We start from the raw sequence: 576,716 nt of genomic DNA on the forward strand, positions 1-576,716 counted from the left end.
CGTAGAGCCAGCGTGGTTTTTAAGGGACCCTGGAACACTCTTCGTGCAGTGCGTGTATACCAGCGCGACGTTTAGATTACACTTCCAGGAACACCCGCGCCAAATATTACACGAGCACGTGAAAAGGTAAGCGCGCAAATCGCCGTGAAAGACGCGATAAAACCAACGCCTCGCTCTTCCGTTCCCCTCAATATGCAACCCTGGCATGGCCTCTGCGACGTCAATCAGGCCATGGCTGTCCTGGCTGTCCTATTGGCGGTCGCTGGTTAACTTCGCGGCTAAATTCTGGCATTTCCTGTGACGATCAGCCGTCGTCGGCGCTGTGTATGAACCTATTTTATGTCTGGACCTGTTTGCATGCTTTTGGTGTTGCTTTTGTTTTGAGTGCGTGCGGAGCTTGAGTGACGAACTAAATATTCCACTTTCAACAAGCCCACTCAACCACAAACGTTTATTGCTATGATAACGCACTACCAGCCTGAGCGCTTGCTTGCGAGCAGGCCACAATGCCTGCATTTGTGTCGCACCAGAGGGTAAATAAACCCGGCCACGTTGCGGGGAAAGGGACGAAACTCCCCGGCCTGTGACATAACGAAGGCCGCCCAATCGAAAGCCGCCCGCCGAACCCCTCTCCTTGAGAGATCACGCAGCTTTCGTCACATTGTCTGCAGTTGAGTTGAGAGCTGGTTTGCATTTTTCTTGGTATTTTTGCGAGCTCCGCACGTGGCGCAAGCCCACGAGCAATCTGCGCCGATGGCGATGCCCCTAATGACGAGCACGCTCACGTGCCCTTGGTATGTTTTTGTATTTTGTCTAGCAGCGCTCTATGAGTAAACTAAGACGGCATACAAAGGAAGGTTGCCGGAAACTTTTGGCTCTGCCTTCCCTTTCCATCATTGCGACAATTGTTGGGTCTTTATGACAGCTGTAAGTAAGAAGAATTTGATAGCATTACATTCCAAAGATATATTACGGGCGGATGGCAGACCATTGGGTGAAGACTTAGGCCTGAATGTGTTGCGGCGATTCTTGTATGTGCGAGCTACAGTAAATGCATCATTCATTGGGACCTTTTGCTTCATTAACGCTAATTACGAAGGAATGATTTCCTATTGTCCTCATCTTTATCCAACAAAGGTGCCGCAAATAATGTTCGCCTGATCGTTTGTTCCTGGATACGGGCTAGTGTATGTTTATCTGTGCCGCAATCGAAACCACACAGCATTGTAAATCCCATTGTAACGGTCTTATAGATATTGTTTTACAAACTCATTGATCTACAAGCGCGTCTCCGAAGAAAAATTCTGTGCACAATAATATTACTTACAGGAACGCCACGACGCAAATGGAGAAACAAGGTGTGTAGAGTTAACACCATACAGTTTTCCTAAACCGTCCTTCCTCCACAATCTTCGCTTTAATTTTAAATGTTCAATTCACTGTATAAGTAGTGTACATTTGCTTGCAAATATTGGGTGCTACTTCTTCCTTGGCGTAGCATGTTCGGTCACGGATATGCATATCTAAGGACGTTTTCTTGGAGCATTTAGTTCTACACACCCAAAGGTACACACAAGTGAATTGCAAAAGCGAATGTCACGGTTGTTACAATCGGAAAGATGCAAATATCGGAAGCGCCGAAGGACATCCGGCTAGCTTGCTTCCGCGGTCGCTTCCCTGCTTAGGTGCAGTTTCTTGCGTCTTTTTTTACATCTGTGAGCAGCCTTACCTATTGCTACATTCCATATACAATTTGTTGGTGGAAAGCGTGTCGTTTGTACTTAGGAAAATCCGGAATCCGTTAATATTGTTCTCCTGTGCGTGAGCTACAACATACATACCTTCGTCATCATCACCATCAGGTCTAGTTTAAGCAAATATTATTCGCCTGATTGGGCCTTCCTGTATACGGGCCAGTGCAAGTTTATTTGTGCCGTAATAGCTGCAACCCAAAATTCTAGTCACCGCTGGTAGAGTTCTTTAGGAATGGTTCTCGGAACTTGTGGAGTTAAAAAGTTTTCTCAGAAGAAAATTGTTTGCACAATAGTGTTTCGTACGGAGAGGCCACAGGAACAATTGGAAAACCAGATACTGTGTACTTAGCCACAAACGTTTCCGTAAAATGTCTTTCCTGCAAAATTTTCTCTTTAATTTCACGAATTCGTTGATACATATGCACATACGTGGATACATGCCTACATACACACATATACATATATATGTGGGAACCGTCAACACCTAAGGACAAGAATCAAGCGTCCAGCGGAAGAGGAGCGACCATCAAGGACTTTGTTTAATGGAACGCCAAGGGGAAGTTTTAGAAAAGGATGAAAACAGTGTGTGTGCTCTTGCGGCTCTACACATGACGATGAGGCCAGCAAAGGGAGATTGACGTCTGTTCTTTAGAGACAATGGCAGGCCGTACCACGCCTATCGCGGTCGCTGACGAGGCGGCTGTGGCGTCTTCAAAAACGTACTACATCTTCGTGGCCGCCTAGGACGTAGAGCCAGCGTGGTTTTTTTGGGACCCTGCAACACTCTTCGTGCAGTGCATGTCTACCAGCGCGACGTTTAGATTCCACTTCCAGGAACACCCGCGCCAAATATTACACGAGCACGTCATAAGGTAAGCGCGCAAATCGCCGTGAAAGACGCGATAAAACCAACTGCTCGCTCTTCCGTTCCCCTCAATATGCAACCCTGGCATGGCCTCTGCGACGTCAATCGGGCCATGGCTGTCCTGGCTGTCCTATTGGCGGTCGCTGGTTAACTTCGCGGCTAAATTCTGGCATTTCCTGTGACGATCAGCCGTCGTCGGCGCTGTGTATGAACCTATTTTATGTCTGGACCTGTTTGCATGCTTTTGGTGTTGCTTTTGTTTTGAGTGCGCGCGGAGCTTGAGTGACGAACTAAATATTCCACTTTCAACAAGCCCACTCAACCACAAACGTTTATTGCTATGATAACGCACTACCAGCCTGAGCGCTTGCTTGCGAGCAGGCCACAATGCCTGCATTTGTGTCGCACCAGAGGGTAAATAAACCCGGCCACGTTGCGGGGAAAGGGACGAAACTCCCCGGCCTGTGACATAACGAAGGCCGCCCAATCGAAAGCCGCCCGCCGAACCCCTCTCCTGGAGAGATCACGCAGCTTTCGTCACATTGTCTGCAGTTGAGTTAAGAGCTGGTTTGCATTTTTCTTGGTATTTTTGCGAGCTCCGCACGTGGCGCAAGCCCACCAGCAATCTGCGCCGATGGCGATGCCCCTAACGAGGAGCACGCTCACGTGCGCTTGGTATGTTTTTTAATTTTGTCTAGCCGCGCTCTATGAGTAAACTACGACGGCATACAAAGAAAGGTTGCCGGCAGCCTTTAGCCTCCGCCTTCCCTTTCTATCATTGCGACAATGGTTGGGTCTTTATGACAGCTGTAAGTAAGAAGAATTCGATAGCATTACATTCCAAAGATATATTACGGGCGAATGGCAGACCATTGGGTGAAGATTTAGGCCTGAATGTGTTGCGGCGATTCTTGTATGGGTGAGCTACACTAAATGCATCTTTCATTGGGACCTATTGCTTCATTAACGCTAATTATGAAGGAATGATTTCCTATTGTCGTCATCTTTATCCAACGAAGGTGCCGCAAATAATGTTCGCCTGATCGTTTCTTCCAGGATACGGGCTAGTGTATGTTTATCTGTGCCGCAATCGAAACCACACAGCATTGTAATCCCCATTGTCACGGTCTTATAGATATTGTTTTACAAACTCATTGATCTACAAGCGCGTCTCCAAAGAAAAATTATGTGCACAATAATATTACTTACAGGAACGAAAGGACGCAAATGGAGAAACAAGGTGTGTAGAGTTAACACCATAAAGTTTTCCTTAAACCGTCCTTCCTCCACAATCTTGGCTTTAAGTTTAAATGTTCAATTCACTGTATAAGTAGTGTACATTTGCTGGCAAATACTGAGTGCTACTTCTTCCTCGACGTAGCATGTTCGGTCACGGATATGCACATCTAAGGACGTTTTCTTGGAGCATTTAGTTCTACACACCCAAAGGTACACACAAGTAAATTGCAAAAGCGAATGTCACGGTTGTTACAATCGGAAAGATGCAAATATCGGAATCGGCGAAGGACATCCGGCTAGCTTGCTTCCGCGGTCGCTTCCCTGCTTAGGTGAAGTTTCTTGCGTCTTTTTTTACATCTGTGAGCACCCTTACCTATTGCTACATTCCATATACAATTTGTGGGTGGAAAGCGTGTCGTTTGTACTTAGGAAAATCCGGAATCCGTTAATATTGTTATCCTGTGCGTGAGCTACAACAAACATCCCATCGTCATCATCACCATCAGGTGTAGTTTAAGCAAATATTATTCGCCTGATTGGGCCTTCCTGTATACGGGCCAGTGCAAGTTTATTTGTGCCGTAATAGCTGCAACCCAAAATTCTAGTCACCGCTGGTAGAGTTCTTTAGGAATGGTTTTCGGAACTTGTCGAGTTAAAAAGTTTTCTCAGAAGAAAAATTGTTTGCACAATAGTGTTTCGTACGGAGAGGCCACAGGAACAATTGGAAAACCAGATACTGTGTACTTAGCCACAAACGTTTCCGTAAAATGTCTTTCCTGCAAAATTTTCTCTTTAATTTCACGTATTCGTTGATACATATGCACATACGTATATACATGCCTACATACACACATATACATATATATGTGGGAACCGTCAACCCCCAAGGACAAGAATCAAGCGTCCAGCGGAAGAGGAGCGACCATCAAGGTCTTTGTTTAATGGAACGCCAAGGGGAAGTTTTAGAAAAGGATGAAAACAGTGTGTGTGCTCTTGCGGCTCTACACATGACGATGAGGCCAGCAAAGGGAGATTGACGTCTGTTCTTTAGAGACAATGGCAGGCCGCACCACGCCTATCGTCGTCGCTGATGAGGTGGCTGTGGCGTCTTCAAAAACGTTCTACATCTTCGTGGCCGCCTAGGACGTAGAGCCAGCGTGGTTTTTAAGGGACCCTGCAACACTCTTCGTGCAGTGCATGTATACCAGCGCGACGTTTAGATTAGACTTCCAGGAACACCCGCGCCAAATATTACACGAGCACGTGAAAAGGTAAGCGCGCAAATCGCCGTGAAAGACGCGATAAAACCAACCGCTCGCTCTTCCGTTCCCCTCAATATGCAACCCTGGGATGGCCTCTGCGACGTCAATCGGGCCATGGCTGTCCTGGCTGTCGTATTGGCGGTCGCTGGTTAACTTCGCGGCTAAATTCTGGCATTTCCTGTGACGATCAGCCGTCGTCGGCGCTGTGTATGAACCTATTTTATGTCTGAACCTGTTTGCATGCTTTTGGTGTTGCTTTTGTTTTGAGTGCGCGCGGAGCTTGAGTGACGAACTAAATATTCCACTTTCAACAAGCCCACTCGACCACAAACGTTTATTGCTACGATAACGCACTACCAGCCTGAGCGCTTGCTTTCAAGCAGGCCACAATGCCTTCATTTGTGTGGCACCAGAGGGTAAATAAACCCGGCCACGTTGCGGGGAAAGGGACGAAACTCCCCGGCCTGTGACATAACGAAGGCCGCCCAACCGAAAGCCGCCCGCCGAACTCCTCTCCTGGAGAGATCACGCAGCTTTCGTCACATTGTCTGCAGTTGAGTTGAGAGCTGGTTTGCATTTTTCTTGGTATTTTTGCGAGCTCCGCACGTGGCGCAAGCCCACGAGCAAGCTGTGCCGATGGCGGTGCCCCTAATGAGGAGCACGCTCACGTGCCCTTGGTATGTTTTTGTATTTTGTCTAGCAGCGCTCTATGAGTAAACTACGAAAACACACAAAGGAAGGTTGCCGGAAACCTTTGGCTCCGCCTTCCCTTTCCATCATTGCGACAATTGTTGGGTCTTTATGACAGCTGTAAGTAAGAAGAATTTGATAGCATTACATTCCAAAGATATATTACGGGCGGATGGCAGACCATTGGGTGAAGACTTAGGCCTGAATGTGTTGCGGCGATTCTTGTATGTGCGAGCTACAGTAAATGCATCATTCATTTGGACCTTTTGCTTCATTAACGCTAATTACGAAGGAATGATTGCCTATTGTCGTCATCTTTATCCAACAAAGGTGCCGCAAATAATGTTCGCCTGATCGTTTGTTCCAGGATACGGGCTAGTGTATGTTTATCTGTGCCGCAATCGAAACCACACAGCATTGTAAATCCGATTGTAACGGTCTTATAGATATTGTTTTACAAACTCATTGATCTACAAGCGCGTCTCCGAAGAAAAATTCTGTGCACAATAATATTACTTACAGGAACGCCACGACGCAAATGGAGAAACAAGGTGTGTAGAGTTAACACCACATAGTTTTCCTAAACCGTCCTTCCTCCACAATCTTCGCTTTAATTTTAAATGTTCAATTCACTGTATAAGTAGTGTACATTTGCTTGCAAATATTGGGTGCTACTTCTTCCTCGGCGTAGCATGTTCGGTCACGGATATGCATATCTAAGGACGTTTCCTTGGAGCATTTAGTTCTACACACCCAAAGGTACACACAAGTGAATTGCAAAAGCGAATGTCACGGTTGTTACAATCGGAAAGATGCAAATATCGGAAGCGCCGAAGGACATCCGGCTAGCTTGCTTCCGCGGTCGCTTCCCTGCTTAGGTGCAGTTTCTTGCGTCTTTTTTTACATCTGTGAGCACCCTTACCTATTGCTACATTCCATATACAATTTGTTGGTGGAAAGCGTGTCGTTTGTACTTAGGAAAATCCGGAATCCGTTAATATTGTTCTCCTGTGCGTGAGCTACAACATACATACCTTCGTCATCATCACCATCAGGTCTAGTTTAAGCAAATATTATTCGCCTGATTGGGCCTTCCTGTATACGGGCCAGTGCAAGTTTATTTGTGCCGTAATAGCTGCAACCCAAAATTCTAGTAGTTTTTTCAGAAGAAAATTGTTTGCACAATAGTGTTTCGTACGGAGAGGCCACAGGAACAATTGGAAAACCAGATACTGTGTACTTAGCCACAAACGTTTCCGTAAAATGTCTTTCCTGCAAAATTTTCTCTTTAATTTCACGAATTCGTTGATACATATGCACATACGTGGATACATGCCTACATACACACATATACATATATATGTGGGAACCGTTAACCCCCAAGGACAAGAATCAAGCGTCCAGCGGAAGAGGAGCGACCATCAAGGTCTTTGTTTAATGGAACGCCAAGGGGAAGTTTTAGAAAAGGATGAAAACAGTGTGTGTGCTCTTGCGGCTCTACACATGACGATGAGGCCAGCAAAGGGAGATTGACGTCTGTTCTTTAGAGACAATGGCAGGCCGCACCACGCCTATCGCGGTCGCTGACGAGGCGGCTGTGGCGTCTTCAAAAACGTACTACATCTTCGTGGCCGCCTAGGACGTAGAGCCAGCGTGGTTTTTAAGGGACCCTGCAACACTATTCGTGCAGTGCATGTATACCAGCGCGACGTTTAGATTACACTTCCAGGAACACCCGCGCCAAATATTACGCGAGCACGTGATAAGGTAAGCGCGCAAATCGCCGTGAAAGACGCGATAAAACCAACCGCTCGCTCTTCCGTTCCCCTCAATATGCAACCCTGGCATGGCCTCTGCGACGTCAATCGGGCCATGGCTGTCCTGGCTGTCCTATTGGCGGTCGCTGGTTAACTTCGCGGCAAAATTCTGGCATTTCCTGTGACGATCAGCCGTCGTCGGCGCTGTGTATGAACCTCTTCTATGTCTGAACCTGTTTGCATGCTTTTGGTGTTGCTTTTGTTTTGAGTGCGCGCGGAACTTGAGTGACGAACTAAATATTCCACTTTCAACAAGCCCACTCGACAACAAACGTTTAATGCTCCAAAAACGCACTACCAGCCTGAGCGTTTGCTTGCGAGCAGGCCACAATGCCTGCTTTTGTGTGGCACCAGAGGGTAAATAAACCTGTCCACGTTGCGGGGAAAGGGACGAAACTCCCCGGCCTGTGACATAACCAAGGCCGCCCAATCGAAAGCCGCCCGCCGAACCCCTCTCCTGGAGAGATCACGCAGCTTTCGCCACATTGTCTGCAGTTGAGTTAAGAGCTGGTTTGCATTTTTCTTGGTATTTTTGCGAGCTCCGCACGTGGCGCAAGCCCACCAGCAATCTGCGCCGATGGCGATGCCCCTAACGAGGAGCACGCTCACGTGCCCTTGGTATGTTTTTGTATTTTGTCTAGCAGCGCTCTATGAGTAAACTACGACTGCATACAAAGGAAGGTTGCCGGTAGCCTTTAGCCTCCGCCTTCGCTTTCCATCTTTGCGACAATTGTTGGGTCTTTATGACAGCAGTAAGTAAGAAGCATTCGATAGCCTTAGATTCCAAAGACCTATTACGGGAGGATAGCAAACCATTGCGTGAAGACTTAAGCCTGAATGTGTTGCGGCGATTCTTGTATGTGCGAGCTACACTAAATGCATCATTCAATGGGACCTATTGCTTCATTAACGCTAATTACGAAGGAATGATTTCCTATTGTCGTCATCTTTATCCAACGAAGGTGCCGCAAATAATGTTCGCCTGATCGTTTGTTCCAGGATACGGGCTAGTGTATGTTTATCTGTGCCGCAATCGAAACCACACAGCATTGTAATACCCATTGTAACGGTCTTATAGATATTGTTTTACAAACTCATTGATGTACAAGCGCGTCTCCAAAGAAAAATGTGCACAATATTATTACTTACAGGAACGCCAGGACGCAAATGGAGAAACAAGGTGTGTAGAGTTAACACCATATAGTTTTCCTTAAACCGTCCTTCCTCCACAATCTTGGCTTTAATTTTAAATGTTCAATTCACTGTATAAGTAGTGTACATTTGCTGGCAAATACTGAGTGCTACTTCTTCCTAGACGTAGCATGTTCGGTCACGGATATGCATATCTAAGGAAGTTTTCTTGGAGCATTCAGTTCTAAACACCCAAAGGTACACACATGTAAATTGCAAAAGCGAATGTCACGGTTGTTACAATCGGAAAGATGCAAATATCGGAAGTGCCGAAGGACATCCGGCTAGCTTGCTTCCGCGGTCGCTTCCCTGCTTAGGTGCAGTTTCTTGCGTCTTTTTTTACATTTGTGAGCACCCTTACCTATTGCTACATTCCATATACAATTTGTGGGTGGAAAGCGTGTCGTTTGTACTTAGGCAAATCCGGAATCCGTTAATATTGTTCTCCTGTGCGTGAGCCACAACATACATCCCATCGTCATCATCACCATCAGGTCTAGTTTAAGCAAATATTATTCGCCTGATTGTGCCTCCCTGTATACGGGCCAGTGCAAGTTTATTTGTGCCATAATAGCTGCAACCCAAAATTCTAGTCACCGCTGGTACAGTTCTTTACGTATGGTTTTCGGAACTTGTCGAGTTAAAAAGTTTTCTCAGAAGCAAAATTGTTTCCACAATAGTGTTTCGTACGGAGAGGCCACAGGAACAATTGGAAAACCAGATACTGTGTACTTAGCCACAAACGTTTCCGTAAAATGTCTTTCCTACAAAATTTTCTCTTCAATTTCACGAATTCGTTGATACATATGCACATACGTATATACATGCCTAGATACACACATATACGTATATATGTGGGAACCGTCAACCCCCAAGGACAAGAATCAAGCTTCCAGCGGAAGAGGAGCGACCATCAAGGTCTTTGTTTAATGGAACGCCAAGGGGAAGCTTTAGAAAAGGATGAAAACAGTGTGTGCGCTCTTGCGGCTCTACACATGACGATGAGGCCAGCAAAGGGAGATTGACGTCTGTTCTTTAGAGACAATGGGAGGCCGCACCACACCTATCGCGGTCGCTGACGAGGCGGCTGTGGCGTCTTGAAAAACGTACTACATCTTCGTGGCCGCCTAGGACGTGGAGCCAGCGCGATTCTTAAGGGACCCTGCAATACTCTTCGTGCAGTGCATGTAAACCAGCGCGAAGTTTAGATTAGACTTCCAGGAACACCCGCGCCAAATATTACACGACCACGTGAAAAGGTAAGCGCACAAATCGCCGTGAAAGACGTGGAAAAACCAACCGCTCGCTCTTCCGTTCCCCTCAATATGCAACCCTGGCATGGCCTCTGCGACGTCAATCGGGCCATGGTTGTCCTGGCTGTCCTATTGGCGGTCGCTGGTTAACTTCGCGGCAAAATTCTGGCATTTCCTGTGACGATCAGCCGTCGTCGGCGCTGTGTATGAACCTCTTCTATGTCTGAACCTGTTTGCATGCTTTTGGTGTTGCTTTTGTTTTGAGTGCGCGCGGAACTTGAGTGACGAACTAAATATTCCACTTTCAACAAGCCGACTCGACAACAAACGTTTAATACTCCAAAAACGCACTACCAGCCTCAGCGTTTGCTTGCGAGCAGGCCACAATGCCTGCTTTTGTGTGGCACCAGAGGGTTAATAAATCTGTCCACGTTGCGGGGAAAGGGACGAAACTCCCCGGCCTGTGACAAAACGAAGGCCGCCCAACCGAAAGCCGCCCGCCGAACCCCTCTCCTGGAGAGATCACGCAGCTTTCGTCACATTGTCTGCAGTTGAGTTGAGAGCTGGTTTGCATTTTTCTTGGTATTTTTGCGAGCTCCGCACGTGGCGCAAGCCCACGAGCAATCTGCGCCAATGGCGATGCCCCTAACGAGGAGCACGCTCACGTGCCCTTGGTATGTTTTTGTATTTTGTCTAGCAGCGCTCTATGAGTAAACTAAGACGGCATACAAAGGAAGGTTGCCGGAAACTTTTGGCTCCGCCTTCCCTTTCCATCATCGCGACAATTGTTGGGTCTTTATGACGGCTGTAAGTAAGAAGAATTTGATAGCATTACATTCCAAAGATATATTACGGGCGGATGGCAGACCATTGGGCAGATCATTCATTCGGACCTATTGCTTCATTAACGCCAATTACGAAGGAATGATTTCCTATTGTCGTCATCTTTATCCAACGAAGGTGCCGCAAATAATGTTCGCCTGATCGTTTCTTCCAGGATACGGGCTAGTGTATGTTTATCTGTGCCGCAATCGAAACCACACAGCATTGTAATCCCCATTGCCACGGTCTTATAGATATTGTTTTACAAACTCATTGATCTACAAGCGCGTCTCCAAAGAAAAATTATGTGCACAATATTATTACTTACAGGAACGCCAGGACGCAAATGGAGAAACAAGGTGTGTAGAGTTAACACCAAATAGTTTTCCTTAAACCGTCCTTCCTCCACAATATTCGCTTTAATTTTAAGTGTTCAATTCACTGTATAAGTAGTGTACATTTGCTAGCAAATACTGGGTGCTACTTCTTCTTCGACGTAGCATGTTCGGTCACGGATATGCATATCAAAGGAAGTTTTCTTGGGAGCATTTAGTTCCAAACACCCAAAGGTACACACATGTAAATTGCAAAAGCGAATGTCACGGTTGTTACAATCGGAAAGATGCAAATATCGGAAGCGCCGAAGGACATCCGGCTAGCTTGCTTCCGCGGTCGCTTCCCTGCTTAGGTGCAGTTTCTAGCGTCTTTTTTTACATCCGTGAGCACCCTTACCTATTGCTACATTCCATATACAATTTGTGGGTGGAAAGCGTGTCGTTTGTACTTAGTAAAATCCGGAATCCGTTAATATTGTTCTCCTGTGCGTGAGCTACAACATACATCCCATCGTATCATCACCATCTGGTCTAGTTTAAGCAAATATTGTTCGCCTGATTCTGCCTTCCTCTATACGGGCCAGTGCAAGTTTATTTGTGCCGTAATAGCTGCAACCCGAAATTCTAGTCACCGCTGGTTAAGTTTTTAGGTATGGTTTTTGGAACTTGTCGAGTTAAAAAGTCTTCTCAGAAGAAAAATTGCTCGCACAATAGTGTTTCGTACGGAGAGGCCACAGGAACAATTGGAAAACCAGATACTGTGTACTTAGCCACAGACGTTTCCGTAAAATGTCTTTCCTACAAAATTTTCTCTTCAATTTCACGAATTCGTTGATACATATGCACATACGTATATACATGCCTAGATACACACATATACGTATATATGTGGGAACCGTCAACCCCCAAGGACAAGAATCAAGCTTCCAGCGGAAGAGGAGCGACCATCAAGGTCTTTGTTTAATGGAACGCCAAGGGGAAGCTTTAGAAAAGGATGAAAACAGTGTGTGCGCTCTTGCGGCTCTACACATGACGATGAGGCCAGCAAAGGGAGATTGACGTCTGTTCTTTAGAGACAATGGGAGGCCGCACCACACCTATCGCGGTCGCTGACGAGGCGGCTGTGGCGTCTTGAAAAACGTACTACATCTTCGTGGGCGCCTAAGACGTGGAGCCAGCGCGATTCTTAAGGGACCCTGCAATACTCTTCGTGCAGTGCATGTAAACCAGCGCGACGTTTAGATTAGACTTCCAGGAACACCCGCGCCAAATATTACACGAGCACGTGAAAAGGTAAGCGCACAAATCGCCGTAAAAGACGTGGAAAAACCAACCACTCGCTCTTCCGTTCCCCTCAATATGCAACCCTGGCATGGCCTCTGCGACGTCAATCGGGCCATGGTTGTCCTGGCTGTCCTATTGGCGGTCGCTGGTTTACTTCGCGGCAAAATTCTGGCATTTCCTGTGACGATCAGCCGTCGTCGGCGCTGTGTATGAACCTCTTCTATGTCTGAACCTGTTTGCATGCTTTTGGTGTTGCTTTTGTTTTGAGTGCGCGCGGAACTTGAGTGACGAACTAAATATTCCACTTTCAACAAGCCGACTCGACAACAAACGTTTAATGCTCCAAAAACGCACTACCAGCCTCAGGGTTTGCTTGCGAGCAGGCCACAATGCCTGCTTTTGTGTGGCACCAGAGGGTAAATAAACCTGTCCACGTTGCGGGGAAAGGGACGAAACTCCCCGGCCTGTGACAAAACGAAGGCCGCCCAACCGAAAGCCGCCCGCCGAACCCCTCTCCTGGAGAGATCACGCAGCTTTCGTCACATTGTCTGCAGTTGAGTTGAGAGCTGGTTTGCATTTTTCTTGGTATTTTTGCGAGCTCCGCACGTGGCGCAAGCCCACGAGCAATCTGCGCCGATGGCGATGCCCCTAACGAGGAGCACGCTCACCTGCCCTTGGTATGTTTTTGTATTTTGTCTAGCAGCGCTCTATGAGTAAACTAAGACGGCATACAAAGGAAGGTTGCCGGAAACTTTTGGCTCCGCCTTCCCTTTCCATCATCGCGACAATTGTTGGGTCTTTATGACAGCTGTAAGTAAGAAGAATTTGATAGCATTACATTCCAAAGATATATTACGGGCGGATGGCAGACCATTGGGCAGATCATTCATTCGGACCTATTGCTTCATTAACGCCAATTACGAAGGAATGATTTCCTATTGTCGTCATCTTTATCCAACGAAGGTGCCGCAAATAATGTTCGCCTGATCGTTTCTTCCAGGATACGGGCTAGTGTATGTTTATCTGTGCCGCAATCGAAACCACACAGCATTGTAATCCCCATTGCCACGGTCTTATAGATATTGTTTTACAAACTCATTGATCTACAAGCGCGTCTCCAAAGAAAAATTATGTGCACAATATTAATACTTACAGGAATGCCAGGACGCAAATGGAGAAACAAGGTGTGTAGAGTTAACACCATATAGTTTTCCTTAAATTGTCCTTCCTCCACAATCTTCGCTTTAATTTTAAATGTTCAATTCACTGTATAAGTAGTGTACATTTGCTTGCAAATACTGGGTGCTACTTCTTCCTCGGCGTAGCATGTTCGGTCACTGATATGCATATCAAAGGAAGTTTTCTTGGGAGCATTTAGTTCCAAACACCCAAATGTACACACATGTAAATTGCAAAAGCGAATGTCACGGTTGTTACAATCGGAAAGATGCAAATATCGGAAGCGCCGAAGGACATCCGGCTACCTTGCTTCCGCGGTCGCTTCCCTGCTTAGGTGCAGTTTTTGGCGTCTTTTTTTACATCCGTGAGCACCCTTACCTATTGTTACATTCCATATACAATTTGTGGGTGGAAAGCGTGTCGTTTGTACTTAGGAAAATCCGGAATCTGTTAATATTGTTCTCCTGTGCGTGACCTACAACATACATCCCATCGTATCATCACCATCTGGTCTAGTTTAAGCAAATATTGTTCGCCTGATTCTGCCTTCCTCTATACGGGCCAGTGCAAGTTTATTTGTGCCGTAATAGCTGCAGCCCGAAATTCTAGTCACCGCTGGTAAAGTTTTTTAGGTATGGTTTTTGGAACTTGTCGAGTTAAAAAGTCTTCTCAGAAGAAAAATTGCTCGCACAATAGTGTTTCGTACGGAGAGGCCACAGGAACAATTGGAAAACCAGATACTGTGTACTTAGCCACAAACGTTTCCGTAAAATGTCTTTCCTTCAAAATTTTCTCTTCAATTTCACGAATTCGTTGATACATATGAACATACGTATATACATGCCTACATACGCACATATACATATATATGTGGGAACCGTCAACCCCCAAGGACAAGAATCAAGCGTCCAGCGGGAGAGGAGCGACCATCAAGGTATTTGTTTAATGGAACGCCAAGGGGAAGGTTTAGAAAAGGATGAAAACAGCGTGTGCGCTCTTGCGGCTCTACACATGACGATGAGGCCAGCAAAGGGAGATTGACGTCTGTTCTTTAGAGACAATGGCAGGCCGCACCACGAATATCGCGGTCGCTGACGAGGCGGCTGTGGCATCTTCAAAAACGTAACACATCTTCGTGGCCGCCTAGGACGTCTAGCCAGCGTGGTTCTTAAGGGACCCTGCAACACTTTTCGTGCAGTGCATGTACACCAGCGCGACGTTTAGATTAGACTTCCAGGAACACCCGCGTCAAATATTACACGAACACGTGAAAAGGTAATCGCACTAATCGCCGTGAATGACGCGGAAGAACCAACCGCTTGCTGTTCCGTTCCCCTCAATATGCAACCCTGGCATGGCCTCTGCGACGTCAATCGGGCCATGGTTGTCCTGGCTGTCCTATTGGCGGTCGCTGGTTAACTTCGCGGCTAAATTCTGGCATTTCCTGTGAAATTAAAGCCGTCGACGGTATGAACCTCTTCTATGTCTGAACCTGTTTGCATGCTTTTGGTGTTGCTTTTGTTTTGAGTGCGCGCGGAGCTTGAGTGACGAATTAAATATTCCACTCTCAACAAGCCCACTCGACAACAACGGTTTAATGCTCCAAAAACGCACTACCAGCCTGAGCGCTTGCTTGCGAGCAGGCCACAATGCCATCTTTTTTGTGGCACCAGAGCGTAAATATACCCGTCCACGTTGTGGGGAAAGGGACGAAACTCCCCGGCCTGTGACATAACGAAGGCCGCCGAACCGAAAGCCGCGCGCCGCCCCCCTCTCCGGGGAAGATCACACTGCTTTCGTCACATTGTCTGCAGTTGAGTTGAAAGCTGGTTTGTATTTTCCTTGGTATTTTTGCGGGCTCCGCACGTAGCGCAAGCCCACGAGCAAGCTTCGCCGATGGCGGCGCCCCTTACGAGGAGCACGCTCACGTGCACTTGGTATGTTTTTGTATTTTGTCTAGCCGCGCTCTATGAGTAAACTACGACGGCATACAAAGAAATGTTGCCGGCAGCCTTTAGCCTCCGCCTTCGCTTTCCATCTTTGCGACAATTGTTGGGTCTTTAGGACAGCTGTAAGTAAGAAGCATTCGATAGCATTAGATTCCAAAGACATATTACGGGAGGATGGCAGACCATTGCGTAAAGAGTTAAGCCTGAATGTGTTGCGGCGATTCTTGTATGCGCGAGCTACACTAAATGCATCATTCATTGGGACCTATTGCTTCATTAACGCTAATTACGAAGGAATGATTTCCTATTGTCGTCATCTTTATCCAACGAAGGTGCCGCAAATAATGTTCGCCTGATCGTTTCTTCCAGGATACGAGCTAGTGTATGTTTATCTGTGCCGCAATCGAAACCACACAGCATTGTAATCGCCATTGCCACGGTCTTATAGATATTGTTTTACAAACTCATTGATCTACAAGCGCGTCTCCGAAGAAAAATTATGTGCACAATAATATTACTTACAGGAATGCCACGACGCAAATGGAGAAAGACGGTGTGTAGAGTTAACACCATATAGTTTTCCTTAAACCATCCTTCCTCCACAATCTTCGCTTTAATTTTAAATGTTCAATTCACTGTTTAAGTAGTGTACATTTGCTTGCAAATACTGGGTGCTACTTCTTCCTCGGCGTAGCATGTTCGGTCACTGGTATTCATATCTAAGGAAGTTTTCTTGGGAGCATTTAGTTCTAAACAACTAAAGGTACACACATGTAAATTGCAAAAGCAAATGTCACGGTTGTTACAATCGGAAAGATGCAAATATCGGAAGCGCCGAAGGACATCCGGCTAGCTTGCTTCCGTGGTCGCTTCCCGGCTTAGGTGCAGTTTCTTGCGTCTTTTTTTAAATCTGTGAGCACCCTTACCTATTGTTACATTCCATATACAATTTTTGGGTGGAAAGCATGTCGTTCGTACTTAGGAAAATCCGGAATCTGTTAATATTGTTCTCCTGTGCGTGAGCTACAACGTACATCCCATCGTCATCATCACCGTCTGGTCTAGTTTAAGCAAATATTGTTCGCCTGATTGTGCCTTCCTGTATACGGGCCAGTGCAAGTTTATTTGTGCCGTAATAACTGCAATCCAAAATTCTAGTCACCGCTGGTAGAGTTCTTTAGGTATGGTTTTCGGAACTTGTCGAGTTAAAAAGTCTTCTCAGAAGAAAAATTGCTCGCACAATAGTGTTTCGTACGGAGAGGCCACAGGAACAATTGGAAAACCAGATACTGTGTACTTAACCACAAACGTTTCCGTAAAATGTCTTTCCTGCAAAATTTTCTCTTCAATTTCACGTATTCGTTGATACATATGCACATACGTATATACAGTCTTTGTCAAAATTTTGTGGGCCACGGCGACCGTGGCCGGAGCCGGCGCGTGGCCGAGTAGGGGCGCTGCGCTTGCCGCTGTCCGCTGGTTGCGCTGCTAAAGAGAGCGAGGGGAACTTTTGCTCATTCTTTTGTAGCGTGTCCGGCCCGAGAAGAGCTGAGCAAAGTGCCTGCGTTGAAGCGAAGTGCAAAGAAGGTGACGATATTCCCCTCACTCTCTTTAGCCGCCTAACCAGCCGGCAGCGGCTAGCGCAGCGCCCCTGCTCGGCTGCGCACCTGCTCCGGACACGTTCGCCATGGCCCTCAAAATTTTGACAAAAACTGTACATGCCTACATACACACATATACATATATATGTGGGAACCGTCACCCCCAAGGACAAGAATCAAGCGTACAGTGGGAGAGGAGCGACCATCAAGGTCTATGTTTAATGGAACGCCAAGGGGAAGTTTTAGAAAAGGATGAAAACAGTGTGTGCGCTCTTGCGGCTCTACACATCACGATGAGGCCAGCAAATGGAGATTGACGTCTTTTCTTTAGAGACAATGGCAGGCCGCACCACGCCTATTGCGGTCGCTGACGAGGCGGCTGTGGCGTCTTCAAAAACGTACTACATCTTCGTGGCCGCCTAGGACGTGGAGCCAGCGCGGTTCTTAAGGGACCCTGCAACACTCTTCGTCCAGTGCATGTAAACCAGCGCGACGTTTAGATTAGACTTCCAGGAATACCCGCGCCAAATATTACACGAGCACGTGAAAAGGTAAGCGCGCAAATTGCCGTGAAAGACGCGAAAAAACCAACCGCTTGCACTTCCGTTCCCCTCAATATTGTCACGAAGCCGAGGACGACGCAGTTGTCTTGCAGGAGAAACAAGTTTATTGGAGCGAACTTGTGCTCCCCTAACAACCCAAAAGAATACAGAGGCGGCGAAGCAGCGGTCAACAAAGTGACTTGCGTCAGCGAGCGTCGCAGAATCGAATGCCCCGGCGTCCGCACTGCAGGCTTTTTATTTTTCGGCGCGCGTGGTTCTCGAAACGTCGATTCGCATCGAGAACATAGTAGATCCAAGAAGATTATTTTGGGCTGTTCACGTTAGATCGGAATGCTCTCCCTATCACAACAGATAATACATGCGGCACAGAAAGAAAGAATGGAACACGCGCTTCCTTTGGCGCAGAGATAACGCAGACCGGCGCAGCCGGGCGGTAAAAGCAAAACACAAATAAACAAACCCAATGTATGGTTCGCGGCATTACCCCCCCTCTAAGAGTGCATCGACCCGATGCTAACATAAGCGACAGTCCGAACAAATGAAAATAAAAGTTCGTCATCGTCCGTAAAAAGGTTTTAGGCGAACCACGTGGACGACTTCAGGCCGCCTGCGTTGTCGTGATGTGCCGGAGTCACCATCAGGGATCACTTCGTAGGTAAGTTGGCCAACACGTCGTAGAATCTGGTAGGGTCCGAAATAGCGTCGCAGGAGCTTCTCACTGAGTCCGCGTCGTCGGATGGGAGTCCAAACCCACACACGATCCCCTGGTTGGTACTCGGCGTCTCGGCGTCGGAGGTTGTAGCGGCCCGCATCCAACAGCTGCTGGTCCGTTATACGAACTCGAGCGAGCTGGCGGGCCTCTTTCGCACGTTGAAGATATCCGTGGACGTCGGCGTTGAGGTCGTCGTCTTCTACGTGCGGAAGCATGGCGTCGAGCATCGTAGTCGGCCTTCTACCGTAGACAAGCTCGAACGGCGTCAGCTGCGTCGTCTCCTGGATAGCCGTGTTGTACGCAAACGTGACATACGGGAGCACTTCGTCCCAAGTCTTGTGTTCAACGTCAACGTACATTGACAGCATATCTGCGATTGTCTTGTTCAGACGTTCTGTTAGTCCGTTCGTTTGGGGGTGGTACGCCGTCGTTCTTCGGTGATCCGTGTTGCTGTAGCGTAATACTCCTTGCATCAGCTCCGCAGTAAATGCCGTTCCGCGGTCTGTGATTAGGACTTCCGGGGCTCCATGTCGCAGCACCACTTGGCTTATAAAGAACTTTGCCACTTCGTGTGCAGTCCCCCTCGGAAGAGCGGCGGTCTCGGCGTAGCGCGTCATGTAGTCTGTCGCTACGACAATCCACCTGTTCTGTGATCGTGACGTAGGGAACGGGCCTAAAAGGTCCATTCCAATCTGTTGAAATGGTCTCGATGGGACGGCGATCGGTTGTAGAAGTCCGGCGGGTCTTGTCGGCGGCGTTTTTCGTCGCTGGCAGTCACGGCAGCTCCGGACGTAGTGGGTGACGTCAGAGGTAAGGCCGGGCCAGTAGTACCTCGCCTTGATTTTTCCAATAGTGCGGGCTGTGCCGAGATGTCCGGAAGACGGGTCGTCGTGGCACGCTTCCAAAATTTCGTCACGAAGGTCCGCGGGGATGACGAGAAGGTAATTCGCTCTTGTTCCGGGGCTCAAATTCTTCTTCACGAGGACGGAGTTTCTCAGGCTGAATGCTGGTAAGCTGCGTTTGAAGGTTCTAGGAACGGCAACGTTGCATCCCTCGAGGTACTCGATTATGACGCGTAAGTCGGGGTCGGCACGCTGCTGGGCGGCTAGGTCGCTCTCCGTCACGATCCCGAAGAACGCGCTGTCTTCATCAGAGTCTTGTGGTGGTGGGTCGACGGGGGCGCGGGACAGGCAGTCGGCGTCGGAGTGTTTCCTGCCGGATTTATAAACGACTGTAACGTCGAACTCCTGCAGGCGCAAGCTCCACCGCCCAAGACGGCCAGAGGGGTCCTTCAAATTGGCGAGCCAACACAGCGCATGGTGGTCTGTTACAACCTTGAATGGCCTTCCATACACGTATGGGCGAAATTTTGAAATCGCCCATATAATAGCCAGGCACTCTTTCTCAGAGGCAGAATAGTTTTTCTCCTCCTTCGACAGACCACGGCTGGCATAGGCGATTACCCTTTCGCAGCCGCTTTGCTTTTGGACAAGGACGGCACCCAAGCCTATATCACTGGCGTCCGTGTGCATTTCCGTTTCGGCATTTTCGTCGAAATGAGCGAGCACGGGCGGGCTTTGCAGGTGTTTTTTGCAGCTCGCAGAATGCTTTTTCTTGGTCGTTTTCCCAGCTGAAAGGGGCGCTGTCTTTCGTCAAGCGCGTGAGTGGCTCTGCAATGCGTGCGAAGCTTGCGACGAAGCGCCGGTAGTATGCGCACAGCCCGAGAAATCTTCGCACGCCCTTCTTGTCTTTCGGCCTAGGGAAGTTCGCGATAGCTGAAGTTTTTGCCGGGTCAGGTAGGACTCCCGCGGCGTTGACGACGTGGCCCAAGAACTTGAGTTCCTCGTATGCGAAACGGCACTTTTCAGGCTTCAGCGTCAACCCCGACGTACGAATTGCCTCGAGTACAGACTCCAACCTTGCAAGGTGTTCGTCGAAAGTCCGGGCGAATACCACTACGTCGCCGAGGTATACGAGGCAGGTGTGCCACTTAAGGCCAGCTAGCACAGTGTCCATGACCCTTTGAAACGTCGCTGGGGCTGTGCACAGCCCAAACGGCATCACCTTGAACTCGTATAGGCCGTCTGGGGTTATAAATGCAGTCTTCTCTCATTCTCTCTCGTCCACTTCAATTTGCCAGTAGCCGGTCTTCAGGTCCATCGATGAGAAGTACTTCGCGTGGCAGAGGTGGTCGAGGGCGTCGTCGATTCGGGGGAGGGGGTACACGTCCTTTTTCGTGATTTTGTTCAGTCGCCGGTAGTCAACACAAAACCTTAATGTGCCGTCTTTTTTCTTTACGAGTACGACGGGCGCAGCCCAGGGGCTTTTCGATGGCTGTATAATGTCGTCGCTGAGCATGTCGTCGACTTGAGTCCGGATGGCTTCCCGTTCGTGTGAAGAGACGCGGTACGGTGACTGTCGGGTAGGTCGGGCTCCATCTTCGGTTATTATTCGGTGCTTCGCTAGAGGGGTCTGACGTAGTTTTGCGCTCGACGAAAAACATTCGCTATAGCGACGCAGCAAAGCCAATAATTTGTTTCGTTGTTCTTGCGGTAGCGCCGGATTCACGTGCAAGGGCTGCGGGAGCTTGAAGGTTTCTACGGGTGTGCGTTCAAAGTCGGCGACCGCGATCACGTCACTAGCTTCTTGCGCTTCTTAGAGGAATGCAATTGCCGCGCCCTTGTTTAAATGCTGGTACTCCTCGGTGAAATTAGTAACCAGAATGTGGGATTGGTGTTCCTTGAAGCGCGCAATGCCTCTTGCGACCGACACACCACGGTCGAGAAGCACCCTTTGATCAGTGTCTACGATAGCGTCGACGTCAGGAGCAGCATCTTCACAGTAGACTGCGACCATCAAGCTTGCGCGGGGTGGCAGGGTGACATGATCATCGGCAATCCTTACAGCAGCACGTCGTTCGGGGTTCGGTTCCGGCGTCATGGAGTGATTGGGGGAAAAAGTTATTGACTTGGTCTGCAGATCGATTATTGCCCCGTTGTCCATCAAAAAGTCCATCCCAAGAATTACGTCGCGGGAGCAGTTAGGCAGAATGACGAACGCCGCAGGGTACGTTGTGCCGTCTATGGTGACGCGCGATGTGCACGTTCCGCTTGGCGTCACGAGGTGACCTCCTGCTGTGCGTATGTGCGGACCGTCCCATCTGGTCATAACTTTCTTCAGTTTAGACGCAAATGGTCCGCTCATTACCGAATAGTCAGCTCCCGTGTCTACGAGGGCGACTACGTCAAAGCCGTCGATGGACACCTTGACGTCAGAAGCAGTCTTCCTCGAGTTTCGGGTTCGTCGGGGCGTCGTATCTCTGCTTGTACGTGTTGACGGTCGGGCAGTGTGCATCGTCGTTGTCGTCGTCTTCTCAACGGACGTCTCGGTCAGGTCGGGTACGCGTCGCGCCGTGTAGCTGCCGTCGTGTTCAGGAGACTCGTTAGGGCTGGGTCGGGTCGTAGGGATGAGGGCATGTCGTGAATGATGGTCTTCAGCGAGTCGCTGCGTCGTTGGAGGGTTTTCAGTTTTCCGCCGTTGTGCAACTTTACCTCCCGAAGTTGCTGCTTTTAGTTTCCCCCGCGTGGGCTGGGGGACCTTCCACGTGAGAAGTCAGCATTGCTACGGCGGTTCGGCGATTGGTACGGGTAGGGCGATGGCGAGCGGTTGAAACGGGATGGGCCACGGCTGGTTTCAGATAGATACTCGTCGATCTCACGTGGTCGTTGGCCAGGGAGAGGGCGAGGTGCGTCGACGGAGAAACCACGCAGTCCGAGTCTCTTGTATGGGCAGCGACGGTAGATGTGGTCGGCCTCTCCGCAGTGGTAGCACAGAGGACGATTATCGGGAGTTCGCCATACGTCCGTCTTCCTCGGCGTCTGGTTTCGGGCTACCGGGGGTCGGGCGGGTGACAGTGGGCGGCGGTACGGCGGGGCCTCTTGACGGCGTGTTGGGGCAGGGCTGGGTCGACGAACAGCCGCAGAGTAGGTCATAGCCTCGGGCTCGCGGGGTGCTTCGGACGGCACAGAAGTTCCCAAAGCCTGCTGTACTTCTTCCCGGATCACGTCGGTCAGTGAAGTGACTTGAGGTTCTGGTGTCGTCATCGGGAAAAGTTTCCGCAGCTCCTCCCTTACCACTGCGCGGATAGTGTCGCGTAGTGAGTCGGAGTTAATAGCGCTGGCACCAATCGTCTCCGAAACCAGCGCATTGATTGGGCGGTCGTATTGCCTCGTTCGGATTTCGAGCGTCTTCTCCATCGCGGCGGCCTCAGACGCGAATTCGGACACGGTCTTGGGGGGGTTGCGAACAAGGCACGCGAAGAGCTCTTGCTTCACACCTCGCATCAGAAACCGTAGTTTCTTTTCCTCCGTCATTCCTGGGTCCGCACGGCGAAAAAGTCGCTTCATTTCCTCGACGAAGATTACGACTCCTTCGTTCGGGTGTTGCGTTCGAGTTTCCATTAAAATCGTATCTCGTTCTTTTCTCACCACGGTCGTGAAGGTCTTAAGGAACTCGCTTTTGAATTGCGTCCAGTCGGTCAAGGCGCTCTCGTGGTTTTCAAACCAAGTTCGAGCTGCATCCTCCAAGTAAAAGAAAACATGCCGGAAGGTTTCTTCATCGTCCCACCTGTTGAAGATCCGCACGCGCTCCAGCTTCTCCAACCATTCCTCTGGGTCTTCAGCGGGGGCTCCCCGGAACGATGGCGGTTCCCGAGGCTGCTGCAGCATGATTGGCGACGTTGTTTCTTGTACCATGGTGTTGGTTGCAGCGTTCCTTCTCTTGGGTCCTTCTGGCATCAAACCGAACTCGGGTGGTAAATCTTGCAGGCGGGGGCTGGCTCTTGTTGGACTGGCTTGGCGGCTTCTCGAGGTTGTAGTGGGCATGAAGGGTGCGTACCCCGCACCTCCACCAGATGTCACGAAGCCAAGGACGACGCAGTTGTCTTGCAGGAGAAACAAGTTTATTGGAGCGAACTTGTGCTCCCCTAACAACTCAAAAGAATACAGAGGCGGCGAAGCAGCGGTCAACAAAGTGACTTGCGTCAGCGAGCGTCGAAGAATCGAATGCCCCGGCGTCCGCACTGCAGGCTTTTTATCTTTCGGCGCGCGTGGATCTCGAAACGTCGAATCGCATCGAGAACATAGTAGATCCAAGAAGATTATTCTGGGCTGTTCACGTTAGATCGGAATGCTCTCCCTATCACAACAGATAATACATGCGGCACAGAAAGAAAGAATGGAACACGCGCTTCCCTTGGCGCAGAGATAACGCAGACCGGCGCAGCCGGGCGGTAAAAGCAAAACACAAATAAACAAACCCAATGTATGGTTCGCGGCAATATACAACCCTGGCATGGCCTCTGCGAAGTCAATCGGGCCATGGTTGTCCTGGCTGTCCTATTGGCGGTCCCTGGTTAACTTCGCGGCTAAATTCTGGAATTTCCTGTGAAATTAAAGCCGTCAACGGCACTGTGTATGACCCTCTTCTATGTCTGAACCTGTTTGCATGCTTTTGGTGTTGCTATTGTTTTGAGTGCGCGCGGAGCATGAGTGACGAATTAAATATTCCACTTTCAACAAGCCCACTCAACAACCGTTTAATGCTCCAAAAACGCACTACCAGCCTCAGCGCTTGCTTGCAAGCAGGCCACAATGCCTGCTTTTTTGTGGCACCAGAGCGTAAATAGACCCGTCCACGTTGCGGGGAAAGGGACGAAACTCCCCGGCCTGTGACATAACCAAGGCCGCTGAACCGAAAGCCGCGCCCGCCCCCCTCTCCGGGGGAGATCACACAGCTTTCGTCACATTGTCGGCAGTTGAGTTGAGAGCTGATTTGTATTTTCCTTGGTATTTTTGCGGGCTCCGCACGTAGCGCAAGCCCACGAGCAAGCTGCGCCGATGGCGGCGCCCCTTATGAGGAGCACGCTCACGTGCGCTTGGTATGTTTTTGTATTTTGTCTAGCAGCGCTCTATGAGTAAACTACAACGGCATACAAAGAAAGGTTGCCGGCAGCCTTTAGCCTCCACCTTCGCTTTCTATCTTTGCGACAATTGTTGGGTCTTTATGACAGCTGTAAGTAAGAAGCATTCGATAGCATTAGATTCCAAAGACATATTACGGGAGGATGGCAGACATTTGCGTCAAGACTTAAGACTCAATGTGTTGCGGCGATTCTTGTATGCGCGAGCTACACTAAATGCATCATTCATTGGGACCTATTGCTTCATTAACGCTAATTACGAAGGAATGATTTCCTATTGTTGTCATCTTTATCCAACGAAGGTGACGCAAATAATGTTCGCCTGATCGTTTCTTCCAGGATACGGGCTAGTGTATATTTATCTGTGCCGCAATCGAAACCACACAGCATTGTAATCCCCATTGCCACGGTCTTATAGATATTGTTTTACAAACTCATTGATCTACAAGCGCGTCTCCGAAGAAAAATTATGTGCACAATAATATTACTTACAGGAACGCCACGACGCAAATGGAGAAACAAGGTGTGTAGAGTTAACACCATATAGTTTTCCTTAAACCGTCCTTCCTCCACAATCTTCGCTTAAATTTTAAATGTTCAATTCACTGTATAAGCAGTGTACATTTGCTTGCAAATACTGGGTGCTACTTCTTCCTCGGCGTAGCATGTTCGGTCACGGATATGCATATCTAAGGAAGTTTTCTTGGGAGCATTTAGTTCTAAACACCCAAAGGTACACAAATGTAAATTGCAAAAGCGAATGTCACGGTTGTTACAATCGGAAAGATGCAAATATCGGAAGCGCCGAAGGACATCCGGCTAGCTTGCTTCCGCGGTCGCTTCCCGGCTTAGGTGCAGTTTCTTGCGTCTTTTTTTACATCTGTGAGCACCCTTACCTATTGTTACATTCCATATACAATTTGTGGGTGGAAAGCGTGTCGTTTGTAGTTAGGAAATTGCGGAATCTGTTAATATTGTTCTCCTGTGCATGAGCTACAACGTACATCCCATCGTCATCATCACCATCTGGTCTAGTTTAAGCAAATATTGTTCGCCTGATTGTGCCTTCCTGTATACGGGCCAGTGCAAGTTTATTTGCGCCCTAATAGCTGCAGCCCAAAATTCTAGTCACCGCTGGTAGAGTTCTTTAGGGATGGTTTTCGGAACTTGTCGAGGTAAAAAGTCTTCTCAGAAGAAAAATTGCTCGCACAATAGTGTTTCGTACGGAGAGGCCACCGGAACAATTGGAAAACCAGATACTGTGTACTTAACCACAAACGTTTCCGTAAAATGTCTTTCCTTCAAAATTTTCTCTTCAATTTCACGTATTCGTTGATACATATGCACATACGTATATACATGCCTACATACACACATATACATATATATGTGGGAACCGTCAACCCCCAAGGACAAGAATCAAGCGTCCAGCGGAAGAGGAGCGACCATCAAGGTCTTTGTTTAATGGAACGCCAAGGGGAAGTTTTAGAAAAGGATGAAAACAGTGTGTGTGCTCTTGCGGCTCTACACATGGCGATGAGGCCAGCAAAAGGAGATTGACGTCTGTTCTTTAGAGACAATGGCAGGCCGCACCACGCCTATCGTCGTCGCTGATGAGGTGGCTGTGGCGTCTTCAAAAACGTACTACATCTTCGTGGCCGCCAAGGACGTAGAGCCAGCGTGGTTTTTAAGGGACCCTGGAACACTCTTCGTGCAGTGCGTGTATACCAGCGCGACGTTTAGATTACACTTCCAGGAACACCCGCGCCAAATATTACACGAGCACGTGAAAAGGTAAGCGCGCAAATCGCCGTGAAAGACGCGATAAAACCAACGCCTCGCTCTTCCGTTCCCCTCAATATGCAGCCCTGGCATGGCCTCTGCGACGTCAATCGGGCCATGGCTGTCCTGGCTGTCCTATTGGCGGTCGCTGGTTAACTTCGCGGCTAAATTCTGGCATTTCCTGTGACGATCAGCCGTCGTCGGCGCTGTGTATGAACCTATTTTATGTCTGGACCTGTTTGCATGCTTTTGGTGTTGCTTTTGTTTTGAGTGCGTGCGGAGCTTGAGTGACGAACTAAATATTCCACTTTCAACAAGCCCACTCAACCACAAACGTTTATTGCTATGATAACGCACTACCAGCCTGAGCGCTTGCTTGCGAGCAGGCCACAATGCCTGCATTTGTGTCGCACCAGAGGGTAAATAAACCCGGCCACGTTGCGGGGAAAGGGACGAAACTCCCCGGCCTGTGACATAACGAAGGCCGCCCAATCGAAAGCCGCCCGCCGAACCCCTCTCCTTGAGAGATCACGCAGCTTTCGTCACATTGTCTGCAGTTGAGTTGAGAGCTGGTTTGCATTTTTCTTGGTATTTTTGCGAGCTCCGCACGTGGCGCAAGCCCACGAGCAATCTGCGCCGATGGCGATGCCCCTAATGACGAGCACGCTCACGTGCCCTTGGTATGTTTTTGTATTTTGTCTAGCAGCGCTCTATGAGTAAACTAAGACGGCATACAAAGGAAGGTTGCCGGAAACTTTTGGCTCTGCCTTCCCTTTCCATCATTGCGACAATTGTTGGGTCTTTATGACAGCTGTAAGTAAGAAGAATTTGATAGCATTACATTCCAAAGATATATTACGGGCGGATGGCAGACCATTGGGTGAAGACTTAGGCCTGAATGTGTTGCGGCGATTCTTGTATGTGCGAGCTACAGTAAATGCATCATTCATTGGGACCTTTTGCTTCATTAACGCTAATTACGAAGGAATGATTTCCTATTGTCCTCATCTTTATCCAACAAAGGTGCCGCAAATAATGTTCGCCTGATCGTTTGTTCCTGGATACGGGCTAGTGTATGTTTATCTGTGCCGCAATCGAAACCACACAGCATTGTAAATCCCATTGTAACGGTCTTATAGATATTGTTTTACAAACTCATTGATCTACAAGCGCGTCTCCAAAGAAAAATTCTGTGCACAATAATATTACTTACAGGAACGCCACGACGCAAATGGAGAAACAAGGTGTCAGAGTTAACACCATACAGTTTTCCTAAACCGTCCTTCCTCCACAATCTTCGCTTTAATTTTAAATGTTCAATTCACTGTATAAGTAGTGTACATTTGCTTGCAAATATTGGGTGCTACTTCTTCCTTGGCGTAGCATGTTCGGTCACGGATATGCATATCTAAGGACGTTTTCTTGGAGCATTTAGTTCTACACACCCAAAGGTACACACAAGTGAATTGCAAAAGCGAATGTCACGGTTGTTACAATCGGAAAGATGCAAATATCGGAAGCGCCGAAGGACATCCGGCTAGCTTGCTTCCGCGGTCGCTTCCCTGCTTAGGTGCAGTTTCTTGCGTCTTTTTTTACATCTGTGAGCAGCCTTACCTATTGCTACATTCCATATACAATTTGTTGGTGGAAAGCGTGTCGTTTGTACTTAGGAAAATCCGGAATCCGTTAATATTGTTCTCCTGTGCGTGAGCTACAACATACATACCTTCGTCATCATCACCATCAGGTCTAGTTTAAGCAAATACTATTCGCCTGATTGGGCCTTCCTGTATACGGGCCAGTGCAAGTTTATTTGTGCCGTAATAGCTGCAACCCAAAATTCTAGTCACCGCTGGTAGAGTTCTTTAGGAATGGTTCTCGGAACTTGTGGAGTTAAAAAGTTTTCTCAGAAGAAAATTGTTTGCACAATAGTGTTTCGTACGGAGAGGCCACAGGAACAATTGGAAAACCAGATACTGTGTACTTAGCCACAAACGTTTCCGTAAAATGTCTTTCCTGCAAAATTTTCTCTTTAATTTCACGAATTCGTTGATACATATGCACATACGTGGATACATGCCTACATACACACATATACATATATATGTGGGAACCGTCAACACCTAAGGACAAGAATCAAGCGTCCAGCGGAAGAGGAGCGACCATCAAGGACTTTGTTTAATGGAACGCCAAGGGGAAGTTTTAGAAAAGGATGAAAACAGTGTGTGTGCTCTTGCGGCTCTACACATGACGATGAGGCCAGCAAAGGGAGATTGACGTCTGTTCTTTAGAGACAATGGCAGGCCGTACCACGCCTATCGCGGTCGCTGACGAGGCGGCTGTGGCGTCTTCAAAAACGTACTACATCTTCGTGGCCGCCTAGGACGTAGAGCCAGCGTGGTTTTTTTGGGACCCTGCAACACTCTTCGTGCAGTGCATGTCTACCAGCGCGACGTTTAGATTACACTTCCAGGAACACCCGCGCCAAATATTACACGAGCACGTCATAAGGTAAGCGCGCAAATCGCCGTGAAAGACGCGATAAAACCAACTGCTCGCTCTTCCGTTCCCCTCAATATGCAACCCTGGCATGGCCTCTGCGACGTCAATCGGGCCATGGCTGTCCTGGCTGTCCTATTGGCGGTCGCTGGTTAACTTCGCGGCAAAATTCTGGCATTTCCTGTGACGATCAGCCGTCGTCGGCGCTGTGTATGAACCTCTTCTATGTCTGAACCTGTTTGCATGCTTTTGGTGTTGCTTTTGTTTTGAGTGCGCGCGGAACTTGAGTGACGAACTAAATATTCCACTTTCAACAAGCCCACTCGACAACAAACGTTTAATGCTCCAAAAACGCACTACCAGCCTGAGCGTTTGCTTGCGAGCAGGCCACAATGACTGCTTTTGTGTGCCACCAGAGGGTAAATAAACCTGTCCACGTTGCGGGGAAAGGGACGAAACTCCCCGGCCTGTGACATAACGAAGGCCGCCCAATCGAAAGCCGCCCGCCGAACCCCTCTCCTGGAGAGATCACGCAGCTTTCGTCACATTGTCTGCAGTTGAGTTAAGAGCTGGTTTGCATTTTTCTTGGTATTTTTGCGAGCTCCGCACGTGGCGCAAGCCCACCAGCAATCTGCGCCGATGGCGATGCCCCTAACGAGGAGCACGCTCACGTGCGCTTGGTATGTTTTTTAATTTTGTCTAGCCGCGCTCTATGAGTAAACTACGACGGCATACAAAGAAAGGTTGCCGGCAGCCTTTAGCCTCCGCCTTCGCTTTCCATCTTTGCGACAATTGTTGGGTCTTTATGACAGCAGTAAGTAAGAAGCATTCGATAGCCTTAGATTCCAAAGACCTATTACGGGAGGATAGCAAACCATTGCGTGAAGACTTAAGCCTGAATGTGTTGCGGCGATTCTTGTATGTGCGAGCTACACTAAATGCATCATTCAATGGGACCTATTGCTTCATTAACGCTAATTACGAAGGAATGATTTCCTATTGTCGTCATCTTTATCCAACGAAGGTGCCGCAAATAATGTTCGCCTGATCGTTTGTTCCAGGATACGGGCTAGTGTATGTTTATCTGTGCCGCAATCGAAACCACACAGCATTGTAATACCCATTGTAACGGTCTTATAGATATTGTTTTACAAACTCATTGATCTACAAGCGCGTCTCCAAAGAAAAATGTGCACAATATTATTACTTACAGGAACGCCAGGACGCAAATGGAGAAACAAGGTGTGTAGAGTTAACACCATATAGTTTTCCTTAAACCGACCTTCCTCCACAATCTTGGCTTTAATTTTAAATGTTCAATTCACTGTATAAGTAGTGTACATTTGCTGGCAAATACTGAGTGCTACTTCTTCCTAGACGTAGCATGTTCGGTCACGGATATGCATATCTAAGGAAGTTTTCTTGGAGCATTTAGTTCTAAACACCCAAAGGTACACACATGTAAATTGCAAAAGCGAATGTCACGGTTGTTACAATCGGAAAGATGCAAATATCGGAAGTGCCGAAGGACATCCGGCTAGCTTGCTTCCGCGGTCGCTTCCCTGCTTAGGTGCAGTTTCTTGCGTCTTTTTTTACATTTGTGAGCACCCTTACCTATTGCTACATTCCATATACAATTTGTGGGTGGAAAGCGTGTCGTTTGTACTTAGGCAAATCCGGAATCCGTTAATATTGTTCTCCTGTGCGTGAGCCACAACATACATCCCATCGTCATCATCCCCATCAGGTCTAGTTTAAGCAAATATTATTCGCCTGATTGTGCCTCCCTGTATACGGGCCAGTGCAAGTTTATTTGTGCCATAATAGCTGCAACCCAAAATTCTAGTCACCGCTGGTAGAGTTCTTTACGTATGGTTTTCGGAACTTGTCGAGTTAAAAAGTTTTCTCAGAAGCAAAATTGTTTCCACAATAGTGTTTCGTACGGAGAGGCCACAGGAACAATTGGAAAACCAGATACTGTGTACTTAGCCACAAACGTTTCCGTAAAATGTCTTTCCTACAAAATTTTCTCTTCAATTTCACGAATTCGTTGATACATATGCACATACGTATATACATGCCTAGATACACACATATACGTATATATGTGGGAACCGTCAACCCCCAAGGACAAGAATCAAGCTTCCAGCGGAAGAGGAGCGACCATCAAGGTCTTTGTTTAATGGAACGCCAAGGGGAAGCTTTAGAAAAGGATGAAAACAGTGTGTGCGCTCTTGCGGCTCTACACATGACGATGAGGCCAGCAAAGGGAGATTGACGTCTGTTCTTTAGAGACAATGGGAGGCCGCACCACACCTATCGCGGTCGCTGACGAGGCGGCTGTGGCGTCTTGAAAAACGTACTACATCTTCGTGGCCGCCTAGGACGTGGAGCCAGCGCGATTCTTAAGGGACCCTGCAATACTCTTCGTGCAGTGCATGTAAACCAGCGCGAAGTTTAGATTAGACTTCCAGGAACACCCGCGCCAAATATTACACGACCACGTGAAAAGGTAAGCGCACAAATCGCCGTGAAAGACGTGGAAAAACCAACCGCTCGCTCTTCCGTTCCCCTCAATATGCAACCCTGGCATGGCCTCTGCGACGTCAATCGGGCCATGGTTGTCCTGGCTGTCCTATTGGCGGTCGCTGGGTAACTTCGCGGCAAAATTCTGGCATTTCCTGTGACGATCAGCCGTCGTCGGCGCTGTGTATGAACCTCTTCTATGTCTGAACCTGTTTGCATGCTTTTGGTGTTGCTTTTGTTTTGAGTGCGCGCGGAACTTGAGTGACGAACTAAATATTCCACTTTCAACAAGCCGACTCGACAACAAACGTTTAATACTCCAAAAACGCACTACCAGCCTCAGCGTTTGCTTGCGAGCAGGCCACAATGCCTGCTTTTGTGTGGCACCAGAGGGTTAATAAATCTGTCCACGTTGCGGGGAAAGGGACGAAACTCCCCGGCCTGTGACATAACGAAGGCCGCCCAACCGAAAGCCGCCCACCGAACCCCTCTCCTGGAGAGATCACGCAGCTTTCGTCACATTGTCTGCAGTTGAGTTGAGAGCTGGTTTGCATTTTTCTTGGTATTTTTGCGAGCTCCGCACGTGGCGCAAGCCCACGAGCAATCTGCGCCAATGGCGATGCCCCTAACGAGGAGCACGCTCACGTGCCCTTGGTATGTTTTTGTATTTTGTCTAGCAGCGCTCTATGAGTAAACTAAGACGGCATACAAAGGAAGGTTGCCGGAAACTTTTGGCTCCGCCTTCCCTTTCCATCATCGCGACAATTGTTGGGTCTTTATGACGGCTGTAAGTAAGAAGAATTTGATAGCATTACATTCCAAAGATATATTACGGGCGGATGGCAGACCATTGGGCAGATCATTCATTCGGACCTATTGCTTCATTAACGCCAATTACGAAGGAATGATTTCCTATTGTCGTCATCTTTATCCAACGAAGGTGCCGCAAATAATGTTCGCCTGATCGTTTCTTCCAGGATACGGGCTAGTGTATGTTTATCTGTGCCGCAATCGAAACCACACAGCATTGTAATCCCCATTGCCACGGTCTTATAGATATTGTTTTACAAACTCATTGATCTACAAGCGCGTCTCCAAAGAAAAATTATGTGCACAATATTATTACTTACAGGAACGCCAGGACGCAAATGGAGAAACAAGGTGTGTAGAGTTAACACCAAATAGTTTTCCTTAAACCGTCCTTCCTCCACAATATTCGCTTTAATTTTAAGTGTTCAATTCACGTTATAAGTAGTGTACATTTGCTTGCAAATACTGGGTGCTACTTCTTCTTCGACGTAGCATGTTCAGTCACGGATATGCATATCAAAGGAAGTTTTCTTGGGAGCATTTAGTTCCAAACACCCAAAGGTACACACATGTAAATTGCAAAAGCGAATGTCACGGTTGTTACAATCGGAAAGAAGCAAATATCGGAAGCGCCGAAGGACATCCGGCTACCTTGCTTCCGCGGTCGCTTCCCTGCTTAGGTGCAGTTTCTAGCGTCTTTTTTTACATCCGTGAGCACCCTTACCTATTGCAACATTCCATATACAATTTGTGGGTGGAGAGCGTGTCGTTTGTACTTAGTAAAATCTGGAATCCGTTAATATTGTTCTCCTGTGCGTGAGCTACAACATACATCCCATCGTATCATCACCATCTGGTCTAGTTTAAGCAAATATTGTTCGCCTGATTCTGCCTTCCTCTATACGGGCCAGTGCAAGTTTATTTGTGCCGTAATAGCTGCAACCCGAAATTCTAGTCACCGCTGGTTAAGTTTTTAGGTATGGTTTTTGGAACTTGTCGAGTTAAAAAGTCTTCTCAGAAGAAAAATTGCTCGCAGAATAGTGTTTCGTACGGAGAGGCCACAGGAACAATTGGAAAACCAGATACTGTGTACTTAGCCACAGACGTTTCCGTAAAATGTCTTTCCTACAAAATTTTCTCTTCAATTTCACGAATTCGTTGATACATATGCACATACGTATATACATGCCTAGATACACACATATACGTATATATGTGGGAACCGTCAACCCCCAAGGACAAGAATCAAGCTTCCAGCGGAAGAGGAGCGACCATCAAGGTCTTTGTTTAATGGAACGCCAAGGGGAAGCTTTAGAAAAGGATGAAAACAGTGTGTGCGCTCTTGCGGCTCTACACATGACGATGAGGCCAGCAAAGGGAGATTGACGTCTGTTCTTTAGAGACAATGGGAGGCCGCACCACACCTATCGCGGTCGCTGACGAGGCGGCTGTGGCGTCTTGAAAAACGTACTACATCTTCGTGGCCGCCTAGGACGTGGAGCCAGCGCGATTCTTAAGGGACCCTGCAATACTCTTCGTGCAGTGCATGTAAACCAGCGCGACGTTTAGGTTAGACTTCCAGGAACACCCGCGCCAAATATTACACGAGCACGTGAAAAGGTAAGCGCACAAATCGCCGTGAAAGACGTGGAAAAACCAACCACTCGCTCTTCCGTTCCCCTCAATATGCAACCCTGGCATGGCCTCTGCGACGTCAATCGGGCCATGGTTGTCCTGGCTGTCCTATTGGCGGTCGCTGGTTTACTTCGCGGCAAAATTCTGGCATTTCCTGTGACGATCAGCCGTCGTCGGCGCTGTGTATGAACCTCTTCTATGTCTGAACCTGTTTGCATGCTTTTGGTGTTGCTTTTGTTTTGAGTGCGCGCGGAACTTGAGTGACGAACTAAATATTCCACTTTCAACAAGCCGACTCGACAACAAACGTTTAATGCTCCAAAAACGCACTACCAGCCTCAGCGTTTGCTTGCGAGCAGGCCACAATGCCTGCTTTTGTGTGGCACCAGAGGGTAAATAAACCTGTCCACGTTGCGGGGAAAGGGACGAAACTCCCCGGCCTGTGACATAACGAAGGCCGCCCAACCGAAAGCCGCCCGCCGAACCCCTCTCCTGGAGAGATCACGCAGCTTTCGTCACATTGTCTGCAGTTGAGTTGAGAGCTGGTTTGCATTTTTCTTGGTATTTTTGCGAGCTCCGCACGTGGCGCAAGCCCACGAGCAATCTGCGCCGATGGCGATGCCCCTAACGAGGAGCACGCTCACGTGCCCTTGGTATGTTTTTGTATTTTGTCTAGCAGCGCTCTATGAGTAAACTAAGACGGCATACAAAGGAAGGTTGCCGGAAACTTTTGGCTCCGCCTTCCCTTTCCATCATCGCGACAATTGTTGGGTCTTTATGACAGCTGTAAGTAAGAAGAATTTGATAGCATTACATTCCAAAGATATATTACGGGCGGATGGCAGACCATTGGGCAGATCATTCATTCGGACCTATTGCTTCATTAACGCCAATTACGAAGGAATGATTTCCTATTGTCGTCATCTTTATCCAACGAAGGTGCCGCAAATAATGTTCGCCTGATCGTTTCTTCCAGGATACGGGCTAGTGTATGTTTATCTGTGCCGCAATCGAAACCACACAGCATTGTAATCCCCATTGCCACGGTCTTATAGATATTGTTTTACAAACTCATTGATCTACAAGCGCGTCTCCAAAGAAAAATTATGTGCACAATATTAATACTTACAGGAATGCCAGGACGCAAATGGAGAAACAAGGTGTGTAGAGTTAACACCATATAGTTTTCCTTAAATTGTCCTTCCTCCACAATCTTCGCTTTAATTTTAAATGTTCAATTCACTGTATAAGTAGTGTACATTTGCTTGCAAATACTGGGTGCTACTTCTTCCTCGGCGTAGCATGTTCGGTCACTGATATGCATATCAAAGGAAGTTTTCTTGGGAGCATTTAGTTCCAAACACCCAAATGTACACACATGTAAATTGCAAAAGCGAATGTCACGGTTGTTACAATCGGAGAAGATGCAAATATCGGAAGCGCCGAAGGACATCCGGCTACCTTGCTTCCGCGGTCGCTTCCCTGCTTAGGTGCAGTTTTTGGCGTCTTTTTTTACATCCGTGAGCACCCTTACCTATTGTTACATTCCATATACAATTTGTGGGTGGAAAGCGTGTCGTTTGTACTTAGGAAAATCCGGAATCTGTTAATATTGTTCTCCTGTGCGTGACCTACAACATACATCCCATCGTATCATCACCATCTGGTCTAGTTTAAGCAAATATTGTTCGCCTGATTCTGCCTTCCTCTATACGGGCCAGTGCAAGTTTATTTGTGCCGTAATAGCTGCAGCCCGAAATTCTAGTCACCGCTGGTTAAGTTTTTTAGGTATGGTTTTTGGAACTTGTCGAGTTAAAAAGTCTTCTCAGAAGAAAAATTGCTCGCACAATAGTGTTTCGTACGGAGAGGCCACAGGAACAATTGGAAAACCAGATACTGTGTACTTAGCCACAAACGTTTCCGTAAAATGTCTTTCCTTCAAAATTTTCTCTTCAATTTCACGAATTCGTTGATACATATGAACATACGTATATACATGCCTACATACACACATATACATATATATGTGGGAACCGTCAACCCCCAAGGACAAGAATCAAGCGTCCAGCGGGAGAGGAGCGACCATCAAGGTATTTGTTTAATGGAACGCCAAGGGGAAGGTTTAGAAAAGGATGAAAACAGCGTGTGCGCTCTTGCGGCTCTACACATGACGATGAGGCCAGCAAAGGGAGATTGACGTCTGTTCTTTAGAGACAATGCCAGGCCGCACCACGAATATCGCGGTCGCTGACGAGGCGGCTGTGGCATCTTCAAAAACGTAACACATCTTCGTGGCCGCCTAGGACGTCTAGCCAGCGTGGTTCTTAAGGGACCCTGCAACACTTTTCGTGCAGTGCATGTACACCAGCGCGACGTTTAGATTAGACTTCCAGGAACACCCGCGTCAAATATTACACGAGCACGTGAAAAGGTAAGCGCGCAAATTGCCGTGAAAGACGCGAAAAAACCGACCGCTTGCACTTCCGTTCCCCTCAATATTGTCACGAAGCCGAGGACGACGCAGTTGTCTTGCAGGAGAAACAAGTTTATTGGAGCGAACTTGTGCTCCCCTAACAACCCAAAAGAATACAGAGGCGGCGAAGCAGCGGTCAACAAAGTGACTTGCGTCAGCGAGCGTCGCAGAATCGAATGCCCCGGCGTCCGCACTGCAGGCTTTTTATTTTTCGGCGCGCGTGGTTCTCGAAACGTCGATTCGCATCGAGAACATAGTAGATCCAAGAAGATTATTCTGGGCTGTTCACGTTAGATCGGAATGCTCTCCCTATCACAACAGATAATACATGCGGCACAGAAAGAAAGAATGGAACACGCGCTTCCTTTGGCGCAGAGATAACGCAGACCGGCGCAGCCGGGCGGTAAAAGCAAAACACAAATAAACAAACCCAATGTATGGTTCGCGGCATTACCCCCCCTCTAAGAGTGCATCGACCCGATGCTAACATAAGCGACAGTCCGAACAAATGAAAATAAAAGTTCGTCATCGTCCGTAAAAAGGTTTTAGGCGAACCACGTGGACGACTTCAGGCCGCCTGCGTTGTCGTGATGTGCCGGAGTCACCATCAGGGATCACTTCGTAGGTAAGTTGGCCAACACGTCGTAGAATCTGGCAGGGTCCGAAATAGCGTCGCAGGAGCTTCTCACTGAGTCCGCGTCGTCGGATGGGAGTCCAAACCCACACACGATCCCCTGGTTGGTACTCGGCGTCTCGGCGTCGGAGGTTGTAGCGGCCCGCATCCAACAGCTGCTGGTCCGTTATACGAACTCGAGCGAGCTGGCGGGCCTCTTCCGCACGTTGAAGATATCCGTGGACGTCGGCGTTGAGGTCGTCGTCTTCTACGTGCGGAAGCATGGCGTCGAGCATCGTAGTCGGCCTTCTACCGTAGACAAGCTCGAACGGCGTCAGCTGCGTCGTCTCCTGGATAGCCGTGTTGTACGCAAACGTGACATACGGGAGCACTTCGTCCCAAGTCTTGTGTTCAACGTCAACGTACATTGACAGCATATCTGCGATTGTCTTGTTCAGACGTTCTGTTAGTCCGTTCGTTTGGGGGTGGTACGCCGTCGTTCTTCGGTGATCCGTGTTGCTGTAGCGTAATACTCCTTGCATCAGCTCCGCAGTAAATGCCGTTCCGCGGTCTGTGATTAGGACTTCCGGGGCTCCATGTCGCAGCACCACTTGGCTTATAAAGAACTTTGCCACTTCGTGTGCAGTCCCCCTCGGAAGAGCGGCGGTCTCGGCGTAGCGCGTCATGTAGTCTGTCGCTACGACAATCCACCTGTTCTGTGATCGTGACGTAGGGAACGGGCCTAAAAGGTCCATTCCAATCTGTTGAAATGGTCTCGATGGGACGGCGATCGGTTGTAGAAGTCCGGCGGGTCTTGTCGGCGGCGTTTTTCGTCGCTGGCAGTCACGGCAGCTCCGGACGTAGTGGGTGACGTCAGAGGTAAGGCCGGGCCAGTAGTACCTCGCCTTGATTTTTCCAATAGTGCGGGCTGTGCCGAGATGTCCGGAAGACGGGTCGTCGTGGCACGCTTCCAAAATTTCGTCACGAAGGTCCGCGGGGATGACGAGAAGGTAATTCGCTCTTGTTCCGGGGCTCAAATTCTTCTTCACGAGGACGGAGTTTCTCAGGCTGAATGCTGGTAAGCTGCGTTTGAAGGTTCTAGGAACGGCAACGTTGCATCCCTCGAGGTACTCGATTATGACGCGTAAGTCGGGGTCGGCACGCTGCTGGGCGGCTAGGTCGCTCTCCGTCACGATCCCGAAGAACGCGCTGTCTTCATCAGAGTCTTGTGGTGGTGGGTCGACGGGGGCGCGGGACAGGCAGTCAGCGTCGGAGTGTTTCCTGCCGGATTTATAAACGACTGTAACGTCGAACTCCTGCAGGCGCAAGCTCCACCGCCCAAGACGGCCAGAGGGGTCCTTCAAATTGGCGAGCCAACACAGCGCATGGTGGTCTGTTACAACCTTGAATGGCCTTCCATACACGTATGGGCGAAATTTTGAAATCGCCCATATAATAGCCAGGCACTCTTTCTCAGAGGCAGAATAGTTTTTCTCCTCCTTCGACAGACCACGGCTGGCATAGGCGATTACCCTTTCGCAGCCGCTTTGCTTTTGGACAAGGACGGCACCCAAGCCTATATCACTGGCGTCCGTGTGCATTTCCGTTTCGGCATTTTCGTCGAAATGAGCGAGCACGGGCGGGCTTTGCAGGTGTTTTTTGCAGCTCGCAGAATGCTTTTTCTTGGTCGTTTTCCCAGCTGAAAGGGGCGCTGTCTTTCGTCAAGCGCGTGAGTGGCTCTGCAATGCGTGCGAAGCTTGCGACGAAGCGCCGGTAGTATGCGCACAGCCCGAGAAATCTTCGCACGCCCTTCTTGTCTTTCGGCCTAGGGAAGTTCGCGATAGCTGAAGTTTTTGCCGGGTCAGGTAGGACTCCCGCGGCGTTGACGACGTGGCCCAAGAACTTGAGTTCCTCGTATGCGAAACGGCACTTTTCAGGCTTCAGCGTCAACCCCGACGTACGAATTGCCTCGAGTACAGACTCCAACCTTGCAAGGTGTTCGTCGAAAGTCCGGGCGAATACCACTACGTCGCCGAGGTATACGAGGCAGGTGTGCCACTTAAGGCCAGCTAGCACAGTGTCCATGACCCTTTGAAACGTCGCTGGGGCTGTGCACAGCCCAAACGGCATCACCTTGAACTCGTATAGGCCGTCTGGGGTTATAAATGCAGTCTTCTCTCGGTCTCTCTCGTCCACTTCAATTTGCCAGTAGCCGGTCTTCAGGTCCATCGATGAGAAGTACTTCGCGTGGCAGAGGTGGTCGAGGGCGTCGTCGATTCGGGGGAGGGGGTACACGTCCTTTTTCGTGATTTTGTTCAGTCGCCGGTAGTCAACACAAAACCTTAATGTGCCGTCTTTTTTCTTTACGAGTACGACGGGCGCAGCCCAGGGGCTTTTCGATGGCTGTATAATGTCGTCGCTGAGCATGTCGTCGACTTGAGTCCGGATGGCTTCCCGTTCGTGTGAAGAGACGCGGTACGGTGACTGTCGGGTAGGTCGGGCTCCATCTTCGGTTATTATTCGGTGCTTCGCTAGAGGGGTCTGACGTAGTTTTGCGCTCGACGAAAAACATTCGCTATAGCGACGCAGCAAAGCCAATAATTTGTTTCGTTGTTCTTGCGGTAGCGCCGGATTCACGTGCAAGGGCTGCGGGAGCTTGAAGGTTTCTACGGGTGTGCGTTCAAAGTCGGCGACCGCGATCACGTCACTAGCTTCTTGCGCTTCTTAGAGGAATGCAATTGCCGCGCCCTTGTTTAAATGCTGGTACTCCTCGGTGAAATTAGTAACCAGAATGTGGGATTGGTGTTCCTTGAAGCGCGCAATGCCTCTTGCGACCGACACACCACGGTCGAGAAGCACCCTTTGATCAGTGTCTACGATAGCGTCGACGTCAGGAGCAGCATCTTCACAGTAGACTGCGACCATCAAGCTTGCGCGGGGTGGCAGGGTGACATGATCATCGGCAATCCTTACAGCAGCACGTCGTTCGGGGTTCGGTTCCGGCGTCATGGAGTGATTGGGGGAAAAAGTTATTGACTTGGTCTGCAGATCGATTATTGCCCCGTTGTCCATCAAAAAGTCCATCCCAAGAATTACGTCGCGGGAGCAGTTAGGCAGAATGACGAACGCCGCAGGGTACGTTGTGCCGTCTATGGTGACGCGCGATGTGCACGTTCCGCTTGGCGTCACGAGGTGCCCTCCTGCTGTGCGTATGTGCGGACCGTCCCATCTGGTCATAACTTTCTTCAGTTTAGACGCAAATGGTCCGCTCATTACGGAATAGTCAGCTCCCGTGTCTACGAGGGCGACTACGTCAAAGCCGTCGATGGACACCTTGACGTCAGAAGCAGTCTTCCTCGAGTTTCGGGTTCGTCGGGGCGTCGTATCTCTGCTTGTACGTGTTGACGGTCGGGCAGTGTGCATCGTCGTTGTCGTCGTCTTCTCAACGGACGTCTCGGTCAGGTCGGGTACGCGTCGCGCCGTGTAGCTGTCGTCGTGTTCAGGAGACTCGTTAGGGCTGGGTCGGGTCGTAGGGATGAGGGCATGTCGTGAATGATGGTCTTCAGCGAGTCGCTGCGTCGTTGGAGGGTTTTCATTTTTCCGCCGTTGTGCAACTTTACCTCCCGAAGTTGCTGCTTTTAGTTTCCCCCGCGTGGGCTGGGGGACCTTCCACGTGAGAAGTCAGCATTGCTACGGCGGTTCGGCGATTGGTACGGGTAGGGCGATGGCGAGCGGTTGAAACGGGATGGGCCACGGCTGGTTTCAGATAGATACTCGTCGATCTCACGTGGTCGTTGGCCAGGGAGAGGGCGAGGTGCGTCGACGGAGAAACCACGCAGTCCGAGTCTCTTGTATGGGCAGCGACGGTAGATGTGGTCGGCCTCTCCGCAGTGGTAGCACAGAGGACGATTATCGGGAGTTCGCCATACGTCCGTCTTCCTCGGCGTCTGGTTTCGGGCTACCGGGGGTCGGGCGGGTGACAGTGGGCGGCGGTACGGCAGGGCCTCTTGACGGCGTGTTGGGGCAGGGCTGGGTCGACGAACAGCCGCAGAGTAGGTCATAGCCTCGGGCTCGCGGGGTGCTTCGGACGGCACAGAAGTTCCCAAAGCCTGCTGTACTTCTTCCCGGATCACGTCGGTCAGTGAAGTGACTTGAGGTTCTGGTGTCGTCATCGGGAAAAGTTTCCGCAGCTCCTCCCTTACCACTGCGCGGATAGTGTCGCGTAGTGAGTCGGAGTTAATAGCGCTGGCACCAATCGTCTCCGAAACCAGCGCATTGATTGGGCGGTCGTATTGCCTCGTTCGGATTTCGAGCGTCTTCTCCATCGCGGCGGCCTCAGACGCGAATTCGGACACGGTCTTGGGGGGGTTGCGAACAAGGCACGCGAAGAGCTCTTGCTTCACACCTCGCATCAGAAACCGTAGTTTCTTTTCCTCCGTCATTCCTGGGTCCGCACGGCGAAAAAGTCGCTTCATTTCCTCGACGAAGATTACGACTCCTTCGTTCGGGTGTTGCGTTCGAGTTTCCATTAAAATCGTATCTCGTTCTTTTCTCACCACGGTCGTGAAGGTCTTAAGGAACTCGCTTTTGAATTGCGTCCAGTCGGTCAAGGCGCTCTCGTGGTTTTCAAACCAAGTTCGAGCTGCATCCTCCAAGTAAAAGAAAACATGCCGGAAGGTTTCTTCATCGTCCCACCTGTTGAAGATCCGCACGCGCTCCAGCTTCTCCAACCATTCCTCTGGGTCTTCAGCGGGGGCTCCCCGGAACGATGGCGGTTCCCGAGGCTGCTGCAGCATGATTGGCGACGTTGTTTCTTGTACCATGGTGTTGGTTGCAGCGTTCCTTCTCTGGGGTCCTTCTGGCATCAAACCGAACTCGGGTGGTAAATCTTGCAGGCGGGGGCTGGCTCTTGTTGGACTGGCTTGGCGGCTTCTCGAGGTTGTAGTGGGCATGAAGGGTGCGTACCCCGCACCTCCACCAGATGTCACGAAGCCAAGGACGACGCAGTTGTCTTGCAGGAGAAACAAGTTTATTGGAGCGAACTTGTGCTCCCCTAACAACTCAAAAGAATACAGAGGCGGCGAAGCAGCGGTCAACAAAGTGACTTGCGTCAGCGAGCGTCGAAGAATCGAATGCCCCGGCGACCGCACTGCAGGCTTTTTATCTTTCGGCGCGCGTGGTTCTCGAAACGTCGATTCGCATCGAGAACATAGTAGATCCAAGAAGATTATTCTGGGCTGTTCACGTTAGATCGGAATGCTCTCCCTATCACAACAGATAATACATGCGGCACAGAAAGAAAGAATGGAACACGCGCTTCCCTTGGCGCAGAGATAACGCAGACCGGCGCAGCCGGGCGGTAAAAGCAAAACACAAATAAACAAACCCAATGTATGGTTCGCGGCAATATACAACCCTGGCATGGCCTCTGCGAAGTCAATCGGGCCATGGTTGTCCTGGCTGTCCTATTGGCGGTCCCTGGTTAACTTCGCGGCTAAATTCTGGAATTTCCTGTGAAATTGAAGCCGTCAACGGCACTGTGTATGACCCTCTTCTATGTCTGAACCTGTTTGCATGCTTTTGGTGTTGCTATTGTTTTGAGTGCGCGCGGAGCATGAGTGACGAATTAAATATTCCACTTTCAACAAGCCCACTCAACAACCGTTTAATGCTCCAAAAACGCACTACCAGCCTGAGCGCTTGCTTGCAAGCAGGCCACAATGCCTGCTTTTTTGTAGCACCAGAGCGTAAATAGACCCGTCCACGTTGCGGGGAAAGGGACGAAACTCCCCGGCCTGTGACATAACCAAGGCCGCTGAACCGAAAGCCACGCCCGCACCTCTCTCCGGGGGAGATCACACAGCTTTCGTCACATTGTCGGCAGTTGAGTTGAGAGCTGATTTGTATTTTCCTTGGTATTTTTGCGGGCTCCGCACGTAGCGCAAGCCCACGAGCAAGCTGCGCCGATGGCGGCGCCCCTTATGAGGAGCACGCTCACGTGCGCTTGGTATGTTTTTGTATTTTGTCTAGCAGCGCTCTATGAGTAAACTACAACGGCATACAAAGAAAGGTTGCCGGCAGCCTTTAGCCTCCACCTTCGCTTTCTATCTTTGCGACAATTGTTGGGTCTTTATGACAGCTGTAAGTAAGAAGCATTCGATAGCATTAGATTCCAAAGACATATTACGGGAGGATGGCAGACATTTGCGTCAAGACTTAAGACTCAATGTGTTGCGGCGATTCTTGTATGCGCGAGCTACACTAAATGCATCATTCATTGGGACCTATTGCTTCATTAACGCTAATTACGAAGGAATGATTTCCTATTGTTGTCATCTTTATCCAACGAAGGTGACGCAAATAATGTTCGCCTGATCGTTTCTTCCAGGATACGGGCTAGTGTATATTTATCTGTGCCGCAATCGAAACCACACAGCATTGTAATCCCCATTGCCACGGTCTTATAGATATTGTTTTACAAACTCATTGATCTACAAGCGCGTCTCCGAAGAAAAATTATGTGCACAATAATATTACTTACAGGAACGCCACGACGCAAATGGAGAAACAAGGTGTGTAGAGTTAACACCATATAGTTTTCCTTAAACCGTCCTTCCTCCACAATCTTCGCTTAAATTTTAAATGTTCAATTCACTGTATAAGCAGTGTACATTTGCTTGCAAATACTGGGTGCTACTTCTTCCTCGGCGTAGCATGTTCGGTCACGGATATGCATATCTAAGGAAGTTTTCTTGGGAGCATTTAGTTCTAAACACCCAAAGGTACACAAATGTAAATTGCAAAAGCGAATGTCACGGTTGTTACAATCGGAAAGATGCAAATATCGGAAGCGCTGAAGGACATCCGGCTAGCTTGCTTCCGCGGTCGCTTCCCGGCTTAGGTGCAGTTTCTTGCGTCTTTTTTTACATCTGTGAGCACCCTTACCTATTGTTACATTCCATATACAATTTGTGGGTGGAAAGCGTGTCGTTTGTAGTTAGGAAATTGCGGAATCTGTTAATATTGTTCTCCTGTGCATGAGCTACAACGTACATCCCATCGTCATCATCACCATCTGGTCTAGTTTAAGCAAATATTGTTCGCCTGATTGTGCCTTCCTGTATACGGGCCAGTGCAAGTTTATTTGCGCCCTAATAGCTGCAGCCCAAAATTCTAGTCAACGCTGGTAGAGTTCTTTAGGGATGGTTTTCGGAACTTGTCGAGGTAAAAAGTCTTCTCAGAAGAAAAATTGCTCGCACAATAGTGTTTCGTACGGAGAGGCCACCGGAACAATTGGAAAACCAGATACTGTGTACTTAACCACAAACGTTTCCGTAAAATGTCTTTCCTTCAAAATTTTCTCTTCAATTTCACGTATTCGTTGATACATATGCACATACGTATATACATGCCTACATACACACATATACATATATATGTGGGAACCGTCAACCCCCAAGGACAAGAATCAAGCGTCCAGCGGAAGAGGAGCGACCATCAAGGTCTTTGTTTAATGGAACGCCAAGGGGAAGTTTTAGAAAAGGATGAAAACAGTGTGTGTGCTCTTGCGGCTCTACACATGGCGATGAGGCCAGCAAAAGGAGATTGACGTCTGTTCTTTAGAGACAATGGCAGGCCGTACCACGCCTAACGCGGTCGCTGACGAGGCGGCTGTGGCGTCTTCAAAAACGTACTACATCTTCGTGGCCGCCAAGGACGTAGAGCCAGCGTGGTTTTTAAGGGACCCTGGAACACTCTTCGTGCAGTGCGTGTATACCAGCGCGACGTTTAGATTACACTTCCAGGAACACCCGCGCCAAATATTACACGAGCACGTGAAAAGGTAAGCGCGCAAATCGCCGTGAAAGACGCGATAAAACCAACGCCTCGCTCTTCCGTTCCCCTCAATATGCAACCCTGGCATGGCCTCTGCGACGTCAATCGGGCCATGGCTGTCCTGGCTGTCCTATTGGCGGTCGCTGGTTAACTTCGCGGCTAAATTCTGGCATTTCCTGTGACGATCAGCCGTCGTCGGCGCTGTGTATGAACCTATTTTATGTCTGGACCTGTTTGCATGCTTTTGGTGTTGCTTTTGTTTTGAGTGCGTGCGGAGCTTGAGTGACGAACTAAATATTCCTCTTTCAACAAGCCCACTCAACCACAAACGTTTATTGCTATGATAACGCACTACCAGCCTGAGCGCTTGCTTGCGAGCAGGCCACAATGCCTGCATTTGTGTCGCACCAGAGGGTAAATAAACCCGGCCACGTTGCGGGGAAAGGGACGAAACTCCCCGGCCTGTGACATAACGAAGGCCGCCCAATCGAAAGCCGCCCGCCGAACCCCTCTCCTTGAGAGATCACGCAGCTTTCGTCACATTGTCTGCAGTTGAGTTGAGAGCTGGTTTGCATTTTTCTTGGTATTTTTGCGAGCTCCGCACGTGGCGCAAGCCCACGAGCAATCTGCGCCGATGGCGATGCCCCTAATGACGAGCACGCTCACGTGCCCTTGGTATGTTTTTGTATTTTGTCTAGCAGCGCTCTATGAGTAAACTAAGACGGCATACAAAGGAAGGTTGCCGGAAACTTTTGGCTCTGCCTTCCCTTTCCATCATTGCGACAATTGGTGGGTCTTTATGACAGCTGTAAGTAAGAAGAATTTGATAGCATTACATTCCAAAGATATATTACGGGCGGATGGCAGACCATTGGGTGAAGACTCAGGCCTGAATGTGTTGCGGCGATTCTTGTATGTGCGAGCTACAGTAAATGCATCATTCATTGGGACCTTTTGCTTCATTAACGCTAATTACGAAGGAATGATTTCCTATTGTCCTCATCTTTATCCAACAAAGGTGCCGCAAATAATGTTCGCCTGATCGTTTGTTCCTGGATACGGGCTAGTGTATGTTTGTCTGTGCCGCAATCGAAACCACACAGCATTGTAAATCCCATTGTAACGGTCTTATAGATATTGTTTTACAAACTCATTGATCTACAAGCGCGTCTCCGAAGAAAAATTCTGTGCACAATAATATTACTTACAGGAACGCCACGACGCAAATGGAGAAACAATGTGTGTAGAGTTAACACCATACAGTTTTCCTAAACCGTCCTTCCTCCACAATCTTCGCTTTAATTTTAAATGTTCAATTCACTGTATAAGTAGTGTACATTTGCTTGCAAATATTGGGTGCTACTTCTTCCTTGGCGTAGCATGTTCGGTCACGGATATGCATATCTAAGGACGTTTTCTTGGAGCATTTAGTTCTACACACCCAAAGGTACACACAAGTGAATTGCAAAAGCGAATGTCACGGTTGTTACAATCGGAAAGATGCAAATATCGGAAGCGCCGAAGGACATCCGGCTAGCTTGCTTCCGCGGTCGCTTCCCGGCTTAGGTGCAGTTTCTTGCGTCTTTTTTTACATCTGTGAGCAGCCTTACCTATTGCTACATTCCATATACAATTTGTTGGTGGAAAGCGTGTCGTTTGTACTTAGGAAAATCCGGAATCCGTTAATATTGTTCTCCTGTGCGTGAGCTACAACATACATACCTTCGTCATCATCACCATCAGGTCTAGTTTAAGCAAATATTATTCGCCTGATTGGGCCTTCCTGTATACGGGCCAGTGCAAGTTTATTTGTGCCGTAATAGCTGCAACCCAAAATTCTAGTCACCGCTGGTAGAGTTCTTTAGGAATGGTTCTCGGAACTTGTCGAGTTAAAAAGTTTTCTCAGAAGAAAATTGTTTGCACAATAGTGTTTCGTACGGAGAGGCCACAGGAACAATTGGAAAACCAGATACTGTGTACTTAGCCACAAACGTTTCCGTAAAATGTCTTTCCTGAAAAATTTTCTCTTTAATTTCACGAATTCGTTGATATATATGCACATACGTGGATACATGCCTACATACACACATATACATATATATGTGGGAACCGTCAACACCTAAGGACAAGAATCAAGCGTCCAGCGGAAGAGGAGCGACCATCAAGGTCTTTGTTTAATGGAACGCCAAGGGGAAGTTTTAGAAAAGGATGAAAACAGTGTGTGTGCTCTTGCGGCTCTACACATGACGATGAGGCCAGCAAAGGGAGATTGACGTCTGTTCTTTAGAGACAATGGCAGGCCGTACCACGCCTAACGCGGTCGCTGACGAGGCGGCTGTGGCGTCTTCAAAAACGTACTACATCTTCGTGGCCGCCTAGGACGTAGAGCCAGCGTGGTTTTTTTGGGACCCTGCAACACTCTTCGTGCAGTGCATGTATACCAGCGCGACGTTTAGATTACACTTCCAGGAACACCCGCGCCAAATATTACACGAGCACGTGATAAGGTAAGCGCGCAAATCGCCGTGAAAGACGCGATAAAACCAACTGCTCGCTCTTCCGTTCCCCTCAATATGCAACCCTGGCATGGCCTCTGCGACGTCAATCGGGCCATGGCTGTCCTGGCTGTCCTATTGGCGGTCGCTGGTTAACTTCGCGGCAAAATTCTGGCATTTCCTGTGACGATCAGCCGTCGTCGGCGCTGTGTATGAACCTCTTCTATGTCTGAACCTGTTTGCATGCTTTTGGTGTTGCTTTTGTTTTGAGTGCGCGCGGAACTTGAGTGACGAACTAAATATTCCACTTTCAACAAGCCCACTCGACAACAAACGTTTAATGCTCCAAAAACGCACTACCAGCCTGAGCGTTTGCTTGCGAGCAGGCCACAATGACTGCTTTTGTGTGGCACCAGAGGGTAAATAAACCTGTCCACGTTGCGGGGAAAGGGACGAAACTCCCCGGCCTGTGACATAACGAAGGCCGCCCAATCGAAAGCCGCCCGCCGAACCCCTCTCCTGGAGAGATCACGCAGCTTTCGTCACATTGTCTGCAGTTGAGTTGAGAGCTGGTTTGCATTTTTCTTGGTATTTTTGCGAGCTCCGCACGTGGCGCAAGCCCACCAGCAATCTGCGCCGATGGCGATGCCCCTAACGAGGAGCACGCTCACGTGCCCTTGGTATGTTTTTGTGTTTTGTCTAGCAGCGCTCTATGAGTAAACTACGACTGCATACAAAGGAAGGTTGCCGGTAGCCTTTAGCCTCCGCCTTCGCTTTCCATCTTTGCGACAATTGTTGGGTCTTTATGACAGCAGTAAGTAAGAAGCATTCGATAGCCTTAGATTCCAAAGACCTATTACGGGAGGATAGCAAACCATTGCGTGAAGACTTAAGCCTGAATGTGTTGCGGCGATTCTTGTATGTGCGAGCTACACTAAATGCATCATTCATTGGGACCTATTGCTTCATTAACGCTAATTACGAAGGAATGATTTCCTATTGTCGTCATCTTTATCCAACGAAGGTGCCGCAAATAATGTTCGCCTGATCGTTTGTTCCAGGATACGGGCTAGTGTATGTTTATCTGTGCCGCAATCGAAACCACACAGCATTGTAATTCCCATTGTAACGGTCTTATAGATATTGTTTTACAAACTCATTGATCTACAAGCGCGTCTCCAAAGAAAAAATGTGCACAATATTATTACTTACAGGAACGCCAGGACGCAAATGGAGAAACAAGGTGTGTAGAGTAAACACCATATAGTTTTCCTTAAACCGTCCTTCCTCCACAATCTTGGCTTTAATTTTAAATGTTCAATTCACTGTATAAGTAGTGTACATTTGCTGGCAAATACTGAGTGCTACTTCTTCCTAGACGTAGCATGTTCGGTCACGGATATGCATATCTAAGGAAGTTTTCTTGGAGCATTTAGTTCTAAACACCCAAAGGTACACACATGTAAATTGCAAAAGCGAATGTCACGGTTGTTACAATCGGAAAGATGCAAATATCGGAAGCGCCGAAGGACATCCGGCTAGCTTGCTTCCGCGGTCGCTTCCCTGCTTAGGTGCAGTTTCTTGCGGTTTTTTTTACATTTGTGAGCACCCTTACCTCTTGCTACATTCCATATACAATTTGTGGGTGGAAAGCGTGTCGTTTGTACTTAGGCAAATCCGGAATCCGTTAATATTGTTCTCCTGTGCGTGAGCCACAACATACATCCCATCGTCATCATCACCATCAGGTCTAGTTTAAGCAAATATTATTCGCCTGATTGTGCCTCCCTGTATACGGGCCAGTGCAAGTTTATTTGTGCCATAATAGCTGCAACCCAAAATTCTAGTCACCGCTGGTAGAGTTCTTTAGGTATGGTTTTCGGAACTTGTCGAGTTAAAAAGTTTTCTCAGAAGCAAAATTGTTTCCACAATAGTGTTTCGTACGGAGAGGCCACAGGAACAATTGGAAAACCAGATACTGTGTACTTTGCCACAAACGTTTCCGTAAAATGTCTTTCCTACAAAATTTTCTCTTCAATTTCACGAATTCGTTGATACATATGCACATACGTATATACATGCCTAGATACACACAGATACGTATATATGTGGGAACCGTCAACCCCCAAGGACAAGAATCAAGCTTCCAGCGGAAGAGGAGCGACCATCAAGGTCTTTGTTTAATGGAACGCCAAGGGGAAGCTTTAGAAAAGGATGAAAACAGTGTGTGCGCTCTTGCGGCTCTACACATGACGATGAGGCCAGCAAAGGGAGATTGACGTCTGTTCTTTAGAGACAATGGGAGGCCGCACCACACCTATCGCGGTCGCTGACGAGGCGGCTGTGGCGTCTTGAAAAACGTACTACATCTTCGTGGCCGCCTAGGACGTGGAGCCAGCGCGATTCTTAAGGGACCCTGCAATACTCTTCGTGCAGTGCATGTAAACCAGCGCGACGTTTAGATTAGACTTCCAGGAACACCCGCGCCAAATATTACACGACCACGTGAAAAGGTAAGCGCACAAATCGCCGTGAAAGACGTGAAAAAACCAACCGCTCGCTCTTCCGTTCCCCTCAATATGCAACCCTGGCATGGCCTCTGCGACGTCAATCGGGCCATGGTTGTCCTGGCTGTCCTATTGGCGGTCGCTGGTAAACTTCGCGGCAAAATTCTGGCATTTCCTGTGACGATCAGCCGTCGTCGGCGCTGCGTATGAACCTCTTCTATGTCTGAACCTGTTTGCATGCTTTTGGTGTTGCTTTTGTTTTGAGTGCGCGCGGAACTTGAGTGACGAACTAAATATTCCACTTTCAACAAGCCCACTCGACAACAAACGTTTAATGCTCCAAAAACGCACTACCAGCCTCAGCGTTTGCTTGCGAGCAGGCCACAATGACTGCTTTTGTGTGGCACCAGAGGGTAAATAAACCTGTCCACGTTGCGGGGAAAGGGACGAAACTCCCGGGCCTGTGACATAACGAAGGCCGCCCAATCGAAAGCCGCCCGCCGAACCCCTCTCCTGGAGAGATCACGCAGCTTTCGTCACATTGTCTGCAGTTGAGTTAAGAGCTGGTTTGCATTTTTCTTGGTATTTTTGCGAGCTCCGCACGTGGCGCAAGCCCACCAGCAATCTGCGCCGATGGCGATGCCCCTAACGAGGAGCACGCTCATGTGCCCTTGGTATGTTTTTGTATTTTGTCTAGCAGCGCTCTATGAGTAAACTACGACTGCATACAAAGGAAGGTTGCCGGTAGCCTTTAGCCTCCGCCTTCGCTTTCCATCTTTGCGACAATTGTTGGGTCTTTATGACAGCTGTAAGTAAGAAGAATTTGATAGCATTACATTCCAAATATATATTACAGGCGGATGGCAGACCATTGGGCAGATCATTCATTCGGACCTATTGCTTCATTAACGCCAATTACGAAGGAATGATTTACTATTGTCATCATCTTTATCCAACGAAGGTGCCGCAAATAATGTTCGCCCGATCGTTTCTTCCAGGATACGGGCTAGTGTATGTTTATCTGTGCCGCAATCGAAACCACACAGCATTGTAATCCCCATTGCCACGGTCTTATAGATATTGTTTTACAAACTCATTGTTCTACAAGCGCGTCTCCAAAGAAAAATTATGTGCACAATATTATTACTTACAGGAACGCCAGGACGCAAATGGAGAAACAAGGTGTGTAGAGTAAACACCATATAGTTTTCCTTAAACCGTCCTTCCTCCACAATCTTGGCTTTAATTTTAAATGTTCAATTCACTGTATAAGTAGTGTACATTTGCTGGCAAATACTGAGTGCTACTTCTTCCTAGACGTAGCATGTTCGGTCACGGATATGCATATCTAAGGAAGTTTTCTTGGAGCATTTAGTTCTAAACACCCAAAGGTACACACATGTAAATTGCAAAAGCGAATGTCACGGTTGTTACAATCGGAAAGATGCAAATATCGGAAGCGCCGAAGGACATCCGGCTAGCTTGCTTCCGCGGTCGCTTCCCTGCTTAGGTGCAGTTTCTTGCGGTTTTTTTTACATTTGTGAGCACCCTTACCTCTTGCTACATTCCATATACAATTTGTGGGTGGAAAGCGTGTCGTTTGTACTTAGGCAAATCCGGAATCCGTTAATATTGTTCTCCTGTGCGTGAGCCACAACATACATCCCATCGTCATCATCACCATCAGGTCTAGTTTAAGCAAATATTATTCGCCTGATTGTGCCTCCCTGTATACGGGCCAGTGCAAGTTTATTTGTGCCATAATAGCTGCAACCCAAAATTCTAGTCACCGCTGGTAGAGTTCTTTAGGTATGGTTTTCGGAACTTGTCGAGTTAAAAAGTTTTCTCAGAAGCAAAATTGTTTCCACAATAGTGTTTCGTACGGAGAGGCCACAGGAACAATTGGAAAACCAGATACTGTGTACTTTGCCACAAACGTTTCCGTAAAATGTCTTTCCTACAAAATTTTCTCTTCAATTTCACGAATTCGTTGATACATATGCACATACGTATATACATGCCTAGATACACACAGATACGTATATATGTGGGAACCGTCAACCCCCAAGGACAAGAATCAAGCTTCCAGCGGAAGAGGAGCGACCATCAAGGTCTTTGTTTAATGGAACGCCAAGGGGAAGCTTTAGAAAAGGATGAAAACAGTGTGTGCGCTCTTGCGGCTCTACACATGACGATGAGGCCAGCAAAGGGAGATTGACGTCTGTTCTTTAGAGACAATGGGAGGCCGCACCACACCTATCGCGGTCGCTGACGAGGCGGCTGTGGCGTCTTGAAAAACGTACTACATCTTCGTGGCCGCCTAGGACGTGGAGCCAGCGCGATTCTTAAGGGACCCTGCAATACTCTTCGTGCAGTGCATGTAAACCAGCGCGACGTTTAGATTAGACTTCCAGGAACACCCGCGCCAAATATTACACGACCACGTGAAAAGGTAAGCGCACAAATCGCCGTGAAAGACGTGAAAAAACCAACCGCTCGCTCTTCCGTTCCCCTCAATATGCAACCCTGGCATGGCCTCTGCGACGTCAATCGGGCCATGGTTGTCCTGGCTGTCCTATTGGCGGTCGCTGGTAAACTTCGCGGCAAAATTCTGGCATTTCCTGTGACGATCAGCCGTCGTCGGCGCTGCGTATGAACCTCTTCTATGTCTGAACCTGTTTGCATGCTTTTGGTGTTGCTTTTGTTTTGAGTGCGCGCGGAACTTGAGTGACGAACTAAATATTCCACTTTCAACAAGCCCACTCGACAACAAACGTTTAATGCTCCAAAAACGCACTACCAGCCTCAGCGTTTGCTTGCGAGCAGGCCACAATGACTGCTTTTGTGTGGCACCAGAGGGTAAATAAACCTGTCCACGTTGCGGGGAAAGGGACGAAACTCCCGGGCCTGTGACATAACGAAGGCCGCCCAATCGAAAGCCGCCCGCCGAACCCCTCTCCTTGAGAGATCACGCAGCTTTCGTCACATTGTCTGCAGTTGAGTTGAGAGCTGGTTTGCATTTTTCTTGGTATTTTTGCGAGCTCCGCACGTGGCGCAAGCCCACGAGCAATCTGCGCCGATGGCGATGCCCCTAATGACGAGCACGCTCACGTGCCCTTGGTATGTTTTTGTATTTTGTCTAGCAGCGCTCTATGAGTAAACTAAGACGGCATACAAAGGAAGGTTGCCGGAAACTTTTGGCTCTGCCTTCCCTTTCCATCATTGCGACAATTGGTGGGTCTTTATGACAGCTGTAAGTAAGAAGAATTTGATAGCATTACATTCCAAAGATATATTACGGGCGGATGGCAGACCATTGGGTGAAGACTCAGGCCTGAATGTGTTGCGGCGATTCTTGTATGTGCGAGCTACAGTAAATGCATCATTCATTGGGACCTTTTGCTTCATTAACGCTAATTACGAAGGAATGATTTCCTATTGTCCTCATCTTTATCCAACAAAGGTGCCGCAAATAATGTTCGCCTGATCGTTTGTTCCTGGATACGGGCTAGTGTATGTTTGTCTGTGCCGCAATCGAAACCACACAGCATTGTAAATCCCATTGTAACGGTCTTATAGATATTGTTTTACAAACTCATTGATCTACAAGCGCGTCTCCGAAGAAAAATTCTGTGCACAATAATATTACTTACAGGAACGCCACGACGCAAATGGAGAAACAATGTGTGTAGAGTTAACACCATACAGTTTTCCTAAACCGTCCTTCCTCCACAATCTTCGCTTTAATTTTAAATGTTCAATTCACTGTATAAGTAGTGTACATTTGCTTGCAAATATTGGGTGCTACTTCTTCCTTGGCGTAGCATGTTCGGTCACGGATATGCATATCTAAGGACGTTTTCTTGGAGCATTTAGTTCTACACACCCAAAGGTACACACAAGTGAATTGCAAAAGCGAATGTCACGGTTGTTACAATCGGAAAGATGCAAATATCGGAAGCGCCGAAGGACATCCGGCTAGCTTGCTTCCGCGGTCGCTTCCCTGCTTAGGTGCAGTTTCTTGCGTCTTTTTTTACATCTGTGAGCAGCCTTACCTATTGCTACATTCCATATACAATTTGTTGGTGGAAAGCGTGTCGTTTGTACTTAGGAAAATCCGGAATCCGTTAATATTGTTCTCCTGTGCGTGAGCTACAACATACATACCTTCGTCATCATCACCATCAGGTCTAGTTTAAGCAAATATTATTCGCCTGATTGGGCCTTCCTGTATACGGGCCAGTGCAAGTTTATTTGTGCCGTAATAGCTGCAACCCAAAATTCTAGTCACCGCTGGTAGAGTTCTTTAGGAATGGTTCTCGGAACTTGTCGAGTTAAAAAGTTTTCTCAGAAGAAAATTGTTTGCACAATAGTGTTTCGTACGGAGAGGCCACAGGAACAATTGGAAAACCAGATACTGTGTACTTAGCCACAAACGTTTCCGTAAAATGTCTTTCCTGAAAAATTTTCTCTTTAATTTCACGAATTCGTTGATATATATGCACATACGTGGATACATGCCTACATACACACATATACATATATATGTGGGAACCGTCAACACCTAAGGACAAGAATCAAGCGTCCAGCGGAAGAGGAGCGACCATCAAGGTCTTTGTTTAATGGAACGCCAAGGGGAAGTTTTAGAAAAGGATGAAAACAGTGTGTGTGCTCTTGCGGCTCTACACATGACGATGAGGCCAGCAAAGGGAGATTGACGTCTGTTCTTTAGAGACAATGGCAGGCCGTACCACGCCTAACGCGGTCGCTGACGAGGCGGCTGTGGCGTCTTCAAAAACGTACTACATCTTCGTGGCCGCCTAGGACGTAGAGCCAGCGTGGTTTTTTTGGGACCCTGCAACACTCTTCGTGCAGTGCATGTATACCAGCGCGACGTTTAGATTACACTTCCAGGAACACCCGCGCCAAATATTACACGAGCACGTGATAAGGTAAGCGCGCAAATCGCCGTGAAAGACGCGATAAAACCAACTGCTCGCTCTTCCGTTCCCCTCAATATGCAACCCTGGCATGGCCTCTGCGACGTCAATCGGGCCATGGCTGTCCTGGCTGTCCTATTGGCGGTCGCTGGTTAACTTCGCGGCAAAATTCTGGCATTTCCTGTGACGATCAGCCGTCGTCGGCGCTGTGTATGAACCTCTTCTATGTCTGAACCTGTTTGCATGCTTTTGGTGTTGCTTTTGTTTTGAGTGCGCGCGGAACTTGAGTGACGAACTAAATATTCCACTTTCAACAAGCCCACTCGACAACAAACGTTTAATGCTCCAAAAACGCACTACCAGCCTGAGCGTTTGCTTGCGAGCAGGCCACAATGACTGCTTTTGTGTGGCACCAGAGGGTAAATAAACCTGTCCACGTTGCGGGGAAAGGGACGAAACTCCCCGGCCTGTGACATAACGAAGGCCGCCCAATCGAAAGCCGCCCGCCGAACCCCTCTCCTGGAGAGATCACGCAGCTTTCGTCACATTGTCTGCAGTTGAGTTGAGAGCTGGTTTGCATTTTTCTTGGTATTTTTGCGAGCTCCGCACGTGGCGCAAGCCCACCAGCAATCTGCGCCGATGGCGATGCCCCTAACGAGGAGCACGCTCACGTGCCCTTGGTATGTTTTTGTGTTTTGTCTAGCAGCGCTCTATGAGTAAACTACGACTGCATACAAAGGAAGGTTGCCGGTAGCCTTTAGCCTCCGCCTTCGCTTTCCATCTTTGCGACAATTGTTGGGTCTTTATGACAGCAGTAAGTAAGAAGCATTCGATAGCCTTAGATTCCAAAGACCTATTACGGGAGGATAGCAAACCATTGCGTGAAGACTTAAGCCTGAATGTGTTGCGGCGATTCTTGTATGTGCGAGCTACACTAAATGCATCATTCATTGGGACCTATTGCTTCATTAACGCTAATTACGAAGGAATGATTTCCTATTGTCGTCATCTTTATCCAACGAAGGTGCCGCAAATAATGTTCGCCTGATCGTTTGTTCCAGGATACGGGCTAGTGTATGTTTATCTGTGCCGCAATCGAAACCACACAGCATTGTAATTCCCATTGTAACGGTCTTATAGATATTGTTTTACAAACTCATTGATCTACAAGCGCGTCTCCAAAGAAAAAATGTGCACAATATTATTACTTACAGGAACGCCAGGACGCAAATGGAGAAACAAGGTGTGTAGAGTAAACACCATATAGTTTTCCTTAAACCGTCCTTCCTCCACAATCTTGGCTTTAATTTTAAATGTTCAATTCACTGTATAAGTAGTGTACATTTGCTGGCAAATACTGAGTGCTACTTCTTCCTAGACGTAGCATGTTCGGTCACGGATATGCATATCTAAGGAAGTTTTCTTGGAGCATTTAGTTCTAAACACCCAAAGGTACACACATGTAAATTGCAAAAGCGAATGTCACGGTTGTTACAATCGGAAAGATGCAAATATCGGAAGCGCCGAAGGACATCCGGCTAGCTTGCTTCCGCGGTCGCTTCCCTGCTTAGGTGCAGTTTCTTGCGGTTTTTTTTACATTTGTGAGCACCCTTACCTCTTGCTACATTCCATATACAATTTGTGGGTGGAAAGCGTGTCGTTTGTACTTAGGCAAATCCGGAATCCGTTAATATTGTTCTCCTGTGCGTGAGCCACAACATACATCCCATCGTCATCATCACCATCAGGTCTAGTTTAAGCAAATATTATTCGCCTGATTGTGCCTCCCTGTATACGGGCCAGTGCAAGTTTATTTGTGCCATAATAGCTGCAACCCAAAATTCTAGTCACCGCTGGTAGAGTTCTTTAGGTATGGTTTTCGGAACTTGTCGAGTTAAAAAGTTTTCTCAGAAGCAAAATTGTTTCCACAATAGTGTTTCGTACGGAGAGGCCACAGGAACAATTGGAAAACCAGATACTGTGTACTTTGCCACAAACGTTTCCGTAAAATGTCTTTCCTACAAAATTTTCTCTTCAATTTCACGAATTCGTTGATACATATGCACATACGTATATACATGCCTAGATACACACAGATACGTATATATGTGGGAACCGTCAACCCCCAAGGACAAGAATCAAGCTTCCAGCGGAAGAGGAGCGACCATCAAGGTCTTTGTTTAATGGAACGCCAAGGGGAAGCTTTAGAAAAGGATGAAAACAGTGTGTGCGCTCTTGCGGCTCTACACATGACGATGAGGCCAGCAAAGGGAGATTGACGTCTGTTCTTTAGAGACAATGGGAGGCCGCACCACACCTATCGCGGTCGCTGACGAGGCGGCTGTGGCGTCTTGAAAAACGTACTACATCTTCGTGGCCGCCTAGGACGTGGAGCCAGCGCGATTCTTAAGGGACCCTGCAATACTCTTCGTGCAGTGCATGTAAACCAGCGCGACGTTTAGATTAGACTTCCAGGAACACCCGCGCCAAATATTACACGACCACGTGAAAAGGTAAGCGCACAAATCGCCGTGAAAGACGTGAAAAAACCAACCGCTCGCTCTTCCGTTCCCCTCAATATGCAACCCTGGCATGGCCTCTGCGACGTCAATCGGGCCATGGTTGTCCTGGCTGTCCTATTGGCGGTCGCTGGTAAACTTCGCGGCAAAATTCTGGCATTTCCTGTGACGATCAGCCGTCGTCGGCGCTGCGTATGAACCTCTTCTATGTCTGAACCTGTTTGCATGCTTTTGGTGTTGCTTTTGTTTTGAGTGCGCGCGGAACTTGAGTGACGAACTAAATATTCCACTTTCAACAAGCCCACTCGACAACAAACGTTTAATGCTCCAAAAACGCACTACCAGCCTCAGCGTTTGCTTGCGAGCAGGCCACAATGACTGCTTTTGTGTGGCACCAGAGGGTAAATAAACCTGTCCACGTTGCGGGGAAAGGGACGAAACTCCCGGGCCTGTGACATAACGAAGGCCGCCCAATCGAAAGCCGCCCGCCGAACCCCTCTCCTGGAGAGATCACGCAGCTTTCGTCACATTGTCTGCAGTTGAGTTAAGAGCTGGTTTGCATTTTTCTTGGTATTTTTGCGAGCTCCGCACGTGGCGCAAGCCCACCAGCAATCTGCGCCGATGGCGATGCCCCTAACGAGGAGCACGCTCATGTGCCCTTGGTATGTTTTTGTATTTTGTCTAGCAGCGCTCTATGAGTAAACTACGACTGCATACAAAGGAAGGTTGCCGGTAGCCTTTAGCCTCCGCCTTCGCTTTCCATCTTTGCGACAATTGTTGGGTCTTTATGACAGCTGTAAGTAAGAAGAATTTGATAGCATTACATTCCAAATATATATTACAGGCGGATGGCAGACCATTGGGCAGATCATTCATTCGGACCTATTGCTTCATTAACGCCAATTACGAAGGAATGATTTACTATTGTCATCATCTTTATCCAACGAAGGTGCCGCAAATAATGTTCGCCCGATCGTTTCTTCCAGGATACGGGCTAGTGTATGTTTATCTGTGCCGCAATCGAAACCACACAGCATTGTAATCCCCATTGCCACGGTCTTATAGATATTGTTTTACAAACTCATTGTTCTACAAGCGCGTCTCCAAAGAAAAATTATGTGCACAATATTATTACTTACAGGAACGCCAGGACGCAAATGGAGAAACAAGGTGTGTAGAGTAAACACCATATAGTTTTCCTTAAACCGTCCTTCCTCCACAATCTTGGCTTTAATTTTAAATGTTCAATTCACTGTATAAGTAGTGTACATTTGCTGGCAAATACTGAGTGCTACTTCTTCCTAGACGTAGCATGTTCGGTCACGGATATGCATATCTAAGGAAGTTTTCTTGGAGCATTTAGTTCTAAACACCCAAAGGTACACACATGTAAATTGCAAAAGCGAATGTCACGGTTGTTACAATCGGAAAGATGCAAATATCGGAAGCGCCGAAGGACATCCGGCTAGCTTGCTTCCGCGGTCGCTTCCCTGCTTAGGTGCAGTTTCTTGCGGTTTTTTTTACATTTGTGAGCACCCTTACCTCTTGCTACATTCCATATACAATTTGTGGGTGGAAAGCGTGTCGTTTGTACTTAGGCAAATCCGGAATCCGTTAATATTGTTCTCCTGTGCGTGAGCCACAACATACATCCCATCGTCATCATCACCATCAGGTCTAGTTTAAGCAAATATTATTCGCCTGATTGTGCCTCCCTGTATACGGGCCAGTGCAAGTTTATTTGTGCCATAATAGCTGCAACCCAAAATTCTAGTCACCGCTGGTAGAGTTCTTTAGGTATGGTTTTCGGAACTTGTCGAGTTAAAAAGTTTTCTCAGAAGCAAAATTGTTTCCACAATAGTGTTTCGTACGGAGAGGCCACAGGAACAATTGGAAAACCAGATACTGTGTACTTTGCCACAAACGTTTCCGTAAAATGTCTTTCCTACAAAATTTTCTCTTCAATTTCACGAATTCGTTGATACATATGCACATACGTATATACATGCCTAGATACACACAGATACGTATATATGTGGGAACCGTCAACCCCCAAGGACAAGAATCAAGCTTCCAGCGGAAGAGGAGCGACCATCAAGGTCTTTGTTTAATGGAACGCCAAGGGGAAGCTTTAGAAAAGGATGAAAACAGTGTGTGCGCTCTTGCGGCTCTACACATGACGATGAGGCCAGCAAAGGGAGATTGACGTCTGTTCTTTAGAGACAATGGGAGGCCGCACCACACCTATCGCGGTCGCTGACGAGGCGGCTGTGGCGTCTTGAAAAACGTACTACATCTTCGTGGCCGCCTAGGACGTGGAGCCAGCGCGATTCTTAAGGGACCCTGCAATACTCTTCGTGCAGTGCATGTAAACCAGCGCGACGTTTAGATTAGACTTCCAGGAACACCCGCGCCAAATATTACACGACCACGTGAAAAGGTAAGCGCACAAATCGCCGTGAAAGACGTGAAAAAACCAACCGCTCGCTCTTCCGTTCCCCTCAATATGCAACCCTGGCATGGCCTCTGCGACGTCAATCGGGCCATGGTTGTCCTGGCTGTCCTATTGGCGGTCGCTGGTAAACTTCGCGGCAAAATTCTGGCATTTCCTGTGACGATCAGCCGTCGTCGGCGCTGCGTATGAACCTCTTCTATGTCTGAACCTGTTTGCATGCTTTTGGTGTTGCTTTTGTTTTGAGTGCGCGCGGAACTTGAGTGACGAACTAAATATTCCACTTTCAACAAGCCCACTCGACAACAAACGTTTAATGCTCCAAAAACGCACTACCAGCCTCAGCGTTTGCTTGCGAGCAGGCCACAATGACTGCTTTTGTGTGGCACCAGAGGGTAAATAAACCTGTCCACGTTGCGGGGAAAGGGACGAAACTCCCGGGCCTGTGACATAACGAAGGCCGCCCAATCGAAAGCCGCCCGCCGAACCCCTCTCCTGGAGAGATCACGCAGCTTTCGTCACATTGTCTGCAGTTGAGTTAAGAGCTGGTTTGCATTTTTCTTGGTATTTTTGCGAGCTCCGCACGTGGCGCAAGCCCACCAGCAATCTGCGCCGATGGCGATGCCCCTAACGAGGAGCACGCTCATGTGCCCTTGGTATGTTTTTGTATTTTGTCTAGCAGCGCTCTATGAGTAAACTACGACTGCATACAAAGGAAGGTTGCCGGTAGCCTTTAGCCTCCGCCTTCGCTTTCCATCTTTGCGACAATTGTTGGGTCTTTATGACAGCTGTAAGTAAGAAGAATTTGATAGCATTACATTCCAAATATATATTACAGGCGGATGGCAGACCATTGGGCAGATCATTCATTCGGACCTATTGCTTCATTAACGCCAATTACGAAGGAATGATTTACTATTGTCATCATCTTTATCCAACGAAGGTGCCGCAAATAATGTTCGCCCGATCGTTTCTTCCAGGATACGGGCTAGTGTATGTTTATCTGTGCCGCAATCGAAACCACACAGCATTGTAATCCCCATTGCCACGGTCTTATAGATATTGTTTTACAAACTCATTGTTCTACAAGCGCGTCTCCAAAGAAAAATTATGTGCACAATATTATTACTTACAGGAACGCCAGGACGCAAATGGAGAAACAAGGTGTGTAGAGTTAACACCATATAGTTTTCCTTAAACCGTCCTTCCTCCACAATATTCGCTTTAATTTTAAATGTTCAATTCACTGTATCAGTAGTGTACATTTGCTTGCAAATACTGGGTGCTACTTCTTCCTCGACGTAGCATGTTCGGTCACGGATATGCATACCTAAGGAAGTTTTCTTGGGAGAATTTAGTTCTACACACTCAAAGGTACACACAAGTAAATTGCAAAAGCGAATGTCACGGTTGTTACAATCGGAAAGATGCAAATATCGGAAGCGCCGAAGGACATCCGGCTAGCTTGCTTCCGCGGTCGCTTCCCTGCTTAGGTGCAGTTTCTAGCGTCTTTTTTTACATCTGTGAGCAACCTTACCTATTGCTACATTCCGTATACAATTTGTGGGTGGAAAGCGTGTCGTTTGTACTTGGTAAAATCCGGAATGCGATAATATTGTTCTCCTGTGCATGAGCTACAACATACATCCCATCGTCATCATCACCATCCGGTCTAGTTTAAGCAAATACTATTCGCCTGATTCTGCCTTCCTGTATACGGGCCAGTGCAAGTTTATTTGTGCCGTAATAGCTGCAACCCAAAATTCTAGTCACCGCTGGTAGAGTTCTTTAGGTATGGTTTTCGGAACTTGTCGAGTTAAAAAGTTTTCTCAGAAGAAAAATTGTTTGCACAATAGTGTTTCGTACGGAGAGGCCACAGGAACAATTGGAAAACCAGATACTGTGAACTTAACCACAAACGTTTCCGTAAAATGTCTTTCCTAAAAATTTCCTCTTCAATTTCACGAATTCGTTGATACATATGCACATACGTATATACATGCCTACATACACACATATACATATATATGTGGGAACCGTCAACCCCCAAGGACAAGAATCAAGCGTCCAGCGGAAGAGGAGCGACCATCAAGGTCTTTGTTTAATGGAACGCCAAGGGGAAGCTTTGGAAAAGGATGAAAACAGTGTGTGCGCTCTTGCGGCTCTACACATGACGATGAGGCCAGCAAAGGGAGATTGACGCCTGTTCTTTAGAGACAATGGCAGGCCGCACCACGCCTATTGCGGTCGCTGACGAGGCGGCTGTGGCGTCTTCAAAAACGTACTACATCTTCGTGGCCGCCTAGGACATCGAGCCAGCGTGGTTCTTAAGGGACCCTGCAACACTCTTCGTGCAGTGCATGTAAACCAGCGCGACGTTTAGATTAGACTTCCAGGAACCTCGCGCCAAATATTACACGAGCACGTGAAAAGGTAAGCGCACAAATCGCCGTGAAAGACGCGGAAAAACCAACCGCTCGCTGTTCTGTTCCCCTCAATGTGCAACGCTCTGCGACGTCAATCATGCCATGGTTGTCCTGGCTGTCCTATTGGCGGTCGCTGGTTAACTTCGCGGCTAAATTCTGGCATTTCCTGTGAAATTAAAGCCGTCGACGGCGCTGTGTATGAACCTCTTCTATGTCTGAACCTGTTTGCATGCTTTTGGTGTTGCTTTTGTTTTGAGTGCACGCGGAGCTTGAGTGACGAATTAAATATTACACTTTCAACAAGCCCACTACAACAACGGTTTAATGCTCCAAAAACGCACTACCAGCCTGAGCGCTTGCTTGCGAGAAGGCCACAATGCCTGCTTTTTTGTGGCACCAGAGCGTAAATAGACCCGTCCACGTTGCGGGGAAAGGGACGAAACTCCCAAGCCTGTGACATAACCAAGGCCGCTGAACCGAAAGCCGCGCCCGCCCCCCTCTCCGGGGGAGACCACACAGCTTTCGTCACATTGTCTGCAGTTGAGTTGAGAGCTGGTTTGTATTTTCCTTGGTATTTTTGCGGGCTCCGCACGTAGCGCAAGCCCACGAGCAAGCTTCGCCGATGGCGGCGCCCCTTACGAGGAGCACGCTCACGTGCGCTTCGTATGTTTTTGTATTTTGTCTAGCCGCGCTCTATGAGTAAACTACGACGGCATACAAAGAAAGGTTGCCGGCAGCCTTTAGCCTCCGCCTTCGCTTTCCATCTTTGCGACAATTGTTGGGTCTTTAGGACAGCTGTAAGTAAGAAGCATTCGATAGCAGTAGATTCCAAAGACATATTACGGGAGGATGGCAGACCATTGCGTGAAGACTTAAGCCTGAATGTGTTGCGGCGATTCTTGTATTAGCGAGCTACACTAAATGCATCATTCATTGGGACCTATTGCTTCATTAACGCTAATTACGAAGGAATGATTTCCTATTGTCGTCATCTTTTTCCAACGAAGGTGCCGCAAATAATGTTCGCCTGATCGTTTCTTCCAGGATACGGGCTAGTGTATGTTTATCTGTGCCGCAATCGAAACCACACAGCATTGTAATCCCCATTGCCACGGTCTTATAGATATTGTTTTACAAACTCATTGTTCTACAAGCGCGTCTCCGAAGAAAAATTATGTGCACAATAATATTACTTACAGGAACGCCACGACGCAAATGGAGAGAGATAGAGAGAAGCTCTTTATTAGAAAACAATGTGTTTAGCCGGCGTACAAAATCGCCTTCACGCTACTCTGTTAGGGGAGGAAGAAAAGGAAGAAAGGCCCAAGAGAGAGGAGGGCAGAAAAGAGATGCACGCTGAGAGAGGGACCAACGAATTTAAGTAAAAGGGCAAGAGCGAAAGTCTCAGAGTGAAGAGATTTAAAGTTTTTGAATTAAGCCAGTGTCGCTGAGGTAGGAAAACAAATTTTAGGGCTAGGCGTTGCTGAGAAGAGGACGGCCAGGGCCCTAAAATGGTTTTTAAGGTCACTGGTCCTTGCGTATAACCTATGCGTGCAATGTTCTGTAGCAAAGTTGATCTAGAGTCCTTGTAGGCAGGACAGTGGAGTAAAAGATGCTCAATAGTGTCTTCCGATGCACAGTTGTTGCACCTGGGGGCGGTAGATAGTCCAATGCGGAAACGGTAGCTGTTGGTGTAAGCTGCATTAGGTCGGAGCCGATGAAATAATGTTTCAAGATGACGGAAGAGCTGGTGAGGAAGTCTTGACGACAGCTGAGGGTCAAGGGAGTAGAGAAACTTGTGGTGGTGGGTAGGATCTCACCACATTCTGTTTCTCTCTGAAAGGGCGTAACGTGTGGCCATGGTGGAAGCGTCGTGTTTGGTAAAAAATGTTCTTCGTATATTTCGGCAGGTGTGGCCTGCGGAGGCAGCGTCATCAGCTTTTTGGTTTCCCGTTATCCCACAGTGACCAGGCACCCACTGAAAAACAATATTCTGCCCAGCGCCTACTGCAAGGTGATGTAGATAGAGAATATCTTGAACGGCAAGTTCATATGTGAAGTGCTTGCCGCTCTTAAGGAGGCACTGAAGGGCAGATGTAGAGTCAGTGAATATGGTCCATTCGTTGGGCTCTTGACGTAGGATGTAGCGGATTGCCTCTTTGAGGGAGTGTAGTTCAGCTGATGTCGAGGACGTTGGTCTGTCTAAACGGTAGGAAAAGAGTTTACCAGTCGACGGGACGAATAGTCCAGAGGAGGAACTTTGCGGCAGCGAAGACCCATCAGTGAAAAGGTGAACCCTGGTGGAATGCAACCTGTGCATGTAGTCCAACGCCAGTTGGAGCAGTTCAGCCTGAGGCGTTATCTTCTTAGATGTCATCCCTGGGATGCCTACACCTATACGAGTAGACGCTAATGTCCAGGGCGGAAACTGAGATGGCATAGCTCGCGGTGGTTGCGTCGTTTTGGGAAGGCACAAAGCTCTAATAGCATCTCCGAACCCAGAACGCTGGGCCGCAGTGATCCTGCTCAGACAGTGGGGTGTAGGTTGAAGGAGATGCCGGTAGTGGACACGGAGCGACTCCTGTAACATGAGTGCGCCCAGAGGCAAGCAACGAGCTTCAGCGATGGTCCCGGCACCCGAAGAACCTCTCGGTAGTCCAAGACAAATGCGCAGGCTGTTCCGTCGAGCCGCTTCTAGCTTCATTTTGTAAGTAGGCGCTGCATGGTGTAGTAAGGGAAGGCTATAGCGTATGAGGCCATCGACGTAAGCTTTGTGAAGCTGTAGCATCGACCCGCAGTTGCTGCCCCAGCGGGAACCGGCAAGGTATCTCAGAACCTGAGACGTCGCAGAGATGCTGGCACACAGTCTTTTTATCTCAGGCGACCAGGAGAGATTACGGTCGATGATTACGCCAAGATACTTGTGGGTCCGGGCGTACGGGAGGGCTCGTCCACTCAGCAGAATTGGGTACTGATCCATGCGCTTCCTTGTAAACGCCATTGCAATGCTTTTCTCAAGCGATAGGTGAAGTCCACGAGCAGCAAGGTAGGTTGAAATGAAGAAGAGGGCCTTCTGGAGACGTTGCTGAGTGGTGCGTCGGGAGCGTGCTGCGTGCCAGATACAAATGTCGTCTGCGTAGATCGTGATGTTAACTCCCCGTGGTAGGCACCGTTTCAGCTCTATGAGAGTCAAATTAAATAGCAGTGGACTTAAAACGGCTCCTTGTGGAACACCTTTTTCGACGGGGAAACGTGATGTGTCACCATCCGAAGTGCGCATGAAAAGCTGACGTCCAGCAAGGTAATCCTCGATCCAGGCGTAGAGTCTTCCTCCAAAGCCATGTACTGCAAGAGCAGTTAGAATGGCTGTGTGTGTGACAGAGTCGTAGGCAGCTTTTATGTCTAAGAAAATTGCAATTGGTATGCTGCTAGAATCCAATTGCTCCTCGACTGACGAGATAAGGGCAATTATATTGTCAATAGACGATCTGTGCCTACGGAATCCGTTCATCTCTTGCGGGTAAAGGCGTCGGCGTTCGAGAAACCAGGACATTCTTTTATATACCATCTTCTCCATCAGTTTCCCAATACAGTTCAACAGAGCTATAGGCCGAAAAGAGGAATAACACGTGGGCGGCCGGCTAGGCTTTAGAACAGGAGTAATTTGGGCGAGCTTCCAATCAGAGGGCAGCGTACCGCTCACCCAAGAGGAATTGTACAACTCTAGGAGACGGAGCAGGGCATTGTGAGGCAAGTGCGTGAAGGTTGCGTAACTAACGCCATCCGGATCTGGACACGACTTGGTTTTTACATCGGAGATTGCTGCTGTCAGTTCTTGTAATGTAAAAGGCAGGTCCAGTGCTTGAACGGCTGATTCTGGAGGCCTAACAGGTGGAAATGTATTCAGCGTTGATGAGGAGAGGATCTTGCAATATTCCTCTGCGACCAATTTCAAAGAGGAGTGCTCGTGCAGTGAGAGGGCAACAAAAGGGCGCAGCTGCTTAGGTTGCGTGCGTAACCCTTTGACAACACGCCAGATGCGCGTCAGCGGTGTGTGAGTATTTCACGTTGCACAAAAGTTCCTCCACCATTGTCGTTGAAGCTTGTATAGGTGACGCATTACATGTCTCTGAGCCCTTCTAAAGCTCGTAAATCTTCTAGAGATTTTGTACGGAGGGCTTTTCGCTCCGCACGGCGACGAATGGCACATAATCTTTGGTACTCAGCGTCATTATTGGGTTGATTCCAGCGTTTTGTTCTTAAGCATGTGGAATTCCGAAAACAGTAAAGTATGGCTGGGATAATTTCGTCATCTCGAGTCGCTGCCGTAATGCAGGTTCGTATGCCTTCCACGAAAGCTCTCCAGTCTGTGCACGCGACCTGTTCTTTATAAGTCTGAGAGTGCGAGTCACGAGTTGATATCAAAATCGGGTAGTGGTCACTTCCTCTTGTCTTTAAGTCTGTGCACCACGTGAATTTTGCGGAAAAGCCAGCAGTGACGAATGATAGATCGATACAGCTGGTTGTTTTGGGGGATTTGAGGAAAGTAATGCTGCCATCGTTTAGGGGTTCAATGCCATGTCTAATTAGGAGGTTCGCAAGTTTTGCACCACGTAGGCTTGTCTGGGAACTGCCCCAAATTTCATTATGAGCGTTAAAGTCCCCACAGATAATGTGCGGCTTATCAGTCGACGTGACGAGGTTGTCCAGCCTGGTCTCATCAAACTTGGCGTTGGGTTGTAAGTACGCTGCGATAAATGTGAAAGTCTGAGAACCAATAATTGTAGTTGCGCAGACGTACTCATTTGTTTCGTGCGGTGAGACTGGAATTTCAACTGCCGGAACGTCAGTACGGAACCCGATAAGAAGCCGGCTTGTACCGCTTACTCGTTGAGAGTGGATGAAATAGTAACCACTCAAGCGGAAATTCTGATCTACTCGTGACTCTGAAACGACAACGAATGGGAATCGGTAAGTGTGAAGAAGCTGACGTAGATCACCGAGCTTCGACTTTAGACCACGAGCGTTCCACTGGAAATTGGTGCATCGTTTTAGGTGACTGTTCAAGGACACTGTTGGCGATGGTGATGCCGTCATTGTTTCTCGATTGTGAATGGCACACCAGGTAGGGAGCAAGATGCTGCTAGCAGAGGTTCCAAAGCCATGATAGCAGCAACTTCAGGCAAACCGCTTGCGGATGGTATGGCGGACATAAGAGCTTTGAGTGCCGCAAATAACAGGGGAATTATCACTTTACTCAAGTCGACTTGCGTTGTAGGAGCGTGGGTCTCCGCTGGTGGTTCGGTTGCAGGCTGAGTCGCAATGGGTAGCACAGGAGTAACGAAAGCTCGTGTCGGTTGTTGTTTCTCTTCAGGCTGGGGCTTTTTGGGGCTTTCTCGAACAGTACGTGCATAGGACGTTTTCGTTGTTGCGCTTGTGTGTGTTGAAAGTGAACCCTGAGTGGAGCTGGGTGTTGCACAAACCACTTCTGGATTTGGGGGCGGCTCGCGTTGTTTGAGAGCCCTTCCTTGAAGTTGCTCAACTGCGCGTGCAAGAGTGGCGGCCTTTTTCTTCGGGCAGGCACCGAAGGTTGCAGGATGTGGTCCATCACCGTTCGCACATCGAGGGTGCGCGCGCGAAGTGCAGTCTTTGTACGAGTGCGGGCCTGCGCATATTTTGCATCGGACGGGCCCATTGCAGTGTTTCGCAATATGACCGTGCCTTTGGCATTTGAAGCACTGGGTTGCTGTTCCCAAGTATTCCTGAACGGGATAACTGCATAAGCCAAGGAAAATGCGCTTTGGTAATGCAGAGCCGTTTGGGAACTCCAGAAGCACTGTTTTTCGCGACGCTCTGCCACTACACCATTTTCGCCCCGATCATAAGAGACTTGCCTTTTGGCAGATGTAACACCTTGATCTCTCAGGTAAGAAAGGAGTTCTTCGTCCGTGTACTCAAGAGGGACATCATCAATCTTTCCAGACGTCGCTGAATAGGAACGTGGTGGACGTGCTTGGACCGTCATGCCAACCAGCTCCGTCACGGTAAGAAGACCGTTGGCAGCGTTGAGAGTCGATACGGTGACGACAAGGCCACCGTCCTTGTTGAAGCGATGCGTAAGAACTTTTTCCTGGGCAGTCGAGACGACTGCCGATGCAAGCAAATTGGGATTGAGCCTCCAGAAGGAACAACCTGGTTGCGTTGGTTGAATCACAACTGGGATGCCGGTAGGCCTAGACTTCTTATATCTGACTACAGTAAACGCAGCCTGACTTTCCTCTTCAGCTGCATGTCCATCTCCGGTTGTGTGGCGTTGTTCCTCCTCGATGGCGCGCTTTTTCATGGCTGGCGGATCATGTTCATTGAGTAAAACGTTGTCCTCCGGTGACAGGGACGCTGTACGATGCTGTCCTTCCTTTGTAGCCATGGTAGAAGCCTCCATCATTACGGCATGAGGCACCATGAATGGCTCTCTTGGCTAAGTTTTTCGGGTTCGCCGTCGTCCTTAGTCGATTATAACGCCATACTGCACAGAAGAATGATGCGAGAAGCTTTGCAATGCCCCAAAGGAATGAAAACTCACAGAGCGGCGAAAGCAGTGGACCGGCTAGCCCGTTCTTCGTCTTCTTCCCCGCAAATGGAGAAACAAGGTGTGTAGAGTTAACACCATATAGTTTTCCTTAAACCGTCCTTCCTCCACAATCTTCGCTTTAATTTTAAATGTTCAATTCACAATATAAGTAGCGTACATTTGGTGGCAGATACTGGGTGCTACTTCTTCCTCGGCGTAGCATGTTCGGTCACGGATATGCATATCTAAGGACGTTTTCTTGGGAGCATTTAGTTCCAAACACCCAAAGGTACGCACATGTAAATTGCAAAAGCGAATGTCACGGTTGTTACAATCGGAAAGATGCAAATATCGGAAGCGCCGAAGGACATCCGGCTAGCTTGCTTCCGCGGTCGCTTCTCTGCTTAGGTGCAGTTTCTTGCGTCTTTTTTACATCTGTGAGCACCCTTATCTATTGTTACATTCCATATACAATTTGTGGGTGGAAAGCGTGTCGTTTGTACTTAGGAAAATCCGGAATCTGTTAATATTGTTCTCCTGTGCGTGAGCTACAACAAACATCCCATCGTCATCATCACCATCTGGTCTAGTTTAAGCAAATATTGTTCGCCTGATTGTGCCTTCCTGTATACGGGCCAGTGCAAGTTTATTTGTGCCGTAATAACTGCAATCCAAAATTCTAGTCACCGCTGGTAGAGTTCTTTAGGTATGGTTTTCGAAACTTGTCGAGTTAAAAAGTCTTCTCAGAAGAAAAATTGCTCGCACAATAGTGTTTCGTACGGAGAGGCCACAGGAACAATTGGAAAACCAGATACTGTGTACTTAACCACAAACGTTTCCGTAAAATGTCTTTCCTGCAAAATTTTCTCTTCAATTTCACGTATTCGTTGATACATATGCACATACGTATATACAGTCTTTGTCAAAATTTTGTGGGCCACGGCGACCGTGGCCGGAGCCGGCGCGTGGCCGAGTAGGGGCGCTGCGCTTGCCGCTGTCCGCTGGTTGCGCTGCTAAAGAGAGCGAGGGGAACTTTTTCTCTTTCTTTTGTAGCGTTTCCGGCCCGAGAAGAGCTGAGCAAAGTGCCTGCGTTGAAGCGAAGTGCAAAGGAGGCGACGATATTCCCCTCACTCTCTATAGCCGCGTAACCAGCCGGCAGTGGCAAGCGCAGCGCCTCTGCTCGGCTGCGCGCCTGCTCCGGTCACGTTCGCCGTGGCCCTCAAAATTTTGACAAAAACTGTACATGCCTACATACACACATATACATATATATGTGGGAACCGTCACCCCCAAGGACAAGAATCAAGCGTCCAGTGGGAGAGGAGCGACCATCAAGGTCTATGTTTAATGGAACGCCAAGGGGAAGTTTTCGAAAAGGATGAAAAAGTGTGTGCGCTCTTGCGGCTCTACACATCACGATGAGGCCAGCAAAGGGAGATTGACGTCTTTTCTTTAGAGACAATGGCAGGCCGCACCACGCCTATTGCGGTCGCTGACGAGGCGGCTGTGGCGTCTTCAAAAACGTACTACATCTTCGTGGCCGCCTAGGACGTGGAGCCAGCGCGGTTCTTAAGGGACCCTGCAACACTCTTCGTCCAGTGCATGTAATGCAGCGCGACGTTTAGATTAGACTTCCAGGAACACCCGCGCCAAATATTACACGAGCACGTGAAAAGGTAAGCGCGCAAATTGCCGTGAAAGACGCGGAAAAACCAACCGCTTGCACTTCCGTTCCCCTCAATATGCAACCCTGGCATGGCCTCTGCGACGTCAATCGGGCCATGGTTGTCCTGGCTGTCCTATTGGCGGTCCCTGGTTAACTTCGCGGCTAAATTCTGGAATTTCCTGTGAAATTAAAGCCGTCGACGGCGCTGTGTATGACCCTCTTCTATGTCTGAACCTGTTTGCATGCTTTTGGTGTTGCTTTTGTTTTGAGTGCGCGCGGAGCTTGAGTGACGAATTAAATATTCCACTTTCAAAAAGCCCACTCGACAACAACCGTTTAATGCTCCAAAAACGCACTACCAGCCTGAGCGCTTGCTTGCGAGCAGGCCACAATGCCTGCTTTTTTGTGGCACCAGAGCGTAAATAGACCCTTCCACGTTGCGGGGAAAGGGACGAAACTCCCCGGCCTGTGACATAACCAAGGCCGCTGAACCGAAAGCCGCGCCCGCCCCCCTCTCCGGGGGAGATCACACAGCTTTCGTCACATTGTCTGCAGTTGAGTTGAGAGCTGGTTTGTATTTTTCTTGGTATTTTTGCGGGCTCCGCACGTAGCGCAAGCCCACGAGCAAGCTGCGCCGACGGCGGCGCCCCTGATGCGGAGCACGCTCACGTGCGCTTGGTATGTTTTTGTATTTTGTCTAGCAGCGCTCTATGAGTAAACTACGACGGCATACAAAGAAAGGTTGCCCGCAGCCTTTAGCCTCCACCTTCGCTTTCTATCTTTGCGACAATTGTTGGGTCTTTATGACAGCTGTAAGTAAGAAGCATTCGATAGCATTAGACTCCAAAGACATATTACGGGAGGATGGCAGACATTTGCGTCAAGACTTAAGACTGAATGTGTTGCGGCGATTCTTGTATGCGCGAGCTACACTAAATGCATCATTCATTGGGACCTATTGCTTCATTACGCTAATACGAAGGAATGATTTCCTATTGTTGTCATCTTTATCCAACGAAGGTGACGCAAATAATGTTCGCCTGATCGTTCCTTCCAGGATACGGGCTAGTGTATGTTTATCTCTGCCGCAATCGGAACCACACGGCATTGTAATCGCCATTGCCACGGTCTTATAGATATTGTTTTACAAACTCATTGATCTACAAGCGCGTCTCCGAAGAAAAATTATGTGCACAATAATATTACTTTCAGGAACGCCACGACGCAAATGGAGAAACAAGGTGTGTAGAGTTAACACCATATAGTTTTCCTTAAACCGTCCTTCCTCCACAATCTTCGCTTTAATTTTAAATGTTCAATTCACTGCATAAGTAGTGTACATATGCTTGCAAATATTGGGTGCTACTTCTTCCTCGGCGTAGCATGTTCGGTCACGGCTATGCATATCTAAGGAAGTTTCCTTGGGAGCATTTAGTTCTAAACACTCAAAGGTACACACATGTAAATTGCAAAAGCGAATGTCACGGTTGTTACAATCGGAAAGATGCAAATATCGGAAGCGCCGAAGGACATCCGGCTAGCTTGCTTCCACGGTCGCTTCCCTGCTTAGGTGCAGTTTCTTGCGTCTTTTTTTATGTCTGTGAGCACCCTTAACTATTGTTACATTCCATATACAATTTGTGGGTGGAATGCGTGTCGCTTGTACTTAGGAAAATCCGGAATCTGTTAATATTGTTCTCCTGTGCGTGAGCTACAACGTACATCCCATCGTCATCATCACCATCTGGTCTAGTTTAAGGAACTATTGTTCCCCTGATTGTGCCTTCCTCTATACGGGCGAGTGCAAGTTTATTTGTGCCGTAAAAACTGCAACCCAAAATTCTAGTCACCGCTGGTAGAGTTCTTTTTGTATGGTTTTCGGAACTTGTCGAGTTAAAAAGTCTTCTCAGAAGAAAAATTGCTCGCACAATAGTGTTTCGTACGGAGAGGCCACAGGAACAATTGAAAAAACCAGATACTGTGTACTTACCCACAAACGTTTCCGTAAAATGTCTTTCCTGCAAAATTTTCTCTTCAATTTCACGTATTCATTGATACATATGCACATACGTATATACATGCCTACATACAAACATATACATATATATGTGGGAACCGTCACCCCCAAGGACAAGAATCAAGCGTCCAGTGGGAGAGGAGCGACCATCAAGGTCTATGTTTAATGGAACGCCAAGGGGAAGTTTTAGAAAAGGATGAAAACAGTGTGTGCGCTCTTGCGGCTCTACACATGACGATGAGGCCAGCAAAGGGAGATTGACGTCTGTTCTTTAGAGACAATGGCAAGCCGCACCACGCCTATCGCGGTCGCTGACGAGGCGGCTGTGGCGTCTTCAATAACGTACTACATCTTCGTGGCCGCCTAGGACGTGGAGCCAGCGTGGTTCTTAAGGGACCCTGCAACACTCTTCGTGCAGTGCATGTAAACCAGCGCGACGTTTAGATTAGACTTCCAGGAACACCCGCACCAAATATTACACGAGCACGTGAAAAGGTAAGCGCACAAATCGCCGTGAAAGACGCGGAAAAACCAACCGCTCGCTGTTCCGTTCCCCTCAATATGCAACCCTGGCATGGCCTCTGCGACGTCAATCGGGCCATGGTTGTCCTGGTAGTCCTATTGGCGGTCGCTGGTTACCTTCGCGGCTAAATTCTGGCATTTCCTGCGAAATTAAAGCCGTCGACGGCGCTGTGTATGAACCTCTTCTATGTCTGTACCTGTTTGCATGCTTTTGGTGTTGCTTTTGTTTAGAGTGCGCGCGGAGCTTGAGTGACGAATTAAATATTCCAATTTCAACAAGCCCACTCGACAACAACGGTTTAATGCTCCAAAAACGCACTACCAGCCTGAGCGCTTGCTTGCGAGCAGGCCACAATGCCTGCTTTTTTGTGGCACCAGAGCGTAAATAGACCCGTCCACGTTGCGGGGAAAGGGACGAAACTAACCGGCCTGTGACATAACCAAGGCCGCCGAACCGAAAGCCGCGCGCCGCCCCCCTCTCCGGGGGAGATCACACAGCTTTCGTCACATTGTCTGCAGTTGAGTTGAGAGCTGGTTTGTATTTTTCTTGGTATTTTTGCGGGCGCCGCACGTAGCGCAAGCCCACGAGCAAGCTTCGCCGATGGCGGCGACCCTTACGAGGAGCACGGTCACGTGCGCTTGGTATGTTTTTGTGTTTTGTCTAGCCGCGTTCTATGAGTAAACTACGACGGCATACAAAGAAAGGTTGCCGGCAGCCTTTAGCCTCCGCCTTCGCTTTCCATCTTTGCGACAATTGTTGGGTCTTTATGACAGCTGTAAGTAAGAAGCATTCGATAGCACTAGATTCCAAAGACATATTGCGGGAGGATGGCAGACCATTGCGTGAAGACTTAAGCCTGAATGTGTTGCAGCAATTCTTGTATGCGCGAGCTACACTAAATGCATCATTCATGGGGACCTATTGCTTCATTCCGCAAATTACGAAGGAATGATTTCCTATTGTTGTCATCTTTATCCAACGAAGGTGCCGCAAATAAAGTTCGCCTGATCGTTTCTTCCAGGATACGGGCTACTGTATGTTTATCTGTGCCGCAATCGAAACCACACAGCATTGTAATCCCATTGCCACGGTCTTATAGATATTGTTTTACAAACTCATTGATCTACAAGCGCGTCTCCGAAGAAAAATTATGTGCACAATAATATTACTTACAGGAACGCCACGACGCAAATGGAGAAACAAGGTGTTGTAGAGTTAACACCATATAATTTTCCTTAAACCGTCCTTCCTCCACAATCTTCGCTTTAATTTTAAATGTTCAATTCACTGTTTAAGTAGTGTACATTTGCTTCCAAATACTGGGTGCTACTTCTTCCTCGGCGTAGCATGTTCGGTCACGGGTATTAATATCTCAGGAAGTTTTCTTGGGAGCATTTAGTTCTAAACAACCAAAGGTACACACATGTAAATTGCAAAAGCGAATGTCACGGTTGTTACAATCGGAAAGATGCAAATATCGGAAGCGCCGAAGGACATCCGGCTAGCTTGCTTCCGCGGTCGCTTCCCTGCTTAGGTGCAGTTTCTTGCGTCTTTTTTTACATCTGTGAGCCCCCTTACCTATTGTTACATTCCATATACAATTTGTGGGTGGAAAGCGTGTCGTTCGTATTTATTAAAATCCGGAATCCGTTAATATTGTTGTCCTGTGCGTGAGCAACAACGTACATCCCATCGTCATCATCACCATCTGGTCTAGTTTAAGCAAATATTGTTCGCCTGATTGTGCCTTCCTGTATACGGGCCAGTGCAAGTTTATTTGTGCCGTAATAGCTGCAATCCAAAATTCTAGTCACCGCTGGTAGAGTTCTTTAGGTATGGTTTTCCGAACTCGTCGAGTTAAAAAGTCTTCTCAGAAGAAAAATTGCTCGCACAATAGTGTTTCGTACGGAGAGGCCACAGGAACAATTGGAAAACCAGATACTGTGTACTTAACCACAAACGTTTCCGTAAAATGTCTTTCCTGCAAAATTTTCTCTTCAATTTCACGTATTCATTGATACATATGCACATACGTATATACATGCCTACATACACACATATACATATATATGTGGGAACCATCAACCCCCAAGGACAAGAATCAAGCGTGCAGTGGGAGAGGAGCGACCATCAAAGTATTTGTTTATTGGAACGCCAAGGGGAAGCTTTAGAAAAGGATGAAAACAGTGTGTGCGCTCTTGCGGCTCTACACATGACGATGAGGCCAGCAAAGGGAGATTGACGTCTGTTCTTTAGAGACAATGGCAAGCCGCACCACGCCTATCGCAGTCGCTGACGAGGCGGCTGTGGCGTCTTCAAAAACGTACTACATCTTCGTGGCCGCCTAGGACGTGGAGGCAGCGTGGTTCTTAAGGGACCCTGCAACACTCTTCGTGCAGTGCATGTAAACCAGCGCGACGTTTAGATTAGACTTCCAGGAACACCCGCGCCAAATATTACACGAGCACGTGAAAAGTTAAGCGCACAAATCGCCGTGAAAGACGCGGAAAAACCAACCGCTCGCTGTTCCGTTCCCCTCAATATGCAACCCTGGCATGGCCTCTGCGACGTCAATCGGGCCATGGTTGTCCTGGTAGTCCTATTGGCGGTCGCTGGTTACCTTCGCGGCTAAATTCTGGCATTTCCTGCGAAATTAAAGCCGTCGACGGCGCTGTGTATGAACCTCTTCTATGTCTGTACCTGTTTGCATGCTTTTGGTGTTGCTTTTGTTTAGAGTGCGCGCGGAGCTTGAGTGACGAATTAAATATTCCAATTTCAACAAGCCCACTCGACAACAACGGTTTAATGCTCCAAAAACGCACTACCAGCCTGAGCGCTTGCTTGCGAGCAGGCCACAATGCCTGCTTTTTTGTGGCACCAGAGCGTAAATAGACCCGTCCACGTTGCGGGGAAAGGGACGAAACTAACCGGCCTGTGACATAACCAAGGCCGCCGAACCGAAAGCCGCGCGCCGCCCCCCTCTCCGGGGGAGATCACACAGCTTTCGTCACATTGTCTGCAGTTGAGTTGAGAGCTGGTTTGTATTTTTCTTGGTATTTTTGCGGGCGCCGCACGTAGCGCAAGCCCACGAGCAAGCTTCGCCGATGGCGGCGACCCTTACGAGGAGCACGGTCACGTGCGCTTGGTATGTTTTTGTGTTTTGTCTAGCCGCGTTCTATGAGTAAACTACGACGGCATACAAAGAAAGGTTGCCGGCAGCCTTTAGCCTCCGCCTTCGCTTTCCATCTTTGCGACAATTGTTGGGTCTTTATGACAGCTGTAAGTAAGAAGCATTCGATAGCACTAGATTCCAAAGACATATTGCGGGAGGATGGCAGACCATTGCGTGAAGACTTAAGCCTGAATGTGTTGCAGCAATTCTTGTATGCGCGAGCTACACTAAATGCATCATTCATGGGGACCTATTGCTTCATTCCGCAAATTACGAAGGAATGATTTCCTATTGTTGTCATCTTTATCCAACGAAGGTGCCGCAAATAAAGTTCGCCTGATCGTTTCTTCCAGGATACGGGCTACTGTATGTTTATCTGTGCCGCAATCGAAACCACACAGCATTGTAATCCCATTGCCACGGTCTTATAGATATTGTTTTACAAACTCATTGATCTACAAGCGCGTCTCCGAAGAAAAATTATGTGCACAATAATATTACTTACAGGAACGCCACGACGCAAATGGAGAAACAAGGTGTTGTAGAGTTAACACCATATAATTTTCCTTAAACCGTCCTTCCTCCACAATCTTCGCTTTAATTTTAAATGTTCAATTCACTGTTTAAGTAGTGTACATTTGCTTCCAAATACTGGGTGCTACTTCTTCCTCGGCGTAGCATGTTCGGTCACGGGTATTAATATCTCAGGAAGTTTTCTTGGGAGCATTTAGTTCTAAACAACCAAAGGTACACACATGTAAATTGCAAAAGCGAATGTCACGGTTGTTACAATCGGAAAGATGCAAATATCGGAAGCGCCGAAGGACATCCGGCTAGCTTGCTTCCGCGGTCGCTTCCCTGCTTAGGTGCAGTTTCTTGCGTCTTTTTTTACATCTGTGAGCCCCCTTACCTATTGTTACATTCCATATACAATTTGTGGGTGGAAAGCGTGTCGTTCGTATTTATTAAAATCCGGAATCCGTTAATATTGTTGTCCTGTGCGTGAGCAACAACGTACATCCCATCGTCATCATCACCATCTGGTCTAGTTTAAGCAAATATTGTTCGCCTGATTGTGCCTTCCTGTATACGGGCCAGTGCAAGTTTATTTGTGCCGTAATAGCTGCAATCCAAAATTCTAGTCACCGCTGGTAGAGTTCTTTAGGTATGGTTTTCCGAACTCGTCGAGTTAAAAAGTCTTCTCAGAAGAAAAATTGCTCGCACAATAGTGTTTCGTACGGAGAGGCCACAGGAACAATTGGAAAACCAGATACTGTGTACTTAACCACAAACGTTTCCGTAAAATGTCTTTCCTGCAAAATTTTCTCTTCAATTTCACGTATTCATTGATACATATGCACATACGTATATACATGCCTACATACACACATATACATATATATGTGGGAACCATCAACCCCCAAGGACAAGAATCAAGCGTGCAGTGGGAGAGGAGCGACCATCAAAGTATTTGTTTATTGGAACGCCAAGGGGAAGCTTTAGAAAAGGATGAAAACAGTGTGTGCGCTCTTGCGGCTCTACACATGACGATGAGGCCAGCAAAGGGAGATTGACGTCTGTTCTTTAGAGACAATGGCAAGCCGCACCACGCCTATCGCAGTCGCTGACGAGGCGGCTGTGGCGTCTTCAAAAACGTACTACATCTTCGTGGCCGCCTAGGACGTGGAGGCAGCGTGGTTCTTAAGGGACCCTGCAACACTCTTCGTGCAGTGCATGTAAACCAGCGCGACGTTTAGATTAGACTTCCAGGAACACCCGCGCCAAATATTACACGAGCACGTGAAAAGTTAAGCGCACAAATCGCCGTGAAAGACGCGGAAAAACCAACCGCTCGGTGTTCCGATCCCCTCAATATGCAACCCTGGCATGGCCTCTGCGACGTCAATCGGGTCATGGTTGTCCTGGTAGTCCTATTGGCGGTCGCTGGTTACCTTCGCGGCTAAATTCTGGCATTTCCTGTGAAATTAAAGCCGTCGACGGCGCTGTGTATGACCCTCTTCTATGTCTGTACCTGTTTGCATGCTTTTGGTGTTGCTTTTGTTTGGAGTGCGCGTGGAGCTTGAGTGACGAATTAAATATTCCACTTTCAACAAGCCCACTCGACAACAACGGTTTAATGCTCCAAAAACGCACTACCAGCCTGAGCGATTGCTTGCGAGCAGGCCACAATGCCTGCTTTTTTGTGGCACCAGAGCGTAAATAGAACCGTCCACGTTGCGGGGAAAGGGACGAAACTCCCCGGCCTGTGACATAACCAAGGCCGCCGAACCGAAAGCCGCCCGCCGCCCCCCTCTCCGGGGAGATCACGCAGCTTTCGTCACATTGTCTGCAGTTGAGTTGAGAGCTGGTTTTTATTTTTCTTGGTATTTTTGCGAGCTCCGCACGTGGCGCAAGCCCACGAGCAAGCCGCGCCGATGGCGGCGCCCCTTACGAAGAGCACGCTCACGTGCCCTTGGTATGTATTTGTATTTTATCTAGCAGCGCTCTATGAGTAAACTACGACGGCATACAAAGGAAGGTTGCCGGAAACCTTTGCCTCCGCCTTCCCTTTCCATCATTGCGACAATTGTTGGGTCTTTAGGACAGCAGTAAGTAAGAAGAATTCGATAGCATTACATTCCAAAGATATATTACGTGCGGATGGCACACCATTGGATGAAGACTTAAGCCTGAATGTGTTGCGGCGATTCTTGTATGGGTGAGCTACACTAAATGCATCTTTCATTGGGACCTATTGCTTCATTAACGCTAATTACGAAGGAATGATTTCCTATTGTCGTCATCTTTATCCAACGAAGGTGCCGCAAATAATGTTCGCCTGATCGTTTCTTCCAGGATACAGCCTTCCTTGAAAATGAATATATATGATGTTTTTTTACGGCTTCACATCTGTATTTCCACTTTTGTTTTTTTTAGTGTAGTAGTTCCTATTGTTCATGTGGCTGATTTATTGAACTGTGTTGCCAAGAACTGATTTTATCTGTGTATAATTTAGTCCCCCCCTATGTAGTGCCCATGGGCCCTTAGGGTATGTATATGTATGTATGTGTATGTAGTGTATGTTTATCCGTGCCGCAATCGAAACCTCACAGCATTGTAATCCCCATTGCCACGGTCTTATAGATATTGTTTTACAAACTCATTGATCTACAAGCGCGTCTCCGAAGAAAAATTCTGTGCACAATAATATTACTTACAGAAACGCCACGACGCAAATAGAGAAACAAGGTGTGTAGAGTTAACACCATACAGTTTAACTTAAACCGTCCTTCCTCCACAATCTTCGCTTTAATTTTAAATGTTCAATTCCGTGTATAACTAGTGTATATTTGCTGGCAAACACTTGGTGCTACTTCTTCCTCGGCGTAGCATGTTCGGTCACGGACATGCATATCTAAGGAAATTTTCTTGGGAGCATGTAGTTCTACACACCCAAACGTACACACATGTAAATTGCAAAAGCGAACGTCTGTCAGGTTCGGGACAATAACAAATTAGAGAAGAAATTCTTTAGACGAGAATATATTTGTATAACCCTAAAGCACAACAAAATGCACACAATGAACAGATACAAACGAAAGTGCTATACGGGGCTGCGAGGACGCGGTATAGAAAACGGCAATAAGTTAAAATTACGGAAGAGTCACAGTCCGGGAACTAAGGAATGAGACACGGTACGTAGTGACTACCGACACCGGTCGAAGTAGCCTTGAAATGTCCAGGTAGTGTGTCGTGGCCGCGGTAGTACAGCGCGCTCCGAGATCCCGTCACCGTCGTGGGGAACGCAGCTCTCTGGAAGCGCCGCTGTCGTCACCGATGCCCGGCGCGACAACTTGCTTGTGGAGAATATGTCTTGAAGGTTGTCCTGGTGGAGGACCTCCTGGGGCACGGCACGGGTCCGGTCGCCCGACCGCCGCGCAGCCCGGTCACGCTCCACACTTGAGTTGTTGTTGTTGTTGTTGTTGTTCCTTTGAATATTGGCGCATACCCAATCAGGGGATCGGCCAAACATCAGTCGTTAATTCGAATGAGATTCAAAGAAAATTAGAAAATTAGAATGATTCAAAGAAAATTATAAAAATTTGGAAGCTTTTCTTTTTCTTGTGTTGGAGGAATTGAGTTTGGAATTTGGTTAATATTTAAAAAAAAAAAAAGGAAATAAGTAAATAAATAATTAAATAAAGAAAAATAAGAAGAGGAAGAAGAAGAAGAAGGGAGAGGAGGAGAATTAAAAAAAAATCAGAAATGGATGCTTTTGGAGAGCTCAGGTGAGGATCCAGAACAAGATACGAATTAGGTTGTAAATCTTTTGGAATTTTCAATGAAGCGCAGAAGAGCAGAACAAACATCCCGGCGGCAATATCCCGTTTCTGAAGCCCCAAATGATAAAAGAGCCGGCACTGATAATACCAACCCCAGGCGATGAAGCGGCACTTCAAGGAGCTGACGTCTGAGGCTTGAAAATCGCCGACATGACGAAAGGAAATGGTCGACAGACTCTTCTTCATTACAGTAACTGCACATGGCAGTCTGCGCCAGACGAGACCTGTGGAGGTATCTGTTCAACTGGGGCACACGACATCGAAGGCTCGTTACAATCGCCTCCAGGTCGCGTGAGGGGCACCAATTCGGATTCCAGGAGAATTTTAGATGAGAAAAATCTCGCATTGACAATAAGACTGATTCGTGCTGCCCTTGCAGCAGTCTCTCTTCTCCCTCGTCTTCCTCTCGGGATCGCCCGACCGCCGCGCAGCCCGGTCACGCTCCACACTTGAGTCTCTCTTCTCCCTCGTCTTCCTCTCGGGATCGCCTCTGCCCGCCGGTCGCTGTCGCTGTCCGCTCCCAATTGGCTGGTGGCCGGCGCGAGCTCGTGCCATCGTCGTGAGCACAAGGCGCCGTAGCTGGTGTCAATCAACTTGGCGGAGCATCTTGCGCGTGTCGTCTGCTTCGTAGTTTCTTTTCGTCGTCTTCTTTAACCGGCGTTTGTTTTTGTCCTTGCGAATTCTTCGCATGACATGTCCCCCCACTCAAGCATTTTCCCACAAAAAATATCTTTTTGCAGTCCTACCACGCCATGCACACAGGCTCTAGTCCTCACAAATGCACCTGAAATGTCCCCAAGTGAAAACACGCGTTAAACATACACTGGTCAGATTACATACTGAGACAAAACACCAACCACCTTTACACATGACATTCAAGTGAGATTTCGGACCAGACGTGAACCATAAATGCAAACTGGCAGGCGGTTCGTACCTTTTTCGACAGTGGCTGCGGTGCCATCCCCTGCCTTTTCGATACACGCGCGTGCCAGAGTTGCGATTATATCTACCATCAAAAGATATCAAAACGCGAGGGCACTCGTGATAGCTCCCAGAGGAAATTTCACGGCAACTTTTCTACCTACCGGTGGCGTTCCTTTCTGAACTGCTGGGCTTTCGCTGTGCCCTTCTTTCCACCCTGCCTGTCTTTTGCTTTGTTGTTAAATGTCGCCCCTTTGTCCGATTGAATTTTTTACACCGCTTATGTGGTGGTTGCTTTTTCCCCAACTCTTTCTTTGCACTCTGGGTGAAAGTCTGGGGTTGTATGACCCCCATGTCTCCCATCGGGGCACTTTCTTGTATTGATTTGCGTTCCTGACGGAGGATGTCATACACACCCGCTTTATGGTTATCCCTACCCGCAGGTTACAAAACTCGTCAACAGTCAAAAGAGATGTCACCATCTGCGTTTCATTTGGGGTTTCTTCATCGCCCTCTGCCTGAAGTACTTCTCTTTGCGTCGCCTCAAGCTCCGCGAGCCGTAGCCGCAGCTGAAAAGTTTCTTTCTGTTTTGCGGCAATCTCTTTTTTTATCTCCGCTAGCTCTTTGGCCGCCTCGAGCTGTAGAACTATTTCCTCGAGCCAGCTATTTTGCTCCTCGAGCACCCACTGTTTAAGCTCATCGCCGCTCAAGCCTAACCTCTTCCCTAGTTCGTGTAACTCTGCCGTGTCCATTATGAGTTTTTTTTAAGGGGTATGCCAAGCGAACTACCTTCGTCCTGCCGCGGACGCCAATTATTGTCAGGTTCGGGACAATAATCAATTAGAGAAGAAACTCTTTAGACGAGAATATATTTGTATAACCCTAAAGCACAACAAAATGCACACAATGAACAGATACAAACGAAAGTGCTATACGGGGCTGCGAGGACGCGGTATAGAAAACGGCAAATAGTTCCAATAGAGGAAGAGTCACAGTCCGGGAACTAAGGAATGAGACACGGTACGTAGTGATTACCGACACCGGTCGAAGGAGCCTTGAAATGTCCAGGTAGTGTGTCGAAGCCGCGGTAGTACAGCGCGCTCCGAGATCCCGTCACCTTCGTAGGGAACGCAGCTCTATGGAAGCGCCGCTGTCGTCACCGATGCCCGGCGCGACAACTTGCTTGTGGAGAAGATGTCTTGAAGGTTGTCCTGGTGGAGGACCTCCTGGGGCACGGCACGGGTCCGGTCGCCCGACCGCCGCGCAGCCCGGTCACGCTCCACACTTCAGTATCTCTTCTCCCTCGTCTTCCTCTCGGGATCGCCTCTGCCCGCCGGTCGCTGTCGCTGTCCGCTCCCGATTGGCTGGTGGCCGGCGCGAGCTCGTGCCATGGTCGCGAGCACTCGGCGCCGTAGCTGGTGTCAATCAACTTGGCGGAGCATCTTGCGCGTGTCGTCAGGTTCGTAGTTTCTTTTCGTCGTCTTCTTTAACCGGCGTTTGGTTTTGTCCTTGCGAATTCTTCGCATGACAATGTCACGGTTGTTGCAATCGGAAAGATGCAAATATCGGAAGCGGCGAAGGACATCCGGCTAGCTTGCTTCCGCGGTCGCTTCCCTGCTTAGGTGCAGTTTCTTGCGTCTTTTTTTATATCTGTGAGCACCCTTACCTATTGTTACATTCCATATACAATTTGTGGGTGGAATGCGTGTCGCTTGTACTTAGGAAAATCCGGAATCTGTTAATATTGTTCTCCTGTGCGTGAGCTACAACGTACATCCCATCGTCATCATCACCATCTGGTCTAGTATAAGCAAATATTGTTCGCCTGATTGTGCCTTCCTGTATACGGGCCAGTGCAAGTTTATTTGTGCCGTAATAGCTGCAACCCAAAATTATAGTCACCGCTGGTAGATTTCTTTAAGTATGATTTTCCGAACTCGTCGAGTTAAAAAGTCTTCTCAGAAGAAAAATTATTCGCACAATAGTGTTTCGTACGGAGAGGCCACAGGAACAATTGAAAAACCAGATACTGTGTACTTAACCACAAACGTTTCCGTAAAATGTCTTTCCTGCGAAATTTTCTCTTCAATTTCACGTATTCATTGATACATATGCACATACGTATATACATGCCTACATACACACATATACATATATATGTGGGAACCGTCAACCCCCAAGGACAAGAATCAAGCGTCCAGCGGGAGAGGAGCGACAATCAAGGTCTATGTTTAATGGAACGCCAAGGGGAAGTTTTAGAAAAGGACGAAAACAGTGTGTGCACTCTTGCGGCTCTACACATGACGATGAGGCCAGCAAAGGGAGATTGACGTCTGTTCTTTAGAGACAATGGCAAGCCGCACCACGCCTATCGCGGTCGCTGACGAGGCGGCTGTGGCGTCTTCAAAAACTTACTACATCTTCGTGGCCGCCTAGGACGTGGAGCCAGCGTGGTTCTTAATGGACCCTGCAACACTCTTCGTGCAGTGCATGTAAACCAGCGCGACGTTTAGATTAGACTTCCAGGAACACCCGCGCCAAATATTACACGAGCACGTGAAAAGGTAAGCGCACAAATCGCCGTGAAAGACGCGGAAAAACCAACCGCTCGCTGTTCCGTTCCCCTCAATATGCAACCCTGGCATGGCCTCTGCGACGTCAATCGGGCCATGGTTGTCCTAGTAGTCCTATTGGCGGTCGCTGGTTACCTTCGCGGCTAAATTCTGGCATTTCCTGTGAAATTAAAGCCGTCGACGGCGCTGTGTATGAACCTCTTCTATGTCTGTACCTGTTTGCATGCTTTTGGTGTTGCTTTTGTTTGGAGTGCGCGCGGAGCTTGAGTGACGAATGAAATATTCCACTTTCAACAAGCCCACTCGACAACAACGGTTTAATGCTCCAAAAACGCACTACCAGCCTGAGCGCTTGCTTGCGAGCAGGCCACAATGCCTGCTTTTTTGTGGCACCAGAGCGTAAATAGACCCGTCCACGTTGCGGGGAAAGGGACGAAAGTCCCCGGCCTGTGACATAACCCAGGCCGCCGAACCGAAAGCCGCGCGCCGCCCCCCTCTCCGGGGGAGATCACACAGCTTTCGTCACATTGTCTGCAGTTGAGTTGAGAGCTGGTTTGTATTTTTCTTGGTATTTTTGCGGGCTCCGCACGTAGCGCAAGCCCACGAGCAAGCTTCGCCGATGGCGGCGACCCTTACGAGGAGCACGGTCACGTGCGCTTGGTATGTTTTTGAATTTTGTCTAGCCGCGCTCTATGAGTAAACTACGAAGGCATACAAAGAAAGGTGGCCGGCAGCCTTTAGCCTCCGCCTTCGCTTTCCATCTTTGCGACAATTGTTGGGTCTTTATGACAGCTGTAAGTAAGAAGCATTCGAAAGCACTAGATTCCAAAGACATATTACGGGAGGATGGCAGACCATTGCGTGAAGACTTAAGCCTGAATGTGTTGCGGCGATTCTTGTATGCGCGAGCTACACTAAATGCATCATTCATTGGGACCTATTGCTTCATTACGCAAATTACGAAGGAATGATTTCCTATTGTTGTCATCTTTATCCAACGAAGGTGCCGCAAATAATGTTCGCCAGATCGTTTCTTCCAGGATACGGGCTAGTGTATGTTTATCTGTCCCGCAATCGAAACCACACAGCATTGTAATCCCCATTGTCACGGTCTTATAGATATTGTTTTACAAACTCATTGATCTACAAGCGCGTCTCCGAAGAAAAATTATGTGCACAATAACATCAATTACAGGAACGCCACGACGCAAATGGAGAAACAAGGTGTGTAGAGTTAACACCATATAGTTTTCCTTAAACCGTCCTTCCTCCACAATCTTCGCTTTAATTTTAAATGTTCAATTCACTGTTTAAGTAGTGTACATTTGCTTGCAAATACCGGGTGCTACTTCTTCCTCGGCGTAGCATGTTCGGTCACGGGTATTCATATCTAAGGAAGTTTTCTTGGGAGCATTTAGTTCTAAACAACCAAAGGTACACACATGTAAATTGCAAAAGCGAATGTCACGGTTGTTACAATCGGAAAGATGCAAATATCGGAAGCGCCGAAGGACATCCGGCTAGCTTGCTTCCGCGGTCGCTTCCCTGCTTAGGTGCAGTTTCTTGCGTCTTTTTTTAAATCTGTGAGCACCCTTACCTATTGTTACATTCCATATACAATTTGTGGGTGGAAAGCGTGTCGTTTGTACTTAGGAAAATCCGGAATCTGTTAATATTGTTCTCCTGTGCGTGAGCTACAACATACATCCCATCGTCATCATCACCATCTGGTCTAGTTTAAGCAAATATTGTTCGCCTGATTGTGCCTTCCTGTATACGGGCCAGTGCAAGTTTATTTGTGCCGTAATAACTGGAATCCAAAATTCTAGTCACCGCTGGTAGAGTTCTTTAGGTATGGTTTTCGGAACTTGTGGAGTTAAAAAGTCTTCTCAGAAGAAAAATTGCTCGCACAATAGTGTTTCGTACGGAGAGGCCACAGGAACATTGGAAAACCAGATACTGTGTACTTAACCACAAACGTTTCCGTAAAATGTCTTTCCTGCAAAATTTTCTCTTCAATTTCACGTATTCGTTTATACATATGCACATGCGTATATACATGCCTACATACACACATATACATATATATGTGGGAACCGTCAACCCCCAAGGACAAGAATCAAGCGTGCAGCGGGAGAGGAGCGACCATCAAAGTATTTGTTTATTGGAACGCCAAGGGGAAGCTTTAGAAAAGGACGAAAACAGTGTGTGCGCTCTTGCGGCTCTACACATGACGATGAGGCCAGCAAAGGGAGATTGACGTCTGTTCTTTAGAGACAATGGCAAGCCGCACCACGCCTATCGCGGTCGCTGACGAGGCGGCTGTGGCGTCTTCAAAAACGTACTACATCTTGGTGGCCGCCTAGGACGTGGAGCCAGCGTGGTTCTTAATGGACCCTGCAACACTCTTCGTGCAGTGCATGTAAACCAGCGCGACGTTTAGATTAGACTTCCAGGAACACCCGCGCCAAATATTACACGAGCACGTGAAAAGGTAAGCGCACAAATCGCCGTGAAAGACGCGGAAAAACCAACCGCTCGCTGTTCCGTTCCCCTCAATATGCAACCCTGGCATGGCCTCTGCGACGTCAATCGGGCCATGGTTGTCCTGGTAGTCCTATTGGCGGTCGCTGGTTACCTTCGTGGCTAAATTCTGGCATTTTATGTGAAATTAAAGCCGTCGACGGCGCTGTGTATGAACCTCTTTTATGTCTGTACCTGTTTGCATGCTTTTGGTGTTGCTTTTGTTTGGAGTGCGCGTGGAGCTTGAGTGACGAATTAAATATTCCACTTTCAACAAGCCAACTCGACAACAACGGTTTAATGCTCCAAAAACGCACTACCAGCCTGAGCGCTTGCTTGCGAGCAGGCCACAATTCCTGCTTTTTTGTGGCACCAGAGAGTAAATAGACCCGTCCACGTTGCGGGGAAAGGGACGAAACTCCCCAGCCTGTGACATAACCAAGGCCGCCGAACCGAAAGCCGCGCGCCGCCCCCCTCTCCGGGGAAGATCACACAGCTGTCGTCACATTGTCTGCAGTTGAGTTGAAAGCTGGTTTGTATTTTCCTTGGTATTTTTGCCGGCTCCGCACGTAGCGCAAGCCCACGAGCAAGCTTCGCCGATGGCGGCGCCCCTTACGAGGAGCACGCTCACGTGCGCTTGGTATGTTTTTGTATTTTGTCTAGCCGCGCTCTATGAGTAAACTATGACGGCATACAAAGAAAGGTTGCCGGCAGCCTTTAGCCTCCGCCTTCGCTTTCCATCTTTGCGACAATTGTTTGGTCTTTAAGACAGCTGTAAGTAAGAAGCATTCGATAGCATTAGATTCCAAAGACATATTACGGGAGGATGGCAGACCATTGCGTAAAGAGTTAAGCCTGAATGTGTTGCGGCGATTCTTGTATGCGCGAGCTACACTAAATGCATCATTCATTGGGACCTATTGCTTCATTACGCAAATTACGAAGGAATGATTTCCTATTGTTGTCATCTTTATCCAACGAAGGTGCCGCAAATAATGTTCGCCAGATCGTTTCTTCCAGGATACGAGCTAGTGTATGTTTATCTGTGCCGCAATCGAAACCACACAGCATTGTAATCGCCATTGCCATGGTCTTATAGATATTGTTTTACAAACTCATCGATCTACAAGCGCGTCTCCGAAGAAAAATTCTGTGCACAATAATATTACTTACAGGAACGCCACGACGCAAATGGAGAAACAAGGTGTGTAGAGTTAACACCATATAGTTTTCCTTGAACCGTCCTTCCTCCACAATCTTCGCTTTAATTTTAAATGTTCAATTCACTGTATAAGTAGTGTACATTTGCTTGCAAATATTGGGTGTTGCTTTTTCCTCGGCGTAGCATGTTCGGTAACGGATATGCATATCTAAGGAAGTTCCCTTGGGAGCATTTAGTTCTAAACACCCAAAGGTACACACATGTAAATTGCAAAAGCGAATGTCACGGTTGTTACAATCGGAAAGATGCAAATATCGGAAGTGCCGAAGGACATCCGGCTAGCTTGCTTCCGCGGTCGCTTCCCTGCTTAGGTGCAGTTTCATGCGTCTTTTTTTATATCTGTGAGCACCCTTACCTATTGTTACATTCCATATACAATTTGTGGATGGAATGCGTGTCGCTTGTACTTAGGAAAATCCGGAATCTGTTAATATTGTTCTCCTGTGCGTGAGCTACAATGTACAACCCATCGTCATCATCACCATCTGGTCTAGTTTAAGCAAATATTGTTCGCCTGATTGTGCCTTCCTGTATACGGGCCAGTGCAAGTTTATTTGTGCCGTAATAACTGCAATCCAAAATTCTAGTCACCGCTGGTAGAGTTCTTTAGGTATGGTTTTCGGAACTTGTAGAGTTAAAAAGTCTTCTCAGAAGAAAAATTGCTCGCACAATAGTGTTTCGTACTGAGAGGCCACAGGAACATTGGAAAACCAGATACTGTGTACTTAACCACAAACGTTTCCGTAAAATGTCTTGCCTGCAAAATTTTCTCTTCAATTTCACGTATTCGTTTATACATATGCACATACGTATATACATGCCTACATACACACATATACATATATATGTGGGAACCGTCAACCCCCAAGGACAAGAATTAAGCGTGCAGCGGGAGAGGAGCGACCATCAAAGTATTTGTTTATTGGAACGCCAAGGGGAAGCTTTAGAAAAGGATGAAAACAGTGTGTGCGCTCTTGCGGCTCTACACATGACGATGAGGCCAGCAAAGGGAGATTGACGTCTGTTCTTTCGAGAAAATGGCAAGCCGCACCACGCCTATCGCGGTCGCTGACGAGGCGGCTGTGGCGTCTTCAAACATGTACTACATCTTCGTGGCCGCCTAGGACGTGGAGCCGGCGTGGTTCTGAAGGGACCCTGCAACACTCTTCGTGCAGTGCATGTAAACCAGCGCGACGTTTAGATTAGACTTCCAGGAACACCCGCGCCAAATATCACACGAGCACGTGAAAAGGTAAGCGCACAAATCGCCGTGAAAGACGCGGAAAAACCAACCGCTCGCTGTTCCGTTCCCCTCAATATGCAACCCTGGCATGGCCTCTGCGACGTCAATCGGGCCATGGTTGTCCTGGTAGTCCTATTGGCGGTCGCTGGTTACCTTCGTGGCTAAATTCTGGCATTTCCTGTGAAATTAAAGCCGTCGACGGCGCTGTGTATGAACCTCTTCTATGTCTGTACCTGTTTGCATGCTTTTGGTGTTGCTTTTGTTTGGAGTGCGCGCGGAGCTTGAGTGACGAATGAAATATTCCACTTTCAACAAGCCCACTCGACAACAATGGTTTAATGCTCCAAAAACGCACTACCAGCCTGAGCGCTTGCTTGCGAGCAGGCCACAATGCCTGCTTTTTTGTGGCACCAGAGCGTAAATAGACCCGTCCACGTTGCGGGGAAAGGGACGAAACTCCCCGGCCTGTGACATAACCAAGGCCGCCGAACCGAAACCCGCGCGCCGCCCCCCTCTCCAAGGGAGATCACACAGCTTTCGTCACATTGTCTGCAGTTTAGTTGAGAGCTGGTTTGTATTTTTCTTGGTATTTTTGCGGGCTCCGCTCGTAGCGCAAGCCCACGAGCAAGCTTCGCCGATGGCGGCGCCCCTTACGAGGAGCACGCTCACGTGCGCTTGGTATGTTTTTGTATTTTGTCTAGCCGCGCTCTATGAGTAAACTACGACGGCATACAAAGAAAGGTTGCCGGCAGCCTTTAGCCTCCGCCTACACTTTCCATCTTTGTTACAATTGTTGGGTCTTTATGACAGCTGTAAGTAAGAAGCATCCGATAGCACTACATTCCAAAGACATATTGCGGGAGGATGGCAGACCATTGCGTGAAGACTTAAGCCTGAATGTGTTGCGGCAATTCTTGTATGCGCGAGCTACACTAAATGCATCATTCATTGGGACCTATTGCTTCATTACGCAAATTACGAAGGAATGATTTCCTATTGTTGTCATCTTTATCCAACAAAGGTGCCGCAAATAATGTTCGCCTGATCGTTTCTTCCAGGATACGGGCTACTGTATGTTTATCTGTGCCGCAATCGAAACCACACAGCATTGTAATCCCATTGCCACGGTCTTATAGATATTGTTTTACAAACTCATTGATCTACAAGCGCGTCTCCGAAGAAAAATTATGTGCACAATAATATTACTTACAGGAACGCCACGACGCAAATGGAGAAACAAGGTGTGTAGAGTTAACACCATATAGTTTTCCTTGAACCGTCCTTCCTCCACAATCTTCGCTTTAATTTTAAATGTTCAATTCACTGTTTAAGTAGTGTACATTTGCTTGCAAATACTGGGTGCTACTTCTTCCTCGGCGTAGCATGTTCGGTCACGGATATGCATATCTAAGGAAGTTTCCTTGGGAGCATTTAGTTCTTAACACCCAAAGGTACACACATGTAAATTGCAAAAGCGAATGTCACGGTTGTTACAATCGGAAAGATGCAAATATCGGAAGCGCCGAAGGACATCCGGCTAGCTTGCTTCCGCGGTCGCTTCCCTGCTTAGGTGCTGTTTCTTGCGGCTTTTTTTATATCTGTGAGCACCCATACCTATTGTTACATTCCATATACAATTTGTGGGTGGAATGCGTGTCGCTTGTACTTAGGAAAATCCGGAATCTGTTAATATAGTTCTCCTGTGCGTGAGCTACAACGTACATCCCATCGTCATCATCACCATCTGGTCTAGTTTAAGCAAATATTGTTCGCCTGATTGTGCCTTCCTGTATACGGGCCAGTGCAAGTTTATTTGTGCCGTAAAAACTGCAACCCAAAATTCTAGTCACCGCTGGTAGAGTTCTTTTTGTATGGTTTTCGGAACTTGTCGAGCTAAACAGTCTTCTCAGAAGAAAAATTGCTCGCACAATAGTGTTTCGTACGGAGAGGCCACGGGAACAATTCGAAAACCAGATACTGTGTACTTAACCACAAACGTTTCCGTAAAATGTCTTTCCTGCAAAATTTTCTCTTCAATTTCACGTATTCGTTTATACATATGCACATACGTATATACATGCCTACATACCCACATATACATATATATGAGGGAACCGTCAACCCCCAAGGACAAGAATCAAGCGTCCAGTGGGAGAGGAGCGACAATCAAGTTCTATGTTTAATGGAATGCCAAGGGGAAGTTTTAGAAAAGGATGAAAACAGTGTGTGCGCTCTTGCGGCTCTACACATGACGATGAGGCCAGCAAAGGGAGATTGACGTCTGTTCTTTAGAGACAATGGCAAGCCGCAACACGCCTATCGCGGTCGCTGACGAGGCGGCTGTGGCGTCTTCAAAAACGTACTACATCTTCGTGGCCGCCTAGGACGTGGAGCCAGCGCGGTTCTTAAGGGACCCTGCAGCACTCTTCGTCCAGTGCATGTAAACCAGCGCGACGTTTAGATTAGACTTCCAGGAACACCCGCGCCAAATATTACACGAGCACGTGAAAAGGTAAGCGCGCAAATTGCCGTGAAAGACGCGGAAAAACCAACCCCTTGCTCTTCCGTTCCCTTCAATAAGCAACCCTGGCATGGCCTCTGCGACGTCAATCGGGCCTTGGCTATCCTAACTGTCCTATTGGCGGTCGCTGGTCAACTTCGCGGCTAAATAGTGGCATTTCCTGTGAAATTAAAGCCGTCGTCGGCACTGTGTATGAACCTCTTTTATGTCTGAACCTGTTTGCATGCTTTTGGTGTTGCTTTTGTTTTGAGTGCGCGCGTAACTTGAGTGACGAACTAAATATTCCACTTTCAACAAGCCCACTCGACAACAAACGTTTATTGCTACAAAAACGCACTACCAGCCTGAGCGCTTGTTTGCGAGCAGGCCACAATGCCTGCTTTTTTGTGGCACCAGAGCGTAAATAGACCCGTCCACGTTGCGGGGAAATTGATGAAACTCCCCGGCCTGTGACATAACGAAGGCCGCCGAACCGAAAGCCGCCCGCCGCCCCCCTCTCCGGGGAGATCACGCAGCTTTCGTCACATTGTCTGCAGTTGAGTTGAGAGCTGGTTTTTATTTTTCTTGGTATTTTTGCGAGCTCCGCACGTGGCGCAAGCCCACGAGCAAGCCGCGCCGATGGCGGCGCCCCTTACGAAGAGCACGCTCACGTGCCCTTGGTAAGTATTTGTATTTTATCTAGCAGCGCTCTATGAGTAAACTACGACGGCATACAAAGGAAGGTTGCCGGAAACCTTTGCCTCCGCCTTCCCTTTCCATCATTGCGACAATTGTTGGGTCTTTAGGACAGCAGTAAGTAAGAAGAATTCGATAGCATTACATTCCAAAGATATATTACGTGCGGATGGCACACCATTGGATGAAGACTTAAGCCTGAATGTGTTGCGGCGATTCTTGTATGGGTGAGCTACACTAAATGCATCTTTCATTGGGACCTATTGCTTCATTAACGCTAATTACGAAGGAATGATTTCCTATTGTCGTCATCTTTATCCAACGAAGGTGCCGCAAATAATGTTCGCCTGATCGTTTCTTCCAGGATACAGCCTTCCTTGAAAATGAATATATATGATGTTTTTTTACGGCTTCACATCTGTATTTCCACTTTTGTTTTTTTTAGTGTAGTAGTTCCTATTGTTCATGTGGCTGATTTATTGAACTGTGTTGCCAAGAACTGATTTTATCTGTGTATAATTTAGTCCCCCCCTATGTAGTGCCCATGGGCCCTTAGGGTATGTATATGTATGTATGTGTATGTAGTGTATGTTTATCCGTGCCGCAATCGAAACCTCACAGCATTGTAATCCCCATTGCCACGGTCTTATAGATATTGTTTTACAAACTCATTGATCTACAAGCGCGTCTCCGAAGAAAAATTCTGTGCACAATAATATTACTTACAGAAACGCCACGACGCAAATAGAGAAACAAGGTGTGTAGAGTTAACACCATACAGTTTAACTTAAACCGTCCTTCCTCCACAATCTTCGCTTTAATTTTAAATGTTCAATTCCGTGTATAACTAGTGTATATTTGCTGGCAAACACTTGGTGCTACTTCTTCCTCGGCGTAGCATGTTCCGTCACGGACATGCATATCTAAGGAAATTTTCTTGGGAGCATGTAGTTCTACACACCCAAACGTACACACATGTAAATTGCAAAAGCGAACGTCTGTCAGGTTCGGGACAATAACAAATTAGAGAAGAAATTCTTTAGACGAGAATATTTTTGTATAACCCTAAAGCACAACAAAATGCACACAATGAACAGATACAAACGAAAGTGCTATACGGGGCTGCGAGGACGCGGTATAGAAAACGGCAATAAGTTAAAATTACGGAAGAGTCACAGTCCGGGAACTAAGGAATGAGACACGGTACGTAGTGATTACCGACACCGGTCGAAGTAGCCTTGAAATGTCCAGGTAGTGTGTCGTGGCCGCGGTAGTACAGCGCGCTCCGAGATCCCGTCACCGTCGTGGGGAACGCAGCTCTCTGGAAGCGCCGCTGTCGTCACCGATGCCCGGCGCGACAACTTGCTTGTGGAGAATATGTCTTGAAGGTTGTCCTGGTGGAGGACCTCCTGGGGCACGGCACGGGTCCGGTCGCCCGACCGCCGCGCAGCCCGGTCACGCTCCACACTTGAGTTGTTGTTGTTGTTGTTGTTGTTCCTTTGAATATTGGCGCATACCCAATCAGGGGATCGGCCAAACATCAGTCGTTAATTCGAATGAGATTCAAAGAAAATTAGAAAATTAGAATGATTCAAAGAAAATTATAAAAATTTGGAAGCTTTTCTTTTTCTTGTGTTGGAGGAATTGAGTTTGGAATTTGGTTAATATTGAAAAAAAAAAAAGGAAATAAGTAAATAAATAATTAAATAAAGAAAAATAAGAAGAGGAAGAAGAAGAAGAAGGGAGAGGAGGAGAATTAAAAAAAAAATCAGAAATGGATAATTTTGGAGAGCTCAGGTGAGGATCCAGAACAAGATACGAATTAGGTTGTAAATCTTTTGGAATTTTCAATGAAGCGCAGAAGAGCAGAACAAACATCCCGGCGGCAATATCCCGTTTCTGAAGCCCCAAATGATAAAAGAGCCGGCACTGATAATACCAACCCCAGGCGATGAAGCGGCACTTCAAGGAGCTGACTTCTGAGGCTTGAAAATCGCCGACATGACAAAAGGAAATGGTCGACAGACTCTTCTTCATTACAGTAACTGCACATGGCAGTCTGCGCCAGACGAGACCTGTGGAGGTATCTGTTCAACTGGGGCACACGACATCGAAGGCTCATTACAATCGCCTCCAGGTCGCGTGAGGGGCACCAATTCGGATTCCAGGAGAATTTTAGATGAGAAAAATCTCGCATTGACAATAAGACTGATTCGTGCTGCCCTTGCAGCAGTCTCTCTTCTCCCTCGTCTTCCTCTCGGGATCGCCCGACCGCCGCGCAGCCCGGTCACGCTCCACACTTGAGTCTCTCTTCTCCCTCGTCTTCCTCTCGGGATCGCCTCTGCCCGCCGGTCGCTGTCGCTGTCCGCTCCCAATTGGCTGGTGGCCGGCGCGAGCTCGTGCCATCGTCGTGAGCACAAGGCGCCGTAGCTGGTGTCAATCAACTTGGCGGAGCATCTTGCGCGTGTCGTCTGCTTCGTAGTTTCTTTTCGTCGTCTTCTTTAACCGGCGTTTGTTTTTGTCCTTGCGAATTCTTCGCATGACATGTCCCCCCACTCAAGCATTTTCCCACAAAAAATATCTTTTTGCAGTCCTACCACGCCATGCACACAGGCTCTAGTCCTCACAAATGCACCTGAAATGTCCCCAAGTGAAAACACGCGTTAAACATACACTGGTCAGAGTACATACTGAGACAAAACACCAACCATCTTTACACATGACATTCAAGTGAGATTTCGGACCAGACGTGAACCATAAATGCAAACTGGCAGGCGGTTCGTACCTTTTTCGACAGTAGCTGCGGTGCCATCCCCTGCCTTTTCGATACACGCGCGTGCCAGAGTTGCGATTATATCTACCATCAAAAGATATCAAAACGCGAGGGCACTCGTGATAGCTCCCAGAGGAAATTTCACGGCAACTTTTCTACCTACCGGTGGCGTTCCTTTCTGAACTGCTGGGCTTTCGCTGTGCCCTTCTTTCCACCCTGCCTATCTTTTGCTTTGTTGTTAAATGTCGCCCCTTTGTCCGATTGAAATTGTTACACCGCTTATGTGGTGGTTGCTTTTTCCCCAACTCTTTCTTTGCACTCTGGGTGAAAGTCTGGGGTTGTATGACCCCCATGTCTCCCATCGGGGCACTTTCTTGTATTGATTTGCGTTCCTGACGGAGGATGTCATACACACCCGCTTTATGGTTATCCCTACCCGCAGGTTACAAAACTCGTCAACAGTCAAAAGAGATGTCACCATCTGCGTTTCATTTGGGGTTTCTTCATCGCCCTCTGCCTGAAGTACTTCTCTTTGCGTCGCCTCAAGCTCCGCGAGCCGTAGCCGCAGCTGAAAAGTTTCTTTCTGTTTTGCGGCAATCTCTTTTTTTATCTCCGCTAGCTCTTTGGCCGCCTCGAGCTGTAGAACTATTTCCTCGAGCCAGCTATTTTGCTCCTCGAGCACCCACTGTTTAAGCTCATCGCCGCTCAAGCCTAACCTCTTCCCTAGTTCGTGTAACTCTGCCGTGTCCATTATGAGTTTTTTTTAAGGGGTATGCCAAGCGAACTACCTTCGTCCTGCCGCGGACGCCAATTATTGTCAGGTTCGGGACAATAATCAATTAGAGAAGAAACTCTTTAGACGAGAATATATTTGTATAACCCTAAAGCACAACAAAATGCACACAATGAACAGATACAAACGAAAGTGCTATACGGGGCTGCGAGGACGCGGTATAGAAAACGGCAAATAGTTCCAATAGAGGAAGAGTCACAGTCCGGGAACTAAGGAATGAGACACGGTACGTAGTGATTACCAACACCGGTCGAAGGAGCCTTGAAATGTCCAGGTAGTGTGTCGGGGCCGCGGTAGTACAGCGCGCTCCGAGATCCCGTCACCTTCGTAGGGAACGCAGCTCTATGGAAGCGCCGCTGTCGTCACCGATGCCCGGCGCGACAACTTGCTTGTGGAGAAGATGTCTTGAAGGTTGTCCTGGTGGAGGACCTCCTGGGGCACGGCATGGGTCCGGTCGCCCGACCGCCGCGCAGCCTGGTCACGCTCCACACTTCAGTCTCTCTTCTCCCTCGTCTTCCTCTCGGGATCGCCTCGGCCCGCCGGTCGCTGTCGCTGTCCGCTCCCGATTGGCTGGTGGCCGGCGCGAGCTCGTGCCATGGTCGCGAGCACTCGGCGCCGTAGCTGGTGTCAATCAACTTGGCGGAGCATCTTGCGCGTGTCGTCAGGTTCGTAGTTTCTTTTCGTCGTCTTCTTTAACCGGCGTTTGGTTTTGTCCTTGCGAATTCTTCGCATGACAATGTCACGGTTGTTGCAATCGGAAAGATGCAAATATCGGAAGCGGCGAAGGACATCCGGCTAGCTTGCTTCCGCGGTCGCTTCCCTGCTTAGGTGCAGTTTCTTGCGTCTTTTTTTATATCTGTGAGCACCCATACCTATTGTTACATTCCATATACAATTTGTGGGTGGAATGCGTGTCGCTTGTACTTAGGAAAATCCGGAATCTGTTAAGATAGTTCTCCTGTGCGTGAGCTACAACGTACATCCCATCGTCATCATCACCATCTGGTCTAGTTTAAGCAAATATTGTTCGCCTGATTGTGCCTTCCTGTATACGGGCCAGTGCAAGTTTATTTGTGCCGTAAAAACTGCAACCCAAAATTCTAGTCACCGCTGGTAGAGTTCTTTTTGTATGGTTTTCGGAACTTGTCGAGTTAAAAAGTCTTCTCAGAAGAAAAATTGCTCGCACAATAGTGTTTCGTACGGAGAGGCCACAGGAACAATTGAAAAAACCAGATACTGTGTACTTAACCACAAACGTTTCCGTAAAATGTCTTTCCTGCAAAATTTTCTCTTCAATTTCACGTATTCATTGATACATATGCACATACGTATATACATGCCTACATACACACATATACATATATATATGTGGGAACCGTCACCCCCAAGGACAAGAATCAAGCGTCCAGTGGGAGAGGAGCGACAATCAAGTTCTATGTTTAATGGAATGCCAAGGGGAAGTTTTAGAAAAGGATGAAAACAGTGTGTGCGCTCTTGCGGCTCTACACATGACGATGAGGCCAGCAAAGGGAGATTGACGTCTGTTCTTTAGAGACAATGGCAAGCCGCAACACGCCTATCGCGGTCGCTGACGAGGCGGCTGTGGCGTCTTCAATAACGTACTACATCTTCGTGGCCGCCTAGGACGTGGAGCCAGCGTGGTTCTTAAGGGACCCTGCAACACTCTTCGTGCAGTGCATGTAAACCAGCGCGACGTTTAGATTAGACTTCCAGGAACACCCGCGCCAAATATTACACGAGCACGTGAAAAGGTAACCGCACAAATCGCCGTGAAAGACGCGGAAAAACCAACCGCTCGCTGTTCCGTTCCCCTCAATATGCAACCCTGGCATGGCCTCTGCGACGTCAATCGGGCCATGGTTCTCCTGGTAGTCCTATTGTCGGTCGCTGGTTACCTTCGCGGCTAAATTCTGGCATTTCCTGTGAAATTAAAGCCGTCGACGGCGCTGTGTATGAACCTCTTCTATGTCTGTATCTGTTTGCATGCTTTTGGTGTTGCTTTTGTTTAGAGTGCGCGCGGAGCTTGAGTGACGAATTAAATATTCCAATTTCAACAAGCCCACTCGACAACAACGGTTTATTGCTCCAAAAACGCACTACCAGCCTGAGCGCTTGCTTGCGAGCAGGCCACAATGCCTGCTTTTTTGTGGCACCAGAGCGTAAATACACCCGTCCACGTTGCGGGGAAAGGGACGAAACTCCCCGGCCTGTGACATAACCAAGGCCGCCGAACCGAAAGCCGCGCGCCGCCCCCCTCTCCGGGGGAGATCACACAGCTTTCGTCACATTGTCTGCAGTTGAGTTGAGAGCTGGTTTGTATTTTTCTTGATATTTTGGCGGGCTCCGCACGTAGCGCAAGCCCACGAGCAAGCTTCGCCGATGACGGCGACCCTTACGAGGAGCACGGTCACGTGCGCTTGGTATGTTTTTGTGTTTTGTCTAGCCGCGTTCTATGAGTAAACTACGACGGCATAGAAAGAAAGGTTGCCGGCAGCCTTTAGCCTCCGCCTTCGCTTTCCATCTTTGCGACAATTGTTGGGTCTTTATGACAGCTGTAAGTAAGAAGCATTCGATAGCACTAGATTCCAAAGACATATTGCGGGAGGATGGCAGACTATTGCGTGAAGACTTAAGCCTGAATGTGTTGCGGCGATTCTTGTATGCGCGAGCTACACTAAATGCATCATTCATGGGGACCTATTGCTTCATTACGCAAATTACGAAGGAATGATTTCCTATTGTTGTCATCTTTATCCAACGAAGGTGCCGCAAATAAAGTTCGCCTGATCGTTTCTTCCAGGATACGGGCTACTGTATGTTTATCTGTGCCGCAATCGAAACCACACAGCATTGTAATCCCATTGCCACGGTCTTATAGATATTGTTTTACAAACTCATTGATCTACAAGCGCGTCTCCGAAGAAAAATTATGTGCACAATCATATTACTTACAGGAACGCCACGACGCAAATGGAGAAACAAGGTGTTGTAGAGTTAACACCATATAATTTTCCTTAAACCGTCCTTCCTCCACAATCTTCGCTTTAATTTTAAATGTTCAATTCACTGTTTAAGTAGTGTACATTTGCTTGCAAATACTCGGTGCTACTTCTTTCTTGGCGTAGCATGTTCGGCCACGGGTATTAATATCTAAGGAAGTTTTCTTGGGAGCATTTAGTTCTAAACAACCAAAGGTACACACATGTAAATTGCAAAAGCGAATGTCACGGTTGTTACAATCGGAAAGATGCAAATATCGGAAGCGCCGAAGGACATCCGGCTAGCTTGCTTCCGCGGTCGCTTCCCTGCTTAGGTGCAGTTTCTTGCGTCTTTTTTTACATCTGTGAGCCCCCTTACCTATTGTTACATTTCATATACAATTTGTGGGTGGAAAGCGTGTCGTTCGTACTTAGGAAAATCCGGAATCCGTTAATATTGTTCTCCTGTGCGTGAGCTACAACGTACAACCCATCGTCATCATCACCATCTGGTCTAGTTTAAGCAAATATTGTTCGCCTGATTGTGCCTTCCTGTATACGAGCCAGTGCAAGTTTATTTGTGCCGTAATAGCTGCAATCCAAAATTCTAGTCACCGCTGGTAGAGTTCTTTAGGTATGGTTTTCCGAACTCGTCGAGTTAAAAAGTCTTCTCAGAAGAAAAATTGCTCGCACAATAGTGTTTCGTACGGAGAGGCCACAGGAACAATTGGAAAACCAGATACTGTGTACTTAACCACAAACGTTTCCGTAAAATGTCTTTCCTGCAAAATTTTCTCTTCAATTTCACGTATTCATTGATACATATGCACATACGTATATACATGCCTACATACACACATATACATATATATGTGGGAACCGTCAACCCCCAAGGACAAGAATCAAGCGTGCAGTGGGAGAGGAGCGACCATCAAAGTATTTGTTTATTGGAACGCCAAGGGGAAGCTTTAGAAAAGGATGAAAACAGTGTGTGCGCTCTCGCGGCTCTACACATGACGATGAGGCCAGCAAAGGGAGATTGACGTCTGTTCTTTAGAGACAATGGCAAGCCGCACCACGCCTATCGCGGTCGCTGACGAGGCGGCTGTGGCGTCTTCAAAAACGTACTACATCTTCGTGGCCGCCTAGGACGTGGAGCCAGCGTGGTTCTTAAGGGACCCTGCAACACTCTTCGTGCAGTGCATGTAAACCAGCGCGACGTTTAGATTAGACTTCCAGGAACACCCGCGCCAAATATTACACGAGCACGTGAAAAGGTAAGCGCACAAATCGCAGTGAAAGACGCGGAAAAACCAACCGCTCGCTGTTCCGATCCCCTCAATATGCAACCCTGGCATGGCCTCTGCGACGTCAATCGGGTCATGGTTGTCCTGGTAGTCCTATTGGCGTTCGCTGGTTACCTTCGCGGCTAAATTCTGGCATTTCCTGTGAAATTAAAGCCGTCGACGGCGCTGTGTATGACCCTCTTCTATGTCTGTACCTGTTTGCATGCTTTTGGTGTTGCTTTTGTTTGGAGTGCGCGCGGAGCTTGAGTGACGAATTGAATATTCCACTTTCAACAAGCCCACTCGACAACAACTGTTTAATGCTCCAAAAACGCACTACCAGCCTGAGCGATTGCTTGCGAGCAGGCCACAATGCCTGCTTTTTTGTGGCATCAGAGCGTAAATAGACCCGTCCACGTTGCGGGGAAAGGGACGAAACTCCCCGGCCTGTGACATAACCAAGGCCGCCGAACCGAAAGCCGCGCGCCGCCCCCCTCTCCGGGGGAGATCACACAGCTTTCGTCACATTGTCTGCAGTTGAGTTGAGAGCTGGTTTGTATTTTTCTTGGTATTTTTGCGGGCTCCGCACGTAGCGCAAGCCCACGAGCAAGCTTCGCCGATGGCGGCGACCCTTACGAGGAGCACGGTCACGTGCGCTTGGTATGTTTTTGTATTTTGTCTAGCCGCGCTCTATGAGTAAAGTACGACGGCATACAAAGAAAGGTTGCCGGCAGCCTTTAGCCTCCGCCTTCGCTTTCCATCTTTGCGACAATTGTTGGGTCTTTATGACAGCTGTAAGTAAGAAGCATTCGATAGCACTAGATTCCAAAGACATATTGCGGGAGGATGGCAGACCATTGCGTGAAGACTTAAGCCTGAATGTGTTGCGGCGATTCTTGTATGCGCGAGCTACACTAAATGCATCATTCATTGGGACCTATTGCTTCATTACGCAAATTACGAAGGAATGATTTCCTATTGTTGTCATCTTTATCCAACGAAGGCGCCGCAAATAATGTTCGCCTGATCGTTTCTTCCAGGATACGGGCTACTGTATGTTTATCTGTGCCGCAATCGAAACCACACAGCATTGTAATCCCATTGCCACGGTCTTATAGATATTGTTTTACAAACTCATTGATCTACAAGCGCGTCTCCGAAGAAAAATTATGGTCACAATAATATTACTTACAGGAACGCCACGACGCAAATGGAGAAACAAGGTGTTGTAGAGTTAACACCATATAGTTTTCCTTAAACCGTCCTTCCTCCACAATCTTCGCTTTAATTTTAAATGTTCAATTCACTGTTTAAGTAGTGTACATTTGCTTGCAAATACTGGGTGCTACTTCTTCCTCGGCGTAGCATGTTCGGTCACGGGTATTCATATCTAAGGAAGTTTTCTTGGGAGCATTTAGTTCTAAACAACCAAAGGTAAAATGCAAAAGCGAATGTCACGGTTGTTACAATCGGAAAGATGCAAATATCGGAAGCGCCGAAGGACATCCGGCTAGCTTGCTTCCACGGTCGCTTCCCTGCTTAGGTGCAGTTTCTTGCGTCTTTTTTTAAATCTGTGAGCACCCTTACCTATTGTTACATTCCATATGCAATTTATGGGTGGAAAGCGTGTCGTTCGTACTTAGGAATATCCGGAATCTGTTAATATTGTTCACCTGTGCGTGTGCTACAACATACATCCCATCGTCATCATCACCATCTGGTCTAGTTTAAGCAAATATTGTTCGCCTGATTGTGCCTTCCTGTATACGGGCCAGTGCAAGTTTATTTGTGCCGTAATAACTGCAATCCAAAATTCTAGTCACCGCTGGTAGAGTTCTTTAGGTATGGTTTTCGAAACTTGTCGAGTTAAAAAGTCTTCTCAGAAGAAAAATTGCTCGCACAATAGTGTTTCGTACGGAGAGGCCACAGGAACAATTGGAAAACCAGATACTGTGTACTTAACCACAAACGTTTCCGTAAAATGTCTTTCCTGCAAAATTTTCTCTTCAATTTCACGTATTCGTTGATACGTATGCACATACGTATATACAGTCTTTGTCAAAATTTTGTGGGCCACGGCGACCGTGGCCGGAGCCGGCGCGTGGCCGAGTAGGGGCGCTGCGCTTGCCGCTGTCCGCTGGTTGCGCTGCTAAAGAGAGCGAGGGGAACTTTTTCTCTTTCTTTTGTAGCGTTTCCGGCCCGAGAAGAGCTGAGCAAAGTGCCTGCGTTGAAGCGAAGTGCAAAGGAGGCGACGATATTCCCCTCACTCTCTATAGCCGCGTAACCAGCCGGCAGTGGCAAGCGCAGCGCCCCTGCTCGGCTGCGCGCCTGCTCCGGTCACGTTCGCCGTGGCCCTCAAAATTTTGACAAAAACTGTACATGCCTACATACACACATATACATATATATGTGGGAACCGTCACCCCCAAGGACAAGAATCAAGCGTCCAGTGGGAGAGGAGCGACCATCAAGGTCTATGTTTAATGGAACGCCAAGGGGAAGTTTTCGAAAAGGATGAAAAAGTGTGTGCGCTCTTGCGGCTCTACACATCACGATGAGGCCAGCAAAGGGAGATTGACGTCTTTTCTTTAGAGACAATGGCAGGCCGCACCACGCCTATTGCGGTCGCTGACGAGGCGGCTGTGGCGTCTTCAAAAACGTACTACATCTTCGTGGCCGCCTAGGACGTGGAGCCAGCGCGGTTCTTAAGGGACCCTGCAACACTCTTCGTCCAGTGCATGTAATGCAGCGCGACGTTTAGATTAGACTTCCAGGAACACCCGCGCCAAATATTACACGAGCACGTGAAAAGGTAAGCGCGCAAATTGCCGTGAAAGACGCGGAAAAACCAACCGCTTGCACTTCCGTTCCCCTCAATATGCAACCCTGGCATGGCCTCTGCGACGTCAATCGGGCCATGGTTGTCCTGGCTGTCTTATTGGCGGTCCCTGGTTAACTTCGCGGCTAAATTCTGGAATTTCCTGTGAAATTAAAGCCGTCGACGGCGCTGTGTATGACCCTCTTCTATGTCTGAACCTGTTTGCATGCTTTTGGTGTGGCTTTTGTTTTGAGTGCGCGCGGAGCTTGAGTGACGAATTAAATATTCCACTTTCAACAAGCCCACTCGACAACAACCGTTTAATGCTCCAAAAACGCACTACCAGCCTGAGCGCTTGCTTGCGAGCAGGCCACAATGCCCGCTTTTTTGTGGCACCAGAGCGTAAATAGACCCTTCCACGTTGCGGGGAAAGGGACGAAACTCCCCGGCCTGTGACATAACCAAGGCCGCTGAACCGAAAGCCGCGCCCGCCTCCCTCTCCGGGGGAGATCACACAGCTTTCGTCACATTGTCTGCAGTTGAGTTGAGAGCTGGTTTGTATTTTTCTTGGTATTTTTGCGGGCTCCGCACGTAGCGCAAGACCACGAGCAAGCTGCGCCGACGGCGGCGCCCCTGATGCGGAGCACGCTCACGTGCGCTTGTTATGTTTTTGTATTTTGTCTAGCAGCGCTCTATGAGTAAACTACGACGGCATACAAAGAAAGGTTGCCCGCAGCCTTTAGCCTCCACCTTCGCTTTCTATCTTTGCGACAATTGTTGGGTCTTTATGACAGCTGTAAGTAAGAAGCATTCGATAGCATTAGACTCCAAAGACATATTACGGGAGGATGGCAGACATTTGCGTCAAGACTTAAGACTGAATGTGTTGCGGCGATTCTTGTATGCGCGAGCTACACTAAATGCATCATTCATTGGGACCTATTGCTTCATTACGCTAATACGAAGGAATGATTTCCTATTGTTGTCATCTTTATCCAACGAAGGTGACGCAAATAATGTTCGCCTGATCGTTCCTTCCAGGATACGGGCTAGTGTATGTTTATCTGTGCCGCAATCAAAACCACACAGCATTGTAATCCCATTGCCACGGTCTTATAGATATTGTTTTACAAACTCATTGATCTACAAGCGCGTCTCCGAAGAAAAATTATGTGCACAATAATATTACTTACAGGAACGCCACGACGCAAATGGAGAAACAAGGTGTTGTAGAGTTAACACCATATAATTTTCCTTAAACCGTCCTTCCTCCACAATCTTCGCTTTAATTTTAAATGTTCAATTCACTGCATAAGTAGTGTACATTTGCTTGCAAATATTGGGTGCTACTTCTTCCTCGGCGTAGCATGTTCGGTCACGGCTATGCATATCTAAGGAAGTTTCCTTGGGAGCATTTAGTTCTAAACACTCAAAGGTACACACATGTAAATTGCAAAAGCGAATGTCACGGTTGTTACAATCGGAAAGATGCAAATATCGGAAGCGCCGAAGGACATCCGGCTAGCTTGCTTCCACGGTCGCTTCCCTGCTTAGGTGCAGTTTCTTGCGTCTTTTTTTATGTCTGTGAGCACCCTTACCTATTGTTACATTCCATATACAATTTCTGGGTGGAATGCGTGTCGCTTGTACTTAGGAAAATCCGGAATCTGTTAATATTGTTCTCCTGTGCGTGAGCTACAACGTACATCCCATCGTCATCATCACCATCTGGTCTAGTTTAAGGAACTATTGTTCCCCTGATTGTGCCTTCCTGTATACGGGCCAGTGCAAGTTTATTTGTGCCGTAAAAACTGCAACCCAAAATTCTAGTCACCGCTGGTAGAGTTCTTTTTGTATGGTTTTCGGAACTTGTCGAGTTAAAAAGTCTTCTCAGAAGAAAAATTGCTCGCACAATAGTGTTTCGTACGGAGAGGCCACAGGAACAATTGAAAAAACCAGATACTGTGTACTTACCCACAAACGTTTCCGTAAAATGTCTTTCCTGCAAAATTTTCTCTTCAATTTCACGTATTCATTGATACATATGCACATACGTATATACATGCCTACATACACACATATACATATATATGTGGGAACCGTCACCCCCAAGGACAAGAATCAAGCGTCCAGTGGGAGAGGAGCGACCATCAAGGTCTATGTTTAATGGAACGCCAAGGGGAAGTTTTAGAAAAGGATGAAAACAGTGTGTGCGCTCTTGCGGCTCTACACATGACGATGAGGCCAGCAAAGGGAGATTGACGTCTGTTCTTTAGAGACAATGGCAAGCCGCACCACGCCTATCGCGGTCGCTGACGAGGCGGCTGTGGCGTCTTCAATAACGTACTACATCTTCGTGGCCGCCTAGGACGTGGAGCCAGCGTGGTTCTTAAGGGACCCTGCAACACTCTTCGTGCAGTGCATGTAAACCAGCGCGACGTTTAGATTAGACTTCCAGGAACACCCGCACCAAATATTACACGAGCACGTGAAAAGGTAAGCGCACAAATCGCCGTGAAAGACGCGGAAAAACCAACCGCTCGCTGTTCCGTTCCCCTCAATATGCAACCCTGGCATGGCCTCTGCGACGTCAATCGGGCCATGGTTGTCCTGGTAGTCCTATTGGCGGTCGCTGGTTACCTTCTCGGCTAAATTCTGGCATTTCCTGCGAAATTAAAGCCGTCGACGGCGCTGTGTATGAACCTCTTCTATGTCTGTACCTGTTTGCATGCTTTTGGTGTTGCTTTTGTTTAGAGTGCGCGCGGAGCTTGAGTGACGAATTAAATATTCCAATTTCAACAAGCCCACTCGACAACAACGGTTTAATGCTCCAAAAACGCACTACCAGCCTGAGCGCTTGCTTGCGAGCAGGCCACAATGCCTGCTTTTTTGTGGCACCAGAGCGTAAATAAACCCGTCCACGTTGCGGGGAAAGGGACGAATCTAACCGGCCTGTGACATAACCAAGGCCGCCGAACCGAAAGCCGCGCGCCGCCCCCCTCTCCGGGGGAGATCACACAGCTTTCGTCACATTGTCTGCAGTTGAGTTGAGAGCTGGTTTGTAGTTTTCTTGGTATTTTTGCGGGCTCCGCACGTAGCGAAAGCCCACGAGCAAGCTTCGGCGATGGCGGCGACCCTTACGAGGAGCACGGTCACGTGCGCTTGGTATGTTTTTGTGTTTTGTCTAGCCGCGTTCTATGAGTAAACTACGACGGCATACAAAGAAAGGTTGCCGGCAGCCTTTAGCCTCCGCCTTCGCTTTCCATCTTTGCGACAATTGTTTGGTCTTTAAGACAGCTGTAAGTAAGAAGCATTCGATAGCATTAGATTCCAAAGACATATTACGGGAGGATGGCAGACCATTGCGTGAAGACTTAAGCCTGAATGTGTTGCGGCGATTCTTGTATGCGCGAGCTACACTAAATGCATCATTCATGGGGACCTATTGCTTCATTACGCAAATTACGAAGGAATGATTTCCTATTGTTGTCATCTTTATCCAACGAAGGTGCCGCAAATAAAGTTCGCCTGATCGTTTCTTCCAGGATACGGGCTACTGTATGTTTATCTGTGCCGCAATCGAAACCACACAGCATTGTAATCCCATTGCCACGGTCCTATAGATATTGTTTTACAAACTCATTGATCTACAAGCGCGTCTCCGAAGAAAAATTATGTGCACAATAATATTACTTACAGGAACGCCACGACGCAAATGGAGAAACAAGGTGTTGTAGAGTTAACACCATATAATTTTCCTTAAACCGTCCTTCCTCCACAATCTTCGCTTTAATTTTAAATGTTCTATTCACTGTTTAAGTAGTGTACATTTGCTTGCAAATACTGGGTGCTACTTCTTCCTCGGCGTAGCATGTTCGGCCATGGGTATTAATATCTCGGGAAGTTTTCTTGGGAGCATTTAGTTCTAAACAACCAAAGGTACACACATGTAAATTGCAAAAGCCAATGTCACGGTTGTTACAATCGGAAAGATGCAAATATCGGAAGCGCCGAAGGACATCCGGCTAGCTTGCTTCCGCGGGTCGCTTCCCTGCTTAGGTGCAGTTTCTTGCGTCTTTTTTTACATCTGTAAGCCCCCTTACCTATTGTTACATTCCATATACAATTTGTGGGTGGAAAGCGTGTCCTTCGTACTTATGAAAATCCGGAATCCGTTAATATTGTTCTCCTGTGCGTGAGCAACAACGTACATCCCATCGTCATCATCACCATCTGGTCTAGTTTAAGCAAATATTGTTCGCCTGATTGTGCCTTCCTGTATACGGGCCAGTGCAAGTTTATTTGTGCCGTAATAGCTGGAATCCAAAATTCTAGTCAGCGCTGGTAGAGTTCTTTAGGTATGGTTTTCCGAACTCGTCGAGTTAAAAAGTCTTCTCAGAAGAAAAATTGCTCGCACATTAGTGTTTCGTACGGAGAGGCCACAGGAACAATTGGAAAACCAGATACTGTGTACTTAACCACAAACGTTTCCGTAAAATGTCTTTCCTGCAAAATTTTCTCTTCAATTTCACGTATTCGTTGATACATATGCACATACGTATATACAGTCTTTGTCAAAATTTTGTGGGCCACGGCGACCGTGGCCGGAGCCGGCGCGTGGCCGAGTAGGGGCGCTGCGCTTGCCGCTGTCCGCTGGTTGCGCTGCTAAAGAGAGCGAGGGGAACTTTTTCTCTTTCTTTTGTAGCGTGTCCGGCCCGAGAAGAGCTGAGCAAAGTGCCTGCGTTGAAGCGAAGTGCAAAGGAGGCGACGATATTCCCCTCACTCTCTATAGCCGCGTAACCAGCCGGCAGTGGCAAGCGCAGCGCCCCTGCTGGGCTGCGCGCCTGCTCCGGGCACGTTCGCCGTGGCCCTCAAAATTTTCACAAAAACTGTACATGCCTACATACACACATATACATATATATGTGGGAACCGTCACCCCCAAGGACAAGAATCAAGCGTCCAGTGGGAGAGGAGCGACCATCAAGGTCTATGTTTAATGGAACGCCAAGGGGAAGTTTTAGAAAAGGATGAAAAAGTGTGTGCGCTCTTGCGGCTCTACACATGACGATGAGGCCAGCAAAGGGAGATTGACGTCTGTTCTTTAGAGACAATGGCAAGCCGCACCAAGCCTATCGCGGTCGCTGACGAGGCGGCTGTGGCGTCTTCAATAACGTACTACATCTTCGTGGCCGCCTAGGACGTGGAGCCAGCGTGGTTCTTAAGGGACCCTGCAACCCTCTTCGTGCAGTGCATGTAAACCAGCGCGACGTTTAGATTAGACTTCCAGGAACACCCGCGCCATATATTACACGAGCACGTGAAAAGGTAAGCGCACAAATCGCCGTGAAAGACGCGGAAAAACCAACCGCTCGCTGTTCCGTTCCCCTCAATATGCAACCCTGGCATGGCCTCTGCGACGTCAATCGGGCCATGGTTGTCCTGGTAGTCCTATTGGCGGTCGCTGGTTACCTTCGCGGCTAAATTCTGGCATTTCCTGTGAAATTAAAGCCGTCGACGGCGCTGTGTATGAACCTCTTCTATGTCTGTACCTGTTTGCATGCTTTTGGTGTTGCTTTTGTTTAGAGTGCGCGCGGAGCTTGAGTGACGAATTAAATATTCCAATTTCAACAAGCCCACTCGACAACAACGGTTTAATGCTCCAAAAACGCACTACCAGCCTGAGCGCTTGCTTGCGAGCAGGCCACAATGCCTGCTTTTTTGTGGCACCAGAGCGTAAATAGACCCGTCCACGTTGCGGGGAAAGGGACGAAACTCCCCGGCCTGTGACATAACCAAGGCCGCCGAACCGAAAGCCGCGCGCCGCCCCCCTCTCCGGGGGAGATCACACAGCTTTCATCACATTGTCTGCAGTTGAGTTGAGAGCTGGTTTGTATTTTTCTCGGTATTTTTGCGGGCTCCGCACGTAGCGCAAGCCCACGAGCAAGCTTCGCCGATGGCGGCGACCCTTACGAGGAGCACGGTCACGTGCGCTTGGTATGTTTTTGTGTTTTGTCTAGCCGCGTTCTATGAGTAAACTACGACGGCATACAAAGAAAGGTTGCCGGCAGAATTTAGCCTCCGCCTTCGCTTTCCATCTTTGCGACAATTGTTGGGTCTTTATGACAGCTGTAAGTAAGAAGCATTCGATAGCACTAGGTTCCAAAGACATATTGCGGGAGGATGGCAGACCATTGCGTGAAGACTTAAGCCTGAATGTGTTGCAGCAATTCTTGTATGCTCGAGCTACACTAAATGCATCATTCATGGGGACCTATTGCTTCATTACGCAAATTACGAAGGAATGATTTCCTATTGTTGTCATCTTTATCCAACGAAGGTGCCGCAAATAAAGTTCGCCTGATCGTTTCTTCCAGGATACGGGCTACTGTATGTTTATCTGTGCCGCAATCGAAACCACACAGCATTGTAATCCCATTGCCACGGTCCTATAGATATTGTTTTACAAACTCATTGATCTACAAGCGCGTCTCCGAAGAAAAATTATGTGCACAATAATATTACTTAAAGGAACGCCACGACGCAAATGGAGAAACAAGGTGTTGTAGAGTTAACACCATATAATTTTCCTTAAACCGTCCTTCCTCCACAATCTTCGCTTTAATTTTAAATGTTCTATTCACTGTTTAAGTAGTGTACATTTGCTTGCAAATACTGGGTGCTACTTCTTCCTCGGCGTAGCATGTTCGGTCATGGGTATTAATATCTCAGGAAGTTTTCTTGGGAGCATTTAGTTCTAAACAACCAAAGGTACACACATGTAAATTGCAAAAGCGAATGTCACGGTTGTTACAATCGGAAAGATGCAAATATCGGAAGCGCCGAAGGACATCCGGCTAGCTTGCTTCCGCGGGTCGCTTCCCTGCTTAGGTGCAGTTTCTTGCGTCTTTTTTTACATCTGTAAGCCCCCTTACCTATTGTTACATTCCATATACAATTTGTGGGTGGAAAGCGTGTCCTTCGTACTTATGAAAATCCGGAATCCGTTAATATTGTTCTCCTGTGCGTGAGCAACAACGTACATCCCATCGTCATCATCACCATCTGGTCTAGTTTAAGCAAATATTGTTCGCCTGATTGTGCCTTCCTGTATACGGGCCAGTGCAAGTTTATTTGTGCCGTAATAGCTGGAATCCAAAATTCTAGTCAGCGCTGGTAGAGTTCTTTAGGTATGGTTTTCCGAACTCGTCGAGTTAAAAAGTCTTCTCAGAAGAAAAATTGCTCGCACAATAGTGTTTCGTACGGAGAGGCCACAGGAACAATTGGAAAACCAGATACTGTGTACTTAACCACAAACGTTTCCGTAAAATGTCTTTCCTGCAAAATTTTCTCTTCAATTTCACGTATTCATTGATACATATGCACATATGTATATACATGCCTACATACACACATATACATATATATGTGGGAACCGTCAACCCCCAAGGACAAGAATCAAGCGTCCAGTGGGAGAGGAGCGACCATCAAGGTCTATGTTTAATGGAACGCCAAGGGGAAGTTTTAGAAAAGGATGAAAAAGTGTGTGCGCTCTTGCGGCTCTACACATGACGATGAGGCCAGCAAAGGGAGATTGACGTCTGTTCTTTAGAGACAATGGCAAGCCGCACCAAGCCTATCGCGGTCGCTGACGAGGCGGCTGTGGCGTCTTCAATAACGTACTACATCTTCGTGGCCGCCTAGGACGTGGAGCCAGCGTGGTTCTTAAGGGACCCTGCAACCCTCTTCGTGCAGTGCATGTAAACCAGCGCGACGTTTAGATTAGACTTCCAGGAACACCCGCGCCATATATTACACGAGCACGTGAAAAGGTAAGCGCACAAATCGCCGTGAAAGACGCGGAAAAACCAACCGCTCGCTGTTCCGTTCCCCTCAATATGCAACCCTGGCATGGCCTCTGCGACGTCAATCGGGCCATGGTTGTCCTGGTAGTCCTATTGGCGGTCGCTGGTTACCTTCGCGGCTAAATTCTGGCATTTCCTGTGAAATTAAAGCCGTCGACGGCGCTGTGTATGAACCTCTTCTATGTCTGTACCTGTTTGCATGCTTTTGGTGTTGCTTTTGTTTAGAGTGCGCGCGGAGCTTGAGTGACGAATTAAATATTCCAATTTCAACAAGCCCACTCGACAACAACGGTTTAATGCTCCAAAAACGCACTACCAGCCTGAGCGCTTGCTTGCGAGCAGGCCACAATGCCTGCTTTTTTGTGGCACCAGAGCGTAAATAGACCCGTCCACGTTGCGGGGAAAGGGACGAAACTCCCCGGCCTGTGACATAACCAAGGCCGCCGAACCGAAAGCCGCGCGCCGCCCCCCTCTCCGGGGGAGATCACACAGCTTTCATCACATTGTCTGCAGTTGAGTTGAGAGCTGGTTTGTATTTTTCTCGGTATTTTTGCGGGCTCCGCACGTAGCGCAAGCCCACGAGCAAGCTTCGCCGATGGCGGCGACCCTTACGAGGAGCACGGTCACGTGCGCTTGGTATGTTTTTGTGTTTTGTCTAGCCGCGTTCTATGAGTAAACTACGACGGCATACAAAGAAAGGTTGCCGGCAGAATTTAGCCTCCGCCTTCGCTTTCCATCTTTGCGACAATTGTTGGGTCTTTATGACAGCTGTAAGTAAGAAGCATTCGATAGCACTAGGTTCCAAAGACATATTGCGGGAGGATGGCAGACCATTGCGTGAAGACTTAAGCCTGAATGTGTTGCAGCAATTCTTGTATGCTCGAGCTACACTAAATGCATCATTCATGGGGACCTATTGCTTCATTACGCAAATTACGAAGGAATGATTTCCTATTGTTGTCATCTTTATCCAACGAAGGTGCCGCAAATAAAGTTCGCCTGATCGTTTCTTCCAGGATACGGGCTACTGTATGTTTATCTGTGCCGCAATCGAAACCACACAGCATTGTAATCCCATTGCCACGGTCCTATAGATATTGTTTTACAAACTCATTGATCTACAAGCGCGTCTCCGAAGAAAAATTATGTGCACAATAATATTACTTAAAGGAACGCCACGACGCAAATGGAGAAACAAGGTGTTGTAGAGTTAACACCATATAATTTTCCTTAAACCGTCCTTCCTCCACAATCTTCGCTTTAATTTTAAATGTTCTATTCACTGTTTAAGTAGTGTACATTTGCTTGCAAATACTGGGTGCTACTTCTTCCTCGGCGTAGCATGTTCGGTCATGGGTATTAATATCTCAGGAAGTTTTCTTGGGAGCATTTAGTTCTAAACAACCAAAGGTACACACATGTAAATTGCAAAAGCGAATGTCACGGTTGTTACAATCGGAAAGATGCAAATATCGGAAGCGCCGAAGGACATCCGGCTAGCTTGCTTCCGCGGGTCGCTTCCCTGCTTAGGTGCAGTTTCTTGCGTCTTTTTTTACATCTGTAAGCCCCCTTACCTATTGTTACATTCCATATACAATTTGTGGGTGGAAAGCGTGTCCTGCGTACTTATGAAAATCCGGAATCCGTTAATATTGTTCTCCTGTGCGTGAGCAACAACGTACATCCCATCGTCATCATCACCATCTGGTCTAGTTTAAGCAAATATTGTTCGCCTGATTGTGCCTTCCTGTATACGGGCCAGTGCAAGTTTATTTGTGCCGTAATAGCTGGAATCCAAAATTCTAGTCAGCGCTGGTAGAGTTCTTTAGGTATGGTTTTCCGAACTCGTCGAGTTAAAAAGTCTTCTCAGAAGAAAAATTGCTCGCACAATAGTGTTTCGTACGGAGAGGCCACAGGAACAATTGGAAAACCAGATACTGTGTACTTAACCACAAACGTTTCCGTAAAATGTCTTTCCTGCAAAATTTTCTCTTCAATTTCACGTATTCATTGATACATATGCACATATGTATATACATGCCTACATACACACATATACATATATATGTGGGAACCGTCAACCCCCAAGGACAAGAATCAAGCGTGCAGTGGGAGAGGAGCGACCATCAAAGTATTTGTTTATTGGAACGCCAAGGGGAAGCTTTAGAAAAGGATGAAAACAGTCTGTGCGCTCTTGCGGCTCTACATATGACGATGAGGCCAGCAAAGGGAGATTGACGTCTGTTCTTTAGAGACAATGGCAAGCCGCACCACGCCTATCGCGGTCGCTGACGAGGCGGCTGTGGCGTCTTCAAAAACGTACTACATCTTCGTGGCCGCCTAGGACGTGGAGCCAGCGTGGTTCTTAAGGGACCCTGCAACCCTCTTCGTGCAGTGCATGTAAACCAGCGCGACGTTTAGATTAGACTTCCAGGAACACCCGCGCCATATATTACATGAGCACGTGAAAAGGTAAGCGCACAAATCGCCGTGAAAGACGCGGAAAAACCAACCGCTCGCTGTTCCGTTCCCCTCAATATGCAACCCTGGCATGGCCTCTGCGACGTCAATCGGGCTATGGTTGTCCTGGTAGTCCTATTGGCGGTCGCTGGTTACCTTCGCGGCTAAATTCTGGCATTTCCTGTGAAATTAAAGCCGTTGACGGCGCTGTGTATGAACCTCTTCTATGTCTGTACCTGTTTGCATGCTTTTGGTGTTGCTTTTGTTTAGAGTGCGCGCGGAGCTTGAGTGACGAATTAAATATTCCAATTTCAACAAGCCCACTCGACAACAACGGTTTAATGCTCCAAAAACGCACTACCAGCCTGAGCGCTTGCTTGCGAGCAGGCCACAATGCCTGCTTTTTTGTGGCACCAGAGCGTAAATAGACCCGTCCACGTTGCGGGGAAAGGGACGAAACTCCCCGGCCTGTGACATAACCAAGGCCGCCGAACCGAAAGCCGCGCGCCGCCCCCCTCTCCGGGGGAGATCACACAGCTTTCATCACATTGTTTGCAGTTGAGTTGAGAGCTGGTTTGTATTTTTCTTGGTATTTTTGCGGGCTCCGCACGTAGCGCAAGCCCACGAGCAAGCTTCGCCGATGGCGGCGACCCTTACGAGGAGCACGGTCACGTGCGCTTGGTATGTTTTTGTGTTTTGTCTAGCCGCGTTCTATGAGTAAACTACGACGGCATACAAAGAAAGGTTGCCGGCAGAATTTAGCCTCCGCCTTCGCTTTCCATCTTTGCGACAATTGTTGGGTCTTTATGACAGCTGTAAGTAAGAAGCATTCGATAGCACTAGATTCCAAAGACATATTGCGGGAGGATGGCAGACCATTGCGTGAAGACTTAAGCCTGAATGTGTTGCGGCGATTCTTGTATGCGCGAGCTACACTAAATGCATCATTCATTGGGACCTATTGCTTCATTACGCAAATTACGAAGGAATGATTTCCTATTGTTGTCATCTTTATCCAACGAAGGCGCCGCAAATAATGTTCGCCTGATCGTTTCTTCCAGGATACGGGCTACTGTATGTTTATCTGTGCCGCAATCGAAACCACACAGCATTGTAATCCCATTGCCACGGTCTTATAGATATTGTTTTACAAACTCATTGATCTACAAGCGCGTCTCCGAAGAAAAATTATGTGCACAATAATATTACTTACAGGAACGCCACGACGCAAATGGAGAAACAAGGTGTTGTAGAGTTAACACCATATAGTTTTCCTTAAACCGTCCTTCCTCCACAATCTTCGCTTTAATTTTAAATGTTCAATTCACTGTTTAAGTAGTGTACATTTGCTTGCAAATACTGGGTGCTACTTCTTCCTCGGCGTAGCATGTTCGGTCACGGGTATTCATATCTAAGGAAGTTTTCTTGGGAGCATTTAGTTCTAAACAACCAAAGGTACACACATATAAAATGCAAAAGCGAATGTCACGGTTGTTACAATCGGAAAGATGCAAATATCGGAAGCGCCGAAGGACATCCGGCTAGCTTGCTTCCACGGTCGCTTGCCTGCTTAGGTGCTGTTTCTTGCGTCTTTTTTTAAATCTGTGAGCACCCTTACCTATTGTTACATTCCATATGCAATTTGTGGGTGGAAAGCGTGTCGTTCGTACTTAGGAAAATCCGGAATCTGTTAATATTGTTCACCTGTGCGTGTGCTACAACATACATCCCATCGTCATCATCACCATCTGGTCTAGTTTAAGCAAATATTGTTCGCCTGATTGTGCCTTCCTGTATACGGGCCAGTGCAAGTTTATTTGTGCCGTAATAACTGCAATCCAAAATTCTAGTCACCGCTGGTAGAGTTCTTTAGGTATGGTTTTCGAAACTTGTCGAGTTAAAAAGTCTTCTCAGAAGAAAAATTGCTCGCACAATAGTGTTTCGTACGGAGAGGCCACAGGAACAATTGGAAAACCAGATACTGTGTACTTAACCACAAACGTTTCCGTAAAATGTCTTTCCTGCAAAATTTTCTCTTCAATTTCACGTATTCGTTGATACATATGCACACACGTATATACAGTCTTTGTCAAAATTTTGTGGGCCACGGCGACCGTGGCCGGAGCCGGCGCGTGGCCGAGTAGGGGCGCTGCGCTTGCCGCTGTCCGCTGGTTGCGCTGCTAAAGAGAGCGAGGGGAACTTTTTCTCTTTCTTTTGTAGCGTGTCCGGCCCGAGAAGAGCTGAGCAAAGTGCCTGCGTTGAAGCGAAGTGCAAAGGAGGCGACGATATTCCCCTCACTCTCTATAGCCGCGTAACCAGACGGCAGTGGCAAGCGCAGCGCCCCTGCTGGGCTGCGCGCCTGCTCCGGGCACGTTCGCCGTGGCCCTCAAAATTTTCACAAAAACTGTACATGCCTACATACACACATATACATATATATGTGGGAACCGTCACCCCCAAGGACAAGAATCAAGCGTCCAGTGGGAGAGGAGCGACCATCAAGGTCTATGTTTAATGGAACGCCAAGGGGAAGTTTTAGAAAAGGATGAAAAAGTGTGTGCGCTCTTGCGGCTCTACACATGACGATGAGGCCAGCAAAGGGAGATTGACGTCTGTTCTTTAAAGACAATGGCAAGCCGCACCAAGCCTATCGCGGTCGCTGACGAGGCGGCTGTGGCGTCTTCAATAACGTACTACATCTTCGTGGCCGCCTAGGACGTGGAGCCAGCGTGGTTCTTAAGGGACCCTGCAACCCTCTTCGTCAGTGCATGTAAACCAGCGCGACGTTTAGATTAGACTTCCAGGAACACCCGCGCCATATATTACACGAGCACGTGAAAAGGTAAGCGCACAAATCGCCGTGAAAGACGCGGAAAAACCAACCGCTCGCTGTTCCGTTCCCCTCAATATGCAACCCTGGCATGGCCTCTGCGACGTCAATCGGGCCATGGTTGTCCTGGTAGTCCTATTGGCGGTCGCTGGTTACCTTCGCGGCTAAATTCTGGCATTTCCTGTGAAATTAAAGCCGTCGACGGCGCTGTGTATGAACCTCTTCTATGTCTGTACCTGTTTGCATGCTTTTGGTGTTGCTTTTGTTTAGAGTGCGCGCGGAGCTTGAGTGACGAATTAAATATTCCAATTTCAACAAGCCCACTCGACAACAACGGTTTAATGCTCCAAAAACGCACTACCAGCCTGAGCGCTTGCTTGCGAGCAGGCCACAATGCCTGCTTTTTTGTGGCACCAGAGCGTAAATAGACCCGTCCACGTTGCGGGGAAAGGGACGAAACTCCCCGGCCTGTGACATAACCAAGGCCGCCGAACCGAAAGCCGCGCGCCGCCCCCCTCTCCGGGGGAGATCACACAGCTTTCATCACATTGTCTGCAGTTGAGTTGAGAGCTGGTTTGTATTTTTCTTGGTATTTTTGCGGGCTCCGCACGTAGCGCAAGCCCACGAGCAAGCTTCGCCGATGGCGGCGACCCTTACGAGGAGCACGGTCACGTGCGCTTGGTATGTTTTTGTGTTTTGTCTAGCCGCGTTCTATGAGTAAACTACGACGGCATACAAAGAAAGGTTGCCGGCAGAATTTAGCCTCCGCCTTCGCTTTCCATCTTTGCGACAATTGTTGGGTCTTTATGACAGCTGTAAGTAAGAAGCATTCGATAGCACTAGATTCCAAAGACATATTGCGGGAGGATGGCAGACCATTGCGTGAAGACTTAAGCCTGAATGTGTTGCAGCAATTCTTGTATGCGCGAGCTACACTAAATGCATCATTCATGGGGACCTATTGCTTCATTACGCAAATTACGAAGGAATGATTTCCTATTGTTGTCATCTTTATCCAACGAAGGTGCCGCAAATAAAGTTCGCCTGATCGTTTCTTCCAGGATACGGGCTACTGTATGTTTATCTGTGCCGCAATCGAAACCACACAGCATTGTAATTCCATTGCCACGGTCTTATAGATATTGTTTTACAAACTCATTGATCTACAAGCGCGTCTCCGAAGAAAAATTATGTGCACAATAATATTACTTACAGGAACGCCACGACGCAAATGGAGAAACAAGGTGTTGTAGAGTTAACACCATATAATTTTCCTTAAACCGTCCTTCCTCCACAATCTTCGCTTTAATTTTAAATGTTCAATTCACTGTTTAAGTAGTGTACATTTGCTTGCAAATACTGGGTGCTACTTCTTCCTCGGCGTAGCATGTTCGGTCATGGGTATTAATATCTCAGGAAGTTTTCTTGGGAGCATTTAGTTCTAAACAACCAAAGGTACACACATGTAAATTGCAAAAGCGAATGTCGCGGTTGTTACAATCGGAAAGATGCAAATATCGGAAGCGCCGAAGGACATCCGGCTAGCTTGCTTCCGCGGGTCGCTTCCCTGCTTAGGTGCAGTTTCTTGCGTCTTTTTTTACATCTGTAAGCCCCCTTACCTATTGTTACATTCCATATACAATTTGTGGGTGGAATGCGTGTCGCTTGTACTTAGGAAAATCCGGAATCTGTTAATATTGTTCTCCTGTGCGTGAGCTACAACGTACATCCCATCGTCATCATCACCATCTGGTCTAGTATAAGCAAATATTGTTCGCCTGATTGTGCCTTCCTGTATACGGGCCAGTGCAAGTTTATTTGTGCCGTAATAACTGCAATCCAAAATTCTAGTCACCGCTGGTAGAGTTCTTTAGGTATGGTTTTCGGAACTTGTAAAGTTAAAAAGTCTTCTCAGAAGAAAAATTGCTCGCACAATAGTGTTTCGTACTGAGAGGCCACAGGAACATTGGAAAACCAGATACTGTGTACTTAACCACAAACGTTTGAGTAAAATGTCTTGCCTGCAAAATTTTCTCTTCAATTTCACGTATTCGTTTATACATATGCACATACGTATATACATGCCTACATACACACATATACATATATATATGTGGGAACCGTCACCCCCAAGGACAAGAATCAAGCGTCCAGTGGGAGAGGAGCGACAATCAAGTTCTATGTTTAATGGAACGCCAAGGGGAAGCTTTAGAAAAGGATGAAAACAGTGTGTGCGCTCTTGCGGCTCTACACATGACGATGAGGCCAGCAAAGGGAGATTGACGTCTGTTCTTTAGAGACAATGGCAAGCCGCACCACGCCTATCGCGGTCGCTGACGAGGCGGCTGTGGCGTCTTGAAAAACGTACTACATCTTCGTGGCCACCAAGGACGTGGAGCCAGCGTGGTTCTTAAGGGACCCTGCAACACTCTTCGTGCAGTGCATGTAAACCAGCGCGACGTTTAGATTAGACTTCCAGGAACACCCGCGCCAAATATTACACGAGCACGTGAAAAGGTGAGCGCACAAATCCCCGTGAAAGACGCGGAAAAACCAACCGCTCGCTGTTCCGTTCCCCTCAATATGCAACCCTGGCATGGCCTCTGCGACGTCAATCGGGTCATGGTTGTCCTGGTAGTCCTATTGGCGGTCGCTGGTTACCTTCGCGGCTAAATTCTGGCATTTCCTGTGAAATCAAAGCCGTCGACGGCGCTGTGTATGACCCTCTTCTATGTCTGTACCTGTTTGCATGCTTTTGGTGTTGCTTTTGTTTGGAGTGCGCGCGGAGCTTGAGTGACGAATTAAATATTCCAATTTCAACAAGCCCACTCGACAACAACGGTTTAATGCTCCAAAAACGCACTACCAGCCTGAGCGCTTGCTTGCGAGCAGGCCACAATGCCTGCTTTTTTGTGGCACCAGAGCGTAAATAGACCCGTCCACGTTGCGGGGAAAGGGACGAAACTCCCCGGCCTGTGACATAACCAAGGCCGCCGAACCGAAAGCCGCGCGCCGCCCCCCTCTCCGGGGGAGATCACACAGCTTTCGTCACATTGTCTGCAGTTGAGTTGAGAGCTGGTTTGTATTTTTCTTGGTATTTTTGCGGGGTCCGCACGTAGCGCAAGCCCACGAGCAAGCTTCGCCGATGGTGGCGACCCTTACGAGGAGCACGGTCACGTGCGCTTGGTATGTTTTTGTATTTTCTCTAGCCGCGCTCTATGAGTAAAGTACGACGGCATACAAAGAAAGGTTGCCGGCAGCCTTTAGCCTCCGCCTTCGCTTTCCATCTTTGCGACAATTGTTGGGTCTTTATGACAGCTGTAAGTAAGAAGCATTCGATAGCACTAGATTCCAAAGACATATTGCGGGAGGATGGCAGACCATTGCGTGAAGACTTAAGCCTGAATGTGTTGCGGCGATTCTTGTATGCGCGAGCTACACTAAAGGCATCATTCATTGGGACCTATTGCTTCATTACGCAAATTACGAAGGAATGATTTCCTATTGTTGTCATCTTTATCCAACGAAGGTGCCGCAAATAATGTTCGCCAGATCGTTTCTTCCAGGATACGGGCTAGTGTATGTTTATCTGTCCCGCAATCGAAACCACGCAGCATTGTAATCCCCATTGTCACGGTCTTATAGATATTGTTTTACAAACTCATTGATCTACAAGCGCGTCTCCGAAGAAAAATTATGTGCACAATAACATCAATTACAGGAACGCCACGACGCAAATGGAGAAACAAGGTGTGTAGAGTTAACACCATATAGTTTTCCTTAAACCGTCCTTCCTCCACAATCTTCGCTTTAATTTTAAATGTTCAATTCACTGTTTAAGTAGTGTACATTTGCTTGCAAATACCGGGTGCTACTTCTTCCTCGGCGTTGCATGTTCGGTCACGGGTATTCATATCTAAGGAAGTTTTCTTGGGAGCATTTAGTTCTAAACAACCAAAGGTACACACATGTAAATTGCAAAAGCGAATGTCACGGTTGTTACAATCGGAAAGATGCAAATATCGGAAGCGCCGAAGGACATCCGGCTAGCTTGCTTCCGCGGTCGCTTCCCTGCTTAGGTGCAGTTTCTTGCGTCTTTTTTTAAATCTGTGAGCACCCTTACCTATTGTTACATTCCATATACAATTTGTGGGTGGAAAGCGTGTCGTTTGTACTTAGGAAAATCCGGAATCTGTTAATATTGTTCTCCTGTGCGTGAGCTACAACATACATCCCATCGTCATCATCACCATCTGGTCTAGTTTAAGCAAATATTGTTCGCCTGATTGTGCCTTCCTGTATACGGGCCAGTGCAAGTTTATTTGTGCCGTAATAACTGGAATCCAAAATTCTAGTCACCGCTGGTAGAGTTCTTTAGGTATGGTTTTCGGAACTTGTCGAGTTAAAAAGTCTTCTCAGAAGAAAAATTGCTCGCACAATAGTGTTTCGTACGGAGAGGCCACAGGAACATTGGAAAACCAGATACTGTGTACTTAACCACAAACGTTTCCGTAAAATGTCTTTCCTGCAAAATTTTCTCTTCAATTTCACGTATTCGTTTATACATATGCACATGCGTATATACATGCCTACATACACACATATACATATATATGTGGGAACCGTCAACCCCCAAGGACAAGAATCAAGCGTGCAGCGGGAGAGGAGCGACCATCAAAGTATTTGTTTATTGGAACGCCAAGGGGAAGCTTTAGAAAAGGACGAAAACAGTGTGTGCGCTCTTGCGGCTCTACACATGACGATGAGGCCAGCAAAGGGAGATTGACGTCTGTTCTTTAGAGACAATGGCAAGCCGCACCACGCCTATCGCGGTCGCTGACGAGGCGGCTGTGGCGTCTTCAAAAACGTACTACATCTTGGTGGCCGCCTAGGACGTGGAGCCAGCGTGGTTCTTAAAGGACCCTGCAACACTCTTCGTGCAGTGCATGTAAACCAGCGCGACGTTTAGATTAGACTTCCAGGAACACCCGCGCCAAATATTACACGAGCACGTGAAAAGGTAAGCGCACAAATCGCCGTGAAAGACGCGGAAAAACCAACCGCTCGCTGTTCCGTTCCCCTCAATATGCAACCCTGGCATGGCCTGTGCGACGTCAATCGGGCCATGGTTGTCCTGGTAGTCCTATTGGCGGTCGCTGGTTACCTTCGTGGCTAAATTCTGGCATTTTATGTGAAATTAAAGCCGTCGATGGCGCTGTGTATGAACCTCTTTTATGTCTGTACCTGTTTGCATGCTTTTGGTGTTGCTTTTGTTTGGAGTGCGCGCGGAGCTTGAGTGACGAATGAAATATTCCACTTTCAACAAGCCAACTCGACAACAACGGTTTAATGCTCCAAAAACGCACTACCAGCCTGAGCGCTTGCTTGCGAGCAGGCCACAATTCCTGCTTTTTTGTGGCACCAGAGAGTAAATAGACCCGTCCACGTTGCGGGGAAAGGGACGAAACTCCCCAGCCTGTGACATAACCAAGGCCGCCGAACCGAAAGCCGCGCGCCGCCCCCCTCTCCGGGGAAGATCACACAGCTGTCGTCACATTGTCTGCAGTTGAGTTGAAAGCTGGTTTGTATTTTCCTTGGTATTTTTGCCGGCTCCGCACGTAGCGCAAGCCCACGAGCAAGCTTCGCCGATGGCGGCGCCCCTTACGAGGAGCACGCTCACGTGCGCTTGGTATGTTTTTGAATTTTGTCTAGCCGCGCTCTATGAGTAAACTACGACGGCATACAAAGAAAGGTTGCCGGCAGCCTTTAGCCTCCGCCTTCGCTTTCCATCTTTGCGACAATTGTTTGGTCTTTAAGACAGCTGTAAGTAAGAAGCATTCGATAGCATTAGATTCCAAAGACATATTATGGGAGGATGGCAGACCATTGCGTAAAGAGTTAAGCCTGAATGTGTTGCGGCGATTCTTGTATGCGCGAGCTACACTAAATGCATCATTCATTGGGACCTATTGCTTCATTACGCAAATTACGAAGGAATGATTTCCTATTGTTGTCATCTTTATCCAACGAAGGTGCCGCAAATAATGTTCGCCAGATCGTTTCTTCCAGGATACGAGCTAGTGTATGTTTATCTGTGCCGCAATCGAAACCACACAGCATTGTAATCGCCATTGCCATGGTCGTATAGATATTGTTTTACAAACTCATCGATCTACAAGCGCGTCTCCGAAGAAAAATTCTGTGCACAATAATATTACTTGCAGGAACGCCACGACGCAAATGGAGAAACAAGGTGTGTAGAGTTAACACCATATAGTTTTCCTTGAACCGTCCTTCCTCCACAATCTTCGCTTTAATTTTAAATGTTCAATTCACTGTATAAGTAGTGTACATTTGCTTGCAAATATTGGGTGTTGCTTTATCCTCGGCGTAGCATGTTCGGTCACGGATATGCATATCTAAGGAAGTTCCCTTGGGAGCATTTAGTTCTAAACACCCAAAGGTACACACATGTAAATTGCAAAAGCGAATGTCACGGTTGTTACAATCGGAAAGATGCAAATATCGGAAGTGCCGAAGGACATCTGGCTAGCTTGCTTCCGCGGTCGCTTCCCTGCTTAGGTGCAGTTTCTTGCGTCTTTTTTTATATCTGTGAGCACCCTTACCTATTGTTACATTCCATATACAATTTGTGGGTGGAATGCGTGTCGCTTGTACTTAGGAAAATCCGGAATCTGTTAATATTGTTCTCCTGTGCGTGAGCTACAACGTACATCCCATCGTCATCATCACCATCTGGTCTAGTATAAGCAAATATTGTTCGCCTGATTGTGCCTTCCTGTATACGGGCCAGTGCAAGTTTATTTGTGCCGTAATAACTGCAATCCAAAATTCTAGTCACCGCTGGTAGAGTTCTTTAGGTATGGTTTTCGGAACTTGTAGAGTTAAAAAGTCTTCTCAGAAGAAAAATTGCTCGCACAATGGTGTTTCGTACTGAGAGGCCACAGGAACATTGGAAAACCAGATACTGTGTACTTAACCACAAACGTTTCCGTAAAATGTCTTGCCTGCAAAATTTTCTCTTCAATTTCACGTATTCGTTTATACATATGCACATACGTATATACATGCCTACATACACACATATACATATATATGTGGGAACCGTCAACCCCCAAGGACAAGAATTAAGCGTGCAGCGGGAGAGGAGCGACCATCAAAGTATTTGTTTATTGGAACGCCAAGGGGAAGCTTTAGAAAAGGATGAAAACAGTGTGTGCGCTCTTGCGGCTCTACACATGACGATGAGGCCAGCAAAGGGAGATTGACGTCTGTTCTTTCGAGAAAATGGCAAGCCGCACCACGCCTATCGCGGTCGCTGACGAGGTGGCTGTGGCGTCTTCAAACATGTACTACATCTTCGTGGCCGCCTAGGACGTGGAGCCGGCGTGGTTCTTAAGGGACCCTGCAACACTCTTCGTGCAGTGCATGTAAACCAGCGCGACGTTTAGATTAGACTTCCAGGAACACCCGCGCCAAATATCACACGAGCACGTGAAAAGGTAAGCGCACAAATCGCCGTGAAAGACGCGGAAAAACCAACCGCTCGCTGTTCCGTTCCCCTCAATATGCAACCCTGGCATGGCCTCTGCGACGTCAATCGGGCCATGGTTGTCCTGGTAGTCCTATTGGCGGTCGCTGGTTACCTTCGTGGCTAAATTCTGGCATTTCCTGTGAAATTAAAGCCGTCGACGGCGCTGTGTATGAACCTCTTCTATGTCTGTACCTGTTTGCATGCTTTTGGTGTTGCTTTTGTTTGGAGTGCGCGCGGAGCTTGAGTGACGAATGAAATATTCCACTTTCAACAAGCCCACTCGACAACAATGGTTTAATGCTCCAAAAACGCACTACCAGCCTGAGCGCTTGCTTGCGAGCAGGCCACAATGCCTGCTTTTTCGTGGCACCAGAGCGTAAATAGACCCGTCCACGTTGCGGGGAAAGGGACGAAACTCCCCGGCCTGTGACATAACCAAGGCCGCCGAACCGAAAGCCGCGCGCCGCCCCCCTTTCCGGGGGAGATCACAGAGCTTTCGTCACATTGTCTGCAGTTGAGTTGAGAGCTGGTTTGTATTTTTCTTGTTATTTTTACGGGCTCCGCACGTAGCGCAAGCCCACGAGCAAGCTTCGCCGATGGTGGCGACCCTTACGAGGAGCACGGTCACGTGCGCTTGGTATGTTTTTGTATTTTGTCTAGCCGCGCTCTATGAGTAAACTACGACGGCATACAAAGAAAGGTTGCCGGCAGCCTTTAGCCTCCGCCTTCGCTTTCCATCTTTGCGACAATTGTTGGGTCTTTATGACAGCTGTAAGTAAGAAGCATTCGATAGCACTAGATTCCAAAGACATATTGCGGGAGGATGACAGACCATTGCGTGAAGACTTAAGCCTGAATGTGTTGCGGCAAATCTTGTATGCGCGAGCTACACTAAATGCATCATTCATTGGGACCTATTGCTTCATTACGCAAATTACGAAGGAATGATTTCCTATTGTTGTCATCTTTATCCAACGAAGGTGCCGCAAATAATGTTCGCCTGATCGTTTCTTCCAGGATGCGGGCTAGTGTATGTTTATCTGTGCCGCAATCGAAACCACACAGCATTGTAATCCCATTGCCACGGTCTTATAGATATTGTTTTACAAACTCATTGATCTACAAGCGCGTCTCCGAAGAAAAATTATGTGCACAATAATATTACTTATAGGAACGCCACGACGCAAATGGAGAAACAAGGTGTGTAGAGTTAACAGCATATAGTTTTCCTTAAACCATCCTTCCTCCACAATCTTCGCTTTAATTTTAAATGTTCAATTCACTGTATAAGTAGTGTACATTTGCTTGCAAATATTGGGTGCTACTTCTTCCTCGGCGTAGCATGTTCGGTCACGGATATGCATATCTAAGGAAGTTCCCTTGGGAGCATTTAGTTCTAAACACCCAAAGGTACACACATGTAAATTGCAAAAGCGAAGTCACGGTTGTTACAATCGGAAAGATGCAAATATCGGAAGCGCCGAAGGACATCCGGCTAGCTTGCTTCCGCGGTCGCTTCCCTGCTTAGGTGCAGTTTCTTGCGTCTTTTTTTTATATCTGTGAGCACCCTTACCTATTGTTACATTCCATATACAATTTGTAGGTGGAATGCGTGTCGCTTGTACTTAGGTAAATCCGGAATCTGTTAATATTGTTCTCCTGTGCGTGAGCTACAACGTACATCTCATTCGTCATCATCACCATCTGGTCTAGTTTAAGCAAATATTGTTCGCCTGATTGTGCCTTCCTGTATACGGGCCAGTGCAAGTTTATTTGTGCCGTAATAACTGCAATCCAAAATTCTAGTCACCGCTGGTAGAGTTCTTTAGGTATGGTTTTCGGAACTTGTCGAGCTAAACAGTCTTCTCAGAAGAAAAATTGCTCGCACAATAGTGTTTCGTACGGAGAGGCCACAGGAACAATTGAAAAAACCAGATACTGTGTACTTAACCACAAACGTTTCCGTAAAATGTCTTTCCTGCAAAATTTTCTCTTCAATTTCACGTATTCATTGATACATATGCACATACGTATATACATGCCTACATACACACATATACATATATATATGTGGGAACCGTCACCCCCAAAGACAAGAATCAAGCGTCCAGTGGGAGAGGAGCGACAATCAAGTTCTATGTTTAATGGAATGCCAAGGGGAAGTTTTAGAAAAGGATGAAAACAGTGTGTGCGCTCTTGCGGCTCTACACATGACGATGAGGCCAGCAAAGGGAGATTGACGTCTGTTCTTTAGAGACAATGGCAAGCCGCAACACGCCTATCGCGGTCGCTGACGAGGCGGCTGTGGCGTCTTCAATAACGTACTACATCTTCGTGGCCGCCTAGGACGTGGAGCCAGCGTGGTTCTTAAGGGACCCTGCAACACTCTTCGTGCAGTGCATGTAAACCAGCGCGACGTTTAGATTAGACTTCCAGGAACACCCGCGCCAAATATTACACGAGCACGTGAAAAGGTAACCGCACAAATCGCCGTGAAAGACGCGGAAAAACCAACCGCTCGCTGTTCCGTTCCCCTCAATATGCAACCCTGGCATGGCCTCTGCGACGTCAATCGGGCCATGGTTCTCCTGGTAGTCCTATTGGCGGTCGCTGGTTACCTTCGCGGCTAAATTCTGGCATTTCCTGTGAAATTAAAGCCGTCGACGGCGCTGTGTATGAACCTCTTCTATGTCTGTATCTGTTTGCATGCTTTTGGTGTTGCTTTTGTTTAGAGTGCGCGCGGAGCTTGAGTGACGAATTAAATATTCCAATTTCAACAAGCCCACTCGACAACAACGGTTTAATGCTCCAAAAACGCACTACCAGCCTGAGCGCTTGCTTGCGAGCAGGCCACAATGCCTGCTTTTTTGTGGCACCAGAGCGTAAATACACCCGTCCACGTTGCGGGGAAAGGGACGAAACTCCCCGGCCTGTGACATAACCAAGGCCGCCGAACCGAAAGCCGCGCGCCGCCCCCCTCTCCGGGGGAGATCACACAGCTTTCGTCACATTGTCTGCAGTTGAGTTGAGAGCTGGTTTGTATTTTTCTTGATATTTTTGCGGGCTCCGCACGTAGCGCAAGCCCACGAGCAAGCTTCGCCGATGGCGGCGACCCTTACGAGGAGCACGGTCACGTGCGCTTGGTATGTTTTTGTGTTTTGTCTAGCCGCGTTCTATGAGTAAACTACGACGGCATAGAAAGAAAGGTTGCCGGCAGCCTTTAGCCTCCGCCTTCGCTTTCCATCTTTGCGACAATTGTTGGGTCTTTATGACAGCTGTAAGTAAGAAGCATTCGATAGCACTAGATTCCAAAGACATATTGCGGGAGGATGGCAGACTATTGCGTGAAGACTTAAGCCTGAATGTGTTGCGGCGATTCTTGTATGCGCGAGCTACACTAAATGCATCATTCATGGGGACCTATTGCTTCATTACGCAAATTACGAAGGAATGATTTCCTATTGTTGTCATCTTTATCCAACGAAGGTGCCGCAAATAAAGTTCGCCTGATCGTTTCTTCCAGGATACGGGCTACTGTATGTTTATCTGTGCCGCAATCGAAACCACACAGCATTGTAATCCCATTGCCACGGTCTTATAGATATTGTTTTACAAACTCATTGATCTACAAGCGCGTCTCCGAAGAAAAATTATGTGCACAATAATATTACTTACAGGAACACCACGACGCAAATGGAGAAACAAGGTGTGTAGAGTTAACACCATATAGTTTTCCTTGAACCGTCCTTCCTCCACAATCTTCGCTTTAATTTTAAATGTTCAATTCACTGTTTAAGTAGTGTACATTTGCTTGCAAATACTGGGTGCTACTTCTTCCTCGGCGTAGCATGTTCGGTCACGGATATGCATATCTAAGGAAGTTTCCTTGGGAGCATTTAGTTCTAAACACCCAAAGGTACACACATGTAAATTGCAAAAGCGAATGTCACGGTTGTTACAATCGGAAAGATGCAAATATCGGAAGCGCCGAAGGACATCCGGCTAGCTTGCTTCCGCGGTCGCTTCCCTGCTTAGGTGCAGTTTCTTGCGTCTTTTTTTATATCTGTGAGCACCCATACCTATTGTTACATTCCATATACAATTTGTGGGTGGAATGCGTGTCGCTTGTACTTAGGAAAATCCGGAATCTGTTAATATAGTTCTCCTGTGCGTGAGCTACAACGTACATCCCATCGTCATCATCACCATCTGGTCTAGTTTAAGCAAATATTGTTCGCCTGATTGTGCCTTCCTGTATACGGGCCAGTGCAAGTTTATTTGTGCCGTAAAAACTGCAACCCAAAATTCTAGTCACCGCTGGTAGAGTTCTTTTTGTATGGTTTTCGGAACTTGTCGAGTTAAAAAGTCTTCTCAGAAGAAAAATTGCTCGCACAATAGTGTTTCGTACGGAGAGGCCACAGGAACAATTGAAAACCAGATACTGTGTACTTAACCACAAACGTTTCCGTAAAATGTCTTTCCTGCAAAATTTTCTCTTCAATTTCACGTATTCGTTTATACATATGCACATACGTATATACATGCCTACATACCCACATATACATATATATGAGGGAACCGTCAACCCTCAAGGACAAGAATCAAGCGTGCAGCGGGAGAGGAGCGACCATCAAAGTATTTGTTTATTGGAACGCCAAGGGGAAGCTTTAGAAAATGATGAAAACAGTGTGTGCGCTCTTGCGGCTCTACACATGACGATGAGGCCAGCAAAGGGAGATTGACGTCTGTTCTTTAGAGACAATGGCAAGCCGCACCACGCCTATCGAGGTCGCTGACGAGGCGGCTGTGGCGTCTTCAAACACGTACTACATCTTCGTGGCCGCCAAGGACGTGGAGCCAGCGTGGTTCTTAAGGGACCCTGCAAGACTCTTCGTGCAGTGCATGTAAACCAGCGCGACGTTTAGATTAGACTTCCAGGAACACCCGCGCCAAATATTACACGAGCACGTGAAAAGGTAAGTGGCACAAATCGCCGTGAAAGACGCGGAAAAACCAAACGCTCGCTGTTCCGTTCCCCTCAATATGCAACCCTGGCATGGCCTCTGCGACGTCAATCGGGACATGGTTGTCCTGGTAGTCCTATTGGCGGTCGCTGGTTACCTTCGCGGCTAAATTCTGGCATTTCCTGTGAAATTAAAGCCGTCGACGGCGCTGTGTATGAACCTCTTCTATGTCTGTACCTGTTTGCATGCTTTTGGTGTTGCTTTTGTTTGGAGTGCGCGCGGAGCTTGAGTGACGAATGAAATATTCCACTTTCAACAAGCCCACTCGACAACAATGGTTTAATGCTCCAAAAACGCACTACCAGCCTGAGCGCTTGCTTGCGAGCAGGCCACAATGCCTGCTTTTTTGTGGCACCAGAGCGTAAATAGACCCGTCCACGTTGCGGGGAAAGGGACGAAACTCCCCGGCCTGTGACATAACCAAGGCCGCCGAACCGAAAGCTGCGCGCCGCCCCCCTCTCCAAGGGAGATCACACAGCTTTCGTCACATTGTCTGCTGTTTAGTTGAGAGCTGGTTTGTATTTTTCTTGGTATTTTTGCGGGCTCCGCACGTAGCGCAAGCCCACGAGCAAGCTTCGCCGATGGCGGCGCCCCTTACGAGGAGCACGCTCACGTGCGCTTGGTATGTTTTTGTATTTTGTCTAGCCGCGCTCTATGAGTAAACTACGACGGCATACAAAGAAAGGTTGCCGGCAGCCTTTAGCCTCCGCCTTCACTTTCCATCTTTGTTACAATTGTTGGGTCTTTATGACAGCTGTAAGTAAGAAGCATTCGATAGCACTAGATTCCAAAGACATATTGCGGGAGGATGGCAGACCATTGCGTGAAGACTTAAGCCTGAATGTGTTGCGGCAATTCTTGTATGCGCGAGCTACACTAAATGCATCATTCATTGGGACCTATTGCTTCATTACGCAAATTACGAAGGAATGATTTCCTATTGTTGTCATCTTTATCCAACGAAGGTGCCGCAAATAATGTTCGCCTGATCGTTTCTTCCAGGATGCGGGCTAGTGTATGTTTATCTGTGCCGCAATCGAAACCACACAGCATTGTAATCCCATTGCCACGGTCTTATAGATATTGTTTTACAAACTCATTGATCTACAAGCGCGTCTCCGAAGAAAAATTATGTGCACAATAATATTACTTACAGGAACGCCACGACGCAAATGGAGAAACAAGGTGTGTAGAGTTAACACCATATAGTTTTCCTTGAACCGTCCTTCCTCCACAATCTTCGCTTTAATTTTAAATGTTCAATTCACTGTTTAAGTAGTGTACATTTGCTTGCAAATACTGGGTGCTACTTCTTCCTCGGCGTAGCATGTTCGGTCACGGATATGCATATCTAAGGAAGTTTCCTTGGGAGCATTTAGTTCTAAACACCCAAAGGTACACACATGTAAATTGCAAAAGCGAATGTCACGGTTGTTACAATCGGAAAGATGCAAATATCGGAAGCGCCGAAGGACATCCGGCTAGCTTGCTTCCGCGGTCGCTTCCCTGCTTAGGTGCAGTTTCTTGCGTCTTTTTTTATATCTGTGAGCACCCATACCTATTGTTACATTCCATATACAATTTGTGGGTGGAATGCGTGTCGCTTGTACTTAGGAAAATCCGGAATCTGTTAATATAGTTCTCCTGTGCGTGAGCTACAACGTACATCCCATCGTCATCATCACCATCTGGTCTAGTTTAAGCAAATCTTGTTCGCCTGATTGTGCCTTCCTGTATACGGGCCAGTGCAAGTTTATTTGTGCCGTAAAAACTGCAACCCAAAATTCTAGTCACCGCTGGTAGAGTTCTTTTTGTATGGTTTTCGGAACTTGTCGAGTTAAAAAGTCTTCTCAGAAGAAAAATTGCTCGCACAATAGTGTTTCGTACGGAGAGGACACAGGAACAATTGAAAAAACCAGATACTGTGTACTTAACCACAAACGTTTCCGTAAAATGTCTTTCCTGCAAAATTTTCTCTTCAATTTCACGTATTCATTGATACATATGCACATACGTATATACATGCCTACATACACACATATACATATATATATGTGGGAACCGTCACCCCCAAGGACAAGAATCAAGCGTCCAGTGGGAGAGGAGCGACAATCAAGTTCTATGTTTAATGGAATGCCAAGGGGAAGTTTTAGAAAAGGATGAAAACAGTGTGTGCGCTCTTGCGGCTCTACACATGACGATGAGGCCAGCAAAGGGAGATTGACGTCTGTTCTTTAGAGACAATGGCAAGCCGCAACACGCCTATCGCGGTCGCTGACGAGGCGGCTGTGGCGTCTTCAATAACGTACTACATCTTCGTGGCCGCCTAGGACGTGGAGCCAGCGTGGTTCTTAAGGAACCCTGCAACACTCTTCGTGCAGTGCATGTAAACCAGCGCGACGTTTAGATTAGACTTCCAGGAACACCCGCGCCAAATATTACACGAGCACGTGAAAAGGTAACCGCACAAATCGCCGTGAAAGACGCGGAAAAACCAACCGCTCGCTGTTCCGTTCCCCTCAATATGCAACCCTGGCATGGCCTCTGCGACGTCAATCGGGCCATGGTTCTCCTGGTAGTCCTATTGGCGGTCGCTGGTTACCTTCGCGGCTAAATTCTGGCATTTCCTGTGAAATAAAGCCGTCGACGGCGCTGTGTATGAACCTCTTCTATGTCTGTATCTGTTTGCATGCTTTTGGTGTTGCTTTTGTTTAGAGTGCGCGCGGAGCTTGAGTGACGAATTAAATATTCCAATTTCAACAAGCCCACTCGACAACAACGGTTTAATGCTCCAAAAACGCACTACCAGCCTGAGCGCTTGCTTGCGAGCAGGCCACAATGCCTGCTTTTTTGTGGCACCAGAGCGTAAATACACCCGTCCACGTTGCGGGGAAAGGGACGAAACTCCCTGGCCTGTGACATAACCAAGGCCGCCGAACCGAAAGCCGCGCGCCGCCCCCCTCTCCGGGGGAGATCACACAGCTTTCGTCACATTGTCTGCAGTTGAGTTGAGAGCTGGTTTGTATATTTCTTGATATTTTGGCGGGCTCCGCACGTAGCGCAAGCCCACGAGCAAGCTTCGCCGATGGCGGCGACCCTTACGAGGAGCACGGTCACGTGCGCTTGGTATGTTTTTGTGTTTTGTCTAGCCGCGTTCTATGAGTAAACTACGACGGCATAGAAAGAAAGGTTGCCGGCAGCCTTTAGCCTCCGCCTTCGCTTTCCATCTTTGCGACAATTGTTGGGTCTTTATGACAGCTGTAAGTAAGAAGCATTCGATAGCACTAGATTCCAAAGACATATTGCGGGAGGATGGCAGACTATTGCGTGAAGACTTAAGCCTGAATGTGTTGCGGCGATTCTTGTATGCGCGAGCTACACTAAATGCATCATTCATGGGGACCTATTGCTTCATTACGCAAATTACGAAGGAATGATTTCCTATTGTTGTCATCTTTATCCAACGAAGGTGCCGCAAATAAAGTTCGCCTGATCGTTTCTTCCAGGATACGGGCTACTGTATGTTTATCTGTGCCGCAATCGAAACCACACAGCATTGTAATCCCATTGCCACGGTCTTATAGATATTGTTTTACAAACTCATTGATCTACAAGCGCGTCTCCGAAGAAAAATTATGTGCACAATAATATTACTTACAGGAACGCCACGACGCAAATGGAGAAACAAGGTGTTGTAGAGTTAACACCATATAGTTTTCCTTAAACCGTCCTTCCTCCACAATCTTCGCTTTAATTTTAAATGTTCAATTCACTGTTTAAGTAGTGTACATTTGCTTGCAAATACTGGGTGCTACTTCTTCCTCGGCCTAGCATGTTCGGTCACGGATATGCATATCTAAGGAAGTTTCCTTGGGAGCATTTAGTTCTAAACACCCAAAGGTACACACATGTAAATTGCAAAAGCGAATGTCACGGTTGTTACAATCGGAAAGATGCAAATATCGGAAGCGCCGAAGGACATCCGGCTAGCTTGCTTCCGCGGTCGCTTCCCTGCTTAGGTGCAGTTTCTTGCGTCTTTTTTTATATCTGTGAGCACCCATACCTATTGTTACATTCCATATACAATTTGTGGGTGGAATGCGTGTCGCTTGTACTTAGGAAAATCCGGAATCTGTTAATATAGTTCTCCTGTGCGTGAGCTACAACGTACATCCCATCGTCATCATCACCATCTGGTCTAGTTTAAGCAAATATTGTTCGCCTGATTGTGCCTTCCTGTATACGGGCCAGTGCAAGTTTATTTGTGCCGTAAAAACTGCAACCCAAAATTCTAGTCACCGCTGGTAGAGTTCTTTTTGTATGGTTTTCGGAACTTGTCGAGTTAAAAAGTCTTCTCAGAAGAAAAATTGCTCGCACAATAGTGTTTCGTACGGAGAGGCCACAGGAACAATTGAAAAAACCAGATACTGTGTACTTAACCACAAACGTTTCCGTAAAATGTCTTTACTGCAAAATTTTCTCTTCAATTTCACGTATTCATTGATACATATGCACATACGTATATACATGCCTACATACACACATATACATATATATATGTGGGAACCGTCACCCCCAAGGACAAGAATCAAGCGTCCAGTGGGAGAGGAGCGACAATCAAGTTCTATGTTTAATGGAATGCCAAGGGGAAGTTTTAGAAAAGGATGAAAACAGTGTGTGCGCTCTTGCGGCTCTACACATGACGATGAGGCCAGCAAAGGGAGATTGACGTCTGTTCTTTAGAGACAATGGCAAGCCGCACCACGCCTATCGCGGTCGCTGACGAGGCGGCTGTGGCGTCTTCAAAAACGTACTACATCTTCGTGGCCGCCTAGGACGTGGAGCCAGCGTGGTTCTTAAGGGACCCTGCAACACTCTTCGTGCAGTGCATGTAAACCAGCGCGACGTTTAGATTAGACTTCCAGGAACACCCGCGCCAAATATTACACGAGCACGTGAAAAGGTAAGCGCACAAATCGCAGTGAAAGACGCGGAAAAACCAACCGCTCGCTGTTCCGATCCCCTCAATATGCAACCCTGGCATGGCCTCTGCGACGTCAATCGGGTCATGGTTGTCCTGGTAGTCCTATTGGCGTTCGCTGGTTACCTTCGCGGCTAAATTCTGGCATTTCCTGTGAAATTAAAGCCGTCGACGGCGCTGTGTATGACCCTCTTCTATGTCTGTACCTGTTTGCATGCTTTTGGTGTTGCTTTTGTTTGGAGTGCGCGCGGAGCTTGAGTGACGAATTGAATATTCCACTTTCAACAAGCCCACTCGACAACAACGGTTTAATGCTCCAAAAACGCACTACCAGCCTGAGCGATTGCTTGCGAGCAGGCCACAATGCCTGCTTTTTTGTGGCATCAGAGCGTAAATAGACCCGTCCACGTTGCGGGGAAAGGGACGAAACTAACCGGCCTGTGACATAACCAAGGCCGCCGAACCGAAAGCCGCGCGCCGCCCCCCTCTCCGGGGGAGATCACACAGCTTTCGTCACATTGTCTGCAGTTGAGTTGAGAGCTGGTTTGTATTTTTCTTGGTATTTTTGCGGGCTCCGCACGTAGCGCAAGCCCACGAGCAAGCTTCGCCGATGGCGGCGACCCTTACGAGGAGCACGGTCACGTGCGCTTGGTATGTTTTTGTATTTTGTCTAGCCGCGCTCTATGAGTAAAGTACGACGGCATACAAAGAAAGGTTGCCGGCAGCCTTTAGCCTCCGCCTTCGCTTTCCATCTTTGCGACAATTGTTGGGTCTTTATGACAGCTGTAAGTAAGAAGCATTCGATAGCACTAGATTCCAAAGACATATTGCGGGAGGATGGCAGACCATTGCGTGAAGACTTAAGCCTGAATGTGTTGCGGCGATTCTTGTATGCGCGAGCTACACTAAATGCATCATTCATTGGGACCTATTGCTTCATTACGCAAATTACGAAGGAATGATTTCCTATTGTTGTCATCTTTATCCAACGAAGGCGCCGCAAATAATGTTCGCCTGATCGTTTCTTCCAGGATACGGGCTACTGTATGTTTATCTGTGCCGCAATCGAAACCACACAGCATTGTAATCCCATTGCCACGGTCTTATAGATATTGTTTTACAAACTCATTGATCTACAAGCGCGTCTCCGAAGAAAAATTATGGTCACAATACAATTACTTACAGGAACGCCACGACGCAAATGGAGAAACAAGGTGTTGTAGAGTTAACACCATATAGTTTTCCTTAAACCGTCCTTCCTCCACAATCTTCGCTTTAATTTTAAATGTTCAATTCACTGTTTAAGTAGTGTACATTTGCTTGCAAATACTGGGTGCTACTTCTTCCTCGGCGTAGCATGTTCGGTCACGGGTATTCATATCTAAGGAAGTTTTCTTGGGAGCATTTAGTTCTAAACAACCAAAGGTAAAATGCAAAAGCGAATGTCACGGTTGTTACAATCGGAAAGATGCAAATATCGGAAGCGCCGAAGGACATCCGGCTAGCTTGCTTCCACGGTCGCTTCCCTGCTTAGGTGCAGTTTCTTGCGTCTTTTTTTAAATCTTTGAGCACCCTTACCTATTGTTACATTCCATATGCAATTTATGGGTGGAAAGCGTGTCGTTCGTACTTAGGAAAATCCGGAATCTGTTAATATTGTTCACCTGTGCGTGTGCTACAACATACATCCCATCGTCATCATCACCATCTGGTCTAGTTTAAGCAAATATTGTTCGCCTGATTGTGCCTTCCTGTATACGGGCCAGTGCAAGTTTATTTGTGCCGTAATAACTGCAATCCAAAATTCTAGTCACCGCTGGTAGAGTTCTTTAGGTATGGTTTTCGAAACTTGTCGAGTTAAAAAGTCTTCTCAGAAGAAAAATTGCTCGCACAATAGTGTTTCGTACGGAGAGGCCACAGGAACAATTGGAAAACCAGATACTGTGTACTTAACCACAAACGTTTCCGTAAAATCTCTTTCCTGCAAAATTTTCTCTTCAATTTCACGTATTCGTTGATACATATGCACATACGTATATACAGTCTTTGTCAAAATTTTGTGGGCCACGGCGACCGTGGCCGGAGCCGGCGCGTGGCCGAGTAGGGGCGCTGCGCTTGCCGCTGTCCGCTGGTTGCGCTGCTAAAGAGAGCGAGGGGAACTTTTTCTCTTTCTTTTGTAGCGTTTCCGGCCCGAGAAGAGCTGAGCAAAGTGCCTGCGTTGAAGCGAAGTGCAAAGGAGGCGACGATATTCCCCTCACTCTCTATAGCCGCGTAACCAGCCGGCAGTGGCAAGCGCAGCGCCCCTGCTCGGCTGCGCGCCTGCTCCGGTCACGTTCGCCGTGGCCCTCAAAATTTTGACAAAAACTGTACATGCCTACATACACACATATACATATATATGTGGGAACCGTCACCCCCAAGGACAAGAATCAAGCGTCCAGTGGGAGAGGAGCGACCATCAAGGTCTATGTTTAATGGAACGCCAAGGGGAAGTTTTCGAAAAGGATGAAAAAGTGTGTGCGCTCTTGCGGCTCTACACATCACGATGAGGCCAGCAAAGGGAGATTGACGTCTTTTCTTTAGAGACAATGGCAGGCCGCACCACGCCTATTGCGGTCGCTGACGAGGCGGCTGTGGCGTCTTCAAAAACGTACTACATCTTCTTGGCTGCCTAGGACGTGGAGCCAGCGCGGTTCTTAAGGGACCCTGCAACACTCTTCGTCCAGTGCATGTAATGCAGCGCGACGTTTAGATTAGACTTCCAGGAACACCCGCGCCAAATATTACACGAGCACGTGAAAAGGTAAGCGCGCAAATTGCCGTGAAAGACGCGGAAAAACCAACCGCTTGCACTTCCGTTCCCCTCAATATGCAACCCTGGCATGGCCTCTGCGACGTCAATCGGGCCATGGTTGTCCTGGCTGTCCTATTGGCGGTCCCTGGTTAACTTCGCGGCTAAATTCTGGAATTTCCTGTGAAATTAAAGCCGTCGACGGCGCTGTGTATGACCCTCTTCTATGTCTGAACCTGTTTGCATGCTTTTGGTGTGGCTTTTGTTTTGAGTGCGCGCGGAGCTTGAGTGACGAATTAAATATTCCACTTTCAACAAGCCCACTCGACAACAACCGTTTAATGCTCCAAAAACGCACTACCAGCCTGAGCGCTTGCTTGCGAGCAGGCCACAATGCCTGCTTTTTTGTGGCACCAGAGCGTAAATAGACCCTTCCACGTTGCGGGGAAAGGGACGAAACTCCCCGGCCTGTGACATAACCAAGGCCGCTGAACCGAAAGCCGCGCCCGCCCCCCTCTCCGGGGGAGATCACACAGCTTTCGTCACATTGTCTGCAGTTGAGTTGAGAGCTGGTTTGTATTTTTCTTGGTATTTTTGCGGGCTCCGCACGTAGCGCAAGCCCACGAGCAAGCTGCGCCGACGGCGGCGCCCCTGATGCGGAGCACGCTCACGTGCGCTTGGTATGTTTTTGTATTTTGTCTAGCAGCGCTCTATGAGTAAACTACGACGGCATACAAAGAAAGGTTGCCCGCAGCCTTTAGCCTCCACCTTCGCTTTCTATCTTTGCGACAATTGTTGGGTCTTTATGACAGCTGTAAGTAAGAAGCATTCGATAGCATTAGACTCCAAAGACATATTACGGGAGGATGGCAGACATTTGCGTCAAGACTTAAGACTGAATGTGTTGCGGCGATTCTTGTATGCGCGAGCTACACTAAATGCATCATTCATTGGGACCTATTGCTTCATTACGCTAATACGAAGGAATGATTTCCTATTGTTGTCATCTTTATCCAACGAAGGTGACGCAAATAATGTTCGCCTGATCGTTCCTTCCAGGATACGGGCTAGTGTATGTTTATCTCTGCCGCAATCGGAACCACACGGCATTGTAATCGCCATTGCCACGGTCTTATAGATATTGTTTTACAAACTCATTGATCTACAAGCGCGTCTCCGAAGAAAAATTATGTGCACAATATTATTACTTTCAGGAACGCCACGACGCAAATGGAGAAACAAGGTGTGTAGAGTTAACACCATATAGTTTTCCTTAAACCGTCCTTCCTCCACAATCTTCGCTTTAATTTTAAATGTTCAATTCACTGCATAAGTAGTGTACATTTGCTTGCAAATATTGGGTGCTACTTCTTCCTCGGCGTAGCATGTTCGGTCACGGCTATGCATATCTAAGGAAGTTTCCTTGGGAGCATTTAGTTCTAAACACTCAAAGGTACACACATGTAAATTGCAAAAGCGAATGTCACGGTTGTTACAATCGGAAAGATGCAAATATCGGAAGCGCCGAAGGACATCCGGCTAGCTTGCTTCCACGGTCGCTTCCCTGCTTAGGTGCAGTTTCTTGCGTCTTTTTTTATGTCTGTGAGCACCCTTACCTATTGTTACATTCCATATACAATTTCTGGGTGGAATGCGTGTCGCTTGTACTTAGGAAAATCCGGAATCTGTTAATATTGTTCTCCTGTGCGTGAGCTACAACGTACATCCCATCGTCATCATCACCATCTGGTCTAGTTTAAGGAACTATTGTTCCCCTGATTGTGCCTTCCTGTATACGGGCCAGTGCAAGTTTATTTGTGCCGTAAAAACTGCAACCCAAAATTCTAGTCACCGCTGGTAGAGTTCTTTTTGTATGGTTTTCGGAACTTGTCGAGTTAAAAAGTCTTCTCAGAAGAAAAATTGCTCGCACAATAGTGTTTCGTACGGAGAGGCCACAGGAACAATTGAAAAAACCAGATACTGTGTACTTACCCACAAACGTTTCCGTAAAATGTCTTTCCTGCAAAATTTTCTCTTCAATTTCACGTATTCATTGATACATATGCACATACGTATATACATGCCTACATACACACATATACATATATATGTGGGAACCGTCACCCCCAAGGACAAGAATCAAGCGTCCAGTGGGAGAGGAGCGACCATCAAGGTCTATGTTTAATGGAACGCCAAGGGGAAGTTTTAGAAAAGGATGAAAACAGTGTGTGCGCTCTTGCGGCTCTACACATGACGATGAGGCCAGCAAAGGGAGATTGACGTCTGTTCTTTAGAGACAATGGCAAGCCGCACCACGCCTATCGCGGTCGCTGACGAATCGGCTGTGGCGTCTTCAATAACGTACTACATCGTCGTGGCCGCCTAGGACGTGGAGCCAGCGTGGTTCTTAAGGGACCCTGCAACACTCTTCGTGCAGTGCATGTAAACCAGCGCGACGTTTAGATTAGACTTCCAGGAACACCCGCACCAAATATTACACGAGCACGTGAAAAGGTAAGCGCACAAATCGCCGTGAAAGACGCGGAAAAACCAACCGCTCGCTGTTCCGTTCCCCTCAATATGCAACCCTGGCATGGCCTCTGCGACGTCAATCGGGCCATGGTTGTCCTGGTAGTCCTATTGGCGGTCGCTGGTTACCTTCTCGGCTAAATTCTGGCATTTCCTGCGAAATTAAAGCCGTCGACGGCGCTGTGTATGAACCTCTTCTATGTCTGTACCTGTTTGCATGCTTTTGGTGTTGCTTTTGTTTAGAGTGCGCGCGGAGCTTGAGTGACGAATTAAATATTCCAATTTCAACAAGCCCACTCAACAACAACGGTTTAATGCTCCAAAAACGCACTACCAGCCTGAGCGCTTGCTTGCGAGCAGGCCACAATGCCTGCTTTTTTGTGGCACCAGAGCGTAAATAGACCCGTCCACGTTGCGGGGAAAGGGACGAAACTAACCGGCCTGTGACATAACCAAGGCCGCCGAACCGAAAGCCGCGCGCCGCCCCCCTCTCCGGGGGAGATCACACAGCTTTCGTCACATTGTCTGCAGTTGAGTTGAGAGCTGGTTTGTATTTTTCTTGGTATTTTTGCGGGCTCCGCCCGTAGCGCAAGCCCACGAGCAAGCTTCGCCGATGGCGGCGACCCTTACGAGGAGCACGGTCACGTGCGCTTGGTATGTTTTTGTGTTTTGTCTAGCCGCGTTCTATGAGTAAACTACGACGGTATACAAAGAAAGGTTGCCGGCAGCCTTTAGCCTCCGCCTTCGCTTTCCATCTTTGCGACAATTGTTGGGTCTTTATGACAGCTGTAAGTAAGAAGCATTCGATAGCACTAGATTCCAAAGACATATTGCGGGAGGATGGCAGACCATTGCGTGAAGACTTAAGCCTGAATGTGTTGCAGCAATTCTTGTATGCGCGAGCTACACTAAATGCATCATTCATGGGGACCTATTGCTTCATTCCGCAAATTACGAAGGAATGATTTCCTATTGTTGTCATCTTTATCCAACGAAGTGGCCGCAAATAAAGTTCGCCTGATCGTTTCTTCCGGGATACGGGCTACTGTATGTTTATCTGCTCCGCAATCGAAACCACACAGCATTGTAATCCCATTGCCACGGTCTTATAGATATTGTTTTACAAACTCATTGATCTACAAGCGCGTCTCCGAAGAAAAATTATGTGCACAATAATATTACTTACAGGAACGCCACGACGCAAATGGAGAAACAAGGTGTTGTAGAGTTAACACCATATAATTTTCCTTAAACCGTCCTTCCTCCACAATCTTCGCTTTAATTTTAAATGTTCAATTCACTGTTTAAGTAGTGTACATTTGCTTGCAAATAATGGGTGCTACTTCTTCCTCGGCGTAGCATGTTCGGTCACGGGTATTAATATCTCAGGAAGTTTTCTTGGGAGCATTTAGTTCTAAACAACCAAAGGTACACACATGTAAATTGCAAAAGCGAATGTCACGGTTGTTACAATCGGAAAGATGCAAATATCGGAAGCGCCGAAGGACATCCGGCTAGCTTGCTTCCGCGGTCGCTTCCCTGCTTAGGTGCAGTTTCTTGCGTCTTTTTTTACATCTGTGAGCCCCCTTACCTATTGTTACATTCCATATACAATTTGTGGGTGGAAAGCGTGTCCTTCGTACTTATGAAAATCCGGAATCCGTTAATATTGTTCTCCTGTGCGTGAGCAACAACGTACATCCCATCGTCATCATCACCATCTGGTCTAGTTTAAGCAAATATTGTTCGCCTGATTGTGCCTTCCTGTATACGGGCCAGTGCAAGTTTATTTGTGCCGTAATAGCTGGAATCCAAAATTCTAGTCAGCGCTGGTAGAGTTCTTTAGGTATGGTTTTCCGAACTCGTCGAGTTAAAAAGTCTTCTCAGAAGAAAAATTGCTCGCACAATAGTGTTTCGTACGGAGAGGCCACAGGAACAATTGGAAAACCAGATACTGTGTACTTAACCACAAACGTTTCCGTAAAATGTCTTTCCTGCAAAATTTTCTCTTCAATTTCACGTATTCATTGATACATATGCACATATGTATATACATGCCTACATACACACATATACATATATATGTGGGAACCGTCAACCCCCAAGGACAAGAATCAAGCGTGCAGTGGGAGAGGAGCGACCATCAAAGTATTTGTTTATTGGAACGCCAAGGGGAAGCTTTAGAAAAGGATGAAAACAGTGTGTGCGCTCTTGCGGCTCTACACATGACGATGAGGCCAGCAAAGGGAGATTGACGTCTGTTCTTTAGAGACAATGGCAAGCCGCACCACGCCTATCGCGGTCGCTGACGAGGCGGCTGTGGCGTCTTCAAAAACGTACTACATCTTCGTGGCCGCCTAGGACGTGGAGCCAGCGTGGTTCTTAAGGGACCCTGCAACACTCTTCGTGCAGTGCATGTAAACCAGCGCGACGTTTAGATTAGACTTCCAGGAACACCCGCGCCAAATATTACACGAGCACGTGAAAAGGTAAGCGCACAAATCGCCGTGAAAGACGCGGAAAAACCAACCGCTCGCTGTTCCGATCCCCTCAATATGCAACCCTGGCATGGCCTCTGCGACGTCAATCGGGTCATGGTTGTCCTGGTAGTCCTATTGGCGGTCGCTGGTTACCTTCGCGGCTAAATTCTGGCATTTCCTGTGAAATTAAAGCCGTCGACGGCGCTGTGTATGACCCTCTTCTATGTCTGTACCTGTTTGCATGCTTTTGGTGTTGCTTTTGTTTGGAGTGCGCGCGGAGCTTGAGTGACGAATTAAATATTCCAATTTCAACAAGCCCACTCGACAACAACGGTTTAATGCTCCAAAAACGCACTACCAGCCTGAGCGCTTGCTTGCGAGCAGGCCACAATGCCTGCTTTTTTGTGGCACCAGAGCGTAAATAGACCCGTCCACGTTGCGGGGAAAGGGACGAAACTCCCCGGCCTGTGACATAACCAAGGCCGCCGAACCGAAAGCCGCGCGCCGCCCCCCTCTCCGGGGGAGATCACACAGCTTTCGTCACATTGTCTGCAGTTGAGTTGAGAGCTGGTTTGTATTTTTCTTGGTATTTTTGCGGGGTCCGCACGTAGCGCAAGCCCACGAGCAAGCTTCGCCGATGGTGGCGACCCTTACGAGGAGCACGGTCACGTGCGCTTGGTATGTTTTTGTATTTTCTCTAGCCGCGCTCTATGAGTAAAGTACGACGGCATACAAAGAAAGGTTGCCGGCAGCCTTTAGCCTCCGCCTTCGCTTTCCATCTTTGCGACAATTGTTGGGTCTTTATGACAGCTGTAAGTAAGAAGCATTCGATAGCACTAGATTCCAAAGACATATTGCGGGAGGATGGCAGACCATTGCGTGAAGACTTAAGCCTGAATGTGTTGCGGCGATTCTTGTATGCGCGAGCTACACTAAATGCATCATTCATTGGGACCTATTGCTTCATTACGCAAATTACGAAGGAATGATTTCCTATTGTTGTCATCTTTATCCAACGAAGGCGCCGCAAATAATGTTCGCCTGATCGTTTCTTCCAGGATACGGGCTACTGTATGTTTATCTGTGCCGCAATCGAAACCACACAGCATTGTAATCCCATTGCCACGGTCTTATAGATATTGTTTTACAAACTCATTGATCTACAAGCACGTCTCCGAAGAAAAATTATGTGCACAATAATATTACTTACAGGAACGCCACGACGCAAATGGAGAAACAAGGTGTTGTAGAGTTAACACCATATAGTTTTCCTTAAACCGTCCTTCCTCCACAATCTTCGCTTTAATTTTAAATGTTCAATTCACTGTTTAAGTAGTGTACATTTGCTTGCAAATACTGGGTGCTACTTCTTCCTCGGCGTAGCATGTTCGGTCACGGGTATTCATATCTAAGGAAGTTTTCTTGGGAGCATTTAGTTCTAAACAACCAAAGGTACACACATATAAAATGCAAAAGCGAATGTCACGGTTGTTACAATCGGAAAGATGCAAATATCGGAAGCGCCGAAGGACATCCGGCTAGCTTGCTTCCACGGTCGCTTGCCTGCTTAGGTGCTGTTTCTTGCGTCTTTTTTTAAATCTGTGAGCACCCTTACCTATTGTTACATTCCATATGCAATTTGTGGGTGGAAAGCGTGTCGTTCATTCTTAGGAAAATCCGGAATCTGTTAATATTGTTCACCTGTGCGTGTGCTACAACATACATCCCATCGTCATCATCACCATCTTTTCTAGTTTAAGCAAATATTGTTCGCCTGATTGTGCCTTCCTGTATACGGGCCAGTGCAAGTTTATTTGTGCCGTAATAACTGCAATCCAAAATTCTAGTCACCGCTGGTAGAGTTCTTTAGGTATGGTTTTCGAAACTTGTCGAGTTAAAAAGTCTTCTCCGAAGAAAAATTGCTCGCACAATAGTGTTTCGTACGGAGAGGCCACAGGAACAAATGGAAAACCAGATACTGTGTACTTAACCACAAACGTTTCCGTAAAATGTCTTTCCTGCAAAATTTTCTCTTCAATTTCACGTATTCGTTGATACATATGCACATACGTATATACAGTCTTTGTCAAAATTTTGTGGGCCATGGCGACCGTGGCCGGAGCCGGCGCGTGGCCGAGTAGGGGCGCTGCGCTTGCCGCTGTCCGCTGGTTGCGCTGCTAAAGAGAGTGAGGGGAACTTTTTCTCTTTCTTTTGTAGCGTGTCCGGCCCGAGAAGAGCTGAGCAAAGTGCCTGCGTTGAAGCGAAGTGCAAAGGAGGCGACGATATTCCCCTCACTCTCTATAGCCGCGTAACCAGCCGGCAGTGGCAAGCGCAGCGCCCCTGCTCGGCTGCGCGCCTGCTCCGGGCACGTTCGCCGTGGCCCTCAAAATTTTCACAAAAACTGTACATGCCTACATACACACATATACATATATATGTGGGAACCGTCACCCCCAAGGACAAGAATCAAGCGTCCAGTGGGAGAGGAGCGACCATCAAGGTCTATGTTTAATGGAACGCCAAGGGGAAGTTTTAGAAAAGGATGAAAAAGTGTGTGCGCTCTTGCGGCTCTACACATGACGATGAGGCCAGCAAAGGGAGATTGACGTCTGTTCTTTAGAGACAATGGCAAGCCGCACCAAGCCTATCGCGGTCGCTGACGAGGCGGCTGTGGCGTCTTCAATAACGTACTACATCTTCGTGGCCGCCTAGGACGTGGAGCCAGCGTGGTTCTTAAGGGACCCTGCAACCCTCTTCGTGCAGTGCATGTAAACCAGCGCGACGTTTAGATTAGACTTCCAGGAACACCCGCGCCAAATATTACACGAGCACGTGAAAAGGTAAGCGCACAAATCGCCGTGAAAGACGCGGAAAAACCAACCGCTCGCTGTTCCGTTCCCCTCAATATGCAACCCTGGCATGGCCTCTGCGACGTCAATCGGGCCATGGTTGTCCTGGTAGTCCTATTGGCGGTCGCTGGTTACCTTCGCGGCTAAATTCTGGCATTTCCTGTGAAATTAAAGCCGTCGACGGCGCTGTGTATGAACCTCTTCTATGTCTGTACCTGTTTGCATGCTTTTGGTGTTGCTTTTGTTTAGAGTGCGCGCGGAGCTTGAGTAACGAATTAAATATTCCAATTTCAACAAGCCCACTCGACAACAACGGTTTAATGCTCCAAAAACGCACTACCAGCCTGAGCGCTTGCTTGCGAGCAGGCCACAATGCCTGCTTTTTTGTGGCACCAGAGCGTAAATAGACCCGTCCACGTTGCGGGGAAAGGGACGAAACTCCCCGGCCTGTGACATAACCAAAGGCCGCCGAACCGAAAGCCGCGCGCCGCCCCCCTCTCCGGGGGAGATCACACAGCTTTCATCACATTGTCTGCAGTTGAGTTGAGAGCTGGTTTGTATTTTTCTTGGTATTTTTGCGGGCTCCGCACGTAGCGCACGCCCACGAGAAAGCTTCGCCGATGGCGGCGACCCTTACGAGGAGCACGGTCACGTGCGCTTGGTATGTTTTTGTGTTTTGTCTAGCCGCGTTCTATGAGTAAACTACGACGGCATACAAAGAAAGGTTGCCGGCAGAATTTAGCCTCCGCCTTCGCTTTCCATCTTTGCGACAATTGTTGGGTCTTTGTGACAGCTGTAAGTAAGAAGCATTCGATAGCACTAGATTCCAAAGACATATTGCGGGAGGATGGCAGACCATTGCGTGAAGACTTAAGCCTGAATGTGTTGCAGCAATTCTTGTATGCGCGAGCTACACTAAATGCATCATTCATGGGGACCTATTGCTTGATTACGCAAATTACGAAGGAATGATTTCCTATTGTTGTCATCTTTATCCAACGAAGGTGCCGCAAATAAAGTTCGCCTGATCGTTTCTTCCAGGATACGGGCTACTGTATGTTTATCTGTGCCGCAATCGAAACCACACAGCATTGTAATTCCATTGCCACGGTCTTATAGATATTGTTTTACAAACTGATTGATCTACAAGCGCGTCTCCGAAGAAAAATTATGTGCACAATAATATTACTTACAGGAACGCCACGACGCAAATGGAGAAACAAGGTGTTGTAGAGTTAACACCATATAATTTTCCTTAAACCGTCCTTCCTCCACAATCTTCGCTTTAATTTTAAATGTTCAATTCAGTGTTTAAGTAGTGTACATTTGCTTGCAAATACTGGGTGCTACTTCTTCCTCGGCGTAGCATGTTCGGTCATGGGTATTAATATCTCAGGAAGTTTTCTTGGGAGCATTTAGTTCTAAACAACCAAAGGTACACACATGTAAATTGCAAAAGCGAATGTCACGGTTGTTACAATCGGAAAGATGCAAATATCGGAAGCGCCGAAGGACATCCGGCTAGCTTGCTTCCGCGGGTCGCTTCCCTGCTTAGGTGCAGTTTCTTGCGTCTTTTTTTACATCTGTAAGCCCCCTTACCTATTGTTACATTCCATATACAATTTGTGGGTGGAAAGCGTGTCCTTCGTACTTATGAAAATCCGGAATCCGCTAATATTGTTCTCCTGTGCGTGAGCAACAACGTACATCCCATCGTCATCATCACCATCTGGTCTAGTTTAAGCAAATATTGTTCGCCTGATTGTGCCTTCCTGTATACGGGCCAGTGCAAGTTTATTTGTGCCGTAATAGCTGGAATCCAAAATTCTAGTCAGCGCTGGTAGAGTTCTTTAGGTATGGTTTTCCGAACTCGTCGAGTTAAAAAGTCTTCTCAGAAGAAAAATTGCTCGCACAATAGTGTTTCGTACGGAGAGGCCACAGGAACAATTGGAAAACCAGATACTGTGTACTTAACCACAAACGTTTCCGTAAAATGTCTTTCCTGCAAAATTTTCTCTTCAATTTCACGTATTCATTGATACATATGCACATATGTATATACATGCCTACATACACACATATACATATATATGTGGGAACCGTCAACCCCCAAGGACAAGAATCAAGCGTGCAGTGGGAGAGGAGCGACCATCAAAGTATTTGTTTATTGGAACGCCAAGGGGAAGCTTTAGAAAAGGATGAAAACAGTGTGTGCGCTCTTGCGACTCTACACATGACGATGAGGCCAGCAAAGGGAGATTGACGTCTGTTCTTTAGAGACAATGGCAAGCCGCACCACGCCTATCGCGGTCGCTGACGAGGCGGCTGTGGCGTCTTCAAAAACGTACTACATCTTCGTGGCCGCCTAGGACGTGGAGCCAGCGTGGTTCTTAAGGGACCCTGCAACACTCTTCGTGCAGTGCATGTAAACCAGCGCGACGTTTAGATTAGACTTCCAGGAACACCCGCGCCAAATATTACACGAGCACGTGAAAAGGTAAGCGCACAAATCGCCGTGAAAGACGCGGAAAAACCAACCGCTCGCTGTTCCGATCCCCTCAATATGCAACCCTGGCATGGCCTCTGCGACGTCAATCGGATCATGGTTGTCCTGGTAGTCCTATTGGCGGTCGCTGGTTACCTTCGCGGCTAAATTCTGGCATTTCCTGTGAAATTAAAGCCGTCGACGGCGCTGTGTATGACCCTCTTCTATGTCTGTACCTGTTTGCATGCTTTTGGTGTTGCTTTTGTTTGGAGTGCGCGCGGAGCTTGAGTGACGAATTAAATATTCCAATTTCAACAAGCCCACTCGACAACAACGGTTTAATGCTCCAAAAACGCACTACCAGCCTGAGCGCTTGCTTGCGAGCAGGCCACAATGCCTGCTTTTTTGTGGCACCAGAGCGTAAATAGACCCGTCCACGTTGCGGGGAAAGGGACGAAACTCCCCGGCCTGTGACATAACCAAGGCCGCCGAACCGAAAGCCGCGCGCCGCCCCCCTCTCCGGGGGAGATCACACAGCTTTCGTCACATTGTCTGCAGTTGAGTTGAGAGCTGGTTTGTATTTTTCTTGGTATTTTTGCGGGGTCCGCACGTAGCGCAAGCCCACGAGCAAGCTTCGCCGATGGTGGCGACCCTTACGAGGAGCACGGTCACGTGCGCTTGGTATGTTTTTGTATTTTCTCTAGCCGCGCTCTATGAGTAAAGTACGACGGCATACAAAGAAAGGTTGCCGGCAGCCTTTAGCCTCCACCTTCGCTTTCCATCTTTGCGACAATTGTTGGGTCTTTATGACAGCTGTAAGTAAGAAGCATTCGATAGCACTAGATTCCAAAGACATATTGCGGGAGGATGGCAGACCATTGCGTGAAGACTTAAGCCTGAATGTGTTGCGGCGATTCTTGTATGCGCGAGCTACACTAAATGCATCATTCATTGGGACCTATTGCTTCATTACGCAAATTACGAAGGAATGATTTCCTATTGTTGTCATCTTTATCCAACGAAGGCGCCGCAAATAATGTTCGCCTGATCGTTTCTTCCAGGATACGGGCTACTGTATGTTTATCTGTGCCGCAATCGAAACCACACAGCATTGTAATCCCATTGCCACGGTCTTATAGATATTGTTTTACAAACTCATTGATCTACAAGCGCGTCTCCGAAGAAAAATTATGTGCACAATAATATTACTTACAGGAACGCCACGACGCAAATGGAGAAACAAGGTGTTGTAGAGTTAACACCATATAGTTTTCCTTAAACCGTCCTTCCTCCACAATCTTCGCTTTAATTTTAAATGTTCAATTCACTGTTTAAGTAGTGTACATTTGCTTGCAAATACTGGGTGCTACTTCTTCCTCGGCGTAGCATGTTCGGTCACGGGTATTCATATCTAAGGAAGTTTTCTTGGGAGCATTTAGTTCTAAACAACCAAAGGTACACACATATAAAATGCAAAAGCGAATGTCACGGTTGTTACAATCGGAAAGATGCAAATATCGGAAGCGCCGAAGGACATCCGGCTAGCTTGCTTCCACGGTCGCTTGCCTGCTTAGGTGCTGTTTCTTGCGTCTTTTTTTAAATCTGTGAGCACCCTTAAATATTGTTACATTCCATATGCAATTTGTGGGTGGAAAGCGTGTCGTTCGTACTTAGGAAAATCCGGAATCTGTTAATATTGTTCACCTGTGCGTGTGCTACAACATACATCCCATCGTCATCATCACCATCTGGTCTAGTTTAAGCAAATATTGTTCGCCTGATTGTGCCTTCCTGTATACGGGCCAGTGCAAGTTTATTTGTGCCGTAATAACTGCAATCCAAAATTCTAGTCACCGCTGGTAGAGTTCTTTAGGTATGGTTTTCGAAACTTGTCGAGTTAAAAAGTCTTCTCAGAAGAAAAATTGCTCGCACAATAGTGTTTCGTACGGAGAGGCCACAGGAACAATTGGAAAACCAGATACTGTGTACTTAACCACAAACGTTTCCGTAAAATGTCTTTCCTGCAAAATTTTCTCTTCAATTTCACGTATTCGTTGATACATATGCACATACGTATATACAGTCTTTGTCAAAATTTTGTGGGCCACGGCGACCGTGGCCGGAGCCGGCGCGTGGCCGAGTAGGGGCGCTGCGCTTGCCGCTGTCCGCTGGTTGCGCTGCTAAAGAGAGCGAGGGGAACTTTTTCTCTTTCTTTTGTAGCGTGTCCGGCCCGAGAAGAGCTGAGCAAAGTGCCTGCGTTGAAGCGAAGTGCAAAGGAGGCGACGATATTCCCCTCACTCTCTATAGCCGCGTAACCAGCCGGCAGTGGCAAGCGCAGCGCCCCTGCTGGGCTGCGCGCCTGCTCCGGGCACGTTCGCCGTGGCCCTCAAAATTTTCACAAAAACTGTACATGCCTACATACACACATATACATATATATGTGGGAACCGTCACCCCCAAGGACAAGAATCAAGCGTCCAGTGGGAGAGGAGCGACCATCAAGGTCTATGTTTAATGGAACGCCAAGGGGAAGTTTTAGAAAAGGATGAAAAAGTGTGTGCGCTCTTGCGGCTCTACACATGACGATGAGGCCAGCAAAGGGAGATTGACGTCTGTTCTTTAGAGACAATGGCAAGCCGCACCAAGCCTATCGCGGTCGCTGACGAGGCGGCTGTGGCGTCTTCAATAACGTACTACATCTTCGTGGCCGCCTAGGACGTGGAGCCAGCGTGGTTCTTAAGGGACCCTGCAACCCTCTTCGTGCAGTGCATGTAAACCAGCGCGACGTTTAGATTAGACTTCCAGGAACACCCGCGCCATATATTACACGAGCACGTGAAAAGGTAAGCGCACAAATCGCCGTGAAAGACGCGGAAAAACCAACCGCTCGCTGTTCCGTTCCCCTCAATATGCAACCCTGGCATGGCCTCTGCGACGTCAATCGGGCCATGGTTGTCCTGGTAGTCCTATTGGCGGTCGCTGGTTACCTTCGCGGCTAAATTCTGGCATTTCCTGTGAAATTAAAGCCGTCGACGGCGCTGTGTATGAACCTCTTCTATGTCTGTACCTGTTTGCATGCTTTTGGTGTTGCTTTTGTTTAGAGTGCGCGCGGAGCTTGAGTGACGAATTAAATATTCCAATTTCAACAAGCCCACTCGACAACAACGGTTTAATGCTCCAAAAACGCACTACCAGCCTGAGCGCTTGCTTGCGAGCAGGCCACAATGCCTGCTTTTTTGTGGCACCAGAGCGTAAATAGACCCGTCCACGTTGCGGGGAAAGGGACGAAACTCCCCGGCCTGTGACATAACCAAGGCCGCCGAACCGAAAGCCGCGCGCCGCCCCCCTCTCCGGGGGAGATCACACAGCTTTCATCACATTGTCTGCAGTTGAGTTGAGAGCTGGTTTGTATTTTTCTTGGTATTTTTGCGGGCTCCGCACGTAGCGCAAGCCCACGAGCAAGCTTCGCCGATGGCGGCGACCCTTACGAGGAGCACGGTCACGTGCGCTTGGTATGTTTTTGTGTTTTGTCTAGCCGCGTTCTATGAGTAAACTACGACGGCATACAAAGAAAGGTTGCCGGCAGAATTTAGCCTCCGCCTTCGCTTTCCATCTTTGCGACAATTGTTGGGTCTTTATGACAGCTGTAAGTAAGAAGCATTCGATAGCACTAGATTCCAAAGACATATTGCGGGAGGATGGCAGACCATTGCGTGAAGACTTAAGCCTGAATGTGTTGCAGCAATTCTTGTATGCGCGAGCTACACTAAATGCATCATTCATGGGGACCTATTGCTTCATTACGCAAATTACGAAGGAATGATTTCCTATTGTTGTCATCTTTATCCAACGAAGGTGCCGCAAATAAAGTTCGCCTGATCGTTTCTTCCAGGATACGGGCTACTGTATGTTTATCTGTGCCGCAATCGAAACCACACAGCATTGTAATTCCATTGCCACGGTCTTATAGATATTGTTTTACAAACTCATTGATCTACAAGCGCGTCTCCGAAGAAAAATTATGTGCACAATAATATTACTTACAGGAACGCCACGACGCAAATGGAGAAACAAGGTGTTGTAGAGTTAACACCATATAATTTTCCTTAAACCGTCCTTCCTCCACAATCTTCGCTTTAATTTTAAATGTTCAATTCACTGTTTAAGTAGTGTACATTTGCTTGCAAATACTGGGTGCTACTTCTTCCTCGGCGTAGCATGTTCGGTCATGGGTATTAATATCTCAGGAAGTTTTCTTGGGAGCATTTAGTTCTAAACAACCAAAGGTACACACATGTAAATTGCAAAAGCGAATGTCGCGGTTGTTACAATCGGAAAGATGCAAATATCGGAAGCGCCGAAGGACATCCGGCTAGCTTGCTTCCGCGGGTCGCTTCCCTGCTTAGGTGCAGTTTCTTGCGTCTTTTTTTACATCTGTAAGCCCCCTTACCTATTGTTACATTCCATATACAATTTGTGGGTGGAAAGCGTGTCCTTCGTACTTATGAAAATCCGGAATCCGCTAATATTGTTCTCCTGTGCGTGAGCAACAACGTACATCCCATCGTCATCATCACCATCTGGTCTAGTTTAAGCAAATATTGTTCGCCTGATTGTGCCTTCCTGTATACGGGCCAGTGCAAGTTTATTTGTGCCGTAATAGCTGCAATCCAAAATTCTAGTCACCGCTGGTAGAGTTCTTTAGGTATGGTTTTCCGAACTCGTCGAGTTAAAAAGTTATCTCAGAAGAAAAATTGCTCGCACAATAGTGTTTCGTACGGAGAGGCCACAGGAACAATTGGAAAACCAGATACTGTGTACTTAACCACAAACGTTTCCGTAAAATGTCTTTCCTGCAAAATTTTCTCTTCAATTTCACGTATTAATTGATACATATGCACATACGTATATACATGCCTACATACACACATATACATATATATGTGGGAACCGTCAAACCCCAAGGACAAGAATCAAGCGTGCAGTGGGAGAGGAGCGACCATCAAAGTATTTGTTTATTGGAACGCCAAGGGGAAGCTTTAGAAAAGGATGAAAACAGTGTGTGCGCTCTTGCGGCTCTACACATGACGATGAGGCCAGCAAAGGGAGATTGACGTCTGTTCTTTAGAGACAATGGCAAGCCGCACCACGCCTATCGCGGTCGCTGACGAGGCGGCTGTGGCGTCTTCAATAACGTACTACATCTTCGTGGCCGCCTAGGACGTGGAGCCAGCGTGGTTCTTAAGGGACCCTGCAACACTCTTCGTGCAGTGCATGTAAACCAGCGCGACGTTTAGATTAGACTTCCAGGAGCACCCGCGCCAAATATTACACGAGCACGTGAAAAGGTAAGCGCACAAATCGCCGTGAAAGACGCGGAAAAACCAATCGCTCGCTGTTCCGTTCCCCTCAATATGCAACCCTGGCATGGCCTCTGCGACGTCAATCGGGCCATGGTTGTCCTGGTAGTCCTATTGGCGGTCGCTGGTTACCTTCGCGGCTAAATTCTGGCATTTCCTGTGAAATTAAAGCCGTCGACGGCGATGTGTATGAACCTCTTCTATGTCTGTACCTGTTTGCATGCTTTTGGTGTTGCTTTTGTTTAGAGTGCGCGCGGAGCTTGAGTGACGAATTAAATATTCCAATTTCAACAAGCCCACTCGACAACAACGGTTTAATGCTCCAAAAACGCACTACCAGCCTGAGCGCTTGCTTGCGAGCAGGCCACAATGCCTGCTTTTTTGTGGCACCAGAGCGTAAATTGACCCGTCCACGTTGCGGGGATAGGGACGAAACTCCCCGGCCTGTGACATAACCAAAGGCCGCCGAACCGAAAGCCGCGCGCCGCCCCCCTCTCCGGGGGAGATCACACAGCTTTCGTCACATTGTCTGCAGTTGAGTTGAGAGCTGGTTTGTATTTTTCTTGGTATTTTTGCGGGCTCCGCACGTAGCGCAAGCCCACGAGCAAGCTTCGCCGATGGCGGCGACCCTTACGAGGAGCACGGTCACGTGCGCTTGGTATGTTTTTGTGTTTTGTCTAGCCGCGTTCTATGAGTAAACTACGACGGCATACAAAGAAAGGTTGCCGGCAGAATTTAGCCTCCGCCTTCGCTTTCCATCTTTGCGACAATTGTTGGGTCTTTATGACAGCTGTAAGTAAGAAGCATTCGATAGCACTAGATTCCAAAGACATATTGCGGGAGGATGGCAGACCATTGCGTGAAGACTTAAGCCTGAATGTGTTGCGGCGATTCTTGTATGCGCGAGCTACACTAAATGCATCATTCATGGGGACCTATTGCTTCATTACGCAAATTACGAAGGAATGATTTCCTATTGTTGTCATCTTTATCCAACGAATGTGCCGCAAATAAAGTTCGCCTGATCGTTTCTTCCAGGATACGGGCTACTGTATGTTTATCTGTGCCGCAATCGAAACCACACAGCATTGTAATCCCATTGCCACGGTCTTATAGACATTGTTTTACAAACTAATTGATCTACAAGCGCGTCTCCGAAGAAAAATTATGTGCACAATAATATTACTTACAGGAACGCCACGACGCAAATGGAGAAACAAGGTGTTGTAGAGTTAACACCATATAATTTTCCTTAAACCGTCCTTCCTCCACAATCTTCGCTTTTATTTTAAATGTTCAATTCACTGTTTAAGTAGTGTATATTTGCTTGCAAATACTGGGTGCTACTTCTTCCTCGGCGTAGCATGTTCGGTCACGGGTATTCATATCTAAGGAAGTTTTCTTGGGAGCATTTAGTTCTAAACAACCAAAGGTACACACATATAAATTGCAAAAGCGAATGTCACGGTTGTTACAATCGGAAAGATGCAAATATCGGAAGCGCCGAAGGACATCCGGCTAGCTTGCTTCCGCGGTCGCTTCCCTGCTTAGGTGCAGTTTCTTGCGTCTTTTTTTATATCTGTGAGCACCCTTACCTATTGTTACATTCCATATACAATTTGTGGGTGGAATGCGTGTCGCTTGTACTTAGGAAAATCCGGAATCTGTTAATATTGTTCTCCTGTGCGTGAGCTACAATGTACATCCCATCGTCATCATCACCATCTGGTCTAGTATAAGCAAATATTGTTCGCCTGATTGTGCCTTCCTGTATACGGGCCAGTGCAAGTTTATTTGTGCCGTAATAACTGCAATCCAAAATTCGAGTCACCGCTGGTAGAGTTCTTTAGGTATGGTTTTCGGAACTTGTAAAGTTAAAAAGTCTTCTCAGAAGAAAAATTGCTCGCACAATAGTGTTTCGTACTGAGAGGCCACAGGAACATTGGAAAACCAGATACTGTGTACTTAACCACAAACGTTTCCGTAAAATGTCTTGCCTGCAAAATTTTCTCTTCAATTTCACGTATTCGTTTATACATATGCACATACGTATATACATGCCTACATACACACATATACATATATATATGTGGGAACCGTCACCCCCAAGGACAAGAATCAAGCGTCCAGTGGGAGAGGAGCGACAATCAAGTTCTATGTTTAATGGAACGCCAAGGGGAAGCTTTAGAAAAGGATGAAAACAGTGTGTGCGCTCTTGCGGCTCTACACATGACGATGAGGCCAGCAAAGGGAGATTGACGTCTGTTCTTTAGAGACAATGGCAAGCCGCACCACGCCTATCGCGGTCGCTGACGAGGCGGCTGTGGCGTCTTGAAAAACGTACTACATCTTCGTGGCCACCAAGGACGTGGAGCCAGCGTGGTTCTTAAGGGACCCTGCAACACTCTTCGTGCAGTGCATGTAAACCAGCGCGACGTTTAGATTAGACTTCCAGGAACACCCGCGCCAAATATTACACGAGCACGTGAAAAGGTAAGCGCACAAATCCCCGTGAAAGACGCGGAAAAACCAACCGCTCGCTGTTCCGTTCCCCTCAATATGCAACCCTGGCATGGCCTCTGCGACGTCAATCAGGTCATGGTTGTCCTGGTAGTCCTATTGGCGGTCGCTGGTTACCTTCGCGGCTAAATTCTGGCATTTCCTGTGAAATTAAAGCCGTCGACGGCGCTGTGTATGACCCTCTTCTATGTCTGTACCTGTTTGCATGCTTTTGGTGTTGCTTTTGTTTGGAGTGGGCGCGGAGCTTGAGTGACGAATTAAATATTCCAATTTCAACAAGCCCACTCGACAACAACGGTTTAATGCTCCAAAAACGCACTACCAGCCTGAGCGCTTGCTTGCGAGCAGGCCACAATGCCTGCTTTTTTGTGGCACCAGAGCGTAAATAGACCCGTCCACGTTGCGGGGAAAGGGACGAAACTCCCCGGCCTGTGACATAACCAAGGCCGCCGAACCGAAAGCCGCGCGCCGCCCCCCTCTCCGGGGGAGATCACACAGCTTTCGTCACATTGTCTGCAGTTGAGTTGAGAGCTGGTTTGTATTTTTCTTGGTATTTTTGCGGGGTCCGCACGTAGCGCAAGCCCACGAGCAAGCTTCGCCGATGGTGGCGACCCTTACGAGGAGCACGGTCACGTGCGCTTGGTATGTTTTTGTATTTTCTCTAGCCGCGCTCTATGAGTAAAGTACGACGGCATACAAAGAAAGGTTGCCGGCAGCCTTTAGCCTCCGCCTTCGCTTTCCATCTTTGCGACAATTGTTGGGTCTTTATGACAGCTGTAAGTAAGAAGCATTCGATAGCACTAGATTCCAAAGACATATTGCGGGAGGATGGCAGATCATTGCGTGAAGACTTAAGCCTGAATGTGTTGCGGCGATTCTTGTATGCGCGAGCTACACTAAATGCATCATTCATTGGGACCTATTGCTTCATTACGCAAATTACGAAGGAATGATTTCCTATTGTTGTCATCTTTATCCAACGAAGGCACCGCAAATAATGTTCGCCTGATCGTTTCTTCCAGGATACGGGCTACTGTATGTTTATCTGTGCCGCAATCGAAACCACACAGCATTGTAATCCCATTGCCACGGTCTTATAGATATTGTTTTACAAACTCATTGATCTACAAGCGCGTCTCCGAAGAAAAATTATGTGCACAATAATATTACTTACAGGAACGCCACGACGCAAATGGAGAAACAAGGTGTTGTAGAGTTAACACCATATAGTTTTCCTTAAACCGTCCTTCCTCCACAATCTTCGCTTTAATTTTAAATGTTCAATTCACTGTTTAAGTAGTGTACATTTGCTTGCAAATACTGGGTGCTACTTCTTCCTCGGCGTAGCATGTTCGGTCACGGGTATTCATATCTAAGGAAGTATTCTTGGGAGCATTTAGTTCTAAACAACCAAAGGTACACACATATAAAATGCAAAAGCGAATGTCACGGTTGTTACAATCGGAAAGATGCAAATATCGGAAGCGCCGAAGGACATCCGGCTAGCTTGCTTCCACGGTCGCTTGCCTGCTTAGGTGCTGTTTCTTGCGTCTTTTTTTAAATCTGTGAGCACCCTTACCTATTGTTACATTCCATATGCAATTTGTGGGTGGAAAGCGTGTCGTTCGTACTTAGGAAAATCCGGAATCTGTTAATATTGTTCACCTGTGCGTGTGCTACAACATACATCCCATCGTCATCATCACCATCTGGTCTAGTTTAAGCAAATATTGTTCGCCTGATTGTGCCTTCCTGTATACGGGCCAGTGCAAGTTTATTTGTGCCGTAATAACTGCAATCCAAAATTCTAGTCACCGCTGGTAGAGTTCTTTAGGTATTGTTTTCGAAACTTGTCGAGTTAAAAAGTCTTCTCAGAAGAAAAATTGCTCGCACAATAGTGTTTCGTACGGAGAGGCCACAGGAACAATTGGAAAACCAGATACTGTGTACTTAACCACAAACGTTTCCGTAAAATGTCTTTCCTGCAAAATTTTCTCTTCAATTTCACGTATTCGTTGATACATATGCACATACGTATATACAGTCTTTGTCAAAATTTTGTGGGCCACGGCGACCGTGGCCGGAGCCGGCGCGTGGCCGAGTAGGGGCGCTGCGCTTGCCGCTGTCCGCTGGTTGCGCTGCTAAAGAGAGCGAGGGGAACTTTTTCTCTTTCTTTTGTAGCGTGTCCGGCCCGAGAAGAGCTGAGCAAAGTGCCTGCGTTGAAGCGAAGTGCAAAGGAGGCGACGATATTCCCCTCACTCTCTATAGCCGCGTAACCAGCCGGCAGTGGCAAGCGCAGCGCCCCTGCTCGGCTGCGCGCCTGCTCCGGGCACGTTCGCCGTGGCCCTCAAAATTTTCACAAAAACTGTACATGCCTACATACACACATATACATATATATGTGGGAACCGTCACCCCCAAGGACAAGAATCAAGCGTCCAGTGGGAGAGGAGCGACCATCAAGGTCTATGTTTAATGGAACGCCAAGGGGAAGTTTTAGAAAAGGATGAAAAAGTGTGTGCGCTCTTGCGGCTCTACACATGACGATGAGGCCAGCAAAGGGAGATTGACGTCTGTTCTTTAGAGACAATGGCAAGCCGCACCAAGCCTATCGCGGTCGCTGACGAGGCGGCTGTGGCGTCTTCAATAACGTACTACATCTTCGTGGCCGCCTAGGACGTGGAGCCAGCGTGGTTCTTAAGGGACCCTGCAACCCTCTTCGTGCAGTGCATGTAAACCAGCGCGACGTTTAGATTAGACTTCCAGGAACACCCGCGCCATATATTACACGAGCACGTGAAAAGGTAAGCGCACAAATCGCCGTGAAAGACGCGGAAAAACCAACCGCTCGCTGTTCCGTTCCCCTCAATATGCAACCCTGGCATGGCCTCTGCGACGTCAATCGGGCCATGGTTGTCCTGGTAGTCCTATTGGCGGTCGCTGGTTACCTTCGCGGCTAAATTCTGGCATTTCCTGTGAAATTAAAGCCGTCGACGGCGCTGTGTATGAACCTCTTCTATGTCTGTACCTGTTTGCATGCTTTTGGTGTTGCTTTTGTTTAGAGTGCGCGCGGAGCTTGAGTGACGAATTAAATATTCCAATTTCAACAAGCCCACTCGACAACAACGGTTTAATGCTCCAAAAACGCACTACCAGCCTGAGCGCTTGCTTGCGAGCAGGCCACAATGCCTGCTTTTTTGTGGCACCAGAGCGTAAATAGACCCGTCCACGTTGCGGGGAAAGGGACGAAACTCCCCGGCCTGTGACATAACCAAGGCCGCCGAACCGAAAGCCGCGCGCCGCCCCCCTCTCCGGGGGAGATCACACAGCTTTCATCACATTGTCTGCAGTTGAGTTGAGAGCTGGTTTGTATTTTTCTTGGTATTTTTGCGGGCTCCGCACGTAGCGCAAGCCCACGAGCAAGCTTCGCCGATGGCGGCGACCCTTACGAGGAGCACGGTCACGTGCGCTTGGTATGTTTTTGTGTTTTGTCTAGCCGCGTTCTATGAGTAAACTACGACGGCATACAAAGAAAGGTTGCCGGCAGAATTTAGCCTCCGCCTTCGCTTTCCATCTTTGCGACAATTGTTGGGTCTTTATGACAGCTGTAAGTAAGAAGCATTCGATAGCACTAGATTCCAAAGACATATTGCGGGAGGATGGCAGACCATTGCGTGAAGACTTAAGCCTGAATGTGTTGCAGCAATTCTTGTATGCGCGAGCTACACTAAATGCATCATTCATGGGGACCTATTGCTTCATTACGCAAATTACGAAGGAATGATTTCCTATTGTTGTCATCTTTATCCAACGAAGGTGCCGCAAATAAAGTTCGCCTGATCGTTTCTTCCAGGATACGGGCTACTGTACGTTTATCTGTGCCGCAATCGAAACCACACAGCATTGTAATTCCATTGCCACGGTCTTATAGATATTGTTTTACAAACTCATTGATCTACAAGCGCGTCTCCGAAGAAAAATTATGTGCACAATAATATTACTTACAGGAACGCCACGACGCAAATGGAGAAACAAGGTGTTGTAGAGTTAACACCATATAATTTTCCTTAAACCGTCCTTCCTCCACAATCTTCGCTTTAATTTTAAATGTTCAATTAACTGTTTAAGTAGTGTACATTTGCTTGCAAATACTGGGTGCTACTTCTTCCTCGGCGTAGCATGTTCGGTCATGGGTATTAATATCTCAGGAAGTTTTCTTGGGAGCATTTAGTTCTAAACAACCAAAGGTACACACATGTAAATTGCAAAAGCGAATGTCGCGGTTGTTACAATCGGAAAGATGCAAATATCGGAAGCGCCGAAGGACATCCGGCTAGCTTGCTTCCGCGGGTCGCTTCCCTGCTTAGGTGCAGTTTCTTGCGTCTTTTTTTACATCTGTAAGCCCCCTTACCTATTGTTACATTCCATATACAATTTGTGGGTGGAAAGCGTGTCCTTCGTACTTATGAAAATCCGGAATCCGCTAATATTGTTCTCCTGTGCGTGAGCAACAACGTACATCCCATCGTCATCATCACCATCTGGTCTAGTTTAAGCAAATATTGTTCGCCTGATTGTGCCTTCCTGTATACGGGCCAGTGCAAGTTTATTTGTGCCGTAATAGCTGCAATCCAAAATTCTAGTCACCGCTGGTAGAGTTCTTTAGGTATGGTTTTCCGAACTCGTCGAGTTAAAAAGTTTTCTCAGAAGAAAAATTGCTCGCACAATAGTGTTTCGTACGGAGAGGCCACAGGAACAATTGGAAAACCAGATACTGTGTACTTAACCACAAACGTTTCCGTAAAATGTCTTTCCTGCAAAATTTTCTCTTCAATTTCACGTATTCATTGATACATATGCACATACGTATATACATGCCTACATACACACATATACATATATATGTGGGAACCGTCAAACCCCAAGGACAAGAATCAAGCGTGCAGTGGGAGAGGAGCGACCATCAAAGTATTTGTTTATTGGAACGCCAAGGGGAAGCTTTAGAAAAGGATGAAAACAGTGTGTGCGCTCTTGCGGCTCTACACATGACGATGAGGCCAGCAAAGGGAGATTGACGTCTGTTCTTTAGAGACAATGGCAAGCCGCACCACGCCTATCGCGGTCGCTGACGAGGCGGCTGTGGCGTCTTCAATAACGTACTACATCTTCGTGGCCTCCTAGGACGTGGAGCCAGCGTGGTTCTTAAGGGACCCTGCAACACTCTTCGTGCAGTGCATGTAAACCAGCGCGACGTTTAGATTAGACTTCCAGGAGCACCCGCGCCAAATATTACACGAGCACGTGAAAAGGTAAGCGCACAAATCGCCGTGAAAGACGCGGAAAAACCAATCGCTCGCTGTTCCGTTCCCCTCAATATGCAACCCTGGCATGGCCTCTGCGACGTCAATCGGGCCATGGTTGTCCTGGTAGTCCTATTGGCGGTCGCTGGTTACCTTCGCGGCTAAATTCTGGCATTTCCTGTGAAATTAAAGCCGTCGACGGCGATGTGTATGAACCTCTTCTATGTCTGTACCTGTTTGCATGCTTTTGGTGTTGCTTTTGTTTAGAGTGCGCGCGGAGCTTGAGTGACGAATTAAATATTCCAATTTCAACAAGCCCACTCGACAACAACGGTTTAATGCTCCAAAAACGCACTACCAGCCTGAGCGCTTGCTTGCGAGCAGGCCACAATGCCTGCTTTTTTGTGGCACCAGAGCGTAAATTGACCCGTCCACGTTGCGGGGATAGGGACGAAACTCCCCGGCCTGTGACATAACCAAAGGCCGCCGAACCGAAAGCCGCGCGCCGCCCCCCTCTCCGGGGGAGATCACACAGCTTTCGTCACATTGTCTGCAGTTGAGTTGAGAGCTGGTTTGTATTTTTCTTGGTATTTTTGCGGGCTCCGCACGTAGCGCAAGCCCACGAGCAAGCTTCGCCGATGGCGGCGACCCTTACGAGGAGCACGGTCACGTGCGCTTGGTATGTTTTTGTGTTTTGTCTAGCCGCGTTCTATGAGTAAACTACGACGGCATACAAAGAAAGGTTGCCGGCAGAATTTAGCCTCCGCCTTCGCTTTCCATCTTTGCGACAATTGTTGGGTCTTTATGACAGCTGTAAGTAAGAAGCATTCGATAGCACTAGATTCCAAAGACATATTGCGGGAGGATGGCAGACCATTGCGTGAAGACTTAAGCCTGAATGTGTTGCGGCGATTCTTGTATGCGCGAGCTACACTAAATGCATCATTCATGGGGACCTATTGCTTCATTACGCAAATTACGAAGGAATGATTTCCTATTGTTGTCATCTTTATCCAACGAATGTGCCGCAAATAAAGTTCGCCTGATCGTTTCTTCAAGGATACGGGCTACTGTATGTTTATCTGTGCCGCAATCGAAACCACACAGCATTGTAATCCCATTGCCACGGTCTTATAGACATTGTTTTACAAACTCATTGATCTACAAGCGCGTCTCCGAAGAAAAATTATGTGCACAATAATATTACTTACAGGAACGCCACGACGCAAATGGAGAAACAAGGTGTTGTAGAGTTAACACCATATAATTTTCCTTAAACCGTCCTTCCTCCACAATCTTCGCTTTTATTTTAAATGTTCAATTCACTGTTTAAGTAGTGTATATTTGCTTGCAAATACTGGGTGCTACTTCTTCCTCGGCGTAGCATGTTCGGTCACGGGTATTCATATCTAAGGAAGTTTTCTTGGGAGCATTTAGTTCTAAACAACCAAAGGTACACACATATAAATTGCAAAAGCGAATGTCACGGTTGTTACAATCGGAAAGATGCAAATATCGGAAGCGCCGAAGGACATCCGGCTAGCTTGCTTCCGCGGTCGCTTCCCTGCTTAGGTGCAGTTTCTTGCGTCTTTTTTTATATCTGTGAGCACCCTTACCTATTGTTACATTCCATATACAATTTGTGGGTGGAATGCGTGTCGCTTGTACTTAGGAAAATCCGGAATCTGTTAATATTGTTCTCCTGTGCGTGAGCTACAACGTACATCCCATCGTCATCATCACCATCTGGTCTAGTATAAGCAAATATTGTTCGCCTGATTGTGCCTTCCTGTATACGGGCCAGTGCAAGTTTATTTGTGCCGTAATAACTGCAATCCAAAATTCTAGTCACCGCTGGTAGAGTTCTTTAGGTATGGTTTTCGGAACTTGTAAAGTTAAAAAGTCTTCTCAGAAGAAAAATTGCTCGCACAATAGTGTTTCGTACTGAGAGGCCACAGGAACATTGGAAAACCAGATACTGTGTACTTAACCACAAACGTTTCCGTAAAATGTCTTGCCTGCAAAATTTTCTCTTCAATTTCACGTATTCGTTTATACATATGCACATACGTATATACATGCCTACATACACACATATACATATATATATGTGGGAACCGTCACCCCCAAGGACAAGAATCAAGCGTCCAGTGGGAGAGGAGCGACAATCAAGTTCTATGTTTAATGGAACGCCAAGGGGAAGCTTTAGAAAAGGATGAAAACAGTGTGTGCGCTCTTGCGGCTCTACACATGACGATGAGGCCAGCAAAGGGAGATTGACGTCTGTTCTTTAGAGACAATGGCAAGCCGCACCACGCCTATCGCGGTCGCTGACGAGGCGGCTGTGGCGTCTTGAAAAACGTACTACATCTTCGTGGCCACCAAGGACGTGGAGCCAGCGTGGTTCTTAAGGGACCCTGCAACACTCTTCGTGCAGTGCATGTAAACCAGCGCGACGTTTAGATTAGACTTCCAGGAACACCCGCGCCAAATATTACACGAGCACGTGAAAAGGTAAGCGCAGAAATCGCCGTGAAGGACGCGGAAAAACCAACCGCTCGCTGTTCCGTTCCCCTCAATATGCAACCCTGGCATGGCCTCTGCGACATCAATCGGGTCATGGTTGTCCTGGTAGTCCTATTGGCGGTCGCTGGTTACCTTCGCGGCTAAATTCTGGCATTTCCTGTGAAATTAAAGCCGTCGACGGCGCTGTGTATGACCCTCTTCTATGTCTGTACCTGTTTGCATGCTTTTGGTGTTGCTTTTGTTTGGAGTGCGCGCGGAGCTTGAGTGACGAATTAAATATTCCAATTTCAACAAGCCCACTCGACAACAACGGTTTAATGCTCCAAAAACGCACTACCAGCCTGAGCGCTTGCTTGCGAGCAGGCCACAATGCCTGCTTTTTTGTGGCACCAGAGCGTAAATAGACCCGTCCACGTTGCGGGGAAAGGGACGAAACTCCCCGGCCTGTGACATAACCAAGGCCGCCGAACCGAAAGCCGCGCGCCGCCCCCCTCTCCGGGGGAGATCACACAGCTTTCGTCACATTGTCTGCAGTTGAGTTGAGAGCTGGTTTGTATTTTTCTTGGTATTTTTGCGGGGTCCGCAGGTAGGGCAAGCCCACGAGCAAGCTTCGCCGATGGTGGCGACCCTTACGAGGAGCACGGTCACGTGCGCTTGGTATGTTTTTGTATTTTCTCTAGCCGCGCTCTATGAGTAAAGTACGACGGCATACAAAGAAAGGTTGCCGGCAGCCTTTAGCCTCCGCCTTCGCTTTCCATCTTTGCGACAATTGTTGGGTCTTTATGACAGCTGTAAGTAAGAAGCATTCGATAGCACTAGATTCCAAAGACATATTGCGGGAGGATGGCAGACCATTGCGTGAAGACTTAAGCCTGAATGTGTTGCGGCGATTCTTGTATGCGCGAGCTACACTAAAGGCATCATTCATTGGGACCTATTGCTTCATTACGCAAATTACGAAGGAATGATTTCCTATTGTTGTCATCTTTATCCAACGAAGGCACCGCAAATAATGTTCGCCTGATCGTTTCTTCCAGGATACGGGCTAGTGTATGTTTATCTGTCCCGCAATCGAAACCACGCAGCATTGTAATCCCCATTGTCACGGTCTTATAGATATTGTTTTACAAACTCATTGATCTACAAGCGCGTCTCCGAAGAAAAATTATGTGCACAATAACATCAATTACAGGAACGCCACGACGCAAATGGAGAAACAAGGTGTGTAGAGTTAACACCATATAGTTTTCCTTAAACCGTCCTTCCTCCACAATCTTCGCTTTAATTTTAAATGTTCAATTCACTGTTTAAGTAGTGTACATTTGCTTGCAAATACCGGGTGCTACTTCTTCCTCGGCGTTGCATGTTCGGTCACGGGTATTCATATCTAAGGAAGTTTTCTTGGGAGCATTTAGTTCTAAACAACCAAAGGTACACACATGTAAATTGCAAAAGCGAATGTCACGGTTGTTACAATCGGAAAGATGCAAATATCGGAAGCGCCGAAGGACATCCGGCTAGCTTGCTTCCGCGGTCGCTTCCCTGCTTAGGTGCAGTTTCTTGCGTCTTTTTTTAAATCTGTGAGCACCCTTACCTATTGTTACATTCCATATACAATTTGTGGGTGGAAAGCGTGTCGTTTGTACTTAGGAAAATCCGGAATCTGTTAATATTGTTCTCCTGTGCGTGAGCTACAACATACATCCCATCGTCATCATCACCATCTGGTCTAGTTTAAGCAAATATTGTTCGCCTGATTGTGCCTTCCTGTATACGGGCCAGTGCAAGTTTATTTGTGCCGTAATAACTGGAATCCAAAATTCTAGTCACCGCTGGTAGAGTTCTTTAGGTATGGTTTTCGGAACTTGTCGAGTTAAAAAGTCTTCTCAGAAGAAAAATTGCTCGCACAATAGTGTTTCGTACGGAGAGGCCACAGGAACATTGGAAAACCAGATACTGTGTACTTAACCACAAACGTTTCCGTAAAATGTCTTTCCTGCAAAATTTTCTCTTCAATTTCACGTATTCGTTTATACATATGCACATGCGTATATACATGCCTACATACACACATATACATATCTATGTGGGAACCGTCAACCCCCAAGGACAAGAATCAAGCGTGCAGCGGGAGAGGAGCGACCATCAAAGTATTTGTTTATTGGAACGCCAAGGGGAAGCTTTAGAAAAGGACGAAAACAGTGTGTGCGCTCTTGCGGCTCTACACATGACGATGAGGCCAGCAAAGGGAGATTGACGTCTGTTCTTTAGAGACAATGGCAAGCCGCACCACGCCTATCGCGGTCGCTGACGAGGCGGCTGTGGCGTCTTCAAAAACGTACTACATCTTGGTGGCCGCCTAGGACGTGGAGCCAGCGTGGTTCTTAAAGGACCCTGCAACACTCTTCGTGCAGTGCATGTAAACCAGCGCGACGTTTAGATTAGACTTCCAGGAACACCCGCGCCAAATATTACACGAGCACGTGAAAAGGTAAGCGCACAAATCGCCGTGAAAGACGCGGAAAAACCAACCGCTCGCTGTTCCGTTCCCCTCAATATGCAACCCTGGCATGGCCTGTGCGACGTCAATCGGGCCATGGTTGTCCTGGTAGTCCTATTGGCGGTCGCTGGTTACCTTCGTGGCTAAATTCTGGCATTTTATGTGAAATTAAAGCCGTCGATGGCGCTGTGTATGAACCTCTTTTATGTCTGTACCTGTTTGCATGCTTTTGGTGTTGCTTTTGTTTGGAGTGCGCGCGGAGCTTGAGTGACGAATGAAATATTCCACTTTCAACAAGCCAACTCGACAACAACGGTTTAATGCTCCAAAAACGCACTACCAGCCTGAGCGCTTGCTTGCGAGCAGGCCACAATTCCTGCTTTTTTGTGGCACCAGAGAGTAAATAGACCCGTCCACGTTGCGGGGAAAGGGACGAAACTCCCCAGCCTGTGACATAACCAAGGCCGCTGAACCGAAAGCCGCGCGCCGCCCCCCTCTCCGGGGAAGATCACACAGCTGTCGTCACATTGTCTGCAGTTGAGTTGAAAGCTGGTTTGTATTTTCCTTGGTATTTTTGCCGGCTCCGCACGTAGCGCAAGCCCACGAGCAAGCTTCGCCGATGGCGGCGCCCCTTACGAGGAGCACGCTCACGTGCGCTTGGTATGTTTTTGAATTTTGTCTAGCCGCGCTCTATGAGTAAACTACGACGGCATACAAAGAAAGGTTGCCGGCAGCCTTTAGCCTCCGCCTTCGCTTTCCATCTTTGCGACAATTGTTTGGTCTTTAAGACAGCTGTAAGTAAGAAGCATTCGATAGCATTAGATTCCAAAGACATATTACGGGAGGATGGCAGACCATTGCGTAAAGAGTTAAGCCTGAATGTGTTGCGGCGATTCTTGTATGCGCGAGCTACACTAAATGCATCATTCATTGGGACCTATTGCTTCATTACGCAAATTACGAAGGAATGATTTCCTATTGTTGTCATCTTTATCCAACGAAGGTGCCGCAAATAATGTTCGCCAGATCGTTTCTTCCAGGATACGAGCTAGTGTATGTTTATCTGTGCCGCAATCGAAACCACACAGCATTGTAATCGCCATTGCCATGGTCGTATAGATATTGTTTTACAAACTCATCGATCTACAAGCGCGTCTCCGAAGAAAAATTCTGTGCACAATAATATTACTTGCAGGAACGCCACGACGCAAATGGAGAAACAAGGTGTGTAGAGTTAACACCATATAGTTTTCCTTGAACCGTCCTTCCTCCACAATCTTCGCTTTAATTTTAAATGTTCAATTCACTGTATAAGTAGTGTACATTTGCTTGCAAATATTGGGTGTTGCTTTATCCTCGGCGTAGCATGTTCGGTCACGGATATGCATATCTAAGGAAGTTCCCTTGGGAGCATTTAGTTCTAAACACCCAAAGGTACACACATGTAAATTGCAAAAGCGAATGTCACGGTTGTTACAATCGGAAAGATGCAAATATCGGAAGTGCCGAAGGACATCCGGCTAGCTTGCTTCCGCGGTCGCTTCCCTGCTTAGGTGCAGTTTCTTGCGTCTTTTTTTATATCTGTGAGCACCCTTACCTATTGTTACATTCCATATACAATTTGTGGGTGGAATGCGTGTCGCTTGTACTTAGGAAAATCCGGAATCTGTTAATATTGTTCTCCTGTGCGTGAGCTACAACGTACATCCCATCGTCATCATCACCATCTGGTCTAGTATAAGCAAATATTGTTCGCCTGATTGTGCCTTCCTGTATACGGGCCAGTGCAAGTTTATTTGTGCCGTAATAACTGCAATCCAAAATTCTAGTCACCGCTGGTAGAGTTCTTTAGGTATGGTTTTCGGAACTTGTAGAGTTAAAAAGTCTTCTCAGAAGAAAAATTGCTCGCACAATGGTGTTTCGTACTGAGAGGCCACAGGAACATTGGAAAACCAGATACTGTGTACTTAACCACAAACGTTTCCGTAAAATGTCTTGCCTGCAAAATTTTCTCTTCAATTTCACGTATTCGTTTATACATATGCACATACGTATATACATGCCTACATACACACATATACATATATATGTGGGAACCGTCAACCCCCAAGGACAAGAATTAAGCGTGCAGCGGGAGAGGAGCGACCATCAAAGTATTTGTTTATTGGAACGCCAAGGGGAAGCTTTAGAAAAGGATGAAAACAGTGTGTGCGCTCTTGCGGCTCTACACATGACGATGAGGCCAGCAAAGGGAGATTGACGTCTGTTCTTTCGAGAAAATGGCAAGCCGCACCACGCCTATCGCGGTCGCTGACGAGGTGGCTGTGGCGTCTTCAAACATGTACTACATCTTCGTGGCCGCCTAGGACGTGGAGCCGGCGTGGTTCTTAAGGGACCCTGCAACACTCTTCGTGCAGTGCATGTAAACCAGCGCGACGTTTAGATTAGACTTCCAGGAACACCCGCGCCAAATATCACACGAGCACGTGAAAAGGTAAGCGCACAAATCGCCGTGAAAGACGCGGAAAAACCAACCGCTCGCTGTTCCGTTCCCCTCAATATGCAACCCTGGCATGGCCTCTGCGACGTCAATCGGGCCATGGTTGTCCTGGTAGTCCTATTGGCGGTCGCTGGTTACCTTCGTGGCTAAATTCTGGCATTTCCTGTGAAATTAAAGCCGTCGACGGCGCTGTGTATGAACCTCTTCTATGTCTGTACCTGTTTGCATGCTTTTGGTGTTGCTTTTGTTTGGAGTGCGCGCGGAGCTTGAGTGACGAATGAAATATTCCACTTTCAACAAGCCCACTCGACAACAATGGTTTAATGCTCCAAAAACGCACTACCAGCCTGAGCGCTTGCTTGCGAGCAGGCCACAATGCCTGCTTTTTCGTGGCACCAGAGCGTAAATAGACCCGTCCACGTTGCGGGGAAAGGGACGAAACTCCCCGGCCTGTGACATAACCAAGGCCGCCGAACCGAAAGCCGCGCGCCGCCCCCCTTTCCGGGGGAGATCACACAGCTTTCGTCACATTGTCTGCAGTTGAGTTGAGAGCTGGTTTGTATTTTTCTTGTTATTTTTGCGGGCTCCGCACGTAGCGCAAGCCTACGAGCAAGCTTCGCCGATGGTGGCGACCCTTACGAGGAGCACGGTCACGTGCGCTTGGTATGTTTTTGTATTTTGTCTAGCCGCGCTCTATGAGTAAACTACGACGGCATACAAAGAAAGGTTGCCGGCAGCCTTTAGCCTCCGCCTTCGCTTTCCATCTTTGCGACAATTGTTGAGTCTTTATGACAGCTGTAAGTAAGAAGCATTCGACAGCACTAGATTCCAAAGACATATTGCGGGAGGATGACAGACCATTGCGTGAAGACTTAAGCCTGAATGTGTTGCGGCAATTCTTGTATGCTCGAGCTACACTAAATGCATCATTCATTGGGACCTATTGCTTCATTACGCAAATTACGAAGGAATGATTTCCTATTGTTGTCATCTTTATCCAACGAAGGTGCCGCAAATAATGTTCGCCTGATCGTTTCTTCCAGGATGCGGGCTAGTGTATGTTTATCTATGCCGCAATCGAAACCACACAGCATTGTAATCCCATTGCCACGGTCTTATAGATATTGTTTTACAAACTCATTGATCTACAAGCGCGTCTCCGAAGAAAAATTATGTGCACAATAATATTACTTACAGGAACGCCACGACGCAAATGGAGAAACAAGGTGTGTAGAGTTAACAGCATATAATTTTCCTTAAACCATCCTTCCTCCACAATCTTCGCTTTAATTTTAAATGTTCAATTCACTGTATAAGTAGTGTACATTTGCTTGCAAATATTGGGTGCTACTTCTTCCTCGGCGTAGCATGTTCGGTCACGGATATGCATATCTAAGGAAGTTCCCTTGGGAGCATTTAGTTCTAAACACCCAAAGGTACACACATGTAAATTGCAAAAGCGAAGTCACGGTTGTTACAATCGGAAAGATGCAAATATCGGAAGCGCCGAAGGACATCCGGCTAGCTTGCTTCCGCGGTCGCTTCCCTGCTTAGGTGCAGTTTCTTGCGTCTTTTTTTTATATCTGTGAGCACCCTTACCTATTGTTACATTCCATATACAATTTGTAGGTGGAATGCGTGTCGCTTGTACTTAGGTAAATCCGGAATCTGTTAATATTGTTCTCCTGTGCGTGAGCTACAACGTACATCTCATCGTCATCATCACCATCTGGTCTAGTTTAAGCAAATATTGTTCGCCTGATTGTGCCTTCCTGTATACGGGCCAGTGCAAGTTTATTTGTGCCGTAATAACTGCAATCCAAAATTCTAGTCACCGCTGGTAGAGTTCTTTAGGTATGGTTTTCGGAACTTGTCGAGCTAAACAGTCTTCTCAGAAGAAAAATTGCTCGCACAATAGTGTTTCGTACGGAGAGGCCACAGGAACAATTCGAAAACCAGATACTGTGTACTTAACCACAAACGTTTCCGTAAAATGTCTTTCCTGCAAAATTTTCTCTTCAATTTCACGTATTCGTTTATACATATGCACATACGTATATACATGCCTACATACCCACATATACATATATATGAGGGAACCGTCAACCCTCAAGGACAAGAATCAAGCGTGCAGCGGGAGAGGAGCGACCATCAAAGTATTTGTTTATTGGAACGCCAAGGGGAAGCTTTAGAAAATGATGAAAACAGTGTGTGCGCTCTTGCGGCTCTACACATGACGATGAGGCCAGCAAAGGGAGATTGACGTCTGTTCTTTAGAGACAATGGCAAGCCGCACCACGCCTATCGCGGTCGCTGACGAGGCGGCTGTGGCGTCTTCAAACACGTACTACATCTTCGTGGCCGCCAAGGACGTGGAGCCAGCGTGGTTCTTAAGGGACCCTGCAAGACTCTTCGTGCAGTGCATGTAAACCAGCGCGACGTTTAGATTAGACTTCCAGGAACACCCGCGCCAAATATTACACGAGCACGTGAAAAGGTAAGTGGCACAAATCGCCGTGAAAGACGCGGAAAAACCAAACGCTCGCTGTTCCGTTCCCCTCAATATGCAACCCTGGCATGGCCTCTGCGACGTCAATCGGGACATGGTTGTCCTGGTAGTCCTATTGGCGGTCGCTGGTTACCTTCGCGGCTAAATTCTGGCATTTCCTGTGAAATTAAAGCCGTCGACGGCGCTGTGTATGAACCTCTTCTATGTCTGTACCTGTTTGCATGCTTTTGGTGTTGCTTTTGTTTGGAGTGCGCGCGGAGCTTGAGTGACGAATGAAATATTCCACTTTCAACAAGCCCACTCGACAACAATGGTTTAATGCTCCAAAAACGCACTACCAGCCTGAGCGCTTGCTTGCGAGCAGGCCACAATGCCTGCTTTTTTGTGGCACCAGAGCGTAAATAGACCCGTCCACGTTGCGGGGAAAGGGACGAAACTCCCCGGCCTGTGACATAACCAAGGCCGCCGAACCGAAAGCCGCGCGCCGCCCCCCTCTCCAAGGGAGATCACACAGCTTTCGTCACATTGTCTGCTGTTTAGTTGAGAGCTGGTTTGTATTTTTCTTGGTATTTTTGCGGGCTCCGCACGTAGCGCAAGCCCACGAGCAAGCTTCGCCGATGGCGGCGCCCCTTACGAGGAGCACGCTCACGTGCGCTTGGTATGTTTTTGTATTTTGTCTAGCCGCGCTCTATGAGTAAACTACGACGGCATACAAAGAAAGGTTGCCGGCAGCCTTTAGCCTCCGCCTTCACTTTCCATCTTTGTTACAATTGTTGGGTCTTTATGACAGCTGTAAGTAAGAAGCATTCGATAGCACTAGATTCCAAAGACATATTGCGGGAGGATGGCAGACCATTGCGTGAAGACTTAAGCCTGAATGTGTTGCGGCAATTCTTGTATGCGCGAGCTACACTAAATGCATCATTCATTGGGACCTATTGCTTCATTACGCAAATTACGAAGGAATGATTTCCTATTGTTGTCATCTTTATCCAACGAAGGTGCCGCAAATAATGTTCGCCTGATCGTTTCTTCCAGGATGCGGGCTAGTGTATGTTTATCTGTGCCGCAATCGAAACCACACAGCATTGTAATCCCATTGCCACGGTCTTATAGATATTGTTTTACAAACTCATTGATCTACAAGCGCGTCTCCGAAGAAAAATTATGTGCACAATAATATTACTTACAGGAACGCCACGACGCAAATGGAGAAACAAGGTGTGTATAGTTAACTTCATATAGTTTTCCTTGAACCGTCCTTCCTCCACAATCTTCGCTTTAATTTTAAATGTTCAATTCACTGTTTAAGTAGTGTACATTTGCTTGCAAATACTGGGTGCTACTTCTTCCTCGGCGTAGCATGTTCGGTCACGGATATGCATATCTAAGGAAGTTTCCTTGGGAGCATTTAGTTCTAAACACCCAAAGGTACACACATGTAAATTGCAAAAGCGAATGTCACGGTTGTTACAATCGGAAAGATGCAAATATCGGAAGCGCCGAAGGACATCCGGCTAGCTTGCTTCCGCGGTCGCTTCCCTGCTTAGGTGCAGTTTCTTGCGTCTTTTTTTATATCTGTGAGCACCCATACCTATTGTTACATTCCATATACAATTTGTGGGTGGAATGCGTGTCGCTTGTACTTAGGAAAATCCGGAATCTGTTAATATAGTTCTCCTGTGCGTGAGCTACAACGTACATCCCATCGTCATCATCACCATCTGGTCTAGTTTAAGCAAATCTTGTTCGCCTGATTGTGCCTTCCTGTATACGGGCCAGTGCAAGTTTATTTGTGCCGTAAAAACTGCAACCCAAAATTCTAGTCACCGCTGGTAGAGTTCTTTTTGTATGGTTTTCGGAACTTGTCGAGTTAAAAAGTCTTCTCAGAAGAAAAATTGCTCGCACAATAGTGTTTCGTACGGAGAGGCCACAGGAACAATTGAAAAAACCAGATACTGTGTACTTAACCACAAACGTTTCCGTAAAATGTCTTTCCTGCAAAATTTTCTCTTCAATTTCACGTATTCATTGATACATATGCACATACGTATATACATGCCTACATACACACATATACATATATATATGTGGGAACCGTCACCCCCAAGGACAAGAATCAAGCGTCCAGTGGGAGAGGAGCGACAATCAAGTTCTATGTTTAATGGAATGCCAAGGGGAAGTTTTAGAAAAGGATGAAAACAGTGTGTGCGCTCTTGCGGCTCTACACATGACGATGAGGCCAGCAAAGGGAGATTGACGTCTGTTCTTTAGAGACAATGGCAAGCCGCAACACGCCTATCGCGGTCGCTGACGAGGCGGCTGTGGCGTCTTCAATAACGTACTACATCTTCGTGGCCGCCTAGGACGTGGAGCCAGCGTGGTTCTTAAGGGACCCTGCAACACTCTTCGTGCAGTGCATGTAAACCAGCGCGACGTTTAGATTAGACTTCCAGGAACACCCGCGCCAAATATTACACGAGCACGTGAAAAGGTAACCGCACAAATCGCCGTGAAAGACGCGGAAAAACCAACCGCTCGCTGTTCCGTTCCCCTCAATATGCAACCCTGGCATGGCCTCTGCGACGTCAATCGGGCCATGGTTCTCCTGGTAGTCCTATTGGCGGTCGCTGGTTACCTTCGCGGCTAAATTCTGGCATTTCCTGTGAAATTAAAGCCGTCGACGGCGCTGTGTATGAACCTCTTCTATGTCTGTATCTGTTTGCATGCTTTTGGTGTTGCTTTTGTTTAGAGTGCGCGCGGAGCTTGAGTGACGAATTAAATATTCCAATTTCAACAAGCCCACTCGACAACAACGGTTTAATGCTCCAAAAACGCACTACCAGCCTGAGCGCTTGCTTGCGAGCAGGCCACAATGCCTGCTTTTTTGTGGCACCAGAGCGTAAATACACCCGTCCACGTTGCGGGGAAAGGGACGAAACTCCCCGGCCTGTGACATAACCAAGGCCGCCGAACCGAAAGCCGCGCGCCGCCCCCCTCTCCGGGGGAGATCACACAGCTTTCGTCACATTGTCTGCAGTTGAGTTGAGAGCTGGTTTGTATTTTTCTTGATATTTTTGCGGGCTCCGCACGTAGCGCAAGCCCACGAGCAAGCTTCGCCGATGGCGGCGACCCTTACGAGGAGCACGGTCACGTGCGCTTGGTATGTTTTTGTGTTTTGTCTAGCCGCGTTCTATGAGTAAACTACGACGGCATAGAAAGAAAGGTTGCCGGCAGCCTTTAGCCTCCGCCTTCGCTTTCCATCTTTGCGACAATTGTTGGGTCTTTATGACAGCTGTAAGTAAGAAGCATTCGATAGCACTAGATTCCAAAGACATATTGCGGGAGGATGGCAGACTATTGCGTGAAGACTTAAGCCTGAATGTGTTGCGGCGATTCTTGTATGCGCGAGCTACACTAAATGCATCATTCATGGGGACCTATTGCTTCATTACGCAAATTACGAAGGAATGATTTCCTATTGTTGTCATCTTTATCCAACGAAGGTGCCGCAAATAAAGTTCGCCTGATCGTTTCTTCCAGGATACGGGCTACTGTATGTTTATCTGTGCCGCAATCGAAACCACACAGCATTGTAATCCCATTGCCACGGTCTTATAGATATTGTTTTACAAACTCATTGATCTACAAGCGCGTCTCCGAAGAAAAATTATGTGCACAATAATATTACTTACAGGAACGCCACGACGCAAATGGAGAAACAAGGTGTGTAGAGTTAACACCATATAGTTTTCCTTGAACCGTCCTTCCTCCACAATCTTCGCTTTAATTTTAAATGTTCAATTCACTGTTTAAGTAGTGTACATTTGCTTGCAAATACTGGGTGCTACTTCTTCCTCGGCGTAGCATGTTCGGTCACGGATATGCATATCTAAGGAAGTTTCCTTGGGAGCATTTAGTTCTAAACACCCAAAGGTACACACATGTAAATTGCAAAAGCGAATGTCACGGTTGTTACAATCGGAAAGATGCAAATATCGGAAGCGCCGAAGGACATCCGGCTAGCTTGCTTCCGCGGTCGCTTCCCTGCTTAGGTGCAGTTTCTTGCGTCTTTTTTTATATCTGTGAGCACCCATACCTATTGTTACATTCCATATACAATTTGTGGGTGGAATGCGTGTCGCTTGTACTTAGGAAAATCCGGAATCTGTTAATATAGTTCTCCTGTGCGTGAGCTACAACGTACATCCCATCGTCATCATCACCATCTGGTCTAGTTTAAGCAAATATTGTTCGCCTGATTGTGCCTTCCTGTATACGGGCCAGTGCAAGTTTATTTGTGCCGTAAAAACTGCAACCCAAAATTCTAGTCACCGCTGGTAGAGTTCTTTTTGTATGGTTTTCGGAACTTGTCGAGTTAAAAAGTCTTCTCAGAAGAAAAATTGCTCGCACAATAGTGTTTCGTACGGAGAGGCCACAGGAACAATTGAAAAAACCAGATACTGTGTACTTAACCACAAACGTTTCCGTAAAATGTCTTTCCTGCAAAATTTTCTCTTCAATTTCACGTATTCATTGATACATATGCACATACGTATATACATGCCTACATACACACATATACATATATATATGTGGGAACCGTCACCCCCAAGGACAAGAATCAAGCGTCCAGTGGGAGAGGAGCGACAATCAAGTTCTATGTTTAATGGAATGCCAAGGGGAAGTTTTAGAAAAGGATGAAAACAGTGTGTGCGCTCTTGCGGCTCTACACATGACGATGAGGCCAGCAAAGGGAGATTGACGTCTGTTCTTTAGAGACAATGGCAAGCCGCAACACGCCTATCGCGGTCGCTGACGAGGCGGCTGTGGCGTCTTCAATAACGTACTACATCTTCGTGGCCGCCTAGGACGTGGAGCCAGCGTGGTTCTTAAGGGACCCTGCAACACTCTTCGTGCAGTGCATGTAAACCAGCGCGACGTTTAGATTAGACTTCCAGGAACACCCGCGCCAAATATTACACGAGCACGTGAAAAGGTAACCGCACAAATCGCCGTGAAAGACGCGGAAAAACCAACCGCTCGCTGTTCCGTTCCCCTCAATATGCAACCCTGGCATGGCCTCTGCGACGTCAATCGGGCCATGGTTCTCCTGGTAGTCCTATTGGCGGTCGCTGGTTACCTTCGCGGCTAAATTCTGGCATTTCCTGTGAAATTAAAGCCGTCGACGGCGCTGTGTATGAACCTCTTCTATGTCTGTATCTGTTTGCATGCTTTTGGTGTTGCTTTTGTTTAGAGTGCGCGCGGAGCTTGAGTGACGAATTAAATATTCCAATTTCAACAAGCCCACTCGACAACAACGGTTTAATGCTCCAAAAACGCACTACCAGCCTGAGCGCTTGCTTGCGAGCAGGCCACAATGCCTGCTTTTTTGTGGCACCAGAGCGTAAATAGACCCGTCCACGTTGCGGGGAAAGGGACGAAACTCCCCGGCCTGTGACATAACCAAGGCCGCCGAACCGAAAGCCGCGCGCCGCCCCCCTCTCCGGGGGAGATCACACAGCTTTCGTCACATTGTCTGCAGTTGAGTTGAGAGCTGGTTTGTATTTTTCTTGGTATTTTTGCGGGGTCCGCACGTAGCGCAAGCCCACGAGCAAGCTTCGCCGATGGTGGCGACCCTTACGAGGAGCACGGTCACGTGCGCTTGGTATGTTTTTGTATTTTCTCTAGCCGCGCTCTATGAGTAAAGTACGACGGCATACAAAGAAAGGTTGCCGGCAGCCTTTAGCCTCCGCCTTCGCTTTCCATCTTTGCGACAATTGTTGGGTCTTTATGACAGCTGTAAGTAAGAAGCATTCGATAGCACTAGATTCCAAAGACATATTGCGGGAGGATGGCAGACCATTGCGTGAAGACTTAAGCCTGAATGTGTTGCGGCGATTCTTGTATGCGCGAGCTACACTAAAGGCATCATTCATTGGGACCTATTGCTTCATTACGCAAATTACGAAGGAATGATTTCCTATTGTTGTCATCTTTATCCAACGAAGGCGCCGCAAATAATGTTCGCCTGATCGTTTCTTCCAGGATACGGGCTAGTGTATGTTTATCTGTCCCGCAATCGAAACCACGCAGCATTGTAATCCCCATTGTCACGGTCTTATAGATATTGTTTTACAAACTCATTGATCTACAAGCGCGTCTCCGAAGAAAAATTATGTGCACAATAATATTACTTACAGGAACGCCACGACGCAAATGGAGAAACAAGGTGTGTAGAGTTAACACCATATAGTTTTCCTTAAACCGTCCTTCCTCCACAATCTTCGCTTTAATTTTAAATGTTCAATTCACTGTTTAAGTAGTGTACATTTGCTTGCAAATACTGGGTGCTACTTCTTCCTCGGCGTAGCATGTTCGGTCACGGGTATTCATATCTAAGGAAGTTTTCTTGGGAGCATTTAGTTCTAAACAACCAAAGGTACACACATGTAAATTGCAAAAGCGAATGTCACGGTTGTTACAATCGGAAAGATGCAAATATCGGAAGCGCCGAAGGACATCCGGCTAGCTTGCTTCCGCGGTCGCTTCCCTGCTTAGGTGCAGTTTCTTGCGTCTTTTTTTAAATCTGTGAGCACCCTTACCTATTGTTACATTCCATATACAATTTGTGGGTGGAAAGCGTGTCGTTTGTACTTAGGAAAATCCGGAATCTGTTAATATTGTTCTCCTGTGCGTGAGCTACAACATACATCCCATCGTCATCATCACCATCTGGTCTAGTTTAAGCAAATATTGTTCGCCTGATTGTGCCTTCCTGTATACGGACCAGTGCAAGTTTATTTATGCCGTAATAGCTGCAACCCAAAATTATAGTCACCGCTGGTAGAGTTCTTTAGGTATGGTTTTCCGAACTCGTCGAGTTAAAAAGTCTTCTCAGAAGAAAAATTATTCGCACAATAGTGTTTCGTACGGAGAGGCCACAGGAACAATTGAAAAACCAGATACTGTGTACTTAACCACAAACGTTTCCGTAAAATGTCTTTCCTGCGAAATTTTCTCTTCAATTTCACGTATTCATTGATACATATGCACATACGTATATACATGCCTACATACACACATATACATATATATGTGGGAACCGTCAACCCCCAAGGACAAGAATCAAGCGTCCAGCGGGAGAGGAGCGACAATCAAGGTCTATGTTTAATGGAACGCCAAGGGGAAGTTTTAGAAAAGGACGAAAACAGTGTGTGCGCTCTTGCGGCTCTACACATGACGATGAGGCCAGCAAAGGGAGATTGACGTCTGTTCTTTAGAGACAATGGCAAGCCGCACCACGCCTATCGCGGTCGCTGACGAGGCGGCTGTGGCGTCTTCAAAAACGTACTACATCTTCGTGGCCGCCGAGGACGTGGAGCCAGCGTGGTTCTTAATGGACCCTGCAACACTCTTCGTGCAGTGCATGTAAACCAGCGCGACGTTTAGATTAGACTTCCAGGAACACCCGCGCCAAATATTACACGAGCACGTGAAAAGGTAAGCGCAGAAATCGCCGTGAAGGACGCGGAAAAACCAACCGCTCGCTGTTCCGTTCCCCTCAATATGCAACCCTGGCATGGCCTCTGCGACGTCAATCGCGCCATGGTTGTCCTAGTAGTCCTATTGGCGGTCGCTGGTTACCTTCGCGGCTAAATTCTGGCATTTCCTGTGAAATAAAGCCGTCGACGGCGCTGTGTATGAACCTCTTCTATGTCTGTACCTGTTTGCATGCTTTTGGTGTTGCTTTTGTTTGGAGTGCGCGCGGAGCTTGAGTGACGAATGAAATATTCCACTTTCAACAAGCCCACTCGACAACAACGGTTTAATGCTCCAAAAACGCACTACCAGCCTGAGCGCTTGCTTGCGAGCAGGCCACAATGCCTGCTTTTTTGTGGCACCAGAGCGTAAATAGACCCGTCCACGTTGCGGGGAAAGGGACGAAAGTCCCCGGCCTGTGACATAACCCAGGCCGCCGAACCGAAAGCCGCGCGCCGCCCCCCTCTCCGGGGGAGATCACACAGCTTTCGTCACATTGTCTGCAGTTGAGTTGAGAGCTGGTTTGTATTTTTCTTGGTATTTTTGCGGGCTCCGCACGTAGCGCAAGCCCACGAGCAAGCTTCGCCGATGGCGGCGACCCTTACGAGGAGCACGGTCACGTGCGCTTGGTATGTTTTTGAATTTTGTCTAGCCGCGCTCTATGAGTAAACTACGAAGGCATACAAAGAAAGGTGGCCGGCAGCCTTTAGCCTCCGCCTTCGCTTTCCATCTTTGCGACAATTGTTGGGTCTTTATGACAGCTGTAAGTAAGAAGCATTCGAAAGCACTAGATTCCAAAGACATATTACGGGAGGATGGCAGACCATTGCGTGAAGACTTAAGCCTGAATGTGTTGCGGCGATTCTTGTATGCGCGAGCTACACTAAATGCATCATTCATTGGGACCTATTGCTTCATTACGCAAATTACGAAGGAATGATTTCCTATTGTTGTCATCTTTATCCAACGAAGGTGCCGCAAATAATGTTCGCCAGATCGTTTCTTCCAGGATACGGGCTAGTGTATGTTTATCTGTCCCGCAATCGAAACCACACAGCATTGTAATCCCCATTGTCACGGTCTTATAGATATTGTTTTACAAACTCATTGATCTACAAGCGCGTCTCCGAAGAAAAATTATGTGCACAATAACATCAATTACAGGAACGCCACGACGCAAATGGAGAAACAAGGTGTGTAGAGTTAACACCATATAGTTTTCCTTAAACCGTCCTTCCTCCACAATCTTCGCTTTAATTTTAAATGTTCAATTCACTGTTTAAGTAGTGTACATTTGCTTGCAAATACCGGGTGCTACTTCTTCCTCGGCGTTGCATGTTCGGTCACGGGTATTCATATCTAAGGAAGTTTTCTTGGGAGCATTTAGTTCTAAACAACCAAAGGTACACACATGTAAATTGCAAAAGCGAATGTCACGGTTGTTACAATCGGAAAGATGCAAATATCGGAAGCGCCGAAGGACATCCGGCTAGCTTGCTTCCGCGGTCGCTTCCCTGCTTAGGTGCAGTTTCTTGCGTCTTTTTTTAAATCTGTGAGCACCCTTACCTATTGTTACATTCCATATACAATTTGTGGGTGGAAAGCGTGTCGTTTGTACTTAGGAAAATCCGGAATCTGTTAATATTGTTCTCCTGTGCGTGAGCTACAACATACATCCCATCGTCATCATCACCATCTGGTCTAGTTTAAGCAAATATTGTTCGCCTGATTGTGCCTTCCTGTATACGGGCCAGTGCAAGTTTATTTGTGCCGTAATAACTGGAATCCAAAATTCTAGTCACCGCTGGTAGAGTTCTTTAGGTATGGTTTTCGGAACTTGTCGAGTTAAAAAGTCTTCTCAGAAGAAAAATTGCTCGCACAATAGTGTTTCGTACGGAGAGGCCACAGGAACATTGGAAAACCAGATACTGTGTACTTAACCACAAACGTTTCCGTAAAATGTCTTTCCTGCAAAATTTTCTCTTCAATTTCACGTATTCGTTTATACATATGCACATGCGTATATACATGCCTACATACACACATATACATATATATGTGGGAACCGTCAACCCCCAAGGACAAGAATCAAGCGTGCAGCGGGAGAGGAGCGACCATCAAAGTATTTGTTTATTGGAACGCCAAGGGGAAGCTTTAGAAAAGGACGAAAACAGTGTGTGCGCTCTTGCGGCTCTACACATGACGATGAGGCCAGCAAAGGGAGATTGACGTCTGTTCTTTAGAGACAATGGCAAGCCGCACCACGCCTATCGCGGTCGCTGACGAGGCGGCTGTGGCGTCTTCAAAAACGTACTACATCTTGGTGGCCGCCTAGGACGTGGAGCCAGCGTGGTTCTTAAAGGACCCTGCAACACTCTTCGTGCAGTGCATGTAAACCAGCGCGACGTTTAGATTAGACTTCCAGGAACACCCGCGCCAAATATTACACGAGCACGTGAAAAGGTAAGCGCACAAATCGCCGTGAAAGACGCGGAAAAACCAACCGCTCGCTGTTCCGTTCCCCTCAATATGCAACCCTGGCATGGCCTGTGCGACGTCAATCGGGCCATGGTTGTCCTGGTAGTCCTATTGGCGGTCGCTGGTTACCTTCGTGGCTAAATTCTGGCATTTTATGTGAAATTAAAGCCGTCGATGGCGCTGTGTATGAACCTCTTTTATGTCTGTACCTGTTTGCATGCTTTTGGTGTTGCTTTTGTTTGGAGTGCGCGCGGAGCTTGAGTGACGAATGAAATATTCCACTTTCAACAAGCCAACTCGACAACAACGGTTTAATGCTCCAAAAACGCACTACCAGCCTGAGCGCTTGCTTGCGAGCAGGCCACAATTCCTGCTTTTTTGTGGCACCAGAGAGTAAATAGACCCGTCCACGTTGCGGGGAAAGGGACGAAACTCCCCAGCCTGTGACATAACCAAGGCCGCCGAACCGAAAGCCGCGCGCCGCCCCCCTCTCCGGGGAAGATCACACAGCTGTCGTCACTTTGTCTGCAGTTGAGTTGAAAGCTGGTTTGTATTTTCCTTGGTATTTTTGCCGGCTCCGCACGTAGCGCAAGCCCACGAGCAAGCTTCGCCGATGGCGGCGCCCCTTACGAGGAGCACGCTCACGTGCGCTTGGTATGTTTTTGAATTTTGTCTAGCCGCGCTCTATGAGTAAACTACGACGGCATACAAAGAAAGGTTGCCGGCAGCCTTTAGCCTCCGCCTTCGCTTTCCATCTTTGCGACAATTGTTTGGTCTTTAAGACAGCTGTAAGTAAGAAGCATTCGATAGCATTAGATTCCAAAGACATATTACGGGAGGATGGCAGACCATTGCGTAAAGAGTTAAGCCTGAATGTGTTGCGGCGATTCTTGTATGCGCGAGCTACACTAAATGCATCATTCATTGGGACCTATTGCTTCATTACGCAAATTACGAAGGAATGATTTCCTATTGTTGTCATCTTTATCCAACGAAGGTGCCGCAAATAATGTTCGCCAGATCGTTTCTTCCAGGATACGAGCTAGTGTATGTTTATCTGTGCCGCAATCGAAACCACACAGCATTGTAATCGCCATTGCCATGGTCGTATAGATATTGTTTTACAAACTCATCGATCTACAAGCGCGTCTCCGAAGAAAAATTCTGTGCACAATAATATTACTTGCAGGAACGCCACGACGCAAATGGAGAAACAAGGTGTGTAGAGTTAACACCATATAGTTTTCCTTGAACCGTCCTTCCTCCACAATCTTCGCTTTAATTTTAAATGTTCAATTCACTGTATAAGTAGTGTACATTTGCTTGCAAATATTGGGTGTTGCTTTATCCTCGGCGTAGCATGTTCGGTCACGGATATGCATATCTAAGGAAGTTCCCTTGGGAGCATTTAGTTCTAAACACCCAAAGGTACACACATGTAAATTGCAAAAGCGAATGTCACGGTTGTTACAATCGGAAAGATGCAAATATCGGAAGTGCCGAAGGACATCCGGCTAGCTTGCTTCCGCGGTCGCTTCCCTGCTTAGGTGCAGTTTCTTGCGTCTTTTTTTATATCTGTGAGCACCCTTACCTATTGTTACATTCCATATACAATTTGTGGGTGGAATGCGTGTCGCTTGTACTTAGGAAAATCCGGAATCTGTTAATATTGTTCTCCTGTGCGTGAGCTACAACGTACATCCCATCGTCATCATCACCATCTGGTCTAGTATAAGCAAATATTGTTCGCCTGATTGTGCCTTCCTGTATACGGGCCAGTGCAAGTTTATTTGTGCCGTAATAACTGCAATCCAAAATTCTAGTCACCGCTGGTAGAGTTCTTTAGGTATGGTTTTCGGAACTTGTAGAGTTAAAAAGTCTTCTCAGAAGAAAAATTGCTCGCACAATGGTGTTTCGTACTGAGAGGCCACAGGAACATTGGAAAACCAGATACTGTGTACTTAACCACAAACGTTTCCGTAAAATGTCTTGCCTGCAAAATTTTCTCTTCAATTTCACGTATTCGTTTATACATATGCACATACGTATATACATGCCTACATACACACATATACATATATATGTGGGAACCGTCAACCCCCAAGGACAAGAATTAAGCGTGCAGCGGGAGAGGAGCGACCATCAAAGTATTTGTTTATTGGAACGCCAAGGGGAAGCTTTAGAAAAGGATGAAAACAGTGTGTGCGCTCTTGCGGCTCTACACATGACGATGAGGCCAGCAAAGGGAGATTGACGTCTGTTCTTTCGAGAAAATGGCAAGCCGCACCACGCCTATCGCGGTCGCTGACGAGGTGGCTGTGGCGTCTTCAAACATGTACTACATCTTCGTGGCCGCCTAGGACGTGGAGCCGGCGTGGTTCTTAAGGGACCCTGCAACACTCTTCGTGCAGTGCATGTAAACCAGCGCGACGTTTAGATTAGACTTCCAGGAACACCCGCGCCAAATATCACACGAGCACGTGAAAAGGTAAGCGCACAAATCGCCGTGAAAGACGCGGAAAAACCAACCGCTCGCTGTTCCGTTCCCCTCAATATGCAACCCTGGCATGGCCTCTGCGACGTCAATCGGGCCATGGTTGTCCTGGTAGTCCTATTGGCGGTCGCTGGTTACCTTCGTGGCTAAATTCTGGCATTTCCTGTGAAATTAAAGCCGTCGACGGCGCTGTGTATGAACCTCTTCTATGTCTGTACCTGTTTGCATGCTTTTGGTGTTGCTTTTGTTTGGAGTGCGCGCGGAGCTTGAGTGACGAATGAAATATTCCACTTTCAACAAGCCCACTCGACAACAATGGTTTAATGCTCCAAAAACGCACTACCAGCCTGAGCGCTTGCTTGCGAGCAGGCCACAATGCCTGCTTTTTCGTGGCACCAGAGCGTAAATAAACCCGTCCACGTTGCGGGGAAAGGGACGAAACTCCCCGGCCTGTGACATAACCAAGGCCGCCGAACCGAAAGCCGCGCGCCGCCCCCCTTTCCGGGGGAGATCACACAGCTTTCGTCACATTGTCTGCAGTTGAGTTGAGAGCTGGTTTGTATTTTTCTTGTTATTTTTGCGGGCTCCGCACGTAGCGCAAGCCCACGAGCAAGCTTCGCCGATGGTGGCGACCCTTACGAGGAGCACGGTCACGTGCGCTTGGTATGTTTTTGTATTTTGTCTAGCCGCGCTCTATGAGTAAACTACGACGGCATACAAAGAAAGGTTGCCGGCAGCCTTTAGCCTCCGCCTTCGCTTTCCATCTTTGCGACAATTGTTGGGTCTTTATGACAGCTGTAAGTAAGAAGCATTCGATAGCACTAGATTCCAAAGACATATTGCGGGAGGATGACAGACCATTGCGTGAAGACTTAAGCCTGAATGTGTTGCGGCAATTCTTGTATGCGCGAGCTACACTAAATGCATCATTCATTGGGACCTATTGCTTCATTACGCAAATTACGAAGGAATGATTTCCTATTGTTGTCATCTTTATCCAACGAAGGTGCCGCAAATAATGTTCGCCTGATCGTTTCTTCCAGGATGCGGGCTAGTGTATGTTTATCTGTGCCGCAATCGAAACCACACAGCATTGTAATCCCATTGCCACGGTCTTATAGATATTGTTTTACAAACTCATTGATCTACAAGCGCGTCTCCGAAGAAAAATTATGTGCACAATAATATTACTTACAGGAACGCCACGACGCAAATGGAGAAACAAGGTGTGTAGAGTTAACAGCATATAGTTTTCCTTAAACCATCCTTCCTCCACAATCTTCGCTTTAATTTTAAATGTTCAATTCACTGTATAAGTAGTGTACATTTGCTTGCAAATATTGGGTGCTACTTCTTCCTCGGCGTAGCATGTTCGGTCACGGATATGCATATCTAAGGAAGTTCCCTTGGGAGCATTTAGTTCTAAACACCCAAAGGTACACACATGTAAATTGCAAAAGCGAAGTCACGGTTGTTACAATCGGAAAGATGCAAATATCGGAAGCGCCGAAGGACATCCGGCTAGCTTGCTTCCGCGGTCGCTTCCCTGCTTAGGTGCAGTTTCTTGCGTCTTTTTTTTATATCTGTGAGCACCCTTACCTATTGTTACATTCCATATACAATTTGTAGGTGGAATGCGTGTCGCTTGTACTTAGGTAAATCCGGAATCTGTTAATATTGTTCTCCTGTGCGTGAGCTACAACGTACATCTCATCGTCATCATCACCATCTGGTCTAGTTTAAGCAAATATTGTTCGCCTGATTGTGCCTTCCTGTATACGGGCCAGTGCAAGTTTATTTGTGCCGTAATAACTGCAATCCAAAATTCTAGTCACCGCTGGTAGAGTTCTTTAGGTATGGTTTTCGGAACTTGTCGAGCTAAACAGTCTTCTCAGAAGAAAAATTGCTCGCACAATAGTGTTTCGTACGGACAGGCCACAGGAACAATTCGAAAACCAGATACTGTGTACTTAACCACAAACGTTTCCGTAAAATGTCTTTCCTGCAAAATTTTCTCTTCAATTTCACGTATTCGTTTATACATATGCACATACGTATATACATGCCTACATACCCACATATACATATATATGAGGGAACCGTCAACCCTCAAGGACAAGAATCAAGCGTGCAGCGGGAGAGGAGCGACCATCAAAGTATTTGTTTATTGGAACGCCAAGGGGAAGCTTTAGAAAATGATGAAAACAGTGTGTGCGCTCTTGCGGCTCTACACATGACGATGAGGCCAGCAAAGGGAGATTGACGTCTGTTCTTTAGAGACAATGGCAAGCCGCACCACGCCTATCGCGGTCGCTGACGAGGCGGCTGTGGCGTCTTCAAACACGTACTACATCTTCGTGGCCGCCAAGGACGTGGAGCCAGCGTGGTTCTTAAGGGACCCTGCAAGACTCTTCGTGCAGTGCATGTAAACCAGCGCGACGTTTAGATTAGACTTCCAGGAACACCCGCGCCAAATATTACACGAGCACGTGAAAAGGTAAGTGGCACAAATCGCCGTGAAAGACGCGGAAAAACCAAACGCTCGCTGTTCCGTTCCCCTCAATATGCAACCCTGGCATGGCCTCTGCGACGTCAATCGGGACATGGTTGTCCTGGTAGTCCTATTGGCGGTCGCTGGTTACCTTCGCGGCTAAATTCTGGCATTTCCTGTGAAATTAAAGCCGTCGACGGCGCTGTGTATGAACCTCTTCTATGTCTGTACCTGTTTGCATGCTTTTGGTGTTGCTTTTGTTTGGAGTGCGCGCGGAGCTTGAGTGACGAATGAAATATTCCACTTTCAACAAGCCCACTCGACAACAATGGTTTAATGCTCCAAAAACGCACTACCAGCCTGAGCGCTTGCTTGCGAGCAGGCCACAATGCCTGCTTTTTTGTGGCACCAGAGCGTAAATAGACCCGTCCACGTTGCGGGGAAAGGGACGAAACTCCCCGGCCTGTGACATAACCAAGGCCGCCGAACCGAAAGCCGCGCGCCGCCCCCCTCTCCAAGGGAGATCACACAGCTTTCGTCACATTGTCTGCTGTTTAGTTGAGAGCTGGTTTGTATTTTTCTTGGTATTTTTGCGGGCTCCGCACGTAGCGCAAGCCCACGAGCAAGCTTCGCCGATGGCGGCGCCCCTTACGAGGAGCACGCTCACGTGCGCTTGGTATGTTTTTGTCTTTTGTCTAGCCGCGCTCTATGAGTAAACTACGACGGCATACAAAGAAAGGTTGCCGGCAGCCTTTAGCCTCCGCCTTCACTTTCCATCTTTGTTACAATTGTTGGGTCTTTATGACAGCTGTAAGTAAGAAGCATTCGATAGCACTAGATTCCAAAGACATATTGCGGGAGGATGGCAGACCATTGCGTGAAGACTTAAGCCTGAATGTGTTGCGGCAATTCTTGTATGCGCGAGCTACACTAAATGCATCATTCATTGGGACCTATTGCTTCATTACGCAAATTACGAAGGAATGATTTCCTATTGTTGTCATCTTTATCCAACGAAGGTGCCGCAAATAATGTTCGCCTGATCGTTTCTTCCAGGATGCGGGCTAGTGTATGTTTATCTGTGCCGCAATCGAAACCACACAGCATTGTAATCCCATTGCCACGGTCTTATAGATATTGTTTTACAAACTCATTGATCTACAAGCGCGTCTCCGAAGAAAAATTATGTGCACAATAATATTACTTACAGGAACGCCACGACGCAAATGGAGAAACAAGGTGTGTAGAGTTAACACCATATAGTTTTCCTTGAACCGTCCTTCCTCCACAATCTTCGCTTTAATTTTAAATGTTCAATTCACTGTTTAAGTAGTGTACATTTGCTTGCAAATACTGGGTGCTACTTCTTCCTCGGCGTAGCATGTTCGGTCACGGATATGCATATCTAAGGAAGTTTCCTTGGGAGCATTTAGTTCTAAACACCCAAAGGTACACACATGTAAATTGCAAAAGCGAATGTCACGGTTGTTACAATCGGAAAGATGCAAATATCGGAAGTGCCGAAGGACATCCGGCTAGCTTGCTTCCGCGGTCGCTTCCCTGCTTAGGTGCAGTTTCTTGCGTCTTTTTTTATATCTGTGAGCACCCATACCTATTGTTACATTCCATATACAATTTGTGGGTGGAATGCGTGTCGCTTGTACTTAGGAAAATCCGGAATCTGTTAATATAGTTCTCCTGTGCGTGAGCTACAACGTACATCCCATCGTCATCATCACCATCTGGTCTAGTTTAAGCAAATCTTGTTCGCCTGATTGTGCCTTCCTGTATACGGGCCAGTGCAAGTTTATTTGTGCCGTAAAAACTGCAACCCAAAATTCTAGTCACCGCTGGTAGAGTTCTTTTTGTATGGTTTTCGGAACTTGTCGAGTTAAAAAGTCTTCTCAGAAGAAAAATTGCTCGCACAATAGTGTTTCGTACGGAGAGGCCACAGGAACAATTGAAAAAACCAGATACTGTGTACTTAACCACAAACGTTTCCGTAAAATGTCTTTCCTGCAAAATTTTCTCTTCAATTTCACGTATTCATTGATACATATGCACATACGTATATACATGCCTACATACACACATATACATATATATATGTGGGAACCGTCACCCCCAAGGACAAGAATCAAGCGTCCAGTGGGAGAGGAGCGACAATCAAGTTCTATGTTTAATGGAATGCCAAGGGGAAGTTTTAGAAAAGGATGAAAACAGTGTGTGCGCTCTTGCGGCTCTACACATGACGATGAGGCCAGCAAAGGGAGATTGACGTCTGTTCTTTAGAGACAATGGCAAGCCGCAACACGCCTATCGCGGTCGCTGACGAGGCGGCTGTGGCGTCTTCAATAACGTACTACATCTTCGTGGCCGCCTAGGACGTGGAGCCAGCGTGGTTCTTAAGGGACCCTGCAACACTCTTCGTGCAGTGCATGTAAACCAGCGCGACGTTTAGATTAGACTTCCAGGAACACCCGCGCCAAATATTACACGAGCACGTGAAAAGGTAACCGCACAAATCGCCGTGAAAGACGCGGAAAAACCAACCGCTCGCTGTTCCGTTCCCCTCAATATGCAACCCTGGCATGGCCTCTGCGACGTCAATCGGGCCATGGTTCTCCTGGTAGTCCTATTGGCGGTCGCTGGTTACCTTCGCGGCTAAATTCTGGCATTTCCTGTGAAATTAAAGCCGTCGACGGCGCTGTGTATGAACCTCTTCTATGTCTGTATCTGTTTGCATGCTTTTGGTGTTGCTTTTGTTTAGAGTGCGCGCGGAGCTTGAGTGACGAATTAAATATTCCAATTTCAACAAGCCCACTCGACAACAACGGTTTAATGCTCCAAAAACGCACTACCAGCCTGAGCGCTTGCTTGCGAGCAGGCCACAATGCCTGCTTTTTTGTGGCACCAGAGCGTAAATACACCCGTCCACGTTGCGGGGAAAGGGACGAAACTCCCCGGCCTGTGACATAACCAAGGCCGCCGAACCGAAAGCCGCGCGCCACCCCCCTCTCCGGGGGAGATCACACAGCTTTCGTCACATTGTCTGCAGTTGAGTTGAGAGCTGGTTTGTATTTTTCTTGATATTTTTGCGGGCTCCGCACGTAGCGCAAGCCCACGAGCAAGCTTCGCCGATGGCGGCGACCCTTACGAGGAGCACGGTCACGTGCGCTTGGTATGTTTTTGTGTTTTGTCTAGCCGCGTTCTATGAGTAAACTACGACGGCATAGAAAGAAAGGTTGCCGGCAGCCTTTAGCCTCCGCCTTCGCTTTCCATCTTTGCGACAATTGTTGGGTCTTTATGACAGCTGTAAGTAAGAAGCATTCGATAGCACTAGATTCCAAAGACATATTGCGGGAGGATGGCAGACTATTGCGTGAAGACTTAAGCCCGAATGTGTTGCGGCGATTCTTGTATGCGCGAGCTACACTAAATGCATCATTCATGGGGACCTATTGCTTCATTACGCAAATTACGAAGGAATGATTTCCTATTGTTGTCATCTTTATCCAACGAAGGTGCCGCAAATAAAGTTCGCCTGATCGTTTCTTCCAGGATACGGGCTACTGTATGTTTATCTGTGCCGCAATCGAAACCACACAGCATTGTAATCCCATTGCCACGGTCTTATAGATATTGTTTTACAAACTCATTGATCTACAAGCGCGTCTCCGAAGAAAAATTATGTGCACAATAATATTACTTACAGGAACGCCACGACGCAAATGGAGAAACAAGGTGTGTAGAGTTAACACCATATAGTTTTCCTTGAACCGTCCTTCCTCCACAATCTTCGCTTTAATTTTAAATGTTCAATTCACTGTTTAAGTAGTGTACATTTGCTTGCAAATACTGGGTGCTACTTCTTCCTCGGCGTAGCATGTTCGGTCACGGATATGCATATCTAAGGAAGTTTCCTTGGGAGCATTTAGTTCTAAACACCCAAAGGTACACACATGTAAATTGCAAAAGCGAATGTCACGGTTGTTACAATCGGAAAGATGCAAATATCGGAAGTGCCGAAGGACATCCGGCTAGCTTGCTTCCGCGGTCGCTTCCCTGCTTAGGTGCAGTTTCTTGCGTCTTTTTTTATATCTGTGAGCACCCATACCTATTGTTACATTCCATATACAATTTGTGGGTGGAATGCGTGTCGCTTGTACTTAGGAAAATCCGGAATCTGTTAATATAGTTCTCCTGTGCGTGAGCTACAACGTACATCCCATCGTCATCATCACCATCTGGTCTAGTTTAAGCAAATCTTGTTCGCCTGATTGTGCCTTCCTGTATACGGGCCAGTGCAAGTTTATTTGTGCCGTAAAAACTGCAACCCAAAATTCTAGTCACCGCTGGTAGAGTTCTTTTTGTATGGTTTTCGGAACTTGTCGAGTTAAAAAGTCTTCTCAGAAGAAAAATTGCTCGCACAATAGTGTTTCGTACGGAGAGGCCACAGGAACAATTGAAAAAACCAGATACTGTGTACTTAACCACAAACGTTTCCGTAAAATGTCTTTCCTGCAAAATTTTCTCTTCAATTTCACGTATTCATTGATACATATGCACATACGTATATACATGCCTACATACACACATATACATATATATATGTGGGAACCGTCACCCCCAAGGACAAGAATCAAGCGTCCAGTGGGAGAGGAGCGACAATCAAGTTCTATGTTTAATGGAATGCCAAGGGGAAGTTTTAGAAAAGGATGAAAACAGTGTGTGCGCTCTTGCGGCTCTACACATGACGATGAGGCCAGCAAAGGGAGATTGACGTCTGTTCTTTAGAGACAATGGCAAGCCGCAACACGCCTATCGCGGTCGCTGACGAGGCGGCTGTGGCGTCTTCAATAACGTACTACATCTTCGTGGCCGCCTAGGACGTGGAGCCAGCGTGGTTCTTAAGGGACCCTGCAACACTCTTCGTGCAGTGCATGTAAACCAGCGCGACGTTTAGATTAGACTTCCAGGAACACCCGCGCCAAATATTACACGAGCACGTGAAAAGGTAACCGCACAAATCGCCGTGAAAGACGCGGAAAAACCAACCGCTCGCTGTTCCGTTCCCCTCAATATGCAACCCTGGCATGGCCTCTGCGACGTCAATCGGGCCATGGTTCTCCTGGTAGTCCTATTGGCGGTCGCTGGTTACCTTCGCGGCTAAATTCTGGCATTTCCTGTGAAATTAAAGCCGTCGACGACGCTGTGTATGAACCTCTTCTATGTCTGTATCTGTTTGCATGCTTTTGGTGTTGCTTTTGTTTAGAGTGCGCGCGGAGCTTGAGTGACGAATTAAATATTCCAATTTCAACAAGCCCACTCGACAACAACGGTTTAATGCTCCAAAAACGCACTACCAGCCTGAGCGCTTGCTTGCGAGCAGGCCACAATGCCTGCTTTTTTGTGGCACCAGAGCGTAAATACACCCGTCCACGTTGCGGGGAAAGGGACGAAACTCCCCGGCCTGTGACATAACCAAGGCCGCCGAACCGAAAGCCGCGCGCCACCCCCCTCTCCGGGGGAGATCACACAGCTTTCGTCACATTGTCTGCAGTTGAGTTGAGAGCTGGTTTGTATTTTTCTTGATATTTTTGCGGGCTCCGCACGTAGCGCAAGCCCACGAGCAAGCTTCGCCGATGGCGGCGACCCTTACGAGGAGCACGGTCACGTGCGCTTGGTATGTTTTTGTGTTTTGTCTAGCCGCGTTCTATGAGTAAACTACGACGGCATAGAAAGAAAGGTTGCCGGCAGCCTTTAGCCTCCGCCTTCGCTTTCCATCTTTGCGACAATTGTTGGGTCTTTATGACAGCTGTAAGTAAGAAGCATTCGATAGCACTAGATTCCAAAGACATATTGCGGGAGGATGGCAGACTATTGCGTGAAGACTTAAGCCTGAATGTGTTGCGGCGATTCTTGTATGCGCGAGCTACACTAAATGCATCATTCATGGGGACCTATTGCTTCATTACGCAAATTACGAAGGAATGATTTCCTATTGTTGTCATCTTTATCCAACGAAGGTGCCGCAAATAAAGTTCGCCTGATCGTTTCTTCCAGGATACGGGCTACTGTATGTTTATCTGTGCCGCAATCGAAACCACACAGCATTGTAATCCCATTGCCACGGTGTTATAGATATTGTTTTACAAACTCATTGATCTACAAGCGCGTCTCCGAAGAAAAATTATGTGCACAATAATATTACTTACAGGAACGCCACGACGCAAATGGAGAAACAAGGTGTGTAGAGTTAACACCATATAGTTTTCCTTGAACCGTCCTTCCTCCACAATCTTCGCTTTAATTTTAAATGTTCAATTCACTGTTTAAGTAGTGTACATTTGCTTGCAAATACTGGGTGCTACTTCTTCCTCGGCGTAGCATGTTCGGTCACGGATATGCATATCTAAGGAAGTTTCCTTGGGAGCATTTAGTTCTAAACACCCAAAGGTACACACATGTAAATTGCAAAAGCGAATGTCACGGTTGTTACAATCGGAAAGATGCAAATATCGGAAGCGCCGAAGGACATCCGGCTAGCTTGCTTCCGCGGTCGCTTCCCTGCTTAGGTGCAGTTTCTTGCGTCTTTTTTTATATCTGTGAGCACCCATACCTATTGTTACATTCCATATACAATTTGTGGGTGGAATGCGTGTCGCTTGTACTTAGGAAAATCCGGAATCTGTTAATATAGTTCTCCTGTGCGTGAGCTACAACGTACATCCCATCGTCATCATCACCATCTGGTATAGTTTAAGCAAATATTGTTCGCCTGATTGTGCCTTCCTGTATACGGGCCAGTGCAAGTTTATTTGTGCCGTAAAAACTGCAACCCAAAATTCTAGTCACCGCTGGTAGAGTTCTTTTTGTATGGTTTTCGGAACTTGTCGAGTTAAAAAGTCTTCTCAGAAGAAAAATTGCTCGCACAATAGTGTTTCGTACGGAGAGGCCACAGGAACAATTGAAAAAACCAGATACTGTGTACATAACCACAAACGTTTCCGTAAAATGTCTTTCCTGCAAAATTTTCTCTTCAATTTCACGTATTCATTGATACATATGCACATACGTATATACATGCCTACATACACACATATACATATATATATGTGGGAACCGTCACCCCCAAGGACAAGAATCAAGCGTCCAGTGGGAGAGGAGCGACAATCAAGTTCTATGTTTAATGGAATGCCAAGGGGAAGTTTTAGAAAAGGATGAAAACAGTGTGTGCGCTCTTGCGGCTCTACACATGACGATGAGGCCAGCAAAGGGAGATTGACGTCTGTTCTTTAGAGACAATGGCAAGCCGCAACACGCCTATCGCGGTCGCTGACGAGGCGGCTGTGGCGTCTTCAATAACGTACTACATCTTCGTGGCCGCCTAGGACGTGGAGCCAGCGTGGTTCTTAAGGGACCCTGCAACACTCTTCGTGCAGTGCATGTAAACCAGCGCGACGTTTAGATTAGACTTCCAGGAACACCCGCGCCAAATATTACACGAGCACGTGAAAAGGTAACCGCACAAATCGCCGTGAAAGACGCGGAAAAACCAACCGCTCGCTGTTCCGTTCCCCTCAATATGCAACCCTGGCATGGCCTCTGCGACGTCAATCGGGCCATGGTTCTCCTGGTAGTCCTATTGGCGGTCGCTGGTTACCTTCGCGGCTAAATTCTGGCATTTCCTGTGAAATTAAAGCCGTCGACGGCGCTGTGTATGAACCTCTTCTATGTCTGTATCTGTTTGCATGCTTTTGGTGTTGCTTTTGTTTAGAGTGCGCGCGGAGCTTGAGTGACGAATTAAATATTCCAATTTCAACAAGCCCACTCGACAACAACGGTTTAATGCTCCAAAAACGCACTACCAGCCTGAGCGCTTGCTTGCGAGCAGGCCACAATGCCTGCTTTTTTGTGGCACCAGAGCGTAAATACACCCGTCCACGTTGCGGGGAAAGGGACGAAACTCCCTGGCCTGTGACATAACCAAGGCCGCCGAACCGAAAGCCGCGCGCCGCCCCCCTCTCCGGGGGAGATCACACAGCTTTCGTCACATTGTCTGCAGTTGAGTTGAGAGCTGGTTTGTATATTTCTTGATATTTTGGCGGGCTCCGCACGTAGCGCAAGCCCACGAGCAAGCTTCGCCGATGGCGGCGACCCTTACGAGGAGCACGGTCACGTGCGCTTGGTATGTTTTTGTGTTTTGTCTAGCCGCGTTCTATGAGTAAACTACGACGGCATAGAAAGAAAGGTTGCCGGCAGCCTTTAGCCTCCGCCTTCGCTTTCCATCTTTGCGACAATTGTTGGGTCTTTATGACAGCTGTAAGTAAGAAGCATTCGATAGCACTAGATTCCAAAGACATATTGCGGGAGGATGGCAGACTATTGCGTGAAGACTTAAGCCTGAATGTGTTGCGGCGATTCTTGTATGCGCGAGCTACACTAAATGCATCATTCATGGGGACCTATTGCTTCATTACGCAAATTACGAAGGAATGATTTCCTATTGTTGTCATCTTTAGCCAACGAAGGTGCCGCAAATAAAGTTCGCCTGATCGTTTCTTCCAGGATACGGGCTACTGTATGTTTATCTGTGCCGCAATCGAAACCACACAGCATTGTAATCCCATTGCCACGGTCTTATAGATATTGTTTTACAAACTCATTGATCTACAAGCGCGTCTCCGAAGAAAAATTATGTGCACAATAATATTACTTACAGGAACGCCACGACGCAAATGGAGAAACAAGGTGTGTAGAGTTAACACCATATAGTTTTCCTTGAACCGTCCTTCCTCCACAATCTTCGCTTTAATTTTAAATGTTCAATTCACTGTTTAGGTAGTGTACATTTGCTTGCAAATACTGGGTGCTACTTCTTCCTCGGCGTAGCATGTTCGGTCACGGATATGCATATCTAAGGAAGTTTCCTTGGGAGCATTTAGTTCTAAACACCCAAAGGTACACACATGTAAATTGCAAAAGCGAATGTCACGGTTGTTACAATCGGAAAGATGCAAATATCGGAAGCGCCGAAGGACATCCGGCTAGCTTGCTTCCGCGGTCGCTTCCCTGCTTAGGTGCAGTTTCTTGCGTCTTTTTTTATATCTGTGAGCACCCATACCTATTGTTACATTCCATATACAATTTGTGGGTGGAATGCGTGTCGCTTGTACTTAGGAAAATCCGGAATCTGTTAATATAGTTCTCCTGTGCGTGAGCTACAACGTACATCCCATCGTCATCATCACCATCTGGTCTAGTTTAAGCAAATATTGTTCGCCTGATTGTGCCTTCCTGTATACGGGCCAGTGCAAGTTTATTTGTGCCGTAAAAACTGCAACCCAAAATTCTAGTCACCGCTGGTAGAGTTCTTTTTGTATGGTTTTCGGAACTTGTCGAGTTAAAAAGTCTTCTCAGAAGAAAAATTGCTCGCACAATAGTGTTTCGTACGGAGAGGCCACAGGAACAATTGAAAAAACCAGATACTGTGTACATAACCACAAACGTTTCCGTAAAATGTCTTTCCTGCAAAATTTTCTCTTCAATTTCACGTATTCATTGATACATATGCACATACGTATATACATGCCTACATACACACATATACATATATATATGTGGGAACCGTCACCCCCAAGGACAAGAATCAAGCGTCCAGTGGGAGAGGAGCGACAATCAAGTTCTATGTTTAATGGAATGCCAAGGGGAAGTTTTACAAAAGGATGAAAACAGTGTGTGCGCTCTTGCGGCTCTACACATGACGATGAGGCCAGCAAAGGGAGATTGACGTCTGTTCTTTAGAGACAATGGCAAGCCGCAACACGCCTATCGCGGTCGCTGACGAGGCGGCTGTGGCGTCTTCAATAACGTACTACATCTTCGTGGCCGCCTAGGACGTGGAGCCAGCGTGGTTCTTAAGGGACCCTGCAACACTCTTCGTGCAGTGCATGTAAACCAGCGCGACGTTTAGATTAGACTTCCAGGAACACCCGCGCCAAATATTACACGAGCACGTGAAAAGGTAACCGCACAAATCGCCGTGAAAGACGCGGAAAAACCAACCGCTCGCTGTTCCGTTCCCCTCAATATGCAACCCTGGCATGGCCTCTGCGACGTCAATCGGGCCATGGTTCTCCTGGTAGTCCTATTGGCGGTCGCTGGTTACCTTCGCGGCTAAATTCTGGCATTTCCTGTGAAATTAAAGCCGTCGACGGCGCTGTGTATGAACCTCTTCTATGTCTGTATCTGTTTGCATGCTTTTGGTGTTGCTTTTGTTTAGAGTGCGCGCGGAGCTTGAGTGACGAATTGAATATTCCACTTTCAACAAGCCCACTCGACAACAACGGTTTAATGCTCCAAAAACGCACTACCAGCCTGAGCGATTGCTTGCGAGCAGGCCACAATGCCTGCTTTTTTGTGGCATCAGAGCGTAAATAGACCCGTCCACGTTGCGGGGAAAGGGACGAAACTAACCGGCCTGTGACATAACCAAGGCCGCCGAACCGAAAGCCGCCCGCCGCCCCCCTCTCCGGGGGAGATCACACAGCTTTCGTCACATTGTCTGCAGTTGAGTTGAGAGCTGGTTTGTATTTTTCTTGGTATTTTTGCGGGCTCCGCACGTAGCGCAAGCCCACGAGCAAGCTTCGCCGATGGCGGCGACCCTTACGAGGAGCACGGTCACGTGCGCTTGGTATGTTTTTGTATTTTGTCTAGCCGCGCTCTATGAGTAAAGTACGACGGCATACAAAGAAAGGTTGCCGGCAGCCTTTAGCCTCCGCCTTCGCTTTCCATCTTTGCGACAATTGTTGGGTCTTTATGACAGCTGTAAGTAAGAAGCATTCGATAGCACTAGATTCCAAAGACATATTGCGGGAGGATGGCAGACCATTGCGTGAAGACTTAAGCCTGAATGTGTTGCGGCGATTCTTGTATGCGCGAGCTACACTAAATGCATCATTCATTGGGACCTATTGCTTCATTACGCAAATTACGAAGGAATGATTTCCTATTGTTGTCATCTTTATCCAACGAAGGCGCCGCAAATAATGTTCGCCTGATCGTTTCTTCCAGGATACGGGCTACTGTATGTTTATCTGTGCCGCAATCGAAACCACACAGCATTGTAATCCCATTTCCACGGTCTTATAGATATTGTTTTACAAACTCATTGATCTACAAGCGCGTCTCCGAAGAAAAATTATGGTCACAATAATATTACTTACAGGAACGCCACGACGCAAATGGAGAAACAAGGTGTTGTAGAGTTAACACCATATAGTTTTCCTTAAACCGTCCTTCCTCCACAATCTTCGCTTTAATTTTAAATGTTCAATTCACTGTTTAAGTAGTGTACATTTGCTTGCAAATACTGGGTGCTACTTCTTCCTCGGCATAGCATGTTCGGTCACGGGTATTCATATCTAAGGAAGTTTTCTTGGGAGCATTTAGTTCTAAACAACCAAAGGTAAAATGCAAAAGCGAATGTCACGGTTGTTACAATCGGAAAGATGCAAATATCGGAAGCGCCGAAGGACATCCGGCTAGCTTGCTTCCACGGTCGCTTCCCTGCTTAGGTGCAGTTTCTTGCGTCTTTTTTTAAATCTGTGAGCACCCTTACCTATTGTTACATTCCATATGCAATTTATGGGTGGAAAGCGTGTCGTTCGTACTTAGGAAAATCCGGAATCTGTTAATATTGTTCACCTGTGCGTGTGCTACAACATACATCCCATCGTCATCATCACCATCTGGTCTAGTTTAAGCAAATATTGTTCGCCTGATTGTGCCTTCCTGTATACGGGCCAGTGCAAGTTTATTTGTGCCGTAATAACTGCAATCCAAAATTCTAGTCACCGCTGGTAGAGTTCTTTAGGTATGGTTTTCGAAACTTGTCGAGTTAAAAAGTCTTCTCAGAAGAAAAATTGCTCGCACAATAGTGTTTCGTACGGAGAGGCCACAGGAACAATTGGAAAACCAGATACTGTGTACTTAACCACAAACGTTTCCGTAAAATGTCTTTCCTGCAAAATTTTCTCTTCAATTTCACGTATTCGTTGATACATATGCACATACGTATATACAGTCTTTGTCAAAATTTTGTGGGCCACGGCGACCGTGGCCGGAGCCGGCGTGTGGCCGAGTAGGGGCGCTGCGCTTGCCGCTGTCCGCTGGTTGCGCTGCTAAAGAGAGCGAGGGGAACTTTTTCTCTTTCTTTTGTAGCGTTTCCGGCCCGAGAAGAGCTGAGCAAAGTGCCTGCGTTGAAGCGAAGTGCAAAGGAGGCGACGATATTCCCCTCACTCTCTATAGCCGCGTAACCAGCCGGCAGTGGCAAGCGCAGCGCCCCTGCTCGGCTGCGCGCCTGCTCCGGTCACGTTCGCCGTGGCCCTCAAAATTTTGACAAAAACTGTACATGCCTACATACACACATATACATATATATGTGGGAACCGTCACCCCCAAGGACAAGAATCAAGCGTCCAGTGGGAGAGGAGCGACCATCAAGGTCTATGTTTAATGGAACGCCAAGGGGAAGTTTTCGAAAAGGATGAAAAAGTGTGTGCGCTCTTGCGGCTCTACACATCACGATGAGGCCAGCAAAGGGAGATTGACGTCCTTTCTTTAGAGACAATGGCAGGCCGCACCACGCCTATTGCGGTCGCTGACGAGGCGGCTGTGGCGTCTTCAAAAACGTACTACATCTTCGTGGCCGCCTAGGACGTGGAGCCAGCGCGGTTCTTAAGGGACCCTGCAACACTCTTCGTCCAGTGCATGTAATGCAGCGCGACGTTTAGATTAGACTTCCAGGAACACCCGCGCCAAATATTACAAGAGCACGTGAAAAGGTAAGCGCGCAAATTGCCGTGAAAGACGCGGAAAAACCAACCGCTTGCACTTCCGTTCCCCTCAATATGCAACCCTGGCATGGCCTCTGCGACGTCAATCGGGCCATGGTTGTCCTGGCTGTCCTATTGGTGGTCCCTGGTTAACTTCGCGGCTAAATTCTGGAATTTCCTGTAAAATTAAAGCCGTCGACGGCGCTGTGTATGACCCTCTTCTATGTCTGAACCTGTTTGCATGCTTTTGGTGTGGCTTTTGTTTTGAGTGCGCGCGGAGCTTGAGTGACGAATTAAATATTCCACTTTCAACAAGCCCACTCGACAACAACCGTTTAATGCTCCAAAAACGCACTACCAGCCTGAGCGCTTGCTTGCGAGCAGGCCACAATGCCTGCTTTTTTGTGGCACCAGAGCGTAAATAGACCCTTCCACGTTGCGGGGAAAGGGACGAAACTCCCCGGCCTGTGACATAACCAAGGCCGCTGAACCGAAAGCCGCGCCCGCCCCCCTCTCCGGGGGAGATCACACAGCTTTCGTCACATTGTCTGCAGTTGAGTTGAGAGCTGGTTTGTATTTTTCTTGGTATTTTTGCGGGCTCCGCACGTAGCGCAAGCCCACGAGCAAGCTGCGCCGACGGCGGCGCCCCTGATGCGGAGCACGCTCACGTGCGCTGGGATGTTTTTGTATTTTGTCTAGCAGCGCTCTTTGAGTAAACTACGACGGCATACAAAGAAAGGTTGCCCGCAGCCTTTAGCCTCCACCTTCGCTTTCTATCTTTGCGACAATTGTTGGGTCTTTATGACAGCTGTAAGTAAGAAGCATTCGATAGCATTAGACTCCAAAGACATATTACGGGAGGATGGCAGACATTTGCGTCAAGACTTAAGACTGAATGTGTTGCGGCGATTCTTGTATGCGCGAGCTACACTAAATGCATCATTCATTGGGACCTATTGCTTCATTACGCTAATACGAAGGAATGATTTCCTATTGTTGTCATCTTTATCCAACGAAGGTGACGCAAATAATGTTCGCCTGATCGTTCCTTCCAGGATACGGGCTAGTGTATGTTTATCTCTGCCGCAATCGAAACCACACAGCATTGTAATCCCATTGCCACGGTCTTATAGATATTGTTTTACAAACTCATTGATCTACAAGCGCGTCTCCGAAGAAAAATTATGTGCACAATAATATTACTTACAGGAACGCCACGACGCAAATGGAGAAACAAGGTGTGTAGAGTTAACACCATATAGTTTTCCTTGAACCGTCCTTCCTCCACAATCTTCGCTTTAATTTTAAATGTTCAATTCACTGTTTAAGTAGTGTACATTTGCTTGCAAATACTGGGTGCTACTTCTTCCTCGGCGTAGCATGTTCGGTCACGGATATGCATATCTAAGGAAGTTTCCTTGGGAGCATTTAGTTCTAAACACCCAAAGGTACACACATGTAAATTGCAAAAGCGAATGTCACGGTTGTTACAATCGGAAAGATGCAAATATCGGAAGCGCCGAAGGACATCCGGCTAGCTTGCTTCCGCGGTCGCTTCCCTGCTTAGGTGCAGTTTCTTGCGTCTTTTTTTATATCTGTGAGCACCCATACCTATTGTTACATTCCATATACAATTTGTGGGTGGAATGCGTGTCGCTTGTACTTAGGAAAATCCGGAATCTGTTAATATAGTTCTCCTGTGCGTGAGCTACAACGTACATCCCATCGTCATCATCACCATCTGGTCTAGTTTAAGCAAATATTGTTCGCCTGATTGTGCCTTCCTGTATACGGGCCAGTGCAAGTTTATTTGTGCCGTAAAAACTGCAACCCAAAATTCTAGTCACCGCTGGTAGAGTTCTTTTTGTATGGTTTTCGGAACTTGTCGAGTTAAAAAGTCTTCTCAGAAGAAAAATTGCTCGCACAATAGTGTTTCGTACGGAGAGGCCACAGGAACAATTGAAAAAACCAGATACTGTGTACATAACCACAAACGTTTCCGTAAAATGTCTTTCCTGCAAAATTTTCTCTTCAATTTCACGTATTCATTGATACATATGCACATACGTATATACATGCCTACATACACACATATACATATATATATGTGGGAACCGTCACCCCCAAGGACAAGAATCAAGCGTCCAGTGGGAGAGGAGCGACAATCAAGTTCTATGTTTAATGGAATGCCAAGGGGAAGTTTTAGAAAAGGATGAAAACAGTGTGTGCGCTCTTGCGGCTCTACACATGACGATGAGGCCAGCAAAGGGAGATTGACGTCTGTTCTTTAGAGACAATGGCAAGCCGCAACACGCCTATCGCGGTCGCTGACGAGGCGGCTGTGGCGTCTTCAATAACGTACTACATCTTCGTGGCCGCCTAGGACGTGGAGCCAGCGTGGTTCTTAAGGGACCCTGCAACACTCTTCGTGCAGTGCATGTAAACCAGCGCGACGTTTAGATTAGACTTCCAGGAACACCCGCGCCAAATATTACACGAGCACGTGAAAAGGTAACCGCACAAATCGCCGTGAAAGACGCGGAAAAACCAACCGCTCGCTGTTCCGTTCCCCTCAATATGCAACCCTGGCATGGCCTCTGCGACGTCAATCGGGCCATGGTTCTCCTGGTAGTCCTATTGGCGGTCGCTGGTTACCTTCGCGGCTAAATTCTGGCATTTCCTGTGAAATTAAAGCCGTCGACGGCGCTGTGTATGAACCTCTTCTATGTCTGTATCTGTTTGCATGCTTTTGGTGTTGCTTTTGTTTAGAGTGCGCGCGGAGCTTGAGTGACGAATTAAATATTCCAATTTCAACAAGCCCACTCGACAACAACGGTTTAATGCTCCAAAAACGCACTACCAGCCTGAGCGCTTGCTTGCGAGCAGGCCACAATGCCTGCTTTTTTGTGGCACCAGAGCGTAAATACACCCGTCCACGTTGCGGGGAAAGGGACGAAACTCCCTGGCCTGTGACATAACCAAGGCCGCCGAACCGAAAGCCGCGCGCCGCCCCCCTCTCCGGGGGAGATCACACAGCTTTCGTCACATTGTCTGCAGTTGAGTTGAGAGCTGGTTTGTATATTTCTTGATATTTTGGCGGGCTCCGCACGTAGCGCAAGCCCACGAGCAAGCTTCGCCGATGGCGGCGACCCTTACGAGGAGCACGGTCACGTGCGCTTGGTATGTTTTTGTGTTTTGTCTAGCCGCGTTCTATGAGTAAACTACGACGGCATAGAAAGAAAGGTTGCCGGCAGCCTTTAGCCTCCGCCTTCGCTTTCCATCTTTGCGACAATTGTTGGGTCTTTATGACAGCTGTAAGTAAGAAGCATTCGATAGCACTAGATTCCAAAGACATATTGCGGGAGGATGGCAGACTATTGCGTGAAGACTTAAGCCTGAATGTGTTGCGGCGATCCTTGTATGCGCGAGCTACACTAAATGCATCATTCATGGGGACCTATTGCTTCATTACGCAAATTACGAAGGAATGATTTCCTATTGTTGTCATCTTTATCCAACGAAGGTGCCGCAAATAAAGTTCGCCTGATCGTTTCTTCCAGGATACGGGCTACTGTATGTTTATCTGTGCCGCAATCGAAACCACACAGCATTGTAATCCCATTGCCACGGTCTTATAGATATTGTTTTACAAACTCATTGATCTACAAGCGCGTCTCCGAAGAAAAATTATGTGCACAATAATATTACTTACAGGAACGCCACGACGCAAATGGAGAAACAAGGTGTGTAGAGTTAACACCATATAGTTTTCCTTGAACCGTCCTTCCTCCACAATCTTCGCTTTAATTTTAAATGTTCAATTCACTGTTTAAGTAGTGTACATTTGCTTGCAAATACTGGGTGCTACTTCTTCCTCGGCCTAGCATGTTCGGTCACGGATATGCATATCTAAGGAAGTTTCCTTGGGAGCATTTAGTTCTAAACACCCAAAGGTACACACATGTAAATTGCAAAAGCGAATGTCACGGTTGTTACAATCGGAAAGATGCAAATATCGGAAGCGCCGAAGGACATCCGGCTAGCTTGCTTCCGCGGTCGCTTCCCTGCTTAGGTGCAGTTTCTTGCGTCTTTTTTTATATCTGTGAGCACCCATACCTATTGTTACATTCCATATACAATTTGTGGGTGGAATGCGTGTCGCTTGTACTTAGGAAAATCCGGAATCTGTTAATATAGTTCTCCTGTGCGTGAGCTACAACGTACATCCCATCGTCATCATCACCATCTGGTCTAGTTTAAGCAAATATTGTTCGCCTGATTGTGCCTTCCTGTATACGGGCCAGTGCAAGTTTATTTGTGCCGTAAAAACTGCAACCCAAAATTCTAGTCACCGCTGGTAGAGTTCTTTTTGTATGGTTTTCGGAACTTGTCGAGTTAAAAAGTCTTCTCAGAAGAAAAATTGCTCGCACAATAGTGTTTCGTACGGAGAGGCCACAGGAACAATTGAAAAAACCAGATACTGTGTACTTAACCACAAACGTTTCCGTAAAATGTCTTTCCTGCAAAATTTTCTCTTCAATTTCACGTATTCATTGATACATATGCACATACGTATATACATGCCTACATACACACATATACATATATATATGTGGGAACCGTCACCCCCAAGGACAAGAATCAAGCGTCCAGTGGGAGAGGAGCGACAATCAAGTTCTATGTTTAATGGAATGCCAAGGGGAAGTTTTAGAAAAGGATGAAAACAGTGTGTGCGCTCTTGCGGCTCTACACATGACGATGAGGCCAGCAAAGGGAGATTGACGTCTGTTCTTTAGAGACAATGGCAAGCCGCACCACGCCTATCGCGGTCGCTGACGAGGCGGCTGTGGCGTCTTCAAAAACGTACTACATCTTCGTGGCCGCCTAGGACGTGGAGCCAGCGTGGTTCTTAAGGGACCCTGCAACACTCTTCGTGCAGTGCATGTAAACCAGCGCGACGTTTAGATTAGACTTCCAGGAACACCCGCGCCAAATATTACACGAGCACGTGAAAAGGTAAGCGCACAAATCGCAGTGAAAGACGCGGAAAAACCAACCGCTCGCTGTTCCGATCCCCTCAATATGCAACCCTGGCATGGCCTCTGCGACGTCAATCGGGTCATGGTTGTCCTGGTAGTCCTATTGGCGTTCGCTGGTTACCTTCGCGGCTAAATTCTGGCATTTCCTGTGAAATTAAAGCCGTCGACGGCGCTGTGTATGACCCTCTTCTATGTCTGTACCTGTTTGCATGCTTTTGGTGTTGCTTTTGTTTGGAGTGCGCGCGGAGCTTGAGTGACGAATTGAATATTCCACTTTCAACAAGCCCACTCGACAACAACGGTTTAATGCTCCAAAAACGCACTACCAGCCTGAGCGATTGCTTGCGAGCAGGCCACAATGCCTGCTTTTTTGTGGCATCAGAGCGTAAATAGACCCGTCCACGTTGCGGGGAAAGGGACGAAACTAACCGGCCTGTGACATAACCAAGGCCGCCGAACCGAAAGCCGCGCGCCGCCCCCCTCTCCGGGGGAGATCACACAGCTTTCGTCACATTGTCTGCAGTTGAGTTGAGAGCTGGTTTGTATTTTTCTTGGTATTTTTGCGGGCTCCGCACGTAGCGCAAGCCCACGAGCAAGCTTCGCCGATGGCGGCGACCCTTACGAGGAGCACGGTCACGTGCGCTTGGTATGTTTTTGTATTTTGTCTAGCCGCGCTCTATGAGTAAAGTACGACGGCATACAAAGAAAGGTTGCCGGCAGCCTTTAGCCTCCGCCTTCGCTTTCCATCTTTGCGACAATTGTTGGGTCTTTATGACAGCTGTAAGTAAGAAGCATTCGATAGCACTAGATTCCAAAGACATATTGCGGGAGGATGGCAGACCATTGCGTGAAGACTTAAGCCTGAATGTGTTGCGGCGATTCTTGTATGCGCGAGCTACACTAAATGCATCATTCATTGGGACCTATTGCTTCATTACGCAAATTACGAAGGAATGATTTCCTATTGTTGTCATCTTTATCCAACGAAGGCGCCGCAAATAATGTTCGCCTGATCGTTTCTTCCAGGATACGGGCTACTGTATGTTTATCTGTGCCGCAATCGAAACCACACAGCATTGTAATCCCATTTCCACGGTCTTATAGATATTGTTTTACAAACTCATTGATCTACAAGCGCGTCTCCGAAGAAAAATTATGGTCACAATAATATTACTTACAGGAACGCCACGACGCAAATGGAGAAACAAGGTGTTGTAGAGTTAACACCATATAGTTTTCCTTAAACCGTCCTTCCTCCACAATCTTCGCTTTAATTTTAAATGTTCAATTCACTGTTTAAGTAGTGTACATTTGCTTGCAAATACTGGGTGCTACTTCTTCCTCGGCGTAGCATGTTCGGTCACGGGTATTCATATCTAAGGAAGTTTTCTTGGGAGCATTTAGTTCTAAACAACCAAAGGTAAAATGCAAAAGCGAATGTCACGGTTGTTACAATCGGAAAGATGCAAATATCGGAAGCGCCGAAGGACATCCGGCTAGCTTGCTTCCACGGTCGCTTCCCTGCTTAGGTGCAGTTTCTTGCGTCTTTTTTTAAATCTGTGAGCACCCTTACCTATTGTTACATTCCATATGCAATTTATGGGTGGAAAGCGTGTCGTTCGTACTTAGGAAAATCCGGAATCTGTTAATATTGTTCACCTGTGCGTGTGCTACAACATACATCCCATCGTCATCATCACCATCTGGTCTAGTTTAAGCAAATATTGTTCGCCTGATTGTGCCTTCCTGTATACGGGCCAGTGCAAGTTTATTTGTGCCGTAATAACTGCAATCCAAAATTCTAGTCACCGCTGGTAGAGTTCTTTAGGTATGGTTTTCGAAACTTGTCGAGTTAAAAAGTCTTCTCAGAAGAAAAATTGCTCGCACAATAGTGTTTCGTACGGAGAGGCCACAGGAACAATTGGAAAACCAGATACTGTGTACTTAACCACAAACGTTTCCGTAAAATGTCTTTCCTGCAAAATTTTCTCTTCAATTTCACGTATTCGTTGATACATATGCACATACGTATATACAGTCTTTGTCAAAATTTTGTGGGCCACGGCGACCGTGGCCGGAGCCGGCGCGTGGCCGAGTAGGGGCGCTGCGCTTGCCGCTGTCCGCTGGTTGCGCTGCTAAAGAGAGCGAGGGGAACTTTTTCTCTTTCTTTTGTAGCGTTTCCGGCCCGAGAAGAGCTGAGCAAAGTGCCTGCGTTGAAGCGAAGTGCAAAGGAGGCGACGATATTCCCCTCACTCTCTATAGCCGCGTAACCAGCCGGCAGTGGCAAGCGCAGCGCCCCTGCTCGGCTGCGCGCCTGCTCCGGTCACGTTCGCCGTGGCCCTCAAAATTTTGACAAAAACTGTACATGCCTACATACACACATATACATATATATGTGGGAACCGTCACCCCCAAGGACAAGAATCAAGCGTCCAGTGGGAGAGGAGCGACCATCAAGGTCTATGTTTAATGGAACGCCAAGGGGAAGTTTTCGAAAAGGATGAAAAAGTGTGTGCGCTCTTGCGGCTCTACACATCACGATGAGGCCAGCAAAGGGAGATTGACGTCTTTTCTTTAGAGACAATGGCAGGCCGCACCACGCCTATTGCGGTCGCTGACGAGGCGGCTGTGGCGTCTTCAAAAACGTACTACATCTTCGTGGCCGCCTAGGACGTGGAGCCAGCGCGGTTCTTAAGGGACCCTGCAACACTCTTCGTCCAGTGCATGTAATGCAGCGCGACGTTTAGATTAGACTTCCAGGAACACCCGCGCCAAATATTACACGAGCACGTGAAAAGGTAAGCGCGCAAATTGCCGTGAAAGACGCGGAAAAACCAACCGCTTGCACTTCCGTTCCCCTCAATATGCAACCCTGGCATGGCCTCTGCGACGTCAATCGGGCCATGGTTGTCCTGGCTGTCCTATTGGCGGTCCCTGGTTAACTTCGCGGCTAAATTCTGGAATTTCCTGTGAAATTAAAGCCGTCGACGGCGCTGTGTATGACCCTCTTCTATGTCTGAACCTGTTTGCATGCTTTTGGTGTGGCTTTTGTTTTGAGTGCGCGCGGAGCTTGAGTGACGAATTAAATATTCCACTTTCAACAAGCCCACTCGACAACAACCGTTTAATGCTCCAAAAACGCACTACCAGCCTGAGCGCTTGCTTGCGAGCAGGCCACAATGCCTGCTTTTTTGTGGCACCAGAGCGTAAATAGACCCTTCCACGTTGCGGGGAAAGGGACGAAACTCCCCGGCCTGTGACATAACCAAGGCCGCTGAACCGAAAGCCGCGCCCGCCCCCCTCTCCGGGGGAGATCACACAGCTTTCGTCACATTGTCCGCAGTTGAGTTGAGAGCTGGTTTGTATTTTTCTTGGTATTTTTGCGGGCTCCGCACGTAGCGCAAGCCCACGAGCAAGCTGCGCCGACGGCGGCGCCCCTGATGCGGAGCACGCTCACGTGCGCTTGGTATGTTTTTGTATTTTGTCTAGCAGCGCTCTATGAGTAAACTACGACGGCATACAAAGAAAGGTTGCCCGCAGCCTTTAGCCTCCACCTTCGCTTTCTATCTTTGCGACAATTGTTGGGTCTTTATGACAGCTGTAAGTAAGAAGCATTCGATAGCATTAGACTCCAAAGACATATTACGGGAGGATGGCAGACATTTGCATCAAGACTTAAGACTGAATGTGTTGCGGCGATTCTTGTATGCGCGAGCTACACTAAATGCATCATTCATTGGGACCTATTGCTTCATTACGCTAATACGAAGGAATGATTTCCTATTGTTGTCATCTTTATCCAACGAAGGTGACGCAAATAATGTTCGCCTGATCGTTCCTTCCAGGATACGGGCTAGTGTATGTTTATCTCTGCCGCAATCGGAACCACACGGCATTGTAATCGCCATTGCCACGGTCTTATAGATATTGTTTTACAAACTCATTGATCTACAAGCGCGTCTCCGAAGAAAAATTATGTGCACAATATTATTACTTTCAGGAACGCCACGACGCAAATGGAGAAACAAGGTGTGTAGAGTTAACACCATATAGTTTTCCTTAAACCGTCCTTCCTCCACAATCTTCGCTTTAATTTTAAATGTTCAATTCACTGCATAAGTAGTGTACATTTGCTTGCAAATATTGGGTGCTACTTCTTCCTCGGCGTAGCATGTTCGGTCACGGCTATGCATATCTAAGGAAGTTTTCTTGGGAGCATTTAGTTCTAAACAACCAAAGGTACACACATATAAAATGCAAAAGCGAATGTCACGGTTGTTACAATCGGAAAGATGCAAATATCGGAAGCGCCGAAGGACATCCGGCTAGCTTGCTTCCACGGTCGCTTCCCTGCTTAGGTGCAGTTTCTTGCGTCTTTTTTTATGTCTGTGAGCACCCTTACCTATTGTTACATTCCATATACAATTTCTGGGTGGAATGCGTGTCGCTTGTACTTAGGAAAATCCGGAATCTGTTAATATTGTTCTCCTGTGCGTGAGCTACAACGTACATCCCATCGTCATCATCACCATCTGGTCTAGTTTAAGGAACTATTGTTCCCCTGATTGTGCCTTCCTGTATACGGGCCAGTGCAAGTTTATTTGTGCCGTAAAAACTGCAACCCAAAATTCTAGTCACCGCTGGTAGAGTTCTTTTTGTATGGTTTTCGGAACTTGTCGAGTTAAAAAGTCTTCTCAGAAGAAAAATTGCTCGCACAATAGTGTTTCGTACGGAGAGGCCACAGGAACAATTGAAAAAACCAGATACTGTGTACTTACCCACAAACGTTTCCGTAAAATGTCTTTCCTGCAAAATTTTCTCTTCAATTTCACGTATTCATTGATACATATGCACATACGTATATACATGCCTACATACACACATATACATATATATGTGGGAACCGTCACCCCCAAGGACAAGAATCAAGCGTCCAGTGGGAGAGGAGCGACCATCAAGGTCTATGTTTAATGGAACGCCAAGGGGAAGTTTTAGAAAAGGATGAAAACAGTGTGTGCGCTCTTGCGGCTCTACACATGACGATGAGGCCAGCAAAGGGAGATTGACGTCTGTTCTTTAGAGACAATGGCAAGCCGCACCACGCCTATCGCGGTCGCTGACGAATCGGCTGTGGCGTCTTCAATAACGTACTACATCGTCGTGGCCGCCTAGGACGTGGAGCCAGCGTGGTTCTTAAGGGACCCTGCAACACTCTTCGTGCAGTGCATGTAAACCAGCGCGACGTTTAGATTAGACTTCCAGGAACACCCGCACCAAATATTACACGAGCACGTGAAAAGGTAAGCGCACAAATCGCCGTGAAAGACGCGGAAAAACCAACCGCTCGCTGTTCCGTTCCCCTCAATATGCAACCCTGGCATGGCCTCTGCGACGTCAATCGGGCCATGGTTGTCCTGGTAGTCCTATTGGCGGTCGCTGGTTACCTTCTCGGCTAAATTCTGGCATTTCCTGCGAAATTAAAGCCGTCGACGGCGCTGTGTATGAACCTCTTCTATGTCTGTACCTGTTTGCATGCTTTTGGTGTTGCTTTTGTTTAGAGTGCGCGCGGAGCTTGAGTGACGAATTAAATATTCCAATTTCAACAAGCCCACTCGACAACAACGGTTTAATGCTCCAAAAACGCACTACCAGCCTGAGCGCTTGCTTGCGAGCAGGCCACAATGCCTGCTTTTTTGTGGCACCAGAGCGTAAATAGACCCGTCCACGTTGCGGGGAAAGGGACGAAACTAACCGGCCTGTGACATAACCAAGGCCGCCGAACCGAAAGCCGCGCGCCGCCCCCCTCTCCGGGGGAGATCACACAGCTTTCGTCACATTGTCTGCAGTTGAGTTGAGAGCTGGTTTGTATTTTTCTTGGTATTTTTGCGGGCTCCGCACGTAGCGCAAGCCCACGAGCAAGCTTCGCCGATGGCGGCGACCCTTACGAGGAGCACGGTCACGTGCGCTTGGTATGTTTTTGTGTTTTGTCTAGCCGCGTTCTATGAGTAAACTACGACGGTATACAAAGAAAGGTTGCCGGCAGCCTTTAGCCTCCGCCTTCGCTTTCCATCTTTGCGACAATTGTTGGGTCTTTATGACAGCTGTAAGTAAGAAGCATTCGATAGCACTAGATTCCAAAGACATATTGCGGGAGGATGGCAGACCATTGCGTGAAGACTTAAGCCTGAATGTGTTGCAGCAATTCTTGTATGCGCGAGCTACACTAAATGCATCATTCATGGGGACCTATTGCTTCATTCCGCAAATTACGAAGGAATGATTTCCTATTGTTGTCATCTTTATCCAACGAAGTGGCCGCAAATAAAGTTCGCCTGATCGTTTCTTCCGGGATACGGGCTACTGTATGTTTATCTGTGCCGCAATCGAAACCACACAGCATTGTAATCCCATTGCCACGGTCTTATAGATATTGTTTTACAAACTCATTGATCTACAAGCGCGTCTCCGAAGAAAAATTATGTGCACAATAATATTACTTACAGGAACGCCACGACGCAAATGGAGAAACAAGGTGTTGTAGAGTTAACACCATATAATTTTCCTTAAACCGTCCTTCCTCCACAATCTTCGCTTTAATTTTAAATGTTCAATTCACTGTTTAAGTAGTGTACATTTGCTTGCAAATAATGGGTGCTACTTCTTCCTCGGCGTAGCATGTTTGGTCACGGGTATTAATATCTCAGGAAGTTTTCTTGGGAGCATTTAGTTCTAAACAACCAAAGGTACACACATGTAAATTGCAAAAGCGAATGTCACGGTTGTTACAATCGGAAAGATGCAAATATCGGAAGCGCCGAAGGACATCCGGCTAGCTTGCTTCCGCGGGTCGCTTCCCTGCTTAGGTGCAGTTTCTTGCGTCTTTTTTTACATCTGTAAGCCCCCTTACCTATTGTTACATTCCATATACAATTTGTGGGTGGAAAGCGTGTCCTTCGTACTTATGAAAATCCGGAATCCGCTAATATTGTTCTCCTGTGCGTGAGCAACAACGTACATCCCATCGTCATCATCACCATCTGGTCTAGTTTAAGCAAATATTGTTCGCCTGATTGTGCCTTCCTGTATACGGGCCAGTGCAAGTTTATTTGTGCCGTAATAGCTGGAATCCAAAATTCTAGTCAGCGCTGGTAGAGTTCTTTAGGTATGGTTTTCCGAACTCGTCGAGTTAAAAAGTCTTCTCAGAAGAAAAATTGCTCGCACAATAGTGTTTCGTACGGAGAGGCCACAGGAACAATTGGAAAACCAGATACTGTGTACTTAACCACAAACGTTTCCGTAAAATGTCTTTCCTGCAAAATTTTCTCTTCAATTTCACGTATTCATTGATACATATGCACATATGTATATACATGCCTACATACACACATATACATATATATGTGGGAACCGTCACCCCCAAGGACAAGAATCAAGCGTCCAGTGGGAGAGGAGCGACCATCAAGGTCTATGTTTAATGGAACGCCAAGGGGAAGTTTTAGAAAAGGATGAAAAAGTGTGTGCGCTCTTGCGGCTCTACACATGACGATGAGGCCAGCAAAGGGAGATTGACGTCTGTTCTTTAGAGACAATGGCAAGCCGCACCAAGCCTATCGCGGTCGCTGACGAGGCGGCTGTGGCGTCTTCAATAACGTACTACATCTTCGTGGCCGCCTAGGACGTGGAGCCAGCGTGGTTCTTAAGGGACCCTGCAACCCTCTTCGTGCAGTGCATGTAAACCAGCGCGACGTTTAGATTAGACTTCCAGGAACACCCGCGCCAAATATTTCACGAGCACGTGAAAAGGTAAGCGCACAAATCGCCGTGAAAGACGCGGAAAAACCAACCGCTCGCTGTTCCGTTCCCCTCAATATGCAACCCTGGCATGGCCTCTGCGACGTCAATCGGGCCATGGTTGTCCTGGTAGTCCTATTGGCGGTCGCTGGTTACCTTCGCGGCTAAATTCTGGCATTTCCTGTGAAATTAAAGCCGTCGACGGCGCTGTGTATGAACCTCTTCTATGTCTGTACCTGTTTGCATGCTTTTGGTGTTGCTTTTGTTTAGAGTGCGCGCGGAGCTTGAGTAACGAATTAAATATTCCAATTTCAACAAGCCCACTCGACAACAACGGTTTAATGCTCCAAAAACGCACTACCAGCCTGAGCGCTTGCTTGCGAGCAGGCCACAATGCCTGCTTTTTTGTGGCACCAGAGCGTAAATAGACCCGTCCACGTTGCGGGGAAAGGGACGAAACTCCCCGGCCTGTGACATAACCAAAGGCCGCCGAACCGAAAGCCGCGCGCCGCCCCCCTCTCCGGGGGAGATCACACAGCTTTCATCACATTGTCTGCAGTTGAGTTGAGAGCTGGTTTGTATTTTTCTTGGTATTTTTGCGGGCTCCGCACGTAGCGCAAGCCCACGAGAAAGCTTCGCCGATGGCGGCGACCCTTACGAGGAGCACGGTCACGTGCGCTTGGTATGTTTTTGTGTTTTGTCTAGCCGCGTTCTATGAGTAAACTACGACGGCATACAAAGAAAGGTTGCCGGCAGAATTTAGCCTCCGCCTTCGCTTTCCATCTTTGCGACAATTGTTGGGTCTTTATGACAGCTGTAAGTAAGAAGCATTCGATAGCACTAGATTCCAAAGACATATTGCGGGAGGATGGCAGACCATTGCGTGAAGACTTAAGCCTGAATGTGTTGCAGCAATTCTTGTATGCGCGAGCTACACTAAATGCATCATTCATGGGGACCTATTGCTTCATTACGCAAATTACGAAGGAATGATTTCCTATTGTTGTCATCTTTATCCAACGAAGGTGCCGCAAATAAAGTTCGCCTGATCGTTTCTTCCAGGATACGGGCTACTGTATGTTTATCTGTGCCGCAATCGAAACCACACAGCATTGTAATTCCATTGCCACGGTCTTATAGATATTGTTTTACAAACTCATTGATCTACAAGCGCGTCTCCGAAGAAAAATTATGTGCACAATAATATTACTTACAGGAACGCCACGACGCAAATGGAGAAACAAGGTGTTGTAGAGTTAACACCATATAATTTTCCTTAAACCGTCCTTCCTCCACAATCTTCGCTTTAATTTTAAATGTTCAATTCACTGTTTAAGTAGTGTACATTTGCTTGCAAATACTGGGTGCTACTTCTTCCTCGGCGTAGCATGTTCGGTCATGGGTATTAATATCTCAGGAAGTTTTCTTGGGAGCATTTAGTTCTAAACAACCAAAGGTACACACATGTAAATTGCAAAAGCGAATGTCGCGGTTGTTACAATCGGAAAGATGCAAATATCGGAAGCGCCGAAGGACATCCGGCTAGCTTGCTTCCGCGGGTCGCTTCCCTGCTTAGGTGCAGTTTCTTGCGTCTTTTTTTACATCTGTAAGCCCCCTTACCTATTGTTACATTCCATATACAATTTGTGGGTGGAAAGCGTGTCCTTCGTACTTATGAAAATCCGGAATCCGCTAATATTGTTCTCCTGTGCGTGAGCAACAACGTACATCCCATCGTCATCATCACCATCTGGTCTAGTTTAAGCAAATATTGTTCGCCTGATTGTGCCTTCCTGTATACGGGCCAGTGCAAGTTTATTTGTGCCGTAATAGCTGGAATCCAAAATTCTAGTCAGCGCTGGTAGAGTTCTTTAGGTATGGTTTTCCGAACTCGTCGAGTTAAAAAGTCTTCTCAGAAGAAAAATTGCTCGCACAATAGTGTTTCGTACGGAGAGGCCACAGGAACAATTGGAAAACCAGATACTGTGTACTTAACCACAAACGTTTCCGTAAAATGTCTTTCCTGCAAAATTTTCTCTTCAATTTCACGTATTCATTGATACATATGCACATATGTATATACATGCCTACATACACACATATACATATATATGTGGGAACCGTCAACCCCCAAGGACAAGAATCAAGCGTGCAGTGGGAGAGGAGCGACCATCAAAGTATTTGTTTATTGGAACGCCAAGGGGAAGCTTTAGAAAAGGATGAAAACAGTGTGTGCGCTCTTGCGACTCTACACATGACGATGAGGCCAGCAAAGGGAGATTGACGTCTGTTCTTTAGAGACAATGGCAAGCCGCACCACGCCTATCGCGGTCGCTGACGAGGCGGCTGTGGCGTCTTCAAAAACGTACTACATCTTCGTGGCCGCCTAGGACGTGGAGCCAGCGTGGTTCTTAAGGGACCCTGCAACACTCTTCGTGCAGTGCATGTAAACCAGCGCGACGTTTAGATTAGACTTCCAGGAACACCCGCGCCAAATATTACACGAGCACGTGAAAAGGTAAGCGTGCAAATCGCCGTGAAAGACGCGGAAAAACCAACCGCTCGCTGTTCCGATCCCCTCAATATGCAACCCTGGCATGGCCTCTGCGACGTCAATCGGGTCATGGTTGTCCTGGTAGTCCTATTGGCGGTCGCTGGTTACCTTCGCGGCTAAATTCTGGCATTTCCTGTGAAATTAAAGCCGTCGACGGCGCTGTGTATGACCCTCTTCTATGTCTGTACCTGTTTGCATGCTTTTGGTGTTGCTTTTGTTTGGAGTGCGCGCGGAGCTTGAGTGACGAATTAAATATTCCAATTTCAACAAGCCCACTCGACAACAACGGTTTAATGCTCCAAAAACGCACTACCAGCCTGAGCGCTTGCTTGCGAGCAGGCCACAATGCCTGCTTTTTTGTGGCACCAGAGCGTAAATAGACCCGTCCACGTTGCGGGGAAAGGGACGAAACTCCCCGGCCTGTGACATAACCAAGGCCGCCGAACCGAAAGCCGCGCGCCGCCCCCCTCTCCGGGGGAGATCACACAGCTTTCGTCACATTGTCTGCAGTTGAGTTGAGAGCTGGTTTGTATTTTTCTTGGTATTTTTGCGGGGTCCGCACGTAGCGCAAGCCCACGAGCAAGCTTCGCCGATGGTGGCGACCCTTACGAGGAGCACGGTCACGTGCGCTTGGTATGTTTTTGTATTTTCTCTAGCCGCGCTCTATGAGTAAAGTACGACGGCATACAAAGAAAGGTTGCCGGCAGCCTTTAGCCTCCGCCTTCGCTTTCCATCTTTGCGACAATTGTTGGGTCTTTATGACAGCTGTAAGTAAGAAGCATTCGATAGCACTAGATTCCAAAGACATATTGCGGGAGGATGGCAGACCATTGCGTGAAGACTTAAGCCTGAATGTGTTGCGGCGATTCTTGTATGCGCGAGCTACACTAAATGCATCATTCATTGGGACATATTGCTTCATTACGCAAATTACGAAGGAATGATTTCCTATTGTTGTCATCTTTATCCAACGAAGGCGCCGCAAATAATGTTCGCCTGATCGTTTCTTCCAGGATACGGGCTACTGTATGTTTATCTGTGCCGCAATCGAAACCACACAGCATTGTAATCCCATTGCCACGGTCTTATAGATATTGTTTTACAAACTCATTGATCTACAAGCGCGTCTCCGAAGAAAAATTATGTGCACAATAATATTACTTACAGGAACGCCACGACGCAAATGGAGAAACAAGGTGTTGTAGAGTTAACACCATATAGTTTTCCTTAAACCGTCCTTCCTCCACAATCTTCGCTTTAATTTTAAATGTTCAATTCACTGTTTAAGTAGTGTACATTTGCTTGCAAATACTGGGTGCTACTTCTTCCTCGGCGTAGCATGTTCGGTCACGGGTATTCATATCTAAGGAAGTTTTCTTGGGAGCATTTAGTTCTAAACAACCAAAGGTACACACATATAAAATGCAAAAGCGAATGTCACGGTTGTTACAATCGGAAAGATGCAAATATCGGAAGCGCCGAAGGACATCCGGCTAGCTTGCTTCCACGGTCGCTTGCCTGCTTAGGTGCTGTTTCTTGCGTCTTTTTTTAAATCTGTGAGCACCCTTACCTATTGTTACATTCCATATGCAATTTGTGGGTGGAAAGCGTGTCGTTCGTACTTAGGAAAATCCGGAATCTGTTAATATTGTTCACCTGTGCGTGTGCTACAACATACATCCCATCGTCATCATCACCATCTGGTCTAGTTTAAGCAAATATTGTTCGCCTGATTGTGCCTTCCTGTATACGGGCCAGTGCAAGTTTATTTGTGCCGTAATAACTGCAATCCAAAATTCTAGTCACCGCTGGTAGAGTTCTTTAGGTATGGTTTTCGAAACTTGTCGAGTTAAAAAGTCTTCTCAGAAGAAAAATTGCTCGCACAATAGTGTTTCGTACGGAGAGGCCACAGGAACAATTGGAAAACCAGATACTGTGTACTTAACCACAAACGTTTCCGTAAAATGTCTTTCCTGCAAAATTTTCTCTTCAATTTCACGTATTCGTTGATACATATGCACATACGTATATACAGTCTTTGTCAAAATTTTGTGGGCCACGGCGACCGTGGCCGGAGCCGGCGCGTGGCCGAGTAGGGGCGCGGCGCTTGCCGCTGTCCGCTGGTTGCGCTGCTAAAGAGAGCGAGGGGAACTTTTTCTCTTTCTTTTGTAGCGTGTCCGGCCCGAGAAGAGCTGAGCAAAGTGCCTGCGTTGAAGCGAAGTGCAAAGGAGGCGACGATATTCCCCTCACTCTCTATAGCCGCGTAACCAGCCGGCAGTGGCAAGCGCAGCGCCCCTGCTGGGCTGCGCGCCTGCTCCGGGCACGTTCGCCGTGGCCCTCAAAATTTTCACAAAAACTGTACATGCCTACATACACACATATACATATATATGTGGGAACCGTCACCCCCAAGGACAAGAATCAAGCGTCCAGTGGGAGAGGAGCGACCATCAAGGTCTATGTTTAATGGAACGCCAAGGGGAAGTTTTAGAAAAGGATGAAAAAGTGTGTGCGCTCTTGCGGCTCTACACATGACGATGAGGCCAGCAAAGGGAGATTGACGTCTGTTCTTTAGAGACAATGGCAAGCCGCACCAAGCCTATCGCGGTCGCTGACGAGGCGGCTGTGGCGTCTTCAATAACGTACTACATCTTCGTGGCCGCCTAGGACGTGGAGCCAGCGTGGTTCTTAAGGGACCCTGCAACCCTCTTCGTGCAGTGCATGTAAACCAGCGCGACGTTTAGATTAGACTTCCAGGAACACCCGCGCCATATATTACACGAGCACGTGAAAAGGTAAGCGCACAAATCGCCGTGAAAGACGCGGAAAAACCAACCGCTCGCTGTTCCGTTCCCCTCAATATGCAACCCTGGCATGGCCTCTGCGACGTCAATCGGGCCATGGTTGTCCTGGTAGTCCTATTGGCGGTCGCTGGTTACCTTCGCGGCTAAATTCTGGCATTTCCTGTGAAATTAAAGCCGTCGACGGCGCTGTGTATGAACCTCTTCTATGTCTGTACCTGTTTGCATGCTTTTGGTGTTGCTTTTGTTTAGAGTGCGCGCGGAGCTTGAGTGACGAATGAAATATTCCAATTTCAACAAGCCCACTCGACAACAACGGTTTAATGCTCCAAAAACGCACTACCAGCCTGAGCGCTTGCTTGCGAGCAGGCCACAATGCCTGCTTTTTTGTGGCACCAGAGCGTAAATAGACCCGTCCACGTTGCGGGGAAAGGGACGAAACTCCCCGGCCTGTGACATAACCAAGGCCGCCGAACCGAAAGCCGCGCGCCGCCCCCCTCTCCGGGGGAGATCACACAGCTTTCATCACATTGTCTGCAGTTGAGTTGAGAGCTGGTTTGTATTTTTCTTGGTATTTTTGCGGGCTCCGCACGTAGCGCAAGCCCACGAGCAAGCTTCGCCGATGGCGGCGACCCTTACGAGGAGCACGGTCACGTGCGCTTGGTATGTTTTTGTGTTTTGTCTAGCCGCGTTCTATGAGTAAACTACGACGGCATACAAAGAAAGGTTGCCGGCAGAATTTAGCCTCCGCCTTCGCTTTCCATCTTTGCGACAATTGTTGGGTCTTTATGACAGCTGTAAGTAAGAAGCATTCGATAGCACTAGATTCCAAAGACATATTGCGGGAGGATGGCAGACCATTGCGTGAAGACTTAAGCCTGAATGTGTTGCAGCAATTCTTGTATGCGCGAGCTACACTAAATGCATCATTCATGGGGACCTATTGCTTCATTACGCAAATTACGAAGGAATGATTTCCTATTGTTGTCATCTTTATCCAACGAAGGTGCCGCAAATAAAGTTCGCCTGATCGTTTCTTCCAGGATACGGGCTACTGTATGTTTATCTGTGCCGCAATCGAAACCACACAGCATTGTAATTCCATTGCCATGGTCTTATAGATATTGTTTTACAAACTCATTGATCTACAAGCGCGTCTCCGAAGAAAAATTATGTGCACAATAATATTACTTACAGGAACGCCACGACGCAAATGGAGAAACAAGGTGTTGTAGAGTTAACACCATATAATTTTCCTTAAACCGTCCTTCCTCCACAATCTTCGCTTTAATTTTAAATGTTCAATTCACTGTTTAAGTAGTGTATATTTGCTTGCAAATACTGGGTGCTACTTCTTCCTCGGCGTAGCATGTTCGGTCACGGGTATTCATATCTAAGGAAGTTTTCTTGGGAGCATTTAGTTCTAAACAACCAAAGGTACACACATATAAATTGCAAAAGCGAATGTCACGGTTGTTACAATCGGAAAGATGCAAATATCGGAAGCGCCGAAGGACATCCGGCTAGCTTGCTTCCGCGGTCGCTTCCCTGCTTAGGTGCAGTTTCTTGCGTCTTTTTTTATATCTGTGAGCACCCTTACCTATTGTTACATTCCATATACAATTTGTGGGTGGAATGCGTGTCGCTTGTACTTAGGAAAATCCGGAATCTGTTAATATTGTTCTCCTGTGCGTGAGCTACAACGTACATCCCATCGTCATCATCACCATCTGGTCTAGTATAAGCAAATATTGTTCGCCTGATTGTGCCTTCCTGTATACGGGCCAGTGCAAGTTTATTTGTGCCGTAATAACTGCAATCCAAAATTCTAGTCACCGCTGGTAGAGTTCTTTAGGTATGGTTTTCGGAACTTGTAGAGTTAAAAAGTCTTCTCAGAAGAAAAATTGCTCGCACAATGGTGTTTCGTACTGAGAGGCCACAGGAACATTGGAAAACCAGATACTGTGTACTTAACCACAAACGTTTCCGTAAAATGTCTTGCCTGCAAAATTTTCTCTTCAATTTCACGTATTCGTTTATACATATGCACATACGTATATACATGCCTACATACACACATATACATATATATGTGGGAACCGTCAACCCCCAAGGACAAGAATTAAGCGTGCAGCGGGAGAGGAGCGACCATCAAAGTATTTGTTTATTGGAACGCCAAGGGGAAGCTTTAGAAAAGGATGAAAACAGTGTGTGCGCTCTTGCGGCTCTACACATGACGATGAGGCCAGCAAAGGGAGATTGACGTCTGTTCTTTCGAGAAAATGGCAAGCCGCACCACGCCTATCGCGGTCGCTGACGAGGTGGCTGTGGCGTCTTCAAACATGTACTACATCTTCGTGGCCGCCTAGGACGTGGAGCCGGCGTGGTTCTTAAGGGACCCTGCAACACTCTTCGTGCAGTGCATGTAAACCAGCGCGACGTTTAGATTAGACTTCCAGGAACACCCGCGCCAAATATCACACGAGCACGTGAAAAGGTAAGCGCACAAATCGCCGTGAAAGACGCGGAAAAACCAACCGCTCGCTGTTCCGTTCCCCTCAATATGCAACCCTGGCATGGCCTCTGCGACGTCAATCGGGCCATGGTTGTCCTGGTAGTCCTATTGGCGGTCGCTGGTTACCTTCGTGGCTAAATTCTGGCATTTCCTGTGAAATTAAAGCCGTCGACGGCGCTGTGTATGAACCTCTTCTATGTCTGTACCTGTTTGCATGCTTTTGGTGTTGCTTTTGTTTGGAGTGCGCGCGGAGCTTGAGTGACGAATGAAATATTCCACTTTCAACAAGCCCACTCGACAACAACGGTTTAATGCTCCAAAAACGCACTACCAGCCTGAGCGCTTGCTTGCGAGCAGGCCACAATGCCTGCTTTTTTGTGGCACCAGAGCGTAAATAGACCCGTCCACGTTGCGGGGAAAGGGACGAAACTCCCCGGCCTGTGACATAACCAAGGCCGCCGAACCGAAAGCCGCGCGCCGCCCCCCTTTCCGGGGGAGATCACACAGCTTTCGTCACATTGTCTGCAGTTGAGTTGAGAGCTGGTTTGTATTTTTCTTGTTATTTTTGCGGGCTCCGCACGTAGCGCAAGCCCACGAGCAAGCTTCGCCGATGGTGGCGACCCTTACGAGGAGCACGGTCACGTGCGCTTGGTATGTTTTTGTATTTTGTCTAGCCGCGCTCTATGAGTAAACTACGACGGCATACAAAGAAAGGTTGCCGGCAGCCTTTAGCCTCCGCCTTCGCTTTCCATCTTTGCGACAATTGTTGGGTCTTTATGACAGCTGTAAGTAAGAAGCATTCGATAGCACTAGATTCCAAAGACATATTGCGGGAGGATGGCAGACCATTGCGTGAAGACTTAAGCCTGAATGTCTTGCGGCGATTCTTGTATGCGCGAGCTACACTAAAGGCATCATTCATTGGGACCTATTGCTTCATTACGCAAATTACGAAGGAATGATTTCCTATTGTTGTCATCTTTATCCAACGAAGGCGCCGCAAATAATGTTCGCCTGATCGTTTCTTCCAGGATACGGGCTAGTGTATGTTTATCTGTCCCGCAATCGAAACCACGCAGCATTGTAATCCCCATTGTCACGGTCTTATAGATATTGTTTTACAAACTCATTGATCTACAAGCGCGTCTCCGAAGAAAAATTATGTGCACAATAATATTACTTACAGGAACGCCACGACGCAAATGGAGAAACAAGGTGTGTAGAGTTAACACCATATAGTTTTCCTTAAACCGTCCTTCCTCCACAATCTTCGCTTTAATTTTAAATGTTCAATTCACTGTTTAAGTAGTGTACATTTGCTTGCAAATACTGGGTGCTACTTCTTCCTCGGCGTAGCATGTTCGGTCACGGGTATTCATATCTAAGGAAGTTTTCTTGGGAGCATTTAGTTCTAAACAACCAAAGGTACACACATGTAAATTGCAAAAGCGAATGTCACGGTTGTTACAATCGGAAAGATGCAAATATCGGAAGCGCCGAAGGACATCCGGCTAGCTTGCTTCCGCGGTCGCTTCCCTGCTTAGGTGCAGTTTCTTGCGTCTTTTTTTAAATCTGTGAGCACCCTTACCTATTGTTACATTCCTTATACAATTTGTGGGTGGAAAGCGTGTCGTTTGTACTTAGGAAAATCCGGAATCTGTTAATATTGTTCTCCTGTGCGTGAGCTACAACATACATCCCATCGTCATCATCACCATCTGGTCTAGTTTAAGCAAATATTGTTCGCCTGATTGTGCCTTCCTGTATACGGACCAGTGCAAGTTTATTTATGCCGTAATAGCTGCAACCCAAAATTATAGTCACCGCTGGTAGAGTTATTTAGGTATGGTTTTCCGAACTCGTCGAGTTAAAAAGTCTTCTCAGAAGAAAAATTATTCGCACAATAGTGTTTCGTACGGAGAGGCCACAGGAACAATTGAAAAACCAGATACTGTGTACTTAACCACAAACGTTTCCGTAAAATGTCTTTCCTGCGAAATTTTCTCTTCAATTTCACGTATTCATTGATACATATGCACATACGTATATACATGCCTACATACACACATATACATATATATGTGGGAACCGTCAACCCCCAAGGACAAGAATCAAGCGTCCAGCGGGAGAGGAGCGACAATCAAGGTCTATGTTTAATGGAACGCCGAGGGGAAGTTTTAGAAAAGGACGAAAACAGTGTGTGCGCTCTTGCGGCTCTACACATGACGATGAGGCCAGCAAAGGGAGATTGACGTCTGTTCTTTAGAGACAATGGCAAGCCGCACCACGCCTATCGCGGTCGCTGACGAGGCGGCTGTGGCGTCTTCAAAAACGTACTACATCTTCGTGGCCGCCGAGGACGTGGAGCCAGCGTGGTTCTTAATGGACCCTGCAACACTCTTCGTGCAGTGCATGTAAACCAGCGCGACGTTTAGATTAGACTTCCAGGAACACCCGCGCCAAATATTACACGAGCACGTGAAAAGGTAAGCGCAGAAATCGCCGTGAAGGACGCGGAAAAACCAACCGCTCGCTGTTCCGTTCCCCTCAATATGCAACCCTGGCATGGCCTCTGCGACGTCAATCGGGCCATGGTTGTCCTAGTAGTCCTATTGGCGGTCGCTGGTTACCTTCGCGGCTAAATTCTGGCATTTCCTGTGAAATAAAGCCGTCGACGGCGCTGTGTATGAACCTCTTCTATGTCTGTACCTGTTTGCATGCTTTTGGTGTTGCTTTTGTTTGGAGTGCGCGCGGAGCTTGAGTGACGAATGAAATATTCCACTTTCAACAAGCCCACTCGACAACAACGGTTTAATGCTCCAAAAACGCACTACCAGCCTGAGCGCTTGCTTGCGAGCAGGCCACAATGCCTGCTTTTTTGTGGCACCAGAGCGTAAATAGACCCGTCCACGTTGCGGGGAAAGGGACGAAAGTCCCCGGCCTGTGACATAACCCAGGCCGCCGAACCGAAAGCCGCGCGCCGCCCCCCTCTCCGGGGGAGATCACACAGCTTTCGTCACATTGTCTGCAGTTGAGTTGAGAGCTGGTTTGTATTTTTCTTGGTATTTTTGCGGGCTCCGCACGTAGCGCAAGCCCACGAGCAAGCTTCGCCGATGGCGGCGACCCTTACGAGGAGCACGGTCACGTGCGCTTGGTATGTTTTTGAATTTTGTCTAGCCGCGCTCTATGAGTAAACTACGAAGGCATACAAAGAAAGGTGGCCGGCAGCCTTTAGCCTCCGCCTTCGCTTTCCATCTTTGCGACAATTGTTGGGTCTTTATGACAGCTGTAAGTAAGAAGCATTCGAAAGCACTAGATTCCAAAGACATATTACGGGAGGATGGCAGACCATTGCGTGAAGACTTAAGCCTGAATGTGTTGCGGCGATTCTTGTATGCGCGAGCTACACTAAATGCATCATTCATTGGGACCTATTGCTTCATTACGCAAATTACGAAGGAATGATTTCCTATTGTTGTCATCTTTATCCAACGAAGGTGCCGCAAATAATGTTCGCCAGATCGTTTCTTCCAGGATACGGGCTAGTGTATGTTTATCTGTCCCGCAATCGAAACCACACAGCATTGTAATCCCCATTGTCACGGTCTTATAGATATTGTTTTACAAACTCATTGATCTACAAGCGCGTCTCCGAAGAAAAATTATGTGCACAATAACATCAATTACAGGAACGCCACGACGCAAATGGAGAAACAAGGTGTGTAGAGTTAACACCATATAGTTTTCCTTAAACCGTCCTTCCTCCACAATCTTCGCTTTAATTTTAAATGTTCAATTCACTGTATAAGTAGTGTACATTTGCTTGCAAATATTGGGTGTTGCTTTATCCTCGGCGTAGCATGTTCGGTCACGGATATGCATATCTAAGGAAGTTCCCTTGGGAGCATTTAGTTCTAAACACCCAAAGGTACACACATGTAAATTGCAAAAGCGAATGTCACGGTTGTTACAATCGGAAAGATGCAAATATCGGAAGTGCCGAAGGACATCCGGCTAGCTTGCTTCCGCGGTCGCTTCCCTGCTTAGGTGCAGTTTCTTGCGTCTTTTTTTATATCTGTGAGCACCCTTACCTATTGTTACATTCCATATACAATTTGTGGGTGGAATGCGTGTCGCTTGTACTTAGGAAAATCCGGAATCTGTTAATATTGTTCTCCTGTGCGTGAGCTACAACGTACATCCCATCGTCATCATCACCATCTGGTCTAGTATAAGCAAATATTGTTCGCCTGATTGTGCCTTCCTGTATACGGGCCAGTGCAAGTTTATTTGTGCCGTAATAACTGCAATCCAAAATTCTAGTCACCGCTGGTAGAGTTCTTTAGGTATGGTTTTCGGAACTTGTAGAGTTAAAAAGTCTTCTCAGAAGAAAAATTGCTCGCACAATGGTGTTTCGTACTGAGAGGCCACAGGAACATTGGAAAACCAGATACTGTGTACTTAACCACAAACGTTTCCGTAAAATGTCTTGCCTGCAAAATTTTCTCTTCAATTTCACGTATTCGTTTATACATATGCACATACGTATATACATGCCTACATACACACATATACATATATATGTGGGAACCGTCAACCCCCAAGGACAAGAATTAAGCGTGCAGCGGGAGAGGAGCGACCATCAAAGTATTTGTTTATTGGAACGCCAAGGGGAAGCTTTAGAAAAGGATGAAAACAGTGTGTGCGCTCTTGCGGCTCTACACATGACGATGAGGCCAGCAAAGGGAGATTGACGTCTGTTCTTTCGAGAAAATGGCAAGCCGCACCACGCCTATCGCGGTCGCTGACGAGGTGGCTGTGGCGTCTTCAAACATGTACTACATCTTCGTGGCCGCCTAGGACGTGGAGCCGGCGTGGTTCTTAAGGGACCCTGCAACACTCTTCGTGCAGTGCATGTAAACCAGCGCGACGTTTAGATTAGACTTCCAGGAACACCCGCGCCAAATATCACACGAGCACGTGAAAAGGTAAGCGCACAAATCGCCGTGAAAGACGCGGAAAAACCAACCGCTCGCTGTTCCGTTCCCCTCAATATGCAACCCTGGCATGGCCTCTGCGACGTCAATCGGGCCATGGTTGTCCTGGTAGTCCTATTGGCGGTCGCTGGTTACCTTCGTGGCTAAATTCTGGCATTTCCTGTGAAATTAAAGCCGTCGACGGCGCTGTGTATGAACCTCTTCTATGTCTGTACCTGTTTGCATGCTTTTGGTGTTGCTTTTGTTTGGAGTGCGCGCGGAGCTTGAGTGACGAATGAAATATTCCACTTTCAACAAGCCCACTCGACAACAATGGTTTAATGCTCCAAAAACGCACTACCAGCCTGAGCGCTTGCTTGCGAGCAGGCCACAATGCCTGCTTTTTCGTGGCACCAGAGCGTAAATAGACCCGTCCACGTTGCGGGGAAAGGGACGAAACTCCCCGGCCTGTGACATAACCAAGGCCGCCGAACCGAAAGCCGCGCGCCGCCCCCCTTTCCGGGGGAGATCACACAGCTTTCGTCACATTGTCTGCAGTTGAGTTGAGAGCTGGTTTGTATTTTTCTTGTTATTTTTGCGGGCTCCGCACGTAGCGCAAGCCCACGAGCAAGCTTCGCCGATGGTGGCGACCCTTACGAGGAGCACGGTCACGTGCGCTTGGTATGTTTTTGTATTTTGTCTAGCCGCGCTCTATGAGTAAACTACGACGGCATACAAAGAAAGGTTGCCGGCAGCCTTTAGCCTCCGCCTTCGCTTTCCATCTTTGCGACAATTGTTGGGTCTTTATGACAGCTGTAAGTAAGAAGCATTCGATAGCACTAGATTCCAAAGACATATTGCGGGAGGATGACAGACCATTGCGTGAAGACTTAAGCCTGAATGTGTTGCGGCAATTCTTGTATGCGCGAGCTACACTAAATGCATCATTCATTGGGACCTATTGCTTCATTACGCAAATTACGAAGGAATGATTTCCTATTGTTGTCATCTTTATCCAACGAAGGTGCCGCAAATAATGTTCGCCTGATCGTTTCTTCCAGGATGCGGGCTAGTGTATGTTTATCTGTGCCGCAATCGAAACCACACAGCATTGTAATCCCATTGCCACGGTCTTATAGATATTGTTTTACAAACTCATTGATCTACAAGCGCGTCTCCGAAGAAAAATTATGTGCACAATAATATTACTTACAGGAACGCCACGACGCAAATGGAGAAACAAGGTGTGTAGAGTTAACAGCATATAATTTTCCTTAAACCATCCTTCCTCCACAATCTTCGCTTTAATTTTAAATGTTCAATTCACTGTATAAGTAGTGTACATTTGCTTGCAAATATTGGGTGCTACTTCTTCCTCGGCGTAGCATGTTCGGTCACGGATATGCATATCTAAGGAAGTTCCCTTGGGAGCATTTAGTTCTAAACACCCAAAGGTACACACATGTAAATTGCAAAAGCGAAGTCACGGTTGTTACAATCGGAAAGATGCAAATATCGGAAGCGCCGAAGGACATCCGGCTAGCTTGCTTCCACGGTCGCTTCCCTGCTTAGGTGCAGTTTCTTGCGTCTTTTTTTTATATGTGTGAGCACCCTTACCTATTGTTACATTCCATATACAATTTGTAGGTGGAATGCGTGTCGCTTGTACTTAGGTAAATCCGGAATCTGTTAATATTGTTCTCCTGTGCGTGAGCTACAACGTACATCTCATCGTCATCATCACCATCTGGTCTAGTTTAAGCAAATATTGTTCGCCTGATTGTGCCTTCCTGTATACGGGCCAGTGCAAGTTTATTTGTGCCGTAATAACTGCAATCCAAAATTCTAGTCACCGCTGGTAGAGTTCTTTAGGTATGGTTTTCGGAACTTGTCGAGCTAAACAGTCTTCTCAGAAGAAAAATTGCTCGCACAATAGTGTTTCGTACGGAGAGGCCACAGGAACAATTCGAAAACCAGATACTGTGTACTTAACCACAAACGTTTCCGTAAAATGTCTTTCCTGCAAAATTTTCTCTTCAATTTCACGTATTCGTTTATACATATGCACATACGTATATACATGCCTACATACCCACATATACATATATATGAGGGAACCGTCAACCCTCAAGGACAAGAATCAAGCGTGCAGCGGGAGAGGAGCGACCATCAAAGTATTTGTTTATTGGAACGCCAAGGGGAAGCTTTAGAAAATGATGAAAACAGTGTGTGCGCTCTTGCGGCTCTACACATGACGATGAGGCCAGCAAAGGGAGATTGACGTCTGTTCTTTAGAGACAATGGCAAGCCGCACCACGCCTATCGCGGTCGCTGACGAGGCGGCTGTGGCGTCTTCAAACACGTACTACATCTTCGTGGCCGCCAAGGACGTGGAGCCAGCGTGGTTCTTAAGGGACCCTGCAAGACTCTTCGTGCAGTGCATGTAAACCAGCGCGATGTTTAGATTAGACTTCCAGGAACACCCGCGCCAAATATTACACGAGCACGTGAAAAGGTAAGTGGCACAAATCGCCGTGAAAGACGCGGAAAAACCAAACGCTCGCTGTTCCGTTCCCCTCAATATGCAACCCTGGCATGGCCTCTGCGACGTCAATCGGGACATGGTTGTCCTGGTAGTCCTATTGGCGGTCGCTGGTTACCTTCGCGGCTAAATTCTGGCATTTCCTGTGAAATTAAAGCCGTCGACGGCGCTGTGTATGAACCTCTTCTATGTCTGTACCTGTTTGCATGCTTTTGGTGTTGCTTTTGTTTGGAGTGCGCGCGGAGCTTGAGTGACGAATGAAATATTCCACTTTCAACAAGCCCACTCGACAACAATGGTTTAATGCTCCAAAAACGCACTACCAGCCTGAGCGCTTGCTTGCGAGCAGGCCACAATGCCTGCTTTTTTGTGGCACCAGAGCGTAAATAGACCCGTCCACGTTGCGGGGAAAGGGACGAAACTCCCCGGCCTGTGACATAACCAAGGCCGCCGAACCGAAAGCCGCGCGCCGCCCCCCTCTCCAAGGAAGATCACACAGCTTTCGTCACATTGTCTGCTGTTTAGTTGAGAGCTGGTTTGTATTTTTCTTGGTATTTTTGCGGGCTCCGCACGTAGCGCAAGCCCACGAGCAAGCTTCGCCGATGGCGGCGCCCCTTACGAGGAGCACGCTCACGTGCGCTTGGTATGTTTTTGTATTTTGTCTAGCCGCGCTCTATGAGTAAACTACGACGGCATACAAAGAAAGGTTGCCGGCAGCCTTTAGCCTCCGCCTTCACTTTCCATCTTTGTTACAATTGTTGGGTCTTTATGACAGCTGTAAGTAAGAAGCATTCGATAGCACTAGATTCCAAAGACATATTGCGGGAGGATGGCAGACCATTGCGTGAAGACTTAAGCCTGAATGTGTTGCGGCAATTCTTGTATGCGCGAGCTACACTAAATGCATCATTCATTGGGACCTATTGCTTCATTACGCAAATTACGAAGGAATGATTTCCTATTGTTGTCATCTTTATCCAACGAAGGTGCCGCAAATAATGTTCGCCTGATCGTTTCATCCAGGATGCGGGCTAGTGTATGTTTATCTGTGCCGCAATCGAAACCACACAGCATTGTAATCCCATTGCCACGGTCTTATAGATATTGTTTTACAAACTCATTGATCTACAAGCGCGTCTCCGAAGAAAAATTATGTGCACAATAATATTACTTACAGGAACGCCACGACGCAAATGGAGAAACAAGGTGTGTAGAGTTAACACCATATAGTTTTCCTTGAACCGTCCTTCCTCCACAATCTTCGCTTTAATTTTAAATGTTCAATTCACTGTTTAAGTAGTGTACATTTGCTTGCAAATACTGGGTGCTACTTCTTCCTCGGCGTAGCATGTTCGGTCACGGATATGCATATCTAAGGAAGTTTCCTTGGGAGCATTTAGTTCTAAACACCCAAAGGTACACACATGTAAATTGCAAAAGCGAATGTCACGGTTGTTACAATCGGAAAGATGCAAATATCGGAAGCGCCGAAGGACATCCGGCTAGCTTGCTTCCGCGGTCGCTTCCCTGCTTAGGTGCAGTTTCTTGCGTCTTTTTTTATATCTGTGAGCACCCATACCTATTGTTACATTCCATATACAATTTGTGGGTGGAATGCGTGTCGCTTGTACTTAGGAAAATCCGGAATCTGTTAATATAGTTCTCCTGTGCGTGAGCTACAACGTACATCCCATCGTCATCATCACCATCTGGTCTAGTTTAAGCAAATCTTGTTCGCCTGATTGTGCCTTCCTGTATACGGGCCAGTGCAAGTTTATTTGTGCCGTAAAAACTGCAACCCAAAATTCTAGTCACCGCTGGTAGAGTTCTTTTTGTATGGTTTTCGGAACTTGTCGAGTTAAAAAGTCTTCTCAGAAGAAAAATTGCTCGCACAATAGTGTTTCGTACGGAGAGGCCACAGGAACAATTGAAAAAACCAGATACTGTGTACTTAACCACAAACGTTTCCGTAAAATGTCTTTCCTGCAAAATTTTCTCTTCAATTTCACGTATTCATTGATACATATGCACATACGTATATACATGCCTACATACACACATATACATATATATATGTGGGAACCGTCACCCCCAAGGACAAGAATCAAGCGTCCAGTGGGAGAGGAGCGACAATCAAGTTCTATGTTTAATGGAATGCCAAGGGGAAGTTTTAGAAAAGGATGAAAACAGTGTGTGCGCTCTTGCGGCTCTACACATGACGATGAGGCCAGCAAAGGGAGATTGACGTCTGTTCTTTAGAGACAATGGCAAGCCGCAACACGCCTATCGCGGTCGCTGACGAGGCGGCTGTGGCGTCTTCAATAACGTACTACATCTTCGTGGCCGCCTAGGACGTGGAGCCAGCGTGGTTCTTAAGGGACCCTGCAACACTCTTCGTGCAGTGCATGTAAACCAGCGCGACGTTTAGATTAGACTTCCAGGAACACCCGCGCCAAATATTACACGAGCACGTGAAAAGGTAACCGCACAAATCGCCGTGAAAGACGCGGAAAAACCAACCGCTCGCTGTTCCGTTCCCCTCAATATGCAACCCTGGCATGGCCTCTGCGACGTCAATCGGGCCATGGTTCTCCTGGTAGTCCTCTTGGCGGTCGCTGGTTACCTTCGCGGCTAAATTCTGGCATTTCCTGTGAAATTAAAGCCGTCGACGGCGCTGTGTATGAACCTCTTCTATGTCTGTATCTGTTTGCATGCTTTTGGTGTTGCTTTTGTTTAGAGTGCGCGCGGAGCTTGAGTGACGAATTAAATATTCCAATTTCAACAAGCCCACTCGACAACAACGGTTTAATGCTCCAAAAACGCACTACCAGCCTGAGCGCTTGCTTGCGAGCAGGCCACAATGCCTGCTTTTTTGTGGCACCAGAGCGTAAATACACCCGTCCACGTTGCGGGGAAAGGGACGAAACTCCCCGGCCTGTGACATAACCAAGGCCGCCGAACCGAAAGCCGCGCGCCGCCCCCCTCTCCGGGGGAGATCACACAGCTTTCGTCACATTGTCTGCAGTTGAGTTGAGAGCTGGTTTGTATTTTTCTTGATATTTTTGCGGGCTCCGCACGTAGCGCAAGCCCACGAGCAAGCTTCGCCGATGGCGGCGACCCTTACGAGGAGCACGGTCACGTGCGCTTGGTATGTTTTTGTGTTTTGTCTAGCCGCGTTCTATGAGTAAACTACGACGGCATAGAAAGAAAGGTTGCCGGCAGCCTTTAGCCTCCGCCTTCGCTTTCCATCTTTGCGACAATTGTTGGGTCTTTATGACAGCTGTAAGTAAGAAGCATTCGATAGCACTAGATTCCAAAGACATATTGCGGGAGGATGGCAGACTATTGCGTGAAGACTTAAGCCTGAATGTGTTGCGGCGATTCTTGTATGCGCGAGCTACACTAAATGCATCATTCATGGGGACCTATTGCTTCATTACGCAAATTACGAAGGAATGATTTCCTATTGTTGTCATCTTTATCCAACGAAGGTGCCGCAAATAAAGTTCGCCTGATCGTTTCTTCCAGGATACGGGCTACTGTATGTTTATCTGTGCTGCAATCGAAACCACACAGCTTTGTAATCCCATTGCCACGGTCTTATAGATATTGTTTTACAAACTCATTGATCTACAAGCGCGTCTCCGAAGAAAAATTATGTGCACAATAATATTACTTACAGGAACGCCACGACGCAAATGGAGAAACAAGGTGTGTAGAGTTAACACCATATAGTTTTCCTTGAACCGTCCTTCCTCCACAATCTTCGCTTTAATTTTAAATGTTCAATTCACTGTTTAAGTAGTGTACATTTGCTTGCAAATACTGGGTGCTACTTCTTCCTCGGCGTAGCATGTTCGGTCACGGATATGCATATCTAAGGAAGTTTCCTTGGGAGCATTTAGTTCTAAACACCCAAAGGTACACACATGTAAATTGCAAAAGCGAATGTCACGGTTGTTACAATCGGAAAGATGCAAATATCGGAAGCGCCGAAGGACATCCGGCTAGCTTGCTTCCGCGGTCGCTTCCCTGCTTAGGTGCAGTTTCTTGCGTCTTTTTTTTATATCTGTGAGCACCCTTACCTATTGTTACATTCCATATACAATTTGTAGGTGGAATGCGTGTCGCTTGTACTTAGGTAAATCCGGAATCTGTTAATATTGTTCTCCTGTGCGTGAGCTACAACGTACATCTCATCGTCATCATCACCATCTGGTCTAGTTTAAGCAAATATTGTTCGCCTGATTGTGCCTTCCTGTATACGGGCCAGTGCAAGTTTATTTGTGCCGTAATAACTGCAATCCAAAATTCTAGTCACCGCTGGTAGAGTTCTTTAGGTATGGTTTTCGGAACTTGTCGAGCTAAACAGTCTTCTCAGAAGAAAAATTGCTCGCACAATAGTGTTTCGTACGGAGAGGCCACAGGAACAATTCGAAAACCAGATACTGTGTACTTAACCACAAACGTTTCCGTAAAATGTCTTTCCTGCAAAATTTTCTCTTCAATTTCACGTATTCGTTTATACATATGCACATACGTATATACATGCCTACATACCCACATATACATATATATGAGGGAACCGTCAACCCTCAAGGACAAGAATCAAGCGTGCAGCGGGAGAGGAGCGACCATCAAAGTATTTGTTTATTGGAACGCCAAGGGGAAGCTTTAGAAAATGATGAAAACAGTGTGTGCGCTCTTGCGGCTCTACACATGACGATGAGGCCAGCAAAGGGAGATTGACGTCTGTTCTTTAGAGACAATGGCAAGCCGCAACACGCCTATCGCGGTCGCTGACGAGGCGGCTGTGGCGTCTTCAATAACGTACTACATCTTCGTGGCCGCCTAGGACGTGGAGCCAGCGTGGTTCTTAAGGGACCCTGCTACACTCTTCGTGCAGTGCATGTAAACCAGCGCGACGTTTAGATTAGACTTCCAGGAACACCCGCGCCAAATATTACACGAGCACGTGAAAAGGTAACCGCACAAATCGCCGTGAAAGACGCGGAAAAACCAACCGCTCGCTGTTCCGTTCCCCTCAATATGCAACCCTGGCATGGCCTCTGCGACGTCAATCGGGCCATGGTTCTCCTGGTAGTCCTATTGGCGGTCGCTGGTTACCTTGGCGGCTAAATTCTGGCATTTCCTGTGAAATTAAAGCCGTCGACGGCGCTGTGTATGAACCTCTTCTATGTCTGTACCTGTTTGCATGCTTTTGGTGTTGCTTTTGTTTAGAGTGCGCGCGGAGCTTGAGTGACGAATTAAATATTCCAATTTCAACAAGCCCACTCGACAACAACGGTTTAATGCTCCAAAAACGCACTACCAGCCTGAGCGCTTGCTTGCGAGCAGGCCACAATGCCTGCTTTTTTGTGGCACCAGAGCGTAAATACACCCGTCCACGTTGCGGGGAAAGGGACGAAACTCCCCGGCCTGTGACATAACCAAGGCCGCCGAACCGAAAGCCGCGCGCCGCCCCCCTCTCCGGGGGAGATCACACAGCTTTCGTCACACTGTCTGCAGTTGAGTTGAGAGCTGGTTTGTATTTTTCTTGATATTTTTGCGGGCTCCGCACGTAGCGCAAGCCCACGAGCAAGCTTCGCCGATGGCGGCGACCCTTACGAGGAGCACGGTCACGTGCGCTTGGTATGTTTTTGTGTTTTGTCTAGCCGCGTTCTATGAGTAAACTACGACGGCATAGAAAGAAAGGTTGCCGGCAGCCTTTAGCCTCCGCCTTCGCTTTCCATCTTTGCGACAATTGTTGGGTCTTTATGACAGCTGTAAATAAGAAGCATTCGATAGCACTAGATTCCAAAGACATATTGCGGGAGGATGGCAGACTATTGCGTGAAGACTTAAGCCTGAATGTGTTGCGGCGATTCTTGTATGCGCGAGCTACACTAAATGCATCATTCATGGGGACCTATTGCTTCATTACGCAAATTACGAAGGAATGATTTCCTATTGTTGTCATCTTTATCCAACGAAGGTGCCGCAAATAAAGTTCGCCTGATCGTTTCTTCCAGGATACGGGCTACTGTATGTTTATCTGTGCCGCAATCGAAACCACACAGCATTGTAATCCCATTGCCACGGTCTTATAGATATTGTTTTACAAACTCATTGATCTACAAGCGCGTCTCCGAAGAAAAATTATGTGCACAATAATATTACTTACAGGAACGCCACGACGCAAATGGAGAAACAAGGTGTGTAGAGTTAACACCATATAGTTTTCCTTGAACCGTCCTTCCTCCACAATCTTCGCTTTAATTTTAAATGTTCAATTCACTGTTTAAGTAGTGTACATTTGCTTGCAAATACTGGGTGCTACTTCTTCCTCGGCGTAGCATGTTCGGTCACGGATATGCATATCTAAGGAAGTTTCCTTGGGAGCATTTAGTTCTAAACACCCAAAGGTACACACATGTAAATTGTAAAAGCGAATGTCACGGTTGTTACAATCGGAAAGATGCAAATATCGGAAGCGCCGAAGGACATCCGGCTAGCTTGCTTCCGCGGTCGCTTCCCTGCTTAGGTGCAGTTTCTTGCGTCTTTTTTTATATCTGTGAGCACCCATACCTATTGTTACATTCCATATACAATTTGTGGGTGGAATGCGTGTCGCTTGTACTTAGGAAAATCCGGAATCTGTTAATATAGTTCTCCTGTGCGTGAGCTACAACGTACATCCCATCGTCATCATCACCATCTGGTCTAGTTTAAGCAAATATTGTTCGCCTGATTGTGCCTTCCTGTATACGGGCCAGTGCAAGTTTTTTTGTGCCGTAAAAACTGCAACCCAAAATTCTAGTCACCGCTGGTAGAGTTCTTTTTGTATGGTTTTCGGAACTTGTCGAGTTAAAAAGTCTTCTCAGAAGAAAAATTGCTCGCACAATAGTGTTTCGTACGGAGAGGCCACAGGAACAATTGAAAAAACCAGATACTGTGTACATAACCACAAACGTTTCCGTAAAATGTCTTTCCTGCAAAATTTTCTCTTCAATTTCACGTATTCATTGATACATATGCACATACGTATATACATGCCTACATACACACATATACATATATATATGTGGGAACCGTCACCCCCAAGGACAAGAATCAAGCGTCCAGTGGGAGAGGAGCGACAATCAAGTTCTATGTTTAATGGAATGCCAAGGGGAAGTTTTAGAAAAGGATGAAAACAGTGTGTGCGCTCTTGCGGCTCTACACATGACGATGAGGCCAGCAAAGGGAGATTGACGTCTGTTCTTTAGAGACAATGGCAAGCCGCAACACGCCTATCGCGGTCGCTGACGAGGCGGCTGTGGCGTCTTCAATAACGTACTACATCTTCGTGGCCGCCTAGGACGTGGAGCCAGCGTGGTTCTTAAGGGACCCTGCAACACTCTTCGTGCAGTGCATGTAAACCAGCGCGACGTTTAGATTAGACTTCCAGGAACACCCGCGCCAAATATTACACGAGCACGTGAAAAGGTAACCGCACAAATCGCCGTGAAAGACGCGGAAAAACCAACCGCTCGCTGTTCCGTTCCCCTCAATATGCAACCCTGGCATGGCCTCTGCGACGTCAATCGGGCCATGGTTCTCCTGGTAGTCCTATTGGCGGTCGCTGGTTACCTTCGCGGCTAAATTCTGGCATTTCCTGTGAAATTAAAGCCGTCGACGGCGCTGTGTATGAACCTCTTCTATGTCTGTATCTGTTTGCATGCTTTTGGTGTTGCTTTTGTTTAGAGTGCGCGCGGAGCTTGAGTGACGAATTAAATATTCCAATTTCAACAAGCCCACTCGACAACAACGGTTTAATGCTCCAAAAACGCACTACCAGCCTGAGCGCTTGCTTGCGAGCAGGCCACAATGCCTGCTTTTTTGTGGCACCAGATCGTAAATACACCCGTCCACGTTGCGGGGAAAGGGACGAAACTCCCTGGCCTGTGACATAACCAAGGCCGCCGAACCGAAAGCCGCGCGCCGCCCCCCTCTCCGGGGGAGATCACACAGCTTTCGTCACATTGTCTGCAGTTGAGTTGAGAGCTGGTTTGTATATTTCTTGATATTTTGGCGGGCTCCGCACGTAGCGCAAGCCCACGAGCAAGCTTCGCCGATGGCGGCGACCCTTACGAGGAGCACGGTCACGTGCGCTTGGTATGTTTTTGTGTTTTGTCTAGCCGCGTTCTATGAGTAAACTACGACGGCATAGAAAGAAAGGTTGCCGGCAGCCTTTAGCCTCCGCCTTCGCTTTCCATCTTTGCGACAATTGTTGGGTCTTTATGACAGCTGTAAGTAAGAAGCATTCGATAGCACTAGATTCCAAAGACATATTGCGGGAGGATGGCAGACTATTGCGTGAAGACTTAAGCCTGAATGTGTTGCGGCGATTCTTGTATGCGCGAGCTACACTAAATGCATCATTCATGGGGACCTATTGCTTCATTACGCAAATTACGAAGGAATGATTTCCTATTGTTGTCATCTTTATCCAACGAAGGTGCCGCAAATAAAGTTCGCCTGATCGTTTCTTCCAGGATACGGGCTACTGTATGTTTATCTGTGCCGCAATCGAAACCACACAGCATTGTAATCCCATTGCCACGGTCTTATAGATATTGTTTTACAAACTCATTGATCTACAAGCGCGTCTCCGAAGAAAAATTATGTGCACAATAATATTACTTACAGGAACGCCACGACGCAAATGGAGAAACAAGGTGTTGTAGAGTTAACACCATATAGTTTTCCTTAAACCGTCCTTCCTCCACAATCTTCGCTTTAATTTTAAATGTTCAATTCACTGTTTAAGTAGTGTACATTTGCTTGCAAATACTGGGTGCTACTTCTTCCTCGGCGTAGCATGTTCGGTCACGGGTATTCATATCTAAGGAAGTTTTCTTGGGAGCATTTAGTTCTAAACAACCAAAGGTAAAATGCAAAAGCGAATGTCACGGTTGTTACAATCGGAAAGATGCAAATATCGGAAGCGCCGAAGGACATCCGGCTAGCTTGCTTCCACGGTCGCTTCCCTGCTTAGGTGCAGTTTCTTGCGTCTTTTTTTAAATCTGTGAGCACCCTTACCTATTGTTACATTCCATATGCAATTTATGGGTGGAAAGCGTGTCGTTCGTACTTAGGAAAATCCGGAATCTGTTAATATTGTTCACCTGTGCGTGTGCTACAACATACATCCCATCGTCATCATCACCATCTGGTCTAGTTTAAGCAAATATTGTTCGCCTGATTGTGCCTTCCTGTATACGGGCCAGTGCAAGTTTATTTGTGCCGTAATAACTGCAATCCAAAATTCTAGTCACCGCTGTTAGAGTTCTTTAGGTATGGTTTTCGAAACTTGTCGAGTTAAAAAGTCTTCTCAGAAGAAAAATTGCTCGCACAATAGTGTTTCGTACGGAGAGGCCACAGGAACAATTGGAAAACCAGATACTGTGTACTTAACCACAAACGTTTCCGTAAAATGTCTTTCCTGCAAAATTTTCTCTTCAATTTCACGTATTCGTTGATACATATGCACATACGTATATACAGTCTTTGTCAAAATTTTGTGGGCCACGGCGACCGTGGCCGGAGCCGGCGCGTGGCCGAGTAGGGGCGCTGCGCTTGCCGCTGTCCGCTGGTTGCGCTGCTAAAGAGAGCGAGGGGAACTTTTTCTCTTTCTTTTGTAGCGTTTCCGGCCCGAGAAGAGCTGAGCAAAGTGCCTGCGTTGAAGCGAAGTGCAAAGGAGGCGACGATATTCCCCTCACTCTCTATAGCCGCGTAACCAGCCGGCAGTGGCAAGCGCAGCGCCCCTGCTCGGCTGCGCGCCTGCTCCGGTCACGTTCGCCGTGGCCCTCAAAATTTTGACAAAAACTGTACATGCCTACATACACACATATACATATATATGTGGGAACCGTCACCCCCAAGGACAAGAATCAAGCGTCCAGTGGGAGAGGAGCGACCATCAAGGTCTATGTTTAATGGAACGCCAAGGGGAAGTTTTCGAAAAGGATGAAAAAGTGTGTGCGCTCTTGCGGCTCTACACATCACGATGAGGCCAGCAAAGGGAGATTGACGTCTTTTCTTTAGAGACAATGGCAGGCCGCACCACGCCTATTGCGGTCGCTGACGAGGCGGCTGTGGCGTCTTCAAAAACGTACTACATCTTCGTGGCCGCCTAGGACGTGGAGCCAGCGCGGTTCTTAAGGGACCCTGCAACACTCTTCGTCCAGTGCATGTAATGCAGCGCGACGTTTAGATTAGACTTCCAGGAACACCCGCGCCAAATATTACACGAGCACGTGAAAAGGTAAGCGCGCAAATTGCCGTGAAAGACGCGGAAAAACCAACCGCTTGCACTTCCGTTCCCCTCAATATGCAACCCTGGCATGGCCTCTGCGACGTCAATCGGGCCATGGTTGTCCTGGCTGTCCTATTGGCGGTCCCTGGTTAACTTCGCGGCTAAATTCTGGAATTTCCTGTGAAATTAAAGCCGTCGACGGCGCTGTGTATGACCCTCTTCTATGTCTGAACCTGTTTGCATGCTTTTGGTGTGGCTTTTGTTTTGAGTGCGCGCGGAGCTTGAGTGACGAATTAAATATTCCACTTTCAACAAGCCCACTCGACAACAACCGTTTAATGCTCCAAAAACGCACTACCAGCCTGAGCGCTTGCTTGCGAGCAGGCCACAATGCCTGCTTTTTTGTGGCACCAGAGCGTAAATAGACCCTTCCACGTTGCGGGGAAAGGGACGAAACTCCCCGGCCTGTGACATAACCAAGGCCGCTGAACCGAAAGCCGCGCCCGCCCCCCTCTCCGGGGGAGATCACACAGCTTTCGTCACATTGTCTGCAGTTGAGTTGAGAGCTGGTTTGTATTTTTCTTGGTATTTTTGCGGGCTCCGCACGTAGCGCAAGCCCACGAGCAAGCTGCGCCGACGGCGGCGCCCCTGATGCGGAGCACGCTCACGTGCGCTTGGTATGTTTATGTATTTTGTCTAGCAGCGCTCTATGAGTAAACTACGACGGCATACAAAGAAAGGTTGCCCGCAGCCTTTAGCCTCCACCTTCGCTTTCTATCTTTGCGACAATTGTTGGGTCTTTATGACAGCTGTAAGTAAGAAGCATTCGATAGCATTAGACTCCAAAGACATATTACGGGAGGATGGCAGACATTTGCGTCAAGACTTAAGACTGAATGTGTTGCGGCGATTCTTGTATGCGCGAGCTACACTAAATGCATCATTCATTGTGACCTATTGCTTCATTACGCTAATACGAAGGAATGATTTCCTATTGTTGTCATCTTTATCCAACGAAGGTGACGCAAATAATGTTCGCCTGATCGTTCCTTCCAGGATACGGGCTAGTGTATGTTTATCTCTGCCGCAATCGGAACCACACGGCATTGTAATCGCCATTGCCACGGTCTTATAGATATTGTTTTACAAACTCATTGATCTACAAGCGCGTCTCCGAAGAAAAATTATGTGCACAATATTATTACTTTCAGGAACGCCACGACGCAAATGGAGAAACAAGGTGTGTAGAGTTAACACCATATAGTTTTCCTTAAACCGTCCTTCCTCCACAATCTTCGCTTTAATTTTAAATGTTCAATTCACTGCATAAGTAGTGTACATTTGCTTGCAAATATTGGGTGCTACTTCTTCCTCGGCGCAGCATGTTCGGTCACGGCTATGCATATCTAAGGAAGTTTCCTTGGGAGCATTTAGTTCTAAACACTCAAAGGTACACACATGTAAATTGCAAAAGCGAATGTCACGGTTGTTACAATCGGAAAGATGCAAATATCGGAAGCGCCGAAGGACATCCGGCTAGCTTGCTTCCACGGTCGCTTCCCTGCTTAGGTGCAGTTTCTTGCGTCTTTTTTTATGTCTGTGAGCACCCTTACCTATTGTTACATTCCATATACAATTTCTGGGTGGAATGCGTGTCGCTTGTACTTAGGAAAATCCGGAATCTGTTAATATTGTTCTCCTGTGCGTGAGCTACAACGTACATCCCATCGTCATCATCACCATCTGGTCTAGTTTAAGGAACTATTGTTCCCCTGATTGTGCCTTCCTGTATACGGGCCAGTGCAAGTTTATTTGTGCCGTAAAAACTGCAACCCAAAATTCTAGTCACCGCTGGTAGAGTTCTTTTTGTATGGTTTTCGGAACTTGTCGAGTTAAAAAGTCTTCTCAGAAGAAAAATTGCTCGCACAATAGTGTTTCGTACGGAGAGGCCACAGGAACAATTGAAAAAACCAGATACTGTGTACTTACCCACAAACGTTTCCGTAAAATGTCTTTCCTGCAAAATTTTCTCTTCAATTTCACGTATTCATTGATACATATGCACATACGTATATACATGCCTACATACACACATATACATATATATGTGGGAACCGTCACCCCCAAGGACAAGAATCAAGCGTCCAGTGGGAGAGGAGCGACCATCAAGGTCTATGTTTAATGGAACGCCAAGGGGAAGTTTTAGAAAAGGATGAAAACAGTGTGTGCGCTCTTGCGGCTCTACACATGACGATGAGGCCAGCAAAGGGACATTGACGTCTGTTCTTTAGAGACAATGGCAAGCCGCACCACGCCTATCGCGGTCGCTGACGAATCGGCTGTGGCGTCTTCAATAACGTACTGCATCGTCGTGGCCGCCTAGGACGTGGAGCCAGCGTGGTTCTTAAGGGACCCTGCAACACTCTTCGTGCAGTGCATGTAAACCAGCGCGACGTTTAGATTAGACTTCCAGGAACACCCGCACCAAATATTACACGAGCACGTGAAAAGGTAAGCGCACAAATCGCCGTGAAAGACGCGGAAAAACCAACCGCTCGCTGTTCCGTTCCCCTCAATATGCAACCCTGGCATGGCCTCTGCGACGTCAATCGGGCCATGGTTGTCCTGGTAGTCCTATTGGCGGTCGCTGGTTACCTTCTCGGCTAAATTCTGGCATTTCCTGCGAAATTAAAGCCGTCGACGGCGCTGTGTATGAACCTCTTCTATGTCTGTACCTGTTTGCATGCTTTTGGTGTTGCTTTTGTTTAGAGTGCGCGCGGAGCTTGAGTGACGAATTAAATATTCCAATTTCAACAAGCCCACTCGACAACAACGGTTTAATGCTCCAAAAACGCACTACCAGCCTGAGCGCTTGCTTGCGAGCAGGCCACAATGCCTGCTTTTTTGTGGCACCAGAGCGTAAATAGACCCGTCCACGTTGCGGGGAAAGGGACGAAACTAACCGGCCTGTGACATAACCAAGGCCGCCGAACCGAAAGCCGCGCGCCGCCCCCCTCTCCGGGGGAGATCACACAGCTTTCGTCACATTGTCTGCAGTTGAGTTGAGAGCTGGTTTGTATTTTTCTTGGTATTTTTGCGGGCTCCGCACGTAGCGCAAGCCCACGAGCAAGCTTCGCCGATGGCGGCGACCCTTACGAGGAGCACGGTCACGTGCGCTTGGTATGTTTTTGTGTTTTGTCTAGCCGCGTTCTATGAGTAAACTACGACGGTATACAAAGAAAGGTTGCCGGCAGCCTTTAGCCTCCGCCTTCGCTTTCCATCTTTGCGACAATTGTTGGGTCTTTATGACAGCTGTAAGTAAGAAGCATTCGATAGCACTAGATTCCAAAGACATATTGCGGGAGGATGGCAGACCATTGCGTGAAGACTTAAGCCTGAATGTGTTGCAGCAATTCTTGTATGCGCGAGCTACACTAAATGCATCATTCATGGGGACCTATTGCTTCATTCCGCAAATTACGAAGGAATGATTTCCTATTGTTGTCATCTTTATCCAACGAAGTGGCCGCAAATAAAGTTCGCCTGATCGTTTCTTCCGGGATATGGGCTACTGTATGTTTATCTGTGCCGCAATCGAAACCACACAGCATTGTAATCCCATTGCCACGGTCTTATAGATATTGTTTTACAAACTCATTGATCTACAAGCGCGTCTCCGAAGAAAAATTATGTGCACAATAATATTACTTACAGGAACGCCACGACGCAAATGGAGAAACAAGGTGTTGAAGAGTTAACACCATATAATTTTCCTTAAACCGTCCTTCCTCCACAATCTTCGCTTTAATTTTAAATGTTCAATTCACTGTTTAAGTAGTGTACATTTGCTTGCAAATAATGGGTGCTACTTCTTCCTCGGCGTAGCATGTTTGGTCACGGGTATTAATATCTCAGGAAGTTTTCTTGGGAGCATTTAGTTCTAAACAACCAAAGGTACACACATGTAAATTGCAAAAGCGAATGTCACGGTTGTTACAATCGGAAAGATGCAAATATCGGAAGCGCCGAAGGACATCCGGGTAGCTTGCTTCCGCGGTCGCTTCCCTGCTTAGGTGCAGTTTCTTGCGTCTTTTTTTACATCTGTGAGCCCCCTTACCTATTGTTACATTCCATATACAATTTGTGGGTGGAAAGCGTGTCGTTCGTATTTATTAAAATCCGGAATCCGTTAATATTGTTCTCCTGTGCGTGAGCAACAACGTACATCCCATCGTCATCATCACCATCTGGTCTAGTTTAAGCAAATATTGTTCGCCTGATTGTGCCTTCCTGTATACGGGCCAGTGCAAGTTTATTTGTGCCGTAATAGCTGCAATCCAAAATTCTAGTCACCGCTGGTAGAGTTCTTTAGGTATGGTTTTCCGAACTCGTCGAGTTAAAAAGTCTTCTCAGAAGAAAAATTGCTCGCACAATAGTGTTTCGTACGGAGAGGCCACAGGAACAATTGGAAAACCAGATACTGTGTACTTAACCACAAACGTTTCCGTAAAATGTCTTTCCTGCAAAATTTTCTCTTCAATTTCACGTATTCATTGATACATATGCACATACGTATATACATGCCTACATACACACATATACATATATATGTGGGAACCGTCAACCCCCAAGGACAAGAATCAAGCGTGCAGTGGGAGAGGAGCGACCATCAAAGTATTTGTTTATTGGAACGCCAAGGGGAAGCTTTAGAAAAGGATGAAAACAGTGTGTGCGCTCTTGCGGCTCTACACATGACGATGAGGCCAGCAAAGGGAGATTGACGTCTGTTCTTTAGAGACAATGGCAAGCCGCACCACGCCTATCGCGGTCGCTGACGAGGCGGCTGTGGCGTCTTCAAAAACGTACTACATCTTCGTGGCCGCCTAGGACGTGGAGCCAGCGTGGTTCTTAAGGGACCCTGCAACACTCTTCGTGCAGTGCGTGTAAACCAGCGCGACGTTTAGATTAGACTTCCAGGAACACCCGCGCCAAATATTACACGACCACGTGAAAAGGTAAGCGCACAAATCGCCGTGAAAGACGCGGAAAAACCAACCACTCGCTGTTCCGTTCCCCTCAATATGCAACCCTGGCATGGCCTCTGCGACGTCAATCGGGCCATGGTTGTCCTGGTAGTCCTATTGGCGGTCGCTGGTTACCTTCGCGGCTAAATTTTGGCATTTCCTGCGAAATTAAAGCCGTCGACGGCGCTGTGTATGAACCTCTTCTATGTCTGTACCTGTTTGCATGCTTTTGGTGTTGCTTTTGTTTAGAGTGCGCGCGGAGCTTGAGTGACGAATTAAATATTCCAATTTCAACAAGCCCACTCGACAACAACGGTTTAATGCTCCAAAAACGCACTACCAGCCTGAGCGCTTGCTTGAGAGCAGGCCACAATGCCTGCTTTTTTGTGGCACCAGAGCGTAAATAGACCCGTCCACGTTGCGGGGAAAGGGACGAATCTAACCGGCCTGTGACATAACCAAGGCCGCCGAACCGAAAGCCGCGCGCCGCCCCCCTCTCCGGGGGAGATCACACAGCTTTCGTCACATTGTCTGCAGTTGAGTTGAGAGCTGGTTTGTATTTTTCTTGGTATTTTTGCGGGCTCCGCACGTAGCGAAAGCCCACGAGCAAGCTTCGGCGATGGCGGCGACCCTTACGAGGAGCACGGTCACGTGCGCTTGGTATGTTTTTGTGTTTTGTCTAGCCGCGTTCTATGAGTAAACTACGACGGCATACAAAGAAAGGTTGCCGGCAGCCTTTAGCCTCCGCCTTCGCTTTCCATCTTTGCGACAATTGTTGGGTCTTTATGACAGCTGTAAGTAAGAAGCATTCGATAGCACTAGATTCCAAAGACATATTGCGGGAGGATGGCAGACCATTGCGTGAAGACTTAAGCCTGAATGTGTTGCAGCAATTCTTGTATGCTCGAGCTACACTAAATGCATCATTCATGGGGACCTATTGCTTCATTACGCAAATTACGAAGGAATGATTTCCTATTGTTGTCATCTTTATCCAACGAAGGTGCCGCAAATAAAGTTCGCCTGATCGTTTCTTCCAGGATACGGGCTACTGTATGTTTATCTGTGCCGCAATCGAAACCACACAGCATTGTAATCCCATTGCCACGGTCCTATAGATATTGTTTTACAAACTCATTGATCTACAAGCGCGTCTCCGAAGAAAAATTATGTGCACCATAATATTACTTACAGGAACGCCACGACGCAAATGGAGAAACAAGGTGTTGTAGAGTTAACACCATATAATTTTCCTTAAACCGTCCTTCCTCCACAATCTTCGCTTTAATTTTAAATGTTCTATTCACTGTTTAAGTAGTGTACATTTGCTTGCAAATACTGGGTGCTACTTCTTCCTCGGCGTAGCATGTTCGGTCATGGGTATTAATATCTCAGGAAGTTTTCTTGGGAGCATTTAGTTCTAAACAACCAAAGGTACACACATGTAAATTGCAAAAGCGAATGTCACGGTTGTTACAATCGGAAAGATGCAAATATCGGAAGCGCCGAAGGACATCCGGCTAGCTTGCTTCCGCGGGTCGCTTCCCTGCTTAGGTGCAGTTTCTTGCGTCTTTTTTTACATCTGTAAGCCCCCTTACCTATTGTTACATTCCATATACAATTTGTGGGTGGAAAGCGTGTCCTTCGTACTTATGAAAATCCGGAATCCGTTAATATTGTTCTCCTGTGCGTGAGCAACAACGTACATCCCATCGTCATCATCACCATCTGGTCTAGTTTAAGCAAATATTGTTCGCCTGATTGTGCCTTCCTGTATACGGGCCAGTGCAAGTTTATTTGTGCCGTAATAGCTGGAATCCAAAATTCTAGTCAGCGCTGGTAGAGTTCTTTAGGTATGGTTTTCCGAACTCGTCGAGTTAAAAAGTCTTCTCAGAAGAAAAATTGCTCGCACAATAGTGTTTCGTACGGAGAGGCCACAGGAACAATTGGAAAACCAGATACTGTGTACTTAACCACAAACGTTTCCGTAAAATGTCTTTCCTGCAAAATTTTCTCTTCAATTTCACGTATTCATTGATACATATGCACATATGTATATACATGCCTACATACACACATATACATATATATGTGGGAACCGTCAACCCCCAAGGACAAGAATCAAGCGTGCAGTGGGAGAGGAGCGACCATCAAAGTATTTGTTTATTGGAACGCCAAGGGGAAGCTTTAGAAAAGGATGAAAACAGTGTGTGCGCTCTTGCGGCTCTACACATGACGATGAGGCCAGCAAAGGGAGATTGACGTCTGTTCTTTAGAGACAATGGCAAGCCGCACCACGCCTATCGCGGTCGCTGACGAGGCGGCTGTGGCGTCTTCAAAAACGTACTACATCTTCGTGGCCGCCTAGGACGTGGAGCCAGCGTGGTTCTTAAGGGACCCTGCAACACTCTTCGTGCAGTGCATGTAAACCAGCGCGACGTTTAGATTAGACTTCCAGGAACACCCGCGCCAAATATTACACGAGCACGTGAAAAGGTAAGCGCACAAATCGCCGTGAAAGACGCGGAAAAACCAACCGCTCGCTGTTCCGATCCCCTCAATATGCAACCCTGGCATGGCCTCTGCGACGTCAATCGGGTCATGGTTGTCCTGGTAGTCCTATTGGCGGTCGCTGGTTACCTTCGCGGCTAAATTCTGGCATTTCCTGTGAAATTTAAGCCGTCGACGGCGCTGTGTATGACCCTCTTCTATGTCTGTACCTGTTTGCATGCTTTTGGTGTTGCTTTTGTTTGGAGTGCTTGCGGAGCTTGAGTGACGAATTAAATATTCCAATTTCAACAAGCCCACTCGACAACAACGGTTTAATGCTCCAAAAACGCACTACCAGCCTGAGCGCTTGCTTGCGAGCAGGCCACAATGCCTGCTTTTTTGTGGCACCAGAGCGTAAATAGACCCGTCCACGTTGCGGGGAAAGGCACGAAACTCCCCGGCCTGTGACATAACCAAGGCCGCCGAACCGAAAGCCGCGCGCCGCCCCCCTCTCCGGGGGAGATCACACAGCTTTCGTCACATTGTCTGCAGTTGAGTTGAGAGCTGGTTTGTATTTTTCTTGGTATTTTTGCGGGGTCCGCACGTAGCGCAAGCCCACGAGCAAGCTTCGCCGATGGTGGCGACCCTTACGAGGAGCACGGTCACGTGCGCTTGGTATGTTTTTGTATTTTCTCTAGCCGCGCTCTATGAGTAAAGTACGACGGCATACAAAGAAAGGTTGCCGGCAGCCTTTAGCCTCCGCCTTCGCTTTCCATCTTTGCGACAATTGTTGGGTCTTTATGACAGCTGTAAGTAAGAAGCATTCGATAGCACTAGATTCCAAAGACATATTGCGGGAGGATGGCAGACCATTGCGTGAAGACTTAAGCCTGAATGTGTTGCGGCGATTCTTGTATGCGCGAGCTACACTAAATGCATCATTCATTGGGACCTATTGCTTCATTACGCAAATTACGAAGGAATGATTTCCTATTGTTGTCATCTTTATCCAACGAAGGCGCCGCAAATAATGTTCGCCTGATCGTTTCTTCCAGGATACGGGCTACTGTATGTTTATCTGTGCCGCAATCGAAACCACACAGCATTGTAATCCCATTGCCACGGTCTTATAGATATTGTTTTACAAACTCATTGATCTACAAGCGCGTCTCCGAAGAAAAATTATGTGCACAATAATATTACTTACAGGAACGCCACGACGCAAATGGAGAAACAAGGTGTTGTAGAGTTAACACCATATAGTTTTCCTTAAACCGTCCTTCCTCCACAATCTTCGCTTTAATTTTAAATGTTCAATTCACTGTTTAAGTAGTGTACATTTGCTTGCAAATACTGGGTGCTACTTCTTCCTCGGCGTAGCATGTTCGGTCACGGGTATTCATATCTAAGGAAGTTTTCTTGGGAGCATTTAGTTCTAAACAACCAAAGGTACACACATATAAAATGCAAAAGCGAATGTCACGGTTGTTACAATCGGAAAGATGCAAATATCGGAAGCGCCGAAGGACATCCGGCTAGCTTGCTTCCACGGTCGCTTGCCTGCTTAGGTGCTGTTTCTTGCGTCTTTTTTTAAATCTGTGAGCACCCTTACCTATTGTTACATTCCATATGCAATTTGTGGGTGGAAAGCATGTCGTTCATTCTTAGGAAAATCCGGAATCTGTTAATATTGTTCACCTGTGCGTGTGCTACAACATACATCCCATCGTCATCATCACCATCTGGTCTAGTTTAAGCAAATATTGTTCGCCTGATTGTGCCTTCCTGTATACGGGCCAGTGCAAGTTTATTTGTGCCGTAATAACTGCAATCCAAAATTCTAGTCACCGCTGGTAGAGTTCTTTAGGTATGGTTTTCGAAACTTGTCGAGTTAAAAAGTCTTCTCCGAAGAAAAATTGCTCGCACAATAGTGTTTCGTACGGAGAGGCCACAGGAACAATTGGAAAACCAGATACTGTGTACTTAACCACAAACGTTTCCGTAAAATGTCTTTCCTGCAAAATTTTCTCTTCAATTTCACGTATTCGTTGATACATATGCACATACGTATATACAGTCTTTGTCAAAATTTTGTGGGCCACGGCGACCGTGGCCGGAGCCGGCGCGTGGCCGAGTAGGGGCGCTGCGCTTGCCGCTGTCCGCTGGTTGCGCTGCTAAAGAGAGCGAGGGGAACTTTTTCTCTTTCTTTTGTAGCGTGTCCGGCCCGAGAAGAGCTGAGCAAAGTGCCTGCGTTGAAGCGAAGTGCAAAGGAGGCGACGATATTCCCCTCACTCTCTATAGCCGCGTAACCAGCCGGCAGTGGCAAGCGCAGCGCCCCTGCTCGGCTGCGCGCCTGCTCCGGGCACGTTCGCCGTGGCCCTCAAAATTTTCACAAAAACTGTACATGCCTACATACACACATATACATATATATGTGGGAACCGTCACCCCCAAGGACAAGAATCAAGCGTCCAGTGGGAGAGGAGCGACCATCAAGGTCTATGTTTAATGGAACGCCAAGGGGAAGTTTTAGAAAAGGATGAAAAAGTGTGTGCGCTCTTGCGGCTCTACACATGACGATGAGGCCAGCAAAGGGAGATTGACGTCTGTTCTTTAGAGACAATGGCAAGCCGCACCAAGCCTATCGCGGTCGCTGACGAGGCGGCTGTGGCGTCTTCAATAACGTACTACATCTTCGTGGCCGCCTAGGACGTGGAGCCAGCGTGGTTCTTAAGGGACCCTGCAACCCTCTTCGTGCAGTGCATGTAAACCAGCGCGACGTTTAGATTAGACTTCCAGGAACACCCGCGCCAAATATTACACGAGCACGTGAAAAGGTAAGCGCACAAATCGCCGTGAAAGACGCGGAAAAACCAACCGCTCGCTGTTCCGTTCCCCTCAATATGCAACCCTGGCATGGCCTCTGCGACGTCAATCGGGCCATGGTTGTCCTGGTAGTCCTATTGGCGGTCGCTGGTTACCTTCGCGGCTAAATTCTGGCATTTCCTGTGAAATTAAAGCCGTCGACGGCGCTGTGTATGAACCTGTTCTATGTCTGTACCTGTTTGCATGCTTTTGGTGTTGCTTTTGTTTAGAGTGCGCGCGGAGCTTGGGTAACGAATTAAATATTCCAATTTCAACAAGCCCACTCGACAACAACGGTTTAATGCTCCAAAAACGCACTACCAGCCTGAGCGCTTGCTTGCGAGCAGGCCACAATGCCTGCTTTTTTGTGGCACCAGAGCGTAAATAGACCCGTCCACGTTGCGGGGAAAGGGACGAAACTCCCCGGCCTGTGACATAACCAAAGGCCGCCGAACCGAAAGCCGCGCGCCGCACCCCTCTCCGGGGGAGATCACACAGCTTTCATCACAATGTCTGCAGTTGAGTTGAGAGCTGGTTTGTATTTTTCTTGGTATTTTTGCGGGCTCCGCACGTAGCGCAAGCCCACGAGAAAGCTTCGCCGATGGCGGCGACCCTTACGAGGAGCACGGTCACGTGCGCTTGGTATGTTTTTGTGTTTTGTCTAGCCGCGTTCTATGAGTAAACTACGACGGCATACAAAGAAAGGTTGCCGGCAGAATTTAGCCTCCGCCTTCGCTTTCCATCTTTGCGACAATTGTTGGGTCTTTATGACAGCTGTAAGTAAGAAGCATTCGATAGCACTAGATTCCAAAGACATATTGCGGGAGGATGGCAGACCATTGCGTGAAGACTTAAGCCTGAATGTGTTGCAGCAATTCTTGTATGCGCGAGCTACACTAAATGCATCATTCATGGGGACCTATTGCTTCATTACGCAAATTACGAAGGAATGATTTCCTATTGTTGTCATCTTTATCCAACGAAGGTGCCGCAAATAAAGTTCGCCTGATCGTTTCTTCCAGGATACGGGCTATTGTATGTTTATCTGTGCCGCAATCGAAACCACACAGCATTGTAATTCCATTGCCACGGTCTTATAGATATTGTTTTACAAACTCATTGATCTACAAGCGCGTCTCCGAAGAAAAATTATGTGCACAATAATATTACTTACAGGAACGCCACGACGCAAATGGAGAAACAAGGTGTTGTAGAGTTAACACCATATAATTTTCCTTAAACCGTCCTTCCTCCACAATCTTCGCTTTAATTTTAAATGTTCAATTCACTGTTTAAGTAGTGTACATTTGCTTGCAATTACTGGGTGCTACTTCTTCCTCGGCGTAGCATGTTCGGTCATGGGTATTAATATCTCAGGAAGTTTTCTTGGGAGCATTTAGTTCTAAACAACCAAAGGTACACACATGTAAATTGCAAAAGCGAATGTCGCGGTTGTTACAATCGGAAAGATGCAAATATCGGAAGCGCCGAAGGACATCCGGCTAGCTTGCTTCCGCGGGTCGCTTCCCTGCTTAGGTGCAGTTTCTTGCGTCTTTTTTTACATCTGTAAGCCCCCTTACCTATTGTTACATTCCATATACAATTTGTGGGTGGAAAGCGTGTCCTTCGTACTTATGAAAATCCGGAATCCGCTAATATTGTTCTCCTGTGCGTGAGCAACAACGTACATCCCATCGTCATCATCACCATCTGGTCTAGTTTAAGCAAATATTGTTCGCCTGATTGTGCCTTCCTGTATACGGGCCAGTGCAAGTTTATTTGTGCCGTAATAGCTGCAATCCAAAATTCTAGTCACCGCTGGTAGAGTTCTTTAGGTATGGTTTTCCGAACTCGTCGAGTTAAAAAGATTTCTCAGAAGAAAAATTGCTCGCACAATAGTGTTTCGTACGGAGAGGCCACAGGAACAATTGGAAAACCAGATACTGTGTACTTAACCACAAACGTTTCCGTAAAATGTCTTTCCTTCAAAATTTTCTCTTCAATTTCACGTATTCATTGATACATATGCACATATGTATATACATGCCTACATACACACATATACATATATATGTGGGAACCGTCAAACCCCAAGGACAAGAATCAAGCGTGCAGTGGGAGAGGAGCGACCATCAAAGTATTTGTTTATTGGAACGCCAAGGGGAAGCTTTAGAAAAGGATGAAAACAGTGTGTGCGCTCTTGCGGCTCTACACATGACGATGAGGCCAGCAAAGGGAGATTGACGTCTGTTCTTTAGAGACAATGGCAAGCCGCACCACGCCTATCGCGGTCGCTGACGAGGCGGCTGTGGCGTCTTCAATAACGTACTACATCTTCGTGGCCGCCTAGGACGTGGAGCCAGCGTGGTTCTTAAGGGACCCTGCAACACTCTTCGTGCAGTGCATGTAAACCAGCGCGACGTTTAGATTAGACTTCCAGGAGCACCCGCGCCAAATATTACACTAGCACGTGAAAAGGTAAGCGCACAAATCGCCGTGAAAGACGCGGAAAAACCAACCGCTCGCTGTTCCGTTCCCCTCAAAATGCAACCCTGGCATGGCCTCTGCGACGTCAATCGGGCCATGGTTGTCCTGGTAGTCCTATTGGCGGTCGCTGGTTACCTTCGCGGCTAAATTCTGGCATTTCCTGTGAAATTAAAGCCGTCGACGGCGATGTGTATGAACCTCTTCTATGTCTGTACCTGTTTGCATGCTTTTGGTGTTGCTTTTGTTTAGAGTGCGCGCGGAGCTTGAGTGACGAATTAAATATTCCAATTTCAACAAGCCCACTCGACAACAACGGTTTAATGCTCCAAAAACGCACTACCAGCCTGAGCGCTTGCTTGCGAGCAGGCCACAATGCCTGCTTTTTTGTGGCACCAGAGCGTAAATAGACCCGTCCACGTTGCGGGGATAGGGACGAAACTCCCCGGCCTGTGACATAACCAAAGGCCGCCGAACCGAAAGCCGCGCGCCGCCCCCCTCTCCGGGGGAGATCACACAGCTTTCGTCACATTGTCTGCAGTTGAGTTGAGAGCTGGTTTGTATTTTTCTTGGTATTTTTGCGGGCTCCGCACGTAGCGCAAGCCCACGAGCAAGCTTCGCCGATGGCGGCGACCCTTACGAGGAGCACGGTCACGTGCGCTTGGTATGTTTTTGTATTTTGTCTAGCCGCGCTCTATGAGTAAAGTACGACGGCATACAAAGAAAGGTTGCCGGCAGCCTTTAGCCTCCGCCTTCGCTTTCCATCTTTGCGACAATTGTTGGGTCTTTATGACAGCTGTAAGTAAGAAGCATTCGATAGCACTAGAATCCAAAGACATATTGCGGGAGGATGGCAGACCATTGCGTGAAGACTTAAGCCTGAATGTGTTGCGGCGATTCTTGTATGCGCGAGCTACACTAAATGCATCATTCATTGGGACCTATTGCTTCATTACGCAAATTACGAAGGAATGATTTCCTATTGTTGTCATCTTTATCCAACGAAGGCGCCGCAAATAATGTTCGCCTGATCGTTTCTTCCAGGATACGGGCTACTGTATGTTTATCTGTGCCGCAATCGAAACCACACAGCATTGTAATCCCATTGCCACGGTCTTATAGATATTGTTTTACAAACTCATTGATCTACAAGCGCGTCTCCGAAGAAAAATTATGGTCACAATAATATTACTTACAGGAACGCCACGACGCAAATGGAGAAACAAGGTGTTGTAGAGTTAACACCATATAGTTTTCCTTAAACCGTCCTTCCTCCACAATCTTCGCTTTAATTTTAAATGTTCAATTCACTGTTTAAGTAGTGTACATTTGCTTGCAAATACTGGGTGCTACTTCTTCCTCGGCGTAGCATGTTCGGTCACGGGTATTCATATCTAAGGAAGTTTTCTTGGGAGCATTTAGTTCCAAACAACCAAAGGTAAAATGCAAAAGCGAATGTCACGGTTGTTACAATCGGAAAGATGCAAATATCGGAAGCGCCGAAGGACATCCGGCTAGCTTGCTTCCACGGTCGCTTCCCTGCTTAGGTGCAGTTTCTTGCGTCTTTTTTTAAATCTGTGAGCACCCTTACCTATTGTTACATTCCATATGCAATTTATGGGTGGAAAGCGTGTCGTTCGTACTTAGGAAAATCCGGAATCTGTTAATATTGTTCACCTGTGCGTGTGCTACAACATACATCCCATCGTCATCATCACCATCTGGTCTAGTTTAAGCAAATATTGTTCGCCTGATTGTGCCTTCCTGTATACGGGCCAGTGCAAGTTTATTTGTGCCGTAATAACTGCAATCCAAAATTCTAGTCACCGCTGGTAGAGTTCTTTAGGTATGGTTTTCGAAACTTGTCGAGTTAAAAAGTCTTCTCAGAAGAAAAATTGCTCGCACAATAGTGTTTCGTACGGAGAGGCCACAGGAACAATTGGAAAACCAGATGCTGTGTACTTAACCACAAACGTTTCCGTAAAATGTCTTTCCTGCAAAATTTTCTCTTCAATTTCACGTATTCGTTGATACATATGCACATACGTATATACAGTCTTTGTCAAAATTTTTTGGGCCACGGCGACCGTGGCCGGAGCCGGCGCGTGGCCGAGTAGGGGCGCTGCGCTTGCCGCTGTCCGCTGGTTGCGCTGCTAAAGAGAGCGAGGGGAACTTTTTCTGTTTCTTTTGTAGCGTTTCCGGCCCGAGAAGAGCTGAGCAAAGTGCCTGCGTTGAAGCGAAGTGCAAAGGAGGCGACGATATTCCCCTCACTCTCTATAGCCGCGTAACCAGCCGGCAGTGGCAAGCGCAGCGCCCCTGCTCGGCTGCGCGCCTGCTCCGGTCACGTTCGCCGTGGCCCTCAAAATTTTGACAAAAACTGTACATGCCTACATACACACATATACATATATATGTGGGAACCGTCACCCCCAAGGACAAGAATCAAGCGTCCAGTGGGAGAGGAGCGACCATCAAGGTCTATGTTTAATGGAACGCCAAGGGGAAGTTTTCGAAAAGGATGAAAAAGTGTGTGCGCTCTTGCGGCTCTACACATCACGATGAGGCCAGCAAAGGGAGATTGACGTCTTTTCTTTAGAGACAATGGCAGGCCGCACCACGCCTATTGCGGTCGCTGACGAGGCGGCTGTGGCGTCTTCAAAAACGTACTACATCTTCGTGGCCGCCTAGGACGTGGAGCCAGCGCGGTTCTTAAGGGACCCTGCAACACTCTTCGTCCAGTGCATGTAATGCAGCGCGACGTTTAGATTAGACTTCCAGGAACACCCGCGCCAAATATTACACGAGCACGTGAAAAGGTAAGCGCGCAAATTGCCGTGAAAGACGCGGAAAAACCAACCGCTTGCACTTCCGTTCCCCTCAATATGCAACCCTGGCATGGCCTCTGCGACGTCCATCGGGCCATGGTTGTCCTGGCTGTCCTATTGGCGGTCCCTGGTTAACTTCGCGGCTAAATTCTGGAATTTCCTGTGAAATTAAAGCCGTCGACGGCGCTGTGTATGACCCTCTTCTATATCTGAACCTGTTTGCATGCTTTTGGTGTGGCTTTTGTTTTGAGTGTGCGCGGAGCTTGAGTGACGAATTAAATAATCCACTTTCAACAAGCCCACTCGACAACAACCGTTTAATGCTCCAAAAACGCACTACCAGCCTGAGTGCTTGCTTGCGAGCAGGCCACAATGCCTGCTTTTTTGTGGCACCAGAGCGTAAATAGACCCTTCCACGTTGCGGGGAAAGGGACGAAACTCCCCGGCCTGTGACATAACCAAGGCCGCTGAACCGAAAGCCGCGCCCGCCCCCCTCTCCGGGGGAGATCACACAGCTTTCGTCACATTGTCTGCAGTTGAGTTGAGAGCTGGTTTGTATTTTTCTTGGTATTTTTGCGGGCTCCGCACGTAGCGCAAGCCCACGAGCAAGCTGCGCCGACGGCGGCGCCCCTGATGCGGAGCACGCTCACGTGCACTTGGTATGTTTTTGTATTTTGTCTAGCAGCGCTCTATGAGTAAACAACGACGGCATACAAAGAAAGGTTGCCCGCAGCCTTTAGCCTCCACCTTCGCTTTCTATCTTTGCGACAATTGTTGGGTCTTTATGACAGCTGTAAGTAAGAAGCATTCGATAGCATTAGACTCCAAAGACATATTACGGGAGGATGGCAGACATTTGCGTCAAGACTTAAGACTGAATGTGTTGCGGCGATTCTTGTATGCGCGAGCTACACTAAATGCATCATTCATTGGGACCTATTGCTTCATTACGCTAATACGAAGGAATGATTTCCTATTGTTGTCATCTTTATCCAACGAAGGTGACGCAAATAATGTTCGCCTGATCGTTCCTTCCAGGATACGGGCTAGTGTATGTTTATCTCTGCCGCAATCGGAACCACACGGCATTGTAATCGCCATTGCCACGGTCTTATAGATATTGTTTTACAAACTCATTGATCTACAAGCGCGTCTCCGAAGAAAAATTATGTGCACAATAATATTACTTTCAGGAACGCCACGACGCAAATGGAGAAACAAGGTGTGTAGAGTTAACACCATATAGTTTTCCTTAAACCGTCCTTCCTCCACAATCTTCGCTTTAATTTTAAATGTTCAATTCACTGCATAAGTAGTGTACATTTGCTTGCAAATATTGGGTGCTACTTCTTCCTCGGCGTAGCATGTTCGGTCACGGCTATGCATATCTAAGGAAGTTTCCTTGGGAGCATTTAGTTCTAAACACTCAAAGGTACACACATGTAAATTGCAAAAGCGAATGTCACGGTTGTTACAATCGGAAAGATGCAAATATCGGAAGCGCCGAAGGACATCCGGCTAGCTTGCTTCCACGGTCGCTTCCCTGCTTAGGTGCAGTTTCTTGCGTCTTTTTTTATGTCTGTGAGCACCCTTACCTATTGTTACATTCCATATACAATTTCTGGGTGGAATGCGTGTCGCTTGTACTTAGGAAAATCCGGAATCTGTTAATATTGTTCTCCTGTGCGTGAGCTACAACGTACATCCCATCGTCATCATCACCATCTGGTCTAGTTTAAGGAACTATTGTTCCCCTGATTGTGCCTTCCTGTATACGGGCCAGTGCAAGTTTATTTGTGCCGTAAAAACTGCAACCCAAAATTCTAGTCACCGCTGGTAGAGTTCTTTTTGTATGGTTTTCGGAACTTGTCGAGTTAAAAAGTCTTCTCAGAAGAAAAATTGCTCGCACAATAGTGTTTCGTACGGAGAGGCCACAGGAACAATTGAAAAAACCAGATACTGTGTACTTACCCACAAACGTTTCCGTAAAATGTCTTTCCTGCAAAATTTTCTCTTCAATTTCACGTATTCATTGATACATATGCACATACGTATATACATGCCTACATACACACATATACATATATATGTGGGAACCGTCACCCCCAAGGACAAGAATCAAGCGTCCAGTGGGAGAGGAGCGACCATCAAGGTCTATGTTTAATGGAACGCCAAGGGGAAGTTTTAGAAAAGGATGAAAACAGTGTGTGCGCTCTTGCGGCTCTACACATGACGATGAGGCCAGCAAAGGGAGATTGACGTCTGTTCTTTAGAGACAATGGCAAGCCGCACCACGCCTATCGCGGTCGCTGACGAGGCGGCTGTGGCGTCTTCAATAACGTACTACATCTTCGTGGCCGCCTAGGACGTGGAGCCAGCGTGGTTCTTAAGGGACCGTGCAACACTCTTCGTGCAGTGCATGTAAACCAGCGCGACGTTTAGATTAGACTTCCAGGAACACCCGCACCAAATATTACACGAGCACGTGAAAAGGTAAGCGCACAAATCGCCGTGAAAGACGCGGAAAAACCAACCGCTCGCTGTTCCGTTCCCCTCAATATGCAACCCTGGCATGGCCTCTGCGACGTCAATCGGGCCATGGTTGTCCTGGTAGTCCTATTGGCGGTCGCTGGTTACCTTCGCGGCTAAATTCTGGCATTTCCTGCGAAATTAAAGCCGTCGACGGCGCTGTGTATGACCCTCTTCTATGTCTGTACCTGTTTGCATGCTTTTGGTGTTGCTTTTGTTTAGAGTGCGCGCGGAGCTTGAGTGACGAATTAAATATTCCAATTTCAAAAGCCCACTCGACAACAACGGTTTAATGCTCCAAAAACGCACTACCAGCCTGAGCGCTTGCTTGCGAGCAGGCCACAATGCCTGCTTTTTTGTGGCACCAGAGCGTAAATAGACCCGTCCACGTTGCGGGGAAAGGGACGAAACTAACCGGCCTGTGACATAACCAAGGCCGCCTAACCGAAAGCCGCGCGCCGCCCCCCTCTCCGGGGGAGATCACACAGCTTTCGTCACATTGTCTGCAGTTGAGTTGAGAGCTGGTTTGTATTTTTCTTGGTATTTTTGCGGGCTCCGCACGTAGCGCAAGCCCACGAGCAAGCTTCGCCGATGGCGGCGACCCTTACGAGGAGCACGGTCACGTGCGCTTGGTATGTTTTTGTGTTTTGTCTAGCCGCGTTCTATGAGTAAACTACGACGGCATACAAAGAAAGGTTGCCGGCAGCCTTTAGCCTCCGCCTTCGCTTTCCATCTTTGCGACAATTGTTGGGTCTTTATGACAGCTGTAAGTAAGAAGCATTCGATAGCACTAGATTCCAAAGACATATTGCGGGAGGATGGCAGACCATTGCGTGAAGACTTAAGCCTGAATGTGTTGCAGCAATTCTTGTATGCGCGAGCTACACTAAATGCATCATTCATGGGGACCTATTGCTTCATTCCGCAAATTACGAAGGAATGATTTCCTATTGTTGTCATCTTTATCCAACGAAGTGGCCGCAAATAAAGTTCGCCTGATCGTTTCTTCCAGGATACGGGCTACTGTATGTTTATCTGTGCCGCAATCGAAACCACACAGCATTGTAATCCCATTGCCACGGTCTTATAGATATTGTTTTACAAACTCATTGATCTACAAGCGCGTCTCCGAAGAAAAATTATGTGCACAATAATATTACTTACAGGAACGCCACGACGCAAATGGAGAAACAAGGTGTTGTAGAGTTAACACCATATAATTTTCCTTAAACCGTCCTTCCTCCACAATCTTCGCTTTAATTTTAAATGTTCAATTCACTGTTTAAGTAGTGTACATTTGCTTGCAAATAATGGGTGCTACTTCTTCCTCGGCGTAGCATGTTCGGTCACGGGTATTAATATCTCAGGAAGTTTTCTTGGGAGCATTTAGTTCTAAACAACCAAAGGTACACACATGTAAATTGCAAAAGCGAATGTCACGGTTGTTACAATCGGAAAGATGCAAATATCGGAAGCGCCGAAGGACATCCGGCTAGCTTGCTTCCGCGGTCGCTTCCCTGCTTAGGTGCAGTTTCTTGCGTCTTTTTTTACATCTGTGAGCCCCCTTACCTATTGTTACATTCCATATACAATTTGTGGGTGGAAAGCGTGTCGTTCGTATTTATTAAAATCCGGAATCCGTTAATATTGTTCTCCTGTGCATGAGCAACAACGTACATCCCATCGTCATCATCACCATCTGGTCTAGTTTAAGCAAATATTGTTCGCCTGATTGTGCCTTCCTTTATACGGGCCAGTGCAAGTTTATTTGTGCCGTAATAGCTGCAATCCAAAATTCTAGTCACCGCTGGTAGAGTTCTTTAGGTATGGTTTTCCGAACTCGTCGAGTTAAAAAGTCTTCTCAGAAGAAAAATTGCTCGCACAATAGTGTTTCGTACGGAGAGGCCACAGGAACAATTGGAAAACCAGATACTGTGTACTTAACCACAAACGTTTCCGTAAAATGTCTTTCCTGCAAAATTTTCTCTTCAATTTCACGTATTCATTGATACATATGCACATACGTATATACATGCCTACATACACACATATACATATATATGTGGGAACCGTCAACCCCCAAGGACAAGAATCAAGCGTGCAGTGGGAGAGGAGCGACCATCAAAGTATTTGTTTATTGGAACGCCGAGGGGAAGCTTTAGAAAAGGATGAAAACAGTGTGTGCGCTCTTGCGGCTCTACACATGACGATGAGGCCAGCAAAGGGAGATTGACGTCTGTTCTTTAGAGACAATGGCAAGCCGCACCACGCCTATCGCGGTCGCTGACGAGGCGGCTGTGGCGTCTTCAAAAACGTACTACATCTTCGTGGCCGCCTAGGACGTGGAGCCAGCGTGGTTCTTAAGGGACCCTGCAACACTCTTCGTGCAGTGCGTGTAAACCAGCGCGACGTTTAGATTAGACTTCCAGGAACACCCGCGCCAAATATTACACGACCACGTGAAAAGGTAAGCGCACAAATCGCCGTGAAAGACGCGGAAAAACCAACCGCTCGCTGTTCCGTTCCCCTCAATATGCAACCCTGGCATGGCCTCTGCGACGTCAATCGGGCCATGGTTGTCCTGGTAGTCCTATTGGCGGTCGCTGGTTACCTTCGCGGCTAAATTCTGGCATTTCCTGTGAAATTAAAGCCGTCGACGGCGCTGTGTATGACCCTCTTCTATGTCTGTACCTGTTTGCATGCTTTTGGTGTTGCTTTTGTTTGGAGTGCGCGCGGAGCTTGAGTGACGAATTAAATATTCCAATTTCAACAAGCCCACTCGACAACAACGGTTTAAAGCTCCAAAAACGCACTACCAGCCTGAGCGCTTGCTTGCGAGCAGGCCACAATGCCTGCTTTTTTGTGGCACCAGAGCGTAAATAGACCCGTCCACGTTGCGGGGAAAGGGACGAAACTCCCCGGCCTGTGACATAACCAAGGCCGCCGAACCGAAAGCCGCGCGCCGCCCCCCTCTCCGGGGGAGATCACACAGCTTTCGTCACATTGTCTGCAGTTGAGTTGAGAGCTGGTTTGTATTTTTCTTGGTATTTTTGCGGGGTCCGCACGTAGCGCAAGCCCACGAGCAAGCTTCGCCGATGGTGGCGACCCTTACGAGGAGCACGGTCACGTGCGCTTGGTATGTTTTTGTATTTTCTCAAGCCGCGCTCTATGAGTAAAGTACGACGGCATACAAAGAAAGGTTGCCGGCAGCCTTTAGCCTCCGCCTTCGCTTTCCGTCTTTGCGACAATTGTTGGGTCTTTATGACAGCTGTAAGTAAGAAGCATTCGATAGCACTAGATTCCAAAGACATATTGCGGGAGGATGGCAGACCATTGCGTGAAGACTTAAGCCTGAATGTGTTGCGGCGATTCTTGTATGCGCGAGCTACACTAAATGCATCATTCATTGGGACCTATTGCTTCATTACGCAAATTACGAAGGAATGATTTCCTATTGTTGTCATCTTTATCCAACGAAGGCGCCGCAAATAATGTTCGCCTGATCGTTTCTTCCAGGATACGGGCTACTGTATGTTTATCTGTGCCGCAATCGAAACCACACAGCATTGTAATCCCATTGCCACGGTCTTATAGATATTGTTTTACAAACTCATTGATCTACAAGCGCGTCTCCGAAGAAAAATTATGTGCACAATAATATTACTTACAGGAACGCCACGACGCAAATGGAGAAACAAGGTGTTGTAGAGTTAACACCATATAGTTTTCCTTAAACCGTCCTTCCTCCACAATCTTCGCTTTAATTTTAAATGTTCAATTCACTGTTTAAGTAGTGTACATTTGCTTGCAAATACTGGGTGCTACTTCTTCCTCGGCGTAGCATGTTCGGTCACGGGTATTCATATCTAAGGAAGTTTTCTTGGGAGCATTTAGTTCTAAACAACCAAAGGTACACACATATAAAATGCAAAAGCGAATGTCACGGTTGTTACAATCGGAAAGATGCAAATATCGGAAGCGCCGAAGGACATCCGGCTAGCTTGCTTCCACGGTCGCTTGCCTGCTTAGGTGCTGTTTCTTGCGTCTTTTTTTAAATCTGTGAGCACCCTTACCTATTGTTACATTCCATATGCAATTTGTGGGTGGAAAGCGTGTCGTTCGTACTTAGGAAAATCCGGAATCTGTTAATATTGTTCACCTGTGCGTGTGCTACAACATACATCCCATCGTCATCATCACCATCTGGTCTAGTTTAAGCAAATATTGTTCGCCTGATTGTGCCTTCCTGTATACGGGCCAGTGCAAGTTTATTTGTGCCGTAATAACTGCAATCCAAAATTCTAGTCACCGCTGGTAGAGTTCTTTAGGTATGGTTTTCGAAACTTGTCGAGTTAAAAAGTCTTCTCAGAAGAAAAATTGCTCGCACAATAGTGTTTCGTACGGAGAGGCCACAGGAACAATTGGAAAACCAGATACTGTGTACTTAACCACAAACGTTTCCGTAAAATGTCTTTCCTGCAAAATTTTCTCTTCAATTTCACGTATTCTTTGATACATATGCACATACGTATATACAGTCTTTGTCAAAATTTTGTGGGCCACGGCGACCGTGGCCGGAGCCGGCGCGTGGCCGAGTAGGGGCGCTGCGCTTGCCGCTGTCCGCTGGTTGCGCTGCTAAAGAGAGCGAGGGGAACTTTTTCTCTTTCTATTGTAGCGTGTCCGGCCCGAGAAGAGCTGAGCAAAGTGCCTGCGTTGAAGCGAAGTGCAAAGGAGGCGACGATATTCCCCTCACTCTCTATAGCCGCGTAACCAGCCGGCAGTGGCAAGCGCAGCGCCCCTGCTCGGCTGCGCGCCTGCTCCGGGCACGTTCGCCGTGGCCCTCAAAATTTTCACAAAAACTGTACATGCCTACATACACACATATACATATATATGTGGGAACCGTCACCCCCAAGGACAAGAATCAAGCGTCCAGTGGGAGAGGAGCGACCATCAAGGTCTATGTTTAATGGAACGCCAAGGGGAAGTTTTAGAAAAGGATGAAAAAGTGTATGCGCTCTTGCGGCTCTACACATGACGATGAGGCCAGCAAAGGGAGATTGACGTCTGTTCTTTAGAGACAATGGCAAGCCGCACCACGCCTATCGCGGTCGCTGACGAGGCGGCTGTGGCGTCTTCAATAACGTACTACATCTTCGTGGCAGCCTAGGACGTGGAGCCAGCGTGGTTCTTAAGGGACCCTGCAACACTCTTCGTGCAGTGCATGTAAACCAGCGCGACGTTTAGATTAGACTTCCAGGAGCACCCGCGCCAAATATTACACGAGCACGTGAAAAGGTAAGCGCACAAATCGCCGTGAAAGACGCGGAAAAACCAACCGCTCGCTGTTTCGTTCCCCTCAATATGCAACCCTGGCATGGCCTCTGCGACGTCAATCGGGCCATGGTTGTCCTGGTAGTCCTATTGGCGGTCGCTGGTTACCTTCGCGGCTAAATTCTGGCATTTCCTGTGAAATTAAAGCCGTCGACGGCGATGTGTATGAACCTCTTCTATGTCTGTACCTGTTTGCATGCTTTTGGTGTTGCTTTTGTTTAGAGTGCGCGCGGAGCTTGAGTGACGAATTAAATATTCCAATTTCAACAAGCCCACTCGACAACAACGGTTTAATGCTCCAAAAACGCACTACCAGCCTGAGCGCTTCCTTGCGAGCAGGCCACAATGCCTGCTTTTTTGTGGCACCAGAGCGTAAATAGACCCGTCCACGTTGCGGGGATAGGGACGAAACTCCCCGGCCTGTGACATAACCAAAGGCCGCCGAACCGAAAGCCGCGCGCCGCCCCCCTCTCCGGGGGAGATCACACAGCTTTCGTCACATTGTCTGCAGTTGAGTTGAGAGCTGGTTTGTATTTTCCTTGGTATTTTTGCCGGCTCCGCACGTAGCGCAAGCCCACGAGCAAGCTTCGCCGATGGCGGCGACCCTTACGAGGAGCACGGTCACGTGCGCTTGGTATGTTTTTGTGTTTTGTCTAGCCGCGTTCTATGAGTAAACTACGACGGCATACAAAGAAAGGTTGCCGGCAGAATTTAGCCTCCGCCTTCGCTTTCCATCTTTGCGACAATTGTTGGGTCTTTATGACAGCTGTAAGTAAGAAGCATTCGATAGCACTAGATTCCAAAGACATATTGCGGGAGGATGGCAGACCATTGCGTGAAGACTTAAGCCTGAATGTGTTGCGGCGATTCTTGTATGCGCGAGCTACACTAAATGCATCATTCATGGGGACCTATTGCTTCATTACGCAAATTACGAAGGAATGATTTCCTATTGTTGTCATCTTTATCCAACGAAGGTGCCGCAAATAAAGTTCGCCTGATCGTTTCTTCCAGGATACGGGCTACTGTATGTTTATCTGTGCCGCAATCGAAACCACACAGCATTGTAATCCCATTGCCACGGTCTTATAGACATTGTTTTACAAACTCATTGATCTACAAGCGCGTCTCCGAAGAAAAATTATGTGCACAATAATATTACTTACAGGAACGCCACGACGCAAATGGAGAAACAAGGTGTTGTAGAGTTAACACCATATAATTTTCCTTAAACCGTCCTTCCTCCACAATCTTCGCTTTAATTTTAAATGTTCAATTCACTGTTTAAGTAGTGTATATTTGCTTGCAAATACTGGGTGCTACTTCTTCCTCGGCGTAGCATGTTCGGTCACGGGTATTCATATCTAAGGAAGTTTTCTTGGGAGCATTTAGTTCTAAACAACCAAAGGTACACACATATAAATTGCAAAAGCGAATGTCACGGTTGTTACAATCGGAAAGATGCAAATATCGGAAGCGCCGAAGGACATCCGGCTAGCTTGCTTCCGCGGTCGCTTCACTGCTTAGGTGCAGTTTCTTGCGTCTTTTTTTAAATCTGTGAGCACCCTTACCTATTGTTACTTCCATATGCAATTTGTGGGTGGAAAGCGTGTCGTTCGTACTTAGGAAAATCCGGAATCTGTTAATATTGTTCACCTGTGCGTGAGCTACAACATACATCCCATCGTCTTCATCACCATCTGGTCTAGTTTAAGCAAATATTGTTCGCCTGATTGTGCCTTCCTGTATACGGGCCAGTGCAAGTTTATTTGTGCCGTAATAACTGCAATCCAAAATTCTAGTCACCGCTGGTAGAGTTCTTTAGGTATGGTTTTCGAAACTTGTCGAGTTAAAAAGTCTTCTCAGAAGAAAAATTGCTCGCACAATAGTGTTTCGTACGGAGAGGCCACAGGAACATTGGAAAACCAGATACTGTGTACTTAACCACAAACGTTTCCGTAAAATGTCTTTCCTGCAAAATTTTCTCTTCAATTTCACGTATTCGTTTATACATATGCACATGCGTATATACATGCCTACATACACACATATACATATATATGTGGGAACCGTCAACCCCCAAGGACAAGAATCAAGCGTGCAGCGGGAGAGGAGCGACCATCAAAGTATTTGTTTATTGGAACGCCAAGGGGAAGCTTTAGAAAAGGACGAAAACAGTGTGTGCGCTCTTGCGGCTCTACACATGACGATGAGGCCAGCAAAGGGAGATTGACGTCTGTTCTTTAGAGACAATGGCAAGCCGCACCACGCCTATCTCGGTCGCTGACGAGGCGGCTGTAGCGTCTTCAAAAACGTACTACATCTTGGTGGCCGCCTAGGACGTGGAGCCAGCGTGGTTCTTAATGGACCCTGCAACACTCTTCGTGCAGTGCATGTAAACCAGCGCGACGTTTAGATTAGACTTCCAGGAACACCCGCGCCAAATATTACACGAGCACGTGAAAAGGTAAGCGCACAAATCGCCGTGAAAGACGCGGAAAAACCAACCGCTCGCTGTTCCGTTCCCCTCAATATGCAACCCTGGCATGGCCTCTGCGACGTCAATCGGGCCATGGTTGTCCTGGTAGTCCTATTGGCGGTCGCTGGTTACCTTCGTGGCTAAATTCTGGCATTTTATGTGAAATAAAGCCGTCGACGGCGCTGTGTATGAACCTTTTTTATGTCTGTACCTGTTTGCATGCTTTTGGTGTTGCTTTTGTTTGGAGTGCGCGCGGAGCTTGAGTGACGAATGAAATATTCCACTTTCAACAAGCCAACTCGACAACAACGGTTTAATGCTCCAAAAACGCACTACCAGCCTGAGCGCTTGCTTGCGAGCAGGCTACAAGTCCTGCTTTTTTGTGGCACCAGAGAGTAAATAGACCCGTCCACGTTGCGGGGAAAGGGACGAAACTCTCCAGCCTGTGACATAACCAAGGCCGCCGAACCGAAAGCCGCGCGCCGCCCCCCTCTCCGGGGAAGATCACACAGCTGTCGTCACATTGTCTGCAGTTGAGTTGAAAGCTGGTTTGTATTTTCCTTGGTATTTTTGCCGGCTCCGCACGTAGCGCAAGCCCACGAGCAAGCTTCGCCGATGGCGGCGCCCCTTACGAGGAGCACGCTCACGTGCGCTTGGTATGTTTTGGTATTTTGTCTAGCCGCGCTCTATGAGTAAACTACGACGGCATACAAAGAAAGGTTGCCGGCAGCCTTTAGCCTCCGCCTTCGCTTTCCATCTTTGCGACAATTGTTTGGTCTTTAAGACAGCTGTAAGTAAGAAGCATTCGATAGCATTAGATTCCAAAGACATATTACGGGAGGATGGCAGACCATTGCGTAAAGAATTAAGCCTGAATGTGTTGCGGCGATTCTTGTATGCGCGAGCTACACTAAATGCATCATTCATTGGGACCTATTGCTTCATTACGCAAATTACGAAGGAATGATTTCCTATTGTTGTCATCTTTATCCAACGAAGGTGCCGCAAATAATGTTCGCCAGATCGTTTCTTCCAGGATACGAGCTAGTGTATGTTTATCTGTGCCGCAATCGAAACCACACAGCATTGTAATCGCCATTGCCATGGTCTTATAGATATTGTTTTACAAACTCATCGATCTACAAGCGCGTCTCCGAAGAAAAATTCTGTGCACAATATTATTACTTACAGGAACGCCACGACGCAAATGGAGAAACAAGGTGTGTAGAGATAACACCATATAGTTTTCCTTGAACCGTCCTTCCTCCACAATCTTCGCTTTAATTTTAAATGTTCAATTCACTGTATAAGTAGTGTACATTTGCTTGCAAATATTGGGTGCTACTTCTTCCTCGGCGTAGCATGTTCGGTCACGGATATGCATATCTAAGGAAGTTCCCTTGGGAGCATTTAGTTCTAAACACCCAAAGGTACACACATGTAAATTGCAAAAGCGAAGTCACGGTTGTTACAATCGGAAAGATGCAAATATCGGAAGCGCCGAAGGACATCCGGCTAGCTTGCTTCCGCGGTCGCTTCCCTGCTTAGGTGCAGTTTCTTGCGTCTTTTTTTTATATCTGTGAGCACCCTTACCTATTGTTACATTCCATATACAATTTGTAGGTGGAATGCGTGTCGCTTGTACTTAGGTAAATCCGGAATCTGTTAATATTGTTCTCCTGTGCGTGAGCTACAACGTACATCTCATCGTCATCATCCCCATCTGGTCTAGTTTAAGCAAATATTGTTCCCCTGATTGTGCCTTCCTGTACACGGGCCAGTGCAAGTTTATTTGTGCCGTAATAACTGCAATCCAAAATTCTAGTCACCGCTGGTAGAGTTCTTTAGGTATGGTTTTCGGAACTTGTCGAGCTAAACAGTCTTCTCAGAAGAAAAATTGCTCGCACAATAGTGTTTCGTACGGAGAGGCCACAGGAACAATTCGAAAACCAGATACTGTGTACTTAACCACAAACGTTTCCGTAAAATGTCTTTCCTGCAAAATTTTCTCTTCAATTTCACGTATTCGTTTATACATATGCACATACGTATATACATGCCTACATACCCACATATACATATATATGAGGGAACCGTCAACCCTCAAGGACAAGAATCAAGCGTGCAGCGGGAGAGGAGCGACCATCAAAGTATTTGTTTATTGGAACGCCAAGGGGAAGCTTTAGAAAAGGATGAAAAAGTGTATGCGCTCTTGCGGCTCTACACATGACGATGAGGCCAGCAAAGGGAGATTGACGTCTGTTCTTTAGAGACAATGGCAAGCCGCACCACGCCTATCGCGGTCGCTGACGAGGCGGCTGTGGCGTCTTCAATAACGTACTACATCTTCGTGGCCGCCTAGGACGTGGAGCCAGCGTGGTTCTTAAGGGACCCTGCAACACTCTTCGTGCAGTGCATGTAAACCAGCGCGACGTTTAGATTAGACTTCCAGGAGCACCCGCGCCAAATATTACACGAGCACGTGAAAAGGTAAGCGCACAAATCGCCGTGAAAGACGCGGAAAAACCAACCGCTCGCTGTTTCGTTCCCCTCAATATGCAACCCTGGCATGGCCTCTGCGACGTCAATCGGGCCATGGTTGTCCTGGTAGTCCTATTGGCGGTCGCTGGTTACCTTCGCGGCTAAATTCTGGCATTTCCTGTGAAATTAAAGCCGTCGACGGCGATGTGTATGAACCTCTTCTATGTCTGTACCTGTTTGCATGCTTTTGGTGTTGCTTTTGTTTAGAGTGCGCGCGGAGCTTGAGTGACGAATTAAATATTCCAATTTCAACAAGCCCACTCGACAACAACGGTTTAATGCTCCAAAAACGCACTACCAGCCTGAGCGCTTCCTTGCGAGCAGGCCACAATGCCTGCTTTTTTGTGGCACCAGAGCGTAAATAGACCCGTCCACGTTGCGGGGATAGGGACGAAACTCCCCGGCCTGTGACATAACCAAAGGCCGCCGAACCGAAAGCCGCGCGCCGCCCCCCTCTCCGGGGGAGATCACACAGCTTTCGTCACATTGTCTGCAGTTGAGTTGAGAGCTGGTTTGTATTTTCCTTGGTATTTTTGCCGGCTCCGCACGTAGCGCAAGCCCACGAGCAAGCTTCGCCGATGGCGGCGACCCTTACGAGGAGCACGGTCACGTGCGCTTGGTATGTTTTTGTGTTTTGTCTAGCCGCGTTCTATGAGTAAACTACGACGGCATACAAAGAAAGGTTGCCGGCAGAATTTAGCCTCCGCCTTCGCTTTCCATCTTTGCGACAATTGTTGGGTCTTTATGACAGCTGTAAGTAAGAAGCATTCGATAGCACTAGATTCCAAAGACATATTGCGGGAGGATGGCAGACCATTGCGTGAAGACTTAAGCCTGAATGTGTTGCGGCGATTCTTGTATGCGCGAGCTACACTAAATGCATCATTCATGGGGACCTATTGCTTCATTACGCAAATTACGAAGGAATGATTTCCTATTGTTGTCATCTTTATCCAACGAAGGTGCCGCAAATAAAGTTCGCCTGATCGTTTCTTCCAGGATACGGGCTACTGTATGTTTATCTGTGCCGCAATCGAAACCACACAGCATTGTAATCCCATTGCCACGGTCTTATAGACATTGTTTTACAAACTCATTGATCTACAAGCGCGTCTCCGAAGAAAAATTATGTGCACAATAATATTACTTACAGGAACGCCACGACGCAAATGGAGAAACAAGGTGTTGTAGAGTTAACACCATATAATTTTCCTTAAACCGTCCTTCCTCCACAATCTTCGCTTTAATTTTAAATGTTCAATTCACTGTTTAAGTAGTGTATATTTGCTTGCAAATACTGGGTGCTACTTCTTCCTCGGCGTAGCATGTTCGGTCACGGGTATTCATATCTAAGGAAGTTTTCTTGGGAGCATTTAGTTCTAAACAACCAAAGGTACACACATATAAATTGCAAAAGCGAATGTCACGGTTGTTACAATCGGAAAGATGCAAATATCGGAAGCGCCGAAGGACATCCGGCTAGCTTGCTTCCGCGGTCGCTTCACTGCTTAGGTGCAGTTTCTTGCGTCTTTTTTTAAATCTGTGAGCACCCTTACCTATTGTTACTTCCATATGCAATTTGTGGGTGGAAAGCGTGTCGTTCGTACTTAGGAAAATCCGGAATCTGTTAATATTGTTCACCTGTGCGTGAGCTACAACATACATCCCATCGTCATCATCACCATCTGGTCTAGTTTAAGCAAATATTGTTCGCCTGATTGTGCCTTCCTGTATACGGGCCAGTGCAAGTTTATTTGTGCCGTAATAACTGCAATCCAAAATTCTAGTCACCGCTGGTAGAGTTCTTTAGGTATGGTTTTCGAAACTTGTCGAGTTAAAAAGTCTTCTCAGAAGAAAAATTGCTCGCACAATAGTGTTTCGTACGGAGAGGCCACAGGAACATTGGAAAACCAGATACTGTGTACTTAACCACAAACGTTTCCGTAAAATGTCTTTCCTGCAAAATTTTCTCTTCAATTTCACGTATTCGTTTATACATATGCACATGCGTATATACATGCCTACATACACACATATACATATATATGTGGGAACCGTCAACCCCCAAGGACAAGAATCAAGCGTGCAGCGGGAGAGGAGCGACCATCAAAGTATTTGTTTATTGGAACGCCAAGGGGAAGCTTTAGAAAAGGACGAAAACAGTGTGTGCGCTCTTGCGGCTCTACACATGACGATGAGGCCAGCAAAGGGAGATTGACGTCTGTTCTTTAGAGACAATGGCAAGCCGCACCACGCCTATCTCGGTCGCTGACGAGGCGGCTGTGGCGTCTTCAAAAACGTACTACATCTTGGTGGCCGCCTAGGACGTGGAGCCAGCGTGGTTCTTAATGGACCCTGCAACACTCTTCGTGCAGTGCATGTAAACCAGCGCGACGTTTAGATTAGACTTCCAGGAACACCCGCGCCAAATATTACACGAGCACGTGAAAAGGTAAGCGCACAAATCGCCGTGAAAGACGCGGAAAAACCAACCGCTCGCTGTTCCGTTCCCCTCAATATGCAACCCTGGCATGGCCTCTGCGACGTCAATCGGGCCATGGTTGTCCTGGTAGTCCTATTGGCGGTCGCTGGTTACCTTCGTGGCTAAATTCTGGCATTTTATGTGAAATAAAGCCGTCGACGGCGCTGTGTATGAACCTTTTTTATGTCTGTACCTGTTTGCATGCTTTTGGTGTTGCTTTTGTTTGGAGTGCGCGCGGAGCTTGAGTGACGAATGAAATATTCCACTTTCAACAAGCCAACTCGACAACAACGGTTTAATGCTCCAAAAACGCACTACCAGCCTGAGCGCTTGCTTGCGAGCAGGCTACAAGTCCTGCTTTTTTGTGGCACCAGAGAGTAAATAGACCCGTCCACGTTGCGGGGAAAGGGACGAAACTCTCCAGCCTGTGACATAACCAAGGCCGCCGAACCGAAAGCCGCGCGCCGCCCCCCTCTCCGGGGAAGATCACACAGCTGTCGTCACATTGTCTGCAGTTGAGTTGAAAGCTGGTTTGTATTTTCCTTGGTATTTTTGCCGGCTCCGCACGTAGCGCAAGCCCACGAGCAAGCTTCGCCGATGGCGGCGCCCCTTACGAGGAGCACGCTCACGTGCGCTTGGTATGTTTTGGTATTTTGTCTAGCCGCGCTCTATGAGTAAACTACGACGGCATACAAAGAAAGGTTGCCGGCAGCCTTTAGCCTCCGCCTTCGCTTTCCATCTTTGCGACAATTGTTTGGTCTTTAAGACAGCTGTAAGTAAGAAGCATTCGATAGCATTAGATTCCAAAGACATATTACGGGAGGATGGCAGACCATTGCGTAAAGAATTAAGCCTGAATGTGTTGCGGCGATTCTTGTATGCGCGAGCTACACTAAATGCATCATTCATTGGGACCTATTGCTTCATTACGCAAATTACGAAGGAATGATTTCCTATTGTTGTCATCTTTATCCAACGAAGGTGCCGCAAATAATGTTCGCCAGATCGTTTCTTCCAGGATACGAGCTAGTGTATGTTTATCTGTGCCGCAATCGAAACCACACAGCATTGTAATCGCCATTGCCATGGTCTTATAGATATTGTTTTACAAACTCATCGATCTACAAGCGCGTCTCCGAAGAAAAATTCTGTGCACAATATTATTACTTACAGGAACGCCACGACGCAAATGGAGAAACAAGGTGTGTAGAGATAACACCATATAGTTTTCCTTGAACCGTCCTTCCTCCACAATCTTCGCTTTAATTTTAAATGTTCAATTCACTGTATAAGTAGTGTACATTTGCTTGCAAATATTGGGTGCTACTTCTTCCTCGGCGTAGCATGTTCGGTCACGGATATGCATATCTAAGGAAGTTCCCTTGGGAGCATTTAGTTCTAAACACCCAAAGGTACACACATGTAAATTGCAAAAGCGAAGTCACGGTTGTTACAATCGGAAAGATGCAAATATCGGAAGCGCCGAAGGACATCCGGCTAGCTTGCTTCCGCGGTCGCTTCCCTGCTTAGGTGCAGTTTCTTGCGTCTTTTTTTTATATCTGTGAGCACCCTTACCTATTGTTACATTCCATATACAATTTGTAGGTGGAATGCGTGTCGCTTGTACTTAGGTAAATCCGGAATCTGTTAATATTGTTCTCCTGTGCGTGAGCTACAACGTACATCTCATCGTCATCATCCCCATCTGGTCTAGTTTAAGCAAATATTGTTCCCCTGATTGTGCCTTCCTGTATACGGGCCAGTGCAAGTTTATTTGTGCCGTAATAACTGCAATCCAAAATTCTAGTCACCGCTGGTAGAGTTCTTTAGGTATGGTTTTCGGAACTTGTCGAGCTAAACAGTCTTCTCAGAAGAAAAATTGCTCGCACAATAGTGTTTCGTACGGAGAGGCCACAGGAACAATTCGAAAACCAGATACTGTGTACTTAACCACAAACGTTTCCGTAAAATGTCTTTCCTGCAAAATTTTCTCTTCAATTTCACGTATTCGTTTATACATATGCACATACGTATATACATGCCTACATACCCACATATACATATATATGAGGGAACCGTCAACCCTCAAGGACAAGAATCAAGCGTGCAGCGGGAGAGGAGCGACCATCAAAGTATTTGTTTATTGGAACGCCAAGGGGAAGCTTTAGAAAAGGATGAAAACAGTGTGTGCGCTCTTGCGGCTCTACACATGACGATGAGGCCAGCAAAGGGAGATTGACGTCTGTTCTTTCGAGAAAATGGCAAGCCGCACCACGCCTATCGCGGTCGCTGACGAGGCGGCTGTGGCGTCTTCAAACATGTACTACATCTTCGTGGCCGCCTAGGACGTGGAGCCGGCGTGGTTCTTAAGGGACCCTGCAACACTCTTCGTGCAGTGCATGTAAACCAGCGCGACGTTTAGATTAGACTTCCAGGAACACCCGCGCCAAATATCACACGAGCACGTGAAAAGGTAAGCGCACAAATCGCCGTGAAAGACGCGGAAAAACCAACCGCTCGCTGTTCCGTTCCCCTCAATATGCAACCCTGGCATGGCCTCTGCGACGTCAATCGGGCCATGGTTGTCCTGGTAGTCCTATTGGCGGTCGCTGGTTACCTTCGCGGCTAAATTCTGGCATTTCCTGTGAAATTAAAGCCGTCGACGGCGCTGTGTATGAACCTCTTCTATGTCTGTACCTGTTTGCATGCTTTTGGTGTTGCTTTTGTTTGGAGTGCGCGCGGAGCTTGAGTGACGAATGAAATATTCCACTTTCAACAAGCCCACTCGACAACAATGGTTTAATGCTCCAAAAACGCACTACCAGCCTGAGCGCTTGCTTGCGAGCAGGCCACAATGCCTGCTTTTTTGTGGCACCAGAGCGTAAATAGACCCGTCCACGTTGCGGGGAAAGGGACGAAACTCCCCGGCCTGTGACATAACCAAGGCCGCCGAACCGAAAGCCGCGCGCCGCCCCCCTCTCCAAGGGAGATCACACAGCTTTCGTCACATTGTCTGCAGTTTAGTTGAGAGCTGGTTTGTATTTTTCTTGGTATTTTTGCGGGCTCCGCACGTAGCGCAAGCCCACGAGCAAGCTTCGCCGATGGCGGCGCCCCTTACGAGGAGCACGCTCACGTGCGCTTGGTATGTTTTTGTATTTTGTCTAGCCGCGCTCTATGAGTAAACTACGACGGCATACAAAGAAAGGCTGCCGGCAGCCTTTAGCCTCCGCCTTCACTTTCCATCTTTGTTACAATTGTTGGGTCTTTATGACAGCTGTAAGTAAGAAGCATTCGATAGCACTAGATTCCAAAGACATATTGCGGGAGGATGGCAGACCATTGCGTGAAGACTTAAGCCTGAATGTGTTGCGGCAATTCTTGTATGCGCGAGCTACACTAAATGGATCATTCATTGGGACCTATTGCTTCATTACGCAAATTACGAGGGAATGATTTCCTATTGTTGTCATCTTTATCCAACAAAGGTGCCGCAAATAATGTTCGCCTGATCGTTTCTTCCAGGATACGGGCTAGTGTATGTTTATCTGTGCCGCAATCGAAACCACACAGCATTGTAATCCCATTGCCACGGTCTTATAGATATTGTTTTACAAACTCATTGATCTACAAGCGCGTCTCCGAAGAAAAATTATGTGCACAATAATATTACTTACAGGAACGCCACGACGCAAATGGAGAAACAAGGTGTGTAGAGTTAACACCATATAGTTTTCCTTGAACCGTCCTTCCTCCACAATCTTCGCTTTAATTTTAAATGTTCAATTCACTGTTTAAGTAGTGTACTTTTGCTTGCAAATACTGGGTGCTACTTCTTCCTCGGCGTAGCATGTTCGGTCACGGATATGCATATCTAAGGAAGTTTCCTTGGGAGCATTTAGTTCTAAACACCCAAAGGTACACACATGTAAATTGCAAAAGCGAATGTCACCGTTGTTACAATAGGAAAGATGCAAATATCGGAAGCGCCGAAGGACATCCGGCTAGCTTGCTTCCGCGGTCGCTTCCCTGCTTAGGTGCAGTTTCTTGCGTCTTTTTTTATATCTGTGAGCACCCATACCTATTGTTACATTCCATATACAATTTGTGGGTGGAATGCGTGTCGCTTGTACTTAGGAAAATCCGGAATCTGTTAATATAGTTCTCCTGTGCGTGAGCTACAACGTACATCCCATCGTCATCATCACCATCTGGTCTAGTTTAAGCAAATATTGTTCGCCTGATTGTGCCTTCCTGTATACGGGCCAGTGCAAGTTTATTTGTGCCGTAAAAACTGCAACCCAAAATTCTAGTCACCGCTGGTAGAGTTCTTTTTGTATGGTTTTCGGAACTTGTCGAGTTAAAAAGTCTTCTCAGAAAAAAATTGCTCGCACAATAGTGTTTCGTACGGAGAGGCCACAGGAACAATTGAAAAAACCAGATACTGTGTACTTAACCACAAACGTTTCCGTAAAATGTCTTTCCTGCAAAATTTTCTCTTCAATTTCACGTATTCATTGATACATATGCACATACGTATATACATGCCTACATACACACATATACATATATATATATGGGAACCGTCACCCCCAAGGACAAGAATCAAGCGTCCAGTGGGAGAGGAGCGACAATCAAGTTCTATGTTTAATGGAATGCCAAGGGGAAGTTTTAGAAAAGGATGAAAACAGTGTGTGCGCTCTTGCGGCTCTACACATGACGATGAGACCAGCAAAGGGAGATTGACGTTTGTTCTTTAGAGACAATGGCAAGCCGCAACACGCCTATCGCGGTCGCTGATGAGGCGGCTGTGGCGTCTTCAATAACGTACTACATCTTCGTGGCCGCCTAGGACGTGGAGCCAGCGTGGTTCTTAAGGGACCCTGCAACACTCTTCGTGCAGTGCATGTAAACCAGCGCGACGTTTAGATTAGACTTCCAGGAACACCCGCGCCAAATATTACACGAGCACGTGAAAAGGTAACCGCACAAATCGCCGTGAAAGACGCTGAAAAACCAACCGCTCGCTGTTCCGTTCCCCTCAATATGCAACCCTGGCATGGCCTCTGCGACGTCAATCGGGCCATGGTTCTCCTGGTAGTCCTATTGGCGGTCGCTGGTTACCTTCGCGGCTAAATTCTGGCATTTCCTGTGAAATTAAAGCCGTCGACGGCGCTGTGTATGAACCTCTTCTATGTCTGTATCTGTTTGCATGCTTTTGGTGTTGCTTTTGTTTAGAGTGCGCGCGGAGCTTGAGTGACGAATTAAATATTCCAATTTCAAAAAGCCCACTCGACAACAACGGTTTAATGCTCCAAAAACGCACTACCAGCCTGAGCGCTTGCTTGCGAGCAGGCCACAATGCCTGCTTTTTTGTGGCACCAGAGCGTAAATACACCCGTCCACGTTGCGGGGAAAGGGACGAAACTCCCCGGCCTGTGACATAACCAAGGCCGCCGAACCGAAAGCCGCGCGCCGCCCCCCTCTCCGGGGGAGATCACACAGCTTTCGTCACATTGTCTGCAGTTGAGTTGAGAGCTGGTTTGTATTTTTCTTGATATTTTTGCGGGCTCCGCACGTAGCGCAAGCCCACGAGCAAGCTTCGCCGATGGCGGCGACCCTTACGAGGAGCACGGTCACGTGCGCTTGGTATGTTTTTGTGTTTTGTCTAGCCGCGTTCTATGAGTAAACTACGACTGCATAGAAAGAAAGGTTGCCGGCAGCCTTTAGCCTCCGCCTTCGCTTTCCATCTTTGCGACAATTGTTGGGTCTTTATGACAGCTGTAAGTAAGAAGCATTCGATAGCACTAGATTCCAAAGACATATTGCGGGAGGATGGCAGACTATTGCGTGAAGACTTAAGCCTGAATGTGTTGCGGCGATTCTTGTATGCGCGAGCTACACTAAATGCATCATTCATGGGGACCTATTGCTTCATTACGCAAATTACGAAGGAATGATTTCCTATTGTTGTCATCTTTATCCAACGAAGGTGCCGCAAATAAAGTTCGCCTGATCGTTTCTTCCAGGATACGGGCTACTGTATGTTTATCTGTGCCGCAATCGAAACCACAAAGCATTGTAATCCCATTGCCACGGTCTTATAGATATTGTTTTACAAACTCATTGATCTACAAGCGCGTCTCCGAAGAAAAATTATGTGCACAATAATATTACTTACAGGAACGCCACGACGCAAATGGAGAAACAAGGTGTTGTAGAGTTAACACCATATAATTTTCCTTAAACCGTCCTTCCTCCACAATCTTCGCTTTAATTTTAAATGTTCAATTCACTGTTTAAGTAGTGCACATTTGCTTGCAAATACTGGGTGCTACTTCTTTCTCGGCGTAGCATGTTCGGTCACGGGTATTAATATCTAAGGAAGTTTTCTTGGGAGCATTTAGTTCTAAACAACCAAAGGTACACACATGTAAATTGCAAAAGCGAATGTCACGGTTGTTACAATCGGAAAGATGCAAATATCGGAAGCGCCGAAGGACATCCGGCTAGCTTGCTTCCGCGGTCGCTTCCCTGCTTAGGTGCAGTTTCTTGCGTCTTTTTTTACATCTGTGAGCCCCCTTACCTATTGTTACATTTCATATACAATTTGTGGGTGGAAAGCGTGTCGTTCGTACTTAGGAAAATCCGGAATCCGTTAATATTGTTCTCCTGTGCGTGAGCTACAACGTACAACCCATCGTCATCATCACCATCTGGTCTAGTTTAAGCAAATATTGTTCGCCTGATTGTGCCTTCCTGTATACGAGCCAGTGCAAGTTTATTTGTGCCGTAATAGCTGCAATCCAAAATTCTAGTCACCGCTGGCAGAGTTCTTTAGGTATGGTTTTCCGAACTCGTCGAGTTAAAAAGTCTTCTCAGAAGAAAAATTGCTCGCACAATAGTGTTTCGTACGGAGAGGCCACAGGAACAATTGGAAAACCAGATACTGTGTACTTAACCACAAACGTTTCCGTAAAATGTCTTTCCTGCAAAATTTTCTCTTCAATTTCACGTATTCATTGATACATATGCACATACGTATATACATGCCTACATACACACATATACATATATATGTGGGAACCGTCAACCCCCAAGGACAAGAATCAAGCGTGCAGTGGGAGAGGAGCGACCATCAAAGTATTTGTTTATTGGAACGCCAAGGGGAAGCTTTAGAAAAGGATGAAAACAGTGTGTGCGCTCTTGCGGCTCTACACATGACGATGAGGCCAGCAAAGGGAGATTGACGTCTGTTCTTTAGAGACAATGGCAAGCCGCACCACGCCTATCGCGGTCGCTGACGAGGCGGCTGTGGCGTCTTCAAAAACGTACTACATCTTCGTGGCCGCCTAGGACGTGGAGCCAGCGTGGTTCTTAAGGGACCCTGCAACACTCTTCGTGCAGTGCATGTAAACCAGCGCGACGTTTAGATTAGACTTCCAGGAACACCCGCGCCAAATATTACACGAGCACGTGAAAAGGTAAGCGCACAAATCGCAGTGAAAGACGCGGAAAAACCAACCGCTCGCTGTTCCGATCCCCTCAATATGCAACCCTGGCATGGCCTCTGCGACGTCAATCGGGTCATGGTTGTCCTGGTAGTCCTATTGGCGTTCGCTGGTTACCTTCGCGGCTAAATTCTGGCATTTCCTGTGAAATTAAAGCCGTCGACGGCGCTGTGTATGACCCTCTTCTATGTCTGTACCTGTTTGCATGCTTTTGGTGTTGCTTTTGTTTGGAGTGCGCGCGGAGCTTGAGTGACGAATTGAATATTCCACTTTCAACAAGCCCACTCGACAACAACGGTTTAATGCTCCAAAAACGCACTACCAGCCTGAGCGATTGCTTGCGAGCAGGCCACAATGCCTGCTTTTTTGTGGCATCAGAGCGTAAATAGACCCGTCCACGTTGCGGGGAAAGGGACGAAACTCCCCGGCCTGTGACATAACCAAGGCCGCCGAACCGAAAGCCGCGCGCCGCCCCCCTCTCCGGGGGAGATCACACAGCTTTCGTCACATTGTCTGCAGTTGAGTTGAGAGCTGGTTTGTATTTTTCTTGGTATTTTTGCGGGCTCCGCACGTAGCGCAAGCCCACGAGCAAGCTTCGCCGATGGCGGCGACCCTTACGAGGAGCACGGTCACGTGCGCTTGGTATGTTTTTGTATTTTGTCTAGCCGCGCTCTATGAGTAAAGTACGACGGCATACAAAGAAAGGTTGCCGGCAGCCTTTAGCCTCCGCCTTCGCTTTCCATCTTTGCGACAATTGTTGGGTCTTTATAACAGCTGTAAGTAAGAAGCATTCGATAGCACTAGATTCCAAAGACATATTGCGGGAGGATGGCAGACCATTGCGTGAAGACTTAAGCCTGAATGTGTTGCGGCGATTCTTGTATGCGCGAGCTACACTAAATGCATCATTCATTGGGACCTATTGCTTCATTACGCAAATTACGAAGGAATGATTTCCTATTGTTGTCATCTTTATCCAACGAAGGCGCCGCAAATAATGTTCGCCTGATCGTTTCTTCCAGGATACGGGCTACTGTATGTTTATCTGTGCCGCAATCGAAACCACACAGCATTGTAATCCCATTGCCACGGTCTTATAGATATTGTTTTACAAACTCATTGATCTACAAGCGCGTCTCCGAAGAAAAATTATGGTCACAATAATATTACTTACAGGAACGCCACGACGCAAATGGAGAAACAAGGTGTTGTAGAGTTAACACCATATAGTTTTCCTTAAACCGTCCTTCCTCCACAATCTTCGCTTTAATTTTAAATGTTCAATTCACTGTTTAAGTAGTGTACATTTGCTTGCAAATACTGGGTGCTACTTCTTCCTCGGCGTAGCATGTTCGGTCACGGGTATTCATATCTAAGGAAGTTTTCTTGGGAGCATTTAGTTCTAAACAACCAAAGGTAAAATGCAAAAGCGAATGTCACGGTTGTTACAATCGGAAAGATGCAAATATCGGAAGCGCCGAAGGACATCCGGCTAGCTTGCTTCCACGGTCGCTTCCCTGCTTAGGTGCAGTTTCTTGCGTCTTTTTTTAAATCTGTGAGCACCCTTACCTATTGTTACATTCCATATGCAATTTGTGGGTGGAAAGCGTGTCGTTCGTACTTAGGAAAATCCGGAATCTGTTAATATTGTTCACCTGTGCGTGTGCTACAACATACATCCCATCGTCATCATCACCATCTGGTCTAGTTTAAGCAAATATTGTTCGCCTGATTGTGCCTTCCTGTATACGGGCCAGTGCAAGTTTATTTGTGCCGTAATAACTGCAATCCAAAATTCTAGTCACCGCTGGTAGAGTTCTTTAGGTATGGTTTTCGAAACTTGTCGAGTTAAAAAGTCTTCTCAGAAGAAAAATTGCTCGCACAATAGTGTTTCGTACGGAGAGGCCACAGGAACAATTGGAAAACCAGATACTGTGTACTTAACCACAAACGTTTCCGTAAAATGTCTTTCCTGCAAAATTTTCTCTTCAATTTCACGTATTCGTTGATACATATGCACATACGTATATACAGTCTTTGTCAAAATTTTGTGGGCCACGGCGACCGTGGCCGGAGCCGGCGCGTGGCCGAGTAGGGGCGCTGCGCTTGCCGCTGTCCGCTGATTGCGCTGCTAAAGAGAGCGAGGGGAACTTTTTCTCTTTCTTTTGTAGCGTTTCCGGCCCGAGAAGAGCTGAGCAAAGTGCCTGCGTTGAAGCGAAGTGCAAAGGAGGCGACGATATTACCCTCACTCTCTATAGCCGCGTAACCAGCCGGCAGTGGCAAGCGCAGCGCCCCTGCTCGGCTGCGCGCCTGCTCCGGTCACGTTCGCCGTGGCCCTCAAAATTTTGACAAAAACTGTACATGCCTACATACACACATATACATATATATGTGGGAACCGTCACCCCCAAGGACAAGAATCAAGCGTCCAGTGGGAGAGGAGCGACCATCAAGGTCTATGTTTAATGGAACGCCAAGGGGAAGTTTTCGAAAAGGATGAAAAAGTGTGTGTGCTCTTGCGGCTCTACACATCACGATGAGGCCAGCAAAGGGAGATTGACGTCTTTTCTTTAGAGACAATGGCAGGCCGCACCACGCCTATTGCGGTCGCTGACGAGGCGGCTGTGGCGTCTTCAAAAACGTACTACATCTTCGTGGCCGCCTAGGACGTGGAGCCAGCGCGGTTCTTAAGGGACCCTGCAACACTCTTCGTCCAGTGCATGTAATGCAGCGCGACGTTTAGATTAGACTTCCAGGAACACCCGCGCCAAATATTACACGAGCACGTGAAAAGGTAAGCGCGCAAATTGCCGTGAAAGACGCGGAAAAACCAACCGCTTGCACTTCCGTTCCCCTCAATATGCAACCCTGGCATGGCCTCTGCGACGTCAATCGGGCCATGGTTGTCCTGGCTGTCCTATTGGCGGTCCCTGGTTAACTTCGCGGCTAAATTCTGGAATTTCCTGTGAAATTAAAGCCGTCGACGGGGCTGTGTATGACCCTCTTCTATGTCTGAACCTGTTTGCATGCTTTTGGTGTTGCTTTTGTTTTGAGTGCGCGCGGAGCTTGAGTGACGAATTAAATATTCCACTTTCAACAAGCCCACTCGACAACAACCGTTTAATGCTCCAAAAACGCACTACCAGCCTGAGCGCTTGCTTGCGAGCAGGCCACAATGCCTGCTTTTTTGTGGCACCAGAGCGTAAATAGACCCTTCCACGTTGCGGGGAAAGGGACGAAACTCCCCGGCCTGTGACATAACCAAGGCCGCTGAACCGAAAGCCGCGCCCGCCCCCCTCTCCGGGGGAGATCACACAGCTTTCGTCACATTGTCTGCAGTTGAGTTGAGAGCTGGTTTGTATTTTTCTTGGTATTTTTGCGGGCTCCGCACGTAGCGCAAGCCCACGAGCAAGCTGCGCCGACGGCGGCGCCCCTGATGCGGAGCACGCTCACGTGCGCTTGGTATGTTTTTGTATTTTGTCTAGCAGCGCTCTATGAGTAAACTACGACGGCATACAAAGAAAGGTTGCCCGCAGCCTTTAGCCTCCACCTTCGCTTTCTATCTTTGCGAGAATTGTTGGGTCTTTATGACAGCTGTAAGTAAGAAGCATTCGATAGCATTAGACTCCAAAGACATATTACGGGAGGATGGCAGACATTTGCGTCAAGACTTAAGACTGAATGTGTTGCGGCGATTCTTGTATGCGCGAGCTACACTAAATGCATCATTCATTGGGACCTATTGCTTCATTACGCTAATACGAAGGAATGATTTCCTATTGTTGTCATCTTTATCCAACGAAGGTGACGCAAATAATGTTCGCCTGATCGTTCCTTCCAGGATACGGGCTAGTGTATGTTTATCTCTGCCGCAATCGGAACCACACGGCATTGTAATCGCCATTGCCACGGTCTTATAGATATTGTTTTACAAACTCATTGATCTACAAGCGCGTCTCCGAAGAAAAATTATGTGCACAATAATATTACTTTCAGGAACGCCACGACGCAAATGGAGAAACAAGGTGTGTAGAGTTAACACCATATAGTTTTCCTTAAACCGTCCTTCCTCCACAATCTTCGCTTTAATTTTAAATGTTCAATTCACTGCATAAGTAGTGTACATTTGCATGCAAATATTGGGTGCTACTTCTTCCTCGGCGTAGCATGTTCGGTCACGGCTATGCATATCTAAGGAAGTTTCCTTGGGAGCATTTAGTTCTAAACACTCAAAGGTACACACATGTAAATTGCAAAAGCGAATGTCACGGTTGGTACAATCGGAAAGATGGAAATATCGGAAGCGCCGAAGGACATCCGGCTAGCTTGCTTCCACGGTCGCTTCCCTGCTTAGGTGCAGTTTCTTGCGTCTTTTTTTATGTCTGTGAGCACCCTTACCTATTGTTACATTCCATATACAATTTGTGGGTGGAATGCGTGTCGCTTGTACTTAGGAAAATCCGGAATCTGTTAATATTGTTCTCCTGTGCGTGAGCTACAACGTACATCCCATCGTCATCATCACCATCTGGTCTAGTTTAAGCAAATATTGTTCGCCTGATTGTGCCTTCCTGTATACGGGCCAGTGCAAGTTTATTTGTGCCATAATAGCTGCAACCCAAAATTCTAGTCACCGCTGGTAGAGTTCTTTTTGTATGGTTTTCGGAACTTGTCGAGTTAAAAAGTTTTCTCAGAAGAAAAATTGCTCGCACAATAGTGTTTCGTACGGAGAGGCCACAGGAACAATTGGAAAACCAGATACTGTGTACTTAACCACAAACGTTTCCGTAAAATGTCTTTCCTGCAAAATTTTCTCTTCAATTTCACGTATTCATTGATACATATGCACATACGTATATACATGCCTACATACACACATATACATATATATGTGGGAGCCGTCAACCCCCAAGGACAAGAATCAAGCGTGCAGTGGGAGAGGAGCAACCATCAAAGTATTTGTTTATTGGAACGCCAAGGGGAAGCTTTAGAAAAGGATGAAAACAGTGTGTGCGCTCTTGCGGCTCTACACATGACGATGAGGCCAGCAAAGGGAGATTGACGTCTGTTCTTTAGAGACAATGGCAAGCCGCACCACGCCTATCGCGGTCGCTGACGAGGCGGCTGTGGCGTCTTCAATAACGTACTACATCTTCGTGGCCGCCTAGGACGTGGAGCCAGCGTGGTTCTTAAGGGACCCTGCAACACTCTTCGTGCAGTGCATGTAAACCAGCGCGACGTTTAGATTAGACTTCCAGGAACAACCGCGCCAAATATTACACGAGCACGTGAAAAGGTAAGCGCACAAATCGCCGTGAAAGACGCGGAAAAACCAACCGCTCGCTGTTCCGTTCCCCTCAATATGCAACCCTGGCATGGCCTCTGCGACGTCAATCGGGCCATGGTTGTCCTGGTAGTCCTATTGGCGGTCGCTGGTTACCTTCGCGGCTAAATTCTGGCATTTCCTGTGAAATTAAAGCCGTCGACGGCGATGTGTATGAACCTCTTCTATGTCTGTACCTGTTTGCATGCTTTTGGTGTTGCTTTTGTTTAGAGTGCGCGCGGAGCTTGAGTGACGAATTAAATATTCCAATTTCAACAAGCCCACTCGACAACAACGGTTTAATGCTCCAAAAACGCACTACCAGCCTGAGCGCTTGCTTGCGAGCAGGCCACAATGCCTGCTTTTTTGTGGCACCAGAGCGTAAATAGACCCGTCCACGTTGCGGGGATAGGGACGAAACTCCCCGGCCTGTGACATAACCAAAGGCCGCCGAACCGAAAGCCGCGCGCCGCCCCCCTCTCCGGGGGAGATCACACAGCTTTCGTCACATTGTCTGCAGTTGAGTTGAGAGCTGGTTTGTATTTTTCTTTGTATTTTTGCGGGCTCCGCACGTAGCGCAAGCCCACGAGCAAGCTTCGCCGATGGCGGCGACCCTTACGAGGAGCACGGTCACGTGCGCTTGGTATGTTTTTGTGTTTTGTCTAGCCGCGTTCTATGAGTAAACTACGACGGCATACAAAGAAAGGTTGCCGGCAGAATTTAGCCTCCGCCTTCGCTTTCCATCTTTGCGACAATTGTTGGGTCTTTATGACAGCTGTAAGTAAGAAGCATTCGATAGCACTAGATTCCAAAGACATATTGCGGGAGGATGGCAGACCATTGCGTGAAGACGTAAGCCTGAATGTGTTGCGGCGATTCTTGTATGCGCGAGCTACACTAAATGCATCATTCATGGGGACCTATTGCTTCATTACGCAAATTACGAAGGAATGATTTCTTATTGTTGTCATCTTTATCCAACGAAGGTGCCGCAAATAAAGTTCGCCTGATCGTTTCTTCCAGGATACGGGCTACTGTATGTTTATCTGTGCCGCAATCGAAACCACACAGCATTGTAATCCCATTGCCACGGTCTTATAGACATTGTTTTACAAACTCATTGATCTACAAGCGCGTCTCCGAAGAAAAATTATGTGCACAATATTATTACTTACAGGAACGCCACGACGCAAATGGAGAAACAAGGTGTTGTAGAGTTAACACCATATAATTTTCCTTAAACCGTCCTTCCTCCACAATCTTCGCTTTAATTTTAAATGTTCAATTCACTGTTTAAGTAGTGTATATTTGCTTGCAAATACTGGGTGCTACTTCTTCCTCGGCGTAGCATGTTCGGTCACGGGTATTCATATCTAAGGAAGTTTTCTTGGGAGCATTTAGTTCTAAACAACCAAAGGTACACACATATAAATTGCAAAAGCGAATGTCACGGTTGTTACAATCGGAAAGATGCAAATATCGGAAGCGCCGAAGGACATCCGGCTAGCCTGCTTCCGCGGTCGCTTCCCTGCTTAGGTGCAGTTTCTTGCGTCTTTTTTTAAATCTGTGAGCACCCTTACCTATTGTTACTTCCATATGCAATTTGTGGGTGGAAAGCGTGTCGTTCGTACTTAGGAAAATCCGGAATCTGTTAATATTGTTCACCTGTGCGTGAGCTACAACATACATCCCATCGTCACCATCACCATCTGGTCTAGTTTAAGCAAATATTGTTCGCCTGATTGTGCCTTCCTGTATACGGGCCAGTGCAAGTTTATTTGTGCCGTAATAACTGCAATCCAAAATTCTAGTCACCGCTGGTAGAGTTCTTTAGGTATGGTTTTCGAAACTTGTCGAGTTAAAAAGTCTTCTCAGAAGAACAATTGCTCGCACAATAGTGTTTCGTACGGAGAGGCCACAGGAACAATTGGAAAACCAGATACTGTGTACTTAAGCACAAACGTTTCCGTAAAATGTATTTCCTGCAAAATTTTCTCTTCAATTTCACGTATTCGTTTATACATATGCACATACGTATATACATGCCTACATACACACATATACATATATATGTGGGAACCGCCAACCCCCAAGGACAAGAATTAAGCGTGCAGCGGGAGAGCAGCGACCATCAATGTATTTGTTTAATGGAACGCCAAGGGGAAGCTTTAGAAAAGGATAAAAACAGTGTGTGCGCTCTTGCGGCTCTACACATGACGATGAGGCCAGCAAAGGGAGATTGACGTCTGTTCTTTAGAGACAATGGCAAGCCGCACCACGCCTATCGCGGTCGCTGACGAGGCGGCTGTGGCGTCTTCAAAAACGTACTACATCTTCGCGGCCGCCTAGGACGTGGAGCCAGCGTGGTTCTTAAGGGACCCTGCAACACTCTTCGTGCAGTGCATGTAAACCAGCGCGACGTTTAGATTAGACTTCCAGGAACACCCGCGCCAAATATTACACGAGCACGTGAAAAGGTAAGCGCACAAATCGCCGTGAAAGACGCGGAAAAACCAACCGCTCGCTGTTCCGTTCCCCTCAATATGCAACCCTGGCATGGCCTCTGCGACGTGAATCGGGCCATGGTTGTCCTGGTAGTCCTATTGGCGGTCGCTGGTTACCTTCGCGGCTAAATTCTGGCATTTCCTGTGAAATTAAAGCCGTCGACGGCGCTGTGTATGACCCTCTTCTATGTCTGTACCTTTTTGCATGCTTTTGGTGTTGCTTTTGTTTTGATTGCGCGCGGAGCTTGAGTGACGAATTAAATATTCCACTTTCAACAAGCCCACTCGACAGCAACGGTTTAATGCTCCAAAAACGCACTACCAGCCTGAGCGCTTGCTTGCGAGCAGGCCACAATGCCTGCTTTTTGTGGCACCAGAGCGTAAATAGACCCGTCCACGTTGCGGGGAAAGGGACGAAACTCCCCGGCTTGTGACATAACGAAGGCCGCCGAACCGAAAGCCGCGCGCCGCCCCCCTCTCCGGGGAAGATCACACAGCTTTCGTCACATTGTCTGCAGTTGAGTTGAAAGCTGGTTTGTATTTTCCTTGGTATTTTTGCGGGCTCCGCACGTAGCGCAAGCCCACGAGCAAGCTTCGCCGATGGCGGCGCCCCTTACGAGGAGCACGCTCACGTGCGCTTGGTATGTTTTTGTATTTTGTCTAGCCGCGCTCTATGAGTAAAACACGACGGCATACAAAGAAAGGTTGCCGGCAGCCTTTAGCCTCCGCCTTCGCTTTCCATCTTTGCGACAATTCTTGGGTCTTTAGGACAGCTGTAAGTAAGAAGCATTCGATAGCATTAGATTCCAAAGACATATTACGGGAGGATGGCAGACCATTGCGTAAAGAGTTAAGCCTGAATGTGTTGCGGCGATTCTTGTATGCGCGAGCTACACTAAATGCATCATTCATTGGGACCTATTGCTTCATTAACGCTAATTACGAAGGAATGATTTCCTATTGTTGTCATCTTTATCCAACGAAGGTGCCGCAAATAATGTTCGCCTGATCGTTTCTTCCAGGATACGAGCTAGTGTATGTTTATCTGTGCCGCAATCGAAACCACACAGCATTGTAATCACCATTGCCACGGTCTTATAGATATTGTTTTACAAACTCATTGATCTACAAGCGCGTCTCCGAAGAAAAATTATGTGCACAATAATATTACTTACAGGAATGCCACGACGCAAATGGAGAAACAAGGTGTGTAGAGTTAACACCATATAGTTTTCCTTAAACCGTCCTTCCTCCACAATCTTCGCTTTAATTTTAAATGTTCAATTCACTGTATAAGTAGTGTACATTTGCTTGCAAATATTGGGTGCTACTTCTTCTTCGACGTAGCATGTTCGGTCACGGATGTGCATATCTAAGGAAGTTTTCTTGGGAGCATTTAGTTCTAAACACCCAAAGGTACACACATGTAAATTGCAAAAGCGAATGTCACGGTTGTTACAATCGGAAAGATGCAAATATCGGAAGCGCCGAAGGACATCCGGCTAGCTTGCTTCCGCGGTCGCTTCCCTGCTTAGGTGCAGTTTCTTGCGTCTTTTTTTATATCTGTGAGCACCCTTACCTATTGTTACATTCCATATACAATTTGTGGGTGGAATGCGTGTCGCTTGTACTTAGGAAAATCCGGAATCTGTTAATATTGTTCTCCTGTGCGTGAGCTACAACGTACATCCCATCGTCATCATCACCATCTGGTCTAGTTTAAGCAAATATTGTTCGCCTGATTGTGCCTTCCTGTATACGGGCCAGTGCAAGTTTATTTGTGCCATAATAGCTGCAACCCAAAATTCTAGTCACCGCTGGTAGAGTTCTTTATGTATGGTTTTCGGAACTTGTCGAGTTAAAAAGTCTTCTCAGAAGAAAAATTGCTCGCACAATAGTGTTTCGTACGGAGAGGCCACAGGAACAATTGAAAAAAACCAGATAATGTGTACTTAACCACAAACGTTTCCGTAAAATGTCTTTCCTGCAAAATTTTCTCTTCAATTTCACGTATTCGTTGATACATATGCACATACGTATATACAGTCTTTGTCAAAATTTTGTGGGCCACGGCGACCGTGGCCGGAGCCGGCGCGTGGCCGAGTAGGGGCGCTGCGCTTGCCGCTGTCCGCTGGTTGCGCTACTAAAGAGAGCGAGGGGAACTTTTGCTCTTTCTTTTGTAGCGTGTCCGGCCCGAGAAGAGCTGAGCAAAGTGCCTGCGTTGAAGCGAAGTGCAAAGGAGGCGACGATATTCCCCTCACTCTCTATAGCCGCGTAACCAGCCGGCAGTGGCAATTGCAGCGCCCCTGCTCGGCTGCGCGCCTGCTCCGGCCACGTTCGCCGTGGCCCTCAAAATTTTGACAAAAACTGTACATGCCTACATACACACATATACATATATATGTGGGAACCGTCATTCCCAAGGACAAGAATCAAGCGTCCAGTGGGAGAGGAGCGACCATCAAGGTCTATGTTTAATGGAACGCCAAGGGGAAGTTTTAGAAAAGGATGAAAAAGTGTGTGCGCTCTTGCGGCTCTACACATCACGATGAGGCCAGCAAAGGGAGATTGACGTCTTTTCTTTAGAGACAATGGCAGGCCGCACCACGCCTATTGCGGTCGCTGACGAGGCGGCTGTGGCGTCTTCAAAAACTTACTACATCTTCGTGGCCGCCTAGGACGTGGAGCCAGCGCGGTTCTTAAGGGACCCTGCAACACTCTTCGTCCAGTGCATGTAAACCAGCGCGACGTTTAGATTAGACTTCCAGGAATACCCGCGACAAATATTACTCGAGCACGTGAAAAGGTAAGCGTGCAAATTGCCGTGAAAGACGCGGAAAAACCAACCGCTTGCACTTCCGTTCCCCTCAATATGCAACCCTGGCATGGCCTCTGCGACGTCAATCGGGCCATGGTTGTCCTGGCTGTCCTATTGGCGGTCCCTGGTTAACTTCGCGGCTAAATTCTGGAATTTCCTGTGAAATTAAAGCCGTCGACGGCGCTGTGTATGACCCTCTTCTATGTCTGAACCTGTTTGCATGCTTTTGGTGTTGCTTTTGTTTTGAGTGCGCGCGGAGCTTGAGTGACGAATTAAATATTCCACTTTCAACAAGCCCACTCGACAACCGTTTAATGCTCCAAAAACGAACTACCAGCCTGAGCGCTTGCTTGCGAGCAGGCCATAATGCCTGCTTTTTTGTGGCACCAGAGCGTAAATAGACCCTTCCCCGTTGCGGGGAAAGGGACGAAACTCCCCGGCCTGTGACATAACCAAGGCCGAAAACCGAAAGCCGCGCCCGCCCCCCTCTCCGGAGGAGATCACACAGCTTTCGTCACATTGTCTGCACTTGAGTTGAGAGCTGGTTTGTATTTTCCTTGGTATTTTTGCGGGCTCCGCACGTAGCGCAAGCCCACGAGCAAGCTGCGCCGACGGCGGCGCCCCTTATGCGGAGCACGCTCACGTGCGCTTGGTATGTTTTTGTATTTTGTCGAGCAGCGCTCTATGAGTAAACTACGACGGCATACAAAGAAAGGTTGCCGGCAGCCTTTAGCCTCCACCTTCGCTTTCTATCTTTGCGACAATTGTTGGGTCTTTATGACAGCAGTAAGTAAGAAGCATTCGATAGCATTAGATTCCAAAGACATATTACGGGAGGATGGCAGACATTTGCGTCAAGACTTAAGCCTGAATGTGTTGCGGCGATTCTTGTATGCGCGAGCTACACTAAATGCATCATTAATTGGGACCTATTGCTTCATTAACGCTAATTACGAAGGAATGATTTCCTATTGTTGTCATCTTTATCCAACGAAGGTGACGCAAATAATGTTCGCCTGATCGTTTCTTCCAGGATACGGGCTACAGTATGGTTATCTGTGCCGCAATCGAAACCACACGGCATTGTAATCCCCATTGCCACGGTCTTATAGATATTGTTTTACAAACTCATTCATCTACAAGCGCGTCTCCGAAGAAAAATTATGTGCACAATAATATTACTTACAGGAACGCCACGACGCAAATGGAGAAACAAGGTGTGTAGAGTTAACATCATATAGTTTTCCTTAAACCGTCCTTCCTCCACAATCTTCGCTTTAATTTTAAATGTTCAATTCACTGTATAAGTAGTGTACATTTGCTTGCAAATACTGGGTGCTACTTCTTCCTCGGCGTAGCATGTTCGGTCACGGATATGCATATCTAAGGAAGTTTTCTTGGGAGCATTTAGTTCTAAACACCCAAAGGTGCACACATGTAAATTGCAAAAGCGAATGTCACGGTTGTTACAATCGGAAAGATGCAAATATCGGAAGCGCCGAAGGACATCCGGCTAGCTTGCTTCCGCGGTCGCTTCCCTGCTTAGGTGCAGTTTCTTGCGTCTTTTTTTACATCTGTCAGCACCCTTACCTATCGTTACATTCCATATACAATTTGTGGGTGGAAAGCGTGTCGTTTGTAGTTAGCAAAATCCGGAATCTGTTAATATTGTTCTCCTGTGCGTGAGCTACAACATACATCCTATCGTCATCATCACCATCTGGTCTAGTTTAAGCAAATATTGTTCGCCTGATTGTGCCTTCCTGTATACGGGCCAGTGCAAGTTTATTTGTGCCGTAATAGCTGCAACCCAAAATTCTAGTCACCGCTGGTAGAGTTCTTTAGGTATGGTTTTCGGAACTTGTCGAGTTAAAAAGTCTTCTCAGAAGAAAAATTGCTCGCACAATAGTGTTTCGTATGGAGAGGCCACCGGAACAATTGGAAAACCAGATACTGTGTACTTAACCACAAACATTTCCGTAAAATGTCTTTCCTTCAAAATTTTCTCTTCAATTTAACGTATTCGATGAAACATATGCACATACGTATATACATGCCTACATACACACATATACATATATATGTGGGAACCGTCAACCCCCAAGGACAAGAATCAAGCGTCCAGCGGGGGAGGAGCGACCATCTAGGTATTTGTTTAATGGAACGCCAAGGGGAAGCTTTAGAAAAGGATGAAAACAGTGTGTAGGCTCCTGCGGCTCTACACATGACGATGAGGCCAGCAAAGGGAGATTGACGCCTGTTCTTTAGAGACAATGGCAGGCCGCACCACCCCTATTGCGGTCGCTGACGAGGTGGCTGTGGCGTCTTCAAAAACGTACTACATCTTCGTGGCCGCCTAGGGCATGGAGCCAGCGTGGTTCTTAAGGGACCCTGCAACACTCTTCGTCCAGTGCATGTAAACCAGCGCGACGTTTAGATTAGACTTCCAGGAACACCCGCGCCAAATATTACACGAGCACGTGAAAAGGTAAGCGCGCAAATCGCCGTGAAAGACGCGGAAAAACCAACCGCTTGCTCTTCCGTTGCCTTCAATATGCCACCCTGGCATGGCCTCTGCGACGTCAATCGGGCCTTGGCTGTCCTGACTGTCCTATTGGCGGTCGCTGGTCAACTTCGCGGCTAAATAGTGGCATTTCCTGTGACGATCAGCCGTCGTCGGCACTGTGTATGAACCTCTTTTATGTCTGAACCTGTTTGCATGCTTTTGGTGTTGCTTTTCTTTTGAGTGCTCGCGTAACTTGAGTGACGAACTAAATATTCCACTTTCAACAAGCTCACTCGACAACAAACGTTTATTGCTACAAAAACGCACTACAAGCCTGAGCGCTTGTTTGCGAGCAGGCCACAATGCCTGCTTTTTTGTGGCACCAGAGCGTAAATAGACCCGTCCACGTTGCGGGGAAATTGATGAAACTCCCCGGCCTGTGATATAACGAAGGCCGCCGAACCGAAAGCCGCCCGCCGCCCCCCTCTCCGGGGAGATCACGCAGCTTTCGTCACATTGTCTGCAGTTGAGTTGAGAGCTGGTTTTTATTTTTCTTGGTATTTTTGCGAGCTCCGCACGTGGCGCAAGCCCACGAGCAAGCTGCGCCGATGGCGGCGCCCCTTACGAAGAGCACGCTCACGTGCTCTTGGTATGTTTTTGTATGTTATCTAGCAGCGTTCTATGAGTAAACTACGACGGCATACAAAGGAAGGTTGCCGGAAACCTTTGCCTCCGCCTTCCCTTTCCATCATTGCGACAATTGTTGGGTCTTTAGGACAGCAGTAAGTAAGAAGAATTCGATAGCATTACATTCCAAAGATATATTACGTGCGGATGGCACACCATTGGATGAAGACTTAAGCCTGAATGTGTTGCGGTGATTCTTGAATGGGTGAGCTACACTAAATGCATCTTTCATTGGGTCCTATTGCTTCATTAACGCTAATTACGAAGGAATGATTTCCTATTGTCGTCATCTTTATCCAACGAAGGTGCCGCAAATAATGTTCGCCTGATCGTTTCTTCCAGGATACAGCCTTCCTTGAAAATGAATATATATGATGTTTTTTTACGGCTTCACATCTGTATTTCCACTTTTGTTTTTTTTTTAGTGTAGTAGTTCCTATTGTTCATGTGGTTGATTTATTGAACTGTGTTGCCAAGAACTGATTTTATCTGTGTATAATTTAGTCCCCTCCTATGTAGTGCCCACGGGCCCTTAGGGTATGTATATGTATGTATGTGTATGTAGTGTATGTTTATCCGTGCCGCAATCGAAACCTCACAGCATTGTAATCCCCATTGCCACGGTCTTATAGATATTGTTTTACAAACTCATTGATCTACAAGCGCGTCTCCGAAGAAAAATTATGTGCACAATAATATTACTTACAGAAACGCCACGTCGCAAATGGAGAAACAAGGTGTGTAGAGTTAACACCATACAGTTTTCCTTAAACCGTCCTTCCTCCACAATCTTCGCTTTAATTTTAAATGTTCAATTCCGTGTATAAGTAGTGTATATTTGCTGGCAAATACTTTGTGCTACTTCTTCCTCGGCGTAGCATGTTCGGTCACGGATATGCATATCTAAGGAAGTTTTTTTGGGAGCATGTAGCTCTACACACCCAAACGTACACACATGTATATTGCAAAAGCGAACGTCTGTCAGGTTCGGGACAATAACAAATTAGAGAAGAAACTCTTTAGACGAGAATATATTTGTATAACCCTAAAGCACAACAAAATGCACACAATGAACAGATACAAACGAAAGTGCTATACGGGGCTGCGAGGACGCGGTATAAAAAACGGCAATTAGTTAAAATTACGGAAGAGTCACAGTCCGGGAACTAAGGAATGAGACACGGTACGTAGTGATTACCCACACCGGTCGAAGTAGCCTTGAAATGTCCAGGTAGTGTGTCGTGGCCGCGGTAGTACAGCGCGCTCCGAGATTTCGTCACCGTCGTGCGGAACGCAGCTCTCTGGAAGCGCCGCTGTCGTCACCGATGCCCGGCGCGACAACTTGCTTGTGGAGAATATGTCTTGAAGGTTGTCCTGGTGGAGGACCTCCTGGGGCACGGCACGGGTCCGGTCGCCCGACCGCCGCGCAGCCCGGTCACGCTCCACACTTGAGTCTCTCTTCTCCCTCGTCTTCCTCTCGGGATCGCCTCTGCCCGCCGGTAGCTGTCGCTGTCCGCTCCCGATTGGCTGGTGGCCGGCGCGAGCTCGTGCCATCGTCGCGAGCACACGGCGTTGTAGCTGGTGTCAATCAACTTGGCGGAGCATCTTGCGCGTGTCGTCTGCTTCGTAGTTTCTTTTCGTCGTCTTCTTTAACCGGCGTTTGTTTTTGTCCTTGCGAATTCTTCGCATGACATGTCCCCCCACTCAAGCATTTTCCCACAAAAAATATCTTTTTGCAGTCCTACCACGCCATGCACACAGGCTCTAGTCCTCATAAATGCACCTGAAATGTCCCCAAGTGAAAACACGCGTTAAACATACACTGATCAGAGTACATACTGAGACAAAACACCAACCATCTTTACACATGACATTCAAGTGAGATTTCGGACCAGACGTGAACCATAAATGCAAACTGGCAGGCGGTTCGTACCTTTTTCGACAGTGGCTGCGGTGCCATCCCCTGCCTTTTCGATACACGCGCGTGCCAGAGTTGCGATTATATCTACCATCAAAAGATATCAAAACGCGAGGGCACTCGTGATAGCTCCCAGAGGAAATTTCACAGCAACTTTTCTTCCTACCGGTGTGTTCCTTTCTGAACTGCTGGGCTTTCGCTGTGCCCTTCTTTCCACCCTGCCTATCTTTTGCTTTGTTGAAATGTCGCCCCTTTGTCCGATTGAAATTGTTACACCGCTTATGTGGCGGTTGCTTTTTCCCCAACTCTTTCTTTGCACTCTGTTTGAAAGTCTGGGGTTGTATGACCACCCTGTCTCCCATCGGGGCACTTTCTTGTATTGATTTGCGTTCCTGACGGAGGATGTCATACACACCCGCTTTATGGTTATCCCTACCCGCAGGTTACAAAACTCGTCAACAGTCAAAAGAGATGTGACAATCTGCGTTTCATTTGGGGTTTCTTCATCGCCCTCTGCCTGAAGTACTTCTCTTTGCGTCGCCTCAAGCTCCGCGAGCCGTAGCCGCAGCTGAAAAGTTTCTTTCTGTTTTGCGGCAATCTCTTTTTTTATCTCCGCTAGCTCTTTGGCCGCCTCGAGCTCTAGAACTATTTCCTCGAGCCAGCTATTTTGCTCCTCGAGCACCCACTGTTTAAGCTCATCGCCGCTCAAGCCTAACCTCTTCCCTAATTCGTGTAACTCTGCCGTGTCCATTATGAGTTTGTTTTTAAGGGGTATGCCAAGCGAACTACCTTCGTCCTGCCGCGGACGCCAATTATTGTCAGGTTCGGGACAATAATAAATTAGAGAAGAAACTCTTTAGACGAGAATATATTTGTATAACCCTAAAGCACAACAAAATGCACACAATGAACAAATACAAACGAAAGTGCCATACGGGGCTGCGAGGACGCGGTATAGAAAACGGCAATTAGTTCGAATAGCGGAAGAGTCACAGTCCGGGAACTAAGGAATGAGACACGGTACGTAGTGATTACCGACACCGGTCGAAGGAGCCTTGAAATGTCCAGGTAGTGTGTCGTGGCCGCGGTAGTACAGCGCGCTCCGAGATCCCGTCACCTTCGTAGGGAACGCAGCTCTATGGAAGCGCCGCTGTCGTCACCGATGCCCGGCGCGACAACTTGCTTGTGGAGAAGATGTCTTGAAGGTTGTCCTGGTGGAGGACCTCCTGGGGCACGGCACGGGTCCGGTCGCCCGACCGCCGCGCAGCCCGGTCACGCTCCACACTTCAGTCTCTCTTCTCCCTCGTCTTCCTCTCGGGATCGCCTCTGCCCGCCGGTCGCTGTCGCTGTCCGCTCCCGATTGGCTGGTGGCCGGCGCGAGCTCGTGCCATGGTCGCGAGCACTCGGCGCCGTAGCTGGTGTCAATCAACTTGGCGGAGCATCTTGCGCGTGTCGTCAGCTTCGTAGTTTCTTTTCGTCGTCTTCTTTAACCGGCGTTTGGTTTTGTCCTTGCGAATTCTTCGCATGACAATGTCACGGTTGTTACAATCGGAAAGATGCAAATATCGGAGGCGCCGAAGGACATCCGGCTAGCTTGCTTCCGCGGTCGCTTCCCTGCTTAGGTGCAGTTTCTTGCGTCTTTTTTTACATCTGTGAGCATCCTTACCTATTGTTACATTCCATATACAATTTGTGGGTGGAAAGCGTGTCGTTTGTATTAAGGAAAATCCGGCATCTGTTAATATGGTTCTCCTGTGCGTGAGCTACAACATACATCCCAGCGTCATCATCACCATCTGGTCTAGTTTAAGCAAATATTGTTCGCCTGATTGTGCCTTCCTGTATACGGGCCAGTGCAAGTTTATTTGTGCCGTAATAGCTGCAACCCAAAATTATAGTCACCGCTGGTAGAGTTCTTAGGTATGGTTTTCCGAACTCGTCGAGTTAAAAAGTCTTCTCAGAAGAAAAATTATTCGCACAATAGTGTTTCGTACGGAGAGGCCACAGGAACAATTGAAAAACCAGATACTGTGTACTTAACCACAAACGTTTCCGTAAAATGTCTTTCCTGCAAAATTTTCTCTTCAATTTCACGTATTCATTGATACATATGCACATACGTATATACATGCCTACATACACACATATACATATATATGTGGGAACCGTCAACCCCCAAGGACAAGAATCAAGCGTCCAGCGGGAGAGGAGCGACCATCAAGGTCTATGTTTAATGGAACGCCAAGGGGAAGTTTTAGAAAAGGACGAAAACAGTGTGTGCGCTCTTGCGGCTCTACACATGACGATGAGGCCAGCAAAGGCAGATTAACGTCTGTTCTTTAGAGACAATGGCAGGCCGCACCACGCCTATCGCGGTCACTGACGAGGAGGCCGTAGCATCTTCAAAAACGTACTACATCTTCGTGGCCGCCTAGGACGTAGAGCCAGCGTGGGTCTTAAGGGACCCTGCAACACTCTTCGTGCAGTGCATGTAAACCAGCGCGACGTTTAGATTAGACTTCCAGGAACACTCGCGCCAAATATTACACGAGCACGTGAAAGGGTAAGCGTACAAATCGCCGTGAAAAACGCAGAAAAACCAACCGCTCGCTCTTCCGTTCCCCTCAATATGCAACCCTGGCATGGCCTCTGCGACGTCAATCGGGCCATGGTTGTCCTGGCTGTCCTTTTGGCAGTCGCTGGTTAACTTCGCGGCTAAATTCTGGCATTTCCTGCGAAATTAAAGCCGTCGACGGCGCTGTGTATGAACCTCTTCTATGTCTGAACCTGTTTCCATGCTTTTGGTGTTGCTTTTGTTTTGAGTGCGCGCGGAGCTTGATTGACGAACTAAATATTCCACTTTCAAAAAGCCCACTCGACAACAAACGTTTATTGCTCCAGAAATGCACTACCAGCCTGAGCGCTCGCTTGCGAGCAGGCCACAATGCCTGCTTTTTTGTGGCACCAGAGCGTAAATAGACCCGTCCTCGTTGCGGGTAAAGGGACGAAACTCCCCGGCCTGTGACATAACGAGGGCCGCCAAACCGAAAGCCGCGCGCCGCCCCCCTCTCAGGGAGAGATCACACAGCTTTCGTCACATTGTCTGCAGTTGAGTTGAGAGCTGGTTTGTATTTGTCTTGGTATTTTTGCGGGTTCAAACGTAGCGCAAGCCCACGAGCAAGCTTCGCCGGTTGCGGCGCCCCTTACGAGGAGCACGCTCACGTGCGCTTGGTATGTTTTTGTATTTTGTCTAGCAGTGCTCTATGAGTAAACTACGATGGCATACAAAGGAAGGTTGCCGGTAGCCTTTAGCCTCGGCCTTCGCTTTCCATCTTTGCGACAATTGTTGGGTCTTTATGACAGCTGTAAGTAAGAAGCATTCGATAGCATTAGATTCCAAAGACATATTACGGGAGGATGGCAGACCATTGCGTGAAGACTTAAGCCTGAGTGTGTTGCGGCGATTGTTGTATGTGCGAGCTACACTAAATGCATCATTCATTGGGACCTATTGCTTCATTAACGCTAATTACAAAGGAATGATTTCCTACTGTCGTCATCTTTATCCAACGAAGGTGCCGCAAATAATGTTCGCCTGATCGTTTCTTCCAGGATACGGGCTAGTGTATGTTTATCTGTGCCACAATCGAAACCAAACAGCATTGTAATCCCCATTGCCACGGTCTTACAGATATTGTTTTACAAACTCATTGATCTACAAGCGCGTCTCCGAAGAAGAAATATGTGCACAATAATATTACTTACAGGAACGCCACGACGCAAACGGAGAAACAAGGTGTGTAGAGTTAACACCATACAGTTTTCCTTAAACCGCCCTTCCTCCACAATCTTCGCTTTAATTTTAAATGTTCAATTCACTGTATAAGTAGTGTACATTTGCTGGCAATTACTGGGTGCTACTTCTTCCTCGGCGTAGCATGTTCGGTCACGGATATGCATATCTAAGGAAGTTTTCTTGGGAGCATTTAGTTCTACACACCCAAAGGTACACACATGTAAATTGCAAAAGTGAATGTCACGGTAAGTTACAATCGGAAAGATGCAAATATCGGAAGTGCCGAAGGACATCCGGCTAGCTTGCTTCCGCGGTCGCTTCCCTGCTTAGGTGCAGTTTCTTGCGTCTTTTTTTACATCTGTGAGCATCCTTACCTATTGTTACATTCCATATACAATTTGTGGGTGGAAAGCGTGTCGTTTGTATTAAGAAAAATCCGGCATCTGTTAATATTGTTCTCCTGTGCGTGAGCTACAACGTACATCCCAGCGTCGTCATCACCATCTGGTCTAGTTTAACCAAATATTGTTCGCCTGATTGTGCCTTCCTGTATACGGGCCAGTGCAAGTTTATTTGTGCCGTAATAGCTGCAACCCAAAATTATACTCACCGCTGGTAGAGTTCTTTAGGTATGGTTTTCCGAACTTGTCGAGTTAAAAAGTTTTCTCAGAAGAAAAATTGTTTGCACAATAGTGTTTCGTACGGAGAGGCCACAGGAACAATTGGCAAACCAGATACTGTGTACTTAACCACAAACGTTTCCGTAAAATGTCTTTCCTACAAAATTTCCTCTTCAATTTCACGTATTCTTTGATACATATGCACATACGTATATACATGCCTACATACACACATATACATATATATGTGGGAACCGTCAACCCCCAAGGACAAGAATCAAACGCCCAGCGGGGGAGGAGCGACCATCGAGGTCTATGTCTAATGGAATGTCAAGGGGAAGCTAGAAAAGGATGAAAACAGTGTGTGCGCTCTTGCGGCTCTACACATGACGATGAGGCCAGCAAAGGGAGATTGACGTCTGTTCTTTAGAGACAATGTCTGGCCACACCACGCCTGTCGCGGTCGCTGACGAGGCGGCTGTGGCGCCTTCAAAAAGGTACTACATCTTCATGGCCGCCTAGGACGTGGAGACAGCGTGGTTCTTAAGGGACCCTGCAACACTCTTCGGGAAGTGCAAGTATACCAGCGCGACGTTTAGATTAGACTTCCAGGAACACCCGAACTAAGTATTACACGAGCACGTGAAAAGGTAAGCGCGCAAATCGCCGTGAAAGACGCGGAAAAACCAACCGCTCTCTCTTCAGTTCTGCTCATTCTGAAACCCTGGCAAGGCCTCTGCGACATCAATCGGCCATGGCTGTCCTGGCTGTCCTATTGGCGGTCGCTGGTCAACTTGGCGGCTAAATTCTGGCATTTCCTGCGACGATCAGCGGTCGTCGGCGCTGTGTATGAACCTCTTTTATCTCTCAGCCTGTCCGCATGCTTTTGGTGTTGCTTTTGTTTTGAGTGCACGCGGAGTTTGAGTGACGAACTAAATATTCCACTTTCAACTACCCCACTCGACAACCAACGTTTATTGCTCCAGAAACGCACTACCAGCCTGAGCGATTGCTTGCGAGTAGGCCACAATGCCTGCTGTCTTGTGGCACCACACCGTAAATAGACCCGTCCACGTTGCGGGGCAAGGGACAAAACTACCCGGCCTGTGACATAACGAAGGCCGCCGAACCAAATGCGCCCGCCGCCCCCGTCTCCGGGAGAGATCGCCAAGCTTTCGTCGCGTTGTCTGCGGTTGAGTTGAGAGCTGGTTGGTATTTTTCTTGGTATTTTTGCGAGCTCCGCTCGTGGCGCAAGCGGACGAGCAAGCTGCGCCGATGGCGGCGCCCCTTACGAGGAGCACGCTCACGTGCCCTTGGTATGTTTTTGTATTTTGTCTAGCAGCGCTTTCTGTGTAAACTACGACGGCATACAAAGGAAGGTTGCGTTGGCGTTTAGCCTCCGCCTTCACTTTCCGGCATTGCAACAATTGTTTTGCTTTATGACAGCTGTAAGTAAGAAGCATTCGATAGCATTACATTCCGGAGACGTATTACGGGTGGATGGCAGACCATTGGATGAAGACTTAAGCCTGAATGTGTTACGGTGATTCTTGTATGGGTGAGCTACACTAAATGCATCTTTCTTTGGGACGTATTGCTTCTGCTACGCTAATTACGAAGCAACGATTTCCCATTGTCATCATCACCATCCAACGAAGGTGCCGCAAATAATGTCCGCCTGATCGTTTCTTCCTTGATACGGGCTGGTGGTGGTTTAACTGGTTTATTGAGTGGAGAGGTTGGAAGCGGATCTGCTCCCGGCTACTCTATTTCACCAATACAGGGTCATAGACCCGGCTATACTACTCCAATGTGCACCACACTTTCGTGAGTACTAAAAGTTGTCTGTAAAATGTCCTCCAGGGTTGGTGGTCACTGAGTCACGACAAAAATCTAATATGTCACCTAATACATTGTCACTATTCCTGTTGAGGTAAAAAACACATTCAGGGCACGATCAACCTTATTTTGAAGCCCCGCATCCGGGCATGGTCCTAGTAAAGATTCTAAACACACCACATGACGGTTGTTCTCTAATGGGAGTTTGTGTAAAAGTTCACGTCTTTGCCGTGAGTATAATCGGCTGTCTAGCATCACGTGGGAAACATCTTCCTCGGGCGCTCTGCATGCGCAGGATTGTGAGGTTGCGCAGTGAATTCGGTACAGAAACGACTTTGTATAAGCCACCCCGAGTCGCAAACGGTGAAGCCGAGTTTTTACATTTCGTGACAGCTCCACCTTCACACGAAACTATAAGGCTTGGTCTATTGCGTACAGCAATGACCGCTTCGTGTATTCATCAAACTACGCCTCTGCAGACCATTGCTCGCTTAGTTTCCGTATGATGCTCCTTATATCATCAGCGAGGAGAGGAATGGTAAGGTCGTCGCCGTCATCGTGCCGCTGTATGGCGAGTCTGTCGGCTGTCTTGTTGCCTTTTAGGTCACTGTGGCTGGGTACACATTGGCAGTCTACGACATGCCCTTTATCACGGGCTGCTTGAAGATGTTCAGCAATCGTAGGATCATTATGCAGTACCCGTTTCTGGCCTGAACGTTTGATAGGAGCAAAAGTGCTGTCTTAGAGTCTGAGAAGACAACCCACCTAGCACATTGCTGTCTTGTGGCAATACACTTGACAGCATCCACAATGGCACAGAGTTCAGCAGTTGTCGAGGATGTTCTGTGTGACAATCAGAACATCTGCTGCACACCTAATGCAGGCACTGCGAACGCGCAAGCGGAGCTGCGTGTATTGCAAGATCCATCCGTGTACAAATGTGGCTTGTCCGCGAGCGCTTTATACATATGCATCAACAATAACTGGACCAACGCCGGAAAAGGAACATTTGCCTTCTTGTCGATACCTGGTATTCTAGCAGTGATGGTAGGCTGTCGAAGAAGCCAGGGAGGGCAGGTATCAGGCCACCGTGTAAATTCAGGAAGGATTGCCTGGTAGTCTTGCAGCATAGCAGAGATCCTCGAACCAGTTCGCTTCAATATTGCATCTGATAGTGAATGGTAAGCATGTTGCGTGAATATTCTGAACAGGTGCCCAGTTTTTTCTCTTAGCCGCAGGACCATAATAGGAAACTCTCGCGCTACTGCCGGCACAAGGGGACTTGACGTGGCTTTAGGAACCCCAAAGCATACTCGAAGACTTCTCGCTAATAGTAGAGTGAGTTTCTTCTCTCCAGAAGGTGATAAGCCAATGAGAACTGGCAATGAGTATCCGATAGCGGATCTCACAAGAGCCCCGTGAAGTCTGAGTAGAACATCCACGGAGGTTCCCCAACGGGCTCCCGCCAGGTGTCGCAGAACGCAGACGATGTTGTTCACCTTGGTCTCCAGAACGTGAAAATGGTGTGACCAGGAGAGCCATCGATCTAATATTACGCTGAGGAAACGATGGTTTGTCACAAGCGCCAGGGGTCTTCCTTCCAGGCATATAATAAACCCCTTCAATTGTTTCATTGTAAAAAAAAGTACTGCTGTTTTTCCGGCTGACAAAGTCATTCCTCGTTCTGTCAGAAACATTGAACCTTCATCAATTCCGCTTTGCTATTTGGTTCGAATGATTTCCAAAGACGGTCCGGATGTCCAAAGACATATGTCGTCAGCGTGTGTATGTTTATCTGTGCCGCAATGAAAACCACACAACATTGTAATCCCCACTGCCACGGTCTTTAGATATTGTTTTACAAACTCATTGATCTGCAAGCGCTTCTCCGAAGAAAAATTTTGTACACAATAGTATTACTTACAGGAAAGCCACGACGCAAAAAGAAAAAACAAAGAGTGTAGAGTTAACACCATATTGTTTTCTATAAACCATCTTTCCTCCACAATCTTCGCTTTAATTTTAAATGTTCAATTCACCGTATAAGTACTGAACATTTGCTGCCAAATACTGGGTGCTACTTCTTTCTCGGCGTAGCATGTTCGGTCACGGATATGCATATCTAAGGAAGTTTTGCTATTGGTATTTAGTTCTACACACCCAAAGCTACACACATGAAAATTGCAAAAGCGAATATCCCGGTTGTTACAATCAGGAAGATTGAAATATCGGAAACGCCAAAGGACATCCGGCTAGCTTGCTTCGGCGGTCACTTCCGTGCTTAGGTGCAGTTTCTTGCGTCTTTGTTTACATTTGTGAGCACCCTTACCTATTGTTACGTTCCACGAAGAATTTTCGGGTGGAAAGCATGTCGTTTGTACTTAGGAAAATCCGGAATCTGTTAATATTGTTCTCCTGTGCGTGAGCTACAACGTACATCCCAGCGTCATCATCACCATCTGGTCTAGTTTAAGCAAATATTGTTCGCCTGATTGTGCCTTCCTGTATACGGGCCAGTGCAAGTTTATTTGTGCCGTAAAAGCTGCAACCCAAAATTCTAGTCACCGCTAGTAGGGTTCTTTAGATATGGTTTTCGGAACTTGTCAAGTAAAAAAGCTTCTCAGAAGAAAAATTCTTCGCACAATAGTGTTTCGTACGGAGAGGCCACAGAAACAATTGGGAAACCTGATACTGTGTACTTAACCACAAAACTTTCCGTTAAATGTCTTTCTTGCACAATTTTCTCTTCAATTTCACGTATTCGTTGATACATATGCACATACGTATATACATACCTACATACATACATATACATAAATATGTGGGATCCGTCCACCCCCAAGGACAAGAACCAAAGTCCAGCGGGAGAGGACTGACCTTCGAGGTCTATGTTTAATGTAACGCCAAGAAGAAGCTTTAGAAGAGGAAGAAAACATTGTGTGCGCTCTCGTGGCTATAGATATGATGATGAGGCCAGAAAAGGAGATTGACGTCTGTTCTTTAGCGACAATGGCAGGCCGCACCACGCCTATTGCGGTCGCTGACGAGGCGGCTGTGGCGTCTTCGAAACGTACTACATCTTCGTGGCCGCCTAGGACGTGGAGCCAGCGCGGTTCTTAAGGGACCCTGCAACACTCTTCGTCCAGTGCATGTAAACCAGCGCGACGTTTAGATTAGACTTCCAGGAACACCCGCGCCAAATATTACACGAGCACGTGAAAAGGTAAGCGCGCAAATTGCCATGAAAGACGCGGAAAAACCAACCGCTTGCACTTCCGTTCCCCTCAATATGCAACCCTGGCATGGCCTCTGCGACGTCAATTGGGCCATTGTTGTCCTCGCTGTCCTATTGGTGGTCCCTGGTAAACTTCGCGGCTAAATTCTGGAATTTCCTGTGAAATTAAAGCCATCGACGGCGCTGTGTATGACCCTCTTCTATGTCTGAACCTGTTTGCATGCTTTTGGTGTTGCTTTTGTTTTGAGTGCGCGCGGAGCTTGAGTGACGAATTAAATATTCCACTTTCAACAAGCCCACTCCACAACCGTTTAATGCTCCAAAAACGCACTACCAGCCTGAGCGCTTGCTTGCGAGCAGGCCATAATGCCTGCTTTTTTGTGGCACCAGAGCGTAAATAGACCCTTCCACGTTGCGGGGAAAGGGACGAAACTCCCCGGCCTGTGACATAACCAAGGCCGCTGAACCGAAAGCCGCGCCCGCCCCCTCTCCGGGGGAGATCACACAGCTTTCGTCACATTGTCTGCAGTTGAGTTGAGAGCTGGTTTGCATTTTCCTTGGTATTTTTGCGGGCTCCGCACGTAGCGCAAGCCCACGAGCAAGCTGCGCCGACGGCGGCGCCCCTTATGCGGAGCACTCTCACGTGCGCTTGGTATGTTTTTGTATTTTGTCTAGCAGCGCTCTATGAGTAAACTACGACGGCATACAAAGAAAGGTTGCCGGCAGCCTTTAGCCTCCACCTTCGCTTTCTATCTTTGCGACAATTGTTGGGTCTTTATGACAGCTGTGAGTAAGAAGCATTCGATAGCATTAGATTCCAAAGACATATTACGGGAGGATGGCAGACATTTGCGTCAAGACTTAAGACTGAATGTGTTGCGGCGATTCTTGTATGCGCGAGCTACACTAAATGCATCATTCATTGGGACCTATTGCTTCATTAGCGCTAATTACGAAGGAATGATTTCCTATTGTTGTCATCTTTATCCAACGAAGGTGCCGCAAATATTGTTCGCCTGATCGTTTCTTCCAGGATGCGAGCTAGTGTATGTTTATCTGTGCCGCAATCGAAACCACACGGCATTGTAATCGCCATTGCCACGGTCTTATAGATATTGTTTTACAAACTCACTGATCTACAAGCGCGTCTCCGAAGAAAAATTATGTGCACAATAATATTACTTACAGGAATGCCACGACGCAAATGGAGAAACAAGGTGTGTAGAGTTAACACCATATAATTTTCCTTAAACCGTCCTTCCTCCACAATCTTCGCTTTAATTTTAAATGTTCAATTCACTGCATAAGTAGTGTACATTTGCTTGCAAATATTGGGTGCTACTTCTTCCTCGGCGTAGCATGTTCGGTCACGGCTATGCATATCTAAGGAAGTTTCCTTGGGAGCATTTAGTTCTAAACACTCAAAGGTACACACATGTAAATTGCAAAAGCGAATGTCACGGTTGTTACAATCGGAAAGATGCAAATATCGGAAGCGCCGAAGGACATCCGGCTAGCTTGCTTCCACGGTCGCTTCCCTGCTTAGGTGCAGTTTCTTGCGTCTTTTTTTATGTCTGTGAGCACCCTTACCTATTGTTACATTCCATATACAATTTCTGGGTGGAATGCGTGTCGCTTGTACTTAGGAAAATCCGGAATCTGTTAATATTGTTCTCCTGTGCGTGAGCTACAACGTACATCCCATCGTCATCATCACCATCTGGTCTAGTTTAAGGAACTATTGTTCCCCTGATTGTGCCTTCCTGTATACGGGCCAGTGCAAGTTTATTTGTGCCGTAAAAACTGCAACCCAAAATTCTAGTCACCGCTGGTAGAGTTCTTTTTGTATGGTTTTCGGAACTTGTCGAGTTAAAAAGTCTTCTCAGAAGAAAAATTGCTCGCACAATAGTGTTTCGTACGGAGAGGCCACAGGAACAATTGAAAAAACCAGATACTGTGTACTTACCCACAAACGTTTCCGTAAAATGTCTTTCCTGCAAAATTTTCTCTTCAATTTCACGTATTCATTGATACATATGCACATACGTATATACATGCCTACATACACACATATACATATATATGTGGGAACCGTCACCCCCAAGGACAAGAATCAAGCGTCCAGTGGGAGAGGAGCGACCATCAAGGTCTATGTTTAATGGAACGCCAAGGGGAAGTTTTAGAAAAGGATGAAAACAGTGTGTGCGCTCTTGCGGCTCTACACATGACGATGAGGCCAGCAAAGAGAGATTGACGTCTGTTCTTTAGAGACAATGGCAAGCCGCACCACGCCTATCGCGGTCGCTGACGAGGCGGCTGTGGCGTCTTCAATAACGTACTACATCTTCGTGGCCGCCTAGGACGTGGAGCCAGCGTGGTTCTTAAGGGACCCTGCAACACTCTTCGTGCAGTGCATGTAAACCAGCGCGACGTTTAGATTAGACTTCCAGGAACACCCGCGCCAAATATTACACGAGCACGTGAAAAGGTAAGCGCACAAATCGCCGTGAAAGACGCGGAAAAACCAACCGCTCGCTGTTCCGTTCCCCTCAATATGCAACCCTGGCATGGCCTCTGCGACGTCAATCGGGCCATGGTTGTCCTGGTACTCCTATTGGCGGTCGCTGGTTACCTTCGCGGCTAAATTCTGGCATTTCCTGTGAAATTAAAGCCGTCGACGGCGCTGTGTATGAACCTCTTCTATGTCTGTACCTGTTTGCATGCTTTTGGTGTTGCTTTTGTTTAGAGTGCGCGCGGAGCTTGAGTGACGAATTAAATATTCCAAATTCAACAAGCCCACTCGACAACAACGGTTTAATGCTCCAAAAACGCACTACCAGCCTGAGCGCTTGCTTGCGAGCAGGCCACAATGCCTGCTTTTTTGTGGCACCAGAGCGTAAATAGACCCGTCCACGTTGCGGGGAAAGGGACGAAACTCCCCGGCCTGTGACATAACCAAGGCCGCCGAACCGAAAGCCGCGCGCCGCCCCCCTCTCCGGGGGAGATCACACAGCTTTCGTCACATTGTCTGCAGTTGAGTGGAGAGCTGGTTTGTATTTTTCTTGATATTTTTGCGGGCTCCGCACGTAGCGCAAGCCCACGAGCAAGCTTCGCCGATGGCGGCGACCCTTACGAGGAGCACGGTCACGTGCGCTTGGTATGTTTTTGTGTTTTGTCTAGCCGCGTTCTATGAGTAAACTACGACGGCATAGAAAGAAAGGTTGCCGGCAGCCTTTAGCCTCCGCCTTCGCTTTCCATCTTTGCGACAATTGTTGGGTCTTTATGACAGCTGTAAGTAAGAAGCATTCGATAGCACTAGATTCCAAAGACATATTGCGGGAGGATGGCAGACCATTGCGTGAAGACTTAAGCCTGAATGTGTTGCGGCGATCCTTGTATGCGCGAGCTACACTAAATGCATCATTCATGGGGACCTATTGCTTCATTACGCAAATTTCGAAGGAATGATTTCCTATTGTTGTCATCTTTATCCAAAGAAGGCGCCGCAAATAATGTTCGCCTGATCGTTTCTTCCAGGATACGGGCTACTGTATGTTTATCTGTGCCGCAATCGAAACCACACAGCATTGTAATCCCATTGCCACGGTCTTATAGATATTGTTTTACAAACTCATTGATCTACAAGCGCGTCTCCGAAGAAAAATTATGGGCACAATAATATTACTTACAGGAACGCCACGAGGCAAATGGAGAAACAAGGTGTTGTAGAGTTAACACCATATAGTTTTCCTTAAACCGTCCTTCCTCCACAATCTTCGCTTTAATTTTAAATGTTCAATTCACTGTTTAAGTAGTGTACATTTGCTTGCAAATACTGGGTGCTACTTCTTCCTCGGCGTAGCATGTTCGGTCACGGGTATTAATACCTAAGGAAGTTTTCTTGGGAGCATTTAGTTCTAAACAACCAAAGGTACACACATGTAAATTGCAAAAGCGAATGTCACGGTTGTTACAATCGGAAAGATGCAAATATCGGAAGCGCCGAAGGACATCCGGCTAGCTTGCTTCCGCGGTCGCTTCCCTGCTTAGGTGCAGTTTCTTGCGTCTTTTTTTACATCTGTGAGCCCCCTTACCTATTGTTACATTCCATATACAATTTGTGGGTGGAAAGCGTGTCGTTCGTACTTAGGAAAATCCGGAATCCGTTAATATTGTTCTCCTGTGCGTGAGCTACAACGTACAACCCATCGTCATCATCACCATCTGGTCTAGTTTAAGCAAATATTGTTCGCCTGATTGTGCCTTCCTGTATACGGGCCAGTGCAAGTTTATTTGTGCCGTAATAGCTGCAATCCAAAATTCTAGTCACCGCTGGTAGAGTTCTTTAGGTATGGTTTTCCGAACTCGTCGAGTTAAAAAGTCTTCTCAGAAGAAAAATTGCTCGCACAATAGTGTTTCGTACGGAGAGGCCACAGGAACAATTGAAAAAACCAGATACTGTGTACTTAACCACAAACGTTTCCGTAAAATGTCTTTCCTGCAAAATTTTCTCTTTAATTTCATGTATTCATTGATACATATGCACATACGTATATACATGCCTACATACACACATATACATATATATGTGGGAACCGTCACCCCCAAGGACAAGAATCAAGCGTCCAGTGGGAGAGGAGCGACCATCAAGGTCTATGTTTAATGGAACGCCAAGGGGAAGTTTTAGAAAAGGATGAAAACAGTGTGTGCGCTCTTGCGGCTCTACACATGACGATGAGGCCAGCAAAGGGAGATTGACGTCTGTTCTTTAGAGACAATGGCAAGCCGCACCACGCCTATCGCGGTCGCTGACGAGGCGGCTGTGGCGTCTTCAATAACGTACTACATCTTCGTGGCCGCCTAGGACGTGGAGCCAGCGTGGTTCTTAAGGGACCCTGCAACACTCTTCGTGCAGTGCATGTAAACCAGCGCGACGTTTAGATTAGACTTCCAGGAACACCCGCGCCAAATATTACACGAGCACGTGAAAAGGTAAGCGCACAAATCGCTGTGAAAGACGCGGAAAAACCAACCGCTCGCTGTTCCGTTCCCCTCAATATGCAACCCTGGCAAGGCCTCTGCGACGTCAATCGGGCCATGGTTGTCCTGGTAGTCCTATTGGCGGTCGCTGGTTACCTTCGCGGCTAAATTCTGGCATTTCCTGCGAAATTAAAGCCGTCGACGGCGCTGTGTATGAACCTCTTCTATGTCTGTACCTGTTTGCATGCTTTTGGTGTTGCTTTTGTTTAGAGTGCGGGCGGAGCTTGAGTGACGAATTAAATATTCCAATTTCAACAAGCCCACTCGACAACAACGGTTTAATGCTCCAAAAACGCACTACCAGCCTGAGCGCTTGCTTGCGAGCAGGCCACAATGCCTCCTTTTTTGTGGCACCAGAGCTTAAATAGACCCGTCCACGTTGCGGGGAAACGGACGAAACTAACCGGCCTGTGACATAACCAAGGCCGCCGAACCGAAAGCCGCGCGCCGCCCCCCTCTCCGGGGGAGATCACACAGCTTTCGTCACATTGTCTGCAGTTGAGTTGAGAGCTGGTTTGTATTTTTCTTGGTATTTTTGCGGGCTCCGCACGTAGCGCAAGCCCACGAGCAAGCTTCGCCGATGGCGGCGACCCTTACGAGGAGCACGGTCACATGCGCTTGGTATGTTTTTGTGTTTTGTCTAGCCGCGTTCTATGAGTAAACTACGACGGCATACAAAGAAAGTTTGCCGGCAGCCTTTAGCCTCCGCCTTCGCTTTCCATCTTTGCGACAATTGTTGGGTCTTTATGACAGCTGTAAGTAAGAAGCATTCGATAGCACTAGATTCCAAAGACATATTGCGGGAGGATGGCAGACCATTGCGTGAAGACTTAAGCCTGAATGTGTTGCAGCAATTCTTGTATGCGCGAGCTACACTAAATGCATCATTCATGGGGACCTATTGCTTCATTACGCAAATTACAAAGGAATGATTTCCTATTGTTGTCATCTTTACCCAACGAAGGTGCCGCAAATAAAGTTCGCCTGATCGTTTCTTCCAGGATACGGGCTACTGTATGTTTATCTGTGCCGCAATGGAAACCACACAGCATTGTAATCCCATTGCCACGGTCTTATAGATATTGTTTTACAAACTCATTGATCTACAAGCGCGTCTCCTAAGAAAAATTATGTGCACAATATTATTACTTACAGGAACGCCACGACGCAAATGGAGAAACAAGGTGTTGTAGAGTTAACACCATATAATTTTCCTTAAACCGTCCTTCCTCCACAATCTTCGCTTTAATTTTAAATGTTCAATTCACTGTTTAAGTAGCGTACATTTGGTGGCAGATACTGGGTGCTACTTCTTCCTCGGCGTAGCATGTTCGGTCACGGATATGCATATCTAAGGACGTTTTCTTGGGAGCATTTAGTTCCAAAGACCCAAAGGTACGCACATGTAAATTGCCAAAGCGAATGTCACGGTTGTTACAATCGGAAAGATGCAAATATCGGAAGCGCCGAAGGACATCCGGATAGCTTGCTTCCGCGGTCGCTTCCCTGCTTAGGTGCAGTTTCTTGCGTCTTTTTTTACATCTGTGAGCCCCCTTACCTATTGTTACATTCCATATACAATTTGTGGGTGGAAAGCGTGTCGTTCGTACTTATGAAAATCCGGAATCCGTTAATATTGTTCTCCTGTGCGTGAGCAACAACGTACATCCCATCGTCATCATCACCATCTGGTCTAGTTTAATCAAATATTGTTCGCCTGATTGTGCCTTCCTGTATACGGGCCAGTGCAAGTTTATTTGTGCCGTAATAGCTGCAATCCAAAATTCTAGTCACCGCTGGTAGAGTTCTTTAGGTATGGTTTTCCGAACTCGTCGAGTTAAAAAGTCTTCTCAGAAGAAAAATTGCTCGCACAATAGTGTTTCGTACGGAGAGGCCACAGGAACAATTGGAAAACCAGATACTGTGTACTTAACCACAAACGTTTCCGTAAAATGTCTTTCCTGCAAAATTTTCTCTTCAATTTCACGTATTCATTGATACATATGCACATACGTATATACATGCCTACATACACACATATACATATATATGTGGGAACCGTCAACCCCCAAGGACAAGAATCAAGCGTGCAGTGGGAGAGGAGCGACCATCAAAGTATTTGTTTATTGGAACGCCAAGGGGAAGCTTTAGAAAAGGATGAAAACAGTGTGTGCGCTCTTGCGGCTCTACACATGACGATGAGGCCAGCAAAGGAAGATTGACGTCTGTTCTTTAGAGACAATGGCAAGCCGCACCACGCCTATCGCGGTCGCTGACGAGGCGGCTGTGGCGTCTTCAAAAACGTACTACATCTTCGTGGCCGCCTAGGACGTGGAGCCAGCGTGGTTCTTAAGGGACCCTGCAACACTCTTCGTGCAGTGCATGTAAACCAGCGCGACGTTTAGATTAGACTTCCAGGAACACCCGCGCCAAATATTACACGAGCACGTGAAAAGGTAAGCGCACAAATCGCCGTGAAAGACGCGGAAAAACCAACCGCTCGCTGTTCCGATCCCCTCAATATGCAACCCTGGCATGGCCTCTGCGACGTCAATCGGGTCATGGTTGTCCTGGTAGTCCTATTGGCGGTCGCTGGTTACCTTCGCGGCTAAATTCTGGCATTTCCTGTGAAAAATAAGCCGTCGACGGCGCTGTGTATGACCCTCTTCTATGTCTGTACCTGTTTGCATGCTTTTGGTGTTGCTTTTGTTTGGAGTGCGCGCGGAGCTTGAGTGACGAATTAAATATTCCACTTTCAACAAGCCCACTCGACAACAACGGTTTAATGCTCCAAAAACGCACTACCAGCCTGAGCGATTGCTTGCGAGCAGGCCACAATGCCTGCTTTTTTGTGGCACCAGAGCGTAAATAGACCCGTCCACGTTGCGGGGAAAGGGACGAAACTCCCCGGCCTGTGACATAACCAAGGCCGCCGAACCGAAAGCCGCGCGCCGCCCCCCTCTCCGGGGGAGATCACACAGCTTTCGTCACATTGTCTGCAGTTGAGTTGAGAGCTGGTTTGTATTTTTCTTGGTATTTTTGCGGGCTCCGCACGTAGCGCAAGCCCACGAGCAAGCTTCGCCGATGGCGGCGACCCTTACGAGGAGCACGGTCACGTGCGCTTGGTATGTTTTTGTATTTTGTCTAGCCGCGCTCTATGAGTAAAGTACGACGGCATACAAAGAAAGGTTGCCGGCAGCCTTTAGCCTCCGCCTTCGCTTTCCATCTTTGCGACAATTGTTGGGTCTTTATGACAGCTGTAAGTAAGAAGCATTCGATAGCACTAGATTCCAAAGACATATTGCGGGAGGAGGGCAGACCATTGCGTGAAGACTTAAGCCTGAATGTGTTGCGGCGATTCTTGTATGCGCGAGCTACACTAAATGCATCATTCATTGGGACCTATTGCTTCATTACGCAAATTACGAAGGAATGATTTCCTATTGTTGTCATCTTTATCCAACGAAGGTGCCGCAAATAATGTTCGCCTGATCGTTCCTTCCAGGATACGGGCTACTGTATGTTTATCTCTGCCGCAATCGAAACCACACAGCATTGTAATCCCATTGCCACGGTCTTATAGATATTGTTTTACAAACTCATTGATCTACAAGCGCGTCTCCGAAGAAAAATTATGGGCACAATAATATTACTTACAGGAACGCCACGACGCAAATGGAGAAACAAGGTGTTGTAGAGTTAACACCATATAGTTTTCCTTAAACCGTCCTTCCTCCACAATCTTCGCTTTAATTTTAAATGTTCAATTCACTGTTTAAGTAGTGTACATTTGCTTGCAAATACTGGGTGCTACTTCTTCCTCGGCGTAGCATGTTCGGTAACGGGTATTCATATCTAAGGAAGTTTTCTTGGGAGCATTTAGTTCTAAACAACCAAAGGTACACACATATAAAATGCAAAAGCGAATGTCACGGTTGTTACAATCGGAAAGATGCAAATATCGGAAGCGCCGAAGGACATCCGGCTAGCTTGCTTCCGCGGTCGCTTCCCTGCTTAGGTGCAGTTTCTTGTGTCTTTTTTTACATCTGTGAGCACCCTTACCTATTGTTACATTCCATATACAATTTGTGGGTGGAAAGCGTGTCGTTCGTACTTATGAAAATCCGGAATCCGTTAATATTGTTCTCCTGTGCGTGAGCAACAACGTACATCCCATCGTCATCATCACCATCTGGTCTAGTTTAAGCAAATATTGTTCGCCTGATTGTGATTTCCTGTATACGGGCCAGTGCAAGTTTATTTGTGCCGTAATAGCTGCAATCCAAAATTCTAGTCACCGCTGGTAGAGTTCTTTAGGTATGGTTTTCCGAACTCGTCGAGTTAAAAAGTCTTCTCAGAAGAAAAATTGCTCGCACAATAGTGTTTCGTACGGAGAGGCCACAGGAACAATTGGAAAACCAGATACTGTGTACTTAACCACAAACGTTTCCGTAAAATGTCTTTCCTGCAAAATTTTCTCTTCAATTTCACGTATTCGTTGATACATATGCACATACGTATATACATGCCTACATACACACATATACATATATATGTGGGAACCGTCAACCCCCAAGGACAAGAATCAAGCGTGCAGTGGGAGAGGAGCGACCATCAAAGTATTTGTTTATTGGAACGCCAAGGGGAAGCTTTAGAAAAGGATGAAAACAGTGTGTGCGCTCTTGCGGCTCTACACATGACGATGAGGCCAGCAAAGGGAGAGTGACGTCTGTTCTTTAGAGACAATGGCAAGCCGCACCACGCCTATCGCGGTCGCTGACGAGGCGGCTGTGGCGTCTTCAAAAACGTACTACATCTTCGTGGCCGCCTAGGACGTGGAGCCAGCGTGGTTCTTAAGGGACCCTGCAACACTCTTCGTGCAGTGCATGTAAACCAGCGCGACGTTTAGATTAGACTTCCAGGAACACCCGCGCCAAATATTACACGAGCACGTGAAAAGGTAAGCGCACAAATCGCCGTGAAAGACGCAGAAAAACCAACCGCTCGCTGTTCCGTTCCCCTCAATATGCAACCCTGGCATGGCCTCTGCGACGTCAATCGGGCCATGGTTGTCCTGGTAGTCCTATTGGCGGTCGCTGGTTACCTTCGCGGCTAAATTCTGGCATTTCCTGCGAAATTAAAGCCGTCGACGGCGCTGTGTATGAACCTCTTCTATGTCTGTACCTGTTTGCATGCTTTTGGTGTTGCTTTTGTTTAGAGTGCGCGCGGAGCTTGAGTGACGAATTAAATATTCCAATTTCAACAAGCCCACTCGACAACAACGGTTTAATGCTCCAAAAACGCACTACCAGCCTGAGCGCTTGCTTGCGAGCAGGCCACAATGCCTGCTTTTTTGTGGCACCAGAGCGTAAATAGACCCGTCCACGTTGCGGGGAAAGGGACGAAACTCCCCGGCCTGTGACATAACCAAGGCCGCCGAACCGAAAGCCGCGCGCCGCCCCCCTCTCCGGGGGAGATCACACAGCTTTCGTCACATTGCCTGCAGTTGAGTTGAGAGCTGGTTTGTATTTTTCTTGGTATTTTTGCGGCCTCCGCACGTAGCGCAAGCCCACGAGCAAGCTTCGCCGATGGCGGCGACCCTTACGCGGAGCACGGTCACGTGCGCTTGGTATGTTTTTGTATTTTGTCTAGCCGCGCTATATGAGTAAAGTACGACGGCATACAAAGAAAGGTTGCCGGCAGCCTTTAGCCTCCGCCTTCGCTTTCCATCTTTGCGACAATTGTTGGGTCTTTATGACAGCTGTAAGTAAGAAGCATTCGATAGCACTAGATTCCAAAGACATATTGCGGGAGGATGGCAGACCATTGCGTGAAGACTTAAGCCTGAATGTGTTGCGGCGATTCTTGTATGCGCGAGCTACACTAAATGCATCATTCATTGGGACCTATTGCTTCATTACGCAAATTACGAAGGAATGATTTCCTATTGTTGTCATCTTTATCCAACGAAGGCGCCGCAAATAATGTTCGCCTGATCGTTTCTTCCAGGATACGGGCTACTGTATGTTTATCTGTGCCGCAATCGAAACCACACAGCATTGTAATCCCATTGCCACGGTCTTATAGATATTGTTTTACAAACTCATTGATCTACAAGCGCGTCTCCGAAGAAAAATTATGGGCACAATAATATTACTTACAGGAACGCCACGACGCAAATGGAGAAACAAGGTGTTGTAGAGTTAACACCATATAGTTTTCCTTAAACCGTCCTTCCTCCACAATCTTCGCTTTAATTTTAAATGTTCAATTCACTGTTTAAGTAGTGTACATTTGCTTGCAAATACTGGGTGCTACTTCTTCCTCGGCGTAGCATGTTCGGTCACGGGTATTAATATCTCAGGAAGTTTTCTTGGGAGCATTTAGTTCTAAACAACCAAAGGTACACACATGTAAATTGCAAAAGCGAATGTCACGGTTGTTACAATCGGAAAGATGCAAATATCGGAAGCGCCGAAGGACATCCGGCTAGCTTGCTTCCGCGGTCGCTTCCCTGCTTAGGTGCAGTTTCTTGCGTCTTTTTTTACATCTGTGAGCCCCCTTACCTATTGTTACATTCCATATACAATTTGTGGGTGGAAAGCGTGTCGTTCGTACTTATGAAAATCCGGAATTTGTTAATATTGTTCTCCTGTGCGTGAGCAACAACGTACATCCCATCGTCATCATCACCATCTGGTCTAGTTTAAGCAAATATTGTTCGCCTGATTGTGATTTCCTGTATACGGGCCAGTGCAAGTTTATTTGTGCCGTAATAGCTGCAATCCATAATTCTAGTCACCGCTGGTAGAGTTCTTTAGGTATGGTTTTCCGAACTCGTCGAGTTAAAAAGTCTTCTCAGAAGAAAAATTGCTCGCACAATAGTGTTTCGTACGGAGAGGCCACAGGAACAATTGGAAAACCAGATACTGTGTACTTAACCACAAACGTTTCCGTAAAATGTCTTTCCTGCAAAATTTTCTCTTCAATTTCACGTATTCGTTGATACATATGCACATACGTATATACATGCCTACATACACACATATACATATATATGTGGGAACCGTCAACCCCCAAGGACAAGAATCAAGCGTGCAGTGGGAGAGGAGCGACCATCAAAGTATTTGTTTATTGGAACGCCAAGGGGAAGCTTTAGAAAAGGATGAAAACAGTGTGTGCGCTCTTGCGGCTCTACACATGACGATGAGGCCAGCAAAGGGAGATTGACGTCTGTTCTTTAGAGACAATGGCAAGCCGCACCACGCCTATCGCGGTCGCTGACGAGGCGGCTGTGGCGGCCCACATGGGTAGGGACCTGATACCAGGATCTCCGAACCGCAACGAGGAGGCGGATGCCGCGGCCCGTGGTCTCGCCACGTGCCGGACCGCGGTCGCGCCCGCCTCCGAAGACGCGACGGCGACCGAAGAAGGCGAGGAGCATCTGCTCGATTACGGCGACATCCTCGCGTGGTACAGGGAGCAACGGCGTGGCTTCCCGCCTCCGCACAGGGATCTTACTCGGTGGGAGGCGGTGAGGTTGCGCCAGCTCCAAACCGAGACTGTGCTGACCCCATCGCTAGCGCGACACGTGTGCCCCGAACTCTACGTGAGTGAAATGTGCAGTGTGTGCGCGAGCGCGAGAGCCACCCTGGCTCACATACTGTGGGGATGTGACGCAGACAGCGCGGACGGTCCGGTGTTACCGCCGCAAGTAGAACAGCGTGTGGGGTCTACGGACCCAGAAGACCAGCGAAGGGCCGTCCGGCAGCTCGAGGCCGCACTGGCGCTGCAAAGGCGAAAGGGGGACACCCTCAGTAACCCGAGCGGCGCCGGGGCACGAAGGCCTTAAGGTCTAGGCCCGCGTGACACTAGGACTTCTAGTGTAACGAGAGATAGGGTGAACCCCGCGCCCTGCGCGGCCGGAGGGAATCCCGCATGCTGGAACCCAATAAAGTCTACTCTCTCTCTCTCTCTTCAAAAACGTACTACATCTTCGTGGCCGCCTAGGACGTGGAGCCAGCGTGGTTCTTAAGGGACCCTGCAACACTCTTCGTGCAGTGCATGTAAACCAGCGCGACGTTTAGATTAGACTTCCAGGAACACCCTCGCCAAATATTACACGAGCACGTGAAAAGGTAAGCGCACAAATCGCCATGAAAGACGCGGAAAAACCAACCGCTCGCTGTTCCGATCCCCTCAATATGCAACCCTGGCATGGCCTCTGCGACGTCAATCGGGCCATGGTTGTCCTGGTAGTCCTATTGGCGGTCGCTGGTTACCTTCGCGGGTAAATTCTGGCATTTCCTGCGAAATTAAAGCCGTCGACGGCGCTGTGTATGAACCTCTTCTATGTCTGTACCTGTTTGCATGCTTTTGGTGTTGCTTTTGTTTAGAGTGCGCGCGGAGCTTGAGTGACGTATTAAATATTCCAATTTCAACAAGCCCACTCGACAACAACGGTTTAATGCTCCAAAAACGCACTACCAGCCTTAGCGGTTGCTTGCGAGCAGGCCACAATGCCTGCTTTTTTGTGGCACCAGAGCGTAAATAGACCCGTCCACGTTGCGGGGAAAGGGACGAAACTAACCGGCCTGTGACATAACCAAGGCCGCCGAACCGAAAGCCGCGCGCCGCCCCCCTCTCCGGGGGAGATCGCACAGCTTTCGTCACATTGTCTGCAGTTGAGTTGAGAGCTGGTTTGTATTTTTCTTGGTATTTTTGCGGGCTCCGCACGTAGCGCAAGCCCACGAGCAAGCTTCGCCGATGGCGGCGACCCTTACGAGGAGCACGGTCACGTGCGCTTGGTATGTTTTTGTGTTTTGTCTAGCCGCGTTCTATGAGTAAACTACGACGGCATACAAAGAAAGGTTGCCGGCAGCCTTTAGCCTCCGCCTTCGCTTTCCATCTTTGCGACAATTGTTGGGTCTTTATGACAGCTGTAAGTAAGAAGCTTTCGATAGCACTAGATTCCAAAGACATATTGCGGGAGGATGGCAGACCATTGCGTGAAGACTTAAGCCTGAATGTGTTGCGGCGATTCTTGTATGCGCGAGCTACACTAAATGCATCAGTCATTGGGACCTATTGCTTCATTACGCAAATTAAGAAGGAATGATTTCCTATTGTTGTCATCTTTATCCAACGAAGGCGCCGCAAATAATGTTCGCCTGATCGTTTCTTCCAGGATACGGGCTACTGTATGTTTATCTGTGCCGCAATCGAAACCACACAGCATTGTAATCCCATTGCCACGGTCTTATAGATATTGTTTTACAAACTCATTGATCTACAAGCGCGTCTCCGAAGAAAAATTATGGGCACAATAATATTACTTACAGGAACGCCACGACGCAAATGGAGAAACAAGGTGTTGTAGAGTTAACACCATATAGTTTTCCTTAAACCGTCCTTCCTCCACAATCTTCGCTTTAATTTTAAATGTTCAATTCACTGTTTAAGTAGTGTACATTTGCTTGCAAATACTGGGTGCTACTTCTTCCTCGGCGTAGCATGTTCGGTCACGGGTATTCATATCTAAGGAAGTTTTCTTGGGAGCATTTAGTTCTAAACAACCAAAGGTACACACATATAAAATGCAAAAGCGAATGTCACGGTTGTTACAATCGGAAAGATGCAAATATCGGAAGCGCCGAAGGACATCCGGCTAGCTTGCTTCCGCGGTCGCTTCCCTGCTTAGGTGCAGTTTCTTGTGTCTTTTTTTACATCTGTGAGCCCCCTTACCTATTGTTACATTCCATATACAATTTGTGGGTGGAAAGCGTGTCGTTCGTACTTATGAAAATCCGGAATCCGTTAATATTGTTCTCCTGTGCGTGAGCAACAACGTACATCCCATCGTCATCATCACCATCTGGTCTAGTTTAAGCAAATATTGTTCGCCTGATTGTGATTTCCTGTATACGGGCCAGTGCAAGTTTATTTGTGCCGTAATAGCTGCAATCCAAAATTCTAGTCACCGCTGGTAGAGTTCTTTAGGTATGGTTTTCCGAACTCGTCGAGTTAAAAAGTCTTCTCAGAAGAAAAATTGCTCGCACAATAGTGTTTCGTACGGAGAGGCCACAGGAACAATTGGAAAACCAGATACTGTGTACTTAACCACAAACGTTTCCGTAAAATGTCTTTCCTGCAAAATTTTCTCTTCAATTTCACGTATTCGTTGATACATATGCACATACGTATATACATGCCTACATACACACATATACATATATATGTGGGAACCGTCAACCCCCAAGGACAAGAATCAAGCGTGCAGTGGGAGAGGAGCGACCATCAAAGTATTTGTTTATTGGAACGCCAAGGGGAAGCTTTAGAAAAGGATGAAAACAGTGTGCGCGCTCTTGCGGCTCTACACATGACGATGAGGCCAGCAAAGGGAGATTGACGTATGTTCTTTAGAGACAATGGCAAGCCGCACCACGCCTATCGCGGTCGCTGACGAGGCGGCTGTGGCGTCTTCAAAAACGTACTACATCTTCGTGGCCGCCTAGGACGTGGAGCCAGCGTGGTTCTTAAGGGACCCTGCAACACTCTTCGTGCAGTGCATGTAAACCAGCGCGACGTTTAGATTAGACTTCCAGGAACACCCTCGCCAAATATTACACGAGCACGTGAAAAGGTAAGCGCACAAATCGCCATGAAAGACGCGGAAAAACCAACCGCTCGCTGTTCCGATCCCCTCAATATGCAACCCTGGCATGGCCTCTGCGACGTCAATCGGGTCATGGTTGTCCTGGTAGTCCTATTGGCGGTCGCTGGTTACCTTCGCGGCTAAATTCTGGCATTTCCTGTGAAATTAAAGCCGTCGACGGCGCTGTGTATGACCCTCTTCTATGTCTGTACCTGTTTGCATGCTTTTGGTGTTGCTTTTGTTTGGAGTGCGCGCGGAGCTTGAGTGACGAATTAAATATTCCACTTTCAACAAGCCCACTCGACAACAACGGTTTAATGCTCCAAAAACGCACTACCAGCCTGAGCGATTGCTTGCGAGCAGGCCACAATGCCTGCTTTTTTGTGGCACCAGAGCGTAAATAGACCCGTCCACGTTGCGGGGAAAGGGACGAAACTCCCCGGCCTGTGACATAACCAAGGCCGCCGAACCGAAAGCCGCGCGCCGCCCCCCTCTCCGGGGGAGATCACACAGCTTTCGTCACATTGTCTGCAGTTGAGTTGAGAGCTGGTTTGTATTTTTCTTGGTATTTTTGCGGGCTCCGCACGTAGCGCAAGCCCACGAGCAAGCTTCGCCGATGGCGGCGACCCTTACGAGGAGCACGGTCACGTGCGCTTGGTATGTTTTTGTATTTTGTCTAGCCGCGCTCTATGAGTAAAGTACGACGGCATACAAAGAAAGGTTGCCGGCAGCCTTTAGCCTCCGCCTTCGCTTTCCATCTTTGCGACAATTGTTGGGTCTTTATGACAGCTGTAAGTAAGAAGCATTCGATAGCACTAGATTCCAAAGACATATTGCGGGAGGATGGCAGATCATTGCGTGAAGACTTAAGCCTGAATGTGTTGCGGCGATTCTTGTATGCGCGAGCTACACTAAATGCATCATTCATTGGGACCTATTGCTTCATTACGCAAATTACGAAGGAATGATTTCCTATTGTTGTCATCTTTATCCAACGAAGGCGCCGCAAATAATGTTCGCCTGATCGTTTCTTCCAGGATACGGGCTACTGTATGTTTATCTGTGCCGCAATCGAAACCACACAGCATTGTAATCCCATTGCCACGGTCTTATAGATGTTGTTTTACAAACTCATTGATCTACAAGCGCGTCTCCGAAGAAAAATTATGGGCACAATAATATTACTTACAGGAACGCCACGCCGCAAATGGAGAAACAAGGTGTTGTAGAGTTAACACCATATAGTTTTCCTTAAACCGTCCTTCCTCCACAATCTTCGCTTTAATTTTAAATGTTCAATTCACTGTTTAAGTAGTGTACATTTGCTTGCAAATACTGGGTGCTACTTCTTCCTCGGCGTAGCATGTTCGGTCACGGGTATTCATATCTAAGGAAGTTTTCTTGGGAGCATTTAGTTCTAAACAACCAAAGGTACACACATATAAAATGCAAAAGCGAATGTCACGGTTGTTACAATCGGAAAGATGCAAGTATCGGAAGCGCCGAAGGACATCCGGCTAGCTTGCTTCCACGGTCGCTTCCCTGCTTAGGTGCAGTTTCTTGCGTCTTTTTTTAAATCTGTGAGCACCCTTACCTATTGTTACATTCCATATGCAATTTGTGGGTGGAAAGCGTGTCGTTCGTACTTAGGAAAATCCGGAATCTGTTAATATTGTTCACCTGTGCGTGTGCTACAACATACATCCCATCGTCATCATCACCATCTGGTCTAGTTTAAGCAAATATTGTTCGCCTGATTGTGCCTTCCTGTATACGGGCCAGTGCAAGTTTATTTGTGCCGTAATAACTGCAATCCAAAATTCTAGTCACCGCTGGTAGAGTTCTTTAGGTATGGATTTCGAAACTTGTCGAGTTAAAAAGTCTTCTCAGAAGAAAAATTGCTCGCACAATAGTGTTTCGTACGGAGAGGCCACAGGAACAATTGGAAAACCAGATACTGTGTACTTAACCACAAACGTTTCCGTAAAATGTCTTTCCTGCAAAATTTTCTCGTCAATTTCACGTATTCATTGATACATATGCACATACGTATATACATGCCTACATACACACATATACATATATATGTGGGAACCGTCAACCCCCAAGGACAAGAATCAAGCGTGCAGTGGGAGAGGAGCGACCATCAAAGTATTTGTTTATTGGAACGCCAAGGGGAAGCTTTAGAAAAGGATGAAAACAGTGTGTGCGCTCTTGCGGCTCTACACATGACGATGAGGCCAGCAAAGGGAGAGTGACGTCTGTTCTTTAGAGACAATGGCAAGCCGCACCACGCCTATCGCGGTCGCTGACGAGGCGGCTGTGGCGTCTTCAAAAACGTACTACATCTTCGTGGCCGCCTAGGACGTGGAGCCAGCGTGGTTCTTAAGGGACCCTGCAACACTCTTCGTGCAGTGCATGTAAACCAGCGCGACGTTTAGATTAGACTTCCAGGAACACCCGCGCCAAATATTACACGAGCACGTGAAAAGGTAAGCGCACAAATCGCCGTGAAAGACGCGGAAAAACCAACCGCTCGCTGTTCCGTTCCCCTCAATATGCAACCCTGGCATGGCCTCTGCGACGTCAATCGGGCCATGGTTGTCCTGGTAGTCCTATTGGCGGTCGCTGGTTACCTTCGCGGCTAAATTCTGGCATTTCCTGCGAAATTAAAGCCGTCGACGGCGCTGTGTATGAACCTCTTCTATGTCTGTACCTGTTTGCATGCTTTTGGTGTTGCTTTTGTTTAGAGTGCGTGCGGAGCTTGAGTGACGAATTAAATATTCCAATTTCAACAAGCCCACTCGACAACAACGGTTTAATGCTCCAAAAACGCACTACCAGCCTGAGCGCTTGCTTGCGAGCAGGCCACAATGCCTGCTTTTTTGTGGCACCAGAGCGTAAATAGACCCGTCCACGTTGCGGGGAAAGGGACGAAACTCCCCGGCCTGTGACATAACCAAGGCCGCCGAACCGAAAGCCGCGCGCCGCCCCCCTCTCCGGGGGAGATCACACAGCTTTCGTCACATTGCCTGCAGTTGAGTTGAGAGCTGGTTTGTAGTTTTCTTGGTATTTTTGCGGCCTCCGCACGTAGCGCAAGCCCACGAGCAAGCTTCGCCGATGGCGGCGACCCTTACGCGGAGCACGGTCACGTGCGCTTGGTATGTTTTTGTATTTTGTCTAGCCGCGCTATATGAGTAAAGTACGACGGCATACAAAGAAAGGTTGCCGGCAGCCTTTAGCCTCCGCCTTCGCTTTCCATCTTTGCGACAATTGTTGGGTCTTTATGACAGCTGTAAGTAAGAAGCATTCGATAGCACTAGATTCCAAAGACATATTGCGGGAGGATGGCAGACCATTGCGTGAAGACTTAAGCCTGAATGTGTTGCGGCGATTCTTGTATGCGCGAGCTACACTAAATGCATCATTCATTGGGACCTATTGCTTCATTACGCAAATTACGAAGGAATGATTTCCTATTGTTGTCATCTTTATCCAACGAAGGCGCCGCAAATAATGTTCGCCTGATCGTTTCTTCCAGGATACGGGCTACTGTATGTTTATCTGTGCCGCAATCGAAACCACACAGCATTGTAATCCCATTGCCACGGTCTTATAGATATTGTTTTACAAACTCATTGATCTACAAGCGCGTCTCCGAAGAAAAATTATGGGCACAATAATATTACTTACAGGAATGCCACGACGCAAATGGAGAAACAAGGTGTTGTAGAGTTAACACCATATAGTTTTCCTTAAACCGTCCTTCCTCCACAATCTTCGCTTTAATTTTAAATGTTCAATTCACTGTTTAAGTAGTGTACATTTGCTTGCAAATACTGGGTGCTACTTCTTCCTCGGCGTAGCATGTTCGGTCACGGGTATTAATATCTAAGGAAGTTTTCTTGGGAGCATTTAGTTCTAAACAACCAAAGGTACACACATGTAAATTGCAAAAGCGAATGTCACGGTTGTTACAATCGGAAAGATGCAAATATCGGAAGCGCCGAAGGACATCCGGCTAGCTTGCTTCCGCGGTCGCTTCCCTGCTTAGGTGCAGTTTCTTGCGTCTTTTTTTACATCTGTGAGCCCCCTTACCTATTGTTACATTCCATATACAATTTGTGGGTGGAAAGCGTGTCGTTCGTACTTATGAAAATCCGGAATTTGTTAATATTGTTCTCCTGTGCGTGAGCAACAACGTACATCCCATCGTCATCATCACCATCTGGTCTAGTTTAAGCAAATATTGTTCGCCTGATTGTGATTTCCTGTATACGGGCCAGTGCAAGTTTATTTGTGCCGTAATAGCTGCAATCCATAATTCTAGTCACCGCTGGTAGAGTTCTTTAGGTATGGTTTTCCGAACTCGTCGAGTTAAAAAGTCTTCTCAGAAGAAAAATTGCTCGCACAATAGTGTTTCGTACGGAGAGGCCACAGGAACAATTGGAAAACCAGATACTGTGTACTTAACCACAAACGTTTCCGTAAAATGTCTTTCCTGCAAAATTTTCTCTTCAATTTCACGTATTCATTGATACATATGCACATACGTATATACATGCCTACATACACACATATACATATATATGTGGGAACCGTCAACCCCCAAGGACAAGAATCAAGCGTGCAGTGGGAGAGGAGCGACCATCAAAGTATTTGTTTATTGGAACGCCAAGGGGAAGCTTTAGAAAAGGATGAAAACAGTGTGTGCGCTCTTGCGGCTCTACACATGACGATGAGGCCAGCAAAGGGAGATTGACGTCTGTTCTTTAGAGACAATGGCAAGCCGCACCACGCCTATCGCGGTCGCTGACGAGGCGGCTGTGGCGTCTTCAAAAACGTACTACATCTTCGTGGCCGCCTAGGACGTGGAGCCAGAGTGGTTCTTAAGGGACCCTGCAACACTCTTCGTGCAGTGCATGTAAACCAGCGCGACGTTTAGATTAGACTTCCAGGAACACCCTCGCCAAATATTACACGAGCACGTGAAAAGGTAAGCGCACAAATCGCCATGAAAGACGCGGAAAAACCAACCGCTCGCTGTTCCGATCCCCTCAATATGCAACCCTGGCATGGCCTCTGCGACGTCAATCGGGCCATGGTTGTCCTGGTAGTCCTATTGGCGGTCGCTGGTTACCTTCGCGGGTAAATTCTGGCATTTCCTGCGAAATTAAAGCCGTCGACGGCGCTGTGTATGAACCTCTTCTATGTCTGTACCTGTTTGCATGCTTTTGGTGTTGCTTTTGTTTAGAGTGCGCGCGGAGCTTGAGTGACGTATTAAATATTCCAATTTCAACAAGCCCACTCGACAACAACGGTTTAATGCTCCAAAAACGCACTACCAGCCTTAGCGGTTGCTTGCGAGCAGGCCACAATGCCTGCTTTTTTGTGGCACCAGAGCGTAAATAGACCCGTCCACGTTGCGGGGAAAGGGACGAAACTAACCGGCCTGTGACATAACCAAGGCCGCCGAACCGAAAGCCGCGCGCCGCCCCCCTCTCCGGGGGAGATCACACAGCTTTCGTCACATTGTCTGCAGTTGAGTTGAGAGCTGGTTTGTATTTTTCTTGGTATTTTTGCGGGCTCCGCACGTAGCGCAAGCCCACGAGCAAGCTTCGCCGATGGCGGCGACCCTTACGAGGAGCACGGTCACGTGCGCTTGGTATGTTTTTGTGTTTTGTCTAGCCGCGTTCTATGAGTAAACTACGACGGCATACAAAGAAAGGTTGCCGGCAGCCTTTAGCCTCCGCCTTCGCTTTCCATCTTTGCGACAATTGTTGGGTCTTTATGACAGCTGTAAGTAAGAAGCTTTCGATAGCACTAGATTCCAAAGACATATTGCAGGAGGATGGCAGACCATTGCGTGAAGACTTAAGCCTGAATGTGTTGCGGCGATTCTTGTATGCGCGAGCTACACTAAATGCATCATTCATTGGGACCTATTGCTTCATTACGCAAATTACGAAGGAATGATTTCCTATTGTTGTCATCTTTATCCAACGAAGGCGCCGCAAATAATGTTCGCCTGATCGTTTCTTCCAGGATACGGGCTACTGTATGTTTATCTGTGCCGCAATCGAAACCACACAGCATTGTAATCCCATTGCCACGGTCTTATAGATATTGTTTTACAAACTCATTGATCTACAAGCGCGTCTCCGAAGAAAAATTATGGGCACAATAATATTACTTACAGGAACGCCACGACGCAAATGGAGAAACAAGGTGTTGTAGAGTTAACACCATATAGTTTTCCTTAAACCGTCCTTCCTCCACAATCTTCGCTTTAATTTTAAATGTTCAATTCACTGTTTAAGTAGTGTACATTTGCTTGCAAATACTGGGTGCTACTTCTTCCTCGGCGTAGCATGTTCGGTCACGGGTATTCATATCTAAGGAAGTTTTCTTGGGAGCATTTAGTTCTAAACAACCAAAGGTACACACATATAAAATGCAAAAGCGAATGTCACGGTTGTTACAATCGGAAAGATGCAAATATCGGAAGCGCCGAAGGACATCCGGCTAGCTTGCTTCCACGGTCGCTTCCCTGCTTAGGTGCAGTTTCTTGCGTCTTTTTTTAAATCTGTGAGCACCCTTACCTATTGTTACATTCCATATGCAATTTGTGGGTGGAAAGCGTGTCGTTCGTACTTAGGAAAATCCGGAATCTGTTAATATTGTTCACCTGTGCGTGTGCTACAACATACATCCCATCGTCATCATCACCATCTGGTCTAGTTTAAGCAAATATTGTTCGCCTGATTGTGCCTTCCTGTATACGGGCCAGTGCAAGTTTATTTGTGCCGTAATAACTGCAATCCAAAATTCTAGTCACCGCTGGTAGAGTTCTTTAGGTATGGTTTTCGAAACTTGTCGAGTTAAAAAGTCTTCTCAGAAGAAAAATTGCTCGCACAATAGTGTTTCGTACGGAGAGGCCACAGGAACAATTGGAAAACCAGATACTGTGTAGTTAACCACAAACGTTTCCGTAAAATGTCTTTCCTGCAAAATTTTCTCTTCAATTTCACGTATTCGTTGATACATATGCACATACGTATATACATGCCTACATACACACATATACATATATATGTGGGAACCGTCAACCCCCAAGGACAAGAATCAAGCGTGCAGTGGGAGAGGAGCGACCATCAAAGTATTTGTTTATTGGAACGCCAAGGGGAAGCTTTAAAAAAGGATGAAAACAGTGTGTGCGCTCTTGCGGCTCTACACATGACGATGAGGCCAGCAAAGGGAGATTGACGTCTGTTCTTTAGAGACAATGGCAAGCCGCACCACGCCTATCGCGGTCGCTGACGAGGCGGCTGTGGCGTCTTCAAAAACGTACTACATCTTCGTGGCCGCCTAGGACGTGGAGCCAGCGTGGTTCTTAAGGGACCCTGCAACACTCTTCGTGCAGTGCATGTAAACCAGCGCGACGTTTAGATTAGACTTCCAGGAACACCCTCGCCAAATATTACACGAGCACGTGAAAAGGTAAGCGCACAAATCGCCATAAAAGACGCGGAAAAACCAACCGCTCGCTGTTCCGATCCCCTCAATATGCAACCCTGGCATGGCCTCTGCGACGTCAATCGGGCCATGGTTGTCCTGGTAGTCCTATTGGCGGTCGCTGGTTACCTTCGCGGGTAAATTCTGGCATTTCCTGCGAAATTAAAGCCGTCGACGGCGCTGTGTATGAACCTCTTCTATGTCTGTACCTGTTTGCATGCTTTTGGTGTTGCTTTTGTTTAGAGTGCGCGCGGAGCTTGAGTGACGTATTAAATATTCCAATTTCAACAAGCCCACTCGACAACAACGGTTTAATGCTCCAAAAACGCACTACCAGCCTTAGCGGTTGCTTGCGAGCAGGCCACAATGCCTGCTTTTTTGTGGCACCAGAGCGTAAATAGACCCGTCCACGTTGCGGGGAAAGGGACGAAACTAACCGGCCTGTGACATAACCAAGGCCGCCGAACCGAAAGCCGCGCGCCGCCCCCCTCTCCGGGGGAGATCACACAGCTTTCGTCACATTGTCTGCAGTTGAGTTGACAGCTGGTTTGTATTTTTCTTGGTATTTTTGCGGGCTCCGCACGTAGCGCAAGCCCACGAGCAAGCTTCGCCGATGGCGGCGACCCTTACGAGGAGCACGGTCACGTGCGCTTGGTATGTTTTTGTGTTTTGTCTAGCCGCGTTCTATGAGTAAACTACGACGGCATACAAAGAAAGGTTGCCGGCAGCCTTTAGCCTCCGCCTTCGCTTTCCATCTTTGCGACAATTGTTGGGTCTTTATGACAGCTGTAAGTAAGAAGCTTTCGATAGCACTAGATTCCAAAGACATATTGCGGGAGGATGGCAGACCATTGCGTGAAGACTTAAGCCTGAATGTGTTGCGGCGATTCTTGTATGCGCGAGCTACACTAAATGCATCATTCATTGGGACATATTGCTTCATTACGCAAATTACGAAGGAATGATTTCCTATTGTTGTCATCTTTATCCAACGAAGGCGCCGCAAATAATGTTCGCCTGATCGTTTCTTCCAGGATACGGGCTACTGTATGTTTATCTGTGCCGCAATCGAAACCACACAGCATTGCAATCCCATTGCCACGGTCTTATAGATATTGTTTTACAAACTCATTGATCTACAAGCGCGTCTCCGAAGAAAAATTATGGGCACAATAATATTACTTACAGGAACGCCACGACGCAAATGGAGAAACAAGGTGTTGTAGAGTTAACACCATATAGTTTTCCTTAAACCGTCCTTCCTCCACAATCTTCGCTTTAATTTTAAATGTTCAATTCACTGTTTAAGTAGTGTACATTTGCTTGCAAATACTGGGTGCTACTTCTTCCTCGGCGTAGCATGTTCGGTCACGGGTATTAATATCTCAGGAAGTTTTCTTGGGAGCATTTAGTTCTAAACAACCAAAGGTACACACATGTAAATTGCAAAAGCGAATGTCACGGTTGTTACAATCGGAAAGATGCAAATATCGGAAGCGCCGAAGGACATCCGGCTAGCTTGCTTCCGCGGTCGCTTCCCTGCTTAGGTGCAGTTTCTTGCGTCTTTTTTTACATCTGTGAGCCCCCTTACCTATTGTTACATTCCATATACAATTTGTGGGTGGAAAGCGTGTCGTTCGTACTTATGAAAATCCGGAATTTGTTAATATTGTTCTCCTGTGCGTGAGCAACAACGTACATCCCATCGTCATCATCACCATCTGGTCTAGTTTAAGCAAATATTGTTCGCCTGATTGTGATTTCCTGTATACGGGCCAGTGCAAGTTTATTTGTGCCGTAATAGCTGCAATCCATAATTCTAGTCACCGCTGGTAGAGTTCTTTAGGTATGGTTTTCCGAACTCGTCGAGTTAAAAAGTCTTCTCAGAAGAAAAATTGCTCGCACAATAGTGTTTCGTACGGAGAGGCCACAGGAACAATTGGAAAACCAGATACTGTGTACTTAACCACAAACGTTTCCGTAAAATGTCTTTCCTGCAAAATTTTCTCTTCAATTTCACGTATTCGTTGATACATATGCACATACGTATATACATGCCTACATACACACATATACATATATATGTGGGAACCGTCAACCCCCAAGGACAAGAATCAAGCGTGCAGTGGGAGAGGAGCGACCATCAAAGTATTTGTTTATTGGAACGCCAAGGGGAAGCTTTAGAAAAGGATGAAAACAGTGTGTGCGCTCTTGCGGCTCTACACATGACGATGAGGCCAGCAAAGGGAGATTGACGTCTGTTCTTTAGAGACAATGGCAAGCCGCACCACGCCTATCGCGGTCGCTGACGAGGCGGCTGTGGCGGCCCACATGGGTAGGGACCTGATACCAGGATCTCCGAACCGCAACGAGGAGGCGGATGCCGCGGCCCGTGGTCTCGCCACGTGCCGGACCGCGGCCGCGCCCGCCTCCGAAGACGCGACGGCGACCGAAGAAGGCGAGGAGCATCTGCTCGATTACGGCGACATCCTCGCGTGGTACAGGGAGCAACGGCGTGGCTTCCCGCCTCCGCACAGGGATCTTACTCGGTGGGAGGCGGTGAGGTTGCGCCAGCTCCAAACCGAGACTGTGCTGACCCCATCGCTAGCGCGACACGTGTGCCCCGAACTCTACGTGAGTGAAATGTGCAGTGTGTGCGCGAGCGCGAGAGCCACCCTGGCTCACATACTGTGGGGATGTGACGCAGACAGCGCGGACGGTCCGGTGTTACCGCCGCAAGTAGAACAGCGTGTGGGGTCTACGGACCCAGAAGACCAGCGAAGGGCCGTCCGGCAGCTCGAGGCCGCACTGGCGCTGCAAAGGCGAAAGGGGGACACCCTCAGTAACCCGAGCGGCGCCGGGGCACGAAGGCCTTAAGGTCTAGGCCCGCGTGACACTAGGACTTCTAGTGTAACGAGAGATAGGGTGAACCCCGCGCCCTGCGCGGCCGGAGGGAATCCCGCATGCTGGAACCCAATAAAGTCTACTCTCTCTCTCTCTCTTCAAAAACGTACTACATCTTCGTGGCCGCCTAGGACGTGGAGCCAGCGTGGTTCTTAAGGGACCCTGCAACACTCTTCGTGCAGTGCATGTAAACCAGCGCGACGTTTAGATTAGACTTCCAGGAACACCCTCGCCAAATATTACACGAGCACGTGAAAAGGTAAGCGCACAAATCGCCATGAAAGACGCGGAAAAACCAACCGCTCGCTGTTCCGATCCCCTCAATATGCAACCCTGGCATGGCCTCTGCGACGTCAATCGGGCCATGGTTGTCCTGGTAGTCCTATTGGCGGTCGCTGGTTACCTTCGCGGGTAAATTCTGGCATTTCCTGCGAAATTAAAGCCGTCGACGGCGCTGTGTATGAACCTCTTCTATGTCTGTACCTGTTTGCATGCTTTTGGTGTTGCTTTTGTTTAGAGTGCGCGCGGAGCTTGAGTGACGTATTAAATATTCCAATTTCAACAAGCCCACTCGACAACAACGGTTTAATGCTCCAAAAACGCACTACCAGCATTAGCGGTTGCTTGCGAGCAGGCCACAATGCCTGCTTTTTTGTGGCACCAGAGCGTAAATAGACCCGTCCACGTTGCGGGGAAAGGGACGAAACTAACCGGCCTGTGACATAACCAAGGCCGCCGAACCGAAAGCCGCGCGCCGCCCCCCTCTCCGGGGGAGATCGCACAGCTTTCGTCACATTGTCTGCAGTTGAGTTGAGAGCTGGTTTGTATTTTTCTTGGTATTTTTGCGGGCTCCGCACGTAGCGCAAGCCCACGAGCAAGCTTCGCCGATGGCGGCGACCCTTACGAGGAGCACGGTCACGTGCGCTTGGTATGTTTTTGTGTTTTGTCTAGCCGCGTTCTATGAGTAAACTACGACGGCATACAAAGAAAGGTTGCCGGCAGCCTTTAGCCTCCGCCTTCGCTTTCCATCTTTGCGACAATTGTTGGGTCTTTATGACAGCTGTAAGTAAGAAGCTTTCGATAGCACTAGATTCCAAAGACATATTGCGGGAGGATGGCAGACCATTGCGTGAAGACTTAAGCCTGAATGTGTTGCGGCGATTCTTGTATGCGCGAGCTACACTAAATGCATCAGTCATTGGGACCTATTGCTTCATTACGCAAATTACGAAGGAATGATTTCCTATTGTTGTCATCTTTATCCAACGAAGGCGCCGCAAATAATGTTCGCCTGATCGTTTCTTCCAGGATACGGGCTACTGTATGTTTATCTGTGCCGCAATCGAAACCACACAGCATTGTAATCCCATTGCCACGGTCTTATAGATATTGTTTTACAAACTCATTGATCTACAAGCGCGTCTCCGAAGAAAAATTATGGGCACAATAATATTACTTACAGGAACGCCACGACGCAAATGGAGAAACAAGGTGTTGTAGAGTTAACACCATATAGTTTTCCTTAAACCGTCCTTCCTCCACAATCTTCGCTTTAATTTTAAATGTTCAATTCACTGTTTAAGTAGTGTACATTTGCTTGCAAATACTGGGTGCTACTTCTTCCTCGGCGTAGCATGTTCGGTCACGGGTATTCATATCTAAGGAAGTTTTCTTGGGAGCATTTAGTTCTAAACAACCAAAGGTACACACATATAAAATGCAAAAGCGAATGTCACGGTTGTTACAATCGGAAAGATGCAAATATCGGAAGCGCCGAAGGGCATCCGGCTAGCTTGCTTCCGCGGTCGCTTCCCTGCTTAGGTGCAGTTTCTTGTGTCTTTTTTTACATCTGTGAGCCCCCTTACCTATTGTTACATTCCATATACAATTTGTGGGTGGAAAGCGTGTCGTTCGTACTTATGAAAATCCGGAATCCGTTAATATTGTTCTCCTGTGCGTGAGCAACAACGTACATCCCATCGTCATCATCACCATCTGGTCTAGTTTAAGCAAATATTGTTCGCCTGATTGTGATTTCCTGTATACGGGCCAGTGCAAGTTTATTTGTGCCGTAATAGCTGCAATCCAAAATTCTAGTCACCGCTGGTAGAGTTCTTTAGGTATGGTTTTCCGAACTCGTCGAGTTAAAAAGTCTTCTCAGAAGAAAAATTGCTCGCACAATAGTGTTTCGTACGGAGAGGCCACAGGAACAATTGGAAAACCAGATACTGTGTACTTAACCACAAACGTTTCCGTAAAATGTCTTTCCTGCAAAATTTTCTCTTCAATTTCACGTATTCGTTGATACATATGCACATACGTATATACATGCCTACATACACACATATACATATATATGTGGGAACCGTCAACCCCCAAGGACAAGAATCAAGCGTGCAGTGGGAGAGGAGCGACCATCAAAGTATTTGTTTATTGGAACGCCAAGGGGAAGCTTTAGAAAAGGATGAAAACAGTGTGCGCGCTCTTGCGGCTCTACACATGACGATGAGGCCAGCAAAGGGAGATTGACGTATGTTCTTTAGAGACAATGGCAAGCCGCACCACGCCTATCGCGGTCGCTGACGAGGCGGCTGTGGCGTCTTCAAAAACGTACTACATCTTCGTGGCCGCCTAGGACGTGGAGCCAGCGTGGTTCTTAAGGGACCCTGCAACACTCTTCGTGCAGTGCATGTAAACCAGCGCGACGTTTAGATTAGACTTCCAGGAACACCCTCGCCAAATATTACACGAGCACGTGAAAAGGTAAGCGCACAAATCGCCATGAAAGACGCGGAAAAACCAACCGCTCGCTGTTCCGATCCCCTCAATATGCAACCCTGGCATGGCCTCTGCGACGTCAATCGGGTCATGGTTGTCCTGGTAGTCCTATTGGCGGTCGCTGGTTACCTTCGCGGCTAAATTCTGGCATTTCCTGTGAAATTAAAGCCGTCGACGGCGCTGTGTATGACCCTCTTCTATGTCTGTACCTGTTTGCATGCTTTTGGTGTTGCTTTTGTTTGGAGTGCGCGCGGAGCTTGAGTGACGAATTAAATATTCCACTTTCAACAAGCCCACTCGACAACAACGGTTTAATGCTCCAAAAACGCACTACCAGCCTGAGCGATTGCTTGCGAGCAGGCCACAATGCCTGCTTTTTTGTGGCACCAGAGCGTAAATAGACCCGTCCACGTTGCGGGGAAAGGGACGAAACTCCCCGGCCTGTGACATAACCAAGGCCGCCGAACCGAAAGCCGCGCGCCGCCCCCCTCTCCGGAGGAGATCACACAGCTTTCGTCACATTGTCTGCAGTTGAGTTGAGAGCTGGTTTGTATTTTTCTTGGTATTTTTGCGGGCTCCGCACGTAGCGCAAGCCCTCGAGCAAGCTTCGCCGATGGCGGCGACCCTTACGAGGAGCACGGTCACGTGCGCTTGGTATGTTTTTGTGTTTTGTCTAGCCGCGTTCTATGAGTAAACTACGACGGCATACAAAGAAAGGTTGCCGGCAGCCTTTAGCCTCCGCCTTCGCTTTCCATCTTTGCGACAATTGTTGGGTCTTTATGACAGCTGTAAGTAAGAAGCATTCGATAGCACTAGATTCCAAAGACATATTGCGGGAGGATGGCAGACCATTGCGTGAAGACTTAAGCCTGAATGTGTTGCGGCGATTCTTGTATGCGCGAGCTACACTAAATGCATCATTCATGGGGACCTATTGCTTCATTAGGCAAATTACGAAGGAATGATTTCCTATTGTTGTCATCTTTATCCAACGAAGGTGCCGCAAATAAAGTTCGCCTGATCGTTTCTTCCAGGATACGGGCTACTGTATGTTTATCTGTGCCGCAATCGAAACCACACAGCATTGTAATCCCATTGCCACGGTCTTATAGATATTGTTTTACAAACTCATTGATCTACAAGCGCGTCTCCGAAGAAAAATTATGTGCACAATAATATTACTTACAGGAACGCCACGACGCAAATGGAGAAACAAGGTGTTGTAGAGTTAAAACCATATAATTTTCCTTAAACCGTCCTTCCTCCACAATCTTCGCTTTAATTTTAAATGTTCAATTCACTGTTTAAGTAGTGTACATTTGCTTGCAAATACTGGGTGCTACTTCTTCCTCGGCGTAGCATGTTCGGTCACGGGTATTCATATCTAAGGAAGTTTTCTTGGGAGCATTTAGTTCTAAACAACCAAAGGTACACACATATAAATTGCAAAAGCGAATGTCACGGTTGTTACAATCGGAAAGATGCAAATATCGGAAGCGCCGAAGGACATCCGGCTAGCTTGCTTCCGCGGTCGCTTCCCTGCTTAGGTGCAGTTTCTTGCGTCTTTTTTTTAAATCTGTGAGCACCCTTACCTATTGTTACTTCCATATGCAATTTGTGGGTGGAAAGCGTGTCGTTCGTACTTAGGAAAATCCGGAATCTGTTAATATTGTTCACCTGTGCGTGAGCTACAACATACATCCCATCGTCATCATCACCATCTGGTCTAGTTTAAGCAAATATTGTTCGCCTGATTGTGCCTTCCTGTATACGGGCCAGTGCAAGTTTATTTGTGCCGTAATAACTGCAATCCAAAATTCTAGTCACCGCTGGTAGAGTTCTTTAGGTATGGTTTTCGAAACTTGTCGAGTTAAAAAGTCTTCTCAGAAGAAAAATTGCTCGCACAATAGTGTTTCGTACGGAGAGGCCACAGGAACAATTGGCAAACCAGATACTGTGTACTTAACCACAAACGTTTCCGTAAAATGTCTTTCCTGCAAAATTTTCTCTTCAATTTCACGTATTCGTTTATACATATGCACATACGTATATACATGACTACATACACACATATACATATATATGTGGGAACCGCCAACCCCCAAGGACAAGAATTAAGCGTGCAGCGGGAGAGGAGCGACCATCAAAGTATTTGTTTAATGGAACGCCAAGGGGAAGCTTTAGAAAAGGATAAAAACAGTGTGTGCGCTCTTGCGGCTCTACACATGACGATGAGGCCAGCAAAGGGAGATTGACGTCTGTTCTTTAGAGACAATGGCAAGCCGCACCACGCCTATCGCGGTCGCTGACGAGGCGGCTGTGGCGTCTTCAAAAACGTACTACATCTTCGTGGCCGCCTAGGACGTGGAGCCAGCGTGGTTCTTAAGGGACCCTGCAACACTCTTCGTGCAGTGCATGTAAACCAGCGCGACGTTTAGATTAGACTTCCAGGAACACCCGCACCAAATATTACACGAGCACGTGAAAAGGTAAGCGCACAAATCGCCGTGAAAGACGCGGAAAAACCAACCGCTCGCTGTTCCGTTCCCCTCAATATGCAACCCTGGCATGGCCTCTGCGACGTGAATCGGGCCATGGTTGTCCTGGTTGTCCTATTGGCGGTCGCTGGTTACCTTCGCGGCTAAATTCTGGCATTTCCTGCCAAATTAAAGCCGTCGCGGCGCTGTGTATGAACCTCTTCTATGTCTGTACCTGTTTGCATGCTTTTGGTGTTGCTTTTGTTTAGAGTGCGCGCGGAGCTTGAGTGACGAATTAAATATTCCAATTTCAACAAGCCCACTCGACAACAACGGTTTAATGCTCCAAAAACGCACTACCAGCCTGAGCGCTTGCTTGCGAGCAGGCCACAATGCCTGCTTTTTTGTGGCACCAGAGCGTAAATAGACCCGTCCACGTTGCGGGGAAAGGGACGAAACTAACCGGCCTGTGACATAACCAAGGCCGCCAAACCGAAAGCCGCGCGCCGCCCCCCTCTCCGGGGGAGATCACGCAGCTTTCGTCACATTGTCTGCAGTTGAGTTGAGAGCTGGTTTGTATTTTTCTTGGTATTTTTGCGGGCTCCGCACGTAGCGCAAGCCCACGAGCAAGCTTCGCCAATGGCGGGGACCCTTACGAGGAGCACGGTCACGTGCGCTTGGTATGTTTTTGTGTTTTGTCTAGCCGCGTTCTATGAGTAAACTACGACGGCATACAAAGAAAGGTTGCCGGCAGCCTTTAGCCTCCGCCTTCGCTTTCCATCTTTGCGACAATTGTTGGGTCTTTATGACAGCTGTAAGTAAGAAGCATTCGATAGCACTAGATTCCAAAGACATATTGCGGGAGGATGGCAGACCATTGCGTGAAGACTTAAGCCTGAATGTGTTGCAGCAATTCTTGTATGCGCGAGCTACACTAAATTCATGGGGACCTATTGCTTCATTACGCAAATTACGAAGGAATGATTTCCTATTGTTGTCATCTTTATCCAACGAAGGTGCCGCAAATAAAGTTCGCCTGATCGTTTCTTCCAGGATACGGGCTACTGTATGTTTATCTGTGCCGCAATCGAAACCACACAGCATTGTAATCCCATTGCCACCGTCTTATAGATATTGTTTTACAAACTCATTGATCTACAAGCGCGTCTCCGAAGAAAAATTATGTGCACAATAATATTACTTACAGGAACGCCACGACGCAAATGGAGAAACAAGGTGTTGTAGAGTTAACACCATATAATTTTCCTTAAACCGTCCTTCCTCCACAATCTTCGCTTTAATTTTAAATGTTCAATTCACTGTTTAAGTAGTGTACATTTGCTTGCAAATACTGGGTGCTACTTCTTCCTCGGCGTAGCATGTTCGGTCACGGGTATTAATATCTCAGGAAGTTTTCTTGGGAGCATTTAGTTCTAAACAACCAAAGGTACACACATGTAAATTGCAAAAGCGAATGTCACGGTTGTTACAATCGGAAAGATGCAAATATCGGAAGCGCCGAAGGACATCCGGCTAGCTTGCTTCCGCGGTCGCTTCCCTGCTTAGGTGCAGTTTCTTGCGTCTCTTTTTACATCTGTGAGCCCCCTTACCTATTGTTACATTCCATATACAATTTGTGGGTGGAAAGCGTGTCGTTCGTATTTATTAAAATCCGGAATCCGTTAATATTGTTCTCCTGTGCGTGAGCAACAACGTACATCCCATCGTCATCATCACCATCTGGTCTAGTTTAAGCAAATATTGTTCGCCTGATTGTGCCTTCCTGTATACGGGCCAGTGCAAGTTTATTTGTGCCGTAATAGCTGCAATCCAAAATTCTAGTCACCGCTGGTAGAGTTCTTTAGGTATGGTTTTCCGAACTCGTCGAGTTAAAAAGTCTTCTCAGAAGAAAAATTGCTCGCACAATAGTGTTTCGTACGGAGAGGCCACAGGAACAATTGGAAAACCAGATACTGTGTACTTAACCACAAACGTTTCCGTAAAATGTCTTTCCTGCAAAATTTTCTCTTCAATTTCACGTATTCATTGATACATATGCACATACGTATATACATGCCTACATACACACATATACATATATATGTGGGAACCGTCAACCCCCAAGGACAAGAATCAAGCGTGCAGTGGGAGAGGAGCGACCATCAAAGTATTTGTTTATTGGAACGCCAAGGGGAAGCTTTAGAAAAGGATGAAAACAGTGTGTGCGCTCTTGCGGCTCTACACATGACGATGAGGCCAGCAAAGGGAGATTGACGTCTGTTCTTTAGAGACAATGGCAAGCCGCACCACGCCTATCGCGGTCGCTGACGAGGCGGCTGTGGCGTCTTCAAAAACGTACTACATCTTCGTGGCCGCCTAGGACGTGGAGCCAGCGTGGTTCTTAAGGGACCCTGCAACACTCTTCGTGCAGTGCATGTAAACCAGCGCGACGTTTAGATTAGACTTCCAGGAACACCCGCGCCAAATATTACACGAGCACGTGAAAAGGTAAGCGCACAAATCGCCGTGAAAGACGCGGAAAAACCAACCGCTCGCTCTTCCGATCCCCTCAATATGCAACTTTGGCATGGCCTCTGCGACGTCAACCGGGTCATGGTTGTCCTGGTAGTCCTATTGGCGGTCGCTGGTTACCTTCGCGGCTAAATTCTGGCATTTCCTGTGAAATTAAAGCCGTCGACGGCGCTGTGTATGACCCTCTTCTATGTCTGTACCTGTTTGCATGCTTTTGGTGTTGCTTTTGTTTGGAGTGCGCGTGGAGCTTGAGTGACGAATTAAATATTCCACTTTCAACAAGCCCACTCGAGAACAACGGTTTAATGCTCCAAAAACGCACTACCAGCCTGAGCGATTGCTTGCGAGCAGGCCACAATGCCTGCTTTTTTGTGGCACCAGAGCGTAAATAGAACCGTCCACGTTGCGGGGAAAGGGACGAAACTCCCCGGCCTGTGACATAACCAAGGCCGCCGAACCGAAAGCCGCGCGCCGCCCCCCTCTCCGGGGGAGATCACACAGCTTTCGTCACATTGTCTGCAGTTGAGTTGACAGCTGGTTTGTATTTTTCTTGGTATTTTTGCGGGCTCCGCACGTAGCGCAAGCCCACGAGCAAGCTTCGCCGATGGCGGCGACCCTTACGAGGAGCACGGTCACGTGCGCTTGGTATGTTTTTGTATTTTGTCTAGCCGCGCTCTATGAGTAAAGTACGACGGCATACAAAGAAAGGTGTCCGGCAGCTTTAGCCTCCGCCTTCGCTTTCCATCTTTGCGACAATTGTTGGGTCTTTATGACAGCTGTAAGTAAGAAGCATTCGATAGCACTAGATTCCAAAGACATATTGCGGGAGGATGGCAGACCATTGCGTGAAGACTTAAGCCTGAATGTGTTGCGGCGATTCTTGTATGCGCGAGCTACACTAAATGCATCATTCATTGGGACCTATTGCTTCATTACGCAAATTACGAAGGAATGATTTCCTATTGTTGTCATCTTTATCCAACGAAGGCGCCGCAAATAATGTTCGCCTGATCGTTTCTTCCAGGATACGGGCTACTGTATGTTTATCTGTGCCGCAATCGAAACCACACAGCATTGTATTCCCATTGCCACGGTCTTATAGAAATTGTTTTACAAACTCATTGATCTACAAGGGCGTCTCCGAAGAAAAATTATGGGCACAATAATATTACTTACAGGAACGCCACGACGCAAATGGAGAAACAAGGTGTTGTAGGGTTAACACCATATAGTTTTCCTTAAACCGTCCTTCCTCCACAATCTTCGCTTAAATTTTAAATGTTCAATTCACTGTTTAAGTAGTGTACATTTGCTTGCAAATACTGGGTGCTACTTCTTCCTCGGCGTAGCATGTTCGGTCACGGGTATTCATATCTAAGGAAGTTTTCTTGGGAGCATTTAGTTCTAAACAACCAAAGGTACACACATATAAAATGCAAAAGCGAATGTCACGGTTGTTACAATCGGAAAATGCAAATATCGGAAGCGCCGAAGGACATCCGGCTAGCTTGCTTCCACGGTCGCTTCCCTGCTTAGGTGCAGTTTCTTGCGTCTTTTTTTAAATCTGTGAGCACCCTTACCTATTGTTACATTCCATATGCAATTTGTGGGTGGAAAGCGTGTCGTTCGTACTTAGGAAAATCCGGAATCTGTTAATATTGTTCACCTGTGCGTGTGCTACAACATACATCCCATCGTCATCATCACCATCTGGTCTAGTTTAAGCAAATATTGTTCGCCTGATTGTGCCTTCCGGTATACGGGCCAGTGCAAGTTTATTTGTGCCGTAATAACTGCAATCCAAAATTCCAGTCACCACTGGTAGAGTTCTTTAGGTATGGTTTTCAAAACTTGTCGAGTTAAAAAGTCTTCTCAGAAGAAAAATTGCTCGCACAATAGTGTTTCGTACGGAGAGGCCACAGGAACAATTGGAAAACCAGATACTGTGTACTTAACCACAAACGTTTCCGTACAATGTCTTTCCTGCAAAATTTTCTCTTCAATTTCACGTATTCATTGATACATATGCACATACGTATATACATGCCTACATACACACATATACATATATATGTGGGAACCGTCAACCCCCAAGGACAAGAATCAAGCGTGCAGTGGGAGAGGAGCGACCATCAAAGTATTTGTTTATTGGAACGCCAAGGGGAAGCTTTAGAAAAGGATGAAAACAGTGTGTGCGCTCTTGCGGCTCTACACATGACGATGAGGCCAGCAAAGGGAGATTGACGTCGGTTCTTTAGAGACAATGGCAAGCCGCACCACGCCTATCGCGGTCGCTGACGAGGCGGCTGTGGCGTCTTCAAAAACGTACTACATCTTCGTGGCCGCCTAGGACGTGGAGCCAGCGTGGATCTTAAGGGACCCTGCAACACTCTTCGTGCAGTGCGTGTAAACCAGCGCGACGTTTAGATTAGACTTCCAGGAACACCCGCGCCAAATATTACACGACCACGTGAAAAGGTAAGCGCACAAATCGCCGTGAAAGACGCGGAAAAACCAACCGCTCGCTGTTCCGTTCCCCTCAATATGCAACCCTGGCATGGCCTCTGCGACGTCAATCGGGCCATGGTTGTCCTGGTAGTCCTATTGGCGGTCGCTGGTTACCTTCGCGGCTAAATTTTGGCATTTCCTGCGAAATTAAAGCCGTCGACGGCACTGTGTATGAACCTCTTCTATGTCTGTACCTGTTTGCATGCTTTTGGTGTTGCTTTTGTTTAGAGTGCGCGCGGAGCTTGAGTGACGAAATAAATATTCCAATTTCAACAAGCCCACTCGACAACAACGGTTTAATGCTCCAAAAACGCACTACCAGCCTGAGCGCTTGCTTGCGAGCAGGCCACAATGCCTGCTTTTTTGTGGCACCAGAGCGTAAATAGACCCGTCCACGTTGCGGGGAAAGGGACGAATCTAACCGGCCTGTGACATAACCAAGGCCGCCGAACCGAAAGCCGCGCGCCGCCCCCCTCTCCGGGGGAGATCACACAGCTTTCGTCACATTGTCTGCAGTTGAGTTGAGAGCTGGTTTGTATTTTTCTTGGTATTTTTGCGGGCTCCGCACGTAGCGCAAGCCCACGAGCAAGCTTCGCCGATGGCGGCGACCCTTACGAGGAGCACGGTCACGTGCGCTTGGTATGTTTTTGTGTTTTGTCTAGCCGCGTTCTATGAGTAAACTACGACGGCATACAAAGAAAGATTGCCGGCAGAATTTAGCCTCCGCCTTCGCTTTCCATCTTTGCGACAATTGTTGGGCCTTTATGACAGCTGTAAGTAAGAAGCATTCGATAGCACTAGATTCCAAAGACATATTGCGGGAGGATGGCAGACCATTGCGTGAAGACTTAAGCCTGAATGTGTTGCGGCGATTCTTGTATGCGCGAGCTACACTAAATGCATCATTCATGGGGACCTATTGCTTCATTACGCAAATTACGAAGGAATGATTTCCTATTGTTGTCATCTTTATCCAACGAAGGTGCCGCAAATAAAGTTCGCCTGATCGTTTCTTCCAGGATACGGGCTACTGTATGTTTATCTGTGCCGCAATCGAAACCACACAGCATTGTAATCCCATTGCCACGGTCTTATAGACATTGTTTTACAAACTCATTGATCTACAAGCGCGTCTCCGAAGAAAAATTATGTGCACAATAATATTACTTACAGGAACGCCACGACGCAAATGGAGAAACAAGGTGTTGTAGAGTTAACACCATATAATTTTCCTTAAACCGTCCTTCCTCCACAATCTTCGCTTTAATTTTAAATGTTCAATTCACTGTTTAAGTAGTGTATATTTGCTTGCAAATACTGGGTGCTACTTCTTCCTCGGCGTAGCATGTTCGGTCACGGGTATTCATATCTAAGGAAGTTTTCTTGGGAGCATTTAGTTCTAAACAACCAAAGGTACACACATATAAATTGCAAAAGCGAATGTCACGGTTGTTACAATCGGAAAGATGCAAATATCGGAAGCGCCGAAGGACATCCGGCTAGCTTGCTTCCGCGGTCGCTTCCCTGCTTAGGTGCAGTTTCTTGCGTCTTTTTTTAAATCTGTGAGCACCCCTACCTATTGTTACTTCCATATGCATTTTGTGGGTGGAAAGCGTGTCGTTCGTACTTAGGAAAATCCGGAATCTGTTAATATTGTTCACCTGTGCGTGAGCTACAACATACATCCCATCGTCATCATCACCATCTGGTCTAGTTTAAGCAAATATTGTTCGCCTGATTGTGCCTTCCTGTATACGGGCCAGTGCAAGTTTATTTGTGCCGTAATAACTGCAATCCAAAATTCTAGTCACCGCTGGTAGAGTTCTTTAGGTATGGTTTTCGAAACTTGTCGAGTTAAAAAGTCTTCTCAGAAGAAAAATTGCTCGCACAATAGTGTTTCATACGGAGAGGCCACAGGAACAATTGGAAAACCAGATACTGTGTACTTAAGCACAAACGTTTCCGTAAAATGTCTTTCCTGCAAAATTTTCTCTTCAATTTCACGTATTCGTTTATACATATGCACATACGTATATACATGCCTACATACACACATATACATATATATGTGGGAACCGCCAACCCCCAAGGACAAGAATTAAGCGTGCAGCGGGAGAGGAGCGACCATGAAAGTATTTGTTTAATGGAACGCCAAGGGGAAGCTTTAGAAAAGGATAAAAACAGTGTGTGCGCTCTTGCGGCTCTACACATGACGATGAGGCCAGCAAAGGGAGATTGACGTCTGTTCTTTAGAGACAATGGCAAGCCGCACCACGCCTATCGCGGTCGCTGATGAGGCGGCTGTGGCGTCTTCAAAAACGTACGACATCTTCGCGGCCGCCTAGGACGTGGAGCCAGCGTGGTTCTTAAGGGACCCTGCAACACTCTTCGTGCAGTGCATGTAAACCAGCGCGACGTTTAGATTAGACTTCCAGGAACACCCGCGCCAAATATTACTCGAGCACGTGAAAAGGTAAGCGTGCAAATTGCCGTGAAAGACGCGGAAAAACCAACCGCTTGCACTTCCGTTCCCCTCAATATGCAACCCTGGCATGGCCTCTGCGACGTCAATCGGGCCATGGTTGTCCTGGCTGTCCTATTGGCGGTCCCTGGTTAACTTCGCGGCTAAATTCTGGAATTTCCTGTGAAATTAAAGCCGTCGACGGCGCTGTGTATGAACCTCTTCTATGTCTGTACCTGTTTGCATGCTTTTGGTGTTGCTTTTGTTTAGAGTGCGCGCGGAGCTTGAGTGACGAATTAAATATTCCAATTTCAACAAGCCCACTCGACAACAACGGTTTAATGCTCCAAAAACGCACTACCAGCCTGAGCGCTTGCTTGCGAGCAGGCCACAATGCCTGCTTTTTTGTGGCACCAGAGCGTAAATAGACCCGTCCACGTTGCGGGGAAAGGGACGAAACTAACCGGCCTGTGACATAACCAAGGCCGCCAAACCGAAAGCCGCGCGCCGCCCCCCTCTCCGGGGGAGATCACGCAGCTTTCGTCACATTGTCTGCAGTTGAGTTGAGAGCTGGTTTGTATTTTTTGGTATTTTTGCGGGCTCCGCACGTAGCGCAAGCCCACGAGCAAGCTTCGCCAATGGCGGGGACCCTTACGAGGAGCACGGTCACGTGCGCTTGGTATGTTTTTGTGTTTTGTCTAGCCGCGTTCTATGAGTAAACTACGACGGCATACAAAGAAAGGTTGCCGGCAGCCTTTAGCCTCCGCCTTCGCTTTCCATCTTTGCGACAATTGTTGGGTCTTTATGACAGCTGTAAGTAAGAAGCATTCGATAGCACTAGATTCCAAAGACATATTGCGGGAGGATGGCAGACCATTGCGTGAAGACTTAAGCCTGAATGTGTTGCAGCAATTCTTGTATGCGCGAGCTACACTAAATTCATGGGGACCTATTGCTTCATTACGCAAATTACGAAGGAATGATTTCCTATTGTTGTCATCTTTATCCAACGAAGGTGCCGCAAATAAAGTTCGCCTGATCGTTTCTTCCAGGATACGGGCTACTGTATGTTTATCTGTGTCGCAATCGAAACCACACAGCATTGTAATCCCATTGCCACCGTCTTATAGATATTGTTTTACAAACTCATTGATCTACAAGCGCGTCTCCGAAGAAAAATTATGTGCACAATAATATTACTTACAGGAACGCCACGACGCAAATGGAGAAACAAGGTGTTGTAGAGTTAACACCATATAATTTTCCTTAAACCGTCCTTCCTCCACAATCTTCGCTTTAATTTTAAATGTTCAATTCACTGTTTAAGTAGTGTACATTTGCTTGCAAATACTGGGTGCTACTTCTTCCTCGGCGTAGCATGTTCGGTCACGGGTATTAATATCTCAGGAAGTTTTCTTGGGAGCATTTACTTCTAAACAACCAAAGGTACACACATGTAAATTGCAAAAGCGAATGTCACGGTTGTTACAATCGGAAAGATGCAAATATCGGAAGCGCCGAAGGACATCCGGCTAGCTTGCTTCCGCGGTCGCTTCCCTGCTTAGGTGCAGTTTCTTGCGTCTCTTTTTACATCTGTGAGCCCCCTTACCTATTGTTACATTCCATATACAATTTGTGGGTGGAAAGCGTGTCGTTCGTATTTATTAAAATCCGGAATCCGTTAATATTGTTCTCCTGTGCGTGAGCAACAACGTACATCCCATCGTCATCATCACCATCTGGTCTAGTTTAAGCAAATATTGTTCGCCTGATTGTGCCTTCCTGTATACGGGCCAGTGCAAGTTTATTTGTGCCGTAATAGCTGCAATCCAAAATTCTAGTCACCGCTGGTAGAGTTCTTTAGGTATGGTTTTCCGAACTCGTCGAGTTAAAAAGTCTTCTCAGAAGAAAAATTGCTCGCACAATAGTGTTTCGTACGGAGAGGCCACAGGAACAATTGGAAAACCAGATACTGTGTACTTAACCACAAACGTTTCCGTAAAATGTCTTTCCTGCAAAATTTTCTCTTCAATTTCACGTATTCATTGATACATATGCACATACGTATATACATGCCTACATACACACATATACATATATATGTGGGAACCGTCAACCCCCAAGGACAAGAATCAAGCGTGCAGTGGGAGAGGAGCGACCATCAAAGTATTTGTTTATTGGAACGCCAAGGGGAAGCTTTAGAAAAGGATGAAAACAGTGTGTGCGCTCTTGCGGCTCTACACATGACGATGAGGCCAGCAAAGGGAGATTGACGTCTGTTCTTTAGAGACAATGGCAAGCCGCACCACGCCTATCGCGGTCGCTGACGAGGCGGCTGTGGCGTCTTCAAAAACGTACTACATCTTCGTGGCCGCCTAGGACGTGGAGCCAGCGTGGTTCTTAAGGGACCCTGCAACACTCTTCGTGCAGTGCATGTAAACCAGCGCGACGTTTAGATTAGACTTCCAGGAACACCCGCGCCAAATATTACACGAGCACGTGAAAAGGTAAGCGCACAAATCGCCGTGAAAGACGCGGAAAAACCAACCGCTCGCTCTTCCGATCCCCTCAATATGCAACTTTGGCATGGCCTCTGCGACGTCAACCGGGTCATGGTTGTCCTGGTAGTCCTATTGGCGGTCGCTGGTTACCTTCGCGGCTAAATTCTGGCATTTCCTGTGAAATTAAAGCCGTCGACGGCGCTGTGTATGAACCTCTTTTATGTCTGAACCTGTTTGCATGCTTTTGGTGTTGCTTTTCTTTTGAGTGCTCGCGTAACTTGAGTGACGAACTAAATATTCCACTTTCAACAAGCTCACTCGACAACAAACGTTTATTGCTACAAAAACGCACTACCAGCCTGAGCGCTTGTTTGCGAGCAGGCCACAATGCCTGCTTTTTTGTGGCACCAGAGCGTAAATAGACCCGTCCACGTTGCGGGGAAATTGATGAAACTCCCCGGCCTGTGATATAACGAAGGCCGCCGAACCGAAAGCCGCCCGCCGCCCCCCTCTCCGGGGAGATCACGCAGCTTTCGTCACATTGTCTGCAGTTGAGTTGAGAGATGGTTTTTATTTTTCTTGGTATTTTTGCGAGCTCCGCACGTGGCGCAAGCCCACGAGCAAGCTGCGCCGATGGCGGCGCCCCTTATGCGGAGCACGCTCACGTGCTCTTGGTATGTTTTTGTATTTTATCTAGCAGCGTTCTATGAGTAAACTACGACGGCATACAAAGGAAGGTTGCCGGAAACTTTTGCCTCCGCCTTCCCTTTCCATCATTGCGACAATTGTTGGGTCTTTAGGACAGCAGTAAGTAAGAAGAATTCGATAGCATTACATTCCAAAGATATATTACGTGCGGATGGCACACCATTGGATGAAGACTTAAGCCTGAATGTGTTGCGGTGATTCTTGAATGGGTGAGCTACACTAAATGCATCTTTCATTGGGTCCTATTGCTTCATTAACGCTAATTACGAAGGAATGATTTCCTATTGTCGTCATCTTTATCCAACGAAGGTGCCGCAAATAATGTTCACCTGATCGTTTCTTCCAGGATACAGCCTTCCTTGAAAATGAATATATATGATGTTTTTTTACGGCTTCACATCTGTATTTCCACTTTTGTTTTTTTTTTAGTGTAGTAGTTCCTATTGTTCATGTGGTTGATTTATTGAACTGTGTTGCCAAGAACTGATTTTATCTGTGTATAATTTAGTCCCCTCCTATGTAGTGCCCACGGGCCCTTAGGGTATGTATATGTATGTATGTGTATGTAGTGTATGTTTATCCGTGCCGCAATCGAAACCTCACAGCATTGTAATCCCCATTGCCACGGTCTTATAGATATTGTTTTACAAACTCATTGATCTACAAGCGCGTCTCCGAAGAAAAATTATGTGCACAATAATATTACTTACAGAAACGCCACGTCGCAAATGGAGAAACAAGGTGTGTAGAGTTAACACCATACAGTTTTCCTTAAACCGTCCTTCCTCCACAATCTTCGCTTTAATTTTAAATGTTCAATTCCGTGTATAAGTAGTGTATATTTGCTGGCAAATACTTTGTGCTACTTCTTCCTCGGCGTAGCATGTTCGGTCACGGATATGCATATCTAAGGAAGTTTTTTTGGGAGCATGTAGCTCTACACACCCAAACGTACACACATGTATATTGCAAAAGCGAACGTCTGTCAGGTTCGGGACAATAACAAATTAGAGAAGAAACTCTTTAGACGAGAATATATTTGTATAACCCTAAAGCACAACAAAATGCACACAATGAACAGATACAAACGAAAGTGCTATACGGGGCTGCGAGGACGCGGTATAGAAAACGGCAATTAGTTAAAATTACGGAAGAGTCACAGTCCGGGAACTAAGGAATGAGACACGGTACGTAGTGATTACCCACACCGGTCGAAGTAGCCTTGAAATGTCCAGGTAGTGTGTCGTGGCCGCGGTAGTACAAAGCGCTCCGAGATCCCGTCACCGTCGTGGGGAACGCAGCTCTCTGGAAGCGCCGCTGTCGTCACCGATGCCCGGCGCGACAACTTGCTTGTGGAGAATATGTCTTGAAGGTTGTCCTGGTGGAGGATCTCCTGGGGCACGGCACGGGTCCGGTCGCCCGACCGCCGCGCAGCCCGGTCACGCTCCACACTTGAGTCTCTCTTCTCCCTCGTCTTCCTCTCGTGATCGCCTCTGCCCGCCGGTAGCTGTCGCTGTCCGCTCCCGATTGGCTGGTGGCCGGCGCGAGCTCGTGCCATCGTCGCGAGCACACGGCGTTGTAGCTGGTGTCAATCAACTTGGCGGAGCATCTTGCGCGTGTCGTCTGCTTCGTAGTTTCTTTTCGTCGTCTTCTTTAACCGGCGTTTGTTTTTGTCCTTGCGAATTCTTCGCATGACATGTCCCCCCACTCAAGCATTTTCCCACAAAAAATATCTTTTTGCAGTCCTACCACGCCATGCACACAGGCTCTAGTCCTCATAAATGCACCTGAAATGTCCCCAAGTGAAAACACGCGTTAAACATACACTGATCAGAGTACATACTGAGACAAAACACCAACCATCTTTACACATGACATTCAAGTGAGATTTCGGACCAGACGTGAACCATAAATGCAAACTGGCAGGCGGTTCGTACCTTTTTCGACAGTGGCTGCGGTGCCATCCCCTGCCTTTTGGATACACGCGCGTGCCAGAGTTGCGATTATATCTACCATCAAAAGATATCAAAACGCGAGGGCACTCGTGATAGCTCCCAGAGGAAATTTCACGGCAACTTTTCTTCCTACCGCTGTGTTCCTTTCTGAACTGCTGGGCTTTCGCTGTGCCCTTCTTTCCACCCTGCCTATCTTTTGCTTTGTTGTTAAATGTCGCCCCTTTGTCCGATTGAAATTGTTACACCGCTTATGTGGCGGTTGCTTTTTCCCCAACTCTTTCTTTGCACTCTGTTTGAAAGTCTGGGGTTGTATGACCACCCTGTCTCCCATCGGGGCACTTTCTTGTATTGATTTGCGTTCCTGACGGAGGATGTCATACACACCCGCTTTATGGTTATCCCTACCCGCAGGTTACAAAACTCGTCAACAGTCAAAAGAGATGTGACAATCTGCGTTTCATTTAGGGTTTCTTCATCGCCCTCTGCCTGAAGTACTTCTCTTTGCGTCGCCTCAAGCTCCGCGAGCCGTAGCCGCAGCTGAAAAGTTTCTTTCTGTTTTGCGGCAATCTCTTTTTTTATCTCCGCTAGCTCTTTGGCCGCCTCGAGCTCTAGAACTATTTCCTCGAGCCAGCTATTTTGCTCCTCGAGCACCCACTGTTTAAGCTCATCGCCGCTCAAGCCTAACCTCTTCCCTAGTTCGTGTAACTCTGCCGTGTCCATTATGAGTTTGTTTTTAAGGGGTATGCCAAGCGAACTACCTTCGTCCTGCCGCGGACGCCAATTATTGTCAGGTTCGGGACAATAATAAATTAGAGAAGAAACTCTTTAGACGAGAATATATTTGTATAACCCTAAAGCACAACAAAATGCACACAATGAACAGATACAAACGAAAGTGCTATACGGGGCTGCGAGGACGCGGTATAGAAAACGGCAATTAGTTCGAATAGCGGAAGAGTCACAGTTCGGGAACTAAGGAATGAGACACGGTACGTAGTGATTACCGACACCGGTCGAAGGAGCCTTGAAATGTCCAGGTAGTGTGTCGTGGCCGCGGTAGTACAGCGCGCTCCGAGATCCCGTCACCTTCGTAGGGAACGCAGCTCTATGGAAGCGCCGCTGTCGTCACCGATGCCCGGCGCGACAACTTGCTTGTGGAGAAGATGTCTTGAAGGTTGTCCTGGTGGAGGACCTCCTGGGGCACGGCACGGGTCCGGTCGCCCGACCGCCGCGCAGCCCGGTCACGCTCCACACTTCAGTCTCTCTTCTCCCTCGTCTTCCTCTCGGGATCGCCTCTGCCCGCCGGTCGCTGTCGCTGTCCGCTCCCGATTGGCTGGTGGCCGGCGCGAGCTCGTGCCATGGTCGCGAGCACTCGGCGCCGTAGCTGGTGTCAATCAACTTGGCGGAGCATCTTGCGCGTGTCGTCAGCTTCGTAGTTTCTTTTCGTTGTCTTCTTTAACCGGCGTTTGGTTTTGTCCTTGCGAATTCTTCGCATGACAATGTCACGGTTGTTACAATCGGAAAGATGCAAATATCGGAAGCGCCGAAGGACATCCGGCTAGCTTGCTTCCGCGGTCGCTTCCCTGCTTAGGTGCAGTTTCTTGCGTCTTTTTTTACATCTGTGAGCATCCTTACCTATTGTTACATTCCATATACAATTTGTGGGTGGAAAGCGTGTCGTTTGTATTAAGGAAAATCCGGCATCTGTTAATATGGTTCTCCTGTGCGTGAGCTACAACATACATCCCAGCGTCATCATCACCATCTGGTCTAGTTTAAGCAAATATTGTTCGCCTGATTGTGCCTTCCTGTATACGGGCCAGTGCAAGTTTATTTGTGCCGTAATAGCTGCAACCCAAAATTATAGTCACCGCTGGTAGAGTTCTTTAGGTATGGTTTTCCGAACTCGTCGAGTTAAAAAGTCTTCTCAGAAGAAAAATTATTCGCACAATAGTGTTTCGTACGGAGAGGCCACAGGAACAATTGAAAAACCAGATACTGTGTACTTAACCACAAACGTTTCCGTAAAATGTCTTTCCTGCAAAATTTTCTCTTCAATTTCACGTATTCATTGATACATATGCACATACGTATATACATGCTGTGATGTTATAGCAGGTTCAGGGCCGTAGTGGGAGCGGCTCTCAAGTGACGAGGCAGGTGACCAAATTCAAACAACGGAAATATTTATCAAAAAAAAGGCAGAAAAAGGAAGGGGAAAAAATGAATAAAGATGCCGCGAGTCCGGCGTGGCACGCGAATACGCTGTCGCTGTCACAAGGGTCCGAGTCTAAGCCGCGCGAAATCGCTCAAGGGCCTCACAGTTTTTGGCGGCGACGGTAGCTGCAGCGAGTAGAAGCTCCGGTCGAGGCGGCTACCGCTGGCGGTTGTTGTCTTTGACGCGGCGTGGCCCCGACATCCGAGCACAGTCACCGCGCCATGACGACGTTACCGCTGGTCTGCCCGAGAAGCTGGTCGGCGGGAACACGAGCAGTGCTTGGGGTAGCGCTCCCGCAGTCCGGGCGACTGCCGCTGAAGCGCAGGGTCCTCACAGGATCGGCGTACCCGCAGTCCGGTCGACTGCCGCTGGTCCGCCAGGCTACCACGGGGTAGACGCTCCGCTGGGTGCCCTCGATCACTTCTCGATCCTTCTCGAACCCCCGAGCCTCGTTCCTCCTCTTTCTCCCTTGTCTCGAGCCCCCTTTTCGATCTTCGCTTCTTCCTCTTCACTTTGCCACTCGCACGCTTGCTGCGCCTTTTCCCCGCCGTTGCTTCTTGTATTTCCCGCGCTCAGGCCACTTCATGACATCACCCCCCGCACAAGAAAGTTGCCGGGTGAGAACACGTGCACTTTCACAACTTCCCGCGAAAGAAAAAAAAATGGCGGAGGATGTAAAAAGGCAAAAGTGGCGCGAAAAAAAAAATGGTAGGGGCCTAGACGCGGCTCATAAAATCGGCGCCTACATTCTCGCATCCCTTGATGTAGTGGACCGTGAAGGAATACTCCTGCAAATATAGGCTCCATCTAAGCACGCGGTTGTTCAAGTGCTTGGCAGTCTGAAGGTACTGCAGGGGCTGGTGGTCCGTTTGCAGTATGAATTCCTTTCCATATAGGTAAATGTTGTATTTTCGGACGGCCCACACAAGCGCTAAGCATTCGCGCTCAACCGTTGAGTAACGACTTTCTCGTGGGGAAAGCATTCGGCTGGCATAAGAAACTGGGTGCAGTTGGCCGTTGTATTCCTGTAGCAATACTGCTCCAAGGCACTTGTCTGAGGCGTCTGTCCGAAGAACAAACTGTTTGGACGTGTCTGCTGCACGCAGAATTGGGGCGGACGACAAGTTTTGCTTCAGAGTGCAGAAAGCTCTCTCGTTGTCGTCGTTCCAGTCAATCACGTTTTTAGCTCCTTTGCGCGTCAACTCTGTCAGTGGCTTCGCTATGAAAGCACCGAAAGGGAGAGTAGGCGTCGCACCGTTAGGAAGTATGCCGCTAATCGACACTCCGTTCCGGAGAGTAGCAGTCGACCTAATCGGCCCGATCAGACCCGCTTCCGAGAAAGGAAACAAATATATCCTCACTATGATAGACTTCGCGACACGCTACGCCGACGCCGTCGCGCTACCGAGCGTTGACAGCGTTCACGTCGCAGAAGGGCTTCTCGAAATGTTTTCCAGAGTGGGACTTCCAAAAGAAATCGTCACGGACCGAGGGCGAAGCTTCACCTCAGGGCTCATGCAAGAAGTCAACCGACTCTTGTCCATCAAGTCCCTCCATACAACACCTTATCATGCCATGAGCAATGGACTGGTAGAAAGGTACAACGGCACGCTGAAGACGATGCTCAGACGGATGTGCCAAGAAAAACCAAGATGCTGGGACCGTTACTTGCCACCGTTGCTTTTTGCGTACCGGGAAGTACCCCAAGCCAGTCTCGGATTCTCGCCTTTCGAACTGATATATGGCCGACATGTCCGGGGACCTATGACAGTCCTGAGAGAACTATGGACTGGCGAGGCCATGGAGGAAGACGTACGGACCACCTACACGTACCTCGTCGAGCTACGACAGAGACTCGAAGAGACGTGCAAAGCTGCCCAGGAAGAGCTGCAAAAAGCGAGGGTAACACAAAAGAAATACTATGACCGGAAGGCCGTTTCACGACAGCTTAAACCGGGAGAATGACCCCAGAGGCTGTGCTCGGATGTCGGGGCCACGCCGCGTCAACGACAACAACCGCCAGCGGTAGCCGCCTCGACCGGAGCTTCTACTCGCTGCAGCTACCGTCGCCGCCAAAAACTGTGAGGCCCTTGAGCGATTTCGCGCGGCTTGGACTCGGACCCTTCTGACAGCGACAGCGTATTCGCGTGCCACGCCGGACTCGCGGCATATTTTTTCCCCTTCCTTTTTCTGCCTTTTTTTTTATAAATATTTCCGTTGTTTGAATTTGGTCACCTGCCTCGTCACTTGAGAGCCGCTCCCACTACGGCCCTGAACCTGCCATAACATCACAAGTGGCGTCCGCGACAGGACTCTTCTTAACATCTTGAAGAGCAGGACGTAGAACCGAGCGGAATTCACGAGTGAAGTGGCAGCATGGACCTCGAAAAGACTATCGCTCTAGGAAAGGAATTGGGTTACAAGGACGCGGAGCTTCGGGAATGGGTGAAGTCTGAGCAGGCTCGATTAAGGGAAGAACGGCTGGCAGAGCGTGAGGCCGTGAAAGAAGCTGCAGAACGCGCGAGGGAAGAAGCGCAACGGGAGAAAGAAGCATCCGAGCGGGAGCAGAAGACATTAGAGATGAAGATCCGCTTGCAAGAGCTCGCGAGGGATAGCGCGCAAGTTGATCGCTCAGCACCTGAACCTGTAGCCTCGGGACACGCAACGGCGGTCAGCCCTCACAAGCTTATCCCGCCTTTTGATGACAGGAGAGACGATCTCGACGCCTATCTTGTCAGGTTCGAAAGAATCGCGCTTTTGCAGAAGTGGCCTGAAAGTGAATGGGCAGTAGCTCTGAGTATGTGCCTCGCGGGTGAAGCGCTGACAGTGATTGGGAGAATGACCCCAGAGGACTCCCTAGATTACAGAAAAGTGAAGCTGGCCCTGCTTCAACGATTCCGCTTCACTTCGCAAGGGTACAACGAAAAGTTCAGGAATGCGAAAGCCGAAGACGGGGAAACCGGCGTACAGTTCGTTTCTCGCCTTGCTGGCTATTTTGACAGGTGGCTAGAGACGTCCGGCGTCGCGAAAACTTTCGACGAACTGCGAGACAGAATGATTGGGGAACAATTCATGAAGTGCTGCCACACGCAACTAGCAGTCTTTATCAAGGAAAGGAACTGCAAGACAACTAAGGAGATGGCAGAAGCATGCGACCACTTCATGGAAGCACAGGCCATCAAAAACTTGGGTAAGGCCCGAGATGAACCGAGACGGGACCAGAGGTCAGATCAGGCCCCAAAATTAACGAAGACCCAAGGTTGCTTCATATGCGGCAAACTAGGCCACCGTGCTAGTGACTGTAGAATGTCAGGACGGCATGGTAGCTGCGGCAAGTGCGGAAAACCTGGCCATAGAACTGAGAACTGTCGAGGAAAAGAGGGCGACGCAAAACAGGTTTCGGCTTGCACCGTAGCAAAGCGCCGACGTCTACAGAAGAAGACCCCCGAACAGCTAGAAAAGAGCGATTCAAGGATCAACAAGTTCTTGGTTGAAAACCTACCTGTGGTGACTGGGGAAATGTACGGGAAGCGGATATCGGTGCTACGAGACTCCGGCAGTAATACCGTAATCGTGCGCCGCGATCTTGTGCCAGACTCTTGTCTGACGGGCCAAGCTTCCAGTGTGGTGTTCGTGGACAAAACTGCGCAGCAACTTCAAGAAGCGTATGTCAAGGTCCACACGCCCTACTTTTCAGGGATGCTTCTGGTGAAATGCATGCAGGATCCCTTGTATGATTTAGTACTAGGGAACATACCAGGAGCCAGACCACCCAACGACCCTGACTGGAAATGGCATCCACATGTTGAAGAAGCCAAGACAACCCCAGAAAGCTATCAAGAACCAGCTCAGAGCCCGGGCAGCTCTAATACTGCGATGGACTCTCAGAAGCTCTTGGCTTTCGCAGAAATCGACAGGCTGCCTACAGGTAGCTTTAACATCGCGGAGGTCACGAGAGATGAGCTCAAGGAAAAACAAGAACAAGATGACAGCTTGAAAGACTGTTTTCGGAAGCGGGGGACAACTTTCACATCCAGGAGTGGCAACCACTACAAATATGTCGTAGACAGGGGATTGCTGTACCGGCAGTATCACCTTTTGTCTGGACGCTCATTCAAACAGGTGGTGGTACCCCAACCTTTGAGGAACGCAGTGCTACAGAGGGCACACGAAGGCATCACGACTCGACACCACGGCATCCGAAAAACAACGAAAAGGATTCTCGACGAATTTTACTGGCCGAGGGTGCATGCCAACGTGAAGCAACTCGTAAAATCCTGTTACGTCTGCCGAAGGACTGCACCGAAGGGAAGAGGACGACCTCGACTACGAAAGGACGACCTCGAGGACAAAAGGGGACGAAAGGACGACGTCGACTCCGAAGCCGACATGGGCAAGAAGACCACGCTCTTTCCCGTAAACGTGCTCAAGAAATACCAGGCACGACAACAGGCGTCCTCGTGCGTAGCGGCCGTCAGTGCGATAGAAGGTTACATCGATTGGGAAGAAAAACCCTTCCTGCCCCTCCAAACGAAGCAAATTGTTTGTTCTTTAAATAGACGGCTCACAGAGAAGCCTCGGGGGAGTACAGCTACCGGAATACAGCGCCCGGCCGCACCAGGGTTCATATGCAAGCCGAACGTTTGTCCCGCGAGAAAACCGTTATGCAACAGTCGACCGGGAATGCTTAGCGCTTGTGTGGGCCATCCGAAGGGACACCTAACCCTACGGAAAGGAATTCATCTAGCGAACAGACCACCAGCCCATGCAGTAACTTCAGAGAGCCTAGCACCGGGACAACGAAGTGCTCAAACTGAGCCTTTGTTTGCAAGCGTATTCGCCCACAGTTCACTGCATCAAGGAATGCGAAAACGTAGGGTCAGATATAAAAAGCCGAGGGAACGCTCTAGCAATTTCATGGGCACTTGTATGCCTAACCGTCAAGTATGGTATTAATAACTTTCGTGCACAATATTTGCAGTTCTTAATTTTAATACCCTTCTTCCTTTTGTTTTTCCCACGTTAAGTTGTGAAAGTGCGCGTGTTTTCACCCGGCAACTTTCTTGTGCGGGGGGTGATGTCATGAAGTGCCCTGAGCGCGGGAAATACAAGAAACGGCGGGGAAAAGGCGCAGCAAGCGTGTGAGTAGCAAAGTGAAGAGATAGAAGAAGATCAAAAAGGGGCTCGAGACAAGGGAGAAAGAGGAGGAACGAGGCTCGGGGGTTCGAGAAGGATCGAGAAGTGATCGAGGGCACCCAGCGGAGCGTCTACCCCGTGGTAGCCTGGCGGACCAGCGGCAGTTGACCGGACTGCGGGTACGCCGATCCTGTGAGGACCCTGCGCTTCAGCGGCAGTCGCCCGGATTGCGGGAGCGCTACCCCAAGCACTGCTCGTGTTCCCGCCGACCAGCTTCTCGGGCAGACCAGCGGTAACGTCGTCATGGCGCGGTGACTGTGCTCGGATGTCGGGGCCGCGCCGCGTCAACGACAACAACCGCCAGCGGTAGCCGCCTCGACCGGAGCTTCTACTCGCTGCAGCTACCGTCGCCGCCAAAAACTGTGAGGCCCTTGAGCGATTTCGCGCGGCTTGGACTCGGACCCTTCTGACAGCGACAGCGTATTCGCGTGCCACGCCGGACTCGCGGCATCTTTATTCATTTTTTCCCCTTCCTTTTTCTGCCTTTTTTTTGATAAATATTTCCGTTGTTTGAATTTGGTCACCTGCCTCGTCACTTGAGAGCCGCTCCCACTACGGCCCTGAACCTGCTATAACATCACACATGCCTACATACACACATATACATATATATGTGGGAACCATCAACCCCCAAGGACAAGAATCAAGCGTCCAGCGGGAGAGGAGCGACCATCAAGGTCTATGTTTAATGGAACGCCAAGGGGAAGTTTTAGAAAAGGACGAAAACAGTGTGTGCGCTCTTGCGGCTCTACACATGACGATGAGGCCAGCAAAGGCAGATTAACGTCTGTTCTTTAGAGACAATGGCAGGCCGCACCACGCCTATCGCGGTCACTGACGAGGAGGCTGTAGCATCTTCAAAAACGTACTACATCTTCGTGGCCGCCTAGGACGTAGAGCCAGCGTGGTTCTTAAGGGACCCTGCAACACTCTTCGTGCAGTGCATGTAAACCAGCGCGACGTTTAGATTAGACTTCCAGGAACACTCGCGCCAAATATTACACGAGCACGTGAAAAGGTAAGCGTACAAATCGCCGTGAAAAACGCAGAAAAACCAACCGCTCGCTCTTCCGTTCCCCTCAATATGCAACCCTGGCATGGCATCTGCGACTACAATCGGGCCATGGTTGTCCTGGCTGTCCTTTTGGCAGTAGCTGGTTAACTTCGCGGCTAAATTCTGGCATTTCCTGCGAAATTAAAGCCGTCGACGGCGCTGTGTATGAACCTCTTCTATGTCTGAACCTGTTTCCATGCTTTTGGTGTTGCTTTTGTTTTGAGTGCGCGCGGAGCTTGAATGACGAACTAAATATTCCACTTTCAAAAAGCCCACTCGACAACAAACGTTTATTGCTCCAGAAATGCACTACCAGCCTGAGCGCTCGCTTGCGAGCAGGCCACAATGCCTGCTTTTTTGTGGCACCAGAGCGTAAATAGACCCGTCCACGTTGCGGGTAAAGGGACGAAACTCCCCGGCCTGTGACATAACGAGGGCCGCCAAACCGAAAGCCGCGCGCCGCCCCCCTCTCAGGGAGAGATCACACAGCTTTCGTCACATTGTCTGCAGTTGAGTTGAGAGCTGGTTTGTATTTGTCTTGGTATTTTTGCGGGTTCGCACGTAGCGCAAGCCCACGAGCAAGCTTCGCCGGTTGCGGCGCCCCTTACGAGGAGCACGCTCACGTGCGCTTGGTATGTTTTTGTATTTTGTCTAGCAGTGCTCTATGAGTAAACTACGATGGCATACAAAGGAAGGTTGCCGGTAGCCTTTAGCCTCGGCCTTCGCTTTCCATCTTTGCGACAATTGTTGGGTCTTTATGACAGCTGTAAGTAAGAAGCATTCGATAGCATTAGATTCCAAAGACATATTACGGGAGGATGGCAGACCATTGCGTGAAGACTTAAGCCTGAGTGTGTTGCGGCGATTGTTGTATGTGCGAGCTACACTAAATGCATCATTCATTGGGACCTATTGCTTCATTAACGCTAATTACAAAGGAATGATTTCCTACTGTCGTCATCTTTATCGAACGAAGGTGCCGCAAATAATGTTCGCCTGATCGTTTCTTCCAGGATACGGGCTAGTGTATGTTTATCTGTGCCACAATCGAAACCAAACAGCATTGTAATCCCCATTGCCACGGTCTTACAGATATTGTTTTACAAACTCATTGATCTACAAGCGCGTCTCCGAAGAAGAAATATGTGCACAATAATATTACTTACAGGAACGCCACGACGCAAACGGAGAAACAAGGTGTGTAGAGTTAACACCATACAGTTTTCCTTAAACCGCCCTTCCTCCACAATCTTCGCTTTAATTTTAAATGTTCAATTCACTGTATAAGTAGTGTACATTTGCTGGCAATTACTGGGTGCTACTTCTTCCTCGGTGTAGCATGTTCGGTCACGGATATGCATATCTAAGGAAGTTTTCTTGGGAGCATTTAGTTGTACACACCCAAAGGTACACACATGTAAATTGCAAAAGTGAATGTCACGGTAAGTTACAATCGGAAAGATGCAAATATCGGAAGCGCCCAAGGACATCCGGCTAGCTTGCTTCCGCGGTCGCTTCCCTGCTTAGGTGCAGTTTCTTGCGTCTTTTTTTACATCTGTGAGCATCCTTACCTATTGTTACATTCCATATACAATTTGTGGGTGGAAAGCGTGTCGTTTGTATTAAGAAAAATCCGGCATCTGTTAATATTGTTCTCCGGTGCGTGAGCTACAACGTACATCCCAGCGTCATCATCACCATCTGGTCTAGTTTAACCAAATATTGTTCGCCTGATTGTGCCTTCCTGTATACGGGCCAGTGCAAGTTTATTTGTGCCGTAATAGCTGCAACCCAAAATTATACTCACCGCTGGTAGAGTTCTTTAGGTATGGTTTTCCGAACTTGTCGAGTTAAAAAGTTTTCTCAGAAGAAAAATTGTTTGCACAATAGTGTTTCGTACGGAGAGGCCACAGGAACAATTGGCAAACCCGATACTGTGTACTTAACCACAAACGTTTCCGTAAAATGTCTTTCCTACAAAATTTCCTCTTCAATTTCACGTATTCGTTGATACATATGCACATACGTATATACATGCCTACATACACACATATACATATATATGTGGGAACCGTCAACCCCCAAGGACAAGAATCAAACGCCCAGCGGGGGAGGAGCGACCATCGAGGTCTATGTCTAATGGAATGTCAAGGGGAAGCTAGAAAAGGATGAAAACAGTGTGTGCGCTCTTGCGGCTCTACACATGACGATGAGGCCAGCAAAGGGAGATTGACGTCTGTTCTTTAGAGACAATGTCTGGCCACACCACGCCTGTCGCGGTCGCTGACGAGGCGGCTGTGGCGCCTTCAAAAAGGTACTACATCTTCATGGCCGCCTAGGACGTGGAGCCAGCGTGGTTCTTAAGGGACCCTACAACACTCTTCGGGAAGTGCAAGTATACCAGCGCGACGTTTAGATTAGACTTCCAGGAACACCCGAGCTAAGTATTACACGAGCACGTGAAAAGGTAAGCGCGCAAATCGCCGTGAAAGACGCGGAAAAACCAACCGCTCTCTCTTCAGTTCTGCTCATTCTCAAACCCTGGCAAGGCCTCTGCGACGTCAATCGGCCATGGCTGTCCTGGCTGTCCTATTGGCGGTCGCTGGTCAACTTGGCGGCTAAATTCTGGCATTTCCTGCGACGATCAGCGGTCGTCGGCGCTGTGTATGAACCTCTTTTATCTCTGAGCCTGTCCGCATGCTTTTGGTGTTGCTTTTGTTTTGAGTGCACGCGGAGTTTGAGTGACGAACTAAATATTCCACTTTCAACTACCCCACTCGACAACCAACGTTTATTGCTCCAGAAACGCACTACCAGCCTGAGCGATTGCTTGCGAGTAGGCCACAATGCCTGCTGTCTTGTGGCACCACACCGTAAATAGACCCGTCCACGTTGCGGGGCAAGGGACAAAACTCCCCGGCCTGTGACATAACGAAGGCCGCCGAACCAAATGCGCCCGCCGCCCCCGTCTCCGGGAGAGATCGCCAAGCTTTCGTCGCGTTGTCTGCGGTTGAGTTGAGAGCTGGTTTGTATTTTTCTTGGTATTTTTGCGAGCTCCGCTCGTGGCGCAAGCGGACGAGCAAGCTGCGCCGATGGCGGCGCCCCTTACGAGGAGCACGCTCACGTGCCCTTGGTATGTTTTTGTATTTTGTCTAGCAGCGCTTTCTGTGTAAACTACGACGGCATACAAAGGAAGGTTGCGTTGGCGTTTAGCCTCCGCCTTCACTTTCCGGCATTGCAACAATTGTTTTGCTTTATGACAGCTGTAAGTAAGAAGCATTCGATAGCATTACATTCCAGAGACGTATTACGGGTGGATGCCAGACCATTGGATGAAGACTTAAGCCTGAATGTGTTACGGTGATTCTTGTATGGGTGAGCTACACTAAATGCATCTTTCTTTGGGACGTATTGCTTCTGCTACGCTAATTACGAAGCAACGATTTCCCATTGTCATCATCACCATCCAACGAAGGTGCCGCAAATAATGTCCGCCTGATCGTTTCTTCCTTGACACGGGCTGGTGGTGGTTTAACTGGTTTATTGAGTGGAGAGGTTGGAAGCGGATCTGCTCCCGGCTACTCTATTTCACCAATACAGGGTCATAGACCCGGCTATACTACTCCAATGTGCACCACACTTTCGTGAGTACTAAAAGTTGTCTGTAAAATGTCCTCCAGGGTTGGTGGTCACTGAGTCACGACAAAAATCTAATATGTCACCTAATACATTGTCACTATTCCTGTTGAGGTAAAAAACACATTCAGGGCACGATCAACCTTATTTTGAAGCCCCGCATCCGGCCATGGTCCTAGTAAAGATTCTAAACACACCACATGACGGTTGTTCTCTAATGGGAGTTTGTGTAAAAGTTCACGTCTTTGCCGTGAGTATAATCGGCTGTCTAGCATCACGTGGGAAACATCTTCCTCGGGCGCTCTGCATGCGCAGGATTGTGAGGTTGCGCAGTGAATTCGGTACAGAAACGACTTTGTATAAGCCACCCCGAGTCGCAAACGGTGAAGCCGAGTTTTTACATTTCGTGACAGCTCCACCTTCACACGGAACTATAAGGCTTGGTCTATTGCGTACAGCAAAGACCGCTTCGTGTATTCATCAAACTACGCCTCTGCAGACCATTGCTCGCTTAGTTTCCGTATGATGCTCCTTATATCATCAGCGAGGAGAGGAATGGTAAGGTCGTCGCCGTCGTCGTGCCGCTGTATGGCGAGTCTGTCGGCTGTCTTGTTGCCTTTTAGGTCACTGTGGCTGGGTACACATTGGCAGTCTACGACATGCCCTTTATCACGGGCTGCTTGAAGATGTTCAGCAATCGTAGGATCATTATGCAGTACCCGTTTCTGGCCTGAACGTTTGATAGGAGCAAAAGTGCTGTCTTAGAGTCTGAGAAGACAACCCACCTATCACATTGCTGTCTTGTGGCAATACACTTGACAGCATCCACAATGGCACAGAGTTCAGCAGTTGTCGAGGATGTTCTGTGTGACAATCAGAACATCTGCTGCACACCTAATGCAGGCACTGCGAACGCGCAAGCGGAGCTGCGTGTATTGCAAGATCCATCCGTGTACAAATGTGGCTTGTCCGCGAGCGCTTTATACATATGCATCAACAATAACTGGACCAACGCCGGAAAAGGAACATTTGCCTTCTTGTCGATACCTGGTATTCTAGCAGTGATGGTAGGCTGTCGAAGAAGCCAGGGAGGGCAGGTATCAGGCCACCGTGTAAATTCAGGAAGGATTGCCTGGTAGTCTTGCAGCATAGCAGAGATCCTCGAACCAGTTCGCTTCAATATTGCATCTGATAGTGAATGGTAAGCATGTTGCGTGAATATTCTGAACAGGTGCCCAGTTTTTTCTCTTAGCCGCAGGACCATAATAGGAAACTCTCGCGCTACTGCCGGCACAAGGGGACTTGACGTGGCTTTAGGAACCCCAAAGCATACTCGAAGACTTCTCGCTAATAGTAGAGTGAGTTTCTTCTCTCCAGAAGGTGATAAGCCAATGAGAACTGGCAATGAGTATCCGATAGCGGATCTCACAAGAGCCCCGTGAAGTCTGAGTAGAACATCCGCGGAGGTTCCCCAACGGGCTCCCGCCAGGTGTTGCAGAACGCAGACGATGTTGTTCACCTTGGTCTCCAGAACGTGAAAATGGTGTGACCAGGAGAGCCATCGATCTACTATTACGCTGAGGAAACGATGGTTTGTCACAAGCGCCAGGGGTCTTCCTTCCAGGCATATAATAAACCCCTTCAATTGTTTCATTGTAAAAAAAAGTACTGCTGTTTTTCCGGCTGACAAAGTCATTCCTCGTTCTGTCAGAAACATTGAACCTTCATCAATTCCGCTTTGCTATTTGGTTCGAATGATTTCCAAAGACGGTCCGGATGTCCAAAGACATATGTCGTCAGCGTGTGTATGTTTATCTGTGCCGCAATGAAAACCACACAACATTGTAATCCCCACTGCCACGATCTTTAGATATTGTTTTACAAACTCATTGATCTGCAAGCGCTTCTCCGAAGAAAAATTTTGTACACAATAGTATTACTTACAGGAAAGCCACGACGCAAAAAGAAAAAACAAAGAGTGTAGAGTTAACACCATATTGTTTTCTATAAACCATCTTTCCTCCACAATCTTCGCTTTAATTTTAAATGTTCAATTCACCGTATAAGTACTGAACATTTGCTGCCAAATACTGGGTGCTACTTCTTTCTCGGCGTAGCATGTTCGGTCACGGATATGCATATCTAAGGAAGTTTTGCTATTGGTATTTAGTTCTACACACCCAAAGCTACACACATGAAAATTGCAAAAGCGAATGTCCCGGTTGTTACAATCAGGAAGATTGAAATATCGGAAACGCCAAAGGACATCCGGCTAGCTTGCTTCGGCGGTCACTTCCGTGCTTAGGTGCAGTTTCTTGCGTCTTTGTTTACATTTGTGAGCACCCTTACCTATTGTTACGTTCCACGAAGAATTTTCGGGTGGAAAGCATGTCGTTTGTACTTAGGAAAATCCGGAATCTGTTAATATTGTTCTCCTGTGCGTGAGCTACAACGTACATCCCACCGTCATCATCACCATCTGGTCTAGTTTAAGCAAATATTGTTCGCCTGATTGTGCCTTCCTGTATACGGGCCAGTGCAAGTTTATTTGTGCCGTAAAAGCTGCAACCCAAAATTCTAGTCACCGCTAGTAGGGTTCTTTAGATATGGTTTTCGGAACTTGTCAAGTAAAAAAGCTTCTCAGAAGAAAAATTCTTCGCACAATAGTGTTTCGTACGGAGGGGCCACAGAAACAATTGGGAACCCTGATACTGTGTACTTAACCACAAAACTTTCCGTTAAATGTCTTTCTTGCACAATTTTCTCTTCAATTTGACGTATTCGTTGATACATATGCACATACGTATATACATACCTACATACATACATATACATAAATATGTGGGATCCGTCCACCCCCAAGGACAAGAACCAAAGTCCAGCGGGAGAGGACTGACCTTCGAGGTCTATGTTTAATGTAACGCCAAGAAGAAGCTTTAGAAGAGGAAGAAAACATTGTGTGCGCTCTCGTGGCTATAGATATGATGATGAGGCCAGAAAAGGAGATTGACGTCTGTTCTTTAGCGACAATGGCAGGCCGCACCACGCCTATTGCGGTCGCTGACGAGGCGGCTGTGGCGTCTTCGAAACGTACTACATCTTCGTGGCCGCCTAGGACGTGGAGCCAGCGCGGTTCTTAAGGGACCCTGCAACACTCTTCGTCCAGTGCATGTAAACCAGCGCGACGTTTAGATTAGACTTCCAGGAACACCCGCGCCAAATATTACACGAGCACGTGAAAAGGTAAGCGCGCAAATTGCCATGAAAGACGCGGAAAAACCAACCGCTTGCACTTCCGTTCCCCTCAATATGCAACCCTGGCATGGCCTCTGCGACGTCAATTGGGCCATTGTTGTCCTCGCTGTCCTATTGGTGGTCCCTGGTAAACTTCGCGGCTAAATTCTGGAATTTCCTGTGAAATTAAAGCCATCGACGGCGCTGTGTATGACCCTCTCCTATGTCTGAACCTGTTTGCATCCTTTTGGTGTTGCTTTTGTTTTGAGTGCGCGCGGAGCTTAAGTGACGAATTAAATATTCCACTTTCAACAAGCCCACTCGACAACCGTTTAATGCTCCAAAAACGCACTACCAGCCTGAGCGCTTGCTTGCGAGCAGGCCATAATGCCTGCTTTTTTGTGGCACCAGAGCGTAAATAGACCCTTCCACGTTGCGGGGAAAGGGACGAAACTCCCCGGCCTGTGACATAACCAAGGCCGCTGAACCGAAAGCCGCGCCCGCCCCCCTCTCCGGGGGAGATCACACAGCTTTCGTCACATTGTCTGCAGTTGAGTTGAGAGCTGGTTTGTATTTTCCTTGGTATTTTTGCGGGCTCCGCACGTAGCGCAAGCCCACGAGCAAGCTGCGCCGACGGCGGCGCCCCTTATGCGGAGCACTCTCACGTGCGCTTGGTATGTTTTTGTATTTTGTCTAGCAGCGCTCTATGAGTAAACTACGACGGCATACAAAGAAAGGTTGCCGGCAGCCTTTAGCCTCCACCTTCGCTTTCTATCTTTGCGACAATTGTTGGGTCTTTATGACAGCTGTGAGTAAGAAGCATTCGATAGCATTAGATTCCAAAGACATATTACGGGAGGATGGCAGACATTTGCGTCAAGACTTAAGACTGAATGTGTTGCGGCGATTCTTGTATGCGCGAGCTACACTAAATGCATCATTCATTGGGACCTATTGCTTCATTAGCGCTAATTACGAAGGAATGATTTCCTATTGTTGTCATCTTTATCCAACGAAGGTGCCGCAAATATTGTTCGCCTGATCGTTTCTTCCAGGATACGAGCTAGTGTATGTTTATCTGTGCCGCAATCGAAACCACACGGCATTGTAATCGCCATTGCCACGGTCTTATAGATATTGTTTTACAAACTCACTGATCTACAAGCGCGTCTCCGAAGAAAAATTATGTGCACAATAATATTACTTACAGGAATGCCACGACGCAAATGGAGAAACAAAGTGTGTAGAGTTAACACCATATAGTTTTCCTTAAACCGTCCTTCCTCCACAATCTTCGCTTCAATTTTAAATGTTCAATTCACTGTATAAGTAGTGTACATTTGCTTGCAAATATTGGGTGCTACTTCTTCCTCGGCGTAGCATGTTCGGTCACGGATATGCATATCTGAGGAAGTTTCCTTGGGAGCATTTAGTTCTAAACACCCAAAGGTACACACATGTAAATTGCAAAAGCGAATGTCACGGTTGTTACAATCGGAAAGATGCAAATATCGGAAGCGCCGAAGGACATCCGGCTAGCTTGCTTCCGCGGTCGCTTCCCTGCTTAGGTGCAGTTTCTTGCGTCTTTTTTTACATCTGTGAGCCCCCTTACCTATTGTTACATTCCATATACAATTTGTGGGTGGAATGCGTGTCGCTTGTACTTAGGAAAATCCGGAATCTGTTAATATTGTTCTCCTGTGCGTGAGCTACAACGTACATCCCATCATCATCATCACCATCTGGTCTAGTTTAAGCAAATATTCTTCGCCTGATTGTGCCTTCCTGTATACGGGCCAGTGCAAGTTTATTTGTGCCATAATAGCTGCAACCCAAAATTCTAGTCACCGCTGGTAGAGTTCTTTATGTATGGTTTTCGGAACTTGTCGAGTTAAAAAGTCTTCTCAGAAGAAAAATTGCTCGCACAATAGTGTTTCGTACGGAGAGGCCACAGGAACAATTGAAAAAACCAGATACTGTGTACTTAACCACAAACGTTTCCGTAAAATGTCTTTCCTGAAAAATTTTCTCTTCAATTTCACGTATTCGTTGATACATATGCACATACAGATACACAGTCTTTGTCAAAATTTTGTGGGCCACGGCGACCGTGGCCGGAGCCGGCGCGTGGCCGAGTAGGGGCGCTGCGCTTGCCGCTGTCCGCTGGTTGCGCTGCTAAAGAGAGCGAGGGGAACTTTTTCTCTTTCTTTTGTAGCGTGTCCGGCCCGAGAAGAGCTGAGCAAAGTGCCTGCGTTGAAGCGAAGTGCAAAGGAGGCGACGATATTCCCCTCACTCTCTATAGCCGCGTAACCAGCCGGCAGTGGCAAGCGCAGCGCCCCTGCTTGGCTGCGCGCCTGCTCCGGGCACGTTCGCCGTGGCCCTCAAAATTTTGACAAAAACTGTACATGCCTACATACACACATATACATATATATGTGGGAACCGTCACCCCCAAGGACAAGAATCAAGCGTCCAGTGGGAGAGGAGCTACCATCAAGGTCCATGTTTAGTGGAACGCCAAGGGGAAGTTTTAGAAAAGGATGAAAAAGTGTGTGCGCTCTTGCCGCTCTACACATCACGATGAGGCCAGCAAAGGGAAATTGACGTCTTTTCTTTAGAGACAATGGCAGGCCGCAACACGCCTATTGCGGTCGCTGACGAGGCGGCTGTGGCGTCTTCAAAAACGTACTACATCTTCGTGGCCGCCTAGGACGTGGAGCCAGCGCGGTTCTTAAGGGACCCTGCAACACTCTTCGTCCAGTGCATGTAAACCAGCGCGACGTTTAGATTAGACTTCCAGGAACACCCGCGCCAAATATTACACGAGCACGTGAAAAGGTAAGCGCGCAAATTGCCGTGAAAGACGCGGAAAAACCAACCGCTTGCACTTCCGTTCCCCTCAATATGCAACCCTGGCATGGCCTCTGCGACGTCAATCGGGCCATGGTTGTCCTGGCTGTCCTATTGGCGGTCCCTGGTTAACTTCGCGGCTAAATTCTGGAATTTCCTGTGAAATTAAAGCCGTCGACGGCGCTGTGTATGACTCTCTTCTATGTCTGAACCTGTTTGCATGCTTTTGGTGTTGCTTTTGTTTTGAGTGCGCGTGGAGCTTGAGTGACGAATTAAATATTCCACTTTCAACAAGCCCACTCGACAACAATGGTTTAATGCTCCAAAAACGCACTACCAGCCTGAGCGCTTGCTTGCGAGCAGGCCACAATGCCTGCTTTTTTGTGGCACCAGAGCGTAAATAGACCCTTCCACGTTGCGGGGAAAGGGACGAAACTCCCCGGCCTGTGACATAACCAAGGCCGCTGAACTGAAAGCCGCGCCCGCCCCCCTCTCCGGGGGAGATCACACAGCTTTCGTCACATTGTCTGCAGTTGAGTTGAGAGCTGGTTTGTATTTTCCTTGGTATTTTTGCGGGCTCCGCACGTAGCGCAAGCCCACGAGCAAGCTGCGCCGACGGCGGCGCCCCTTATGCGGAGCACGCTCACGTGCGCTTGGTATGTTTTTGTATTTTGTCTAGCAGCGCTCTATGAGTAAACTACGACGGCATACAAAGAAAGGTTGCCCGCAGCCTTTAGCCTCCACCTTCGCTTTCTATCTTTGCGACAATTGTTGGGTCTTTATGACAGCTGTAAGTAAGAAGCATTCGATAGCATTAGATTCCAAAGACATATTACGGGAGGATGGCAGACATTTGCGTCAAGACTTAAGACTGAATGTGTTTCGGCGATTCTTGTATGCACGAGCTACACTAAATGCATCATTCATTGGGACCTATTGCTTCATTAACGCTAATTACGAAGGAATGATTTCCTATTGTTGTCATCTCTATCCAACGAAGGTGACGCAAATAATGTTCGCCTGATCGTTTCTTCCAGGATACGGGCTAGTGTATGTTTATCTGTGCCGCAATCGGAACCACACGGCATTGTAATCGCCATTGCCACGGTCTTACAGATATTGTTTTACAAACTCATTGATCTACAACCGCGTCTCCGAAGAAAAATTATGTGCACAATAATATTACTTACAGGAACGCCACGACGCAAATGGAGAAACAAGGTGTGTAGAGTTAACACCATATAGTTTTCCTTAAACCGTCCTTCCTCCACAATCTTCGCTTTAATTTTAAATGTTCAATTCACTGCATAAGTAGTGTACATTTGCTTGCAAATATTGGGTGCTACCTCTTCCTCGGCATAGCATGTTCGGTCACGGATATGCATATCTAAGGAAGTTTCCTTGGGAGCATTAAGTTCTAAACACCCAAAGGTACACACATGTAAATTGCAAAAGCGAATGTCACGGTTGTTACAATCGGAAAGATGCAAATATCGGAAGCGCCGAAGGACATCCGGCTAGCTTGCTTCCGCGGTCGCTTCCCTGCTTAGGTGCAGCTTCTTGCGTCTTTTTTTATATCTGTGAGCACCCATACCTATTGTTACATTCCATATACAATTTGTGGGTGGAATGCGTGTCGCTTGTACTTAGGAAAATCCGGAATCTGTTAATATAGTTCTCCTGTGCGTGAGCTACAACGTACATCCCATCGTCATCATCACCATCTGGTCTAGTTTAAGCAAATATTGTTCGCCTGATTGTGCCTTCCTGTATACGGGCCAGTGCAAGTTTATTTGTGCCATAAAAACTGCAACCCAAAATTCTAGTCACCGCTGGTAGAGTTCTTTTTGTATGGTTTTCGGAACTTGTCGAGTTAAAAAGTCTTCTCAGAAGAAAAATTGCTCGCACAATAGTGTTTCGTACGGAGAGGCCACAGGAACAAATGAAAAAACCAGATACTGTGTACTTAGCCACAAACGTTGCCGTAAAATGTCTTTCCTGCAAAATTTTCTCTTCAATTTCACGTATTCATTGATACATATGCACATACGTATATACATGCCTACATACACACATATACATATATATGTGGGAACCGTCACCCCCAAGGACAAGAATCAAGCGTCCAGTGGGAGAGGAGCGACAATCAAGGTCTATGTTTAATGGAATGCCAAGGGGAAGTTTTAGAAAAGGATGAAAACAGTGTGTGCGCTCTTGCGGCTCTACACATGACGATGAGGCCAGCAAAGAGAGATTGACGTCTGTTCTTTAGAGACAATGGCAAGCCGCACCACGCCTATCGCGGTCGCTGACGAGGCTGCTGTGGCGTCTTCAATAACGTACTACATCTTCGTGGCCGCCTAGGACGTGGAGCCAGCGTTGTTCTTAAGGGACCCTGCAACACTCTTCGTGCAGTGCATGTAAACCAGCGCGACGTTTAGATTAGACTTCCAGGAACACCCGCGCCAAATATTACACGAGCACGTGAAAAGGTAAGCGCACAAATCGCCGTGAAAGACGCGGAAAAACCAACCGCTCGCTGTTCCGTTCCCCTCAATATGCAACCCTGGCATGGCCTCTGCGACGTCAATCGGGCCATGGTTGTCCTGGTAGTCCTATTGGCGGTCGCTGGTTACCTTCGCGGCTAAATTCTGGCATTTCCTGTGAAATTAAAGCCGTCGACGGCGCTGTGTATGAACCTCTTCTATGTCTGTACCTGTTTGCATGCTTTTGGTGTTGCTTTTGTTTAGAGTGCGCGCGGAGCTTGAGTGACGAATTAAATATTCCAATTTCAACAAGCCCACTCGACAACAACGGTTTAATGCTCCAAAAACGCACTACCAGCCTGAGCGCTTGCTTGCGAGCAGGCCACAATGCCTGCTTTTTTGTGGCACCAGAGCGTAAATAGACCCGTCCACGTTGCGGGGAAAGGGACGAAACTCCCCGGCCTGTGACATAACCAAGGCCGCCGAACCGAAAGCCGCGCGCCGCCCCCTTCTCCGGGGGAGATCACACAGCTTTCGTCACATTGTCTGCAGTTGAGTTGAGAGCTGGTTTGTATTTTTCTTGATATTTTTGCGGGCTCCGCACGTAGCGCAAGCCCACGAGCAAGCTTCGCCGATGGCGGCGACCCTTACGAGGAGCACGGTCACGTGCGCTTGGTATGTTTTTGTGTTTTGTCTAGCCGCGTTCTATGAGTAAACTACGACGGCATAGAAAGAAAGGTTGCCGGCAGCCTTTTGCCTCCGCCTTCGCTTTCCATCTTTGCGACAATTGTTGGGTCTTTATGACAGCTGTAAGTAAGAAGCATTCGATAGCACTAGATTCCAAAGACATATTGCGGGAGGATGGCAGACCACTGCGTGAAGACTTAAGCCTGAATGTGTTGCGGCGATTCTTGTATGCGCGAGCTACACTAAATGCATCATTCATGGGGACCTATTGCTTCATTACGCAAATTACGAAGGAATGATTTCCTATTGTTGTCATCTTTATCCAACGAAGGTGCCGCAAATAAAGTTCGCCTGATCGTTTCTTCCAGGATACGGGCTACTGTATGTTTATCTGTGCCGCAATCGAAACCACACAGCATTGTAATCCCATTGCCACGGTCTTATAGATATTGTTTTACAAACTCATTGATCTACAAGCGCGTCTCCGAAGAAAAATTATGTGCACAATAATATTACTTACAGGAACGCCAGGACGCAAATGGAGAAACAAGGTGTTGTAGAGTTAACACCATATAATTTTCCTTAAACCGTCCTTCCTCCACAATCTTCGCTTTAATTTTAAATGTTCAATTCACTGTTTAAGTAGTGTACATTTGCTTGCAAATACTGGGTGCTACTTCTTCCTCGGCGTATCATGTTCGGTCACGGGTATTAATACCTAAGGAAGTTTTCTTGGGAGCATTTAGTTCTAAACAACCAAAGGTACACACATGTAAATTGCAAAAGCGAATGTCACGGTTGTTACAATCGGAAAGATGCAAATATCGGAAGCGCCGAAGGACATCCGGCTAGCTTGCTTCCGCGGTCGCTTCCCTGCTTAGGTGCAGTTTCTTGAGTCTTTTTTTACATCTGTGAGCCCCCTTACCTATTGTTACATTCCATATACAATTTGTGGGTGGAAAGCGTGTCGTTCGTACTTAGGAAAATCCGGAATCCGTTAATATTGTTCTCCTGTGCGTGAGCTACAACGTACAACCCATCGTCATCATCACCATCTGGTCTAGTTTAAGCAAATATTGTTCGCCTGATTGTGCCTTCCTGTATACGGGCCAGTGCAAGTTTATTTGTGCCGTAATAGCTGCAATCCAAAATTCTAGTCACCGCTGGTAGAGTTCTTTAGGTATGGTTTTCCGAACTCGTCGAGTTAAAAAGTCTTCTCAGAAGAAAAATTGCTCGCACAATAGTGTTTCGTACGGAGAGGCCACAGGAACAATTGGAAAACCAGATACTAACCACAAACGTTTCCGTAAAATGTCTTTCCTGCAAAATTTTATCTTCAATTTCACGTATTCATTGATACATATGCACATACGTATATACATGCCTACATACACACATATACATATATATGTGGGAACCGTCAACCCCCAAGGACATGAATCAAGCGTGCAGTGGTAGAGGAGCGACCATCAAAGTATTTGTTTATTGGAACGCCAAGGGGAAGCTTTAGAAAAGGATGAAAACAGTGTGTGCGCTCTTGCGGCTCTACACATGACGATGAGGCCAGCAAAGGGAGATTGACGTCTGTTCTTTAGAGACAATGGCAAGCCGTACCACGCCTATCGCGGTCGCTGACGAGGCGGCTGTGGCGTCTTCAAAAACGTACTACATCTTCGTGGCCGCCTAGGACGTGGAGCCAGCGTGGTTCTTAAGGGACCCTGCAACACTCTTCGTGCAGTGCATGTAAACCAGCGCGACGTTTAGATTAGACTTCCAGGAACACCCGCGCCAAATATTACACGAGCACGTGAAAAGGTAAGCGCACAAATCGCCGTGAAAGACGCGGAAAAACCAACCGCTCGCTGTTCCGATCCCCTCAATATGCAACCCTGGCATGGCCTCTGCGACGTCAATCGGGTCATGGTTGTCCTGGTAGTCCTATTGGCGGTCGCTGGTTACCTTCGCGGCTAAATTCTGGCATTTCCTGTGAAATTAAAGCCGTCGACGGCGCTGTGTATGACCCTCTTCTATGTCTGTACCTGTTTGCATGCTTTTGGTGTTGCTTTTGTTTGGAGTGCGCGCGGAGCTTGAGTGACGAATTGAATATTCCACTTTCAACAAGCCCACTCGACAACAACGGTTTAATGCTCCAAAAACGCACTACCAGCCTGAGCGATTGCTTGCGAGCAGGCCACAATGCCTGCTTTTTTGTGGCACCAGAGCGTAAATAGACCCGTCCACCTTGCGGGGAAAGGGACGAAACTCCCCGGCCTGTGACATAGCCAAGGCCGCCGAACCGAAAGCCGCGCGCCGCCCCCCTCTCCGGGGGAGATCACACAGCTTTCGTCACATTGTCTGCAGTTGATTTGAGATCTGGTTTGTATTTTTCTTGGTATTTTTGCGGGCTCCGCACGTAGCGCAAGCCCACGAGCAAGCTTCGCCGATGGCGGCGACCCTTACGAGGAGCACGGTCACGTGCGCTTGGTATGTTTTTGTATTTTGTCTAGCCGCGCTCTATGAGTAAAGTACGACGGCATACAAAGAAAGGTTGCCGGCAGCCTTTAGCCTCCGCCTTCGCTTTCCATCTTTGCGACAATTGTTGGGTCTTTATGACAGCTGTAAGTAAGAAGCATTCGATAGCACTAGATTCCAAAGACATATTGCGGGAGGATGGCAGACCATTGCGTGAAGACTTAAGCCTGAATGTGTTGCGGCGATTCTTGTATGCGCGAGCTACACTAAATGCATCATTCATTGGGACCTATTGCTTCATTACGCAAATTACGAAGGAATGATTTCCTATTGTTGTCATCTTTATCCAACGAAGGCGCCGCAAATAATGTTCGCCTGATCGTTTCTTCCAGGATACGGGCTACTGTATGTTTATCTGTGCCGCAATCGAAACCACACAGCATTGTAATCCCATTGCCATGGTCTTATAGATATTGTTTTACAAACTCATTGATCTACAAGCGCGTCTCCGAAGAAAAATTATGGGCACAATAATATTACTTACAGGAACGCCACGACGCAAATGGAGAAACAAGGTGTTGTAGAGTTAACACCATATAGTTTTCCTTAAACCGTCCTTCCTCCACAATCTTTGCTTTAATTTTAAATGTTCAATTCACTGTTTAAGTAGTGTACATTTGCTTGCAAATACTGAGTGTTACTTCTTCCTCGGCGTAGTTTGTTCGGTCACGGGTATTCATATCTAAGGAAGTTTTCTTGGGAGCATTTAGTTCTAAACAACCAAAGGTACACACATATAAAATGCAAAAGCGAATGTCACGGTTGTTACAATCGGAAAGATGCAAATATCGGAAGCGCCGAAGGACATCCGGCTAGCTTGCTTCCACGGTCGCTTCCCTGCTTAGGTGCAGTTTCTTGCGTCTTTTTTTAAATCTGTGAGCACCCTTACCTATTGTTACATTCCATATGCAATTTGTGGGTGGAAAGCGTGTCGTTCATACTTAGGAAAATCCGGAATCTGTTAATATTGTTCACCTGTGCGTGTGCTACAACATACATCCCATCGTCATCATCACCATCTGGTCTAGTTTAAGCAAATATTGTTCGCCTGATTGTGCCTTCCTGTATACGGGCCAGTGCAAGTTTATTTGTGCCGTAATAACTGCAATCCAAAATTCTAGTCACCGCTGGTAGAGTTCTTTAGGTATGGTTTTCGAAACTTGTCGAGTTAAAAAGTCTTCTGAGAAGAAAAATTGCTCGCACAATAGTGTTTCGTACGGAGAGGCCACAGGAACAATTGGAAAACCAGATACTGTGTACTTAACCACAAACGTTTCCGTAAAATGTCTTTCCTGCAAAATTTTCTCTTCAATTTCACGTATTCGTTGATACATATGCACATACGTATATACAGTCTTTGTCAAAATTTTGTGGGCCACGGCGACCGTGGCCGGAGCCGGCGCGTGGCCGAGTAGGGGCGCTGCGCTTGCCGCTGTCCGCTTGTTGCGCTGCTAAAGAGAGCGAGGGGAACTTTTTGTCTTTCTTTTGTAGCGTGTCCGGCCCGAGAAGAGCTGAGCAAAGTGCCTGCGTTGAAGCGAAGTGCAAAGGAGGCGACGATATTCCCCTCACTCTCTATAGCCGCGTAACCAGCCGGCAGTGGCAAGCGCAGCGCCCCTGCTCGGCTGCGCGCCTGCTCCGGGCACGTTCGCCTTGGCCCTCAAAATTTTGACAAAAACTGTACATGCCTACATACACACATATACATATATATGTGGGAACCGTCACCCCCAAGGACAAGAATCAAGCGTCCAGTGGGAGAGGAGCGACCATCAAGGTCTATGTTTAATGGAACGCCAAGGGGAAGTTTTAGAAAAGGATGAAAAAGTGTGTGCGCTCTTTCGGCTCTACACATCACGATAAGGCCAGCAAAGGGAGATTGACGTCTTTTCTTTAGAGACAATGGCAGGCCGCACCACGCCTATTGCGGTCGCTGACGAGGCGGCTGTGGCGTCTTCAAAAACGTACTACATCTTCGTGGCCGCCTAGGACGTGGAGCCAGCGCGGTTCTTAAGGGACCCTGCAACACTCTTCGTCCAGTGCATGTAATCCTGCGCGACGTTTTGATTAGACTTCCAGGAACACCCGCGCCAAATATTACACGAGCACGTGAAAAGGTAAGCGCGCAAATTGCCGTGAAAGACGCGGAAAAACCAACCGCTTGCACTTCCGTTCCCCTCAATATGCAACCCTGGCATGGCCTCTGCAACGTCAATCGGGCCATGGTTGTCCTGGCTGTCCTATTGGCGGTCCCTGGTTAACTTCGCGGCTAAATTCTGGAATTTCCTGTGAAATTAAAGCCGTCGACGGCCCTGTGTATGACCCTCTTCTATGTCTGAACCTGTTTGCATGCTTTTGGTGTTGCTTTTGTTTTGAGTGCGCGCGGAGCTTGAGTGACGAATTATATATTCCACTTTCAACAAGCCCACTCGACAACCGTTTAATGCTCCAAAAACGCACTACCAGCCTGAGCGCTTGCTTGCGAGCAGGCCACAATGCCTGCTTTTTTGTGGCACCAGAGCGTAAATAGACCCTTCCACGTTGCGGGGAAAGGGACGAAACTCCCCGGCCTGTGACATAACCCAGGCCGCTGAACCGAAAGCCGCGCCCGCCCCCCTCTCCGGGGGAGATCACACAGCTTTCGTCACATTGTCTGCAGTTGAGTTGAGAGCTGGTTTGTATTTTCCTTGGTATTTTTGCGGGCTCCGCACGTAGCGCAAGCCCACGAGCAAGCTGCGCCGACGGCGGCGCCCCTGATGCGGAGCACGCTCACGTGCGCTTGGTATGTTTTTGTATTTTGTCTAGCAGCGCTCTATGAGTAAACTACGACGGCATACAAAGAAAGGTTGCCCGCAGCCTTTAGCCTCCACCTTCGCTTTCTATCTTTGCGACAATTGTTGGGTCTTTATGACAGCTGTAAGTAAGAAGCATTCGATAGCATTAGATTCCAAAGACATATTACGGGAGGATGGCAGAAATTTGCGTCAAGACTTAGGACTGAATGTGTTGCGGCGATTCTTGTATGCGCGAGCTACACTAAATGCATCATTCATTGGGACCTATTGCTTCATTAACGCTAATGACGAAGGAATGATTTCCTATTGTTGTCATCTTTATCCAACGAAGGTGACGCAAATAAAGTTCGCCTGATCGTTCCTTCGAGGATACGGGCTACTGTATGTTTATCTGTGCCGCAATCGAAACCACACAGCATTGTAATCCCATTGCCACGGTCTTATAGATATTGTTTTACAAACTCACTGATCTACAAGCGCGTCTCCGAAGAAAAATTATGTGCACAATAATATTACTTACAAGAACGCCACGACGCAAATGGAGAAACAAGGTGTTGTAGAGTTAACACCATATAATTTTCCTTAAACCGTCCTTCCTCCACAATCTTCGCTTTAATTTTAAATGTTCAATTCACTGTTTAAGTAGTGTACATTTGCTTGCAAATACTGGGTTCTACTTCTTCCTCGGCGTAGCATGTTCGGTCACGGGTATTAATATCTCAGGAAGTTTTCTTGGGAGCATTTAGTTCTAAACAACCAAAGGTACACACATGTAAATTGCAAAAGCGAATGTCACGGTTGTTACAATCGGAAAGATGCAAATATCGGAAGCGCCGAAGGACATCCGGCTAGCTTGCTTCCGCGGTCACTTCCCTGCTTAGGTGCAGTTTCTTGCGTCTTTTTTTACATCTGTGAGCCCCCTTACCTATTGTTACATTCCATATACAATTTGTGGGTGGAAAGCGTGTCGTTCGTACTTATGAAAATCCGGAATCCGTTAATATTGTTCTCCTGTGCGTGAGCAACAACGTACATCCCATCGTCATCATCACCATCTGGTCTAGTTTAAGCAAATATTGTTCGCCTGATTGTGCCTTCCTGTATACGGGCCAGTGCAAGTTTATTTGTGCCGTAATAGCTGCAATCCAAAATTCTAGTCACCGCTGGTAGAGTTCTTTAGGTATGGTTTTCCGAACTCGTCGAGTTAAAAAGTCTTCTCAGAAGAAAAATTGCTCGCACAATAGTGTTTCGTACGGAGAGGCCACAGGAACAATTGGAAAACCAGATACTGTGTACTTAACCACAAACGTTTCCGTAAAATGTCTTCCCTGCAAAATTTTCTCTTCAATTTCACGATTCATTGATACATATGCACATACGTATATACATGCCTACATACACACATATACATATATATGTGGGAACCATCAACCCCCAAGGACAAGAATCAAGCGTGCAGTGGGAGAGGAGCGACCATCAAAGTATTTGTTTATTGGAACGCCAAGGGGAAGCTTTAGAAAAGGATGAAAACAGTGTGTGCGCTCTTGCGGCTCTACACATGACGATGAGGCCAGCAAAGGGAGATTGACGTCTGTTCTTTAGAGACAATGGCAAGCCGCACCACGCCTATCGCGGTCGCTGACGAGGCGGCTGTGGCGTCTTCAAAAACGTACATCTTCGTGGCCGCCTAGGACGTGGAGCCAGCGTGGTTCTTAAGGGACCCTGCAACACTCTTCGTGCAGTGCATGTAAACCAGCGCGACGTTTAGATTAGACTTCCAGGAACACCCGCGCCAAATATTACACGAGCACGTGAAAAGGTAAGCGCACAAATCGCCGTGAAAGACGCGGAAAAACCAACCGCTCGCTGTTCCGATCCCCTCAATATGCAACCCTGGCATGGCCTCTGCGGCGTCAATCGGGTCATGGTTGTCCTGGTAGTCCTATTGGCGGTCGCTGGTTACCTTCGCGGCTAAATTCTGGCATTTCCTGTGAAATTAAAGCCGTCGACGGCGCTGTGTATGACCCTCATCTATGTCTGTACCTGTTTGCATGCTTTTGGTGTTGCTTTTGTTTGGAGTGCGCGCGGAGCTTGAGTGACGAATTAAATATTCCACTTTCAACAAGCCCACTCGACAACCGTTTAATGCTCCAAAAACGCACTACCAGCCTGAGCGCTTGCTTGCGAGCAGGCCACAATGCCTGCTTTTTTGTGGCACCAGAGCGTAAATAGACCCTTCCACGTTGCGGGGAAAGGGACGAAACTCCCCGGCCTGTGACATAACCCAGGCCGCTGAACCGAAAGCCGCGCCCGCCCCCCTCTCAGGGGGAGATCACACAGCTTTCGTCACATTGTCTGCAGTTGAGTTGAGACCTGGTTTGTATTTTCCTTGGTATTTTTGCGGGCTCCGCACGTAGCGCAAGCCCACGAGCAAGCTGCGCCGACGGCGGCGCCCCTGATGCGGAGCACGCTCACGTGCGCTTGGTATGTTTTTGTATTTTGTCTAGCAGCGCTCTATGAGTAAACTACGACGGCATACAAAGAAAGGTTGCCCGCAGCCTTTAGCCTCCACCTTCGCTTTCTATCTTTGCGACAATTGTTGGGTCTTTATGACAGCTGTAAGTAAGAAGCATTCGATAGCATTAGATTCCAAAGACATATTACGGGAGGATGGCAGAAATTTGCGTCAAGACTTAGGACTGAATGTGTTGCGGCGATTCTTGTATGCGCGAGCTACACTAAATGCATCATTCATTGGGACCTATTGCTTCATTAACGCTAATTACGAAGGAATGATTTCCTATTGTTGTCATCTTTATCCAACGAAGGTGACGCAAATAAAGTTCGCCTGATCGTTCCTTCCAGGATACGGGCTACTGTATGTTTATCTGTGCCGCAATCGAAACCACACAGCATTGTAATCCCATTGCCACGGTATTATAGATATTGTTTTACAAACTCATTGATCTACAAGCGCGTCTCCGAAGAAAAATTATGTGCACAATAATATTACTTACAAGAACGCCACGACGCAAATGGAGAAACAAGGTGTTTGTAGAGTTAACACCATATAATTTTCCTTAAACCGTCCTTCCTCCACAATCTTCGCTTTAATTTTAAATGTTCAATTCACTGTTTAAGTAGTGTACATTTGCTTGCAAATACTGGGTTCTACTTCTTCCTCGGCGTAGCATGTTCGGTCACGGGTATTAATATCTCAGGAAGTTTTCTTGGGAGCATTTAGTTCTAAACAACCATAGGTACACACATGTAAATTGCAAAAGCGAATGTCACGGTTGTTACAATCGGAAAGATGCAAATATCGGAAGCGCCGAAGGACATCCGGCTAGCTTGCTTCCGCGGTCGCTTCCGTGCTTAGGTGCAGTTTCTTGCGTCTTTTTTTACATCTGTGAGCCCCCTTACCTATTGTTAGATTCCATATACAATTTGTGGGTGGAAAGCGTGTCGTTCGTACTTATGAAAATCCGGAATCCGTTAATATTGTTCTCCTGTGCGTGAGCAACAACGTACATCCCATCGTCATCATCACCATCTGGTCTAGTTTAAGCAAATATTGTTCGCCTGATTGTGCCTTCCTGTATACGGGCCAGTGCAAGTTTATTTGTGCCGTAATAGCTGCAATCCAAAATTCTAGTCACCGCTGGTAGAGTTCTTTAGGTATGGTTTTCCGAACTCGTCGAGTTAAAAAATCTTCTCAGAAGAAAAATTGCTCGCACAATAGTGTTTCGTACGGAGAGGCCACAGGAACAATTGGAAAACCAGATACTGTGTACTTAACCACAAACGTTTCCGTAAAATGTCTTTCCTGCAAAATTTTCTCTTCAATTTCACGTATTCATTAATACATATGCACATACGTATATACATGCCTACATACACACATATACATATATATGTGGGAACCGTCAACCCCCAAGGACAAGAATCAAGCGTGCAGTGGGAGAGGAGCGACCATCAAAGTATTTGTTTATTGGAACGCCAAGGGGAAGCTTTAGAAAAGGATGAAAACAGTGTGTGCGCTCTTGCGGCTCTACACATGACGATGAGGCCAGCAAAGGGAGATTGACGTCTGTTCTTTAGAGACAATGGCAAGCCGCACCACGCCTATCGCGGTCGCTGACGAGGCGGCTGTGGCGTCTTCAAAAACGTACTACATCTTCGTGGCTGCCTAGGACGTGGAGCCAGCGTGGTTCTTAAGGGACCCTGCAACACTCTTCGTGCAGTGCATGTAAACCAGCGCGACGTTTAGATTAGACTTCCAGGAACACCCGCGCCAAATATTACACGAGCACGTGAAAAGGTAAGCGCACAAATCGCCGTGAAAGACGCGGAAAAACCAACCGCTCGCTGTTCCGATCCCCTCAATATGCAACCCTGGCATGGCCTCTGCGACGTCAATCGGGTCATGGTTGTCCTGGTAGTCCTATTGGCGGTCGCTGGTTACCTTCGCGGCTAAATTCTGGCATTTCCTGTGAAATTAAAGCCGTCGACGGCGCTGTGTATGACCCTCTTCTATGTCTGTACCTGTTTGCATGCTTTTGGTGTTGCTTTTGTTTGGAGTGCGCGCGGAGCTTGAGTGACGAATTAAATATTTCACTTTCAACAAGCCCACTCGACAACAACGGTTTAATGCTCCAAAAACGCACTACCAGCCTGAGCGATTGCTTGCGAGCAGGCCACAATGCCTGCTTTTTTGTGGCACCAGAGCGTAAATAGACCCGTCCACGTTGCGGGGAAAGGGACGAAACTCCCCGGCCTGTGACATAACCAAGGCCGCCGAACCGAAAGCCGCGCGCCGCCCCCCTCTCCGGGGGAGATCGCACAGCTTTCGTCACATTGTCTGCAGTTGAGTTGAGAGTACGTTTGTATTTTTCTTGGTATTTTTGCGGGCTCCGCACGTAGCGCAAGCCCACGAGCAAGCTTCGCCGATGGCGGCGACCCTTACGAGGAGCACGGTCACGTGCGCTTGGTATGTATTTGTATTTTGTCTAGCCGCGCTCTATGAGTAAAGTACGACGGCATACAAAGAAAGGTTGCCGGCAGCCTTTAGCCTCCGCCTTCGCTTTCCATCTTTGCGACAATTGTTGGGTCTTTATGACAGCTGTAAGTAAGAAGCATTCGATAGCACTAGATTCCAAAGACATATTGCGGGAGGATGGCAGACCATTGCGTGAAGACTTAAGCCTGAATGTGTTGCGGCGATTCTTGTATGCGCGAGCTACACTAAATGCATCATTCATTGGGACCTATTGCTTCATTACGCAAATTACGAAGGAATGATTTCCTATTGTTGTCATCTTTATCCAACGAAGGCGCCGCAAATAATGTTCGCCTGATCGTTTCTTCCAGGATACGGGCTACTGTATGTTTATCTGTGCCGCAATCGAAACCACACAGCATTGTAATCCCATTGCCACGGTCTTATAGATATTGTTTTACAAACTCATTGATCTACAAGCGCGTCTCCGAAGAAAAATTATGGGCACAATAATATTACTTACAGGAACGCCACGACGCAAATGGAGAAACAAGGTGTTGTAGAGTTAACACCATATAGTTTTCCTTAAACCGTCCTGCCTCCACAATCTTCGCTTTAATTTTAAATGTTCAATTCACTGTTTAAGTAGTGTACATTTGCTTGCAAATACTGGGTGCTACTTCTTCCTCGGCGTAGCATGTTCGGTCACGGGTATTCATATCTAAGGAAGTTTTCTTGGGAGCATTTAGTTCTAAACAACCAAAGGTACACACATATAAAATGCAAAAGCGAATGTCACGGTTGTTACAATCGGAAAGATGCAAATATCGGAAGCGCCGAAGGACATCCGGCTAGCTTGCTTCCACGGTCGCTTCCCTGCTTAGGTGCAGTTTCTTGCGTCTTTTTTTAAATCTGTGAGCACCCTTACCTATTGTTACATTCCATATGCAATTTGTGGGTGGAAAGCGTGTCGTTCGTACTAAAGAAAATCCGGAATCTGTTAATATTGTTCAGCTGTGCGTGTGCTACAACATACATCCCATCGTCATCATCACCATCTGGTCTAGTTTAAGCAAATATTGTTCGCCTGATTGTGCCTTCCTGTATACGGGCCAGTGCAAGTTTATTTGTGCCGTAATAACTGCAATCCAAAATTCTAGTCACCGCTGGTAGAGTTCTTTAGGTATGGTTTTCGAAACTTGTCGAGTTAAAAAGTCTTCTCAGAAGAAAAATTGCTCGCACAATAGTGTTTCGTACGGAGAGGCCACAGGAACAATTGGAAAACCAGATACTGTGTACTTAACCACAAACGTTTCCGTAAAATGTCTTTCCTACAAAATTTCCTCTTCAATTTCACGTATTCGTTGATACATATGCACATACGTATATACATGCCTACATACACACATATACATATATATGTGGGAACCGTCAACCCCCAAGGACAAATATCAAACGCCCAGCGGGGGAGGAGCGACCATCGAGGTCTATGTCTAATGAAATGTCAAGGGGAAGCTAGAAAAGGATGAAAACAGTGTGTGCGCTCTTGCGGCTCTACACATGACGATGAGGCCAGCAAAGGGAGATTGACGTCTGTTCTTTAGAGACAATGTCTGGCCACACCACGCCTGTCGCGGTCGCTGACGAGGCGGCTGTGGCGCCTTCAAAAATGTACTACATCTTCATGGCCGCCTAGGACGTGGAGCCAGCGTGGTTCTTAAGGGACCCTGCAACACTCTTCGGGAAGTGCAAGTATACCAGCGCGACGTTTAGATTAGACTTCCAGGAACACCCGAGCTAAGTATTACACGAGCACGTGAAAAGGTAAGCGCGCAAATCGCCGTGAAAGACGCGGAAAAACCAACCGCTCTCTCTTCAGTTCTGCTCATTCTGAAACCCTGGCAAGGCCTCTGCGACGTCAATCGGCCATGGCTGTCCTGGCTGTCCTATTGGCGGTCGCTGGTCAACTTGGCGGCTAAATTCTGGCATTTCCTGCGACGATCAGCGGTCGTCGGCGCTGTGTATGAACCTCTTTTATCTCTGAGCCTGTCCGCATGCTTTTGGTGTTGCTTTTGTTTTGAGTGCACGCGGAGTTTGAGTGACGAACTAAATATTCCACTTTCAACTACCCCACTCGACAACCAACGTTTATTGCTCCAGAAACGCACTACCAGCCTGAGCGATTGCTTGCGAGTAGGCCACAATGCCTGCTGTCTTGTGGCACCACACCGTAAATAGACCCGTCCACGTTGCGGGGCAAGGGACAAAACTCCCCGGCCTGTGACATAACGAAGGCCGCCGAACCAAATGCGCCCGCCGCCCCCGTCTCCGGGAGAGATCGCCAAGCTTTCGTCGCGTTGTCTGCGGTTGAGTTGAGAGCTGGTTTGTATTTTTCTTGGTATTTTTGCGAGCTCCGCTTGTGGCGCAAGCGGACGAGCAAGCTGCGCCGATGGCGGCGCCCCTTACGAGGAGCACGCTCACGTGCCCTTGGTATGTTTTTGTATTTTGTCTAGCAGCGCTTTCTGTGTAAACTACGACGGCATACAAAGGAAGGTTGCGTTGGCGTTTAGCCTCCGCCTTCACTTTCCGGCATTGCAACAATTGTTTTGCTTTATGACAGCTGTAAGTAAGAAGCATTCGATAGCATTACATTCCGGAGACGTATTACGGGTGGATGGCAGACCATTGGATGAAGACTTAAGCCTGAATGTGTTACGGTGATTCTTGTATGGGTGAGCTACACTAAATGCATCTTTCTTTGGGACTTATTGCTTCTGCTACGCTAATTACGAAGCAACGATTTCCCATTGTCATCATCACCATCCAACGAAGGTGCCGCAAATAATGTCCGCCTGATCGTTTCTTCCTTGATACGGGCTGGTGGTGGTTTAACTGGTTTATTGAGTGGAGAGGTTGGAAGCGGATCTGCTCCCGGCTACTCTATTTCACCAATACAGGGTCATAGACCCGGCTATACTACTCCAATGTGCACCACACTTTCGTGAGTACTAAAAGTTGTCTGTAAAATGTCTTCCAGGGTTGGTGGTCACTGAGTCACGACAAAAATCTAATATGTCACCTAATACATTGTCACTATTCCTGTTGAGGTAAAAAACACATTCAGGGCACGATCAACCTTATTTTGAAGCCCCGCATCCGGCCATGGTCCTAGTAAAGATTCTAAACACACCACATGACGGTTGTTCTCTAATGGGAGTTTGTGTAAAAGTTCACGTCTTTGCCGTGAGTATAATCGGCTGTCTAGCATCACGTGGGAAACATCTTCCTCGGGCGCTCTGCATGCGCAGGATTGTGAGGTTGCGCAGTGAATTCGGTACAGAAACGACTTTGTATAAGCCACCCCGAGTCGCAAACGGTGAAGCCGAGTTTTTACATTTCGTGACAGCTCCACCTTCACACGGAACTATAAGGCTTGGTCTATTGCGTACAGCAATGACCGCTTCGTGTATTCATCAAACTACGCCTCTGCAGACCATTGCTCGCTTAGTTTCCGTATGATGCTCCTTATATCATCAGCGAGGAGAGGAATGGTAAGGTCGTCGCCGTCGTCGTGCCGCTGTATGGCGAGTCTGTCGGCTGTCTTGTTGCCTTTTAGGTCACTGTGGCTGGGTACACATTGGCAGTCTACGACATGCCCTTTATCACGGGCTGCTTGAAGATGTTCAGCAATCGTAGGATCATTATGCAGTACCCGTTTCTGGCCTGAACGTTTGATAGGAGCAAAAGTGCTGTCTTAGAGTCTGAGAAGACAACCCACCTAGCACATTGCTGTCTTGTGGCAATACACTTGACAGCATCCACAATGGCACAGAGTTCAGCAGTTGTCGAGGATGTTCTGTGTGACAATCAGAACATCTGCTGCACACCTAATGCAGGCACTGCGAACGCGCAAGCGGAGCTGCGTGTATTGCAAGATCTATCCGTGTACAAATGTGGCTTGTCCGCGAGCGCTTTATACATATGCATCAACAATAACTGGACCAACGCCGGAAAAGGAACATTTGCCTTCTTGTCGATACCTGGTATTCTAGCAGTGATGGTAGGCTGTCGAAGAAGCCAGGGAGGGCAGGTATCAGGCCACCGTGTAAATTCAGGAAGGATTGCCTGGTAGTCTTGCAGCATAGCAGAGATCCTCGAACCAGTTCGCTTCAATATTGCATCTGATAGTGAATGGTAAGCATGTTGCGTGAATATTCTGAACAGGTGCCCAGTTTTTTCTCTTAGCCGCAGGACCATAATAGGAAACTCTCGCGCTACTGCCGGCACAAGGGGACTTGACGTGGCTTTAGGAACCCCAAAGCATACTCGAAGACTTCTCGCTAATAGTAGAGTGAGTTTCTTCTCTCCAGAAGGTGATAAGCCAATGAGAACTGGCAATGAGTATCCGATAGCGGATCTCACAAGAGCCCCGTGAAGTCTGAGTAGAACATCCGCGGAGGTTCCCCAACGGGCTCCCGCCAGGTGTCGCAGAACGCAGACGATGTTGTTCACCTTGGTCTCCAGAACGTGGAAATGGTGTGACCAGGAGAGCCATCGATCTACTATTACACTGAGGAAACGATGGTTTGTCACAAGCGCCAGGGGTCTTCCTTCCAGGCATATAATAAACCCCTTCAATTGTTTCATTGTAAAAAAAAGTACTGCTGTTTTTCCGGCTGACAAAGTCATTCCTCGTTCTGTCAGAAACATTGAACCTTCATCAATTCCGCTTTGCTATTTGGTTCGAATGATTTCCAAAGACGGTCCGGATGTCCAAAGACATATGTCGTCAGCGTGTGTATGTTTATCTGTGCCGCAATGAAAACCACACAACATTGTAATCCCCACTGCCACGGTCTTTAGATATTGTTTTACAAACTCATTGATCTGCAAGCGCTTCTCCGAAGAAAAATTTTGTACACAATAGTATTACTTACAGGAAAGCCACGACGCAAAAAGAAAAAACAAAGAGTGTAGAGTTAACACCATATTGTTTTCTATAAACCATCTTTCCTCCACAATCTTCGCTTTAATTTTAAATGTTCAATTCACCGTATAAGTACTGAACATTTGCTGCCAAATACTGGGTGCTACTTCTTTCTCGGCGTAGCATGTTCGGTCACGGATATGCATATCTAAGGAAGTTTTGCTATTGGTATTTAGTTCTACACACCCAAAGCTACACACATGAAAATTGCAAAAGCGAATGTCCCGGTTGTTACAATCAGGAAGATTGAAATATCGGAAACGCCAAAGGACATCCGGCTAGCTTGCTTCGGCGGTCACTTCCGTGCTTAGGTGCAGTTTCTTGCGTCTTTGTTTACATTTGTGAGCACCCTTACCTATTGTTACGTTCCACGAAGAATTTTCGGGTGGAAAGCATGTCGTTTGTACTTAGGAAAATCCGGAATCTGTTAATATTGTTCTCCTGTGCGTGAGCTACAACGTACATCCCAGCGTCATCATCACCATCTGGTCTAGTTTAAGCAAATATTGTTCGCCTGATTGTGCCTTCCTGTATACGGGCCAGTGCAAGTTTATTTGTGCCGTAAAAGCTGCAACCCAAAATTCTAGTCACCGCTAGTAGGGTTCTTTAGATATGGTTTTCGGAACTTGTCAAGTAAAAAAGCTTCTCAGAAGAAAAATTCTTCGCACAATAGTGTTTCGTACGGAGAGGCCACAGAAACAATTGGGAAACCTGATACTGTGTACTTAACCACAAAACTTTCCGTTAAATGTCTTTCTTGCACAATTTTCTCTTCAATTTGACGTATTCGTTGATACATATGCACATACCTATAAACATACCTACATACATACATATACATAAATATGTGGGATCCGTCCACCCCCAAGGACAAGAACCAAAGTCCAGCGGGAGAGGACTGACCTTCGAGGTCTATGTTTAATGTAACGCCAAGAAGAAGCTTTAGAAGAGGAAGAAAACATTGTGTGCGCTCTCGTGGCTATAGATATGATGATGAGGCCAGAAAAGGAGATTGACGTCTGTTCTTTAGCGACAATGGCAGGCCGCACCCCTTTTGCGGTCGCTGACGAGGCGGCTGTGGCGTCTTCGAAACGTACTACATCTTCGTGGCCGCCTAGGACGTGGAGCCAGCGCGGTTCTTAAGGGACCCTGCAACACTCTTCGTCCAGTGCATGTAAACCAGCGCGACGTTTAGATTAGACTTCCAGGAACACCCGCGCCAAATATTACACGAGCACGTGAAAAGGTAAGCGCGCAAATTGCCATGAAAGACGCGGAAAAACCAACCGCTTGCACTTCCGTTCCCCTCAATATGCAACCCTGGCATGGCCTCTGCGACGTCAATTGGGCCATTGTTGTCCTCGCTGTCCTATTGGTGGTCCCTGGTAAACTTCGCGGCTAAATTCTGGAATTTCCTGTGAAATTAAAGCCATCGACGGCGCTGTGTATGACCCTCTTCTATGTCTGAACCTGTTTGCATGCTTTTGGTGTTGCTTTTGTTTTGAGTGCGCGCGGAGCTTGAGTGACGAATTAAATATTCCACTTTCAACAAGCCCACTCGACAACCGTTTAATGCTCCAAAAACGCACTACCAGCCTGAGCGCTTGCTTGCGAGCAGGCCATAATGCCTGCTTTTTTGTGGCACCAGAGCGTAAATAGACCCTTCCACGTTGCGGGGAAAGGGACGAAACTCCCCGGCCTGTGACATAACCAAGGCCGCTGAACCGAAAGCCGCGCCCGCCCCCCTCTCCGGGGGAGATCACACAGCTTTCGTCACATTGTCTGCAGTTGAGTTGAGAGCTGGTTTGTATTTTCCTTGGTATTTTTGCGGGCTCCGCACGTAGCGCAAGCCCACGAGCAAGTTGCGCCGAACGGCGCCCCTTATGCGGAGCACGCTCACGTGCGCTTGGTATGTTTTTGTATTTTGTCTAGCAGCGCTCTATGAGTAAACTACGACGGCATACAAAGAAAGGTTGCCCGCAGCCTTTAGCCTCCACCTTCGCTTTCTATCTTTGCGACAATTGTTGGGTCTTTATGACAGCTGTAAGTAAGAAGCATTCGATAGCATTAGATTCCAAAGACATATTACGGGAGGATGGCAGACATTTGCGTCAAGACTTAAGACTGAATGTGTTTCGGCGATTCTTGTATGCACGAGCTACACTAAATGCATCATTCATTGGGACCTATTGCTTCATTAACGCTAATTACGAAGGAATAATTTCCTATTGTTGTCATCTCTATCCAACGAAGGTGACGCAAATAATGTTCGCCTGATCGTTTCTTCCAGGATACGGGCTAGTGTATGTTTATCTGTGCCGCAATCGGAACCACACGGCATTGTAATCGCCATTGCCACGGTCTTATAGATATTGTTTTACAAACTCATTGATCTACAACCGCGTCTCCGAAGAAAAATTATGTGCACAATAATATTACTTACAGGAACGCCACGACGCAAATGGAGAAACAAGGTGTGTAGAGTTAACACCATATAGTTTTCCTTAAACCGTCCTTCCTCCACAATCTTCGCTTTAATTTTAAATGTTCAATTCACTGCATAAGTAGTGTACATTTGCTTGCAAATATTGGGTGCTACTTCTTCCTCGGAATAGCATGTTCGGTCACGGATATGCATATCTAAGGAAGTTTCCTTGGGAGCATTTAGTTCTAAACACCCAAAGGTACACACATGTAAATTGCAAAAGCGAATGTCACGGTTGTTACAATCGGAAAGATGCAAATATCGGAAGCGCCGAAGGACATCCGGCTAGCTTGCTTCCGCGGTCGCTTCCCTGCTTAGGTGCAGCTTCTTGCGTCTTTTTTTATATCTGTGAGCACCCATACCTATTGTTACATTCCATATACAATTTGTGGGTGGAATGCGTGTCGCTTGTACTTAGGAAAATCCGGAATCTGTTAATATAGTTCTCCTGTGCGTGAGCTACAACGTACATCCCATCGTCATCATCACCATCTGGTCTAGTTTAAGCAAATATTGTTCGCCTGATTGTGCCTTCCTGTATACGGGCCAGTGCAAGTTTATTTGTGCCATAAAAACTGCAACCCAAAATTCTAGTCACCGCTGGTAGAGTTCTTTTTGTATGGTTTTCGGAACTTGTCGAGTTAAAAAGTCTTCTCAGAAGAAAAATTGCTCGCACAATAGTGTTTCGTACGGAGAGGCCACAGGAACAAATGAAAAAACCAGATACTGTGTACTTAGCCACAAACGTTGCCGTAAAATGTCTTTCCTGCAAAATGTTCTCTTCAATTTCACGTATTCATTGATACATATGCACATACGTATATACATGCCTACATACACACATATACATATATATGTGGCAACCGTCACCCCCAAGGACAAGAATCAAGCGTCCAGTGGGAGAGGAGCGACAATCAAGGTCTATGTTTAATGGAATGCCAAGGGGAAGTTTTAGAAAAGCATGAAAACAGTGTGTGCGCTCTTGCGGCTCTACACATGACGATGAGGCCAGCAAAGAGAGATTGACGTCTGTTCTTTAGAGACAATGGCAAGCCGCACCACGCCTATCGCGGTCGCTGACGAGGCGGCTGTGGCGTCTTCAATAACGTACTACATCTTCGTGGCCGCCTAGGACGTGGAGCCAGCGTGGTTCTTAATGGACCCTGCAACACTCTTCGTGCAGTGCATGTAAACCAGCGCGACGTTTAGATTAGACTTCCAGGAACACCCGCGCCAGATATTACACGAGCACGTGAAAAGGTAAGCGCACAAATCGCCGTGAAAGACGCGGAAAAACCAACCGCTCGCTGTTCCGTTCCCCTCAATATGCAACCCTGGCATGGCCTCTGCGACGTCAATCGGGCCATGGTTGTCCTGGTAGTCCTATTGGCGGTCGCTGGTTACCTTCGCGGCTAAATTCTGGCATTTCCTGTGAAATTAAAGCCGTCGACGGCGCTGTGTATGAACCTCTTCTATGTCTGTACCTGTTTGCATGCTTTTGGTGTTGCTTTTGTTTAGAGTGCGCGCGGAGCTTGAGTGACGAATTAAATATTCCAATTTCAACAAGCCCACTCGACAACAACGGTTTAATGCTCCAAAAACGCACTACCAGCCTGAGCGCTTGCTTGCGAGCAGGCCACAATGCCTGCTTTTTTGTGGCACCAGAGCGTAAATAGACCCGTCCACGTTGCGGGGAAAGGGACGAAACTCCCCGGCCTGTGACATAACCAAGGCCGCCGAACCGAAAGCCGCGCGCCGCCCCCCTCTCCGGGGGAGATCACACAGCTTTCGTCACATTGTCTGCAGTTGAGTTGAGAGCTGGTTTGTATTTTTCTTGATATTTTTGCGGGCTCCGCACGTAGCGCAAGCCCACGAGCAAGCTTCGCCGATGGCGGCGACCCTTACGAGGAGCACGGTCACGTGCGCTTGGTATGTTTTTGTGTTTTGTCTAGCCGCGTTCTATGAGTAAACTACGACGGCATAGAAAGAAAGGTTGCCGGCAGCCTTTAGCCTCCGCCTTCGCTTTCCATCTTTGCGACAATTGTTGGGTCTTTATGACAGCTGTAAGTAAGAAGCATTCGATAGCACTAGATTCCAAAGACATATTGCGGGAGGATGGCAGACCATTGCGTGAAGACTTAAGCCTGAATGTGTTGCGGCGATTCTTGTATGCGCGAGCTACACTAAATGCATCATTCATGGGGACCTATTGCTTCATTACGCAAATTACGAAGGAATGATTTCCTATTGTTGTCATCTTTATCCAATGAAGGTGCCGCAAATAAAGTTCGCCTGATCGTTTCTTCCAGGATACGGGCTACTGTATGTTTATCTGTGCCGCAATCGAAACCACACAGCATTGTAATCCCATTGCCACGGTCTTATAGATATTGTTTTACAAACTCATTGATCTACAAGCGCGTCTCCGAAGAAAAATTATGTGCACAATAATATTACTTACAGGAACGCCAGGACGCAAATGGAGAAACAAGGTGTTGTAGAGTTAACACCATATAATTTTCCTTAAACCGTCCTTCCTCCACAATCTTCGCTTTAATTTTAAATGTTCAATTCACTGTTTAAGTAGTGTACATTAGCTTGCAAATACTGGGTGCTACTTCTTCCTCGGCGTAGCATGTTCGGTCACGGGTATTAATACCTAAGGAAGTTTTCTTGGGAGCATTTAGTTCTAAACAACCAAGGGTACACACATGTAAATTGCAAAAGCGAATGTCACGGTTGTTACAATCGGAAAGATGCAAATATCGGAAGCGCCGAAGGACATCCGGCTAGCTTGCTTCCGCGGTCGCTTCCCTGCTTAGGTGCAGTTTCTTGCGTCTTTTTTTACATCTGTGAGCCCCCTTACCTATTGTTACATTCCATATACAATTTGTGGGTGGAAAGCGTGTCGTTCGTACTTAGGAAAATCCGGAATCCGTTAATATTGTTCTCCTGTGCGTGAGCTACAACGCACAACCCATCGTCATCATCACCATCTGGTCTAGTTTAAGCAAATATTGTTCGCCTGATTGTGCCTTCCTGTATACGGGCCAGTGCAAGTTTATTTGTGCCGTAATAGCTGCAATCCAAAATTCTAGTCACCGCTGGTAGAGTTCTTTAGGTATGGTTTTCCGAACTCGTCGAGTTAAAAAGTCTTCTCAGAAGAAAAATTGCTCGCACAATAGTGTTTCGTACGGAGAGGCCACAGGAACAATTGGAAAACCAGATACTGTGTACTTAACCACAAACGTTTCCGTAAAATGTCTTTCCTGCAAAATTTTCTCTTCAATTTCACGATTCATTGATACATATGCACATACGTATATACATGCCTACATACACACATATACATATATATGTGGGAACCGTCAACCCCCAAGGACAAGAATCAAGCGTGCAGTGGGAGAGGAGCGACCATCAAAGTATTTGTTTATTGGAACGCCAAGGGGAAGCTTTAGAAAATATGAAAACAGTGTGTGCGCTGATGCGGCTCTACACATGACGATGAGGCCAGCAAAGGGAGATTGACGTCTGTTCTTTAGAGACAATGGCAAGCCGCACCACGCCTATCGCGGTCGCTGACGAGGCGGCTGTGGCGTCTTCAAAAACGTACTACATCTTCGTGGCCGCCTAGGACGTGGAGCCAGCGTGGTTCTTAAGGGACCCTGCAACAGTCTTCGTGCAGTGCATGTAAACCAGCGCGACGTTTAGATTAGACTTCCAGGAACACCCGCGCCAAATATTACACGAGCACGTGAAAAGGTAAGCGCACAAATCGCCGTGAAAGACGCGGAAAAACCAACCGCTCGCTGTTCCGATCCCCTCAATATGCAACCCTGGCATGGCCTCTGCGACGTCAATCGGGTCATGGTTGTCCTGGTAGTCCTATTGGCGGTCGCTGGTTACCTTCGCGGCTAAATTCTGGCATTTCCTGTGAAATTAAAGCCGTCGACGGCGCTGTGTATGACCCTCTTCTATGTCTGTACCTGTTTGCATGCTTTTGGTGTTGCTTTTGTTTGGAGTGCGCGCGGAGCTTGAGTGACGAATTAAATATTCCACTTTCAACAAGCCCACTCGACAACCGTTTAATGCTCCAAAAACGCACTACCAGCCTGAGCGCTTGCTTGCGAGCAGGCCACAATGACTGCTTTTTTGTGGCACCAGAGCGTAAATAGACCCTTCCACGTTGCGGGGAAAGGGACGAAACTCCCCGGCCTGTGACATAACCCAGGCCGCTGAACCGAAAGCCGCGCCCGCCCCCCTCTCCGGGGGAGATCACACAGCTTTCGTCACATTGTCTGCAGTTGAGTTGAGAGCTGGTTTGTATTTTCCTTGGTATTTTTGCGGGCTCCGCACGTAGCGCAAGCCCACGAGCAAGCTGCGCCGACGGCGGCGCCCCTGATGCGGAGCACGCTCACGTGCGCTTGGTATGTTTTTGTATTTTGTCTAGCAGCGCTCTTTGAGTAAACTACGACGGCATACAAAGAAAGGTTGCCCGCAGCCTTTAGCCTCCACCTTCGCTTTCTATCTTTGCGACAATTGTTGGGTCTTTATGACAGCTGTAAGTAAGAAGCATTCGATAGCATTAGATTCCAAAGACATATTACGGGAGGATGGCAGAAATTTGCGTCAAGACTTAGGACTGAATGTGTTGCGGCGATTCTTGTATGCGCGAGCTACACTAAATGCATCATTCATTGGGACCTATTGCTTCATTAACGATAATTACGAAGGAATGATTTCCTATTGTTGTCATCTTTATCCAACGAAGGTGACGCAAATAAAGTTCGCCTGATCGTTCCTTCCAGGATACTGGCTACTGTATGTTTATCTGTGCCGCAATCGAAACCACACAGCATTGTAATCCCATTGCCACGGTCTTATAGATATTGTTTTACAAACTCATTGATCTACAAGCGCGTCTCCGAAGAAAAATTATGTGCACAATAATATTACTTACAAGAACGCCACGACGCAAATGGAGAAACAAGGTGTTGTAGAGTTAACACCATATAATTTTCCTTAAACCGTCCTTCCTCCACAATCTTCGCTTTAATTTTAAATGTTCAATTCACTGTTTAAGTAGTGTACATTTGCTTGCAAATACTGGGTTCTACTTCTTCCTCAGCGTAGCATGTTCGGTCACGGGTATTAATATCTCAGGAAGTTTTCTTGGGAGCATTTAGTTCTAAACAACCAAAGGTACACACATGTAAATTGCAAAAGCGAATGTCACGGTTGTTACAATCGGAAAGATGCAAATATCGGAAGCGCCGAAGGACATCCGGCTAGCTTGCTTCCGCGGTCGCTTCCCTGCTTAGGTGCAGTTTCTTGCGTCTTTTTTTACATCTGTGAGCCCCCTTACCTATTGTTACATTCCATATACAATTTGTGGGTGGAAAGCGTGTCGTTCGTACTTATGAAAATCCGGAATCCGTTAATATTGTTCTCCTGTGCGTGAGCAACAACGTACATCCCATCGTCATCATCACCATCTGGTCTAGTTTAAGCAAATATTGTTCGCCTGATTGTGCCTTCCTGTATACGGGCCAGTGCAAGTTTATTTGTGCCGTAATAGCTGCAATCCAAAATTCTAGTCACCGCTGGTAGAGTTCTTTAGGTATGGTTTTCCGAACTCGTCGAGTTAAAAAATCTTCTCAGAAGAAAAATTGCTCGCACAATAGTGTTTCGTACGGAGAGGCCACAGGAACAATTGGAAAACCAGATACTGTGTACTTAACCACAAACGTTTCCGTAAAATGTCTTTCCTGCAAAATTTTCTCTTCAATTTCACGTATTCATTGATACATATGCACATACGTATATACATGCCTACATACACACATATACATATATATGTGGGAACCGCCAACCCCCAAGGACAAGAATCAAGCGTGCAGTGGGAGAGGAGCGACCATCAAAGTATTTGTTTATTGGAACGCCAAGGGGAAGCTTTAGAAAAGGATGAAAACAGTGTGTGCGCTCTTGCGGCTCTACACATGACGATGAGGCCAGCAAAGGGAGATTGACGTCTGTTCTTTAGAGACAATGGCAAGCCGCACCACGCCTATCGCGGTCGCTGACGAGGCGGCTGTGGCGTCTTCAAAAACGTACTACATCTTCGTGGCCGCCTAGGACGTGGAGCCAGCGTGGTTCTTAAGGGACCCTGCAACACTCTTCGTGCAGTGCATGTAAACCAGCGCGACGTTTAGATTAGACTTCCAGGAACACGCGCGCCAAATATTACACGAGCACGTGAAAAGGTAAGCGCACAAATCGCCGTGAAAGACGCGGAAAAACCAACCGCTCGCTGTTCCGATCCCCTCAATATGCAACCCTGGCATGGCCTCTGCGACGTCAATCGGGTCATGGTTGTCCTGGTAGTCCTATTGGCGGTCGCTGGTTACCTTCGCGGCTAAATTCTGGCATTTCCTGTGAAATTAAAGCCGTCGACGGCGCTGTGTATGACCCTCTTCTATGTCTGTACCTGTTTGCATGCTTTTGGTGTTGCTTTTGTTTGGAGTGCGCGCGGAGCTTGAGTGACGAATTAAATATTCCACTTTCAACAAGCCCACTCGACAACAACGGTTTAATGCTCCAAAAACGCACTACCAGCCTGAGCGATTGCTTGCGAGCAGGCCACAATGCCTGCTTTTTTGTGGCACCAGAGCGTAAATAGACCCGTCCACGTTGCGGGGAAAGGGACGAAACTCCCCGGCCTGTGACATAACCAAGGCCGCCGAACCGAAAGCCGCGCGCCGCCCCCCTCTCCGGGGGAGATCACACAGCTTTCGTCACATTGTCTGCAGTTGAGTTGAGAGCTCGTTTGTATTTTTCTTGGTATTTTTGCGGGCTCCGCACGTAGCGCAAGCCCACGAGCAAGCTTCGCCGATGGCGGCGACCCTTACGAGGAGCACGGTCACGTGCGCTTGGTATGTATTTGTATTTTGTCTAGCCGCGCTCTATGAGTAAAGTACGACGGCATACAAAGAAAGGTTGCCGGCAGCCTTTAGCCTCCGCCTTCGCTTTCCATCTTTGCGACAATTGTTGGGTCTTTATGACAGCTGTAAGTAAGAAGCATTCGATAGCACTAGATTCCAAAGACATATTGCGGGAGGATGGCAGATTATTGCGTGAAGACTTAAGCCTGAATGTGTTGCGGCGATTCTTGTATGCGCGAGCTACACTAAATGCATCATTCATTGGGACCTATTGCTTCATTACGCAAATTACGAAGGAATGATTTCCTATTGTTGTCATCTTTATCCAACGAAGGCGCCGCAAATAATGTTCGCCTGATCGTTTCTTCCAGGATACGGGCTACTGTATGTTTATCTGTGCCGCAATCGAAACCACACAGCATTGTAATCCCATTGCCACGGTCTTATAGATATTGTTTTACAAACTCATTGATCTACAAGCGCGTCTCCGAAGAAAAATTATGGGCACAATAATATTACTTACAGGAACGCCACGACGCAAATGGAGAAACAAGGTGTTGTAGAGTTAACACCATATAGTTTTCCTTAAACCGTCCTGCCTCCACAATCTTCGCTTTAATTTTAAATGTTCAATTCACTGTTTAAGTAGTGTACATTTGCTTGCAAATACTGGGTGCTACTTCTTCCTCGGCGTAGCATGTTCGGTCACGGGTATTCATATCTAAGGAAGTTTTCTTGGGAGCATTTAGTTCTAAACAACCAAAGGTACACACATATAAAATGCAAAAGCGAATGTCACGGTTGTTACAATCGGAAAGATGCAAATATCGGAAGCGCCGAAGGACATCCGGCTAGCTTGCTTCCACGGTCGCTTCCCTGCTTAGGTGCAGTTTCTTGCGTCTTTTTTTAAATCTGTGAACACCCTTACCTATTGTTACATTCCATATGCAATTTGTGGGTGGAAAGCGTGTCTTTCGTACTTAGGAAAATCCGGAATCTGTTAATATTGTTCAGCTGTGCGTGTGCTACAACATACATCCCATCGTCATCATCACCATCTGGTCTAGTTTAAGCAAATATTGTTCGCCTGATTGTGCCTTCCTGTATACGGGCCAGTGCAAGTTTATTTGTGCCGTAATAACTGCAATCCAAAATTCTAGTCACCGCTGGTAGAGTTCTTTAGGTATGGTTTTCGAAACTTGTCGAGTTAAAAAGTCTTCTCAGGAGAAAAATTGCTCGCACAATAGTGTTTCGTACGGAGAGGCCACAGGAACAATTGGAAAACCAGATACTGTGTACTTAACCACAAACGTTTCCGTAAAATGTCTTTCCTGCAAAATTTTCTCTTCAATTTCACGTATTCGTTGATACATATGCACATACGTATATACAGTCTTTGTCAAAATTTTGTGGGCCACGGCGACCGTGGCCGGAGCCGGCGCGTGGCCGAGTAGGGGCGCTGCGCTTGCCGCTGTCCGCTTGTTGCGCTGCTAAAGAGAGCGAGGGGAACTTTTTCTCTTTCTTTTGTAGCGTGTCCGGCCCGAGAAGAGCTGAGCAAAGTGCCTGCGTTGAAGCGAAGTGCAAAGGAGGCGACGATATTCCCCTCACTCTCTATAGCCGCGTAACCAGCCGGCAGTGGCAAGCGCAGCGCCCCTGCTCGGCTGCGCGCCTGCTCCGGGCACGTTCGCCGTGGCCCTCAAAATTTTGACAAAAACTGTACATGCCTACATACACACATATACATATATATGTGGGAACCGTCACCCCCAAGGACAAGAATCAAGCGTCCAGTGGGAGAGGAGCGACCATCAAGGTCTATGTTTAATGGAACGCCAAGGGGAAGTTTTAGAAAAGGATGAAAACAGTGTGTGCGCTCTTGCGGCTCTACACATGACGATGAGGCCAGCAAAGGGAGATTGACGTCTGTTCTTTAGAGACAATGGCAAGCCGCACCACGCCTATCGCGGTCGCTGACGAGGCGGCTGTGGCGTCTTCAATAACGTACTACATCTTCGTGGCCGCCTAGGACGTGGAGCCAGCGTGGTTCTTAAGGGACCCTGCAACACTCATCGTGCAGTGCATGTAAACCAGCGCGACGTTTAGATTAGACTTCCAGGAACACCCGCGCCAAATATTACACGAGCACGTGAAAAGGTAAGCGCACAAATCGCCGTGAAAGACGCGGAAAAACCAACCGCTCGCTGTTCCGTTCCCCTCAATATGCAACCCTGGCAAGGCCTCTGCGACGTCAATCGGGCCATGGTTGTCCTGGTAGTCCTATTGGCGGTCGCTGGTTACCTTCGCGGCTAAATTCTGGCATTTCCTGCGAAATTAAAGCCGTCGACGGCGCTGTGTATGAACCTCTTCTATGTCTGTACCTGTTTGCATGCTTTTGGTGTTGCTTTTGTTTAGAGTGCGGGCGGAGCTTGAGTGACGAATTAAATATTCCAATTTCAACAAGCCCACTCGACAACAACGGTTTAATGCTCCAAAAACGCACTACCAGCCTGAGCGCTTGCTTGCGAGCAGGCCACAATGCCTGCTTTTTTGTGGCACCAGAGCGTAAATAGACCCGTCCACGTTGCGGGGAAAGGGACGAAACTAACCGGCCTGTGACATAACCAAAGCCGCCGAACCGAAAGCCGCGCGCCGACCCCTCTCCGGGGGAGATCACACAGCTTTCGTCACATTGTCTGCAGTTGAGTTGAGAGCTGGTTTGTATTTTTCTTGGTATTTTTGCGGGCTCCGCACGTAGCGCAAGCCCACGAGCAAGCTTCGCCGATGGCGGCGACCCTTACGAGGAGCACGGTCACGTGCGCTTGGTATGTTTTTGTGTTTTGTCTAGCCGCGTTCTATGAGTAAACTACGACGGCATACAAAGAAAGGTTGCCGGCAGCCTTTAGCCTCCGCCTTCGCTTTCCATCTTTGCGACAATTGTTGGGTCTTTATGACAGCTGTAAGTAGGAAGCATTCGATAGCACTAGATTCCAAAGACATATTGCGGGATGATGGCAGACCATTGCGTGAAGACTTAAGCCTGAATGTGTAGCAGCAATTCTTGTATGCGCGAGCTACACTAAATGCATCATTTCTGGGGACCTATTGCTTCATTACGCAAATTACGAAGGAATGATTTCCTATTGTTGTCATCTTTATCCAACGAAGGTGCCGCAAATAAAGTTCGCCTGATCGTTTCTTCCAGGATACGGGCTACTGTATGTTTATCTGTGCCGCAATGGAAACCACACAGCATTGTAATCCCATTGCCACGGTCTTATAGATATTGTTTTACAAACTCATTGATCTACAAGCGCGTCTCCTAAGAAAAATTATGTGCACAATAATATTACTTACAGGAACGCCACGACGCAAATGGAGAAACAAGGTGTTGTAGAGTTAACACCATATAATTTTCCTTAAACCGTCCTTCCTCCACAATCTTCGCTTTAATTTTAAATGTTCAATTCACTGTTTAAGTAGCGTACATTTGGTGGCAGATACTGGGTGCTACTTCTTCCTCGGCGTAGCATGTTCGGTCACGGATATGCATATCTAAGGACGTTTTCTTGGGAGCATTTAGTTCCAAACACCCAAAGGTACGCACATGTAAATTGCAAAAGCGAATGTCACGGTTGTTACAATCGGAAAGATGCAAATATCGGAAGCGCCGAAGGACATCCGGCTAGCTTGCTTCCGCGGTCGCTTCCCTGCTTAGGTGCAGTTTCTTGCGTCTTTTTTTACATCTGTGAGCCCCCTTACCTATTGTTACATTCCATATACAATTTGTGGGTGGAAAGCGTGTCGTTCGTACTTATGAAAATCCGGAATCCGTTAATATTGTTCTCCTGTGCGTGAGCAACAACGTACATCCCATCGTCATCATCACCATCTGGTCTAGTTTAAGCAAATATTGTTCGCCTGATTGTGATTTCCTGTATTCGGGCCAGTGCAAGTTTATTTGTGCCGTAATAGCTGCAATCCAAAATTCTAGTCACCGCTGGTAGAGTTCTTTAGGTATGGTTTTCCGAACTCGTCGAGTTAAAAAGTCTTCTCAGAAGAAAAATTGCTCGCACAATAGTGTTTCGTACGGAGAGGCCACAGGAACAATTGGAAAACCAGATACTGTGTACTTAACCACAAACGTTTCCGTAAAATGTCTTTCCTGCAAAATTTTCTCTTCAATTTCACGTATTCATTGATACATATGCACATACGTATATACATGCCTACATACACACATATACATATATATGTGGGAACCGTCAACCCCCAAGGACAAGAATCAAGCGTGCAGTGGGAGAGGAGCGACCATCAAAGTATTTGTTTATTGGAACGCCAAGGGGAAGCTTTAGAAAAGGATGAAAACAGTGTGTGCGCTCTTGCGGCTCTACACATGACGATGAGGCCAGCAAAGGGAGATTGACGTCTGTTCTTTAGAGACAATGGCAAGCCGCACCACGCCTATCGCGGTCGCTGACGAGGCGGCTGTGGCGTCTTCAAAAACGTACTACATCTTCGTGGCCGCCTAGGACGTGGAGCCAGCGTGGTTCTTAAGGGACCCTGCAACACTCCTCGTGCAGTGCATGTAAACCAGCGCGACGTTTAGATTAGACTTCCAGGAACACCCGCGCCAAATATTACACGAGCACGTGAAAAGGTAAGCGCACAAATCGCCGTGAAAGACGCGGAAAAACCAACCGCTCGCTGTTCCGATCCCCTCAATATGCAACCCTGGCATGGCCTCTGCGACGTCAATCGGGTCATGGTTGTCCTGGTAGTCCTATTGGCGGTCGCTGGTTACCTTCGCGGCTGAATTCTGGCATTTCCTGTGAAAAATAAGCCGTCGACGGCGCTGTGTATGACCCTCTTCTATGTCTGTACCTGTTTGCATGCTTTTGGTGTTGCTTTTGTTTGGAGTGCGCGCGGAGCTTGAGTGACGAATTAAATATTCCACTTTCAACAAGCCCACTCGACAACAACGGTTTAATGCTCCAAAAACGCACTACCAGCCTGAGCGATTGCTTGCGAGCAGGCCACAATGCCTGCTTTTTTGTGGCACCAGAGCGTAAATAGACCCGTCCACGTTGCGGGGAAAGGGACGAAACTCCCCGGCCTGTGACATAACCAAGGCCGCCGAACCGAAAGCCGCGCGCCACCCCCCTCTCCGGGGGAGATCACACAGCTTTCGTCACATTGTCTGCAGTTGAGTTGAGAGCTGGTTTGTATTTTTCTTGGTATTTTTGCGGGCTCCGCACGTAGCGCAAGCCCACGAGCAAGCTTCGCCGATGGCGGCGACCCTTACGAGGAGCACGGTCACGTGCGCTTGGTATGTTTTTGTATTTTGTCTAGCCGCGCTCTATGAGTAAAGTACGACGGCATACAAAGAAAGGTTGCCGGCAGCCTTTAGCCTCCGCCTTCGCTTTCCATCTTTGCGACAATTGTTGGGTCTTTATGACAGCTGTAAGTAAGAAGCATTCGATAGCACTAGATTCCAAAGACATATTGCGGGAGGATGGCAGACCATTGCGTGAAGACTTAAGCCTGAATGTGTTGCGGCGATTCTTGTATGCGCGAGCTACACTAAATGCATCATTCATTGGGACCTATTGCTTCATTACGCAAATTACGAAGGAATGATTTCCTATTGTTGTCATCTTTATCCAACGAAGGTGCCGCAAATAATGTTCGCCTGATAGTTCCTTCCAGGATACGGGCTACTGTATGTTTATCTCTGCCGCAATCGAAACCACACAGCATTGTAATCCCATTGCCACGGTCTTATAGATATTGTTTTACAAACTCATTGATCTACAAGCGCGTCTCCGAAGAAAAATTATGGGCACAATAATATTACTTACAGGAACGCCACGACGCAAATGGAGAAACAAGGTGTTGTAGAGTTAACACCATATAGTTTTCCTTAAACCGTCCTTCCTCCACAATCTTCGCTTTAATTTTAAATGTTCAATTCACTGTTTAAGTAGTGTACATTTGCTTGCAAATACTGGGTGCTACTTCTTCCTCGGCGTAGCATGTTCGGTAACGGGTATTCATATCTAAGGAAGTTTTCTTGGGAGCATTTAGTTCTAAACAACCAAAGGTACACACATATAAAATGCAAAAGCGAATGTCACGGTTGTTACAATCGGAAAGATGCAAATATCGGAAGCGCCGAAGGACATCCGGCTAGCTTGCTTCCACGGTCGCTTCCCTGCTTAGGTGCAGTTTCTTGCGTCTTTTTTTAAATCTGTGAGCACCCTTACCCATTGTTACATTCCATATGCAATTTGTGGGTGGAAAGCGTGTCGTTCGTACTTAGGAAAATCCGGAATCTGTAAATATTGTTCACCTGTGCGTGTGCTACAACATACATCCCATCGTCATCATCACCATCTGGTCTAGTTTAAGCAAATATTGTTCGCCTGATTGTGCCTTCCTGTATACGGGCCAGTGCAAGTTTATTTGTGCCGTAATAACTGCAATCCAAAATTCTAGTCACCGCTGGTAGGGTTCTTTAGGTATGGTTTTCGAAACTTGTCGAGTTAAAAAGTCTTCTCAGAAGAAAAATTGCTCGCACAATAGTGTTTCGTACGGAGAGGCCACAGGAACAATTGGAAAACCAGATACTGTGTACTTAACCACAAACGTTTCCGTAAAATGTCTTTCCTGCAAAATTTTCTCGTCAATTTCACGTATTCATTGATACATATGCACATACGTATATACATGCCTACATACACACATATACATATATATGTGGGAACCGTCAACCCCCAAGGACAAGAATCAAGCGTGCAGTGGGAGAGGAGCGACCATCAAAGTATTTGTTTATTGGAACGCCAAGGGGAAGCTTTAGAAAAGGATGAAAACAGTGTGTGCGCTCTTGCGGCTCTACACATGACGATGAGGCCAGCAAAGGGAGAGTGACGTCTGTTCTTTAGAGACAATGGCAAGCCGCACCACGCCTATCGCGGTCGCTGAGAAGGCGGCTGTGGCGTCTTCAAAAACGTACTACATCTTCGTGGCCGCCTAGGACGTGGAGCCAGCGTGGTTCTTAAGGGACCCTGCAACACTCTTCGTGCAGTGCATGTAAACCAGCGCGACGTTTAGATTAGACTTCCAGGAACACCCGCGCCAAATATTACACGAGCACGTGAAAAGGTAAGCGCACAAATCGCCGTGAAAGACGCGGAAAAACCAACCGCTCGCTGTTCCGTTCCCCTCAATATGCAACCCTGGCATGGCCTCTGCGACGTCAATCGGGCCATGGTTGTCCTGGTAGTCCTATTGGCGGTCGCTGGTTACCTTCGCGGCTAAATTCTGGCATTTCCTGCGAAATTAAAGCCGTCGACGGCGCTGTGTATGAACCTCTTCTATGTCTGTACCTGTTTGCATGCTTTTGGTGTTGCTTTTGTTTAGAGTGCGCGCGGAGTGTTGTGAAATAAGTAGATATCCTTCTCTCGCGCTCCACCATCATCATCGTTAACTGTGTTCGATTAAAGGCATCATCGGGAGGGGTCTTCGCGGCTCGTCCCTTTCTCCACATATTTTGGTGCCGTCAAGCCCGGGAGAAGGGACCTCCAGAGGTGAGCTACAGCGAGCGTACTCCGCTTCTGTTCGACCGCATCCTCACCTCTGGAGATCTGGAATGAAGCCGCACAGGGAAGAAGCCGATTGGGAAAAGAGCGGGGCAGCCCAAGAAGAAGAAGAAGATTGAATGAACTCAGCAACAAGAGATATCTGCCCGACACAGCACGAGATGTCCGTGAGCAGTGACACGACCGATGCGGAGACGACGCCGTCTTCTGCCTTCTGAGCCCGGTCACCAGCTATTACAAGCGACTTGACGCTGGACCGTACCATGGAGGCCCTTCTCGAAAGGCGGCGCATCGTCAGACAAGACATCACGGCACTCATCGGCTACGTTGAAGACCTTCTCCCGACAACACGACCAGCAGTAAGTGAGTTGACTGATCTTGCTTATAAATTGACCGAACATCATGACGAACTACGCAAGATTAACCGAGAAGTGGAAGGTGCTGTAGACATTGATGATCTGGAGGCCGAGTTTGAAGACGCATTCAACTTTGACTACCTGGTTTGTGCGGCAAAAGCGACCCTTGAACTCAAAACAATTGAAACAAAGAAAGCTCGAGAAAACCTGAGGACGTTTATCAAAGATAGAATTCAAGCAGAACATAGGGAAAACCGGGAAAACCGCACCAAATATTTGAATAGTGACAAATCATCAGATGGAAATCACACTCCCGAAGAGACTCAATACAAAGAAGTGGTCACCCGTAATGCATTCCTTGCACGAAATGCAATGATTTCTGCCTGGAATGGGCAATCGCAAACAATAGAAACCCCGAATGACATTGACTCCGATGACTTGACTCCAAAGATACTCCAGGAGATGTCTTCTTGCAAAGGGGAAACAGCGCTTTACTTGACAAATGACAGAGACGGTGATTACTCTGCCGAAGACAAAAGGATACATCTGTTATGTCCTGGCCTGCTTTGTCCTCCAATGTTCAAACTTAAGGCACTGGTGAAGCAGTACACGCGAAAGGAACAGAGAACTGCAAAGAAGAAGCGTTCAAGGACGGAGGACCTCAAAGGGGGCTCTGCTGATACCTTACCACAGTTCAAAAACAATCAGCCACGCCAGCTCGTGTTGGGAAAGCCAAGAAAGCATCTCCACCTCCTGACAAGAAGGCGTGCGGAGCCAAGAAAGTATCTCCACCTCTTGACAAGAAGGCGTGCGGTGCACCCCGGCTTAAAGCGCAGAACTGAAACAGCAGCGAACACTAGAAGCCGAACCGTGCGCTCTGAAAAGATCCGCAACGAGAGTACGACTCACGTGCAGCCGGTTCTAACAAGGAAAAATAACTTGAGGAAACAGGAAGAAGTACATGCAACCCGGACAAGCAAAAGACTGCACCAAGGGGCTGCAGTAGCTTGGTTCACAGGTCAACGAAAGCCAAGGCATTGTTTTCATCGATGGAGGTGGAAGCCGACACGTGTTGAACTCTTTTCGCTCACTCGGACATGAAATTAGCTCTCATGGACTGAAAAATTTCTTGAACACGAACATTACTCATTGTCGCGCGGGGGAGGATGTTGTGAAATAAGTATATATCCTTCTCTCGCGCTCCACCATCATCATCGTTAACTGTGTTCGATTAAAGGCATCATCGGGAGGGGTCTTCGCGGCTCGTCCCTTTCTCCACACGGAGCTTGAGTGACGAATTAAATATTCCAATTTCAACAAGCCCACTCGACAACAACGGTTTAATGCTCCAAAAACGCACTACCAGCCTGAGCGCTTGCTTGCGAGCAGGCCACAATGCCTGCTTTTTTGTGGCACCAGAGCGTAAATAGACCCGTCCACGTTGCGGGGAAAGGGACGAAACTAACCGGCCTGTGACATAACCAAGGCCGCCGAACCGAAAGCCGCGCGCCGCCCCCCTCTCCGGGGGAGATCACACAGCTTTCGTCACATTGTCTGCAGTTGAGTTGAGAGCTGGTTTGTATTTTTCTTGGTATTTTTGCGGGCTCCGCACGTAGCGCAAGCCCACGAGCAAGCTTCGCCGATGGCGGCGACCCTTACGAGGAGCACGGTCACGTGCACTTGGTATGTTTTTGTGTTTTGTCTAGCCGCGTTCTATGAGTAAACTACGACGGCATACAAAGAAAGGTTGCCGGCAGCCTTTAGCCTCCGCCTTCGCTTTCCATCTTTGCGACAATTGTTGGGTCTTTATGACAGCTGTAAGTAAGAAGCATTCGATAGCACTAGATTCCAAAGACATATTGCGGGAGGATGGCAGACCATTGCGTGAAGACTTAAGCCTGAATGTGTTGCAGCAATTCTTGTATGCGCGAGCTACACTAAATGCATCATTCATGGGGACCTATTGCTTCATTACGCAAATTACGAAGGAATGATTTCCTATTGTTGTCATCTTTATCCAACGAAGGTGCCGCAAATAAAGTTCGCCTGATCGTTTCTTCCAGGATACGGGCTACTGTATGTTTATCTGTGCCGCAATCGAAACCGCACAGCATTGTAATCCCATTGCCACGGTCTTATAGATGTTGTTTTACAAACTCATTGATCTACAAGCGCGTCTCCGAAGAAAAATTATGTGCACAATAATATTACTTACAGGAACGCCACGACGCAAATGGAGAAACAAGGTGTTGTAGAGTTAACACCATATAATTTTCCTTAAACCGTCCTTCCTCCACAATCTTCGCTTTAATTTTAAATGTTCAATTCACTGATTAAGTAGTGTACATTTGCTTGCAAATACTGGGTGCTACTTCTTCCTCGGCGTAGCATGTTCGGTCACGGGTATTAATATCTCAGGAAGTTTTCTTGGGAGCATTTAGTTCTAAACAACCAAAGGTACACACATGTAAATTGCAAAAGCGAATGTCACGGTTGTTACAATCGGAAAGATGCAAATATCGGAAGCGCCGAAGGACATCCGGCTAGCTTGCTTCCGCGGTCGCTTCCATGCTTAGGTGCAGTTTCTTGCGTCTTTTTTTACATCTGTGAGCCCCCTTACCTATTGTTACATTCCATATACAATTTGTGGGTGGAAAGCGTGTCGTTCGTACTTATGAAAATCCGGAATCCGTTAATATTGTTCTCCGGTGCGTGAGCAACAACGTACATCCCATCGTCATCATCACCATCTGGTCTAGTTTAAGCAAATATTGTTCGCCTGATTGTGATTTCCTGTATTCGGGCCAGTGCAAGTTTATTTGTGCCGTAATAGCTGCAATCCAAAATTCTAGTCACCGCTGGTAGAGTTCTTTAGGTATGGTTTTCCGAACTCGTCGAGTTAAAAAGTCTTCTCAGAAGAAAAATTGCTCGCACAATAGTGTTTCGTACGGAGAGGCCACAGGAACAATTGGAAAACCAGATACTGTGTACTTAACCACAAACGTTTCCGTAAAATGTCTTTCCTGCAAAATTTTCTCTTCAATTTCACGTATTCGTTGATACATATGCACATACGTATATACATGCCTACATACACACATATACATATATATGTGGGAACCGTCAACCCCCAAGGACAAGAATCAAGCGTGCAGTGGGAGAGGAGCGACCATCAAAGTATTTGTTTATTGGAACGCCAAGGGGAAGCTTTAGAAAAGGATGAAAACAGTGTGTGCGCTCTTGCGGCTCTACACACGACGATGAGGCCAGCAAAGGGAGATTGACGTCTGTTCTTTAGAGACAATGGCAAGCCGCACCACGCCTATCGCGGTCGCTGACGAGGCGGCTGTGGCGTCTTCAAAAACGTACTACATCTTCGTGGCCGCCTAGGACGTGGAGCCAGCGTGGTTCTTAAGGGACCCTGCAACACTCTTCGTGCAGTGCATGTAAACCAGCGCGACGTTTAGATTAGACTTCCAGGAACACCCTCGCCAAATATTACACGAGCACGTGAAAAGGTAAGCGCACAAATCGCCATGAAAGACGCGGAAAAACCAACCGCTCGCTGTTCCGATCCCCTCAATATGCAACCCTGGCATGGCCTCTGCGACGTCAATCGGGTCATGGTTGTCCTGGTAGTCCTATTGGCGGTCGCTGGTTACCTTCGCGGCTAAATTCTGGCATTTCCTGTGAAATTAAAGCCGTCGACGGCGCTGTGTTTGACCCTCTTCTATGTCTGTACCTGTTTGCATGCTTTTGGTGTTGCTTTTGTTTGGAGTGCGCGCGGAGCTTGAGTGACGAATTAAATATTCCACTTTCAACAAGCCCACTCGACAACAACGGTTTAATGCTCCAAAAACGCACTACCAGCCTGAGCGATTGCTTGCGAGCAGGCCACAATGCCTGCTTTTTTGTGGCACCAGAGCGTAAATAGACCCGTCCACGTTGCGGGGAAAGGGACGAAACTCCCCGGCCTGTGACATAACCAAGGCCGCCGAACCGAAAGCCGCGCGCCGCCCCCCTCTCCGGGGGAGATCACACAGCTTTCGTCACATTGTCTGCAGTTGAGTTGAGAGCTGGTTTGTATTTTTCTTGGTAGTTTTGCGGGCTCCGCACGTAGCGCAAGCCCACGAGCAAGCTTCGCCGATGGCGGCGACCCTTACGAGGAGCACGGTCACGTGCGCTTGGTATGTTTTTGTATTTTGTCTAGCCGCGCTCTATGAGTAAAGTACGACGGCATACAAAGAAAGGTTGCCGGCAGCCTTTAGCCTCCGCCTTCGCTTTCCATCTTTGCGACAATTGTTGGGTCTTTATGACAGCTGTAAGTAAGAAGCATTCGATAGCACTAGATTCCAAAGACATATTGCGGGAGGATGGCAGACCATTGCGTGAAGACTTAAGCCTGAATGTGTTGCGGCGATTCTTGTATGCGCGAGCTACACTAAATGCATCATTCATTGGGACCTATTGCTTCATTACGCAAATTACGAAGGAATGATTTCCTATTGTTGTCATCTTTATCCAACGAAGGCGCCGCAAATAATGTTCGCCTGATCGTTTCTTCCAGGATACGGGCTACTGTATGTTTATCTGTGCCGCAATCGAAACCACACAGCATTGTAACCCATTGCCACGGTCTTATAGATATTGTTTTACAAACTCATTGATCTACAAGCGCGTCTCCGAAGAAAAATTATGGGCACAATAATATTACTTACAGGAACGCCACGACGCAAATGGAGAAACAAGGTGTTGTAGAGTTAACACCATATAGTTTTCCTTAAACCTTCCTTCCTCCACAATCTTCGCTTTAATTTTAAATGTTCAATTCACTGTTTAAGTAGTGTACATTTGCTTGCAAATACTGGGTGCTACTTCTTCCTCGGCGTAGCATGTTCGGTCACGGGTATTCATATCTAAGGAAGTTTTCTTGGGAGCATTTGGTTCTAAACAACCAAAGGTACACACATATAAAATGCAAAAGCGAATGTCACGGTTGTTACAATCGGAAAGATGCAAATATCGGAAGCGCCGAAGGACATCCGGCTAGCTTGCTTCCACGGTCGCTTCCCTGCTTAGGTGCAGTTTCTTGCGTCTTTTTTTAAATCTGTGAGCACCCTTACCTATTGTTACATTCCATACGCAATTTGTGGGTGGAAAGCGTGTCGTTCGTACTTAGGAAAATCCGGAATCTGTTAATATTGTTCACCTGTGCGTGTGCTACAACATACATCCCATCGTCATCATCACCATCTGGTCTAGTTTAAGCAAATATTGTTCGCCTGATTGTGCCTTCCTGTATACGGGCCAGTGCAAGTTTATTTGTGCCGTAATAACTGCAATCCAAAATTCTAGTCACCGCTGGTAGAGTTCTTTAGGTATGGTTTTCGAAACTTGTCGAGTTAAAAAGTCTTCTCAGAAGAAAAATTGCTCGCACAATAGTGTTTCGTACGGAGAGGCCACAGGAACAATTGGAAAACCAGATACTGTGTACTTAACCACAAACGTTTCCGTAAAATGTCTTTCCTGCAAAATTTTCTCTTCAATTTCACGTATTCATTGATACATATGCACATACGTATATACATGCCTACATACACACATATACATATATATGTGGGAACCGTCAACCCCCAAGGACAAGAATCAAGCGTGCAGTGGGAGAGGAGCGACCATCAAAGTATTTGTTTATTGGAACGCCAAGGGGAAGCTTTAGAAAAGAATGAAAACAGTGTGTGCGCTCTTGCGGCTCTACACATGACGATGAGGCCAGCAAAGGGAGATTGACGTCTGTTCTTTAGAGACAATGGCAAGCCGCACCACGCCTATCGCGGTCGCTGACGAGGCGGCTGTGGCGTCTTCAAAAACGTACTACATCTTCGTGGCCGCCTAGGACGTGGAGCCAGCGTGGTTCTTAAGGGACCCTGCAACACTCTTCGTGCAGTGCATGTAAACCAGCGCGACGTTTAGATTAGACTTCCAGGAACACCCGCGCCAAATATTACACGAGCACGTGAAAAGGTAAGCGCACAAATCGCCGTGAAAGACTCGGAAAAACCAACCGCTCGCTGTTCCGTTCCCCTCAATATGCAACCCTGGCATGGCCTCTGCGACGTCAATCGGGCCATGGTTGTCCTGGTAGTCCTATTGGCGGTCGCTGGTTACCTTCGCGGCTAAATTCTGGCATTTCCTGCGAAATTAAAGCCGTCGACGGCGCTGTGTATGAACCTCTTCTATGTCATTCTATGTCTGTACCTGTTTGCATGCTTTTGGTGTTGCTTTTGTTTAGAGTGCGCGCGGAGCTTGAGTGACGAATTAAATATTCCAATTTCAACAAGCCCACTCGACAACAACGGTTTAATGCTCCAAAAACGCACTACCAGCCTGAGCGCTTGCTTGCGAGCAGGCCACAATGCCTGCTTTTTTGTGGCACCAGAGCGTAAATAGACCCGTCCACGTTGCGGGGAAAGGGACGAAACTAACCGGCCTGTGACATAACCAAGGCCGCCGAACCGAAAGCCGCGCGCCGCCCCCCTCTCCGGGAGAGATTACACAGCTTTCGTCACATTGTCTGCAGTTGAGTTGAGAGCAGGTTTGTATTTTTCTTGGTATTTTTGCGGGCTCCGCACGTAGCGCAAGCCCACGAGCAAGCTTCGCCGATGGCGGCGACCCTTACGAGGAGCACGGTCACGTGCGCTTGGTATGTTTTTGTATTTTGTCTAGCCGCGTTCTATGAGTAAACTACGACGGCATACAAAGAAAGGTTGCCGGCAGCCTTTAGCCTCCGCCTTCGCTTTCCATCTTTGCGACAATTGTTGGGTCTTTATGACAGCTGTAAGTAAGAAGCATTCGATAGCACTAGATTCCAAAGACATATTGCGGGAGGATGGCAGACCATTGCGTGAAGACTTAAGCCTGAATGTGTTGCGGCGATTCTTGTATGCGCGAGCTACACTAAATGCATCATTCATTGGGACCTATTGCTTCATTACGCAAATTACGAAGGAATGATTTCCTATTGTTGTCATCTTTATCCAACGAAGGTGCCGCAAATAATGTTCGCCTGATCGTTCCTTCCAGGATACGGGCTACTGTATGTTTATCTCTGCCGCAATCGAAACCACACAGCATTGTAATCCCATTGCCACGGTCTTATAGATATTGTTTTACAAACTCATTGATCTACAAGCGCGTCTCCGAAGAAAAATTATGGGCACAATAATATTACTTACAGGAACGCCACGACGCAAATGGAGAAACAAGGTGTTGTAGAGTTAACACCATATAGTTTTCCTTAAACCGTCCTTCCTCCACAATCTTCGCTTTAATTTTAAATGTTCAATTCACTGTTTAAGTAGTGTACATTTGCTTGCAAATACTGGGTGCTACTTCTTCCTCGGCGTAGCATGTTCGGTAACGGGTATTCATATCTAAGGAAGTTTTCTTGGGAGCATTTAGTTCTAAACAACCAAAGGTACACACATATAAAATGCAAAAGCGAATGTCACGGTTGTTACAATCGGAAAGATGCAAATATCGGAAGCGCCGAAGGACATCCGGCTAGCTTGCTTCCACGGTCGCTTCCCTGCTTAGGTGCAGTTTCTTGCGTCTTTTTTTAAATCTGTGAGCACCCTTACCCATTGTTACATTCCATATGCAATTTGTGGGTGGAAAGCGTGTCGTTCGTACTTAGGAAAATCCGGAATCTGTAAATATTGTTCACCTGTGCGTGTGCTACAACATACATCCCATCGTCATCATCACCATCTGGTCTAGTTTAAGCAAATATTGTTCGCCTGATTGTGCCTTCCTGTATACGGGCCAGTGCAAGTTTATTTGTGCCGTAATAACTGCAATCCAAAATTCTAGTCACCGCTGGTAGGGTTCTTTAGGTATGGTTTTCGAAACTTGTCGAGTTAAAAAGTCTTCTCAGAAGAAAAATTGCTCGCACAATAGTGTTTCGTACGGAGAGGCCACAGGAACAATTGGAAAACCAGATACTGTGTACTTAACCACAAACGTTTCCGTAAAATGTCTTTCCTGCAAAATTTTCTCGTCAATTTCACGTATTCATTGATACATATGCACATACGTATATACATGCCTACATACACACATATACATATATATGTGGGAACCGTCAACCCCCAAGGACAAGAATCAAGCGTGCAGTGGGAGAGGAGCGACCATCAAAGTATTTGTTTATTGGAACGCCAAGGGGAAGCTTTAGAAAAGGATGAAAACAGTGTGTGCGCTCTTGCGGCTCTACACATGACGATGAGGCCAGCAAAGGGAGAGTGACGTCTGTTCTTTAGAGACAATGGCAAGCCTCACCACGCCTATCGCGGTCGCTGACGAGGCGGCTGTGGCGTCTTCAAAAACGTACTACATCTTCGTGGCCGCCTAGGACGTGGAGCCAGCGTGGTTCTTAAGGGACCCTGCAACACTCTTCGTGCAGTGCATGTAAACCAGCGCGACGTTTAGATTAGACTTCCAGGAACACCCTCGCCAAATATTACACGAGCACGTGAAAAGGTAAGCGCACAAATCGCCATGAAAGACGCGGAAAAACCAACCGCTCGCTGTTCCGATCCCCTCAATATGCAACCCTGGCATGGCCTCTGCGACGTCAATCGGGTCATGGTTGTCCTGGTAGTCCTATTGGCGGTCGCTGGTTACCTTCGCGGCTAAATTCTGGCATTTCCTGTGAAATTAAAGCCGTCGACGGCGCTGTGTATGACCCTCTTCTATGTCTGTACCTGTTTGCATGCTTTTGGTGTTGCTTTTGTTTGGAGTGCGCGCGGAGCTTGAGTGACGAATTAAATATTCCACTTTCAACAAGCCCACTCGACAACAACGGTTTAATGCTCCAAAAACGCACTACCAGCCTGAGCGATTGCTTGCGAGCAGGCCACAATGCCTGCTTTTTTGTGGCACCAGAGCGTAAATAGACCCGTCCACGTTGCGGGGAAAGGGACGAAACTCCCCGGCCTGTGACATAACCAAGGCCGCCGAACCGAAAGCCGCGCGCCGCCCCCCTCTCCGGGGGAGATCACACAGCTTTCGTCACATTGTCTGCAGTTGAGTTGAGAGCTGGTTTGTATTTTTCTTGGTATTTTTGCGGGCTCCGCACGCAGCGCAAGCCCACGAGCAAGCTTCGCCGATGGCGGCGACCCTTACGAGGAGCACGGTCACGTGCGCTTGGTATGTTTTTGTATTTTGTCTAGCCGCGCTCTATGAGTAAAGTACGACGGCATACAAAGAAAGGTTGCCGGCAGCCTTTAGCCTCCGCCTTCGCTTTCCATCTTTGCGACAATTGTTGGGTCTTTATGACAGCTGTAAGTAAGAAGCATTCGATAGCACTAGATTCCAAAGACATATTGCGGGAGGATGGCAGACCATTGCGTGAAGACTTAAGCCTGAATGTGTTGCGGCGATTCTTGTATGCGCGAGCTACACTAAATGCATCATTCATTGGGACCTATTGCTTCATTACGCAAATTACGAAGGAATGATTTCCTATTGTTGTCATCTTTATCCAACGAAGGCGCCGCAAATAATGTTCGCCTGATCGTTTCTTCCAGGATACGGGCTACTGTATGTTTATCTGTGCCGCAATCGAAACCACACAGCATTGTAATCCCATTGCCACGGTCTTATAGATATTGTTTTACAAACTCATTGATCTACAAGCGCGTCTCCGAAGAAAAATTATGGGCACAATAATATTACTTACAGGAACGCCACGACGCAAATGGAGAAACAAGGTGTTGTAGAGTTAACACCATATAGTTTTCCTTAAACCTTCCTTCCTCCACAATCTTCGCTTTAATTTTAAATGTTCAATTCACTGTTTAAGTAGTGTACATTTGCTTGCAAATACTGGGTGCTACTTCTTCCTCGGCGTAGCATGTTCGGTCACGGGTATTCATATCTAAGGAAGTTTTCTTGGGAGCATTTAGTTCTAAACAACCAAAGGTACACACATATAAAATGCAAAAGCGAATGTCACGGTTGTTACAATCGGAAAGATGCAAATATCGGAAGCGCCGAAGGACATCCGGCTAGCTTGCTTCCACGGTCGCTTCCCTGCTTAGGTGCAGTTTCTTGCGTCTTTTTTTAAATCTGTTAGCACCCTTACCTATTGTTACATTCCATACGCAATTTGTGGGTGGAAAGCGTGTCGTTCGTACTTAGGAAAATCCGGAATCTGTTAATATTGTTCACCTGTGCGTGTGCTACAACATACATCCCATCGTCATCATCACCATCTGGTCTAGTTTAGGCAAATATTGTTCGCCTGATTGTGCCTTCCTGTATACGGGCCAGTGCAAGTTTATTTGTGCCGTAATAACTGCAATCCAAAATTCTAGTCACCGCTGGTAGAGTTCTTTAGGTATGGTTTTCGAAACTTGTCGAGTTAAAAAGTCTTCTCAGAAGAAAAATTGCTCGCACAATAGTGTTTCGTACGGAGAGGCCACAGGAACAATTGGAAAACCAGATACTGTGTACTTAACCACAAACGTTTCAGTAAAATGTCTTTCCTGCAAAATTTTCTCTTCAATTTCACGTATTCATTGATACATATGCACATACGTATATACATGCCTACATACACACATATACATATATATGTGGGAACCGTCAACCCCCAAGGACAAGAATCAAGCGTGCAGTGGGAGAGGAGCGACCATCAAAGTATTTGTTTATTGGAACGCCAAGGGGAAGCTTTAGAAAAGAATGAAAACAGTGTGTGCGCTCTTGCGGCTCTACACATGACGATGAGGCCAGCAAAGGGAGATTGACGTCTGTTCTTTAGAGACAATGGCAAGCCGCACCACGCCTATCGCGGTCGCTGACGAGGCGGCTGTGGCGTCTTCAAAAACGTACTACATCTTCGTGGCCGCCTAGGACGTGGAGCCAGCGTGGTTCTTAAGGGACCCTGCAACACTCTTCGTGCAGTGCATGTAAACCAGCGCGACGTTTAGATTAGACTTCCAGGAACACCCGCGCCAAATATTACACGAGCACGTGAAAAGGTAAGCGCACAAATCGCCGTGAAAGACTCGGAAAAACCAACCGCTCGCTGTTCCGTTCCCCTCAATATGCAACCCTGGCATGGCCTCTGCGACGTCAATCGGGCCATGGTTGTCCTGGTAGTCCTATTGGCGGTCGCTGGTTACCTTCGCGGCTAAATTCTGGCATTTCCTGCGAAATTAAAGCCGTCGACGGCGCTGTGTATGAACCTCTTCTATGTCATTCTATGTCTGTACCTGTTTGCATGCTTTTGGTGTTGCTTTTGTTTAGAGTGCGCGCGGAGCTTGAGTGACGAATTAAATATTCCAATTTCAACAAGCCCACTCGACAACAACGGTTTAATGCTCCAAAAACGCACTACCAGCCTGAGCGCTTGCTTGCGAGCAGGCCACAATGCCTGCTTTTTTGTGGCACCAGAGCGTAAATAGACCCGTCCACGTTGCGGGGAAAGGGACGAAACTAACCGGCCTGTGACATAACCAAGGCCGCCGAACCGAAAGCCGCGCGCCGCCCCCCTCTCCGGGAGAGATTACACAGCTTTCGTCACATTGTCTGCAGTTGAGTTGAGAGCAGGTTTGTATTTTTCTTGGTATTTTTGCGGGCTCCGCACGTAGCGCAAGCCCACGAGCAAGCTTCGCCGATGGCGGCGACCCTTACGAGGAGCACGGCCACGTGCGCTTGGTATGTTTTTGTGTTTTGTCTAGCCGCGTTCTATGAGTAAACTACGACGGCATACAAAGAAAGGTTGCCGGCAGCCTTTAGCCTCCGCCTTCGCTTTCCATCTTTGCGACAATTGTTGGGTCTTTATGACAGCTGTAAGTAAGAAGCATTCGATAGCACTAGATTCCAAAGACATATTGCGGGAGGTTGGCAGACCATTGCGTGAAGACTTAAGCCTGAATGTGTTGCAGCAATTCTTGTATGCGCGAGCTACACTAAATGCATCATTCATGGGGACCTATTGCTTCATTACGCAAATTACGAAGGAATGATTTCCTATTGTTGTCATCTTTATCCAACGAAGGTGCCGCAAATAAAGTTCGCCTGATCGTTTCTTCCAGGATACGGGCTACTGTATGTTTATCTGTGCCGCAATCGAAACCACACAGCATTGTAATCCCATTGCCACGGTCTTATAGATATTGTTTTACAAACTCATTGATCTACAAGCGCGTCTCCGAAGAAAAATTATGTGCACAATAATATTACTTACAGGAACGCCACGACGCAAATGGAGAAACAAGGTGTTGTAGAGTTAACACCATATAATTTTCCTTAAACCGTCCTTCCTCCACAATCTTCGCTTTAATTTTAAATGTTCAATTCACTGTTTAAGTAGTGCACATTTGCTTGCAAATTCTGGGTGCTACTTCTTCCTCGGCGTAGCATGTTCGGTCACGGGTATTAATATCTCAGGAAGGTTTCTTGGGAGCATTTAGTTCTAAACAACCAAAGGTACACACATGTAAATTGCAAAAGCGAATGTCACGGTTGTTACAATCGGAAAGATGCAAATATCGGAAGCGCCGAAGGACATCCGGCTAGCTTGCTTCCGCGGTCGCTTCCCTGCTTAGGTGCAGTTTCTTGCGTCTTTTTTTACATCTGTGAGCCCCCTTACCTATTGTTACATTTCATATACAATTTGTTGGTGGAAAGCGTGTCGTTCGTACTTATGAAAATCCGGAATCCGTTAATATTGTTCTCCTGTGCGTGAGCAACAACGTACATCCCATCGTCATCATCACCATCTGGTCTAGTTTAAGCAAATATTGTTCGCCTGATTGTGCCTTCCTGTATACGGGCCAGTGCAAGTTTATTTGTGCCGTAATAGCTGCAATCCAAAATTCTAGTCACCGCTGGTAGAGTTCTTTAGGTATGGTTTTCGAAACTTGTCGAGTTAAAAGTCTTCTCAGAAGAAAAATTGCTCGCACAATAGTGTTTCGTACGGAGAGGCCACAGGAACAATTGGAACACAAGATACTGTGTACTTAACCACAAACGTTTCCGTAAAATGTCTTTCCTGCAAAATTTTCTCTTCAATTTCACGTATTCGTTGATACATATGCACATACGTATATACAGTCTTTGTCAAAATTTTGTGGGCCACGGCGACCGTGGCCGGAGCCGGCGCGTGGCCGAGTAGGGGCGCTGCGCTTGCCGCTGTCCGCTGGTTGCGCTGCTAAAGAGAGCGAGGGGAACTTTTTCTCTTTCTTTAGTAGCGTGTCCGGCCCGAGAAGAGCTGAGCAAAGTGCCTGCGTTGAAGCGAAGTGCAAAGGAGGCGACGATATTCCCCTCACTCTCTATAGCCGCGTAACCAGCCGGCAGTGGCAAGCGCAGCGCCCCTGCTCGGCTGCGCGCCTGCTCCGGGCACGTTCGCCGTGGCCCTCAAAATTTTGACAAAAACTGTACATGCCTACATACACACATATACATATATATGTGGGAACCGTCACCCCCAAGGACAAAAATCAAGCGTCCAGTGGGAGAGGAGCGACCATCAAGGTCTATGTTTAATGGAACGCCAAGGGGAAGTTTTAGAAAAGGATGAAAAAGTGTGTGCGCTCTTGCGGCTCTACACATGACGATAAGGCCAGCAAAGGGAGATTGACGTCTGTTCTTTAGAGACAATGGCAAGCCGCACCACGCCTATCGCGGTCGCTGACGAGGCGGCTGTGGCGTCTTCAATAACGTACTACATCTTCGTGGCCGCCTAGGACGTGGAGCCAGCGTGGTTCTTAAGGGACCCTGCAACACTCTTCGTGCAGTGCATGTAAACCAGCGCGACGTTTAGATTAGACTTCCAGGAACACCCGCGCCAAATATTACACGAGCACGTGAAAAGGTAAGCGCACAAATCGCCGTGAAAGACGCGGAAAAACCAACCGCTCGCTGTTCCGTTCCCCTCATTATGCAACCCTGGCATGGCCTCTGCGACGTCAATCGGGCCATGGTTGTCCTGGTAGTCCTATTGGCGGTCGCTGGTTACCTTCGCGGCTAAATTCTGGCATTTCCTGTGAAATTAAAGCCGTCGACGGCGCTGTGTATGAACCTCTTCTATGTCTGTACCTGTTTGCATGCTTTTGGTGTTGCTTTTGTTTAGAGTGCGCGCGGAGCTTGAGTGACGAATAAAAAATTCCAATTTCAACAAGCCCACTCGACAACAACGGTTTAATGCTCCAAAAACGCACTACCAGCCTGAGCGCTTGCTTGCGAGCAGGCCACAATGCCTGCTTTTTTGTGGCACCAGAGCGTAAATAGACCCGTCCACGTTGCGGGGAAAGGGACGAAACTCCCCGGCCTGTGACATAACCAAGGCCGCCGAACCGAAAGCCGCGCGCCGCCCCCCTCTCCGGGGGAGATCACACAGCTTTCGTCACATTGTCTGCAGTTGAGTTGAGAGCTGGTTTGTATTTTTCTTGGTATTTTTGCGGGCTCCGCACGTAGCGCAAGCCCACGAGCAAGCTTCGCCGATGGCGGCGACCCTTACGAGGAGCACGGTCACGTGCGCTTGGTATGTTTTTGTGTTTTGTCTAGCCGCGTTCTATGAGTAAACTACGACGGCATACAAAGAAAGGTTGCCGGCAGCCTTTAGCCTCCGCCTTCGCTTTCCATCTTTGCGACAATTGTTGGGTCTTTATGACAGCTGTAAGTAAGAAGCATTCGATAGCACTAGATTCCAAAGACATATTGCGGGAGGATGGCAGACCATTGCGTGAAGACTTAAGCCTGAATGTGTTGCGGCGATTCTTGTATGCGCGAGCTACACTAAATGCATCATTCATGGGGACCTATTGCTTCATTAGGCAAATTACGAAGGAATGATTTCCTATTGTTGTCATCTTTATCCAACGAAGGTGCCGCAAATAAAGTTCGCCTGATCGTTTCTTCCAGGATACGGGCTACTGTATGTTTATCTGTGCCGCAATCGAAACCACACAGCATTGTAATCCCATTGCCACGGTCTTATAGATATTGTTTTACAAACTCATTGATCTACAAGCGCGTCTCCGAAGAAAAATTATGTGCACAATAATATTACTTACAGAAACGCCACGACGCAAATGGAGAAACAAGGTGTTGTAGAGTTAAAACCATATAATTTTCCTTAAACCGTCCTTCCTCCACAATCTTCGCTTTAATTTTAAATGTTCAATTCACTGTTTAAGTAGTGTACATTTGCTTGCAAATACTGGGTGCTACTTCTTCCTCGGCGTAGCATGTTCGGTCACGGGTATTCATATCTAAGGAAGTTTTCTTGGGAGCATTTAGTTCTAAACAACCAAAGGTACACACATATAAATTGCAAAAGCGAATGTCACGGTTGTTACAATCGGAAAGATGCAAATATCGGAAGCGCCGAAGGACATCCGGCTAGCTTGCTTCCGCGGTCGCTTCCCTGCTTAGGTGCAGTTTCTTGCGTCTTTTTTTTAAATCTGTGAGCACCCTTACCTATTGTTACTTCCATATGCAATTTGTGGGTGGAAAGCGTGTCGTTCGTACTTAGGAAAATCCGGAATCTGTTAATATTGTTCACCTGTGCGTGAGCTACAACATACATCCCATCGTCATCATCACCATCTGGTCTAGTTTAAGCAAATATTGTTCGCCTGATTGTGCCTTCCTGTATACGGGCCAGTGCAAGTTTATTTGTGCCGTAATAACTGCAATCCAAAATTCTAGTCACCGCTGGTAGAGTTCTTTAGGTATGGTTTTCGAAACTTGTCGAGTTAGAAAGTCTTCTCAGAAGAAAAATTGCTCGCACAATAGTGTTTCGTACGGAGAGGCCACAGGAACAATTGGAAAACCAGATACTGTGTACTTACCCACAAACGTTTCCGTAAAATGTCTTTCCTGCAAAATTTTCTCTTCAATTTCACGTATTCGTTTATACATATGCACATACGTATATACATGCCTACATACACACATATACATATATATGTGGGAACCGCCAACCCCCAAGGACAAGAATTAAGCGTGCAGCGGGAGAGGAGCGACCATCAAAGTATTTGTTTAATGGAACGCCAAGGGGAAGCTTTAGAAAAGGATAAAAACAGTGTGTGCGCTCTTGCGGCTCTACACATGACGATGAGGCCAGCAAAGGGAGATTGACGTCTGTTCTTTAGAGACAATGGCAAGCCGCACCACGCCTATCGCGGTCGCTGACGAGGCGGCTGTGGCGTCTTCAAAAACGTACTACATCTTCGCGGCCGCCTAGGACGTGGAGCCAGCGCGGTTCTTAAGGGACCCTGCAACACTCTTCGTCCAGTGCATGTAAACCAGCGCGACGTTTAGATTAGACTTCCAGGAACACCCGCGCCAAATATTACACGAGCACGTGAAAAGGTAAGCGTGAAAATTGCCGTGAAAGACGCGGAAAAACCAACCGCTTGCACTTCCGTTCCCCTCAATATGCAACCCTGGCATGGCCTCTGCGACGTCAATCGGGCCATGGTTGTCCTAGCTGTCCTATTGGCGGTCCCTGGTTAACTTCGCGGCTAAATTCTGGAATTTCCTGTGAAATTAAAGCCGTCGACGGCGCTGTGTATGACCCTCTTCTATGTCTGAACCTGTTTGCATGCTTTTGGTGTTGCTTTTGTTTTGAGTGCGCGCGGAGCTTGAGTGACGAATTAAATATTCCACTTTCAACAAGCCCACTCGACAACCGTTTAATGCTCCAAAAACGCACTACCAGCCTGAGCGCTTGCTTGCGAGCAGGCCATAATGCCTGCTTTTTTGTGGCACCAGAGCGTAAATAGACCCTTCCACGTTGCGGGGAAAGGGACGAAACTCCCCGGCCTGTGACATAACCAAGGCCGCTGAACCGAAAGCCGCGCCCGCCCCCCTCTCCGGAGAAGATCACACAGCTTTCGTCACATTGTCTGCACTTGAGTTGAGAGCTGGTTTGTATTTTCCTTGGTATTTTTGCGGGCTCCGCACGTAGCGCAAGCCCACGAGCAAGCTGCGCCGACGGCGGCGCCCCTTATGCGGAGCACGCTCACGTGCGCTTGGTATGTTTTTGTATTTTGTCTAGCAGCGCTCTATGAGTAAACTACGACGGCATACAAAGAAAGGTTGCCGGCAGCCTTTAGCCTCCACCTTCGCTTTCTATCTTTGCGACAATTGTTGGGTCTTTATGACAGCTGTAAGTAAGAAGCATTCGATAGCATTAGATTCCAAAGACATATTACGGAAGGATGGCAGACATTTGCGTCAAGACTTAAGCCTGAATGTGTTGCGGCGATTCTTGTATGCGCGAGCTACACTAAATGCATCATTAATTGGGACCTATTGCTTCATTAACGCTAATTACGAAGGAATGATTTCCTATTGTTGTCATCTTTATCCAACGAAGGTGACGCAAATAATGTTCGCCTGATCGTTTCTTCCAGGATACGGGCTAGTGTATGTTTATCTGTGCCGCAATCGAAACCACACGGCATTGTAATCCCCATTGCCACGGTCTTATAGATATTGTTTTACAAACTCATTGATCTACAAGCGCGTCTCCGAAGAAAAATTATGTGCACAATAATATTACTTACAGGAACGCCACGACGCAAATGGAGAAACAAGGTGTGTAGAGTTAACACCATATAGTTTTCCTTAAACCGTCCTTCCTCCACAATCTTCGCTTTAATTTTAAATGTTCAATTCACTGTATAAGTAGTGTACATTTGCTTGCAAATACTGGGTGCTACTTCTTCCTCGGCGTAGCATGTTCGGTCACGGATATGCATATCTAAGGAAGTTTTCTTGGGAGCATTTAGTTCTTAACACCCAAAGGTGCACACATGTAAATTGCAAAAGCGAATGACACGGTTGTTACAATCGGAAAGATGCAAATATCGGAAGCGCCGAAGGACATCCGGCTAGCTTGCTTCCGCGGTCGCTTCCCTGCTTAGGTGCAGTTTCTTGCGTCTTTTTTTACATCTGTGAGCACCCTTACCTATTGTTACATTCCATATACAATTTGTGGGTGGAAAGCATGTCGTTTGTAGTTAGCAAAATCCGGAATCTGTTAATATTGTTCTCCTGTGCGTGAGCTACAACATACATCCTATCGTCATCATCACCATCTGGTCTAGTTTAAGCAAATATTGTTCGCCTGATTGTGCCTTCCTGTATACGGGCCAGTGCAAGTTTATTTGTGCCGTAATAGCTGCAACCCAAAATTCTAGTCACCGCTGCTAGAGTTCTTTAGGTATGGTTTTCGGAACTTGTCGAGTTAAAAAGTCTTCTCAGAAGAAAAATTGCTCGCACAATAGTGTTTCGTACGGAGAGGCCAACGGAACAATTGGAAAACCAGATACTGTGTACTTAACCACAAACGTTTCCGTAAAATGTCTTTCCTTCAAAATTTTCTCTTCAATTTCACGTATTCGATGATACATATGCACATACGTATATACATGCCTACATACACACATATACATATATATGTGGGAACCGTCAACCCCCAAGGACAAGAATCAAGCGTCCAGCGGGAGAGGAGCGACCATCTAGGTATTTGTTTAATGGAACGCCAAGGGGAAGCTTTAGAAAAGGATGAAAACAGTGTATAGGCTCCTGCGGCTCTACACATGACGATGAGGCCAGCAAAGGGAGATTGACACCTGTTCTTTAGAGACAATGGCAGGCCGCACCACCCCTATTGCGGTCGCTGACGAGGCGGCTGTGGCGTCTTCAGAAACGTACCACATCTTCGCGGCCGCCTAGGGCATGGAGCCAGCGTGGTTCTTAAGGGACCCTGCAACACTCTTCGTCCAGTGCATGTAAACCAGCGCGACGTTTAGATTAGACTTCCAGGAACACCCGCGCCAAATATTACACGAGCACGTGAAAAGGTAAGCGCGCAAATCGCCGTGAAAGACGCGGAAAAACCAACCGCTTGCTCTTCCGTTCCCTTCAATATGCAACCCTGGCATGGCCTCTGCGACGTCAATCGGGCCTTGGCTGTCCTGACTGTCCTATTGGCGGTCGCTGGTCAACTTCGCGGCTAAATAGTGGCATTTCCTGTCACGATCAGCCGTCGTCGGCACTGTGTATGAACCTCTTTTATGTCTGAACCTGTTTGCATGCTTTTGGTGTTGCTTTTGTTTTGAGTGCTCGCGTAACTTGAGTGACGAACTAAATATTCCACTTTCAACAAGCCCACTCGACAACAAACGTTTATTGCTACAAAAACGCACTACCAGCCTGAGCGCTTGTTTGCGAGCAGGCCACAATGCCTGCTTTTTTGTGGCACCAGAGCGTAAATAGACCCGTCCACGTTGCGGGGAAATCGATGAAACTCCCCGGCCTGTGATATAACGAAGGCCGCCGAACCGAAAGCCGCCCGCCGCCCCCCTCTCCGGGGAGATCACGCAGCTTTCGTCACATTGTCTGCAGTTGAGTTGAGAGCTGGTTTTATTTTTCTTGGTATTTTTGCGAGCTCCGCACGTGGCGCAAGCCCACGAGCAAGCTGCGCCGATGGCGGCGCCCCTTACGAAGAGCACGCTCACGTGCTCTTGGTATGTTTTTGTATTTTATCTAGCAGCGTTCTATGAGTAAACTACGACGGCATACAAAGGAAGGTTGCCGGAAACCTTTGCCTCCGCCTTCCCTTTCCATCATTGCGACAATTGTTGGGTCTTTAGGACAGCAGTAAGTAAGAAGAATTCGATAGCATTACATTCCAAAGATATATTACGTGCGGATGGCACACCATTGGATGAAGACTTAAGCCTGAATGTGTTGCGGTGATTCTTGAATGGGTGAGCTACACTAAATGCATCTTTCATTGGGTCCTATTGCTTCATTAACGCTAATTACGAAGGATTGATTTCCTATTGTCGTCATCTTTATCCAACGAAGGTGCCGCAAATAATGTTCGCCTGATCGTTTCTTCCAGGATACAGCCTTCCTTGAAAATGAATATATATGATGTTTTTTTACGGCTTCACATCTGTATTTCCACTTTTGTTTTTTTTTTAGTGTAGTAGTTCCTATTGTTCATGTGGTTGATTTATTGAACTGTGTTGCCAAGAACTCATTTTATCTGTGTATAATTTAGTCCCCCCCTATGTAGTGCCCACGGGCCCTTAGGGTATGTATATGTATGTATGTGTATGTAGTGTATGTTTATCCGTGCCGCAATCGAAACCTCACAGCATTGTAATCCCCATTGCCACGGTCTTATAGATATTGTTTTACAAACTCATTGATCTATAAGCGCGTCTCCGAAGAAAAATTATGTGCACAATAATATTACTTACAGAAACGCCAAGTCGCAAATGGAGAAACAAGGTGTGTAGAGTTAACACCATACAGTTTTCCTTAAACCGTCCTTCCTCCACAATCTTCGCTTTAATTTTAAATGTTCAATTCCGTGTATAAGTAGTGTATATTTGCTGGCAAATACTTGGTGCTACTTCTTCCTCGGCGTAGCATGTTCGGTCACGGATATGCATATCTAAGGAAGTTTTTTTGGGAGCATGTAGCTCTACACACCCAAACGTACACACATGTAAATTGCAAAAGCGAACGTCTGTCAGGTTCGGGACAATAACAAATTAGAGAAGAAACTCTTTAGACGAGAATATATTTGTATAACCCTAAAGCACAACAAAATGCACACAATGAACAGATACAAACGAAAGTGCTATACGGGGCTGCGAGGACGCGGTATAGAAAACGGCAATTAGTTAAAATTACGGAAGAGTCACAGTCCGGGAACTAAGGAATGAGACACGGTACGTAGTGATTACCCACACCGGTCGAAGTAGCCTTGAAATGTCCAGCTAGTGTGTCGTGGCCGCGGTAGTACAGCGCGCTCCGAGATCCCGTCACCGTCGTGGGGAACGCAGCTCTCTGGAAGCGCCGCTGTCGTCACCGATGCCCGGCGCGACAACTTGCTTGTGGAGAATATGTCTTGAAGGTTGTCCTGGTGGAGGACCTCCTGGGGCACGGCACGGGTCCGGTCGCCCGACCGCCGCGCAGCCCGGTCACGCTCCACACTTGAGTCTCTCTTCTCCCTCGTCTTCCTCTCGGGATCGCCTCTGCCCGCCGGTCGCTGTCGCTGTCCGCTCCCGATTGGCTGGTGGCCGGCGCGAGCTCGTGCCATCGTCGCGAGCACACGGCGCCGTAGCTGGTGTCAATCAACTTGGCGGAGCATCTTGCGCGTGTCGTCTGCTTCGTAGTTTCTTTTCGTCGTCTTCTTTAACCGGCGTTTGTTTTTGTCCTTGCGAATTCTTCGCATGACATGTCCCCCCACTCAAGCATTTTCCCACAAAAAATATCTTTTTGCAGTCCTACCACGCCATGCACACAGGCTCTAGTCCTCATAAATGCACCTGAAATGTCCCCAAGTGAAAACACGCGTTAAACATACACTGATCAGAGTACATACTGAGACAAAACACCAACCATCTTTACACATGACATTCAAGTGAGATTTCGGACCAGACGTGAACCATAAATGCAAACTGGCAGGCGGTTCGTACCTTTTTCGACAGTGGCTGCGGTGCCATCCCCTGCCTTTTCGATACACGCGCGTGCCAGAGTTGCGATTATATCTACCATCAAAAGATATCAAAACGCGAGGGCACTCGTGATAGCTCCCAGAGGAAATTTCACGGCAACTTTTCTACCTACCGGTGTGTTCCTTTCTGAACTGCTGGGCTTTCGCTGTGCCCTTCTTTCCACCCTGCCTATCTTTTGCTTTGTTGTTAAATGTCGCCCCTTTGTCCGATTGAAATTGTTACACCGCTTATGTGGCGGTTGCTTTTTCCCCAACTCTTTCTTTGCACTCTGTTTGAAAGTCTGGGGTTGTATGACCACCCTGTCTCCCATCGGGGCACTTTCTTGTATTGATTTGCGTTCCTGACGGAGGATGTCATACACACCCGCTTTATATTTATCCCTACCCGCAGGTTACAAAACTCGTCAACAGTCAAAAGAGATGTCACCATCTGCGTTTCATTTGGGGTTTCTTCATCGCCCTCTGCCTGAAGTACTTCTCTTTGCGTCGCCTCAAGCTCCGCGAGCCGTAGCCGCAGCTGAAAAGTTTCTTTCTGTTTTGCGGCAATCTCTTTTTTTATCTCCGCTAGCTCTTTGGCCGCCTCGAGCTGTAGAACTATTTCCTCGAGCCAGCTATTTTGCTCCTCGAGCACCCACTGTTTAAGCTCATCGCCGCTCAAGCCTAACCTCTTCCCTAGTTCGTGTAACTCTGCCGTGTCCATTATGAGTTTGTTTTTAAGGGGTATGCCAAGCGAACTACCTTCGTCCTGCCGCGGACGCCAATTATTGTCAGGTTCGGGACAATAATAAATTAGAGAAGAAACTCTTTAGACGAGAATATATTTGTATAACCCTAAAGCACAACAAAATGCACACAATGAACAGATACAAACGAAAGTGCTATACGGGGCTGCGAGGACGCGGTTTAGAAAACGGCAATTAGTTCGAATAGCGGAAGAGTCACAGTCCGGGAACTAAGGAATGAGACACGGTACGTAGTGATTACCGACACCGGTCGAAGGAGCCTTGAAATGTCCAGGTAGTGTGTCGTGGCCGCGGTAGTACAGCGCGCTCCGAGATCCCGTCACCTTCGTAGGGAACGCAGCTCTATGGAAGCGCCGCTGTCGTCACCGATGCCCGGCGCGACAACTTGCTTGTGGAGAAGATGTCTTGAAGGTTGTCCTGGTGGAGGACCTCCTGGGGCACGGCACGGGTCCGGTCGCCCGACCGCCGCGACGCCCGGTCACGCTCCACACTTCAGTCTCTCTTCTCCCTCGTCTTCCTGTCGGGATCGCCTCTGTCCGCCGGTCGCTGTCGCTGTCCGCTCCCGATTGGCTGGTGGCCGGCGCGAGCTCGTGCCATGGTCGCGAGCACTCGGCGCCGTAGCTGGTGTCAATCAACTTGGCGGAGCATCTTGCGCGTGTCGTCAGCTTCGTAGTTTCTTTTCGTCGTCTTCTTTAACCGGCGTTTGGTTTTGTCCTTGCGAATTCTTCGCATGACAATGTCACGGTTGTTACAATCGGAAAGATGCAAATATCGGAAGCGCCGAAGGACATCCGGCTAGCTTGCTTCCGCGGTCGCTTCCCTGCTTAGGTGCAGTTTCTTGCGTCTTTTTTACATCTGTGAGCCTCCTTACCTATTGTTACATTCCATATACAATTTGTGGGTGGAAAGCGTGTCGTTTGTATTAAGGAAAATCCGGCATCTGTTAATATGGTTCTCCTGTGCGTGAGCTACAACATACATCCCAGCGTCATCATCACCATCTGGTCTAGTTTAAGCAAATATTGTTCGCCTGATTGTGCCTTCCTGTATACGGGCCAGTGCAAGTTTATTTGTGCCGTAATAGCTGCAACCCAAAGTTATAGTCACCGCTGGTAGAGTTCTTTAGGTATGGTTTTCCGAACTCGTCGAGTTAAAAAGTCTTCTCAGAAGAAAAATTATTCGCACAATAGTGTTTCGTACGGAGAGGCCACAGGAACAATTGAAAAACCAGATACTGTGTACTTAACCACAAACGTTTCCGTAAAATGTCTTTCCTGCAAAATTTTCTCTTCAATTTCACGTATTCATTGATACATATGCACATACGTATATACATGCCTACATACACACATATATATATATATGTGGGAACCGTCAACCCCCAAGGACAAGAATCAAGCGTCCAGCGGGAGAGGAGCAACCATCAAGGTCTATGTTTAATGGAACGCCAAGGGGAAGTTTTAGAAAAGGACGAAAACAGTGTGTGCGCTCTTGCGGCTCTACACATGACGATGAGGCCAGCAAAGGCAGATTAACGTCTGTTCTTTAGAGACAATGGCAGGCCGCACCACGCCTATCGCGGTCACTGACGAGGAGGCTGTAGCATCTTCAAAAACGTACTACATCTTCGTGGCCGCCTAGGACGTAGAGCCAGCGTGGTTCTTAAGGGACCCTGCAACACTCTTCGTGCAGTGCATGTAAACCAGCGCAACGTTTAGATTAGACTTCCAGGAACACTCGCGCCAAATATTACACGAGCACGTGAAAGGGTAAGCGTACAAATCGCCGTGAAAAACGCAGAAAAACCAACCGCTCGCTCTTCCGTTCCCCTCAATATGCAACCCTGGCATGGCCTCTGCGACGTCAATCGGGCCATGGTTGTCCTGGCTGTCCTATTGGCAGTCGCTGGTTAACTTCGCGGCTAAATTTTGGCATTTCCTGCGAAATTAAAGCCGTCGACGGCGCTGTGTATGAACCTCTTCTATGTCTGAACCTGTTTGCATGCTTTTGGTGTTGCTTTTGTTTTGAGTGCGCGCGGAGCTTGAGTGACGAACTAAATATTCCACTTTCAAAAAGCCCACTCGACAACAAACGTTTATTGCTCCAGAAATGCACTACCAGCCTGAGCGCTCGCTTGCGAGCAGGCCACAATGCCTGCTTTTTTGTGGCACCAGAGCGTAAATAGACCCGTCCACGTTGCGGGTAAAGGGACGAAACTCCCCGGCCTGTGACATAACGAGGGCCGCCAAACCGAAAGCCGCGCGCCGCCCCCCTCTCAGGGAGAGATCACACAGCTTTCGTCACATTGTCTGCAGTTGAGTTGAGAGCTGGTTTGTATTTGTCTTGGTATTTTTGCGGGCTTCGCACGTAGCGCAAGCCCACGAGAGCTTCGCCGGTTGCGGCGCCCCTTACGAGGAGCACGCTCACGTGCGCTTGGTATGTTTTTGTATTTTGTCTAGCAGTGCTCTATGAGTAAACTACGATGGCATACAAAGGAAGGTTGCCGGTAGCCTTTAGCCTCCGCCTTCGCTTTCCATCTTTGCGACAATTGTTGGGTCTTTATGACAGCTGTAAGTAAGAAGCATTCGATAGCATTAGATTCCAAAGACATATTACGGGAGGATGGCAGACCATTGCGTGAAGACTTAAGCCTGAGTGTGTTGCGGCGATTGTTGTATGTGCGAGCTACACTAAATGCATCATTCATTGGGACCTATTGTTTCATTAACGCTAATTACAAAGGAATGATTTCCTATTGTCGTCATCTTTATCCAACGAAGGTGCCGCAAATAATGTTCGCCTGATCGTTTCTTCCAGGATACGGGCTAGTGTATGTTTATCTGTGCCGCAATCGAAACCACACAGCATTGTAATCCCATTGCCACGGTCTTATAGATATTGTTTTACAAACTCATTGATCTATAAGCGCGTCTCCGAAGAAAAATTATGTGCACAATAATATTACTTACAGGAACGCCACGACGCAAATGGAGAAACAAGGTGTTGTAGAGTTAACACCATATAATTTTCCTTAAACCGTCCTTCCTCCACAATCTTCGCTTTAATTTTAAATGTTCAATTCACTGTATAAGTAGTGTACATTTGCTGGCAATTACTGGGTGCTACTTCTTCCTCGGCGTAGCATGTTCGGTCACGGATATGCATATCTAAGGAGGTTTTCTTGGGAGCATTTAGTTCTACACACCCAAAGGTACACACATGTAAATTGCAAAAGTGAATGTCACGGTAAGTTACAATCGGAAAGATGCAAATATCGGAAGCGCCGAAGGACATCCGGCTAGCTTGCTTCCGCGGTCGCTTCCCTGCTTAGGTGCAGTTTCTTGCGTCTTTTTTTACATCTGTGAGCATCCTTACCTATTGTTACATTCCATATACAATTTGTGGGTGGAAAGCGTGTCGTTTGTATTAAGAAAAATCCGGCATCTGTTAATATTGTTCTCCTGTGCGTGAGCTACAACGTACATCCCAGCGTCATCATCACCATCTGGTCTAGTTTAAGCAAATATTGTTCGCCTGATTGTGCCTTCCTGTATACGGGCCAGTGCAAGTTTATTTGTGCCGTAATAGCTGCAACCCAAAATTATACTCACCGCTGGTAGAGTTCTTTAGGTATGGTTTTCCGAACTTGTCGAGTTAAAAAGTTTTCTCAGAAGAAAAATTGTTTGCACAATAGTGTTTCGTACGGAGAGGCCACAGGAACAATTGGCAAACCAGATACTGTGTACTTAACCACAAACGTTTCCGTAAAATGTCTTTCCTACAAAATTTCCTCTTCAATTTCACGTATTCGTTGATACATATGCACATACGTATATACATGCCTACATACACACATATACATATATATGTGGGAACCGTCAACCCCCAAGGACAAGAATCAAACGCCCAGCGGGGGAGGAGCGACCATCGAGGTCTATGTCTAATGGAATGTCAAGGGGAAGCTAGAAAAGGATGAAAACAGTGTGTGCGCTCTTGCGGCTCTACACATGACGATGAGGCCAGCAAAGGGAGATTGACGTCTGTTCTTTAGAGACAATGTCTGGCCACACCACGCCTGTCGCGGTCGCTGACGAGGCGGCTGTGGCGTCTTCAAAAAGGTACTACATCTTCATGGCCGCCTAGGACGTGGAGCCAGCGTGGTTCTTAAGGGACCCTGCAACACTCTTCGGGAAGTGCAAGTATACCAGCGCGACGTTTAGATTAGACTTCCAGGAACACCCGAGCTAAGTATTACACGAGCACGTGAAAAGGTAAGCGCGCAAATCGCCGTGAAAGACGCGGAAAAACCAACCGCTCTCTCTTCAGTTCTGCTCATTCTGAAACCCTGGCAAGGCCTCTGCGACGTCAATCGGCCATGGCTGTCCTGGCTGTCCTATTGGCGGTCGCTGGTCAACTTGGCGGCTAAATTCTGGCATTTCCTGCGACGATCAGCGGTCGTCGGCGCTGTGTATGAACCTCTTTTATCTCTGAGCCTGTCCGCATGCTTTTGGTGTTGCTTTTGTTTTGAGTGCACGCGGAGTTTGAGTGACGAACTAAATATTCCACTTTCAACTACCCCACTCGACAACAAACGTTTATTGCTCCAGAAACGCACTACCAGCCTGAGCGATTGCTTGCGAGTAGGCCACAATGCCTGCTGTCTTGTGGCACCACACCGTAAATAGACCCGTCCACGTTGCGGGGCAAGGGACAAAACTCCCCGGCCTGTGACATAACGAAGGCCGCCGAACCAAATGCGCCCGCCGCCCCCGTCTCCGGGAGAGATCGCCAAGCTTTCGTCGCGTTGTCTGCGGTTGAGTTGAGAGCTGGTTTGTATTTTTCTTGGTATTTTTGCGAGCTCCGCTCGTGGCGCAAGCGGACGAGCAAGCTGCGCCGATGGCGGCGCCCCTTACGAGGACCACGCTCACGTGCCCTTGGTATGTTTTTGTATTTTGTCTAGCAGCGCTTTCTGTGTAAACTACGACGGCATACAAAGGAAGGTTGCGTTGGCGTTTAGCCTCCGCCTTCACTTTCCGGCATTGCAACAATTGTTTTGCTTTATGACAGCTGTAAGTAAGAAGCATTCGATAGCATTACATTCCGGAGACGTATTACGGATGGATGGCAGACCATTGGATGAAGACTTAAGCCTGAATGTGTTACGGTGATTCTTGTATGGGTGAGCTACACTAAATGCATCTTTCTTTGGGACGTATTGCTTCTGCTACGCTAATTACGAAGCAACGATTTCCCATTGTCATCATCACCATCCAACGAAGGTGCCGCAAATAATGCCCGCCTGATCGTTTCTTCCTTGATACGGGCTGGTGGTGGTTTAACTGGTTTATTGAGTGGAGAGGTTGGAAGCGGATCTGCTCCCGGCTACTCTATTTCACCAATACAGGGTCATAGACCCGGCTATACTACTCCAATGTGCACCACACTTTCGTGAGTACTAAAAGTTGTCTGTAAATTGTCCTCCAGGGTTGGTGGTCACTGAGTCACGACAAAAATCTAATATGTCACCTAATACATTGTCACTATTCCTGTTGAGGTAAAAAACACATTCAGGGCACGATCAACCTTATTTTGAAGCCCCGCATCCGGCCATGGTCCTAGTAAAGATTCTAAACACACCACATGACGGTTGTTCTCTAATGGGAGTTTGTGTAAAAGTTCACGTCTTTGCCGTGAGTATAATCGGCTGTCTAGCATCACGTGGGAAACATCTTCCTCGGGCGCTCTGCATGCGCAGGATTGTGAGGTTGCGCAGTGAATTCGGTACAGAAACGACTTTGTATAAGCCACCCCGAGTCGCAAACGGTGAAGCCGAGTTTTTACATTTCGTGACAGCTCCACCTTCACACGGAACTATAAGGCTTGGTCTATTGCGTACAGCAATGACCGCTACGTGTATTCATCAAACTACGCCTCTGCAGACCATTGCTCGCTTAGTTTCCGTATGATGCTCCTTATATCATCAGCGAGGAGAGGAATGGTAAGGTCGTCGCCGTCGTCGTGCCGCTGTATGGCGAGTCTGTCGGCTGTCTTGTTGCCTTTTAGGTCACTGTGGCTGGGTACACATTGGCAGTCTACGACATGCCCTTTATCACGGGCTGCTTGAAGATGTTCAGCAATCGTAGGATCATTATGCAGTACCCGTTTCTGGCCTGAACGTTTGATAGGAGCAAAAGTGCTGTCTTAGAGTCTGAGAAGACAACCCACCTAGCACATTGCTGTCTTGTGGCAATACACTTGACAGCATCCACAATGGCACAGAGTTCAGCAGTTGTCGAGGATGTTCTGTGTGACAATCAGAACATCTGCTGCACACCTAATGCAGGCACTGCGAACGCGCAAGCGGAGCTGCGTGTATTGCAAGATCCATCCGTGTACAAATGTGGCTTGTCCGCGAGCGCTTTATACATATGCATCAACAATAACTGGACCAACGCCGGAAAAGGAACATTTGCCTTCTTGTCGATACCTGGTATTCTAGCAGTGATGGTAGGCTGTCGAAGAAGCCAGGGAGGGCAGGTATCAGGCCACCGTGTAAATTCAGGAAGAATTGCCTGGTAGTCTTGCAGCATAGCAGAGATCCTCGAACCAGTTCGCTTCAATATTGCATCTGATAGTGAATGGTAAGCATGTTGCGTGAATATTCTGAACAGGTGCCCAGTTTTTTCTCTTAGCCGCAGGACCATAATAGGAAACTCTCGCGCTACTGCCGGCACAAGGGGACTTGACGTGGCTTTAGGAACCCCAAAGCATACTCGAAGACTTCTCGCTAATAGTAGAGTGAGTTTCTTCTCTCCAGAAGGTGATAAGAGAATGAGAACTGGCAATGAGTATCCGATAGCGGATCTCACAAGAGCCCCGTGAAGTCTGAGTAGAACATCCGCGGAGGTTCCCCAACGGGCTCCCGCCAGGTGTCGCAGAACGCAGACGATGTTGTTCACCTTGGTCTCCAGAACGTGAAAATGGTGTGACCAGGAGAGCCATCGATCTACTATTACGCTGAGGAAACGATGGTTTGTCACAAGCGCCAGGGGTCTTCCTTCCAGGCATATAATAAACCCCTTCAATTGTTTCATTGTAAAAAAAAGTACTGCTGTTTTTCCGGCTGACAAAGTCATTCCTCGTTCTGTCAGAAACATTGAACCTTCATCAATTCCGCTTTGCTATTTGGTTCGAATGATTTCCAAAGACGGTCCGGATGTCCAAAGACATATGTCGTCAGCGTGTGTATGTTTATCTGTGCCGCAATGAAAACCACACAACATTGTAATCCCCACTGCCACGGTCTTTAGATATTGTTTTACAAACTCATTGATCTGCAAGCGCTTCTCCGAAGAAAAATTTTGTACACAATAGTATTACTTACAGGAAAGCCACGACGCAAAAAGAAAAAACAAAGAGTGTAGAGTTAACACCATATTGTTTTCTATAAACCATCTTTCCTCCACAATCTTCGCTTTAATTTTAAAGGTTCAATTCACCGTATAAGTACTGAACATTTGCTGCCAAATACTGGGTGCTACTTCTTTCTCGGCGTAGCATGTTCGGTCACGGATATGCATATCTAAGGAAGTTTTGCTATTGGTATTTAGTTCTACACACCCAAAGCTACACACATGAAAATTGCAAAAGCGAATGTCCCGGTTGTTACAATCAGGAAGATTGAAATATCGGAAACGCCAAAGGACATCCGGCTAGCTTGCTTCGGCGGTCACTTCCGTGTTTAGGTGCAGTTTCTTGCGTCTTTGTTTGCATTTGTGAGCACCCTTACCTATTGTTACGTTCCACGAAGAATTTTCGGGTGGAAAGCATGTCGTTTGTACTTAGGAAAATCCGGAATCTGTTAATATTGTTCTCCTGTGCGTGAGCTACAACGTACATCCCAGCGTCATCATCACCATCTGGTCTAGTTTAAGCAAATATTGTTCGCTTGATTGTGCCTTCCTGTATACGGGCCAGTGCAAGTTTATTTGTGCCGTAAAAGCTGCAACCCAAAATTCTAGTCACCACTAGTAGGGTTCTTTAGATATGGTTTTCGGAACTTGTCAAGTAAAAAAGCTTCTCAGAAGAAAAATTCTTCGCACAATAGTGTTTCGTACGGAGAGGCCACAGAAACAATTGGGAAACCTGATACTGTGTACTTAACCACAAAACTTTCCGTTAAATGTCTTTCTTGAACAATTTTCTCTTCAATTTCACGTATTCGTTGATACATATGCACATACGTATATACATACCTACATACATACATATACATAAATATGTGGGATCCGTCCACCCCCAAGGACAAGAACCAAAGTCCAGCGGGAGAGGACTGACCTTCGAGGTCTATGTTTAATGTAACGCCAAGAAGAAGCTTTAGAAGAGGAAGAAAACATTGTGTGCGCTCTCGTGGCTATAGATATGATGATGAGGCCAGAAAAGGAGATTGACGTCTGTTCTTTAGCGACAATGGCTGGCCGCACCACGCCTATCGCGGTTACTCACGAGGCGGCTGTGACATCTTAAAAAAGGTACTACAGCTTCACGGCCGCCTAGGACGCTGAGCCAGCGTGCTTTTAAAGGGACCCTGCAACACTCTTCGTGCAGTGCACGACAACCAGCACGACGTTTAGATTAGACTTTCAGGAACAGGAATATACCTGGACGTGAAGCGGTAAGCGAGCAAATCACGGTGAAAGACGCGGAAAAAGCAACCGCTCTCTCTTCAATTCTCCTCATTATGCCCGCCTTGCATGGCCCCTGCGACGTCAATCGGGCCATGGATGTCCTGGCTGTCCTATTGGCAGTCGCTGGTCAACTTCATGGCTAAATTCTGGCATTTCCTGACACGATCAGCCATCATCGACGCTGTGTATGAACCTCGTCTATGTCTGAAGCTGTACGCATGCTTTTGGTATTGCTTTTGTTTTGAGTGCGCCCGGAGTTTGGGAGACGAACTAAATATTCCACTTTCAATGAGCCCATGCTACAACAAACGTTTATTGCTCCAAAAATGCCCTACCAGCCTGAGCGTTTGCTTGTGAGCAGGCCAGAATGCCTGCTTTTTTGTGTCACCAGAGCATAAATAGACCCGTCCACGTTGCGGCGAAAGGGACGAAACTTCCCGGCGTGTGACATAACGAAGCCCGCGGAACCGAAAGCCGCGCGCCGCCCCCATCTCCGGGAGAGATCCCGCAGCTTTCGTCGCGTTGTCTGCGGTTGAGTTGATAGCTGGTTTGTATTTGTCTTGGTATTTTTGCGAGCTCCGCACGTGGCGCAAGCCCACGAGCAAGCTTCGGCGATGGCGGCGACCCTTACGAGGAGCACGCTCACGTGCGCTTGGTATGTTTTTGTATTTTGTCAAGCAGCGCTCTATGAGTAAACTACGACGGCATACAAAGGAAGATTGCCGGTAGCCTTTGGCCTCCGCCTTCGCTTTCCATCATTGCGACAATAGTTGGGTCTTTAGGATAGCTGTAAGTAAGAAGCATTCGCTAGCATTACATTCCAAAGACATATTACGGGCGGTTGGCCGACCATTAGGTGAAGACTTAAGCCTAAATGTGTTGTGGCGATTCTTGGATGGGTGAGCTACACTAAATGAATCTTTCATTGGGACCTATTGCTTCATGAACGCTAATTACGAAAGAACGATTTCCCATTGTCGTCATCATCATCCAACGAAGGTGCCGCAAATAATGTTCGCCTGATCGTTTATTCCTGGATACGGGCTAGTGTATGTTTATCTGTGCCGCAATTGAAACCACACAGCATTGTAATCCCCACTGCCACGGTCATATAGATATTGTTTTACAAACTCATTGATCTACAAGCGCGTCTCCGAAGGAAAATTATATACAGAATAGTATTACTTACAGGAAAGACAGGACGCAAATGGAGAAACAAAGTGTAGAGTTAGCAGCATATAGTTTTCCTTAAACCGTCTTTCCTCCACAATCTTCTCTTTAATTGTAAATGTTCAATTCACCGTATAAGCAGCGTACCTTTGCTGGCAAATACTGGTTTCTACTTCTTTCTCGGATTAGCATGTTCGGTCACGGATATACATATCTAAGGAAGTTTTCCTGGGAGCATTTAGTTCTACACACCCAGAGGTACACACGTATAACTTGGAAAAGCGAATGTCATGGTTGTTACAATCGGAAAGATGCAAATTTCAGAAGCGCCGAAGGACATCCGGCTAGCTTGCTTCCGCGGTCGCTTCCCTGCTTAGGTGCAGTTTCTTGCGTCGTTTTTCACATCAGTGAGCACCCTTATCTATCGTTGCGTTCCATGGACAATTCGTGGGTGGAAAGGGTGTTGTTTGTTTTTAGGATAATCCGGAATCTGTTAATATTGTTCTCCTGTGCGTGAGCTACAACATACATCCCAGCGTCATCATCACCATCTGGACTAGGTTCAGCAAATATTGTTCGCCTGATTGTGCCTTCCTGTATACGGGCCAGTGTGTGTTTTTTTGTGCCGTAATAGCTGCGACCCGAAATTCTAGTCACCGCTGGTAGCGTTCTTTAGATATGATTTTCGGAACTTGTTGAGTTAAAAAAGCTTCTCATAAGTAAAAAAATATTTGCACAATAGTGTTTCGTACGCAAAGGCCACAGAAACAAACGGACAACCAGATACGGGGCACTTAACCACAAAACGTTTCGTAATATGTCTTTCCTGCGCAATTTTCTCTTCAATTTCACGTATTCGTTGATAAAATTGTTAAGGAAATACTCGACGTTCCTGTAGAAGGATGGGCGCGTTTATTCGTGGACGAAGGAAGCGTCAGCGCTGGAAGAGCGGACTGAACCGACCAGCTTTACGCGAGGCTGAGCATGAAAAGAGCGTCCCCTTCCTCGCCGCCATCCGGCGCATACCTACATATGGCGACTTGCCCGTTATGGCTTATGCCCGTCTCATTTCCATGTAAGGTACATACATTCTTGCTGCAATACCCCCGTCGGAAAGGGGAAGCCGTTCTGGCGACCTAAGGCGTACACGATACGAACGGGTCATATTAAGGCTTTAGCCGCGCGACATGAACTCTCACGCCCCCGACGGCGGCGGTCTGATGTGGCCGTTACAGGCTCAACAACGTAATTGACGGGTGATGTTCGCTCCACAACACGGTAGGGGCCGTGGTATTGCGATACAAATTTCGGCGACAGTCTGGGAGTCGGGCAGGGTACGTAGAGCAACACGAGTGATCTGTTCTGGAAAGTTGGAGCTGTGAGAGAAACATCGTTACGTGCCTTCTGGCGCTGCTGGTCTTCCGATGTGAATCGACGAGCAAGCTGGCGAAATTCCTCGGCGCGCCGAGCGACGTCTGAAACTGGCATAAATTCGGAGGCGTCTGGTCGGTATGGCCGTATAGTGTCCAGCATGCATGAAGGCTCACGGCCGTAGAGCAAAAAGAATGGCGAAAATCCCGTGGTCGTCTGCTTAGCGGTGTGGTAAGTGAGACGAAGGAATCGCAGAGGCCGTGGGGACGTTGCGACGAACACATATTTATTCTAGAAAAGCGTGATGATGACTAGAACAGGAACGTGCCTGTGCTGACTTCTTCTTCTTCACTTCTTCTTCTTCGCTTCTTCTTCTTCTTGGTTTTCTACATCTTCCCGCCCGCGAGATTCAATTGTAGCATCCCTCCATGGAGTACAAAAGCTGTACCGGTCTCCTGATTAACTGCCGGTCAGGTGTCTTCAGCAAACATGCCCTGACTAGGCCGTCTCTGCCTGGAAATATCTTCTCAACTTTGCACAGCTTCCAGTGGGCTCGGTGTGTCTTTTCCCCTAATAAAACTATGTCCCCTTCCTTAATCGTTGTGTTGGTTGACGACTTCAAGCTTGCGCTTCTTAATTCTGCTAGGTATTCCTGCTGCCATCTTTTCCACCACGCTGCTGTTCTTTCCCGGGAGTTCTTCCAAAAAGCTCCTAGGCATGTTTCGGCGGCTGTGGGGTCTTGATGAAGTCTCTGTCTACCGCCTACGACGTCGGCCGGGGTAATTGGCAGTGGTTCGTTTGGGTCGTCGTATACATATGTGAGCGGTCTGCTGTTGAGTATCCCTTCAGCTTCCACAACGATTGTCCGGAGTTGTTCTTCTGTCATAAGCCGTCTTCCAATGGTCTTTCTGATGGCTGACTTAAAACTTCTTATCAGTCTTTCATAAAACCCGCCCCACCAGGGTGCTAACTCGGCTATGTACTTCCACTTGATCTGAAGATTCGTTGTGAATAGACGCACTTTGTCTTCCTCCATCCTCAGTATTTTATTGATTTCTTTTTCCGACCTTTTGAATGATCTGGCATTATCGCTGTAGATGGTCTTGCACATGCCCCTTCTGGCCACGAATCTCCTAAAAGCGTGTATAAAGCACTCAGAGGATGTGCTCTTCATCAGCTCAAGATGTACCGCTCGCGTTACCGCACACGTGAAAATGACAATGCACATCTTTTGCTCAGTGTGTCCTTTTTCCTCTCTAGCGTACAGTGGTCCAGTGAAATCGACTCCTATAACTTCAAAAGGACTTGATTGGGTGATTCTGTCAGCTGGCAATGGCGCCATTTCCTGAGTCATCGGTCGAGCGTTGAATCTCCTGCATGTAATGCATCTCCTGATGATCATTCGGACTAAATGTCGGCCTTGAACTACCCAAAACTTTGTTCGTAATCTGGTCAACGTTACACAGACGCCGCCGTGCATTGTCTGATGATGCACATGTCGTACCAAAAGCTCAGAAAGCTTACTGTTTTTCGGCAGTACAATTGGGTGTTTCTCGTCGAAACTCATGTTGCTTCGCTCCAGCCGTCCTTTCACTCTGATTACACCTTGAGTGTCCGTGAAAATTCCGATTCCATGTAATTGGGATGCGCCTTTCCTTTCTGTCGCGCCGTTCCTGACCATCTCGCCTGGACGCATGAGTTCTTTTTGCTCTTGCCTGATGAGAAATAATTCCGCTTTGTTAAGTTCTTCTGCTGTTATAGGACCTGATGTTTTATTCTTTCGTAACTTCCCAGCATAACGTAGCACCCATGCGGCGATCTTTAGTGCCTTAGTATAAGATCCGAACCTGCTCACGTCAATAACTTTTTCTTGAGTATCGCACGACGTAAGCATACAATGCTCCATGTTCGCGACCTCCTTTTCTTCCATATTGTTTATCTGTGGTTCATATGCCGGTCTCTCGCAAGATCCTATTAGCCAAACTGGACCTTTCCACCAGGCTTCTGACGCAAGCAGTTGTTTCATTTTTATCCCTCTCGTCATCAGGTCGGCAGGGTTTTCCTCACTTTTTACGTAGCCCCATTGGTTTGCACTTGATTTCCTCTTGATTTCATTTACTCGATTTTGAACGAAAATGTCCTTGATTTTGCTTGATTTGACCCAGCAAAGCACTATTTGTGAGTCTGTCCAGAACTTGACGTCTTTGATTTTTCCGACAAAGTTGTCCACAATGTATTTGGCTAACCGTGATGCGACCGTGGCTGCCAGAAGCTCTACTCTTGCGAGTGTTACGTCCTTAAGCGGTGCAACTCTTCCTTTACTCATTAGAAGCTGGGTGTTCTTGCTTGCATCAGTGTATGTGGTCACAAGATATGCCGCTGCTCCGTATGCTCTTGGGCTTGCATCAGAAAATACGTGCAGAGTTGATAACTCTTCCGTTTTTCTAAAGGAGTGTGAGCATCTTGGTAACGAAAACCCGTCCAGCACCTCCAGCTCTGAAATCCACTCCATACAAGCTGTTCGATATCCATCGGGTAAAGGATCATCCCAGGTGAATGACTCTTTCCAAACATTCTGTAATTGCAGCTTTGCTCGCACGGAAAAGGGTGTCAATAGTCCTAGGGGATCGTACAATCTGGCAGTGGCTTGTAAAAGTTGACGCTTTGTTATCTCTGCGACATCCATCTCCGAACGCCAGGCCGTACTAGGAAAGGTAATTTGGTCCTCTATGAAATTCCACTTCATCCCCAGCACTTTAGTTTTTCCTTCTTGTCTCAGTCGCCGGTCTAGGTCTTCCCCTTCCTTGTCAAAAACACTTCGTAGGGTTGGATCGCTAGATGTCCACTTCCTTAAATTCATTCCGGCTGCAGCAAATATACTTCGGGCCTCGTTGTACATGGTTCCTGCTGTTGACATATCTTCAGACCCTAGCAACACATCATCCACATAAATTCCTTTTTTTAGTTCACCCACTGTGTTTGGGAACTTTTCGCTTACTGCGTCTAGATGATGATGAATCGTTGCAGCTAACAGAAAACTAGTGGGATTCGTGCCGAATGTAACTCTCTTCATCCTCCAGGTCTCAACTGTCGGGAGCTCTGAGTCTTTGTTCGGTAGTTCCTTCCACCACAAGAAACGAAGTGCGTCCCGATCGTCTTCGTGGATGGCTATTTGAAGAAAAGCTTTCTCCACGTCTGCAGCCATCACTATTTTGTGTTGCCTGAAATTCATCAATAGGGATGCGATGTCAGGGTTAAGGTTTGGTCCAGTCTCTAAGTTGTCATTCAACGACCGACCTGCCGTGCGACTCGCAGATGCATCAAACACGATTCGAATCTTGGTTGTCACTCTGTCGTCTTTAATCACAGCCTGATGTGGCATGTAGTAGACGAAGTTTTTCCTTTTTTTGTCTTCTTCCGTGCTCACTTTCTCAGCTATACCTGATTCAATATACTCTCGTATTGCCTTATCGTATGCTTGAAGATTTTTGGGGTCCTTAAGTAGTTTTTTGGTTACTTATAAAAGTCTCTTTTCGGCGACCAACTTGTTTTCGTCCAACGTGACGAGTTCCTTCCAAGGAAGCCTGACTTCGTAACGTCCGTTTTGGAAATCCATAGTGTCTTTGATGTACGTATGTACTCCATCGTTGTCTGTTGTCTTGGTGTGAGCAATGTTGTCGCTGATGCCTATTGATTCTAGCTCCCAAAACCTTTTTACTTCTTCGTTTATGTCTTCATTCTTAGTGGTTACCTTCAGTACCATCACTGTTGACGAATTCATTGGTTGGGCTCGAAATTGTGTTGGCCCATGTAACGTCCACCCTAAAATTGTTTCCGCGGCCATTACTTTGTCTTGAAGCCGTTTTGTTCGTCCCGTAACGATCTCCCAATAATAATCCGCTCCGACGAGCAACGATGTTGTTAATGGGACCCTTGACTTGTGATATTGCGTCAGGTCATCTGCCAATGTCAGTCCTAGAGCTTTCACTTCCTGCACCACTCTCTTCGGTGGTGATGGCAACGTGTCTTTAGAGATCATGTCTATTTCCAGTGCATCAATTATAATCTCTTCTTCGGACGGATGCCTCTTAATTTTCACCTCCACAACCCTCATTTCCATTTCTTTCTCGCCGCCACCGAACGACCCAACGGTTAGCCTCTCAATTCTTTTCTCCTTGCATCCTAGTTTTTGTGACAAGCTTTGAAGAATGAAGGATCGTTGGCTCCCGGTGTCAAGCATTATTCTTGCGTAGCTGCCACATTTCTGCCCTTCCGTCCAAGAGAGAGCAGTTTGTAGCAAGATGCACGAAGAGATGTTTGTCTGTTGAGTGTGCATATTGCACGACCGGCTGGATGCAGCTTGGCTTGACTCATCCTGGCCCTTAGACATCGTTTCTTCATCGCTCCTCTCGTGGTCGCGTTTTTTGGGACAGCACATTGAAGTGGCGTGTCTTCCTTTGCAGGTCTTGCAGCGAACGTTGGCTCGGCAAATTCGCGCCGTATGGTTTGGTCTGGTGCATCGGAAGCATCGGTTTTCCCGTTGAAGCACAGCCTTCTTTTCGTTAAGCGTAATGGTCCGTCGGCAGTCTTCTGCATAATGTCCTTGTTTTCCACAGAATACGCACTTTTTGCTTGCGATGCTCTGGAAACTTGACGTCCTGCACGTAGATCTGATGTTCGTCCTGGGTGCGCGATGGTCTTCCGCTTGGTTGTTGCTTCGGTCGTCCAATTCTCCTTCTCTGCTGCTGATGTGAATTCGCAGAAAATCTAACAGTCTCTGGATTGTTTGAACACTGGCATCCGATGAAGATAGCGATGATCCCGTGATGTTGTTTGTTTCTTTTGTGGCTTCCTTCATCTTAAAGTCCACCATCATATCGGAAGGCAAAGCTTTCTTGATCAATGTCAGTAGCATTGGCGCGTAGCTTTCCAGTTTTACTCCCAATGATTCGAGTCCTCGTTTGTTAAGCTGTACCTTGTTGTAAAGAAGCTTGGCTCCCGTTAAGTCTTTCTTGCTCTTGACAGCTTCGAGACTTGTAAGCTCCTTCATATAAACCTCTCGCAGATTCTCCTCTTTGCCGAAGGCTTCCCGCAGCAGTTCTACGGCGTGGTCATAGTTTTCTTCTAAGAACTGCAATCCTTCAACTAGTGACGCAGCTTCCCCTGTTAGCGATGCCAGCAAGTAATTGAATTTTTGCGTCTTTGGCATGCTCTCTCTGCCGTGTATTGTCGTTTCGAATTGATTCCAAAACCGGGCGCATAGCTTTCGTCGTTCCGTCAAACTTGATCATTTCGAGCCTTGGCAGCTTCACTATGTCACTTGGTTCCGTGCGGTTAGTACCTTGCATGTCAATATTGGCATTATTTTCTTGAGCACGATGGGCTGTGCGAGAACTCAGCTCGTATTCCTCGAGTTTCAAGTCAATCTTGGATAAAGTCTGTACTATCTTCATTTCATATTCGAGCACTCTTTCAAACTCGGCTTCTGCGTTTTCTACTGTCAAAACTTGCTCTATTTGGCTGTCCACTTGCTTTAGAGCCTCCGAGATTCTTGTCACTTGGTTACGTAGCGTTACCAACGCGCTCCGATCTATCTGTGTCACAAGCTTCTGATCAACTTCATTAACAAGGGTGGTAGCCTGCCCTCGCAGCGCTTTGCGCTTCTTCACGAGTATGTCTCTGTTCATGTTTCTACGGAATACCGCGCTGAGGACTCGCCTGTTCTCGTGATTCTGCGATGCTTCTCCACGGCCTTGATCCTTCCAGCGACGCTTGTCCGATCAACGTTAAATTCCGGCCAGCCCGTTGACGCTGAGGAGGCTGGCAGCGTCGATGGCGTAGTCTTCCCCGTATCCTGGTCACGGCACCATTGAGACGAAGGAATCGCAGAGGCCGTGGGGACGTTGCGACGAACACATATTTATTCTAGAAAAGCATTATGATGACTAGAACAGGAACGTGCCTGTGCTGACTTCTTCTTCTTCACTTCTGCTTCTTCGCTTCTTCTTCTTCTTGGTTTTCTACAGTAAGAATACGTCACAAAAGGACGAACGAGATCCCAATTGGAATGGTCCGAGGAAATGTACATTGCGATCATATCCCCCAGCGTGCAGTTAAACCGCTCCGTCAGACCATTTGTCTGTGGGTGGTATGATGTGTTTTTGTGGTTGCAACGTTGCATTCAGCTAGAAGGGTCTCCACGACATCGGTTAAAAACACGCAACCTCTATCACTGAGTAGCACGCGAGGAAGGAGTACCGTGGCGGAGAATGAACCGCTCAAGGAGGAAGGACGCTACTTCTCGAGCCGTGGCCGCTGGTAGCGCAGCTGTTTCGGCATAACGCGTTAGATGATCAACGGCGACGATGATTCAGCGGTTACCGGCAGCTGTGCTTGGAAGTTTGCCGTAGAGATCGATGCCCGCTCTGTCGAAGGAACCCGCTGGACAGGGCAATGGCTGAAGTGGAGCGCCGGTGTGCTGCGGAGTCTTGCGCCGTTGACAGTCTGGGCAAGATTTAACAAGCTTTTTCACAAAGGTATACATCCCGCGCCAGTAGTAGCGAATTCTAAGGCACTCGTACGTTTTCGGCACTCCAGCGTGAGCACACTGCGCGTCATCGTGAAACGAAGAGCAAATTTCCTTGCATAGGTGGCGAGGAATCACTAGGAGCCATTTTCGACCGTCGTTGTGGTAGTTGCGGCGGCATAGGAGTACCTCACAAACAGTGCAGTGGGCAGCTTGTCGGCGGAGTGATCTTGGAGCAGCGTTTGCCAGTGGGCGTAAGAGATACTCGAGAATCGAGGTGATTCACGGGTCCTTACGCTGCTCAGCAGCCATGTCCGCTATGGCGAGAGGCGCGAGGATGTTATCTGCCGTCGACAAGCTCGCGACGTCCGATAGCGAGAAATAGCGTCAGCGTCGTTATGCTTGCGTCCTGAGCTGTACACAACACGGATATCATACTCTTGAAGGCGGAGGGCCCAGCGGGCGAGGCGACCGGAGGGATCCTTTAGTGAAGACAACCAACAAAGAGAATGATAATCCGTCACGACTACGAACGGGCGTCCGTACAGGTAGGGGCGAAACTTGCTGATGGCCCAAACGATAGCCAAACATTCTTTCTCTGTTACAGAGTAGTTCGCTTCCGCCTTCGTCAATGTGCGACTCGCATAACTGACTACGTATTCCTCATAGCCGTCCAGTCTTTGGGCGAGGACTGCGCCTAATCCCACACCGCTGGCATCGGTGTGGAGTTCGGTTGGTGCGCGTGGATCGAAATGTCTGAGTATGGGTGGCGACGTAAGGACACGGCGTAGCCTCAGAAAAGCGTTTTCGCAATCAGAGGACCAGTCTGAAATTTCCCCACTTCCACCGAGAAGTTGCGTGAGGGGAGCAATGATAGAGGCAAAGTTCCGTACAAAGCACCGGAAATAGGAGCAGAGGCCGATAAAGCTTCGCAGGTCCTTTATTGTAGTCGGCTTTGGGAACTGCGCCACGGCACGGAGTTTCGCTGGATCCGGGAGGACGCCGTCTTTGGATACCACATGGCCCAAAACGGTGAGTTTTTGAGAAGCGAAGCGGCACTTTTTAAGGTTCAGCTGCAAACCGGTGGAAGTAAGGCATTTCAATACTTGTTCCAGGCGTGTTAGGCGGGTCCTAAAATCTGGTGAGAACACGACGATGTCGTCTAGGTAGCAAAGGCACGTTTTCCATTTCAGACCGTGCAGTATGTTCTCCATCATTCATTCGAACGTCGCGGGAGCATTACAGAGTTCGAATGGCATGACATTGAACTCGCAGAGTGCATCTGGTGTTACTAATGCTGTTTTAGAACGATCCGCGTCGGCCATGGGCACTTGCCAGTAGCCGCACCTCAAATCCAATGATGAGAAGTACTCGGCCCCTTGCAAGCTGTCAAGAGCGTCATCAATGCGGGGCAGCGGGTAACCATCCTTGCTAGTTATTTTGTTGAGACGTCTATAATCCATGCAGAACCGGATGGATCCATCTTTTTTCTTGACACGGACCACAGGAGAATCCCAAGGACTCATCGATGGTCGAATGACATCGCGTTTTGGCATGTCCTCCACGTGTTCCTCAATGACACGACGCTCGGTGGAGGACACACGATACGGTCGCTGTCGCAATGGTGCATTCGTGCCAGTGTCGATCTGATGCGAAACAGTTGACGTGTGGCCCAAAGGAGTGTGATGACAGTCGAATGATGTACTGAAGCGTCGTAGAACAGTCAACAGTTGGTCACGTTGGGTCCAAGTTAGGGCATCGTCGATGGCGTTGAGCAACATAGTCCCAACAGGCGAGATATCACGTAAGCAACCGGAGCTAAGCGCGGTAATATCGAAGGGAGAAACGTCTTCGGCTACGTCGATAAGAACGAAAGGGTCAATTTATTCTATAAGGCCAACGCATTCACTGCGAAAGAGTTTGATGAGGCACGGATTAGGGTTTGAGACAGGCACAAAACAGGAACCGGATTTGATGTCGAGGACTGCGAACGGCAGTGGAAAGGATTTGCGAAGCGAAAAGAGACTAGAAGGAGCAACTTTGACTGTGGCGTCCGAAATACTGCTGCACGACAACGGCACAAGCACAGATGAATCCGGTGGAATGTCCGTGTCGTCAGCAACAAGCAACTTTGCGGCGCCTTTCTCGCAATTTGTTTTCAAGTGCCGGAAACAGCTCTACTTCAGCGCGCGCGCAGTCAATGATGGCGTGATGGCGCGACAAGAAGTCGCATCCTATAATGAGATCGTGAGAGCAAGACGACAGGACGATGAGCTCGATGATGTAGACGACCCCTTGAATTGTAACACGAGCGGTGCATGCGGCCAGCGGTTCCACGGGTTGCGCATTAGCGTTGCTCAGAGTAGCACCATATATAGGTGTCGCCACCTTTCGTAACGATCGGCAGAATTTGTCGTCAATAACAGAAACCACAGCTCCAGTATCAATGAGCGCCAGGGTAGCACCACCATCAGCATAAATTTGATTAAATTAGGCGGCGAAGAAGGAGGACTTTGGCATTTCGACGGTGACGTAGTTTTTGCCTCCGAAACTGCGGTGTCTAGTTTTCCGTCTGACTAGTCGTAGGGCGACGGCGCATCGGAGAGAGTGAGCGGCGTCGTGGAGATTGCGAGCGGCGGCTGGCGAAGTCACGGTCTTCGGACGAGATAGGTGTCGTCGGAAACGGGGTTGGGGCTTGCGTCATGGGCGGTGAGGGCGCATAGGGAAAGGACCACGATGAGTTGTGCGCACCCGTCATGCCACGGCGACAGTAGCCTCCCACATGTCCCGCAATCCCACACGAATAGCAGATGGGGCGATTATCGGTCGTGCGCCAAGGATTCGCGAATGTAGACGCTGGATGCGGAGTGACACGCATTGACCGGACGCGTTGAACTCCGGCAGTGGCATGACCCCCAGGGCTTGCAGCAGGCGCAAAGAACGGTCCCGGCATGGTTCCAGTGAAAGGTTGTGCCATGGTCTCGGCATAGGTGAAGAGCCTATGTGGCACTGGGTCGACGAAGGTCAAAGGAGCTGCCATCGTAGGTTGAGGCGTTATGTCGGCGTATACCACTGGAGCTACCACGGAATTGGGCGGTAGAGTGCTTGGAAGTGCGTCAGCCACTTGTTGTTGTATAACGCTCCTTAGGGGTGGGGCTAAATCCGACTGAGGCGGTTTCGCTTTGTCGCTAACGAGGGAAAGCTCACGAGCCACTTCTTCGCGGACAAACTGCTGAATCCGGGCGAAGAGGACACCCCTATTATCAGAGGCTAAGCTTCAAATCGAATGGCCTTGTTCTGCTGGTTTACGGGTGAGAGCTCTCTCTCTGCGGAGTTCAACGAGCTCTTTGCAAGCGTTAATGACTTCAGCAACAGTGCGAGGATTTTTTGCGAGCAACATTTGGAAGACATCGTCATCTATGTCTTTAAGGTTATGCTTTATCTTCCCCTTTTCGGTCATAGCACTATTTGCCCTTTTACACAAGTCAAGGATGTCCTCGGTGTCAGATGTAAAGGTTTCGTTCGTGCGCTGAGCGCGTTCGCGCAGACACTGTTCAGCGCGCAGTTTCCGAACTGCTGGGCGCCCGAACACGTTGGTAAATTCGGTCTCGAAGTCTGACCATGTGCGGAGATCAGACCCGTGGTTCTTATTCCACGTCTCTGCAACACCGCTAAAGAGGAGACTGACATTGTTCTCCTTCTGTTTATCGTCCCAGTTGTTATGGGTGCTCACCCGTTCGAAGGTGGTGAGCCAGTCGTCAGCGTCCTGATCATCAGTGCCATTGAAGAAAGGGGGATCCCATTGGCGGACCATGCCAGGGCAGATGACAGGTGTCACAGGAGGTGTAGACTCGTGGTGGTTACTGTGAGACATCCTCGAAGAAAGTGTCCGACTGCGCAGCTCCAGGATAGACAGATGGGGACCAGAGCAGGGCCGCAACCTCCACTAAAAATTGTAAAGGAGATACTCGACGTTCCTGTAGAAGGATCGGCTCGTTTGGATCGGCTGTAGAAGGATCGGCTTCCACAATATCTCACGTCTAGCAATTGCATTTCTTGGACGGAAAAGCGTTCGCAGATGTGCGGTCGTGCTGCTGACCGCTGTGCTTGTTCACCCAGCGCAAAAAAGTGCTTCCTGCTCCCTAGTTTTGCGCTGTACAGTAAAAGGTTCGGTTGATTTTATTTTTTTAGTACCAATATTGACTTCGTTGACTCTTCTCCCGCCTTCAAGTGGCCTTAGATTTTCCTACTAGCGTAAAGTCAGCGAAGCGTCGCATGTGCCCTTGTGCAGCTCTTGTGTGAGACGACCTTGACTCGACTTGGAGCTAGATACAGTGTACAAACTAACAAAGTAAAGAAAGCCACATTCTTTCATTCACAAACGTGTGCTGGCTTAGTTTCAATTGAGCGAGCCAACTGCGACGACCCGTCGGCGGCGGGCGGTCTAAACGCTGTGCCGACTGACTCGAACGGAAGGTTGGCGAACCGTGCAGTAGCGCAGACAATTGCCAGCTCGTCTCCTCCTGACGTCACACGAAAACGCCACAAAAAATGGGCGAGGGTGCAGAGAGGAGGACAGCATTTTCGAATTGCTTTTTCTGCTAAATAAATTCCCGTAAACTCGCTCAGAGTGCTCGAAACATGGCCTATGGACTCCGGACTACAATTTGCGCTAGTAATCCCGCAATGTTTACAAATCACTTCAGTGTCCCTTTAATAGCAGACGTGAACGTCGCGCGCGCGGGAGTGTGTTAAATCTCCTCCTGGGTATGCATCCGTAGTCACCACTATCACCATCATTGTGTAGACCGTATCAGTAAAGTGATGATCCCCGTAACGGGCAGCCATGGCCCAGGTCTGCCTTGCGTCGTTCTTCCGTTAACAACTTCTATAGACTCTATAACTTCTATAACAACGAGAGTCTGTAGAATACCTTAACCGCAAAGCCATGCGAGTTGTCTCTGGTCTTCCTCAATTCGCAATTATTTTATAATCTCCACCTTCACTGAGGGATGAACACCACTGAAGACAGAGCTGAAAGCTTAGAAGCCTCACAACTACTATGTCTCGAAAGCCCTCAAGTCGGCAGGGCCAATCTTCGTCAACTTGGTCACTCGCTGGACACGAAGCATCCGATATACCAACTGCCTGAAAACATGGAAATAAATAGCCATTATTGATCACCGACCCGTGCCCAAAAACACAAGCACAGCACATCTGACACGCCGCTAACAAGTAGCAACGGCACACCTCAAAGAGCTCCAGCGTACTGACGACGATGAAGGGGTGAGCAGGATTTACACTGATGCAGCTCTTCAAGGTGATCAGGTCGCAATAGCGTGGTACTGCAACAAGACCAAAACTAAAGGAGCCAAGGCTCCCCATGGTACCCCGTCTGTGAAGGAAGCGGAACTGAGGGCCTTACTACTAGCGACGGAAGAAGCGCACAAAACTGCCGCTACAAGCCCGATTATTGCGAAAATCCGCTATCGTGACCGACGAACATCTTCCCCGCTCTCCAAGTGTCGACACCTCCATCTTTGGAGCTTCTGCCCGACTTGTTGGAAGAGGAAGGGAATGACCATGAGTATGACTACGAGGAAGCTATAGCGAAAGCACGTGAAGAGCGACGCACAGCGCTCCGACGTCGTCTACCTGAAGAGGATTACCCTGTCCAATCCAGTTATAACCATTGGCAACAGTCACACTCCGACGCATTCGGATGCACACTGCTGCGACACCGCACATCATGCTTTCGTGTACATCCCCGCGACGGTATCTGCAAACAGTGTGGATCACCTCACAGCCACCAAGTTGCTGACCTTAACCGTGTACTATGGAGCTGCCCTCCTCAAGTCAAACCAAAAACGCTGTGGGAGTGGAGTGGTCTACAGAACGCAGGAAGATGGCCCTCGACTCTCTTCTTGTATATGTTCGAAAAGCCACCACACAGGACCACATTTAGCCAAGACACTCGCTGCCCCCCTCCACCTCCCCATGCTCCAACTACCCCATCTCAAGTCATGGAGTGTAATTAGGATTCATAAATACCTATTACAACAACAACAAAAATAGCCTTATACACTGCATGCCTCGCCCCTCCCCGGGTTTCCCTTTCTTAGAGATGGCCCGGAATTTTTTTCGTTAGAAGTTCACATTACAGACAACAACCGATACATGGCCATGCGTTAGCACAGTGATAGGTTCTGGCTGCAACTTTGATGTGATGACATCTTTTGTTGCTGTTGCATCATTAAATTTCAACACGGCCACTAATTAACCGGCATTAACAATGCTTCCAGGGCAGTTTTCCCACGCAATTTACACCCCTCATTTCATATGATATGAAGAACCCATGGTCACATTGACAGACATGTAAAAGCATTATAATTCACATTTTGTCCAAGAATACCTTTCTCACATAGCATAATGTTAGCAACACCTGAAACATGTCGATTCATACATAGTCACAACTCTTTTTGTTGACAAACCAGCAACAAGCACTTTCTTTTTGTCGAAATTGACCAAGAAAATAAAAGTTACCGACATTTGTCAAAGGTTGAACAAACGTTAAAAAAAGGAGGTAGCAAAAGAGTGGCAATGACGAAGCCAGCTACTGGCAAATACACAACGTACATACTCTAGAGACAAAAGGGGTAACATTATGCGCAACATGGATGAGATAACAGAAATAGAGGAATGATTGTACATGTACTAAGCTCTACGCTAGCAACTCTAGGCCAGCCCCCATCTAACTTGGCCATGAAACAACCAAAAAAGGGGTGCCCTCTCATTTTCGCATTTGTGTTAGACATCTGATTTCACGTGGCAACCACACGTATTTTTCCTTAGTGTACTTCTAGAGATAGCAAGCCGAAATAAGATGACTTAACCCTACCACAATGTAATGATCGGCGCTTGTCTTTTGCGTGACCAGCAAATCAAGCACTGAGCAGAAAGGAATAAAAGCTTGTGTCATGCAACGGCATTAATGTCCATGCTTGTGGCCCTGTCAATACCAATTAAATTCCTGTAAATTCCAATTGTAGAAATGCCAATAAATAACAAGTTCTTGCCCTCAACGTACATAAAAATGAAATTTAGCCATGTCTGCATTTGGGAAAAATTCAGCACCACAAACCAATCGCGAAAAAAAATTCCCCCGCACCTCCCCGAAGGGAATCGTACAGAAATGCGAATGCATTGGATGCACCGATGAGTGTGTTGCGAGTAACGGCGTTATTAATGACGAGTGTGTGAACGTAATCATTTATTTATCAGCACCTGTTTGTGTTATCGTTGTACCTGACGGCCACAATCACTGCCTTGTGATCGCTAAAGTGCACGGTCAAAGGGTCTTTGAGAAGCATACGTGCGTCACAGTTTCGCGTAAAGACCAGATCAATGCAACTCCCGTGAATGGTAGTGGGGCACGTGTCGAAGCCGGCAGAGAGACAATGCATAGAGTGCCTGGTCTGCATGTACTCGAACAGCCACTCGCCACTCTTCTTGCGCACGTCAACGTTGAAGTCGCCAACCAAGACTATGGGGTCAGAGGGTTTGGAGCGCACGCGCACACTTTCCATAGCCGCGTCCAGCTGCGCGGCAACGGCGTCTCGAGCGAGGTTGGGCGCGAGGTACACGGTCACCACAAAGACTCCGTCTCCGGTGTAGGCAAGGGTGTACAAGTCCTTGTCCGGAGACGTGTCTCGAACGGGAGACGTGGCAACGGCGTGCGATATCAAGTTCCCATACACGTTAGACACGAGACTAATACCGCAGTACTAGCCGTCCTTGCCGCTTCGAGCAAACTAGTACAGCTCGCTTCAAGCGCATGCGTTCTGCATTGAACGCGGATAATTAACACCTGCGGGCGCACGCCGACGAAGCACGACAACCCCCGACTAAGAAATGCATTCGCATTTACGACGACGACGACGACGAAGGCAGAACTACGAGGCGCGCGCTCACGTGCGCTCGCGCTGGAGGAATGCAGGCGCACGCCGCTCGATGGACGCAAGACAACCCCCGACTAATAAATGCATTCGCATTTAAAAAAGGACCTGAAATATCTTTTGTCAATTCTCTTGTATTTCAGTGATGACAAAAAAACAAAACAAAGAAAAAGCTTGATAGGAAGGCTGCAAATGTGGCCTTGGGTTGTACACATTTTGGATGTATATTTTCACAGCTCAATGACCTGTTGTGAAATGTAAGGAGGCTGGTTCGATCCTGGTCATAGCAGCCATTTTTCTGATGTATGCAAAAAACAAAAATGTCCGTATGCCAAATTCTTGGTTGCATTAAAGATCCCCACGTGGTCTGACTTGATTTGGACCTCTTACAGTTTACTTTTTTTATAGCACACTTCCACTATAGGGCCTAATTTCTAACATACATTATAAGAGGCCTACACTAATTGCAGATTAAGATGCACCCCTTCATTAAAATATAAGGGCCAATATTAACAAACACAGGTTCACAAGGACGATATAATGTTCATATTACTTTTCCCGTGCCATACCTGCAGATTTTTATTTTATTCTACTTTCGTCTTGTAAAATTGTCAGGTAATGCAAACTTCGTAGTGCCTGCAATAACAAGGGCAACACTAAGCAAACATTTCTCCAGAAATTTCTCACACTGAGACATGATAACGAGAGAATGGCTCAAATTTTAAGTGCAATGCACTTCTTAAGCGACCCTGAACCTGCGTCCACCGGCGATGTCCGCATCACATACCCACGTGGGGGATTGGCCAGGAATCTCCTCGTCTTCGTTGGCAACAGGGGGAGATGGGCGCGCGCTGCCTGGTCGCTGACATGGCACATACCCACGTGGGGGATTGGCCACGAATCGGGCGTGAGAAGGGCTAATGCACCCGCTTAAAGGAGTACTGACACGAAATTTCAAAGCTGAGATCCGCTCTAGCAATCAAGTACAACGACAACACAAATAGGTGTCTGTGAATAAATGCATCTTTCTTTCTTTGTAGTTGTGTGTGTGTGTGTGATCTCTCTTTCGCGAACATTACCGAACCGCGCAAATTCAACTCGTGCATTCGCACTTTCACATTCTTCCCCTCGGGGAAATGCGGGGAATTTTTTAATCCCTTTCAATCATGTTTGGCATGAGGCACAAAAACGCTGTTTGCTCACAAGTGAATTCCACAAACACGCAGCTTCGCAGCACATTCCTTGGCCTTAGAATTGTAGGAATCTCTGTTGCTGACAAAAAACATGGTCTTATGTGATCAGGGAACACCGATTCTTCTAGAAACAAGACTTCTTTGCACAGCAACAAGCACTCATGGCCTTCCCTGGCTACGTTGACAACTTTTTGTATCCGGAAAAAACCTTCTGTCGTCTTGACGAAAGTTGTGTCACTCTTGCTGGGTCTTTTGTAGAGCATGCTGTGGTAAACTTGCTTTTTACACATGAACTGGTCATAGCAATCAGCACTGCCATATCCGACTTCATGCAGCAGCTGCTTTTCAGTCTCGCTTAGGTCAGCATGTCTATTGAGGCCAAGAAGGGTGACATCCACAATCTGGACAGCATTGGACACATGTGTGTGCCCAAGGAACTTTTAACAAATTTCTCGTTCCGCCCCAGTAATGTTTAGCGTAGCGACACACAAGTCCAGCTGCTCCGCCATGGCCACACGCTCAACAATTTGGTGTGGCAGGCCGTTGGCTGCTGTGACTGACTTCGCAGTTTTGCCATTACCGGACTCAAAAACTAAAGCAGAATTAGCCCACAGTGGTCCAAGGTTGCGCACACTGCTGGCCAGATGAAGAAGCTGGTGTACGTTGAACGTAGCACCTGTGGCACCGTACAGGTCTGCACAACGTCCCTCAAAGGCAGAAAGGAGGTGCTCTGTAAGAAGGTTTAAGAAAGGACATTCCAAACTCAGAAACTTAAAAAAATTATTTCTACAGAAACATTGGTAGCACTCAATGTGTGACACTTGGTAACGTTCTTGAGGTCTACTTTTCTAAGCACCAGCTCAGTAATGGTAAAAATCATCTCAGGAATTTACACTGTCCAATACGTTCCTTCGATATGTCCCCTGTTCTTTCTGGAGTTCCGCAGGGCCCTATCCTCGGTCCTCTACTATTCTTGATCTACGTTATTGACCTTTTTACTATCATTCAGTCTAATATCCAATTATTGACCAATGATAGCGTTCTTTACCACCGTGTACTTCAGTCAGATCTATACCTCATTCAAACATGATGCGAAATGTGGTTAATGCGCTTAAACATTAAAAAAACTGTACTCATCTCATTTCATCGCAAGCAGTCATGGCAAACATTTAAGTACACTATTTTCGGTTCCGAAATTCTTTCTGTTAGCACCTATAACCGGTATTCAATGGCACTGAATGCATGCAGACAACCAAATGTGCGCCGCCATATCTGTGGTCAAGCGTCTGTTGCTAGGCGATGTTGTACGCACGGCGCGCAGATCAGGCACCCCTCTTCCCCTCCATGCAACCATGTGAGTGCGCCCACTGCCGGGCCAGAGCAGCGGCGTGCGCACGTTAGTGGCGGAACTTTACGTCTAGACTGAGCTGCATTGTTCTCGCCGCCGCCACCGTTGCGAAGGCTGTATCAATACAGTGCGCGCCACCACTGTAGCCCGGCCGTGGGGAGCCGTCAATCGTTACGTCGGGCTCCGCGGGATGGCGGTACTTGTCCATGCTAGGCACGACTATGAAGCACATGGCTGTATCGCGTTACAAACTCTACCTTAACGAATGCAAAGTACTCCCTCAAGTTCAATGTAGTGCAATGAGTAGCATCTCTGTTGACACCACCGTTTAGAATTGGATAAGAACGGAGCAGATGACGCATGCCGGTGTTTTTTTTCTCCGGTGTGCGGGCGCAGTGGCCCAAGCTGAGCCGTGTCCTTGGCGCATTGACCATGTCTGTGCCCGTTTCCAGTGTTGCCAGGCAAACAAATTGACCGCTAAACTTTTCAACGAATAGCACCTGTACACCTCGAGCGCTGCCTGTAGGGGAGCCACTGAAATCCCCCTAGCAGTTCGTTTCGAAAGCAGCCGCGGGAGCCTCCGGCCCACTCCCCCTGTCGCCGTTGCTTTAAGGGCTCGTTCAAGACTGCGATTTACCGTTTGTACACGTTCTAAGTACAGAAAAATGTGGAGCAGACACTCTGTTTGCAAGCGTGGTGTGTTTACGACAGTATAAACGTTTATGACGCGACCTTGGTGTGGTACATTTGGTCTGTATGAGCTCCAAATGAGCGTCACAGGCCAGCGTCCCGAAGCCGACGTATGCATGCAGCTGATTGCAATTCCGCTGCCCTGAAATGTAGTGGCTGTGTCTCCGTAAGCAGTGGATCATCCGATGGTAATGTTGCGGCCATACACTAGGATGTAAATCGGCTTTGTGTGCTTACATAATCTAGCGGAGCACTCATCCCTGACAGCACGGAAGTTACGCTTGCCAATATCACGTATGAGGAGCCACTGCGGCATAAATTCACAAACATTCTACGAAATAACTACGATGGATAATGCAAAATTATACTCAGGATTTAGCCGTGTGCATTTAGGAGGATGTCAAACTTTCCTTTACAGAAACTTACTCCACCTTGGAGATTTCCCCTAAATCTGAACGATTAACACCTGTCCTTCACTTCGAGTTGTTGAACAATTCGCTTTCGCGCTACTAACGACTAGCCTCCTGATTAGCTCAGTTGGTAGAGCGACTGCTCCATTTAAGCAGTGGTCCCGGGTTCGAATCCTGGACCAGGACGAATTTTTCTTCAACTGCGAAGTTGAAGCTTTCCTTTGTAGCCGTATGGCTGCATTTAGGTGGATGTCAAACTTTCCTTTACAGAAACATTTACTGCTGGGTCGTCTTGTGGCGAGGTGAGCGCTCCAGATTCATCTGTTACATTTACATATAAGTTAGAGTTACAGTCGGTTACAGTTACATATAAGCGCGGAGGCGGGCTTATATAGTAATCCGGGGGAAGGAAAAGGAGCAGTATTATGAATTATAACTCTTTTTTTCTTTGAGCCAACCTTCAACTCTCTATATGCTTCCCATACACATTTTACTGTATGTAAAAAATTACCTGCACGGTCAATGGCACGGGCAGACAGAGATTCTCGCAGCAGGATGTGAACTGCTTCTGAGAGTTTCATGAAGTGCCGCCACTGGTCCAGCAGAACCACGCCTTCAGTGCATGGCGTAGCATAGTACAGTAGCCACTGCTTCCACACCGATGCCTTCCAGTGAATCCTGTCTTCAACTCGACGTGGCAACCGTGTGATACAGTGGGGAGGCTGGATGCACAGTAGACATTCGTTGACCTTGTAGCGTTGCGGTCGCTTTCCTGTATAAAACAAGAAACTACCAGTTATAGTGTGCCCCCTGCTTGTCAACCAAAGCTTACCTGCAGCCCCAAGGCAGGTATCTACAGCAAGCACAATTTATGCTTATGCCCCCTGCTATAATTTTGCTTTGGTGTTGTTATACCCACAGTGTTTGCTACTCCGTTTGACATAATAATCATCATCATCATCACCAGCCTATCTACGCCCACTGCAGGGCAAAGGCCTCTCCCATTATTCGCCAATTACCTCGGTCCTGTGCCAACTGTGACCAATTTATCCCCGCAAACTTCTTGATCTCATCTGCCCATCTAACTTTCTGCCGCCCCCTGCAACGCTTGCCTTCTCTAGGGATCCACTCTGTTACCCTTAATGACCAGCGGTTATCTTGCCTTCGCATTACATGCCCTGCCCACGTCCATTTCTTCTTAATTTCTACTAATATGTCTTTAACACCAGTTTGCTCTCTGACCCACTCCGCTCTCGTCTTGTCCCTTAATGTTGCACCTATCATTTTCCGCTCCATTGCCCGCTGAGTCGTTCTCAATTTAAGTTGAACCCTCTTAGTGAGCCTCCAAGTTTCTGCCCCGTAGCTGAGTACCGGTAAGATGCAGCTATCATACACTTTCTTCTTCAGCGACAATGGTAGGCTGCTATTCATTATCTGAGAATGTCTGCCATATGCACCCCACCCCATTCTGATCCTTCTAATTATCTCTGCCTCATGGTTGGGATCTGGGGTCACAACTTGGCCTAAGTAGATGTATTCGCTTACCACTTCCACTGCCTCGCCACCTATCTCAAACTGCTGTGCTGTCCCGAGGTTATTGATCATTACTTTAGTTTTCTGCATAATAATTTTCAGGCCCACGGTTCTACTCTGTTCGCCCAGTGCGGAAAGCATGCTTTGCAATTCGTCCCCCAAGTTACTTAGCAAGGCAACGTCATCAGCAAATCTGAGGTTACTGAGGTATTCTCCATTAACCCTTACTCCCACCTGTTCCCTATCCAACGTTCTGAATACTTCTTGTAAGCATGCTGTGAATAACATTGGAGAGATTGTGTCTCCTTGTCTGACACCTTTCCTTATAGGTATTTTACTGCTCTCCCTATGGAGGATGATGGTAGCTGTAGACCCACTGTAGATATCCTCTAGTATTCTTACATAATGCTCATCTACCCCCTGGTTCCATAATGCCTGAAAGACTGCTAGGGTTTCGACCGAGTCAAATGCTTTCTCATAATCTTTGAAGGGTATATATAGGGGTTCAGTATACTCAGCGCACTTCTCTATCACCTGATTGATCGTGTTAATATGGTCCATTGCTGAATAACCTTTACGGAACCCTGCTTGTTCTTTGGGTTGACTGAAATCTAAGGTTGCAGAGATTCGGTTAGCGATTACCTTGGTAAATACCTTGTAGACGACTGACAGTAAGCTGATCGGCCTGTAATTTTTCAAGTCCTTCATGTCGCCTTTCTTATGGATTAGGATGATGTTCGCGTTCTTGCAAGATTCCGGTACCATTGCGGTCATTAGGCATTGCGTATACAGGTTTGGCAGTTTTTCAAGTACAATTTCTCCGCCATCCTTCAAGAGGTCTGCTGTTATCTGATCCTCACCAGGTGCTTTGCCCCCTTTCATTTCTTTCAAAGCCTTCTTTACTTCTTCGGTCGTTACTGGTGGGATGTATATCTCCTCTGAACTACTGTCTCGTTCGGCATTATCCTGTATGCCCCGGCTGCTGTACAGATCCCTATAGAACTCCTCGGCCACTGTGACTATTTTATCCCTATTTGTGATGACATTGCCTTGCTTATCCTTAATTGCATACATCTGATTTTTCCTCACGCCAAGACGTCTCTTCACTGCTTTCAGGCTACCTCCGTTCTTTACAGCGTATTCGATCCTCTCCATATTATACTTCCGTATGTCAGCTGTCTTACGCTTATTGATTAACTTCGAGAGCTCGGCTAGTTCTATTCTGTCAGCTGCGGTAGAGATTATCATGATTTGCCGTTTCCTGATTAGATCTTTCGTCTCCTGTGAAAGTTTACCAGTATCCTGTCTAGCCATAGTGCCCCCGACTTCTATTGCACACTCCCTGATGATGCGTGTAACGTTGTCGCTGGCTTCCTGTGTCGTAAGCTCAGCGTCCTCGTTAAGGGCGGAATATCGGTTCTGCAGCGCGATCCTGAATTCTTCTACTTTACGTCTTATTGTTAGTTCGTGTATCGGCTTCTTTCGTACTAGCTTGTTGCGGTCCCTCCTCAAATCTAGCCTAATTCGAGATCTTACCATACGGTGGTCACTACAACTTACCCTTCCGAGCACTTCCACATCCTGCACGACGCCAGGGTTATCGCATAATATGAAGTCTATTTCATTTTTGTGCTCCCCATTCGGGCTCCTCCAGGTCCACGTCCGACTCTCCCGTTTACAGAAGAAGGTATTCATTATGCGGAGGTTATTCCGTTCTGCAAACTCAACTAGTAGGTCCCCCCTGCTATTTCTACAGCCCAGACCATAGTTCCCAACTGCCTTGTCTCCAGCCTGATTCTTGCCTACTTTAGCATTGAAGTCCCCCATAACTACGGTATACTGTGTTTTTACTTTAGCCATTGCCGATTCCACATCTTCATAGAAGCGTTCTACTTCTTGGTCGTCGTAGCTGGATATGGGTGCGTAGCCCTGTACCACCTTGAGCTTGTACCTCTTATTGAGCCTAATTACAAGACCTGCTGCCCGTTCGTTAATGCTATAGTATTCGTCTATGTTGCCAGCTATGCTTTGATTGACTAGAAATCCCACTCCTAGTTCTCTTCTGTTCTCTAGACCACGGTAACATAGGACGTGTCCATTTTTCAGCAACGTAAAGGCTTCGCCTGCCCTCCTAACCTCGCTAAGCCCTATTACATCCCATTTAATGCCCTCTAGTTCCACGAACAACACCTCGAGACTTGCTTCGCTAGATAAGGTTCGCGCGTTAAACGTTGTCAGGTTCAGATTCCATAATACGGCGGTGCCAATCGCACAATTACAGCCCGCTCTGCCAAAAGCACATTTTTGGGCTCAGCAGCACGACTTAGCCACTGAGCCACAGCAGCAGCAGACTTAATAAGCACGATGCCACTTCTGATTGAGCCTTATGAAGATTACAATGACCCAAAATTACTTTTGGCAGTTTTATGCAGTTTCCTTTGTTAGCACGTTACATCATGTGGTGACAATCAACAGCAATTCTTTTTTTTTCAATAGAAATGATGTGATCCCCACATGATGAAGCAGCCTACTCAGGTATAGTGTCTTCGTAGGAGGCCCAATGCGTGACACAGTCTTTCGGGGACTTTGGTTCCCCCAAGGACATTTACGTCAGCTAGGTGAAGGACCCAGAGATGCTCTTGGAAGAGATTCGCGCTAGCTTCACATGCGGCAGACAAAGGTGACCGACTGTGGCTTCTTTTCCGCAAATTAGTAGTAGTACGGCCTAGCTGGCATGCGAATGAAATGTTTTGAGCTCTGTTCCGTCTTTTTATTTCGCAACCCGCTTACAACAATCATCGGTTATAACAACGGAATTTCCTTGGCACTTGGATATTGTTATAAGTGGACTAGAATGTAGTCCTTTACACAGACAAGCACAGTGTCATATGAACTAGGTTCCAATTCCCGACGTCGCATGACTTTTAATAACAGTTTATTATAACCCGTATATGCTGCTGCTTAATTATACCAGCCTGTGTGGTTTTCACTTCTAATTGTGGTATGTTCATGGCGTAAAGTTATTCACACCTGCGCATTTTCTTTTTTCCACGCTACTTCATCTGAAGCCAAACGTTAAAACGTGAAATCGTATACATGAGCCACGGAGGAAAGAATGGAATGGAATGGAATGGAATGGATGGAAAGAATGGAAAAATGGAATGGAACGTGGCGGCTCTGGATGGGACGTACTCGATGATCACATCAAGCAGTTTTTCTTGACAGGCAATACGGTGGCCTAATTTTATTGACATCGGCCGCGATCCGGTTGAATAAAACGCAAATGTTTAAAATCTTGGTCGTGATGTACGCAACAAGAAGACGGCATATGCTCGCAGCCCACTGTACCCTGCTTTTCTCTTTAAAAATCTTGCTTTCAATCATATTTTCCCAAAAACATCTGAGTGTTTAATGAAGTGCAGCATCACATTTTACTATATACTGCAGAAGAGTACGCAATGATGGCACTTCTGTTTTCATTCTCAGGCTCACTGCGGATATCCGGCGAGTAGCCCGAGGACTTTCCTCGCCGTCGGAATATTTGATGAGTGAATCCAGTGGGCTTATTAGAACGAGAGGTCATAAAAAGACCCTGGGGCGAAGTAACAGAGGGGGTGGGAAGCTTGATGTATGAGCTTCACACAATATTAGTGTGCATATTAACACATCAGGAACTGATATTTTGTTTCCCTCCATACGTTAATTGTACACAGAACCTCGTAACGTTGGCATTTCCGGGCAGCCTCCATTTCCGCAAACTCTCCGATGGGCATCCTCGCCTCGGGGCATCCGTGTGCCTGGGACTCCATTTTCGGCGTTGTGCATTCCGTGCATGCACTGACTCACCGTCGAACCGATCAAAGCAAACATGTTTGCTTGCGTACAGTATACGCAGGACAACAAACGTGCTGTGTTGCCGACAGCTTTGTTGAAAAACTTCAAAGCGGCAAACCCTGGCGATTTTTCCAAGCAAAAGATCGTCTCTGCGTACTGGCGTGAAGAAAATGGAGACTATGAGAACTTCTACCCGGCACACGTGACAGCCTTGGCAGGTGACTAGCTATCGGCTTTTTCCCTTTGTTTGTCGTGCTTTTGTGGTTTTTAGTTCGTTGTTGCTCTGCTCCGCACGCAACCTTATGCACAGCCGATCAGATTTTTGATGTCATTTTTCACACAAAAAACAGCGCTCAAGGCGGGACAGAAGGAAGGAGGCTACACACACAACGCTGACTACCAACAAAGTGTTTATTTGCCGCTCAGCAATATAAACGAAAAGGTTACAGCAAGATAAGTGCGGAAAGAATCCAGAAACAAGAAAGATTTTTTAGCGGAACTAAAACTTAAACAGCTCTGCTGTTAAAACTTCTAAATTTAATGCTTCTCTTACGTAATATAGGCAGGAGTGATGCAGTGGAGGCCAGCACCAAAAACATAGTCATCAGCGTGTTAACTGCACGCTAGCCTTTAAGAAATACAATCAAATACAATGGCCCTGTTAGAATCGCCCAGTCATGTTTCTTGGGAGCCGCTTTGGTCGGTGCCCACCTATCGTGCAACCAGGGTTTTTTTGATGTCGTGGAGCATTGGCTGCTGGGGAGTTGCCACTGATTCATCTGTGTTCCTTAATATCTCAAATATTCTTTTTTTATGTTTTCAATGACATTGGTATTATTGTTATCAAAACGAAGATGTCTTTTTAATAAACCACACTTTATTTTTGTCTTTATGGTCGCTTGATAATGTGGAAGCTGTGACAATTCGCATCGGAGATAATAAGATCCAAGGCAATGCTTTAGCAGTGCATGTCTAAGGACTGATAGCGCATTCAAAGTATCTTTGAATAAAAAGTAAGCCTTTAGCAAAACTTTGAGCTTGACCAGCAAAGTTTGCACGCTAAACACACGCATTCACTGGTGAAAAGCGGCCAATTTTCTACCATCACCGTGAAATAATGAACGATCTCTGATAAAAAGGAAATGGTGAAAAGAATCTATCTCTGTTCATTAATATATTTTTAATGGTTTTGTCTACGTCTTGGTTTGCAGGGTCCTCAAGTTCTGTCCGAAAAAGAAAAACGAAAAAGGAAGAGGGAGGCGGCTCAAAATGAGCTCACCAGCATCATTAAGGCCTACAAAGGTGTCAACAGTGAAGTGGTAAACAATACATAATTGTAATATAAGAAGCACTTATTGTGAACAAGGGTATTGCAATTTCTTTGAAGTGTCCTGCATGCATTATGAGTCAACACGGCCAAATTTAGTTCATGCCAGCAAATTGTGCACAGGTGAGCAATAGCAGGTTGTGAAAAAGCATAATAGGGTGTTGTACATACCCATGCATTTGGGGTCCTTATACTGTAAAGCACCAAGCAAGTGCCCACCTAAAGTTTGGGGATCATTCATTTATAACAGAAGGAAAGGGATGGGCAAGCTTGCAGTGGCAAGTGACAACATTCAAAGTGGGGGCCTGTCAACACGGCAACCTGTCAAAGCAAAGGTAAATTGTGAGGTGCGGTATTTTTGAGAGAAGGCTTTGTGGGCACTGTTTTGTTATTCTGTACAATGATTTCGCCAAACTAACTACAATACTGCAGTGCTTGCACGCAGTTAGTTGATCTGCAATCTAACACAAACGTGCTTGTGAGCGTTTGTGTCTTACTTGAAACCATGTACAGTAAAATGCTTCAGCCTCCTGATAAAACATACGATTGTGGCATCAAGCCCTCAGCTTCCAAGTCTTTTTACCATGAAAGGATTCCCTCCTTGTTCCTACCCCTCCCTGTTTCCCCTCAAAGTATAGAGGCCTTCGATAAAGGGTGTTTGCTAATTTAGTAGAATAATAGCATATTTGAACACAAGCTATTTCAGGTTAGAAGAACATTAAGAAGCTTTTTGGGGAATATATTCTAATTTTGGGGGGTCGAAGAGGGGGTGTTGGATGACCTTGCTTGGTGTTTTCAGAGTAAGAGTATGGCTGCAGGTTGGTAGTGGTGGCACTTGTGGTAGTTCTCGATTCAAGGCCGGCCCTGTTTAAAGCCAACCAGTGCAATAGAGAAAGCCAGAACAAGAAAAGAGGAAATAAAATTTTATTCAGACGCCAACTTGAGTTCGTAGGCGTTAGCTAGAAGTCCCTGGGCTCTGCCAGTGTTTTCGGCCAGTTGAACGGCCCAGAGTTGATCCTTCGGGTTGGGGCTGTGCAGTATATTGTCCCCCACTGCTCACTGTTATTACCATTGCAATCTAGTGTGGCTGCTTGCAGACATTGCCATGTGCTAAGTCAGCTCGTTTCTCGCACCTCTGGCACTCCGTGGGGTAACGCTCTGGGTAACAGCAGCTGTAGGCAATCAGGCTTGAATATGAGTTTGTCTGTAGGAGCTGCGAGATTACGAATTGGCGTCAGTTAGGGAGGGACGAGTTTTAGCTTGCCAGGGTGACATTATATTTAGAGTTGGGTTGTTATAAGACCGCCACAGACATCGTAACAGCAAAACAAACTTGTACTTCCAAGTCCATATCAAACACTGAGCAAGCATGATCAAAGTGATTATGGCCATGGATGGATAGTAGTAGCTACAGCACTCTCTCTAACAAAGCCTCCAGGTGGCCCCAACCGTGCACAACATTGTGCCTTTGCTTGAGTAAGTAGCGCATTTTAACATTGGTTATCGAAACTAGGCCAACTCATTACTTTTGTATCCTGCCTTATAGAAGAAAGTTACAATCAAGTAAATATGGTGAATGATTTGGTGCATTTGCCCGTTATCGTACAACAGGTAAACTCTGAATGAATAGTATGCCAAGAACTGTGCCCATAGTAAATGCACTCTTGAAGCAAAGTTTGCTTGCATAGTAAAAATCGAGTAGTGATCATTACTTCTGATCTCAACATGATTGTAAAGCAATAAATTTAAGTTTATCACAGAAACAGATTTTTTTAAACCCTGGATGCGAGTGGCATACAAATTTTACATCCTGAATATAACCAATGAGAGCTTTCTGTTTGTGGACACCTTTACAGCCTGGGCAGAAACAGATGGCGCCGTGAGTGTTGGCACATGCAGTGAAACTGGGGAAATTCAACGCCTCAAGGCTGAGCTGCAAGCGAGCCACCTAAAAGCCAAGGAGCACGAAAAAAAATTGAACTTCTCGAGGCGTCCATCAAAAAATCAAAAACAGAAAATGAGTTGCTGGGGCAACAGCTCGCTGAAGAGCGTAACAGGACCCAGCGGCTCTGCGACTGCTTGGTGCAAAAAATAGGTGAGCTGAAATATTGTGAAAATATTTTTGTGCTCGTGCATTATTGTGACATTATTAGCCTCGCATTTGGGTTAGAGTGAAGGGTACAGTTATCATAAAGTTTGGTGTTATAGCTTTATATTTGCAACATCCAGCACCATTAGGTGGTGCCCCAAGAAATCCCATATGGCTGGTCGAGAGATTACAATGCTGAGCCAGGTGTGCTTGAGAGGTGTGCTACACACACTGTGGTGTCACGAGGCCACTGTAGCGACGTACAACTAATGTGCGGTCTTTAGCCCTGGTATCTGTATTGACACATATCGGGCTCAATACGAGTAGTATAAAGGAAACGCTGCCCTGTAGAAGGTGAAAAATTAGAGCCGTTCCACTCAATATGAAAGCTGTCGGAAATGCAGAGCATTGATTCGCCATAATAGGCTGCAGCACCATTATCTGCTCACTGCTGCCACCCAATGCATTTCAAATTTCCCGCCTTTGCAGTGTTCGTGCGCCCCCTGACTGAAAGTGCGCCAGTTGGAGTTCTGTTCTCTTTGTGCTTGCTTTAATTTCATATGCTGGAGCTGTTTTATCACTTCGAACACAATTTTTTCTTGCGCGGCTGCTTTTTTCGCTTACTATCGTAAAAAAGAACTCATCAAGTATTCCTAAATAAATGAACGCGGGGGCTGCTGGTTATATACACAGATTTTACCTGAAGTGTACATGTAGTTCTCTTTGCGTTAAACAATGGGGAGATGAATGACAAACGCCAGCAATTCACAATGTTCGAATGGTTGTGACTATTTAAACCACGTGGGATTTGAAGCCTCAGCATGACCGCCTGAGAATGGTACACCAGGCTCTATTTGGGTTCGGTATCCACTGCTTTCTGGCAGTCGCATCGACCACTAGCGGGCTACAACGACAAGGCGAGCCCATAAAGTGCTCTTCACTTAAACGTTCTTGATTCGGGACGCATTAAGTTGCTGGCTTTGGTCGGACAGTGGCCCTGGCTCGCGTAGTTATTTATCTCACGTATTGCAACTCAGTGCTGCCAACCTGCTTTTTCTGCACACTTCACTAATTGTGACTGTCTTTTTCTGTTCATTTTAATATTTGGTGACCGAATTTTCATTTAGTAGTAGCAGTATAAACGTTCATTGGTCACAGATAGATGAGGGAGGGAGAGGGGATGATTATCATCCTTGGAGGTTGGCATCCCTAGTCCGGGATTCCAGGGCCAGCAACATGTAGCTTATTTTGTGTGGGCTGCCTAAAGATTTCTTGTGTGCTGAAGGCAATGTGATCAGTGTCTTTAAATGGCCTGTAGCTGTTTATCTTGGTGTAATTAGCAAGGCGGCAACGCATGGGCGATGTGCTCAAACAACTTCCTTCTGTTTCAACTGGTGATTCTCATCTGCGCTTCCTTTCATGGGAACGCATGGAGCATGCGCCTGGGCGATCCGGCTGCTGCGGTTGATTCTGCCGAATTGGAACTTCACCCGTTTATCATCGACAACCTGGACACCAGGAACACAGGTGGAACAACGCCGTGGCAAGACCGTATAAAGCAAGCACCCTCGCCGGCAACATCCAGTGGGCACGGCGGCAACGCATGGGCGATGTGCTCAAACAACTTCCTTCTCTTTCAACAGGTTAGTTCATACTCATCTTACAAGAGCGATAATCGCTTCCTCGTAGTGCTGCCGTGCCCACGGGTTGTGTTTTCTGTTTTCGCATCACTGTGTTTGCTGTTGTCGGGTGACGTTGAGACGAACCCTGGACCCGATATAAAAGTACTTGTACAAGGGTTGTGTGATGGCCAAAAGGCAATTCAGACCAACCTAAGCGGCCTTAGCGACAGACTTAAGGCCCTGGAAGACATTGTACAGCTTTGTAGGGACCAAGCGGCAAGTCTTGCTGAACTAAAAGACACAACCGAGACGTTGAATTCGGCTTTGGAAAAGCAACAGGAAAAACTTGTTGCTTTAGAGGACAGAATGCGACGAAACAATTTCATGGTGTTTGGTATACCGGAGACTGAAAATGAAACTTCAGAAGAACTTGAAAAAAGGGTAGTTGTAGAAGTATTGAAGAAAAAGCTCGGTGTTAATTTAAAAACGATAGAGCGGATGCACAGAGTCGGAAAGCCACATCAAAACAAATCTGCAGAAGAACCCTCCAGGCCTCGGCCAGTAATACTGAAGCTTTATGATTATAAGGAAAAAGAAAAGGTTTTCAATAGCTGCGAAAAACTAAAAGGAAGTGGTATTTCGGTTGGCGACGACTATTCAAAAGAGACACTGAATAAGCGCAAGCTGCTCTGGAAGTCTGCGTTGAAAGAAAAAGACGAAGGCTCCCGCGTGCGCTTGAACCGAGACAGGCTTACTGTAGATAACAACGTCTACGTGTGGGACTATTCTAAAAATAGCCGGGTCAGGATACGGCAACTGCCGAAAACCAAAGATGCGCCGCCAAAGGCTACACCAAGAGAAAGTGACCAGTGAAATACCGTCATCCAGGAACCAGATTTTCGACTTATAAACCTTAATGCTCGAAGTTCCGTGAATAAAGTCGGTGATATAGAACATGTGCTGGCCAGTTACGACCCACACGTGGTTATTGTTACCGAAACGTGGCTGCGACCAGAAATACAAGATTGCGAGTTATTGCCTCCAGGTTTTAAGATAATACGTAATGATAGAGAAACTAGAGGAGGAGGAGTTGCAATCATAATAAAGGAAAATATTGAATGCGTAAACATGAATGGTATCCCTAATCACGAGAGCGCTTGGTGCAAAGTAAAATTAGGAACCAATTTAGTCGTAATAGGAGCAATTTACAGATCCCCTAACGCATCGATAGAATATTTAGAGGCGATTCAACAGTATGTAGAACAACAGAAGACGCGAAACCAGCGGTTAATAATTGCCGTTGATTTTAACTTGCCTGGGATTGATTGGAATTCACTTACCATAGAGTCGCGGGAACGAGCTGATTGCGAAGTGCTGCTTGACATTGCTTTCGCTAACGATTTAACACAGTTGGTACAGGAAAGCACTCGAAAAATGGGAACAGCGCAGTCTATATTGGACCTAGTATTTCTTGATGGACGGTTTGAAGATTATCAGGTAGCAGTAGAAGATGGCATATCGGACCATCAACTTGTATTTGTACAAATTAAAACCGACGTTCCTGCATCAAATGGTAAAGAATGCATTGCGCATGTCCCCAATTTTGCTAAAGCTGACGACACAAGCATCATTGACTACTTGTCGTTTCAACTAGACAGTCTGAGCCCTGACGATGACGTCAATTCTTTGTGGATAAGATTCAAAACCATTATCTTGCACTGTGTAAATTCATTCGTACCATTAAGAAAAAAGAGAAAAAATAGACGTAATCCCTGGATAACGCGAGAGATTATTCGTCTGAAGCGGAAAATAGGAAGGCAAAGGAAAGTCAAAAATCGTGAAAAGGTATCAAGCTTATCTTCACAGTTGCGTACAAAGCTTAGGCAATAAAAACAGAAATATTACGAGGAAACACTTACGAACTTCATGGTGTCTTCCCCGCAAAAGTTTTGGCGTCACTTGTCACAAACCCCTCAAAGCCAATACAGCATTGCTGTTGACGACGAAATCATAACCGACTGTTCGAAAATGGCGTCTCACCATAATAAGTTCTTCCAGTCTGTCTTTTCAAATGATTCCGAATGTAGTGCTTCAACTACAGCCACATCATTCTCCCATATGTCTGACATGCCAGAAGTACGAATTAGCTATGAAGGAATACTATCGATCCTGCTAAACATTAAAGAACATAAATCTGTTGGCCCGGATGGAATTCCAAATGCTTTCTTGCGTAGATACGCTGAATGGGTTGCCCGATACTTGGAAATAATCTTTAATGCCTCCTTGCACCAAAAACGGGTCCCGGACGACTGGCTTGTAGCAAAAGTGGTCCCGGTACACAAAACCGGAGACAAGCAGAATATCGAAAATTACCGGCCAATCTCCTTAACCTGCGTGTGCTGCAAACTCCTAGAACATGTTATATCCAAAGCTATATATCAGTATCTAGAAAATACAAAATTACTACATCCTAACCAACACGGCTTCCGACAAAAGCTTTCAACAGTAACGCAGCTTCTTGAGACCATCCAAGACTTTTCCAAAGCAATAGATAATGAAAAACAGGTTGACGCAATATGCCTTGATTTTGCAAAGGCCTTCGATAGGGTTCCTCATAACGAATTAATTAGGAAATTGAACAAGATTGGTATAAACAACAATGTAGTGGAATGGGTCAGGTCATATCTAACATGTAGGACGCAGTATGTGGACATAAACGGCTACAAGTCCGATCGTTTACTGGTAACTTCTGGAGTCCCTCAAGGGTCCGTCCTCGGACCAGTATTATTTCTCGTTTACATCAACGATATTTGTTCTGACATTAATCAAAATATTACCGTTCGACTATTCGCCGATGATTGTTTACTTTATCGAGAAATATGCAACCACAGTGATCAAAAAATGCTCAGCGACGCGTTGTCGTCTATTGAAAAATGGTGCGAAACATGGAAAATGCAAATAAATAAAGAAAAAACTGTTGTTTTTCGAGTTACAAACAAGGTAAAGCACGTCAAAAATTTCGAGTATCAACTAAGTTCCACTGCGTTAGCTACCGTTAACAAATGTAAATACTTAGGAGTAACAATATCTGAAGACCTGAACTGGACCCAACATATCACTAATATCTGTTCTACTGCTGAAAAAAAGTTATGGTTCTTACGTCGCAAATTAAAACTCGCTCCAGCCCCCGTAAAGTTAACAGCATACTTAACAATAGTAAGGCCTACACTGGAATACGCAAGCATCATATGGGACCCTCATCAAAAAGGATTAATTCAAAACATCGAGCGCGTACAAAGAAGGGCGGCGAGATTTATTCTTTCAAAGTATTCTCGTAATGATTCTGTAACACAGATGCTGCAAGAACTAAATTTGCAACCCCTCCTAGACCGCCGTCGCATAGCCAGACTTAAATTCTTATTTTTTCTCTCCCGAAACACATTTAACTTTGATGCAGAGCAGTACCTAATTCCCCGTCAAGTGCGGAGCCTACGAAGTGACCATCCCAGAAATTATCTAGTCCCTCAATGTCGTGTGAACACATATGCATACTCGTTTTTCCCTAGAACAATAAAAGACTGGAATGTATTACCGGATGCTATACGTGATTGTCAAACTGCAGAACATTTTGAACACAATGTAACAAAGTATTTTCAAAGTGAATCTTCGTGAACGGTGATCGTGTTTTTTTTTGCTTTTTTTTGCGTCCGTGCGCCTGTGTTCTGTTGTAAATTTGAATGTATTTGCTGTAACATGACTCATGTACATTGTAGGATGTAATATTGTGAAGTGTATTTTGTGATGTTTGTGATGTAGCCTGTAAGTTGTAGAATGTAGTATAGTCATGTATTCATTTTGTATCGGCTATGCATTTCTTTACGCTTGACATGACGGTTGTTATGTCAGTTTTCTACCCCACCCCTGTAACGGCCCAATCGGCCAACAGTACCTGGAAAATAAAAAATAAAAAAAATAAATAAAAATTGTTGGGACAAAATGAACACGCTCACAGGCTCATCTCTTTGTGCAGGTGTATATTGTGACCCAGTTTTGTTGATCAGCAAAATGTTGAAGCTTATAATGTTGCCTTAGCAGAAATAGCTCGGGACAGCGCCTGCACTGAGAACAACGTTGTAAAAAATATTATTGCAACAGGTATGCTACTCAGTTTTCTGAATTTATCTTTTCTATTTCAAGCGAAGGTGAGAGTGTGTTCATAACTGTATTGTTGAAATTCTTTACAGATGTCCAGCCTGGAACGTATAAAATTCTGGCGCAGGTTCCTCAGCAGGTGCTTAAGTTTTTATTGTTCATGAAGTGCATATTCTTGGCACAGTTCACAAGTATCTGCGTAGGCTCTGATCATATCCTAACTATTATGTTAAGTGTTCTGGTACTGCGTAATGTCTTGCTTTAGCCTTTTTGACACTCTTCTTAACTTGAAAACCCAAGTACTATAAAATGAAAGCCTTTGCATTTTTGCAGGTTAATAACTACTTGTGACTTTGCAGGTGGTTCTATCAGTGCACCAGCTGATTGCTCAGAAATAGGGGCAGAGGAGCCACAGGAGCTATGTGAGTATTCTTTAGCACTTTATAATTATCGTGGCTCATTCGCCATTTTGCAGTCATCTCTAATTGCACGGAGGGAGAATCGCATGGCGCCGACCTCAGTGGCCTTCAGTGCATTCGGAAATAGTTAGCTGCATTGTTTTTGTCAAAAGCTGCCATTTCAAAAAAGCCTAGAAACAAAATTGTTGCCAAACCTAATGCAGTAAGACGAAATAAATCATGTTACAAAGGTCAGAGTGATTGCACCGGATCGACTGCAACACAATCAATTCTTCAACAAGCAACTACGGGCTTGGCAGCAAACAACTTTATTAATCAAAAGCCACGGCTGCAGTTCCTTGTCGGCCAGCAGTCGGCCAAATTACTCTGTTGGAGGGGTAGTGAATCGCGCAGTAGTGCAGTCAAGACAAGCCACCTCGAGAGAGCATCACGCGAAACGTCAGGAGGATCTCGGCAAGGCGGATGGAGAAAGGAGGACAGCACTTTCGAAATAATTTTTCTACTAAAGTCGCGTAAATGCACCAAGGGTCGCGGAAACATGGTCTACGGTCTGCAGACTACAATTTGCTCTGGTAATCCCGCAATGTTTACAAATAACTTCGGTGTCCTTTTAAAGTACCTAATGCTCTATGTATATTCTAAGTCATGTAAAATTGCCAGCTTGTGTGCATAACTGCCACTATTTTCTTGTTTGGGTAAATTAGTGGTGTTTTTTAGGTGATGCTCCCCTTGCAGCGGTCGGCACGTGCCTTCCTGGGGAGGTTAGCCCGGCAGCAGCTGCAGCTGGCCTATCAAATGTTTTGTGGGAACTGCCCGCTGGAACAAGTGAGCATAGGGAAAGAACCATGAAGTGATTGAGAGGAGCTGCTTTAGGTGCGACTCCGTGTTTCCTCGAATCTTGGCTAGCCACGATTTTCCTATATTAACTTCTATGACTGTTCTCCGACCTTTATTTGCATCAAGCATCACATGTGTGCCTGCGTAAAGCTTTTACTAAGCAGGCTTGTAGTGGTATTAGTGGCTAGTCTTCGGAACTCGAATTGCAAAAAATGAGACCGCGCTTGAAAAGCGCGTATAAAAGCAGATGAACATATATCAAAAGGGGACAAGTTAACGTAATAACGATAAGATGAATGGGATAATGAACTCTATTTTAAAGTTTGGCTAAGGCAGGAAATAAGTGTTACGAGTTCTCAGTTCAGATTACTGCCACACTTTTCTTGTTTGGGTAAATTATTGGTGCTTTTTAGGTGATGCTCCCCTTGCAGCTGTCGCCTCATGCCTTCCTGGGGAGGTCGCCCGGCAGCAGCTGCAGCTGGCCCATCAAATGTTTCGGGGGAAGTGCCCGCTAGAACAAGTGAGCACATCAATTTTTTTTACCTCACTCTGTACAAGCAGTAGGGAAAGAACCATGAAGTGCTTAAGAGGAGCTGTTTTAGGTGCGACTCCGTGCTTGCTCGAATCTTGGCCAGCCACGATTCTACGCCGAACACTGGAATTCTGAAGGCCGGAAATTGAAAAAAAAAAGGAAAGTGGAATTTTTCTAAATGCAATTAAGCCAGCCAAAATAGGCGAGGACCACAGCAGCCACAAAACTAAAATTGGTTATCCGAAGCTATTTTATTCCTGACCTGCGCTTTTTAATGACCGTTGCAAAGTGCGCGACTGATCGACAGACAAAATCAACGTGACGCAGGCCTGTTTCATGGTTCTTGAGCCCGCACAATCAGTTCTCTTTGGCGTAGCTTTCTTCTCCGTCTCATTTTTTGTTTCTCTTCTCTCCAGCAGCCACCTGCTCCTCTGCAGAATTGCATTCCCCTCTGTTTCTGGCATCTTTTCTTGTTGCGCAACGGTCACAAGGGCAGTGTTCCGATGTTCATTTCTCCCGCTCAGCAGTGAATCGCAAACAAGGTTACGCTGACAGGCCGAGGCTTCTACATATGTATGTACTGATCATGTCATGTGCGCCATGATTCGCATTGGCTAGCGGGAATCGCAGCAGTGGACTGCAGTACAAAGTTTGTTTTATAGGGCGTGATTGGCACCTGCACTGCATTATTCTTTGCGTATTTACCATTTTTTTATATTAAGGTTTTGTTGCGAATCTGTCACCCAAAACTAGTTATAGGCGTAACTGTTGTGGCTAAGGTTTTACAGCGCCCACATTTTACGACACTTTTTCATAGGGTCAAAAAAGGTTGTATAATCGGGGTCCAGCTGTAGTTTGGCCACAATAAGTGATTTAAAATCACCACTATGTGCCCATATTTGTCCTCGGCATGATCAGCCAGATGATGGTTTTCACTGCAGGTGCTCATTGACGCCCTACCTGTTAGAAGCTTATTTTTTAGATGTCTGTTACCAGAGATGGCAGCAATTGGAGCAACACACGGGGAGTTTGCATTGCTCTGAAAGCGCAACATTACAACTTCATATTCACAAGCGCAAAAGCACTAGAGAATGCTGTGATGACAATTCCAAATGTGGCTTTAAACGGGGTGTAATGTTCACCCAAATGACCCATGACGGAACTGCTCACCACAGTTGAGGTTCTTAACCGTGAGATCTTGTGTGTTTTTCAATTAATCACAGAAAAACAAATTGTTCACATCAAAAGACATCAATGTAGTAGTGTGCCTTGAATTTTAAGCCTTTCCTATATTCACCTTCGGGAGTTTCATTGGCATGTAACAAAATCTTTTAGCGGTCAGCAACGTGCATGTAATTTGTTCTCCATATTAACGTATGTTCTTGTTACAGGCTGGAGCTTCAAAGAACTGAAGCTTCAAGCACGAAACCGCTGTTTGCCGTCAACGATGGCAATGTAAGTAAAGAACCACACTACAAAAGCATTAAGTATCCCTAGGATAGAAATGATTGCAAGAAATGCAAGGTTAAAGTATGGGTGGTGAACTTTACATGGAACATATTCACCTATGGTTTTTACTGCATGCAACGTGCTTCTCTTTGTATAAGTGGAAGATAACCATGATAGAAATGAAAGAAATATTAACACTAAATGAAAAGAAATAACCACAGCTGCGTCTCCAAAGCTTTTTTTCTGTTTTGGAAATGCAGTTTTCTTCCTGGTAGCTCATAAAGAAGGCTTGTTTACAATATCTAGGTGTTAAAAATGCCAAAATGATATACAATAGAGGAAGCTCTTTATTGGGCGAAAATTATTTATGTTTTCGCATGTTTGACTCCTAATAAGTTAGAAGTATGGGCACGCTGGATAAACCAGGTGGGATGGTAATAGTGATTGAAAAAAGGATCGAGAGGTTGGTGTAAAGTTTATTGCCGAAGCGAATTCGGCCTTGTGGTATGTCCATTACGTAGGCATTCTAGTTAACAGTAGCAAAGTTTTCGGCCTGCAAGTATGCTTTTTGAAAGTAAGATAAAGAACAGTTTGGTTCTGGGTGTCCACAGCTATTCATGTTCACAAATAAAAAGACAACACTGTTTTATGCTCAGTGAAAAACCAGTGGAAACACGCTAACACAAGAAGAGAGGCAAGGCAAGGACAGTCAGGGGACTTGCAACAAAATGTTATTGAAATAGCTCCCATAGATACTTATTTACCAAAACAACGCAGGCCAAATGACCACGCAAAACAACGCACCCCATCAAAAAACCCAAGATTGCCACAGAACTCACTATCGCCTTATCAGTTAATGCCACCGAAGGCTCAGTGGTGCATTTCTCTCCTCTTTTCTTGATCAAGAATGCCTCTACCAGTTCTCGCTCCTTCTTCGAAGCACCCCGGCTTACAATGGACACAATTTTCAAATCTTGAGTGCACTTACAATCGCGCACGTACTGCACCAAGTGACTTCCTGTGACATTATTCAGGCTCCTAGAGTGCTCGCACATGCGGTCGTTAGACACTGGCCTGTTTGGCCGATGTAAGGCTTTTTGCATGACAAGGGGATGGAATATACCACCCCTTCTGCGCCTTCAGCGAATTCGGTGCAGTGCTGCATGTCAGGCACCCTCCTTCCGCTCCTTGTTAATGGAAGCACACAAGCCTGCAAGCTTTCTGGGGGCACAAAATACCAAACGTACGTGATGCCTCAGTGGTACTCTTGTTTGGTTGTGTTACAAAGCATGGTGTAACACAACTGGAAAAGACAAGGCATTGCTACAAGGCATTGCAAGGTTACAAGGCATTGCTACTGTTGTCTTTCCCACATTTTCACGAGATTCAGGCGCTCTAGGGGTTCTGAGGGTTCACTTTAACTTTCTCCGCAGCATTGCTGCCGCTGCTTGCAAAACCTGGGTGGAAACCCGGTAGCTATCACGGGCTCCACCGGTTGGCCGACGCTCTGCTGTACAACGTGGACACAGCTCTTTTTCAGATCATTGTGGAAACACATTTGCACGGTTTCTAGAGTTAAGGTTAACTTTTGGCGATGAATAGCACCTTTGCTTCATGCATGAACAGCGCTCTAAGAAAGGCATTTTGCCTTTCGACTCGGCCGACTCGAAATTTGTAAAGCCAGTGTCTGAACGACCACATGTGCGAGCACTCGAGGAGCCTGATTAATGACACCGGAAGTCACTTGGTGCAGCACGTGCGCGATTGCAAGTGCACTCCAGATTTGAAAATGTGTCCATTGTAAGGCGGGGTGCTTCGAAGAAGGAGCAAGAAGTGGTAGAGGCCTTCTTGATCAAGAAAGGAGGAGAGAAATTGTCATCGAATTGCGAGGTAATTTAGTGGCCGATATCTGGGACGGGAGGAGCGACAAACAACTCCCCCTGGATACGAATAGAGGATGGGGTTCGGACCTTCTAACCGGCGATAGGTCCACGCCTGATTCGCCACTGGCGTGAGGCACGCGACAGGGCACGGGATAACAGTTTCAAAACAAGGCACATTTACTTTCGCCACATACACAGGAAATCCAGAACAGGTCGACGCAGAGGGTGAAAAACAACACACTGCAGTTCACGCCCCGTCGGGGTCAGAGCTGCCAAGAAACCAACACAGAGCACATTGATGACAATGTATGAAACGGTACTCGCCACGAGCCCAAGAAGGAGGTGACAGTAGATGAAGGGGATAATAAAGTGTACAATAGGCGGCGTTGGAGGCTTACCCTAACTGCTATCAAAGGCCCGTGAGGAACACATCCAGCATGGTGCACTGAAGGAGGCGGATAAGAAGCCCGTGCAGTCCACTTAGAGAAATACAACAGAGAAGACTAGTAGAAATTTTTCTCCCGCGTGCCGGCGTTGCACTGCGACTTTTTTTCGCTTACTATCGTAAATTGGGCCCTTCTCCCCGCGAGGGGGACTCGAGTAAATGCGTCGTATAGGGGGTGGGTGTATTGCGTCAACGTTTAGTGTTTGGGGAGTTGGTGGTAGTGAATGCGTTGTATCAGCAGCTTCTTGACGTAGTTTGAATGAGTCAAGGATATAAGGCGCGTTCGTAGCCTCCCGTTCTGTGTCGGCTTTGTGGCGCAATGGGTAGAGCACCATGTACATTGCGTTCCATCCGCAGGGTCGAGGGATCGAAACCAGGCGCCGGATAGTATTTTTTTTATATAGTGTAAGGGGAGGGGTGCGGACTAAGACTACGGGCGTCAACGCGGGTGACATCGTGAGTTACTGAAATGCTCTGCATTTAAAAGAGTCCGAAGAAGGGTGGAGAAGGGGAGAACATTTTAGCTGCGGTCCGGCTGATGGTTTCGCCGGGGTGACGGAGGCTGTCGGCCGTCATTGGTGGGGCGCCGCTCATCAGCGAAGCAATTTGGGCGAACTTCGGCCGCGCGCTATCACCTCCTTGAGGCGATCTTTGGGGGCCCGGAGCTCACCGCCGTCGTCACTCGGCCTCCCGAGCACAGCCCTCAAGGCCGACGCCGCGTCCCGGCCATCCGTCCGGCCACCGCCAGTTCTCACTACATTCTACCCGCAAACCCCGCGCTGCACCGTGCACACAGTCCATCGGGCCGCGCGTCTTCCGGGAATCCGCGGCGTGTATGCTTCCGTTGGCCGCGGCACTCTCGCCTACCTCTCTCCCCGAAACACATGGCCAGCCGACCCGGGGGCGGCAATGGAGGCGAAAAAACTCGTTTCTACGCTGTACGGCTCCTCTCGGCCCAAAAATGGCGAGCGGAAAAAAAACAGTCAAGAAGGGACCTGAATTTTGCGACAGAAATGCACCATTGAGCATTTGGTGGCAGTAACTGATAAGGAGATAGCGAGCGAGTTCTGTGGCAATCTTGGGTTTTTTGATGGGGTGCGTCGTTTTGCGTGGTCATTTGGCCTGCGTTGTTTTGGTGAATAAGTATTTATAGGAGTTCTTTCAATAACATTTTGTTGCAAGTCCCCTGACTGTCCTTTACTTGCCTCTCCTCTTGTGTTAGCATGTTTCCACTAGCTTTTTCCTGAACATCATGAACCAACAGGCACAGACTTTTACTTTACTCCACTATTTTATGTGCCTTACACAGTGCGTGTACACCACTTATAACGTACATCACGGCATCTGCAACAACCCTTAACGAGCAGTACTGCAGTGAAAGAAAACATGTGCAAGCAAGCCAAACTGCAACCTGTCTTTTCCCATTTCAGCATTTTTTTTTTGCCATCACCCAAAAAAACTTAATTTAAAATCAGAGGCAGTGTTTAGTTCACCATTTTGTTTGCAGAACAGAAAAAAATATGCTGGTACTTCATTTCTCTTTTTAAAGTATTCCCTGTAATGTGTTTTCAGTAGACAAGCCTTGTATACAGCAACACAAAGAAGATTCAGCACGGCAATGGTATGAGCCTTGCACTGCAATAAACAAACCTTTTTTACATAAAATAACAAACAGCACTAATTTTCACCCAACCATACAAAATTGAGATGTGGCAATTGGGTTTTTCTGTGAAAATAAATGGTTAACACCAGCCTCTTACTCAATGAAATGCATTTCAACTTACCTTTAATTTTCATTATTCACACTAAAAACAGCGCAGGGACAAGGAGGGAAGAAGTGACAAACTAGGGCGCTGTTAAGTTTGTCACTTAAGTTTGTCACAGTGCCGTAGTTTGTCACTTCTTCCGTCCTCGTCCCTGCGCTGTTTTTAGTGTGGCTAATGTGTACCCAACTAACCCAACCTCAAGCCTTAGTAATTTAATTTTCATGTCTGTATGAGCACATCATCCCTGGCCACTTTGTGTGTGGCACCCTTTCATTGAGTAGCAATTTGCAGTTTTTACAGCCCTGCAGTGAGTTCATTTTTTGTTGTTTTTCTACTTGTTTTCTTTCCTGTAGGTGCATTTAGGTGGCGGAATAGAGATTCCAGAGGCGAAGTTATCGTATTTTACGAAAGTCAAGGATGACTTAAAAGTGACACGAAATTTGGCGCGGCATCTCTGGACTGCCAATGAAATGAAGCTGCGGTGCCTGACGGGGCAGCCTTGTCGGCGAATCAGCGAAAGTGTTGCCAAGTTACAGGCAACACCAGAAAAAGTGGGGGCCATTATGAGGGAGTGGTATTGAATGTTTCTAGACTATACATATATGGCTAAAAGCGTTTAAAACAAAAGAGAGTGGAAAGAAATGCTGTTCTTTTTCCAGGTCTATAGTTTTGCATATAGTCATGTTAATATTCTATCGTATTTGTTGGAGAATTCAGGTATTGAAGTCATGAGTGTACTTAAAATTTAAAATTTTAAAGGCATATGTGATAATATCCAAATATAAAGAGTGATTTTAGGGTTGTGAAAAATAATGCCTGTAGTTTCATTCGGTGAATTTTGTATATAAAAACCCGCGTATAATACGGAACTGCGCATAATACGAGGTGTAATTCGGGGACAGCAAAATCAGAAAAAAAGTTTTCATCCGCATATAATGCGAGGTAAAGAGCACAGAAAACATTTATTTGCACTGCATTTACCGTTCAGTCATCGTCAGGTTCGCTGCCGCGGTCTCCTGAAGTCGCCATTCCGGAAATGTCCTCCCACAGAAAGTGGTCCTCAGTGCCATCAAGGGCGTTCGAGATGCCGCATTTCTTAAAAGAGCGACTGACGAGCTTCTCTGAGACGCTGGCCCACGCATCCGCGATCCAGCCACAAAGCACCGTTGGAGAAGCCCGCGTCAGCCATCCGGTAGCTGTCACTTACGGGTCTCCTGACCTCATCCATTCTTGGTAGCAGGACCTGATGCAGTCTTTGAAAGGCTTGTTGATGCAAACGTCTGGCGGTTGCAGCTGGGATGTAATTCCTCCTGAAATGACAATGAGTTAGGTGCGGGGTTCGCGCCACAACTTCTTCACGGAATCAGCCAGGTGGCAGCGAAAGGTGTCCAACACGAGCACTGACGGGAACCCCCAACAGTGCTCCAGGCCGCCGACACCACACAGACTTTATACAGTCAAGCGCCAGTTGCTTTCTCCACCCGCGAATGCTGCCTTCGGTGACCCCGAACTGCCGTCCTGCGGCGCAATTCCTGATGGTCTCAGTACATAAAATAACTTTTCTTTTAATTGCAGCCGAATACTGCCATCTTGCACCCGACATCGCGATAGACTTGCGGTGAACGTGCCGATCCTTCGCGTGGTCAAAACAATCAGAATGGCGCCCCCCGAGAGAAGCAGCAACCAGCTAACGCCACCGCAACATGGCGCACCCTCCGCTGAAACTGAAACCGAAAGTGCAAATTTTCGCTGAAAACTTTGGGATCCACATATAATACGAGGCACAAATTTTACATAGTAAAATTTGGGGCAAATCTCGTATTATACGCGGGTTTTTACGATATTTAAGCAGTCATGTCTGGCAAACACTACACATAAAGGAACTGAAAATGTACTACTGCATTTAATAATCCAACTGAAATTGTTTCAATGTTCTTTTTTGCAGATGTGGTCAAGAAATTAATCAGCCAAACTCCTTGTGATCGTCCTGCTGAGAAGAGAGTGGCGTCGGCGAGGAAGGCCTTCGCCGACGTCGACATGGCCCGCATACGCCACAAATCCCTTAAGGATGTGGCGGCCGCAAAGGCAAAGGATTAATCCTGCCTCGAAAATCATCGAAAGTCATCAAAATAAACGTTATTGTGTTGTAATCTTGTTGAAAACATCTAGGAAATGTCTGTAGTTGCATGTGGCAACCATTGGTTGTCTTTGGGTGGGTTCGAGATGCATATTCCAGTTGGGGTGGGCTAGGCGTGAGATTGTCGATTTGACATCCCAATCTAGTGCGCCACTGTCTCCAGTAAGTGTGAGTAACCAGTATGGCTATCATCCAGTGTGGCTAGCGGCCTGTGTAGCGAGTATCCAATATTGCTAGTGCCCAGTGTGCCTACCATCCAATATGGCTAGCGTGCAGTACGGCCAGTGTCCAGTGGGTGCTAGTGTGTAACACTGGTCCCATAACACAAAATCTACTGCGCTACTGCCACTAGCTTTTCCACAAGGGTTGGCGGTCGCTGGTCAACTTCGCGGCTTAATTCTGACATTTCCTGTGACGATCAGCCGTTGTAGGCGCTGTGTATGAACCTCTTCTATGTCTGTACCTGTCCGCATGCTTTTGGTGTTGCTTTTGTTTTGAGTGCACGCAGGGCTTGAGTGACGAACTAAATATTCCACTTTCAACGAGCCCACTCGACAACAAACGTTTATTGCTCCAAAAACGCACTACCAGCCTCAGCGCTTGCTTGCGAGCAGGCCACAATGCCTGCTTTTTTGTGGCACCAGACCGGAAATAGACTCGTCCCCGTTGCGGGGAAAGGTACGAAACTCCCCGGCTTGTGACATATCGAAGGCCGCCGCACCGAAAGCCGCGCGCCGCACCCCTCTCCGGGAGAGATCGCGCAGCTTTCGTCGCGTTATGTGCGGTTGAGTTGAGAGCTGGTTTCTATGTTTCTGGGTATTTTTGCGAGCTCCGCACGCGGCGGAAGCCCACGAGCAAGCTGCGCCGATGGCGGGGCCCCTTACGGGGAGCACGCTCACGTGCGCTTGGTATTTTTTTGTATTTTGTCTAGCAGTGCTATATGAGTAAACTACGACGGCATACAAAGGAAGGTTGCCGGTAGCATTTAGCCTCCGCCTTCGGTTTCTGGCATTGCGACAATTGTTGGGTCTTTATGACAGCTTTAAGTAAGAAGCATTCGATCGCAATACATTCCGAAGACATATTGCGGGCGGATGACAGACCATTGGGTGAAGACTTAAGCCTGAATGTGTTACGGCGATTCTTGTATGGGTGCGCTACACTAAATGCATCTTTCATTGGGACCTATTGCTTCATCAACGCTAATTACGAAGGCACGATTTCCCATTGTCGCTATCATCATCCAAGGAAGGTGCCGCAAATTATGTTCGCCAGATCGTTTCTTCCTGGATACGGGCTAGTGTATGTTTATCTGTGCACCAATCGAAACCACACAGCATTGTAATCCCCACTGCCATGGTCTTATAGATATTGTTTTACAAACTCATTGATCTACAAGCGCGTCTCCGAAGACAAATTATGTACACAATAGTATTATTTACACGAAAGCCACGACGCAAATGGATAAACAAAGTGTAGGGTTTAACACCATATAGTTTTTCTTAAACCGCCTTTCCTCCACAATCTTCGCTTTAATTTTAAATGTTCAATTCACCGTATAAGTAGTATACATTTGCTGGCAAATACTGGGTGCTACTTCTTTCTTGGAGTAGAATGTTTGGTCACGGATATGAATATCTAAGGAAGTTTTCTTGGGAGAATTTATATCTACCAGAGTCCTTCAGTGCTTTTCTGGTCACGAAACTCCGCCGTAACGCTATGGGAGCAGTTTGCTATGTCGCCGAAGCCGCCGCGGGGCTGCGCTGAGTGCACAGTGGGGGACAGACGAAACGTGCGCGTCGCGTCGGCGAGGCTGCACTCCCACGGAATCCGGTAGCATCGGCGCGTTGTTTTCTGAGTTTTAAGTTACCAGTTGATGTGAAGCCTTTGGTGAATTGTGCGAGGACACTGGGCGGAAATGCCCAAGACGTGTTGCGTACCGGGATGCCGCTCCGGCTACAGAGGTACGAGCGAAAAGGTCTCGTTTTGCTTGCCAAGTGACGCCCATAAGCGCGAAGGGAGCCGGCGGCTTTTTTTTTTTTTTGAGTCGCAGCATGTCCGTGTCTGCGAAAAACATTTTGATACTGCGGACGTTGTTTGGAACGACACTTTTTTGGTGAAAGGAGACGTAGTCTCTTTGCGACGTCTCCTTACTTCGTTTACATTAGGTTTGTTGAGCAATAGTGCGATGTTCGCGAACATTTGCCGCGATACGTGCCTTGGATTTGTTTGTTTTGTTACTAGTGCATGAATGCACCCTGCTGTCTGATCTTGTGTTACGAGCTGAGCGCTAATTTACTTTTTCTGTCGTAAGCAACGCTCGGCAGTTTTGTTTAATAAGTAAAAGATGTAACCTTGTCGTCACTAATCAAGACTTACTAACTCATTAGCAATGTTCTCGGTCTGTACAAATGTTTCTCGAAAGAAAAGCATAAAGAAAAGAAAGAAAGAAAAGCACAAAAGAATGCATAGCAAACTTTGAGGCATTCAATTCGCTAACACTCGTCTTGGCAAGTCACTTTGCTGACTGTTTCTTCGACGCTTATGCTTTCTAGCTTATTGCGGAACACAAGTTCGCTCCCTCCTTTCAGAACTTTAAGTTACCCTTGAGTACGTGACATCGCTGCGCTGTCTGTTGTTTATGCTTTTATAGCTTATTGTGTGAAAATGTTTTCTGCTATAAACCGTATTGTTTTAGTAACGCTCCATCATCATTGACGACATGACGATATGTATTGAAATACTCCCTTCGTGGCATTATTGAGTCGTTAGCTTGACAACATGTAGTGTATTTTGACCAATGCGAAGTAGTCAGCTGAATAAATCAGTGGTGGAGCAGCAGCATCATGCTCATAAGCAGGTGTGCTTTTTTTAGAGACTTTGAAACACTGCTTCATTTCAGTAGGTCAAGCATCCCCGGTCAAGTATCATTATAAGCTATGCCTTGCGAGTATAGTCGATCATAGCAAAACGGCCTGTTAAAATGAAGCATGCAACATCGAAGTGGTAGTTAGATTTGGCTCGGAGGGTGGGACATTTCTGGGAACGCAACTCATTCGGAAATTGGCGCTTCCCGAATGACCTTGAGTGGCTGCACAATATTGCGCGATACGCACGTTTCCCGTTCTGTGCCTATGTAACGTTACTCTGTTGAATGCACCAACTAGCCCAACAGCAAGTTTTATTACCCTTTGAAGTTCCATGAAAAGGAACACAAGGTAGCTGCGACGAAAGCTTCATCGCTCGCACTTTGAAGCTTTGCTGAAGCTCTATGTAATGAGCGCACAGGAATGAGGTCAACTGTAACAAACTAAACACACGAAATTTATAGCTTTAGCTTCGGTACCGCAGCCGCGGCGATCATCGGCGGCGTAGACGGTCGGATTGCATAGCGCGATCGGCGTCGCCGCGGGGGCTCACTGCGCGTATCATATTTGCGAATTTCTAAATCTGAGGCTTCGCAAGAGTCGCAAGCCCAACTAGATAACCTTGGCTTAAACAAAGGACAATTTTACGCTGCCTTGCACGAGATAAAAGAACTGCTGCAACAACACGTAAATTCATAACTGCTGCGGCACGACTGGCTCTATCGAAGCGTTGATATCGTGCAAAGGTAAGCGAAGAAAAAGTTCACACGCGAGTGCAGCCGCCACATTGTACGTCAGGCTAAATATGAGTAATATCAGAAAATTCTATGCACTATCATCAACTGAATGATTCTGCTTGAGCTTTAGTTTCGGTACCGCAGCCTCGGCGAACACCGGCGGCGTAGGCGGTCGGATTGCATATAACTCGCGCGATCAGCGTCGTCGCGGGTGCTCACTGCGCGTATAATATTTGCAATTTCTAAATCTGAGGCTTCGCTAGAGTCGCAAAACCAACGAGATAACCTTCGCTTAAACAAAGCTCAATTTTACGCTGCCCTGCGCGAAATGAAAGAACTGTCGCAACAACAGGTACATTCATAACTGCTGCGGCACGAGAGGCTCCATCAAAGCGTTGATATCATGCAAAGGTAAGCGAAGAAAACCTTTTCACACGCGAGTGCAGCAACCACATTGTACGTCAACATAAATATGAATGATAGTAGAATATTTTATGAGCTATCAACAACTGCTTCGAACGGGTACCAGCTTCGGCAGAATGCTTGCGCGCGGGTGGCGCGGGCATGAAATGCCCCCGCGCTGACAGCGGCGACCCTAGCGGCAACTTTTGTCCCTGTATGAAACGGGAGCCGGAGTTTCGTGACCAGAAAAGCATTGAAGGACTCTGGTTCTACACACCCAAAGATACACACGTGCAATTGCAAAAGCGAATGTCACGGTTGTTACAATCGGAAATATGCAAATATCGGAAGCGCCGAAGGACATCCGGCTAGCTTGCTTCGGCGGTCGCTTCCCTGCTTAGGTGCAGTTTCTTGCGTCTTTTTTTACATCTCTGAGCACCCTTACCTGTCGTTACGTTCCATATACAATTTGTGGGTGGAAAGCGTGTCGTTTGTTTTTAGGATAATGCGGAATCTGTTAATATTGTTCTCCTGTGCGTGTGCTACAACATGCATCCCATCGTCATCATCACCATCTGGACTAGGTTCAGCAAATATATGTTCGCCTGATTGTGCCTTCCTGTATACGGACCAGTGTGTGTTTTTTTTTTCCGTAATAGCTGCAACCCGAAATTCTAGTCACCGCTGGTAGGGTTCTTTAGATATAGTTTTCGGAACTTGTTGAGTTAAAAAAGCTTCTCAGAAGTAAAAAATATTTGCACAATAGTGTTTCGTACGGAGAGGCCACAGAAACAATTGGACAACCAGAGACTGTGTACTTAACCACAATGTTTCCGTAAAATGTCTTTCCTCCGCAATTTTTTCTTCGGTTGTGTTCGTGCCCTGCGGACACGCATTCCGTTTAGGCGCCTTCCGACAGCGCGCCAGTCGGCGCCTCTCGACCCCGCGCCAATTAGTGTCCTCCGCAAGGGGGGCCCTTTCGCTCGCCGACGCCGCCCCTGACTCCGCGGTGCGATGGACAATGCGCGGAGAGACGCTTTGGAGACCTTGCTGCAGAGCAGTCGCAAAAAGCCGCGTTCTTCTTGAGTGAATAAACACTATTTTCAAGTGTGCCCATGCGTCAGCTTGTCACTGACCGCGCGGACATAACAGTGGCGACGAGGATGGGATAAAGATCGTAGGTATCAACCAGGCTACCGAGGACAATATTTCCAAACGACAGGATTTCGTGGAGCGACTTCAAAAGAAGTACAAAACGGTCTTCGCTAGGGATATTCCCGGTCACAACGGACCTCTCATCAACCTGGAGCGACATCAGGACGCCAGCCCCAAATTTCTCAAAGCCAGGCTAGTACCCTTTGCCATGCACTCGGCGTACGACGAAGAGCTTCGCAAGCTCGAGCTGCAGGATGTCATTGAGCCGACGCAGCACCCAGACTGGGCCACACCACTTGTCGCAGTCAGAAAAAAAGATGGAACTCTACGTCTTTGTGGAGACTACAGGAGCACCGTCAACCTCGCAACGAAGGCTTCTGCTTACCCACTACCAACGCCAGAGGAGGTTTTCAGCACACTCCGTAGAGGCCGAATTTTCAGCACGCTGGACCTGACCCAGCCATACCAACAGCTGAAGGTGAGCGACGAAACATCTGAATTGCTCACTATAAACACTACAAGGGGCCTCTACAGGGTTAAACGACTTACGTTTGGAGTGGCAGCAGCCCCAGCAATTTTCCAGAAGTACATGGAGTCCACGCTTGTTGGAATTCAAGGAGTGTGCGTTTACCTGGATGATGTGATCATTAGCGGCTCATCCAGCGAAGAACACGCAGCACGCCTAGAGCTTGTACTTGACAGGCTAGCCAGCGCCAACTTGCGCTTAAGCATAGAGAAATGCTGTTTTGCAGTGCCCGAGGTAAAGTTCCTGGGGCACCTGATCAATGCTGAAGGCATTCATCCAACTGATGACAAGGTGCGTGCTATCAGTGAGGCAACAGCACCAACCAACAAGCAGGAACTGCATCTTTTCTTGGGCTCGTTACGTTCTACGATCGATTCCGAGAGCAGCGAGCGACTGTGGCTTACGACCTTTACCACCGGTTACAAAATGATGTCCAATAGAGCTGGTCGCAACGCCACCAGAAGGCATTCGACGCGCTGAAGGACCTGCTTCGGCGGCGCGTAGTCTTCAGGCACTACGATGAAACGAAGCCCCTGCTTCTCGCCTGCGACGCATCGCCCTACGGTGTGGGCGCAGTGCTCTCACAAGCCAACGATCAAGGCAGGGAAGCACCGATTGCTTTCGCTTCCCGCACCTTTTCAGCGGCAGAGCGCAACTACTCGCAACTGGATCGAGAAGGACTCGCAATCGTGTATGGAGCCATACACTTTCACCAGTACATTGCTGGCAGACACGTGATCATCATTACAGATAACCGACCTCTATAGGGTATTTTGGGCCCCCAGAAACAAATACCCTATACTCTGTCCCCCCGTATGACACAGTGGTGCATAAAAATGTCAGCGTACGACTACGAGCTCGTGCACCGCCCAGGAAAAAGACACCAGAACGCGGATGCATTGAGTCGTCTGCCGCTCGTCGAAACAATTCAGGATCCCCCACAAGTGGGCTGCGTGCTGATGTTTGAAGCTCTGCCTAACCCACCGCTAACGGCCGACACAGTAGCCGTAGCGACGCGACAGGACCCGACGTTGTCGCAACGGAGCGAGGCACTGCACCAAGGCCGCGTGCAGAAACTGACCGGAGAAAACTTCAACGCCTTTAAGAAAAGAGCAACGGAGTTGAGTCTCCATCGCTGCTGCGAGATACTCGGGTCTCGAGTCGTTATCCCGCACGCACTACGCGAGCAAGCCATGACACTCATTCATGCTGGGCATCGAGGAGTAGTAGCCATGAAAAGGTGCGCTCGCAGCTACATGTGGTGGCCAGGAATTGACTACGACATCGAAACAGCTGTGCAAACGTGTCAAGCTTGCCAGGGAAACCAACAAGCCACACCGAGAGCCCACATTCTGGATTGGGAGAGGCCAACAACTCCATGGCACACCCTGCACGTTGACTTTGCAGGCCCAATCGAAGGAACGACATTTCTAGTTGTGGTGGATGCCTACACAAAATGGCTAGAAGTTGTACACATGAGTGGGCCAACATCTACGGCAGTCATCGACGCCCTGCACGTGTTGTTTGCAACGTTCCGACTACCTCAAAAGACAGTATCGGACAACGGCACGGCATTTGTGTCGGCAGAGATCAGGCAGTTCTACAAAGACAATGGCACAACAGCTGTGACATCCGCCCCGTACCACCAAGCAACGAACGGCCAAGCCGAACGCTACGTGGTCGAACTCAAGAGGGCACTTTCCAAGGACCAGACAAGGTCATTACAGCGACTCTTGGCCCGCTTCCTTTTCAAGCAGCACACAACAGTGCAAAATACCACAGGCCAGACCCCTGCGAGGCTAATGATTTCGCGGGAAATGAGGATGCCTCTCACGGCCGTTAGACCAGAGCCATCTTCAAAGGCAGCACAGGATGCCCGCGACCCACCGCGCAGCCGGTGGACACAAAAGGGAGAACGGGTGCTCGCCCGCCAGTTTCACCACAAGCCGGAATGGGTCCCAGTGACCGTGAAAAAACGGATTGGCCTGCGGTCGTGGCTCGTCGAGATTTCCGGGACCACAACTCCGCGGCACCTCAATCAGCTCCGCCAGCTTAGGCCGTCTCCAAGCAAACCAGCCCCTTCTGAAGGAAGTTGTGAGTCACCATCCGTCAACAGGGCCTGGCATCTCACTATGTAGAGCGCCGGGGCGACGCCCACAACCACATGCGCAGACGGCCAGCTCCCGTCTGCATTGCAACCCCAGGCCGTCGACCTACGCAAATCCTCACGGCAGCGACACCCCCCTGACCGCTACCAGGAGCTCTTCTAAGTGGGGAAGAAATGTTGTGTTCGTGCCCTGCGGAAGCGCATTCCGTTTCGGCACCTTATGACAGCGCGCCAGTCGGCGCCTCCCGACCCCGCGCCAATTAGTGTCCCCCGCAACGGGCCCTTTCCCTCGCCGACGCCGCCACCAACTCCGCGGTGCGATGGACAATGCGCGGAGAGACACTTTGGATACCTTGCTGCAGAGCAGTCGCAAAAAGGCGCGCGCTTCTTAAGTGAATAAATCCTATATTCAAGTGTGCCCATGCGTGAGCTTGTCACTGACCGCGCCGACATAACATCTTCACTTTCACGTATTCATTGATATATATGCACATACGTATACACATACCTACATACACACATATACATATATGCGTGATCCGTCGACCCCCAAGGACAAGAATCATGCGTCCAGCGGAAGAGGAGCGACCATCGAGGTCTATGTTTAATGGAACGCCAAGGGGAAGCTTTAGAAAAGGATGAAAACAGTGTGTACGCTCTTGCGGCTCTAGACATGACGATGAGGCCAGCAAAGGGAGATTGACTTCTGTTCTTTAAAGACAATGGCTTGCCGCACCATGTCTATGGTGGTCGATGAAGATGCAGCTGTGACCCCTTCAAAGAGATTCCAAAGTATACACACATACACACACACATATATATATATATATATATATATATATATATATATATATATATATATATTTACATACATACAGTACAAGAGTCGGATACGGTAATAAACCTGTTCTTTTTTTACCGTGGTCGAAAACTTTTGGGTATATATATGTATATTTATAGAAATATATATATATATAGATATATATATTGTCACGAAGCCAAGGACGACGCAGTTGTCTTGAATTAGAAACAAGTTTATTGGAGCGAACTTGTGCTCCCCTAACAACTCAAAAGAATTCAGAGGCGGCGAAAGAGCGGTCAAAAAGTGACTAGCACAGGCGAGTGTCGTCGAATGCATGCCGCGGCGTCTGCTCTGCAGGCTTTTATCTTTCGGCGCAAGTGTTTCTGGAAGCGTCGATTCACATCCAGAACATTGTAGATCACAGAGGATTATTCTGGGCTAGTTAGGGCGAAACAGCCTGCTTATCTGAATATGATAGCCCGTGCGGCATGAAAGTAAAGAATGTAAGACGTGCTTTGTTTGGAACGCAGATAACACAACCAGGCGTGGCCCGGCAGTAAAAACAAACAATGAATAAACAAACCCATACATGGTTCGCGGCATTACCCCCCCTCTAAAAGTGCATCGACCCGATGCTAAAATAAAACACAGTCCGAACGAACAAAAAAAAATGTTTGTCATCTTGCATAGTAAGGTTTCAAGCGAACCACGTGGACGACCTCGGGCCGCGTGCGTCGCCGCGATGTTCCGGAATCACCATCGGGTATCACCTCATAGGTAAGTTGGCCGACACGTCGTAGAATCTGGTAGGGTCCGAAATACCGTCGCAGAAGCTTCTCACTTAGTCCGCGTCGACGGATGGGAGTCCAAACCCACACACGATCCCCAGGGTGGTACTCGGCGTCTCGGCGTCAGAGGTTGTAGCGCCCGGCATCCACCAGCTGTTGGTCCGTTATACGAAGTCGAGCGAGCTGGCGGGCCTCCTCCGCACGCTGAAGGCATCGTTGGACGTCGGCATTCAGGTTGTCGTCTTCTACGTGAGGCAGCATGGCGTCAAGCATTGTAGTGGGCAGTCTTTCGTAGACGAGCTCGAACGGTGTCATCTGCGTGGTTTCTTGGATAGCCGTGTTGTGCGCAAACATGACATACGGGAGCACTTCGTCCCAAGTCTTATGTTCAGCCCCTCATTTCAAAACCTATTATCGTGCGAAAGCTTAGCGAGGGTCTCGGTTCTGGCAGCCTTGATGCCAAGGTAGCATATGAGGGTTTCCCGCCAGTTACCCACTTATGACAGGCGGTAGACGTTCGCGTCACGCCCCGGGGGTTGAAAAGAAGGTCCCCTTCTCTCCGTGTAGTCTGAGTGGCGCTGGCTACCACCCTCAAGCATCAGATACAGTTGTAGTAAATATAAATACCCCAGAAGGTGAAGGAGCACACAGTCACCCAGATAGCCGAATTGGTAACGCATTCGAGATCTAATCGAAATGCGTGGGTTCGGTCGCCACTCTGGGCGCGTGTTTTTCTTTCTTTCTTTCTCACGTAATTATAATAAAAATTGTAACGTCACTAACGGTAAAAAATTGTCTAACCATTCCCCTATGCCTTCTTTGGCGTTGTAGACTGCCGGCATTTCTTTCTGTATTTCCTAACGAGCCCCTCATTTCCAAACCCTATATAAATATATATATATATTTTGATATGTATATATATATTTATACCTTTCATCTTTGGTCACCTAAATTGTTATACCCACCCAAAGATACAGACTTATAAATTGCAAAAGCAAGTTCCATGTTTGTTGCAATTAGGAGGGTGCAAAACAGGACACAGCAAAGGAAACTTCCCGCTAGCGTTCAGCCTCTGTGGTTGCCTCCATGTTTTCCTGCACTTGGTTGCCTCGTTTTTTACGACTTCTATGAGAACCCATAGGTAGAGTTAGGTTCCATAAACGAATTATTGGTGAAAGCCAGGTCATTGTTTTAGGTTAAGCTGGAATGTGTTACTGTTGCTGTTTCCAGCGGGGGATTCAATATATGCATCCCTCATTGGTAACGCCCTTTACGTACATACTGAACTCTTAGTGTACGTCTGAACGATGCAATATTTCTCTACTGCATAATTGTCATCCACTCTAGATTCAGCCAGCAATGCTCGCTTGATCGTTTCTGCCTCGATAAGGGATACCGTACGTTTATTTGGGCCCCCATAGCTGCAACCTAAAAAAGAAAACTCATATGCACTACAACTATAGTGTTGCGTTCATTAAAGCCACGGAAATAAATTGAGAAACAAAACTTTTACAGGTGACAACATAGTTTTCCGTAGAGTGTCTTTCCTACAGGATTATCTTCTCAATACAAAATGTTTTTTTTACTTACACATGAGCATTCTACCATATTGCCTAGCGAATAATTACAACTACTTGCCTCTTAAATGACAAGGTTCAATAACGCATATATACTTTAATGAAAATTTGTGACAAATAATAGCTTCTGTGCACCAAAACATACAAACTTGTAATATACTAAAGCAAATGGCCATGCTTTTTGCAATAGGAAATATGCAAATACCGGAACTACAAAGAACATTTTCGGTTATTGTTTAGCCTCTACATCCGCATCCTGGTATTGTCAGAGTTGTTTGCGTGTTTTATGACAGCTGTAAGCAACGTTCCGAAACGTTATGTCCCAAAAACGAATTGCCGGTTGATGGGAGGTCATCGGACCTTGGCTCATGCCGGAATGTGTTTAGGTGGTTCGTCTATGCGTGAGCTAACATATTGCTGCGAATCAATAATTCGGTTTGTATACTTATATGTTTTGTTTCTCTGCCTGACAAAACATAGCTACGTTATCTTTGTAACAAACAATACCCGTGTTCGAATTTTTCTTTTTTTATGTCGCGGGGTTATCTGATTTGATAGGGATAGCGTTGTGCTCTGTGGTTAGAAGACGAGAATATACTTCTTTCTCATCGGCATACGTCATACTGTTGACTCCTTCGTCGCTGCTGTGTAATTTTTTGAGTTCTAAGGAGCTCAAGTTCCTTCAAAAATAATTGTTTTCTCTGAGGAAACATGCAACGTTTCCTTGTGGTCAATCGGTTGTTCCTCCCTCTCTATGCCAGTTGACCTTGAAGTAGTACACGACGTTCTTGACCAGTGGCGGTACCTCAGAAACAAGTCTGAAGGGAGTGCTCGTATAAGCAGCTCACGCAACATGGAGCAATAAGAGTCCGCGCTTGTTCCAAAGTCATTCAAGCTCCTACAGTGTACTTGAACCTCGTCGTGAAGCTTTCTAAGTTGGGCGACGTCAACTGAAGACGAAGCTGCTCTGATGTCAATCACTGCCCGTCGGTGGTCTTGCGCAATCCGAGTCTGATCGCCGAACCACTTCAGGAGAATTTCTATTGCGTCGTTACAGCCCTGTTCTGTAATGGGGAGCCCAGCTACTGTAGAAGTGGCGGAGCCGGTAAGTAGGTTGGTCAAATAGCGATACTTTTCAGTCGCTCACCGCTCCGAATTCTTGTGTACGGCGTGCTCAAATTGACTCCAGAAACTGGTCCAACTATGATGGTCTCCATCAAAATTCGTTAGTTCTATTGTAGGTAGCTTCTTTCTGGTGGTTGCGGGCTCGCTGTGAGGCCGTCTCGTTACAGAAAGGAAAACAGGAGCCTCACCAGCCTCCTCGTCAAGAGATCTGTAGCGAAGCTCCTCCATGATTTTCACCTCCTTGTCACTGAACGAAGTCGCACTGGAGGTCTATTCCGTCACCATTTCCTCCGTCGCTTCCAGAAAAATGTCGTCGTCCAGCTTCTGGTTCGGTCGATGCATGGCCTCGATCCTCTCCAAAGATATCGCTGCGTCCATCGCTGTAGTCAGAGTGCTATTTCGGAGGCCGTCTTCTGTATCCATCAATACAGCAGAAAGCTTGTCCCGAAGGGCAGTTCATCGTCAAAGCTTGCTCTCAAATGAAGTCATCCTTGGTCCTTGGAGGTAGGTCCGCCGGTCTGTCAAACAGAAGCATTAAAAAAAAGGCTATCGGTCCTGCTTGTCGGTGTCGGCATCGCAAACACGTGTCTCGGGATACAGCATCAAGTTGTGGGATCCGTCGACCCCCAAGGACAAGAATGAAGCGTGCGGCGGGAGAGGAGCGACCATCGAGGTCTATGTTTAATGGAATGTCAAGGGGAAGCTTTAGAAGAGTAAGAAAAGAGTGCGTGCGCTCATGCGGCCCTAGACATGACGATGAGGCCAGCAAAAGGAGATTGACGTCTGTTCTTTAAAGAAAATGGCTCACCGCACCACGTGTATGGCGGTCGATGACGATGCAGCTGTGACCCCTTCAAAGAGATTCTACAGTATGCACACATACACACACACACACACACACACATATATATATATATATATATATATATATATATATAGTATAAGTAAAGAGTCGGATACACAGCAAGAACAATAACAAACAAGGTTTACTTACGTGGCGGCAATGGGACTTGCCTTCATCAGAGTAAAGTTACATGATTTTGCTATCGCAAACATTTCGAACACATTTCTTATATAGGTTTGGAGAAAACTGTGAGAAGCAGCGGAAAATGTTTCGGAAATGGAGAGTGTGCATACAGTCGGGCTAAGCCTATGTTAAAAAAAAGAGAGAGAGAGAGAGGAAGGGGGGGGAGCGCGAGAGAGAAAAGGGGGTCGTGTTAACAATGCATCGTTCAAGGTTGCACCATGACGGGTCAACGTATGCCGCGCGGGCTGCAAGTTCAGACAATGGGGGAAACTGGACAACCCCGGTTTGAAAAGAAAGGGAGGAGTATACAGTAAGGTATTCTGTGGCTGGGGAGACTGGTTGAGGCGGAAGCGAAGATGGGTGTTCCCCCCCCCCCCGCGGATGAAGAGAATAGATAGGGGGCACAAAAGAGCATTTCACAGAAGCTAGCAACTGAACAGGAAATAGGTAGGGTCACAAAAGGTTAAACATGAATAGATCACAAAGAGTTAAACATTCTTAAGTGGTGGTGGGAACGAGGCCTCCTTCCCCAGGACAAATGGCATTGTTGAGCCGCGTTAGGCTAATAAAGCAGCTGTATTAGGAGAGTTTCTGCGAATTCTGATGGGAAACTCGAGGGTAGGAATAATGAACATAGTTATAAAAATTATGAAGCCGCTAATTTTAATCGAGGGATAAGCACGTTAGTTTTCCGTAACTTTCATTAATTCCAAGTGTGGCTGGCCCAAACTTATAAATGAGATAGGATTCCCGAACCTCGCGGTCGTGGTGCGTTTTGAAGGCGGATTCTAAAATCGTTGCTTTAAGATGTTCAAATGCGTGCCCGGGACTGTTCACATGTCTCGACAGGGGCAAATAAGGGCAGCTTTTTGCATGAGAGCGGTGATTATTGAACCGTATTCGGAAGGGCGTTTCAGTTTGGCCGATATATTGTTGCCCACAAACAGTGCACTCTAGAAGATATACGACATTAGCGGAGTCACAGTTAAAGTTACCTTTTATATTTACGTAGTAGTCTGAAGCCGTGCTGGTGGCGCGCTGTGTAGTGGTTATGTGTGGGCATACTTTACATCAGGGTTTATTGCAGGGCCTGCAGCCAGTAGTTGCCGGTCGGTTGATGCGAGAGTTAGTAAGACAGTCACCTAAATTCTTATTACGCCGGTAGACAACGCATGGTGGTTCGGGGAATATGCTTTTTAAGCGGTCACTTTGCATTAGGATATTGTGATGTTTTTTTAGCACGGTTGAGACTCTTGGAGCGGAGAAAAAGTGGGTTAAAACTAAGTTAGTTTGCGGGTTCCCGTTCGGGGCTTTTTCTTTACAAATTTCGTTACGGTCTAATTGGTTGGCTTGCACAATAGCTTCGTCGATAACTTTTTCCGGGTATTTTGTATTCAGGAGGATGGTCTTGAGTTCTCGACAGTTTGAGTCAAAGTCGGCTTGGTTTGAGCAAATTCTCCTAAATCAGTGGGCTTGGCTGTAAGGTATTGCTGTCTTGCAGTGTCTGACATGGCTACTTCGGAAGTGCAAATACTGCCGCGTGTCTGTCGGTTTTCTATACAGTTTAGTTTGAAGCCGACCTTGGAAGCTAGTAACGGTGACGTCCAGAAAGTTTACACTGTGTTCCGAATAGGAATGAGCAAGGGAAATACTAGGATACTAGGATGGGCCTTTTGTGACCCTACCTATTTCCTGTTCACTTGCTACCTGCTGTGAAATGCTCTTTTATGCATCCTATCTATTCTCTTCATCCGCGTGGGGCACACCCATCTTCGCTTCCGCCTCAACCAGTCTCCCCAGCCACCGAATACCTTACTGTATACTCTTCCCTTTCTTTTCAAACCGCGGTTGTCAAGTTTCCCCCATTGTCTGAACTTGCAGCCCGCGCGGCATTCGTTGACCCGTCATGGTGCAACCTTGAACGATGCATTGTTAACACGACCCCTTTTTCTCTCTCGCGCTCCCCCCCCCTTCCTCTCACTCTCTCTCTTTTTTTTAACATAGGCGTAGCCCGACTGTATGCACACTCTCCATTTCCGAAACATTCTCCGCTCCTTCTCACAGTTTTCTCCAAACCTATATAAGAAATGTGTCCGAAATATTTGCGATAGCAAAATCATGTAACTTTACTCTGATGAAGGCAAGTCCCATTGCCGCTACGTAAGTAAACCTTGTTTGTTATTGTTCTTGCTGTGTATCCGACTCTTTACTTATACTATTTCTGCGCGCTTTGTGAGTTTATCTTTTTCTAGATTTATATATATATATTTAAATATATTTATATATGGTTAGGAAATGAGGGGCTTATTAGAAAATACAGAAATAGATGCCGGCAGTCTAGAACGACAAAGAAGGCATAGGGGAATGGTCGGACTATTTTTTACTGTTATTGACCTTACATAAATATTAAGGGCGTGGGTGCAGTCCCCACTATGGGCGCGTGTTTTCCTTTCTATCTTTCTCACGTAATTAATAAAAATAATATTGTAACGTCACTAACGGTAAAACATAGTCTAATTATTCCCCTATGCCTTCTTTGGCGTTGTAGACTGCCGGCATCTCTTTCTGTATTTCCTAACTAGCCCCTAATTCCAAACCATATTATCGTGCGAAAGCTTAACGAGGGCTTCGGTTCTGGCAGCCTTGGGGCAAGGTAGCATAAAAGGGTTTCCCACCAGTTACCCGCTTATGACAGGTTGTAGACGTTCGAGTCACGCTCCGGGTGTTGAAAATAAGGCTTCTCCCTTTGTAGTCTGAGTGGCGCTGGCTACCACCCTCAAGCGTCAGATACAGTTGTAGTAACCATAAATACCCCAGAAAGGGAAGGAGAACACAGCCGCACAGATAGCCGAATTAGTAAGGCATTCGAGATCTTTTTGAAACGCGTCTGTTTGGTCCCCACTCTATGCGCGCGGTTTTCTTCCTTTCTTTCTTATGTAATTAATAAAAATAACAATGTAATGTCACTAACGGTAAAAAATAGTCTAACCATTCCCATATGCCTTCTTTGGCGTTGTACACTGCCGGCATCTCTTTCTGTATTTCCTAACGAGCCCCTCATTAACAAACCATATTATCGTGCGAAAGCTCAGCGAGGGCCTCGGTTCTGGCAGCCTTGATGCCAAGGTAGCATAAGAGGGTTTCCAGCCAGTTATCCGCATATGACAGGTTGTAGACGTTCGAGGCACGCCCTGGGGGTTTAACAGAAGGTCCCCTTCTCCCCGTGTAGTCTGAGGGGCACTGGCTGCCACCCTCAAGCGTGAGATACAGTCGTAGTAAAAATAAATACCCCAGAAAGTAAAGGAGAACACAGTCGGCTAAGTAGACGAATTGGTAAGGCACTCGAGATCTCATCGAAAGGCGTGAGTTCGGTCCCCACTCTGGGCGTATGTTTTTCTTTCTTTCTTTCTCACGTAATTATTAAAAATAATAATGTAATGTCATTATGGTAAAAAATAGTCTAACCATTCCCCTATGCCTTCTTTGGCGTCGTAGACTGCTGGCATCTCTTTCGGTATTTCCTAACGAGCGCCTCATTTCCAAACCTTATTATTGTGCGAAAGCTTAGCGAGGGCCTCGGTTCAGGCAGCCTTGATGCCAAGATAGCATAAGAAGGCTTCCCGCCAGGTACCCGCTTATGACAGGTTGTTGACGTTCGAGGCACGCCCCGGGGGTTGAAAAGAAGGTCTTCTTCTCCCCGTGTAGTCTGAGTGGCGCTGGCTACCATCCTCAAGCGTCAGATACAGTTGTAGTAAATATAAATACCCCAAAAAGTGTAGGAGAACACAGTCGCCAAGATAGGCGAAATGGTAAGGCATTCGACATCTAATCGAAAGGCATGGGCTCGGTCCCCCCTCTGGGCGCCTGTTTTAAGTGCGAATGCACGTTATAAGCGACCCCAAACCATCCACCGCCGGCGGCGGCGGCGTCCGCAGTGCTCCTCTATATTTGAAAAAGAAACAGCATCCGGCGCCAGGTTTCCATTCCGAGGACTTTGCGGCCGCAGCGCGACGCTCTACCGACCAAGCCACGGACACGACGGTGATATCAGTGTTAGACGCGCCTTATATCTTTAACGCATTCAAACTACGTCGTCAGCGGGGTGCGTTGGCGACTCAGCGGCGTTATAGCGGCTTGATAACTGCGTGGTGTACACGTGATACTACAAACCCGATGGAAGAGATGGAAGAGAAGGCGGCGAGGCGGTGGGCTGCGGGGGCCGAGCGCAAGCGCCGCAAGCGGGCCGACAACCGTGCATTCGCACTTTCACATTCTCCCCCTCGGGGAAATGCGGGGGAATTTTTCTTTCGTTCTCATGTAATCAATAAAAATAATTTTGTAATGTCACTAACGGTAAAAAAAAATCCAACCATTCCCCTTGACCTCTTTGGCGCTGAATAGTGCCGGCATCTGTTTCTGTATTTCCTAACAAGCCCCCATTTCCAAACCATATTATCGTGCGAAAGCTTAGCGAAGGCCTCCATTCTGGCCGCCTTGATGCCAAGGTAGCATAACAGGGTTTCCAACCAGTTACCCGCTAATTAGGCTCAATAAGAGGTACAAGCTCAAGGTGGGGCAGGGCTACGCGCCCACATCCAGCCACGACGACCAAGTAGTGGAACGCTTCTATGAAGATGTGGAATCGGCAATGGCTAAAGTAAAAACGCAGTATACCGTAGTTATGGGGGACTTCAATGCTAAAGTAGGCAAGAATCTGGCTGGAGACAAGGCAGTTGGGAACTATGGTCTGGGCTGTAGAAATACCAGGGGGGACCTACTAGTTCAGTTTGCAGAACGGAATAACCTACGCATAATGAATACCTTCTTCTGTAAACGGGAGAGTCGGAAGTGGACCTGGAGGAGCCCGAATGGGGAGCACAAAAATGAAATAGACTTCATATTATGCGATAACCCTGGCGTCGTGCAGGATGTGGAAGTGCTCGGAAGGGTTAGGTGTAGTGACCACCGTATGGTAAGATCTCGAATTAGGCTAGATTTGAGGAGGGACCGCAACAAGCTAGTACGTAAGAAGCCGATAAATGAGCTAACAGTAAGACGTGAAGTAGAAGAATTCAGGATCGCGCTGCAGAACCGATATTCCGCCCTTAACGAGGAAGCCGAGCTTACGACACAGGAAGTCAGCGACAACCTTACACGCATTCTCACGGAGTGTGCAGTAGAAGTCGGGGGAACTGTGGCTAGACAGGATACTAGTAAACTTTCTCAGGAGACGAAAGATCTAATCAGAAAACGGCAAACGTTGAGAATCTCCACCGCAGCTGACAGAATAGAACTAGCCGAGCTCTCGAGGTTAATCAATAGGTGTAAGACAGCTGACATACGGAAGTATAATATGGAGAGGATCGAATACGCTGTAAAGAACGGAGGTAGCCTGAAAGCAGTGAAGAGACGTCTTGGCGTGGGGAAAAATCAGATGTATGCACTTAAGGATAAGCAAGGCAATGTCATCACAAATAGGGATAAAATAGTCACAGTGGCCGAGGAGTTCTATAGGGATCTGTACAGTAGCCGGGACATACAGGATAATGCCGAACGAGGCAGTAGCTCAGAGGAGATAGACATTCCACCAGTAACGACGGAAGAAGTAAGGAAGGTTTTGAAAGAAATGAAAGGGGGCAAAGCACCTGGTGAGGATCAGATAACAGCAGACCTCTTGAAGGATGGCGGAGAAATTGTACTTGAAAAACTGGCAAACTTGTATACGCAATGCCTAATGACCGCAATGGTACCGGAATCTTGGAAGAACGCGAATATCATCCTAATCCATAAGAAAGGCGACCTGAAGGACTTGAAAAATTACAGGCCAATCAGCTTACTGTCAGTCGTCTACAAGGTATTTACCAAGGTAATCGCTAACCGAATATCTGCAACCTTAGATTTCAGTCAACCTAAAGAACAAGCAGGGTTCCGTAAAGGTTATTCAACAATGGACCATATTCACACGATCAATCAGGTGATAGAGAAGTGCGCTGAGTATACTGAACCCCTATATATAGCCTTCATAGATTATGAGAAAGCATTTGACTCGGTCGAAACCCTAGCAGTCATTCAGGCATTGCGGAACCAGGGGGTAGATGAACATTATGAAGAATACTAGAGGATATCTATAATGGGTCTATAGCTACCATAATCCTCCATAGGGAGAGCAGTAAAATACCTATAAGGAAGGGTGTCAGACAAGGAGACACAATCTCTCCAATGTTATTCACAGCTTGCTTACAAGAAGTATTCAGAACGTTGGATTGGGAACAGGTGGGAGTAAGGGTTAATGGAGAATACCTCAGTAACCTCAGATTTGCTGATGACGTTGCCATGCTAAGTAACTCGGGGGACTAATTGCAAAGCATGCTTTTCGCACTGGGCGAACAGAGTGGAACCGTGGGCCTGAAAATTAATATGCAGAAAACTAAAGTAATGATCAATAACCTCGGGAAAGGACAGCAGTTTGAGATAGATGGCGAGGCAGTGGAAGTGGTAAGCGAATATATATACTTAGGCCAAGTTGTGACCCCAGATCCCAACCATGAGGCAGAGATAATTAGAAGGATCAGAATGGGGTGGGGTGCATATGGCAGACATTCTCAGATAATGAATAGCAGCCTACCATTGTCGCTGAAGAAGAAAGTGTATGACAGCTGCATCTTACCGGTACTCACCTACGGGGCAGAAACTTGGAGGCTCACTAAGAGGGTTCAACTTAAATTGAGAACGACTCAGCGTGCAATGGAGCGGAAAATGATAGGTGTAACATTAAGGGACAAGAAGAGAGCGGGGTGGGTCAGGGAGCAAACTGGGGTTAAAGACATATTAGTAGAAATTAAGAAGAAGAAATGGACGTGGGCAGGGCATGTAATGCGAAGGCAAGATAACCGCTGGTCATTAAGGGTAACAGAGTGGATCCCTAGAGAAGGCAAGCGTTGCAGGGGGCGGCAGAAAGTTAGATGGGCAGATGAGATCAAGAAGTTTGCGGGGATAAATTGGTCACAGTTGGCACAGGACCGAGGTAATTGGAGAATAATGGGAGAGGCCTTTGCCCTGCAGTGGGCGTAGATAGGCTGGTGATGATGATGATGACCCGCTAATGCCAGGTTGTAGACGTTCGAGTCACGCACATAGGGTTGAAAATAAGGTCCCCTTAGCCCCGCGTATTCTGAGTGACGCTGGCTACCACACTCAAGCGTCAGATACAGTTGTAGCAAATTTAAATACCCCAGAAAGTGAAGGAGAACAGAGTCGCCCGCATAGCCGAATTGGTAAGGCATTCTAAATCTAATCGAAAGACATGGGCTTGTTCCCCACTCTGGGCGCGTGTTTTTCTTTCTTTATTTCACACGAAATTATTAAAAATAATAATGTAATGTCACGAACGGTAAAAAATAGTCTAACCATTCCACCATGCCTTCTTTGGCGTTGTACACTGCCGGCCTCACTTTCTTTATTGCCTAACGAGCCCCTCATTTCCAAACCATGTTATCGTGCTTAAGCTCAGCGAGGGCCTCGGTTCTGGCAGCCTTGATGCTAAGGTAGCATAAGAGGGCTTCCCGCCAGTTCCCCGCTTATGACAGGTTATAGACGTTCGAGTCACGCCCCGGGGGTTGAAAAAAAGGTCCCCTTCTCCCCGTGTAGTCTGAGTGGCGCTGACTAGCATCCTCAAGGGTCAGATACAGTTGTAGTAAATATAAATACCCCTAAAAGTGTAGAAGAACACAGTCGCCAAGGTAGCCGAAATGGTAAGGCATTCGACATCTAATTGAAAGGCGTGGGTTCGGTTCCCACTCTGGGCGCCTGTTTTTTTTTCTTTCTCACGTAATCAATAAAAATAATAATGTAAGGTCACTAACGGTAAAAAATCGTCCAAGCATTCCCCTATGCCCTCTTCGGCGTTTTAGACTGCCGGCATCTCTTTCTGTATTTCCCAACGAGCCCTAATTCCAAAACATATTATCGTGCTTAACCTTAGCGAGGGCCTCGGTTCTGGCAGCCTTGATGGCAAGGTGGCATAACAGGGTTTCCCACCAGTTACCCGCTTATGACAGGTTGTAGACGTTCGAGTCACGCACAGGGGCTTGAAAATAAGGTCCTCTTAGTCCCGTGTAGTCTGAGTGGCGCTTGCTACCATCTTCAAGCCTCAGATACAGTTGTAGTAAACATAAATACCCCAGAAAGTGAAGGAGAACACAGTCGCCCTGATAGCTGAATTGGTAAGGCATTTCAGATTTAATCGAAAGGCGAGAGTTCAGTCTCCACTCTTTGCGCGTGTTTTTCTTCCTTTCTTTCTCACGTAATTATAAAAAAATGTAATGTCACTAACGGTAAAAAATAGTCTAACGATTCCCTCGTGCCTTATTTGGCGTTGTACACTGCCGGCATCTCTTTCTGTATTTCTTAACCAGCCCTTTACTTCCAAACCATATTATCGTGCGAAAGCGTAGCGAGGGCCTCGGTTCTGGCAGCCTTGATGCCAAGGTAGCACAATAGGGCTTCCCGCCAGTTACCCGCTTTTGACAGATTGTAGACGTTCGAGTCACGCCCCGGGGGTTGAAAAGAAGGTCCTCTTCTCCCCGTATAGTCTGAGTCGGTCTGGCTGCCACCCTCAAGCGTCAGATACAGTTGTAGTAAATATAAATACCCCAGAAAGTGTAGGAGAACACAGTCGCCCAGATACCCGAAATGGTAAGGCATTCGAGATCCAATCGAAAGGCGTGGGTTCGGTTCCCACTCTGGGTGCGTGTTTTTTTTTCTTTCTTTCTCGCGTAATTATTAAAAATAAAATTCTATTGTAACTAACGGAAAAATTAGTCTGACCATTCCCCCACGCCTTCTTTGGTGTTGTAGACTGCCGGCATCCGTTTCTGAATTTCTTAACGAGCCCCTTATTTCCAAACCATACTATCGTGCTTAAGATTAGCGAGGGCCTCGGCTCTTCAGCCTTGATGCCAGGGTAGCATAAGCGGCTTCCCGCCAGTTACCTGCTTATGACAGGTTGTAGACATTCCAGTCACGCCCTGGGGGTTGAAAAGAAGGTCCCCTTTTCCCCGTGTAGCCTGAGTGGCGTTGGCTGCCATTCTTAAGCGTCAGATACAGTTGTAGTAATTATAAATACCCCAAAAAGTGTAGGAGAACACAGTTGCCCAGATAGCCGAAATGGTAAGGCATTCGACATCTAATCGAAAGGCTGGGGTTCGGTCCTTACTCTCGGTACCTGTTTTTTTTCTTTCTCTCGTAATTAATAAAAACAATAATGTAATGTCACTAACGGTAAAAATAGTCTAACCATTCCCCTATGCCTTCTTTGGCGTTGTAGTCTGTCGGAATCTCTTTCTTATTTCCTAACAAGCCCCTAATTCGAAACCATATTATCCTGCGAAAGATTAGCGAGGGCATCGGCTCTTCAGCCTTGATGCTAAGGTAGCATAAGAGGGTTTCCCGCCAGTTACCCGCATATGACAGGTTGTAGACGCTCGAGTCACGCACTGGGGGATGAAATTAGGGTCCCCTTAGCCCCGTGTAGTCTCAGTGGCGCTGGCTACCACCCTCAAGCATCAGATACAGTTGTAGTAAATATAAATACCCCAGAAAGTGAAGGAGAACACAGTCGCCCAGATAGCCGAATTGGTAAGGCATTCGAAATCTATCGAAAGGTGTGGATTCGGTCTCCACTCTGGGCACGTGCTCTTCTTCCTTTCTTTCTCACGTAATTATTAAAAATAATTATGTAATGTCACTAACGGTAAAAAATAGTCTAACAATTCCCCTATGCCTTCTTTGGCGTTGTACACTGCCGGCATCTCTTTCTGTATTTCCTAACGAGCCCCTCATTAAGAAACCATATTATCGTGCGAAAGCTCAGCGAGGGCCTCGGTTCTGGCAGCCTTGATGCCAAGGTAGCATAAGAGGGTTTCCAGCCAGTTATCCGCATATGACAGGTTGTAGACGTTCGAGTCACGCCCCGGGGGTTGAAAAGAAGGGCCCCTTCTCCCCGTGTAGTCTGAGTGGCGCTGGCTACCACCCGCAAGCATCAAATACAGTTGTAGTAAATATAAATACTCCAGAAAGTGGATAATAGAAGGGGGCAATTAGAAGTTAATAGAAGATAATAGAAGGGGGCAATTAGAGACATTCTGGAGAAACCAAAAGAGAGGTATAATGTCGTAGCTGTGGTTCGGTTTTAGCTATGACTGTGGTTCGGTCGTGGTTCGTAGATATGTTCAGTCGTAGCAATGACCGTAGCTATGGTTCGGTCATTCCACTGGTCGTCCAATGGTGGACTCTGTAGTTAATAGGCAGAATGGGATGGTTCCCCCAACTTACAAATATCTCCTATATACCCACTTACACCACAATGCTTTGGCATTCAGGGAGGTGGGTAAAGAAGTACGTGTTGCTCCTGCGTGCAAGGACGACAATAAAAGGGGGCTATTAGAGACATTCTGGGGAAAACGAGAGAGAGGAAGAATGTCGTAGCTGTAGTTTGGCCACCGTTCACGCAAGGGGTGATGCGTCAGTCCGCTGGTCGTCCTCGCTGGACCCTCCACTTAATAGGCGTTATATAAGGTTTCCCGAACTTACGAATATCTCTTCTATAACCGCCTATACCACAACGCTTGGCAATGCGAGAAGCAGGAAAACACTTCCGTCTGCTCCTGCGAACAAGGACGATATTAAAATGGGGCAATTAAAGACATTTCGCAGAAAAGAAAGAGGAAGAATGTCGTAGCTGTGGTTCGGTCTGCAGTCACGAAGGGGAAAATGCATCATTCTCTGGCCGTCCACGGTGGACTCTGCACTTAATAGACGAAATGTGTGGCTTCCCTCAACTTAGAAATATACCCTACATACCCACTTACACCACAACGCTTGGTATTGAGGGAGGACAGTAAACAATGCCGTCCAGCGCCTGTGAACAAGGATGATAATAGAACGGGAAATTAGACACAATCAGAAGAAAACGAGAGAGAGGAAGAATGTCGTACCTGTGGTTCTATCGGCGGTCACACATGGGGAGATGCGTGATTCCGCTGGCCGTTTACAGTGGACTCTGCTCTTAATAGGCAAATGTGTAGCTTTCCCCAACTTACAAATATATCCTATATAACCACTTACACCACGCTTCGCATTGTGGGCGGCGGGTAAACAAGTCCGTCCAGCTCCTGTGAACAAGCACGATAATAGGCGGGGGCAATTACAGACATTCCAGAAAAAAGAGAGAAAGAAAGAATGTCGTAGCTGCAGTTCCGTCGGCGGTCAGGCCTGGGAAGATCCTTCATTCCGCAGGCCGTGCTCGGTAGACTCTGCACCTTATAGACGGAATGTGAGACTTCCCCAAACTTACAAATATCACCTATGTACCCACTTAAACAACAATACATGTCATTTCGGGAGGCGGGTAAACAAGTCCGTGTTGCTCCTGCGAACAAAGACGATGTCATAAGGAGGCAATTAGGGACATTCCCGAGAAAACAAGACAGACGAAGACTGTCGTAGCTGTAGTGCGGTCAGCGGTCACGCCACGGGTGATGCGTCAGTCCGCTGGTCATCATCGGTGGACTCTCAACTTAATAGGCGTTATATAAGGTTTCCCGAACTTACGAATATCTCTTCTATAACCGCCTATACCACAACGCTTGGCAATGCGAGAAGCAGGAAAACACTTCCGTCTGCTCCTGCGAACAAGGACGATATTAAAATGGGGCAATTAAAGACATTTCGCAGAAAAGAAAGAGGAAGAATGTCGTAGCTGTGGTCCGGTCTGCAGTCACGCCGGGGAAGATGCGTCCTTCTCTGGCCGTTCGTGCTGGACTCTGCACTTAATAGGTGGAATGCGAGGATTCCACCAACTTACAAATATACCCTACATACCATCTAACACCACAATGCTTGGCATTGAGGGAGGGCGGTAAACAAGTCCGTCCAGCTCCTGTGAACAAGGACGATAATAGAAGGGGCAATTAGAGACATTCCTGGGAAAACATACGAAGAATGACGTAGTTGTTCTGTCGGCGGTCACGCTGGGGGAGATTCGTCATTCCACTGACCGTTCATGGTGCACTCTGCCCTTATTAGGCAGAATTTGAGGCTTCCCCCAACTTACAAATACCTCCTATATACCAACTTACACCAAAACGCTTGTCGTTAGTGGAGTCGGGTAAGTACGTAAGTCCGTCCTGCTCCTGCGGGCAAGGGCGCCAATAGCACGTGGATATTTGAGACTTCCAGGAGAAAAGACAAAGAGGAAGATTGTCGTAGCTTTTGTTCACTCACCAGTCACAACGGGGAGAGGCGTCATTCCACTGGTACTCAACGGTGGACTCTGCACTTAGGAGCCGGAATGTGAGGGTACCACCAACTTACAAATATCTCCTATATACCCACTTACACCACAATGCTTGCATTGAGGGAGGTGGATGAACAAGTACGTCCAGCTCCTGTGAACAAGGGCGATAACAGAAGGTGGCTTTCATAGACATTCCGAAAAAAAGAGAGAGAGGAAGAATGTCGTAGCTGTGGTTCGGTCGCCGGTCACGCTGGGGAAGATGCGTCATTCCACTGGCAATCATCGGCGCACTCTGCACCTTATAGGCGGAACGTGATGCTTCCCCCAACTTACAAACACATCCTTTATACCCACTTACACGACAACGCTTCACATTCAGGGAGGTGGGTAAACAAGTCCGTCCGGCCCCAGTGAACAATGACGATAATAAAAGGGGGCAATTAGATACATTCCGGAGAAACCGAAAGAGAGTTATAATGTCGTAGCTGTGGTTCGGTCGGCTGTCACGATGGTGGAAATGCGTCATTGCCGTGGTCGTCCACGGTGGACTCTGCAGTTAATAGGCAGATGGGGTTTGTTCTCTCAACTTACAAATATCTCCTATATACCCACTTACACCACAATGCTTTGGCATTCAGGGAGGCGGGTAAACAAGTCCGTGTTGCTCCTGCGCACAAGGACGACAATAAAAGGAGGCTATTAGGGACATTATGGAGAACATGAGAGAGAGGAAGAGTGTCGTACCTGTACTTTGGTCACCGGTCCCGCAACGGTTGATGCGTCAGTCCGCTGGTCGTCCTCGCTGGACCCTCCACTTAATAAGCGGAATATAAGGCTTTCCCCAACTTACAAATATCTCCTCTATATCCGCTAATAACACAACGCTTGGCATTTAGGGAGGCAGAAAAACAAGTCCGTCCATCTTCTGCGAACAAGGATGATATTAGAAGGGAACAATTAGGGACATTTTGGAGAAAAGAAAGAGGAAGAATATCGTTGCTGTGGTTTGGTCTGCAGTCTCGACGGGGAAAATGCGTCATTCTCTGGCCGTTCATGGTGGACTCTGCACTTATTAGGCGGAATGTGAGGCTTTCCCCAACTTACAAATACCGTCTTTGTACGCATCCCACAAAAACCTGACAACAAGCGCCGCCAAATCGGCCTTCCCGCACCCAACTATGCTGGCAACGCTGTCTTTTTGGCCTCAAAATCTCTCCAACTTCGGTGTGAAAAAACCAGGGGCTTTGGCCATGCTGACAACGCTGACAACGTTGTTTTGTGCTCTTCTTGTTCATCCCTCTGTGCTTTTCCAGCACCGTTTCAACTTAACGGACGGACGGCCTAACCTGTACGCTGTCGTGCTTTGAAATGGCAGCTGTTATTCGAGCTGAAGTCCCTAGAGTGCTACCGAGGCGCACGTCAGTCCGCGCCTCAACTTCAAACATTCAGCTTCGACGACGCAAAGGCGGAGACTAAGCGAGCTCGATTTTGTGGCCGTCTACGTCGGCGGTAGTGACAAGCTCGTCAGGAGGTAAATGTTTAGTCATGTGATATTGCGCTTTTTATACCCCGAAGAAAACACACAAGGTGTAGCTGGCTTAAGGGCTCCTGGTAGAAGTGCAGGCTCATTTTAAGGTGGGTAAGCTACGTGCCATATTTCTTGCGCACGCGCACCCAAAACCATAGCGTCGCCATTTTTTTTCTACCGGGCTCATATGCATAACTGAGCTCGAATCTGCTAGCTATGGTGTCACTACGCTTAGTACTGGGGACAGTTATTACCGAGGTGAACGTTCACAGCTTCAGTAGGCTGAACATGGGTTCTGGGTTGCATGCACAAATGCAAAGCGGGCACAGTTTCGGAGGTATTTATACCATTTTGCCGCGAACCATGCATTGGGTTTGTTTATTTGTGTTTTGCTTTTACCGCCTGGCTGCGCCGGTCTGTGTTATCTCAGTGCCAAGGGAAGCGCGTGTTCCATTCTTTCTTTCTGTGCCGCATGTGTTATCTGTTCTGATAAGGAGAGCATTCCGATCTAGCGTGAACATCCCGGAATAATCTTCCTGGATCTACAATGTTCTCGATGCGATTCGACGGTTCGAGAACAACGCGCGCCGAAAGGTAAAAAAACCCGCCCGCATCTTCCCACCGGGGGAACTCGACTAAATGCGTGGCAGAGTGGTGGGGGTTTTCCGTGAATGATGCGTAATTGGTTATGGTTTAGGAAAGCTTAATTGTTATTTCGTCTTTATTATTCTTAGTTATTGAATGAAGGAGAAGCGAAGGCAAGGAGTGTAAAGTTAAAGTCTGTATTTATGGCTTGGTGTCGTCAAGCAAAGCGTCAAGTCAAGCGAAAGCTAAGCAAAGACGCCCTTGACTGAATTCCGAACGCGCGCTCCGCCGCTTATATATACACCGCCCGCGTTCGAGGGAGAGGAGTACGGCGGAGAGACGCGCATGCGCACACTTCCGTACACAAGCGCACGAACTTTCCACGCACCCACCACGCCGTTACCACGTGTACACGCCCTGCCGCCGTTACTGTTGAGCGCGACGCAGCGCACGGGTAGCTACGACGCATGCGCGCACAGACGCGCTCCCCCTACACCCCCGCACCTGTTGTTGAGAGCGAGGAGGGTACGGGGGGGAGACGCACACCTGCGCCTTCACGCGACGCGCATGCGCAGTGAGCGTGTGGACGGCGCCGACAACATCGACGAGTGACATCGCGAGCCTAAGAAATGCTCCGCATTTAAAAGCCGGCACAGCAGACGCCGGGGTATTCGATTCTGCGGCGTTCCCCGACGCACGTCACTTTGTTGACCGCTGTTTCCCCGCCTCTGTATTTTTTTGAGTTGTTAGGGGAGCACACGTTCGCTCCAATAAACTTGTTTCTTTACCAAAACAACTGCGTCGTCCCTGGCTTCGTGACATCGACTGCTACCGGAGAAAGCAAAGAAGAAAGACGTCTCAACCAGCACCATGGTCAACCAAGCCGATCGTCCCGTCGTTCTCCAGCTGCCACGGGATCCGCCATCATTCCGAGAAGACCCCGCAGAAGACCCAGAAGAATGGTTGAAGAAACTGGAGCGCATCCGGAAATTCGACAGGTAGGACGACGCAGAAACGTTCCGGCATGTTTTCTTTTACTTGGAAGATTCGGCTCGCACTTGGTTCGAGAACCACGAGAGCTCCTTGACAAACTGGGCTCAGTTCAAAAGCGAGTTCCTGAAGACCTTTACTACCGTGGTCAGAAAAGAACGCGCAGCGCTTTTGCTGGAAACTTGAATGCAGCATCCCAACGAAGGGGTCATGATCTTCGTCGAGGAGATGAACTAACTTTTTCGCCGTGCGGACCCAGAAATGACGGAAGAAAAGAAACTACGGTTTCTGATGCGAGGTGTGAAGCAAGAGCTCATCGCGTGCCTTGTTCGCAACCTCCGCAAGACCGTGTCCGAATTCGCGTCCGAGACCGCCGCGATGGAGAAGACGATCGAAATCCGAATGAGGCAGCACGACCGCCCAATCAATTCGCTGGTTTCGGAGACGATTGGTGCCGGCGCTATTAACTCCGACTCACTACGCGACACCATCTGTGCAGTGGTGAGGGAGGAGCTGCGGAAACATTTTTCCGACGACGACGCCAGACCCTCAAGTCGCTTCCCTGACTGACGTGATCCGGGAAGAAGTACAGCAGGCTCTGGGAACTTCTATGCCATCCGAAGCACCCCGCGAGGCAGAGGCTATAACCTACTCCGCGGCTGTTTGTCGACACCGCCCTGTTCCAACACGTCGTCAAGAGGCCCCGCCCTACCGCCGCCCACTGTAGACCGCCCGACCCCCTGTAGTACGAAACCAGACGCCGAGAAAGACTGACGTATGGCGAACACCGGATGATCGTCCTCTGTGCTACCACTGCTGAGAGGCCGAACACGTCCACCGTGGCTTCCTATACAAGAGACTCGGATTTCGTGGTGTCTCCGTCGACGCACCACGCCCCCAACCCGGCCAGCGCCCATCTGACATTCATTGAAGAATACCTGTCCAACACCAGCCGTGGACCAGCCCGATTCAACCGTTCGCCGTCGCCGTTAGCAGTGCCGACTTCGCACGTGGAAGGTCCCCCAGCCCACGCGGGGGAAACTAAAGGAGGCAACTTCTGGAGGTGAAGTTGCACAACGGCGGAAAACCGCCAACCCTCCAACGACGCAACGATTCGCCGAAGACTGTGACTTACGACATGCCCTCATCCCGACGACCCGACCTAACCCTGACGTGACTCCTGAACACGACGACAACCACACGGCGCGACGCGTACAAGACATGACCAAACCTGCCGCTGAGACGACGATAACGACGACGCACAGTTGCGGCCGTCAACACGCACAAGCCGAGATGCCACGCCCCGACGCACCCGGAACTCGAGGAAGGCAGCGTCCGACGTCCAGTTGTCCATCGACGGCTTTGACGTAGTCAATATCATCGACACGGGAGCCGACTACTCGGTGAAGAGGGGGTCATTCCCGTCTAAGCTGAAGAAAGTTACGACAAGATGGGATGGTCCGCATATACGCACAGCAGGAGGCCATCTCGTAACGCCGAGTAGAACGTGCACATCCCGCGTCACCATAGAGGGCATCACGTACCCTGCTGCGTTCGTAATTTTACCTAACTGCTCCCGCGACGTAATACTCGGAATGGACTTTTTGACGGACAACGGCGCAATAATTAATCTCCAGACCAAGTCGATAACGTTTACCTGTGATCACTCCACGACGCCGCCACTGAACCCCGATCACCGTGCTGCTGTAAGGATCGCCGACGATCTCGTCACTCTGCCACCCCGCGCAAGCTTGATGATCGCCGTCTACTGTGAGGATGCTGCTCCTAACATCGACGCTATCGTAGAGGGTGACCAAAGGTTGCTTCTCAACCACGGTGTCTCCGTCGCAAGAGGCATTGCGCACTTTAAGCAATGCAAATCCCATGTTTTGGTCACCAATTTCACCGAGGAGTACCAGCACCTAAACAAGGGCGCTGCAATTGCGTTCCTCGAAGAAACGTAATAAGCAAGTCAAGTGTTCGCGGTCGCTAACTTTGAATGCGCACGCGCAGATGCTTCCAAGCCGCCGCAACCTTTCGAGGTGAACCCGGCGCTCCCGCAAGGAAATCGGGACAGATTACTGGACTTGCTCCGTCGCTACAGCGAGTGTTTTTCGGCAAACTCAAAATAACATCAGACACCCCTAGCGAAGCAGCGAATTATAACCGAAGATGGAGCCCGACCTACCCGACAGTCACCGTACCGCGTCTCTTCACACGAGCGGGAAGCCATCCGGACTCAAGTCGACGACATGCTCAGCGACGACATAATACAGCCATCGAAAAGTCCGAGGCTGCGCCTGTCGTACTCGTGAAGAAAAAAAACGGCACATTAAGGTTCTCCGTTTACTTCCGGCGACTGAACAAAATCACCAAAAAGGACGTGTACCCCCTGCCATGAATCAAAGACGCCCTCGACCATCTCTGTCATGCGAAGTACTTCTCATCGATGGATCAGAAGACCGGCTACTGGCAAATTGAAGTGGATGAGAGAGACCGAGAGAAGACTGCATTTATAACCCTGAAAGCCTATACGAGTTTAAGGTTATGCCTTTCTGGCTGTGCACGGCGCCAACAAAGTTTCAAGAAGTCATAGACATGGTGCTAGCTGGCCTGAAGTGGCACACCTGCCTCGTATACCTCGACGACGTTGTTTTATTCGCCCGGACTTTCGACGAACACCTCGCAAGGTTAGAGTCTGTACTCGAGGCCATTCGCACGTCGGGGCTAAAGCTGAAGCCTGAAAAGTGCCGTTTCGCGTACGAGGAACTAAAGTTCTTGGGCCACGTCGTCAACGCCGCAGGAGTCCTACCTGACCCGGCAAAAACTTCAGCCATTGCGAACTTCGCAATTCCGAAAGACAAGAAAGGCGTGCGAAGATTTCTCGGACTGTGCGCATACTACCGGCGTTTCGTCACAAGCCCGCCCGTGCTCGCTCATTTCGACGAAAACGCCGAAACGGAAATGCACACGGACGCCAGTGATATAGGCTTGGGTGCTGTCCTCATCCAAAAGCAAAGCGGTTGCAGAAAGGTAATCGCCTATGCCAGCCGTGGCCTGTCGAAGGAGGATAAAAACTACTCTGCCTCTGAGAAAGAGTGCCTGGCTATTATATGGACGATTTCAAAACTTCGCCCATACGTGTATGGAAGACCATTCAAGGTCGTGACAGACCACCATGCGCTGTGTTGGCTCGCCAATTTGAAGGACCCCTCTGGCCGTCTTGGGCGGTGGAGCTTGCGCCTGCAGAAATTCGACGTTACAGTCGTCTATAAATCCGGCAGGAAACACTCCGACGCCGACTGCCTGTCCCGCGCCCCCACCAGCACAAGACTCTGATGAAGACAGCGCGTTCTTCGGAGTCGTGACGGAGAGCGACCTAGCCGCCCAGCAGCGTGCCGACCCTGACTTACGCGTTATAATCGACTACCTCGAGGGATGCAACGTCACCGTACCTAGAAATTCAAACCCAGCTTACCAGCATTCACCCTGAGAAACTCCATCCTCGTGAAGAACTTCAGCCCCGGAACGAGAATGAATTACCTTGTTGTCATCCCCGCAGACCTTCGTGACGCAATTTTGGAATCGTGCCATGACGACCCGTCTTGCGGACGTCTCGGCACAGCCCGCACAATTGGAAAAATCAAGGCGAAGTACTACTGGCCCCGCCGTACATCCGACGTCACCCACTACGTCCGGAGCTGCCGTGACTGTCAGCGACGAAAACCTCCACCGACGAGACCCGCCGGACTTCTGTAGCCGATCGCCGTCCCATGAAGGCCCTTCCAACAGATTGGAATGGACCTTCTCGGCCCGTTCCCTACGTCACGATCCGAGAACAAGTGGATTGTCGTAGCAACAAACTACATGATGCGCTACCTGGAGACCGCCGCTCTTCCGAGGGGGACTACAAAAGATGTCGCCAAGTTTTTCATAACACAAGTTGTGCTGCAAAATGGAACCCCTGAAGTCTTCAACACGGACTGGGGAACGGCCTTTACTGCGGAGCTCCTGCAAGGAATCTTACGCTACAGCAACACGGATCACCGAAGAACGACGGCGTACCACCCCCAAACAAACGGACTAACGGAACGTTTGAAGAAGACGATTGCGGATATGCTGTCCATGTACGTCGACGCTGAACATAAGACTTGGGACGAAGTGCTCCCGTATGTCACGTTTGCGTACAACACGGCTATACAAGAAACCACCCAGATGACACCGTTCGAGCTCGTCTACGAAAGACTGCCCACTACAATGCTTGACGCCATGCTGCCTCACGTAGAAGACGACAACCTGAATGCCGACGTCCAAGGATGCCTTCAGCGTGCGGAGGAGGCCCGCCAGCTCGCTCGACTTCGTATAACGGACCAGCAGCTGGTGGATGCCGGCCGCTGTAACCTCCAACGCCGAGCCGCCGCGTACCACAGAGGGGATCGTGTGTGGGTTTGGACTCCCATCCGACGACGCGGACTGAGTGAGAAACTTCTGCGACGATATTTCGGACCCTACAAGATTCTACGACGTATTGGCCAACTTACCCACGAAGTGATCCCCGATGGTGATTCCGGCACATCACGACGACACACGCGGGCCGAAGTCGTCCACGTGGTTTGCTTAAAACCTTTCTACAGACGATGACGAACTTTTACTTTTACTTGTTCCGACTGCCGCTTATGTTATCATCGGGTCGATGCACTCTTAGAGGGGGGTAATGCCGCGAACCATGCATTGGGTTTGTTTATTTGTGTTTTGCTTTTACCGCCCGGCTGCGCCGGTCTGTGTTATCTCAGTGTCAAGGGAAGCGCGTGTTCCATTCTTTCTTTCTGTGCCGCATTTTTTATCTGTTCTGTTAGGGAGAGCATCCCGATCTAACGTGAACAGCCCGGAATAATCTTCTTGGATCTACAATGTTCTCGATGCGAATCGACGGTTCGAGAACAACGCGCGCCGAAAGATAAAAATCCGGCAGAGGAGACGCCGGGGTATTCGATTCTGCGACGTTTGCCGACGAACGTCACTTTGTTGACCGCTGTTTCGCCGCCTCTGTATTGTTTTGAGTTGTTAGGGGAGCACAAGTTCACTCAAATAAACTTGTTTCTTTTCCAAAACAACTGCGTCGTCCCTGGCTTCGTGACAATATGTCATCGAGACGTCGCTCACTGCTTCCATTACAGGGGCTGGTCGAAAATTTCTAATACAGCCGGTGCACATGTACGAGTAGCCAACGGGTGACCTGCGCTGTTTACAGACCTACCTCAAGAGATTGCTTGTCGATGCCTCGAGCTAAGGGCGTCACTGTTCTCTTTGCGGGTGTAAGTATTTCGCAAAATCTGCGCTTCGCAGATTTTCCGAAGCCTGTCTTTTGTAGAGACAGTGCAGTGAAAGTATATTCCTGTTCAGAAGCTGGATTATATAAGCGTCCGTGCGTGCGTGTGTGTGCGTGTGTGTGTTTGTGTGTGTGTGTATAAAAATACAATATGAACTTGTCACCACAATTTCTGTTGTAATTGTTTAGGAAACATAATCGAGAATTCCTGACAGGAAACATAATCGAGAATTCCTGAAACATAATCGAGAATTTTGCTGACACGGGGCACTCCTTGACTTGTCCCACATCGCCAAACGAGACTTTTTCTCACATTGCTCATGCCGTATTCATCATCCTGAGTCTATCTGTGTACACTCCAGAACAGAGGATTGTCTGCTCCATTTCCGATTTCTCCCATCCTGCTTCATCCAAATCTATCTTTTGCCCATAGGTTTTCCGCTCACACTCATCCACCGAGTGTTCCGTTTTATTCAGGCCTCTCGTTCCTTGATTGCAATCTTGTAGGTGTGTGCAAGTTTTCATGTAACAAAAGGTGCTTTCAAACGAGTAGTGATGCCCAATTCCTTGATGGAAAATTAATCACAATGTTTGACTTCGATCTCTACGTACAGTGCTCAGCGATTGAAACGTGGCTGCCGGTGCTTGTTGCCCCACAGGTGAGCGCTTGTGAAAGCGAGCTGACGCATTGTGGTATACGATGAGGGTGAGAGCGTTCATGCCGCATGCTTAGTGTATCCGGGAGACGGCCCTTCAGTGTGTGGTTCTTGGTGGCGCCATAGGGGTGCTACATGCCATAGCTTCAAAACGCTGCACCTGCGTGCTGCGCCGCGCCGTGCGAAGCTGGGCGACCTGGCACAGCGCGCAATATGAAGAATTTGTATGCACATTCATCGCGACGTGTTATCGCCGCGCGGCGCAGCACGCAGGCGCAGAGTTTTGAAGCCATGGCATGTAGCACCCCTATGGCGCCGTCAAGAACCACACACTGAAGGGCTGCCTCCCGGATGCACTAAGCATGCGTCACAAATGCTCTCACCCTCCCCGTATACCACAATGCGTCAGCTCGCTTTCACAAGCCCTCACCTGTGGCGCAACAAGCACCGGCAGCCACGCGCTCCGAGTATCGTGTTTCAATCGCTGAACGCTGTACACGGTCACTGGCCAATTTTTTTGGAATGTCCAATAATTCGGATGTATCCGTGGCACTGCCGTCTACCCGGTTGTGCCAGTGTATTACGATGTCTAAAATTTCATACGGTGAAGTTATTCGCCATCTGATTTTTCTTACTTTTTCTTTGCCGTGACGAGAGGCCCAAAATGGCCGTAATCGCAGCAGCCCAATTTCTGTTCTCTTTATCCAACAGCCTTTAACTACAATTTTCACGTTCCACCCTCGGCCAACTTCTTCTGAGTAGCTCTTTCTCTTCCTTCACATAAAGCATTACAAGTTTCTTCGTTGTGGGTTACTACCGGTGAGATTGCGTTATCCGTGCACATTCGTTTTTCCAATTGCGTTCACATTCTCTTTTTTTTATACTAAGTAACCTCAAATTAACCAATATATTGGGTTTTAGCTTTGAATTATCAAGCAATTTCTTCTACTGAATTGCATGTAAAATTACTGGGACCTGAACATCACTTGTAATTAACTAAAAATTCTAATTGGGTGACCTCAAATAATCAAGAGTCGACTGCATTTGAATGGCTTGCTCCACGGATTTAAAAGAGGTGAGGTACACTACTGGTTGGTATGACCTTTACTTTAGTGCAAGGATTGCAGCAAGTAAAACCTCTTGGTTTCTTACTCATACCACCACATTGATGGGAAAGTTCTTTCCAGATTATAAATTTTGCACAGGTAGCATTGCACTTCAGCCAACATTGGCAGCAAGAGTTCCACTTTTGTGCAAGGCTTTTGTGGTACGCTTTCTTGCGTGGCTTTGGTGTCGTGCTAAAAACCCTACCCCAAGAAACAAGCCATGCAGTGAGGCTTGAAATTTTGCATGTTGTGCGGCAGAGCCAACTTTTATTTCTGTATTCGTAAGACCTTCAAGTGAACCAGAAAACAGTAGGCTGTTTGCCCTTAGGAGCGCACGGAAAAACAACTAACGAAGCAGTGCAGAGAGGAATGGGCTGAGGGGTGTCTCCAGTTCGAGAAGCTCAGAGTAAAATATGTTTTGAGAGGAGGCTGAGAGCAATGGATCGACGTAGGTGGGCAGGTAAGGTTTTCAGGTACATATACATGAAAAGCGTGGACACGCAGTGGTTAAGGAGGACTAGATGAAATGCAGAAACAACAGTGGAGAAGCTAAGACAGCCAAGGTAACCAAAAGGAGGCAAGGCAGATAGAAATGAATAAATGGAGAAGACATGGAAGCTAAAACGTCGTTAGAAATGTACTGCGCGGAGAAATTGGCCAATACAAAGGAAAATTCTACGATAATTCTAAGGGAAGCATTTTGCTTCTTGAGGCTAGGACAGATTGCTCGCGAACTAAGAGCTTTGTGGTGAAGTATACACAATGTGATGGGGTATGCGCGGTCTGTGGAAAAGAAACAAACTATGCGGCACATAGTGCTACAATGCGAGGGTATCTATCCAAACCTAGAGGGAAATGTTTGGCTTCCAGAAGCCGCAGGGTTTCAGAGTAGCACAGAGGAAGTCGACTTCAGGGCTGTCGAGGCGACAAAGAGATTAGATTGCTGGTGGACGCAAAGCAGAGAGGGGAATATTGCCTAGGTCAGCTACCACCTGTAACAGAAAGAATGAGTATTCTCTGCCTAATAAGTTTTTTTGGTGCCTGCCTGAAGAGCAGAGCTAGTATTAAATTCGTGTAAAACACAGGTATATTAGTTGTTGTTTTTTTGGTAAGATGACATGTCATCACCCCGCTACAAAAGGGACACCACTATCAGTCACCATCATCATTATTAATGAGGGGCGAGCCTTATCTGCTCCATGAAGCGAAATATCTAGTGTTATAAGCAGTAAATGGCCCTGATATTTATCAGGTATGCGTGGAGCATGGCTTATGAACAAACGTGTGCTAAAAGGAGAAATAACATAAAAAACGAGAGCAAGTCCTTGGTGGCTCTTACAAGACTGCGTGGCTCAATAACCTCCTATTTGGAGCCATCAGATTGCCTGGTATTTCTCAGAGCTGTTGGGGGGCCACATGCTTGTGCCTCAATAGCGCACCAGGCGAACCTATCAGTTTACGTAATGTTTCTCGAAGGTATTGGAGTTACTAGCACCGTGTATTGGTATGAAATGTGCTCGACGTCGGGTGTACTCCTAAATTCCGCACAGCTACGTTTGGTCGAGCAGGCAAGTACAATGAAGAGACCAAAGAGCAGGAAGCATATAATGCCAGCTGAAGCCGCAATTCTTGTTATTGAAGAACCACATAAGCAGACTAAGTGCCCCAAGGAATTTTTGTAAATTGTAAAAGCTTCAAACAGTAAACAATGTTGCAAATTGAATTAATATCAAACACTAATCATGAAAAATTTTAATTTTCCCACCTTTAACATAACATATAAATAGACATTTAATTTTGTCTTTAAAATATTTATAGCCTTGGTGGACTTGCGTATTTTCCCCATTTTTTAAATGTAAAACTCATGCTTCACCTATTCTGTTGCTTCGGTTAAAGTGAAGCAGGAAATTTTTAATGCAAGTTAAAGATGTCATGGCCATACAACTTTTCCGGTGAAACACTTATAAACATTTTTTCTTTCATGCTCATGCTTCCAGCGCTGCTGGAGCAGCAAGAAAAGTAAGGAAAGAACGGAAAAAACACTTTTCAAAAATAAACAAAGCTGGAGTAAACAGCTGTATATCATGCTTTTCATGACGGGTAAATTGAACAATGCCAACTGTTCAGCTACAAACGACATATCATTGCAACACAGCTTTCTAAGCCAATCTGCTTGCCATTTCTTATTTAAAGGGCACCCCTTAAGTACCCGCTTCCCTTCTGTGGTTTCACGTCACTGTCAGCTCCGGTGTAACAGAATGAAGAGGGCACCAGAGATAAATGAGTTAGAGCAAACACGAAGGTGGAAGAGGAAAGTATGGTGAAAGTGTGAGGGGGAGGGCAGGAAGCAGAGGCCGCGCGATACATGCTCGGCGGCAGTGAGGCACTGTGATAAAACACCAGAGTTGCGCCCGCTGTCGTGTGTTCACTGATGACGCGGTCACTTCTAAGACACAGCAGCTACGCGCCGTCACCAAGAAGACTGCAGTTTGCACTTCGCTCCGATTTTGCATTGGGGGTATCGTAATCTTGAGCAGTTTCTTTTTTTCCTTCCTTTCTTTACTCTTTTTTTCCTTTTGAGAATTATTTCTAGCTCAGTGTTCAGAGACGTTCAAAGTATACTAGTTACGTATTATCATGTTTACGTTTGCTTTTAGAGCAGCTAGTGGTGGGCAAATTCAGTGTCAGATATTCTGCTACTATTCATATCAAAATCACACTGTACAAACTGCAATGGAGGACAAAACACGCATGGACTGTCGACAGAGCTCAGCACATTTATTTCGCATTCCAACTTTTTAAATGCTACTTTATCTTTATACGCACAGTGGGCAATGGTATTATCATGCTGAACTCCAATGTACCAGTGTATTTGTCCAATAATGCTCAAACCATAGAAGAAATCAGTGTTTCTGAAATAAACCAAACAGAACAAGCTCTTCTTTGTTGAGCGCAAGTTTTCTTGTGTGAGCCATGAATCTGGCGGAAAAGCCAGCTTGTTTTGTTTCGCACATTTGCAGAATGTAGAAATGTGTGGAAGCTTACCTCAGGTGCCACACTCACCTAATTGAACATAACTTGCACCATAAGAAAAAAAACAGTGAACACATGTCTGTTGCTGGTGGCTGGTCACAAAGAAAAGAACGAATAAATGCCGGACCTTCTTGAAAGACCACTCCCCCAGCAAGCCACATGGTCAGCAGAAGCAGCGCGACACAGGACAGTGAGCGTGCTCACCCACTGAAAGACAGCATAAATAAATAAAGATACCTTGTATGCATTAAAATTGTCTGCCAATCCATTATGTTGGCACAATTACTACAAGCACATTCTCATTGCACCATAATTTGCAACAGCGGATTTTGTGTTATGTGAATGAATAAGATGCTACTTTGGCTTTGTTTTTAAGCTTAATGAGTACCAAAATCACAATAATTGTCAGTGGCCTCTGAATTTAGCGAAATGTCGATGCTCGTCTGGTAACATTGATGTAAACAAACTTCCAAGATGGCGGCGTCCATGTCTATTTATGGCAATTGAGGTACTGAACGCAAATACCGCTTAATAATTATTTACGGTCTATATTTCGAGGTTTTCGAGCTTAAGTGACGCACCCGAAGGCTAAAATTGCTTCGAAGCCTAGCGATTCTCTACTGTTAAGCTGCGTATAGTACAAATACCAGTGGAATCAGCCGACCTGCTTACTGTTGTTGTTGCACGTCCCGTGGCCGTAACATGGTTGCTTCATTGTTTGCGGCTCCGCCTTTGTTTGTATAGTACTCCTTTGATGTTCAGGCATGATTTGCCGTGAATGAAACCTGCCTGGTTGCACCGATATCGTTGAAAACCGCGAAGAATGACCGTTGCGATTTGCCGATCTCCGTATCAAGAACTTGTGACGATGCGATGAGGATTGGATGTCTTGCGAGTGAGAGAGTTTGAATCAGTCAGAGATCGAACATTTTTTTTAAATCATTTAAATATGATGAAATCTGATTTTTATGAGGTTGAAATTTACGGGTAGATTTGTCGCGGTAAGGTGAGGGCGACGCTCACAAATGTTGCACACATCGGTGGCGCAGCTGCTTGTGGTGCGGACGTTCAATGGGAATGTGTAGCGAAAATTAGAAGTTGATTAAACACTGAAAGCATGCATAATAACCGAACATAATTGACATGACGAGATTGCAATAGACATTTGCATGTTTTGGAACATGCAGTGAGCACCTTGCTTACACGTTGCTTGACTTCGATGGCCAAACAATTATGGTGCTTTTTGCTTCAGCTATCGAATATTACCCCACAATGGAGTAACCCTGGAATGCTATCCTCATACACTGCATGGTGTCGTTACGTTCCAATGTCCATGCAATGCATCCAGTACTGTCGCCCCACTGTCGCTGAGCTGAATGCTGGGGAGTGCCAAATTTTATCAGAAAATCTGATGTGTGCCTGACTGTATCAAAATTTGCCCGGATCCACACTACAAACGTCAGGAGTTCCTCCACCACAATTTAATCTGGCTGGCGTTGTAGGGGCCAAGGCAAAAACACTTTGGCTAAGAAGCTATGGACAAGTTTATGCATCTTTCCTTTGCCACTAGTGCGTATGTATACAAAATATGCGTGCACACATATGTGCATACACCAGCATTTATGCTTACAGAATGCAATGCATGCTAGATGAAAAAAATTTGTTTACCTAATGTCAATTGATGCGGTAGTGCTTGAACAGACACTAAGCACTGCTTATTGACTGTTACTTATCTTGTTTTGTGTGACTAGTTCAGCCACTATTCTGGGTTCTACAGTGCATGATGACCTTGGCATTGTTTATGCTGTGAAGTTCTAAAAGCGTGTGGCTAAGGCATTGTGCTGCTGAACACGACGTCGCGGGTTCGATTTCCGGCCACGCGGCCGCTTTTCTAATCGAGGCGGAAAGCAAAATCGCCCGTGTGTACGAGGTTGCGGCGCACGTAAAGATCCCCAGGTGGTCAAAATTTATCCGGAGCACTCCACTATGGTGTGCCTTATCACCTGCATTGCGTCGGCGCGTTAAACCCTACAATCAATCGATCAAGTTCTAAAAGCGTGATGATGGACGCAATATCAGCTGAATTGCATGGCCTGCTCCTTTGAAACTATTGGAGGGTAGAAGGGAAAATGTTTGGGCATGTTTGTTCATACTCACACGAGAAGCATAGCGCAGTAAAAACACAAGTCGAGGACGGGAAAAGTGCAAAGTTTCAACAAATTCTTTACTGCAGAACCAGCGCATATAAACACATCCGGCTCGTCAGAGGAGAAAAGGAAAAGGAAACAAAAACAAACAGCAAAAGATGAGAGACGAAAACCGCCACGTGGTTTTCATGGCGGGAAAACATAACGTACAAACTACGTACAGACATCTGGCCGCTAGAGGAACGCTCTTTTTGCGCACTACTTGCCACGAATGGGGCTCCAGTTTTCAAATTGATGAATACCAATTCGGTTGTGTTTTAAGAAATATTACAAAAGGCAAAAGTAGCCACTGGTCCTGATAAATAGTGATTATAAAAGTTCCCTCAGCTTTCTTGCAATTCTCAAACTTACTAAACTTTAAATCGGTATAAATGGGAATCACTAAGCTCACATACCAAATTGTTTCGGTGTCTGCGCTTGTGTCACGCAGTGGTGTAGCCCCAAGCAAGCACATCAGGATGACTAGGTTCTGCTGTCTCACCCTTCGGAAGACGCTCCTCTCCATTATCTTTACGCCGACGCACGGGCAGGCTATGGCAGCAGCGTCCACCGCTCTAGCCAGGCAGTGGCCGACGCTGCTGCGTTCGGGACGCTGACCCCGCAAATTTCAAGTAACGACTGGCAGAATCTCTGGTTTCACTCGTTGTAGAGCCACGTGTGAGAAGAATTCAAGGGATATCCCATGGGCAATTGTTGTGGGTGTCGTTTAAAGCTTTGCTTTCCAACCGTTTTTCGTTTTGATGTGTTTCTCTCTTTCTCTCCTATTACAAGCCAGGTGTCTTTATACACGCTGGTCCTACAGTAAAGCATTTATCGGACGTTAGCTCTTGTCCCGTCCTCACCCCATCCTTTGCTTTTACTGTGCTGTTTTCTGTGTGGACTAACATTGTTACTCTTTCTTTTTTTTCTTTCTTGCACACAACTTTTTTGCTCCGTGCCCTTGATTGGCAGACTTCATAGGTTGACAAAATGACAGATGCAATTCAATAAGGTTTGCACCTAGCAAACCTATACTAAAATCTATCTGTACTACTTGCATCACTACACACTGTCACAGCCATCACTAACTCCGGGGAGGAGCCGCACCCCACTAATGAGATGGTGGGGAATGGTGAGTGGGATCACGACGGTGCTTACAAGAAGCAGATGTGGTCCTCACTGGTGTAAGAAAGTCATGGAAGCGTGATGCAGCTTCTTATGTGTGACAGTTACGAACGAGTAGAATGCCGCTGTCTCCCTTCCACATCATCATTCCTTCTGTCGGTCTTGCCATCTTTGACATGCTGGCCACGTCATCCAGCAAGATGAAATGCATAACACTGCCACCTCCAAAGGGGCAGTGTTATATCTTTGTCACAGAATTGAGCGAGGTAATAATTTAGTGGCCGATGTCTCGGACGGGAGGAGCGACAAACAACTCCCCCTTACGCGCGAATTCGAGAATGTGGTTCGGACCTGCTAACCGGCGATAGGTCCACGCCTGATTGGCCGCTGGCGTGAGGCACGAGACGGGGCACGGGGAAACAATTCAAAACAACGGGCGTTTACTTCACATTCACAGGAAATTCGAAACAGACAGACAGGAGGGTTGACGAGTTAATACACACTGCAGTTGACACTCCGTTGGGGTCAGAGCTGCCCAGACACCGACACGAAGTACATTAATCACAATGAAAGAAAAGGTACACGCCGTTACGAGCCCGAGGAGGAGGCGACAGTAAATGAAGGGGACAGTAGAGTGTACAATAGGCGGGGTTGGGGGCTTCCCCCTACTACTAACAATAGGCACGCTAGAAACACATACAGCGTGGTGCACTGAAGGAGGTGGATAAGAAGCCCGTGCAGTCCGCATAGGGAAATACAACACAGAAGATGAATAGGAAGAGTCCGAGGAAAGGTGGAGAAGGGGAGAACATCTTAGCTGCGGTCCGGCTGATGGTCTCGCCGGGGTGACGGAGGCTGTTTATTGTTTATTGTTTATTGGGTGGTGCCCACCAACAGCACTAGGCCTTCTTGGGTGGTGCACACAAAAAGGACAGGGCGGCACACAGATAAACAAACGGTAAAACATGGAGACTGGTTATGAAGTGCAGGGATCACAAAGTACATAGTACCACCGCACACGCGCGTGCTCGCAGGCACGCACACGCACTCACACACACGTTAGCACGCACGCATGCGCGCACGCACACACACACACACACACACACATACACACACACACACACACACACACGCACACACACACACACACGCACACGCACACACACACACTCAATTTATACATTTAAGGAATTGAGATTACAGTCAGGTACATTAGCACGCGCTGAGACAGGGCTTGTGACAAGGTATACTACAAAGTACATTGGCATACACGCAAGTTCAGTACAATCCACCGTCGTGACTTACTGGGGAACGTGGATACTGGTAATAAGTGCATATAAAGCAAAATTTATATGTATGCACGGCACATACGCTCGTCAGTGCAAACAAAACATACATACACGCATGCCCACGCGGGTGCATGTGAAGGTGAACAAGTGCAGGCAAATGCGCACGTGCATGCATGCACACACACCTGCGGACACACATACATAGGTGCACGGGAGTATGTGTACGGCAAACGGTGCAAGTGTAGAAAATGGGAAGGGAAGGGAAAACACGAACACGAGATAACTTCTATACCATACTGAATGGGCAACAGCGGCTTCAAATGCATGCATTTTTCAGGGCGCGTTTAAAAGAGTTAACATTGCCGGAAAAGACGTCCAAAGATGCACGAAAGTCATCATTGTACACACGTTGCACACGGCACACTGGAGACAGCATCTCTGAGGTGGTCACATCAAAGCAAAGGTGGGGGCGGAGAGCTCGAATTGGTGCCCTTAGCCGAACAGAGCTCACTAATTTCGGGCTGTCGAATCTGGAGTGGATACACTTGAACAAAAACACTAAATCGCGGTTTGTGCGTCTAGATTGCAGTTCTTCGAGCTTCAGCCGCTTGATGACATCCTTGTAAGCGTATTTCTCGTGTAGGGTGTAGCGGCGAGAGAAGATGCGCGTGAACCTTTTCTGAACCCTTTCCAAGCGCAAAGACGACGACGCACTCATGCAGTTCCAGACTGCCGATGCAAACTCCAGCTTTGGGAGTACAAGGGCTTTGTACAGAGCAAGGAAACACGAACCTCCTGAGAAGTCCCTTGTTGCACGAGAGATAGCGCCCAAAGTCCGAAGAGATGAGCGTGCGAGGTAGTTTACATGCGGTGTGAATCGTAGTTTCGAATCCATCAGAACGCCCAAATCACGTGTTTCGCTTACTCTTCTTATCGTCAGAGAGTCGAGGTGGTATGGGAAGGTTAAAGGAGATGTTTTTCGAGTGTATGAAATTTTAACGGTCTTCAATGGATTCAAATCTAAGTAGTTAGTTTTGCACCAGAGGGAGATTTCTTGTACGTCGCGTTGAAGCTGGGCGCAGTCCGCCTGTGATCCCACTGCGCGATAGAGTTTCATGTCGTCTGCAAACTGCAATAGAGATGAATGCTTTATAATTAACTGCACATCATTCACAAATAAGTTAAACAATAAAGGACCGAGAATAGAGCCCTGGGGAACCCCGGACGGTACAGTGAAGCTGCGAGACTTAGCACCAGCGTACTGAACAAAGTTTGTTCTCTGTTTGAGGTAGGTTGCAAACCACTCGCAGAAAGCAGGAGCCAAGCCATAAGAAGACAGTTTGCGAAGGAGCAAATCATGGATTACGCGGTCGAAGGCCTTGCTGCAGTCGAAGTAGATGGCATCCATTTGTTGACGTGAAAGTATGTACTTGCTGGCGTCACTCAGAAAGCAGGCAAGGTTTGATTCTACGGACCGGGCAGGTATAAAACCGTGCTGATTACTATGAATGAGGGGCCGGATTTTGGTCAAGAGATAAAGGTGTACTACTTTTTCGAAAACCTTTGAGAAAGAACAAAGGAGAGATATTGGTCGGTAGTTCCCAGGCACCGACGCATTTCCGGACTTATGGAGAGGAAAAACAACGCCGGGTTTCCAATTTGTCGGAAAGTGCCGCTCTTCAAGCGAGAGACAAAAATGTGGCAGAGCAACGGCGCGAAAATGGCAGAGCAGCCTTTTACAATGAAGCATGGGATGTTATCATGGCCTGAGGATTTCTTCGAAGGTAGGCTGCGGATAGCAGCTGTGACATCCTCAACGGTTATGTTGGGCGTGTGTATGACATCACCTATCTGCGCGAGCCGAAGCGGGAAGCCGCTGTCGCGTGACGAGGAGTACGCGGACGAGTAGTGTTTTGTGAATATTTCAACAATGCTGGCTGGGTCGGAAACGATGGTGTCGCCATCCTGCAGAGTAATCCGCTCAGGGGCCTTTCTTGTGCGCGTGCTAAAGATCCGCCAGAAGTCGCTCGGGGATCGGGTAAGCGAAGATTCTGTGAAGTCCGAAAAATGTTTTTTGTCGCGAGCGAGCAGCACTTTCACAAGTGAGCGCTGTTCTTTGAAGTTAGTGTCGGCGGACGTGTCGTTTTTAGCTTTCCTTAGTTTGTGGAATCGACGCTTACTGCGCAGCGCGCTGCGGAGTTCTTTGCTGAACCAGAAAGGGAATTGATGAGGGCGCTTAGCCTTTTTTGGTATGTGCTCGTCCATTGCTTTTTGGACAATTTTTGTGAGCAGCTGCACCGCTGCGTCTGCATTATGCGATGTGTAGACTGGCTCCCAATTCGTCTCCTGGAGCGTTATGTAGAGGGCATTGTAATCGCCACGGGGAAAATCAAAGAATGGGGTCTCCATGCGCCGCTCATAGGCAACCGGTAGTAAAGCCGTGACAGTGAATGGTTCATGCCACGGGTCGACCGGAACAAGGGCTTCTCGAGCGTGTTTAAGGTCTAGCGAGGTCAAGTTGGAGAAGACGATGTCAAGGACATTTCCTGCGGGGTTAGGAGGAAGTGCAGCATATGCCAATCCAGCGAATGAGAAAAAGTTAAACAAGTGAGCGGCTTTGGTAGAATTGCCAACATTTTCCCCGGGATTCCACCACTGGCCGGGCACGTTGAAATCACCGAATAAAAGAATGTTGTACTTTCCAGGGTCTATACTTTCTGAGAGGCGCTGAAAAACGGACGCGAATGCGGGGAAGTCTAGAGTTGGATGCATATAATACACGCCAATGAGGTGGTGGGGCGCCGCTGATCAGCGACGCAATTTGGGTGAACTCCGGCCGCGCACTGTCGCCTCCTTGAGGAATCTTCGGGGGCCCGAAGTTCACCGCCGTCGTCGCTCGGCCTCCCCAGCACAGCCCTCAAGGCCGACGCCGCGTCCCGGCCGTACGTCCGGCCACCACCAGTTCTCAGCCCATTCTCCCCGGAAACCCCGCGCGGCACACGCACGCAGTCCACCGGGCAGCGCGCCTTCCGAGAATTCGCGGGGCGCAGCCTTCAGTAGGCCGCGGCACTCTCGCCCACCTCTCTCCCCGAAACACATGGCCAGTCGACCCGGGTGCGACAATGGCGGCGAGAACATTCCTTCGCTTCGCGGTACGGCTCCTCTCGGCGAGCGGCAAGAAAACCCGTCAAGGAGGGACATGAATTTCGCGACAATCTCCCATGCCTTATTGACATGGAGTCTCCTTGAAGGAGTGCGTGTGTGTTTGCTAATGCATATATGTGAAATTGCATTGTGCCATGTAATCCTGTAAAAGGAGAAACTGATTTTTTTTTCTTGCAATCATTTGTCTAACTGTTACTGCCCATTTTTTGCCAGGACCTGTTACTCCCAGGGAGCCACAAGCCAGGACGCAACAAGCTTGGTGTAGACTTGGCACCACTGGTGTTATGTTGCTGGAACCCAAATTCTGTTCGTGGTCAGCGGAGTAGGGTGTCTCATCTGTTTGAGCTGCGTGATTGTGATTGTTGTGATTGTTTGTTGGTTGTGATTGTTGTGGAGCGATTCAGTGATTTTGTTGCTCATGCCCTGCCAAAGTGCAAAAAGAATAGTTTTGCAAAGAATTATTAACACTGCTAAACTTTTTTTTCCGTGCGCGTACGACAGTACTTAGTGTGCTTTGTATCATTCAGTACTGAATTTTATCATTTTAGCTCTGGAAGCATTTCTAGCCCTGTTATAAGGAATTTTAAGTTTCCATTGCTGTCAATGCATACATTCAATGCAGCTTGCCTTCTTTTGTCTACAGCAGTTAAATTTTGTAGATTTTTAGATACTGTAGTAGCAGACTATCGGCTAATTAAACCACCTGGGTGCATTAAAGGAACCCAGAAAAGCTTTGTGAAGGTGGCAATCAAATGCATTCAGGTGGTAAAACACATAACAGGGGATTTTTGAGCCAGGTGTGAGCCCTATACGTTGTACGGATAATTTGTAAACAATTTTTGAAGATAGCCTTTCTCAGCCGATGAGCTCGATGCCGCAGCGAGCCGATGGCGGCTGACACAAAGGCAATCGCGGCTGACGCAACGGCAAGCCGCCACATCATTCGCCCAATCGCCGGCGACGTCGGCCGCCGGCGACGTCACTGCCATTGGCTTCCGGTTGCTCTTCCTCCTTCCTACGCAATCCCGAGGCAAAGGCGGGTCCGCAGCGATTGACGCGTGCCTAGGCGCAGGAATGTAGTAAGCGCAGAACAGAAGTCGAGCGTCGCGATGTCACATGGCTATTCCCAGTGTTTCCAGCTGCTTTGAAAGAAGCAGAGAGGCAGGAGAAATCGATCGGCAAGGGGGGAGAGGTGCATTTAATTGCGTCTGGCGCAGCTAATACTGAATATGGATCAATAATTCCAATGACATTGCATCGCTACATTGGTGCTACACCACAATACAGGCGTTTTGTAACTTTTAAAAAAGGCTTTTCTGGGTACTTTTAAGACTGTGCGCACGAAGGTAATTTTATTTGCCTTCATGAGCAAAATGGCTGCACTAGAAATGCATGCCGCGTGCAATATTTTAATGACAGCGGCAGAGCGTGCATTGAGTTAAAAAAGAAATTGAGAGGGGGTGTATCAAAAACAGTTTTAGCCCCAACCAGCTTTATAGATGGTGAGCTATCCACGCTTACCGATTCCGCGTGCCAAAATTGTTTTTCCTTGTTTGGCTTTTTTTAGTTTTTTCCTATGCCAGTGCACCAGCTTGTGCCGCTTGTGATCCCCATTCAAGCGTCGTGCGCTATTCGTTCGGCCTGTCGTTGACTGTATTTCATCTTTCTTAGTTCGTCGCACTTATTATTGTCCCTTTGACACTGTGCGAACTACACACCTACCATGGGCTCAACCTAGTGCTTCGGTGAATCACTTTCTAAACGAAAATATTACTTGCTAGGTTGCAAAACGCCTGCACCCGGTCGGCGTCCACAGAATGCGCATTTGGATATTGTTTACCAAAGGCACCCACGACAGCTATTTCCTTACAGGCTCCTAGCATTCCACGCGTCACAGAACGGTACACACATCCATGACGTTCTACGCATGTCTGTTCCATGACGTAAACCAGAAAGAACTAAACACGAAGCACTTGGCATGCACTGTTGCGTATACCGCGTAAGAAAAAAATAAAACAAAGACACATTTGGCGCTTGGTCAATTCCAATTTCCTTGCGACACATTTCATAAGGCATGCGACACCAAGATAAATGTGCATGCAAAGAAATTGCTCTCGCAGTCTTTTTGGCTCTCTGCTTCATTCGAGGAAGTGTCGCAGCAGAATGTATAGAGATTCTGTAACAAGCAGCTGCAGTGAGTGTGCTGTCGGCTTTGTAGGTGATTGTCGGCATTGGCAGAATGCTCGGCAACAAATCTAATGAAAAGAAATGCTTTCGCTCTATCATCCCTTTAGAATATGATTAGGAATCCTGTGCAATTGCCTTCCGTTGCACTTTCAGTGAACCTGATGGTATATGTTGCATATAGCTGAGCAAGGCCAGCAGCGACATGGCCAAAGCATTTTTCATTTTGGTTCCTATCGCTTTGGTACGAGGGCGTGGCTCAAAAAGATATTCTGAAGATAACTACATGCACGGCTATCATTGCCGGCCTTGACCGGGGTCAACTGTTGTATACCCAACTTATCCACTTGTAGGTCTGGCGAGCCACCCTAAAGAAGGTGCTACAAGAGGGGCGCAACTTATCTGAAAGCGCCACAGTCCCTGAAGAAATTTTTGTCGAGTAGTGCTCCCGCTACTGGAAAAACATTATGCTTCCGCGCAAGAATGACGGCGTTGCCACGCTTGAAATGGCCAAGTTGGAACAGTTTTGCACACACTCAAGCGTTTCCGCATGTGCGCAAACGAGCGTCACGCCAAAAGAAAGCTTCGCCACGTAAAGACAAAGTTCGTAAAGGTTCTGAGCGTTTGAATGAACGGGTAGGCTCAAAAATTAATAATGGTAGTCAAGCAGGCAGATATAGTACCTGTATGGTTTAGTTGTGCCCTGTGACTCCTGCATAGGTGAGAATCGGGTCCGGCTGACTGATGCTGACTTGCGACTAAGTGCTGAATTCGAGGTGCTGACTGGTGATATACATACTAACTGGAATGGTCGGTACTGATTGTTACAGCCACTACATCTTGGGCCAGCAGTCACACTGTGAGAAAACCGAAGCTGCTGAGGTTGGAGATTATTTAGCCCCTCCTGACGGAGCGTGCAGTTCCTACCGAGCAATTTTTTTGGCACACTGGCCCCCATTGTCGCCGGCTGCCATGGGTAGGTCACAATCTATGAAGCGAGTCGTGGTTTTAGCAATGGCAAAATAAAAAAACAGCGGAGATGGATAGATCCTTTCTTTCATCCTCTTCAGCTGACTATACACATAATTCACATGGATTGTTTATGTATTGTTGTTGAAGTGCAGTTGCAGCATGCCAGAATATAATTTTGAATGGGTACGTGTGCCTTTCATTGCCATTGCTAGTGTTTTTGGTGCCTACAGTTGTTTTTTAGGGAGGTTCCCGTTTGAACCCATTCCCATTTCACCCTTCCCGCTTGTTCCTTCCCGTTTCAACCCGGCGCAAAACGCCCTTCCCGTTTCGCCCTTTCCCACTTGGCCCGTTCCCGTTTAACCCGTTCCATTGTTCCTTCCCATTTCAACCAGGGGCGAAAGAACCTTCCCGTTTCGTATTTTCCTATTTATCCCGTTCCCGGAATAACGTACCCAGTTTATGAAACGTTATAAAAAAAGTTTTCATATTGTTTTTCATTTATTTCCGTTTGTTCACAGCCGCTGCGATAGCATGCTCAGTACATCCAGAGTCCTTGACTGCTTTTCAAACCTGGGCTTCACTTTTTGAATCTAGAGACGACGACATTTGATTACAGTTTGTCATACCAATTAACAAATCTTTTAAATTAACAAAGCCTAACAAACAAATTAACAATTAACAAATTAATAAACAAATCTTTTAATAGTAAACAAATAATTATTAAACAAAGAAATCTTTTAAATTAACAAACCAAAAAAATGAGAAAATCAAAAAGCCCAGAAAAGCGCCGCGGAAGCACAAATAAAAAATCGCAAAAACACCCTTACTTTGATAGAAACCGTATTTGGCGGACTAACACCTTTAATCGTTATAATAGCGCAAGTGACATCAATTTCGAAAAGAAACAGATGAAAACTATAAAAAATAAGAAGATGTATAAAAATAAAGTAACCATATTTATCTGGATACATATGCCACATCTGGCTATAAAAAATCGCAGTCAAGAGAAGCGGCGAAAATTATAAACTTAGCTTTGCGTTTTATTGATTCTGTTTATTCCCGTCACTCTAGCGTACTCGATTTGCGTAATAGGGCAAACCTTCAGAAACTCAAGCAGCGCAGGGTCGTCTCTAGCCTAAATTTGCTTTACTACAGAAACTTAAAATTGTCGCGGGAATACTACCTCCAAGGGCCTTTCAGACGTTCAGCGAGAAGACATCATAGTAAGACTATTAGACAGCCAATCAGCTGAATTGCTATTCGAAAGTTCTCTTTGTTTCCTCGTGCAATTTCTTACTGGAATAAGTTAACTGAACGAACAGTGAACTCGGTATCGTTAGAAGAACTTTCCCCACGTAATGTAAATATGTGTTCTGGTTGAATCATCGTATTTTAAAATTTGAATACATTACGAATGCATATCCTTGTTCGCACCCCTTTGCGTCTATTACATATTTATGTCTTTTACTTATTTGTGTTGGGCGTTTTTAAACTACGCAAACCAATACTGATGTGTTTTTATGTTCACTCCTGCATGAGCCTGACCAGGTATCGGGCTCATGCAGGAGTAAAATAAATCGGTAAGTATCGGTAAATAGATAAAAATATCTGCCCATTACTCACGTAGGAAAGTCATTAGTAGCCAATTGTCTGATTTCTGCACATGTTTTTGCCTTTTTTAAAGTCTCTCCTACGGAGATCTTTGATCTATAGATCTCTCGAACCCGAAGACAAAGCTGCGCTCCAAACAATGAGTATAAGAGCGGCTGATAAATAAATTTCGGCCGCACTTACGAACACCAACTGCAGAAAAATTCAATGCGTGCATTACTCAAGATATTGGGTATATGTATAGTACACTTTCGCCGCTACAAATTTTGTGTCAAGAGGGCAGTATCGGCCTAAGGCATTCGGAAACTTTTATCGGCCAGAAATATCGGTCGATTCCGGAAAATGTGGTGCATACAAGTTTTTAGTGCATGGCCCATTGCTTCTAAGCACATTTTGGGGAACAGTTTCGAAGACGGTAACGCATATTTTCAGAGATTCAAATGGGTTGCAACAATGCGGGTTCAAATGAGAAGGGCGCTTTGGGAGCGGGTTGTAACGGAAGGGGCGTTTTGGGAACGGGCTGAAACAGGAAGCGCCCAAACGGGAAGGTCGTGTCGGGAACGGGCGCACACGGGACGGGTCAAGCGGGAAGGGCGTTTCGGGAATGGGTTCAAACGGGAAGGGGTCAAACGGGAATGGGTTCTTTCGGGCTACACCCGTTTTTTACACTTCAATGTAAGCACACAAATGACAAAAATATATTTGCTAATTGCAGTTGTACGCCTTATAGCATAAAACCTGCCTTACAAGTGTATGTCGGTGTATATATTTGTGTGGATTGTTAAGAATAACATTTATTTACTAGTGCGATTCCTTTTCTTGTGTTGCATCGTGTCAGTATAGCTTGTATCTGCTTGTCCAAGTGTCAGTTCTACCCGCCACGGTGGCTCAGTGGCTAAGGTGTTGCGCTGCTGAGCACGAAGTCGCGGGATCGATTCCCGGCAGCGGCAGCGGCTTTTCTGATGGGGGCGAAAAGAAAAACGCCCGTGTGTACGAGATTTCGGCGCACCTAAAAGATCCCCAGGTTTTCAAAATTTATCTGGAGCCCTCCTCTACGGCACGCCTTATCGCCTGCGTTACGTCGCCGTGTTAAACCCTACAATCAATCAATCAACTAAGTGTCAATTCTACAAGTAACCTTGACTGCCAAGTCCTGCTTAACAGATGGAAATGAAAATATGGCAGCAAGGCAAGCCATAAATCCTACTTTATTGTTCACTAAGAGAAGACAAATGTTTTACTGAAGAGTTGTCAGTTCGTCTGTGTACATTAGCTGGCAGGAAGGGCCTCCACGGCACTATTGCAAATTTAAAAGTTCCCACTCATAACATGAATGAGATGAAAACTCGACCAAAATGTTTAGAGATGGCACAAGTTTTCACTGCGACCGATAGCATTATCTACCTGTCTGCTCTTGCCTGAAATGGCAATATCTGGTGTACACCATGGTTTGCTCACTGCTGAAAGCAATACCCTAAATCCTGAAAGGCTGCGATAAAACACCGGTCTGTCAAGGGAGCACCAAATTTCTGAGTCAATACAAAATCTGAAAGTAAAGGTCTTCTATTAGTCTAATGTAGTGAAGCGACCTCAACAGCTGAAATACGCAACCTTTTTGCAGGAGGGGGAGAGGGGGCTTTGTTTTACATGCCGAAGCTGCACATGCACCTTGAGGGACACCACATTAGGAGCTATGGATCAAGTTGGACCACTTGGGGGCCTAGAAATGTGCAACGAAATCTCTATACACAGGTTTTCTTTTTCACCTCTACCAGAAAAATGGCTGCCACAGCTGGGATTGAACCCACGTCTTCGATGATGGCAGCAAAACATCCTAGCTGCTGGGCAGTTACAGTGGGTTACCGCAAGACACGCCTGCTTAGGTCGGCTTTATTGCATGTCACCCATGCCGTGCAAGAAAGCCTAATGCATGCAAAACCTTCCCCAAAGTCAATTTGTTCACTCTGGTGCACATTAGATGAAGTGGAATGTTACCAGTACAGAATTTATGAGCTGGGAAGAACCATATACGTAAGAGAACGGCAAGAACAAGACATTGAGTTATTACTTGTTGGCAATGCCTGCATAACACACTGGTCCTAGTAGGCATGCATAACAAGGGCCTCGTTTGAATGACTGGAAGGACTGCATCCAGTCGAATATATACTGCTATTCACAGCATGTTGAAGAACCACATCCATGTGTGCCAAAAATTTTCCACCGCTCCGCTGTCTTTTCTCCACCTTTTTTGTACCATTTTCTAATCAGTGCACACACTCTCGTGTTAGGTCATGATTTCCAAAGTTATCTTTGACCTCAGCTTTCAAACCTGTTACACTAGACCAATGATATTGATATTTGAACATAATTTATTAAATTTGCGGTTACTTTTTCTATTTGCACGTGATTTGCAGTACCGAATTTTATCATTGTACACTTCTAGCAAAAAGCAATATCGCAGGAGTAGTGCACCTAATTCCTTTGGAAGACAATGTATTTTTTCGCAATCTGAAGCAGCATGCCCAGTCGGCGTTTCATTTTTATTGTTTTCTGCGAACTACATATCCTCCATTATAAAAAACAGTTTGGAAGTCATGTGACTACAAGAAGTGCAAGTAGGAGCACCTGAGTGGAGGAAGCACAGCTTGGTCATCGTTCTGATTTTGTTTTTTGTTCAGTACGACGACTGCGTGTGACCCTGAGCTTCGATATCAGTTGAAATAGTTGGCCTGTCCTTCCGCTAGTGGAGCCTGTGGGGCCAATACACTGCACAAGCATGAGGCAATAAAGCCACATAGGCCAGAACCCGTTTATATATATTGTAAGAAAACTGCGCCTCTCTCTCACAAAGCCATGTTGATTCCCCGATCTGGGGCTCCCCGTTTTTTCCGCTCGTCCAAGTTGGTGGCTGCCCTCTTTGCTGTCGTAGTAAATTGACCACTGGCCATGCTCAGCTCTTTTTTCCCAAAGCTTCACACCTCTACAAGTACCAGACTGCGGTTAAGAAGAACTCCATGTGCCATTATTAAGATGAACACTTTTGTTCACTTGTAACATCCACAACGCAATAACGTCCGGTCAAGACGAATTTCTGGTAATATAAATTTTCGCCGTTCCCTCGAGTTTGTCTTCATATATATAATGCTAACAGTCTCTTAGCACTATCGTCCGCTGCGCATGCTGTGCAGCTACAGCACTCACTAAGTGGGTCCAGATGGACCCTAGTGCCTCCACACTATAACAGTAACCTGTCCTTGCAATCCCTGAGAAACAATGCGCCACTATTCAGGGCACACAAAGGCTTGACTGACAGGCTTCACTCAACAGCGGGCACAACACTACAAAGTGGGAAACCTAGTGCTCCCACATAAGAATAGTGCATGTGGAAACGTTAGCTGTTGTGTAGTCCTCTAAACATCTTGGCTGTGACTCTTATAAGGCAAAAGCTGTGTCACCAACGGCCACTGCAGACCAATTTTCAAATGAAACTCTTTCCAAGATCATACCGAGTTGTGCACAACTTTAAAAACGTCACCTCTAGGTGAAATCTTCCGACTGTTTTTCGGTACCTTTAAAGTGTGCCATGCTTTGTACAACAACAACACAAAGGTAGATGCACAAAATTTGTGGTAAGAAGCATGCTAGCCCTTGTTAGTTGTGCGATAAGACACCTTTGACTTGACATAAAGCTTTCATTGGCCAAATCAGCTGACGTATCAGGGACCACTTGAACAAGTGCAGCTTTGGTAAAAAATTACACAGGCCGTTTGCGTGCAACATCGTAATTGTGCATCCAAATTCACAAAAAGAAAAATAGTGGAAGAAAGCACGGATGTAATGGCACATAATGTAACAAACGTTTTGTAACAAATGAAAGAACAATTTGTGAGTGAGCCCCCTCTTTATCAATCTACTCCAAGGAATGTGCTCTTGCCAAACGCCTCTGACCTTTTAGGGGCGAAGCTCCTAAAGCCATGGGTCTGTCCATCCCTTGTGTCTCGTGGTACGTGACCACCGCATGCTTTCGGAGATGTCGCAAAGTGGGCCGCGCTGCACGCGCAAGAACCGGCTGCAACCGGCAGCGCAAACTCGGCACCGGGAGCGCGAGCTTGTCTGTGTTCGCCAACGGAGGCGCGAGCACACGTGCACTGCGAGGGGGAGATCACGCAAGAGATCACGCCACGAACGTTGGCAGTCATTCTCGGAGATCGAACGAGACGCAAGGACTTTTGCTCGTTTCCTCTCGTCTTGTTCGGGCACAAGTTCGCCCTAAATAAAAGTTCTTTCTTTACCGTTGTATCCCATCCTACGTGACAAATTGTGGTGGAGGTGCGGGGTAGTCCTCGATGGCGCGGGGTCTTTCACCAGGTCTGGGCCTGGGAGCATTGACTCCGAAAATAAAAGTTGATTTGTACAATGTACGCACACAGTCTTACGTCTTTCTTAATGATGTAATGGGCGAACTTTCACGAGAGAGTTACGGTTACCGATGATCTCCTCCTCTCGAGCTTCGCCCCACTTATCATCATTCATTCCGTGGATATGGCGTGATTTTTTTATGCTTCTTATACCTGATCATGTGACCTTTTTTATGCTTCTTATACATGATCGACATACCCTAAATAAATCGGTTGCAAGTAGCGCCCCCCTCCTGTCTGTTCAATGTACTTGTGGACTTCGCACCCAAAACTGATGCACGTACCAATGAGGTCTTGAAGAGTGGTTGGAAGGTAAAAGTGGCTATGGTGCAGCTGTTTCACTAGTAGAAACAGAAAATCCGGGTGGTTCGGTATAAAACAGATTTTCACCCAAAGGCCAAATTGGGCATAAAACCGCACATCATCCTATCCTAACGCCGAATGCAAGCACGAAAGTTTACACCATCTTCCCGCGAGGGGAACCATGGGGTAGATGCGACGCATCGGGGGTTTCCGTTGCGTTTCCGTTATGTTAGCAATGTCAGCGTGTGGATTGCTGTTGTTGTGTATCCTATTTACGCAGCATGTTCACCCCCGATGCGTCGCATCTACCCCATGGTTCCCCTCGCGGGAAGATGGTGTAAATTTTTTAACCGAGCGCAAGCTGCGCGCTAACGCACAGCTGGCACGGCGACGAGAGCGAGCGCAGCCGAGCGCAAGCTGCGCGCTGCCCGCGCTGATGCACAGATGGTGCTGTGGTGAGAGCGGCGGATCCCGCAGCTGCCGCGGCGAGGAGAACGGGGAGGGATGCGGACTACGCAGCGACAACGACGCGGAACAAGGCGAGTTAAAGAGATGCGTTGCATCTAAAACAGTTCGGCACTTTTCTGCTGTATCATCATCATCATCATCACCAGCCTATCTACGCCCACTGCAGGGCAAAGGCCTCTCCCATTATTCTCCAATTACCTCGTTCCTGTGCCAACTGTGACCAATTTATCCCCGCAAACGTCTTGATCTCATCTGCCCACCTAACTTTCTGCCTCCCCCTGCAACGCTTGCCCCGCCCCCTGCAACGCTTGCCGTATATGTGCTGTATATGTGGGTGTATATCTGGCAATTATTTGGAAGGAGTCTGTACGTTCCTTGCTGATATAAATATAAGCGAAGCAGGCATCATAAGGGGGTAGCACATGACCCAGCTGTAACTAGAGCTTCTATGTACAGTTAAAAAGCATTGTGCGTTTCGTTGTTTACCCTTCGCCCAAACCCAAGACTACATGCTTCTTAAATTCTTCTGAACGGAACATACATATACCGACACCCGACAAAATATGCGACTACAGATCCCACAGGCTAGAATACACTACTGACATACTGAAGCGGAGCTTTCAGGCTCTAGTAAAATGTAAAACCATGTTGAAGTACACTAGGTTATCTAGAAGTTTTCAGTTATTAGTCACTATTGCTAGGCATATTCCATCACAACTATGAGATAAAAGTGACGGCCGGAAGCACGCCGGGCAATAAACGAAGCAGCACAGGAGCCAATTTCGAAAGCTTGCAGGGAGCGTAACGCTCGCCTTCCACTCACAGATTCCTTGGCACAAACGCGTAATGGTGTTGCAACAAATGCACCACGGAGAGCCAACTTCACACAAAGATCGCACGGAAAGCACTCAGCAGCAGTTTGAAGAAAGCAACCAGCAAGAAGGACACATTGCAGAAGCTTCCAAATAAAGCTGGGCTACTGATTTACTCTAGCTCGGCAAACGCCTCCTGTTGGTGATGGGCAGCACAGTTGAGCGAAGCGACTAAAACCTGACCGCAACACGGACGTTGTTCAGTCCGCGTTGCAAGTGTTCCCAGCGTAGCCGTGAGGGGCAGCGTTTAGCGTCAGTTGCGGTCAGAACAAAACAGTGTTGCAGCAGGCGTTTGTACAGTATGCTGGCAACAACGTCCCTGTTGCAGTAAATTTTAGTCGCTTCGCTATGTACCCACTTACACCACAAGGCTTGACATTGATGGAGGTGGGTAAACAGTGCGCCAAGCTCCTGTGAACAAGCACGATGATAGAAGGGGGCAATTAGAGACATTCTGGAGAAAAGAGTGAGAGGAAGAATGTCGTAGTGGTGGTTCCATCGGCGGTCACGCCGGAAAAGATGCGTCATTCCGCTGGCGATCCTCGGTGGACTCTGCACTTATTAGGCAAAGCGTGAGGCTTCCCCAACTTACAAATACCTCCTCTGTACCCACTTACACCTCAACCCTTGGTATTGATGGAGGCGGGTAAACCGTGCGTCCAGCTCTTGTAAACAAGCACGATGATCATCATCATCATCACCAGCCTATCCACGCCCACTGCAGGGCAAAGGCCTCTCCCATTATTCTCCAATTACCTCGGTCCTCTGCCAAGTGTGACCAATTTATCCCCGCAAACTTCTTGATCTCATCTGCCCACCTAACTTTCTGCCACCCCCTGCAACGCTTGCCTTCTCTAGGGATCCACTCTGTTACCCTTAATGACCAGCGGTTATCTTGCCTTCGCATGACATGCCCTGCCCACGTCCATTTCTTCTTCTTATATTTCTACTAATATGTCTTCCCTGACCCACTCTGCTCTCTTCTTGTCCCTTAATGTTACACCTATCATTTTCCGTTCCATTGCCCGCTGAGTCGTTCTCAATTTAAGTTGAACCCTCTTAGTGAGCCTCCAAGTTTCTGCCCCGTAGGTGAGTACCGGTAAGATGCAGCTGTCATACACTTTCTTCTTCAGCGACAATGGTAGGCTGCTATTCATTATCTGAGAATGTCTTCCATATGCACCCCACCGCATTTTGATCCTTCTAATTATCTCTGCCTGAAGGTTGGGATCTGGGATCACAACTTGCCCTAAGTAGATATATTCGCTTACCACTTCCACTGCCTCGCCACCTATCTCAAACAGCTGTGCTGTCCCGAGGTTATTGATCATTAATTTAGTTTTCTGCATATTAATTTTCAGGCCCACGGTTCTACTCTGTTCGCCCAGTGCGGAAAGCATGCTTTGCAATTCGTCCCCCAAGTTACTTAGCAAGGCAACGTCATCAGCAAATCTGAGGTTACTGAGGTATTCATCATTAACCCTTACTCCCACCTGTTCCCAATCCAACGTTCTGAATACTTCTTGTAAACATGCTGTGAATAGCATTGGAGAGATTGTGTCTCCTTGTCTGACACCCTTCCTTATAGGTATTTTACTGCTCTCCCTATGGAGGATGATGGTAGCTGTAGACCCATTGTATAGGTGTCCTCTAGTACATAATGCTCATCTACCCCCTGGTTCCGTAATGCCTGAATGACTGCTAGGGTTTCGACCAAGTCAAATGCTTTCTCATAATCTATGAAGGCCATATATAGGGGTTCAGTATACTCAGCGCACTTCTCTGTCACCTGATTGATCGCGTAAATATGGTCCATTGTTGAATAACCTTTACGGAGCCCCTGCTTGTTCTTTAGGTTGACTGAAATCTCAGGTTGCAGAAATTCGGTTAGCGGTTACCTTGATAAATACCTTGTAGACGACTGACAGTAAGCTGATCAGCCTGTGAGTTTTCAAGTCCTTCATGTCGCCTTTCTTATGGATTAGGATGATGTTCGCGTTCTTCCAAGATTCCGGTACCATTGCGGTCATTAGGCAAGGCGTATACAGGTTTGCCAGTTTTTCAAGGACAATTTCTCCGCCATCCTTCAAGAGGTCTGCTGTTATCTGATCCTCACCAGGTGCTTTGCCCCCTTTCATTTCTTTCAAAGCCTTCCTTACACTCGGTCGTTACTGGTGGGATGTCTATCTCCTGTGAACTACTGTATCGTTCGGCATTTTCCTGTATGTCCTGGCTACTGTACAGATCCCTATAGAACTACCCGGCCACTGTGACTATTTTATCCCTATTTGTGATGAGATTGCCTTGCTTATCCTTAAGTGCATACATCTGATTTTTCCCCACGCCAAGACGTCTCTTCACTGCTTTCAGGCTACCTCCGTTCTTTACAGCGTATTCGATCGTCTCCATATTATACTTCCGTATGTCAGCTGTCTTGCGCTTATTGATTAACTTCGAGAGCCCGGCTAGTTCTATTCTGTCAGCTGCAGTAGAGATTCTCATGGTTTGCCGTTTCCTGATTAGATCTTTCGTCTCCCGTTATAGTTTACCAGTATCCTGTCAAGCCATAGTGCCCCGACTTCTACTGCACACTCCGTGATAATGCGTGTAAGGTCGTCGCTGGCTTCCTGTGTCGTAAGCTCGGCGTCATCGTTAAGGGCGGAATATCGGTTCTGCAGCGCGATCCTGAATTGTTCTAATTTACGTCTTACTGTTAGCTCATTTATCGGCTTCTTTCGTACTAGCTTGTTGCGGTCCCTCCTCAAATCTAGCTTAATTCGAGATTTTACCATACCGTGGTCACTACACCTTACCCTTTCGAGCACTTCCACATCCTGCATGACGCCAGGGTTATCGCGTAATATGAGGTCTATTTCATTTTTGTGATCCCCATTCGGGCTCCTCCAGGTCCACTTCCAACTCTCTCGTTTACAGAAGAAGGTATTCATTATGCGTAGGTTATTCCGTTCTGCAGACTCAACTAGTAGGTCCCCCCTGCTATTTCTACAGCCCAGACCATAGTTCCCAACTGCCTTGTCTCCAGCCTGATTCTTGCCTACTTTAGCATTGAAGTCCCCCATAACTACGGTATGCTCGTTTTTACTTTAGCCATTGCCGATTCCACATCTTCATAGAAGCGTTCCACTACTTGGTCGTCATGGCTGGATGTGGGCTCGTAGCACTGCACCACCTTGAGCATGTACCTCTTATTGAGCCTAATTACAAGACCTGCTGCCCTTTCGTTAATGCTATAGTATTCGTCTATGCTGCCAGCTATGCTTTTATTGACTAGAAATCCCACTCCCAGTTCTCTTCTGTCCTCTAGACCACGGTAACATAGGACGTGTCCATTTTTCTGCACCGTAAAGGCTTCGCCTGCCCTCCTAACCTCGCTAAGCCCTATTACATCCCATTTAATGCCCTCTAATTCCTCGAACAACACCTCGAGACTTGCTTCGCTCGATAAGGTTCGCGCGTTAAACGTTGCCAGGTTCAGATACCATTGGCGGCCTGTCCGGATCCAGGAATTTTTAGCACCCTCTGCTGCGTCACAGGTCTGACCGCCGCCGTGCTCAGTTGCTTCGCAGCCGCTGGGGACTGAGGGCCGAAGGTTAATTGGCGTATTCATGGGAGGTTGTGGCCATTACTACACAAGGGTGGCCAATCCTGCTCTGGTGAGGGAGTGCATTGCCGGCAATGGTCGCCGGGGTCAGCCGCACCCCAAGCCCCATTGTGCAATTCCATCAATACGCCATCGCTGCATCTAAGCACGATGATAGAAGGGGGCAATTAGAGACATTCCGGAGAAAAGAGAGACAGGAAGAATGTCGTAGCTGTGGTTCCATCGCCGGTGACGGCGGGGAAGATGCGTCCTTGGCGGACTCTGCACTTAGGCAAAATGTGAGTCTTCCCCCGAATTACAAACATCTCCTATATACAAACCTAAACCACAAAGCTTGGCTTTGAGTGAGGCGGGTAAACATGTCCTTCCAGCCCCTATGGACAAGGATAACAGACGGGGGCAAATAGAGACAATCCTAGGAAAAGATAGGAAGAATGACGTAGCTGTGGTTCCGTCGCCGGTCACGCCGGGTAAGACGCGTCATTGCGCTGGCCGTCCTCGGCGGACTCTGCACTTATTAGCCTTCCAGGAATGCGAGGCTTCCCCCAACTTACAAATATCTCCTATGTACCCACGTACACACCAACGCTTGGCATTGGTGGGGGCGGGTAAACAATTCCGTCCAGCTCCGGCGAGCAAGGACAATAGCAACACGAGGAAATTAGACTTTCAAGAGAAAAGAGAAAGAGGAAGAATGTCATAGCTTTGCTTCGGTCGCCAGTCACAACGGGGGAGATGGGTCATTCTGCTGGTCCTTAACGGTGCACCTTGTCCTTCAGTGGCGGAATGTGAGCTTTCCACCAACTTACAAATATCTCCTATATACCCACTTACACCATACTGCTTGGCATGGAGGGAGGTGGATGAACAAGTCCGTCGAGCTCCTATGAACAAGGGCGATATAGAAGGGGGCTTTCATAGGCCCACCGGAGAAAACAGAGAGAGGAAGAATGTCGTAGCTGTGGTTCGGTCGGCAGTCGCGCCGGGGAAGATGCGTCATCCTGCTGCAAGTCTACGGTGGGCTCTGCACTTAATAGGCGGAAAACGAGGCTTCCCCAACTTACAAATATCTCATATATACCCACTTGCACCAAAACGCTTAGCTTTGAGAGAGGCGGGTGAACAAGTCCGTCAAGCTCCTGCGAACAAGGACGATATAAGAAGGAGCATTTAGGGACATTCCCGAGAACTGAGAGAGGAAGAATGTCGTAGCTGTGGTTCTGTAGGCGGTCACGCCGGGGGAGCTGCGTCATTCCGCTGGCAATTCATGGGGGACTCTGCACTTAATAGGCGAAATGTGAGGCTTCCGCCAACTTACAAATATATCTTTTATACCCAATCACACTAAGACGCTTCGCATAGATGGAGGCGGGTAAACAAGTCCGTCCAGCTCCTGTGCAAAAGCAGGATAATTGAAGGGTGCAATTAGAGACATTCCAAAGAAAAGAGAGACAGGAAGAATGTCGTCGCTGTGGTTCCGTAGGTGGTCACGCCGGGGAAGATGCGTCATCCTGCTGGCCATCCTCGGTGGACTTTGCACCTTATAGGCGGAATATCAGGCTTCTCCCAACTTACAAATATATCCTATATACCCACTTACACCACAAAGATTCGCATTGAGGGAGGCGGATAAACAAGCCCGTCCTGCTCTTTTGAACAAGGAGGATAATAGACGGGGGCAATTAGATACATTCCGGAAAAACCAAAACAGACTAAGAATTTCGTAGCTGTGGTACGGTCGGCGTTCACGATGGGGGAGATTCGTCATTCCGCTGGCCGTCCATGGTGGACTCTGTACTTAATAGGCGGTATGTCAGGATTCCCCCCCCCCCCCTACAAATATATCCTATACACCCACTAACACCACAACGCTTGGCTTCGAGGGAGGTGGATGAACAAGTCCGTCCAGCTCCTGTGAACAAGGCGGATAATAGCAGGGGGCTTACATAGACATTCCGGTGAAAAGAAAGAGAAAGAACGTCGGAGCTGTGGTTAGGTCGGCCGTCACTCCGGGGGAGATGTGTCATTCAGATGGCCGTCCACGGTGTAATCTGCATCAATAGGCGGAATGATAGGCTTTCCCCAACTTACAAATATCTCCAATATAGCCACTTACACCACAACGCTTGGCACCGCGGGAAGTTACTGAACAATTCGGTTCAGTTCCTGTGCACAAGGGTGATAATAGAAGGGGGCTTTCATAGACATTCCGCAAAAGACAGAGAGAGAGGAAGAATGTCGTTGCGGTGGTTCGGTCAGCAGTCGCGCCAGAAAAGATGCGTCATTCCGCTGGCAGTCCAGGGTGGACTTGGCACTTAATAGAAGCAATCCGAGGCTTCCCCCAACCTAGAAATATCTCCTATATACCTACTTACACCACAATGCTTGGCCATGGGGGAGGCGGGAGAACACGTCCGTCCAGCTCCTGTGAACAAGGACGATATTATAAGGAGGCAATTAGGGAGATTCCGGAGAAAACGAGAGAGACGAATAATGTCGTAGCTGTAGTTCGGTCAGCGGTCACGCCACGGGTGATGCGTCAGTCCGCTGGTCATCCTGGGTGGACTCTCCCCTTAATGGGCGGAATATAAGGCTTTCCCCAACTTACAAATATCCCGTCTACACCCGCTAATACCACAACTCTTGGCATTGAGAGACACAGGTAAACACGTCCGTCCAGCTCCTGCGAACAAGGACGATATTAGAAAGGGCAATTAGGGGCATTTCGGAAAAAAGAAAGAGGAAGAATGTCGTAGCTATGGTTCGGTCTGCAGTCACGCCTTGGAAAATGCGTCATTCTCTGGCCGTCCACGGTGGACTCTGCACTTAATTGGTGGAATGCGAGGATTCCCTGAACTTAGAAATATACCCTACATACCCACTTACACCACAATGCTTGGCATTGAGGGAGGGCGGCAAACAAGTCCGTCCAGCTCCTGTAAACACGGACGATATTAGAAGGGGCAATTAGAGACATTCCTCGGAAGAGGTATGAAGAATGACGTACTTGTGCTTCTGTCGGTGGTCACGCTAAGGGAGATTCGTCATTCCACTGACCGTTCATGGTGAAATCTGCACTTACTAGGCGGAATGTGAGGCTTCCCCCACTTACAAATACCTGCTATGTACCCACTTACACCAAAGCTCTAGGCATTGGTAAGGCGGGTAAACAAGTCCGTGAAGCTCCTGCGAGCAATCACAATAATACCATGGGGAAATAAAAGACTCAGGAGAAACGATTAAGAGGAAGAATGTCGTAGCTTTGAATCGGTGTCGCCGGTTACAACTGGGGATATGCGTCATTGCGCTGGTCCTCAACGGTGGACTCTGCACTTAAAGGGGTCCTGAAATACCTTCTGCCGATGCATGGATGTACATGTAACCAAATAAGACAATGTATTAGCAATCTCCTCCCGCAAGAATTTTGTTAAAGCGATGAGTGTAAGCTGAGAAATCGTAAATCAAAAACCGGGCATTATCGTCGCACCGCGTTTCCTCCTCTTTTCAACTGTTGACGGCGCGCGAGCACTCCCTCCCATGATGCTGCGCTAGTCAGCGGTGACGTACTTCCGCATTACGCTCCTCCGACTGCCGTCTGCTACGGGCAAGTTTTCTTGACACCATGAATTCCGCACTCCGCTCAAGGATGGATAAGCGAACGAAAAATCTGGCCGCATGTGTGCGCTGGTCTGGCCTTGCCCTTTCGTGGTGAGCGTTGCTGCAATGCAGCACGTGACTTTTAATCGGCGGCGAACTCGCAGCCGCTGGGGAGGATCTTGCGCTCGGTCCCTTTCATGCACCGCGCACTGTTTATCCAAAAAGCGCCGTATCAGATGTAGCCCCGCTGGTGCCGGGTCTTATTTTGCGGTGGTGGTAATTGCTGCCGGCGCCATGTGAAAAAGACATTTTAAACCGATACAGAACCCGTTCACAAAACGCTTCAATCATGTGACGAGTTCAGCTTGGGGCGACGCCTGGTGGAGAGCGGCAACGTTGGCAAAACATGCTCCGGCGCGGCTCTGAGCTTTCTAGCGCTGGAGCGAGCGCCTTTCTTTGGCGATCTCAAACATCGGTTGCCTTGGCAACAAGGCACAAACCGCCCAGAAGTCAGTTACGGTTGCGTGATCCCGGTTCAGCTCGGCGCCCCACCTCGCGACATGTGGGCACTGCAGGCGTACCACTCACTCTCATTAGGAAGTGTGAGATGCGTTTGGCATTACAGAAGGCGATGGTGCGTGTGTTGTGGACGCCTTTGTTTCGCGATGAAATGCGACGTTGTGTTTCTGCGGGTGGATAGTGCTTCCCATGGCCTGGATTATCTTTCTCGAGCGACGTGCGACTCAACCTCGCATGGGGTATGTGCAGTGTGCGTGGCTAAAAGCTATTTTGGCTTGCGCGCCAGAGTTAAGTGACTTGCTGTTCGTCCTCGCAAACCGCGCGCGAGGTGAGTGCCAAATTTACGAAGGGCAGGAGGAGGCAACCCATCGTTTGTAAATCGCGGTTCAGACTTGCAACGCATGTTGTGACGTTGTGTTCGTTCGAAACGCATCTCTGGATTGTTTTGAAGTGGAATAAAATGTATCCGTCAAACCCGGCAATTCGGCTCAGGGCGTTCTCTGCGATTGCACGAAAGAAGTGCCACGGGGCTTCAACGCTTTCTGTATGGAACGTACTCCGGTAAGAGAATATCCATGTCGTGTTATGGCCGTGTTGCATTCAATACGAACGGTTAAGCGTTTGTTTACGCTTGTTTCGTTTTTTGTAAAATGTTCAAGCACTCCGACACTCCCCTGGCAGATCAGCCGGCGAGTCGACGCTGAGCAGACGACTCATCTCTTTGCCGGAAGTGCGTGAAAAAGCCGCCCAATAGCAGGATGTCTAGCTCATGACGAACATCTGGGAATCGATGATGTAGACATGTGAAGATGGCGGCGTCCAAAAACACGAAGGAAAGGGTGAGAAAAAAGCGACAAACTTTGCAACAAAAGTGTGAGCTTTCCGCTGCGCGTAAAAGAGTAATGCTTGGCCCAGATGACCTTGACGACCCAATCTAACGATTGCGCTACTTCATTTAGTGTGCTCAAAATGCCTTTCAGGGCCCCTTTAAGAGGCGGAATCTGAGGTATCCAGCAACTTATAACTATCTCGTATATACCCACTTACACCACAAAGCTTGGCATTGAGGGAGGTGGATGAACAAGTACGTCCAGCTCCTGTAGACAAGGGCGATAATAGAAGGGGGCTCTCATCGACATTCCGGAGAAAAGAGAGAGAGGAACAATGTCGTAGCTGTGGTTCCGTCGGCGATCACGCGGGGGAAGATGCATCATACCGCTGGCCGTCCACGGTGTACTCTGCACTTAATAGGCGGAATAGAAGGCTTTCCCCAACTTACAAATATCTCTTATATACCCGGTAATACGACAAAGCTTGGCATTGAGAGAGGCAGGTAAACAAGTCCATCCAGCTCCTCTGAACAAGAACGATTATTGAAGGAGATAATTACAGGCATTCTGGTGAAAAGAGAGGGGAAGAACGTCGGAGCTGGGGCTGGGTCTGCAGTCACGCCGGGGAAGATGTGTCATTCACCTGGCCGTCCACAGTAGACTCTGCACTTAATTGGTGGAATGCGGGGATTCCCCCAACTAAGAAATATACCCTACATTCCCACTTACACCTCAACGCTTGGCATTGAGGGTCGCCGGTAAACAAGTGCGTCCAGGTATTGTGGGCAGGGACGGTAATAGAAGGGGCAATTAGAGAAATTCTGGAGAAAACGACGGAGAGGAAGTATGTCGTACCTAAGATTCAGTCGGCGGTCACACTGGGGGAGATGCCTCATTCCGCTGGCCGTTTACGGCGGACTGTGCACTTATTCGGCGAAATGTCAGGCTTCCCTCAACTTACAAATTTATCCTATATACCCACTTACACCACGCTTCACAATAAGGGAGGCGCGTAAACAAGTCTGTGTTGCTCCCGCGAACAAGGATGATAATAAAAGAGGGCAATTAGAGGCATTCCGGAGAAAACGAAAGAGAGGAAGGATGTCGTAAGTGTGTTTCAGTCAGCGGCTACGCCGGGGGAGATGCGTTAGTCCGCTGGTCGTCCTCGATGGACTCTGCGCTTAATAGACGGAATATACGCCTTCCCCACTCTTACAAATATCTCCTGTATACCCAATTACACCCCAACGCTTGGCATTGAGGGAGACGGGAGAACAAGTCCGTCCAGCTCCTGCGTACAAGGACGATATTAGGAACGAGCAATTAGGAATATGTCGGAGAAAAGCTACGGAGAAAGGGGTATCTGCGATTTGCGCTGCAGTCACGCCGGGGAAGACGCGAATCCGATGGCCGTCCTCGGTGGACTCTGCACTTAATAGGTGGTATGCGAGGATTCCCCCAACTTACAAATATTCCCTACATACCCACTTACGCCACAACACTTGTCATTGAGGGTGGTGGGTAAACAAGTTCGTCCAACTCCTGTGAACAAGGACGATAACAGAAGGGGGCAATGAGAGACATTCCAGATAAAAGAGGGAGAGCAGAAATGTCGTAGCTGTGGTTCGGTCGGCGGGCTGCCTCGCCACCTATCTGCCCATGCCTCGCCACCTATCTCAAACCGCACTGCTGACCCGAGGTTATTGATCAATACTTTATTTTCTGCATAAATATTTTCAGGCCCAGGGTTCTACTCTGTTTGTCCAGTGCGGAAAGCACGCTTTGCAATTCGTCCCCCGAAGATCTTAGCAACGCAACATCATCAGAAAATCTGAGTTTACACAGGTATTCTCGAATAACCCTTACTTCCACCTGTTCCTAATCCAATGTTCTGAATACTGCTTTTAAACATGCTGTAACTAGCATTGGGGAGATAGCATTGGGGAGATTGTGTCTACTTGTCTGACGCCCTTCCTTAAAGGTATTTTACTGGTTTTCTTATGGAGGGTGATGGTAGCCGAGGACCCATTGTATATATCCTCCTATTCTTAAATAATGCTGATCTACAGCCTCCTTCCGAATGCCTGAATGACTGCTGATGTTTCGACCGAGTCAAATGCTTTCTCTTAATCTACGAAGGCTATATATAGGGGTGCAGTATACTAAGCGCACTTCTCTATCACCTGAGTGATTATGTGAATATGGTTCATTATTGAATAGCTTTGATGAAACCCTGCTTGTTCTTTAGGTTGACTGAAATCTAAGGCTGCAGAATTTCTGTTAGCGATTACCTTTGTAAGTACCTTGTACACGACAGACAGTAAGCTGATTGGCCTGTCATTTTTGAAGTCCTTCTTGTAACCTTTTTTATGGATTAGAATTATGTTTGCGTTCTTCCAAGGTTCCGGTACGCTCAAGGTACTTAGGCTTTGCGGATACAGGTTTGCCCACATTTTACGTATAATTTCTCCATTATCCTTCAAGAGGTCTGGTGTTATCTGACCCTCCCCAATTGCTTTGCCCCTTTCGTTTCTTTCAAAGCCTTTCTTACTTTTTCTTTCGTTACTGGTGGGATGTATATCTCCTCTGAACTACTTTCTCGGTCAGCATTATCCTGGATGTCCCGGCTAATGTACAGATCCCTGTGGAATTCCTCGGCTACTATGACTACTTTAACCCTATTTGTGATGCAATTGCCTTGCTTGTCTTTAAGTGCATACACCTGATTTTTTTTCATGCCAATACGCCTCGTCATTGCTTTTCGGCTGCATCTTTTCTTTACAGCATATTCAATCCTATCCATATTCTACTTCCGTATGTCAGTTGTCTTGCTCCTATTGATTAGCTTTGAAAGCTCCGCTAGTTCTATCCTGTCAGCGGGGGTGGAGATTGTCATGGTTTGCCGTTTCCTAATCAGATCTTTCGCCTCCTGGGAAAGTTTACCAGTATCCTGTCTAGCCATCCTGCCCCGGACTTCTACTGCACACTCGGTAATATGCGTGGATAATTGTCACCGGCTTCCTGTGTACTAAAATCTGCTTCCTCGGTAACAGCTGAATATCGGTTCTGCAGTGCGATCCTGAATTCTTGAACTTCCCGTCTTACTCTTAGCACATTATTCGACTTCTTTCGTACTACCTTGTTATGGTCCCTCCTCAAATATAGCCTAATTCGAGATCTTACAATATGGTGGTTACTACACCTTACTCTAGCGGCCATAGATAAGGCCAAATGGTGAGAACCCTAGTCTAGCTTGGGATAACTTCCTGGTAAGCGAATTGTAGCAGAGCCTGGTATCTATTCCCATTCTCAGTGCTGGCTTTGCACACGCGGAGGACCATTTGCTTCAGTGTGCCTTTGAACCGCTTGACGAGCCCGTTGTCTTAGGATGGTATGGTCGCTATTCGCAAATGATTTCACGTGGGAAACAAATGTGGAGAAACATTTCCATCAAACCTTCGGCCACCTTCTCCGTCTCCATACTCGCCATAGCAACTGCGTCCAGATAATGGGTTGGTAAATCTACCATCTTAAATACGCATCGATTCCCCTTCGGGAAGGTTCGGGAGAGACCGCTGATCAAATCGACCCCTACTCACTGGAAATGGGTCTCTGTGACTGGCATGTTCACAAGAGGTACCAGTCCCAACAGATGTTTCTGTACGGTTCTCTGGCAGACATCCCACGACGATGTCGGATTGCACGCCTCTTCATTAAAACTCTGTCACCACCATATCCGTTGTCCGTTTAATGCCTTAGCGGCCAGAGAGAATTCCTCCATGGGTCATTTTCAGAACGAAGTCCCAGAGAACGCTACAAACGAATAGTTGTTCATCTTCTTCGACGGCAGCCCACACCGGCGGAAACGTATTCCATACACAAGGACGAAGACTGTTTTTGCTGTCTTCAGTGTATTTTTTTTACCCAACGACTCGAAGCACGTCTGCAGCTTTCAGTCTTCTTTCTGCATCGAAGCCGGCTCCATTGGGCTTAGGTTGAGTAGGCTGATGACCGCTACATGTAGCTGCTTCAAGCGTTTCACCACACTTCCGCATTCCTTCTTCCCTTCCTTGACAGGCGGTGGTGATGCAAATTGGCTTGGCCTACGTAAACTGTCGTTGACCTTCCTGGACTTCGACTTTCACAGGGAGGAGGGATCTTCCTTCTAAGGGATGGGAGTGTGTTGATGGCCCCTCCAGTTGATGCACGGCGCTGTAGCTTCACGAACGCCACCCATATTTTCCAAAATCACAACGTAAAGAGGGTTGTCCCTGCAAGTCGCTATCACGTTGCCTGTGAAGAATGGGCAGTCAACATACACTTCGACTACAGGTAGGCACAGAGTGGTGTGGTCAAGAAGGTGCACAGTGCCCACTGCTCCTGTAAGTTTAGAGTCAGGAACCAAAGATCCATTAACGATCATAGTGTTACGGGTGTAGTCACGTAACACGGTTACTCGCCTTCCTTCCAGCCAATGGTTAGAGGTAGAAATCCTATCATTGGAATCATGGGAAATTTTGTGGCTGAGCACCAAACTCTTTTGTTGCTAACGGGTTGACCTCTCGTTCTCATGCCCATCGCGACACTCCGTTGGATGGGAATGCGAACATGACGCTTTCTTCGCAGAAGCAGTCTTTTGGCTAGAAGATGCCTTGGTCTCTGACCAAGAATCGCCTGGCGTGTATGCGTGCTTGTTACAAAGGAAGCTGTGTGGATTTCCTTGTACATCGTGGTGTTCAACTGCCCATGGAGGGACTACCGCTTCCCAGACCCTTTCTCCTCTCGGTGTTTCCCTAGTTTTGTCAGTCCTTGTGCCTAGAGGCAGTTGTCAGCAGCTTCGACTAATTATTCTGGCATTTGGCAGCCTCTTTCCTTCGAGAAAATTGCCAGCTTCTCATGACATCTGCTCAAAACTGCTGAGAGACTCTTTTGCCGCGGACAGCTTCGTAGGTTCTGCTGGTCTTAGGCAGTTCCTGCCACTTGTCAAAATACCCTAACAAGCGAGCAGCGAACTGGCGGCCTGTCTCAGAGTTCTCTGGCTTCGCTACATAAAACTTGGTTCGGTACCCATCTCGAGTGTAGCGAAATCTCTTGAACAGGCTGTGCTTGAGCATCGCGCAATTCTTTGCATCATCTGCAGCCATGCGTCTCATGACAATCAAAGCTTCAACAGTGAGGTGCAAATTAGATGAGAACGCTGACTCGTCCTGCTGGCAATTCTGGCTCGTTGCCACGCATTCAAAACACTTGATGTAAGCGTCCAGTTCATCACGCTCCTCATTGAATGTCGCGATCAGCTTATGAGGGCTGTCTCACCCATGCGCAGCGCTGGTAGCTGCAGATGGTCCTGATTCTTCTATCGCAATGGCTTGCTGCTGTCCCACTTGCACTGGAGTTGAAGGATCGACCGCTCTGTTTCTAAGCGAGCTGCCGCTTCGCCATTCGCTTCCCCTTCCCCTGTCCATTTTTTCGTGATTCCCGCGCGCGCTGTGTCAACCCATTCTTTAAAATCAGGACTCCAGAAGCCAAATTTCTCCCCTAGGTTCATCAACTTCTCGAGCTCCTTTCCTGTCCGTCACACGCATGATAACTAGGTGATTATCTTAAGGGTAGAATTAAAAGCAAAGTCTTGCCGTAGACGACAGGTTGTGATGGGCTCCTTTGGCCTTGAAGGTGAGTGAGGAGTACTAATGGGACTCGAGAGAGACGGAAAGACAATGAGTCAATTTACAGCGTTACGAGAAAGTGGAAAACCGGTATCATAGTGAACAACGACAAAAATACACCAGTCAAATATTCTTTACTCGAGGTCCAGGGTGGTTAAACAACCAAACGTTCTCACAGCCGCCTCGGTGCTCGATGCTCGGCGAAGTCAATGGCGGGCCATTCTCAGTCCCGGTTGCTGCACAGCGTTTGCAGTCTATTGTCAGCTCTGCCCGACCAAGAGAGCAGAAGGAACATTATGTTCTACGTGGTGGGTGCTGTGGTGGTTCCACCCTGGGCCGTGATCTTGAGCGTCGGCCAGTCGTAGATGCACGCCCCCGTCATCTGCGGGCACTGCACGTGTTGGCGCGACTGGCGCACCTGGAACCACTGGTACTGGATCTCGAACATGGGACTACGCGTCCGGCTCCGATCCTCGTTCTCTCGCCCACTTCTCTAGTTCCAGTCTCCACCGCTGCCCGAACCGTGGTTGTTGTTGTTCCTTTGTTTGTGACGCATACACACTTGGGGGATTGGCAAGAATCGGGAGCTTTGTTGCGGCTAATATGCCCAATTTATTACACTGTAATTTAGAAAAAAACATTTTACAATAATCGCACAAAAAATATAAGAATTTGTAGAAGAAAAGTGCGCACTAAGCGGAAATCTGCACAAAAAGGCTGTGCGGGAATTTGGAAGAAAAGGCTCTTTTTTATCTGTGCAGAGCTAAAAAAACTCACCAACCGTGTTCTACCCCTCGAGCACCTTTCTTTCCTCTACCTTTTCATGCGGCCATGCGGGTTTCACAATTTCGTCCACTTTGTTGCCAATCCTCACAATTTATGTCCTGATGGCACTAATTCTTTTGCAAACAAAAAATTTGTGCACATAAAATTTTACTTTTAGGCCGACACTATACTATCTCGTAATATAGTTTCTCGTTACTCATTGTTTTAACAGCACGTATTTTACGTCATGCATAAATCTATTTCATTAGGAGCTTCAAAATATTGTTTTAAGACCATTATATCGCTTTTTTTTCATTGTGAATAAGTAGTGGGTGATCTCAGACATGATTGAACAAAGTATGGCTGGTCGACCAACTCAATTTGTCTGACAATATTTTATATCATTCCCTAACTATTCAAATATCGGTATTCAGCTATATTTTCTCCGGAAATATGCCTAACTGTAAGACATTTTGAAGCGCGACAAGGTGTACCCCTGCCGCTACATGCCCATGCTCCTCGGCCAGTTCTAGCGACGTCTTGCTGGGAGGGTATGTATGAGAAGCAACTCCTAAATTTTATGCTCAATTTACACATCTTGCCGATCTCTCTAAAAACGTTCTGTTGCTGTCAACAACGTCACTTTTGCGCAATAAAATATCAAATTCAGCTCTTAGCGCACATTTCTTCGAATTTTGAACCGAAATATTGCAAAACGTACTTCCCTTACAACCTTTAAATCTTTCTCTTGCGTGATTTTCACAGCTTTAAACAAACACGCTGAATACTACAATTGTATACTGCATGTCTATGATTCACCTGGCACACATTTTCGAAAAAAACTGAACACACAATATTCAGGAGCCGATTTAAAACAACACATCTCGGATTTTTTCCTAATTCTCCTTCCTAATTCCTAATTCTAAGATGTAGGCCTTCACATGTACTTGCACATCACTGCACAGCGCAAGAGAAGAGCCCTATACGCCCGGCTCTTTACGACGCACTCTTGTGATAGCGACTGCAGGCATATTTGCATAAATTATGCATCTTTTGCACAAAAGGCTAATTAATCTTTTAAAGACACAATAAATGAGAAGTTAACAGAAAATATGGTATTTTAATGTCTACGTTGCCACCATAACAAGCAATGTGTACCCAGTTTAAAGTGTATGGATTGGGGAAACAACGACAAGGCACTTAGGTTCAGCCTCATAAATAAAAAAGCAGTATTCCAATTTTTCTGATACTCTCCCAACATGCTCATCGCTAAATTTAGTTTGGTTACAAGTAGAAACAATTTGCATAATATCGATACTGGAGTGTGTACGGCACACAGGAATGGAGCCCCGTCAGCCATGTTCCTGGAGGCGTGCTCAGACAGTAAATAGTGGTGCCACGTCCCCCTGCGCCTGCTCTTCCATTGCGTACTCCGGGAACATAATGTTACCACGGCGCTGTGAATGAAATGATACCCATCCAGCGGAGCTTTCTAGAGCAGCCCTTGCGCACAGCCTCTGCTCGTATCGTGTTACGCTCTCAATGTGAAAAGCTGCAACAGAGAGAGCGTGACACCATGACACAAGCAGCTTTCAGCAGATAAAAAAAATTATATAGATTAAACAGAGGCTCTAGGGCCTTCCTATTTTGATCTACGGTGCCTGACATTTCCCATACAATTGTCCTCTCAGCAATGTCTTCGCGCTTAGAAGTGAAGCCCCTTTAAATACGTCAGTGTAGGCTTAGTCGTAATATGCTGGGTTTTCCACATGGTGTGTTGCGCACTGAAGCACGGTCATCGACGAACAGTCTATGATTAAAGAAAGCGCCTTTCGTGTTAGCGAAAGTATCCCAACACAGATCACATTATAATTATCCCTTAATAGGACTCTAAGTTTACGCACAAGCTATACGAAATATTCGCATAGACAACCGACAGTGCGCTTGTTCTGCGGATTAAAAGTGGGTGTTACTGGGTTTACAAATTTTAGTGCAAGGTTCTCGTTCGCCTCAAGATACATGTTACTGTCTGTGGCCGTCGTCCACCCCTTGTCGATTTCATCCAAAGCAACGCAAGTCACCTCAACGAAGGCCCTAGAACCTCTCTCTACTAGAGGGCCTGGTTTATTAGGCTCTCTTTTATTTCTATAATTTTTTAACTGCAGAAGGCTGCTTCTGTTATGGTGCCACGCTCTCTGTGGGGCAGCTTTTCACAGAGAAAGCGCAACTCGATACGAGTAGTGGCTGTGCGCAAGGGCTGCACTAGAAAGCTCCGCTGAACTGGTCTCAGTTCATTCAGAGCCGCTTGGTTTGATACCTTGTGGCCATGCGCTACCGCGTTACAGCGCCATGTGCTCGATGGACGGCAATGTGCAATTCCCCTCGTCGTGGACGCCATCAGCATAGCGACCGAACGCCGCACTAGAAATTTATTACGCGCAACAAGCACCCACGCGAGACTGAGGGCGACGTTTGGCCTCACTCCTCGCCATCTCGGCATCAACGCGGAGCGTGATAGTAGTAGGGTGCTGGTGAATCGAGGTAGCCTAGATAGCAGCTGTCAGGTTGGGGGGAGAATAATAAATGTAAGAAGAAACTTGGGAAACGATAGTAGTTTATGATACCAGAAAACCACATCCAACTTCACAAAATGAGCTAAGCAACAACGGGCAACTACAAGTCAAGCATGTGACGGAAGCCCGTCTGGTCGAGATGCATTTTGATGAAGAAAGATAACGACACCGACAACAAGTAGTAGTTGACTTCAAAGGAAATTAACGTTTCGGCCAAGGCTTTCGTGTGGGAGCCAAAACGTTTATTTTCTTTCAACTCAACTAACAGGTAACTTATAAGCTGGGGAATCTTAACAAAGCATTATACGGAACGGTCCAGAGTTCTAACCACCGCGAAAGAGTCAAAGCCGGAAAATGGGAAAATTAAATCCGTTCCACTCAATGTGAAAGCTGTTGGAAGCGCAGACCAGTGATTCGCCATAATGGGCTGTGCCGCCGTTATCCGCTTTGCTACCACCCCATGCAATTCAAATTTCCCGCCTTCGCAGTGGTCGCCCGCCCCCTGCCTGAAACTGTGCCATCAGGAGTTCTGTTCTCTTTGTGCTTTTCTCCCGGCACGTGGAAACTTTGCCCTGCCATATTTTGCGCAAGCGCGAGGATTAGATTGGATTGCATTGGATTGGAGTGTATTGGTTTCGGATTGAATTGCATTTAGATTGGCTTTGGATTGGACGATCAGCAGCAGTAAGCATGATAATCAGCTAATCCTAGACAACCATGAAAGCTAAGAATAACCAGCTGAAACTTAGCTCACGCTACGTATATTCTGGAATCGCCGAGCTAAGCCAGTGCTAAGCGCGAGCGGTTCACGAGTTTCCAGCGCTTATGACTACAGTATAGCCCACTTATAGCGAACCCTGTTTTAACAAAATAGCGGCTATAACGAACAAATCTTCGTTTCCCGCCACCATAAGTATACATAGATTTTGTGTCCAGATATAACGAAAAGCGGATATAACGAACTGATTTCGGTTTCCCGATGTCTTCGTTATAAGCGGGCTCGACTGTATATACTCCGACTGCATATACTTGGCTTTCGAAGGCTCTGGGGTTACGCCGCGGCGAAGGAACTGTGACAGGCTACATCGTAACGCCATGGTGATATGCTTGGTTCCAGCGAGCGAGCTAGGACGACAAGGCGAGCGCCTAAAGTGATCTGCACTTAAAAGTCGCAGTACTTGTTCGCTGTCGGAACGGGGTTATCCCACACGTCTGGGAAGCAGAGCTGTGGTGTTGCGGTGTTGCAAGGTCTAGCTGATATCGTGGCCATGGTGGTCAAGCGCGCTCCGAGCACCAGTTGCAGAGTGGCCAACGTAGCTGTCTAGGGGGGTCTCTGTCTTTCAACGACGCACGGCGGGATGACTTCCTTGCGGAGGAGAAGCTCTGGATGCTTCGGTTGTCGGGGACCTGTTGGGCGCGACACGGGTCCGGTCGCCCGACCATAGTACATCCCGGTCACGCTCCACCCTCCGACTCTCACGGTGTTCTTCACGTTAGCAGCCACTTACCGATTGGACGGCGGCAGCCGCCGCTCGTGCTTTGCTCTCGAGGGCTGGCCGCCGTAGCCATTGCAATGACCTTGGCGCCGCATGCCTCGCGTCTTCTTCTTTGTTGTCGGTTTTTTTGCGTTTGTTTTGTTCTTGCGACTTTTTCGCATGACAAGTAGGGTGCTTCTATTCCAGTGCCGTGGTCGGACACTGGTGAATCGAGGCACCCCAGGGAACGCTCGTAGAGGCCACACAAGTCGGGGTCGTAAAGTCACGACTGAAAATACTGTGGCCAAGAAAGAACCTTTTTTACTGCCTTTATATTTTCAGTAAAGCTTGATGTCGGGCTAGTTTGTGTAACGGGCTTTTGGCGGTAAATTGCGCTTGTTGTGATCAATGATTGTGAGCTGATTGGGAGCTGATATTTTTACCCGAATTCTTTGTGCGTTTGTTTTTGTTCTGCGGTCGCTTCACCTTTGGCACCGGAGTTTGTTTCTCTCGGCGTAGTGGCCGGTTACTTAAATCGAGTAAGGGCATCGTCAAGCTGTTAACACTCGTCTTCGAGCTGCCTGCCTTCCTGAGCAGCGCTCACGGGTGAGCCGGCATGCTGAGCCCTCTCGCAGGCGAAACGCCGACAAGATGACACTGATCAGTGTTGCGTAGTTACCATTCTGGAATTGAAATGATTCAGAATTCATTCTACCTTTTCGAGATGCCAGAATGGAATGGCAATTGAATAAAGACAACGCTTGAAGGAATTGAATGGGAGTGGAATTAAATAATTTTTGGCGGGAATGGAATGGGAATGGAATGATAATTTTTAGACGACGTCGTCACCATGGCTGGCGCCTTCCGGCTGCCTAATTCTTCCGTGGCGACGACTGCGTCGATATATCTCAAAGTAGTCACCAGTGACAAAAACAAAGACGCATACCCGACATCTCGAGTAACTAAATCCGCGCAGCCTGCCGCAGTGTGTGTAAAAGTGAATTTGGAGCGGCGCAAGCTCGTCTGGCCAGTGGCACTGTTAGGTCGATTCGTCGTGCTTCGGCAGGCTTTCTAAAGCATAGCTTTCTCTGTACAAATGTCCGTGGCGCCGATGGCAGACCGGCGCCTCTCAGTGGCAGGCGCCGTGTGACCAGGACAGCAGGCGGGGCATAGCAGCTGCAAGCATGGAGGGAGGAGGGGGGATACGGACGACGCACATCCGAAGCCACGCCGTTTATCACCTTAAGCTGATGCTGCGAAATCTTCAAGCTAATAATCTAAACTGCTTGCGCATGAAACATGGACAAAAAAGTCTGCTTGGCGTTCTCCTCCCACCCTCCGTACCCGGCGCGCAATGAATAGCCCTTGTAGCTTGCAAGCCGACCCGACCTGGTTAGCATCTCGCGGGAATACGACGTCAACCTATCGGCCATCTTCCTGTGTGTTTCAGCCGGGCCCCGGGGCTCCAGCAAATTAAAACCGAGGCACTAAAAGAAAATAGCGCCTGAGAGCCTTCTCTGCACACCACCCGCCATAAGCGTAACAACCGAGCTTCGGATATGTTACTGAGCTTTCTGCCTCCACGCTCTGTTACGTTGGTTACCGTAGTGGGCAGCTGGGATATACGATTACACTATATATATGTAAGACAATGCAGAACACCCTTCTGCCGAAAAGCGTTTGTTTCTAACAGTTGCGGCTAAAATAGCGCCCTTTTTGCGAGTGTTTTGACAGCTCTCAGCAGTGCGACACCGTGCTTTGATTCTATCCGAATGTGCTACCTTCTCCTCCAGTTGTGCCAAACTTGTTCGTGGCTTTGTGGCTTTGCGTCTATTCACGTGGCCTTTGCCCCTGGGTACAAACGTACCTGATTACTCAAGCCTTAGTCCTCAGCTTGAAAGTTGGAGCATTGCCATTATTCAGGTAGCAAGGTCTCACTTCACAATTTTGATCAGGTACTTGTGCGTATAGGTTGCACGTTTGTGGAACAAACTCCCGGTCCATACTTGTTTATTTTGCTAAGACTTCCGCCACGATATGGTTCTGTCACTTTAAATTATGGGGTAATAAATGATGTCCTGTATTGAGCAGATTCTGCCGAGGTAAGGCCAGGGCAATAAAGAAATGGAATTGAGGTCAACGTGGAGGCGGTGCCGACTTTCCTATGGTGAATGCAAGAACTGTAACAATGTTCCTTGCCGCTACCCTCCCATCTCTCGCGTTGGTACAGTAATATCGGCGCTCAATCCTGTAAATTCACGGGAAATCATTAAAGTAAGCATTTCGAATGCACGTACATGTGAGCGAGCTCCGCGCGACATACTTGTGAGTTATCCACAGCATACTAATTACGCTGTATGAGGGTACGCAAAGCAGACAGCAAGGTAGCACGCCACAGACTGCAACAAAACGGGAAAAGCAGATATCAATGTAATAGCTGCTTCATATTACGTGCCGCAAGAAGAAACCGTTAAAACATGTTAAAATGAAAGTACCATAATAAGTAGTGGGATCCCGCTACTTATTTGCAAAAGGGGGCAGTGTCACACTTCCTCTTTTTAAAACGAAAGGTTTTTTAGTGTGACTCGTCACATTCTGTCTAAAAACTAATACACTCCCCCTCAGACTGGTTGCTCGATATAAAAGCTCTAATAAGGTATCTCTACAAGCGGCTCATGCGTCAAAATCCTGGAAGCGCAAATTAAATCTCCCTTTCTCTCTCTATAGCTAAAACTGGCCTTCCATTGTGTTAAAACGCTTCCTTGAAAATCACAAAAACGAACCGTTTTAAATAAGATTACACACGCGTCGATCATGACGGAGCACAACAGTATACCTTTATCTCATAAACCAAGTAACGGAGTACATTTACATCATCCGTAGTTGCGTGTACTTAGTGCGCGAAAAATGGCCGCATGGGTTCGTTCTTCGCTTGCGGTTTGGGTGCTTGATTGTTTGAAGATCGGTCTAGACGCACTTTCAGCTAAAGTGGACGCACTTGTAGCTTTCGCGCTTCTCTCTACTATCGTTAGGAGGGCACGGTAATTTTTTGCATTGGGTAGTTGTTCTGCACGAGATAGGCACCCAACCTTCTACCACGTCCACACTTCGGTGACATGTGACGCATTTTGCATCATACTTTTGCAGTTTTCAACGAGTATGATAACGTCAGAATCATGTTCCTGTTCCGCGGTAACTCGATAGAGCACCTGAGGCAGATTGTACGTTGAGGAATAAAAGGAATGGAATTGAACTTTCCGTCCATTCAAGGAGTGGGAAGCGGCTATTTTCTGTCACTCCGAGGAATTGCAATGAATGAAATCACGACAATTTCCAATTCCTTGGAATTTAATAGGGATGAAAAGGAGATGTCTATTCAAAACACTGATACCGATCCATCTTTTTCAGAATTGAGGAAGAACTTTGCACCAATGGTTCTGCGCTCCCTTCCCTACAAGTATGGTACAAGTTATGTTGCCATCGGCAACAATGCGCATGAACCCGTCACACAGATCCCCGGATTTTTCTTTCAAATACCCCGATTTTTCTTTCGAAAACCGCTGTACAAGGTTCTGAGCTGTAAACCTCCTGACATTCAAGGCCGATATACATTGAGCGTTCTCAATAAAGTACGGTTCGAAAACTTGAATAGACGTTCAGCATTCTTTTCCGCATATATCTACTGGAAATAGGCCCACCTCCCTGAAAGCAGACTCTGAACTGAAAAACAATTGCATGGTCCAACTTTGTCACTTTTGACAAATAAACGGCGAATAAAGGTACAAATAAAAATTTCCAGTTTTTAATATGTGGTTCAAGTTGAATCATTTCCTCAAACATAAAGGTGCGGCTCTACAGGCCCAGATTTACTGGATATAGTCCACAGGTATACTCCAAACCATAAGAATACATCCTAGAAACAAATACTAGACATTACTGGGAGAGATTGAGGTGACTACAACACTAATAAATTGAAAAACCATACTGCTTTTTTTGCTGGACGATTTCAGTTATGCAGCGTTTAGCAAAGCATCACCATCACCAAATCACAGGCACAGATTTTTTGGATAAAAGAAGTGACAGGACCTGAATGTAGTAATTTGGCAAGGATTCAGGTAAGGCGAGTGGAAAATGTGGCTGGCAAAGTGCTGACAAATATTCAGGACGTATCCCTGCAATGCCTGCGTAGAAATGTCGAACTTGTGAGCATGAATATGTTGGGAGACTCAAACCATATTCCTCTTCCAGTGCTTCACGGTGTAGGTTGAACTACTGTACCAGTGACCGTGTGCCGTACATAGGTCGGCAAAACAGAAAGAACTCACTCAAAATCAATCACATTTTTTTTTATTTACGCTGTACTCAATCAAACTCAGACTCACAAAGTTCGTCTGTTCACAAAATCACTCGTACTCACTCATCAAATGCTCATTTGTAATCGTACTCACTTGTACTCAAACTCATTTGTCCTCACGAGTATTCGTACTCAATCTGTACTCATGAGTACTGAATCTGTACTCATGAGTACTCACTCTGTACTCATGAGTACTCAATGAGTACTACTGCTCATGAGTACTACTCATGAGTACTACTCATTCTGCACTCGCGAGTACTACTCATTCTGCACTCACGAGTACTACTCATTCTGCACTCATGAGTACTACTCATTCTGCACTCATGAGTACTCCATCAGTACTCATGAGTACTCAATTTGTATTACTCACGAATAATCAACTTATCTGCACTGTTAGCTAGGTCGTAGCTCGAATGAAAGACTAAGTAGAAAAAATAAATTGTTTAATTGATTAGAAAAACACAGGTTACATATAAATCAGGACAGAGGAAGAAAACGTCTGACGCGGTGCACTATCGTTGGGCGACTTACTGTCCGAAGGCAAGTACACTGTACATGGGAGAAAGCGAAACGGAACGTAAGCACTCGCGTTGCGCCTGGCGTCTCGTCTTGTTCTCAGGCCGGGTCGGGCTCAGGGGAGCTCGGGGCTTGTCGGTGCGGCCGTGGCCGTAAACTGCGTTTTTCTGCGTGTCTTCGGGTGGCAGGCAGCTTTTGTCGTCCGTTTTCGTTTCCGGCCGCGCTGATACGTATCCTAATCGTGCTCTGAATCCGAAATGCGCCTGCCCCCAGGCACAATGATGCGTTCGCGTAGATTGACGTCCGTTCGTATCCAGATCACTGTCCGCTTGTTCATAGATGCTCGATGCTGGCGTTTGTTTTTTGTTGTTCCAGATACTAGAAACTTCGATAAGAGGGTGTTCATCTCGTTGAGTTTCGGTGAATTTCAAATCTGCTTGATTATATTGTGTGTGTGCCGTGGGATTCACTTCGTCAGACCTGAACTTGACAGTGTTTACGGCGTTGCGTTGGTTGCGCCGCTTCCGTCGGCGATTGTGTTCGTGTAGCTCGTCGGAGTGCTTGATGCATGTGGGGGCGTAGGCGTCTGGTTTGTCTGGTGGCGAGCTGCGCTGTGTAGGGATCGCATAGTTCGGCGCGTTGAGGACGTCGCTTGAATTGACGCGTGCGTTGCGTATGGTGCGGGAGCCATTTGGCTTTTCGTTTAGTGTGTGGTAGCGGGGCGTTTTCGTAGGGTGGCATGGCTGATCGGTCAAAGTCGTTGCGGCTCCGTGCTCGCAGTCGCCGTGGTTGTTTCGGAAGTGAAACCGTTGTGGTGGGGAAGCGGGCGTAGTTCGTGCCGTCCGTTCGGTCCCACATTCCTCGGCGTCGCAAGCGTGACGTTATCGTCAGGGCATTCGATGCTTCGTCTGGATCGGGTTCATTCGTTGCCGTTCTTGCCGTGTCCGTGTCGTCGCTCAAGACCTCGTCTTTTGCCCGTTGTTTCGAGAATGCTATAATCGCTATCTCTCCCATACAAGCAGGCTCCGTTTATCGCGAGTCCGCTTGCTCACGGTTGCGTCCTCTTGTACGAAATGGTGTTTGTCGTGCGAGTCTCGATCGGAGCGCGGGTGCCGGTGATCTTGTTAATTCTGGCTCGGACATGCCGCATGCGCTGGCCGTGTCGTTGCTCGTTGAAGGACCTACTTGCACGAGTGTCATGTCGTTCGTCCCCTGGACTCGGGCGGGAGCAGCGGGTGTCGGAGAGCTCGTACTTTCCGGAAGGGTTGAACCGCGTGCGCTGGGTCTTTTGTTGCTTGTGGCCAGATGATTTCTGCGGTTGTAACATTCGCTGGCCAAGTCCGGATAGCACCTGCAGTGGGAGCGGAGGATGTCGCGAACAGCAGTTTCCTCCGTGTGTGCTGGCTTGGTGGCGTTCCGTGCGTTGTGCATTTCGTTCTCCGTGGTCAGCTCCACTGGTTCAAGTTGGATGTCGTTCGTCACTTCTGGTGCGTTTCGTGCGCTGTGTGTCTCGTTTTATCTATGAATCTCCCCTATAATTGGGGTGCGGTCGTTCGCCACGTATGGTGCATTTCGGGTGCCATGCGTCTTGCTCGCATGTCGTGGCCATATCCACCAATCCGGATGCGATGTCATTGGTTGCGTGGACCCGCGCCGGGACAGCACGTGCGGAAAATGTACGTACCGGCTCCGTTGCGTTCCGTGCTCTCAGCGTTCCGTTCGTGTACGTCTGTAGCGGAAGAGCGGGTGCCAGGAACGTGGTGCCTTCTGGCTTGTGCGCGCTCCGTACGTTGCGCGTCTCGTTGCTCGTTGCTGGAATGACCTGAGCGTGGGCGATGTAGCTCGTGGGCGATGTAGCAGAGCAACGTGTGTTCGTGATCTCGCCAGAAATGCACTGACCTTCGATGCGTCTCCGTAATCGTGGAGATTACCTGGAAAAGGTCCGGTGAGCACGCAATCACAATTTTGCATGCGTCGTCTCGTTCATGTGCGTGCCGTCGCGCATTCTGCCTGTGCTCGGATCTCGTGCAGTCCAGGTACCGGGGAAAACGTGCGGCCGACTCTCGCCAGTTGTCTCAGAAAACTTTCTCGTTCATCACGCAGCCTTCTGCTCTCAAACAGCGCCGCTTGCAGGGTCATCGGCCGTTTGTTGTCGGAGGCAGCCTGAAGTAGCGTTGGCACATTCGTTCGTTTGGAGAGATGGCGACGTTCTTCGTTGTCCTCTAGAAGACGCAAGATGGTGTCGTCCTTACGGCCAGAGCAGGGTAGCCCTCGTAATCGTAGTGCGCTCACGAACTGATGTTTCTTCGTAGAGCATAGGACGTAGCGTTCTGTTGAAGTCAGCACTGTGTCGACCACCGCTAGCTTGGAGTGAATCGGTGCCCCATGTCTGCGTGCTGCACTCTCGTAGTCGGGGTGCGGTCCGTCCAGGTCGTTCGTCCGTTCGTCCTCCCGTGGCCTTAAATCATGATCCTGTCGACTGCAACATCTTCGCTACGTCGCGGCTCGAATGAAAGGCTAAACAGAAAAAAATAGAATGTTTAACTAATTAGAAATACTAAGATTACATATAGATCAGGACAGAGAAGCCCGAGAAGAAAACGTCTTACGCGGTGCATTGTCGTAGGGCTTCCCACTGCGTGAAGGCACGTACACGGGAGAGAGCGAAACGGGACGTACGCACTCGCGTTTTGGATCGCGGCTGAATGGCGGGGCAGTTGGCCAGTTCTAGAGAGGGCGCATTATGTACGTGAAGCTACTTAACGGCGACCCCAGTAGCTCCCATGTGTACAGCGGGGCGTGATATTAAGTAGCAATAATGAATTATCTTTATGACGGACACAGACAGACAGACTGACAGGCCAACATTGTCGCGCTCAAGTGGCCAAAGAAAGACTATCGTCTTTAAAACCAGAGACGCTGCCGCCGCTGTTCCGAATTCTGCGAACGTTGCGCAACCGTACCCCTCGCAACCGCCGCCAGCCCACAAAGTAAGAGATAAACAGAAAGACGAAAACCGGCTAGCGCGCGAAAAGCCAAAGAGGGAGGTCCCGCCGCAAAAAAGGTACAGAACGGGCACAACGCGTCGTTGTGTCTATTTCCGTTAACAGCTAGGCCAAAACCCACACGGGTCTGATCTTACTAATTTTTCTATGCGTGTGTGTGCGGTTAACCAGAGCGCCCGACACAAATTTGCTGCACCTGGCGACGCGCCGACGGTGGGCCCGATTCGCGCCTCGGTCAGCCAGCCCGCGGCAGACGTGCCGCAACTGGCGGCACACGGCGCCGCCGAGTCTACTCTCCTTTTCCCATCGAGACGGCCGCACCAAACCATGCTTGGGACGACCGGCCCGCAAAAGACACGCAGCGACGAGTAGACTCTGGAGACGGCGCCGCTGAGTCGCCTCCCCTTTCCCATTCGTGGCTCGGCTGACGCAATCACTTCGCCTGCATTCGCTGGATTCAAACTGCGGCCAGTGATAGTCCTGATCACGGGTCCTGATTGGAAAGATTCGAACTGCACGCGGCTGCGGCGGAACCCCGGGGGTATAAAACTAGCCCTGAAGCAGCCGCTGTGCGGCGGCATTTCATCGGAGGCACTGAGTTGAGAAGTGCCTTTGTGCGAGCCATGTAACGCTCTTGCTACCTTTGTGTATATTGTATATGAATGCAGCTTAAAATCACCGTCGGCTCGACAACTTCATCGCTCTCCTCTGCGCCGCGTCGATGGCGGACTGAGCAGGGCAACGTCGCAACATCTATGCATCTGTATTGTAAACCTGTGGCTTTTGTATCTATGTTGTACAACGGGCCCCTTATGTAACACCCCCTGTGGGGTCTTTAAGGAAATAAACTGAAGTGAATCGAACAGTGGTGACTGAGCTAGAATGGCCCTGTCCCAACAGTGTGTGTGTGTGTGTGTGTGTTCGGGGGGGGGGGGGAGAGGGTATCGGTCGCAGTCGAGGGCCGCAGTGCACCCAGTTGCTGCCGGTACTTGGCAGCCGTTACAGCAGCGTAGAACTGCTCTGCCGTGCTTTGTGTACTAGAGAACAAAGTTTGTAGACGCGTTTTTCGGAGGCGTGATAGCTTGCACTCACGTCACTGTATTGCCGTGTTGGTGGGTTGGTTGCACAGTGCAAATCTGCAGCTCTTATCTCGAGCAACGCGGATGAAGCTGACAGCGATCGATCAAAAAGTGCGGTGACGTCGTTATGTGCAATCCACAGGTTTTACGAGACGTTCCAAGATAGGAGCTTAAGCGACAATCCTGGCGTCTGGCGTTGGCGTTCATCAATTCAAAACAATTCCTTCACGAGGCCACTCACAGTGCGAGCTTAAACTCCGCGGGGTTGGTCGCCCCGCCTGTAAACAGTAGTGAAGCTAGGGGAATAACAACCACCGAAATTCACCATCATCGTCAGCGCCCTCATTACACGGTGGCATAAACGAGAAGCGGCGAATCGGGTTTCCACTCGAAAGTAAAGCCATTCGAAAGCAAAACGCTCCTCCAGCGGCAAGATGACAGAGCTCTTCGACAAAATATGCGAGGCTAAACAAGGCGCCGTACGCGTTGAACTGGATATTATGATGTCCGATTCACAACTCACAAACGTGCTTAGGTGTACTCGGATATTTTATTTCCATTGCGGGGGAAATTCCACCACCGCGCCTGTACGCCGTAGTGCACGGTGGGGCTATATGCTCACTTGTAAATGGCACTACACGATACCATATTACTAGCGAACCTGAGCAAAATGTTTCAAAACGGGAACCTAATAAAACCATATGGGCGCATGTACATCAGCCAAACTGTCGCTTGAATACGCACAGCGAACGTTACAAACCACGCAGTTGGTTTGACGTGAGTTACGTAAATTAACTGCGAATGTTGAAATGAGCGGTTCGGCTCACGAAACGACTACACAGCGTGACATGCGTCTACGGAAACTTCTGAAGACCGAAAAAGAGGGACCTCAGTACGCCTAGTTCGTGCGTTGTTAGCAGCCTCCACCGCCTCTCCCCTAAAACAATTGAAAGGGAGCAGCGCAATGAAGCCGCCACGCGTTCAGAGGCCGCGTCAACAAAAATAACTGCGGCATTCAAGAAGTCCCATCAGAGAAGAGCAACCGCGGCCGCGTTTCCCGCCGGGCCCTCACCCCCTCCTTTTTCCCTCTTCACCGTGACCCCTTTGCGAGCGACCACCGAAAAACGCTTGCAGCGCCAAACAGGGACCGGGAAAAGAGGGAGGTGCAGTTTTCGTTGTGTAATTTTACCATGCTTCACAGTTAAGGTGCACAGCGGCACCGCTAAATGTTTGCGACTCGTACACGCGCGTCCAGACTCCAGCTCGTGATAAAAGGTGTTTGCACTACTGTACTCAGGAGTGCATATACTCATGAATACACAGTACTCATGAGTGCTGTACTCACGAGTAGTGGACTTACCCCTGTACTCACTCGTCATCGTACTCACTGTTTTTTTCTGGGTGTGTGATCACTCATCATCGTACTCACTCGTGAGTTTGAGTACAAATGAGTACAAATGAGTGTACTCACGAGTGAGTACGCCGACCTATGGCCGTAGAGCATTTCCAGTTTTTACAGCACAACATTCTACTTCGGGTTTCAAAAGAAACTGGAGTCCGATTTGCATGAGTACAGGTGACTTTTGACATCTCTATTGCTCAGGCTTGCGGAGGTGACTCTTCGTTCTCTCAGTGGAAAGGCTGCTTCTCCGCGCAGCACGAAGTGGGCCTGAGAAACAGTAGTCATGAGACCATGACGCCATTGGAAAAGGTACTTTGGTCAGCGGAGGCTCGCCTTTAAAAGCGAATACACAGCTACGAAAACTCACAACAGGACGAACTTCGCTTCGTTTCTCTGATTTAGGAATTCCGTCATGATGATGAGCTGGCAGTGTTCCTTCCCTAAAGAAACAGAGAAACACCGAAGTATCGTGATAGTGCAAATTGTTAATCTGGTGGTATCCTCGTATTGCACCGTTACTGGGTGTAATTAGGCCAGGTAGGGCTATCGCGGCTACAGGCTGGATTACCAGTTGCTCAAGCGATTCGTCCGGGGAAGTGCACAGCTATCAAGCTCACACGCCTTCAGCTTCCCGTTGATTTGTTTTAACATTCACACTGTTCACCCATTGGGTGATGAAAAAGCAAGTTATTTTATTCAGAAGTATGACAAGGCTGCCTGAAGTAATCGCTGCCAGTGCAAGGATTGCACTCAGCCGCCGAGTGCGCTGACATCAAGGGCGATAGCTAGCTTAGCACAATGTCTATGCTAATCTCGGTATTTGACCCACCGCGCAGGCTAAGTTGCTATGGCATTGTTCTGCTGAGCACAAGGTCGCCGGCTCGTTTCCAGGGGGCGGTGGTCTCCATTTTTGTCGAGGCGAAGATAAACAACGCCCATGTTTTCTAGATTTATTCCGACATTAAAGATCCCGAGGTGGTCAAAATTATTCCGGAGCCTTCCGCTATGGCATGCCTCATCGCCGGTGTAGCGTCGGCGCGTGAAATGCTACGATCAACCACGATTATACAATTAAAAGCATGCTCTCTCGCTTTATCACTGTGGAATTGGTTACTTTAGAGGAATACAATCTACTCAACCCGTGTGTTCTTCGCATATTAAAAATTATTCGTACAATAGAAATTACAATTCAAACTGCTACGTCCAGCTTGACGCCCTGATGCACGCAACCATTTTCACATCGTGTATTCGATACGTCACAGCACTTTTTTTGTTTATGTGGCAAACTCTGGCGCGTTGATGCATGCTATTAGATGATAGAAACGTGACTTCATAAATAAGGAGCCCGGTAGTAGTGACGGCAAACTTCGTTTCCTGTTGTTGATTCATCAGAAGATGGATAGGCGCCGTTGTGTTGTCTACGTTTTGGTGACGTTGTTCACAGCACTGCTGTCAACTGCCAAGCTCATCCGCGAGAGCTCAGCACGCCGGCTTTACCTGTGAGCTCGCTCAGGCGAGCACAAAATGTGAAGCCGAACGTTCACAGCTCAACGCTGCACTTACTTGTTTTAAGCAGTGTGTCGAACCGAAAAAAATACCGGTTCGGTTAGGGCTCTGGTTCAGGCGAAATCATTTCGTTCCGGTTCAGTTCCGATTCGACAAAATCACGTACCTAACCGATTCGCGAGCCGGTTCGGAAGCTTAAACTACCCAGGCGGCACAGAAATTGTGCCCCAAGACCGGCCCCTCTATGGCCGCTTTCTGGCATGTCCGGCCAGCATCCAGGTTCTGGCAGCCACTGATCATGCGTTGAACGGCCAACATTCGGCAACCAGCGCTTCGGTATTTTTCCGTCCGCCCGTGTGCGGACGCACAACGGTAGCTAAACGGCTGCCAGATATTCAGTTCTCTTACGGCTGCCAATGTTGCGAAAAAGAACGGCCGAAGTACGGCCTTAGGGCATCCGTTTTTTCTTCGGGAAGCGGTAATCGGCCGAAGCACGGCAAGCGACCGGCCACAGAATATGCGTATTCTTGCGGCAGTTGGTGTTCGAAAGGAGACAGGCCGGAGCGCGGCTGCCGTGCATTCGTTGTTTCAACGGTGAACCGCGCGTCGGGCGGTAGAATATTCGTTTTCTTCGGGCAACCAGTGTTATGAAGGATACCGGCCGACGTACGGCCCCAGAATATACGTTTTTCATTCGGTTAGCTGTCCTCGGCCGAATTACGGCAAGCGAATGGCCACAGAATATTTGGCAACCGGTGTTCAAGAGGAGACCGGCCTACGTAAGGTATCTGGTTATACGTCATTTTTTCGGCAAACGGCACACAGCCGAACAACGGCACGCGCCTGGGCGCCGAGAATTCATGCAGAGACGTGTTTGGAAGGAGACCGACCGGTTTTTTCCTGGGGGGGAGAAAAAGCTGTTAGGGAGGCGAACGACGGGGACGCGTTTTTCATCCGCTCCGTGTTCTACGTTTTAAATGAACGAACATCGTTTGTCAAACAGTAATGAGTTTTCTCGGTGAACGGGCAAGGTGCAAGGACTCACTGGACATTAGCAGGGAACCTTTTAGGCCATCTAAATGTCATTTATTGCCACAAGAAGACTGTGCCACACCGACGGGTGAGCTAAGCCTCGCCAGTCATCGCCGCTACCACGCCTCTGCCGCCGGCTTCGTTGACGCATCAGCTCGAGGCTATTCGCCCCCTCAAGAAATGGAGAGCATTGGAGACATCGACCCGGCAGAGATGTCCGATCCGAGATGGAGATGGTTCACCAAAATAACTGGCCTTCAAGGGCGTCGAGCAAGCGGCCACCACGCAGGAGCTAAACCGCCACCATGTCAAGGACTCCCCACCAAAGAAAGGCAAGTGCGAGCAAAAGCGCAAGTTATTCTGCTTACAATTAAACTGCGACAAGCAATGTTGCACTATGTTGTTGGTGATAAACGCAGAAGAGACTCGCTCGTGCATTGGTAGGATGTTACTTCATGGGATTTTACAACTGCCTATTTAGAAAAAAAAATATTTTAAATTTGCGTAAACAACATAGCCTTGTCACTGACGAAGCCTAGCTGTTAATTTAGTTCCGATGTTTGAAGGTGAGCTTAGCTACTCCTGGGATATGACTCATTTGGTTAAACATAATCGCCAGCATCCTAGCAAACACGGATTTTGTCAGGATTTTCTTGCTCAACGCAGATTGTTGAGTTCACGCACGATTTGGCTCTTGCAATAGATAAGCTTAAAGTGGTTGACTGTATATTCTTGGACTGCAAAAAGCAAATGATGGTGTTCCATATCACCTTCTGCACAGTACATTTCATCCTATGAACTGAATGAATCGGTTTTCGCATTGTTATTACTATTGGCTCTATAGCTTTGTTCAAAAGTACTGTGTAGTTTACCGGACTATAGCGAATAAACGTGATCCCGTATACCTGCAGCTTTATTCGAATTTAGTAACATCCTGGTGTGCTGATTCAGAAAAGTTTTTGGATGTTAACAGTCTGTTAACGGCACCTTTACAAGAAAACATTCATTCCAATTGAATACGTATACCGTAACTTATGCTGCTGTGACAACGGCCGAGGAATATAAATACCTAGGAGTTTATTTAGGGAGTGGTTAGAGGTTAAATAGGCAGGTTCACACCATAAAAGTTACGGCTGCATATGTTTTTGGCTTTATGAGACGAAATTTCAGTGAACCTCCATCTAAGTGAAAAGAACAACCGTATTTCACTCATGTGCACTCAATCTTGGAGTACGCATGTGTTTTCGTGGATCCCTACACCAAAGAGCTGGTTGATACGCTCGAAAACATACAGAATATGTCAGTGCGATTCGTATTAGGTAATTGGCACGCTCAACTTAGCATGAGAAAGTAAAAGTAAACTGAAATGGCAGGACGTGAAAGATCACAGACGAAACCACAGGTTGAACTTTTTTCGTAATATCTATAATTCGAAAACTGGAGTAGAAGGAGAGAAGTATGTCCAAGCGCCATTCTACATATCGCAAACTGGGACCGCTAGCTTAAAGCAAATTTTTAACTTTCCTTTAAAGGTGACGTCTTGCGCGATGCATTTTATTTTAGATCAATACTGCAGTGTAATTATCTTCCACGTATGATTGCATAACTGTTTATATTGACGATTTTCAGCGCGCTTTGTAGAATTATTTTGTTATTTTGTCTCATATTTAATGCTTAGTGTTATGTATCTACATTCTGTAATGCATGCGAAGGCAAGCAGGCATCAAAAAATAAATAAAACAATGAATAAATAAATAAATAAAAATAAATAAATAAATAAACTTCCAGAGGCGCAAGTTTGCCTCCGACGGGTTGAGAACCCTACGCATTCAACCTTGACCAATAAAATATTTATTTCCCTATTCGTTGCAGTATGCAAGGTTTCCTGTATGCATGCTACCATTGCTATGTTATTGGTTTGAAACAAATTATGTAACTCTAATTTTACGCCTTTCCTTGCGTGAACACAGAGGGATACAACTGCAGCCACCTGAAGCAGGGCGTCATTCGCAACGCGTCTAGAATTTTTTGAACGTAGTATGACATTAGAAGAAAATTAAGTTGTTTTGGACTATTAAGTGGTGTGGACGTATACTCATGAAAACAACATTAAAATAGATTGAAAATGAAAGTACCTGGTCGCTCCTTCTTAGGATCAGCCCTGCGCAAGATTATCAGAAAAGTTGATCGAGTAGAAAATGTATTTGCAAGAAAAATGGGCAAAAACTGGGCATACTTTTTTGTGAAGGAGTTATATTAAATGCTCCTGAGTGTTTTGTTGAGAACCAAAACGCTTCGTAAAGGCATTCACGCCGGTTTTATATACATCAAAATTGGTCAAGCAACTGTTATAAAAATAGTTTATGTAGTCATAGCATGAAAGTGTTCCGGAATATTGCCCTAAAAGAAATTGGCTAAAAGCGGCGCAATATATCTGTCTGAAATTCAACCCACTAAAGTATGCGCCCTCCGCCCCCCCCCCCTTCCCTCCTCTTTCCCCGTTTGTTACAGGTAAGCCGCCCCACATAGGATATCAGGATCTGGACAATACATCTATTCAAGCTCTACAAAGAACTGAATATCTTCTGTGTTCGGCAGTAAAAGAGGCACCGAAATTAAAGGAACGACAATTTGTGAGCACTGTTTAATAAATTAGTTTTGCTGTCAACCGGGGCTGGTAATTAAGCAAGGCTGCGCTGAAAGCTTGACGGCTGGTGGCTGCGCGCGAGCTCACTTTGATGTGACTGCATTGGACACACAATCCTAGGTTTGTGCTGCTTCTGCACTGCGCAAATGAGTTATCTGCTTGCGCGACATGCAGTGACCGGCCTCAGTACGGTTAATGTACTGTGGCTGAACTCCAACGCCCGTAGCACGGCCGTATTTCCGGTAGCTTTAGTCCGGCTGGAGTCCGACGACCGCATCTCGGCTGTCCTCCGGCGGCCTTACTACGGCCGTACACGGGTGGCTTTTGAATGGCCGGAGCCCTACGGCTGGAATCTGGCCGTATGACCGTAAGCCGGTCGACTGGCCGACGGACACTGGCCGTTGGACAGCCATGGGAGTACGGCCGTATACGGCCAGAAGGCCCACATTTGGACATGGGCCGAACATGGCTGCCGGAAAACGGCCGGACAGAAAATCACCGGCCAAAGTACACCGGCCTGTTTCAGGCCGAACAGTCCTGTGCTGCCTGGGTAGTTGGCGAACCGGTTCGATCAGTTTAATTATCACTGAAATTAGAGAAAAAATTTAGTAGACAGTCAAATCAAAATACAAACAAAACTTCAAAATGCTGCTGTTTCCCCAGGGCAGTGGCGCCATTACAACGCAAACGTTTAACAATTACGAGATCTTAGAAAAACAGATGAAGTGGCGACGATTTACCACCTACTTTCTCGCCCAGACTTGATGTTTTCCTAGCGACTATTCATAGAGCCACCGCCAAGAGATATGACGGTGGGATATATTTCCTACCCTTTCCTTTTTTGTTGAAATCGCAATCGTCGCTACGGAATCGCCCATCACGTTAACCTTAAAGCCTTAAATTGAAGCCTGCGTACTGGCGCGTTCAAATACCAGCGCTCAACACCAATGGCACACATATTTCATATTTCTGCCAAAACAGAAAAATCCTACAACAGCCACATAAACACTACCAATGAATTGCATTTATGGTCACCCTGAAGGATTTGTTAGATGTCACCTTATGGAATGTGTTAGCCGCACTTTTGTTAAAGTAAGCTTGAGTTAACGCTCAGTCAGTGCATTATTGCTCTGACCACTGCAATTACTTTTGTGATAGCTATACCTGATGTGTGCATTACAATCAGTATGTCATCGTACCACTTGACCCCCGGCCATCGTTCCGTGTGCTACATTGCGGAATCTTATAACAGATCGTGCTGTTACAAAATGAAAGATAAATTTGACGCGCGGAGCATGAGGTGGGACGTTTTTTGAGTAGACGGCCTTTAATTCGTCCACAGCAGTACTCCTCCCCGGAACGAGTAGCAGTAGAAGTAATGTAGCGAGTTGGGCAGTCAGTACAAGTGCACCTTGGAAAAAAGCAGATCTGAAAGAGACAAAACTACATCAGCAGCAAACAGCTTAGCCACTGAGCAGCTCCTGCGGTCACGCTTGTCAAGTGTTAAGAATTTGCAGATGTCGGATCTTTTAAACAAATTATGAAATGCAAACAATTTGCACACATCGGGTGTGGGCTTTTGCTGTGGCGCAGTGGAGTACTCCTGCAGCCTTCTTTCTCCAAAAAAGTCGCAGCTAGGGAAGGGCAAATTCGTTTTATATCCCCTGCAAGCTGCTGAGAATGACATTTCGTTTGGTCAGCTTGCACTACGCTCGCGCTTCCAGCAGCAAGAGACCATTGCTACATTGGTGCTCATTCATTTCCCCTGTTGTTACATAGAGCGTGATAGTGTTCAATTGTCTGCAGGAGAATGTGCGCAAGCGGATACAAAGTTGATGGTACGTCAAAGAAAAAACGACCTGAATTGCATTGACTGTGCAATATCAACAACGGAGGGTCGAAACGTTTCGGCATACACCGATAACCGTTATTTCATTTTTCGGTTCAGTTCCGGTTCGGGTTCAGCGCACTAAAAAAATAACGGTTCGGGTTCGGGTTATGTTCCGGCACAAATACCGGTTCAGTTCCGGTTTTCGGTTCGGTTCAGTTCCCCTCTGGATTTAAGAAACTGGCCACGACAACGTATCACGCGCATAGCATCTACTTTGAGAGAACCCAGCTCGTGCGCCAAACGACGAAGCAACCGTAGCCAGAACACGCAAAGCAATCGGGTGAAATTATGAAGGAAGTGACGAAAAGGTCTTTACCAAAGGACCTTTAACCTGGACGACATGACGTCGACTTGTTGGCCGGTAACAGCATCGCGCAAAGTAGATAGCAGCGCCGCGGTGCGGCCGCGCAGCCGCTTTGGCTACCGGCACCATGGTCCGTAAACGTTTTTCCCCGATTGCTTGTGCTCACTTTAACAAATTTTGATAGAATTCTTAAGGGATTCGTTCACACATTCTAGACTCCCATATGTACGACGATATGCCGTCTCCGTGAATACGCGATGAGAGGATCGTTCTCTTTTCACGTGACCTTTCCGCATGGTCGCATTGTGTGGAAGCGTAAAACTCCCGCCCACATCTTTCCATCAGCTTTTTTAGCCGTAAGAGAAATGCCGGATTCATCAGCAGAGTGATAAAAAATGGCGCAAACAGAACGCAGAGAGCCAGGCCACCCCCTCCCAAGGCGATGATGAGCCACGGAATATCGGAGTAGCAGACGCGTGCAAACGGATTTTTTTTCCAGACGTCACCCAGCAGCCAAGCATCATGACCATTCACGCTAGCGCGGGGCGAAGTTGTGGATGAATCGAGGGATAATAGCAGATTGGGCAAAAAGCGATGTCTTAATTTGCAACAATTCCATTAATACCTACCGCTTTAACAAAATTCTTGAAGAAGGTATTGCTAGAATTTAAATTTCCGTGAAAATGTGAACATTCACATATCGACAAAAGTACTTTTAGGGCACCTTTATGTGTATTACGTCACATGGCTTAACACCCGTCGTAAACGTTTATATCGGTACGTGGACATACTGCAGTAGAAATATTATTACTTCTGTGGCTTAAATATAGGAGCCGGTAATCTCTCTGTGTCTTCCCCTTTTGTTATGCTCAACTTGTCATCTAGTTTTCCACCAAGGCAGCAATACGAATTTTTTTTAGTTTTGTGAGACTGTGAATCGTAGGGCCCGTGGCCCGATCAGGCGATGCCCGCCTTTAGCCTTGGATGTATTTTATACCCTGGGTAAGAAAATCAAAGGAGAAAATTTTTAATGTTGAAAAAAAATAGTATCAAACAGCGTGAAATTTAACCCGTACACATGTGCACCACTGCATTAACTTAAAAAGATCAACCAGTAAATAAATTAGTTAATGGGGCAAAGTGTTTTATTAACAAGTCGTTCCTCACTTTATGCACTACCAAAATAACTTGAAGCTCCCCTCAACTGCCTAGGACAGCCTCGTTGGTTCTGGTACCTCTACAAAACTATTTTGTGCCCGATGTTGTGAAGAACTATAAAGCTCCTGCAGCTTAACCTGGGTTCTTACATCCAACCAAGTATCTCCTTGGAGGAAAAAAATTGATTCTGCAAACGCAAAATTTCGAGGTAGCACAGCTGAATGTGATGGCAATTTTTCGCTCTTTTTTCACCGAGAAAAATCGCAGGCTATAACAGTAAATTGTCAGCCTGAATAATTAAACGTGGTAGCACACATTTCATAAAAGATTGTGGTTTATCCCTCTTTCATGGACATCGATAAAACACGTAAGTGAAAAGTGCCTTCACAGGAGCAGTTGAATGTTAATGAAACCTCCATGTGTGAAGGGTTCGCGAGCCTGACCCCACCGACGAAGTGACACCGAGACGCAAGAAACAAAAAAATAACTGGTTTATTCCCGGACAACAAAACCAAACTGACATGCACAGAAACAGCAGCTTGAAACACAACGGTCATGGGAAAAACGCCATGACGGAGGGCGCCTCAATTCACGTGCGTCCCCCGTAGATAAAGGAGCTGGCATCGAGACGCCAACTGTCAGCGCTCATTAGCGTCATTATACGCTACTTCGCTTCGCCTCTCCTAGACGGCAGCACCATCTGAATGAGTAATAGGGAAGGACATACGTAGCGTTCATAAAGCTGCTCACGTCTCTGCTGATAGTGCAGTCGGCAGAGAGCCACGTACCTCTCCTTGAGGCAACAGGGCTAGAGATCGCATGGGCTCAAATCTGAGCGCCATAGCGTCACTGTACTTTTCCGGTGACGTCACTTTCGTGACGGGTACGAGGTGAGTGAGATCTTGGGGTACCCGGGAATAAAACATTTTCGGGTTATTAAAGCGCTTTACTAGGTATCACTTAAATAGCCGTTACAACGCCAGATCGTAAGGTAGTAACTTAACCCCCACGGGTCACCTTGAGTACTTTTGGTGACGCTATTGGCGACACCGCGGACCCCGAGCCCCCATACATAAGTTTTTACCTATTGTGGTGATGTGTTTAAAGGTGGAGGGAGAAACCACATACGGTGGCCGCCGGAGCCCAGGTCAATCTCTTGCGGATGGGCTCCCTGTATGTCTACCATGCAAGGAGCTCCGGGACCTCTTCAGCTATCAGGGTAAGGCTGACGAAAAAAGTTCCCCGTCCCCTGCTTTTTCCTATGCCATATGGATAGTGCGAAAAAACCCTCAAAACGTGATCTGCCCCTGAAAAGGGGCCGCACCGAAGTTTCCTTCCCATCCATTCCAACACCCAACATTCCGAAGCCTGGCAACTAGCCTTGATTCTTCGTTATCGAGTCAGTTGACAAAACAAACCCTGTTTCTTCCAAATTCGTATTCCCGATCACTAAATTTCTGAAAGGCATCATCGGAAAATCATTCGATGCTACGAAACTCCGTACCGGTGAAGTGTTACGAAAAGCAACAAGCTACTAACCTCCTGACCCAAACCTGCATGCCAGATCTGGCCATCAGAGTCACACCCCACCGTAGCCTCAACAGCTCTCAGGGTGTGATTTCTGAGACTGATATAATGAATTAAACCGAAGCTGACCAGTTGGAAAGCCTGAAAGATAAGGGTGTAACTGCAGTGAGGCGTATCACCATCAGCCGTGATAATCAGGAAATCCCCACAAAGCATACTGCAAGACTCGGACACGGGAGACTTGAGGGACGCGTTTAATGACGACGCAACCTCGCCGAGAGGCCGTTGCGAAAAGCGATGGTGAAGAAGGCGCGAGGATGGAAGATGAAGAACATGGTGTGGTGCTCGCGTGCGCCACACTGATGATGAGTTGCTAGGTGGAATTGGCTATTCGAGTAACAGTTATGAAACAACGATGACGCCTGTGCTCACAATATATTCTTGGCATTCAACCGCACCATACTTGCCCAATTCATTAAAGCAGGCTTCATTTCGTACTTCGTCCGAGCGTACATCCCTAATCCGCGTCACTGCAACAAGCGCCAGCGGTTCGGGCATGGTACTCGGGGCCAACCAACCCGCGCCAAGTGTGCCCAACACCATCTCACTGATGACTGTACATCTAATCAATTCCTGTGTGCCAATTGTCGAGGCCCTCACGCTGCATATTAGCGATACTGCGAGCAGTTCAAACTTGAGAAAAAACATCACCTTCCCAGAGGCGCGAAAGAGGTTCGCCTCTTTCCCCCTGGGGAGCTACGCCGATGCGGCCGCCGGTGGGGGCGGAGCAGCGTCTCGTTTCGGAGGGAACCCAGTACCGCGAGTCGGACCTGGTCCCGCCCCCGCACCCGATCTCCTCTGGGCGCTCGTCCCACCCACACACCTCCTGCTGAGCCAGCAGCGGATTGGGTGGACACCACGTCTGTTACGGATGCCACTGCATCCGCAGCTTACTCTCCACCGGCCCCAAGCACACGCGAGGGCACGGAGGAGATGGAGACCGAGGCACCCGCTGCACTTTCCACCCCCACCGCAGCGCCTCTGCCACCCGGGGTGCCCCTGATGCCCTGGGAGGTCGGGGCTCCAACAAAAGGGCACCGGAAAGAGTGCCAATTCCAGCATGTCCGGTTCGCATGGCATCCGCATTGGTTCTGATAAAGACATGGACATCAAGCCGTTCCGGCTTGTATCACAGCAAAGGGAACGGGCTGCGCCATCCAGGTCAGTACAGAATATGAAAAAACCACTTCCAAGAGTTCAAGCCCCGAAAGTCGACGCATAAACACGCACATGTTCCAGTCGCTCTAAACTTAAATAGTAGGAAGAGAAAATTTTATGCAATAGAACTGCAGAGACCTTCTTAAAAATCTTGATGTCTATGATTTATTGAATTCCAATCAGCCAAGTGTGATGTGTCTCCAAAAAACCCATTTAAACTCCAGGCACACAAATTTCTTGAATAGTTACATGGTATTTAGGAAGGACAGAGGTAGTAGTGGCACTTCCTCAGAGGGTGTGGCCATCATAAAAATCCTTGGCATACCACAGTGTCCAACTACAGACCATGATAGAGGCTGTGGCGATTCGCACAATAATCTTTATAGGCTTATAACACTATGCTCTCTTTACATCCCTCCTGACTTTAAGCCCTCGAGCTCAGATTTTCAGTCTGCTAGATCAGTTACCTGAACCTTTCATTCAAATAGGCGACCTTAAGGAGCACAGTTCTCTTTGGGGCTCTTCTCGCACAGATTCCCGAGGTCGCCTGATAGAGAGGTTCACAACATCTTCAAAAACATGCCTCTTCAACAAAAAAAAAACAGCCTTCATGCCATAATTTAGGACCCAATACACACTCACATCTTTACTTGGCTATTGGTTCTGCAATTCTCTTTACATGTCTTAAGTGCGCTGTGAGCACGCACCCATATGGTAGTGACCACTTCCCCACCTCACTAACGCATATAGGTAAAGGCCCAAGCAGTCCACCTTCCCACAACACATTCACTGAATCAAAAGCAAACTGGAGTACATTTACAGAATCATCTAAAATACACTGCACACCCATATTACACCTACACATTGAAGAAGCTACCCAACTCCTAATTGCGAACATCCTCAACGCCATCGAAAATTCCATTCTCCACGCCTCTAAGGAAATTAGGAAATCATCGACGTATCGCCCCGATACGTGGATGATTTCCTAATTGTCGTTAATTGTGAGCCTGATGCCCTAGAACGTGAGTGTGCGAATGTCCTGACTGTGTTTCGAGAGGGTTTGCATCCACTTGACCTGACGTACGAACTTCCGGTGGGGGGGTAATTGAGATTTTTAGATATCCGGATTACATTTCGCAATGATGGTGTCTGCTGGTGCTATGAACCGCGCGCCAAGAAGCCCCTTCTACCATACAACTCCGCCCATTCGAAGATTGTGAAAAGGGGAATAGTCACTCTGTGCTTCAAGAATGCCCTTGAAAAGTCATGTCCAAACCTTACTGCCGCCAGTTCTACGGCCAGGTGGAACGCCTGCAGAGCGCTGGCTACCCGGCGCCGGTGCTCTGCTCCGTTGCAGCAGGGTTACTCGGAGGGCTGCGTGAGAAAACTCAGCCTCGTGCTGATCCTACGGAGGGCCGGCAGAAGGTTGCGGTGATCCCCTACATGCACCAACTTTCCCATAACTTGACGAAAATGGCCCAGCGCTCAATAGTGAAGGCCGTTTTCTCCGCCCCAAACAAGCTTTTGAAGCTGTGCAGATTGAGCGACTTAGAGGCCGTGCGGGGAAGGCACTGCAACACGAAGCACAGGAAGGCATATAGTTGAATGCGTGGAAGGGGTCGTTTACAAAATTCCACTCCGCTGCAAAAGATTTTACGTAGAGCAAACCGGAAGATGTCTGAATGACAGGTTAAGGGAACATGCAAATAAGGTAAACAACGCAATCGAAACGAAAGTGCTCGATGGATATTTAGCGCAGCACTGCCACACGTGTGGATGTGTGCCGTTCTTTGATAGAACTGTTGTCGTAAAGAAATGCTCAGACCGTATCACACGGGAGATTATTGAAGCTGAATTAATCCACAGGCTTGGGCAAGCATGCGTTAGTTCACCGTCACTAGCCCTTACTACAAAAGAATTGGACTTCCTGCGCATGCGCCGTGTACAAAAACCCAGATAAGCGTGACTATTGTGTGTATATATAGGTGTGTCTTTTTTTCATTAAAACTGTTGGTTCAGCGCTCGTGTGTGTCAAGTACTCTTCCCTGTGTCCGTGTGTAGACCGCGCTGTCTTCTCCTAATCATGTTAAACCTACACGCCCAGTTAGCCACGTTAGTGCATTTCAGATAAAAAGCGATTATAAAGGTTCCCTTACAAAAGTAACTAGTTTAAATCGGTATAAATGGGAATCACTAAGCTCACATGCCGAATTGTTTCGGTGTCTGCGCTTATGGCGCGTAGTGGTGTAGCCCCAAGCTAGCACATCAGTATTTGTACGTGCCCAGCAACAGCCCGTGGCCTTAGATGGTGGTTCACAATATCAAAAAATGAAGAGAATAAAAAATATCCTTCAAAAACAGAATAAACATGAATACTTATACATGAGACACTATAACTTCCACTATAACTTCGGCTAGGTTCCGCAGTCTCACCCTTCGAAAGACGCTCCTCTCCGTTTTCTGCCGACTCACGGCCATGCTACGCACGGCCACGGCCGGCCGAGTAGCACGTACCTTAAGTGGGGTATAGGAAAAGGCATTATAAGCAGGTGGGTATACAATTTTCGCTTAAAATTCCGCTTAAATTCGGAAAGCACTAGCACCGTGAGCCCGGGAACCTTGAACGAAGGGAGAAAACACACAGGATGATGGCACCAGCAAGTTATATAACGGCCCAACCACACTGCCTTCCAGTTATTTCATATAAGTCGGTTGAAGCAAGCACAACATACTCAGAAACTTACGTTTATTCATGTGTAAGCTGCACTAGCTCTAAATGCGGAATTTCCTGACGCTATGCCCTCCATCACATGTTCACACAATGTGGTTTACACAGCAACCATAAAAAAACGTCACATTGAAAACGTAATTCTTCCATGTTGTAATGGCTGGACCATTGTAATCGCTTTATTCGTTGTAAACACAGCAGGAAAAGTATCATCCATGGTAGTAACTGGGGACACAGTCCTTATACCGAAGATGACGATGACATGTCACTCGCGAGGTCACGTCACAAGCTTTGTCAGCCATTTCTTTATGACCCGTCTGCTGCTTATGACGAATACTATTGGCTAACGTCTTCGATCTTGAGATACCTGCGTACAATTCCCCATGAGTATTCATCGAGGTCTGTTATTTGGAATCTTCTCCCATTCGGTATACAATCCAGTGCCCTCCTCACCACGCCGGTCGCCCGGAGAAAACCGGTTATAGACTTTAAAAATGTTCTTGTGTCTTCCACTTTCTTCTTGGCTTGCTCCGTTGTGATGCGATAGCACTTACAAAGTTGGTCTTCTACGTATGAGTTTGACCCTTCTGTCTCAAAGAGCTGGGCACCCTCCTTCCCACTTCTCTCTTTTATAAACTGCAGAATGCGGCTTGCGCAGCTTCGGTTTCGATGGATAACGGAAATCACGTCAAAAAGCGCTTGAGAAACATGTAATTTTTGCGTCGGAAAGTCTAATTCACATATTGTTTTATTGCTGCTGATAATAGGCGCCAGCAACTGTAGAAATGCCTCCAGATTGGCCTTACTGGAACAAAATCTAACTGTGTGCACTTGTCTGGTCTCGGATAGGTACAGGGCAAGTCTTTCACAGAAATTTGAACTGGCTTCCCAGAAGTTGAGCGAGAACTCCCGAACTGAGCAGTTTTTGTAAAGGCCTTGTAAAATGCATTGGCCCATATTTTCGTCATTCTCGGAAATCTTTACGGAGAGAACCTTCACGGTTTTTGTGCTGGATAAGAAACTTTTCGTCACCGCTTGGAACTCTTCTGTCGTCGTTGCGCTTATATCGAAAAGTATCGATTCAGCGGGCCCGGACACTTTCAATACCTCGATCGCCCATTCGCAGTCTGCCTCAGCCTCTATTAGCACTGTGATGTGCTGCAGCGGTGGAATGAAATCCCGGAGAAGCTCGCGAGGGGTAGACGGGTCGTTTCTTCCTTCCACCGCCAAAAATCGTCCAAGGTCCTCGACAAAGACCTCAGTAAGACTCCTGTTCTTCAAGGCTGCTTTAAGAATGGCGACACATTCTGGTTTAGGTAACCCCGTGAAGCTTATGCTGAGTGTCCGCAGACATACGCTTCCTTCTATTATCCCGATGAATGCCTCCACTGGGCGAACTGGAACAATGCCCGTTGTGCTCACTATGGTTTCTGTATTGTCCCATAGGCAATTTTTCAATAAAACTTCTTCTAGTTGTGGACAGTTCCGTGTGAACGACTTGAGCGCTTGTGCTCCTCGATTATTTATTACAAATCCAATGAATGTGATTGATCGCAGGTGTTTCAGATTTCTCATATTTGAACAAAGATATTCGATTGGCAGGCTCTGGGTTGTTTTTATGCAGATATGTCTAATACTTCGGTCAAACTTCATATAATCAGTCAGATATAGCATGTTGTTAGAGGAGGATGGTAAAACTATACCCGCATCGAGGCAAAGTTCTTGGATTTGGTCATTTTCTTCAAGATTTGTCCAAAATGTGTAAGCTTCTGTGGTGTCAGGGTGTCCGATCGGTAACGAAAGAGATGTCAAACTTTCTGAGTTTTCTATGAGAGCATTGAGCGCTCGGAAGGGGTCGTAGGAGCGCGGGAGTATATTGATGTAAAGTTTCTCTATGTATGTCACCTCAGCTAACTCGCGAAGTAGCCGTCTTGCAAACTGGGGTGATGCCAACTGGAAATCGTTGATACTGATTTCTTTCAGACCCCTTGCGTTTTTCAGGGCCTTGAACAGTTTTTCTTGAATTAGACATAACACGTTCCAGTGCCGCAGCTCGACGGCGCTCACGCACGAGTGCCAAGACAACAAACTTTCCAGGGTGCTTCCCAAAGCTTCCTGTTGTTGTGCAGTCATTATTTCATCACTCTGATATGACACTGATGAAATTATTGCGTCGAATGCATGTTGTTCCACAATATACATTCCGGCGACTATCAAGGATCGGTTAATGGATTCGATCTTCGAGAAAAGAGGGCAAGGACGTCCAGCCACTGGTGTACACTGTGTGGGTACCACATTTGCGGTCATATCTTCGGCATTGGCCATTCTTGATATCTGAAATGAAAAGGGCTGTGTTATTGACACTGTTGGTTTATGGGAATCAGCATGTTTATGAGAGTTTTTGGGTTATAAAGCAACAAAACGCTTGTGCG

The sequence above is a fragment of the Haemaphysalis longicornis genome, unplaced genomic scaffold, assembly GCF_048455015.1.
Source record: "Haemaphysalis longicornis isolate Haplotype H1 unplaced genomic scaffold, Haemaphysalis longicornis Haplotype H1 scaffold_86, whole genome shotgun sequence".
NCBI classification, from domain to species: domain Eukaryota; kingdom Metazoa; phylum Arthropoda; class Arachnida; order Ixodida; family Ixodidae; genus Haemaphysalis; species Haemaphysalis longicornis.